The sequence below is a fragment of the Pelodiscus sinensis genome, chromosome 7 (assembly GCF_049634645.1).
Source record: "Pelodiscus sinensis isolate JC-2024 chromosome 7, ASM4963464v1, whole genome shotgun sequence".
NCBI lineage: Eukaryota > Metazoa > Chordata > Testudines > Trionychidae > Pelodiscus > Pelodiscus sinensis.
In genome coordinates, this window is record NC_134717.1 from 50,369,201 (window position 1) to 50,945,916 (window position 576,716).

At 41.4% G+C, this 576,716-nt stretch overlaps 1 protein-coding gene across 1 annotated transcript; it reads left to right on the forward strand.

Moving 5' to 3' along the window:
* The first annotated feature begins 151,020 nt into the window (after positions 1–151,020).
* ZNF804A (zinc finger protein 804A) lies at positions 151,021–416,789 on the forward strand. The gene is made up of 4 exons (XM_006121707.4): positions 151,021–152,086; positions 348,581–348,724; positions 408,178–408,308; positions 412,108–416,789. Exons 1-4 carry the CDS (start codon positions 151,976–151,978, stop codon positions 415,367–415,369), a joined length of 3,648 nt encoding a protein of 1,215 aa, XP_006121769.2. The 5' UTR covers positions 151,021–151,975; the 3' UTR covers positions 415,370–416,789.
* Positions 416,790–576,716: the final 159,927 nt, after the last annotated feature.

The window sequence follows — 576,716 nt, forward strand, 5'->3', positions numbered from 1 at the left end:
CAGCTGCGTTCTTTCGAAATTAAATCGAAAGAATGCGGCTTTTCTTTCGACGGTTGTAAACCTAATTCCACGAGGAAGAACGCCTTCTTTCGAAAGTGCTCTTTCGAAAGAAGGCGTTCTTGAAAGCAAATAGGCTTTTTAGAAAGAGAGCATCCAGACTCACTGGGTGCTTTCTTTCGAAAAAGCGGCTTGCTTTTTCGAAATTCCGCGTGCAGTCTAGACGCTCTCTTTCGAAAGAGGCTTGCAGTCTAGACATAGTCATATTGTGGTAATAGAGGCAGTCTGTTCAGATAAGAAAACACTAATCATAAAATGAAGAGTTTGCCTGTTTTTTTTTGTGCCTTGAAGACTGATATTTCACAAGTTAAGAATCCTTTTGCATTAGGACATAGTTTAAAATCCAATGTTCAGCTGTAACAGCAATTTCTTATGATGCCTCTCTCACTGAAAAGTGACATCACTGAAGAAGTGGCCCCATTGGGAAACAAATATTAAAGATTCTAAAATATTTGTATCCTATTTTAATACCAGATTTTAACTCACAAGAAAGAAATGCTAATATTTGCAAAAAAGTTCAGCATTTTAAACATTAAAATAGTCTTCCTTTTGATTCTTCTTATGAAACTAGTAACAAAGTGGAGTTTAAATCTCTTACATTTCTCTCTCATTATGCCCCTCTCATAACACTACTTTTCAGAAATGCAGTTGAAATTTCATAGCAGATATGTGGAGAGAAGGTGCTCCTCTTTTGGAAATTTCAGACTGCTGGCTGGACTGTGAAAGCAGAATGCAGTTTTCTTTTTCAGGGCTCAGTAAGGAGCCACACTGTGAGCAGGGATTCTCATGGTGAATTTTACCCATTAGCTGCTATAATGAGCTATTTGTAATTGAATACATAATCATATCAGTTTGCTTGGCATTAACATTTGAGTCAACCATTTTTTTTAAGTAGGAAAGAGAAAAATGATAAAAACTATGGATTAATAAACAGGAAATAGATTGTAAGCAGAAAGAGTAAAGTATAACACTGAAAAAGAGGCTCAGTTTTAAGTTACAACACAGTAGTGTGCATAGTGTAATCCTGACTTCTAGAATAAATAGGGTGCCAGCCAATGCCTCTGTAAATTCAGGGGTTTGAATAATCAGAAGTTTCATCTCCTGAAGAATTTAGTTCCTCTGGAGAAATGGTGTTTCAGTCAACATAACTTGAGTTAGCCTGAACTTCGGTTAATAGGAATCTGAAGAAATTGGATTGCATTGCAGATACGTCTTTACATAGCATACATGTGACCTGATCCAACTCCCAGTGAATCAGTGCACTTTTTCCTACTTAATTTACTGGGGGCTAGATCAGGCTCATCAAGAACATGCTAGAAGAGACAAAGATAGTGTCACCTACCTTCAAATTCTCCTAAACATTATTGACTTTTTTAAAACTTCTCTGTAAACTAACAGAAATGTAAAATTCTACTGAGACAAAATGGAAGGCCCAATGCATGTTGACATACCTGATAAAATGAAATGAAAAATTATGAATAAGAAGAGGTTTTTTCTGTTAGAGGCAGAGGCGGTAAAAGAAAATTGATCGTGGAACAGTCCTCTGTTAGTTCAAGATTGTATTTCTTCTCCAGCACCTGAATATAAGGATCCCTAAATAGCTGACATGGCTTTAATACAGGGTTTAATAATTACATCCTAATTCAGCTGTAAAACCAACAGATATTTTAGTTATCCTAAAAGAATTTACACTGATAATTATGTTTATGTTGATCATTAACAAAGAATATTTCACACCAGAGAGATGATAGTAATAAAGAGGACTGGAATTACTTGTCTACACCCATTAGTGATTTCATTTCAGTTATATAAATCCCTTTCATCCTATTTCCATAAGGATATAAAAATGATAAGGTGGGGGTGTCCACCTTCCTACATTCTGTGCCCAACAATGCCAATGCTCATAGCGTTCTTGGTTGTCTCTTAATGTTTTACTCATCCCACATAACTCAGATTTTCTCCATCTGCTTGGAAGCTAATTTAAATTAAAATTAAATTCAAAATTAAAAAAACCACACATGCACTCATACAATGAACTATCTAAATGCTAGCAGCTTTACCGTACTCTGTCCTCTCACAGCAATTACATTTATAAATAGCTGTGCTTGGAGAAGTTGATAAAACAAAGAACATTTCTATTGCATTCTCAGGAGTTCTCTTCCCATTTAGAGGACAGTTTGAAGGGGTCTGCAATTATGGTATAGAATTTGGAGAAGAATCTTCATTGTATATTAGACACTGGAACCAAATGAATGGATTTACAAAAAAAAAAAAAAAAACCCACACCTCAACTTCTCTGAATCTTTGCTAATTTCAGGAATTGAACACAACATCCCTTTTATGAATGATTTCTAATAGTGGTATTTTGATTCATCGTTGGCCTATGTTATCTATAGTGGATTGGGGCTTTGGCTGCTGTAAGTTATTTAAACTCCATTAACGTTGTTGGCTCCATACCTACTTTTATCAGCAAAGAATCTCTATATGGCTAGATTCTGTCCAGAAGTGCCAAAATACTAAAGCACAACTATTGTGGTGGCATTGTCATGACCAGAGTTGTGTAATACCAGAAATCGAATGAGATGCTTTGTTTCTCTGAATTTTCTGGTCTAATTCTTCAAGGCCCAAGAAGTTTAGAGACCTCAGACAAAGTTAATCTTTGAGCCCTGGTATACACTAGCACTTTATTTTAAATAACACCCCCCACACAAGTTTGAATTTGAAAGTGGTGCGTCCACACTACCAGGCCCATTATTTCAAAATAACGAGCTGCAGAATTCAAACTCTGTGCTCCTGCTTTTCACAAGGAGTAACACAAATTCTGAAATAGTAATTTCAAAATAACGTTAGTGTGAATGCTCCGGTGCTGCTAATTTGAACTTACTGGCTCCAGGAGACCTCCTGCAGCTCCCCAGAGGCTTCCTGTGTCTCTAAATCTGAGGTAGTGCATCCATCCACATTAACGGAGACTGCCTGGACTAATTTCAATGCTTCCCCATAGTGAGGACACACTAGTTGGAATATGTTAAATCAGGAGTTCTTAAGTCAAATTTAGTAATCATATATATAGCAATCCAGTGTCTGTGCGTCTGTAACGCTGACGTACACGGCCCCGCCCCCTGGCCGTGTACGTCACTGACCTATCCCTCCTCCCCCATGGTGGCCCGGCTGAGCGTGCAACACTCAGCCGAGCCGCCACGGAGGGAGGGGAAAGGGGCGGAGCAGTGACGTACATGGCCAGGGGGTGGGGCAGTGTACGTCACTGCCCCCCCTTCCCCTCCCACTGTGGCACTCAGCTGAGTGGTGCAGTCCTCAGCCGGGTCGCTGGGGGAGCCAGATGCACAAGGGGCCGTTTGGGCCCCATGCGGTGGGAGGGGAAGGAAGGGCGGTGACGTACATGGCCCCGCCCCCTGGCCATGTATGTCACCGCCCTGCCCCCCTCCCTCATGGCAGCCCGGCTGAGCAGGCAGCACTCAGCCAAGCACCACGGTAGGAGGGAAGGGGAAGGGGAAGGGGAAGGGGAAAGACAGAAGGGAGACAGAGGCAGGAGGAGGAGGAGAAGAGAAAGGGAGAGTGAGAGGCAGGAGGGGGAGAAGAGAAAGGAAGAGCTGGAGAGAGAGGCAGAAGGTGGAGGAGAGCTGAGAAAGAGGGTGGTAGGCAGTAGGAGAGAGAGCGCGCTCAGGAGAGAAGACCTGAAAATCCCGTCTTATGACGGGCTAATTGGCTAGTTTTCAAATAGTTTCCTAGTGTAGACATAGCCTGAGTGTTTATCCAAATCAGCCCCAAACTCCAAAACATTTTAAAGCTCAATCCTCTTGTTTTTTGTAGTGGGGGATGGAGGGGGGAAGACAAGAATGATCTGAAATATAGATGATGAAACAAAAAAGCTTAATATACATAAAGTAGCTGAGAGGAAAATAATTATCAGAAATTATATCGGGATTTGTAAATGTATCTAGTTTAACTGGGATCACGTAAAGGGTATTTGTTTACATTCATATTATTCCAAAACATTTCCCTTGTTCACCCTCTCTATGATTTTTATTATGTGGTTTCCTACGATTCTCAGTGTTCCATGAAGTAGCATTTTATCTCATTTCAAGACGATACTTTTGAGATGGTGTAAAATACTGTATACTAATATTAAAATGCCTCTGGATGTCTTCAGAAAACTCCAAGTCTAATCAGTGTTTTTTGTGGGTCAAAGTTAGGTGCACCTTATCAATCTAAAAACTATATTTTAAAACAACTGTGAAATCACATTTTCCTGACTGTAAACAGAAGGACCCTGCCAGCAGGACCCCTGTTTGCAGACAAGAATCCAGTCTCATAAATTATCACCAGCCTGCATAATAATGAGTCCATTTGTATGGAAATAGATGCACTACTATTCTTTTGTTGGCTCTCAAGCAATTCATGAACTGCTTTTCACATTATAAGAAGTGCTTCATGAATCAGACGAAAAACAAAATTGAAACACTGGTAATTCCCAACTTCCTTTGATAATACCACTCCAAACATGAAAACGGCAAAAGAGTCAAGAGGTGTAAGATGGAAGGAAACAAACAATAGTAATGTCAATGGAATCAAAAGCTGTCACAGGATAGTGGTCTCGTCCTCCTAGGTTGAGATACCCCAATGCAAAGATGAGACAACACACATTGAAAAATAAATAATGAGCAAAAGCAGAGGTGTTTAGTTTCACAGAGGGATATCCAGTTTATCCTGAGGTGATGCTGACCTATAAGTGAATCTAGGAATTAAAATCAGCATTTACTGGTACGGCAGGGCACGTACTAACATAGGGTACGTCAACACTACAGCCCTAATTCAAACTAACTTAGTTCGAATTAGTTCTAACGCGTCTAGAACTAAAAACTAGCTCGAATTAGCGTTTTGCTAATTCGAACTAGCACGTCCACACTGATTGGATGCAGGGGGGCATTTAAGGGAGGCTGAAACCAGTTTTGGCAGGGCATCAGGTCAGTAGTTGCTTTGTGTGGCTGCTGTCTGAGGCTCGTGCTTAAGGGGACCCCCCGGACAGCCAGTTCTCAGCTTTTCCTGCTTCCTTGACAACCTCGCCGAGGGACAGCAAAGCGTTGGTCTCTGTGCCCGTCTGTGTCGGTGCTTCCCTTCGGGGGGGACCGCCACAGGTGGCAACATGGAGCCACAGCTCGCCCTGCACCTTCTGGTGCACTTTCTGGACTTGCTGCTGCAAACCTGACACCAATGGCTCGAGGCTGCCTGGCACCTCCTGGTGCATGTCAGCCCCCTGCCTCTCCGCCTGGCCGCCCTGGGGGCCGTGCAGGAGCCGCGGCGGTGCCCCGGCACCGGTGTGCCCAGCCGCGTCTGGCGTCTGGACACCAGCACTGACTGGTGGGACCGCATCGTCCTGGAGCGCTGGGACGACCGACAGTGGACCCAGAACTACAGGAGGAGGAGGGACATCTTCCTGGAGCTCTGCGAGTGGCTCGCCCCTGCCATGCGCAGAAGGGACACTCGCATGAGGCCCGCCGTCCCCCTCCAGAAACGGGTGGCCATCGCCCTCTGGAAGCTCTCCATGACGGACAGCTACCGATCCGTCGGGAACCAGTTCAGCATGGGGAGATCCACCGTCGGAGCAGTATTCATGCAGGTATGGCACTTGTCGGCCACCGAGCCAGGGGAGAAGGGGGCTGCGAGGAGGGGACGGGCCGCCCCAGGGACAAAAGGGGGGCGGGAGGAGGCGAAAGCGCCCCGCACTGGAGGGGTCGGTCTGTCCCGGCCGTACTACACGCCGCCAGGGGGGTTGCTTCCGGGAGTGGGGTGCGGGGCACTGCCAGGGCACGAATGCTCCCAGCCACCCGGGCGCCCCACTGATTGGCGCTTTGCTGTGTCTCTCTCTGCAGGTGGTCAAGGCCATCAACCGGGTGCTGCTCCGCATGGTGGTCCGCCTCGCCGACCCGGACGCCCTCGGGGGATTCGGCGCCCTCGGCTTCCCCAACTGCGGGGGGGGCCATCGACGGGACGCACATCCCCATCCGTGCCCCGGAACACCAGGCGTCCCGGTACGTCAACCGCAAGGGGTACTTCTCCATCCTCCTGCAGGCCGTGTGTGACCACTGGGGACAGTTCACGGACATTAATGTGGGCTGGTCCGGCAAAGCACACGACGCCCGGGTGTACCGCAACTCCTCTGTGTGCCAGCGGCTGCAGGACGGGACCTTCTTCCCCGACCGCCACATCAGGGTCGGGGACATGGACGTGCCCGTGTGCCTGGTGGGGGATGCTGCTTACCCACTGCAGCCATGGCTGATGAAGCCCTACATGGGGCACCTCAATCCCTCCTGCCAGGTCTTCAATGCCAGGCTGACCAGGGCCCACATCGTGGTGGAGGGGGTCTTCAGGCGACTGAAAGCCCACTTTCGATGCCTCCTCACCCGTCTGGACCTGGCCGAGCACAACATCCCTCCCGTGGTGGCAGCATGTTGTGTGCTCCACAATTTATGTGAGCGGAAGAGGGAGGCTTTCCTGCCAGCCTGGATGGCTGAGGCTGACCGCATGGCTGGACACTACGGTCAGCCCCGCACCACCGCCATCCGGGAAGCCCAGTGGGGGGCTGTCCGGATCCAGGAAGCCCTGCGGGAGAGCTTCCAGGTGGAGGAGGAGGACTGACCTCTCCCTTCCACCCTACCCCCCCTTCCCCTTTCCCCTCCCTACCTACTGTAAAATAAAGACACCTGTTTTTCAAACAAAAACGTATGTTTATTTCACAGAACTGGGGTGGGGGAAGGGAGGAATGAGGGTGGGAGAGGGGAGGGGGAAACCTGGGATGAGGGATCTGGAAGGGGAGGGAAGGGAGGAAGGGAAAGGAAAGCTCAGGGGTGGGAGTCCGGCTGCCTCTCCCGTCTCGCCACACTGCGGGTCCGGGGGCGTCGGTGGGGAATGATTGTGGGGGGGGGGTAGGAGGGGGGGTGTGGAGGAAGCAGGAGCGGGAGCAGGAGGAGCAGGGGGAGCAGGAGGAGCAGGGGGAGCAGGAGCAGGAGAAGGAGGAATTGGGAAGCGGTCGAGCAGGCTCTGGAGGTGGCCTCGCAGGGCACGGCCCTGCTCCTCCAGGACCTCCAAACTCCTCCAGCACAGCCTCAGGTCCTCCTGGAGCCAGTGGTCCTGGGTGCGGAGCTGGTGATCCAGGAACCGGAGGTGCCGCCTCTGGTAGTCCTCCTCATTCCTGGCTCTCCTGCTTGCCCGGGCACGGGCAGCTGTTGCAGGCAGTGTGGTGTGCCCTGCAGGCCCAGGTGCTGCGGTTGTGGTGCAACAAGACCAGCGGTCAATTACCCCAGGGGCCCAGGTGTGTGAAACCCAACTCCCCTCTGCAAGGCCAGGGCCCCTGCAGGATCCCCAGCTGCTGTTCCGTGGTGGGCAAGGCCCAGGTGCACGGTCCCGGGGCTCCCTCTCACCCCAGCCCCCCGTACACATAAGGGGAGCACGATGGTACTCACAGGTGGACGCCTCCCCGGCCTCGGACGACACAGGGGAGCGGCTCTGTGGGGTGCCTCGGGGGTCCCAGGTCCTGGGCAGGCTGCCGGCAGGCTCCTGGCTCTCGGAGCCCTCCTCCTCCTCCTCCGTCTCCTGGAGCGGTCCCTCTGCCCCGGGGTCTATCACGTCCCGGGGGGCAGGGACGGCATGAGCCCCCAGGAGGCCGTCCAGGGCGTGGAAGTGGGGGCACACCTCCAGGTCAGCTCCTGGCAGGCAGGCCCGGGAGTAGGACTGCCGCAGGTCTTTGACCTTGCAGCGCACCTGCTGCCGGCTGCGCTGGTGGCCCTGGCGGCCAGGCGGGCAGCCATGCTGCCGTAGACAGCCACGTTCCTGTGGCTAGTGCGGAGATCGTGGACATTGGAGGCTTCCCCCCAAACCTCGATGAGGTCCACGATCTCCGCACTTGACCAAGTGAGTGCCCGCCTCTTGCGTTCCCGGGCAGGCTCCTGGGAGCCACCAGGCTGGTCCTGGGGAGCAGTGGAGGGCTGGGTGTCCTCGGGTGGCTGGCTCATGTTGTGGCAGGTGCAGGGTCTGCTGGCTGGGTGCTGGCAGCCTTGCAACTGGCACAAACTGTGTAGCCAGCCCGTGGCCCTTTAAGGGCTCCGGGGCAGGGAGGGGGGCAATAGAGTTTCCCTGGTGTTGGCCAGAGTGGCCTCCAGGGCAATCTGGGAAGGGCTAGCCTCCCACTAGTTCAAATTAAGGGTCTACACAGCCCTTAATTCGAACTAGCTAGTTTGAACTAGGCTTAATCCTCGTAAAATGAGGTTTACCTAGTTCGAACTAAGCGCTCCGTTAGTTTGAATTAAGTTCGAACTAACGGAGCGCTAGTGTAGCACCTATGAAAGTTAGTTCGAACTAACATCCATTAGTTCAAACTAACTTTGTAGTGTAGACATACCCATAACTACATAGTTTGGTTTGCTTACGGAATCAATATATCTGTGTTTACCAGTTATGTAACAAATCTATTCATAAAAGGCTAATTTAAGTTGAAACTATTAAGTTGGCACCTAGGAGGAGAAATTGGCTAAAGCTTTCCTTTTCAAGTGGGTAGATGTATTTTGTGTCTTACCCACAGTTAAATAGAAATAATTTGTTATACAAGCATAGCAAAATGTGAATTCATTTTATAAATTCATTTTGACCATTGCACTTCAACAAGTTCAGGGTGTATGTTCAGAGATACTGTGGCAGTGAAGTATTAATTAATTCCATACTGGAATTCTCAACATGGACCTTGAGGAACTGGTAATTTGAAACAAATTTCCATTTAGATATTTGCTGAATGTCTAGGAATATATGGTAGTCTTCTACCTGCTAGGTTTCCTAGTTGTTCATCATCATGGTTACCTTTATCCATTTGCAGCATTCCACACTGAAAAATTACTATGATAATATATGATTAACATCATTTTACACTTAGTATCTCACATAGCAAATTATACAATAATATCACCATGATAGTGTGGATACGTTTTAAGGTTTTTATTGTGAGATAAACAGTTTAGAGTGTTTAATCTTAGAGTCCCAGCTTTGCATCACAAACCCCAGCTTTCATTTTAAACCAAGAAAAAAGAAGTCTGTAGCCTTCATGGTTGCAAAGGAAAAGTGAGGCACACAAATCTTAAAGCCACAAAAATCAGAAGGCAAATTGAAAAAAACAAATATATATATTAGTGCATAGCCCCTGACTTTTACTTTGGGGTGCAAGACTGGCATGTACATTTCTGAATAAATTCCTGTTTGTGCCATTAAAATTCTTTCCTGATTCACATCTGGCATAAGCTGAATAGATTTTTTTTAAAAAAATCAGGGGTTTGTGGTGACTTATAAAAAATAAACCTGTCACAGGGGAACTGACCCTTGAAGATAATTTGGAATTCAGCTCCCTTCTGCAATGCTACCTCTGGGGGAAAAAAACCCCACACAACACAGTGGAATCCCAGAAATTGTTGCACAGGAGCTATGGGAACTGTAAGCTGTTAAGTAATATGTAGAGTATAGAAGAGCCTGCTTTCTGTAGTCCGGGAGAGCTAGGGAGATGCCATGATCTAGTGTAAGTCTCTCTGACAAGGCAAAAAACTGAGTTTTGAAACAGAAGTCTGCAAAAGGAGCTGGGCAAGATGCTTTGAGACATGCTGGGCCAAGGATAACTTAGAAGTCTACCATAAAGGTGGTAGACCCCTGAGAAGTAAAGAGAACGTTTACAAAGACATGGATACGGAAATGAAGCCTAGAAGAGGAGTTCTTAGTTTGGTAGAAGGACTTAGCAAATGTGGAAATTGAGGTACTGGCTGAATTTGTAAGGTGAGCTGCATGCTTCCAAAACCAACTAGTTTTTTCAGTCATTTTCTGAGTATTGATGTTCTGTGACCCAGCACAGAACTGAAGAATATACTTAACTTTAACACTTGAGCAGTAATGTCAAAGAATTTGCTCTAAGTCCTACTGTAAGAGCAAAATGGTAGGAGTCTAATAACAAAATGTTAAATGTTAAGAGAACCTCCCATATCTAAGGAGCAAAAGGGCCCATCCTATTGCTGTCTATATTTTCTGAGCTCTGCATACAAAGGAACTGATGAAGTTCTTCTTCATGGGAGAAGTGGCCGTGATCTGTGGCTCAGAGATCTGTGGGGAATCCTACATATTGTCCTAAATCAGGACTAGACTGGGATGAACTCAAATCCCAAATAAGTTTGGAATTGATGGATTCCAATCAATGGATTTGAAGCAGAGGTTGGAGCGCCACTACCAGCTTTCCCCTGGAGGTGGTGGGGAAAGAAAGCTTCAAGCCTCACTGAGTGTTCTGGCTCATGGAGAAGTGCTTGCGCTCCCCTTCTTTGGCTGGGGCAACAACAGCACTCAGACGTGCTACCTGGAGGCTTTCCCCACTGCTCCTATTGGTCAGAATCCAGCCAATGGGAGCAGTGGGAGGCTGTGCCTGGGACCAGCATGGGGCATGCAGACAAGTAAGTGCTCCCTCATCCCCTCATGCCCAGATCCCACCCCCCCAATGTACACCCCCACACCGAGACCCTGCACACCTAATCTGCTCCTGCACCCTACCCCCAGCCTGCCTCTGCACCCTCCCTTGCTCCTGTATCACACACTGCACTTTTCCTTGCTTTGCTCCTCCCCCTGGCCAGACACCCAACTCACAGCCTGTTCCTGCACCCTACCTACCATCCAAACCTTGCACCCTTACCCCCTCCTGCACCTCACCTCTCACCCACATCCTGCACCCCCGTTCCAGTTGCTGGCAGACCTGTCCTGCACACTGAACCCCCCATTTTTGTCCCAACCTCAGAGCCTAGGGGGGGCCAGAAAATCCAATAACCCTAGAACTCCAGAGGAATAAATCTGTTCCTGCTTTGGGCAGGGGGTTGGACTCTGACCTCCTGAGGTCTCTTCTAACCCTATGATTCTATGGGAAGCCCTGAACCTCAGTCCTGTCCCTCTCCCTTTCCCCAGTGGGGCTGGAGCACCAAAGGAGTGAAGTGTCATCTCAGTTGGAGGCCACATCACTGAAGGTTGGTGGTTTGGAAGGGTTGGGGTTTTTTTTGCTTCTCACTGTGGCCCGTGATGCAAAAAAGATTCCCCTCCCCTGCCATAAATAAATAAATAAAAAACATGGAACCTTTTGTGTTGGACATAAATTAATATTTTACTTTATTTAAAATGCAGTTTGATAAACTAACATTGGGAAGTTAAAGTGCTTAGTCTGTTTAACAATTTAAATTAATATTTCTTTTCTTACTGGTTAAATTAAACCATTCTCCTTAGCTGCAGCGCTATCAAAATGGCTCGAGCGTAATTTTGTAATTAACGGTGAGTTTCCATTAGTAACAGGTGGTCCACAGAAAGATTTGAATTTAGCCAGGTTGGCCATGGGCCAAAAAGTTTGAGAACTACATTAGGGAGATGGTAGAATGTTGCTTGCAGGGGGATGGGTGGGCAGGGCTGGTGGCAGCGTGGCAGAGCCAGAGAACGGTGCTCCGTACCCACGAGGAACAGCCCAGGCCTGGCCCAACTGGCTGGAAGCCCCGTCCACACTCACCTGGCACTGGCCTCACTGAGCAGGTAGAGCAGCAGTAGGCAGCAGCGACCGAAGGGGTAGGGAGCCATGGTGACCGCACTGCCCACTATGATCCCAGAAGATAAAGTCTTTGAATTTTGTATTACTGTTTACATTAATATGTTATAACAAAATCATTTTACCAATCACTTTTTCCACCCAAATTTCTCACTAACCTCTCTTATGCGCCTTTCTATAAAAAAAAAAAAAAACCTCTCCGGCCCACATTTACAAAAAAAAGCACACACTCCCCAGAAATTCCTGTGTATGGGCCTGTTCCCCATGCCTGATGTAAAGGAAAGGCATCAGTAGGACCATATTGCATCAAAATGCAAATTAACAAGTATTATTGACAATTATTTTCACTTTTAAGGAGAGTAGAGAAGATGCATAAAAGCAGGAAAGAAAACAGCATGAAGGTGGAATGTTTCCCCTCACTATGTTAGCTCTACCTTTTCTTGTTAGTTGCTTTTTTTCCAAGAGGAAACACAATTCAGTGTGGAATGTACAGAAAGGCATTTAAAAAAAGCCTTTGCAAATTGACAGTACATGTATTTATACACGCTTCACCCTGACTCACTGCACATCATCACGATGCTCCCCAGGCTACACATAAAAAAAATAAAATAAAAAAAAACCCCACAAAAGCAGGCATAAATCAAAGCAGATTTATTCTCTTCCACTTTAACAGATCTTCAGATTCCTTTGCTTCACTGCCATATACACAGAACTTGCTTCTCCCCTCATTATTCCTGTAAGGGAATATTATTCCTAATATTATTCTCACTCTTTAGCTCACAATAAATCTCATCTTATGTATATTACAAAGTGTGATATAATTATTTGGCTATATAAGCACATTGTTTTGTGCTATTCTTTGGATGTTCTGTTGGGGACTTGAGTATTTTTTTTCTTAGGCAAGTAGTGTTTGTGTTTCATTAATGTTTCATTTTTTCCCCTCAAACTTTCCTGTCAATTCTTTAAGATAATAGCATCTATTAAACAATACTTTTGAGGATATCTGTTTGGTCCCTGGGTTTTCCTTTGCATTTTCCAAAAAATAATGCAGGATATTAGAAGTTTCTAATCTGCAAAGTATGTAGCCTAAACATTTTTTCTTATACACAGACACTGAAAATGAAAAGTTCCTCACTGAATACTTTAATGGAAGAAGTGATTTTAGGCAATATTTTCCAAAGTCGTTTTTAGTAAACTATGTCTTTGGGAATTCCAGAATTTTACACATCAGCAAAATACTTAAAAGATTTTTCTATACTTGTATGTTTCTATAGGGAAATGTGGGGTTGGGCTAGCTGCTATCTTTGAATCTTTCATGATTTCACTGTGCCTATCAGAAAGCCTTTTATCTGGGGAATCCAGGGAGCATATGAAATAAGGATAGAGCTTCAAGTCCGAAAGAATAGTTCAAGATCATCTGATAATCCATCATAGACCTGGTAGTATAATGACAGGAGGGTGGATTTATGTGTGGCAGCTTAGTTCTTGGGCAGCAGAATGGGTCTTGGATTAGCTTAGATAGAGAGGCAGGGAAAATAGGTAGTGGGTTGGAATGAGGAGGCTAGAAAATGGAAGTCAGCAGATCCAGGCAAGATGAATGAACTAGCAAATTGATAATATTGGGTCTGATCCAAACCCATTTGAAGTCTTTACATTAAATCATTGGGATCACATCCTCTGAAAGGGGAGAGCCAAAGTGTAAATTGAAGGAATCTGACAAGCAAGCACTGAAATCACAGCCTGGTGGATGCTAAGAGTAATATGTGTCCACACTTTAAAGATTAATTGGACCAAACCCTCAGTTCTATTGAAGCCAATGAAAATGTACCGATTTATACCAACTGAGAATTTGGCCCTAAATGTGCAAAATATTAAGTCAAGAGAATGACTCATAAACCTGTTTAGACTTGGAGAGAAGATTTGCAGCTATATTTCCAAAGAATGCTTAAATAAAGGTTCTTTTTGGCACAAGTTTAGTACATTTTAGCAGTTATGTTATTCAAATGGCCAATAAATTCTTTATTGAAACTAAATATTTTACACACTCTTCGTCAGCTTTTTACAGGAGAAAGAACTTTATATTTCTTTCGAAATGGAAGGAAAACATGGATTCAAATGCTTTGGATCAAAAAATGTTATTTATTTTTATATTTAAAAATTACAGGTTATTGAATTTCAGACTTTTACTGCAAGTTCAGGATGTAGAAATCCTGAAAAAAAATCCCAGTCCTACTATTATGGTAGAGTATGTAAGAAAACTGAGTGATCAAATATTACAATCATTAGAATTTCCTCTAGTGAGCACTACAATGGGACTGTTTTGTCTTTTTTTGACTTTTTTTCTTCAGTACTCTGCATCAATTACCTCTTTTTCTCAAGAAGATGCCAATCCCATTTGTATTATACTAGATCAATGTCACCTAGTGTTCTTTTGGATAGTACATATGAATTCTGAGGTTACAAAAAATTAGGATTCTGTATTTTAAACATAGCTTTCATAGTTATCAAATGCTATTCCCTTAACATGCCTTTAAGTTGTTGACACATTTTCCTAGCTCTCTTGAGCATTGCCTTGATATGCTTTTGGTATGAATGAATTTAGTCAAAAAAACCAAACCAAACCAAAAAAACCCTACACTTTTATGCATACTGCCATGAACCAAATGCTTACGTTGTTAGGAGGAAGATGGTACTATATAAATAAGCTATAATCAAATACTTAGAACTTCATTGAAGCATCCTGTAGATCAGTGGTGGGTGATAAGCATCCTGCGGGCCAGACACAGTCCAAAATGATTAGTCCCTGATGGGCTGCCAGATGCTTTATTTACCTGTGCATCTGCAGGTACGGCTGCTTGCAGTTCCTGTTGGCCATGGATCACCATTACCAGCTGTGGTGGGGTGCTCCCTCCTGCCCCCCACTGGTGGACAGGCAGGGGCCCCGAGTCCATGAACCCAGATACTGGGTACCACTCTGGAACCTGGCTTACTGGCCTAAGTCAGTAAACACAGTATCAGAGTATGGCAAGGCCTGTGCTGGCTGATCGGGGTTATAGCAGGACCGCACCCTGGTAGGGGGACCTGGGCCCACCCTCCTCCTCCGGGTCCCGGCCCAGGGCCCTGTGAGTGACAGGACGGCATGCCACTTCCTCAGCGGGGAAGTCCTGCCAAAACGTGCTGAGGTTCCCAGGGAGGGAGAGGCGACTTCTGCTCCGGGCCACTTCCTACCTGGTCTGCTGGAACTACTTCCTACATACTGGCCACGTTTGCTGCCCTCCCTGGGGTGACATCCCCTGAGCGGGCGGCCTCTGAAATGCCCCCAACTCGCCGCAGTGTCACCACTGGCTTCTCCTGGGGTCTCGGGTTGGTGCTAATCAGGTGCTTCCTTCATTGGTCCTTCTCCTCCCGCTGCCAGCCCAGACTTAGCCCTTCCCCAGGCTTTAATAATTGAGCTGCAGCCTGGGCATGCTCAGTAGGGCTGCGGGGGAAGGGCCTCTGCAGCCAAGTAACCCTGGCTTGGCCCGCTGGATTCAGTTCACGGCTGCCTCGTCCCGTCACACCAGCCAAGACCTAGCTCAAACCCAAACACACTTGCACTTGCCCCACCTTCTTTCCTGAGCCCTTGCCTCACTCTCAGCATCCCCTTCCTCAGTCTCCTCCACCTTACCTAGCAGGAGGCTCCCAGGAGGCAGGTCCAAGGCAGAGGGTAAGAGCAGCACAGTAGGGCGGGGAGAGGCAGCTGAAGTGCTGGCACTTAACAGCCTCTCAGCCAAGCCAGTCAGGATCACCTGTCAGAGACTCCAGGATCTAACAATAGATCCTAATCTACTGATTGGTGACCACTGCTTCATTACCTTACAGGAGTTGTAGTTCTGCCCCCTGCCTTACTCCAGTGTGCAAAGTATGATGGACAGACTACATCTCTGTGATTGCACCTAGACTGCCATGATGCACCACACAGAGGAAATGCATTGTGTGACATGTAGTTCTCCTGGAAGCCTGCCCTGTAGTAGAAAATGGGCAAGGCCCATAACATGATGCCTCATCAGTAAATGCAGTTTTATCCTTTTAACTGATTTGAAGATCAATGTTTTGGCTTGGTCACAAAAATGAAATAATCCAATGTGGGTCAAACTGACTTAGTGCAATAGTCCATCTTGATTTTCCCAATGGAAAGTTAAAAACTTTTAGCAAAAATCAATTTTTCTATGGAAAATTTTTATTTAGCAGAAATGGGGTTACATCAGAAAATCACTCCAGTGGAAAATTCCTGATCAGCTCTACTTTCCATGACATGCTCTTAAATTAGTCAGGTTGAAGCTCTTTCTATCTTTTATACAGTGTCTAGCACAATGGAAAGGATCTTGTAGAAGCTACTGCAATGCAAATAATAATGATAACAATGTGAGATAAGATATTCAGGTTGTAGGCCCTGTACTATTGTGACAGGATGTACCACTCCCAGATTGATCAGGCAGGGGTTAACTAATCACTGTGGATGCCTCCCCTCATACATTCTGGGCATACTCCCTGTGGATGTAGCATATAAAAGGAAGCAGATGTGTCTGGGCTAGTTGAGGAGGAGAATGCTCTTGTGCTGCAGGCTCCTGAAGAAGAATTGCTGAGGCCCCTGACTATGCTGCGGAGAGCCAGTTGACCACAGGGACAAAAGGCAAGACTGAGCTGCTGCCAACTGAGAAGATACCCAAGGCAGGCCTAAGGGTAGGAAGCAACCCAGGAGATGCTTCCAGAAGCATAGACACCAACACCCTTTTGGGATGATTCTTTTCATGGAGCTCTGGTCAGAACCCACTGGATACCCCTGCCCACTCTGCCCTTGCTTTTTGAACCTAGAAGCCTCCAGCAATAGGTGCTACTGCCTGGAATTGTCACTGGAGTGACAAGGTCATTGGAGTATTAGTCACTACTGCCCTGAGAGAAAGTGTGGCCTGGTGGACACTCACCACTAGATATCACAACTGTTGCAGAGGAGGGTGGACTCTCACAGTAACCTCTTGACAGCTACTAAACATTAAAGACATTTTAGCTCAAGTAAAAGAGCCCGTGTCTTTGGAGGAAGAGCTGAGTTCTGTTATCCAGCTGGTATGGAGAATGACAGGAAGATTTAGCTGTTTTCACTGACCATTAATCTGTTACAATATGATGGCTACTGAATAGCTCAGATTTGCTTCTGCGTTTGATTTGATTTCCAGAGTAAAGTTCACAGATGACTATTATAAGATGGGAAAGTTAGAGAAAGCTGATGTTAAAGGTAAATTGACAACAGAAATGCCAAAGACAGGGTTTAGGACTGCACAAGTTTAGTGTAGTTGGTGGCTTTAATGTTACAACACCTTTGGGACCAAATGAGGGTAAACTATTTAGCTTCACATGCAGCCATCATGAGTCACAGTAATAAATGGATAAGACAGTTATTACTCGTATCTGTTCCACACCACAAAATTAGTAAACCCTCAACTTTTTCAAGAACTAGCAGGTTACTAGGTTTCCAATTCTTGTATTTGTTCATAACAATGTAAAATATATTTAGTTATATTAGACATCACACATGAAGTAAATCATAGGATGCAGTAAACAGAAGAAACTAGTGTGACATTCATTCAAGCACTGGGCAAGAGAAGGATAACTTAAAAGCTAATGCTCAGTGTGAAGATGGGCTGACACAAAACAAAACAAAACATACACCTCTTACACTATGTCTACACTACAGAGTTTTACTGGGATACCTGGAAAAACTTTGCCACGTCCAGGGACTGCATCTGCTTTTTTGGGTCAGTTTCTGAAAAAGCAGGCACATTCTTTCAGAAGCCCAGTATTCCTCATTTTTATGAGGAATAAGGACTCTTCTGAAAGAGGAGGTTTTTCCCATATTTGGCCCCGTGTAGATGGGCCAAATGTTGGAAAAGCCTCTTTTGAAAAAAGAATCAGAAAAAGGTATGCAAATTATGGTTTGCAATTTGTATACCTTTCCTAAAGAATAACTGCAGTGTAGACTTAGCCTTAGCTCCATTAACTTTACTCATTATAAGACTAGATATAATTTAGATGCCGAATAAGTCATTTATTGTTTCAGAGAAGTAATATGTTGCGTATATCTCATTAAAAAAACCTGAAACACTATTTTTGGAAGTGGGTGGACAGTGTTTTTCTTGATTTTTTTTTGCAAGCTCTGACTTATCCATGAAGGACAGAATATCCTGTGTAAGATAGGCAGTGTGCAGCTAAAACTCATTTAAAGGCAAATCCTGACCCTTGTTACTACAGATTTAGCTCTACATGGCTGTACAAACTGACCATGCATTTGCTATCTAGTTCTGGGAGAAGCCACACTATGTTGAAGGGAGAGAATGGTGATTTCTCTTGTACCAGTTACCAGGGAGTAGATTTTTGGCCCAAAACCACTATCCCAGCTCTGGCTGACAGTGCTGTTTCAAAGCTATCAAACAGTTTTTGCTGAGTAAGGTGTATGAAATAAAATCCTCCATCGAGAAGCAGAAGTATTACTGTAGCACAAAAGATGCTGAGCCCAGAAATGCACTGGAAATTTGTGACTTTGTTTTCTTTTCATAGAGTTTAAGGCCAGAAGGGACAATCAGATTATCTTATATATTGCAGGACATTAAATTTCACAAAAGTATCTCTCTGTTAAACACAGGGACTTGAGTTGACCAAAACATTTCAGTTTTTCAGCAAAATAGACTTTCTGGCAACAGAGACAAAGGCACCATCAATGCCAGAGCCTCTATCATAGCAGGGAAATGATTAAGTAAAATAAACCCAGATCACCTCTAGAGGTAAGTACACCCATGCTAGAAAGGAAGGTAAAAACCCCAAAATCCCTGCCTTTCTGACCTGGGGGGAAAATTCTTCCTGGCCACAAATCTGATGATCAGTATAACTGTGCATATAAGGAAGACAAACACCTGGTAACATTGCCAATTCAACTTCCAGGTAAATGAGGATCCTCTAAGTCTAGATAAGTATCTTCTTGAGAGTTGCCTGCTGCATTTTCAAAAGATGCATCTTGTGTGTTTTAGCTGTGTTCCATCCTTGTGTTTCATCTTTGCACAAGATGAAAACCAAACATATAATAAGAAAATTCAATTGGGGGGGGAGAATACAGCTTTTACTTATGAACAAGGTTTTAATTATTTTCCATAACTAACTGCATTTGATTCCATTAAAAGGATACAGACATAGTGAAATATTTTGGTATCATAATTTAAAAATAATATGCCTTCTGCCTAAGACATTAGAAAAAGTGCAGCCACACGTCCTGTACTCAGATTCTGAGTTGTTTGTGAAATCTCAGTGATGTCTGATACTATAGCTTAAGTCACCAAGGATGGTTTAAAGTTGACCTTTTATTTTCCTATGCATGTAAATCTAAGGTGAGTTTGGATGCCCTGACACAAACATGGCAGCCTAAGCTTGTATTTCTCGGTGGCTGTGTCTACATTGGCATCCCTTTCCGGAAAAGGGATGCTAATGAAACACTTCAGAATTGCAAATCCACGGGGGATTTAAATATCCCCCACGACATTTGCATTTACATGGCTGCCGCTTTTTTTCGGCTCGGGGTTTTTGCCGGAGAAAAGCGCCAGTCTAGACGCGATTCTCCGGAAAATAAGCCCTTCTCCGGAAGATCCCTTATTCTTACTTTCAAGGAATAAGGGATCTTCTGGAAAAGGGCTTATTTTCCAGAGAATCGCATCTAGACTGGCGCTTTTCTCCGGCAAAAACCCCGAGCCGGAAAAAAGCGTCAGCCATGTAAATGCAAATGCCGCGGGGGATATTTAAATCCCCCGCGGATTTGCAATTCTGAAGTGTCTCATTAGCATCCCTTTTCCAGAAAGGGATGCCAATGTAGACACAGCCTATGTGTTTATTGCTAAGTGTTGTCTCTTGATTAATACTGAGATGTTATGCTCTCTATGGCTTGTTCTGTGTTTGTATAGCATTTAATGCAATGGAATTCTGATACATGATGGGATCCTAGTGCTATAGATGAGACTACAACTAAATTATTAACCCCATTTCTGCTTTTCAGCTGCTATAGTTAAAAATATAAACCAGGTGATGGGTAGCGAAATGGAGTCAGTTCAGCTAGAAGCCTAATGAGGGAATTCCAGCTTCACATATGCCAGAATCTCAGTAAAAGCCTATCTGTGGATGCTCCCTAGTGATCTGAAGTTAAGAATAGTGAGTGTCCAGACAGATGCAGGCTATGTCATTGTGCTACTTCAATTCCACCGGGTTTTTGGGGCCATGTCTACACTATTGATAAGATCAAATCAGCCACAGTCAATCTTCCGGGGTTTGAATTAGTGGGTCTAGTGAAGACACTCTAATGTGTGGGTGCTCGTATTGATGATGGTAGTCCTGCTTCTACAAGGAGTAAGGGAAGTCAAAGGATGAGTGTGCTCCCTTCAACTTCCCGCAATGTGGATACTGTCAAAATCTGAGGTAAGATAAAGCAAAATGCAGGACAATGTAGCACTTTAAAGACTAACAAGATGGTTTATTAGATGATGAGCTTTCATGGGCCAGACCGACTTCCTCAGATCAAATAGTGGAAGAAAATAGTCATAAACATATATACCATATATGAGGTAAGATACTTTGACTTAAGCTATGCAATTAACGTAGTTATGTTGCATATCTTAATTTGAATTTATCCCCTAGTGTAGACCAAGCCTGGGAGTTACATTGTGTCTTCCACCAAAATTTAAGCCCACCACTCTTGCCAGTAGGGTTTAGAGGCAGTGGCCATGAAGGAACATGGCGTGTCATAATCTCCATCTGTTTTGTCAAGATGCACATGGGTTTTGAGGGAAGGGGTGAATCAAACCTAACAGGTTATAATCTTGGGGAAACAATGCTGCTTCTGCTTATTTTTTAAAGTACTGAATTGATGATCTGATCATGTTTGGGGTTCCCTATTAGGGCTTTGACATTCTCTAATCCATTTTGTCTAAAAATCAATATAAATTATCACCCTCTATCATGAATTGTACTTTACTTGCTTGAATTTAGGCTGGTGTTTTTCTGAGAGCTGTCATATTATATTAATTTGCAGGTATTTGTTACAATATCCATTTATCTACTAATGTGGAATCAGGACCTATTAGATATAGTTGCCTTTACAATAATTTCATTACATAGCCCACCTTGGCCCCAGCTGAGTGTGCTAGATGAGTCAGAAATACATTCAGTCCCTGAGGTTCAATTAAACAAAAGGTGTGTGTGGGGAGGGAGAGGAATGGTGGGGGAAGTATGGAATTATAATATTCTTCTGCACACTCTGAAGCTAATTTGACACAGGTGGAATTTTCAGGACTAAATTAACATTCTTTTGCATGATAAAAATAGTAGAATTATTTTCTTCGTAAAAATTGCTCTGTCTTTGAAGATCCACATTAATATGAAGATAATTGGGGAGTTTTTAAATCAGTAACAGTGATGTGCACATCTGGTAGAGACTAGGAATATTGGATTCTATTTATTTGTTCCTCTCACAGTAAACAAACAAACTTGGAGTTTAATTTCTAAACCAAAAATACCATGTGAAATTACACAGTCTGTGTCACTGCTTAAGCTCTAAATATGTTATATATTATTCAGGAGTCCTTTTAAAGAAATCAATAATATGATATGGGTCAGTCATGTGGTGGTCTTTTATAAATAGTTATTTAGTAAACTTACCCTAGAAATATTTGTCTCATCTTGTTAGTGCAATCATTCAGTAATTGAAAATGTATAGTTATCCATGTGAAGCCAAATCCTGCCGTCAGTGACCAGGCCATAAGCTTTTTGGGGCAGGAGACCATCTTTCCATTCTGTGTTTTTTTTACAGAGCTAGCACAGTGGGGTCCTGATACATGTTTGGACAGAATTTATGCTGTAGTTTTTAGTGTTTTGTACTCATTGTATCCCTTGTGCATTATGTTTACAATATCTGCTGGTACAAAACATGATTAAAGGAATAATAGATTTTTTTTAAATTAAGGGGTAGAGGGAAAGTGTGTACAGATCAACAAACAAACCACGCTGGTCAAACTTTCAGCTGGTATATTTTTTGTCTTTGAAACACAAGGTCCCAAACCTGCAATAGATGGGTGCATACAGTTAAATTAACCTGTCACTCTTTATAAGATCATAGCCCAAGTAAATTTCTTTTCATACTGTTTTTATTGTGGCTTTTAAAAGAACTTCCCCACTTTGTACCTGGCTTGTCAGATTACAGTTCATCTACCTACAGATGTTGGCATGAATGAAAACTTGTAACACTATTTCCCACTGAGGTTTCAGAGTTGTAGGCTTGATAATATCCTCCGGTTGCAGTGGTGCAGTGGGAAAAACTGGTTGTGCCATTTAGGTGCCAATTTCGTAGCAGATCAAGTTTTGGCTTTAAAGACCAATTTCATGTCACTGTGTGGCCATCAGTAGTCTGCTTCTTCCCATCCTTGTTCATTGTGTAAGCATTTAGAACTGTGCAAAGTAAATGCACAAGGCTGCCAAACCAGCAATTGTGGCAGTTTTTAAAAACTTTATAAACAAAGTGTGACAGCTAGAGAGAGGTATGAATGACTACACAACGCAGCAGAGAATCAGGCCCTAAATATTCACCTCTAAACTTGCTGCAGAAATGTTAGGGTATGTCTACACTAGCTCGTTAATTTGAGCTTGGTAGGCAAATCAGGCAACAGGAGTTGCATATGAAGCCCGGGATTTAAATATCCCGGGCTTTATTTGCGTGTTCCTGTCCAGCCGCCATTTTTAAATCCCCCTTAGTTCAAACGAACTTCCCGCGGCTACACGTGGCAGTATAAAGTTAATCCGAACTAAGTCCTCAGTTTGGATTAACTGTTACTCCTCGTGGAATGAGGAGTAACAGTTCGGATTAACTTTAAACTGTTGCGTGTAGCCGCGGGCAGTTCGTTCAAACTAAGGGGGATTTAAAAATGGCTCCCAGATGGGAACATGCAAATAAAGGCCAGGATATTTAAATCCCGGGCTTCATTTGCAATTCCGATTGCCTGATTTGCCTACCTAGCTCAAATTAACGAGCTAGTGTAGAGTGTAGACATACCTTTACTGGTTGCAGTTTCCCAAAGTGTTTCTGTGCTGCTTTAATAAACAGTGGGTCTGCAGGGTCTATATGGCTATGTCTAGACTACATCCCTCTTTCAAAAGAGGGATGTAAATTAGACAGATCAAAATTGCAAATGAAGCCGGAATTTGAATTTCCCATGCTTCATTTGCATAATCACATCATAGGCGTTTTTTCGAAAAATGCTATTTTGAAAGTGAAACGGCAGTCTAGACTCAGTTCTTTCAAAAAGGAAAGCCTGATTCGAAATATCCTGTACTCCTCAAAACAAATGAGATTTACAGGCTCTTTCGAAAAAGGGTTTTTTTTTTAAAGAACTATGTATGTAAAGTGGTTTCACTTTTGAAATAGTGTTTTCTGAAAAAATACCATGATGCGATTATACAAATGAAGTACAGGAAATTCAAATCCCAGCTTAATTTGCACTTTCAATATGTCTAATTTTCATCTCTCTTTCAAAAGAGGGATGTAGTTTAGATGTACCCCACGAAAGCTATGCATAGAGAAGTAGGGCTGAACGGCAGACAGACTGAATCAAAGGGATGGTTTGAAAAAATTGCCTCTGCACTCCTGCTACATCTACACTGCAGAGTTTTTATGCAAAAACGGCCGGTTTTGCACAAAAACTTACGAAGAATCCACACTACAAGCGCATTCTTGCACAAGAAAAAGTACAGTAAATCGTAGAAACACAGAGCTGTGACAGGGTGAACAGGCCCGGCACTGAAGGGCTGGGAGTAGCCCAGGCCCAGCTGGCTGAAAGAGCACCGCCCCTCCAGCCATGCTGGGCCTGCTCCCAGCAGAGCCAGAGTATCAATGCAGAGGGAGCCTGGCAGAAGGGGAGGCAGCTGGAGGGTAGAAGGGCCCAGGCTGCAACCCCAGTGTTCCTGCAGCAGCTGAGGCCAGAGCAAGGGCCAGCACTGGACTCTGGGAGTGAAGCCGGCAGCCAACCCCGCCTGAGGGACCGGACCACCTACAACCCCAGGACCAACACCGAGGCGGACGACTATGGGGGCTCCAGGGTGGTAGGAAGCAGCCCAGGGCAAGGGACTGTTAACCCAGCTCGGTGTGTGTCGGCTGGACTCCCCACCCAGCAGGCAGCAGCAAGAGTCCCTGCCTACGGGGCCCTGGGTTGGGACCCGGTGGAGAGGGAGGGCCTGGGTCCCCCTCCCCCCCCTTTCCGCACCCTGGGCAATCACCCCGCTCGGGAGAGGCTTTTCCCAGAACTAGGCCTCAAGTACCGGATATGCCCAGATAGAAGGGCCTGGACTTTGTACTGGGACTGCTAGTACCACATATGCACTGGCATATGCACTGGCAGAGGGGCACAGACTTTGTAGTGGGACGGCTAATACTGTATATGCCCTGCTAGAGGGGCCGGGACCGGGACACGGGACCTTAGAAGGGGGATGCACCCCACACCAGGGGCGTACCCCTCCCCCCCCGACAAGGGCTTTTTGCACTAGAGTTATTCATCTTTCTATGAGGAATAAGCCTTTTTGTGCAAAAAGACATTGTGGATGGGAAATAGGGGTTTCTTACGCAAGAAACCCCTATGGCTAAAATGGCCATCAGAGCTTTTTTGCACAAGAGTGCGTCCATACTGCCATGGGCACTCTTGAACTAAAGCACATGGCAGTGTGGACACGCTCTTACTCAAGAACTTTTTGCGCAAAAAGTTCTTGTGCAAAAACTCTGCAGTGTAGACATAGCCCCCGTTGCACTGATTCTAGTCCAGTTCTGTGGAAAACTGGGATTAGAGTAGCTTCAGGAATTAATCTATACTGTGCTGAAAACATCCAAAAAAGGCTGAACTTGTAGGGTCAGTGACATGCTGGATATTGTATCCTCCACAGCTTCTTTCCACAGCTTCTGTCATACTAGAATAGGGGAGTGATAAAACTCTCTGTAACTATTATCACCATTTTTGTTCTTGGCTCAGTTAAACTGATTTTAGTGCCAAATTATGATGACAGTTTAATGCAGTTCAAAGCGGCCAGACTGCCTCAAAGAATCTAGCCCACTATCTAGGCAAAAAAATGGGTAAGTTGTAGTGGAGTGTTAAGGAAAAGGGAGGACAAAGAGAAGGTTTTTCTACGTTTCCTTTCAATTAAATCTGTCTCAATGGTCTTCAAGGTGCAGTGATTGCAATGCTGCATTCAGTGTCCCTTACATTTGTGAACTTTTGTTGGTCACTGTTGTAATATCTGTGCTGAATTTGGTCAGCATCGCTCTCTTAGGGTACGTCTACACTACAGCGCTAGTTCGAACTAACTTTCTAGTGTAGACATACCCTTGGAAAGTGACCGAATGCTATAAAAAGAGTGTTGATTAATGCTGTTTGAACACTGTGTGGTTCTTTAGTTTGATCATGTTCACATCCTTACTAATTCATGAACTGGTTCCGTTCACAGGAATTATCTCCATCAAAATATTCAGATATGCAATTCAGACAAAAGTATTGGTTAAATTAAAAAGTTTTATTTTTGTTAGTACTTAAGAAATATTACCACTTTGGCTATTTCCACAGTTCTCTGTGCTATTGCTCCTGTAATACCATACCAACCAGGATCAAACCCTTCAGTGTGTTGACTTTATTTGCATGTTCACATGCATATGATCTTCCACTTCATCACCCAGTCAGGGGCAGAAGCAGAACCACAAGATTACAATGACCAGTGATGTATATTAAATAATTGTAGTAACAGTTTGTGAATAAGCCCAGAAGCTGAAAATTATTTGTCTAAACATTTTGGCAAATATTTGGGAGTAAAGAACATGTGAGTAATGTAACCAATTCTAGCTGTTAATCTAGAAATTTGTTTTTAGCTAAGTCATACATTTAGTAATGACAGTGAGCACCCACAAAAGAGAGTACAGTAATAGATAAAGAGCAAGGGATGCTAGAAAAATCTGGTTTAGGAACTTTTAGTAGAATGAAGCCCCTAAAAAACCATGATTTTGTTTTCTTTAACTGAATTCCACTTCCAGTCTGGTTGGTGATTTCAACTGTGATTTCAAAGACTTGTCTCCAGGGAAACTAAATCCATGTGGGACTGAGCAACTCTGACAAATTAAAGTGTGGATATAGTCAGAAAAATGACTCTGTAAAAAGGACATTGAGGGGTTCCATATTTGTCTGTCTTAGTGATTTCCAGAAATTTTTTTCTCAGTTGACAAGTCAACAGATGATTTTTCTAATTGCCAACATTACAAGCACACTATGGGAGCTGAAAATCAAGCTGTGATTCTTTCTTCTTATTATTTCATTGCCAGTAATAAAGATTAACCTGTCAAAATGTAGTTGACACTATTACTCATGATGAATGAGGAAAAACAGTATCGAGGTCCTTCTTTCATAGCTCACAGAATGGCATGGGTTTCCAGAGGCCTGGTCTCAAAACTTTGGTTTTGGCATTGACTTCCTTGTGTCATTAGGCATGTCACTTGATCTCTCTGGACCTCAGTTTCCCCATCTGTTAAGAAGGGAAATGGTATTTCTTGTTTCTGGGACCTAACTAATTGTAAAGTACTCTATCTGCAAATGTCAGTCAAATGGAAGAAATAGCAATTGAATGGAGATGCTCTGGCAACTGTGTGCATCACTTACAGCTATATACCAATGTTTTTCTCTACCAATTTGTACTACTGCTTCCTGAATGAAACCTTTCACTTCCAGCAAAATGTTTATAATTCCATAGAAGTTTCAAATCTTAAAACAAGCAAATATTGTGTTTTTAAATACAGGAACAAACTTTCTTCAACAAATATTTTAGCTGCCCCCACAAAAAAGGAAAAGGTGAGAGACAGTGGTAATATGAAGTGAGTAGAATAACTGGAAGAAAAAAGTTGTGTACTATCTTCCAAGTGTGTGAGTGGGGTGGAAAAACAATATAAGAAGAGAAACGATGGTGGAGAGGGGGTCATATCAGATATTCTCAATTTTTTTCCTGAAGATGGTTAGATCCTGGAGAAAGAGAAGAAGTAAGGGCTTGAAGAGGGAATTCGAAATGGCACATGATTTAAGTATTGCATTTAACGAGGCAGGAAAGGAGTACAATTCCTTAGCAAGGAAGATGGCACAACTTAATGAGAAGGTGTGTTTGTATTGGAAGAAGTCTTATGATCCAGGAATTTTTCTTTAATAATATTCAGAGATGAGGGGAAAGGAATGAACCAGAATTAGATTTAGAGGAGTGGGTGATGTAGTGAGAGGAAAGACCAAAGGAGTCAAAGTGAAGAAAAGAATTAAGTTGAAGAATTCAGCCAAAATAGATTCAGTGGGTGAAAGAGTTGGTAAAGAGCAGGCAACTGAGAACTGTAGAGGAATCTCAGGTATTGGTGGCCTAGCAATCACAGCAGAATTAGCTGAAAGAATGGTAGAAAAGGAAGTATGAACAATGTTAAAGGAAATAGTAGGATAATCAGCAGAAATTGGTTGCTGAGGGATCCAAGGGTGCTGGAACAATTTGTATAGTGGGGATACTCCAAGCCCTTGAATCAAGCGGTAAACCTTATAGATGATGAAAATCACTTCAAGCCATGGGGAGGGAGCAATGTTTGACAACTCCAGGAACTGGCTGTGCTGTGGAAGGCTGATTCATGGCTGTAGGTCAAACAAGGGGTTGAGAGAACGAGGTAGAAGGTTAATGGATTCAATGGGTCATAATAAGGGAAGCTGAAATCACTTAGGATGAGGGTGAGAGAGAATAAACAGAGAAAAAGGAAGCTTTCTGAAAATTAGAATGGAAGGACTCTGCAATGGGGAAATGCCAAGTGACTGGGAGTGGAGCCGAATGACCTGAGAGGAAAAGAAAGAGCAAGGTCCGCTAACATTAATACAGTAAAAGCCAGGCAGTCTGTGGAACACAGAGTGATCATACAAGATAAGTAAAGGTGGGATCTGGGTGCCTCTGTCAGCTTATTGACCAGACAATATAATTCCCAGTGTGATATTCTAAAGAATGGCATTGTTACTCCTACTACCTCCTCCAAGAGAGATTTCCGGAAATGTTTGTTGCAGCATTTCAACTAGCTGTGATATTTCCACTGTGGTACTCTACTGGAGTGACTGAGTGAATCAGAAAATGTAATGGAGCTGGCATTCAGTTCCAAAAATGGCACATTGATGATGCTTCTATTCATAATCTTACACTATTCTCACTGCCCTGTACTTTGCGCACCTTACGGTACAGTGTTAGATGAGATGACTTTCATCCTCTCCCCAGGGGAAAAATTGTCTCTTCCATGAGATGATCTTTTAGTATGCTTTCTCTGTTCCTTTAAATGTGTACATGCCTCTGTGTTTGTAAGAGAAAGGTCAAAGGAAGAGCATTTTGAACTTAGAATGGAAGATGCTGAAGTTTGGGAAGGTCCTTAATTCCTGAGGGAGAGCATTCCAAGATCTCAAACCAGCCCCTGAGAAAACTTTGTCTCCCACATATATGACTTTTTCTCCTTATGGCAGAGAGTTACGTTGTTCTGAGGAATGTGTTTGTCTTCCATGGTGTTAATCCTGCAGCTTTCAGGGAAATTCTTAGGCCTGGTCTACACTAAAGGGGAAAGTTGACTTAAGTGATGCAGCACCAGCTATATTAATCACGTAGCTGAATTCGAAGTGTCTTAAATCATGTTTTGGTGCTGTCCACACAGTAGGAGGTTAACAGGAGAACACGTTCCCGTCGACTTCCCTTACTCCTCATGATGACCAGGACTACCAGTGCTCATGGAAGCTCCCTATCAGTTTGAATTAGTGGCTCTTCACTACATCCACTAATTTGAACCCCAGAAGATTAACTGCGGCAGAGCTGATCTTCTGTCTAATGTAGACAGCCCCTTTGATTATGACAGGACCAGGACATTGAGCTAGGACAAAGACCTTGAACTTCACTCAGTATTCTGAGTAACCAATGTAGAGAGCAGAGGACAGATCTGATATGCTTACATTAGTCTCCAGTGCTGAAGATTTTCACTGGTCTTGTTTGAGTTTTCCTCGGGTCTTGACTTCAATGAGAGATGAGTGATCTGCACTTCACAGAACTCAACCTGTTTACATTGCAGCCCATCTCTACACAGAATGGCCCTTTTTGTTGAAAATGCAGTATGAATCTAACATGAGCATCTTAGTGCTTGAGATAATTGTACTTTACAGCTTTACATTGTGTGTTGTCAGGAAGAATACTTTTGTCATTTATAGCTTTGTTAATTCAATAGCCTTTGTTTTTATCTCCAAACAAGTAGTGTCATTTTAATTATTCCAATGCAGTTTGATTTTAACTTCTGCAATGTAATCTGTACATTGAAATAAGACTATTTTAATAATTATTCAATTATTTTAAAATACTGCATACATTGTTAACCATTTGATATTTTACAGCTCTTTACCCTTGTATATTGTCATCCCATAATAAGAATCCTTTCTGCTGATAAGTGTTTCACTAATTTTTTTTTCTCTAATTATTACTTTTGGCATCAATACTTTACTGAATTAGCTGTTTCCAATCTAATTATATTTGGCTCATTGGCAAAGTGACCTTTTATACAAAAATCCCTCTAGTATGAAATTATTTGTACTGAATTAGATCATGATGGTTTCATTTTCACTAAAACATTTCCCTCTTTTACTCACATTTGAAGAGAGGTAGCTTGAAACTGATTGCAAAAAAGTTTAGCATAATGGGTTTATAGATTTTTGGATTTATTACTTTTGATAGTTAAAATGAACATGGAAATAGTTGTTTAGCTTTCAAAAACACATGGGATGCATTGCTTTAATTAAATGCTTTTACAGTTAATCTCCTATGCATTCTGGAAATGAATAAACAAAAAGATTAATTTAAGATTTGCATGTCAAAAAGTTCCAGTGTTTCACGGGAACAGGTAAAGATGCAGTCCCTGCTTGGAAAGTGTAACCTGCCAATACTTAAGCACACAAGTAATCTTCCTGAACTCAATTGTCTAGTAATAACGAAGGAACAGGAGACATTGATATGGCTTTAGTTGCAACTTTATTATTAAATGTCTGGGACTGCCCAGCAGAAAAAAAGCAATCAGTCTAGGAAACCTTGTGTTCACTTAATAATTACCCGGGGGCCTCCACCATTTTTCCCTCTTTTTCCATTCAGGTCCTCTAGGCAACCATAGCAGGAACCTTAAAGTGTGCTATAAAAAGTGGGGATGGGAGATGACTTCCTGCCATATAATTCACAGGAACTCTGAACCTTTCTCTCTTGTTGAGTTCCTTTAACCAATGCCTCCTTCTAAAGTCCTTTTCCAAGTAAGTGTTCTGAGGAGCAGGTTTTTAAATCTGCTTATGACACAAGTGAGTCATCAGCAAACACACACAGTGGAGGGACTGTGTCAGAAGTAGGACAGCATAACAGGACTAAGACCATGCTGTTAATTCAGAAGCTTTGTAAACAACTATGCGGTCCCATGAAACTAGAAGCTGCTCTCTGATATTATAAATATTCTTTTCCAACTGATGTAATGCACCTGAGATTTCTTTTTAATAAGAATGTATCAAAGGTAACATTAATTGGTACTGTAGGAAACCAAATACAAATCTTACACCTCCTGGGGTCCTTCTACTAAATGCATTCTCTAGTGCCAGAAGTTATGATGCATTAAAATCTGTCAGGTTTTGTAAAGCTTAACACTAACCACTAAAAAAACAATGAGCATTTATTCAGAAGATATCTGACTCTTTATTCTTTGAATAATAATCTTTTTTGTACTATTCCTATAGTATGGTCAGATGTTAAAAATCAGAGGGATTATTTTAAAGACCTTAACTTGGGGTTTGAAACAATACATTTTATATATATGCACACACGTACATATCAGCTTCCACAGTAAAGAAGTCATGAAAATTGGCTTTATGCCTAGCTGGCTAATTTAGTATGAAATCAGCCAGCAAGTCAAAACCACTTTAAAATTTTTTTTCTGATATCTTGGGACCAACATGGCTACAACTACACTGCATTAAAAAAAATCTCTTATACAGTGCCAAGTTGTGGAAGGTAGCTAAGCCAAACAGTAGGTGGAAGGCTCATGCAAATGAGTTTTCTTTGCATATTTAGTCTGACTCAGCAGAATATTTTTTAAATCCCATCTGCAGCCAAACACCAAACTGTGCAGTCTAAAATCCACTCCAGCCTTAGGCAGCTGCAGATATGGGATGACGTTCAGTAACTTTACGAAATGCCAGAACTGGTAATAAGAAAAATGTAGATAACCTGCTAGAAGGGGCAGATTACAGCCCTATAGACAGAATGCAGTGTTCTCAATGTTCATAGTTTTCCATAGTTCCTTTCACCTTATTTATGTGGGTCAGGTGATAACTAACTACAGGGCCTCTTGAATAGCTGTAGAATTCCACTTTGAAAAGTGAAGTCAATATTGTAATACATTGTGCATCCAATACTGTCACAACATTAACTGGAATTGGTGTTTTTGTGAGTAAGCATAATGCTAATTCTAAACGTAAGTCTGGATGCAGAGTAAAGCTAACTAACTGGTCCAAGCTAGATTCCCTGAATGTGCTCTTCAGCCCTGTGGTGAGGCAGAGCAGCATCCCTATGATGCTGGGGAGGACTGCCTCATACTCTCAGGTGGGCAGATCCAAGCCAGTCTCACCCCGCCCCATGCTAGAAGTGGAGGAGCAGGACAGGAAGTTCTCCATTACTGATCAATGGTTGCTGCAGGAGCAGTGGCCCTAGCACAGCTCTCCAGTTCAGTTGGTCTGCAGGCAGATGTCACACTCTACTGCAGAACTCCAGACTGTGGTGCAAGCTATGCACGATCGTGCCCCTGGAGGATACTGCCTGTGCCCTATTTATGGCTTCCCCAAGCTGAGGGAGGAGGAGGGGAGTCCCCAGATTGCTCTCTGCTCCAGTTCCAAGGCTGAAGGTCAAGACTGCTCCTTGCTCTCCTGCACTTGTGGGTCAGAGCCCCAGTGTGTTAACTGCTGTCTGCCCCAGGCAGGAGTCTTGGGACTAGACTGCTCCTAGCTCTGACTCATCTGAGGGCTGATTTGCTGTCTGCTCCAGGCCAAAGGCTGAAGCTTCTTGCCCCACACTGATGTAACACAGCAAATGTAGATTGTTCTCTAGACTCCTCTCTTGGTTCTTCCTTTAATCTCAGTCTCCCACTGCCAGCCCTCTCTGAGCCCTTGTCCATTCTCTGTGCCCAGCCAATCCCAGTTCTCTTCCCACATCCCATCTCCTAATTAGCTCTGTCTTCCTTCCCTCCAACTTCTGTTCCCTCTTACACTGATTCCTAGTCTGTTTCCTTGTCCAGCCAATCCCCATCTCCTCCCCTCTCCACTACTCCATTACCAACCTCATTTTATTCCCCACACCATCCAAATGGTTCCCAGTCCCTCTGCAATTCCTTTACTGGTTCCTTTACCCAAACACTTCCTGTCTTCCCTGGTTCCCCTTCACAGCATCCTCTCCCAGTCCCAGCATCCTCTCACACCTGTACTGCTCAATCTCTTCTCCTAGCTAGTCCTAGTTCCTCTCTCCTCCTAGCATTCCCGCCTCAGTCTTGCTAGTCCTTTCCCTCTCCATGGGCCAAGTTTTGTTCCTGCTGTGTTTAAATCAGATTGCTTCCTTCTCCACAGAGCCTGGGTGCCAACAGTGGGTAGGTGTGTCACTGGGATCACAGAGGAGGCAGGATCTTTGTCTGAATTCCTTCAGATCAGGGCTACAGGGGACGTTTGGCTTTGTCCCTGAAGCCCAGAGCTGGAGGAAACATGCTCTATCACTTTGTAGAGAGGGTGCATGAACAGCCTAGTCAGCTGTGTGAGGCTTGTGCATGCTCAGTGAGGAAGAAATCTTAAGAGATGTTATCTGCTAAAACTGAAGAAATCCTTGCAAAGCAAGTGTGAAATGATTTTTTTTAATAACTTGGCCAATTTGGACAGAGTTTTGGGGACTTCAAATGATGCATTCCTGACACAAAAGCCACTCTTCCAGAAAACTTCCAGCATCTTCTCAAAAAGTTGGAGGAAACTAGTGCTTTAAGTTGCCAGGAATTTTTAACCTGGGTACACCTATGTATTGTTTCATAGCCATATTCTTAGAATCCATTTTCATCAAAATTCAGCCTAAAACAGACATTTAAAATTTCATCCAAGATGGTTAAAATTGACAAAGTTCTAAGCAACTGAAAATGGGGTGTTAAAATAGAAAGCTTGGGACAAGCTTAATAGGCAGGTCTGGTTGTGCCGCCTATACTAGTCAGATACAAGGAGTATTCTGATTGAGATTATCCTCCTCTGTGTTTGCTTTAAATAAGAACAGTCATATGTATTACTCCATCATTGTATTGATGGAAACATTATGAGCTTCTATCCAATTAAGATGGTATCTGTTAAAGTAACTTATCCAGAGATTTTATTACCTAGGTTCAATTTTAATTTACAGTCCAAAGGAATTTGCAGGTAGTAAATTAGCTACAGGAGGGTTGTCCTATTGTCCTCTGAAAGCAAGATTATCATAGTGAGAATTAAACGTAAAACACTAATTATAAGTTTGAATATAAGGAATACAGAGTTCAAAGAAAGATTATTCCCAGATGTATGACACAATCTACATGAAGAAAAAATTCATGAGAATTAGACTTAAGTACAGTGTATATATTTGGCTTCTTGAATAAACCAAGTTGTTTAAATATTATTAAAAGCAAGACATCTCTGAGTTATAACCATCTTGAAAATGTAGTGATGCATTTTATATTGAGAGAATTTAAAAAAGATGAAGAATTCCTCATAGAGCCATTCCCATCTTCTGTACACATTTTTCTACATAGCTAAAAATAAAACATTTTGAAAGTAGTTGCAGGTTTCTTATACATAAAAGTCTAGATGCCAGATCTTCAACAAGTGTAAACTGGAGTATTTTCATGTTAGTCACATGTTAGGTATGATTTACACTTGGGGTTGCCAACTTTGTAATATTTTAAAACCAGACACCACTGAAGAGTGCTGGAATCTCCCCATCCTGCCTCTTCACCCTGAAGGTCCCTGCCACTGCCCCATCTCTTCTCCCACAAGCATCACCCCCATTGATTTCTCCTCCCTTATCTCCTCTGCCCAGGTCAGGATGGACCTGGGTTTGGGCTCTGCAGCTGCCTGATGCAGGTAGAAGGCAGTCCTAACTTGGCACCTCTCCTGCCTTCAATAACCCAACTTCGGGATGTCTCATCAGTAGATCCCATGGACACTATGAGGTCCCCCTTTCAACCAGACTTTCTGCTCAAAAACTAGGCTCCTGGCAACCATCTCTACAACAGAAGTGTATTTGGCCCTAGATGTCTTTCATAAAACACAGTTGGGCAAGGAGGAAAAGGCCTCCAGCACTAGTTCCATCACATTCATTTGCATGCCTGTCTTGTGGCAGAGAATGGCAACAGCGGATCATAACTGGGAGAGAGAGGATTTGTTGGGAGAGACAACAAGATTGTCATACCAGTGGATGGGAAGGGAAGAAACCGGGCCAGCATGAGGAAGGGGAGCAGAGGGGAGAGAGAGTCTATTTCAAATAGGAGAAAAAAATTAAATGTGGAATTTTAGGCTGAAGAGAGGTTACTAGTGGAGTTCCTTGGGGATTGGTCTTGGTACTAATCTTATTTAACATTTTCTTGAATTACCTCAGCACAAAAGATGAAAACATGCCAATAAAATGTGCAGATAGTGCCAAAAGAGAGGAGGATGTGCATATTATGCCAGAAGATCTGGATGAGCTTGAAAACTGGAGTAATAGAAATGGGGTAAAATTTTAAAATCTAAGTTTTTACTTATGGACTAGCAACAAGTATTTTTGCTATAACATGGGACATTTCAGTTTGAAGCAACTGAGGAGAACTGTCTAGGGCTATGTCTACACAGCAACGTTATTTCAGAATAACTGACATTATTTTGAAATAACAAGTAGTGTGTCTATACAGCAAGCCATTATTCTGAAATAAAGTTGAGCTGAGGGACTTCTGACTCTGCCCAGCCGGGGCTGTTGTGCATTTCAAAGTTGGAACACCGCGTGGAGCCCAAGGCCAGTGGGACTCAGAAGTCCCACTGACTCAGGGCTCCATGCAGGTGCTTCTGCTTTGAAATGCACAGCTGACCCCGGGCTCAGTGCAACACTGCTGCTTTGAAGTGCAGGGTGAAGCCTGGGTTTAAGCTGGGAGTCCAGACAGTGCTGCCACTTTTAAGTACCCCTTTTTTCTCCCCTCCCTTCCCCCCCATCCCCACTGGCTGTATCTGATAGAGGCAGCAAGCGGGGGGCAACGACTAGTCGACTATCCTGTCGACTATCTGATAATCATTGACTTATCGAATAGTTGACTAGTCAACTAGTCCTTTAGGGTATGTCTACACTACAATGTTAGTTCGAACTAACGGACGTTAGTTGGAACTAACATTCATAGGCGCTACACTAGCGCTCCGCTAGTTCGAATTTAAATCGAACTAGCGGAGCGCTTAGTTCAAACTAGGAAAACCTCATTTTACGAGGACTAAGCCTAGTTCGAACTTTCCCTGGTGGCCACTCTGGCCAACACCAGGGAAACTCTATTGCCCGCCTCCCGGCCCCGGACCCCTTAAAGGGGCACGGGCTGGCTACGGTGCCCATGCCAGGTGCAAGCATGCCAGCACCCAGCCAGCAGACCCTGCACCTGGCACGGCACAGAGCCACCCACCCGATGTCCCCCAGCCCACCCTCTCTTCCCGGGACCAGGCTGGCGGCTCCCGGGAGCTTGCCAGGGACCGCAAGAGGCGGGCACCTTCCTGGGCTAGTGCAGACATCGTGGACCTCATCCACGATCTCCGCACTAAGCACAGGAAAGTGGCCAGCTAGGGCAGGAGAGCTGCCAGCCTGGCCACCCAGGAGCAGGTGTGCATGAAAATCAAGGGGGTCCACTGAGACCCCCAACCCTGAGCCCTGAGCTTACAATGGCCGTCCTGGGTCAGACCAAAGGTCCATCTAGCCCAGTAGCCTGTCTGCCGACAGCGGCCAACCCTAGGGACCCTGGAGGGGATGGACCGAAGACAGTGACCAAGCCATTTGTCTCGTGCCATCCCTCTCCAGCCTTCCACAAACTTTGGGCAGGGACACCACTCCTACCCCCTGGCTAAGACTACTCCATGGACCCAAGCTCCATGACATGATCTCACTTCCCTTTCAACTCTGTTCTAGTTGTAGCCTTCACAGCCTCCTGCAGCAAGGAGTTCCACAGGTTAACTATTTGCTTTGGGAAGAAGAACAACTTTCTCTTACTAGTTTCAAGCCTGATACCCATTCCTTTCCTTTGGTGTCCTCTAGTCCTTCTTTATGGGAACTCAGGAAGCAATTTTCTGCATGCACCCTCTCCACCCAACCCCTGCTTTTAGAGGCCTCTATCCTGTCCCCACTCCATCTCCTCTTTTCTAAGCTGAACAGTCCCAGTCTCTGTAGCCTCTCTTCATCTGGGACCTGTTCCCAACCCCTGATCATGTTAGTTGCCCTCCCCTCTCCCAGCCTTTCTCTTCCCCACTCCCACCTCCTTTTCCCAGTCTCCCCCAGTTTTGTTCAACAAAGACAGAGTCAGTGTTGGAAGAAACGTTATCTTTATTTTGCACATCAGGAAGGGGGGCTAGGGAAAGGTAAGTGGAAGGAGGTGAGGGAGGAATGGGGTACGAGCCCCCGATGGGGAGGACTGGGCTGGCTCTGCGGGCTTCTGGGGGTGGAAGCTCTCCTTCAGCCCCCCAATTGCCCCCTCTCCCCAGATGGCAGCCTGCGGCAAGTGCAGCCGGTCTGATGGCCGAGTGCTGTGATGTGCTCAGTGTGGGCACTCCGGGCACTCCAAGCCAGGACTGGTTTTCAAGCGGGTCACCCCTGAGAACTGTCTGTCCGGGGTGGGGGTTGGGTCCCTTTAAGCGCAGCCCTCGGCTAGCCTGAGACAGCATCTCCACGCTCTAAGTCCTCCTCTGATGCCCTGCCGGCACTGCTTCCAGCCATCCTTAAGCCCTGTTCAGGGTCCACTCAATGTGGACATGCTAATTCGAATTAGCAAAATGCTAATTCGAACTAGTTTTTAGTTCTAGACGCATTAGTTTGAATTAGCTTAGTTCGAATTAACTAATTCGAACTAAGTTAGTTCGAACTAACTCTCTAGTGTAGACATATCCTTACATCCCTACTCCAAGTTATTACATAAAATGTTTTCTCAGGTGTCTGGCAGATTGGTCTTCCCATGTGCTCAGGTTCTAACTGTTGCCATATTGAGGGTTGGAAAGGAGTTTGTCCCAAGATCAGATTGGCAGAGACTCTGGGGAGCAGGTGGCGTTCGCCTTCCTCTTCACAGTGGAACAGGCGTTGCTTCTTGGTTCAAATTAGAATAAATGGTAAATTTTCTGCAACATGAATTCTTTAAACCAAGATTTGTGGAATTCAGAAACTCAGCCAGGCATTATGGATCTATTACAAGAGAGAGTGGGTGAGGTTCTATGGCTTGTGATGTATAGGTCGTCAGACTAGATGGTCATGAAGGTCCCTTCTGGCTTAGTCTATGAGTAAGTATGGGACTGGGAATCATTTCCACCTGGTTTCTGTTCATGGCTGTCACTGACTTCCTGAAATCGCAAACAATTAATGTCCCTTCTTTAAGGGTACATCTACACAGCAACATTATTTTGAAACAACTAGTGTTATTTCAAAATAACTTACTCCACGTCTACACAGCAGGCAGTTATTTTGAAATAATGTCAAAATACGGTCAATCTGGAGGATTTCTTATTCCGACTCCTGTAACCCGTATTGAACGAGGAGTAAGGGAAATCTGAGGGGGTATACCTACATTACCCCGCTAGTTCGAACTAGCGGGGTAGTGTAGACATACCCAGGAAGAGTGCTCTATTTCGAAATAAGTGCTGTGTAGATGCTCCCAATTTTTAAATAAGCTATTTCAAAATAAGCTACTTAATTGGCATAGCTCAATTTGCATGGCTTATTTTGAGTTATGCCCTCCTGTGTACATGCACCCTATGTTTCATTTTTCCTATATGTAGAAGAAATATAAGAATCTGTGATTAGTATTGCTGTTAGATGCTGAGGCAAGCTGAATCAGAAAAAGCTTCTTTTGCTCACTCATAGTTGCCCGATATGTCACTGAGAGATGCACAGAACTTGGCAGCTATGTACTACATCATGGATCTGTAATACAAGGAATAATGTGTTCATTGCTTTCTGTGTTTTCATAGGGAGATTCTTGCTATGATATCTTCATTTACTAGGGTAACCCTGAATCCCTGGGTCAAAGCTGTGTCCAGTAACATTTTACATGTCAGAAATGTAGTCTTAGCAAGACTAAGAGGAAAAACAACTGAAGAGCATTGGCAGTTTTTCAAAGGACATTATTAAGGGCCCAAAAGCAAACTATGCACTGCACAGGAAAGATAGAAAGTGTGATAAGAGACCACTGTGGCTTAACCAGGAAATCTTACATGAACTAAAATTCAAAAGGAGTCACATAAAAAGTGGAATCTAGGTCAAATTACAAAGGATGAATATAGGCAAACAACACAAGTATGCAGGGGGAAGAGTAGAAAGGTGAACGCACAAAATAAGCTCAATCTAGTTAGAGACATAAAGGGTAACAAGAAAACATTCTACAAATATATTTGAAGCAAGAGGAAGACCAAGGACAGGGTAGGCCGATTGCTCAGTGAAGAGAGAGAAACAGTAACAGGAAACTTGGAAATGATAGAGATGCTTATTGACTTTGTTTTGATTTATGTCAAAAAGATTGATGGTGATTGGAGGCCTAACATAGTGAATGCTAGTGGGAACAGGGTAGGTTTAGAAGTTAAAATTTAAAAAAAGAACAAATTAAAAATTATTTAGAAAAGTTAGATGTCTTCAGGTCACCAGAGCCTGAAGAAATGCACCCTAGAATACTCAAGGAGCTGATAGAGGAGGTATCTGAGCCTTTAGATATTATAATTGAAAAGTCATGGAAGTTGGGAAAGATACCAGAAGACTGGAAAAGGGCAAACATAGTGCCCATCTATAAAAAGGGAAATAAGAACAACCCAGGAAACTACAGACCATTCAGTTTAAGTTCTGTGTCAAGGAAGATAATGGAGCAAGTAATTAAGGAATTCATTTGCAAACATCTGGAAGATAATAAGGTGATAGGTAACCACCAGCATGGATTTGTAAAGGACAAATCATGTCAAACCCATCTAATAGCTTTCTTTGATAGGCTATCAAGCCTTGGGGATAAGAGAGAAGACTTAGACTTTAATAAATCATTTCATTCAGTCTCACATGACCTTCTTATCAATAAACTAGGGAAATACAATCTAGATGGGGCTATTGTAAGGTGGGTGCATAACTGTTTGGATAACCACTCCGAGAGAGTACTTATTAATGGTTCACAATCATGCTGGAAGGGCATATGTCAGCCGACGGTCAGGGCAGTGTGTGTGTGTGTGTGTGTATGTTTCCAAGAAAAGGTTTAACGTCCGTGTCTTTACTGCTAGGACCGGGGTCCCGTCACAGAGGGTGGCCAGCAGGCCAACAGATGCCCCGTTATATAGGAAGAGCTTATTACACCTTAGATTTTAGCTGCTAGAACACAGGGGTTCCTTCGCAGCGGGCAGCCTAGGGAAGGCTGAAAAGTGCCCCAACGGATCTGTCACCTGGGAGTGACACAGATCCAAACGCCCAAGCTCTTCCTATGCCTGTCCCTTTATGACCGGCTGAAGTTCTTTTAAATTGTGCTTGGTTTTATTACAGCAACTGAAGGAGTCAGGTTAAAGCTTAAACAATTGCAGGTTTATTAAAGAAGCTTATAAATTATATGGTTACAATGGCTATTGCTCTATTTCTTAAACGCTAGCAAATATATATATATATATATATATATATATATATATATATATATATATAGGTCTAAAAAATGATTACAGGAAAAAGGTAAAGATAGAAAATAGAAATAATGGTACCAAGTGACAGCTTAATCTTTAAAGAGCTCTAACACTATGTATATATATACTTAAGCAAAGGACCACATCCAGGTACAATTTTTACCCCTTTCTGTGCCTCTCGACTCCAGCGTGTCAGGCCAGGGCCGGTCTCTCAATTCCTAGGAAAGACGAATACGAGGTGGGCATCCCCTTGGAACCTCGGGAGATCAAACACCTAACCCGACCAGCAGATAGATGGTAGATTGACACTCAGAGAAAATGTGCTGCTGGACCCATCTTTATACCCCTGGGGGCCCGTATCCTCTTTCTTATCTAAGAGGCCAAATTCTACTGGTCCGTTTTGTGGCGCCAGTTCTTACAAGCAAGTTTCAAGTTAATTTACTCTTGCAAGAGAGATAACTAAATTGTGAGTACTAGACTTTTTTTTTACTGGGCGAGAGATTCCTCCCCCTGCAGACGGATGTGTGTTCGTATCAATATAGGTTAAGTCAAGGATACTCCTTGGCAGCCTCTTGGTCAGCAATTGGCATATCTCTGTTTACAGCCATTCACGGTCACACAGCCTGGGCCTTCTGCTCTGTGTGCCCTGTATGCTCCAGGCAAGCAAAAATGGATGTTACAAGGAGGGTTCCTGTCTGGCTACAGCATAACAAGTGAGGTTCTGTAGGGGTCTGTTTTGGGACCAGTTCTGTTCAATATCTTCATCAACAATTTAGATGATGACATAGGGAGTATGAGTATTTAGTTTGCAGATGATACCAAGCTGGGAGGGGTTGCAAGTGCTTTGGAGGATAGGGTCATAATTCAAAATGATCTGGATAAATTGGAGAAATGGTCTGAGGTAAACAGGATGAAGTTTAATAAAGGCAAATTCAAAGTGTTCCACTTAGGAAGGAACAATCAGTTTCACACATAGAGAATGGGAAGCGACTGTCTAGGAAGGAGTACAGCAGAAAGGAATCTAGGGGTTATAGTGGACCACAAGCTAAATATGAGTCAACAGTGTGATGCTGTTGCAAAAAAAGCATATATGATTCTGGGATGCGTTAACAGGTGTGTTGTGAGCAAGACACGAGAAGTCATTCTTCCGCTCTACTCTGAGCTGGTTAGACCTCAATTGGAGTATTGTGTCCAGTTCTTGGCATCGTTTTCAAGAAAGTGGAGAAATTGGAGCGAGAAGAGCAACTAGAATGATTAAAGGTCTAGAGAACATGACCTATGAAGGAAGGTTGAAAGAATTGGGTTTGTTTAGTTTGGAAAAGAGAAGATTGAAGGGGAACATGATAGCAGTTTTCAGGTGTCTAAAAGGGTATCATTAGGAGGAGGGAGAAAACGTGTCCCATCTTGGCCTCTGAGGATAGAACAAGAAGCAATGGGCTTGAACTGCTGCAAGGGAGGTTTAGGTTGGACATTAGGAAAAAGTTCCTAACTGTCAGGGTGGTTAAACATTGGAATAAATTGCCCAGGGAGGTTGTGGAATCTCCATCTGTAGAGATATTTAAGGGTAGATTAGATAAATGTCTATCAGGGATGGTCTAGACAGTACTTGGTCCTGCCATGAGGGTAGGGGACTGGACTCGATGACCTCTCGAGGTCCCTTCCTGTCCTAGTATTCTATGATTCTATGATTAGGAAACACTTCCTAACTTTCAGGGTCATTAAACACTGGAAATAATTGCCTAGGAAGGTTGTAGAATCTACATCATTGGAGATATTTAAGAGCAGGTTGGATAGACACCTTTTACAGATGATCTAGATGCTGCTTGGTCCTGCCATGAGGACAGGAGACTGGACTTGATGACCTCTCAAGGTCCCTTCCAGTTCTAGTATTCTATGATTCTATGAAATCCATCTAAAGTTAACCCCTATTACAAAAAGTGACCAATTCACATCACTTCTTCTGAGTCATACAATTCAGAAAAATCTTACCAAAAAAGAAAAAATGTGGCAAGTGGGTTCAATATAGTTCAAGGGCCTGGCAACGGTAAACAAAGCTTTCACCCTCGAGTAGATAATTGGAATCCAGTCTGTTAGGCCATACAGACAGCCTATAATTTCTATGTGATGCGAGTCATCTCACCCTTGTCCGTAGTCACAACTAGCACTTTTTGTAGTCCTGTATGCAATGGTGTTATAGTTGTTTGTTCTAGGATATTAGGGAAACAAGATGGGTAAAGTGATATTGTTGATAGGCCCAACTTCTATTGGCGAGAGAGACCAGCTTTTGAGCTTAAACAATGCCCTTTTTTGTTGGGGCAGTGTCAGAAGAAAATATAATGATTTATGGTAACTGAACTAATTTTTGTTTAGAGTAGCTCTCAGGAGAGGGGGAAGATTGACACACTTTGACACATGTAGACAGGAGTTTGCAGGGCTACTGCCCATGCAGTAACTATTTGTGGAATAAATAGAGAACACTGGTCTCAAGCAGTGTCAATCTGGCACTTTTCAAGAGCGCTACATTGACTTAGAAAAGTGAAGGAGGGCGAGGGATCATATTGAACAAATTAGACTGCTAATGGCATTTGAGTATTTGGACTGATGTTTCAGCATAAAGAGGATATTTTACCTGGACACAAATATCAAAAGAAACTCCTGTCGACATACTGGAAGCTACAATGCTAACTGATTGAAAAGTGTGATATGCCCACAGAGCTAGGCACAAGTTTCCTATTTAATTAAGTGGGAAGCCTCCATGAAAGTTACACCACATCTGCAGGAGACCCGCACTTTTCAGCATTTTGCACTCTGCACTTTAAATGGGGAAATGACTAATAGCAGTGACCATAATAAATTAGACTGTACATGACAGATACCAGCAAAATGGATTTCTTTCTATTAGGGCTCATTTAAAAGAGAGCTGAATCCAGTGAAACTAATAAAACGTGCTTTAATTTGCTTCCTTTGAACGTCATGTCTTTTCCCCACAGTGGTTTCTGGAAGAAGTAAGAAAGCGTATGTGAACACAGACATTAAAGAATTAGTAGAGTATAAGAATTGACAAGCTCCTGTCTGAACCTTTATTGGGACCATACTCACGTTTATTGCTTACAACACTACTAGATAAAATGCAGATTGACACAGATTCTTAAAATAGTAGCGTTTAAAAAAATGCTCAAGGGAAAGATGCAGCTGCCATAATAAGTACAGTAAAGGACTGAAATCATGCCACTGGAAGTAGGAGAGGTTAAAAATGCATGTTTATATATAGAATTGAGTGGTGCTGTTCTGGATTTACCCTGGTATAAGTGAGAAAATATCTGAGTCCTCTTAGCCCAGTCTTATAGACCAATGAAATGGCAGTCTGTCTCACATCGACTGATTCTGCATTACATGGAAAAGACTTTTCTCCTGTGGTATTTAGTGAATATGCTACTGAGACCAAGTTATCCCTATGCGACAGCACCTGCTCAGGTTCTCTCTGGTGGACACTCACTAGACTTCAGCGTGTGAGCAGCATTCAGAAAAAGGTGCTGACTACGTTCACTCCCAAGGTGCAGACTCCTTTGCTGGTACCCCTGTTTAGATCTCAGACCCTGAAATCCAGCTCTTGTAGGCTCCAAGACTAGTTCTGAAACCCCTAAGTGCCTTACTAGTTGGAGAAGAACCTTTCCCAGAATTCCACCCTTATGGGCATGCCTGCTTACAGTTTATTCCTTGGGCACATGTTACAGTTACTGAAAGGCACCCAGGGGTTTCGCAAAATAGCTTCTCATACTCATGCACACTTTATTCATGGAGAAAGCATAGACTTACAGATCCACACCAAAAAACCCATCACCTCCTGTACATAGTTCCTGCTAAGGTGCACGGCTGTGCACAACATTTTTTTCCACTGCCCGCCTTCTCTGGAGAGCTGTGCAGCAGCACTCATGCAGCAGACAGCTGTTCCAGTGGATAGAGCAAGCTGAGATTGCATGGCCAGAGAGCCACTGGGGTAAGGGGTCTGTAACCTGCCGTGGCCATGTGATGGGGGCCAGGTCCTGTTCTGGCATCTGGAGGTGGGAATGGAACATGTTGCATAGTGGGGTGAGGGTCTGCTCCAGCGGCCACGAATGGGACATGCCTTGTGGCCTGGGGGGGACACGGGGTCTGCTCCAGCGCTGGGAATGGGATATGCTGCATAATGGGAGCAGAGATTCTGCTCTAGTGGCCAGGAATATGTGTGTTAATAAATTGTATGCCACAGTGGCACACATCCAAATCAGCACACATAACTGTAATATTGGTGCACAAGCCAAAACTCACTTCACTCATGGTTGGAAAAAATTATAGAGGGACACTTCTCCTGTGTCTTCACCACTCCCAACCCTTTGGATATTTTGGTTAGTCATTTCAGGGACTTCTCATACTCCTTTCATTGAGCATTCAGGTTCTCTTCTGGCTGCTGTGGCAAGCGCTCCTTACCAGATTATGTTTTGATGTTAAATAGCTCAGAGAGCATGTGCCCATTTTATTTCCAGTTTCTAATGCTTCTTTCTTTGTTCTCTTGGGCTATGTCTAGACTGCAAGCCTCTTTCGAAAGAGGATCTTTCGAAAGATACTTTCGAAAGAGCCTCTTTTGAAAGAGAGCGTCTAGACTGCACGTGGAATTTCGAAAAAGCAAGCCGCTTTTTCGAAAGAAAGCACCCAGTGAGTCTGGATGCTCTCTTTCTAAAAAGCCTGTTTGCTTTCAAGAATGCCTTCTTTCGAAAGAGCACTTTTGAAAGAAGGCGTTCTTCCTCGTGGAATTAGGTTTACCACCGTCGAAAGAAAGCCGCATTCTTTCGATTTAATTTCGAAAGAACGCGGCTGCAGTCTAGACGCAGGTGAAGTTTTTTCGAAAAAAGGCTACTTTTTTCGAAAAAACCCCTGAGTCTGGACACAGCCTTGGAGGCTTGCTGTTGCTCCCACATCTATCTCTGCTGACAAACTGGAGAAAATACAGTTTTCTTTTGGTTGGTCAACTGCTTTAGCACACACATTATTGTACAAGGGCAAAGTCATTCAATGCCAAATACTCTTGCAGTCTAGTCTCTCTGATTTGTGGCTCTAATGTCTTCACTGGTGCTTGGTACATGGAGTGGTTTCTCTCCTCTCCCCACATAAATTGTGTCTGAGTCCTTTATTATGATGCCCGGTGTCTCTGCCCCAAAAGACTCCTCACTGTCTAAGACATTTTAGTAGTTGGGAAAATGAATAAAGCTACCACTGCTGGCAAGTGGTATATAACCTAGTATATAAGAAACAATAAAATACATTGTCAGAATCCCTAGCAAAGAAATCACACCCAACATAACAAAGGCGAATCTTAATGGGAGCAGGAAAACTTCATACCTCCCAACATTCAGGAACTCTTCCCAGACTCTGGCTTCCTCCTGACACCTTCCCAGCCAGATGATTGGCTGAAGATGAGGCCACAGAGGCATGCTGCAGTTCTGCAAACACTGGGCTTTAAAAAAACAAAATAAATCCTCTTATTATGTTTTTGCCCTTGGGTTGAGTTGAGTCCTCTCCTTTCTCCCTGATCTACAATACTGTGGAGGTCTTGGCTCATTCTTGGTAGCCAGTGCTGGGTCAGACCTTTTAGAAAACACAGTTGCCAGCTAGATGCCATACTGATCCCAGCACTTGAGTGAGTCATGAGTGATGAGCCAAGGACAATTAGTAAATGTGATGTATGAATCAGCTGTAACTGGAAGATTTTTCAGTTGGTAATTACCTCTGAGGTGCCTGAGGTTGACCACCCTTGACTAAACAAGAGGCCATCTATGCACTTTACTAACTCAAGGGGAATACTTGCACCGGACCCACTGATAGTAGTTCTGGGACCCAGGGCAAAAATCAGTAAGACACCTAAATTTGTTGCTATCTCCGTTGAATGTGCCAGATGGGGAGGTTGGGTTCATGGGGAGCAGGAGTTGGAGCTGAACCTTGACCTTTCAGGACCATGTTCCACACCTGCACAGCTGTGACCTGGGTCTTCAAGATCTGTAAAGCTCCTGCTATTTCTATCAGAGAGATAATATTGACCTTCATAGAATCCACACCCACTATATCAATTCTAGTACCTGTTTGTGCTGTGGGCTGCTCAAAATATCAATGACTGAGCTGTGGGCACTATATTTAGTGATTGCTGCAGGAGTCTTGCCTAATGATCAATGGATTATTGTATTATTTTGCACTGGATTTTCCTTGGAGACCACTTGACATAGTCATCTAGGATAGGGTACAGTTACCTGCCTGTTTGGTGGTGCTTCTTCCATAGGTGACCTCCAGTTTTTCTTCCTGTAATGCAAAGTGTTGATTTCCTTACAGTGTATGGGTTCTGGCTGATTTACATTCTATCTTTGTCTTTGTGTTCCTTTGCAGCAGCTGGGATGTTCCCTATAGCTGAACACCGGTGGCACTGGAACTAGTTGGTATACTTTGGATTTTGCTTCCTCTATTCATTGGACATTGTCTGAGTTTGTTGCCATCAGAAAGAAAACATTCACCAATAATTATTGCAGAGTGATATCTGAGATACATTGATAATTTCCTATACAGTAAAAATGCATTTATTGAGGTAACTAGTGGAGCTCTGGTTTTGTCACAAAGGTTTTACACAAGCAGAACTCTATTGACTTCAGTGGGTTTACTCCTGATTTACAGTTCTTTTCTTTTCTTTTCTTTTCTTTTCTTTTCTTTTCTTTTCTTTTCTTTTCTTTTCTTTTCTTTTCTTTTCAAGAATGATATCTGAAATAGTTAGAGTGAGCTGAAAGTTATCTAAGCAAATTAGAGACTGAGAAAATGAATCAAAGGACCCAGTTTCATTTGATTCCTCTTGAATGTGACTATTTTTTAAAAGGTCATGATTATGAAAGAGAAGTACTACTGCTCACTAGTACAAATGAAGGAAGCCACCAGAATTTGTACATCACAAATGTGATATTAGAATCCTTATTTGCTCAAAATGACACAGAATTAAACACAAAATTAAAAGAACAAAAAAAACTATTTAAGCATTCAATAAGAAGAACTCTTATTTATAATATTACTGTGTAACTGTGTTTACTTGTAAAAATACAAAAAGAATCAAACTCATTTCACAAAACTTTAGTTAAACTGTCAAAAGTCTTTGATTAGCATGACTATCAGAAAAGTGATATTTATTAGAAGTTACTTAAAGGGCTCATCTTAGACTATGCTAGAGTATCGAAAGAGGATATGCAAATTCTGTGGAAATTTGCATATCTTCTTCCGATCTCGCTTTTGAAAGTGAGTTCGGAAGAAGATATGCAAATTTCCACAGAATTTGCATTTTCTCTTTCGACACTCTAGCGTACTCTAGATGAGCCCAAAACGAGAAGCCAAAATGAAATCTCAAACCAACAAAGTCATGCAAAATATCTGATGAGTGATATAACAATATTAAAAGAAATAATGCAAGTGGATAAACAAATGATAAAGATTTAAAGAAAATTTGGAGAATGAATGTTATAGAATAACTACATTATCAGACTTCAGTGACTGCATGACAAAGGAGCAATTAGAGATGTAGCACTATCTCAGGCTTAACCTAACTCTTATAGTCATTGTCTTGCAGTCAATGTATCAGAACTGTGCTGGTTGGTGAAATCACAAGGCCTAGGTGTCATGATCCAGACACATTTACAAGTGAGAAGGAAACTTGATCAAGAGTCTATTTTTCTTGGAGACATTCCAACAAAATCTGGGGTGTGAAGTATGTCAAAGTTAATAACCTGTGGGCAAACTCCAACTTGTTTTTTTCAGTGTGGCCTAACAGCTAGAGCATTAGATTGGACTCAAAATGCATGGAGGTGCTATTTCCAGCTCTTCCACTGGCCAGCTGGGAGACCTTGTACAAGTCACTTTCCTTCTCTGAGTCTTAGGTTTCCCACCTTTAAAATGAGATAATATCATGTTTGTAAGTGATTTTGATATATAGAAATAAAAAGACTATACAAAAGCTATGTGGTATTATTGTGTAGATATTCTACAAAACTACCCATCTTCTCCTTACTTCCTTTATCACAACAACTAGGCTGTTTACCAAGTGATGAGTAAATAGAAGCAATCACAGTGTAATCTCAGCTAAAAACGAAAGTGTGAGGCTCCTGTTAAGTGTAAATCAATAGGAAATTAACAAAAGTAGTCCAAAGGCATGCACTATGAATACTTCACAAAACAAATGCACAAAAATGATCTTAAAGGTAAAACTAAGTGATCAGAATAGAAAGTAAATGGGGAGGGGAATCCAACACTTGAAGATCTTGTCAGCTGGTTTTTATGTACAATGCATCACAAATTTTAATACCAAAAATGAAAGCTTTCTTCAATATGTTTTAAAAGGAAAATGGGTTGCATTTTAAGTATTTCATCCACTTTTCAATTGTAATAATACTTCCCAACTATAAATCCTACTGAGCTCAGAGTAGATGACAAAATGTCAGTAGGTTTGTACTCCTGAGATTTATTTAACTAATTAGTTAATTTTTACTAACCTTTTATGTGCCAGATGATGCTTTAAAGTAAATGAAAGCACAGGCATGCAAGCTGGAAAATAAGTTGTTTAAGAGTCTGCCAACATTGCTTTTAGGGTTTGCAGAGATTATCAATTGCTTGATTAATATGTACATTTGCATTTAAAGTGATATCCTACAGTATGCTTGATGCTAGCTTGATTAAATGCTGGTCTTTAAAACTGGAAAACTGCCTAACAAGTGCATAACTTAGTGCATTGTCAGTAATGCAAGCATGAGATTTTATATATTACCTAAAATACTTAATTTATAATATGTCAATAGTTAAGGGAAGTAGAGGGGACTGGCCATTTATCCTGAATGAATATATTATAGGTGTGACCAGATTTACCCTAAGAAATGTTTACACAGGCCAAACATTCAAAGTAACTCTTATTTTTCTTTGAATGCCAAAAATACTGGTCTCAGGAAGAGAAACAGAGCTAAACAAAACTATTCAGATGAATAGTTTATTAGCCAAAACTACATGGTTAATCAAGTTAACACCAATAATGAATGTGACAAAAATTTGTTAGTTTTAATAAAAATATATTGGGGGCTGTGGAGGGGGTGGAGTTCGACACCCATTCACAAAAAGGCTGGTCAAAGGCAGGAGGTACACCTGCCCTATAGCCTCTAGTCTTGGGACATGGGAAACAAAAGTTTAATTCTCTGCCTGATGTGGAGAAGGGATTTGAACTCTCCCACATTGCAGACGAGGGCCCTAAGCAGTGAGTTATGGGTATTCTAGGTAAAGGAACTCTCATTCTCTTCTACCGAAGCTCTTCCCTTGTAGAATACAGGAATAGCTACTGGACTAGAGATAGAAAGAGTGAGACTGAGCCTATGTCTTCACTACCTCAGCAAAACGTATGTCACTCAGGCTATGTCTAGACTGCAGGCTTCTTTTGGAAGAAGCTTTTCTGGAAGAGATCTTCTGGAAAAACTTCTTCCGAAAGAGAGCGTCCACACTGCAAAAGCGCATTGAAAAAGGAATCTGCTTTTTCAAAAGATAGTGTCCCCACTGAATTGGCGCTATCTTGCATTTCAGCTGTGATTACTATGGATGGAGTGGCCTCCAGGGCACCTGTGCTTTTTCCTCTTTCCTCTTCTTTCGAAAGAATTCCCCCTTCACCGTCTACACATGCTTTTTTCTGAAAGAGCTCTTTCAGAAAAAGGCTTCTTCCTCGTAGATTGAGGATTACCAGTGTCAGAAAACCCCCCTGTGTTGATTTTCTTTTGGAAGAATGCAATTGCAGTATGGACGCAATTGAAGTTTTTTTGGAAAAATGGCCGTTTTCCCAAAAATACCTCTGTAGTGTAGACATACCATCAGTAGTGTGAGTATTCCTCCTCCTCCCACATGACATAAATTACACTGGCTTGTGTGGTACTGTGCACAGTGCCATGTTGGTGGGAGAGCTTTTCCCGCTGACATAGCTAGTGCTGCTTGTTGAGGGTGTGTTAATTGTGGCAGTGCTCTCCCTCGTCAGCATCAAGCAGCTACGGAAGAGATCTTACAGTGGCGCAGTTGCATCAGTACAGCTATGCCTCTGTAAGTTCTCTAGTGTAGACATAACCTAACTCTGTAATCTGGTGGTCAGCGCACTCTCATTGGAGACCCAAGTTCATTGGAGACCCTTCTCCAATGATTATGTAATTCTTTATACGAAGTGGAGTAGCTTCAATAAGGGAAAATGAGACAGACCCACACCCAAATATCCCATAAGTCAGTGGCTAGCCTGCAGCATGCGAGAGCTGACTTGGAATCTGTGCCCTAACTACTGGGGCAGTGATTATAAGACAGGCTCTTTCTCCCCTGGCCATTTTGTCCTTTTGTTGTCTTTTGCTTTTATGTCTATACATAATGAAATGGAAACATCATCAAATAGCTCATTTTAGGTCAAGGAAAATGTCTCGTTCAACTGTGAACTAAATTTGTTAACACTTTCCATTCATGGAATTTTTTCTGAATTGTAGATTTGGTTTGGGTAGAACCCAACTTTTTTTTTTCTTCAACACCTCAGAACTGCCAGCCAACCAAAACAAAAAAAAATCAGTTGTTCCCTCAGCTCTAGCATAAAATCCCTGGCCTCCCTGAAGTCAATGGGAGTGTTGCAATTGTATTCAATAAAGCCAGGCTTTCACCCAGGATTCAGAAAGTATGATTTCACTGTGCAGCAGAGAAGAGAGGCATTTTATTCTTGATTTATGAAGCACGACCTTTACCTTGCCAGTGTTCTTGCATGTAGATGGTTCAGCACACAGTTAGCTTTGTTTGTTTTGAAAGCTAACGCTCCAATATTTGTTCATATATATAAAAACTGTATAGTAAATATGTTTCATATAGTGTAAATCTTTGGCCATGTAGGGGTTCATGGTTGTAACTGATTTACATACCTTGGCAAGAAACCTGTGAATCTGCAGATATGGATGTAGATATCCCTGGCTCATTTTTTCAGATATGGATACAGATACACATTTAGTATCCATGCAGGGCTCTAACTATGGCCACTCAAAACTTAATGCAAAAAGAGTAAAAGGAGATGTTCTCTTGCTAGCAATATGGGGCTGATGACATAACCTGAGTTTGTATGATTCCATACGGTAGAGGACAATGTCAAGGACCCATTAGCAAATGCAAGCCTCCATTTCTTTCTCTGATTTTAGGTGTATGGGACAGGAAGGTACAGGTGTCAAGGAGAAAGTTTGTAAGTCATTTGAATGTCTTGTTTTCCTCTGTGAAAAAATATCCCCATTTCCGAGACCAAAGTGTCATGAAAGTGCTGTAGAGTATTACATGCTGAGAAAAGAAGGATGTGGCGAGAAGAATCCAGATGAGTATGACAACAGTTTGAGGAAATCAGTGGCTACTGACTTCTGTCACATGTTGAGGAGGGTAATAACTTTTTGTAATGCTGACCTACAAAATCAAAGTTCAATCTTTTAGCAGCCCTTTTGGGTATTGCACCTGTCATACACAAGTTTTCCTCTCAGTTCTATTATTGTACCAACCACCTGATTTGTAGGGATAATATTGTTTTATTGGTGAGAGGTTAATTGAACTTGTATGTCCTTTTAATGGTTGGCCTCTCAGATGATTATTAACTGGTGAAGAGCTACATGTTTTTAAAAGGGTGAGTCAAATGTGGACCGTGTAAAACACAGATTCTCTCCACAGATATGGAATAAGGAAATTTTATTAAACAAAGGCTAATAGCTTGTTCAATATCACATCTCCCCTGAGTCACGAAGATAAACTATGATTGGAAGATGAGCATTAAACCTGAATCTTCACGAATTCAGTGCAGAAGGGAGAGAGCAGAATCAGGCCCAATATTGAAAAGATTGTTATGTATTCATCAAACTCAATCACAGCAGTATTCCACCTTTTGAATGCTAACATTTATAGATTCAAAGGGGGCACTTGACGGAAAAGAATGGGGATTACTGATATGTTAATAAGAGGACTATTACAATTGGAATGAACTAATAAGATTCTTTAAACTCCAATGCCCAGTGTAGTATAGTGTACTTAATATTAATAATTCCTCCATTTGAGCCAAAGTAAAAAAAAAAAAGTTTCTCTTCTCCTTTTCTAACCTATCAATATAACCACTAGAAGTACCTCTTTTACGTGCAAACAGACCAAGGGGAAGTAAATATGGAAAGATAATTATACATTAACATATAAACTGACTTTATTATTAATCAAAAAATCCTTTGAACTCCTTATTGTTATCACTGGAATGATCAGATTATTTTGGTCACTAGTCCAGATGAAAGTTGTAACAGGATGAAATTAAATGTCACTGACATCTCTAAAATGCCAGATGTCCTCTTCATATTTTCCCTCAAGATATGTACTGAAATTGTAAACAGACACTTATTACATAAATTATGACTCTAGCAATAAAGAAATTCTGATGATTTAAATAAATGACAATAATATCCCTTGTAGGGCAGAAATGAAATGAGGAGAACATACAACAGTCAAATGTACATTTACCATTTAAGGGGCATCACCTCTGATTTTCAAAAGAAAACATAATAGTCATGGGCCTTTTATAGAAAAGGAAACAGCCATTGCATTGAGTATAATAAAAAAAATCCTGAGTGTATGTACACTGTGGGATTACCAGTTACATTAATTCCATCTTGCTTTTTTTATACCATTATATCATGTACTCTTTTCACAATTTAACAAGAATTTTCCATTTCTAATTTTTCAAAATACCTGGCAACCTCTGTCACACTACAAATAAACTTTCCAAATAAGATTTTGCTGCCTACATTTCAATTATGTCCTTAAATAAGCAATGTCTTGTAAAGAATAGTTATAACGGATATTGACAATGAGACCCTAAGCACCTCGTACTCATACCCTACACAATCCTGTAATAATCTTTATGGAAAATATGCCTTCTGAAATGTTATTTGAAAACTAATAGCTTACTGATCATTGATAGAAATGTAGCTGTGTTAGTCTGGGATAGTTGAAGCAAAATGCAGGACAATGTAGCACTTTAAAGACTAACAAGATGGTTTATTAGATGATGAGCTTTCGTGGGCCAGACCCACTTCCTCAGATCAAATAGTGGAAGAAAGTAGTCACAACCATATATACCAAAGGATACAATTAAAAAAATGAACAAATATGAAAAGGACAAATCACATTGCAGAACAGGAGGGAGATGGGGGGGGGGGGGAGGAAGGAAGGTAAGTGTCTGTGAATTGATTATATTAGAGGTAGGGAGAGTGGGATGTTTGTGAGTTAATGGTATTAGAGGTGATAATTGGGGAAACTGTCTTGGTAATGGGTGAGATAGTTCAAATGTTTGTTAAGTCCTTGTTGGAAAGTGTCAAATTTTAACATGAATGACAGTTCAGAGGATTCCCTTTCAAGTGCAGATGTAAAAGGTCTTTGTAGCAGAATGCAGGTGGTTAAGTCATTGAGAGAGTGTCCTTTCTGGTTAAAATGGCAAGAAACTGTTTTCTCTTTGTGATCTTGTCTGATATCTGTTTTGTGGGCATTAATCCTTTGGCGAAGTGTCTGAGATGTTTGTCCAATGTACATAGCAGACGGACACTTTCGGCACATGGTAGCATAGATTATATTTCTGAATGCGCAGGAATATGTGTTCTTGATCTTATAACTCACTTGGTTAGGTCCAATAATGGTATCAGCAGAATGAATATGTGGACAAAGCTGGCAACGGGGTTTGTTGCAAGGGAAGGTACCAGGGTTGGTATTAGTGTGGTATTTCCTGTGGTGGTTGGTAAGAATCATCTTGAGGTTAGGTGGTTGTCTATAGGAGACTATGGGTCTGTCTCCCAGAGCCTCTTTGAGTATGGTATCCTGTTCCAATATAGGCTGTAGTTTCTTGATAATGTGTTGGACAGGTTTAAGTTGGGGGTTGTAGGTGATGACAAGTGGTGTTCTATTGTTGGTTTTCTTGGGTCTGTCTTGAAGTAGATGGTTTCTAGGTATTCGTCTGGCTCTTTCAATTTGCTTTTTTATTTCTCTGGGTGGGTAGTTGAGATTTATAAATGCTTGGTAGAGATCCTGAAGTTTCTGGTCTCTGTCAGTGGGATTAGAGCAGATGCAGTTGTATCGAAGGGCTTGGCTATAGACGATGGATCGTGTGGTGTGTTCTGGATGGGAGCTGGATGCATGTAGGTAACTGTATGAGTCGGTGGGTTTTCTGTAGAGAGTGGTGTCTAATTTTCCATTGTTGATTTGTACGGTGGTGTCCAGGAAGTGGATCTCTCGTGTAGAATGGTCCAGGCTGAGGTTGATGGTGGGGTGTAGGTTGTTGAAATCTCTGTGGAATATCTCCAGTGTTTCTTGGCCATGCGTCCAGATCATAAAGATGTCATCGATGTACCGTAGGTAGAGGAGGGGTGAAAGGGGACAGGAGTTGAGGAAACGTTGTTCTAGGTCAGCCATAAAGATGTTAGCATACTGTGGGGCCATGCGTGTACCCATGGCTGTGCCGCTGATCTGGAGGTATAAGTTGTTCTCAAACTGGAAATAATTGTGGGTGAGAACAAAGTTACATAGGTCTGCTATCAGGTTGGCAGTAGTGTCCTCTGGGATAGTGTTTCTAATTGCTTGTAATCCGTCTTCATGTGGGATGTTGGTATATAGAGCTTCTACATCCATGGTGGCAAGGATGGTATTATTGGGGAGGTTATCGATGTTTTGTAGTTTCCTTAGGAAGTCAGTAGTGTCTCGGAGATAGCTGAGGGTATTGGTTACGAAGGGTTTGAGAAGAGTGTCTACATAGCTGGATAGACCAGTAGTGAGCGTGCCAATACCAGAGATGATGGGACGTCCGGGGTGCCCAGGTTTATGGATCTTGGGAAGTAGATAGAACAATCCTGGTCGGGGGTCAGAAGGTGATTCTGTGAGGATTTGTTCCCGAGTAGCTGTGGGAGTAGCTTTAAGAAGACAGTGTAGTTTCTTTTGGTAGTCCAAGGTGCGATCAGAGGGGAGAGGTTTGTAAAATGTGGTGTTCGAGAGTTGTCTGGTTGCCTCCTGGTTATAGTCGGCCTTATTCATAATGACCACAGCACCCCCTTTGTCAGCTGGTTTGATTACAATGTCCAGGTTGTTTTTGAGACTCTGGATGGCATGGTGTTCAGCGCAGCTAAGATTGTGTGTCGCTTGTTGTCGTTTGCGAACATGGTATGTGCAAAAGCTTCAGAGAGGTAGCCAAGTTAGTCTGTAACAGGAAAAACTTAAAACAACAACAAATAGTTTAGTAGCACCTGAAAGAATAACAAACCATGTAGAAGGTATCATGAGCTTTTGTGGGCTTTTCAGAGAAGAAGAGTCGCACCCACAAAAGTTAATGATACCATCTACATGGTTTGTTAGTTTTTAAGTTGCTGCTAGACTTTAAGGGTACGTCTAAACTACATGCCTCCATCGACGGAGGCATGTAGATTAGCCAGATCGGCAGAGGGAAATGAAGCCGTGATTAAAATAATTGCGGCTTCATTTAAATTTAAATGGCTGCCCCGCTCTGCTGATCAGCTGTTTGTCGGCAGATCGGGGCAGTCTGGACGCGCCGCGCCGACAAAGAAGCCTTTCTTGATCGGCACAGGTATGCCTCGTGAAACCAGGTTTACCTGTGCCGATCAAGAAAGGCTTCTTTGTCGGCGCGGCGCGTCCAGACTGCCCCGATCTGCCGACAAACAGCTGATCGGCAGGGCGGGGCAGCCATTTAAATTTAAATGAAGCCGCGATTATTTTAATCGCGGCTTCATTTCCCTCTGCCGATCTGGCTAATCTACATGCCTCTGTCGACGGAGGCATGTAGTCTAGACACACCCTAAGGTGCTACCAGACTGTTCGTTGTTTTAAAGTTTTTCCATGGTATATATGGTTATAGTAAGAGTTAAGCATTGATGCTGGAATTATGATTACATTGTTTTTAAATCATACTTGCCGAGGGTTGGTAAATAGGTATGCTTTAAGCAAAGGAATCTGTCTTTGATTCTCTAACAAGCCTGATCCTCAGGCAAAGACAATGTAGGTCTATTTTTACATGTTAGGGACACAATGCTATTTAGCTAACAGATGGGGGAAGAAACAGGCTGGCACTTCCTTTACTGTCAGACATCATGTCTCATTCTTCACAGATTGAATAAACTTTACTTTGAGGGGTAGCCCTCCCTCAGAAGAATCCATTTGAAACGTTTATTGGTCTATTATGGCAGAGGGTCTGAAACGCACGTGATAAGCAGTCAAATCAACAACTAATTTACAATATTACTGTACTGTAAAAGAATATAGAGTGAGGTATTTTCTGAAAGCCAATGACAGACTGATGATTAATATCATAATGAAATGTATGTATTACCACTATATGAGGAAATATGGATACTCAATGATATTACGCTTTAAAGTCTGTGGCCGTGTAGGGAGAAAGATGTTCCTTCACAGACAGGAGAGAAGGCAGCTATCTATGTATTTCAGTCAGATGAAGCACAGTGTGACCAAAACAATGAAAGCCCCATTTACATTAAAACAGTTAAGGGGTGGGGGGGAGACTGCAGGAAGGGAAAAACAGAATGGGCTCATCCTGTCTGTTGAAACAAAGGGTACGTCTACACTACAGCGCTAGTTCGAACTAACTTAGTTCGAATTAGTTGATTCGAACTAAGCTAGTTCGAACTAACGCATCTAGAACTAAAAACTAGTTCGAACTAGCGTTTTGCTAGTTCGAACTAGCGCGTCCACACTGATTGGACGCAGGGGGGCATTTAAGGGCAGCTGAAACCGGTTCTGGCAGGGCATCAGGTCAGCAGTTGCTTTGTGTGGCTGCTGTCTGAGGCTCGTGCTTAAAGGGACCCCCTGGACAGCCGGTTCTCAGCTTTTCCTGCTTCCTTGACAACCTCGCCGAGGGACAGCAAAGCGTTGGTCTCTGTGCCCGTCTGTATCGGTGGTTCCCTTCGGGAACACCGCCACAGGTGGCAACATGGAGCCACAGCTCGCCCTGCACCTTCTGGTGCACTTTCTGGACTTGCTGCTGCAAGCCTGCCAGCAATGGCTCGAGGCTGCCTGGCACCACCTGGGGAACGTCAGCCCCCTGCCTCTCCGCCTGGCCGCCCTGGGGGCCGTGGAGGAGCCGCGGCGGCGCCCCGGCACTGGCGTGCCCCGCCGCATCTGGCGTCTGGACACCAGCACCGACTGGTGGGACCACATCGTCCTGGAACGCTGGGACGACCGACAGTGGACCCAGAACTTTAGGATGAGGAGGGACACCTTCCTGGAGTTCTGCGAGTGGCTCGACCCTGCCCTGCAAAGAAGGGACACTCGCATGAGACCCGCCATCCCCCTCCAGAAGCGGGTGGCCATCGCCCTCTGGAAGCTCTCCACACCGGACAGCTACCGATCCGTCGGGAACCAGTTCGGCGTGGGGAGATCCACCGTCGGAGCGGTGCTCATGCAAGTACGGCGCTCGTCGGCCACCGAGCCGGGGGGTAGGGGGGCTGCGAGGAGGGGATGGGCCGCCCCAGGGACAAAGGGGGGGCGGGAGGAGGCGAAAGCGCCCCGCACCGGAGGGGTCGGGCTATCCCGGCCGTACTACACGCCGCCAGGGGGGTTGCTTCCGGGAGTGGGGCGCGGGGCACTGCCAGGACACGCACGCTCCCAGCCACCCGGGCGCCCCACTGATTGGCGCTTTGCTGTGTCTCTCTCCGCAGGTGGTCAAGGCCATCAACCGGGTGCTGCTCCGCAGGGTGGTCCGCCTCGCCGACCCGGACGCCGTCATCCGGGGATTCGGCGCCCTCGGCTTCCCCAACTGCGGGGGGGCCATCGACGGGACGCACATCCCCATCCGTGCCCCGGAACACCAGGCGTCCCGTTACGTGAACCGCAAGGGGTACTTCTCCGTCATCCTGCAGGCCGTGTGTGACCACCGGGGACAGTTGACGGACATAAATGTGGGCTGGTCCGGCAAAGCACACGACGCACGGGTTTACCGGAACTCCTCCATGTGCCAGCTACTGCAGGACAGGACCTTCTTCCCCGACCGCCACATCAGGGTCAGGGACGTGGACATGCCCGTGTGCCTGGTGGGGGATGCCGCCTACCCACTGCAGCCGTGGCTCATGAAGCCCTACACGGGGCACCTCAATCCCTTCCGCCAGGCGTTCAATGCCAGGCTGACCAGGGCCCGCATCGTGGTGGAGGGGGCCTTCGGGCGACTGAAAGCCCGCTTTCGATGCCTCCTCACCCATCTGGACCTGGCCGAGCACAACATCCCTCCCGTGGTGGCGGCATGTTGTGTGCTCCACAATTTGTGTGAGCGGAAGGGGGAGGCTTTCCTGCCAGCCTGGATGGCTGAGGCTGACCGCATGGCTGGATACTACGATCAGCCCCGCACCGCCGCCGTCCGGGAAGCCCAGCGGGGGGCCATCCGGATCCGGGAAGCCCTGCGGGAGAGCTTCCAGGTGGAGGAGTAGGAGGACTGACCTCTCCCTGCATGCCCCACTGGGGCCTTCTTCCACCCTACCCCCCCCTTCCCCTTTCCCCTCCCTACCTACTGTAAAATAAAGACACCTGTTTTTCAAACAAAAACATCTGTTTATTTCACAGAACTGGGATGGGGGGAGGGAGGAATGAAGGTGGGAGAAGGGAGGGGGAAACCTGGGACAAGGGAGCTGGAAGGGGAGGGGAGGGAAGGGAGGAAGGGAAAGGAAAGCTCAGGGGTGGGAGTCCGGCTGCCTCTCCCGTCTCGCCACACTGCGGGTCCGGGGGCGTCAGTGGGGAATGGTTGTGGAGGGGGGGGCAGAAGGGACAGGGGGTGTGGAGGAAGCAGGAGCGGAAGCAGGAGGAGCAGGGGGAGCAGGAGGAGCAAGAAGGGGAGCAGGGGGAGGAGGAAATGGAAAGTGGTCCAGCAGGCTCTGGAGGTGCCCTCGCAGGGCACAGCCCTGCTCCTCCAGGGCCTCCAGACTCCTCCGGCGCAGCCTGAGGTCCTCCTGGACCCAGTGGTCCTGGAGACGGAGCTGTCGGTCCAGGAACCGGAGATGCCGCCTCTGGTAGTCCTCCTGGTTCCTGGCTGTCCTGCTTGCCTGGGTGCGGGCGGCTGCTGCAGGCGGTGTGGTGCGCCCTGCAGGCCCAGCTGCTGCAGCTGTGGTGCAAGAAGACCAGCGGTCAATTTCCCCAGGGGCCCAGGTGTGTGAAACCCAGCTCCCCTCTGCAAGGCCAGGGCCCCTGCAGGATCCCCAGCTGCTGCTCCGTGGTGGGCAAGGCCCAGGTGCACGGTCCCGGGGCTCCCTCTCGCCCTAGCCCCCCGTACACATAAGGGGAACACGAGGGTACTCACAGGTGGATGCCTCCCCGGCCTCTGACGATGCAGGTGAGCGGCTCTGTGGCGTGCCTCAGGGGTCCTGGGTCCTGGGCAGGCTGGCGGCAGGCTCCTGGCTCTCAGAGCCCTTTTCCTCCTCCTCTGTCTCCAGGAGTGGTCCCTCTGCCCCGGGGTCAATCACGTCCCGAGGGGCAGGGATGGCATGAGGCCCCAGAATGCGGTCCAGGGCATGGAAGTGGGGGCAGGCCTCCGGGTCGGCCCCTGGCAGGCAGGCCCAGGAGTAGGACTGCCGCAAGTCCTTTATTTTGCAGCGCACCTGCTCCTGGCTGCGCTGGTGGCCCCTGGCGGCCAGACTGGCAGCCATGCGTCCGTAGACGGCCGCGTTCCGGTGGCTAGTGCAGAGATCGTGGACATTGGAGGCTTCCCCCCAAACCTCGATGAGGTCCACAATCTCCGCACTTGACCAGGCGGGCGCCCGCCTTTTGCGCCCCCGGGCAGGCTCCCGGGAGCCGCCAGGCTGGTCCTGGGGAGCAGTGGAGGGCTGGGAGCCCTCGGATGGCTGGCTCATTGTGTGGCAGGTGCAGGCTGTGCAGGCACGGGTGCTTGCAGCCTTGCAACTTGCACAAAGTGAGTAGCCAGCCCGTGGCCCTTTAAGGGCTCCGGGGCCGGGAGGGGGGCAATAGAGTTTCCCTGGTGTTGGCCAGAGTGGCCACCAGGGAAACCTGGGAAGCCTTAGCCTCCCACTAGTTCGAACTAAAGGGCTACACAGCCCTTAGTTTGAACTAGCTAGTTCGAACTAGGCGTTAGTCCTCGTAAAATGAGGTTTACCTAGTTCGAACTAAGCGCTCCGTTAGTTCGAATTAAGTTCGAACTAACGGAGCGCTAGTGTAGCGCCTAGGAAAGTTAGTTCGAACTAATGTCCGTTAGTTCGAACTAACTTTCTAGTGTAGACATACCCAAAGTTATTGAACTTAGGAAGATAAAAGCAAAAACAGAAGCCATCTTTGGCTTCCACCACTAAACAGACACAAGAGACCAGAGCTCTGGGAAACTGAGAGAGATGGATCTTTCCATCCAAGTAGGGATAGAATCCTCTAGAAAGTGAACACAGGAGAGCTGGACATTACAGAGTACATGGTTTTGAGAAAACTCGGGACTGGGAGTATATTGGAGTTACCCTGCAAGTAGTAAGCAAGTCTGGTGGAAGCCAGAGTAGGGTTCTGGGTTTATAGACAAGCTGCTGGTGTCAGAGCTGCTGAACCAGAGCTCTCTAGCACGCAGACACTTAGGATTTGGCATGTATGCTCATGGTGGGCTGGCTGGGAGCAGCCCTGATTAAGAACAGTAGCATCAAAGTGTTATGGGGTTATAGCACAAATCTCCATTTGTATCAACATGAAAATATCTAGAAAGAAGAATCTCTCAACTATATCAGATCTGTCTATTAGGACTGCAAGAATTAAAAACACTTTATACTGAAATGGATTCTAAAATATATTAATGAAATGACATATAAAGTACTCATTGAATAACTTACTGTTGAGAGAACAAACAAGATAACATATGCACGAATTAGTAAATATAGGTCATCATCACACTCAAACTCCCTAATATGGTGCCATGGGAATTCATTTCTATTTTCCTTTCCTTTATTTTTCTGACTAACATCTCTCATCTGTGCTGAAAGACTGCTGATTGGCTCTAAACCCTTCTCAACATCTAGTCACAGTCTTTTTATCTCATCCTCACTCCATCTTCTCTTCTCTTCTCTTCTCTTCTCTTCTCTTCTCTTCTCTTCTCTTCTCTTCTCTTCTCTTCTCTTCTCTTCTCTCCCCAATTTGGTTTTCTCCCATCCAGAGAAACGTTAAAAACAAAATTGTTAAATTAACACATTTGCCACCAGCATTCTTTCCCTGAGCTTTCCCTCTAAAGCTGCAGCCACAGGGAAAACTGCTCATGGAAGAATGAAGGCCCTGCCAGCCCTGTGCCATGCAGCAGGACCTATTTGTGGTTCCATGGCAGACTCCTGTGCTTCCAGACAGCCCTGCATGGCTGCAAGCAAGTGAGCAGCCAGTTCCCAAGTCCCTGCCTGGGGGTGGAAGAGGAAGGTACCATTTTGGTCTGGTGTGGCAATCCTGGATCTTATTGAGGACTGGGGAGCAGAGGCAAACCTCAGGATCGCCACACGAGGAGCAGGAATGCAGACCTCTACAGCTGAATGGCTGACAGCCTGGTCCAGAAGGGCCACAGGCGCACCCAGGAGCAGGTGCACATGAAAGTTAAAGAACTAAAGCAGACCTACATGAAAGCTAGGGAACACAGCTCTCGCTGTGGATCAGCATCCCACTTGTGCCAGTATTATAATCAGCTACACCACTTCCCGGAAGGGGAATCAGTCCATTTCCCGCCCTCTTGTTGTGGATTCTGGGCTTGAGACTGTCACAGTAAGACTGAGACTTGAGACTGGACTTACTGTCAGCTTCAAGTAGGGGGAGCCCATGGCTGAGGAGGAGGAAGAAGTTGAGAAGGAGAAGAAGGTCAGCACAGACACCATGCCCATCACAAGCCACCACTAAGGAGGCTGTGGTCATGGACGCACACAGCAGTGCCGCACATGCCCTCACTCTTGGAGCAGCATCTGCTCCTGGGCAAGTGCAGCAAGATGGAGGACACTAAGCCCCAGCATGGGAACCTGCCAGAGTGGGGGGAGTGGAGGGGACCCCAGTAGCACTCTCTCCACCAACGAGCATCTGTTGCTCACACACAACTCCCACAACACCTTCCCCCTCCTCCTGGAGTGGGCAGGGATAGAAGTCCTTCCTGTGGGACACCGCCACTGCCAGACCTGGCGTGTGGGTGGCATGGAGGGAAGGTGAGCCATCCCATATCCCCCTTCTGCCCTCAGGCTCCTGGCCTGGCTGGCACCTTCCCGTGTCTGCTTGTCCCCAGGGGCTGGGGTTAGTGATGTTCCCTTGGGACATCTGTGCTCCTGCAGGAAAGTGACTGCTGTCTAGGCCACAGATGGCCTTGCTTGAAGCATATCACCTTCATCTGAACCAAGACCTTACATTGTTGGTTCAGAGATTAGGGCTAGGCTTCATGCACAGTGTCTGCTGGGATGACTGCCCATCTCACTTTCCTTCACTGCTGGACCAGCTGCAAGTGGGGTGTGAACCAAACTTCCCTTGCCAGCCTCCTGACCCCATAAGAGCAACCCTAGGGAACCCCATTCCAGCAGTTTACCACCTTCCTAGGACAATCGTAAGAGAGTCATACCTGCATATGCACAGCCCCAACAGTCGATCTCCCTGCAACAAACTGGTTCCCAATGGAGCTGGAGCTGTCAGCATGGGGAGCTTCCAAATTGTAATGGCAACCCACTTCTGGAGGAAGATGGTGGGTCACATGCAGGTGTCCTGTCACCAGAGGGCAGGCCACTTGCAGAGCTCCAGGAAGGTGTCTTTCTCCATGCAGAAGTTTTGGAGCCACCACTGCTCATCCCACCGCTCCATGACAATCCGGTCCCATCAGTTGGAACTAGTGTTCCGGTGCCAAAAGCAGCAGTGCACAGTATGGCTACGTCTACACTGGCCCCTTTTCCGGAAGGGGCATGTAAATTTCACCAGTCGTCGTAGGGAAATCCGCGGGGGATTTAAATATCCCCCGCGGCATTTAAATAAAAATGTCCGCCGCTTTTTTCCGGCTTTTAAAAAAGCCGGAAAAGAGCGTCTAGACTGGCCCCGATCCTCCGGAAAAAGTGCCCTTTTCCGGAGGCTCTTATTCCTACTTCAAAGTAGAAATAAGACCCTCCGGAAAAGGGCACTTTTTCCGGAGGATCGGGGCCAGTGTAGACGCTCTTTTCCGGCTTTTTTAAAAGCCGGAAAAAAGCGGCGGACATTTTTATTTAAATGCCGCGGGGGATATTTAAATCCCCCGCGGATTTCCCTACGACAATTCATGAAATTTACATGCCCCTTCCGGAAAAGGGGCCATTGTAGACGTAGCCTATGTGTGTGGGGAGGGGGAGAGGGAAGAGGCTGTGCTGCATGAAAAACATGTGGGGAAAGGTGAGAAGGTGGTCCTGCAGTGCCACGTGGGCAGCCTGCAGTAATTGCACCAGGAGGTGCGGCATGAGGCCTAAGAGACAGATTCATGGCAGAAGTGCTGTGGCATCTGCAAGGGCAACTAGAGTACACAGTGAGATGAGTTTTTTGTCCCTCAAGGAGGTAGGCAAAAATGAAATGCCTAAGACATGACTGTCGAGGGGAGTCCCTTTAAGCATGAGCCTCAGATAGCCACAGGCACCAGCTCCAGGAAGTGACTGCTGTCCTGATACCCTGCCCAAAGTGCTTCTGAGGGGCTTTAAATGCGATTCAGCCTCCAGTCAGTGTGGACACACTATTTTGATACAGCACTCTGCTATTTTGATGGGCATTTGTAGTGTGGACGCGCTATTTCAAAATAACAATTTCAGGAGTTATTATTTGGAAGTTGTTATTCTAAGGGTAGACGTACCCTTAGAAAATAACACCAAATATGGAAAAAAACCTACAGAAAAACACAATGCTAGAAATAAGTCACTACATGATTTTGATAATAAAAGCAAATCTTCAACTTGCTTAAGCAATCTGAGTCTTTTAATATGTACTGAGATCTAGTATAAAAGAAATGGCGGTGATACTGTAAATAACAGCCCCTGCTCTCCACCCCTTAATTTCTCAAGGAACATGTTTCATCGTATGACACATCATTTTGGGGTGTACTGCATCACTCAAGGTTTGATATGCTGAGATGACATGACAGGTCACAACATCAAAGTATCCCACATAAAATAAGACCAACATGTGTCTGATAATTCTAGTTCACAAAACAGCATGTTTTCACCAATGTAAAGGGATCTAAAACAAGTGGGTTTTTTATTTAAGTTTGATAGCATCAAAACTGTTTTGTATAAATAAATTAAATGTAGGTTTGGTGCATACTACATAATAGCACTTTTCATGGAAATGTAGTTGCTGACCTGGTGATAGCTTCCAGAGTACAAATGTCAAGAAAAATCTACTGCTGTATGTGCAATATAGTTTAGAAATCTACACCCCTGATATGAGCTACTTTGGAGGATCTCTTCTGCACTCACATTGTATCACTGTAGTTTATATCATGTTTGTAGTTATCAGTGGTTTATAGTTTTCAGTGATTTATTGTCAAATTCAAGGATGTATCTCGGCTGTGGAAGACTGACCTAGGTCTAATGCTATTCAACATTTTAATTAATGTCATAGATAAAGGAATGGTGAGTTTGCTTATCAAATTTGCAGAAACACCAAGTTTGGGGGTAAGGGGTTGCTAGCATTTTGGTGGACAGAGTTGATTTCAGACTACTAAATTAGGGTATGCCTATATAGCAGGGCTAAAGTCGAATTAAGCTACGCAACTTAATTATGTTAAGCATAATCAATTGCGTAGCTTACGTCAAAATAGCTTAATTTGGCTTTTGGCACTGTCTACACAGCAGGATGTCGAAGGAAGAACACTCTTCCTTCGATTTCCCTTACTCTTTATGAAATGAGGGTTACCATGAATCAGAGTAAGAAATCCTCCAGCTCAACATTATTTTGAAATAATAGCTTGCTGTGTACACATGCACTATGTTATTTCAGAGTAATATCAGTTATTCCAAAATAACACTGCTGTGTAGACAGCCTTGGAGAACTGGTCTGAAAATCAAGAAGATGAAATTTAATAAAGAAAAGTACAGAGGATTTAACTTAGGAAGAAAAATATCCAATGAACAATTTCTAAATGAGGACTAAATCTGTAGGTGGTAATGCTGCTAAATAGAATATTGTGTTATAGTGGATTACAAAGAAACATGAGTCACCAATGTGATACAGTTATGAAAACGGCTAATATCTTTTTGGCATGCACAAACACATATGTTGGATGTAGACACTGGAAGTAATTGTCCCACTGTATTTGGCATAGGAATATTGTTTTCAGTTCACGGTACAAAACTTCAGGAGAGATGTGGACAAATTGAAAGTCTCTCTTTTTCCCTTGCTCCAAAGAAATCTATCTTGCCAGTCTAGTAAAATCAGAAACTTAAAAAATGGAAGGAAACAACTTAAATTTATTCTTCTCCAGTGATCCCCGTAATTATTGTTCTCTGGACTTGCTTATTTAAACCCTGAGAAAGCTATATTATAAATATGTATTGAGGCTTTTGGGGGCAATTCTGTTCTGCTTTATATACCCTGTGCTGACTTCGTTGAGATATGGAAAATCAGCACAGAATTATACTGCATGGTTTCATGGTGATTTTATGACATTGTACCCGTCTTTTCATAAACTTACTACTGTAGTAGGATCTATAATCAGAAAAATAAATGTTATTAATCTTTGAAGTCACATCCAGCATTCACTAGGAGTTGTGCATAAAAATTAATAGTGTATGTCCCTTAAAATGAGATTTATAGTAAAATAAAGGGGCAATGTGTATGATGCTTTCAGTCTTTATAGGTGGAAGTGAGACCACATCTACTCCCATAGTTCTATATGTATTTTGTTTAAAAAGTTGATCTGAAAAATTTCCCTAGATAAATCTCAGTATTTAACTAGGTTTCTGCAGGGTTGGGTTTGGTTTTTGTTTTTTTTCAAAAAAATGACTTAGATTCTTATTTTCCATCTTCCTGAAGCAGAATAAGAAACAACATTAAATCTACACACCTCTAACGTACACACCCCAAAAAGCCGAATCACCAAGGCATTCTCCTGTTTATACATTCACATAGTTCTCTCCATGGATCCTCAACATACCTGACACCCACATTGTTCTGGCACAGAGATAATTGAAATCACGTGGGTAGATCATATCATTAACAATGTGAAAGGGAACAGGGGATGGAGTGGTAAAAAGGAAGTATTCAAGGCCAATAACTTTCTACAGATATGTTTCAGGGACTGAGGGCAGAGGTTGAGATAAGTGAACTGAAGAGTTAATACAAGCTGAAGGTATGGTTGAGGACTTGGGATCAGATAGCAGCATGGGAATTGCTGACCGTGAGAGGAATGAAAAAGGAGAATCAAGTATTGAAGTCAGAAAGAAAAGTGAAATGGGAAAACTGAAAGGGCTAGTAAGTAGATTACTCCATGGAGGGCAAAAGGAGAAAAATGTAAGAGGCTCTATCTGAAGGAGGGGAACATATTTAGAGAAAGGGTTGGAAGCAGCAAGAGCAGAAGGAAAGCCAAAGAGAGAGAGACAGGTTGTTCTTGGTGAATGATCCCTTTCCCTGGAATTTGCTTTCTTTTGTTCACTGGAAATATTGTCTTGATCTTCTAAATATAGTATATAGCCCATCTTGTTCATTCAGGTTATTCCCTGATGTAAACTGGGTGTAAAAGGTATCTAAAGGATGTTTTGGGGGCAGTTGACACTGGAGCATTGTTTGTGCTTTTTTATATTAATATGGCAGTTGAGAGATTGATCTGGGAATTTTTTATACTATCAGTTGTGGGCAGCAAGGTAAATTTGTTATAGATAGATTATTTATTAATGCAAATGTACCCTGAGGCATTGGTATGTGTGCATGTTTTCATAACTGTAGTTATAATAACAGTGTTCTTGATCTGTACACTCTACCCTCACCCCAGGATGTAAATTAGAGAGGTACGCATGGATCAAGGGCACTGTGCCTTCCTGAATGTAATCACTGTTCACTGTGCACTGCAGTGTACCTATGTAAGCGGGGGAATGGTCCCGCTCTTGTGGGGAACTTTCCTGGCTTCTATACACCCCGGTGAAATGAACCAGCGAAAGGATCTGAGTCCCCGCTCCCACTTCCTTTACCCCACGGCTCCCTGATCCTGAGGGCTCCCCCTCCACTCTCCTGAGTAGCAGAGCCCTTGAAACCCCAACAAGGCTGGGCCCAGGTTTCCTGGGGCTTAATCCCTGACCTTGTAGTCACTAGGGGCAGGAGTTAGGGTGTCCCCACTCCGAGGTGCTCTCTTTACACTGCAGGCCTTCTTGGCCCAGTGATCACTTCATAAGGTTCAAAGCAAATACAATTTATTAAACAACAACTGATTAAAGAGAATAGAATAAGAAACAATGAGAATGAGAACACACAGCCCTGCTCTGTAGCACAGGGACATCAACACAGCAGTCTGCAGAGTGTAAGGACAGTTCACAGTCTCTTCCTTAGAAGCCCTGGATGTGCTGCAAGGGGTTGCAGGCTGGACATGCTTGCACTGGCAGTGACCACACAGCCTCAGTCTCTAAGTGGCCAGACCCCTCTCCCAGTCCAGAGCCTTTCCCCACACTTTGCAGGTCCCAGTAGCTCACCACATCCAGCTGCAGGCTGTGCTGCTTGGCCAGTTCCAGCTTCTTGTGTTGCTTCTCTGTTCCTTTTGGCTTTCTGAGCACTGCCAGTCTGCTGCTCAACAAAGGGTCTGCACTGCTTGGCCTGTCTGTGTCTGGTTCTGTCGCTGCAGGACTTCTTCTTGTACTCCTCTTTCAGATCTCTGTCTTTGCAGGACCTCTCCTGCACACAGCTCGCTCTGCTCTTTCAGCTCCCTGTTTGCTCAGAGAGAGAGCCAGAACAATCCCCACTTACAACCTGCCAGTCAGGCTGAGCTGGAGTGTTGACTGCTTTCCATTGTCTCTGGGGTCTGTCAGTCTCATGAACCCTTCCCCTTCTGAAGCTGGTAAACCAAAAAACTCCCACAGAGTTTTAGTAAGGGGTAACAGTCCCCTTACACCTAGGCACAGCATTTACAATATTTTTCTGACTCATTCTTTTATTGATGAAAAATATTTAAATAATGCTGAAGTTTTCATAACAATTTACAAAAGCATAATAATTTACAAAAAAAGGAGCACAGAATGAATTATGTGGTTAGTCTTGCCAGATTTTATCACAGCCTAAATATTTAAAGGTAGGTAGATAGTTTAAACTCTTTTGAACTCCTTCGCCCACCCGAAACACTCAAAACAAAATAAAGAAAAAAACACATAGACCTAAATAACCCCAAAAGGAAATTGTGATGAGGAGACTGCCCCCACACTGGCCCATAAGGGGTTAATAGAGCCAAAGGGAGTCTGGGTAGAAGGCAGCCAACTGAAGAGGGTCAGGCAGGCCCATATAAGAAGAGCTGCTGGGTGAAGCAGTTTCAGTAGCTGCCCAGAGCTCAAGGAGGGAAGATCAGGCTCCTAGCAGGCATAAGGGACTAGGGGAGGAGGAGTGAGGGAGCTAAAGATGGCTCTAGGCTGGTTGCAGGGATTTGCAGGCTGAGGCCTTGAGACGAGGGTGCAGGCAGCCAGGAGAAAATCGGCCCAGCAAAAAGAATTGAGAAATACGAGGGGATGCAGCCATCTACAAGGTCTCTGTATTGGGATCGGGACTAGAAGGCAGGCCCAGATCCATCCCCTCAGTGAAGAAGCAGCCGAACTATTGGGTGCAGTTGCTTCTGAAGAAAGTGCCTGGACAGCAAACAGCAGTTCCCCCAAAAGTGGGGAGAACAGATTATGACATCACCAAAGGACTGTGTCACGAAAAGAATGCTACAGTTCTAGGAGTTATATAGGTCCTAGAGCAGCAGTGATGGCTGTGAGACACTTTCAGAATTAACCACTGGGAACTAATCCTGTGAGTGACCCCCAATACAGAAATGCATAACTGGCCTTTTGAATCTTATGATAAATAGTGCACTGTCGTTAACAAAAAGCTTTAATGTATATCGTTAACTCAGTTTGTAACCATTCCAAATGAGTCATTCATTGCAGTTTATCAAACCGCACAAACTCTCATATCAAAACAGATACCCATATTAAATAAAACTGTGAAAAAACTACTGTACGTGACCTCTTGCCAACTTCAAAGCATTAAGAAGCTGGTCATCTTAATATAAAAATAATAAGTTAAATAAACTTGTCAAAATTATTTGAAAAAATAGCATTTTACTTGATATTCAGATGAGTAAATCTAGTAAATGTCATGGGGGGAGAGGTTGCACATCACATTATAATAACTGGATAGATTTTTTTTTCTAAGTTTTGTGGGCCAAAAGTGTTGCTTGATCTGAAACTTGTAGTTCCAAAACTCAATCAAGACTGAATTTCTATAGATTAGCTATTATTCTTGAAGTATAAATGTATAATGGGATGCTGACACAAGCAAACTGTAATGTCATAAAAGCATTGATATAATACAATTTGTAATCCTATTTAAAAATAGCAGTTAAGAGTGAAAAGATGAGAGCCATTTTGGACTGACTTACAGCACTAGCAATTTGTTATTTATGTTTTAATTTTCAGGAATCTTGAATCTCCAGTGCAGCAGCCTCTTGCACTGAATTTCTTTATTGGGGATGATTCTGCATCAATAAATTCAATGAATTTTTCCATTTACTTCACTGGGTGTAGAACTGTGGCCACAAAAACAATCAGTGCAGGGGAGGTTGTAAAGTGAGAGTGATTACTCTTATTAAAAATTATGTGTATGAACTGTGGTTTCTTTAATATGTGTATATTTCTAATTAGACAAACATTTTTACAAGTGTAAATTTTACAGAGCTCTATAAAATTTCAAATTCATATCTGCATAGGCTATTTGTACAGACAATAATTTGTTGACTATGTCTAAGTTATTCCACAGAAGGTTTTTCACCCTATGAAGTAACTGAGTAATTTGCAGGATCAAGACCTAAGATAGTGGAGCTTTTTCTATTTATTTTCATTAAATTTCACTTTTTCTCTTTTTGTGGAAAAATTTAATAAATAATTTATAGATCTGCACAAGAATTACTTAAATCTATGGACAAATTCTTCTATAGGTTGAATCTCTCTAGTCTGGCACCCTCAGGACCTGACCAATGACCAGCCAGAGAATTTGCCCGATCACAGGAAGTCGATATTGTCTAGCATAGTTACCAACACTTCTGCTCCTTTATGGGCTCTCAGAAAACATGTTGGAGTAAATTAGAGCTAAGTAACAGCACAGAACATTGAAAGCCAGGACTGGAGTCTGTAAACAAACTTTATGGGATTGCAGGAAACTTGGCCAAACCCAGGAGAAGTGGACATCCGGCTAATGAAAAGACCACGTTTTTTGCCAGACCAGAGAGTGCCAGACTAGAGAGGTTTAACCTGTATAAAAAAAGGCTTAAAGTTATTTTATAATTGAAAAAAGATTCGTCTTTACCTAAATAGCAATGAAATCCTGCACAATATATAAAAACACTTGATATTTACATGTTAATATTTTTGTCTGAGAATGCACAGTATTGAAGAATTGTTCTAATGCTTCATTTACCTTCCTGTAATATATAAACTAAGCGTATCACATAGTTGTAAACAATCATGGCTTTAATTATTTGCAAACTCTCTCTTAGCATAGAGTAATTATAACACAGTATACTTTGGAAACTGATTTAAATATTAATTTTCAGGGCTTCTTCTAGAGTATATACACTGAAAACAAGCAGCGTGTGATCTACTATTTTGTGATGCAATTATCATATCTATTTGCCTGAAATCATTTCATTCAAAATCAATTTTTAAACTCTGTGACTATTATTTCCCTTGTTGCTTTAGAAAGCAATAAAATACATAATAAGTCTATTTTATTGACCTTTTTCTTCCCATCTGGTCTGGATGCTCCCTGGAGCAGTAATAAAGGTCAAAGGGGTTTTACAGAGAAATGGAATCTCTTCAGCAGGAGTATAGTACCTATCTATAAAATAATAGAAGAGTATACTAGCTAAAATTTCCCCATCGTGAATACTAGATGGCTCCATAATTGAAGGCATGGAAGATGGCCTTTCAAAGAATATAAATGCATCTTAGTGTGGATTTTTGTGCTATTGCTTACTTGGGCAAAATTCCCATTCTGTTTTACCATAGTAAAGACTGCAGGGGTGGGGCCATAGTGGTTTTATAACAACTAAGGGGAAACTATTTTAATTATTTTGCAATGAGTTTCCATTATAGTGCTTAAAATGAACTCTGTCATACTCCACTTACAGTGAAATGGAACGAAAGCACCCAATTGTGCCTGTGCACTACGGGGTGTCCGCTATGTTCTATCTCAAAGGGTTAGCCATATTCCTCTGTATCTGCCAAAAAATGAGGAGTACTGTGGCCCCTTAGAGATTTAGGGCATGTCTACACTATGAAGTTATTTTGAAATTATAATTCCCCAAATAACTATTTCAAAATAGTATGTCCACACTACAGTGAAACCTCAAAATTAGCCCAAGGCAGGCTTCCTTAAAGTGAAAACACTATCTCAACTTAGAGCCTGAGGAAGCACAGGGGAGTAATTACTTTGAATGACTCTGGGGGGATAGTTATTTTGAAATAGCAGCAGTGGAATGTCTATACTATCACTATTTTGAAATAATTATTTTGAAATAAGCATTATGCCTTGTTGAGAGCAGGTGTTATTATTTCAAAATAACTAGCCTGTTATTTCAAAATAACGGGCTTGATGGTGTGGATGTGCTGCTTGTTATTTCGAAATAAAGAGTGTTATTTTGAAATAACTCCACAGTGTACACAAGAGCTAACAGATTCCTTAGGGTATAAGATTTTACCCACAAAAGCTTATGCCCAAATAAATCTGTTAGGGCTTCTTTACACTACGGGGAAGATCAACACTGCTGTAGTCAATCTTCCAGCATTTGAATTAGCGGGTCTAGTGAAAACCCTCTAATCTGAACTATTGTTGACACCAGTAGTCCTGCTTCTCATGAGGAATAAGGGAAGTTGATGGGAGCCTGTGGTCCCTTTGACCTCCCGCTCTGTGGATGGCACCAAAAACAAGATTTAAGATACTTCAACTCCAGCTGCATAATTAATGTAGACCAGGCCTTAGTCTCTAAGGGCTCATCTAGACTTCCCATGGAATTTGCATATCTTCTTCCCATCGCACTTTCGAAAGCAGAGCTTTTGAAAGTGAAAGTAGTTAAGATGCGGCTTTTTCAGGGACCCCGTCCCCCTGTGTTGAAAAGCCACGTAAACCTCCTTTTTTGAGGAAAAGCGGCTTTTCAAAAAGGAGGGTTCACTGAAAAAGCTGTGTCTTAGCTACTTTCACTTTCAAAAGCTCTGCTTTCGAAAGTGCGATCCGAAGAAAATAAGCAAATTCCCACAGAATTTGCATATCTTCTTTCAACCGTTCCCCATAGTCTAGATGAGCTCTAAGGAGCGACAGGTCTCCTTGTTATTTTGGCAGCTATGTTCTGGTTTTAGGCCTAGATTCAGCAAAAGTGTGTGCTTAGCTTTTAAGTATATACGCAATCCTGTTGAACTCAGTGAGAATGTCTGAAAATTAAGCTTATGCTTAATTGAATACTTTGCTGCCACAAGGTAATCTGTTTACATCCAATCTTCCATATTTTTTTTCTCATGCAAAATGCCCAGTGAAGTCTGTAGCAACTTGCCATAAAATAAGGATTGCAGGACTGGACTCATGATCAACATTAGAATGGCCACACTGCATCAGACCAAAGGTCTATCTAGCTCATTATCCTGTCTTTTGACTGTGGCCAATGCCAGGTGCTTCGGGGGACTGAAATGAACAGGCAATCATCAAATGACCTAACTAACCCTTCTCATCCAATCCCCGCATCTAGCAGTCAGAGGCTTAGGAAGATCCACAGCATGGCATCACATCCTTAACCATCTTAGCTAACAGCTGTGGAATGACCTTCCCTCCATGAATATATCTCATTCTCTTTTTTTAACCCATTTATACTTTTGGCCATTGCAACAATCCACAGGTAACTGTGCATTGAGCGAAGAGGTACTATCTTTTGTTTGTTTTAAACACTCAGCCTGTTAATTTCATTGGGTGACCCCTAGTTCTTGTGTTATGAGGAGTACTTAACACTTTCTTATTCACTTTATCCACATCATTCATGATTTTATAGATCACTATTATATAACTCCTTTAGGGTATGTCTACACTACCCCGCTAGTTCGAACTAGCGGGGTAATGTATGCATACCGCACTTGCTAATGAAGCCCGGGATTTGAATTTCCCGGGCTTCATTAGCATAAGCGGGGGGCCGCCATTTTTAAATCCCCGCTGCTTCGAACCCCGTGCAGCGCGGCTACACGGGGCTCGAACTAGGTTGTTCGGACTAGGTTCCTATTCCGAACTACCGTTACTCCTCGTGAAACGAGGTGTACCGGTAGTTCGGAATAGGCACCCTAGTCCGAATTACCTAGTTCAAGCCCCGTGTAGCCGCGCTGCACGGGGTTCGAAGCAGTGGGGATTTAAAAATGGCGGCCCCCCGCTTATGCTAATGAAGCCCGGGAAATTCAAATCCCGGGCTTCATTAGCAAGTGCAGTATGCATACATTACCCTCCTAGTTCGAACTAGGAGGGTAGTGTAGACATACCCTAAGTTATCTCTTTTCCAAGTGGAATAGTCCCAGACTTTTTAATCTCAGTTTATATGGAAGCTGTTCCATACCTCTAATTTTGTTGACCTTCTCTGTGCCTTTTCTAAATCTAATATATCTTTTTTGAGATGGAGTGACCAGAACGACATGCAATTTTTAAAGTTTGGGCATACTGTGGATTTATACAGTGTCATAATAATATTATTACCTATCCCCTTTCCTAATGGCTCCTAACACTCTGTTAGCATTTTTGTCTGCTGCTGCACATTGAATGGATGTCTACAGAGAACTATCCACAATGTCTCAGAGTCTTTCTAGGGTGTTAATCTCAAATTCAGACCTCATGTTTATATTCATAAAGGTAATTTTACATTTTTTTGTCTCTGAAAATCAAGGCCAAGTCACCTTGAGCATGTGCCTAACTTTAACCATGTGAGTAGTCCCATTAAAGTCAATGGGACTGTTGCCATGTCTACATTTATCCATGTGATTAAGAATCTTGTTAAATCAGGGGGTTAAATTCTTTTCTTGGAAGGACACACAGATTCTATTGACTAAAGCCAGCTCCTAATAGCTCAGAAAAAACCTCCAGTCAGTGGGAGCTATACAAAGAAAGAATGAATAATTTCAGCCAAAAGGGGTTTTGGGGTTTTTATGTTTGTTTATTTGTTTGTTTGTTTTTGAGAAAACTAAGGGGCTACGTCTACACTGGCTCCTTTTCCAAAAGGGGCATGCTAATTTCACAGGTCGTAACAGGGAAATCCGCGGGGGATTTAAATATCCCCCGCGGCATTTAAATAAAAATGTCCGCCGCTTTTTTCCGGCTTTTAGAAAAGCCGGAAAAGAGCGTCTACACTGGTCCCGATCCTCCGGAAAAAAGCCCTTTTCCAGAGGATCTCTTATTCCTTGAAGTAGGAATAAGAGATCCTCCGGAAAAGGGCTTTTTTCCGGAGGATCGGGGCCAGTGTAGACGCTCTTTTCCGGCTTTTCTAAAAGCCGGAAAAAAGCGGCGGACATTTTTATTTAAATGCCGCGGGGGATATTTAAATCCCCCGCGGATTTCCCTGTTATGACCTGTGAAATTAGCATGCCCCTTTCGGAAAAGGGGCCAGTGTAGACGAGCCCCGGGAGAAAAAAATGGAACATTAGAATAGAATGCCTTCTTCCACTTTTGTATCAATCTGGCAAAAGAAAATAAGGAAACTTGCAGCTAATGACAGTCTAACATCTTAAACTAGTGTTAATTATATTTTAAAGCAACAGCTATTTACTTATTCCCACTTTGGGGACCTTGAAACAAGCTTTGGGGATCTTTAAAATAAGCTTTTAATTTTCAACAAAACCTCTGCAGGTCACTTCAAAAGATGAGAAGATTCACACTTTAAAATAAAGTTCTGTAAGACTGGTGAAAGAACATGATTATTTTATTTATATGCTTTTCTGTGATGTTCAGCACAATAGTGCCTGAGAAATTTTCATATATTTGTAATTCACATGTTTTCTTCTCAACACCCAAGTGAAATAACGTAGTTGTACTTACATTGAACAGATGAGGTGAAATAGGCTCAGAAGGTGAAATTCACTTCAGTGTCACAGGCAAGCACAAACTGCTTAAACTCACCCTGAGATGGGCATGAAGGGTCTGATGTCCAGTCCTTATGTGTAGACACGTCTTTGTATGTATGCAGGTGAAAACATACTTTGTTCACTTGCTGCAGCCCAGTAAAGTCTTGCAGAGTAGACATGGTTCCAAGATCTTTTAGAATGAGTTTGCAGACTCTTGTTGTGTCCCTGCTTATTCCCTGTAGCCCAGTTTAGACACTCACCTGGGATGCTGGAGACTCTGAATTCCTATTTTGAAACAGGGACTAGACCCAGATCTCCCCATTTGCATGCCGGGTGCTCTTAACCACCAGTGGATTCTGGAGTAGGTCTCTTCTGTTGAAGCCATTAAACTTTCTTAGAAAACAAAATAGTGAAAATGGAACTATAGCGTGATGGTTAGGACACTTACCTAGCAAGGAGGAGTCCTCAGGGTTCCAGTCCTTGCTTTGCTTAATTAATGTAAATGGAACAAGTTAACCAAGGAATATTGAGACTTGTAACCTGGTAGAGAAAAAGCTGGGTACAGGTTTCTGCCCTACAGCAGAGATTCAAATGTGGGTCTTCTGCTTCCCAAGTGAGTGTCCTAACCAACAGGCTACATGGGGATAATTTTCACTCCCATTTTGTGAATACCAGTGACATCCAAGTTCCCATGTGACTCTTGCCCTTCATTTCCAAATTAGAATGTTTCATTGAATCCAAAACCATTAGTTCAGACTTTTCAATTGCCAATTTTGATTTGGGGTTGACCTGAAACTATTTTAACTGCCAGCAAGTGAAAAATCAGTTGTTTCTATAGCTCTAATTGTAACATCTTCTTAATCTGAGAAAGCAAAAGTACACATGGAAGCTATGAAGTACTTACATATTTAACACGATAGAGCCTATGCAATCATATATAGAATTCAGCACCAACCATGTTCTATCTTTTATACATTGCTTCTGTGGTAAGGTTCTGGCAATGTAAACAATATAAACAATATAAACCTTAAAAGCTGTGTATGTTCAGTAAAGACAACTATTTGGACTGTGATAAATGCGCGTATGGTTTCTTCCCTTGTTTCCATACATATCGAAGAGACAACACACCCATTTTGTCTGTCTAAATTTTCCACTGTTTCAAGCCCCCGTTATATTTTTCTTCCTTTTCTCTTTTGCTTCCTGGATCTGATCCAGCTCCCTTAGATGTAAATGGGAAGAGTACAATTGATTTAGTGTAAGTCACACGGGTTCACATGTGACATGAGTATTTTGCATGGATCAAATGCCCATAAAGTGAACTGGCATCTCTAACACCGTGCAAAATGTTTGTTGCTCCACAGGCCCCCCGGGAACCTGAAACATCTCTCTAGCAAGCAGTTTATCTTCTTTCCCCTCAGGTTCAAATAACTAAAAATATTCTAATATACAGCTAAAATTGACTTTTTTATCAGAGGAGAAGTATAAAATTCATCATATTGTAAAAAAGTAGCAGATGCACTTTGGCTACACAATGTTTTTTTATAGCACCTTCCTACATTTTGTCCTGTCTTCCCTTCTCTCGCTTTATTCTCCCCCTGCTTCCTTCTCTTCCCATTTTCCACATCCTGTACTTTCTTTCCTCTCTTCATATTTTAATTCTTATCTTTCTAGTTTCCTTGACATTGGTACAGTATTTGAGGAAGTTGTTCATTTACAGTTTGGGTCATTATTGTTGGAAAACAAAGAGGGTCAGGAGAAGGTGGTGTGAAAAATGAGTCTTTGCTCTCAATATGTTATAAGGGGTTGGCTGTAGAGTACTTTTTAAGTACTAAATACCTCTCAGTCAGTTTTCTATATATAGAGATGTCAACTTTCTACTTGCATAAAACCAAATACCCTTTCCCTGCCCTGCTTCCAAGGCCCTCCTCCTCCTCACTCCATCCTTCCCTCCCTCCCCCTATTGTTGTTCACTCTCCCAATTCTCACTTAGGGTATGTCTACACTACAGAGATGAGCGAAGCTGCTGCTGTCCATCTTCTAGGCTTCAAATGAGTGAGTCTAGTTAAGATGGCTAATTCAAACTGAGAGGGGCACTTTGGTCAATGCTGGTAGTCCTGCTTCTATGAGGAATAATGGAAATCAAAGGACTTCTCCCTTCATTCTCCCTTCTCCCTATTCTCCCTTCAACTTCCTGCAGTGTGGACAGCACCAAAAGTCGAGTTAAGGTATTTTGACTTCAGCTACACAATTAACATAGCTGAACTTGCGTATCTTAATTCAACCTTGCTCCAAGTGTAGTAACCTTACACATTTTTACCAGGCTGTGCCAAATGTTGGGGTTTGTGAAGAGGTGAGAGCTCTGGCTGGGGGTGCAGGCTCTGGGGTAGGGCTAGAAATGTGTGGGTGTGTGGCAGAGGACTCTGCTGAAGAATTGGGTTGGAATGTGAGAAGGGGTGAGGGCTCTGGCTGGGGCTGCAGGCTCTGGGGTAGGGCCAGAGATACATGGTTTGGGTGCAGAAGGGGGCTCTGGGTTGTGGGGTGGAGCTGAGGGTTTCTGAGAATGGGAGGGAGGTCTGTGCTGAGACAGGGAGTTAAGGTCTGGGAAGGGGTACAGTCTTACAGGTTCTGAGCTGGGGGTGCAGGTTCCAGGGTGGAGTTAGAAATGAAGGATTCAGGGAGCAGGAGGTAACACTGGGCTGAAAGGAGGGGCTGGGGTGTGGTGGGGGATGTGAGGGTTCCAGCTGGGGATGCAGACCCTGAGGTGAGGTGAGGGATGAGATTTTGGGATGTAGGCAGGTGATCTGGGCTGGACCAAAGGGTTCAGAGGGTAGGAAGAGGATCGTAGCTGGGGTAAGAGGTTTAGGGAGTGGTTAAGGCTCCAGCACGACGTGTGGGCTTTCTGGTGGAACCGGGGATGAGGATTTGAGGTACAGGGGGGTGCGCCAAGCTGGGATTGAAGTGTTCAGAGGGCAGGAATGGGGATCCTGGCCAATGGGAGTTGAAGAGCTAGAGCTTCAGGCAGGGGCCATATGAGGCACTCCTAACTGCCCCTATGTGTAGGAGCCTGAAATGGGACATACCACTGCTTGAAGGACCTGTGCAAAGCCATGACAGGCAAGGAGCCTGCCTTAGCCCACTGTGTCACAAACCAAACTTATAATGGCCCAGTTGGTGGTGCTGACTGGAGCCGCCAGGTTCTCTTTTCAACCAGGCATTCCAATTGAAAGCAAGAGCCCTGGAAACTCTACTTCCAAAACTTAGAAACATATTTAAAAAGAAAAGAAAGTTGCCAAGGAAGATATTTATAAAGGGAAAAAGTAATACATTGTCAGAGAGGACAATTCCAAACCGTCAATATTACAGAAATGTGAATGTCTATTGGAATCAATTTGGTATGGAAATAGAGCAATACATCTCAAGAGAACAAGTTTTCCAATACTTTATTACCTATTTCTATTCAAGCCAGAAATTTCAAGAATGCATCTTTCTCGTATTTTTTCTGGTCCAAACACCTCTCATAAATGTAATACATTCTAGATCAGATAAACATATACTAGCAATAAGATGTTAAACACATCACCTTTGCTTTGTAAATGGCTAAATATACTTGCTTGTGCTTGTCTCAGCAGAAAATGACTAAAATATTCATTCATTTTTAAAAAACATGACCTACTACAAATTATTTATCTTTTTAATATAACTGGAAAAAAAGCATGATTATAAAACTAGCTATCTGTATATAACCATTGGGTTTCTATGGCAAATTAAACCTATTTTTGAATTCTTAAGGGAAATACAAATTTAGCCCATATGTCCAAGCTAACAGTTTTTGAGTTTAATCTGGTCTCATTCTGGTAGAATTAAGTTAGAGATTGTTTTTAGAGCTGTGTTTAATCCATCAAATATAAATAGAATAGCTAATCTGTCTTTAAAATTCAGAAGACTAAATTCAGAATAATATATTATGGTGAAAATTCTGGTGCCATAAAGACAATGGAAGTTTTCAATGTCATTACTTGGGACCACGATTTTTACTTCGTACTTCTGAACCAGAATTGTATGATTATACCTTTGTCTTGACAACTTTCACAGACTGCTTTGCAGTCTTCTGGAGAGTATCTAAAGTTTTAGCCAACGATATTCTAATTTCAAACAGTTCTGACATATAAGGTCCTATTTTGCAACAGATTTCATATAATATATAGTATAATTACTGTATTTTGATAATTTCTGTATTGTGGTGTTGGTAGTGTTCCCCTCAGGAAGGGAGACTGTGGAAATAATGAAGATGATAATTGACCCCAATTGTGATTTATTCAGGAATAGATGGTCATTGGAAATAAGTGGAACTAAGGTCTATCAATAATACCACATCCACTAGTCATTCCGTTGAGATTGGGTGCAGTAACTCCTGGAAGGGCTGAAGTGAGCACATAGATAGAACTCAGCAGAGGGAGAAGAAACAGCACAGGGAATGCAAGTCCAGTTCAGATCAGCCTCACAAGGCAGATTTTTTTTGTAAATACTTCTTGCTGTCAGTCCCTCCCTGCTGCCTTTCCTCCAACTTTACCAAACCCAGCTTCAAATAAGCATGGTTTCAGAGATGAAGGGGAACAGGGCTGCTGCAGCCAGTGGCGGGTGTCAGGAGGAAGAAGGGTTCTGAACCTGGGGCTGCATTTTCTGCCTTGGTGGTGATGTGTGTTTTGGTGGAAGGAGGAGCATCCTGAGCCTTGCTGTGGTTGGAGGTTGAAGTGGGAATTTGCGTAGCTTACATCATCCATGGTGTAGGAGAAAAAAGAGGCCCTACCATGGACAGCACTGAAAATATATCTGGATCAAAGAACTCAATTGGTGAATTTGACAGTGCTTTAAGATCTGCAAGCAAAATAGGTATGGATTTCCTTGAAGCTTCCCCTCCCCCTTTCCTTCCCTTTTTCTATTACTCCTTTCAGGAGTTGCCCTCGATGAGCTGCCGGCAACTGGCACCCTAGGCAAAGCGTGAGATTGGTGCCCCCACTTCCAAAGCCCTCAACAGCCATTTATCTTGGTGCCCTAGGTGACCACTTAGGTTGCCTGTATTAATGGACTACCACTGACTCCTTAAAATGGGGAAGTAAATGTAAGGAACCCTTCAATCAGAGCAGTACTACATTTGATAAATGACCCTCTTAAATACACACAAAAATTAAAAGAGCACTATCTTAAAGATCAAAATATTCCAAAAATTAATGCTGCACCTGTAACACTAACCTGGCCATTTTGTGAACATATTAGTCACTTTTATTTTAAATGTAAATGTTAATCTGTTACTGTTTGTATGTGTTAATATATACCATGCAAGGGACAGGATGTTGAGTAGTACTGCAGAATTTTCTTATGTGAAGGACTAACCTCAGGTTTTTCATGTTCCTGTCATATTCATGTTATATTTCAACTACAGGTGTTGAAAAATACTTATTTTCCCAGGGAAAATTTCAAATCTCAAAAATATTTGGCCAAATACTGAAGTATTTCAGCTTGAAAATGTTGCCATGATGCCTTGTGGGCTTTGCAGTTCAGGTGCTTCTTGCTCCCCTACCACAGTATAAGCCAGATTCCATGCTTGAACTACATATCCCATGCTACATCTTGGTCTCTCTCTCTCTTATAGAAGGGAAATGTTGCATCATGTGACTCTTTATCCATCATGCCCCATGAGAAATGTAGTTTAGCTGAAACCAGCCCCAAAGAAGGGGGTCATGAGGCAACTGAACAACAACTCCCATGAGGCCCCATTTACAAATGATAATATTTCAGTTTGAAGCCATTTTCAGTAGAAAACATTTTTTTCACAAATAAAATCATGTAGTATAAAACCCAGTTACTTTTTAGAATATCATTTGAATGGAAACATTTCAATAAATGAAAGCAACTCCATTATAGATGACAGGATTAATGGCCAAATCCTGTTCTCCTCAGCCAGTAGGTACTCCCATGAACCTCAGGATCTGGCTTAGGATGTGTTGGATGAGGGTTGTGTTGTGAACATTAATGCTCTGAAAATTAACCAAAGATTTCCCCAGAGTTTGGCACATGTTGTTTTCAACTCTGCTATGAAGTGTGTTAGTTACTCACAATTAAGAGTTTTTAGGAAACTGTTTTTATTGAACCAATGATTAAATTGCAATAGTTTAAAAAATGTTGCTTCTGAGAAGCTGAGCAAGAAGTAACAATTGCTGAAAACTCGTCAGTCAGACCTGTTTACCTGTTCCTAGGGAATTTTATATTCTGCTTTGGAGAGTGGTTCCCATCAATTTTCTGACCTTCCTCCCCCTAGTTCCAAAAGGAAACAACCAGTGTATTGGCATTGCTCAGCAACAGTATAATATGGTTCAGCAGCTCTTAGAAATACAGCAAATCTAAAAGCAATTACAAAACCAATTACTGAATTCAGGAATCATTTCCATATATTCTTTCCAAACACAAATCAAGCTGTAAAAAGGAATTATATAAATAAATAGCTACCATAATATTGTGAAGATGGGGGTTTCTGAGATATTAGTTATTGTTTCAGTGCAGATGGCCACTGAATCCCATCTTTGACCATTCTGTAAATGGCAGGAGCTAAAAATAGCCATTGAGAAAAAAGGGTCACACAAACCTCATCTCAGCATATATTCAGCTGTTTCTGCTGAAAATTGAAAGGGACATGTAGTACATACCGTATCTGACAAATAGAATCTCATCTTGTTTGAATGATGCCCATCTATAGGGAAAAAAAGATGCTTCTAAAGCAGTGTGTATATTCTGGATATTGAATCCATGCAGGATAGATTAAATAAGATGCTTAAGAAGGAAATAAAATGGCACCAAACAAAATAAATTAAATAGCAATATGTCTGAGACATACTGCATCAAAATAGTCAGCTTTGAGTAGATTTTGTTCTCTTTCCAATTCAGGATTGCAAACTTCTGTGTGCCTTCAGCAGTGAAATGCTGTCCTGAAGTCAAAATATTGACCAAAAAAGATTTTCTTAGTTCATGGTGGTGAGCAGCTACCCTACAGACTCCATAAAACAGACCTCTCCTGGCCAACAGCATATTGGCTGTTGGGGTCCCTTAGACTACATCTGCACTGCAACACTATTTCGGGATACTGCAGGTATCCTGAAATAGCAATTCTGCATCTTTTGTGTGTGCCCATTATTTTGAAATATAACAGGCTCGCTATTTCCATTTCTCTGTAAACCTCATTCTATGAGGAGTAAAGGACGTTTTGGGATAGCGATGTATTTTGAAGTAAGTGCTGAGGAGACAGCGCCAAATTTCAAAATAAGCTATTTTGAAATTGACTCGAAATAAGCTATGCAATTGCGTAGCTTGTTTCAAACTATGGGTGCAGTGTAGATGTACCCTTACACTCCTTTGTCCTCAGCAACCAAAACAGCCCCCTGTAGTCATTGGCAATCTACAGCCGGTCCCCAACTTACGAACAAGTTGTGTTCCAAGCACTTGGTCGTAACTTGATGTGTTCGTAAGTCGGATTCCATTCACTGACGTACAGCCTCGCTGTTCGTAAGTGCGGATTTCATTCGTAACTCGGGTTCCAGCTGCATAGGAGGTTGGTTGTAAATACGAATGGTCGTAAGTTGATGCGTTCGTAACATTGGGGACCGGAGGTATATAAATTGGAGCTGCCGTGCGGTTTCTCTAATTTACCTCACCAGCTTGGATGGCACACAAACAACCAAATGCCCAAATACACAAATTGCATTTTTTCGAGTAGTGCGAGGGGGAAAAAGTTGAAAACTGATACAAAATTATATCAGTGCAAAGTATAAGGTGTCATTAAAAATCATTAGGCTATAGCTGCACTGCACTGAGGCAACATGCAGGGTAACTTTGCTACATGTCTCGATGAAAAAGCAGGTTGTATCCACACTATGGAGTATAGCTATGCTCCCAGCTGCGATGGCTGGGAAATGCTTCAGCAATGGGGAACCAGTGAAGCATGGCATTCTGCAAATAGCAGTGTTGACAGAGAGGCACTGCTTGGATGAGTCAAGCACCTTGTTGTACCCAGGTATGTAGACATACCCACAGGGTTCAGGAGTGTCTTTACCTAAGCACTGTCCCACCATTCACACTGCTATTTATACCCTATGCTGAGGTGGGATGTGTGCAGTGTATGTACTCTACACTAGGGATGTTAAATATCGGTTCATTGAATAGGCCAGTAACCTCATGAATTCTTATCGGTTAGTCGACTATTCTATAGTCCCTAGGGGCGGGGCCAACAGCCAGTGGACCTCACTCCCACGGAGCCCCCTGTTATTCCACGCTGCTGTATCTGCATCAGAGGCAGCTGTGCAGGGTGGCTGATAGGAGCTGGTCTGTGAGAGGAGCCAGTTTAAAAACCAGCTACCCTCATGGTAGCTCACCCTGTGCTGTTGCTTCTGATAAAGAGGAAGCTGTGTGGGATGGCAACAGCCCATGTCTGGGGGGAGTCTGAGCTCTTAAACCCACTTTAAATGCAGAGCCATAGCAGGGGTATGTCCCAGACCCAGCATGAGCCGGGACTGAGCCGTGCTGCATGCCTGCTAAAAAATGTACTGGCGGGGGAGGCACGGGAGAAATGTGTGTAGTTAATAATTTTGGAAAATAATATAATTTAGTCTAAACTTAACTCCCCCCCCCCCAGAAAAAAAGGAAGGAAGGAGGGAAGGGAAAAAGTTCCCAGAAGTGGTTTACTCTTCAGCATGTAATCCCTGTTAAAGCTCTGCCCAGAGAGAGAGAGGCAGAAGAAATTGTAATACAAATCCCCTATTTATCACTTGTTGGGAGGGGTGTGATATGACATAACCTGTAAGAAATGTAAGTGCAGGGGGCTCAGGGCAGCAGAACGGAGGTGGAGGGGGGACTCAGGACAGGGGAGGGAAGTCATTTCCCAAGTAGAGGTGAAAGGATGTAAATAAATACTGTAAACAAAAATATCCTGACATCCTTAATCAGGCAAAAGCTCCCAATGAGATTAACAAGATATTTTGCCTGTGTAAAAATGGCTGGATTCTATATTCTAAAAACTGATTACTAATTACAGGGTTGATCTTCTCTACAGAGAATAAATCACAGCATTCCTGCATTGTGTTTGCCACAACTATTATTGTAACAATGTTGAGGATTTTCAGAATCCTTAATGAAAAGATAATACCGGATTCTATTTTCTAAGCCTGAAACAAAGAATAAGCAGAGGAAAGAAATAATTTCTGATTAAGTAGTGGAAAATTTAACAACATGTTGCATATTTTTGGTCTAATCAATTAGCCATTTTCTGTTTAAAAAAAAAAAGCATTTTTAAAATTTAAAACCATGGATGAAAAGAGATGTGACTGGGACAGTATGTTTCTTTGTTAACTACATGAAAATGGTAAAACTGTGAATCCTACATCTCCAATTCATTCCATAATCCTCAAAGTGACATCTGTGATAAAAAGTTGATCACTCCAACTATTAGAAGAGAAGTATTTAGGATAGGTTCATAGGGGAAAATCTGCTGACTTCATGTGGGTAAATCGAGAAGGATTTGGCCAAATTAGTGTAGTTTAGTGGACTCTTCAGAGGTATTGGGTTTTGTTTACTCTGGTGTAAAACTAGATTAATTCTAATAAAGCATATCTTAGGGTATGTCTACACTACCCCGCTAGTTCGAACTAGCGGGGTAATGTATGCATACCGCACTTGCTAATGAAGCCCGGGATTTGAATTTCCCGGGCTTCATTAGCATAAGCGGGGAGCCGCCATTTTTAAATCCCCGCTGCTTCGAACCCCGTGTAGCGCGGCTACACGGGGCTCGAACTAGGTAGTTCGGACTAGGGTGCCTATTCCGAACTACCGGTACACCTCGTTTCACGAGGAGTACCGGTAGTTCGGAATAGGACCCTAGTCCGAACTACCTAGTTCGAGCCCCGTGTAGCCGCGCTACACGGGGTTCGAAGCAGCGGGGATTTAAAAATGGCGGCTCCCCGCTTATGCTAATGAAGCCCGGGAAATTCAAATCCCGGGCTTCATTAGCAAGTGCGGTATGCATACATTACCCCGCTAGTTCGAACTAGCGGGGTAGTGTAGACATACCCTAAGATGTTAGTTTGTCTTGTATATGTTTTGTGTTTCCAGAAGACTCTTCATAAAACTGTGGCTGATGCAGTAATAAATATTCCTTCTTATACATATTTCCTTTTAGATTCTATACACTGTTGTTTTCTGCAAAACTGATAATCCTGGTTTATCTATGCAAGATTGGACCTGTACAAGAATACCAACTAACATTTATCATACTATTTGTTATTCAGTTAGAAAAATGTAAGCTCTTGATCAGACCATACATGAGGTAACATTAAAAAAAATTCCCAGTATTCTCCCACATTTGATACTGTAGATTGAGCCAATTCTTTCCCTCATTAAGGTCACACAGTGTGAATGAGTGCAGACTTTGGCCTTGTATGATCTTCATACTGTAAATTTTACACACTGTAGCTTTGTGTAGCAATACACTATACTAAAGTTGATATATTAATAATAGATATTGTTTTTACCCCTGAAAAATGATCCCATTCAAGGAACTCTTCAATGAGAACTGTAAGTCTGTGAAGCAAAATGCAGGACTATGTAGCACTTTAAAGACTAACAAGATGGTTTATTAGATGATGAGCTTTCGTGGGCCAGACCCACTTCCTCAGATCAAATAGTGGAAGAAAATAGTCACAACCCTATATACCAAAGGATACAATTAAAAAAAATGAACACATATGAGAAGGACAAATCACATTTCAGAACAGAAGGCAGATGCGGTGGGGGAGGGGAGGAAGGAAGGTAAGTGTCTGTGAGGGTACGTCTACACTACAGCGCTAATTCGAACTAACTTAGTTCGAATTAGTTAATTCGAACTAAGCTAATTCGAACTAACGCATCTAGAACTAAAAACTAGTTCGAATTAGCGTTTTGCTAATTCGAACTAGCGCGTCCACACTGATTGGACGCAGGGGGGCATTTAAGGGCAGCTGAAACTGGTTCTGGCAGGGCATCGGGTCAGTAGTTGCTTTGTGTGGCTGCTGTCTGAGGCTATCTGAGGTTCGTGCTTAAAGGGACCCCCCCGGACAGCCGGTTCTCAGCTTTTCCTGCTTGCTTGCCAACCTCGCCGAGTGACAGCAAAGCGTTGGTCTCTGTGCCCGTCTGTGTTGGTGCTCCCCTTTGGGGACGCCGCCGCAGGTGGCAACATGGAGCCAGAGCTCGCCCTGCACCTTCTGGTGCACTTTCTGGACTTGCTGTTGCAAGCCTGCCACCAATGGCTCGAGGCTGCCTGGCACCTCCTGGTGCACGTCAGCCCCCTGCCTCTCCGCCAGGCCGCCATGGGGGCAGTGGAGGAGCCGCGGCGGTGCCCCAGCACCGGCGTGCCCCACCGCATCTGGTGTCTGGACACCAGCACCGACTGGTGGGACCGCATCGTCCTGGAGCGCTGGGAGAACCGACAGTGGACCCAGAACTTCAGGATGAGGAGGGACACCTTTCTGGAGCTCTGCGAGTGGCTTGCCCCTGCCCTGCGCAGAAGGGACACTCGCATGAGGCCCGCCATCCCCCTCCAGAAGCGGGTGGCCATCGCCCTCTGGAAGCTCTCCACGCCGGACAGCTACTGATCCGTCGGGAACCAGTTCGGCGTGGGGAGATCCACCGTCGGAGCGGTGCTCATGCAGGTATGGCACTCGTCGGCCTCCGAGCCGGGGGGAGGGAGGCTGCAAGGAGGGGATGGGCCGCCCCAGGGACAAAGGGGGGGCGGGAGGAGGCGAAAGCGCCCTGCACCGCAGGGGTCGGTGTGTCCCGGCCGTACTACACGCCGCCAGCGGGGTTGCTTCCGGGAATGGGGCACGGGGCACTGCCAGGGCACGAATGCTCCCAGCCACCCGGGCACCCCACTGATTGGTGCTTGGCTGTGTCTCTCTCCGCAGGTGGTCAAGTCCATCAACCGGGTGCTGCTCCGCAGGGTGGTCCGCCTCGCCGACCCGGATGCCGTCATTCGGGGATTCGGCGCCCTCGGCTTCCCCAACTGTGGGGGGGCTATCGACGGGACGCACATCCCCATCCGTACCCCGGAACACCAGGCTTCACGGTACGTCAACCGCAAGGGGTACTTCTCCGTGATCCTGCAGGCCATTTGTGACCACCGGGGACAGTTCACGGACATTAATGTGGGCTGGTCCGGCAAAGCACCCGACGCCCGGGTGTACCGCAACTCCTCCGTGTGCCAGCGGCTGCAGGACGGGACCTTCTTCCCCGACCACCACATCAGGGTCGGGGATGTGGACATGCCCGTCTGCCTGGTGGGGGATGCCGCGTACCCACTGCAGCCGTGGCTGATGAAGCCGTACACGGGGCACCTCATTCCCTCCCGCCAGGCCTTCAATGCCAGGCTGACCATGGCTCGCATTGTGGTGGAGGGGGCCTTCGGGCGACTGAAAACCCGCTTTCGATGCCTCCTCACCCATCTGGACCTGGCCGAGCACAACATCCCTCCCATGGTGGCAGCATGTTGTGTGCTCCACAATTTGTGTGAGAGAAAGGGGGAGGATTTCCTGCCAGCCTGGACACTACGGTCAGCCCCGCACTGCTGCCGTCTGGGAAGCCCAGCGGGGGGGGCGTCCGGATCCGGGAAGCCCTGTGGGAGAGCTTCCTGGTGGAGGAGGAGGACTGACCTCTCCCTGCATGCCCCACTGGGGCCTTCTTCCACCCTACCCCCCTTCCCCTTTCCCCTCCCTACCTACTGTAAAATAAAGACACCTGTTTTTCAAACAAAAACGTCTGTTTATTTCACATAACTGGGGTGGGGGGAGGGAGGAATGAGGGTGGGAGAGGGCAGGGGGAAACCTGGGATGAGGGAGCAGGAAGGGGAGAGAAGGGAGGAAGGGAAAGGAAAGCTCAGGGGTGGGAATCCGGCTGCCTCTCCCGTCTCGCAACACTGCAGGTCCGGGGGCGTCGGTGGGGAATGGTTGTGGAGGGTGGGGCAGGAGGGACGGGGAGTGTGGAGGGAGCAGGAGGGGGAGCTGGGGGAGCAGGGGGAGCAGCAGGGGGAGCAGGAGCAGGAGCAGGAGCAGGAGGAATTGGGAAACGGGCGAGCAGGCTCTGGAGGTGGCCTCGCAGGGCACAGCCCTGCTCCTCCAGGGCCTCCAAACTCCTCCGGCGCAGCCTCAGGTCCTCCTGGACCCAGTGGTCCTGGAGACGGAGCTGTTGCTCCAGGAACTGGAGGTACCGCCTCTGGTACTCCTCCTGGTTCCTGGCTCTCCTGCTCTCCCGGGCGCGGGCGGCTGCTGCAGGCGGGGTGGTGCGCCCTGAAGGCCCAGGTGCTGCGGCTATGGTGCAACAAGACCAGCGGTCAATTACCCCAGGGGCTCAGGTGTGTGAAACCCAGATCCCCTCTGCAAGGCCAGGGCCCCTGCAGGATTCCCAGCTGCTGCTCTGTGGTGGGTAAGGCCCAGGCGCACTGTCCCGGGGCTCCCTCTTGCCCCAGCCCCCCGTACACATAAGGGGAGCATGATGGTACTCACAGGTGGACGCCTCCCCAGCCTCGGACGACACAGGCGAGCGGCTCTGTGGGGTGCCTCGGGAGTCCCAGGTCCTGGGCAGGCTGCCGGCAGGCTCCTGGCTCTCAGAGCCCTCCTGCTCTTCCTCCGTCTCCCGGAGCGGTCCCTCTGCCCCGGAGTCTATCATGTCCCGGGGGCAGGGACGGCATGAGCCCCCAGGAGGCAGTCCAGGGCATGAAAGTGGGGGCAAGCCTCTGAGTCGGCCCCTGGCAGGCAGGCCCGAGAGTAGGACTGCCGCAGGTCCTTGATCTTGCAGCACACCTGCTCCCGGCTGCGCTGGTGGCCCCTGGCGGCCAGGCTGTCAGCCATGCGGCCGTAGACTGCCGCGTTCCTGTGGCTAGTGCAGAGATCGTGGACATTGGAGGCTTCCCCCCAAACCTCGATGAGGTCCACGATCTCCGCACTAGACCACGCGGGTGCCCGCCTCTTGCGTCCCTGGGCAGGCTCCTGGGAGCCGCCAGGCTGGTCCCGGGAAGAGGGGGAGGGCTGGGTGTCCTCGGGTGGCTGGCTTATGGGTGTCAGGTGCAGGGTGTGCTGGCACGGGTGCTGGCAGCCTTGCAACTGGCACAAACTGTGTAGCCAGCCCATGGCCCTTTAAGGGCTCCGGGGCCGGGAGGGGGGCAGACAAGTTTGCCTTGTGTTGGCCAGAGTGGCCACCAGGGCAAGCTGGGAAGGGCTAGCCTCCCACTAGTTCGAATTAAGGGTCTACACAGCCCTTAATTCAAACTAGCTAGTTCGAACTAGGCTTAATCCTCGTAAAATGAGGTTTTCCTAGTTCGAACTAAGCGCTCCGTTAGTTCGAATTAAGTTCGAACTAACGGAGTGCTAGTGTAGCGCCTATGAAAGTTAGTTCGAACTAACGTCTGTTAGTTCGAACTAACTTTGTAATATAGACTTACCCTGAGTTAATAATATTAGAGGTGATGAAAGTTAGATGTCTGTGAGCTAATGGTATTAGAGGTGATAATTGGGGAAGCTATCTTGGTAATGGGTAAGGTAGTTGAGGTCTTTGTTCAATCCCCCTGGAGAGTGTCAAATTTTAACATGAATGACAGTTTAATTGTATCCTTTGGTATATATGGTTGTGACTATTTTCTTCCGCTATTTGATCTGAGGAAGTGGGTCTGGCCCACGAAAGCTCATCATCTAATAAACCATCTTGTTAGTCTTTAAAGTGCTACATAGTCCTGCATTTTGCTTCAGCTACACCAGACTAACACGGCTACATTTCTATTTCTATTGTAAGTCTGTGCTGAGCCTTTTCTTTTTTGGGGAACAAGTTCAATAGTCTAGATCCAGTTTCTGTTCAACCTCTGGCTTCATCACTCACAAGACTTGCCATCATTGTGATGTTCTACCAAAACATTGACACTGAAATTGCACAGGGCAGCCATGAGCTATCCTTCAGGTAGCTAGAAACAATATTTTTTTGGAGTATTGAATAACAGGAATGAGTCCATAAATTAGATTGTATACCTAACAAGAAACCAGTGCACAGCATGGAGCTCTAGGGTGCTCTGTTTTAAAACAGATGGGCAACTGTTCTGTACTAATTAGAGCTGTTTATGGATGCATGACTTCATTCCTAGAGAGTATATTGTCTGAGCCTTTCGAATGGTTAAAAATATTTGTATTGATCACCAATTGATCTGATTCATGAACTGAGGGTAAAATGATCCTTTCCCAGAATCAGATTACAAAGAAATAAAAACCAACAAGTTCAATATTTTCTAGGGAACCTCTGGGTGTGTGGCAAGGACACTCACACTGAGATCAGAGAAAAGCCTTAGGGTATTTTCATTAGAATCAGCAATAAATCCAGAAAAGTTCCACATAAACAGATACAATAATACTGTATTTGAGATATCTTGGGGTATCAGTCTTTGCATATGCTCTTAGATTTATATACTAACACCCTTCGTTGAAGATGTGGTGATGAGACAAAGGACCAGCCCTATCTCTGATATGCCAATGAGTCCAATGGTCCAGGCTCTTTAATGCCCAAGACTGGTGGAAGATAACAATAGAGCGGAAGGGTCAAAAAGGCTAGCACTCTCCAGCTGGTGATTTGCCCTATTATAGGGACTGAGCCTATTATCCTAATCCTCAGCCCTCTCTGCCCAATCTAGCTTCCTCACCCTCGTGATATTGGAGGGCACTTAGTCTATAGGTTAACAAATTAATACATATTAATGTCATTTCATTCATTATATCGTCACCTCATGCTCAAGCAGCTTTGTGGTTATCACCTCTGTGTTGATGTTTACTGTTAAATCCCAACTCCCTCCATTAAGCAAACTATTTAGTTAAAGAGAAATAGTAACTCTCAGGCCATTTAGTTATAGCAAGAGCAAAAGGCCTTCTCTACTTGCATTACAGCTGAATATAATGAAGGCAAGTGAGGTGTAGGGATACAGCCCTTTGAAGATACAAATTTCAATCTGTGGTTGTGGATATCCCTGGATAGAAATTGGTATCCATAGATCCATGGGACTCTGTTCCTGAGAACTGCAATGGCCAAATGAGAAGAGCATGGCATCTCTTCCCAATCATGAGTGCAGCGGTGCTGCCCCCATTCCTGCTCCCAGAAAGCTGAACCCCAGACAGAAGTCAGAGCTGGGGTGGTACAGCTGCACCGTCAGGAGGAATTCCTGGGATGGGGCACTGGCTCTTGAGAAGGAGGTCGTGACACCATTTGGCCACTGAGGTTCTTGGAAGTAGAGCCCTCTGGATCAATAGATACCAATTTCTATCTGCAGGTATCTGCATCCACAGATAAAAATATGTATCCGTGCATGGCTCTGTCTGTGGGTTACAAATGGATACCCTAAGTAAGCCAAGAGTTCCCAAATGTGGCACCATGTCCTGGTGCGTATGTAATAGGATGGGGCTCAATCTTATTGGCCAGCCACAGACAGAGATGGGTGTAATTTTTTGTTTTGGTCCTTCTGATGGGCTGTATCTGGCCTTTGCTGGCCCCTACAGGTTGAACCTCTTTAATTCACCACCCTCAAGACCTGACCGGTGCCAAATTAGAGAATTTGCCACACCCCAGGAGGTCAATATTGTTTAGCAGCCTTGCCATCACTTCTACTGTTTACTGGGCTCTTAAGACATTTGGGGAAAATTAAAAGTAAATAACAGCACAGAACACTGTGAGTCAAGGCTAGTGGCTGTAAACAAACTTTACGGGAGCACACAACACTTGGCCACACCCATGAGTAAGTGGACATCTGGCTAACAACAATCATGCTGGACCACAGATGTTGCTGGTCCAGAGAGTACCAGGCTAGTATAGTACAGTGTGAACCTCTCTCCATCCCTGGAAGCAGCAAAGGTGTGTCTTTTGCAGCTGCTTTTGTGGAAAAACTTGCCAGCTGTCTACACTGGTCGCTTGAATTTCCGCCAGAACATTGACGATCTCATGTAAGGTTGTCAGTGTTCTTGCGGAACTACTATGCTGCTCCCGTTCAGGCAAAAGCCCTCTTGCGCAAATGCTTTTGCACAAGAGGGCCAGTGTAGACAAAGCGGTATTGTTTAGCGCAAAAAAGCCCCGATGATGAAAATGGCGATCAGGGCTTTCTTGCGCAAAACGGCGTCTAGATTGGCATGGACGCTTTTCCGCAAAAAGTGCTTTTGCAGAAAAGGTTCTGTGCCAATCTAGATGCTCTTTTCCGCAAATGCTTTTAATGGAAAAACTTTTCCGTTAAAAGCATTTGCAGAAAATCATGCCAGTCTAGACGTAGCCAGTGTGTGCACATGGGGAGTTGGAATGGAATACCTAGTGCGCTTTAATGAGCTTACTCTGCACTCTGTCTCCATGTAGACAAGCCCTGAATCAGTTTCTATTAACCTATGTTCTTAGAGGCTTAACTGTATTATTTGTGAATCACTGTAAAATAATTAAACAAAAAACAGAGCATAGCCCTTCATGCTGTTCCTGGGTTTGTAGTCTATAAAATATTATCCATCTTGAGCTCCTGGACAGCTGGATCCTTTTTTCAATGTCACCTTGAAATCGCTCATCCCAAGATCTGGCAACTCAAGTAAATAAAACTGCATTACAGCAAAGCCTGCAAGCATCTCTGTAATGTTTGTGTCAGCATTCCCATTTAGAATCCATATTTCAGGGAGTTCATAGTGTACAATAGGAACTCTGGGCTAATATTCAGCATGTGAAGGATTGGTCTTGGAAATGTGCAAGGTTTTCTTTAAAAAAATTGTAATATTTGAATTCACCATTTTATTGTTACAGGTTTTACTTCCATAATGCCTCAAACCAGCTTTTATTTACAAATTAAAATAGATGTGTATTTAGTCCAACATTGTTTTTTGAGCTGGGAAAGAGTGCAATAGGTTTTTAATTAGATATAGGGCTTATTTATGAAAACTATTCTTGTTTCATCACATCATGATCCTTGTTTTGAAAAATTCCTGTATTTATTCAGTAAACTTCTACAGAACTGTAAGGGACTATTTGTCAATAATAAATACTTTTAAAATACATAAATGCACCATATATTGTATTTTTTACTGCCATGTGCTTTCTTTAGATAATTTATGAATCTTTAAAAGCAATAGCATGTTACCCCACAATATGTAAATCTCCAGACAATTTAATGCAATTTTAAACTTTTTGTTTTCTTATGAGCTGCTCTGTGTTCAAAAAAAAAAAAAAAAAAAAAAAAGGGTCCCTGCTTTAAATATTCTGGTGCCAGTCTTGCCATCAGTTCACTGCAGACTCTTGCACCCAGAAAGGTCCCTCACTAATTTCAATGGCACACCTTGTGCTCATAAGGAACTGGTCTTGTGGAATCTCACTGTAGTCAACACTGCATTGCATAGCTATAGGTTAAGGGACTTAGTTTGTACTAAAACTGACAAAGGAAATTATATATAGCACTTTGGTTCAAGTGCTTTCAGACATCAGTGGCGATGTATGGGGCAATATAAAGTCATTGGGACTATTAGGAAATATAGTAAATTACCTTTACTTTGCACTGCTTTGCTTCTTTCAGTTTATCTTGAGTCGTTAGTTAAAAATAGAGTTTTTGGCATTCACTGACATACATGGGAAATGAATATGCTAACAAGAAAGATAAACTCCTCCAAGAAGATGTTTTTATCCAGGGCAGCAATCTATCTGAAGACAGATACAACAGGGAATGCTTACTCTGCCAGGACCATATGGTTGGCTTTAGGGGACTAGCAGCTTTATTCTTCTCAACATTGGAATGCCGCCACAAGATTGGATAGTGAAATCATGTAGAATCAGTAGGGAAAATGGAGCTTCCTTTTAGAGAAAGAGGAGCTTGTTAAATTAAAGCCGTTGCCAAATCAGTAAAATGACCCAGGAGATGGAAAATAAAAGCAAAAATGCAAAATGTTGCTGTCTTTTCTTTTGGAAAAAAAACCCAACAACCCACTGTTCTCTTTTGGGGGAAAACTGTTTCACATTTATAAGATATAAATACTTTGTATAATATTTTAAGGATCTGTTACAAAGAAAAAGAAACAAGATTTTATGACATTTATTTGAGTTGGGATTAGATGTCGGAGCTGTAGCAACTTTGTGGAAAGTGCGAAAACATCATTATGGTTAGTCTTATGTAGGACTGGGCAAGTTACCTACCATAGTAACCTGTTCCATCAGCCTTTAAGAAAAGGCAAGGTTTGAATCAGCCTTGATGGAGAACGGTGTTCAAATAGCTGGCTGTTCTATTAATTATTTGTTAAGCTAAAAGATGGTAGCCTATCAATAGAGGGGACCCTTAAAAGCCTTCTCTGCTGGCTTCATTCTCATGGGCCACATTGATTTACAGACTATAAATAAAGCAAAGCAAGAGGAAAGATGGCTAGAGACCAGTCTTATATGAAATTGGATGGATAGACTTCTTGAAGTCTGCTGTCATATCTGTGCAGGTGATGAAGAAGCATCGTAGTATATCAAAAGTCTTGTTGAGCGGAACTGTTCCAGGTGTCTGATATCTTACTTAATATACATTGATTTATAGAATCGGGGTTTTTTTCTTGCTACAAAAATTATCTTGGTAATGAGTAAATTGGATCTAGACTGAACTATTTATTACCACTGAGACATATTGATGTCTTGCCAAAATTAGCACCCAGTCACCTCTATTTGAATTTTGTCTAATGTTGCATGCAGTGACATTGGTGGCTCAATCCAACACACAAGTTATGGTCTGAAGTCCCTTCTAGCTGATAAAAACCAAAGAGGGCAAACAGTATTTCAAATATTGGTAATAATGATCCATCTAACCCCAAAAGAGGAGAGCAGCACTTGTCAAATACTCTTCGAGAAGTAACAGTGAGTTTTCAGCTGAAGAAGGCATTTCTAGGAGATGTTTGTCTTGCCCACCAATGGGTTTCTAAATGCCCATTTTGGGAAAGGACATAAATAAAGTGATAGTTCTGTCAGTTTTTTGAGTCCTTGGATGTCCTTGATTTTAATAAACATGGCTATAGAAGTAGGAATGAGACATAAGCCACAATGATTGAATTGGTAATTAACTTCTATGTGGCAACGAGTAGTCCTGTAGCACCTTAGAGACTAAAAAAAAATATGTATTTTATATAGTATCATGAGCTTTTGTGGGCAAAACCCAACTGTTCATCAGAGAAAGTGGGTTTTGCCCATGAAAGCTCATGAATCTATCTATCTATCTATCTATCTATCTATCTATCTATCTATCTATCTATCTATCTATCTATCTATCTATCTATCTATCTATCTATCTATCTATCTATCTATCTATCTATCATTAGTTTTACCAAGCGCATTGGTTATCAAATTAGGTTTAGCATTACCAAAGATAGGAATCCCCAGCCTATGGCAGAACAAAGAAAGCCACCTGGGCTTGGACTAAAATTAGTGCTACTAAAGGTGGGGATTTTCTGTTTAGGATTAGAGTTAGTAGAGCTAGAGTTAGGGTTACTAAGGTTAGAGATTCCTAGGCCACAATTAAGGTTATGAAGGAAAGGGATCCCGATGCTATTTTTAGACCTGGGGCCAAAAGGCTTCCCAGTTCAGAGTTATAGTTACTAAGTACTATAGTACTAAGTACTATAAATTACTATAGTTACTATAGTTACTATAATCTCTCTGGGCTAGGATTAGGCCTGATGGGGTTGATCCTGTTTTGACCAGGGGTTGGATTCACTGACCTCCTGAGGTCTCTTCCAACCCTATGATTCTATGGTTCTATGTCCACTAGAGATCCTGAAATTACCTATTACATAATAATGTATGTAGAAAAATATTTTCAATAGGACTCAGTTCTTTTTAAAAGCTTGTTGGAGACAGCTGTATTCCATTTCATAGTTTATATTCTGTGGTAACAAATTACAGCAGTCAAACACAATATGCAGGAGGTCAGACTAGATGAACATGATGGTCCCTTATGACCTAAAAAGTCTGAGTCTCTGAATAATGATAAACTGTCAGCATGTTAGTGCTGAGAACTTTTACTATATTAGAGGTAAATTAAAATGATGAAGCAAAAAAATCATAAAATAAATTGCACAAGTACAGTATTTAGACACTGCTTCTGGGATGACAGTGTTCTCTTCTAACATCGTTAACTGAGTAATGTTTGTGATTGTATTTCCTCTATAGGAGGACAAATTCAAATAAAAGTTTGAGGGCAAAGTATCTGAAAATTTAGCTTTCAATTTCTGTGTATGCTATTTTTGTTTATATATCTATTTTTACTGCTACAATTGTCCTTGACCTCACAGAAACTCAGTGTATACAACATATCAGACCTTTGAGTCATCAATACTAGTAACAAAGGAATCACCTTGAGCAAGAAAAATGCAAATCAACTGGAAAAACACCAACTGGCCCTAATCTGTCAATGCTGCAATAGACACTGTCCCACATCCGCAGACTTGTTAGGATGGAAATTTTAAAAAACAGCCTCCCCATCCCCTCACAAAAAACAAACAAAAACTTAGCAAAAATATGATGTAGACTAACTTTTGTTTTAAAGCTGTTAGAGTAGCAATCAGAATAATAATATTGTGCCAATTTTTTTTAGTAGAATTCAGTTCACTTGCATGAATTCTAAGTAATTGGGGTCTAATGAAGCTTTTTGGTGACGTACTGCAATTAAGGGTGCATCTAGACTGCAGGGTTTTTTCAGAAAAATGGCAAATTTTTCGAAAAAACTTCTCTTACGTCCACCCTGCTATTGCATTATTTTGAAAGAAAATTGAAAGAACGTGGGGGGGGGGGGGGGGCGGTTCCGGTATTGGTAATCCTCATTCTTTGAGGAAGAAGCCTTTTTGCAAAAGAGCTCTTTCAGAAAAAGGCATGTGTGAATGCAGAGTTTTTTCAAAAGAAGAGGCTTTCAGGAAAAAGCACAGGTGCCCTGGTGGCCATTCTGTCCATAGTAATCATAGCTTACATGCAAGAGGGCGTCCAATAAGTGTGGACACTCTCTTTCAAAAAATCAGATTGCTTTTTCAATGAGCTTTTGAAGTGTGGATGCTCTCTTTGGGAAGAAGTTTTTTCGGAAGATCTCTTCCAGAAAAGCTTCCTTCAAAAGAAGCTTGCAATCTAGACGTTCCCTAGGATTTACAAATCTCCATTCCAGAGCTAAGATTAAACCCCAGTAGAGTTGGTGGTTCAACCTATCAGCTAGAACACCGGTCAAGTGGTTACAGACACTTGAATAAGCAAAGCATCTCAGATTCACCAGCAACTTACCTGGAGGTGGGGGGATGACCCACGTTTGAATACCAGAGAGCAGGAATACCAACTACAGTCCCACTTTACCAACTGCATAATCTCTTATAACCACTGCATCCCAACAATATAGATTCTGTGGTTCAGCCCTCAGCCAACACCAACCTCTAGGCTGGCATGTGTGAACCTAGCCTGGGGATTTTCCCTGTGGCCCTTTAGGTACTGGGATGGTGTGGGGAAAGAGTAAGTGGAAAGTCTGCTCTGACCAATCAAATTGGTTTGACAAGTTAAGCTATGACCCCAACATTTTCTTACCACTTAGGGGTGCCTACTTTAACTGTACATATTCTTGGAGGGTTTCATCAGGTGGCATAATCCAGGACAATCTTGGAGAGCTGACAATCTCCAATCCTTACCTTATTGAAATGCAACAAGGTAAGGAAAGCGGCCAGAATGGATAAGGTGAAATGGTTAGAGGAGCAGTGTGAAGATATAGAGAGGTATTATGGAGAGTGTAAGATCAGGGAGGTGTATAAAATGATTAGGAATATTAATAGGAAGTGGCAGCTAAAGCAGATGGTGATCAAAGACGAGAATTATAAGGTGTTCCTGAACAAGGAGAAGGCTGTGCAGCAATGGATGAGATATTGTACCAATCTGTACAAAGCACAGCTGGACCTGAGTGTTTCAAAGAGACTGAGCGAAGAATTGAAAGAAATATCACTGCTGAGCATCGAGAACGAGAACGATATTTTGAAGGAGGAAGTAGAAAGAGCAGTGAAATGAATAAAGAACAAGAGCCCTGGAAATGATAAGATCATGGGAGAGATGATCAATTACAGTGGAGAAAATATGATTCAGAAAATACATCAACTATGTAATCTAGCATGGAAAGAAGGGAAGGCAACCTAAGGAATAGACAAGATCTGCGATAGTGACAATACACAAGAAAGGAAACATGTTGGAGTGCAAGAACTACAGAACGATTGCCTTAACGAGTCATCTAGGCAAGGTGCTGATGATGATACTGACGGAGAGATTGAGATTGCAGATAGAAGAACATCTAGTGGATGAGCAAATGGGATTCAGGAAAGATAGAAGTACCATACAGCAGATATTGGCACTAAGATTGATAGCAGAGAAAGCTCAGCAAAAGAACAAGAACATCTACAATTGCTTCATCAATTTTCAGAAGGCATTTGACAGTATAGACCAGAAAGTTACTTGGGTGGTGTTGGAGTCATATGGAGTGGATAGTAGACACATAAGGTTGTTGAAGGATATCAACGATAATGCAGAGGCAGTGGTGAGAATGTGTGGAGAGTTGAGAAATTGGTTTACAATGAGTAGAGGTACTAGACAAAGAGATCCGATATCGCCAAGTATCTTCATCACACACCTAGAGAAAGAGATGGACAAGATTAAGGAAGAGATAGAAGGGATATCGGTGCAAGGAATGAGAATTAACAATTTGAGGTTCGTGGATGATATAGTTATCATCGAGGAAGATGAAGAGAAGTTAGCGAGAATGGTGCACGTGCTAAATGAGGAAGAGTAGCAGTATGGACTGATTATGAATATAGATAAAATGAAGACAATGGTATTTGGAGATGAGGAAATAGGAAGGAAGATCAGTGTAGATGAGAACGAACTAGAGAATGTAGAGAAGTTCACATATTTGGGGAGCAACATGATGTATGATCTGGACTGTAAGAAGGAAATAGAGACTAGAATAGCGAAAGCAAGACTGAGTTTGAAGGCGATGGATAAGATCTGGAAAAATAAAGCAATTAGCTCTAGGAATGAAGCTGAGCATCTTGAAAATGTGTGTTGTATGAATCTGAGACAGGGGTGATAATGAAAGATTTGAAGAGACAGATATTGGCGTTTGAGTTGAGTTGTTATAGAAAGATCCTGAGAATAGGATGGATGCAGAAGGTCATAAACGAGGAATTATATAGAAAGATACAGCCAGAAGAGAACCTACTGCAGAAGGTTATACAATGGAAGGTACAGCTATTTGGGCATATCTGTAGAATGAACGATGAGCAAAAAGTTAAAACCCTGGTATTCAGTATAATGTATGGTCCAAATAGAAGAGGCAGACCCCACAGAGAATGGGTAGGTGATACAATAGATTGGTGAGGAGCTAGTCTACAGAAACTAAGCCACTCTGCACTGGATAGGGAAAGATGGAAGGAAATAGTGAGGGAGGCATTGGACACCAATGGGCATTGAGCCCATGGTTGTTGATGAAGATGATGCTGAAAGTTAAATTAGAGCCAATGTTCTATGCATGTCTCCAAAGACTTCTTGCGTTTATTCCAGTTTCAGTGTGTTCATGACCTTTAGTCACACATTCAAGTGAGAAGGACAAATTATGCTGGTTAAAAATACCTTCATCCCTTAGCCACTCAAAATCATGATCTATTCTTAGAAGCATACTGTGGGGCTGGCAGAGGCAGGTGGCTGGAATTCCCAGCATCAGAGGTCTAGTAGTGGAGTGTGGCGGCTGTATGCCCCAGCTGGGGAACACCTGGCAGTAGCAGGGCAGATAGCAGGGGAGCACTGACCTCTCCTGGTCCATCAAACTCCATGGTCTGAGACAGCTCAAGTCCCAAAGCTGCTGGACCAAAGAGATCCAACCTATATAAGCTTCAGAAGAATAGCCTCAATTGATTTTCATGTGGAAAAGAAGACCCATTTCTTCATTAATTCCATGTTTCTGATGGACATTTATTCCCTGCTCTCTTTTTTCTTAGAAGTCTGAGATTCATATTTTATTATCCTGATTTTAACAATTTATCAGGTCTATCATAAACCCGCTTCTGGGTTTGAGGTTGGTTTCTTTGGGAGTTTGTTTAGTTTTTAGCCTTCTATAGCTTCAGTTAAATCTACCATAACAACTTTTAGAATAAAAAGATTGAGAGCTTGAAGCACGTGAGGAATGCAAGTGCAGGAAAGCTATCACCATTAGTTACATAAGAGAGGAAGTATGCCATAAAATTTAACTGCAAGCAATCTAGTTTATTACATCAGTAAGTCCATTTTTTCCTGTTTTTTAAACAAAATTATACTATTAATACACATGATAGTAAATATTAAAAAAGAATGAAAATATAATTTAGAAAGTTCTGTTAAAAACTCTATTTTCTTTTGATCTTAATAATAATAATAATTAATAATTTATAAAGTGGAACAGTTGAATATTACTGTAAAGATGTCACATTTTCCTATACGTTAGATGATAACACAAATCAAAGGACAACTAGCTAAAATTCTTAGCTATCTGATATTGCAGTCTTAATCCTATTACATTATCTGGAGGACTCTTGGGCTAAGTCTACACTGCACTTCTCTTGCGCAAAAGCCTATGCAAATGAAGTGTGGATTAGAATATTGCCGCACTTCACTTGCATAATTAATTATGGGCTGCTTTTGTGCAAGAGGCTTTTGCACAAAAAGGAGCTGTTTAGATGGCTTCTTCCTGTGCAAAAAAACCCCTATTGTGCAATAGCTGTTCTTCCTGAAAAAATGAGGAAGCCAGCTCCTTTTTGCACAAAAGTCTCTTACACAAAAACGGACTCTAATTAATTATGCAAATGAAGCATGGCAATATGCTAATCAATGCTTCATTTACATAGGCTTTTGCTCAAGAGAGGTGCAGTGGAGACTAAGCCTTCCACTGCTTCCTTTTATTCTTTCATATTTCAGGTGCTTACTGTTAACTTTCTTTCCTGATGCTGTTATATTTGATTTATTTTTACTAAGGCTGTGTCCAGACTCAGGGGTTTTTTCGAAAAAAGTAGCCTTTTTTCGAAAAAACTTCACTTGCGTCTAGACTACAGCCGCGTTCTTTTGAAATTAAATTGAAAGAACGTGGCTTTTCTTTCGACAGCGGTAAACCTCGACCACGAGGAAGAACGTCTTTTTTCAAAAGAGCTCTTTCGAAAAAAGGTGTTCTTGAATGCCAACAGGGCTTTTTAGAAAGAGAGCATCCAGACTCTCTCGCTGCTTTCTTTCGAAAAAGCGGCTTGCTTTTTCGAAAGTTCCGCTTGCAGTCTAGACGCTCTTTGTCGAAAGAGGCTTTTTCGAAAGTATTTTTCGAAAAAGCCTCTTTCGAAAGGGGCTTGCAGTCTAGACATAGCCTAAGAGAGTAATGTAACACATGCATCAAGTATATTTAGCAATCAAATAATGTATTATTTTGTTGGTTATATCTATCACAATTACAGTACATAGTTTGTTCCTGAGTCAAAATCAGCATATACCTATAAAGAGGGCTTGACAAACGGCGGCGAAAACCACTTGCCAGCCCCATGCTGTGAATGCACAAGAGCCGCATTGCGCATGCGCATGCCGTGAATGAACGGGGTGCACAGCTGAAATGTATTTGCCACAGGAGAGTAGATTGTATAGTTTGTCGAGCCCTGTCTATAAAGCTCTTCTGAAAATACTATGCCTATGGGTTTGAGAGTGGAAGGATCTGAAATCACAGCAGCCATATCAATCTGATTTTTTTTAAAATTCTTGTCAGATAATGAAATAAGTAAAGAGCTGTGGTGAACTCAGAAATTTTGAGTCACACAGGTTCAGGAAAATTTGTACATTGTCTACACACACTCACTTTTGTTCATAAAGGTTAGCATCTTCTTATTCTCAACATTTAGCATTTAAGCAACCCCTCAACATAAAACTCATTTATAACCAATACATTGTGCCTAGCTAAGGGTCAAAATCCTCTCTTTTTTTAAAAGGATTTTTACCAGAAACCTTAAATCACCATTTGTTTGCCCAAACCTTCCAGAGAAGGTCAAAATTCTGGTTTTCTAACTAAAACAAAAACTTGATGTTTTCAGTATAGATATGGACGTTTTTATACAGCTTTATTGCTGAGACATTTACACCATGTGAACATGTGTTTTGTACAGGTGATTTCTGATTTTACAACTTTCAGCTGAACTCCTTACATAAAGACAAAAAATAATTTAAAATATCTATATGTAGTTTTCTGCTATCTTCTAACATAAGAAAGCTTGGATGCTGTTGTTTTAGAAATGTAGCCCAAAAAGTTCTTGTCAACATACATTTCTAAGGGTACATCTACACTATAGCGTTTTTCCAGAATAACGGTCGTTATTCTGGAAAAACAATACTGGCATCCACAGCAATTGCATTAGTTCGACAGAAAATCAAAATAACAGAGGGCTTTTTCCTACGGTGGTAAACCTCCTTCTATGAGAAATAATAAACTGGGGAGAGTTACTGGGGTCCTTCAGATAAACTCTCCTCAGGGCCTACCGGATTCATACCCCCACCTGATGTGCCTGGCGGATGACCCCGCGCAGCAGGATGGAGTTGATGGTCCTCACCCCCTGTAGATGGAAACAAACACACAAAATGGAAAATCAGAGGGGGTGCCTGAGCCCTTTGGAGTTTCCTGCTCCCCCCTTCAACCTATTTCAACACCCTAGGAACTGCCCCTATGACCCCCCCAGGCGGTGTGTGGGGGGGGGCCTGCAGAACTCCCGGGGATGGGGCTTTCCCCCCAGCCCACCCCCCAAACCCCAAGGAACCCCCTTTCCCTACAGTGTCCCTTTCCAGTATTCCCCCACCTTCCATGGACTGCAGCCCAAAAGTGCTTAACCTCCATGAGAAGTACCCCATGGGTGGACTTTCCCCTGCCAAACTGGTTGCTTACAGACCGGTAGCTGTCAGGGATGATGAGCTTCCAGACGGCAATGGTGACTCGCTTCTCCGGGGGCTGGTGGGTCGCATCTGGGTGTCCTGTCATCGGAGGGTGATCCAGGCACACAGTTCCATGAAGGTGACCTTCCTCACAGAAGTTGTGGACCCACTGCTGGTCATCCACCACTCCATAACCAATGGGTTCCACCAGTCGGAACTGGTATCCAGCCTCCAAAAGTGTCGCTCCACCATAAGGTGCAGTTGCAAGGGTCTCGCTTCCACATACAGACAGAGGGTCTCAGTGATAAGCTTGGAGTCAAGCTCCTGCAGGACCCTGAAGGCAGCCTGCAGAAACTGCAGCATGGCCGCGTGGGGCCATCACATGCCCAGAGGCAGCTCCAGCTCCATGGCAAGAAGTGTGCTGTGGTATCCAAAAGCTGGACAACCAGAACACGCACTGCAAATGCTTTGCTGTCCTTTGGAGAGGTAGGTCGGCAAGCAAGCAGCAGAACCTGAGAAACAGCTGTCCGGGGGAAGAAGTCCCCTTAAGTGCGCATCTCAGCTAGCCTTAGCCAATAGCATCCGGAAGCAACTGCTGAACTAATGTCCTGCCTGAACTGGTTCCCGGTGGCCTTAAATGCAAGATAGCATCGAATCAGTGTGGACACTATCTTTTGAAATAGCACATGGCTATATCGTTGCGCTTTTTGTGTGTGGACGCTCTCTTTCGAAATAAGCTTTTCCAGAAGAGCTTGTCCAGAAAAGCTTATTCTGAAAGAAGCTTACAGTCTAGGTGAGGTCTCAGTCTTCCTTGTTTGTGTTTTCTAGAGTAAATGATGGCTCATGGTTTGGAATCCAAGGCAGTGTTTCACCCAAAGGATAAAAGAAGGAAGAGACAAAATAGAGATGGAAAACTGGCTTCATTATCTTTTTGCAATTACTTTGCAAGATAAAAACTGTTTAGATCCAGGGCTGATTTTGTTTTTCTTAGCTCTGTGTTTCTTAAAAGATTGACTAAACAGTAGAGACAGTCAGAAATTCTTGCCTATTTATGAAGAGAAAAGAGTTCAACTACTCACCATCAGATACTAGTTAAAATTTGAAACCTATTCAGTTCATTTCAAAGCTTAGCCAAAACCTGAAGTTGGTGAGTTTGTTTGGTAGTTTTGGGTTGTTTTATAATATTAGCAAATATGGTGTTTTAGAGTTACTCTAAACTACTGCTCTTGTACTCAAACGTATAATTTACTTTTTCTGGCTGCTCAAATGTCTGTGGGAAATGAAAGTTGTCAAGTCAAAAATTGTTTTCAAACTTGAATGAATTTTCATAAAGAACTTTTAACTATTCATTCAGCTGTATTGATATATGAAGTAAAGATACTTGATCAACCTGCTATGGCATATGAGCATCTAGCATATGGATTATGAGCATTTAGCAAATGTTGTATGTACTCCAGAAATCATGTATATATTGTATATTGTTTAGATGTACACATGCCACTCTAATAGTTTGTTTTGTGTTTGTCTGAAATTACCATCAAGATTAAATAAATATACTGTGGGGGAGGAGGTACATCTACACTGTGAGTTTTTCTGGTATCTAAGAAAAACTCCGCCACGTCCCGCGAATGTGTGTGCTCTTCCACTTTTTTTTTTGCAGGAGTGCAAACACACTCTTTTGGAAGCCCTGTCTTCCTCAGGGATCTTCCGAAAGAGGGGGGAATTTTCCTAAATTTGGCCCAGTGTACACGGGCCAAATATCGGAAAAGCCTTTTCCAAAAAAAAAATCGGAAAAAGCTATAGTGTAGACTTAGCCAAAAATGAATAGGAACAATGCTATCTGTGAAAATTCCAGTTGGGATACTCACTTAAAATAACCCAGAATGATTAGACCATGAGGCAAACATGAAAAACTTTTTCCAAAGAATAATATAATTGGCACTTTGTTGAGTACCATATCTTGAAAGCGCACTTTGTACTATCTGTATATCTCTCCTATCTTAAAGTGCAATTTCAATTTTAATATATTTTTTTTCAAAGTTTGCAAAAATCAAACAGTCTTCTAGGGATATTTTTACATGTTATCAGACTGAACTGAGGGGAGGGGTAGATTTATCTCCTGATGACATTAAAAAGCTTTAAAGTACATTGACTGTAGTTGTCTTGAGAAATACCCTGATATTAGTTAGCTCTTCTTTGGAAGAACTGTAAAAATTGTAGTAAGTATGAATTATCAAATAACTCATTAATTGTGTGTGTGTGTGTGTGTGTGTGTGTGTGTGTGTGTGTGTGTGTGTGTGTGTGTAATGAATCCTTAGGTGACTTTGGAAATAATATTTTTCCATATTTAGAAAGAGATTAAATCATATGTATTTCTTCTGTTGGCCCTTTTTTTCTATCAAAGCTTTGATACATTTCTAGCTTGGTTTTATATATTTTTAGAACATAGTGTTGGTAGATGTCATGCTTATTTTATTTCCTTACACAGTGCTGTTTCATAGTTTTGATCTTCATCTCCATAGTGTATATTTCTTGTATAATGTCAAATATATAAACTAAGTCATCTTAATGGGGGCTATAGGAAAATAAAACATTGTGCCATAGTACACTACTGTTTGATGGGGAATAACTTCCGTAGGACAATGTAGTACCATGTAAATTATCTATCTATCTATCTATCTATCTATCTATCTATCTATCTATCTATCTATCTATCTATCTATCTATCTATCTATCTATCTATCTATCATTTACATGGTACTACATTGTCCTACGGAAGTTTTATATATATATATATATATATATATATATATATATATATATATATATATATATATATATATATATATAAAGTAGGACACTGTACCTCTTTCACTGTGATCAAAAGTAAAATGTCAAGTTCAGTTCTTTGGTTATTTTAGGTATTTGGGAGCATTGCAGAGTGCTTTGGAAATGGATGTGGGGGCAAAGTGGAAGTAGTTAGTGATCCTTTCGACTGAGACAAGAATTTTGTTCATGGATTATAGTGGGATCTACTGTTGTGTATGCTATTTCCTGGTTGGATATTGAATCAGAAAACTCTCATGCAGCTGTATGTAGACAGTCTACATCCTGGAGATTAACAAAACTGAGACTTCAATTAATTTTCTTGTGTTCAATATCAGCATTTCTACTAGGTCTGCCTACAGTGACTCTCTGTACCTGGCTGAGTTATTTAGGTCTGTTCTCTTAGCTGGACACCACTCTTTCCGCATCATTTGATCTCCTCCACCTCTCCTCAGCCTAAAGCAGAGCTGATGTAATGTGGTATAGTCATTATTAAGAGTGAGATTTTTAAAAACACTCAGTGAAGTGTGTAGACCTAACTCTCTCATGCTGAAACCAATATGGAAGCTCCTATTAAGTTCAATGGTAGCTGTTAATCGAATGCTGAATGCTTTGAAAAAAAAAAGCCTACCCTACATTTATACTTTTGTAAAAAGAAGAAAAATCCTTATTTCCTAAAGAATGTTTTTACTGCCCATCTGCATTTTAATTTTTTCTTTCTAATGTTTCAAAATTAAACTTTTGTTGGCTTAGCATTAGGAACTTTTTCTTTATCATAAAACATAAATATAAATCAGATTATTGTCACTTGTTCTAATGGAATCACATCCTTAAAACTTATGCTAAACAGAGATGCAGAGAAAATCAAAATAAAGTTTTCCTTATACTCTCTTAAGTACAAAACACAAATATATCAGTGCAAGACATCTGATGACTAATACTGAGCACATCAAAGGGATTAAAGTAATCATTGAACATTATTAGTAAAGTCATAGCTACAAATAATGTTCTTTAATACTTATCTGACCTAATTTTTAAGTCTTAAATTTAAAAAAAAAATTAATACAGTGCAGGCTAGATAGGACTCTTCTGCCTATTCTCTACATTAGCCTTTTTTAAACTTATCTCTCTTGCAAACACAACAGCATAAAGAAATGAGGCAATTAGGATGCTCACCTACTGTTTCGACAATGCCGAGAGGATAGACACCATCTTATGTTCATATCTAAAGCTTTTGGGTATATTGGATATAGTGTAATAAGCACTATTCCTTAGAATTACAATAGAACCCTGAAAGAATTATGAATTGCATCCAGACACAAAGTGTATGAAGTAATAATTCTTATTGGACCACTCCTGATGGTGAAAAACAGGCTTTTTTGGCTTCATCACACTCTTGTTCAGGTCTATTCACAGAGATTATGTGAAAATCAGTGTCACTCCACTGATGTCAGTAGTTACTACACTGATTTCCACCAGTGAAAGATCAGGCCCATAAAATCCAAATTGTTGACTCTATAAGATTTTGCCTATTTCCTCCCCTATTTTCCTATCTTGTTTTGAGAATTAAAGTTTCACAAGATACCATAAGGTTATAATATTTTGGCTAATGTTATCAAAGCATTTTATGTAAAAACTGCCAATGATTTTTCTTATGTGTATGTATTGCAATCTTTCCCCAGACTATTAAGAATATACTCTATTTGAAAGGACAAATAGAAGGGTCAGAGAATACTTTTTTCTGATCCAGCACCCTCAGGACATGAGCAGTCCCAAACAAGGGAGTTTGCCAGACCAGGGGAGGCCCCTAGGTTTCCTGGGGCTCCCCTCTTGGCCATCAGTCCAGTAAGTGCACTGCCCCTGGCCCAGTGGTGGGACTCGAATCTGGGCTGCCAGTCCCTCTCCAGCTGGTGGGTTTTCCTGTCCCCTGGAAGTAGTAGCTGGTCTGCTTTGGCCAGTGGGATTCCCTGACAGCCAGGCTGCTATGGTCAGCGGCACTCCATGCCCCAGTCACCAGCCCCAGTCACCGAGCTCCCTGCCTCAGGCCACTGGCCCTGTAGGCTGCCTGTCACCAGATCAGCTGAGCCCCCAGCCACTGGCAACCTCTGTGGCTCTCTGGTGTTGCTGCACCAGACAGTCCCAGACCAGAAAGGTTCAACCAGTAGCCATAATGCTGAATAGTATTTGCTTCTCACTTTCAGTGTGTGAATTATGTTGGTGTGAGAGAGAGCCAACAGCTAGAGAAACAGTTAGGGAGGTTCCAAAGTATGGAAAATGTAACTCTGCGTCACTTCAAAAGTAAAGAATCAGTTGTAATCCAAATATAATCTATGAGAATTTTATAATCAAACTTGGGAAACAGCAAGGTCAACAAGCAACACTTCAACATCTCATGCCAGACCTTGAAATTCAAAATGTTTTAATATTCAACAGTTCACACTACTACATTATATATAAATATTCAACTGTTTTCTTAGCAAGGATTTTCAAATCATATTTCTTTTCCATAATGTGCTGGACCACTGTTTTCCCATGTGGCTGAGCAGAGACATTTAGCACTTTTCTTCCCTCTCTTTAAAGGTCATTTTTTGTTTGTAGATGGTGGTAATTATATTCAGGTAGTTTTTCATGTGAAAACAAGTTGTTTTGAATTTTGATCATGAAAGTGTGAATGTTTACAAGGTTTCTAAAGAGAATATTTTGTATTTAGAGATTGCTTTATTCAGTGTACAATATCTGTATGTTGAAAGTAAAAGGAATAGACTATTAATTGTTTGAATGATCCAAATTACAGCCATAATGATGTTATATAATGATAATTTTCACTTATATCAGGATTTCAAAGCATGATATAAATACTGTACTGAGAAAGTAACCCCCTAACTCCTACATCCTTTGAGGCAGCCAGGGCAAGAAAGGGCTGCATGCTGCTGAGACTCCCAGACCCACACGCACAACTCCCATTGGCTGGGATAAGGCATGAAAGGAACTAGAATGACTTGCAGGCCCTCAGGCAGCGGTTCTTAAGGGGGTCACATGGTGCACATATCTCCTACCGCTGTTTGGCCCTCTTCTTCTCATGTGGCTGGGCTTGAGTTGCAGAACATGCCCTGTGGCGAACCACACTCTGTCTATCATCCTCATTCCAGAACTCAGGATTTTGACCTATGTATATTCTGGTCTCTGAATGCTGGGAATGGAGCTATACCCCATTTCCTCATTGTAGCCCTCCCCCACCCCTTCCTATCCAGCCTTGCATACCTACTCATCCTAGCCCTATATCTCTTCCTGCAATTTCCCACCCATCATCTCCACCTTCCAGAGCCACCATTCCCATGTCCCTCACCCTTCCAGCCCTGCACCCCATTCACCTCCATACACTGCTGCATTCCAGTTATAATACATACAAACCTGTGTTCCCTAAATCTTCATGCACCTGTAGCCTTCAGCCTGCACTGCCATCCACCCCATATACCTCTGCACATTCCCTGCTCTCTCCTTCATTGCCCCCTTTTTTATGTCCGCCCTACTCTCGTCCTTAGCCTCTTTCCCTCCCCATTGACTCTTATCTACCTCCTCCCCCCATTTTTCCCCTCCAACCCACCCTCTGAGAGACATTGAACCAAACTGTAACACTGTGTATAATCGAAGCAGCTTCAAGCCATGAGGTGCAGCAGCACCTCAAGTTACAGCACCTATGTCCTTAGGGCTCCTTAAAACCATCTGTCTTTGGGAGGGAGACCATTTAATAGTTGGTTTCATAGGCCTGGGCTTGACTACATTTCCAGAGGCTCGGGTGATGCCTGTTGGTTATGTGTAGAACAGCTAAATCTTTATTACACTACCCTTTTTCTGCTTCAGTGATCCTTGTCCTCTGCTTGCTAGTCTCTCTTTCTCTGTGTGAGAACAGCAAGTAGACTACAATGCCTTCCCTCTCATCCTGTCCACTTGTCATTTGGAGTTTTCATTCACTATTGTTTGATGTAACTTCTCACAGCCTCAAACCCTGAGGCGCCTCAGAAACTGCACTTAGATCCTAGTTCTCTTGTCCTGTCAGTGCTGGAGATCATCTTCAGAAGATATTGTACCTGAACTACTGGTCCTATTTTTCTCAAAGTCTGATACAACTGCTCAAATTCTGTCTGGGAAAGGCTGATGAATGCTTAAGGCGAGGCCTGAGAGTTTTTCAGTAAATAAGGTTGTGAATCTTTGCACATGGACTTGAAGTTCAGAATTTCCTAATATGTAACTGGGGGCAAGTTGTCTGTCACTATTCTTAGCTGACATAGGAGCCAACACATACATGCCAGATCATCTTAAGGAAGGGACTGACTGTTGAGCCAGCAGACTGATTACAAAATGTAGCAAACAAATTGCAATGATAAATAAAACAAGTGTATTCATTATGAAAAATGCCTGAATATTATTCATCATGAAATCGCTTTATTTACTGTATTGGAAAATAATTTATGACAGTTTAGGTGCAAACTGACATCAGAACAATAATCTCTCTTCTGCTTCCCCCCTCTCCCGCCACTGCCACGATGTGACTAGAATTTCATCCACATTATATCTAAAAGAGTGCATTGTAATTAATTGCATTGAAATAAATGTTATATGGATGAATAAATGATTAACTTCCCATTGGAAACTGCTGAAAACCCTCAAAACACTCTAGGAGTGTATAGACTCCACGACACATTTTGGCCTAAAATGATATTTGTAGTTTCTGTAAAAATTTCTAGCCAAATTTAATTATTTAATTGTTTGGGAGAAACAAAACTACGTACGTAAATAATTTCACTGGGGATATCATAACTTGTCATTATCAAAAAGTGACATTAAAGCTTTTGTTGTCCTTGAGAGTCTGTCCAAATGTTCCAGTGAAATGCTACTAAACCACAGGATGCTCTGTGACCAATGACTGTGCATAGTGCTGCTCCAGGGATGCATGAATAATATATTCTGTAAAGAGTTCATTCTTTATTTGAGTCTGTTGGTGCTAAAGAGATGAGATACTTATTATATTATCTAAATCCTTGTAGAAATTTGCTAGTAGAGGATATCAGCATTTAGAACCATCAGAATCAGCATGAACCAGAAGCTATTGTATTTGTATGAGACTTAATCATTCCAAGCTTGTTTTACATACAATTGCCAAATTTGAGATTATCTAAGAATGAAACACTTTTTTCCTGTCCCATTAGTGTGTAGTTGCGGTGGGAGAGGTCCAGGTTGGATATTAGGAAAAACCATTTCACTAGGAGAGTGGTGAAGCACTGAAATGGCTTACCTAGGGAAGTAGTGGAGTCTCCATCCCTAGAGATTTTTAAATCTCGGCTTGACAAAGCCCTGTCTGGGCTGATTTAGTTGGGATTGGTCCTGCCTAGGGCAGGGGGTTGGACTTGATGACCTTCTGAGGTACCTTCCAGCTCTATAGTTCTATGATTCTATGATTCTATGTAACTGTAAGGATATAGTGGACCACATTGCAAACTTCCCATGTGGAAAAACTTCAGGAAACTGCTCTTTATATTTTGCAGCTATTATTTGAAACACCCTCATCCCTCATCACGATGGAATTCTGCTATCAAAGAACAGGGACAAGTTAGCTGGAGTACCTCTGCCAAAGTACTTCAGCCTCACATGGAAATTAGTCTTCTTCCCCTGTATACAGTTCCTGGGTTGCTGTTTTCATATTTCATGTAAATTATTTCAAAAGACAACAAGCCTGAACAAGGCCTTTTCATTCCAAAATAATTCCTGCAAGGATTTAGCTGTATTTTCTCTATTGTTAGCTTGTTATTTTGCCTTAGTTAGAAATAAAGGTAAATTTCACTGAAAGAAAGGGTTGCCTTACGTATAGATGGGTCATAACCAGAAACCCAAAGACAGAAAGGAAAAGCTGTACCTTGTATCATTCTCCCACCATAGTTATTTGCTAAGGTACTGAAACTTTTTAAGTAGGTACAGATGTTTCTCCCCAGACAATGAGCTGACTTAATGATTTTGTTGTTGAAATGTCTCCAGTTTATAGCATGATATAATTACACTTGAGTCTCCAGAAAAATGGATTTATAGTCATGTAGGACAGAGAAAGTTAACTTGATTATCAAGAAGATGATAGTCACTGGATACTTGAGTAGGGCTTACAACTGTAAAGCTGAGAGAAGCAGGAATCCCATAGCAGATGCTAGAAATTCTAAAATTGGGTCTTACATAATGAAATTGATAATTAAGATTCTTCTGTATGATTTTTCAAGTCTTCTTTTTCCATAAACAATACAGATTATTTAGTAGTGCATTTAATGGCAATATGCAAAATATAAGAATTTCCATTTTAATACTTTTTGCATGTTTTATACAATCTTATTAACAATAAAGGGAATTACTGAAATAATATACTTAGCACTTTTGTAGATTTTAAATCCTGTAAAAACATTAACAAATTAATCCTAATGACACCTCTGTGAAATAATCCAGGTAAATATCCTATTTTTATAGATGGGAAGCTGAGAAACAGATTTAGTGAGTAAATCCAGGCTAACTCTGATCAGATGATAGAGCTGAAATTAGAATTCAGGAGTTCTCGACTCTAACGCCAATGATCATTTCCATTAGACCCTACAATGCCTATTTAGCTCATTCTACATTTCAAATGTAAGTCTTATCTATTTGTAGTGATCTCATAATATTTCTTCCTCTTATTGACTGATGGAAAACACCAAAGGCAAAACTACCAATACAATTCTAGAACTGCAGGAGATTTGTAAAGGGTCATCTAGTTCAAAGTCATTCATTATGTGTGACTACATTATTCCTCTACAGATATAAGTCGTCTGTATCTGTAAAAGCTTCTAATCAAAGGAATTCCACAACCTCCATGAGAAGCCTATTGCAGTGCCTATCAGTTCTAATGAGCACGTACAAAACACAATTTACTAACATTAAAAGTTTTGTCCGAAATGTGGGCTAAAAAAGGAACAGCTAACATTTAGAAACCATCTTTCACTTGTAAAGCCCCATACATTTGTAAAAATAGGCCACCCTACAGCCCATGACAAAGTTGCTAAAGACAAAACTTAAATAGAAATGTTGGTATTGATTGCAGTGGAACCAAAATATGACTGGTAGAGGCTACTGCCTTTACCACTGGAATAGAAATATTATGGAAAAAATAGCCATTTTTAGAAATACATTTTTATTATTAATTTGGCACTAATTTTAAAAATGCAGTCACTTTCACAAGCTTCTAAGAATAGTTCTTTGCCATGGCAAATGAGCCCCTGACAATTTGCACTGGTGAGTTACCTGAGCAGTTCATTGATTGAATATTTTTTCACATAAAGGACTCCTGAAAATGTAGGGTCTGAGGAATATTATTTTTAAACCATTTCATTATTTTTGTTTTTATCCTTGTTTTTCTTCCTGCTCTTGAATGACAAGACTCATTTATAGAGGGTATTAATAAAATGGCATCTGGCTTCTTCCAGGCTTTTTGAACATTTGTGCTGGCAGCATTTGAATTGCCTTGCAGCAGTCATTTGTTTAGGCTGCTGACAACTGCCCAGGCCACCTCTGCAATCTGGATCCCAGACTTATTTTTTAATTTAATATTTATTATGGATTTTTAAAATTAAGTTGTACAGAATGCAAAAAAAAAAAAAAAAAATCCACTGTGAATCAATTGAGAGGTCATCGAGTCCAGCCCCCCGCCCTCAAGGCAGGATCTACACCATCCCTGACAGATGTCTATCTAACCTGTTCTTAAATATCTCCAGAGAGGGAGATTCCACCACCAACCTTGGCAATTTATTCCAATATTTGAGCACTCTTGACAGTTAGGAATTTTTTCCTAATGTCCAATCTAAACCTCCCTTGCTGCACTTTAAGCCCATTCCTCCTTGTCCTGTCCTCAGAAACCAAGAGGAACAAATTTTCTCCTTCCTCCTTGTGACACCCTTTTAGATATTTGAAAACCGCTATCATGTCCCCCCTTAATCTTCTTTTTTCCAAACTAAACAAGCCCACTTCATGAAGCCTGGCTTCATAAGTCATGTTCTCTAGACCTTTAATCATTCTTGTCGCTCTTCTCTGTACCCTTTCCAATTTCTCCACATCTTTCTTGAAATGTGGCGCCCAGAACTGGACACAGTACTCCAGCTGAGGCCTAACTAGTGCAGAGTAGAGCGGCAGAATGACTTCACGAGTTTTGCTTACAACATACCTGTTAATACAACCTAGAATCATATTTGCTTTTTTTGCAACAGCATCACACTGTTGACTCATATTCAACTTGTGGTCCACTATGACCCCTAGATCCCTTTCCGCCATGCTCCTTCCTAGACAGTCGCTTCCCATCTTGTATGTATGGAACTGATTGTTCCTTCCTAAGTGGAGCACTTTGCATTTCTCTTTATTAAACCTCATCCTGTTTACCTCTGACCATTTCTCTAACTTGCTAAGGTCATTTTGAATTATGTCCCTATCCTCCAAAGAAGTTGCAACCCCACCCAGTTTGGAATCATCTGCAAACTTAATAAACGTACTCTCTATCCCAATATCTACATCATTGATGAAGATATTGAACAGCACAGGTCCCAAAACAGACCCTTGCGGAACTCTACTCGTTATCCCTTTCCAGCAGGATTTAGCACCATTAACAACAACTCTCTGACTACGATTATCTAGCCAATTATGCACCCACCTTATCATGGCCCTATCTAAGTTATATTTGCCTAGTTTATCAATAAGAATATCATGTGAGACAGTATCAAATGCCCTACTAAAGTCTAGGTATATGACATCCACCGCTTCTCCCTTATCCACAAGGCTCATTATCCTATCAAAGAAAGCTATCAGATTAGTTTGGCATGACTTGTTCTTCACAAACCCATGCTGGCTATTCCCTATCACTTTATTACCTTCCAAGTGTTTGCATATGATTTCCTTAATTACCTGCTCCAGTATCTTCTCTGGGACAGATGTTAAACTGACCGGTCTGTAGTTTCCTGGGTTGTTCTTATTCCCCTTTTTATAGATGGGCACAATATTTGCCCTTTTCCAGTCTTCTGGAATCTCCCCTGTCTTCCATGATTTTTCAAAGATCATAGCTAGAGGCTCAGATACCTCCTCTATCAGCTCCTTGAATATCCTGGGATGCATTTTATCAGGACCTGGTGACTTGCTGACATCTAACTTTCCTAAGTGATTTTTAACTTGTTCTTTGTGTATCCTATCTTCTAAACTTACCCTCTCTCTGCTTGTATTCACTATGTTAGGCACACTTCCAGACTTCTCGGTGAAGATCGAAACAAAGAAGTCATTGAGCATCTCCGCCATTTCCAAGTTTCCTGTTACTGCTTCTCCCTCCTCACTGAGCAGTGGGCTTACCCTGTCCTTGATCTTCCTCTTGCTTTTAATGTATTTATAAAAGGTCTTCTTGTTTCCCTTTATGCCTGTAGCTAGTTTGATCTCATTTTGTTCCTTTGCCTTTTTAATCTTGCCCCTGCATTCCCGTGTTGCTTGCCTATATTCATCCTTTGTTAGTTGTCCTAGTTTCCATTTTTTATACGACTCCTTTTTTATTTTGAGATCGTGCAAGATCTCCTTGTTAAGCCAAGCTGGTCTTTTGCCATATTTTCTATCTTTCCTACACAGCGGAATTGTTTGCTTTTGGGCCCTTAACAACGTCCCTTTGAAATACTTCCAACTCTCCTCAGTTGTTTTTCCCTTCAGTCTTGCTTCCCATGGGACCTTACCTACAAGTTCTCTGAGCTTATCAAAATCTGCCTTCCTGAAATCCATTACCTCAATTGTGCTGGTCTCCCTTCTACCTTTCCTTAAGATCATGAACTCTGTTATTTCATGATCACTGTCCCCCATACTGTCTTCCACTTTCAAGTTCTCAACTAGTTCCTCCCTATTTGTTAAAATCAAATCCAGAACAGCTTCTCCTCTGGTATCTTGTTCTGGAGTCTTGAAGTTTTTTTGCTGCAGGATGGCTACCTTTAGATCAGCTATTGTGTGTGCAGGGAGACTGAAGTGTTCTCCTACAGGTTTTTGTACATTGCCATTTCTACGTAAAAGAATAAATGGACACAAAAACTTCAAGACCAGACTCCAAAGAGAAACTACTAAGCTACAGTTCATCTGCTAGTTTGACACCCCATCAGCTGAGTATTAAACAAAGACTGTGAATGGCTAGCTAATTACAAAAGCAGCTTCTCCTCTCTTGGTATTCACACCTCCAGTTCAGCTGCTAGAAGTGGGCCTCATCCTCCCTGATTGAACTAACCTTGTTATCTCTAGCCTGATTCCGGCCTGCATATTTATACCTGCCTCTGGATATTTCCACTACATGCATCTGATGAAGTGGGTCTTTGCCCATGAAAGCTTATGCTCCAATATGCCCATGAAAGCTTATGCTCCAATACATCTGTTAGTCTATTTGGTGGTACAGGACTACCTGTCGCTTTTGCAGATCCAGACTAACACGGCTACCCCTCTGTTTCTTTGTACAGGCCACTATCATTTAATACCTGCTTATCTGTACTACAACTTGGATTTCATACACCAAAATCGTCTGGATTTTTTGAGAGCTGTTAGCTTAAGCCCAAACCAGGATATTTCTTTACAGTGTAGGCAGCTGCAAACCTGGAGCTTGCCTATAAGAATCTCATTTGTACACTTTATATTACAGGTTGGACATTTCTGGTCTGGCACCATCAGAACCTGAGTGGTCCCAAACCAGGGAGTTTGCTAGATCAGGGAAGGTCAGAGTTCTCCTGCTGGCTGCCCCACTCCCTGGCTCCTTTTTCTGGGATTCCCAAGGCTGGGGTTCCCACCTTGCGGTCCTCTTACTGCCACCAGAGTTCCCTGCAGTTCCCTTGCTGTGGCTGCCCAGCTGCCACCAATCCCGCTTGGACGCTGACACTGAGGGTTCCCCTGGGCTCCCCAGCCAATATCCCCTGTCTTCACCTGGCTCTGCAGCTGCTGAGAGTTCCCTGACCAGGGTCTCCAGGCTCCACTGCAACTGGGGATTCCCTGGACTCACCTGGCCCCACTGATGTGGTATGGGGGGTTCCCTGGCTCTCTGCTGCCAGGGATTTCCCAGGGTTCCCCAACTGGGGCCTCCTGGCAACCTCCAGCCACTGCGAGTCCTGTTCCTGTGGGGGGGTTCCTCTCGGGTTTCCTGGCCCAGGGTTCCCTGGATGCCACCTGGCCCAGCTAACGCTGAGGGTTCTCCGGTGGAAGCTGGAGCTCCCCGTTCCCTGCCTCGTCCCACTGATGCCAGGATTCCCCAGTTGGGGACAACCCAGCCAGTGCTCCCCAGCCCTACCTTCTCCTGTTGGCTCCCACTCATTGCCTCTGGGGCTCTTTGGTCCTGGATTTGGGAGGTTCAACCTGTAGTCTATCGTGGATCAGCTGACCTGTTGTTCTTTATAAAAAGAAACAGAACACTGTGTATTTTTTCTGTCCTTCATAGTGCTTCATAAGGGAGGCTTTTCAACAACCATTTCCAGTTAAATTCATTGAAGAAACTTGCCTGCCCCTACATATGAACTGAACTTCATAACTAAAAAATTATGTAGGGGGCCTGGGACAAGGACTGCACATAGAGCTTCAAATCTAAGCAACCCATCATATGAGTCATCCGAGAGCCACTACAATTCTTCCTCAGCGTGAGTCATTCTAGTGATATAATTTGAGATATACAGGCCCAATGCACCCTGTGCCTCTTGCCCCCAGATCTATTGCTCCTTGCTAAACCTTGTACATTTCCATTTGGCCGCTGATTATTCCAAAGAAAGCTCAGGATGATCTCATTTGCTCATGTAAGAAGAAAAGTAGTATGTTTTACTGCAGTCTATAACAAAGTCCCAAGCAGCCAGGTTGAAGGGGAAAGCCAGTGTTGTAGGACTTTTCTGTTCCACAATGGAGACTGAGCTAACAGCTCATGAGGACTGTAATTGCTAGCTCAGCTCTAGCATAATTTCCCTGACTGATCCACTATGAATCAGAATTTTTTTTTCTGAGATTTAAGCTAGTCAGCCATGCAAAAGGCAAATGTTTATTTTCTCTTCCTTAAATGCCCTCCAAATCCACAGCACAACTTTAAAACATGGCATGGTTCTCAGGGTTGCTCCTGCTAGTTAGAGAAGCACTGCTAGGGCCATAGTAAGAATGGTGCTTGAGCACAATTACTACTATGGCAATTTGAACATTTAGCCATCATCTCATCCCTTAGCAGAGCAGTAAATTTGGTCTTCAAAAACTGTTGATGCTGAGGGAGCCAGACAGAATATAGAAAATGTCTCTTAAATTGCAATTGTGTAAAAGGGAGAGAGGCGCAATCAAAAAGGCGATGCTTAAAAACAAGAGTTTGAAAAACAAATCATGGAGAGAAGAGGAGGAAGATCCCATTTATCTTCCATGTTTTTTTCTTCTTCAGTGACTGAGATATAAAACAACCATAAAGTAGCTAATTTAATTCTCTACTTTTATTCTCTGATGTGCCAACCACAGCAGGATGTGATGCAAAATGCTGAATGCTGCGTGCTGTGAAATCAAACAAGCTGCTCTGAGTAGTTATGGTGTTGCTTATTTGGATCCAGAAAGTGGAGACAGAAAACGAAGCACAGGAAAACCTGAAGTATCCAGCAGCCTTTTGGCTTCTGAGATAGTGACTAGACATATACACGACAGAAAATTCTTTGAGGTCTGGGATACGGAGGGTAGTTGGTTTAGATCAGAGAGTGGGAGCCAGCACTAGAAATTCTGTCTCTATTGCAGTGTGTAATATGATATGTGACATTAGACAAGTCACTCAATCTCTCTGTCATAGTTTACCAATCAATACAAGGGATGTATCTGTCTCATGGAGATGAGGGAGTAGCTGAGCTTAAATTGATTAACATTCATACAGCATTTTCAGAGAGTTGCACTGAAGACCCTCCAATAGTGTAGCTTCAAGTGGAAGGTAGTATTAGCAGTGTACCCATTGTATTTGTGTTACTTAAATTAACAGCATTCTTCTGTGTTTAAAAGGAGAGATGATGTAGCTTTCATATTTTCAACATTCGTAAGGAACAGGAGGAAAATAGGTTGTACTTTAATAGCACTTGGCTACAGTTCAATTGGAGAGGATGCACACTTACCTCTGCTGCGTATAAAGGTTTACAGCTGATTTGCTGTGAATTACTCACTGAACAGAAGGAAAACACCTTATATTCAAACAATTTGCAGTGTCTGTGCTTTTGATGCAAATAAAAGCAGCTAAGAGTATGACACTATTGATAATTATGAATGACAGCATTTTCCTTTCAGTGATGAATCTTCTAATGCTTTGCAAAGAGGCAGTTTTTCCAAAGATCTGGGCATTGTGCTAGGCATCATGCACACATGTTGTAACTGAAAGTCCTTTGCTTTCTAAACATTACAGGACAAAGCATGGGGGCGAGTAAGTATCATTTCCATTTTACACTGGGAACTGAGGCATAGAAAGATTAAGTGACTTGCCCAAGTTCACACAGGAAATTTACCTGTATCATACCAAGCATGGACCCCAAATGCTGTGAGGTCCACTCTACTACTTTAGCTATAAGCCTCTTGAATGGTGGTAGAACGTGCTGTAACTATCTATAAAAAGAAAACTGGTCTGAGATCACACATGAGGAATTGTACTTCAAAAGGTGATCTTCTCTGGAAAGTCATAAGCTCCTGAAAATAGGAGCTGACAGTGAGAATGACTCTTTTTGCCATAACTAGTGCTCTACTATGCTATAGCGTAGAATATTGTTTTGTTAAAAATTCCAAAAGACAGACTCTCTTAACAAAAGAGAGCCCTGAGCCGGAGAAAGTAGAGTGAAAGGTAAAGACAAAGGAGACATAAGTCATCAAGGGGAGAAAAGCATTCCACACATTTTCATCTGCCATTAAGCTGCACTCACAACCCTTCTGCACTTTGTTATTCATCTCATGGTTCCAGTAGACCTTAGCTGTTGAAATAGGGTGGGTGGTTTAATAGGGTGGTGATGATCCTCGCTTTGCAATGTGATACAGTCACATTTGTAGCCCTTACCCAAAGCAGGTGACTAGGGGCAGGAACTAAAGATCAGGGCTTGTCCTGCTCTTTTTGTGTCAAACCTTTAGTACTATGTTGCTGAGTAATGGTTTCTTTGGTGTTGGTCAGGTGTCATTCCTCACAGAAAGGGATGGCAATCTGTCAGCTATGTTCTCCACATGATCCCTAGTTTCTTTTATCCTCCAGGAAGGACTAGTGTCAGAGTCACAGATAGTGGCCTTGATTGTTGTGAATCCTTCCATAAGTAATTTGTGAGGTCCTAATGCTCAGAGGAAGAAATGGTGTGCCTGCTTCCATGCTCCAGGTATTGTTCTTGTGGTCCTGGATGCATGTGAACATCCAGTGAGAGCCCTGTTGTTGAGGAAAGGCATTCTGGGTCTACAAATAAATTTATGGTCAGGATAATTTCTCCAGAATACATCTTTTCTACCACTATTGTAGGCTCTCTTTGTCTTTTTCAAAGCACTGGCATAGGGTATGAAGAAATCCATTGAGTTTCAACCTAGGGAAAAATCTATTCAAGGATTTTGTCTTCAGCTAACCTTTGAAACGGCCTCACCCACACTAACTGGATACGCTGAAGAAAGAGGGCAACAAAGAACTCTGAAAAAAGCCACAGTAAAGATCAACACTGACTGGAAGCTCTTTACCTGAAGTAAGAACAGATGTTTAGGATAAGTATTTGCAGGTAACAAGTTTCTTAGAGGATTAGAACTAGTTGGTGTCTTTTGTTTATTTTAACTGTAACTTTCTTTGATCTGTCTGTTTTTACTTGCAAACACTTAAATCCTATTTTTATGCTTAATAAAAATACGTGTGTTAATTATCAAGCCCACTGAAAATAATTGTTACTGGGGAGGGGGAGGAGTAATCACTCTGAACATCTTTCATTGATAAAGGGGGTTGATCTTTTGAGCTTTCTCTGTGTAAAACTTTTACACAAGGTAAGATGGATTTATTTGGGATTTTGGTCCTCTTTGGGGGGGGGGGGGGGGGTGTTCCTGGGTGCTGAGCATATTTCTCTCTAAGGTGTACTCCTGTGCAGGCATGCACCAAGAATTTGCCTCCCATCCATCTCCTTAGCAGAGCTGCACAGTGGCTGCTCAGTTGCTCCCGGGCAGGGATGTTGGGAAGGGAGGCTGCCCTGCCCCAACAGCAGCTGGGCAGCTACCACATAGCACTGGCTTGAGCTTCAGCCCTTCCCCAGGACTGGAGCTGCAGCCAGGGCAGGCCACGTGGTGGCTGCTAAGCTGGAGCCTGGGCTGCAGTACTAAAAATAGCACCACAGCCCCAGCTCCTGTCCCAGCACACAGGGCAGCCACCAACCATGTAGCTGCACCCTGTGTGCCAGGATGGGAGCCAGGGCCATGGTGCTATTTTTAGTACCACAGTCCTGGCCCCATCGGCAGAAGGCAGGACCCAGGACAGCAGAGGAGGATGAGGGGCAGCAGCAGGCACCAGGGGAGCAAACGAGGTGAGGGGAGGATGGATGACATGATGGCAGAGGGGAAAAAGGAAAGGTTTATAACTTGGGTGCCACAGTGGCACACATCCAAACAAGCACACATGACCTCAATGTTGGTGCACAAGACAAAACTCACTCCATTCATGGATGGAAAAATCTTAGAGGGAACACTGGTGCTGAGCTGGGCCCTCTCAGAACTGAGCTGATTCAGTGTCTATGTTGCTCTGCTGGGGAACAGTAACCCTGTCATAAATAGAAGCTGCTAAGGAAAGTCTGACTTACTGGAGAGTGAGGAAAGGGTTAAGCAACTCAAGATGCACCTGGGAGGAGGGGCTTTGGGCATTCAGCCAATGAAATACAGATAGGAATTTCAAACCAGAAGAGGGGTTTTTTCTCTCTCTCTTCAGATCAGAGCAGTTTTTCCCCATGTAGCAGGAGAGATGGGCTCTCCCAGGAAAGACTCCTTCAAAACTCCTTGAAATGTGTAAGTAGGGAAAAGTTTAAATAGTCTATCTGGTTTTATTGTTGTAGTGGTAAATTGTGGAAGAACTTTGTACATGTCAGTTTAGGGGTGGTGAGGCCTGCATTCTTTCCCCCCTTTTCTATTTCCCTATATCTAATGAGCCAAAAGCAAGTCTTTGGGAACATACGCCACTTAAGATAAGCATTGTTGCCAGTATAGCAAGAACAAGTATAAGATAAGAGTAAAGCACAAGAACGCATACACAGTTCTGTTTACCCTAACTTACTGATCATGTAAACAGGGCCAAAGGACAAGAAGATCCAGATCAGAACCAGATCGATAACTAACAGCTAAGCCCTACATCAGCACTAATGAGTAAGCCCTGGAAATTTCCAAACAGCCAAACAAGGCAGGGAAAACTGTATTTAAGGCTGCCTCAGAGCCTAACAAATCGGACCCCACCGATGGGCTTTGGGTACTGGTGCCTCAGAAGCTGAGACAACCTCCCACTTCATCCACAGCCTACCTGGGGTCCCAGGCTTGCAGGAAGGGACGTAAGATATGCCACTTCTTTGTTATGTTGATCTTCCAGTTATGGGGCACAGCTGTTAGCTGTCAGGAAATAAACTACTTGTGTTTGACAGATACCTGTGTGGCGTATTTTGTACTTTGGGAACCCAGTGTTGGACCTTAGACTTACTTTGGCTGGCTACCATTGTTTTCCTTGTTTGGGGTTTGGAAATCATGTCTGAGCTAGTTAATTGTTTTTCTCCCTGAGTCTATTTCAATCCATGACTTTTAACACCCAGTCCTTTACTATGCTTGCAACAGTAGTCTTGTTTTAATAATAAAAGTGTTTTCTTTTTGTTTTGTTTCACCAGTATTCGTTGGTTTGTGTGTGTGTGTATCCTTAAGCCTATGTGCCTAAGTTACCTGGGAGAAGCAGAGCCCCATTGTTCTCTGCGGATTATCTCTTTTTGTTGTCCAACTCCAAGCAAAACGGATGTTGGAGCAGGGGAGAGCTTTGCCTCAGGGAAGGGAGTTCAAATGATCTCTTCCCTGGAAGAGGGCTTATTTTATATTTTTATTTACACTTGAGGGTGACAGCAAACCAATTGTCTGTCTTTTTGAGTCTCTGACCCCGGACAAGTTTGTCTCTGGGAGTTACAGAGACAGGTTCTCACAGAGTTTATTCTGTTAGCTGGCCCCCATATTTACATTCAAAGTGCCAGGTTGGGGAATTGAGCCATGACAAACCCCAACTTTGTGCCTTGGCTGGGGGAGACCAAATCTTCTGGTCCATTAGGAAAGAGTGGTGGGGAGTCCTAGAAGTCAGGAAGACAGGCATTAGTGGCTTCATCAAAACACCGGGGACAGCCCTAAGGGAATTCCTGTGATCCTATCCATCACACTCTGGCCTTCTAATTTGATAGGACCAAGTAACTTTGAAGGTCACCCAGGCCGTTCATCTTCTCTTTAGACAGATGGCAGAGATCCATGATTTCTGCTGAGAGATGGGTATCCGGATTTGTCAACTGATTTGAGACCACAGGCATTCATCCTCCTCAGAGGATGATAGTACATTCTAACTATGTCACAAGCAATACCCACAGCATTGTTTAAGGACATACTGGTGTCTAAGGCGCTACTAGATGAAGAAGAAAGTTGATCACACAGTAACTGCAGTTTTTGAGATGTTTGTCCCTCTGCCTGCTCTACTACCCACCCTTCTTTCTCCTCTGCTTCAGACCATTTCCTGTGAAATGTTGTTTGAGTGGAGAAGGAACTGAGGTTGGTTCACCTGTGAGTCTCTATGTTGCCTTAGCATCCATCATGAATAAATATAGGTTTATGTGTGGGCCAAACAGGCACCGATAGTGCAAAAATCTCTGATTGAGGGCTGTAGAAGTGCATGTGCACCTGAAGTGGAGCACCCACAGAGAGAGACCTCTCAAAGGATTTTAATTACTGCAGAAGGTGAATAACTTTGCCTTTGGATGAGATGATGGTTCCTGGTCTGTATGAAGAGGAGGGACTGGAGTATGGGGCTCCAATTTCCATGTTATAACATTTAAAGAACTGCCTTTTGCTACATAGAGTTGGTGGTATAAGGAAGTTTCTGGTCTACAGATAAAGGCCGAGAAGGAGATATAGGGACGGAGTTATAAAACTTAACTTGAAAATGTTTAATAACATTGCATCTTGTGTGTCTGCAACACAATTTATTTCTGAATAAATTATAGGAGGTATCTCTTTTAATGGTGCCTGAATGCACAACTTGAAAGGCTATTCACATGTAAGGATGCTGTTCATTTTAATTGCACTGCTCACTCTAAACTCAAACTTAACAGTTTTTTCCAGTGACTAGTAGTGTCTGCATACTAAGCTACAGACAAAATCTTAGGTATTTATTGAGCTTCTTTCCAGTGTGGCAAATAAAATGTCTATTCTTATTGGTAGACTGCCTTTGAATTAAAATCTCAGCATACAAACCTGAAAAGAATGCTTATCTCTGTGTCTAAACCCCTGACTTTGGCACATGATTAACTTTACACATCAATAATTCTTTTGACTTCAATAGGAGTACTCACTAAACTGTTTGCAGGATCAGGGCCAAAGTGCCCTTCACAGGCCATTAAAAATGCAATCCAGTGAAAACAAAAACAGCAAGAGCAAAGCAGCATCCATTATATACCCCAAATGTGCTAATACTTTGTGATAACTGTAGAAGGCACAATCTCTGGCCCAAGGACCATATTAGCCTACAAAGAAACATGAGGAATGATAAAGGAATACAAGAAAAAAATATGGTTGAAGAGTAGTGAGGAAGGGAGAACACTGATTGGAATAAGAGAAACATGTTACTTATTCCAATCAGTGATATCCCTGCTATTGTTGAAGAGTACCTTAACCCTTGAATGGATTCCCATTAAGTGTCAACCGGAAATTGTTACTGTTTGGGGAGTCTTGTAAATAAAGATGTGACAATCTGTCCCTTAGAAAATTATGCATGCAACTTGTTTCTTTTATTTGGTCTCTTTGATTCATAATTTAGTTTTCCATTTGGAACCAAAAAGCTCCATGGCCTTCCTTTTAAAGAACATTGTTACAAGGTAGAAGTTTAAATGGCAACACAACTAATAACAGTCATAAAAAAGTAAGTAACATATTCTACCCTCTGTATGTTGTGCTGAATGTTAAGAGATTCTTGCAAGGCTGTGTAAGATGAAGGTCTCACTGGGTATATTGAGGCATAAACAACTTTTTACTTTTTATTATTTTTAATTTAGCAGCCATTTGAACTTTACTCAAGTGCTTTCACCTGGCCTTTCCTTTGAGAAATGAAATATATTTACTGTAGCTTAACTGCAACTGATTTGTCTTAGGTACACAGTCAGCTAATGATCTCTTGGGAAACTGCTGTTACTGTAAGCAGCTTACAAACAGAACAAGCCGTTAAATAGTCACACAGATCCCAGATATTTATGACCTGCAGTGAGACCTCCTGACATTAAGAACCTATATTTTAAAAATCTGACACTTCATTAATCCAGGACTGACTTGTGACTTTTGGTGTTTAAAGCATCCTGTGTCTCTAATATAGATGATCTCTTTTCTTCTTCTAAGCAAAAGGTATTATCACTATAAGATGCTGTACTAAAGAGAACAAACCAAAATATTTTTAATCTCTCTCTCTCTTTCTTTCTCTTGCTCTTGCTCTTTCTCTCTGTGTATGTGTGTGTGTGTATTGTTTTTCTTCATTTAAATCATTGCTCTGAGGTGGGGCTGAGGATGAGTGATTCAAGATGCAGGCTGCCCCCCAAACAAACTCTCTCAAATATATAGTGGCTAGCTGACCTTTTCTCCACCTCTACCTCCTGCTGGCCCAAATGCGGTTATAGTTGTCCTGGTCCCCATCTCTGGCCCCTTGCTGTCACCCTGTGGTCATTATACAGTATAACAGTGCCTGCTAGAAGACCCCAGGCACATCCCATTGTCCTGGCATGACCAAACCCTTACTTTGCTTTAAGTTATAATAAGAGGGAGCTGAATACCAAATTTGGTTGTCCTACCTCTTACTATTTCAGACAAATTCTTGAACAAATGGACTCACTGAGGGTACGTCTACACTACAGCGTTAATTCGAACTAAGCTAATTCGAACTAACGCATCTAGAACTAAAAACTAGTTTGAATTAGTGTTTTGCTAATTCGAACTAGCATGTCCACATTAAGTGGACCTTGAACCGGGCTTAAGGATGGCCGGAAGCAGTGCCGGCAGGGCATCAGAGGAGGACTTAAAGCATGGAGATGCTGTCTCAGGCTAGCCAGGGGGTAGGAGTGGTGTCCCTGCCCAAGGTTTGTGGAAGGCTGGAGAGGGATGGCACGAGACAAATGGCTTGGTCACTGTCTTCGGTCCATCCCCTCCAGGGTCCCTAGGGTTGGCCGCTGTCGGCAGACAGGCTACTGGGCTAGATGGACCTTTGGTCTGACCCAGTACGGACATTCTAAGCTCAGGGCTCAGGGTCGGGGGTCTCAGGGGACCCCCTTGATTTTCATGCACACCTGCTCCCTGGTGGCCAGGCTGGCAGCTCTCCTGCCCTAGCTGGCCACTTTCCTGTGCCTAGTGCGGAGATCGTGGACGAGGTCCACGATGTCCGCACTAGCCCAGGCGGGTGCCCGCCTCTTGCGGTCCCGGGCAAGCTCCCGGGAGCCGCCAGCCTGGTCCCGGGAAGAGGGGGAGGGCTGGGGGGCATCGGGTGGGTGGCTCGATCCGTGACAGGTGCAGGGTCTGCTGGCTAGGTGCTGGCAGGCTTGCACCTGGCACGGGCACCGTAGCCAGCCCATGCCCCTTTAAGGGGTCCGGGGCTGGGAGGGGGGCAGACGAGTTTCCCTGGGGTTGGCCAGAGTGGCCACCAGGGAAACCTGGGGAGGGCTAGCCTCCCACTAGTTCGAATTAAGGGGCTACACAGCCCTTAATTCAAACTAGTAAGTTCGAACTAGGCTTAATCCTCGTAAAATGAGGATTACCTAGTTCGAACTAAGCGCTCCGTTAGTTCGAATTAAGTTCGACCTAACGGAGCGCTAGTGTAGCGCCTATGAAAGTTAGTTCGAACTAACTTTGTAGTGTAGACATACCCTGACAGATGGATGGACATACAGACACAAACACTTTCTCAAATATATAGTAGATCTGCCTCTCTTGCTATTAGCTGTCCACAAAAGATCTCTGTTTCTAGTGTTTGTAACTGTCAGGTCAGCTGAAAGTCAGAAATGGGTTGTGCCCACAAAAGCTCTTGATGCCATTTACGTTTCATTAGTTTTTAAGGTACTACTAGACTATTGGTTGTTTTTTAAGTTTTTCCTGTTACAAACTAACTCGTCTACCCTTCTGAAGCTTTGGAATAGGCTTTTTAGTTTGCTTGTTTTAATTTTTAATTCAAAACTAGAACTGGATTATGATACCCTTATTATGATAAGCTTACTGGCATTATACCCTTCAAACAGTCTCATTTGCTTCAATGAGGAAAGATACTATTCCTCATTGCTTATGGGTAATACAGTCTGATCTGTAATGGTCAGTGGTGACTGCATTACAAAGTACTCCGTGTGTCTGTGTCTATGTAAGATACAGTAAAACCTGCGTTGTCCGGAACTCAAGCATCCGGAAAACTGTAGAAACCAGCAAAAAAAGCTGGAGGGGGGAAAAAGCTTGGAGGGGGAAAAAAAGGAAACTGGCTCTTTAGGTGCTGGGATGCTCCTCAGACGAGTGTGCAGCATGTACCTGGGGGAGGGGCAAACGGCAACCGGAAGCAAGGAGCAAGCATCTCGGCTCCCCCCGTGGCTCCTGGCACCCCCGGCAGGCCAGCCCCCGTACAACTCCCCCCCCCCCCCCTTGGCAGGCCGCCCCTGCCATCTCTGCCTCCCGCCCCCCAGCTTCCACCCCCCTTCACCAGGCCGCATCCTGTCCCCCCACGTGACTCATGGCCCCCCCAGCAGGCGAAATCCTGGTCCCCTCACGGCTCCTGTGCCCCCCATAGGCCCCGCATGGCTCCCATGCCCCACCCTTCCCGTAGGCCCCGCACGGCTCCTGCCCCATCTCAGATAATCAGAATTTTTAGATTACGGGCATGCCATAATCCCCAGGTGTGCCGGATAACACAGGTTTTACTGTATATATAAAGCACTGTTTGAAGTTCACTTACAAAAAAAGAAGAAATAAAAGATGAAGGTCCTGACTAGAGGGACGAGCCCTTGGATTTACACATAGTGTTTCATGGACTTTATTGGTGTGTAAGAAAAAGTGCATATTCAGCTCCTAAAAAATAAGTTAACAATCACCAACTCCCTCATTTATTTTCCTTTGTGGAAAACCATCTCCAATCCAGAGAAAGGGTAAAGGACTGGCACCATATAGGGACTCCCGCATAAGACCTCCTGTCAGTTCCCCTTTCCTAACTTCCAAGGTAATTATTACATATTTCACATCCTAAATAACCCTATTTTGAAAGTGCTGTGAGGATTCCTGAAAGTCCCTTCTATGTAAATGATAGCAGTGTTCTGAATATAGTTCAGATAATGGTCAGTCAGCCAAATGTAATATTAAGACAATAAAAACAGGACTGTGGTGACAGTAAAGAATCTAATAATAAACAAAAAAATTGAATATTGATAAAATCTAAAAGTTATGAGGGGCCATATGTCATAATATAGCCTGTGTAGCAGAAAAATAATACAGAAAATGAAGGAGGCACTGTTTATCCATAAAAAGCTGAAAAAGCAATGAGACAACCACATTCACTCTTTTCTCTCCCTCTTCCTAACCTAACCATCATTTTGTCTTCCATACTAACATTCCTCTCACCCAAACTTAGCTGAATTCTAATTATACATAATATGCATCATATAAGCAGGGGGAAATACTACAAAGTTAAACATTTGTGAAAAATTCCCACATTATACCTTCTTGCCAGAGTCTCTGGCCTTCTTCATCCCTTTAACACCCTCCCCACCCCCCCAAATCCAAACGTTTTGTGAAAATCAAGCTATTTTCCCACGATAACTATAGCTCTTGACATTCTTACTAAAAGCATAGTTAGGTAAAGTCTAGCTAGCTAACTGAAGTCTCTGAAGTATTAATACGAGTTACATTTATTAGGGAAATAAAAGCTTTACACCATGTTCTAAAATACTGGAATTTAATTCACATAGTTTGTCAAAGATCTATTTTTATTTTGTCTTAAGTCTAATGTTATCAAGGTTGATCATGTTCCAAAATTGGATGAATTTTAACAGTAGTTAGCAGTTGGTAATAGAAATCATGAAGAGAGATTTTAACACATTTAGAATGTTTAATTTCCCCTCCATCTGATGATAATAATTTAACATGTAAAAAAATAACACAAAATTATGTGGATTTTAAAAAGCCTCCTACACACCTTATGGTATTCAAATACTGTGTGGGACTGGAACCACGAGTATGTTCAGTAAGCATGATCTTCAGAAGAATATTTTTATTTAAGGAAAAATATTAAATTAAAAATTAATAGTAGTTAAGTTAGCCAAACACTCTGATTCCTTAATGTTTAGATTATACTCATCAGGATACCATGTAATTTAAATGAAACTAAAATTTGGTGAAGGTGAAAACTGTAAAATTTAAATATTTGTTTATTCTTTGTATGAATTTCCATAGAAGGAACACATTAACATAGTAAATTCTAGGGTAGAAAGGAGCAAGGGCACCAATTTGTAACACATCTTTTTGAATATTTCACTAATTGAGCCTTTTTACTCTGGGGAAAAGGTATTGAACCGTAGGAAGTCATAAATAATCTCAAATGTTCATGGTACTGTAAAGAGTTGGTTTAATTCTTGATTCAGAAATAGATTTGGCATCATACAGCTGAAGATATAAAGCATGCTTTACGCATTCACATAAAAGACTGATGCAGACAACATGCCATGGATAAGTGTGGGAAATCCTAACTCCATCACCATCGAATAAATAAGAAAAATCCTGTACTTGCAGGATATTTTGGGGGACTTATTTGAGAAACATATACTATGAATATATGTGTTAGATAGTGTTAAAAAGGAAAAAAAAATTATAAAAACCTCCTTCTGATAAATTTGCACTATATTTTTAGCATGAGCTGGGTAAAACCTTGTTATTGTTAACTCTGATGAGGTTGATAGGAGTGAACTCACCTTTTATTTAACATAATTGTAAGCATAAGTATCAACAAAGACAAATGGGGTGTGTGGGTGTGTACCTGCAGAGGAGCTTTTTGGGCTGAGTATTGTTTTGGGTAGGTATGTGGGAGAGAGCGAGAGAACACGGAGATTCTAACAAGACACGAATACAAAAAAAGGCAGAGGCAAGAAAAAGCCAAGCAGCAACCTGTAAGCAAGGTGTGATCCTGGAAAAAGCTGGAGAGAGTGTTTGGGTCTGGTATTGGATAAGCTAAGAGACTGCTCCTTTTTTTCTTGGATCCTTCTGTGTTCAGAGATACGGGAATGTTGTACATTTCTTGTTAATTAACAAGACTGTATCAAAGAAATACCTGACAACCACCCATTTCTAATCAGCCCACAGAGCTTTGACCTTTGATTAGCCAGTTGGGTAAAAAAGAGGGAAACAATGTACTTTGTTAAATTGCATAAGCAATTTAACTCTCTATATTCGCCCTCACTCAATCCTGGTTTACACTTAGAAAATTGACCTTGGGAGGCTAATTTCGGACTAAGTGATGCATCCATACTACAAAGCCCGTTACTCCAGAATAAGGGACTGTGGAATTCAAACTCTGTAGTACTACTTTTCATAAGGAATAGTGCTATTCCCGAATGTGTACGTATGAAATAACATTAGTGTATACGCTCTGGTGCTACCAATTTGAAATAATTGGCCTCCAGGCCTCCTGCAGCTCCCCAGAATCCTTCCTGGGGCTCTGAGTCTGAGGCAGACTCCATGGATGTGGATGCACTACCTCGTATTACATTCAATTCTTCCTCATAGTGAGGACACAGAACTTAGAATTTGTAAAATCAGGTGCTCAGAAGTTGAACTTAGTAATCAGAAATAATCACCTAGTGTAGACATGGCCTCAGAGGAAAAAAAAGAAAGGAGCAAACAAAAAAATAAATCAATACAAGTATGGATAAGTATACTCCTTAAGATGCTTTATGAGGGTTTAAATTAAAAACATGAAAGCAGGAATATTGGAGTAGTTAGTTTGGCCCATTATTGTTGTTGTAACTATCTCTAGGTTTCGCCCCACAATTTTTTAAAAATATCTAGCATATGATAGCTGCAAAGCCTGCTTTAAAGGGGTTTTGTTTCACAAGAAAAAAAACTGAAATAGAGGAATAGGCTCCTCAGCCCCAACAATCAAGCTTTCCTGCAAACCTGGAATGAGACCAGCAACACAGGCCATGAAAAACATTTGAAAGATGAAGACAGCCGCACCTGACTATTTGTCTGCATTGTTCACAGACTGTTCTGTGTCTTCACTGCCACTGCCACCCCGTATGAAGCCATTAAACTGCTTTTGGGGGCTCCATTGGATATTGTAACAGGGTTGCTTGGTTTTGGGGGTGCCCAATTTGCATCTAAGCAAGCCCTGATTTCAAGACTTAGTTACACCTGAAATGAATCAGGAATTACCAGGCTGAAAAAGAGATAGGGGGAGAACCAAAATAGCAAGGAATGAGCAGGCTACAGCAGAGTCCTGGAATTTGGGACAAAGACACCAACCAGGAAGGATGGGGAGTAGCTGGACAATGCAGGAGAGTCTGTGAGCAAGCCAGAAAAAAATTACACAAGCTGTCCAGGAAGAGATGTCTGGGAGTAAGAAGACTAATGCTTATTTGTGGGACTTTCCTAAAGGCCATATCTATACTAGGAACTATTTCAAAATTACTAAATTCAACTTAATAATTCCTGATTTAACAACATTGAACTAGTGTATTCTCACTATGGAGAAGCCTTGAAATTAGTCCAAGGCAGGATCCATTAATATGGAAGCACTGGGGAGTCATTAGTTCAAATTACTCTGGGAGTAATTATTTTGACATGGCAGCACCAGAGCATCCATACTACCATTATTTTGAAATAACTCTTTTGAAATTAGCATTAATCCTGATAAAACCCTGGAATATAGATCTTGAATTCCACAGACTGTTATTTTGAAATATTGGGCTTGGTAGTGTGCATCCTGCTTCTAAATTCGACCTTAGAGGGGGTATTTTGATATAAAGTCCTTGTGTTGATGAGGGCAAAGAGGGACATTTTGACCTTAAGTGTGTGGAGTCTATAAGAAACGCTTTGAGGAAGAAATTATTAGTAGAGAACTGCAGAGGCACCCCTGGATACACTGAAGATGGCCCACTGTGCTACAGCTACACAGATTGCTCCAGAATTTGGCCATATGCTAAGTACAGAGTTTTGCTTAGGCAAAGTGGCCTTTCAGAGCCTTAAGCTGATTCTGAAACATACTGCTCCTAGAGAAGCTCACAACTGAAATAAATTATAGAGAGAGTTCTTTTCTATTCTAGGATGTTACCGTCAGTAGCAACATATGGAATGACATTGAAGAGAGAAAAAGATGCACATACTAATCGGAATTGTAGCTAGATATGTACTTCTCCCTCTACAGCTCCTTTGTGCTGTTTGTGGAATATATTAAGTAATTATACTACCAAGAAATTTATCAATGGCTCATTTTTGTACTCTGCTCTACTGATGGTTTTCATTCATAAATCTGGTATATTTATAGCAATGGCTGTATTGATGTAGTTATGAGATGACATTAACTAAAGCACTGAAAAGTTACAAGGGATATCGCCAGCATATTTAGCCAGAAAGTATTCCTTCCTATAGAAGGTAAATAATTACATACATACTGTGACAGCCTGAGAGCAGGGAGCTACTGAGGCCTCATGGAAGGCAGAGATGCGAGGAGCTGAGTATGTAGTTTTATGTTCCCTGAGTAGACTGTTAAAGACTGTAGCCCAGCCAGCCACACCTGAAACTATCTGGCATCAGTCTGAAGGGAAGGCAAATTGGAACCCCTGCAGCCACGTAAGGTGGATGCGCGCACTATAAAAACACTCCCCAGGCAAGGCTAAGGGGAAAGGAAAAAAGGGATGGACTAGAGGAGAAGTAAAGAAGAGAGCAGCCCAGCTCAAGGGAGCACACCCGAGATAGCTGACATCAAAGTTTTCTATATGGCATCAGGGAGGAGGTACTGCCGGAAGGGTTGTGGAAGTGGCCCAGGGAGGGGCTGCTGCTCAGGGGGGCAAGGGCCACACTACACGGCCTGCTCAGGGTTGCCCCCACCCATAGGGCCCTGGGCCGGAACCCGGAGCAAGTGGGTGGGACCGGGTTCCCCCAACCCTCCCCTCTGGCTGGAAGGGCCAGTAGGGTGGGAAAAAAGAAGGACACTGGACTGGCCAATGATGAAAAAAGGCTCTGGTAGATGGGTACCCTCGCCTTCATGGCAGTACTAGGGACACCGTGAGCCTCTGAGGCACACAAACAACCCACCAGGAAGCGCAGGACCCATGGAGCTTAGCCCAGATCTTGCCACAATACACACACACACACACACACACACACACACACACACACACACACACAAAGGCAGCATCTTGCCACAATACATACACACTCTCTCACACACACAGAGGCAGCCTCAGAAACAATTCATGGAATTTATCTTCCTTAGACTTAATTATATAGCATATGCAATTTTAGCAGACCACTTAAGAATGGTTTATGAATTACTTTTTTCTTTCTGCATCAAAAGGAAATCTTGATAAGATTCTTTCTTTATACTCTTAGGCTACGTCTACACTACATGCTTCTTGCACAAGAAGCCTTTTGCTCAAGCATTTTTGCGCAAAAACTTCTTGCACAAGAGCATGTCCACACCTCAAAGGACATCGCAAAAGTGATGTGCTTTTGCACAAGCATGTGTCCACATAGCATGGATGCTCTTGTGCAATAAAGCTCTTATTGCAATTCACAGAGGTGCCATTCACTAATTAAATATTGGGAAGCTCAGAGAAAAGCATCAAAAATGATTAAGAGGCTTCAAGGACTGACTTATGACCAAGAATTAAAAGAGCTAGGCAAGTATGCTGCCTAGCTAAGAGACAACGCAGAGGTATAACAATCTACAAGTATTTGTAGAAACTGAAGAACAAGAACTCCTTCTTAGAAACCACTTTGAGTGCATTTGATTTTCTCTCCAAAATGGTGACAAATTCAGGCTGGTGAACAACAGTGCAAAATAGTAAGTGTGAGGATGAAACTAAGAAAAGGAAAATGAGGTTAAACATCAGGGAAGGGAAAAAAATATTCCTGACAATGAAATCTATTAGGGTATGTCAGCATTATAGAGCTTTGTCGGAAAAATGCCCATTTTTCTGACAAAATCTGAGTTACGTCCACACTGCAATCGCATTCTTTCGAAAGTAAATCAAAAGAACAGAGGGGTTTTCTGGCATTGGTACTTCTCTTTCTATGAGGAAGAAGCCTTTTTCCGAAAGAGCTCTTTCAGAAAAAGGAGTATGTGGTCAGGGAGGATGGGTGGGGGGGGGGGGGAGTTTCGAAAGAAGAGGCCTCCAGGAAATAACACAGGTGCTCTGGTGGACACTCTATCCAAATTAATCAGGGCTCTATAGTTCCTGTCTCTTGGCCCCTCTTAAAGCTTCAGGCACCCTGGACAAACCTTGTGGCAAAAAGCCGGCCTGAGAACAGCACCTCACCGCACGGCTCTCCCTGCCACAGGCCTTGCCACCCATGGCCAGCCTCAAGCCCCCCGTGACTCTCCTGGCCCTTGCAGGGAGCAGGCCCAGGGGTCCCAGGACCCACCCAGGGGGACCAAGAGGTGTACACCCTCCTAGTCCAGAGTGGCGATCCTGTCCCTCCTGGAGCTATAGGGTGAGAAAGATACCTTGCAGGATCTCCACTCGAAGAACTGCAAGGTGGACATCTATGAACGCATGACTGAGTCCCTGGCAGAGCGTGGACACCCACTTTGGAACAGGTCTGGAGTAAGGTTAAGGAGCTCCACCAGGAATACATCTGGGCCAGAGAGAGCAACTCACACTCAGAGGAAGGATCCCATACCTGCCCCTACTTCAACAAGCTATGCCAGATCCTGGGTGGGTGGGGAAACATCTTCCCCACCTGTCGTCGCGGACTCCGGCCTCCAGTTTCCCATCATCGCCTGGCCGGAAGTCTTGGTGGAGGAGGAGCAGGAGGACCAGGGCCAGCAGGAGGAGATGGACATCATCACTCTGTCCCTGGAGCCAGTGCCTGTGAGCCAGGACATCTCCCAGACCTCGTTGGATGCTGGGGAGGGATCTTCCAGTGAATTGTCTTAGTCTGTCACACACAGAGAGCAGGGGAGGCTGGTGCACAAGGGAGGGAGTGGGAGTGTCACTGGGGCTGGACGTCATGCTGTGGTCTGCACATGTAGAACTGCATGTGAGGCACGAGGTTGCGGCAGGCAGCCACTGAGCACGGGTGAGATCCTGCTGCCAGCCTCGGAGGAGGCCACATACGTCCTACCACAGGGGGGAGTCTCCCAGCTTCTGCCATGGCTGAAAGCAGGCTAACCACAAAGGGCACAGACATGACCCCAGACACACTGAGGAGTGCCACACACAGCATGAGGGTATGCCTGCAAGTGTGAGGCACTACCCGCTTCCACAGGCAGTGCTGCAAGCTGCAGGTGTGTGTGTGTGTGCAAACACCAGGGAGGGCCAGGCTGCTCTCAGCTTCTCTGATGCCCATGAGGGGATCCCACTGTGGCTGGACACTTCTTTTGCCCGCTTGTCCATGGGATGGGGGTGGGTGGGAAGTGGGGAGCACGGTCCCCTGGGCACCTTGGAGGCTCTGTGAGGCATGGCCAGCTGTGCAGGGCCACACATGGCCTTGCTCCTGGAACATCTGCCCTGCGGACTGTTGGTTGCTGCTCACAGAGAAGAGCATGGCCTCAGGGATAGTGTCTGCATGGATGAGTGACCACTTCTCTCTCTTTGTGTTCTCCACAGCCAGACCAGCCAGGGACTGAGGGGCGAGCCATACAACCAGAGACAGCCACCAAAGCCCAGGGGACTCAAAAGTGTGCCAGGGTCCAGGAAGACCTCATGCACCAGCATGTCAGCGTCCTGCACGACATACAGCAGACCCTGGCACAGAGTGGTGGAACCGTGCATGGAACCTGCTCATGCAACGGTGTGACAACATGTGTGCCATCATGTCCTCCACGATGCACCATGGCATCTGCATGTCCCCAATGGCAAGTTCACGGCGGGGGAGAATGTGCCCACCTCCAGCTTGTGGTACAGGCTAGAGTTTCTGAACAGTTGGGCATCGTCTGCCCTGCCCGACCCACCCAGCAAAAAATGTCTGTGAACTGTCCAGTGTGGTCAACCAGGGCCTGAAGCACCATAGAAAAGTAGCCCTTCCTATTGATATACTGGGCCACTAGATGTTCTGGTGATCGGATCGGGATGTGGGTCCCATCTATGGCTCCAGCACAGTTCGGGAACCCCAGGGCAGCAAATCTGGCCATGATCAGGTCCAGGTCTCCCATGCAGATGACCTTCCACAGCAGGATTGAGTTGATGGCCATCACAACCTGCACAAGGAGACAAACAAATACAAAAAACAGAGAATCAGAGAGGGAATGCCTGAACCCTTGGGAGGTGCCCACCTCCTCTCTTCCTCTTCCCCCCTCAAGCACTCCAGGAGCCACCCCCCCATGAGGCTGCCGCCCCCCCAGCCACCTCCTATCCCCCACTCCCCCCCCCACAACCTCCAACTCCACTTTCCCAAAGGACCCCCCTTTTCCAGGACTCCCCCACCCACTGCAGGGAGGGCAGCTGCAGAGTGCCTTACCTCTATGAGGAGTGCCCTGACGGTGGATTTCTCCATGCCAAACTGGTTGCCCACAGACTGGTAGCTGTCGGGAGGGGCGAGCTTCCAAGGGTGATTGTGACCAGCTTCTCCAAGGGGATGGCAGGCTGCAGGTGGGTGTTGCTTTTCCGAAGGGTGGGGCCAAGCCAGGCACATAGCTCCTAAAAGATGGCCTTCCACATGCAGAAGTTTTGTAGCCACTGCTGATCATCTCACTGCTCCATGTCCAGTGAGCCTCCAGAAATGCCTCTCCACAGTGGGTTGTGGTTGCCTGAGTGTAGCTCCTGCACCCAAGGAGAGGGTCCCCAGAATGAGCTTGGGGTTGAGCTCATGCAGGACCAGGAAGGCAGCTGGCACAAAGTGCTGCAAAAACTGCAGCATGGCTGTGTAGGGCCATCACATGCCCAGAGGTAGCTCTGGCTCTATGGCACCAAGAAAAAAGCTGTGGCATCCAAGAAAGCTGGGCAATCACAGCAGGCACTGTGAGAGCTTTGCTGTCCCTCGAAGAGGTAGCAAGCATGCAGCAGAAACAGAGAAATAGCTGTCCAGAGGGGTCCCTTTAAGAATGTGTCTCTGCAAGGCTCTGGCATAGCACTCAGAAGCAACTGGTGATCTCAAGCCCTGCCTGAATTGATTCTGGGTGGCTTTTTATGTGAGAGAGCAGCCAGTCAGTCTGGATGCTCTCTTTCAAAAAAGCGCATCGCTTTTTCAGTGTGCTTTTGTGTGTGGACGCTCTCTTTTGGAAGAAGTTTTTTTGGAAGATCTCTTCCAATTGAAGCTTCTTCCGAAAGAAGCCTGCAGTCTAGGCATAACCATATACAAATGCTGGAACTCTCAAATCATACAATAGATACCTCAGCACCAAGGATAGGTAAAATGCAAGAAACATACTAAAAGGAGGCACTCTAATTGGTTTGGAGCAGACAAGATGGTCAAATAGCTCTTCCCATTTCTAATTTGAATCTGCATCCTTTCCATCAAAAAGGGGATGAAGAATTTAGCATCACTTGTTACAGTGGCTACATAGGAAGGCTAGATGTGGGATCTGTATCATTTCTGGACTGATTTAAAGTGTTTTGTCTGGGAGGTGCCAGTGCAAGAATGTTGAAATAAATGATGTTGTAAAATGGGTTAATATGGTAATATGATGTATCGAGTAGTAATTTTAGTGTTTTGAATTTATTTATCAGTTCTGTAAGTAAAAAAAATTGGGAGTGACCCTTTAATAATAGGGAAGGATCACTTGGTGTAAGGCTCAGGTAGTGGACGGTAAGCAAAAAGTAGCATTGTGTGGAAATATCAATATGAAACTGGAGAGCAGGGAAGACCTGCAGGAAGTGCCCTTCAGAAAATACAAAAGCCAGAGCTCACAAATAGCAAAGCTATCATTCAAGATATGAATGCCTCAGCACTGGAGGTGTGTGACATCAGAACACTCTCCTCTGCCAGCTTGGACATGAGGGAATGGTCTCAATTCAGAGATCAGCAGTGCAGTAAAAGCAAAATAGCTTGAAGACAACGATTATATGCTATTGTATGAAGTAAAAGCAATTTAAGAGCATCATATTTCTATTTGAGCCAGAGCCTCTGTGGACCCTTTATTGTGAGTCTCTTTAATACCACACCAATTGTTTTGGTATTGCTGTTTAAAAATATCATCTATTTAAAGCTCCTGATTGCATGGGTTTCCAATGTACCCATAAAACGTGCTCAAGGATAAAAATTAAAAGACTCTGAAAAGTTTCAGCCAGGCAATGAGCTTTTTTTGATAACTCAAAATTATCCACATTTTTTACTTAAACTGATAAAAAGGAAATACTGGGTTTTTTAAACTATTTTTAGAACAAAAATGGACTTTGTTCTTATAATGATATTCTACAATCCAGAAATCCATAAAGTGCCCAAGGCCACTTTGAGATGACTCTTTTTAATTGAACACTTAAGATATTAATGTTTTGAAAATTGGTTTCTGTTGACAAATTATTTTTATAATACTTTAAATATGCATATTTATAATAAATATTCCTCCTCTATAGTAGATGAGTATAGTATGTAATGAGATATTAAGTGAAACTTTTTTCAATAATTGTTCTAATCAGTAAATAAGGCTTCTATGAAAGTACATTGTAGATGCTGACCACCACTCAGGTTTATGACCATAATGAATATATTAAAAACTATTTCAAATACAGCGCTTTTCTACAGGTACTTAAATCACAGGTTGTGTAAGCTCCTTTGCTTCTGATTTATAATGTAACTCATATATTCTCACACAAGGAATTTTGCTGCCTACTAAAAGTTGTATGGTAAAAAAAGGTACAGGTTGAACTGCTCTAGTTTGGCACCCTTGAGACCTGACCAGTGCTGAACCAGAGAATTTGCCAAACCTTGGGAGGTCAATATTGTCTAGCAGCATTACCAACACTTCCACTGCTGACTGCATTCTTAGAAGATATTTAGGGGTAAATCAGAGCTAAATAACAGTACAGAACACTGAGAGCCAGGACTGGTGACTGTAAATAAACTTTATGAAACCGTGGGAAACTTGGCCTCGGCCATGATAAGTGGACATCTGGCTAACTAAAATCATGCCAGACCATGGGTTTTGCCAGAACAGAGGGTGGCAGACTAGAGAGATTCAGCCTGTAAATTAACTATAAATATATCTTCCAATAAAGTCAAGAGACTAATTTACATTCAGAATGAAAACAAATATATATTTAGGACTCAAACCACAGCTGGTAGGCATTTCAGTTTCCACAAAAAAGCCTCCAGAGGTAACAGAGATAAATATGTCTCATGTTGTAATGTCCTAGATACTACAGGGTAAATTAGGACTGTGATAGTCTACTATAGATATGTCCTGGCTTGTAAAAGTTTAAATCAAACTCTTAATATTATTTGAACATAATTGTATTAACTGTACTTTGTGTAGGTTACCATGTTAAGGGTACAAATTAATTGTTCTTGGCAATATGTCATGATTTTTAAAAATATCCTTCTGTAATATGTATTTAATATACTGTAAGGGGTTCGTTTTTGTTTTGTTTTTGTGCTATTGATAAGAACACATTTTGAAAGTGACCAGTGTGATGAAAAAATGGCCAAGACTTTTAGTGACGCTTGGTGTTCAAGTTTTTGAAGCCCAATTATAGACACGTAAAATGGCCCTAATTTTGGAAAAAAGGCTGAGCATCCAGTCTGTGAAAATCAGACCACTTTAAAGTGGCTCACATTGGGAACAGAAAGCCAATGGTCAGGATTCCTTTCCCCTTCTTTTCTGTGATCATTACAAACAACAACAAGAAATGAGCTATTATAATGTGTAGTTGAATTTCAAATTAGATACTATGAATTTGAATAATAGAATCTGTCCTTTTTCTCCATTTGATCTCATATTTTTATTGGAACATCCAAGAGTAATATATCCTTACTTTCTGACCTATTATCACTGTCATTTCTGGTTAAATTCAGTTATTTCCACTGAGAATTATATGATTGAACTGAAAATGATGCAACGGAGCAGTGGTTCAGAGAAATGTTGTAATTATTATACTGTCCTGGCAAGAATGATTTAAAAGTTTTCATTTGTCTTTTTATAGGTGTAAACAGAAGCTCAATGAAGACAGAAATGACTTTTTTACACGTCCTTTCACTAGCCTTGCACTATATATAATACATCTCTAATATAAAAAGAATGATTTTTTAGTTGAAAGCTGATCCCCTCAGATCCAAATACCATGCATCTTGGGAAACTTTGCGCCCAGATCCATATCCTGATCTGTGTCTTGAGACTGATTCCTCTGGTTACAATGGGCTCCCACTCAGAACACACTGTTCCTGTGTTGCCTTTGAGACATACAGCTCCATTCTAGAATAAATTATAATCTTAGAAAAGGGAGTGGCTCTGGTAGCTCATTATTTAGTTATCTTCCTTTCATAGAAGAGCAAAGCATCAGAAGGGCTGCTTGGAGCCTGCTAGTTCATAGATTACAGCAGCGATGGGCAATCTAGGCTAGTGAGTGAGCCATATGAGTGCTCCTCCTTGATCTCAGTGAGCCACAAAGATTATCATAACAAAGATGATCTCTTGGGAATTTACAGTATTTGCTGATTGTATTGCAGCATCGCTTTGATTGGATGCAGAGGGAGTGCGCTGCACACAATGATGACTGTGCGAACCATCAGCACACACCTCATTTGACATGCCCTTGCTTTTCATGTGTATCAATTTAGTAATACCAGGAAGAAAAAATAACTATATGGATAAACACCAGTGGATTCTGGCAACCCTGTGGGTGTGTCTAGACTACATGCCTCCTTCGACGGAGGCATGTAGATTAGCCAGATCGGAAAAGGGAAATGAAGCCGCGATTAAAATAATCGCGGCTTCATTTAAATTTAAATGGCTGCCCCGATCTGCCGATCAGCTGTTTGTCGGCAGATCGGGGGAGTCTGGACGCGATGCCCCGACAAAGAAGCCTTTCTTCATCGACACAGGTAAGCCTCGTGAAACCAGGCTTACCTGTGTCGATGAAGAAAGGCTTCTTTGTCGGGGCATCGCGTCCAGACTCCCCCGATCTGCCGACAAACAGCTGATCGGCAGATCGGGGCAGCCATTTAAATTTAAATGAAGCCGCGATTATTTTAATCGCGGCTTCATTTCCCTCTTCCGATCTGGCTAATCTACATGCCTCCGTCGAAGGAGGCATGTAGTCTAGACACACCCTGTGTGTAGGCAATGATAAACACATTGTCTCACAGGACACAGAATCCCAACGTGCAGGCTTCAGGTTGCTTACCATTACAGGTTCAATGGTCCACTGCCTCTGAGAAGACTGAAGGTTCTGACATGGGTAATGTGTTGGATGAGATGGCTTGTGAGTCAGGTCTTTCCACATTTGAAGGGATTGCTAGGGAAGCATAGAAGATGACTTTGAGGCAAGATAAGAAGTTATCTGGCGTTAGTGCATCTGCCTATAAAGTCACTGTGGCAGGACACACCTCGTACTGGAGTTTTATGAAGCGTGGTTGGGATCAAATCCCATCATCATCCTATCGAGTTTATTATGGAGATTAGGAAGATTTTAGACATTGCTTGTCAATAAAAGAAGACTCTTCCATAGTAGGCATTTCTGAAATATGTCGGACTGACAATAATCAATGGCATATTATAAAATTAAACAGAAATATGTCACCAAGACCACATGATATTCACTCAAGGGTTCAGAAGGAACTCAAATATGAAATTGCAGAAATACTAACTGTGGTATCATTTAAGTCAGCCTCTGTGCCAGTTGGTTAGAGGGTAGCTAATGTAATGCTACCTGTTTTAAAAAAGTTCCCAGGGAATTGCAGGCTGGTAAGCCTAACTTGAATACTAGCCAAATTGGTTGAAATCATAGTAAAAAACAGAATTATCAGGCACACAGATGATCACAATGTACTGTATTGGGGAAGAGTAAACATGTTTATAAAAGGAAATCATGTGTCACCAATCTATCAACAAGAATGTAGACAAGGATAATCCAGTTAGTATATTTTCAGAGAGTCTTTCACAAGGTCCTTCACCAAAGTCATTTAAACAAACTATGCATGGGACAAAAAGGACGGTCCTCTCATGGATCAGTAATGATTAAAAGATCAGAAACGAAAAGACAGGAATAAACAGTCAGTTTTCACACCAGAAAGAGGCAAATAGAGTGGTTCTCCAAGAATCTATGCTGGAACATGTTCATTTCAACATATTTGTGTTGATAAGTGAAAAGTGAACTGGCAGAATTGGCCAAAGAAATCAGCTCTCCTGCCTCCTTTCCCCCATCTCCCCACAGTTTTATTCTCCCTCTCCAGTTTTGTTAAATAAAGAGAGTTTGTATTTTTGAACACATGTGTCCTTTATTTTTTTAAATCAGGAAGGGGGGGCTAGGGAGGGGTAAGTGGAAGGAGGTGGGGGAGGAATGGGGCACGAGCCCCCGATGGGGAGGACTGGGGTGGCTCTGCAGGCTCCTTGGGGTGAAAGCTCTCCTGCAGGGCCTCCTGGATCCTGACAGTCTCCTGATTGACCCCCGGACAGCAGCCTGTGGCAAGTGCAGCCGGGCTGATGGCCGAATGCTGTGATGTGCAGAGTGAGGGCACTCAGGGCACTCCAAGTCAGGACTCCTTTGCTGTCCCTCATCGAGTTAGACAAGCAAGCGGGGAACCCTGAGAACTGCCTGTCTGGCGTGGGGGTCAGGTCCCTTTAAGCACAGCCCTCGGCTAGCCTGAGACAGCAGCTCCACACTCTAAGCCCTAACCTGATGCCCTGCCGGCACTGGTTCCAGCCAGCCTTAACTTCGGTTCAGGTTCCACTCAATGTGGACGCGCTAGTTCGAATTAGCAAAACGCTAATTCAAATTAGTTTTTAAGTCTAGATGCACTAATTCAAATTAGCTTAGTTCGAATTAGTGCTGCAGTGTAGACATAACCTATTAAATTTAATTCAAACTAACAGCTGTTAGTTCTAATTAACTTTGTAGTGTAGACATACCCTTACACACACACACACACACACACACACACACACACACACACACACACACAACACACACACATTTATACAGAAAGACACTCATATACTTACGCATGCTATGAGTTGCGCAGAAGAAGGCAAGCATGGTTTGTCTGCCTCCAGTCACCAATCTGGGTAGGCAAGCTGATCATGTGGCCTGTGGTCTGCATGCTCTTTTCTCTGTAATGAGCAGAGCAGCCCCGGTCATGCATACTGAGTTCTTTCTGTGTGTCCATCACCGAGAAGCCCAGGCAGCTCTCATTCTCCTCATGCATATTCATTTCTTCTCATCTTTGCTGCACCTCCACGTCTTGCCTTTCTCATTTTCAAGCAAAGATTAGATTAGACCCCAACTAGTCCCTGGCTCCAAGTCCATAACCTCATGACTCCTTTCCACAAAGGCACAGACATTAGTCTATTCACACTTCTCTCTTCATTCACAGACACACACACAAACTCCCTTGTCACAGGATAGAATGTTATAGAGCTTAAAGACTGTACATGCAATAGCTAGAAGTCACAAAGCTTGCAAGACAGTGCAGAACTTAAAACATTACGGGACTTACAATAACTTAAATTTATATGATTTACAAACAGAAACAGAAAGTTACATGTCTTACAATAACAGATAGTTACAATCCACATTATACTGGATTTGGTATAGGTTTTGGCAGAGACCCAACAGGCCGAGCCCAAAAAAGTAGGAGAAAATGATCAATTTCTGCATGGTGAAACATTATCAATAGGGTACCCCAAGAATCTGTTCTTGTGCTGGTATTGTTGAATATATTCGTTTATGATCTGGAAAATCCAGTGAGCAGTGATAAGGTAAATTTGAGAGATTACACAAAATTGTTTAAATAACAAAGCTACATAAACAGAGAACATGCAAGGTGAAATTCATTGCTAATAAATGACAGGTGATGAACAAGTAATTTGAACAGCTTTTACATACATTAGGTTCTAAATCTCACTGTGTCAACTCAGGAAAAAAAGCCTTAGTGTCATCATAGATATTTTAAGGAAAACTTCTATTCAGTGAGCAGCCAAAAAGCGGCAGCCAAAAAGTTAAAAAAAAAATGTATTTATTAAACAAAGTAGTGACAAAATTATAATGACTCATCATTATCATAAATCTCAGGCATTATCTTTATTCTGGATGTTGTATTTAATTCAGGTTACTCCTGCCCCCCCAATAGAGATTATTCCTAATTGTAATTGATGTGAATATGACTTTAAACAGGCATTCTCAGTTTACCTTTTCTACACTATTAATCAATATCCCAATCTTTATAATGTATCCATATAGTAGTCTTTTTATGCCTAACTCTGTCCCTCAGCACAAGGAAAAGGGACATCCAATGAAATGAAAAAAAGGAAGGTCTAATGGAGGAAATTAGTTGTGACAGGCTGTTCTAAATATACAGGGTGGCATAAAAAGACATAAAGTTATCAATGGGGCAAACAGAACCATCCCAAGGAAACGGTAAAGTCTATCTAGGCTTCTAACTCTCACTGAAATCAATAGGAGCTTTAATGGGAGCTGGATTGGAATTCTGGTGAGTGTTGAATAGTTGTTAATTTCTACTATCATTGGGTGCATTTCAGTGATGGGTGAAATGATTTGTTGACATAAAGCTATTTGGTATTCTGTAGTTTGTAACATGCTTGAAGGACTATTAAGCAAAAAGGAAAATGTTTCTACTGAAGAATAAATTGTACTAAATTATGCTTGAATTATTTATTAAATGAAGAAATTTGTTAAATATTAAACTGTAGAATATTGTGCATTATAGCTGTCACAGACAGAAAAACTAAACACTGTGTTGATTAATAAAACACATTAATTGGTTTATTGTCTTACATACTCCTAGGGTTTGTCACAAATCCATCTCCTCTCTTTGGGTGTTAGGGTTTGCATTTGCATTTTTATTTTGTAAGAATTTATATACCCTCACAAATCATTGCTGGCTATTCAAATGAGGAATAAGTACACTATGAAGAGGTCTCGGATGGTTATTTTCAGGTCTGATACTCTTATGAAGTGGTGAAGGACTGCAGGTTGAATAAGGCAGAATGAACAACAGTATCCAAGAAAGAGAACTTTAGACTCAAGTTTAGAGCAGGGCTACTGAACATGCACCTGTGGGCCGCATGCAGCCTGTTTGTTTGTGGCGCACAGTGTGGTTTGGGTTTACATGGGGTTCAACATGTGGACTGTGGGTGGGATCCTTTGAATATGGCCTCCACTGGGAACACGCTCCACAATGATGAGGCGTCTCCCAGACAGAGTGAGCACTGAAAGACTTAAGCAGATGGGCTGGCTGGAACAGACGGGTACAGGGAGTCGTCATTTCTAGCCCCCAGGAAGGAGGTACCAGGAGCGCCAGGCATTTTGGGAAGTGCTGGATGCTTATCCTTCTGGGCAGAGCCTGAGAGCTGTTGACTGGCTCAGAATGGCTATGTTTGGGTCTGATGCTGCGTCTTAAGGCTTAATCTTTGTATTCATGCCCGTCAGTGTGAAAGAAGCTATTTGCACCTAAGTTGCGGCCCTCGGAATGTGCTGTAAGTATCATTGTGGCCCCCCGGGGTTTCCAAAGTTGAGTAGCCCTTATTTAGAGGAAAAGCAGAACAATGGGGTGGAGGAGGGAGATGAAGGGAAAAAAGCCTCATGGTTGGTAGGAATCATGGATTGAGAGGAGATTAAGGGCACAGAAAAGGAGAGGAAAAGAACAAAAAAGTATATGGTCACAAATTGGGGAGATGAGTGGGAAGGAACAGAGTTTGACAAGTGGGATAACTATGGAACCTATTAAAATCTTGTCCAAGACAAGGTGGCAACCTTGCATTCATCACCAGCAAGAAGTATGTCATAGCCTTCCACATATTCTTTGTTATAGATCACATTAAATTATTCACAGACTTGAGTGTATGGAATAGGTCAGTTATTCACTGCTTGTACTCAGCCATCATGAAGAGTTTACACACAGAACTTTCTGGAACTAGCTCTGTACACAAAAATATTTGTGTTTCTGCCAGAAGTCTGAAGACATTACACTAGACTGGACATGGATTTCCTGATCAGCCAGTAGTCTGTCTAATCAGGTACCTGAATTTAACAGTGGTCAGTGTCCAATACTTTAGAGGAATGCACAAGATTCCCTGAAAAGGACAATTATGGAATACCTTGTCCGTAGAGAAATTTTTTACGTAAACTGAGGCAGAATTTTGGTAGCTATTAATGTTGTATTTAGAGGCCAAAACAATTTTTGTTCTGGTTAGCTACTGCAAATATTTGTCTTTGCCTTATTCCAAGGAAGATGACTGCATAGTCATTTTAGTTCTTTTCATTTTGTTGTTCTCTTTCTCTGTGTATTGTTATTGTCTTAAATCTATGGAACTTTAAAAAAACAATTATGTAGGGGTTGTTGATATGAATTGATAGAAAGTACCACTGAAAATTAGAATATCTATGAATAAATAATAAAAAAATTTAATCATACAATAGACAAGTAATGCTCACATGTGTCATTGTGGCTACAAAATAACCTTCTCCATTAACTGCTGAAGAGAGAAGAGGTTGGCTTAAAATGTTATGACACTGTAGAACAATGAGTTGAAATTGGCTTAAGGGAAATCAGTTTTGTCTCAGTGATTCCTATTTTACTTACATACTCCACAATTCAAGATATAATTAGATCTTAGCTTTTATCCAGTCATACTAGGATAAATAAAACAAAATCCAGGACTATGTAGCACTTTAAAGACTAACAAGATGGTTTATTAGATGATGAGCTTTCGTGGGCCAGACCCACTTCCTCAAATCAAAGGATTTGATCTGAGGAAGTGGGTCTGGCCCACGAAAGCTCATCATCTAATAAACCATCTTGTTAGTCTTTAAAGTGCTACATAGTCCTGGATTTTGTTTTAGCTACACCAGACTAACACGGCTACATTTCTATCACTAGGATAAATGCCTTTAAAAGTTTGCACAAAACCTCAGAATGATTTATTTGGGACTCGGAGAAATGTAATATTAATGCCGTGATTGTGTATGATTTATTATACCAGGGGTTCCTTCCCAGACTGTCCATTGTGTACGTTATGTCTATTTTGAATCCTCCCCACCCTCACCATTTCACACCTGCAGACTTTAATTCACTTTTGTGTGCACTAGAGGGAGGTATTATCTAATGGTGAGAACAGAGGATTGGAGTCTGAATAATTTGGTTCCCAGCTCTGCCAGTGACTTGTTCTGTAGGCCTAACACTTGAATTTTGAGTGTCAGTCAGTTCAATGGGAATGGAACAATTCCTTCTTGCCTCACAGAACTGATGTGTGGTCCAATTAATTGATGTTTGCAAGATATTCTAACACCTCCTCATGAAAAGGATATGTAAATGCAAAGTTTTATATGAAATTATATTTGTACCTAGTATGCACTTTGAATTGAAGGTGAAGTGGCTTTTGAATATTACTTTATCCTTAGACTTTTACCTCAGTGATTGGTTACACATGACTATGGGAGAGGTCATTTGACTTACATCATTCAAAATATTATTTAGTTAACTAATTCTTTGTATATGTGCCTACAGATTTTATGATGCATAAATTTTTATAAATCAATTAATGTTTGCTGACTACATATTCTAAATGGCCAATTCTTAACTCAATCCTTCTTTAAAAAAAAAGGGGTTGGGGGAATAGATGTCACCATTAACATTTTGGTTGCATGAAATATTATGATAACATGTGCATTCTAAATTTAATATTTTCTAGGAGCAATTAAATCACATAGAACCAGACCCTTTTTCCCTCCAGACTTATCTGCTTAATATTTTATATACCTAAGCTAGTTCCAAAGCAACTGTATTGATTTGACTTAGAGTACTTGAAATTTGCTCTTATGTTCTGTCCATTTGCATTGTCAGTTGGTTCCAGTTCTTTGGTTCTCAAACATAGTTTGATGATTATGGGAAAGAAAAACTTAAACAGTAGCTGTCAGTAATGTTTTTTAATGTTCTTGTGTCAAATACTTAGACATAATCATCCTGAGCCTATGTTATACTACTGGTGCCATCAATAATACATTAGTTGAACACGAAGGGTAAAGTATGACAAACACAGCAGATTCCATGGAATCATAGTAGTAACACAATTATTTTAAGTGTTATGTATTTATTGCCATAAAGTTGACACACTCTACTGTTGCAAACTTTTGCTTTCAGTAGTTTTCAATCGATAGTAGTTGATATTAGCACATCAGTATTTTATATTGGAGTCAGTGCACCCAGTGAAAATAACAAAAAGTAAACTATACATCTTTCAGGTGCTTAAACATTATATAGAATTACCCTACAACTTTTGTGTAGGAAATACCCTGCAAAGAGTCATACACAATATTCTAACATAAAATATAAGAACTGGCAGGAAAAGAGAACACCAAAGGAGAAGAGATTATAATACTTTTTTTATTTTGTATTACCATAGGCTGCAGTCATGGTCAGAGCCCTATTCTACCATGCTCTGTATAAACAGATAAGAAGACATGACCCATGCCTTAAAAATCTTGCAGACTAAACATCACAATTAGCATTCTGTCTTGACAACAAAGAAATAGTGCAAACTATCAACTACAGTGAGATACCCTTATGGGACCAATCTCTGTAGACCGTGCTCATATCTGCCATAGATTAGTTTTGGGCTACTGTGATATGATACTAAATCTACCAACTACTGATGGTGGTGAGGTGGCTGTAAAAGCATATTATTTTGTAAGTCTTTCTACTCACTTCAGATGCATGTGCATGTGTGTGTCTGTGTGTATGTGAGCATACACACATAGTTTTTACTCTATTTTTTCTTACTTATATTGCTGTAGCAGTAAGTAGCAAATTCTTACAAGTGGTTCACCTGTCACAATGTACTACTTTCATCATTTGAATCATTGGTGCAACAGCTCGCATATTCTGATGGATGACTGACACCTGCCAAAATTTACTACCTACTGCAAGATGAGACGTAGAGAAGATAGCAAATTATAATAGGAGGAAGGCTCCTATCATAAATTATTGCCTCCTGTATCAAGAATACAAATGGTAAAGGTAGGAAATTCTGACAGGAAAGTGACACCTATCAGAATTTCCTAGAAGCAGTTTCCTTATTTTCCAACATAAGGGGATAGCACCAAGAAGAAGCATCACAAAATACCTCCCAGCCAGCATTTGCTCCTGGCAGTAAAATATGATGATCCCGGGTTAAATTATTTTTCCAGCAGTTCCCACTTGCAGCAATGGAAAAAATCTTATGCCATAAAACCTGACCCCTAGCACTAAACAATGAATGTAAAGTGGGCTGGAGTGGTGACGGAGGCACCCAAGAATATCTTAATGTTATATGTAATAAAAATGCAGGTGACTGAGTCCATAGAAAAAATCTATTTATTTTGTGACAGAGCTATTTTGTGTCACATGCAAAATCTGTTTTTATTGTTAATAAATAGTAAGACGTTTTTCTAACTGGTGGTAAGTTAAAATATTGGCTGGATTTAGGGAAGGTAAATAATATATATAGTATCTCTTATTTAGCACTTTTTTATCCATAGAAAGTGACCGCATGGCAATCACACAGATGTCCCACGAACTAGGAATAGAACTTAGCTGTCTTCATTTTCATCCTCATTCCTTATCAACTGGACCACAGTGCTTGGAAGCCAGAGAAGCCCACATAATTAGGCGTTCACAGCTCAGTGGGATATAAAAGCTGAAGCTAGAAACTCTTTCCCCCCATAAACAACACTGTGAAGTTCTAAAAGATTGTTGATTACGGTTTCCTTGAAAACTTCAAATGAAATTACAACAAAGTGATATAGTTTTGCTAGTTTTTTGTTTAAACACTGCAATGCTCATGTCTTACCCTAACCAAAGTCTGTGATGTGAAAGTTTTGTAAACATTGCCTTTATTTAAAAGATTTCCAGACTCCCCCAAGTGGATAACTAGAAAATGTATCAGCTATGAGTATAATGAAAAACTCTGGCGTGTTATTATTAGTAATAAACAAGCAGAACTCCCTTCCACGAAGCTGAATTCCGGTCTATGTCAAATTTTCCCATTATCTGCGCTGTAACAAGTGTTCTTCTCTCAAGAGTGAAAGATTGTTTTCCTTGCCCAGCGCTATTTAATTTCCCCCTTAGCACAGGGGTGTTTTATCGGTCCAGGAAGCCTGGATCTGTTTGTAGCCGGATAAAAGGGACAGTGGGCTAGTGCGAGATGGCTGGTACCTTTTGTGTATTTAGGAAGTGGTTGGCACGGGAGCAGTCGAAGCATGGATCTAGGCTTTGTCCAATATGAGTGATGCCCTGACTGTGACTTGAAGCGTCCTGGGATGTATACCAATTCCAGCCCCTGGAGGGGCCAGCAGAACCCAGAGTGACATTTGCCCTCTACCCGGCACCGCCATCCGTCTGCAATTTGTATCAGCCAATTAGGGCGGCCCTGAGCTAGAGGGAAATCAAGCTATAATACAATACAGCCATTGAAGGGGTGGTCCCCCGGCTTCCCGCTGGCTGGTATTGATCCCTTTAAGTGCCCGCTAACAAGTCCCGCCTATCCTCAGGAAGAGCCACGTTCAGAGGAGCTAGCGGGGAGAAAGCAGCCCCCGGCACGCCCCCGCCCCCAGCGCCGGGCGTTCTGCCCCGATCGCTGGGGGAGCCCTGCCCTGCCCCTTAGCACGGTGGCAGCCAGTGGAAGGGGCCGCTAGAGTGGACCCCTAGAGTGGCGGTGCGGGAGGGCGGGGCCCCCAGTCCCGGCGCTGCCCCGCGCAGCAAATCCCAGGTTGACCAGGGGCTAAAGCCAGACAGCGCCCCTGCCCCCTGGCTCAGAGCCCGGGCAGCCTGCGGACACGGGCCGCTAGGACGGGGATTCGCTGCAGTTGAAGCGAAGGGTCCCCCTCCACCAGCCAGCAAGGACCGGGAGTGCAGGGGGGCGCCTCTTCTGCGTCCGCTGCCCCAGCCCGCTCCCCTCTGCTCCTTCTGCGTTCGCTGCGCGGCGGCTGCCCGTGCCGCGGCTGGCTAGGCGAAGGGGCTGAGACGCTGGCCGGCCCCGCGGGGGGAGCCGGCCGGCGTGTGACAGCCGCACTCCTCTGACAGCGCCCGGGCTCAGCCGAGTGGCTCCCTGCCATTGGCTCAGTGCAATGGACCGGCAACGCGGCGCGCTATAACAGCGCTCTGCCTGGCAGAGGCGGCCGCTCACACTCCTCCAGCGAAGCCAGGGAGATGCCGCCGCGCCGCCGCCGCCTCCCCCAGCCCGCGCTGCCCTGACACCGCCTCGGGACCGCGCCTCCGGGCGCCCGCGATTCCCGCCCGCCCCGCCCGCCACGGGGGGTGAGCTCGGCCAGGCGGCGGAGCTGGGCGGCTGGCTTCATTCACTGCCGCCAGGAGCCGGAGGCGGCGCGCGCCCCGGCCAGGCTCCCCTCGCCGCATCACCGGCTCTCCGCCCGCCCGCGCGCGTCCGCCCGGGGGCTGCCTGAGCTGCCGGCGCCGCGTTGCATGGAAGCGGCCGCAGTGGAGGCGGCAGCTGCCCCATGGAGTGTTACTACATTGTCATCAGCTCCGCGCACCTCAGCAATGGGCACTTTCGCAACATCAAGGGAGTTTTCCGAGGGCCCCTCAGCAAGAACGGGAACAAAACTCTGGTAATGTCTCTTTTTCTCCTCCCCGCTCCCCCTGCAGCGCCTCGGAGGGCAGGTGGTGGCTCTGCATGGCCGTCGATGCAGGGCGCTGAAGTCCTGGACAGGTCTTTGTAGCGTGGGGCTTTATAGTGGAATAGGCACCTGGCTCCATCTCCGGTGGCAGGTTGGTTGAATGTATGAGCCCTGAGACTCCCTTCTTGGGCTAGGAGTTCCCACTCATTTTACAGTCACTCGGACTCTCTGTGCGCTCCCCAAGAGTTCCCTGCATGTTTTTCAGGCTCCCTACCTGGGTAAGGAATCACTTTCACTCCTTTAACCTGGGATTACAGAGTCTTTAACAAGAGGGAAACTTATCTGGTGGTGTCCCTCACGCGCATCTCAGTAAAATGATTGGGCTCTCCGATTTGGATTCAAGTACGCTAAGTAATGTCACCTATCCAAGATGTCTATGCCAATCAGAAAATCTTTGGTTTTTAGAAAATAAGGTAAAAGATGCAGAAAGACATATTTTTGAGGCCCGAAGAGCAGAATGATTCAATTGTTCAGGAATGATTTGAGAATCCACCTCATTGGTTTAAAGGGTTTTAAGAAGGAACTCATCAGAGTTTGGTTAGATACACTGTAAAGTCTTTGGTACATAGCCTGTGCATTAAGATTATATTTGTATAAAATGTTCAGGACTTCATGTATTGGTTTGTCATCTTTCCAGGTTCCAGTAGTTTTGCTGATTTGATTGTGCTCAGAGTGTTATGGTTTCTGGATTTGGTGGGTATGAAGGCTTTATACTAGTGTGGGGAGAATAAGAATAAATGTCCAGGCTTACAGTGCCACACTGCCCATTAAAATATGGGTAATGTAGGAAGACTACAAAAATATAAAAGCTCAATAAAACAAAGTATTAACTAATGCCTGCGGTTTATTACAGAGCTAAAAGTAGGATTTATCACTCTCGGAGTCCTCCATCACCTTCTTATTCTGAAATTTCCTTTTGTTAAAATGGACCAGTACTTGTCCATTGTATACTTCTTGGAACGCATGACCTGTATTAACATTTGCTGAAGTTGGCATGCTTGCAGTTTCTCCCTAAATAAAGAGATTAAAGCAAGCTTTTGAGCCAAGCCATAAAAATAGTAACTACAAGAGTATCTGAAACTCTTTGATTTGTTCAAAACTAAAGGGCTTTTGATTTTGGGAAATTGATGCAAGAGTTATTTCACTGGCATATACTTTACATTCTTCTAATAAGAAAGTATCCCATTCCCTGAAATTAAGCAGTTAATGATAGAATTCTTGTGATCATAGTCTATATCTATATATAATTATATAAAAATCCATTATAAAAATGTTTGACCATTTTTAAAATAACTGTACAGTTGGTACAACAAAGTGCCTATATTAAACTGACTACTGAATTACTGGAGGAAAGATGGGTCCGGGAAGATTAATTGATTAAAAAGTCTGATACAACTTTTGAACTCTGTGTTTATAAAGAATTATCTATAATTTATATAGGTATTAAATGTCAGTAATACTATAATAACCTCTCTTGAATATCTGACAACATCCTTTTTAATCTTTATGTAATAAAATAGCATATATTATCACCAATTCTGTTTATTTTAAATTCAGGTAATTAGTAACTAAAACAATATTGGAAAGGAAGCAGATGTGTTTAATTTATAATTTCAATGAAGTGAATTGCATAGGATTTCAAACAGTTATTTTTATTCTGAAAGTAAAAGTAAAGTTACACTGATAATTGGCAAGAGTTTAATGTGAAACTTTCTGTCCCTTTTGTAATACTCAGTTTGGAATATAACTATAAAATAAGTACCCAGAACAAAAGTTTCTAGTGTTTTATTTTTAAAGAAAATTTCATTTCTTAGTTTGATGTATATTCTTCATAATAAATCCTTTAACATATGAAACAAATGACATAAGGTATAAATACCAGGAGTAATTTTTTCTTTGAGTAATTTCAAATTTAAATATTATTTAGCTATGTTCTGATCTGATTTGTCCGTATAAGAAGGATTTTACAGTTAATTTTTATCAAGGAGGAGTTAAAGCACTATAAACAATAAGGAAAAGCTGCAAAAACTCTACCTCATGCTCTGAACAATAATGAACGCTTTACTCAGTTTCTGTTTTCAAATCAATATTTCACAGAGAATCAATCATTTTGAATATAAATAGAGTTCAGTAATGTGTTAAATATGTAAATGTTTGTTTTAAGGTAAATTCTATATTATGGCTTTGGGAGTTTTCATAACAATACACTGTCTCTTATTATAGAGTGTCTTCCGACCCCCTCCCCTCCCTTTTACCTTCTTCTGAAATGAACTAATCAATTTTTAAATAGAAAACGTACAGTGTTGGCAGAGCCGAGCCTTTCTATTTTGCTTTAAGTCATTCAGTTCATTGTCATTTATACCTCTAACCCAAAAGCTAAAGTTGCCAACCCTCCAGGATTGTCCTGGAGTCCCCAGGAATTAAAGATTAATCTTTAATTAAAGATTAATGTCATGTGATGAAACCTCTAGGAATATGGCCAACCAAAATTGGCAACCTTACCAAAAGCAGATTGTCAAAGTGACGGTTTCTTTGTGAGTTGGGGAGAACACTAAAGCAACTGTTTATATAGTGTTGAATCATTTCTGTGCAAAAGTTGGCATATATTAAGCCTTACTTTTCTATGCCCTGAAGGGATTAATTATAATATTCTGCAAGGAAACAGGAGACTATATTTGCTAAAGTTATCAAGGACAGCTCTCCATAATCAGGAAATAGAGTCAACACACAAAGAAAGAAGTGGGGATGGCTTTTTATCCCTAATTTTGTGACACCGAAATAAACAATCTGATTCAGTAGGATGGAAACAATTTACTGATTTTTTTTTTTTTAAAGCCCATCTGCCAAACTAGGACTCAAGCGGCAGGAGCTCAGAGCTGATGATGGAATGTTTTAATTTTGGAGTAGTTTGTTCCACTGGCCAATAGGGGTCAATGCTGAGCAGCATTTCTTGCTGCCTGCAAACTGCTCTTGCTGCCCCTTGCAGGTTCTTCTATTTCTCTCTGTACTTTGCTTATCTGCATGGCAGAGTGAAAAGGCTGACAAGAGATCACTTGTGACCAAGCCCTCGTGCTCCCTTGGATGAGAAGGAGAGGCAGAGAAACTACCCTGTAGATAGCAAATATCCCCTGGGCTTCTCCTGCTCTTCTTCTGGTGGGAAGGAAGAAAAAGGCAGAGCCTCACAACTTCTTTGTTTGGGAGAAGAAGCAGAGGGGTCCTCAAGGGCTTCCTATGAAGGTTGGCTGGGGAGGCGACATGAGGCTAAGAGTTCCTCTCCCCTTTGTGGAGAAAGTTTAGCTCCCCCCTTTCCTCATGGGAGGGAGGAAGTTCATCTATGGGCACAGAAGTGGGTAAGAGGGGGAAAAATCAATAACTTCTTTGCCCTCCTCTGGGATATAACACTTCCCCAGGGTATCAGTAACTCCTGCTGACAGCTCCTCATTTTGACAGATATGGCAATTTCCCCAATATCTTGGAAAAATATTACTGTAATAAGTTTTAAGTAGGTCTAGAGTCCATTGTATTGAAAATGCAAAGTTTGTATGTCATTGCGGAATTCTTTGCAACTTCTAAAGAAGTAGGGGGGGACCCAATAAACCCAGGGAAGTATTATGATATTCAAAGGACTATTTGAAATGTGCCAGATAAGAGTGAATTTATGGGACAAATCAGTATTGATGGGTTTCCTAGGAAATCATAGAATCATAGAATAATAGGACTGGAAGGGACCTCAAGAGGTCATCGAGTCCAGCCCCCCGCCCTCAAGGCAGGACCAAGCTCCGTCTACACCATCCCTGACAGATGTCTATCTAACCTGTTCTTAAATATCTCCAGAGAGGGAGATTCCACTTCCTCCCTTGGCAATTTATTCCAATATTTGACAACCCTGACAGTTAGGAATTTTTTCCTAATGTCCAATCTAAACCTCCCCTGCTGCACTTTAAGCCCATTACTCCTTGTCCTGTCCTCAGAAACCAAGAGGAACAAATTTTCTCCTTCCTCCTTGTGACACCCTTTTAGATATTTGAAAACTGCTATCATGTCCCCCCTTAATCTTCTTTTTTCCAAACTAAACAAGCCCAGTTCATGAAGCCTGGCTTCATAGGTAATGTTCTCTAAACCTTTAATCATTCTTGTCGCTCTTCTCTGTACCCTTTCCAATTTCTCCACATCTTTCTTGAAATGTGGCGCCCAGAACTGGACACAGTACTCCAGCTGAGGCCTAACTAGTGCGGAGTAGAGCGGCAGAATGACTTCAAGTGTTTTGCTTACAACACACCTGTTGATACAACCTAGAATCATATTTGCTTTTTTTGCAACAGCATCACACTGTTGACTCATATTCAACTTGTGGTCCGCTATGACCCCTTTCCGCCATGCTCCTTCCTAGACAGTCGCTTCCCATCTTGTATGTATGGAACTGATTGTTCCTTCCTAAGTGGAGCACTTTGCATTTCTCTTTATTAAACCTCATCCTGTTTACCTCTGACCATTTCTCTAACTTGCTAAGGTCATTTTGAATTATGTCCCTATCCTCCAAAGAAGTTGCAACCCCACCCAGTTTGGTATCATCTGCAAACTTAATAAGCGTACTCTCTATCCCAATATCTACATCATTGATGAAGATATTGAACAGTACGGGTCCCAAAACAGACCCTTGAGGAACTCCACTTGTTATCCCTTTCCAGCAGGATTTAGAACCGTTAACAACAACTCTCTGACTACGGTTATCCAACCAATTATGCACCACCTTATCGTGGCCCTATCTAAGTTATATTTGCCTAGTTTATCAATAAGAATATCATGCGAGACCATATCAAATGCCTTACTAAAATCTAGGTATATGACATCCACCGCTTCTCCCTTATCCACAAGGCTCGTTATCCTATCAAAGAAAGCTATCAGATTAGTTTGGCATGACTTGCTCTTCACAAACCCATGCTGGCTATTCCCTATCACTTTATTACCTTCCAAGTGTTTGCATATGATTTCCTTAATTACCTGCTCCATTATCTTCCCTGGGACAGCCGTTAAACTGACCGGTCTGTAGTTTCCTGGGTTGTTCTTATCCCCCTTTTTATAGATGGGCACAATATTTGCCCTTTTCCAGTCTTCTGGAATCTCCCCTGTCTGCCATGATTTTTCAAAAGTCATAGCTTAAGGCTCAGATACCTCCTCTATCAGCTCCTTGAGTATCCTGGGATGCATTTCATCAGGACCTGGTGACTTGCTGACATCTAACTTTCCTAAGTGATTTTTAACTTGTTCTTTGTGTATCCTATCTTCTAAACTTACCCTCTCTCTGCTTGTATTCACTACGTTAGGCACACCTCCAGACTTCTCGGTGAAGACCGAAACAAAGAAGTCATTGAGCATCTCTGCCATTTCCAAGTTTCCTGTTACTGCTTCTCCCTCCTCACTAAGCAGTGGGCCTACCCTGTCCTTGGTCTTGCTCTTGCTTTTATTGTATTTATAAAAGGTCTTCTTGTTTCCCTTTATGCCTGTAGCTAGTTTGATCTCATTTTGTGCCTTTGCCTTTCTAATCTTGCCCCTGCATTCCTGTGTTGCTCGCCTATATTCATCCTTTGTTATTTGTCCTAGTTTCCATTTTTTATATGAATCCTTTTTTATTTTGAGATCATGCAAGATCTCCTTGTTAAGCCAAGCTGGTCTTTTGCCATATTTTCTATCTTTCCTACACAGCGGAATTGTTTGCTTTTGGGCCCTTAACAATGTCCCTTTGAAATACTTCCAACTCTCCTCAGTTGTTTTTCCCTTCAGTCTTGCTTCCCATGGGACCTTACCTACAAGTTCTCTGAGCTTATCAAAATCTGCCTTCCTGAAATCCATTACCTCCATTGTGCTGGTCTCCCTTCTACCTTTCCTTAAGATCATGAACTCTATTATTTCATGATCACTGTCCCCTATAGTGTCTTCCACTTTCAAGTTCTCAACTAGTTCCTCCCTATTTGTTAAAACCAAATCCAGAACAGCTTCTCCTCTGGTAGCTTTTTCAACTTTCTGAAACAGAAAGTTGTCTCCAATGCAGTCCAGAAACTTATTGGATAGCCTGTGCCCCGCTGTGTTAGTTTCCCAACATATGGCTGGATAGTTGAAGTCCCCCATCACCACCAAATCTTGGGCTTTGGATAGTTTTGTTAATTGTTTAAAAAAGGCCTCATCCACCTCTTCCACCTGACTAGGTGGCCTGTAGTAGACTCCTAGCATGATATCACCCTCGTTTTTTACCCCTTTTAGCTTAACCCAGAGACTCTCTACACAGCTATCTCCTACGTTCATCTCCACTTCAGTCCAAGTGTGTACATTTTTAATATACAAGGCAACCCCTCCTCCCTTTTTTCCCTGTCTGTCCTTCCTGAGCAAGCCGTACCCTTCCATACCAACATTCCAATCGTGCGTCCCATCCCACCAGGTTTCTGTAATACCAATGATATCATAGTTGTATTTATTGGTTAGCAATTCCAGTTCTTCCTGCTTATTACCCATACTTCTTGCATATGTATATAGGCATCTAAGATACTGATTTGATCTTGCCTCCCTGTTGTGCCCTGACCCTCCTTTCTCCTTGCCATTATAGGCCGTAGTCCCCCTCATTTCCAACCCATCTCCCAGTCCCGCACATTCAGCACTTACCTGTGGGCTTTGCTCACCTGTCCCCGTCGAACCTAGTTTAAAGCCCTCCTCACAAGGTTAGCCAGTCTGTGTCCAAACAAGGCCTTCCCGCTCCTGGAAAGGTGAACTCCATCTCCGCCAAGCAGTCCTTCCTGGAAGAGCACCCCGTGATCAAGGAAGCCGAATCCCTCCTGGCAACACCATCTTCGCAGCCAGGCATTCACCTCCAGGATGCACCTCTCTCTGCCCGGGCCCCTACCTTTGACAGGAAGGATCGAAAAGAATACCACCTGCGTGCCAAACTCCTTCACCCGTACTCCCAAAGCCCTGTAGTCACACTTGATCCACTCAGTGTCACACCTGGCAGTATCATTTGTGCCCACGTGGATGAGTAGCATGGGGTAGTAGTCAGAGGGCCGGATAATCCTTGACAATGCCTCCGTAACATCTCGGATACGGGTCCCTGGCAGACAGCATACCTCTCGAGATGAACTGTCAGGGCGACAGATGGGTGCCTCCGTTCCCCTCAGAAGAGAGTCTCCAACCACCACTACCCTACGTTTCTTCCTCGCAGTGGTGGCAGGAGACGGCTCAATCTTGGTGGTGTAAGGCCTGGTCTCCTCCACTGTGGGGGGTAACTCCTTGTCTCCTGCAGAAAGTAAAGTGTAACGGTTATGTAACAACACAGTGGGAGGGTTAGGAGCAGGGGTGGAACACTGCCTGCTGCCGGAAGTAACCAGCTGCCAGTGCTCACCCTGCACCACCGCCTCCTTCATAATTGGCTGGTCAACAGTCCCACATCCTAGGACAGTGACCTCAGTGGACTCCACAGGAATACTGTCCAGGAATTCCTCATGGCCTCGAATGCTCCTCAGCCTGGCCACCTCCTCCTGTAGCTCTCCCACCTGCTGCCTGAGAGATTCCACCAGCAGGCACCTTTCACAACGGTTGTCTCCCCCAGCCTGGAGATCACTCAGTGGGAATTGCAAGCCAAAAATACTGCAATACCACACCAGGACCTGGGTAGAGGCATCCATGATCAGGTTCTCTGTCTGGATACAGTCACAGGTGGAGGAGACAGGACAAGTACTGGCACAAGCGCTTCGGGTCTTCATCACCATCAGTCACTCCCTCTGCTCAACTCCCTCTTCAACTCCCCTGTCTGTAGGGGGTCATGTATACACATATGCAAGAACTCAGACAGAAGAAGCTTTGTCCTAAGAAAGGGACCTTTGTCTGCTGATTGATATTGAGATTCTGGGAACAAGTACAGACCAAACAATATGAAGGAAGGACTCATGGGTGTGCTTGTTCTGAGCTAACAGCTCCTATAAACTTGTAACACAGAAAACTACTATCTGCCAGTCTTTGTGGAATTAGGCTGATCTCTGGTAAGCCTGTTAACATATGTTCTTTTCTTTTTAATATATTTCCTCTGTAAACCTTTTATCTTAAGAATAAATGTTCTTCCTTAGGTAGACTTGTGTGGTAACTTTCTAACTGGGCAATTATGCTGTTTGTAGTCTCTGAGAGGCCCGCTTAATTTTCTGACTTTCTGAGGATCACAGAATGTAGGCAGGGAACTGTGCAGCCTAAAAATCCCTCAGTCATTAGGAATAGACCTGTTTCTTTGCCCAAGAGGAATCATAATTGAGAAGCTGGGACATGAAGGTACAATTGCCTTGAACCATGACACTCACAGTGGAATTTTAAGAGAGGTTGATGTGGAAGTGGGGGGAGAGAGAAGGGAAGAAAGAGAGAAAGAGCACAGATAAAAGAAAAGAAGGAAAGAGAAGCTGCAAACTAGAGGGTATGATGGGTTAAACAACACTGAGAAGGGATGCAGGGAAAGTCTGAATATGGAAAAAGGGAATGGTAAAAAGGACCAACTGGGAATGAAAAAAGCATGGATTTAATCAAACTAGAAACTTATAAAAATGAAATAGAAAATGTGTACAGACTAAGGAATGTGTGAGAAGTGAAGTGATAGCGAAGTGAAGAATGGAACCCAAAGAGGCCTAAACTTGATAGATGAAAACAGGTTAATATAAAACTTAAACATGTTTATGTACATGCATATTTATTATATATTTGAGAGTTTGTGAATGTGTGTATGTCTGTTCAAGAACTCCTCCTACACAGTAAGGCTCATCTAGACTACAGGGAATGGTCGAAAGAAAATATGCACATTTTGCGGGAATTTGCATATCTTCTTCCGATTGAACGTCCTCAAAAAAGGAGGTTTACGTGGTTTTCCACAAAGGGGGAGGGTTCGTTGAAAAGGTCGTGTCTTAATTACTTTCACTTTTGAAAGCTCTTTGCAGCAGAATTTGCATATCTTCTTTCAACCGTTCCCTGTAGTCTAGATGAGCCCTAAGAGCTATAACCACCAACTGTGATATACAGCTTCTTCTTATCATGACTTAAAGCAAATCAAAGGTTTGGTTGTGTTAGAAAAGGAGTATGTGCTTGGAATGGGGTTACTTCTCATAAAACAGAAAGAGAGGACTCTGCTTATAATGTCTCCTGTTGCCACCATGTGGTCATGGGATGGAAATCGGGGACAGTTATTTTGTATAATGACCGCAGGAAACAGCAAGGGGCCAGATATGGGGACTAAGACAGTAGTGTGCTGGAGAACTCAGGGGAAAGATGAACCTGGACCTACTCCACCTGGGGGACATGTACTCCTCTTCTGTCTTTGCCTGCTAGAGCTGCAGTGGCTGTGGAGAGGTCATCTGGACCCATGCTACTGTGATGAGAGTGGGATGAGGCAGTCCTCTCTCCCCAGAGCAATGATTTAAATTAAGCATGTACATTTTCATTTTATTTTTCCAAAAACCAACAAAAATAATTGAGTTAAGAACCAGAGCAATGCTAGGTCAATCTTCTACAATGATAAATATGCGTAGGCATCTTTGTATATTTACATTGCTATGAATTTCTGAGTATTATATTAAAATGTTTGGAGCAATCTTGTTTTGGTGAATTTTAGCCCCATATAGTTTTAATCTGGGCCTATTTGTCACTGATATGAATTGAAAGTAGGAGTTTGGTGGAAGAAGGACTCAAACACATTATTTGGAGCATGGCCTCTATGATCCTAAAATTGCCTCAGATTATTAATATAGCAACTTTATTGAAAAAAAAAAAGGGGGGTAAGAAGGGAGTCTCTGGACTGTTTGTTAGGTTGTATGGTGTGGAAGGATAAGCTCCTATCATCTGAAGCATTCTGGGAATATATAAATCTCTCTGGGTATGTCTACACTATCCCGCTAGTTCGAACTAGCGGGGTAATGTATGCATATCGAACTTGTTAATGAAGCCCGGGATATGAATTTCCTGGGCTTCATTAGCATAAAGCCGGCGCCACCATTTTTAAAAGCCGACTAGTGCGAACCCCGTGCCGCGCGGCTACACGCGGCACGGGCTAGATAGTTCGAACTACGTAGCCATTCCGAACTATCTAGCCCGTGCCGCGTGTAGCCGCGCGGCGCGGGGTTCGCACTAGCCGGCTTTTAAAAATGGCGGCGCCGGCTTTATGCTAATGAAGCCCGGGAAATTCAAATCCCGGGCTTCATTAGCAAGTTCGGTATGCATACATTACCCCGCTAGTTCGAACTAGCGGGGTAGTGTAGACATACCCTCTTAGATTATTTATTCCACTGTTTACTATGTTATAAACCATTTATGGGGACTGAAACAATAGTTTGTTTTGTTGTTGGAAAAGGAGAATTGATTAATTGCTATTTGTGGGACACACAAGATGTTTGAAGAGCCAAACTTAAAATGAAGAAAACCATATACGTGAATGTAATTGAGAGGAAAAATGTCTTTTTGGGCCACCAAAATTTCTTGTTATAAAAAATATTTAATTATATTTTGAAGGAACTAAAATATTGTCCTAATAAACTTGCTTTGTAGATCATTCCCCTTGAGAAAAATGTCTTCCTATATTTTCTCATTACCAAAATTATTTATTTAAATTTCCTCTTTTTAGTCTTTGAATGAAGTCCAAATATTAGATCACAATCATTTTACTAAAATAGACTAATGTCAAAATCCCAAGAGCTTGATTTCATTCAAGGAAAGGGGAATCTTATGAAAGCATACATTAAAAAACAAATACCAAACGGAAAATAGAAATTACTAGTGCTTTTTTTTTGTCCATCTCAAGATGTCACCAGAAGATCAATTCAACTTTAGCATTAAAAGACTCTAAAAAAACAAGAAGTCTGATTTTGACAAGACTAATTTTAATGCAAAAAAATTTATATATTGGAATATGGAAAAGGGGGGTGGTAAGAAGGAACTAAGACGAGAGGAAATGCAAGAAGAATGGATTTAATCAAACCAGAAACGTATAAAAACTGTGAGGCTTGAAGTACTGATCATCTGCCAGAGTCTTTGTGGAATAAGGGTGATCTCTGGTAAGCTTATTAGCATATGTTCTCTTATTTTAAATTTTTTTCTGTAAAGTTTTCATTTAAAAAAAGTGTGCATATATGTGTAATATATAATGTAATATGATTACTAAAGTAGATATCCTTTCTTTGATATTTTGTTCCATATATTCTATTACCGTTCATTATGTGTATGATGTTAATTTTAAATAAATCCAAAGAGATTCTGCTGCCTTGTCTTCAATTTTAATTCATGATTTTTTTCTTTTGTATTTAAATTAATAGCTAGATGTGGGCTGATTCTGCAAACACTCAATAATTTTGATGGAACCTTCCCCAGTAATTATTGTTTGCAGGATAGGGTCTGAATTTAAAGCCCATTATAACATCACTGAAATCCAGTAGAAATCTTTTAACTGATATTAGTGATATTGGGATTGAAGCTTAATTAAAAATGTGCTACAAGTTCTTCACTTTTAGGATCTTCTGAACTTTAATACAATCACCATTTAGTAACTTTGCATAACAGAGGCAGGCCTGAGGAAGGTGCGAGCCCAGGAGCACCCCTGCCTCCCCACCTCCCCCACAAGTGCCTCAAGCATGGGGCCTGGTGCAATACCACCCTCGCAGCCCTGCTCCACTCCACCCTTTCCCGAGCCCTGCCCCTACTCTCCCCCCCCCACCACTCCCTTGCTCCATCCCCCGAACAACACGAGGCAAGGGATTACGGGGACCTGGCATGGTGACGGCAACAGGGGTCAACCCTTGCACTCAGCATGCAGGTGGTAGGAGCTAGAGCGTCCCAGCAGCCTGTTCCGTCCTACTGAGCCACCCTTTCCTGGGCTGCTGTGCCCCACTTCTCCATGGTGGCAGGAAGCAGAGTTCCCTGGGCTGGGCACTCTGCTTCCTACCATCACAGAGAAGCCAAGCACAGCAGGCCAGGAGGGTGGCATGGTGGGGCGAAACAGAGGAGGCTGTCGAGCCTCTCCAATTCCCGTCACCCACTTGGTAAGTGCAGGAGGGTGACCCCTGCTGCTGCTGTGACAGGCTCCTGCAGTCCCCCCGGATGCAGGGATGGTTGGGGTAGTCGATGCAGGGTCAACCAAAACTGCAGGACCTGGGCCAGTTGTCCCAGTTTGTCCTGTGGCCAGGACAGCTCAGTCTAGAGGTCATGTCTAACTAATCTATCTTCACAAATCCTATTCTTTTCTCTGTTGCAACTTTTTAATCTCAACAGGGTAGCACTGGACAGGTTGTGTGAAGGGATACCTATCTGGACAGACATATCCGTTGTTTGAAGTCATGGGCAGGTTGACTTGTTGAGCCCTCTCAGAAATGCCCTTTGAAATACAAACACTATATTAAGGAATTTATTCTAGTTACACATGCAGTTCCCTACTAGATCCGTGGGAGAATTGACCTTTAAAAGTAGCACTCTAAGTAGCTAGTCTGCTAATTGACAATTAGAGGGCCAGATCCTCAGCTGATATAAATCATTGGTGCTCAGTTCATTACAGTAAAACTTAGATGACTTACAGCAACATTCTAAGAGTTTGTTAGTCTTTTATTTTTACTGTTTCGGTCTTTTGCATTATTTTCTAAGTTTCTAATGACCACCTTTCATAGAATCATAGAGCTGGAAGACACCTCAGGAGGTCATCAAGACCAGCCACCTGCCCAAGGCAGGACCAGTCCCAACTAAATGAACCCAGACAGGGCTTTGTCAAGCCGAGACTTAAAAACCTCTAGGGATGGAGATTCCACCACTTCCCTAGGTAACTCATTCCAGTGCTTCACCACTAATAAACCATCTTGTCAGTCTTTAAAGTGCTACATTGTCCTGCATTTTGCTTCAACTACCCCAGACTAACACGGCTACATTTCTATCACCCTCCTAGGCTATGTCTAGACTGCAAGCCTCTTTCGAAAGAGGCTTTTTCGAAAGATACTTTCGAAAAAGCCTCTTTCGAAAAAGAGCATCTAGACTGCAAGCGGAAATTTCGAAAAAGCAAGCCGCTTTTTCGAAAGAAAGCAGCGAGTGAGTCTGGATGCTCTCTTTCTAAAAAGCCCTGTTGGCATTCAAGAACGCCTTTTTTCGAAAGAGCACTTTCGAAAAAAGGCGTTCTTCCTCGTGAAATGAGGTTTACCGCCATCGAAAGAAAAGCCGCATTCTTTCAATTTAATTCTTTCGATTAGTCTAGACTCAGGTGACGTTTTTTCGAAAAAAGGCTACTTTTTTTGAAAAAACCCCTGAGTCTGGACACAACCCTAGTGAAATAGTTTTTCCTAATAGCCAACCTAGGCCTCCCCCACTGTAACTTGAGACCATTGCTCCTTGTTCTGCCATCCATCACTACTGTCAACAGCCTTTCTCCATCCTCTTTGGAACCTCCCTTCAGGCAGTTGAAGGCTGCTATCAAATCCCCCCTCACTCTTCCCTTCTGCAGACTAAACAAACCCAAATCCTTCAGTCTCTCCTTATAGGACATGCGCTCCAGCCCCCTAATCATTTTGGTCACTCTCCGCTGGACCCTCTCCAATGCATCCACATCCTTTCTTTAGTGGGGTGCCCAGAACTGGACACAATATTCCAGATCTGGCCTCACCAGAGCCAAATAAAGGGGAATAATCATGTCTCCGGATCTTCTGGCAATGCTCCTCCTAATGCACTCTAATATGGCATTAGCCTTCTTGGCTACAAGGGCACACTATTGACTCATATCCTACTTCTCATCCACTGTAATCCCCAGGTCCTTTTTTGCTGAACTGCTACTTAGCCATTCAGTCCCCAGTCTGTATCTTTAAGGGCCTGTTCCTTATTCCAGGGAAGTGAATGGCAGAAGTCACCTGCTGAGATCCTGAGCTGGTATAAATGACTACTCAAGTTTATGCTGTTTGAGAATTTGGCTCATTGACTTCAGTAGGAAGTATCTTGGGTCCTAAAGTGAAAAGTTCCATGGCTTTAGTTATCTAAATAAGTGGTCATATTTTCAAAGATATGTAACACATGCAGCTTTTGTTGAGAATGGACTATTTATTTAAATAGTTGAATATGTATTTGAGTGCCCAACATTAATCACTTATGAAAATTTCAGCTTAGGTGTTGTCTACAGCTTCTGTGATTATTTTGCTCTCTCATCTCAATAAGTATCTCACACACCTTAAAATGTCTGTCTGTTTACTGAATAAGTGTATTTTGAATTAAAAAGTATTGTAAAAGTCTCCAATTGCCGGGGTCTATAAAAACTCCATGGGACTGGAAATAATGATATACTAGTGCATTCTGAAAATGCCATCTGTCGTTCAGGCTGTCTGTTGTATTTATCTCTTCTACATTTTTAGAATATTTCGGCATTCACAGCTCAGCTAAAGTAAATATGTTGAAGTGGACTTGAAAATCTATTTTGATTCAATTTATTACAAACATTTTCAGTACATTTACAAGGTAATTTTTAAAATCACTTTCCTGTAGAAGAGTAATGGAGTTAGCATAGTTCAATAAAGACCCATGTAAGAGACAAATATAATACTTCTGTCATAAATTTGTTTTAATTACTAAAAATAAATTCCTTTCACACTGCTTGCCATATAGTGTAGATTCAGTTGTTGAAAATTATTAAAAATTTACAAAGTTCACTACATTTGAGCCCTGCAATTCTCTACTATAAATCCATTCTAATCTATATACATTTCATATCCTACATATTGATATTTATTCTAATAATCCATTTCAGTTAGACTAAAATGTCTGCCTATCAGCTCAATCCTTCATAAATATTCTGTTCCATGTAGAGTTTACTATCATGAGCAGCCCCATTGTCTTCAAAATAAGATGTGCTAAGGTTGGAGAATCATGGATACTGACCAGCTAAAGCCTCAATCTGGCAAGACTTAAGCCACATTGAATCTTTCACATGAGTTTAAGGCCCAGGGATTTCAAAGGGACTGTTCAGATGTTTAAAGTTACCCACTTATTTAAGTGCTTTGGTGATTCATGACCATATTCTTCATTGCATTTACCATGGTCTTCTATGAGACACTTCATAATAGTAAATATTACATCTTTAGTGAACATCTGAAGGATTGGGTCTTTGATCTGTAACATAAGAGTATTTTATAACAGATAAACCAAAATGTTATAGAAATTGTTCTAGCATATGACTTTCAGATTGCACAACCTCAAGTTGGATATTTAAACCTTCATTATTCCGTTGTTTCTAATCCATTCTTTACGTTATCTGGACCTTTTTAATGCCATTTAGTATTTCAATATGCTTAGGTAATCTGAGTTTAAAAAATGAATATCTCATACTATATAATAGTGTACACATGCTAACTCAAAGTATTAAAACACTACAAAAATATAATTATCCTATGCAGTTCAGCTCTAAGATCTATTCGCATTTACATGTACAATAATAGTTGAAAACCAGTCATTAAATAGAATATTTTTTAAAATTGAAAATAATAGTTAATATAAAAATCTGTTCGTGTCTATGCTGTCAAAATCTTTGATAAGAATTTTAGTTATGCATGCTGTTCATAAGTTTTATGAAAAAAAAAAAGTGAAGACATTTTGAAATTGTTCTATCCATGGGAAGGTGACAGTATACTGACTGCATCACAGGCTGTTTTACTGTGAAACAAATATAATTCTTTAGGGATCACACATCTCCTGCCATGATTATACAAAGGGTATTTCATTGCCTATTTAATCTTGGGACTTTTCTAAATTAAGACTACTGCATTTGCTCATCTCCAAAACTTATCAGTGAAAAAAGATTTCTTAACTTTGCTAATTACTTTCACAATTCAATGTTAACTTTTACAAAAATTTAAAATCTGCACTTATGTTTATGCAACAGTGCATAAAGCTTGAAATACATAGGGGTCCAATTGTTATTTTTGCCAGCATGTACTAGTGTAATTCTACCGACTCCAGTGAGATTGCCAACATGTTAATTTAAGTAGGCATGTAAATTACTGTAAGATTAGAGCTATATGCTGTAAATGAAAAGAGAATCAGACCCCTGAATTTTCTAAAGCAATTATCGGTTGCACTCTCTCAAGGTCAGTGAAATATGATCTTTAACATAACACTAGAAGCTAATGTTTATCAGACTTAATGGAAGATAGCAAATGCGTCTACTTACGTGTCTACTTAATGGCATTCAAGATTAACTAGATCACGGATTCATCAGATATCTGAAGCAGTCTTATTTTGTTAAATGTTGTCAATATCTATATTTAGTATAGATTGTACTTCTGAGAGTTTCAATGTTTTCTTTCAATTTAGTGGAACAACCCAGCTGTAGAAGAATCTTCCTATCCATGCCTATAGTCATTGCAATTGAATAATTAATATTTATTAGTCTGAGGACCTACTCCAAACATATTCAAGTCTTTGAAAGTCTCTTAACTTACCTCAGTATAGTTTGGAAAGTGTAGGAAATAACTAAGCATCCTGGTTTCACTAAATAGTGACCACTAGAAGATGTCGACTTTATAATGGCAATCACTGTGTACCTGCATACACACAAGAATTCTGTAAAAATCTGATGGTACATTACTAATTGTACACCATTGTATAATAGGGTCCTCTTATTTGTAATATAGATTTTAGAATTGGCTTTGCAAACAATAACAGTCTCATAGTTTCTCATTTATGAAAGGCTGACACACCACTGAGAGCTTGGTAGATTTTTGCAGTTGATTCAGATGCAAAGGTGGGGGAAACACTAGAATGTATCCATATGTAGCCTACTATTACAGATAACTTTTAGTAACTATTTATTTGCTTTTTCTGGAACAGTTTAATGATGGTACAGCAGACAATTGCTATGCATCACACATAATTGACAGGGTGTTATGTGATGAGTTGTAACTTAATTAATGTTGGGTCAATAAAATGTTGTCACTGGTTGCCAAAAACAAACAAAATCAACGAAAACAGATCCCTCTCTTTCCTAAAGCTGTTTCTCAATCTAACCGAGAAACATTCAGAGATGACCAGGAACATGTGAAAGTTGATAGGCTGGAGGTTTTTAACTACTGCTATTGAGTAACTTAATTTTTTAAAATTATTTTCAACTTCAACACCTTCTTTTACATTTCGTTAAAATGTGTTAAATGTGTAGCAGACCCAAATTCTTTGAGAGCCAACCACTGGAAGGGACTGCATAACACGTAGTGAACAATGATTTAGGGACCTGACTTACCCAACCGATCCAATCCTGACAAATGTTTAGGCTTGCTAGGACAAACTGACAGAGGTTTCTTATTTTCTCAAGCCACTTTAAATATCACACTATTTTTGGATGTACAGGCAATTGAACATGAAAATGCCATAATCATGGATTACTATTTAGGGGAGGTGGCATGACTAAGATCCATATAAGGGTCATAAAATAGACGTTACTGTCTATAGGTGTCCAAAGAGTTTGATTCTAAATAAACAGGAACATATTGCTATGCATTTCAGAATGCAATAGCTCCTTTGAATAGGCATTAAATAATATGAAAGTATCAGAATATGGATTTACACAATAGACCATAATGGTAAAAATCCACTGTGGTTTATGTCAATTATCATGTATTTTCATAAACACACTATTGTGGTCAACTTGAAATAATCAGGGGCGGCCCATGCATAAAGGCCGACTCGGCCATCGCCTAGGATGCCACATTAAACGGGGCGCCCAATGATGATGTCACGCCATTGAGAGCTGTGGAGGCTGGGGTGCTGATCGCATATTCCGCCTGGGGTGTGGGGGCGCCAATTGCGCATTCCACCTGGGGCGCCAGCTGCCGGCAGCCCCTGGAAATAATGGCAAACTTCTACAAACATGAATAATTTATTTCATAGGCCCCAAAAATCTCACAAACTATCTATTTTATATAAAAACTACAAAATCCCATGGGCTCTACAACCATGCTTGGGGATATATGAAATTTTGCAGCTGATTTTTACTACTTTGATTACTAGAACTTATATTTTGTGATACCTTGTAAGTTTTACAAACAAGATCATAAAACAACATTTAGAATCTTTATTTTTCATCTTTGTTGTGGGTGAATTATGTATCTAATAGATGTGCATGAAAAGCACTCTGACATTTATTTGCATGTGCAATTCTGCATATTTTTGGATCTGCAGACTGTAGCATAGCTATCTGTTTCAATATTTAGATCTTTAAATTTTAACTTTAAGGTCTAGTTAAGCTTTCATCTCTATCCTTGTCTCATAATTGTACATGGTTATTATAGGTGGTTGATGGTAAATGTTCCAGCACACTGACTTTATAGGCTTGATTAAGAGTTACAGGTAAAAAGCGAGTACTGGGTTTGTAATTCCAAGAGGGTAATTCTGGTTTCACTGATTCTCCTGAAGTTTTTATACTAGCAATGCACAAGTACAAATAGAAGCTTTTCTGTGGGTGGTAATAGGAACAAAAGATTCCTTGTAGCTGCACCCACATTGGTCTGTTCCTTTGTCTATGCTTCAATGGTAAACTTACAAGTGCGTTGTTATCCCCAAATTGATTGTCCTGTCACTACTGCTTGGGGAATTTGAAGAGTACAGAAGAGGTAAAATATCTCCCAAGAGACTATATGTGAAAATAGTCAAAAGGAGAGATTAAGACAGGGCTACTCAACACTTAGCCTGTGGGCTGCATATGGCCCGTAGCCTGTTTGTTTGCAGCCCGCGGTGCAGTTTGGCTTTACGCAGGGCTCAACATGCAGCCTATGGGTAGGAGTCCAAGCAAAAAAGTATTCGATATAATGGTCTTCTGTTGATATGCGTTTTAGTAGTTACATTCCTGGGCTCTCATTGCTCATTAAAAGTGCTGTCACATGGGTAGAAATTGGGTAAATATTGCATTTTATTAATATCAGCAGAACTAACTTAAATGTGTGTTGTGTAGTCTTGCCTTAATCTTTGTATTCATGCCTGTCAGAGTGAAAGAAGCCATCTGCATATATTTGCATATTTATATGCATGTATATGCAACCACACTTAAGATGCGGCCCTCGGCATATGCTATGAGTATCACTGTGGTCCCCAGGGCTTCCAAAGTTGAGTAGCCCTGGCTTAAGACAAATGCTGAGCAAGGTAGCTCCTATGCCCATATGGAGGCCCATTGACTTTGAGCAAAGCTTATTGCACTATCAGTTCCCTAATTCATGGGGAATGCACTATTGGAGCCTAAATCTATAAAGGGAAAATTCTAGAAAACCTCTGACTGTGCTGATGTAAAATTGGCTAAGCTCTGCAATATAGATGCACCCTTAACTCGAAATAAGCTACATGAATTGAGCTACATCAATTGTTTAGCTTATTTAGAAATAGCTTATTTTGAAAGAGAGCTTCTACACAGCACTTATTTCGAAATAGAGCACTCTTCCTCTGACTTCCCTTATTCCTTGTACAATGATGGTTATGGGAGTCGGAGTAAGAAGTCCTCCAGCTTGATAGTATATTGACATTATTTTGAAATAACTGCCTGGTGTGTATAGGCAGACTAAGTTATTTTGGAATAGCGCCAGTTATTTCAAAATAATGTTGCTGTGTAGACGTACCTTAAACCTACTTCAGTGGAATTCCCATTAGTGACCCTGGCCATCTCCTCACAACCAGCGGCTTCATGCAGTGTCCTCATTTTACAAACCTATAATCGTTCAAGTACTCTGCTATATTTCTCCCATATCATTTGTTTGCATGATCCTCTCTTACACAAAGGCAAACAGATTACATTTTCTGTGGCCTAACTTTAAAAGGCATCAAAAGAAGGGAGCATAAAGGAAATGTCTCTCTCCCTAAAGGTCATCAGCAGAAGGACAGTCATAGCATGAGATGCTATTATTAAGCTGGGTGCAGGTGCACAGCTTGGCATTTAACTTTAGCCTCCTGCCTGTTTTAAGTGGCCTGCATAAACAACACTAACTTTATTTAGGCACTACCTGGATAATAAGTGCAGTGTCATTTTTGCTAAGAGTATCCCTTTCTGGATGAACCACGTCACTGAGAGTTTACCCTTGAATTCACAGAGCCAGCTAGTGGAATTGCAACTTACCCTTCTTTACTTCTGAGGAGATTGTCCTTGTGCACAATAGGTGTGTCTTTTGCTAGTGGCAGTGTTTAATTTTACACAGGTACCACTGACTCTGTATACTGCAACACAATGGACAATTAAGTCCCCTGTGGATGAAGATCATGCTAACTCAGGATATTTCTGCTCTTGTAGCTAAATTAGATCTTCTGTAGTTTAACTACAATCAAAATCCCTAAATAGTCAGATCTTCTCTTATGAATGGTTATTTTAAACTAATTATTTTTTGTTTTGTTTTCTTGTTTCTAAGTGATCTAGTGGTCATGACAAGTACCAGAGTGACAGCCATGGAGACCTGTTTTTTTTTTTTATCCACAGAACCAGTTAACAAGGAAAACAAAAGTGTAAGAGTCTCTATAACGATTCACCTATATGCCTCCAACTGATCTGGAGGGACTACTTTTAAGGGTGAGAAAGGTAGTTCTCTATGCATACCTAGCTGAGCCTTGGATTTATTTGCTAAGGTTCCCACAAGAATGCTAGATACCAAAAAGTTTGTAAGCACTAATTTGTCATTTAAATGTTCACAGTCATTTTAACATGTAACATATCAGCCTGAAATTAAATAGTATTCTCTAAATAAGGAGATTGTGTATTTGGATAAAATAATTTATTAGACAATTTCCATTATACAATGTTGGATTTATCATAAGAGAAAAATGGGTAAGGATGTTCATTTTCCAATCTTAAGACTGTCTATTTCTATCTTTCAAAGTCTTAGTTTTAGACAGTTCATAATTTGCAGGTTTGCCTTTCATCCTTCTCAGTAACTGTCTTTCAGTGGAAAAAGAACGTTAAATGATCTGCAGTCTTTTAATATCATGTCTGGTTAGTTTCGGTTGCTTCTAAATTTATTCTCCACTAATTGCTGGCTGTGCTGCAGAGAAGTGGAAGGGTGAAAATGAAGAGCACCTTGTGATGTGCGAACAGGGAATGATCAGGAAGAAGTCTGAACAGCACATTGGTGTCAGCTGCAAAGGAACATTCCTCCTTTTCATTTAATGTAGTGGAGGAGTAAATTTATCATTATCTGAAGAGGCCAAGATTCTGTCAAGGTACTAACCCGCTCTGATAACAAACTTCTTTAGACCAGCAGCCTTGTTAGTCACTTGAGTTAATCACTTCAGATATCTCATAACCACAATGTAAAAGCTGTTACTTTGTGTCTAAGAATTTACTCTTTGGACTACATATACTCTAAGATAATTTGTTCTTAGCACAATATTAATATGAGAGAGAGGGAAGAAAAATCGATAGGATTCATTAAAACATCTTCTAATAAGTTGGAGAAGACCTAAAATAAAACCTTTGGACAAAGTAAATTTTCCCAAATAATTAATGCAATTTTTAAACATTTTTCTTAGTTTTAAAATTATAGCAAATAAAGGAATTAATTGAAAGACTGATATGTATGGAACGTGATATTACACATACTGTGGCTTGCTTCCTAGGCTGAAATATAAAGCAAAGAACAAATTTTCAATGGTATTGTAAAGAACTTTGTTTTGTGCCACAGATCAATACTGCAATATATTAGTTATTGTGGTCTGTAAAACTTTTCCAACTGTGCTTTTTAATCCTGCTTTTACAGTGATAGGCTGGTGGAAGTAATGAATTTTATTACTTCACTTATTAAATCTTATATGGAAATTATCAATGCAAATATATCTCATAAGAATTAGTCAAAATAATTCACAAAACCAAGGAAGCTTCTGTTTTTATTTGAACAATGAATAATAATGATTTAACAAAAAATAGTTCTGTCACAATCCAATAAGTATTAAAAAGCAGCCATTCGTTATACTGAGGATTTAATTTAAATTATTAGTTCTTTAAAACAAATTATGGTAGCTGTCATGGTGGCTAAATATGCTACCAAGTCAGTGACAGAATATGTTGTTCCATAGTTCAGAATTCTGCATTTTTCTTCATATTGATCTGCCAACAGTAGCTGTAATTTTGGGAACAGTTTTCTCTAGAAGGAAGAAAATTGTAGAGAATATTTGGCTGCTCTTTTGCTGCAGCATTGGCACACTAAATAATTTGACAGCCATTTAGCTGTGGGGCAGCCAAAAGTTGTATTGCTCTGTCTCTCTCCCACACATACACACATTGACTCTGCAGAGCATTTAACAAACAAGGGTTCTGGTGAAAGTCTGTAATGGGGTATGTGGAGGGATAAGGAAAACATTATCAAACACATATTGCCAGATAAACAAATGACAGTTTCAGAGGGAGTCAGCAAACAGACTGAAAGGAGATGACAAAGGCATTACAGGAAGCTTATTTTAAAGGGACCCTGCCAAGTTTATCCCAAGTTTCACTGGTGTAGTACTGTTTTGTAGCTTATTGAATGGTGCAGAAATAAGGACTTGCTACCAACAGGATTTCAAAATGCTAAACAGTTACCCAATGAAAATACCTATGTTTGTTTTGGGGTATAAAGAAAACAAAACAAAATAACTAGGAAGAGTCTACTGAACTGTGGTGATTTTATTGTTATGGTGGAAATTATTGATGAACATACAGTGCAGATAGATTTGATTGGGTCTATGAACAGAAGTGTATACCCAAAAATTATTATGATGAATGAACAACTGATAGGAAACAGACACACAATGGTCAAGGGAAACATTGGAAAATGCTTTGTAAAGAACTCAGAGCTATGTAGCATGGACATAGTATTAAAACTATAGATGCTGATTAAACTATCCTCTTCATGTTCTTTCTGCCACCACAAAACTCGCTCTCTGTCTTTATGCCAGTGTGAGGGGCAGTTGGCACAGTCTCTATAATCCACTTTCCCAGGCTGAAAGTTTCCCTGTGCAGGGGGAATCCTCCACTATTTTTCGCTAGATCCTTTAAGATCATTGTGTGCATATTATGTATATACTGTGGAAAATGACCCAACTTTACCAGAGAGTTTAGCCTTAAATGGAATAGAAGATCAGTCAGATCATTGAAGAACACTCATATGACGTGTCTCATTCACAGGCCTTCCAACAGCGCGTGGGGGATAAAGGAGGCAGTTACCCTGAGGCCTAGCAATTCAAAGAGGCCCGGGGCTCCTGGCTGTTTTCACTGCTACTGTTGTAGCAAGCTAGCACCCTGGGCCCTTTAAATTGCTGCTGGAATGCATCACTGTGCACTCTGGGCAGTTCTGAGCTCTGCAGGGGAAGGCAACCATGGTTCCAGCAGTGCAGAGAGGTGGCTGTCTCCAGCCTCACCCCTTTTGCCAGAGGCTCCACCCCTTCCCGGAACATTGAACCATTTTCCGTGGGGGCTGTCGGCTCCCTGGATTGTTCATGAAAGGTTTCATTTTGGGGACCCACTAGCTGATTCAAAAGGATCTGAGTGATTGAGTCACTGTCTATGGAAAGATAGAGTTTCATTTTTCACAAACATGATGCAGTGCTGAGAATTTCTTCAAAATTAATTGTTATGCAGGTTTCAAGAATTAACACTAGCATTTTACTGCCTCTCTTCTTGACATGGAAAAGAGAGAGCAGAACATAATCTTGATGTTGGAGAAATTCTCAAAATATATTTAAAGAAAATTGATGCTATACTGAAGTGTGGTAGTTTTCTTTTTTGTGCGTGTGTTTGGTCACAGGCACTACTTGGTAAGGGTAAGAGCATCAAAGGCAACTTCGTTTAGGTGGGTCAGATTCTATATTTCAGAAATCTACAAAGACGAGGGAATTTTATTTCATTCAACCAGATCAATTACTTCATCCTGTGCAAAGGGACTCAGCATTATCTGCTATTTAGTCCTGTTGCTTAATGCAACAGTATAGTCCGGTGTAAACAGTTTCTTACTTGCCACTGTAGGCAAGTGAAGAACAGTGTGAAGAATATTGTATATGGCTTTGGGAGAGAAAAGAAAATTTGGTTTAATCTGTTAATATATTTTCTTCCTTTGAGCTAAATGGGAGCTGTGCATGAACAACAAGGGCAGTATTTGATTCAATTTGTCCAGCAGTCCCCATAGAAGAATAAAGCATGGTGTGAATGATTTGATTAATTTTGTGTGTAACAATTTGATGATTAAAGCATTTGGATGATTTTTTTAGAATTGTGTGTAGTCTTCTTGGCATTGGGTGTCACTACAGGATCAGACTGATAACCCATACATTAGCCAAAACAGACAACTGTGTATTGAGAATGTGTCAGGTGCCATAGTGCTGGTTTTGTTTCAGGCTGATTTTGTGGCATAAGTAAATGCATATACTAAACACCTACAATACATACTTACTATGCAATGCAATGCATACTTACTATGAAGTCTGTGGGGTGGGGTAAATTATTAAATTGCTGAGGCCCAGGGTCACTTTGTGGGCTCATTTTCTGCAGACAAAATACGCACCTGCATTTTATATCAGTCAAATTGAATTACAAGCATAAACCTGTTTTGCAACTCTTGATTGTGGGCACAAATCAGGTAGTGAGAGGCACATATGATCAGGTGTAAATTACACCCTTAATAAAGATGTATTACTCTTTTACAAATTAGACCTTAAACTGAACTCTTTGTTTCCACCTTTTCTGGTTATTTTAAGAATGCCTGACTGTTCCACATTGTATTAGAGAAAGTAAAAACGTGAATCAACAATGTCTCCTTACCAGTTTACTTTGATAGTTTCACTGAAAATCTTTAGGGTTTATTCTCCTTTCAATAGGAATGTTTAAATGCAGTTTAAAGGAATGAGAGTTACGTGTGCATCAAGGAGAAAATGGTCTTTCTTGTCCTGGAGCATGTTGTTAATTAAAGGATAATGAAGAAAGCTTCTTGTGAATTATCGTACAGGAACATAAGTCTGGAATATTTATATTATTTCCAGGATTGCTAACACTCCCCACTAGTTCTCTCTACCCTCTCAGGAGCCTTAGTAATGGCTATAAATGTATAAACAACATCTGCTATAAAATGAAGTGAAGAGCACTGTATTATCTCTAGGTCTAAGATTAATTACTAGAAGGTCATATTTGAAATAAAATGGCAATATTATAGTGGGATTAATCTGCTTCTACTTTGAGGGTTTTTTACACAGTGATATGCTTATAAACACTGATCATAATTAGCAAACAATAATATTAATTAATTAGCATAAATGATCTGTAAATGAAAATACTTCCTACCAGATAGTTTTAAATTTATACCTCTATCACTTTCTACCTCTGAGGATATACATTACGGCTACGTCTAGACTGGCATGATCTTCCGGAAATGCTTTTAATGGAAAAGTTTTCCGTTAAAAGCATTTTTGGAAAAGCACGTCTACATTGGCACGGACGCTTTTCCGCAAAAAAGCCCCGATCGCCATTTTCGCGATCGGGGCTTTTTTGCGGAAAACAAATCTCAGCTGTCTACACTGGCCCTTTTGCACAAAAGTTTTGCACAAAAGGGACTTTTGCCCAAATGGGAGCAGCATAGTATTTCCGCAAAAAGCACTGATTTCTTACAGTAGGAAGTCAGTGCTTTTGTGGAAATTCAAGCGGCCGGTGTAGACAGCTGGTAAGTTTTTTCCGGAAAAGCGTCTGATTTTGTGGAAAAACTGGCCAGTCTAGACACAGTACAAGTATTAGTTTCACCTCAGCCTCCCTGAGAAGTAGGCACTACATCATCTCCAGTTTTACAGGTGAGGAATCAGAAAGAAACTATGATTTTTACCAAGGTCACACAAGAAATCTGGTACTAGAGATGGAAATTGGGAATCAGGAAATCTGTATTCTATCATGTACCTGAACTGTGAGATCATGCTTCCTTTTCTCCTTTTTGCAAACTAACAGGATTTTGGTAAATGAAATATTCACCTCCAGAATAGGTGGTTCATGGGTAACAGCCAACATAAAAAGGCTCACTGAAGCACAATGCTTTATAAGTACACTGAAGCCATATGGTCTATCATACTTGTGATACCACCTCTGAGGTTTAGAAATAACATGTTTATTAGCTATAATTACTTTGAAATTTTCATTCAGATGAATAGCCATAAGTGCTCATATGGTTTGGAGTTCCATGCAAACCTTGTCACTGTTTTGCGGTGTAGTTTAGAAACAAGACAAGGTGATTAAAAGGTAAACATTGCAAAGGATCTTTTACTCAGCTCCTTTGTCAGCAAAGTTCTACTGTGATCATTACTTATAAACATTGTGTCTTCTAACCTATGATATCTGATAGGAAAAATACTTTTTGGAAAAGGACATTACACCTTCCTATTCATTCAGGGTTTCTCTTAAAGTAAGACAGGGACAAGAAAAAGGGAAGAAAGCTTACTTTTACCATGAAATAAATAGGGGTATTTGCATATATATTAGATGCTTCATGTCTATTAAATAATAGTAGAGCTGACGACTGGCAATTATTATCATAGATCTGAGGCTGATATCCTGACAGTAGTTTTCCCCTATATGCTGCACTGTTGAGTGTTCATGTACTGCCTCTGATAACTTCCAGGCTCCCTAGATGCAATGTCATCTTCTTCTACCACTGTCTCATTCTTAAGTAGCAGTGTTGGGACTAGCCAATTTCCTTGCCTTGGAAACTACCCCTCCCCCCCCATCACTTATAATTTTATAGCCAAGATATAAGTAGAAACAACCTCTTAGGTCAACCAGTCAAACCCTTCACCAAGGCAGAATTGTTTCCTGTAGTCTACTATTTTATCCAGTCCATTTTTAAATATTCCCAGACTTGAAGACAATGGAATAATAAACAGCTGTTCTATCTCATTATTGGAAAAGATTTCCTGATTTCTCCATTTTTAGTTCCACTCATTTACTCCTAATTATGCCCACTTCTATGTCCCTTGTTTAAGCTGCTTATATCCCCATTACTTACTAACATCTTTGCTGAGCTAGGTGTATTTAGCTGTTTCAGTCTTTCTTCATACATCAGTCCCTTTCACTCTAATTATATTTAGTGTTGTTTTTTGAGCCTCCTCCAGCATTTCAATATGTATTTGTTAAAGTGGTGCCTGCATCTTGGTACAATACTCAAAGTACGGTGAGCCTAGAAATCTGTGTGTATTGCTAATGATTCCATTACCATCTAGATGTTTTGAGGCTAAATTGTATAACCTTTACTCCTTTTGGTAATAAGGAAGTTAAGTATTGGGTAATTGACTAATTGAATAGTTGATGCATTTTTGCATCGACTATTCAAGTAAGTGATAGGGTGCCTCTGCCTTTGAAGTGTAGCAACAGCCGTAGGGCTCAGCTGGGGACTCCCCAGCTGATCCTGGGCTCCAAGAGGCACTGCTGCTTTGAAATGCCATGAGGAGCCATCTGCTGAGCTCCCCATGGCATTTCAAAGTGGCAGCACCACGTGGAGCCCAGGGTCAGCAGGGAGTGCTCCATGAGGCATTTCAAAGTGGTAGCGCCACACGGAGCCCGGGGTCAGCTGTGGAGTCCCCAGCTGCTCCCGGGCTCTACGTGGTGTTGCCACTTTGAAATGCTGCTAGGAGCCTGATGTCAGGCTCCCCGCAGCATCAAAGTGGCAGAGCTGCACGGAGCAGCTGATCCTGGGCACCGTGCAGGGCTGCTGTTTTAAAGTACCTCCTTCTTCTCCCCCCGCCTTCCTGCCTCTCTCTGATAAAGGCAGCGGGGGGGGGGGGGGGAACAACTAGTCAGCTATCCTGTCGACTATCTGATAAGCATTTGCTTATACTCCTTCACATCCCTAGTTGGTAAGCGCTTAGTCAAGTAATTATGCCAACAGATATCAAGGAAACTACTTGTATGAATAAGTGCTTACCAACAGAAGTGAAGATTCTACGATCTAGGTCTTGGTGTGTGTCTTGGTGGTGATTCATTAGGGACCGATGTATAGTCTCTACTTTTTCTTAACGCTGTAAGCATATTGATTTGGAAACAATTTTTCACTAACTCAGTAAATCTATTCAATTATTCCATTATTATCCAACATTGGCTAGCCTATATTATCCTAGTCATTCTAATTCGTGATTATTTGTGTAGCAGAACTTCAGAGTTATGAACTTCTTGGGAATGGAGTTTGTTCATAACACTGAAATTTCCATAACAGAACAAAACATTATGATTGTTCTTACAAAAGTTTAAAACTGAACATTGATGTTATACAGCTTTGAAACTTTACTATGCAGAAGAAAAATGCTGCTTTCCCTTTTTAGTACTTTAAATTTAACACAATACTTTACTGTATTTGCTTCTCTCTTGCCCCCTGCTGCTGACTATGTACTTCTGGTTCCAAATGAGGTATGAGGTTGACTGGTCAGTTGGTAACTCTGATGTTCATAACTCTGAGGGCCTACTGTATGTTTAAAATATTATTTCATGTGGGTTTTTTTAGAAATTATTATTGTATAGGGTCCTTCTTCCATATTAAATACTCATATTTCCTTTCCATATTTTTTGTGAGAGACCAATTAAAACAAACACATTAATTATGCCCCGTCATCTGAGTCATCATCAATTTCATCCCCCTCTTCATCTATTAGTGAACATACTGTCTCATATTTATTTCCCCTTGCTCTATTTGCAAAATCCCTTTTTATTTCCTTAATAGCTTGCCTAGCATTAGGTAATTTTGCTGTCTTGTAATTTTTTGCTTGCAAGCCTTAGCTGACTCTCTGAATATTCCTGTTTGATTAGCTCTTCTCTTTCCTATTTTTAGAAGAGATTTTCTTTATCCTCAGATCTTTGATTAGTTCCTCAATACACATTCAGGGTATGTCTACACTACCACCCTAGTTCGAACTAGGGTGGTAATGTAGGCATACCACACTTGCAAATGAAGCCCGGGATTTGAATTTCCCGGGCTTCATTTGCATAAGCCGGCCGGCGCCATTTTTAAATGCCGGCTTGTTCGAACCCCGTGCCGCGCAGCTACACATGGCACGGGCTAGATAGTTCGAACTAGCAAGCCATTCCGAACTATCTGTATGCCTCGTTCCACACTCATTCCATGAGGCGTACAGATAGTTTGGAATGGCTTGCTAGTTCGACCTATCTAGCCCGTGCCGCGTGTAGCCGCGCAGCACGGGGTTTGAACAAGCCGGCATTTAAAAATGGCGCCGGCCGGCTTATGCAAATGAAGCCCGGGAAATTCAAATCCCGGGCTTCATTTGCAAGTGCGGTATGCCTACATTACCCCGCTAGTTCGAACTAGCGGGGTAGTGTAGACATACCCTCACTGATTCTTATTTTTACTTCCTTCTGGGTAGAGAACCAAATGTAGTGTGTTAGGGCTAATTGAAATGTTAACTCTTCATCAGTGTAACTTTTGAAACATTTCTTCCGTATAGATTTCAAACCTCTCTATGATATTCTGACTGCAAGAATTATTCTACTAAACTCCACTAGGCCCAAAAGATCATAACCTTCATCACTTATTTATTATTGCTGCTTTCTCTATCATTTTCCCTTTGATCTCTGTATTAGAACAAATCTTTTAAAGCTATGCAAAAAATACTCTTCTAGTATGCACACAGTCTCTAAGTCTACCTTTGTCATCTTTATTTTTTAGTGTAATAAAAAAAAACAGAATGACCAAGATGTGCATGTGCTTACACCGAGTAATTGATTTTCTTTAACACTTGACCTTTCTTGCCCAATCCTCTCCATGCCGAGTGGCACACTTACTTGTTGAGCCACATCTGATATTTAGATTGTAAAATCGTTGAGACAGTGTTTGTGTTTTTCTGTGATCCATCTGAAGCATCTTTCACACTAAGTGGTGCTACAGAAAAATAACAATGTCGGCTTCCTGTTCTTCATTATTTTTATTTTGGGTCAACTTCACTGCCTTTTTTATCACCTTTTAGACTAGATTCTGAGAAAAGAAAGCCTCAGAGATTATAAGAAATTGTATCTCACACGTGTTAGCTAATACAATATATTCCCTGATTGTTTTGTATCTACACTAAATTGCATAATTATAAACTAGCATGAGGACCAAGCACTCTTGGAATATAATCTTTGTTGAGGAAATCTACCAGCAGTTAAATTGTTATTTTTGTTCTTCTCTAAGAAACAAGATGTATGTTCTGTTGACACTCCCCAAATATGAATAGTTTGCTGGTACTAGGGATGGTTGGGACAGATGTCTTTGTACCCTGTAAAATATGTATGAAACTTGATAAGAAAGGGGGGAGTAAAATGTGCAATAATACAGTGGAATTTGTGGCATCTTCTAGCTGTTATAAACAAGTACAAATATGGGCCAAATTGAGCTAATAATTTGAAATAGAGTGCAGATAAACTTGTTGCAAGCCTGTTCTCCAAATAGATAGCTGAGAAGAGAAAAGTTCATATTTTACAAATCTTAAACTGAATAAGCTGATTTATCTGATGTCTTATCAGTAAAAAGAGTTGAACCCTCTATAGCATGGAAGGTTAAACCTAGTTACTAGAGCCCTGCAAATTCTCAGGCATCTACTTGGTATCTGCAGATCATTTTTGTGGATGTGGATACAAATTTTGTATCTGCACAGGGCTTCACTAGTTACACCAAGTAACAGGTTGTAAGATGTGAAATCTGATTTTTCTCCTTGTGGCTGCAGAACCTGTGTCTGAAGTAATCTGATTACAGAATAAATCCTACCTGAAGGGAATCAGGCACTTCCCTATAAAGAACAGAAGGAATCTGCAGTAAAACAGAATAAGTTAATTTAAGTGATGATGAAGTCCAACAAGTGAATAAGTTGAAGTTAGATCCAGACAGAAAGCTCCCAGAAGGCAGGCAGACACCCTGACAAATACATGGAACAGAAGGAAAAACTCAGGGGAGAACTTTAAAAGGCTTGGTAAGATGTAACGCTGGGAAAATTGCAGCAAAGGTATTAGAACAGATCTACCTGTTGAATGTTGGGCACATACAACAAGATCAGCTTCATTATTCAGGGCTGAATGATCAGGATAGTCAAACAAAATCTGTAAGGCTTCCATCTGCTCTCACACTTACCAAAGGATGGAAAGTTCACAAAATCACCTTCTTCAGAGCTTGAGGGATACTCTATAATCTGTTACATATTTTAACAGAATAGATCTTTTCCTTCTGTACTTGTTGTATGTGCTTACTCCTTTGTCCCCTGTTTTTAGATCTCCCTACCAGCCACTTCTCTGCCATAAAGCTTGTCAAATGTGACTTTTCTGAAGAGACATTTCTTTGCCTGTGAATATCTTTCTTCTGAGCAAGTCTGGATATCACTCTTTGTATCAGGTGTTCTTAGTTACCTTCCTGCTTGTGATGAGTATTGTCTTGGGGACTCTCCATGTGGTGTTCACATCTTTCACCTTACATATTCCCAGTTTGAAATTCCTTGGATACGTCTAGACTGGCATGATTTTCCGCAAATGCTTTTAACAGAAAAGTTTTTCAGTTAAAAGCATTTGCGGAAAAGAGCACCTAGATTGGCACGGATGCTTTTCCACAAAAGCACTTTTTGCGGAAAAACGTCCGTGCCAATTTAGACGCAGTTTTGTGCAAGAAAGCCATTTTCGCGATCGGGGCTTTTTTGCGCAAAACAATACCACGTTGTCTACACTGGCCCTCTTGCACAAAAGCATTTGCGCAAGAGGGCTTTTGCCCGAATGGGAGCCGCATAGCATTTCCACAAGAACACTGACAATCTTACATGAGATCATCACTGTTCTTGCGGAAATTCACGTGGCCAGTGTAGACAGTTGGCAAGGTTTTCCGCAAAAGCAGCTGCTTTTGCTCTAAAACTTGCCAGTCTAGACGCAGCCCTCTATTATATACTGCCTTGGAAGTGTATGGCTAGAAAGGAAGCACAGGGAACTGTCCATGACTGGTAGTCCTGAAGGCTATTTCATTATCTGCCAGGTAAGATGCAATCAATTTTGTTAAGTAAGAGGGCACTTCTTCCCTATAGATGCTAATCCTATCTACGTAGCTTTTTGTGCAGGATGATTCCATGAGGAATGGGGATTAACACCAAAGCATGATAGTGCTGCCTAAGAGCAACAGTAGCCTTATCCTTATTATCTTAGACCTTAGTGCATCCCGTGCTTTTTGCCACATTGGGCTACCCATATTCTCCATGCTTACTTATTAGCTGCCATGTGACATAAATCCTCCCATTTCTCTCTTTCTTTCCTCTTCTCTTTCCCTTTTATTTCATTGTATGTCCTCCCTTCCTTCACTTTTTTCCATTTTCTTTCCTTTCTTTTCCATCATTCTCACTCTACTTTGAGTCACTTTTCAAAAACAGGTGCCCTTTTAAAAATAGATTATCTGCTTTAAGATCAATCCGTTAATGAGAAATTCAAGCTCTAGCTTTTTGTTGCAGTATTTTTTGTTACATATAATAGGAAAAGAAGCATTTTTTATTATTCAGTGAGAATAAAGGTTTCTAATAAATATTGTTTTAATTGCATCACTCATTAATTCATTAGCTCTGGTAGAGATATAATGATATTTCAGCTGCTATTCAGTTGATTAGAAAAAATAAATTTTATATTTTAGCTCTTGAGGAAAAAATATAAAACTAAACTAAAGTTTTCTTTAATTACTATTTTTATAAAGTTTTGCATTTTGTTCTTCTGACTCTCCAATGTATCCTTTAAATAGGGAAAATCTTCCAAAACACTTGTTTAACTTAATGTAACTTATACATATTAGTGGGAATGGAATTTCTTATTCTATAAGGGTATGTCTACACTACAAAGTTAGTTCGAACTAACGTCCGTTAGTTCGAACTAACTTTCATAGGCGCTACACTAGCGCTCCGTTAGTTCGAATTTAATTCGAACTAACGGAGCGCTTAGTTCGAACTAGGTAATCCTCATTCCACGAGGATTAAGCCTAGTTCGAACCTACTAGTTCGACTTAAGGGCTGTGTAGACCCTTAATTCAAACTAGTGGGAGGCTAGCCCTCCCCAGGTTTCCCTGGTGGCCACTCTGGCCAACACCAGGGAAACTCGTATGCCCCCCTCCCAGCTCCGGAGCCCTTAAAGGGGCACGGGCTGGCTACGGTGCCCATGCCAGGTGCAAGCCTGCCAGCACCCAGCCAGCATACCATGTACCTGGCACAGATCGAGCCACCCACCCGATGCCCCCCAGCCCTCCCCCTCTTCCCAGGACCAGGCTGGCGGCTCCCGGGATCTTGCCCGGGACCGCAAGAGGTGGGCACCCGCCTGGTCTAGTACAGACATCATGGACCTCGTCCACGATCTCCGCACTAGGCACAGGAAAGTGGCCAGCTAGGGCAGGAGAGCTGCCAGCCTGGCCACCCAGGAGCAGGTGTGCATGAAAATCAAGGAGACCCCCGACCCTGAGCCCTGAGCTTACTATAGCCATCCTGGGTCAGACTAAAGGTCCATCTAGCCCAGTAGCCTGTCTGCCGACAGCGGCCAACCCTAGATCCCTGGAGGAGATGGACCGAAGACAGTGACCAAGCCATTTGTCTCGTGCCATCCCTCTCCAGCTTTCCACAAACCTTGGGCAGGGACACCACTCCTACCCCCTGGCTAATACCACTCCATGGACCCAGCCTCCATGACTTGATCTCACTTCCCTTTAAGCTCTGTTCTAGTTCTAGCCTTCACAGCCTGTTGCAGCAAGGAGTTCCACAGGTTGACTCTTTGCTTTGTGAAGAACAACTTTCTGTTACTAGTTTGAAGCCTGCTACCCATTCCTTTCCTTTGGTGTCCTCTAGTCCTTCTTTATGGGAACTAATGAAGAACTTTTCTGTATGCACCCTCTCCACCCAACTCCTGCTTTTAGAGACCTCTATCCTGTCCCCCCTCCGTCTCCTCTTTTCTAAGCTGAAAAGTCCCAGTTTCTTTAGCCTCTCTTCATATGGGACCTGTTCCCAACCCCTGATCATTTTAGTTTCCCTCCCCTCTCCCAGCCTCTCTCTTCCCCTCTCCCACCTCCTTTTCCTAGTCTCCCCCAGTTTTGTTCAATAAAGACAGATTCCATTTTTGAACACAATTGTCCTTTATTTTGTCCATCAAGAAAAGGGGCTAGGGAAGGGTAAGTGGAAGGAGGTGAGGGAGGAATGGGGTACGAGCCCCCGATGGGGAGGACTGGGCTGGCTCTGTGGGCTTCTGGGGGTGGAAGCTCTCATTCAGCCCCCCAATTGTCCCCTTTCCCCAGATGGCAGCCTGCGGCAAGTGCAGCCGGGCTGATGGCCGAGTGGTGTGATGTGCCCAGTGTGGGTACTCCGGGAACTCCAAGCCAGGACTGCTTTGCAAGTGGGGCACCCCTGAGAACTGTCTGTCCGGGGTGGGGGTCGGGACCCTTTAAGCGCAGCCCTCGGCTAGCCTAAGACAGCATCTCCACGCTCTAAGTCCTCCTCTGATGCCCTGCCGGCACTGCTTCCGGCCATTCTTAAGCCCGGTTCAGGGTCCACTTAATGTGGACATGCTAGTTCTAATTAGCAAAACGCTAATGCGAACTAGTTTTTAGTTCTAGACTCGTTAGTTCGAATTAGCTTAGTTCGAATTAACTAATTCGAACTAAGTTAGTTCGAATTAGAGCTGTAGTGTAGACATATCCTAAGAGGGTTATTTTCCTGTGTCCTACTCATTTAAAGGATTGAAACTCCATTTCCTGTGCCCTGCCCATTTAGAGAACTGCTGACAAGGTAAACCCCTGGAGATAGGCTCAGGTGAGCAATGTAAGATCCAAAATGTGGGCTTTTTCCATTTGAAACCAATCTACAAAACAAAACTCTTAATAAAATGTTCCTATTTTAAATCATTTCATGTCAAGGAATGTAACGTTTGGTGGGTAAACCAGAAGAGATTGAATTGTAAGGATCTAAGCTCTTTTGGATAAGAACCTACCACTGAAGCTGCTGAGATTATTCCAAGAGAAGTTGCCAAATGGTAATGCAAACAGGAGGGTAACTTTCAATTTCCAAAATTTGTATTAGTTGGGGAAGATTGAATTGCTTGTAAGTACTGAGCCTGTCAGAGAACTAGATAACCCGTATGGAAGAAGGAAGATTTTTAAAACAGCAAAAGAATGAACATTTTAGAGAAGTCTTTGCCTCTTTGGCTATTTGTCAGACAGATTGCATCAAAAATCCATTTTTACTTTAACTTGATAATATAACAACATATTTAAATACAGGTTGAACCTCTCTTATGCAGAACTCTCTTGTACAGAAACATCTGTTGTCCAGAAGTATTTTAGTTAGCTGGATGTCCACTTTTCATGGGTATGGCCAAGTTTCCTGCTGTCCCACAAAGTTTGTTGACAGCCATCAGTCCTAGCTCTCAGTGTTCTGTACTGTTATTTAGTTCTAATTTACCCTTACATGTTCTCTAACAGCATAGTAAACAGTGGAAGTGTTGGTAATGATGCTAGACCACATTGACCTCCCATGGTCCAGAAAATTCTCTCGTTCAGAACCAGTCAGGTCCCAAGGGTTCTGGACTAGAGAGGTACTGTAGTACCTGTAGTACTGAGCAGGAAGAGTTAGAGCTTTGGGGATTGTTAAAATTGCTGGAATGAAAAGATCAGATCATACAGCCCACTGGTATCCTCAAAGAACAAAACTGAAAAGAACCAAAACTTCAGAGGGGTAGTTGAGTTAGTCTTTAAGGTACTGCTAGACCATTCATTGTTTTTTTTCTTAAATTTTTCCAGTTACAGACTACCAAAAAATGTAGATAGTATCATGAGCTTTAGTGGATACAATCCACTTCTTCAGATGAACAGAGTATTAAAAGTCCAGTTCCAAAATAAATAGGGGTAAGTACTGAGATTTGCACCTTCTCTATCAGCTTCATGTAATAGGAATGCTCTAATTCACTATTTTTTCCCCTTCTTCCTCCCCATTCCCTATCTATTTTGGAACTAAACTTTTAATACTCCGTTCATATGAAGAAGTGGCTTGTATCCACTAAAGCTCATGATACCATCTACAAGTTATGTTAGTCTTTTAAGGTGCTGCTAGGCCATTCATTGTTTTTTAAGTTTTTGAAAAGAAGGGTATGCTGGGAAAATTAAAGTTGCTTGGAATACATTATTTTTCAAGAAAGCATGAAAAAAACTAAGAACGGACCAGTTGAAAAGATCAGGCAGTCCGATTCCAGAAAATAAAACTAGTTCTATTAAAATACTCTAACATACATGTAATGTATGCTGTATAGATATGTAGGCACATGTAAGTGACTATGAAAGATAATGAACTTGCACAACAGTCAGGTTTAATGAGTTAGCCAGTTAAATAACCATTCATCAAGGTGAAATCCTGATTGTGTAGAGGAACTAAATGTCTGGAAAACAGCTATTGTGCTAGAAAAAAGGCACTTAATGAGACGTTCAGCAACTGAGGTAATATCTTTAAAAATATTTAGTGCTACGCAGGGCCCAAGAAAGCAACTTTTAAAAATATTTAAAGATTAGAATCACTAAGTGGCTAGATGGCCAACTTCTTATGTGATGTACTGTATTTATTGGTGAAAATGCAATGCTTAATATTTTATATTTCGAGCCACTCAGAAGCAGAACCTCTTATAAAATATGATAAATGTTTAAAGCCATTCAGAGGTCAGAAAATAACCTATTTTTTCTACTGCATTAGATATGTAAAATGGCATAAATAGAATAAAATTTAAAATATAAAATAGTCAATGTGTTTTATCTGCTAGAAAAAACAACAACCAAGCTCTCCTCATGTTATTGACCACTTTTGGTCAGCATTGGCCTCCTAGTAATCTTGACAAGAGGTGTGAGTTTCAGCCCCAGAATTCTGACAGAATTCTTGTTTGATGTAATTATATTGTGCCTAGCTCAACTCTCCTTATGGTTTTAATTTAAAATAGATATTCTTCATATATACATTCTGCTTCTTAATGAGGTGTATAGTTTGGCAGTCTTTCCCTATAGAGATGATTTCATTTCAGTGGTAAAAAGTATTCTTGTGCAGCATATATAGGGCTCGATCTTTTCAATACTTGCTTGCTCCCCCGCCGGGGCACAGCTGCACACTGCTCAGGTGGGCCTGGCAGGAGCGGCGCTCAGCTGGGCTTGGGGCAGCAAGCGGCCATTTGAGGTCTGCGCTATCCACACGTGGGAAGCGTGGACCCCGAAGGGCCGCTTGCCACCGCTTGCTCCCCCCCCGCCGGGGTTCGGCAGGAGCGCCGCTCAGCTGGGACCAGCGCAGCATGCCACAGAGGGAGGAGAAGGGGAGCGGGGTACCATGCAGGGAGGGGAAGGGGGCAGGGTTGGCTGGAAGGGGGTGGGAAGCAGAGCTGGAGGAGGATCAGGGGCTGTAGGGGAGGATGGGGGGCCCGGAGGAAGATGGGAGGGAAGCAGTGCTGGCGGGAGGTGTCTAGGGGGCCATGGGGCTGGCCAGCAGGAAGAGGGGATGGGAAGCAGAGCTGGGGGGAGATCGGGGGCCATGGGGCTGGACGAGAGGAGGGGGCAGGAAGCAGACCTGGTGGGGTGGGGGGGGATGCAGCCACTGGCCACAGCCGGACTCCAAATGGCCGCTTGCTGCCACTTGCTCCCCGGCCACAGCCCAGCTGAGTGGCACTGGCGCTGCGCCGCTCAGCTTAGCCCCGGTGGGACAGGAAGGGGGGTGGGGCGGTGATGTACACATCACCACCCCCCCTTCCTCCTCCCACTGTGGCTCTGAGTGGTGCACCCCTCAGCCGGGCTGCCACGGGAGGGGGGGCGGTGACATAGACAGCTCTGCCCCCTGGCCATGTACGTCACTGCCTCACCCCTCCTCCCCTGTGGTGGCCCGGCTGAGTGCGCAACTCTCAGCCCAGCCGCCATGGAGGGAGGGGCCGTGTATGTCACCTCTCCCCTTCCTCTCCCGCTGTGGCACTCAGCCTAGTGCTGCGCCCCTCTGCTGGGCCGCCGGGGGAACCAGCAGTGCAAGGGGCTGTTTGGGCTACCCTGGGATTGGAGGAGGAGGGAGGGTGGTGATGTACATGGCCCCGGCCCTGGCCCCGGCCCCGGCCCCGGACGTGTATGTCACCACCCCGCCTTCCCTCTCTCGCGGCAGCCCGGCTGAGCAGGCAGTACTCAGCCAAACGCCACGGCAGGAGGGAAGGGGAAGGAGAAGGGAGGTGGAAAGAGAGGCAGGAGGAGGAGGAGAAGAGAAAGGGAGAGTGAGAGACAGGAGGGGGAGAAGAGAAAGAAAGAGATGGCGAGAGAGGCAGGAGGCGGAGGAGAGCTGAGGGGGGGGAGGCAGTGGGAAGAGAAAGCGAGAGAGAGACAGAGTGAGAGAGCTCAGGAGAGAAGACCTGAAAATTCCATCTTAGGACGGGCTAATTGGCTAGTTATAGTATATTAAGCTATATATGCTATAGTCTGCCTCACAGTTCGTGTGGCCAATTGGTTACATTGTTGCCCTGCACTTTAAATATTGGCAGTGCAAAAGGCAGATCAAGCCTCAACTAATAAGAGGTTTTCATAAGGTTCTAAATTTGGTAATTTTCTTCTAAAATAGATATAAAGGCTACATGGGCCCTTGGACAGTTCATAGATAATCACATAATTAAAAGAACATTGCATACTATGCAGTGCATAACGACAACCAAAAAAAACCCCTTTTGTATATGAATTTGTCTATTGGGGTTATTATAAAATACAATCTTTTGAATCGGTGAACAAAATATAAATGTATTACATCTAGTGTACATTAGATAATGTATTATATTAAATACAATGTATATGTTTAAAAGTTTGTATTAATGCCATATCCAGAAACCCACTTAATCACAAACTGGGGACTACATCCTGCTGTTCCTGTGACTTCAATAGGAATAATTGTCCAAGTGAGGTGAACAGGGTTTGATTTTTTTTTTATTGCATCTTCCATTTTTCCAACAATCTTCTGATTATTTTGTTCAAGGATTATGTCTTTAAATAGCTTCAATACTGAAATATAATTAACAATGCAATATCTAGAAAGTTAGATAATTAAAATTCCTAAGAGTGAGCTAGATGTGTCATTTCTTTTATTACAGTCATTAAGCACTGAAGCAAAGTAACCTAGTCCTTTTGTTCAAAGTTCTGTAATCACCTTGCTTACAGAGTCAAACATCTAAAGTAATATGTCAAAAATGAATTTAACACAGAATTCTCCCACACTTATCAATTCAAGGGGCAGAAGAGGGGAAAACAGATTGTTCAGAGCAGGGGAGGGTAAGGCAAGAGAGTTTCTGTGGTCCAGATCTGGCCCACCATGCCAGCTGATCCAGCCCTCAGCTTCCCTACCACACCCGCGATTCCAGGCCAATCAAGACCTGGGGACGGGGAAATGCGTGAAGTCTTTTCCCACTCTGCAAGGGGCGCATGGCACTTAGAGTGAATCATCAGCTGGTGGTTCACTCTAGGCGCTGTACGCCCGTTGTAGGGCGAGGCTGGGCGAAAGACTTCACACACTCTCATGCCCCTAGGCCTTGATTTGCCTGTGGATGGGGAGCATGCAAAGTCTCCTCCCATTGCCAGGGTCACACGGGGTCTAGAGGGAATCACTAGCTGTCCAAAACAGCTAGCGGTTTGCTCTAGATACCTGGGAGCAGGGGGCAAAGACTTCCTGTGCTCTCCCACCCCGAGATCAATCAGGATCTGTGGTTAGGGGAACATGGGAAGTGTCCTGGCCCCACCCATTTTTCCCGATGCCCCGCCCCTCAAAAGGCAGCCCAGAGCCACTTCAAAAAGTTGTGAAGTGGCCTTCCTTCTAAAATTATTGCCCACCCCTGGTCTAGAGATTCTTTTCACTTTTCCCCTCACTTTCTCCCTCCCTACCTATTCTTCAGGACCCACTCTACTGTAATCATTCTCCTTCAGCCTAAAGGACCTTTTGGAACACATGCAACTCCAGCTCCTTCTTTGGCCCAACTGGTCACTGACTAGACACGGAAAGGCACTCAGTCCTTCTAGGACCTAGGTATCATAACCAGGTCTTAAGAAAGCCATCATAAGTGGCATCCTGGTCCTACTGAAGTCAGAGGCAAACCTCACACTGAGTTTAATCGTGCCTGATTTTTTTCTCCTATGTTTAGCAGTTACTATTAATCCATGACTGTGCCTTTGCAAAGCATTTTGCAGAGCAAACAAACACTCAAAAGCTGTAATTAATAATGCAATATGCTATACAATTGTTGTAAGCATTTATTCTGTGCTGCCAGAACAGAATATTATTTATATATGTTCAGAATCTTATAATAAATTGAAAGCATTCTGAGATGGGCATGCAGCAGAAATGCTATAAATGTGATGATACAAAAGGCTAATGTTTTTGTACCCTCCCAAATCTTTGGGAGAAAATCAGCCGGCAAAGACAACAGTTTTGGCAGGTGATCTTGGTGCTTGCAGAGAAATTGAAAAGTTAATTACAATACCATCTTCCTGTATAGCATTATACCCTTATACCACTGTCATGGGCTGTACATTTTTAATTTTCTACTCCAATCAGCAGCAGCATTGGTGGCAATACATTATTCTTTATCCACTTTAGCAACTAGACATAATCCTCACAATTTTGTGATAGTTTGTTAATGGCTGGTGTTGTGTCTTTCTGTGCATCTGGCATTTTGCCTGCTTAAAAGTGATTTAATAACATTTGAGTAAAATACATTATCCATGCTGCTACCTGACTTATGTCTAATATTCGACATATAATATTATCAATACAGGTAAAATGGGAAAAATAACTAATGGGAACCCATAGTTGCTAATTTTATTTCCCATACAAGTACAGATAATGTGGGTTTGAAGGTTAGCCTAAGGAAGAGCAAGGATACATTCAGTCATAAACCAAGGAAGTTGATTGGTAGTAAGTTGCAGATGTGCACTTTCTTGAAGGAGTCCAAGCCAGCTGGTGTTTATTTGTCAGCCTTTCCCATCACAAAAGCTGGAGATTCCTCTTAGCTTCAATTGACATTGTGTGTACCACTGAAGAGTGGTATTGACATGTGTGATGTTTGTCAAGAAAACTCTGTAAAAAGCCATGAACAGCAAGTCTTTCACTTTCTGTCAAAATCTTACTCTCCAAATTGAGAGTATGGCTTGTTCCGCTAGGAGTCAGGAGCTCTATAAGCAAACCAGACTCTGCCTCATCAATTGAGGGGACTGGTCAATGAACCAAAGGACTCTCAGCAATTATAGGAAGATCAGATAGGCTATTAATAATTTTACATAGGATTCTTCCTATGCCACTTTTCCAGGTGACATTTTAGTCAAGTGGGCCAGCACTTTACACTTAAATGCTTTTTTAACTTTAAGCCACTCATATGTTCCCTTGTGAATTAGCCTAATAAGAGAACTACACATAAAATGTGAATGGCTTCATATAGGACCATTACTTTACAAAGGAAGAACAATTATAGTAAATTATTTGTAAAACAATGCTTAGTATTTTACAGTTTAGAATTGCTGATATTTATTATATTGAAGTGTCAATCTCTTAGTAGCTGCAGGGAGAAGCCGAGTTAGTTAGGATAAACTTAAAAAACAACAAATGGTCTGGTAGCACTTTATAGACTAACAAAATATATAGATGGTAGCTTTCATGGTCACAAACAGCTTCTTCAGATGAATGGAGGTAAGGGGCCCAGGGTACCAATTGATAACAGAGAAAGAGAAGGTGGGGTAATCAGTGACAATCAAAGGAGGAGGTCACTGGGCAGGAACATAGTGAAGAGAGCGTGGACATTGACCTTCTCCTTTGATGTGTAAAATGGCCTGGGGTCCTATGGGAGGAAAAGAGAAACCAGAGCTTTGGGGATCAATAGACTTGACAGGTTCCTGGGAAATGTGGAGATAGGTGGGGAATCAGGTGGAAGGGTGGGGCTGGGAGTAGTGGAAGTGCTTGGAGTATGCTGTATGGTAATTTAAAGGACACAAGGTTCCAGCCACCACTGCTTCAGTTGGGAGCCCTGGGCCCTTTTAAATCGTGGGGCTCTGTAGAAATTCCCCCTTTTCTTCTCCCCCCGCCCATCGCATAAACCAAACAGTTACCAACAAAGTTAGGCTAAAACGTCCCTTAAGGGCAGGTTGCTCTATAGTTGTCCACTGCTGGATTATTTGCACCTTCCTCTAAAGTATCTGATATTTGTTCTTGTCAACAACACAATGCTGTATTAGATGGATCATTACTATGATGTGTTATGGCAGGTCCTATGAATCTGAACAAGGTCAGGCACTGGCAAGAGAGCAGTATAAATGTTTTTTAAACAAGCTGTCCAAACCTTAACATTTTGTTACGAGTTAATGCAATTCCACTTTTGTTCGAAGACAAACTCAACAATTTAATAAGCACTACTTTAAACTCTGAAGAGGGATGCATTCTTGTCTTCAAACAGACCATTTGAAACATTGCTACCTCAAACAGCAGTGAAAACATTTTCTAAGGGTATGTCTACACTACAAAGTTAGTTCGAACTAACGTCTGTTAGTTCGAACTAACTAACTTTCATAGGCGCTACACTAGTGCTCCGTTAGTTCGAATTTAATTCGAACTAACAGAGCGCTTAGTTCGAACTAGGTAATCCTCATTCCACGAGGATTAAGCCTACTTCGAATTTACTAGTTCGAATTAAGGGCTGTGTAGCCCCCTAATTCGAACAAGTGGGAGGCTAGCCCTCCCCAGGTTTCCCTGGTGGCCACTCTGGCCAACACCAGGGAAACTCGTTTGCCCCTCTCCCAGCCCCAGGCCCCTTAAAGGGGCATGGGCTGGCTAGGGTGCCCATGCCAGGTGCAAGCCTGCCAGCACCCAGCCAGCAGACCCTGCATGTGGCATGGATCGAGCCACCCACCCGATGCCCCCCAAACCTCCCCCTCTTCCCGGGACCAGGCTGGCGGCTCCCGGGATCTTGCCCGGGACCGCAAGAGGCGGGCACCCGCCTGGGCTAGTGCGGACATCGTGGACCTTGTCCACGATCTCTGCACTAGGCACAGGAAAGTGGCTGGCTTGGGCAGGAGAGCTGCCAGCCTGGCCACCCAGGAGCAGGAGTGCATGAAAATCAAGGGGGTCCACTGAGACCCCCGACCCTGAGCCCTGAGCTTACAATGGCCATCCTGGGTCAGAACAAAGGTCCATCTAGCCCAGTAGCCTGCCTGCCGACAGCGGCCAACCCTAGATCCCTGGAGGGGATGGACCGAAGACAGTGACCAAGCCATTTGTCTTGTGCCATCCATCTTCAGCTTTCCACAAACCTTGGGCAGGGACACCACTCCTACCCCCTGGCTAATACCACTCCATGGACCCAACCTCCATGACTTGATCTCACGTCCCTTTAAACTCTGTTCTAGTTCTAGCCTTCACAGCCTCTTGCAGCAAGGAGTTCCACAGGTTGACTCTTTGCTTTGTGAAGAACAACTTTCTGTTACTAGTTTGAAGCCTGCTACCCATTCCTTTCCTTTGGTGTCCTCTAGTCCTTCTTTATGGGAACTAATGAAGAACTTTTCTGTATGCACCCTCTCCACCCAACTCCTGCTTTTAGAGACCTCTATCCTGTCCCCCCTCCGTCTCCTCTTTTCTGAGCTGAAAAGTCCCAATCTCTTTAGCCTCTCTTCATATGGGACCTGTTCCCAACCCCTGATCATTTTAGTTGCCCTCCCCTCTCCCAGCCTCCCAATCTCCCCCAGTTTTGTTCAATAAAGACAGATTCCATTTTGGACTAAACGTTATCTTTATTTTGTACATCAAGAAGAGGGGCTAGGGAAGGGTAAGTGGAAGGAGGTGAGGGAGGAATGGGGCACGAGCCCCTGATGGGGAGGACTGGGCTGCCTCTGCGGGCTTCTGAGGGTGGAAGTTCTCCTTCAGCCCCCCAATTGCCCCCTCTCCCCAGATGTCAGCCTGCGGCAAGTACAGCCGGGCTGATGGCCGAGTGCTGTGATGTGCCCAGTGTGGGTAGTCCGGGCACTCCAAGCCAGGACTGCTTTGCAAGCGGGGCACCCCTGAGAACTCTCTGTCTGCGGTGGGGGTCGGGACCCTTTAAGCACAGCCCTCGGCTAGCCTGAGACAGCATCTCCACGCTCTAAGTCCTCCTCTGATGCCCTGCCGGCACTGCTTCCGGCCATCCTTAAGCCCGGTTCATGGTCCACTTAATGTGGACATGCTAGTTGGAATTAGCAAAACGCTAATTCGAACTAGTTTTTTAGTCTGGATCCGTTAGTTCGAATTAGCTTAATTCAAATTAACTAATTCGCACTAAGTTCGTTCGAATTAGCGCTGTAGTGTAGACATACCCTCTGTGTTTAGTATGCAACAAGCCAGAGGCAGTTTTATTTCGAGCAATTGGAAGGGAAGATTCCTGTTATTATCTGTTTTGTTTTAACTAACCGATCCTCAGGTGCTTACTGATCCCCAGTTCTGCCTTCCTGTTTTTCCTTTTGATATTTTCATACCCTCTGCTCCTTATTTCCTGGTCCCCCTCCTTTTTTCCTTCCCTCCCCCCCTCACTTTGGGTCTGCATGTCCTAAACTCAAAACTCCGGTCATCTGAAGAAGTGGGCTGTGCCCATGAAAGCTGATGATACCCTCTATATGTTTTATTGGTCTATAAAGTGCTACTAGACCATTTGTTGTTTTTTAAGTTTATCCTATACAGACTAACTCGGCTACCCCTGAAACTTCTAAAACTGTTATTCCTGTTTTGTGATTACTGGACACTGAGACTATGGAATATTTGTAAAACAAATTTGGCATAGCACTGGAATGACTTTTTATGAGGGGGCTATGTGCTTGTGTATTGTCTCAAGATTGAACAAATAAATGTTAGACTGTGTGCATTGTAGTTTTTTTAAAAAATACCACAGTTGCTAAGTTAATAAAAAGGTTGAGAGGCAGAGAAATATTTTGCCTTAAAGATCGGATCTACAATTACCGTGATTTTGTTTCTTGTACCTTTCTCAGTTTTTAATTTGAATTTCAACTGGTTCCTTCTTGTAGACTTCATGGCAGGATAGGGGCAACAGATGTTTGAACAGACCAAGACTGCTGGCGCACTCACTCCAAATGTAGTCACCAAGCTAAGTGTAGAGGGGAGCATGAAAGAGGTTGGCACAGGTAATGGCAGGGTGAAGAGATTTAATCTTACTTACATCAGTGTAACCCACAATGGACTCATTATTCTCCTTTTCCCCCTCTCCTTCACAAAGGAGTAACTGAAGGGGTTAAGTTTAAATTTAATTATATATACATTTGTGCTGTGATTGATATTTAACTTGGGGTATGTTAGAAAGCGTTCATTTGAGTCTTTATTGTACAATATTGACAAGGGTTTCCAGAACACGGGACAGGGTGAGCTTTTTTTTCGGATGGTAGGAATCATAGCAATGAGTTATTTCTCTTGACAAAAAAAGAACCCTTATCCTTCAGTTCAAACACTTTATTCCCCACTGAGTGGGAAGACTCTGCATGAGTTATCCACCTGCATGTCTGGCATATCTGTAGGATCTAGGTTTTACATATTGAGAAGGAATCCTCTTTTGGCTCTTTACCATTGGCATTTCTTCCCCTTTCCTTTCCAGTGTTTATCTGTTCCCTTTGAAAGAGTCAGCTGAATAAACCGCCTCCTACCTCTGTTGTAGCTTGCAGGTTTTCACCAGGTTCTGTGAAGGAGACTGCTGAGTATGGATTTCATCTGGCAAACTCCCATTGAAATGGCTAGTGATAGAAATGTAGCCGTGTTAGTCTGGGGTAGTTGAAGCAAAATGCAGGACAATGTAGCACTTTAAAGACTAACAAGATGGTTTATTAGATGATGAGCTTTCGTGGGCCAGACCCACTTCCTCAGATCAAATAGTAGAAGAAAGTAGTCACAACCATATATACCAAAGGATACAATTAAAAAACATGAACAAATATGAACAGGACAAATCACATTGCAGAACAGAAGGGGGAATGCGGGGGGGTGGGAAGGGGGAGGAAGGAAGGTAAGTGACTGTGAATTGCTGATATTAAAGGTAGGGAGAGTGGGATGTTTGTGAGTTAATGGTATTACAGGTGATAATTGGGGAAACTGTCTTGGTAATGGGTGAGAAAGTTCAAATTCTTGTTAAGTCCTTGTTGGCAAGTGTCGAATTTTAACATGAATGACAGTTCAGAGGATTCCCTTTCAAGTGCAGATGTAAAAGGTCTTTGTAGCAGAATGCAGGTGGCTAAGTCATTTAGAGAGTGTCCTTTCCGGTTAAAGTGGCAAGAAACTGTTTTCTCTTTGTGATCTTGTCTGATATCTGTTTTGTGGGCATTAATCCTTTGGCGAAGTGTCTGAGATGTTTGTCCAATGTACATAGCAGACGGACACTTTCGGCACATGATAGCATAGATTATATTTCTGGATGCGCAGGAATATGTGTTCTTGATCTTATAACTCACTTGGTTAGGTCCAATAATGGTATCAGCAGAATGAATATGTGGACAAAGCTGGCAACGGGGTTTGTTGCAAGGGAAGGTACCAGGGTTGGTATTAGTGTGGTATGTCCTGTGGTGGTTGGTAAGAATCATCTTGAGGTTAGGTGGTTGTCTATAGGAGACTATGGGTCTGTCTCCCAGAGCCTCTTTGAGTATGGTATCCTGTTCCAATATAGGCTGTAGTTTCTTGATAATGTGTTGGACAGGTTTAAGTTGGGGGTTGTAGGTGATGACAAGTGGTGTTCTATTGTTGGTTTTCTTGGGTCTGTCTTGAAGTAGATGGTTTCTAGGTATGCGTCTGGCTCTTTCAATTTGCTTTTTTATTTCTCTGGGTGGGTAGTTGAGATTTATAAATGCTTGGTAGAGATCCTGAAGCTTCTGGTCTCTGTCAGTGGGGTTAGAGCAGATGCGGTTGTATCGAAGGGCTTGGCTATAGACGATGGATCATGTGGTGTGTTCTGGATGGGAGCTGGATGCATGTAGGTAACTGTATGAGTCGGTGGGTTTTCTGTAGAGAGTGGTGTCTAATTTTCCATTGTTGATTTGTACGGTGGTGTCCAGGAAGTGGATCTCTCGTGTAGAATGGTCCAGGCTGAGGTTGATGGTGGGGTGTAGGTTGTTGAAATCTCTGTGGAATATCTCCATTCTACACGAGAGATCCACTTCCTGGACACCACCGTACAAATCAACAATTTCTTGCCACTTTAACCTGAAAGGACACTCTCTAAATGACTTAGCCACCTGCATTCTGCTACAAAGACCTTTTACATCTGCACTTGAAAGGGAATCCTCTGAACTGTCATTCATGTTAAAATTCGACACTTGCCAACAAGGACTTAACAAGAATTTGAACTTTCTCACCCATTACCAAGACAGTTTCCCCAATTATCACCTGTAATACCATTAACTCACAAACATCCCACTCTCCCTACCTTTAATATCAGCAATTCACAGTCACTTACCTTCCTTTCTCCCCCTTCCCACCCCCCCGCATTCCCCCTTCTGTTCTGCAATGTGATTTGTCCTTTTCATATTTGTTCATTTTTTTTAATTGTATCCTTTGGTATATATGGTTGTGACTACTTTCTTCCACTATTTGATCTGAGGAAGTGGGTCTGGCCCACGAAAGCTCATCATCTAATAAACCATCTTGTTAGTCTTTAAAGTGCTACATTGTCCTGCATTTTGATTGCTGACTTCTTCTGCTCCGGGATGCAGGGTTGAGGAATATGTATGAAGGTGTCGCAAGGCATCACACCTCCATTCATACTGGGAGTAAGCTGAGGTTATTCTGGTTGTAAGTAAAGGCCAGGTAGTGTCAACTGCTGAGCTCTTGCAAACACGTCTGTCTCTCAATATACAACAGTTTGCAGCTTTAAGAGATTTATACATGTCTTTAAAAACCGTAAAGGACACAAAAATGGGACACAAACTTATTAAGTAGTTTTGTTTTTGTTTTGATTTTGAGTAATCCAAGTACTTCTGATTGTTAAAATACACACCACACTGGGGCAGCAGTTAGCAAGCATGGGTTCTAATGAAATGTCATAGGTGTAGTATTTGCCTTTCTTGTGGACGATGCTAATTAGTTTATTGTATTTGTGATTACTTCTCAAGTAGACTAACTTGTGTCTGTGTTTTGCAAACTGTGCTTGTTCTAGCTTTGGTTATGTATTGGGCGGCTGTGTTTTAGGTCACTTGCTCTGATCTAAAAATGAGCAAATAGGACTGCAGGAGGGAAATCCGTACATTTCTCTACCACTAATGTTTCATATATATTGTTTATATGTAAATTTTTAAGAGCACTATGTGGACATGCACATGTGCAGGGCATATTTAAGTATATTTATCTTAATTATTTTGAAATCATAGTACACACGTTTATTTTTTAACATTACTTTTCATTGCTTTAATCTGCGATTAGAAAGAAGGGATTATTCAGCATGTGCATGGATGGCTAGAAGGCACCTTTTTGTAATCTCTCTTTAAATGCTGATTAAAATTGCACAATAATTACTCTTTCTTTTTAATAACCTTTTCTTATTTCATTTCATTTTACCATGAGTTATTTCTTTTCTGTTAAATACTAGAATGTTGCAATATGGATTTTTTATTTTCATAGAATTACCACATTTGAAAAAAGTAACTTTGAGGAAAGCAAGAAACATTTTTCCAATAAAACAGTGTTATTTTCCTTGATTGCTAGTTTGGGCTCTGATCTTGTAAACACTTACAGCCATAGGCATCTTTACAGGTGTATGTAACTTGCTGACTCCAGTGGAATTATGTGTTTATCTAAATGTTTGCAGAATTCCAAGTTTACTGATAACTGTAGTGTTTGCAAAATGTGAAACATTTTAAACATCAAATATAACTCATTAAACTGCATTTTTTACACTATCCATATTGTCTAGAAAACTATAATTTTCCATAATGTAATGGGGTTTGCCATGGTCTTAAACTTGATGATGGATGAAGTAGCGGGTCTGGTATACTGCTAATGCATTTGAGACTTATTGTCTGCTTCTTGGGATGCTTGTACCATCCTTCATCTGTTCTCAGGATGTTTGTGACTCAATGAGTAACACAAAGGCCAATGCAGTAATGGGGGTGAGGAGGGAAGGAGGCTTCGCTAATTGTCCTTAAAGTATCCATTTATCTGTCAGATGGAACCAATTTATTTTTTATCATTGTAGAACTGACTTGAAAGGAATAAGAATTCCTTAACAGAGGGAGGGAGAAGTAAACAGATCCAAATGTATCCTTACTGGGTACAGATGTCTCACATTTTATTGTAAAATTTAATAAACATACATATGAAAAAATGAATAGGAAAGGTTCAGTTGAAGCATTTTTCTCAAAATGTGGTGGCTTTATGGCTTAATCCAGCACACATTTAGGCCCATGAATAGATTTGCACACATGAAAATTCCCATGAAAGGCAAAAGGATTATTCATGTGTACAGTGTTTGCAGGGTTGGGTCATTGTAATATTAAGTAAACATTATAAAATCTACCAAAATCTATCGAAAATGTTTATTTTGAGATGACGACTAAACAATCCAAATAAGGTTGCAAGTTTGTTAGAATTTGTGATCATTCCCCTCAGGGTCATTGAGATTACCCTAACATTTTCTCAGCAGGTTGTCTTGATAGTGCAACAGAAACAAATAACAGACCGGTAAAGATAGAAATAAAAAGCCCCCCAAAATGAAAATTGGTGACTAAGGTGAAAATTTACAATACTCCACATTTTTTAGAGGTGCTCAGCTTCTCTTCCTCCAATCCCCAAATCCCACAAAAAGGGGGATGCACCTTTTTGAAAATCAGGATGACTGTACACAATGGCTACGTCTAGACTGGAATGATTTTCTGGAAATGCTTTTAACGGAAAAGTTTCCGTTAAAAGCATTTTCGGAAAAGAGCGTCTAGATTGGCACAGACACTTTTCCACAAAAGCACTTTTTGCGGAAAAGCGTCCGTGGCCAATCTAGACGTGCTTTTGCGCAAAAAAGCCCCGATCACCATTTTCGCAATCGGGGCTTTTTTGTGCAAAACAAATCTCAGCTGTCTACACTGGCCCTTTTGCGCAAAAGTTTTGCACAAAAGAGACTTTTGCCCAAATGGGAGCAGCATAGTATTTCCGCAAAAAGCCCTGATTTCTTACAGTAGGAAGTCGGTGCTTTTGCGAAATTTCAAGCGGACAGTGTAGACAGGTGGCAAGTTTTTCCGGAAAAGCGGCTGGTTTGCAATGTGGCCTTGTTATAAAGCAGTAAATAGGAACTGCAATCATCTTAACAAGGAGTGTCTGTTCATCATTCACATACAAGGGATTATGCACATCACATACCTGTTCACAAATGATCCTCCCATTGAATACGATCCCTTGTAGGTTCATTTATATGTTTTATTTTAAATTCTTCCCTTTTCCCCTCCCCAAGGCACATTTGCTATTTCCCGCTACTTAAAGGCCTAGGAAAAATGCAGAAAAATAAATTTACTGGGACAAATCCTGTCTCTGTCCTGCACTGCCAGGCCAAATGGGATGGAGCTGTGTGGTCCCTACTCAAGCCCTTTGAGTCAGCTGCTCTGCACCTACCAGGATGCTCCCCTTCCCTTGGGCAGAGACGGTACTTTCAGCATCAGACAGTAGGTTTGTAGTGTTTCTCCATGGTCCCTGTTTGAGGCACAATTCCATATTGGGTTTTATAACCCACAGCTGGTGGAGGAAAGCTGAGGGAGGTGTCTCAGAGAATGGGTGAGTTGTGGCTCTTTTGCCCATTTGGAAAACAGAAGGGCAAACATCACCCTAGTGCACCCAGATCTCTCTCTGGCTGTCAGCACTGCATAATGGGGTAAGAACAGGTTTTGATCCTGTGAAAACAATTTTTCCGCATGTTCCCTGGATCTTTAATTGACAAGAAACAGCATCTGTGCCTGAGATAGTGGCTTGCATTTGTTACAGATTTTGACGCAATTATAAGCAAATATTTTAATTTAATTAATTGAAATGACCTGCTCATTTGGCAGCCAGGGAGCAGTCTGGGCTCACTGGCAAGTTGAAAGAACAGCAGAAACTATCTACTCTCTAAAACTACCTCCAAGCCTTTAAAATAGTCCTTTAAAAATGGAGGTAGAATGGGATGGGAATTTCTTCAAGGCCCAGCCATTTAGATTGGAACCTCAGCTATACAGCTTCCTACCTTCTTCCTTTCCCTGATTTGTTCCTCCCTCCACTTCCTTACTGAGCTCCGCAATAATGAGCAGGGATCAGACCAATGCAAAACCTGGTTACATGGCACTTAGTCTTTAACATACAAGAGGCTCAGGATTAGACTTATTTATGTGAAACTAAAAATGTTTTGCTTTCAGGTACGTGAAAATCTGTGAGCACTTACAATAATTTTTCTTCCTTTGAAACAGGAACAAATCAAACTTAGCGAAGCAAAGTGTGTAAGATGTTTCTGTTGCTGCTTTCTAAAAATTGGCATTTTAATTTAAAATCTTTATAAAAACAGTCACTTTATTCCCAAAATATTGTCACCTTGAATGAAATTTAAAAGGGGCTATAATTTAATCTAATATTTATTTAGAATTATAGAAATATTAAAATCGGTTAGCAAATGCAATATTGTTCTGCCAGCTTTTCCTTAGATAGTTGTTCCAATCTCACCCATCTACTTTGGTGGGCCTGTTAAGGCAGTTTCATTAAGGCACAGCTCTCACCAGCTGAATTTGGTCCAATAAAACCTCACCCATTTTCTCTCCCACTGATCTTGGCAGAGCTATCTGATGTTGTTGCCAGCCTAAGAGATTTTTCTCTAGTTGGAGGATTACTTTTGAAAGGCCTCAGTGACATTTATAATAAAATATAAAATTGGCAACAGGAGACTTTTGGGGCTAGAAATTATTTTCTTGTGGAAAAAGTTGGGTGATTTTACTAAGAGCTGTGCTGCTCCCCAGTCCCCATCTCTTTGCTGCCACCTCATGGCCATTGAAATGAGCAGCCACTGACGTACACATGCAACTGGATCAAATGTGCTTCCCTCAGTCACCGGAGGCCCACCAGTGCATGTGCCTTTGGGAACAGAGCCCTGTAGGTTGCAGGACAGCCTGGCTTTCTGTAGGCTATAAGATGTATTAATTCGGGCAGGGAGGCAGTAAGTGGGGAAAAAACAGGGAACATCTCTACCACATGTCTTCTTAACTTTTTGTAAGTATGTTAATTTTATTTCTCTTGCCCTTGTTCATTACCATCTCACTAGGTATCAGGCTGCAGTTCATAAATGGATTGCGCTCTAGAACCTTAACTGGAATTGCTGTCAATCACCATTTCCCTCAGCTCACTTCTCACTACCGCCTTGACCCCACCCTGTTAATCACATCTGTTTCTTTTCTTATCCTCATGTAAGCTACCTCTACATCTTTATCCTCAAACTGAATAGTGTTGCTAGCTGTATAATATGGGACCTTTTAGGCTGTGACAGTCACTACTTTTTGTTTCACTCTTTGGTCTGGCTGGTAATTCTCTGGCCCCTTAAAGACAGAGATTTCTGTCCACCAGAAATCTTACTGTCTGTGGTTGCCAGACTTAAAGTGGGCAAAATTCTGGCACAGAGCTGGGACAGTTGTGCTCCCCAGCAAAGAGGCTTGTTTAGTTTGGAAAAAAGAAGATTAAGGGGGGACATGATAGCGGTTTTCAAATATCTAAAAGGGTATCACAAGGAGGCAGGAGAAAATTTGTTCCTCTTGGTTTCTGAGGACAGGACAAAGAGTAATGGGCTTAAAGTGCAGCAAGGGAGGTTTAGATTGGACATTAGGAAAAAATTCCTAACTGTCAGGGTGGTCAAATATTGGAATAAATTGCCAAGGGAGGTGGTGGAATCTCCCTCTCTGGAGATATTTAAGAACAGGTTAGATAGACATCTGTCAAGGATGGTGTAGACGGAGCTTGGTCCTGCCTTGAGGGCGGGGGGCTGGACTCGATGACCTCTCGAGGTCCCTTCCAGTCCTATGATTCTATGAAACAGGGCCAGTCTCACCTCTTCTTTTAAGTGGTATCTATTATTGTCCTTTGGTAACTTACGAAAAACAATAACCTGGTTTTTTGTGCAAAGGTGACTACATCAGTGCAGTCAGATATGGTTGGCACCCCTGACATACACTGCAGTGAGAAGCCTTATTATGGGGGCTAATTTGGCTACGACAAATCAGGAAAAAGATCTTGGAGTTATCATGGATAGTTCTCTGAAAACTTCCACACAGTGTGCAGCGGTGGTGAAAAAGGCAAATAGGATGTTAGGAATTATTAAGAAAGGGATAGAAAATAAGACACAGAATATCTTACTGCCCCTGTATAAAACTATGGTACGCCCACCTCTTGAATACTGTGTACAGATGTGGTCTCCTCACCTCAAAAAAGATATTTTGGCCTTAGAAAGGGTTCAGAAAAGGGCAACTAAAATAATTAGGGGTTTGGAACGGGTCCCATATGAAGAGAGGTTAAAGCGACTGGGACTTTTCAGTTTAGAAAAAAGGAGACTAAGGAGGCATATGATAGAAGTATATAAAATCATGAATGGTGTGGAGAGGGCCGATAAAGAAAAGTTATTTATTAGTTCCCATAATAGAAGAATTAGAGGACACCAAATGAAGTTAATGGGTAGCAGGTTCAAAACTAATAAGCGAAAGTTCTTCTTCACACAGCGTGAAGTCAACCTGTGGAACTCCTTGCCAGAGGAGGCTGTGAAGGCTAGGGCTATAACAGAGTTTAAAGAGAAGCTAGATAATTTCATGGAGGTTAGGTCCATAAAAGGCTATTAGCCAGGGGATAGAAATGGTGTCCCTGGCCTCTGTTTGTCAGAGGCTGGAGAAGGATGGCAGGAGACAAATCGCTTGATCATTGTCTTCGGTCCACCCCCTCTGAGGCACCTGGTGCTAGTCACTGTCGGCAGACTGGCTACTGGGCTAGATGGACCTTTGGTCTGACCCAGTAATGGCCATTCTTATGTTCTTATGCCTTTTCCCAGCTCAACCAAGTATTTGCCCACTCTCTTCCCACCATGTTGCCTTAGCCCTACTAGACCAAAGATTTTCCTTTTCCTAGGTAAGCTGTGGACTGGAGAGTCCCATCTGCCCTGAGCCATCTGATTATTGTTAAAAGATACCAGATACCCACTTTCACAGCCCCATTTTTGGATTCAAGCAAACAAACAAACAAAACCCACCTTGCATAGGCCTATGACAAGGCGTTTGACAGCTATCAGGGCATTGGCCATTTATAGGCATTTTATAAATATCTTGGGCTCATTTCCCCACATCCCAGCCAAGTCATAACAGCCATTTTTGGAAGCTGATCCTTCATATTACGGAAGGGGAAAACCTGTTTCACTCTTCTATTTTTTTTAATAGGTATCATGTGTGCGCACTTTTTGGTGTTTCACTTTATTGCATTTGGTCAGGGTTATCACTGTGGTAGATGAATCAATTAGCAACTTCAGTGTTTCCTTGTAAAATGTGAATTTTTATATACATTATATATGTGGCAGAGGGCCAGAAAACATACTAATGTGATATTCAAAGCATCGGATGACAATAGAAGTCTCATGACAATTAATTGACCTTTCACTATCAGTGGTAAATAGGCCAATGGTGGGAAGATGCTATACAGAACTTTTTTCTGGGTGTCTGGTGAGTCTTGCCCACATGCTCAGGGTTCAGCTGATCGCCATATTTGGGATTGAGAAGGAATTTTTCTCCAGGGTAGATTGGCAGAGGCCCTGGAAGTTTTTCGCCTTCCTCTGTGGCATAGGGCACGGGTCACTAGTGGGAAGATTCTCTGCATCTTGGGGTCTTTGAACCATCGTTTCAAGGACTTCAATATCTGAGATATAGGTGAGAGGATTATTATGGAAGTGGGTGAGTGAGATTCTGTGCCCTGCATTGTGCAGGGGGTCAAACTAGATGATCAAAATGGTCCCTTCTGACCTTAAAGTCTATGAGTCTGTCTCATGATAAATCGAGCACAAAAATGCAAAAAAAAAAATTAATATAGACCGAAATATAATCACTGCATGAGTTTATAATAGGGCTAGGAAATTACTAGAAATAAAACACTGGATCTTGTCTATGGAGAAGTGAGTTCAAACTACTGGACTTTCCATCTATCCAGGAAAGCCTTTACATTAGGTCACAGGGCTCAAATGGGAGTCATGTTTGCTTTGTAAAGAGGTTTAAATCTGAATATACTGGGGATATGTCTACAGTACAAAGTTTTGTCGGGAAAATGGCCGTTTTTCCCAAAAAACTTCTCTTACGTCCACACTGCTATTGCATTCTTTTGAAAGAAAATCGAAAGCATGCAGGAGTTTTTCCAGCATTGGTAAACATCATTCTACAAGGAAGAATGCCTTTTCCAAAAGAGCTATTTCGGAAAAAGGTGTGTATGGACGCGGAAGAGGGAGTTTTTTTTTGAAAGAAGAGGCCTCCAGGAAAAAGCACAGATGCTCTGGAGGCTATTTCATCCATAGAAATCACATCTTAAATGCAGAATAACATCCATTGAGGACGCTCTCTTTCGGAAGAAGTTTTTTGGAAGATCTCTTCTGAAAAAGCTTCTTCCGAAAGAAGCCTATCGTCTAGACATATCTTTGATTTAATTTCTTTAAATAAAATGTGAACCTCAAAGAATATAAATATTTGTTTAATGATGCGGAACAGGTTATCTAGTTATAAATTCGTGACTTTTTTTTTTTTACTTTTATGCCTGAGAATTCAAACCATGATCTTTCAGCCAGTAGCTGGAGTTGATTATTGATTAAAATTCAAATTTGTGACAACAGTTTCCATAAAATATTAAACTGTTTTTGTCACCGAATCTTATAAATGATCATCTGTGTTGACATAGGTAATATATTTAGTAATTTATGTGTGAGCGTCTCAAAGAACATGGTATAATGAAACAGTAGCAAACTCTGCATATGAAACTCCTGTTTGCTGAGTGATAATGAAAACCTCTCTAGAAATGATTCCAGGCACCAGGTCACATTTTATTCCATGTATTGATCAGCATTTAAGTAGCTTGTACTTTGTTAATCTTTTGTAACACACAAACATTACAAGTGGTAACAGTGACATGTAAGACAGCAAGATATTCTTTATTTTGAAAGTATTTTGTCCACTTGGTTGAAAAGCTTACTGAAAAGCACAAAATATTTGTGTAATTTTTTTGAAGAAGATTTGAAAACAAATTCACTAACATTTTCAAAGTTGTCAGCTAGGCACCATAGTGGAACAATATATTAGATAAGAATATCAGGGGAGTGTAATTTAGCTATGTTTTATACAACTGGAAGGGTGAGTGTACACTCAGTCAATGTAACCTTTCATACGTTTATCTGTTTCAGATCCTAAATTAAAGTCTTGTTACCACAGGTTAGCTGGCAGGTTCCTAGTTTTAAAAAAGGATCAAAATTCTCAATTTCTGACTGTATTTTTTACAGCAATGACTACACATAAAAATGAATACATAAAATTGATAGGTCAAGAGCAGACTATTTTAAAGGAGAAAAATTAAACATATATAAATGTTACCTAAAATAGCTATCAAAAATATATTGTAGGATAAATATTGCTATATGCTTTTTCTTGCTGCTCTTCAGCATTAGTCTCGTTGCTACAACTTTCTAGCTGAAAGGCAAACTTCAGTGTAGAGCTCTTAGTTTCTATAATATTAAAACACTTATCATAATCTAAAGTTTCAAACTACATATCGCTTAAGGATATTTTGCTATTTAATACTCAGTCCAACTGGACACTGATACTTCTGCATGTTAAAGGAACATGGCCTCAATGAATACAGTGGCTACGTCTAGATTGCATCCCTTTTTCATAAAAGGGATGCAAATTAGATGTATTGCAATTGCTAATGAAGTGGGGATTTAAATCTCCCCCGCTTCATTAGCATAAAAATAGCTGCCACTTTTTTTTCAGCGCGGAGCTTTGCCGGAAAAAAGTGCCAGTCTAGACACTGATCTTTCGGAAAATAAAGCCTTTTCCGAAAAAGGGATGCAATCTAGACGTAGCCGATAAGTAATCTCTTCTGCCCTCTCACCCCATCTCTTTTCCTCTGACTCTAGTAATGGCTGCTGTTTTCTTATAGACATTTTCTGTTGTGTAGGTTTTGGGTTTTTTTATACAAGTCATCTCTTGAATAGGCATTTTTGTATAACGCATCCTTATTTTAAGGATACAAACATGCTTCTGCAACAAAAGTAGAATAAAGCCAACTGATTGCAATAGCAGTCTAGGAAGTCATCAAAGTTTACTGTGTAAAATTATGTAGTATCTTGTACATTGAACTGCCCAACCTCCTTTCATATCACAGAATTGTCATGAGCCATTTTTGGCAAGACTAACAATCTTGTAACAAAGAAAAGAGTACAAACTTAAAATATTGCAGCAACTTTTAGTTTGCTAAAAAGGCATGCCTATGTACAAGTGCTGAAGTGCATGTAGCTATTGATGTTGCTTGATTCCAATGAAATACAGGAAGACCAAGTTTGAAAGGGAAAAAGTTGGTAGGAAACCCAGCCGTAAACCACATTTCTCATTGAACTGAAACTTTGATCATTCTGAATAGACCAGTGAAGTAACAGATAAGAGGCCGTGGCATAGTGGGCTGAAATTCTGCACCAAATTCCACTTCTTTCTCATGCATATCAGCACCGCTTTCCTCTGGAAGCTGGACATCCTTTAGATTAGAAGCAAGGTATGCACAGAGGAACATTGCCTAAGTCCAGATTTAAATTGAATGAACAACTATTTAAATCACTAAACACTTCTATTTGCAAATATTTTTCCTTTCATGCTTGTGCTTCTATAAACTGTCACAGAAATCAAGGCTTGTTGCTATGCTGAGTCTAGATCCAACCAACAGGACAAGAGTTTTTATTTCAACTTTCTCTTTTCCTTCTGTCTCTTCCTCTAATCCTTTCCACATGACCACTTGTCTGCTACATGGCCTGGCACCTATATGGGTGGGTTTGGGGAAGTTTTCAGAGACCCCTTTCTTCTGGGTAGCATGACTGTGAAAATCCATAAGAACCTTAATTCCTATTAGCTGTTTTTGGTATTTTTCATTTCCTTTTTATTTCTCTCCGCAACATAACATAGTCTACATCGTCATTTGGCTTAGTATTACTGTTATACGAGTGATACGTGTGTATGTGTTTTTATTTAAAACCTGTACAATAGTGGTTAGATTTGATGAGATATATATAATATGGTATTTTGCCAATAAAAATTAATGATAAATGTGGAGCTCTTCATTTGACATTCCTGTCAATGAAAATTAGATATTTATAATTGACTATAGGGATGGTAGGGGGAAAAAACAATCTGTAGTATCTTGTCTTTGTTGTTTCTTAAGGAAAATAGTGTTATGCATGTGAGTAATTCAGGTTTGCTTCTTAGCATTTTCAACATTTGTCCCTACCTTATCTGATATCTCTGACTTCTGGTGGCTTTTTTATAATATTGTAACTGAATCTGCTGCTGGTTATATCTCTCATTTTTCAAATTTAATAGGGTAACAGTAACAGAAAGCAACTTCTGGCTGTGATATGCTGAAATATGAAAACTCATCTGTGAGCTGTAATTGCTAGTCATGAGAATTAAATCATGGTTCTTGAGAGCAAGACTTTTCATTTTTGACATTGCAGCACATTGATTCATTTAGCCTCTAAAAACCAGAATACTCTCTCAAAAGATTACTGCTAGAGGTTCATAGTGAGAAGTGTTATTCCAAAGGTGCAAACATGGCATTATTGTGTTTGCTTTAAGAAAGTAATCTCATTGTGTATGCTCAAACAAAACAAAACTGATCAAAACAAGATTTAAACATTGACCTGAGAAAGGATGATAGTCTGCACAATTTCTTATTCGACATAGAAAGAAGAAAATGTTAACATTTGTTAACTCTACCCATTGAAGTATTCTTTACCATACAACGTATTTGTGTTTTAGAAAATGTTAACAGTGTAATTGGTTTCTGCAACATAATAGAAATGAAAGATTTTCATTATTGAAGATTTGTGAAATTCATTAGCAATATTGTGTGTTAATCCATACTGGTTATTTAGAACAAGACTCAAATCTGCTTACCTTGAATAATACCTTCTTCTTAGAAGTTCCTTTGAAGTTAGAGACACCACTCGTGAAATATGGTGCTTTTCAACATGGCTACGTCTAGACTGACATGATTTTCCAGAAATGCTTTTAACGGAAAAGTTTTCCGTTAAAAGCATTTTCGGAAAAGAGCATCTAGATTGGCACAGACATTTTCTGCAAAAGTACTTTTTGCGGAAAAGCATCCATGGCCAATCTAGACGCGCTTTTGTGCAAAAAAGCCCCAATCGCCATTTTCGCGATTGGGGCTTTTTTGCGGAAAACAAATCTGAACTGTCTACACTGGCCCTTTTGCACAAAAGTTTTGCGCAAAAGGGACTTTTGCCCGAATGGGAGCAGCATAGTATTTCCGCAAAAAGCTTCTTACAGTAGGAAGTCAGTGCTTTTGAGGAAATTCAGGCGGCCAGTGTAGACAGCTGGCAAGTTTTTCTGGAAAAGCGGCTGATTTTCCGGAAAAACTGGCCAGTCTAGACACAGCCCATGTGTAAAGATTATCAGAATAGTGGTCAGCTTTTTCCCAAACAGAGATGATCCCTTCCTGACCTGGATTTTGCTTGTCTTTTTGCTTAGCGAGAATGAGGGGAATATATCAGCAAAAGCTTGGCTGTGGAAGAAAGCTATTTGTTCATGCAGCTGATATCAAGATAGTGTTTACAGAATTGTAATCTCAGTTTGAATCGGGCATTTCTTTTCTGTGGCTTTGGTCCTGTCAGTGTTAATGGTTTGCTTCTCTCAAAACAAAAAGAGGAAAATTACTGAGTGTCAATTGGGACTTTTTTTCGTCCTCTGGAACCAAAATGTTTGCAAAACATAAATGTGAGAATCTTCTTCAAATACAATTACTAGTTTAGGGTATCATTGTCAATGCTCAATAATGCCAGACCTAAAGGAAAGCTTTGTGTAAGCTCAAAAGTGTCTTTCTCTCCAACAACAGCTGATCCAGTAAAAGATGTAACCTCCTGAGATCCCTACCTTGTCATTCTAATGCTCGATAAAGACAAAACATTTTAGGGCATAGAGATACATACTAAGTATTCTGTAGTTGGATTGCATGCTTAGAGATAGTGTTTGGGGCTGGAATTGGAGGAGAGAATGAAATCTTCAGTGATTATTTTCAGGTAGTTTTCTTCAGAAGCTGTTTGAGACAGTGAGCAGAATTCAGAGGAATGTTTGCTGTCACCCTGGCACATGCTAATCCCTGAGAAGATCCATTGATTTTAGTAAGGCAGTGGGGCCAACAGTCACTGCAGGCCTCAGGGCAAGGTGTGAGGGGTCAGCTCTGCACCCCTGGAAGGCATGGCCAGCCCTCAGTGGCACCCTTATCATGGTGCCCCCCTCAGCTCTTAGACCCTTGCAGAGTGCCTGGTGCAGCACTCTGGCAGTGATTCAAAGGGGTCTGGGGCTCCGGCCACCACTACTGCTGCAATTGCAGCAGCTAGGAGCTCCAGGTCCCTTTAAATCACTGGGCCCTTGGGCAACTGTCCACTTTGCCCCCCCATGCCCATCTGCTGGCTTACAGTAAGGTTACTTGTGGAGCAGAATAATCTGACCCTAACTGAAGGAAAAAAGTGGGGGTATGTCACAATTTTTTATGTTTGTTTTTGCTGGATTTCCTTTATTTAATCAGCAGGTATATACAGAGTTGTTATGTGATGAGTCCCCTAAATACAAACATATACAGCTTGTGCAATGATTTGGGGAAAAAAGGCAGATTTACCCAATGAAATGTTAACTAGGTTAGTATTTTTCGACCATCCACTTATAGTCTATTTACAAAGAAATTTGAAACAGAAATGGCATCACCATCTACAGAAGGTTCTTCAAGCATTCTGTAATAAAAGAGAGCAGCAAGCTCCACATTTTTTTTCTTTTTCTTTTTTTTTCTCTTTGACAAAACCTTCTAATACATTTATTCTTGTTTTGCATCCCTGATATTTAGATTTTTCATATTGCGTTCAAATTGGTATATTTAGACAGTTTAAAGCTTATGTTGGCTCTTTCAGCAAGACATTAATGTTTACATTTGTAACTCTGGATTTATCTTCTTTTTAATCCAATACATGTTTTACTTAAAACGAACAAACAAACAAAAACCCTGTGTCCTCTGGCATGAGGAAATATGCTCAACTGTCCAGTTGATGAGCTTGTGAATCCTATATTACATAAATTCAGGCATGTCTATGTGGTGGAGTAATGTGCTCTATGGCATTAATGTGATGTTCATTAATTATTCTACATTAACGTTTCCCAAATGCACTGTAATGTAACACTATTTGAAACAGTACTACATTAAAGCACATGAGCAGGGTTTTCTCTCGTCAATTAATACACATCTTGTTAGTGTTCTTTAGAAATCCCTCTCCCTCCCCAAATATAAAGTGTATGATATCACCAAGTAGACAAACCCTCAGTGGCTTGCTTATCCAGAAGAAATATTAGTAACAGTTAAAATATCATTCCTTGGGTTCAGTCCTGTTCTTTTGATAATGGCATACGTCACAAGAATAGGGACTGGCTTTACAAGGCATGCAATGCTGAAACAGGCATAATCTCTAAAAAGCCTATCTTTATTAATTATCAAGACTAATATTTTACATTAAATAGCCATTTGATATATTAAATTCATGAACATGGTTACTTGATGTCAAAGAGGGGAAGTTCCAACTGTTGATGAGTGAAAATAGAGAAAAATATTAGGGTTGTCAATTGATGTGTATTAACGCCTGCAATTAATGCAGGGCAGGATTAACATGTTAATTTTTTAATGTGTTAATCACAGGAGTTAATGCTGTGCTGCCCCTTTGAAGAAGCTTGGGATCAGTTGAAGTTCCCAGCTGACACTGGGCTCCGTGCAGTACTGCCCCTTTGAAGCTCTGAAGTGGCACTTCAAAAGGGTAGTGAGGCACAGAGCTCGGGGTCAACTGGGGACTCCCGTGGTGCTGCCCCCTTTGAAAGGCCACTGCTGATTTTCAAAGGGGCAGCTACACTGAGCCTGGGGTCAGTTGAGGACTCCATCTGAACCTGGGCTTCCGCAGTGCTGCCCCTTTGAATGCTGCAACATTTCAAAGGGGCAGCACACATGATTAATCACAATTACATTTTTGATTTATGTTATTAATTGCGATTAATTTTTTTAATTGCTTGACAGCCCTAAAAATTTTACATGGAGATAATATTTACTGACTGATTTTGATGTTTTCACATACCTGTGTTTCATATCTTACATTGTACCAGAACATATTGCATCTCTGAAAATTTGTTTAAGATTTGAAATAACAAATATTTAAGAATTTGGTTAAAATGATTGAATTGGAAGTTTTGGTGATTGCATTTTGAAAGGCTAAATTTCTATACCACTTTACTTTTTTCCTCTCTTATCCTCCGATCCTCATCCCTATGCATATTAGTAGGTACATGATCATGAGTTTTCTTAGTGTGTAAATACCTCTTGATATACAGTTTTTGAAAGATTAATTTAAATCATCAAAGGGTTTAATTTTCTTTCTTCCAAATAGTTCCCCTGTTGTCCTGTTTTTCCAAGCAGTGATGCCCAGACTTTACTGCATCAAGAACTGCTTTGGCAACACATTAGGAGATCCAGACCCATACACAATTTGTATAATACATATTTGCTTGTCTTTTATTTTAAAAAATAAAGGCATTCAGTTATGCCTGTCTGGCTGAAATAAACTTGTCTGAGTTCACCAGCAATAAAAATGTGCAGTTGGACAGCTTTGGCCTCTATTTAAAGTCATGGGGAGAAATCAGCCATGGGCTACATTCCAGGATTCCCTGGATCATATTGAATCCTCAGTGTGCACTTACTCTATCAAGGCTGTTTCCCATAATGGCACTTGGAGAGCAGAGGGTGGAGGCCCACAAGAGACTTAAAAATACCTTGTCAGTAAAGGCTTGTGTTAAAACTTACTAAAGTCACAGATTCCCTGGCCTTGTATTGGTATTGCTACCGCAACCCAAATGCAAAACTCCTTTGAGAACCCAGGAAGGCACACTTGAGAATTCCTTCCTGTGAGGTTCTGTCCCTCTGGAGGGAGCTTGAAAATTGAAATTTCTTTTAATAGTATGGCTTTGCTGTTCTAGGCATGTGCACACACAATCTCCAGCCTTCTGAGACACAGGAATCAGATCATGGTCTTAAAAGGGTAATTTTTATCAACAACAACAACAGCAATTAAAAAAAAGAAAATGCACTTGGTGAACCATTACTTGGTTGTTGGGTGTTACAGAATAACTGGAAAAATACAGAAAATTGGTTCACTAGAATTCAGTTTGGAAAGTACAGTGTAAGGGTTAGTTATATGGGCTCAACAGAGAAGTCCAACAAACCCCAAAATGAAAATATTTGATTGTGTCCAACTAAACGTTCCCTGTTCTACTTATACATCTGGGGTGTGTCTAGACTGGCAAGTTTTTCCGCAAAAGCAGACGCTTTTGTGGAAAAACTTGCCAGCTGTCTACACTGGCCGCTTGAATTTGCACAAGAACACTGACGATCTAATGTAAGATTGTCAGTGTTCTTGCGCAAATACTATGCTGCTCCCATTCGGGAAAAGCCCTCTTGCGCAAATATATTTGCGCAAGAGGGCCAGTGTAGACAGCTAAAAACTGTTTTGCGCAAAAAAGCCCCGATCGCGAAAATGGCAATTGGGACTTTCTTGTGCAAAACCGCATCTAGATTAGCACGGACGCTTTTCCGCAAAAAGTGCTTTTGCGCAAAAGTGTCCATGCCAATCTAGACTCTCTTTTCCGCAAATTCTTTTAATGGAACAACTTTTCCGTTAAAAGCATTTGTGGAAAATCATGCCAGTCTAAACGCAGCCCTGTAGTTTTGAGATTTTGTCATTTCCTAGGCATGCATGTTACTGGATTCTCCATGCTTGGTTCTCTGGCTTATTTCATGTCCTCTAAAGATGCTGCTCTGATTACACAACAGGCACAGCAAGGTCACTGCTTCCGATTCAAAAGCCCACATTCTATTTCCATTGGCTCTCCTGGCCTCCTGACAACTCACTTCCTGCTTCCCTTGCATTTCCTGGAACTTTCTAGGACACACTGTAACCCTTGTAAGGGTAACCCTTACAAGCAAGACAGTTAGGATTAGGTCTCAAGAGTTAACTACTGTGAAAGCGGCGCGGAGTCCCGTAGCACCTTATAGACTAACTGAAGTGTTGGAGCATAAGCTTTCATGGGCAAAGACCCACTTCGTCAGATGCATGTAGACAAAGTGGGTCTTTCCCCATGAAAGCTTATGCTCCAACACTTCGGTTAGTCTATAAGGTGCCACAGGACTCCTCGCCGCTTCTGCAGATTCAGACTAACACGGCTACCCCTCTGCTACTGTGAAAGGACTTCGGTTAACTGAATTGCTGGAATGTCTAGAAAACCTCAAAACCGTATTTTCCCCGCCTGTCACAACTTCATAAAGCAAACTTGTTGGCCTTTGTTGTTAAGCAGGCTGCCCTATTCTGATCTTTAAATTGCAAGGCAGCAGACCTATACTATAAACAAATCAGATTCAGCTGTGGTGGAACCGTTATAGACTAAATACTGCTTTGAGAGCAACTAGCTTTCTGAGGCCGATGAGATGTGACAGTATTCTGTTTAGTTGATAAATTGCAGTGTAGCAGGAAGGATGCTACAATGAGTATTGATTTCTTTTGTGCATAGAACTCATTTTGCTACAGCTTGTGAATTGCCTTCATGAGCTGACAATCCATTAAGGATCACTTTGTGTGTCTCTTCCTTCATTATTGCTTCTTTTACTGCTTTCTGCTTTACTGCCTTTAAAATACATTGTCAAAGCAAAATAAAATAGGTAAAAGGGAAAACTCTAATAGTACCAAAACAGTTTGGTCCCTAGTAAATTACTTTATGGGGTGGGCGGGAGGTGTATTTTTACTGGGCAGCAATCTACAAAGATGACTTTCTTTTTAAGGTGTTAGATTTTCATGAGTTATCCTACCATAAGATAATTTTAATATAATGTTTGTCGTATAACAGTCATTTTGTTGCATATTTTTAAGTCAGATCAACTAAAATTCAGATTTTTCTATTGATATTATTTCTTAGGGTGTATCTACAACTGCACCATTATTTCGAGATAGCTAGTATTATTTTGAAAAAACAATGCGAGCGTCTACACAGCTATTCCGTTATTTTGAAATAGTTTCGAAATAATGGATGGCACATCCCGAAATTTGTAAACCTCATTCTATGAGGAATAATGCCTGTTCCGAAATAGCTATTTTAAAATAAGGCATGTGTAGATGCTCCACTGATGCTTTTTTGAAATAGCCCCTCCCCAGGGCCATTCTGAGGTATTCCTCCCCAATGCCTCCGTAATGCTATTTCAGAATAACTATTAATATTAAGAGTACAAAATAAATGTACCCTTTCTGATTTAGCAAGTAAGAATGGGTATGTCTTAAAATGAATAGACTCCATTAATTTCTTAGTAGATCTTATGTTTCTCTTATATGTCCAGCATTATTGGTTCTTATTTGGGATGAATTTGAGTACTTTATATCTGTCAGTATTATTAGTCAGATTATCTTTCAATTTAACTGTACAATTATGGTGTCTTGAATTCCAGTGGTACAAAAGCTGTGATTTAGCTAAAAAGGAGAATATAGTTTAGAACTTGTGCAAGATGCATGCTATTATATTAACTGTAGATATTTATGAGGGAAGGGGCTCATTGAAACCATATATTATGTTATGTTTAAAACAATTGCCTTCTAGGGTAATAATGATGACCAAATAATGAGTTAAGAGATTACATTTTGCAGAGGAGGTCTTCATTGTTGTTTACATCTAGTGGGTAATACATTACTTCATTTACTGAAAAATATTGCCTGCATATGTTTTATTATATCCCTTAAATGCATTATTTGCTTTCTTAAATAACTGTTGGCAAGTCATGTTGTGGGTCTCTGCCTCAGTTTCCCCATGTGTAAAATGAGGATAATAATAGTGACCTGCTTTGTGAAACTGTTTGAAATCTACTGAGGAAAAGTTCTAGCTAACATCTGGCTGTTGGTAATGGCATTTATTATTAAATAGACTTTATCTCTGAAGTGTGATTTTTTTTTTTAATTATTTTAGCCCAAAGAGATCTGTAACTACAGCTATATGAAACCTGCCAGGTGGGTTCAATGAACCCAGTCTTGGTGAGTTCTGCATGTAGGCGTGTTTTTCATTCTGTAACATTTGTGTGGCGTTTTCTGTTCAGGTGACTCTCACAACTCCAAGTGATCCTCTGAGGTGTATTTTCTCTCAACAACCACTGACTTCATTGAGGTAGGCTTCTGCCTCCCTCCTGTAATTCACCATCTCTGAACCACTCCTCCCACTGTCTTCCTCCAACACACAATTCATGCTCTTTTGTACAAAATATCCACTTCTAGATATTTTCCTCACCCCCCCTTCTGATTTCAATGTCATTTCCAAATCTGTATTATCTATCTGTATCATCTATCTGACTTATGTCCCTTCAAGTGGCTCTGCTAAACAGCCTAGAGGAGTTAAGTTCTTGTGCCTATTTATAAAACTGAATTGGGAGCATTACACAGCTTTTGGAAACTTGAATATTTCTTGGCTGTTGTGGAGTGCCATGGCAAGGCCAGAAGCAGTAAAACTAATGTGTCTTCCTTTGAAAAGCATGGAGCCAGCTGGTGCACTTAATGTCATTTTGTTTGCTTCCAGGCCCCCTCTGAAGTTTGTTTCTTTTTTCTTTTTTTTAAATCAGAATTACAAACTGATAGTGTTAAACAGCTCCGTTTTTAGCTTTTCTATTAAACTAACACTTGAAAAGCTACTAAAGATTTGTTCAGGAGCTGTTGGAATTTGTGGGGTTTGGCCTGAACACAGTTAAACTATTTTTTTTAATATAAAAAGGAAACTAGATAGTATAGGGTTGTTTCATTTCAGCTGCTTTTGTCCCTAAACTGCTTCTTTGGCAAATTATAAATAGATAATCCTATTAAGGAAATAAAATTACTTGCAATCAGATTGTCCTTGAACAATCTCAGTCCATAACTGTGTTTATAGCACTTGTGATAACCATCCACTGCATGTGATATTTTCTTTAAATAAAGAGATAAGAAAGAAATGCAATAAAACCCAAGAAGTAGAAGAGCTCCAAGGGGTTGCATGAATACACAATAGCTGATTTTTCTTAGATTTACAGTGATGTGCAACTCAAGCCATGGGTCAGGTACCAGCTCTCTTGGAAAACAATATTAAGGTTTTTCTTTGAGTTCGCTGGCTTTAGTGAGTATGTACTACAACATTCACTCTTCTATATTTGATTAAAGTCAAACCTTGTGATTCTTGCTGTTGCATTGACATAGTCAAGAAGTTATAGGCTTGTTCCAGTGAGCCAGCAGCAGAAAAGGGAGCTCTAGTCATCCACTGCATGTTCTGGAGTGTGGCTTGTAGCCTTGTATATGAATCTGTATTAAATATAAAGAAAACTAATGTTCAAAATGGCTCAGAAATAAATCAGTATGTGACTCCTTGTGAACTTGTAGGTCTTGGTACTCTTGCTTGATAGTCTCACTGGCTTTAGTCCAGTGAAGTGTCAATTCCAAGTTTTCCTGATGGAGCAGCAAATCTGTCAAATATAGTAGGAAGGAGTGAATTTTTCTTTAAAGGCAGTCTCCTACTGAGTATAGATAGTTTGAATTTCACATACATTGAGCTGAGGATTATTTAGTTCATTATGCATTTTATGGTAGAAGTGACTAATTTATCCTTCTATAGGAAGATGACCTGAAAACTAACTTACTTGGATTGCCTTTCAGATCATACCAATAGGCTACGTCTACACTGGCCCCTTTTCCGGAAGGGGCATGTAAATTTCAAGAGTCGTCGTAGGGAAATCCGCGGGGGATTTAAATATCCCCCGCGGCATTTAAATAAAAATGTCCGCCGCTTTTTTCCGGCTTTTAAAAAAGCCGGAAAAGAGCGTCTAGACTGGTCCCGATCCTCCGGAAAAAGTGCCCTTTTCCGGAGGCTCTTATTCTTACTTCAAAGTAAGAATAAGAGCCTCCGGAAAAGGGCACTTTTTCCGGAGGATCGGGACCAGTCTAGACGCTCTTTTCCGGCTTTTTTAAAAGCCGGAAAAAAGCGGCGGACATTTTTATTTAAATGCCGCGGGGGATATTTAAATCCCCCGCGGATTTCCCTACGACGACTCTTGAAATTTACATGCCCCTTCCGGAAGAGGGGCCAGTGTAGACGTAGCCATACAGTTGTTCTATTTCCTCTTGTTACCATAGTTCTGAAGTACTAGAGAGTGGGATATTGGAATATGTATTTGAATTTAACGTATTTGCCAAACATGTAACATACATTCATAGGAAATAATATCCATATAGATATATTTTGCAAAATAGTCATGAGAATTTAGCAGCCCAGACAAAAAAAATACACTTGCCCATACTTTATCACATTTCACTTCCCCATAATAAATTATTCACCATCAACGAGAATCAGCAGAGTTTCTGAAGGCCTACTATAGAGTCTCTTGCAGATAACACTTTGAAACTAAAATTAGGGGATAGATTGTGCTGCTACTGTTTGTCATTGTTTTGTATTGGATTAAAAATAATTTATTTTAGATACACTCTTTGTACCATTAAAGGTCTCAGAGGTAACTAAAAAAACCTTTTTTTAGTCTGTAACTAAAAAAACCTTAAAAAATAACAATGGTTCTGCAGCACTTTAGAGACTAACAAAAAAAAAAGCAGATGGTAACATGAGCTCTCGTGGGCGCAACCCACTTCTTCAGCACCATGTTAGAGTGGTGGCCAATATTCACCTCCATCTGCTTCATAGTAGAATATTACATGTCATGGTTTCTCTCTCTGTACATATTGCATTTGTTTCCAATTGTATCTCAGGCACCACTATGCTGTAATTGTAATTAAATGTGAACTGATTAATATCAGCCATTTTATATTCTGGACCAGTAATTACAGTATAAAGTATCTTCTGTTTGGGCAAAATCTGTGCCAATTTATGATTTGTACAAATCAAGGTCATAATTGATGTCCTGGTTTTCTCTTCCCATAGGCAAAGAGTTATTTACTGTGCCTGTGATCTGAGAAGGTGGAGGATCAAACTATTATTTTGATTTTAGTTTTATTTTTTGGTTAGTTCATCAGTATGAATCTTAGTGGGAAGTGTGCTCTATAGAACTCACACTTTAGACCAGGGGTCTAGAACTTAATTTACCTTAGCGTCAGTCCTCAAATCCTCCTTTATCTACACTGCAGGGTTTTTGTGCAAGAAGCTTTTTGGGGACGAGATCTTCTGCAAAAACTTCTTGTGCAAAAGCGCGTCCACACCCCAAAAGTGCATTGCAAAAGCGATGTGCTTTTGCTCAAGAGAGCGTCCACACTGAATGCACGCTCTTGTGCAAGAAAGCTCTGATTGTCATTAACAGAATGGCATCAGAGCATCTGTGCTCTTTTTGAGCAAGAAACCCCTGCAGAGCGTCCACACATGCCTTTTTGCGCAGAGCTTTAGCACAAAGAGGAGTTATTTCTCGTGGGGAGAGGAGTAACTCTACTGGCAAAAGCCCTCTATCCTGTCAATTTACTGTATTTTTTTTTGCTCAAAAACACACTTGAGGTGTGGATGCTCTGCTGGTTTTTGCGCAAAAACCTTGTAGTGTAGACATAGTCCTAGTAGGCTAGTGGGCACCATTTGGCAAGAGTCGGCGGGAGAGGGATGTCTCCATGCATTACTCCCCCCATGTCTCCTGGCTCCACCTGCTGGCCTGTGCACTCTCTTCCCCTGTGCATCTCCTGACCTCACCTGCCTTGCTCAGGTGAGTTAACCCCCCTCCACACCACTACCGGCACATCCTTATGGCCAGGGGGAGATGTGTGCTGAGCCATCTCAAATTCATAGGACAATTTGGTACAGTTGACCCATGCCCACATTTTTGGGGGCCTCTGACAGGTGCCCCAGCGATCCTAAAAATAGGATTGTCCCCCATACTCATGTTAGCCTGCAGGGCCCTGGCTGGACTGGGGCCAGCAGCATAGTTGGGCTCTTCCACATATACCACTGCAAGAGTGATGGGGCATCAGGAGCTATGGGGAAGCAGAGCCAAGCAGCAGTTTGCTCTGCTTGGCTACTATCACCTAAGCCAGCCTGCTGGGGCTGGAGCACTCTACTTCTTGCCTTCGTGATGAAGCTGAGTGACAGGGCATGTCTGGGAGATGGCAGCAGAGCAGAGGCTGCTGCATCACTCTACTTTCCACAACTCCCTCTGCCACAGTGAGTGCAGGGAGCCTGAACCTAACGGCCACCCCACGTAATTCCCAGCCCGCATCTCTCAGGGAAGGGGGATTGAGGAAAGGGAACAAACTGGAGCAGGAGCAGGTAGAGATGGGGTGAGGCTGAAGCAGGGGTTGGTCTTAGGGGAAGGGTATGGACAAGTGATGTAAAATTTTGATTAATTGGCTAAGCAAATAGTCGATGTATTTTTAAGTATAGCAACCCCAAGGCTGATGCTATATTTCAAAGACAGAAGTGCTGCGGGGAGCACAGGGGAAGTGGGGAATCAAGTGGGGATGTGGCATTTCAAAGCGGCAGCGCTGCATTGAGCCCAGGGTCAGCTGGGGATTCAGAGCTAGCTAAGGCGCCAGGATTGAAGTAGTGCTGCCGCTTTGAAGTACCGCCCCTCTTTCCTCCCCCTTGCTGCCTTTTTCTGATAGAGGCAGCAAGGCTGGGGGGGAAGCAACTAGTTGACTAGCGTGTCGACTATCCAATAAGCAGTAGGTCCAAGTATTGACACCCTCACCTCCCAAGGCCACAAGGATTCATATGCCAACGGTGGTGCACAGGTCAGATTATGGAACTGCTCAGACCACAGATGGCCCATGGACCGTGAGTTTGAAATCTCTGCTTTAAACACTTGCTTATGTATTTAATATTTAATCATTGTGCTAAGAATATGCTACAGTATGATATGTCTTTGCTAAAGGCTTTTCTTTTAGAGTATTTTAAATGTTCTTTAGAATCTGTTTTTATACAAAATGGGTCTGAAATTGTGATCAGCAGCCACAAGTTTCCAGGTGATGATGTGTAATTAATAATGGAGCATTTGACAATGCATTTTCATTTAGTAACCAAAGACACTAAATATTTGGCACTGCAAGCTTTTATTTTTAAGTTAACCTTGGTTAATGTAAATGCACCAGGCACTTCCATCACTTCATGAAGATGAAAGGGAAAAATTTGAGGGTGTGGATGTTTAGCTGCCTAGAGTCCTGTAAATTGTCAGATCCCTTGCAAAATATTTATTACCACATCAAAAATGGAGCTGATTTTGTCTGGCAAATAACTTGGTTATGTGTATGGGCTGGTGGGGAGAAGGGAATTGCATTTTGTAGATAAGGATTCAGAGGAAACTCTGTAAAGGGCCAATTACAAGGCACTGTCTCCATCTCTGCTGGTCACTATGCAAAATACTCTATAACTACCCTCCACATGGTTCAAAATGAATTAGATAATTGAAAGATCCAGTACAGGAAAAAAATAGGGCGGGGAGTATATGGGAGGAAGTAATACCTGTCGGGAGTCAGCAGAGACCTTATTAATACTAACTTTGTGAGGAGAAAATAATATTATGGCATTTCATTATTCACGAGAGATGGACTGAGACAGCTGTCAGGGAGGATTATTTCCATATCCTGGATACTTTGGTACTGTAGTCTTGCTGAGTCAGATGGTCTTGGGCAAGACAAACAGGTGCCTAGAATGAGAGAAATCAACTAAGTGTCTTTGCATTTGACATACAGGGGATCCTGGCTGGCTAGCTCCCCTCATTATCCCAGTCCGTGGTGCTCTGAAGCTTGAGTGAGACAATCTATGTTTTTGATAATCCAGAGTTCTGATGTACATGTGATAATTTCTTTGTGGCTGTCAGCCTTTAATGTCACATTGGTATTTTTTAAAAATAATTTTAACATGCTTTAAATTTATATTTGTGCACTTAGTACAATTGTTATACATAAGTTCATGGTTTTTATCAATAAGTGAAATATGTAAGTAAATGAGAAAAGGTTAACACTTACAGATGTAGCTAGGTGTTGTGAATAAATAACATCACTCATGTAAAGTACACTTTTTTCAAATCCATTGTTTTCAATTACTTTAATCTAGTGCAAATTAGCCTAAGATTGTTGTGAATTCAGATTTCTCTTTTGTACTATAAAAAATAAATGGTTTGATTTCCTATTTTTTTATAATTTACTAGTGGCATAATATATTTTAAAATATTAGATCTTTCACCTTAAAGTCAAAGAAGCACTTGAACAAGAACAAAATAAAATAACCCTCGCCCCTCCCTTAAAATCCAGCAAGATGTTCAGAGGAAATTATCTGAAAAAATTAGAGGAGGGGAGAGAAAGGTCAGTGAATTGATTTTTATCCTTTCAATAACTTTCACTAATAGCATATTTAAAAGAAAAAGCAGTATAGTCAGATCTAAAGCAGTATAGTAAGAGAAATGAACACTGTGAAATTAAGAAAGGAAATTAAAATTGTAATACCGTATATTTATATAGTTCCTTTCATCATGAACCTGAAAGATCTCAAAGCGTTTTATAAATAATATAATCTTTCGTACAAAAACTAAGCTTAAAGAATGGTAAGGCTGCAAATGTGAAGCACTTGAAATCTTAATGGTAATCCTAGGAATGTGCGAATATTACTTATTCCCTCCTTTACACAGACATTATCATTTAGGGCCATATTCTGAGAACCTTACTCTGGAAAAGCAGAAGTGCTGACTTGTGGTTAGGTACTAAACAACATGGCTGTGTCTAGATTGGCCAGTTTTTCCAGAAAAGCGGCTGATTTTCCAGAAAAACTTGCCAGCTGTCTACACTGGCCACTTGAATTTCCGCAAAAGCACTGACTTCCTACTGTAAGAAATCAGTGCTTTTTGCGGAAATACTATGCTGCTTCCATTCGGGCAAAAGTTTTGTGCAAAAGGGCCAGTGTAGACAGCTGAGATTTGTTTTGCGCAAAAAAGCCCTGATCGTGAAAATGGCGATCGGGGCTTTTTTGCAGAAAAGTGTCCGTGGCCAATCTAGATGAGGCTTCTGGTCTTGATTGAGGCCTGCAGGTGTGAACATAATATTAATAACAATATATTCTTCCAGACGTGCAATTATGCTTTTTCCAAAATACTAAATGTACTAGAAAAGCCCAAAGGAGAAAAAGAAATCAGAACCAATAATGATTATTTTTCAGGATACAACCAAAAGGCATATCTGCAAATATGGGCTCTATCCCTGCCAATTCTGAAGCTTTGAATGTCTACAGTAAAGGTGATCAAATGTTAAACAACTGGCATGCATATGTATATATTATTGGAGAGAAAATCTGACTGTTAATCTGAAGTGTAGTAACCAGTTTAGAGGATAAGGAGTATCATAATTTTTTGTTTAAATCACCATTTAGTTCACATAACTTTTTCAGTCCTTTACATTTGGACCTAGGATGCTTTTTATTTTATGTACTTTTTGAGAGTGGAAATTTGATCTTATATACAGTTAGCTATCATAGATTCATTTTAAATTCTTTATTTTCATGAGAGCGTTCTTTGGAATTTGAAACACAACACTTTTTCTGGGCTGAAAATTATCCAAACTACTCGTAAGTTTTTTAGGCTTAGCTTTCCTATGAAGAATACATTTCTAGAATATATTTGGACAGCAGAAGTTTATTCAAATGGAAGTCCGCTTACCTTCCCCCGCTCCCCCCAATAATTTATAACTGCTCAGCTGAGATGTTGTAGGCTACTCATCCTGCTGTGGCAAAGACTGCCTCCTTTTTGGCACTGATGGTTCTCTTCTGTTCTGCTTTTCTAGCCTTAATTTTGAGGTATTAGCTAGTGAGAGAATTTCAGCCCACATGGCCTCCTTAAAATTTCTTCATAGTCTGGGCTACAGTCCCTTAAACTCATGAGCCTGACTTTTCCTCTTATCTGAATGCCATAAAAGACAGATTTCATGATGGCAAGGCAAAAATTAATTTTATCTGGTCATATCCCAGTGGGAAATACAAGTTAATCCTGGTTGTGTGATGAGGTATCGTGGCACCTCCTGGAGCTTCTGCAGACTATGCAGGAGAACTAAGCAAAATTCAGAATTTCCCATAGGAAAACCCAGAGCAGGATAAAAACTTCAAACTTTCATGGCATGGAAATTTTAAAACATTTGAATTAGGAAATATTTCAGTGTTTTCACTGTAATATTTTCAGGTAAGAGAAACATTTTGACATTTCCATATCTAAATCTTTAATACTGAACTGATTCAAAATCATGTACTTTGCATTATTTCATGGAAGGTATAGTTCATGAGCCCGTTGCGTGCATTATTAAGTATGTGGCAGGCTCTCTGGCTAGATTATATCCCCCTTAGTGAAATGTCCTGTGACTTAGTGAAATGTCCTGCAGCTCCATTATATGATATATATATGTAGGATCCCACCAAATTCACAGCCATGAAAAATGCATCAGAGACCATGAAATCTGGTCTTTTGTGTACTTTTTACTCTACATTATATAGATTTCCTGAGGAAGTCCAACATTTCTCAAATTGGGGGAGTCCTAATCCAAAAAGGAATTGCAGAGGGGTCATCAGGTTATTTTAGGGGCAATAATTATAGAGCTGCTCTTATTTCTGCTCTGCCTTCAGAAGTAGGTGGCCAGAGGGTGATAGCTGTTAACTGGAGACCCAGCTCTGAAGCCAACAGTCCACCAGCAGCAGTGCAGGAGTAAGGGTTGCAATACACCACATTCATTTCTGCACTGCTTCTGGTGATGACTCTGTCTTCACCACTAAGCTCCAGTTAGTACCATCGCTCTCCAGCTGCCTAGCTCTGAAGGGAGCAACACCATCAGCAGAAACACAGAATTAAGGGTAGCAGAACGGCAATTCCAACATCCAAAAAGAACTCTGCTACCTTCCTGCCACAACTTTTTGTGTGTGTAAGGACTCCCTCCTACACCACCATGAAATTTCAGGTTTATGTACTTGTAATCGTGAAATATTTTAAAAATCCATTAAATTGGCTGAAATAGTCTATAAATTTGGTAGGGCCCTAGATATATGTAGTATGCTAGTGGCCTAAAATCCACATGCTTTCATGGATTTTCTTGAAATTTGCTTTACCTGGCAGAGTAGAGTTAGTGATCCCAGTGTGGGTCATATGAGCCAGGAGTTTTGGAGCTATAAGCCCAGAATAAATAGCTTTTTTTTTTTTTCAAAAATTTTCGAGGTATGTGATTTGTTTGTTTGATTTTTGGCACAGAACTCGAGTTCGGGTAAAAATGATCTCAACTGATCAATGTTTATACAGGGTAAGGCATGGCACCCACTAAGTGTAAACAATTCTGAAATGGTAAATAGCGTTTAAGGACATGTTCAGTTCTTTGCTTGTATAGAGGTAGAGTTTGGAAGTGTGCCTGTATTAATAAAGAACAAAATGTGAGGGGTTTCCTATGTAGCTGCTTTACAGTTGCCTGGATAGTTTAAAGGAATATACCAATGCAATTGCCTCTGGTTTCTCATTAAAGATATATCCCTGCAAAAAAAAGATTTAATAATTTGTGTTGCTTGCTATAAGGTGTCTCTGTTATAATGTGCTTTTACTTCATGTGGAGCTTTATGGAACACAGTAGAAAAGTCAGCAGGCAGTCTAAGCAAACTTTTTTGTTAAGACTGGTGGGCAGAAGCCAGAAACAAAGGGCTTAGTCTGTGAAAATAATGTGAAAATACTGCAGAAATTACAAACTTATCCTATATAAGTTAGTATAACAAACGAAGCACAACAGGCTCAGTTAGGGATAGAATTGTATTTGGTATGTAATGGAAATTATATCATAGATAATTCAATACAATGATACATATTGTTATGGACTAATATAACACAAATAGTACAAAGAATGAGTATTCCAAAATTGGAAATTTCCTAAAGCGGGGCTTGATTTTAATACAAATGACAATGAATGTTTTACAGATTTGCAAACGGGCTTGTTTCAATCTCATACTCAAATCAAGATAACGAAATATGAACACACGGTTTTAAGCTTTGGCATAAATAACATGAGGATTCTCAATACATCAGATTTTCTTTAATGTATGGAGCTTTTTTACATTTTACATTTACAACCTCTAATAAATTGGATTTTAAAATTATAGAGAGAATCTATCATAAAAGTAAGAATTCATAATTTATTGTAATGATTGGAGTCCTTTAGAAGAGATAATTCTATCAATAAAACAAAGTGTGTACAGCACTCCAGTGGCGCAGGCATCTGCCATTCAAACAGATGTCACCCCATGAACCTGCAAATATAACCCTGGTCTCCACTCTTTATGGATAACAGAACTTTTGGTAGATTTTACTTGGTGGCATTTGTTTAAGTGACAGATGTTCATGCCCTAGTGCTGTTCAGTGGAGAGATGCCTTACTTTTTCAGGGTACTGGCTCCAGCTGAAGCATTTTATTTATATGTATGCAATGTATGTATGCCTTCATTAAAAATTAAACTCATATGAATGTTCTTATGCATAAATTATAGTGTGTATGGTCTCTAAAATAAATTCAACAATTAAGGGTCTCAGGGCTGGATTCTGGCTTCCATTTTCTACTTTCTTCTACATCAGGTATAACTCTGTAAAGTCAATGAAGATACACAGATACTTGTAAAACCAAGTGAGAGATCAAAAGTAGGACCCAGTCTGTCCAGATCCTGTGGTGTCCAACCAGTTTTGAAACAGTAGCCATTATAGTGGCTAGCCACACTCAACCGGCCAAATAACCACATTGTTCAAGCCAACTAGCCATACTCAACCGGCCAAATACTCATATGTGGTGAGTGGCTAGTGTGTTGGACACCACGAACATAGACACTAGGCAATCATGTAGATGCAGTTTGTTGTATCAGAGCCTTATAGCAGCCACAGGAGCGTACAGAAGTGTTCTCTCCCCAGCTACATTCAGCCCTATCTTAGCTTTTAAATTGAGGCGATGGCCATACTACAGTTTAAGCTGACAAAGGTGGATGAATCAGCACCTGCTGAGAGACATAATCTTTGCTGATTTAAACACGGGTGTAGACAGCATTATGTGGACAGGAGGGTTTCTCATGCCGACATAACAACTGCCACTTGCGTGTCTGGAGTAATTAAACCAACATAAGAGCTCCCTCCCATCAGCTGAGAACAGCTACATTAGAAAGCCTACAATGGCGCACTGATACAGTTGTGTGGCTGTAAATTCTCTAGCATAGCCATAGCTTGAATCTTTAGAGAAGCCTTGTCACGCACCTAAGCTTGAGTGTGTGTGCGCTCCTTCTCTGCCCCAAATGAGTCTCTTGCTTCTCATTCATCCCACCTGTCCTCAGGCTTGTGTCTTTCAAGTCCATGCTCTCCTTGCATTTTCCTCACTAAGTTCTCTCTACAGCTAGCACTGGGATTTCAGAAGCAACCCAGCAGAAGCCTGGGAATGTACAAAAGAATGACACCCAGGAAGACTGAAGAGTTGGAATTTTTCCTTCATTTTTCAAAATATCATACATAATTAAAACTGAGAAGATATTTAGGAGTAACCTAGATGGCTAGATAATGTTTTTAAACTATGAGATCAGTTCATTGACATGCTTATTATATGATACTGGTGTCACTGCTGTTGAAATACTAAATCTGGTTCCGGTGCCCATAGTTTGTGAAGGATTTTGATAAATTATTCAAGTTTGTGGCATTCTCCAATTGAGCATTCTCCAAGGGATTAAAAAATCTGCCTAGGAACTCCCTCTATTTGTTACCCAAACAGAGGGTTAAGGGGTGACTTCATTGCAGCCTGAATATCTACAAGGGGGGGGGACAAATATTAAGTAAAAGGCTCTTAATCTAGCAGAAAAAGGTATAACATGGGCCAGTGACCGGAAGTTGAAGTTGGACAAAGTCAGACTATAAATAAGGAATACAAGTTTTAAAAGAGGAAGTTTAATTTAATTTAAAAGATGAAGGGAACAAATTACCAGCAATAATAGTGGACTCTCCATCACTGACAGGTTGTACATGAAGATAGGATGTTTTTCTAAAAGAACTGCTCTGAGAATTATTTTGGGGAACTTCTGTGATCTGTGTTGTAGACAAGCAGTGGAAATAGATTATCATAATGGCTAGGAATCTATGGACTTGTGAACCTTTTTATGGATTTTACTCAAAAGAGCCTTTGTTCAGTAAATTGAAAAAGGCAATAACCAAACCCCCTTCTACACTACAATGACATTCTTGATTTTATTAGAGCCACTGCAGTATGAACCATATCTTGTCAATTACTTTATTTTTTCTTAAAGAAATGCTGAACTCCCAATTGATTTTAGTGAGAAGGTCTGCACATGGATCAATGGCATAATATGGCAAATTGTGATCAGAGATCTGTACTAGGTTTATTTTGTTCATTATACAATTTTTGGGTTATGGTTCTTTCTGCTTACATTGTGCTGGAAAGCATGTTGCATGTGGTACATCAGAACTACTCCATGTTGTACAAGAAGCTGCAGTTGATGTGCTATTTGTGTAGTAAAGGAAGGCTATTTTTATTATTTTTTAAGTTGAAAGCAAACCCATTGTCAAGAGGAATGCACTTGTGACTGTTTCACTTTGCAACCTCAACATTTTTTGATGTAGGCTTTGGGGTCTGGGTTGGTATGTAATACATGGATACAGTGGTGCCACTGAGACATACAACTCTGGACAACAGTATAACCTTACTTTTGAAACCAATTTCTTCCTACTCATTATGTTCACCTTATTGTTTGTCGGTGTTAATTGTCACAGCTTGCCTTAAATAGAGATTGCAATGACTTGAGAGGACTTGAAAATTTTATCTGCATAAATAATTTGATGAAATTTAATAGGACTTCTTCTACGGGTAAAGTTACTCCCTTGTGCAGCTGTTTATACAATAAGGTTCTTAAATTGTAAACTCTTGCATATTGAGTACATGCATTTTTTCAGTGCTTAATTAAATGCCTATCTTAATTTTGGGCACTGTTTTAATAACAGGAAAAGAGCTCATACAAACTCCAATTCAGTTCTTCTGCATTGATTTCATAATTTAACATTTTGTTAGATAAAAATATGGAGGAAAGTACACATTTTAAAATATATTTTTATTTTTGTGGTGAATGTCATATCTGAGACACCATGAATTATTACATTATAGAGACCATAGATTATTTTAAGGAACTTTTTCCTTTTTACAGTGCCCATTGATAAGATTTGGTTTACTTTCAGTAGCACAGAGATCTAATTCACTTTTTCTTTTTCTTTTTCTTTTTCTTTTTCTTTTTCTTTTTCTTTTCGCATTTAGGACTAGACAGTGCCTGCTGTCTGTCTCTATAAAAATAGTATCTGATAGTCCACCCATGTTTCTGGGTGAAATAATCTACAGCTTGCCCTGACCAGAAACAGATAACACCCATTACTGCCCCATGCCATTTCTGCTATGCTGGCCTTTGTCCATCTTAGCCTACGTGCCTGAGGAGAACAAGGTACATGGTTCATAGTCCTCCGCTTACTGCATGCAACTGTGCTGGGTTTCTGGAGAGGCAGCTGGACATCTAAAAGGCCATTAAACATGTTTCTGATACAATATTAACAGTTCATCTGTTTTGGAAATTGAATTAATTAATTGTCCATTGTATTTAATATGGTTCTGTTCTGTTTTTTCTAATGTTTTACTTTCACATTTATGTTTTCTTCTGTACAAAATGTCTCGAGTTTAAAAATGGTTCATTTGCTTCGGGCCATAAACTTTCTTTTTGGTTCTCTTGAGAAACCCATTATAATGGATAAAGCATTATGAACAATTTGATAAAATAATAGTTAAGTCAACCAACTGTATGTTTATGAACTTTTTTAATTAAGTTTTGTTGAATAAGTTTCCCTGCAATTCTGTGAAATAATTTAACCTAAAATGAGAGAACTCTTGGCTTATTGTATTGAATTCAAGAAGGTAATTACTAGAACAGGTCATAAATTGGTATGAACTTTGGATGAAAAATGTTCAATTACACAATTTTAAAGTGTTTGCAAATTTCTAGGGTTTCAGAAATGGAATGTGTTTTCAAACATAAAGCTGGTTTTAATTGGTTGGTTTTGTTTATTAAAAAGACAGAACACTTTGAATCAAACAAATGTTTCCACAAAACATTCTCTTCAGGAATTTTTGTCAAAAAGAATTTGATGGATTTTGTTCCTATATAGCTGTAATAGTTATGAATCTACATAATGTAAATTTATCCCATTGCAAATGTAGGATTTTATTATTACATGGATAATTACTGTGAGCAATGTTATACTTATATATGTCTGACAGCTTTATATTGGTAGGTATTTTGGGTAAAAAAGAGAATGTGCTTTTTTCTTTACACACTAAGGTTGAAAATCACTGCACTGTGGCACAGAAAGTTACCTGGGCTCATTGGCTGACAACTACAGTGCCCTCCCCCCCCATAATCCCATACAAACTCCTATGCCCACTGTCCTCCACCCAAAGACCCTTTCCTAGGGTATGTCTGGACTGCATCCCTCTGTCGGCAGAGGGATGCAGATTAGGCAGGTTGACATTGCAAATTAGGCACGTGATATTTAAATCCCTGCCTAATTTGCATAAAAATGCCCACCGAGTTTTGCCGACTCAGCACTTTGTCAGCAAAAAGTGGAAGTCTGTGGGGGGAGGTTTGTCGAGAAAGAAAGCCTTTTTCGACAGATCTTGTAAACCTCCTTGCTTTCTTTCTCGACAGATCCCCCTCCAGACTGGCGCCTTTTATCGACAAAGTGCAGAGTCAGCAAAATGCGTCGGCCATTTTTATGCAAATTAGGCATGGGATATTTAAATCTCTGCCTTATTTGCCATGTTGACCTTCCTAATCTGCATCCCTCTGCCAACAGAGGGATGAAGTCTATACATACCCCTAGGGAGGACAAGGAGCAGAGCGCTGTACGGCCAGCAGGGACCCCAATCCCGGATTGGTACTATGTGGGGCTAGCTAGCAGCTGGGAGCCCAGAGCCTGCCATGGAGGAGAGCAGCAGTCCCCAACCCTGCAGTTTTAGTATACTCCTCGGCTACGTCTAGACTGGCATGATTTTCCGGAAATGCTTTTAATGGAAAAGTTTTCCTTAAAAGCATTTTCAGAACAGAGCGTCTAGATTGGCACTGACGCTTTTTCGCAAAACCACTTTTTGTGGAAAAGCATCTGTGGCCAATCTAGACGTGCTTTTCTGCAAAAAAGCCCCGATCGCCATTTTCGCGATCGGGGCTTTTTTGTGGAAAACAAATCTGAGCTGTCTATACTGGCCCTTTTGCACAAAAGCTTTGCGCAAAAGGGACTTTTGCCTGAATGGGAGCAGAATAGTATTTCCGCAAGAAGCACTGATTTCTTATAGTAGGAATTCAGTGCTTTTGCGGAAATTCAAGTGGCCAGTGTAGACAGCTGGCAAGTTTTTCCGGAAAAGTAGCTGATTTTCTGGAAAAACTGGCCAGTCTAGACACAGCCCTCCTGTGCTTGGGGCTTATAGGTCATGTGAGCTTTTTCCCAGAGGAGAGTTTTCTGCCCCGTCTTTGGCTACGTCTAGACTGCAGGCTTCTTTTGGAAGAAGCTTTTCTGGAAGAGATCTTCCAAAAAAACTTCTTCCAAAAGAATGCTTCCACACTGCCAAAGCACATCGAAAACGTGATCTGCTTTTTTGAACAATAGCATTCACACCGAATGGATGCTATCTCGCATTTAAGCTGTGATTGATATGGGCAGAATGGCCACCATGGCACCTGTGCTTTTTCCTCTTTCCTCTTCTTTTGAAAGAACTCCCTCTTCCCCATCCACACACGCCTTTTTTCCAAAAGAGCTCTTTTGGAAAAAGGCTTCTTCCTTGTAGAAAGAGGTTTACTAATGTTGGAAAAACTCCTCTGTTCTTTCTATTTTTTTTTCAATAGAACGCGATCGCAGTGTGGACGTAAGTGAAGTTTTATCGGAAAAACATCGTTTTTCCAAAAAAACCGCTATAATGTAGACATAGCCTTTTTGTCGTTCTGACAACACCCCTTTCCTAAGTTATAGCTCTTCTTTCCCTGCCCCTTCCTGCCCACCCAACATTATTAGTTGTGCATGTTTAGAGTTGTGTTTGGCTGTGTTAGAAAAGTAGTTTGTTAAAGTTGTAAAAGTTGTAAAAGTAGTTTGTGTGCAGAACGGCAATAAATGCTAGTGACAGAATGCCAACATCCCCAGGTGACCAGAGTGGATGTCTTGGCACATGATCTGTGATGTACAATGATAGAGTCATAGTAAGGTAAATGCTAATGAATGGAGAAGCAGAAGGTGTGAATTGGTAATTGACCTAATATTTCGTTTCCAGGTTTCTTAGGCTTGATGTACATTTAAAAAAATCCTAACCTCTTGACAACAGAATATTGGATAAAATTAGAGAATGTGAGCTTATACAAAGTGGCGCAGCTGCTGACAGTATTTTATCTGTTCCAAACAGTTCATGAACCCCTCACCAGTCAGCAACTGCCATGAGCTTTCTCGAGTGTACAATAAAATCCGGCAGAGAAGTGTACCTCCTGACAGGAAAGGCTCTATGTATTCTGGGCCTTCCCAATCAGATATGTGTGCATCCAGTCTGCCTCAACCAGTCAATTTGGTGTATGCCCAACTTTCATCAAACGTGTATTGCACAGCACATGAACTTCAAGAAATAATGTGTGTAACAGTTAAAAATTAGCCTAAAACATATTGCACCAGTTCTCTACTGGATATACGTCTCTATCAAGTTTTTTTGATAGACAATATTCTCTAGACATCAGCGTCTCAGTTAAGTAGAGGGGGTTCTTGAGTGGCCATGGGGATAGGGTTGTGGGTGTGAGGTCCAGAGAGGCCTGGGCCACTTCCAGCTTTTGACGTCCCTAGCTAAAATAAATTAAAGAAATGATGACACATAAAAACAAAAAAAAGGCATCCAAAAAGTAAGACATATTTGAATATTTTTTATTTAACAAAGGTTTTTTCTAGCTTTTTTCACATAACTTATTTGCTTAAATTTGCAACTCTAATCTGAGAGAATGTGTCACATTTTGATCTGGTAGGGATGCATATTAAAACAAGCTGTGAAACTTAACAAATGCCAAAAAATTAACAGGTGCCTAAATCTGAGGCCCCCTTTGAGCTTGAGGCCTAGGCCAAATGACCCTCCTGCACTTCCCCCTCCCCCAATTAGCTTGGATAGCAGTTAACAAAGAAAAGCAGGACAGCCAAAAGGAAAACGCTGAACCAGAGTCCAAACACAAAAATTCCTTTCCAAAAATTGAGAAAGAAAACAAAAATATACATACATTTCATAGGTTTTAAAAACTAATCCTGCATGAAATTTCACACAACTTGGCCACCCTCATTTGAAACAAAACAAAACAGGGATAGCTGTTCCATTTTAAGCTGATTTTGGAATGCTGCTCTACTGAAGGAGTGCCTCCAGAGCACTCATGCTACATCTACACTACAGGCTTTTTGCGCAAGCAGCTTTTTTCAGAAGAGATCTTCCACAAAAACTTCTTGTGCAAGAGCGTGTTCATACTACAAAAGTGTACTGCAAAAGTGATTTGCTTTTGTGCAAAAGAGCATCCATACTGCATGGATGCTCTTGTGTAAGAAAGCTCTGATTGCCATTAACAGAATGGCCATCAGAGCACCTGTGCTTTTTTCGATAGGTTCTTTTTGCGCAAGAAATCCCAGTTGAGTGTCCACACATGCCTTTTTGTGCAAGAACTCTTGTGCAAAAGAGTTATTCCTCGTAGGAAGAAATATACCTGCACCGCAAAAAACCGTCCGTTCTGCCGTTATGCTGTGAATTTGTTTGCATGTTTTGTAAAAACATGCTTGAGGTGTGGACACGTTGCGAGTAGTGTAGACGTAGCCTCAGATATAGACCATCTCTTTTCAGAGTTAGGGCCTGAATCTGTGAAATTCAAATACATTTAATAAGGTATTAAACACCCTCAACTCCCACAAGCTCAGTGCCTTGTTAAAACTGTCTTACTGGTTCAAGCCCTTAGTGCTTTCATCAGTCTTTCCACAAGTCAGATGTAGTTTGAGAAAGAAGCAGTATCTTCAGGAATGATCCTGCAAATGCTGCTTTAGGGGCTCTTTTCAGTTTATGGTAGTAAGGCTGGGATTTTTTAAAATGTTGAGCATTGGCTATGAAAGGCTCTGTTGCCCTCAGTAGGAGCAGAATGATACCAGTGCTGAGTATTTTGGAAAATCTCCATGTAAATCTAGAGTAAACATCTCTGTATTTCTGGGAACATATATCAAACTGGGAGTGGAAAGTGTGTTTGTACCTAAGTAAATAAATACAAAGGTTCATCCTTGAAATACACCGTAATATGAAAATCAATAAGGATTCTTCAAAAACTGGTGTCTTCAGGACAACACCGCAAAACAGTACTATTTTTGTATCAGCATCATTATGGAGGGGGAAGAAGAGAGAATATATTTTCTCACCGAATTCAGTTCACAAGGAGATGACACAAGTCTTTTGCAACACTTAAACACTACCTTGAGCTTTCTGCTAGCTTTCTTCAGAGGGATGAATTTCACAAATTGTGCATAATGAAAGTAGTATCCATTGCAAATATTTCCTGATTCCTGCCCTTTGCCTAATAACTATCATGGTGCCCAAAAATCTTGTTTTGATAACAGCAGTAGAAGCTCAAATTATGTACAGGTAGTCCCCGAGTTATGAATGCATAGATTTATGACTGTTCGTCCTTACGACCAACCTCCCATTAAGCGTGGCCTCAAGTTATGAATGCGATCCACACTTACGAATAGTGTGGTCACATTGAAATGAATGGAGTCTAACTTATGAACAGATCGAGTTACGACCAAGAGCTTGGTACGTAATGTGTTCGTAAGTCGGGGACTATCTATAATGTATGCAGTGTTTTTGTAGACATGTTGGTCCTAGGATATTGGAGAGAGAAGGTGGGTGAGGTAATGTCTTTTATTGGACCAACTTTTGTTCGTGAGAGAGACAAACTTTTGAGCCACACAGGAGCTCTTCCTAGTTCTCTATGGGTGTGTCTAGACTACAGAGCTTTTCCGGGATAAACAAATTTTGGAAAAGCAGACACGTTTTTTCAGGATCTCTGTAAACCTCGTTCTATGAGGAAGAAGGGATGTTCTGAAAGAGGGTTTTTTTCCGACATTTTCCATGTTGACAGGCCAAATGTCAGAAAAGCCTCTTTTGGAAGAAAAGCAGTAACAATTTGCTTATCTTTTTCTGACTTTTCTTTGTAGTGTAGTCATAGCCTGTGGCTCAAAAGTTGGTTCAATAGAAGATGCTATCTCACCCATCTTGTCAGTCTTATATGCTCTGGGTCCCAACAGCTAGTTTACTCTTTACCTCTCTTAGTATTGCTACTCCTTCTGTAAAGAATCGTGCTCCCCATAGCTTCTGCTATCCATGGCAAGAAATTTTCAGATACGATCACTTCTCTGTTCTTGAAACAAACACTACCTCAGTTCTGCTTTCCTCATTCTCTTACATCTATTGCTTCTTTTCCATATTATGCTATTAAGAGTATATTCCCTTCCTCCCAAAACTTCATGTATATTCCCTTCCTCCCAAAACTTCAATCGCTGATATTTATGTACTCAGTACAGCACAACCCCAAACCACTAGTATATTAAAATTATTTTATAACTCCTTCTCCCCAAAACACTCTGAGGAACACCCTAGATCTGAAGTTTCATCTCACATAAACAGCAGACTCTAACTCAGGAACTGGGGAGATGTTAGTCAAAGTTGTGTTCCCTATTATTTCTTTAAAATTTCATGTATTGAGATAAGGCACTCCTTTTAGCTACTAGTTACATAAAAAAACTGCAAGCTGATTTTCATAGCAGATGAGTAACCAGAGCCAAAGGAATTTGCTAAGCTTGTCAGCTTCTCTGAATGTTAAGTGCTAAGACCTAACTGCTGTTGGAATGATGGCATGAAGTCTTATAAAAGAGAAAGAGGAAGACATTTATAAATGCCTCTTTCAAAGGTTTGAGTCTTCTTTTAATCCAGTCAGATTCCTAAGTATATGTTGATGTTTAATTTGGGCTCCCCCCATGTTAAAATGATGGAAATTCTTTATTTTTAGGTTTATTCACCATACATATTCAGTGACTGAATAGTTTTATTTAATGTGGATATTGAAAAATAAGTCCATATTAGAGTAATGTACAGCTGAATAATCTATTCCAATGCAATGCATAAAATGATAAAATCTGGTAGGTTACAATGGATAACAACCATGAATGATTGTTTTCACAGGAAATAATGAATACTGACACTTTTACTTAATAATTACACTACAGTAACAGTTTGGCTTTTGCAGAACAAAAGGTGAGGAAAGCGAAAGTAGAAAATTAATGACAAATGTGTCTAAATTAGATGTGAAGCCAAAATTCATCATCTCCATTTAGAAAATGACGCTTCCACAAATAACAGAATTTTAGTATAATTTGGGGTCAGACAGAAGAATTAATTGCAGCTTGCTTTCAAAATTAAACCCATTTGTATATGCATATTCCCCAGCCATTCCTTCTGTGCATATGTCCAAATGTCTAAAAGCAAAGAAATATAAAAACAAGGAAGTATGGAATCCATCCAAAAATTAATTCCTCAATTTTTCATAATGTTTTTATGAAGTTCCAAAGAAAGACATAAAATATAGAAAAAGCATCCTTTAAAATGCAATCTAATTAATGTCATGAATAACACTTGCAGTGCTCCCTCATCACTGCTTCACTTCCCCCAATACTAACCCATCTAGATCTCACACATATTGTGTTTGCAGAATAAAAGCTCATTGGACTATTTATCATATAGCATTCACAGCTATTCCATGAAAAAGGGAAATATACTAATGCTGGCATTTATGTATCAGACATTCAGAACAAGAATGTTTGAATGGATTTAATTCCTCAAAATTATTTTTCCCTTTCATAAAAATATGGAATATTTGTATTATGACTATTTTCAAATAGCATTTTAAATTATTTGTGAAGTGCTTTGCTTGCTTGCTTGCTTTGTTGCTTGCTTGCTTTCTCAGAAAAGGGCCAGTTCCTACTTCCCTCACCCAGTGTTACCAGCAGTATCTGACCTCTTGCCCAGGTACTGTACACTGGTTCCTGAGGGACTTGCTTCTACATCTGTCATGAGATTGTCTTGTAGATAATATATGTGGGCTGTAAACTCTTTAGATTTTCTTTTCCTTCAAGTACAAAAATAGATTTTTGTTTAATATTACTGAAAATGAGTTTGGGCTTCAACAATATGCAGTGTTTATCTCTCAATGAGACAGCAGTATCTATTCTCAGCAATGTACTAGGACATTTTCTTTGAATAGAAGCATGTTAATTAGTCCCCTTAATACAGATGATTGTATTGGGAAAACAGTATGAAGATCACCTCTGCTAGGCACTCTCTTATCTCAAGTAGACATGGTAAGACATCAATAAGGTTAGCACTATAATTTGGTTTGATCTTTAAAGGCCATCTTTACTAGGAAGGTAGGTTTTCCTGGTCCTTTGGGTGATTCACTCTAATATTTTTGATGTTTTTACAACTTTAGGATACTTCAGTTGATAAACTGAAATGATCCAAGAAACCCAAAATATGCTCTCTTCAGTGAATCATCCGGTATAATCTAACCATGTCAAATTGGAGCAAGTATAATGTCAAACACATACAATTGTTAGCTATCACCAGTATGACCACAAAATCCCTGGCTGCGTCTAGATTGGCATGATTTTCCGGAAATGCTTTTAGCGGAAAAGTTTTCCTTAAAAGCATTTTCGGAACAGAGCATCTAGATTGGCACGGACGCTTTTCTGCAAAAGCACTTTTTGCGGAAAAGCATCCGTGGCCAATCTAGACGTGCTTTTCTGCAAAAAAGCCCCGATCGCCATTTTCGCGATGGGGGCTTTTTTGCGCAAAACAAATCTCAGCTGTCTACATTGGCCCTTTTGCGCAAAAGCTTTGCGCTAAAGGGACTTTTGCCTGAACAGGAGCAGAATAGTATTTCCGCAAGAAGCACTGATTTCTTACAGTAGGAAGTCAGTGCTTTTGCAGAAATTCAAGTGGCCAGTGTAGACAGCTGGCAAGTTTTTCCGGAAAAGCGGCTGATTTTCCGGAAAAACTGGCCAGTGTAGACACAGCCCCTGTGTTTATGCTCAAAATGCCAAGTAACATATAAGTTAATCACTAGTTTCTTTGCGTAGCTGCTGGTAACACTATAAAATAACACTGAAGTTTGAACACATTTTGCTTATTGGGTCATATAAAAGGACACCTTGGAATCTACAGGCACATTTCCCTTCCCTACTTCATTCCCCTGTCCAGTGCAAACCCCCACCTTTCAGCTAGGAGAAGAAAGGGTCTGTGTTGAACAGAAGGCATTTCTGAGATTCACTAATAGATATTTCTGTATTTTAATATAAAAAAAGCAAATATCTGTAAATGGATGTTTCAGAAGTCCAAAGAATCTCCAAATTATCTGCCCATTCAGAATGCTTATTGTTTTTTTAAAGGACTAAGTAATTGTACAAATTCAATTGTTTTGTTCTATGCTAAACAAACAAAACACTTGTATTTTAAAATAATCTGTAATGCACAAGGCAAAGCATTCCAAACCAAGAAGTGACAAGAAGGTTGCCTATGCAATCTCTGTCTCTGCAGTCTACATTTAAGATCATAATCAGTCACTACCCCAGTGTGGTCGGACATTTGCAAAGTGAAATGCAAAGTGCTCCACTTAGGAAGGAACAATCAGTTCCATACATACAAGATGGGAAGCGACTGTCTAGGAAGGAGCATGGCAGAAAGGGATCTAGGGGTCATAGTGGACCACAAGTTGAATATGAGTCAACAGTGTGATGCTGTTACAAAAAAAGCAAATATGATTCTAGGTTGTATCAACAGGTGTGTTGTAAGCAAAACTCGTGAAGTCATTCTGCCGCTCTACTCTGCACTAGTTAGGCCTCAGCTGGAGTACTGTGTCCAGTTCTGGGCGCCACATTTCAAGAAAGATGTGGAGAAATTGGAAAGGGTACAGAGAAGAGCGACAAGAATGATTAAAGGTCTGGAGAACATGACCTATGAAGCCAGGCTTCATGAACTGGGATTGTTTAGTTTGGAAAAAAGAAGATTAAGGGGGGACATGATAGCGGTTTTCAAATACCTAAAAGGGTGTCACAAGGAGGAAGGAGAAAATTTGTTCCTCTTGGTTTCTGAGGACAGGACAAGGAGTAATGGGCTTAAAGTGAAGCAGGGAAGGTTTAGATTGGACATTAGGAAAAAATTCCTAACTGTCAGGGTGGTCAAATATTGGAATAAATTGCCAAGGGAGGTGGTGGAATCTCCCTCTCTGGAGATATTTAAGAACAGGTTAGATAGACATCTGTCAGGGATGGTGTAGACGGAGCTTGGTCCTGCCTTGAGGGCAGGGGGCTGGACTCGATGACCTCTCGAGGTCCCTTCCAGTCCTATTATTCTATGATTCTATGACTTAGATGTTTCTGCTGAACATTTCACAGGAGTCCTACCACTAAAGAAAACTTTGTAAGTGAAGTAAAACAATAGTTTGCAGCAGAGCCACTTATTGGAGGCAGCACAAACTATATAGCCATTTAATAGGTGATTTCAAAATAGGGAGAGAGACAGGAGGTTTCTTTATAATTGAGGATCCTCCAGCCATCACCGTTACCCTTACACACCACTCATCGATGTCTGCTGTGGTGCCTTCCTTCAACGCCACTCAAAAAAACCCCAGCAAAAGTTAAAACAAAAATTCTTTTCTGCTGTCCACAGCACAACAAATCATTCTCTGTCCTGAAGAATGTGCCTTCCTAAACTGTTCTTAAACAGTTCAACTCTAGTAACCATAACTCTAGTTTATGGTTGGCTGTGCTTTATGAGGATATAATATTTGAAAATGATTTTGAATATGACATAACATTTGAAAAATATAATCTTGAATTATGAAACGTAGTTTCAGAGCCTGGACTTTTTCAGCTCTCAGGGAATCGCTCCAGCTGAGAGATGAAGATTAAATATGGAAAGGGACTCTGAGCTTTGATGTGGCATGTAGTTAGAGAAATCGTTGCTGTCAGCCACTGCATGCAAACACAAATTATCTTGCTTTACTGTTAAATCCCACTTTGTACAGGAATGATTCATTTATAAATAAAAGTAGATTAGGATAATTATTAATCATGAGTCTTCTGTCCACTAAGTTCTCTCCTGAAAGAAATTATCCACTACTTAAGTTCAAGTGCACTAGCTGCTCTGCACCATAACAATCCATTAATCTTCCAACTTCCAAAAGTGTCCTTATGTGCCTTTGTGTTTCCATCATCTCCAAGCTGCAAGTCTCACTAGAAAATGTAAACACTTGCAGCTTACACATTAAGGCTTCAGGAAAATATGTTACAAGTCTGTAGCAGGTGTTTTATTAAATAAATATTTGAGGGTTGCTTCTGTTAATGAGATGTAGATGTTACCTTGCAAATTCCTGACTGGATCCACATGTAGTACTGTGCTTCTCCAGATAGTCTGAAGTACTCTGGTGTGTGTCTCCTTTCTCAGTCTCTGGCCTCAGTGTTTAACAGCTGCAGTAATAAAATAATTCATTGAAATACAGATTTCATTATATTTTTGATTACAGTTCACTTTTATATAAAAGCAAATAAATTGTATTTCTGGAACTTAGAGCCCTGATGGAAACATTAAACACGTATAACAGTAAGAATATTGTATCAGCAAATTTGAAACCTAAGGTTTCAAAAGTTGTCAGGAGAAATCTATTCAGAATGGTTTTGCTTTGTGTTTAATCCCTGTGTTTATTTATAATGTGCTTTATTTTACACAGTTGTATACCTTGTGCAATCTCACTTAATGCCTTTGTTGTTCTTAATGCAAATCTGTGCGCCTGAATTCTTCAGTATATTTTTTTTAAATAAAGGGAGCTACATATATTAGTCCATGCTACTCAGAATTCACATAGCCCACTGCAGTCTATTGTCAGGTGGCTTTTAAGTAATTGACAAGATGATTATTCTCAAGTGGGTCAGAGGAGATGTTTTAAAAATCCCCAGATTGGGATAGATTGTAATCAGGGACTACAAACTGCCATTGGGTCAGATACTCTGATACAGTCAAATGCATAAATTGTAACGGGTTAGTGTTGGTATGCCAAGGAAGCTAAAACCTTACCTTTGCACTTCTTTGATCCTGGTGCTGCTCTATGCATTACTAATTCATTAGGCTACTCCAAGTTGTGCCAGGCTACAGTGACCACAAGGATTCACAGCCTTCCTAGTATTCAGCATAGAATGGGTGCACCTCAGTACCACCTTCTCCTTGTTATATCGTCAGCATCAAGGGCAGTGGCAAAAAGAAAAAGAACATCCAATACTGGTTTGTCAACTTGGAACAATTGCCCTAATAATGGTAGTCTTCCTGGAATGGTTAATTGGCTTTAAAATTATAAAAAATTAAAATTAATTGAGATTGCCTATCTCCTAGAACAGACCTTGAAAGGTCATTGAGTCCAGTCCCCTGCCTTCACAGCAAGACCAAATACCATTCCTGAAAAATTTTTGGCCCCACCTCCCTAAATGGCCTCCACAAGGATTGAACTCATAACCCTAGCTTTAGCAGGCTAATGCTCAAACCAGTGAGCTATTCCTCCCCCAAAGCCTTTATTTTGGATGGCTGTGACAGTGTGGTACAAACCATCTCACCATAATGGAGGATTTTGCAAGTTACGTTTAATGTTCTTATAATTCTGTAATACATGCTTTGTTTTTTAATATTATATTACAAAGAGTGAATAAGCCAGTCTGTGTTCAAAAGTGGTACGTCTGTACATGATGCAGTCCAGGACACTAATAATTCAGCATGACACTTCATCCTTCTCCCATCTAGTACATGTACCAAATTCCTCTTACTGTATTGAATTGAGGTTCTCTTCTGGAATTTATGCCTGGGACAAATTTGATCTGCTATGTCGAGGTTCGCTACTGGAATAGTCTGTAAAGTATGCTACCATACATCAGGATGCAATGGGATATGTTAATGAAGATTAAGATTTAAACTCTGAATTGACTACATTTATATATTTGCTAGACCCTTTGTTAATCAAACAATATTTCTGTTGATTGAATAATTAAAAATGAAAGAATGCAGTGCATAATTTGTATGTGTGTGTGAGATTAGAAATGGTAACAGTTGTATTTTGTATGCAGAATTATTTCTTTTTCCTTTTGAAGTGGAACTTTTTATGCATCTGAGGACAGCATGAAACCCAACATTGAAATCCTGGAATAGCAGGAGGACTGGAATCCAGGTCTCCCAGAGGAATATTCTAATCACTAAGCTATAGAGTTTCTGGACCAATGAGTATTTAATTATTTTATATAGGGTGGAAAAGTTTCAAAAGGAAGCTAGTGACCCCTTCCTCAAACTGGGAATACTCCAGTGATTAGAACACTCCTGTGGCATACCTGGGTTCAAGTCTCTGTTATGCAGGATGTGGAACAGTTCTGACCTCTGGGTATTGGATAAAATAGGGAGTGGCAGCTGCATCAGCAGTGCTATTTGTGTAAAAGGGCTGACCAGGATTAGGTACTTTTTCTGGGAGTTACCTAACCATCCCAAGCCGAGATAGATACCTCCCTCAGGCCGAGAGTTAAACTCTTCAGTCTCTTTGAGCCATATCCCTCTCCTCGGCACATCCTCCTGGCTAAATTGGGCAGCACCCGATTCAACTTGCTTGCTTGCTTCCAAGAATCTCTTTTTGGGGGGGCTGGATTCTCCCCATGTCTCGTACAGATGGTCTGGGCCCCTAACTCAGGTCTGAGGATTTCATTAGGTGGCAGGGTGCCTAAAACTAGACATAGCAATGCTGAGCCTATGTCTCCTTTGGGAGATTCAGCCATTTATATGTAGTTAATGTCTTTTTTACAAATTAACTTGGGTAGAAAAATGTAGCTTAAAAGATAGATAATGTGTGTGAAAGGATAACTGTTGGACACCAGTGCAAAGCACAGATCTTAATGATATTATCTGGTGCATGGCAGTTGGTGGCAGCATATTTACAGGTACTAAATCAGCACTTAATTTTATGTTTTAAGAAATATCTTAGTCTTCTATTTTGGTGAGACATCTATTAGCTTCAGGATGACAACCATGTGTTTGAATTCACTGCAGACTTGCAGAGGATCCCTGGAGAGCTTCATCACAGATGCATGCCTACTGTTGTGTACCCACAATAATCTGTTCCGTCCTCATGGTGTGCACAAGGAGATAAAACTACACGGCAGAAATAATTCATGTCCGTGCAACAAAAAGCATTAGTCTGAGCTGCTGTCTTTGGAAGTTTACAGTGTCTGACATCTGACTCTGGTTTTGTGGATGCCCTCAGGATTTATCAGCAGTTCCTTATCTCCTCCTTATCTTCCAGTAAGTTCAGAAAATTTACAGCTTCAGACTACAGTTCTGCATTGCTATTGAATTTCCCGGAAGTGTATTTAATTACTCACTGAAGAAGTCACTAAACAACCACATCTATTTTGACCAATTAAGAGCTCGTTAAATACTAATGAATATATTTTTCATAACAAAAAATGACTTTAGGCATTCCCAAAGCGCCATCCAATATATCTTCAGGTTCTAGTTCAAATCTGGGCTGAATACAGCCTAAAAAATGTGCACTTTTCCCTCCTACAGAATCTTTGCACTAATGTTCTCCTGCACTACAGCTGGGTATTGCACAAGGGAGGGTAGTGAGTAAGGGATTTAATTCTGGGGGCTGCCCTCAACAAGCATGTACTATAGTGATGAAATATTCAAAATGACTTATTTAGCATTGCAGTTGATTTATGACATAGTTAAATGGTGCATGTGTGTGTGATAAATGATGCCTCGAGCCATTTACACTGAAGCAGAAGACATATATGTAAGTAGAGGGGATGGTGGCCAGTTTCATTCTACTTGTACAATGGGGCTGGAGAGGGTGAAGAAGGCAGGGAAGAAATGCAGAATCACTAGATATATAGTACATGTCCAGACTTTCCAGGGAAGGTTGAGACCATTCTATGGAAGAAGGAAGTGGTGTATGCTTTGTAAACCATTTATCCCAGACACCCCCATCCTCAAATGGAACAGTGAAACTGAAAATATGCAGAGATTACAGCCCCTGTACATTTTTCTTGCATAAGGGAAGACTTGACATCAAGGGCTAGAAGTGACTCCTGCTCATTTTTAGATAATCTGTTGTAACCTAATTCACTGCAGGCTAAATTGGAACGTTAATGTAGAGGAATATATTAAGCAGTGGAAAACCTTGCTCTAACTTGTTCAGAACTGTTAACAAAATGTAAGTATCTTCTAAATGGGAGTAGTCACCTTGCCAGTTATGCTCATAAATACAGAACCATCAACTTAACTACAGTGGTACATGAAAAACACCTGGTTTCTGAGGCTTGGGCAATCCACAATGGGCAATATTGGTGACAGAGACAGCAGTACTCCTTTTTTCCCCTTAGTCTGCCCTTTCTTTAAGTTATTCAAAGGGCATTTCATTTATGAATGTTGAGTGACACTAATATTGATATTGAAAATAATGGGTATTTTAGGTCAGGGTTTTCAATCTTCGTTGCACAGAGACTCCATTTAGACATGCATGACTAACAACATGACTCCAGGGGAGGAGACCAAGGCCTGAGCCAGTCTGAGCCTTTGGGGCGGACCTAAACCAAATCCCAATGGCTTTAGCCCCAGGCAGGGAGCCTGTATCCTGAGTCCCAATTCCTAGGGTTGATGCCCTTTGGTTTTGATCCTTGGCCACAGCAAGTCTAAGCCAGCCCTGATGATCCCATTAAAATGGGGTTTTGACTCGTATTGAGGTCTCGACCCACAGTCTGAGAACTACTGGCTTAGACCAGATTTTTTAAGAAACATGGCCCCTATAACTGAATATACCAAAAAACAATCACCAACCACAATTTTATGTTGCCTGTTTTGCCTGAAATATGCATTGAGGTAGATCATTTGGCAGATTGGAAAAGTAATATTTTTCTCAAAGTTTCTTAATTTACTGAATGAAGAAATTATGTTTGCTCTTAGATGTTAGACCTCTTAGCAGTTCAACATAGATTTGTTCACATTTCTTTGAATTAAAAATAAAATGAAAATGCCTGAATATTTGGACTAGAATTATTATCATTATCTTGTCTGAAAACTTAGCTTCCTTTTTAATGTTGTAATTTAATTTGCTAAAAGTTGAGGTGATTTTTATAATGAAGTGTTCTTTCTTTCATCTTAAACTTTCTGAATATGGATCTCTTGGGATGTGATAATGGGATATTAATATTTTCAGCCATTAGATATATATTGTTTTATATAATTCAGCGTATAATGGGATGTAGTCATTTGGCAAAGAGCTAACACAAAAGATTCACGAGAGTATGCCAAAAATAGCTGTACATTGTCTTTAGGACCTAGTCCAACTCTGATTAAAGGTGATAGAAGCACTCCTTATGACAGAGTGTCAAGTGGTAGCTTGGAGGATGTAGGAGATGCAGAGACATTTTGTTGACTCCTCTTGGCAGCAAGAGGAGGCAAGTAGTATTAAATCTATTTCAAGAGTATACAAGATTTGAGATTTACTCTAGGGAAGAGATCACTAGCAAGAGAGTCAGAATCCTTCAGGCAGAAACTAAAAGATATGGAAGTTTAGAATCAGATTTGTTGTTTGTTATTTAAGTTAACAATTAAGGAAAACCCTCTGAAAAAGCTAAGTTTGGAAAATATCCAATGTGTGCATACCATGCTAGGGGCATAATGGGAACACCACCTGCTTACGCTGCCATTTCTCGTAATGGGAGTTGGACTGGGTCTTTCTTCAGGATTCATTATACTTTGCTTATTATAATATGTGTATATTTTATAGCATTTGTTTGGAACTGCCAGGTGTTCAATAACTATTTATATTTCAGAACTTGTGTGATCAGGCTAATAATATTTCTGTGTTGAATATGCAATTATTGTGTAGAATGTTATATATACAGTTGTAATCTTCTACACTCTGGTTTCTGGATAAAATAAATTAACTTTACTTCTCTAGTTATTTTCCTTGTGTACATATGAGGGACTTTATATATTAAAATATTGTAATATTTATATCACAAATACATTCCTCGTTATTACAGTATATAACTAGAAGATTTACCCGGCATGGCTCGTGTCCTTAACTCGATTAAGTTTTGGTTTTCTTCATTTATATCATTGCTCTCGGATGGGGCTGGAGATGAGGGGCTGTCCTGGGGAGAGAGAACAACTCCAGCCCTCTCTCACAGCAGCTTGATGCCAGATGAGAAGTGCCTCCATGGCTGCTGCCTCTCCAGCAGGCACAGTTGAGGGAGGGGTGCATGTTCCCTGGCTGGGGCAGGTCCAGGTTTGTCAGAGTGATAAATGGAGCAAACTGTGTACTTTCTTTTGTTCCCTGACAAAGAGAAACAGCCAGCAAAGTTCCCCTATGAAGGGGAAGAGGGAGCTGCAGCCTCCCCACCCTCCCTAAAAGGCACCCGGAGAGGTGAGAGGCTCAGGTGTGGATCAGTCGCTAGATGGGGGGAGTGCCCAGCTTCTTTCACCTATCTGGTGATTCTGTTTCTTTTCTGTATGGTTTTATGAATCCTTGTTTCAGCTTCCACCACACACCAACAACCAAGCCCTTATCTTGCTTTAAGTTATGATAGAGGAAGCCGCATACCAAATCTGGTGGTCCTCACTATTACCATTTAGGGAGACAGACTGTGATTTTTTCTGAGCCTTCTAACTTGTCCAAACGTAGGCAGTTTCTCTTGGGACTGGAAAAAAGCCACATCTCTGACACCAAGTAGTTACCCTGGCTAATTAAATTTTCTGCTTCAAAACATGGCACTGCTAGTGCAGCTCAGTGAAAATGGAAGAATTTTTCAACTTGGCCAAAATAAATATCTTCTCATAAATGGCTGAATAATTTTTGCTGACGCTTTCAAAATATAATTTGGGCTGAAACAGAAAGCCATCATGACAAGAAGGCCTTATAATTAAATGTGTCAGCCAAACTTAAATATAAGTTTCAGAGGGGTGATGGAGCTAGTCTGTAAGAGGAAAAACTTAAAAAACAACAAATAGTCTAGTAGCACTTTAAAGACTAACAAAACATGTAAAAGGTAATATGAGCTTTTGTGGGCATAACCCACTTCTTCAGATGACCCGTCATTTGAAGAAGTGGGTTGTGCCCTCAAAAACTCATGATACTATTTACATGTTTTGTTCATCTTTAAAGTGCTACTAGACGATGTGTTGTATTTTAAATATAAGTGTTCAGCCAGCTCCACCTACTTTGGTGTTTCTTAGTAATCTAGTTCCTTAATTTGCCTATGTACATGTACACAATGCCCCAGTACAACAGTGCGAATGGAAATGGGCTGCTACCAATATCTCTATCTATCTTGTTCAAGAATAATTGAGTTTTGAGTAGGAAATATCCTTTCTTCTGGGAAATAATTTACCCTGAGGTAAATGTTCTGTCATGTGCCAATGGAGATAAATTAACTCAAGTTGTATACCAATACTCCTTCTCCTCAGTGTGTTTCACTCTCAGATTTCTTGCTTCAGTTTACACTGTTCCCATTCTCTCTCATCAAATTATCTTGTTTTTATCAATGTTTATGTTGCTGTTCAAACCTACTGAAAACAAGTTATTCAAAAACTACAAGTTGTTAGAATACAGCAAAGTTCGTCTCCAGTGTTTTGACTTAGGTTTAACTGCCAGTATATATAGTCTACTTCGTACAAAAATAAAATAAAATAAAAACCCTAAGATAAAGTTTTAAAAATTGATGGAAGAAAAAAAACCCATAAAATACTACAGTGTTAAGTGCTACATAAAGAGTTTTTTTGTAATTTAATTCTTCATTGCTTTCTCAGCCCACTCCAACAGAATGACAAAAGGAAAAGATATAAATTCAACAATACTTCTCCCCCCCAATTTATATTTCAAAATAATTACCTGTATAATATGGAATAGTAAAATATGAACATCAGGCCTTTTAAAATAATTGGAGAGATTCACAGCTAGTATAAATTGAATAATGCTCCTTCAGAGTCAATGGTATGCTGATTTGTGCTGGCTAAGCTTAGCCAATATGTTAAGCCCTGCAACAATAACACTGATAATCTCCTATTTCCTGATTTCAATATGTAAAATTCCTTTTAAAGAAATACTGTAGTTTTTTGGAGGGAAAAGTTCTACACAAAACAGACCCATCTACACTGCTTATTTTTGCGCAAAAACCTCTTGTGCAAAAAACCGCGGGCAGAGATTATGCAAATGAAGCGTGAGAAGTTGTACATAAGTGCTCATTAGCACACACTCTGCAGGCAAAAGAGGCAGTGCAGACATAGCCAACTTGCTCCGGGTCTAACAGGAAGCATGAGTGGAACTGGAAGGAGAACTCAGCTCTTCTAAGTTCCATACTAGTTCTCTAAACTATAGACCTGGCTTTCTTGCTAAATGAACTTGGTGGTGGATTTTCCTGGGTGCAGACATAGGCCCTGTCATGATTATGAGGGTTAGCCAGCAGCCTGGGGATTAAGGGGTTAACTACACCTAGCCAGGTGGAGTGACCAATAAGAATGTAGGTGGGACTTTTCAAACTGGGACAAAGGAATTTGGGTTTTTTTCTTTTTTCTCCCTTTTGTCTCACTGAGTGAGCTCTCTGCAGCTACAGAGAGGGACAAGCATGTCTCTCTCTCTCCAAGACACCATTCTTCATTTTCTGTAAGTAGGGTAAAGTTTAGGCAGTTTCGTTAGGTTTTATTGTTTTAAGGATTGGGTATGGGATCTGAGATCTGGCACTGTTTAAAAGATGTTTTGGCTTTTCTTTGTAACTAAGTTCTAGGCCCATGGAGTTTCTCCATGAGTATATTTTGTTACCTCCCTATCTAGTCATTATGTTTGCAACAGGAATATTGTTGTAATAATAAAGGTTCTTTCTTTTCTTTTATTAACCTGGCAGTGGTTAATTGTGTGCCTTGATTTTTATTTTAGGGGTAAGATTTCCCAAATGATCTTTCCCCTGATTTCTTTATCAACATTTGGATGGTGGCAGCGGAAGTTTTATTCCCAAGATCTAGGTTTTTAAGATCTTGGGGGGACGTTTTATACCAAAGCCTGGTAGATAAGGCTTTGGGGTACACTTGCTGGCCCCCACTTCTGCATTTATCATGCCAGAGTGGGGAAGGAGCCATGACAGGCCCTTCAAGCAGAGAAACAACAATAGTTTGGTACATAATATTTCATGTTTATGATCAAATCAAGCAGTTTTCCTTGGTTTTAATTTACCAGTTCTTTCCTTTGATACTGTATCCTATCACGTTGCCAATGAAATCAAGAGGATTTTTGCCATTTTATCTAAGTATTTCCATTAGAACCTACTACGGTTGTCAAGTGATTAAAAAAATTAATCGCAATTAATCGCGCTGTTAATAAGATTCCAGCTGACCTCAGGCTCCGTGTTGCACTGCCCCTTTAAAATGTCATGGCCATGTTTCAAAGGGGAAGCACTGTGGGAGCCTGGGATAAGCTGGAGTCTCCAGATGACCCCAGAGTCTGTGCAGCGCTACCATTTTGAAATGTTGCCGCATTTCCGTGGTTGCCTGGATTCAGCTGGGGACTCCAGCTGATCCTGGCTCCGCTTTGCGCTGCCCCTTTGAAAAGCTGTGGCAGCATTTCAAAGTGTCAGCACTGTGGAAATGGCTGCAATTAACATTCATTAAAAAATGAAAGTGTTGATTTTGCCCTGTGTTAATCACAGGCGTTAGCACTTGTTAATTGACAGCCCTAGAATCTACATGAAAATTGGGATCAAGTCTGTTGTGCGTGTATGGTAAATTCTTCTTATATTGCTCCAATTTCCATATAGACAGACATATTGTGCATACACAGGGACTCATATCAATTCACAGTAATATATTGCAGGTCGGGGCTTTGGCTAGGATTCGTGCCATTTGCATGTATAACAAGAAGCATAGTGCTTTAAAAAAAATCATTTACTTTGCTTTTTGTTGTTCTTTGCATCCATTGGTTGATGTGTTTTCATTAACTTTTCATTTTGAGTTTGGACTTTATTACACTTTAAATGCATCACCTTGTACTTGACAGTATTCATAGTAACACAAGCATGGTAACATCTTTAAATTCACACTTACTTTCAAATGCTCATGTCTTCTGCAAGAGCTTGTACATAATAACCAGGGCTCGACAAATCAGTGAATCTATTCACCTGTGGCCAGTAGATTTCAGCCGGTTGCCCCGTTTACTGGCGGCGCGCGCATGCGCAATGCGGGTCTTGCTCATGTGCAGTGTGGGGCTGATGAGTAGATTTCGCCGTGGTTTGTCAAGCACTGATAATAACCATCAATACATCCCTGGAAATTGTGTTATTTGTGATTTCCTAGCAATGCTGCATTACAGTTGAGGAACCACATATTATGGTATATGCCTGCTAACTTTTGATTTTAAAAATGATCGCAGAAAGTTAAGTGTGTTAATAGTAGCAATACGTATACCTGTATTAATTAACTATATCAAAGGAAGGAAAGCAGGTATTTAATATAAGTTCAATCAGGCCACAACTTTATTATTAGATATCTGGGACTATCCAGCAAATAAAAAGATATCGTGCAGTAACCCCATGTTTATTCTATTATAAACAAGGGGGCTTCCCCTTTTCCCATCCAGATCCCTCCAGCAAATTCATTGCGAGGACATTACCATCTATCCCTCTCGTAGGAGGGTTAAGTTAGACTAGTCAGAATGGGGTTTTTTCTCCCTACTGTACCAATCATAGGAGTCCTTAACCCTCACCCCAATTCATTTTTTTACTAACACCTCTTTTTAAGTTCTTTTCAAAGCCATTTATGTGATCAATGTTTGTCTTTCCTGTAGAATATGTGCACTAAATATCTACTTTATATTTAAATAATGAGTTACAACATATGTCCTGCCACCCTTTAGGCCAGGCATGAAGAGAGCCCTCCTTGAAACTGATGTGGGAATATGAAAACACCCCAATTGCACCCCCACCAATATGAAGGTAAGGGGAAAAAAAATTTCCAGGCCCTCTAAAAATGGGGGTGTATAGATTCTAATGTAATGCCTAGAGCAGGTCTTCACCAAACCTGATATAAGGGAGGGAGGATGGGTCCTGCTTCAGCCTGCTCCATGTAAAAGAGAGTTTAAGTACAGGACTGCCTTTTTAAATCCTTTATTCCAGGGGATGACTCAGCAACTATGCTGACCCATTTTGCAGCAGTTTTCACCCCTCTCCCTCCAACCATAAAACAGAGGTCCCTTCAGACCCATCATCCAAATACCACCCCTGTCTAGAGGCACAGGACCATCATCTGCAGTACTTATCTCTAGTGTAATTAACATCACGAATGAATGATGACAATTTGTGGGGAATGGAGTGTAAAAGGATATTGTGGTAAAGCATAGTGGGACAGGTTGAATGAGCAATTATTGGATGAGCAAAATACTTTGTAGGACAGAAGAAATGGAATAATTTACGATTGTTATCTGTTGAAATCACCTTATCAGTTTTGTGCAGAATAAACCCATTTGTTATACAGAAAGAAAAAGAAACCAACCCAAAGTAGTACATCTCTAACAAAACTACCTGTCACTACAGAGATAATTAGGGTGGGCCAAATATTGAAGATCCTCTTAACATGGGCACCAGCAAAATTACAAACCCAAATACCTGAGCCTGTAGTCAGGTACAGTGAATGTCACAAGTCATTGTAGCTGATACTGCCTTCATTTATTCATGTATATAGCTAAGGAATAATTTACTCACAAATCTGTTCTTGTGGCAAAGAAAAGCACTTTATCCAAATTAGAATTATATAGAAATCTTCAGTTTCTGGTGGCCTGGTCTGAGGAGTAATGTTAGTTCGAACCAAGGGGTTTGATTCAAACTAACGCGTCCTGGAGCGCACTTCCTGGTTCGAATCAGCTGTTGAGCAGAATAATGCGTGGGTGAGATTATGATAACAAAGAGCAGGATATTTAAATCCCCTCTTCATTAGCACTTTCAGTCGGCTACATTTGCATCCCTACCTCGAACTAGGGAACAAGTGTAGACGTACCCTTATATTTGCAGAGGACTTTTGCAGTGAAAATTCAGACACAGGGAAATTAGGGTCTACTAGCATTAGGCAGAAGCACTTAGGCACTTAAAGTGGGAGTTAAGTCTTTTTATGGTGCTGGACCTATGAATATTGCTGACACCAGCCAATGTAAACCAGGGGAAGCCATGGTTATTTACAGCCATTCAATATTTTTTGTACCAAACATACAAATCTCAGAGTTTGCTTGCCAGCTGACCCCCCAAATGTCATCTGAATCCATCTATCAAAGCACTTTGAAAAGACCCCCTTGTGTATCTTGTAAATCTTGTTTTGAGACTACCTTAAACACTGGTTGTTGCCACAAATTGCAACAAAGGGGATTGAAGCAATTAAACATCCCTACTGCTAACACAACTGGAAAAATATCTTGGCTTATGTTATATTTCAGAGTAAAAGATATAGAATAATTTAATTATTTCAGTTTGTTTTGGAAAGGCAGTGACTAAAAGCTTGACTTTTTAAATATATTTTAGGCATTTTCAAAATATTAATTTGAAAGAATTATTAATGGGATTACTGAAAATTTCAATTTTAAAATAATCTAGTTATAGGAGGAATTTTACCAGTATTTTAAATATTTCAAATCATTATTTCAAAGTCCTGAGTCTGGTTTTAATTCCTGTATAGCCAGTATTTATTTTGTGAAAAAAAAACATAGTGAATAGTTATTGGGAAATGCCTGTTTTGTTGTACTACATGTGGTATGTGGAGAACTGAATACTATTAAGAAACAAACTACTTGCAGTAACAGACATTGTGTTGCTTTAGTCTTACCAACTAGATTTTTTCTTTTAGTATCTAAAGTTAAATAGACCTTTGTTACTGTTACAGATATTGCTCATTTTGATTATTTATTACACATTATTTTTGAACACTTTTTATGCTGGTAATAAATTATCAGAAGCAGTAAAGATTGGGGAGCTATTACTATCGAGTAGCGATGATTCAGACTTTACAAATCTCCCATTACTTTGCTTTCAGTAATTACGTCAGTAAATATGCAGTGATTTCAATTATATCTGTAGGCAGCTGTTACAATTAAGGCCCTGACTATGCATAGCTCCATTGCTTCAGTGAGACATTTCAGGGCACAACAGTCTGCTTGCATGTACAAAGCACAAAGGAAGAAGAACAATCCAGGGAAATACTGGCAAGTCAGCCTCACCTCAGTCCCTGGAAAAATCATGGAGGGGATCTCCAAGGAATCCATTTTGAAGTATTTGGAAGAGAGGAAAGTGATCAGAAATAATCAATAGGGATTCACCAATGGCAAGTCATGTCTGACCAACCCAATAGCCTTCTATGATGAGGTAACTGACTCTGTGGACATGTGGAAGTCAGTGGATGTGATTTACCTTGACGTTAGCAAAGCTTTGGATATGGTCTCCCACAATATTCTTGTCAGCGAGTTAAGGAAGTATGGATTGGATAAATGGACTGCAAGGTGGATAGGAAGCTGGCTAGATTGTCAGGCTCAGCGTGTAGTGATCAATGGCACGATGTCTGGTTGGTAGTTGGTTTCAAGCTGGGTGAATTCTAGGGCTGGTTTTGTTCAACATCTTTATTCATGACTGGGATAAGAGGATGGATTGCACCCTCAGCAAGTTTGTGGATGACACTAAGCTAGGGAGAGAGGCAGATACATTGGAGGGTAGGGATAGGGTCCAGAGTAACCTAGATACATTGGAAGGTTGGGCCAAAATAAATCTGATGAGCTTCAAGAGGACAAGTGCAGAGTCCTGCACTTGGGACAGAAGAATCCCAAGCATTGTTACAGGCTGGGGACCAACTGGCTAAGCAGGAGTTCAGCAGAAAAGGACCTGTGGATTACAGTGGATGAGAAGCTGGATGCGAGTCAACCATGTGCCCTTGTAGCCAAGAAGGCTAATGGCATATTAGGGTGCATTAGGAGGAGCATTGCCAAGAGATCTAGAGAAGTGATTATTTCCTTTATTCGGCACTAGTGAGGCCTCATCTGAGTACTGCATACTATTCTGCCCTCTCCGTCCCACTACAGAAAGGATGTGGATGCATTGGAGAGGGTCCAGCAGAGGCAACGAAAAATATTAGGGGGCTGGAGCACATGACCTACAAGGAGAGGTTGAGGGATTTGGGCTTGTTTAGTCTGCAAAAGAGAAGATTGAGAGGGGATTTGATGGAAGCCTTTAAGTACCTGAGAGGATGGAGAGAGGCTGTTCTCAGTAGTGACAGATGGCAGAACGAGCAATAATGGTCTTAAGTTGCAGTGGGGGGGGGGATATAGGTTGGATATTAAGAAAAAACTATTTCACTAAGAGGGTGGTGAAGCACTGGAATGGGTTACCTAAGGAGATGGTAGAATCTCCATCCCTAGAGGTTTTTAAGTGCCGCCTTAATAACGTCCTGGCTAGGATGACTTAGTTAGGGTTCATCCTACTTTGGGCAGGGGGCTGGACTTGATGACCTCCTGAGGTGTCTTCCAATCCTCTGATTCTATGATTCTAAGTGATGGGATTGGGGCATATGAGCTCAGTTTTGGTGTTTTTTCCTCAGGCTGATCTCCCATTAGCTCAGAGACTGACTGCAGAGTTGGATCATGTATCTAGTTCTCTCACATCATACTGTAACAAAATACTAGAGGTGAACATTCAAAATGATGCATGAAATTTTCATGCACAATATTTCAGGAGAAATAAGATTCTTCTTCGTGGAGTATTCCTGTGGGTACTCCTCTGTAGGTGCCTCGGCACCCTTGCACTTATAATTGGAACTTTTTAGCAGCAGTACCCTGGGTGCTGATGCTCATGTGCAGTGCTGCTTGTGCCATGGCAAGTGTGCCAATGTGTGCATGTAGTCAATTGTCCTCAGTTCCTTCTCAGCTGCCTAAGGCTTGGTCAGAACCCAGCAGTACTCTGGTTCTTCATAACAGATAAGATTGTTATTTTGTAGTTCTTTCTAGTTAGCATTTCCTTTAGTTAATTTGGGTTCCTTTCCTTCCTATTTTCTTTTTTTTTCTTATCCCCTTTCTCCCAGTTAGTTGTGTAGTTATGCTAGGCTCTTTGGGTTTCAAGAGATGACTTACCTGCAGGCTGGCCATCCCTATATTGGATGGACATGCTCAATGCATGCGTTATCTGGGGCAGTATCCCCACAGAAATGTCATAATTGTGAAAAGCTATTCTCTAGGTCCTTAAATGCCAGGGATCTGCAGCTTAACATAAGAATGGCCATACTGGGTCAGACCTAAGGTTCATCCAGCCCAGTACCCTGACAGTGGCCAATGCCAGGTGCCGCAGAGGGAGTAAATCAAACAGGTAATGATCAAACGATCTCTCTCCTGCCATCCATCTCCACCCTCTAACAAACAGAGGCTGGGGGCACCATTCCTTACCCATACTGGCTAATAGCCATTTATGGACTTAACCTCCATGAATTTATCTAGTTCTCTTTTAAACCCTGTTATAGTCCTAGACTTCACAGACTCCTCAGGCAAGGAGTTCCACAGATTGACAATGCGCTGTGTGCAGAAGAACTTCTTTTTATTTGTTTTAAACCTGTTGCCCATTAATTTCATTTGGTGGCCCCTAGTTCTTATATTATGGGAACAAGTAAATAACTTTTCCTTATTCACCTTCTCCACACCCCTCATAATTTTATATGCCTCTCTCATATCCCCCTTAGTCTCCTCATTTCCAAGCTGAAAAGTCCCAGGCTCTTTAATGTTTCCTCATATGAGACCCGATCAAAACCCCTAATCATTTTAGTTGCCCTTCTCTGAACCTTTTCTAATGCCAGTATATCTTTTTTGAGATGAGGAGACCACATCTGTACGTGGTATTCAAGATGTGGGTGTACCATGGATTTATATAAGGGCAATAAGATATTCTCCACCTTATTTTCTATCACTTTTTTAATGATTCCTAACATCCTGTTTGCTTTTTTGACTGCCACTTCATAGTGCCACTTCATAATGCACATCTTCAGAGAACTATCCACAATGACTCCAAGATCTCTTTCTTGATTACTTGTAGCTGAATTAGCCCCCATCGTATTGTATGTATGGTTGGGGTTAGTTTTCCCAATGTGCATTACTTTACATTTATCCACATTAAATTTCATTTGCCAGTTTGTTGCCCAGTCACTTAGTTTGGTGAGATCTTTTTTAAGTTTAAGCTTCAAATGATGAAGACAGTGAAACCAGCATCAGATCCAATATCACAAGCTTCTCCACCATGAATGTCTCCCACAGTAGTTTTGGACCAAGGGACAAAGGTACTACAGGAGCCACCAGCCAACAAGATGTCATATAGGAAGTATACATCCTCTTCCACCACAGAAAGACCTACAGAAAAGGTTTCCCCTCAACAGACACCTTCCTTGACACCAATGGCACAGGTTTTGGGTGATAAGCAGGTTCTGGGCACATCAGACGTGGACAAGTCCCAAATGGTGTGCTGACTAAAGAAGCATGTTCTGTGGTCTCAACCTCAAAACTAAAAAAGACCGCCTCTGCACCAAAACCGCCACAGCACATTGGTACTCAGGGCTGCTCGGATCCATCGGTGCAGATCCCATCTAAGCTGATACCGGGGTTGTGCACAGCGACCTTCCCGGTACAGACAACAACCACGACTCAACTTGATTGGATGTCTCTGTACCGATGCCACAGTGTATTGAGATGATGGCACCATCAGTATTGTTATTTCTACCACCACACTCACAATGGAATCCACAGCAAGAACTATCAACTTGTCCAACTCTCTGGGCCTACAAATAAACACTCAGAAGTCCCACCTGACTACTGCTCAGGAGCTGGACTTCATAGGCATGACACTGGATTGTGTCTGAGTATAAGCCAGGATTCCACTTCAGCATTTCCAATCTCTAGCTTTATTAGCTCAAACCATTATTGACAGCCCTGCAGTGTTGGCCAGACAATGCCTTCAGTTGCTCAGCCACCTTTCAGCTACAACTTATGTGGTGCCATAAGCCTGGTTGCACATGTGTTGACTCCAAGCCTGGCTCCACACCTGTTTTCAGCCACACAAGCACCATCTGCACAATATCTTGAGCCCTCCAAAAAAAAAAAAAAGTAAAAGAATCCCTAAATTGGTGATTGTAGCCTGACAACCTTTGCAAGGGAATACCAATCCAACACACCCTTCGTCCATCACAATAACCACAGACACTTCTTTAAAAGGATGGTATACACACCTGGATGAACATAAGATTCAGGGAAGATGGTCCCGACAGAGTGAGCACTTCACATCAATACTCTGGTCAGAGGAACGGTCAGATGAGCATGCAAATATTTCCTCCCTCTGATTCGCAACAAATCAGAAAGAATACTTACAAACAACACAGTTACAAGTTTTATATAAACTGACAAGGAGGATCTGGGTCTTATTTTTCCATTTTAATTCTGTTAAACAATGATATTAGTGATTTTATTTCCCTTTTTATCACTTTAAATTAGAAAAATGACTAATCGAACAAAACATTAATTTCAAAATAATGTAAAGATAAAACTAAAATTAAAATCTCATCAGAGGTTATTGAATTGTTCATCTTCCATGGTAAGTGCTAATATGTATTGTCTACATATGAATAGTATGTCTTGGGATGTTAAATTTTGTTTTTTTCCCCTAGAAATCCTTATATATACTATAGGGATTCAATGGATTTAAAAAGAAAGTATGTTGTTGAACGTGGGACAACACTAAGGTTTGATACTCAGCTTCTCTTGACTGGTTTTTGATACTGAGGAACCATAGATACAGTATTTCATGAATAACTGATAAACCAGAAAAGATATTTTAATGTAGTATCTCATCTGTTCACCTGCCTCGTCAGAAGTTGTAATACATAACAACAGATGAAAGATAGTGCCACTCTTTCAAGGAGAACTGGCATCCCCCTTCTCCTCCCCTCACCCTTTCATATGAAGTATCTCTATATAGAACTGTTGTCCATGGCGATTCATCAGAGTTTACTTTAAAAAGCTGATCATAAAAAGGTCACATGGAATTCTTATTTTAACAGATTAAGCTCAAGTACAACAATGCACTGTTGTGTATAACCTAGCAAAATCATTCTGCTGCTAATGCACAGAAAAACAATAGATGTTTCAATTTGGAATTTTGATTACTGAGACACAAATGTCCAAAGTTTTGGGTTTCTTTGTATATACACTGTAGTCTACATACTCATTCCAAATGTATCTGAATCTTCAGCATTTTTTGTAGCTGTAATCATAAGCCTTTACTCACCAAAGGACCACCTCTTATTAACAGGCCTGGACTTGTCCTTACATTGCACTTTCTTCATTCTCCATTCCATTGCTTGTTCCTTCTCCTGTGTGAGAGCCTTCCAAAGTGCTTAGGGAAGAGAATAGGTTTTGAAGATGTAAATTCTTGGGGTGCAGTTGGGCCTACAACTTTTTGTTGGTCTTCACTGAAGCAAAATTATTATAAGCACTGAGACAAGGGGTGGATAAATCATTAGGCCAATGCATTTTTTTAGACATTTTTCTTGACTAAGTCAATTATTTTTTTACTAGAACAAGCAGAGGTTCTAATTTTGTGCTTGAATGTGTACATCTGCATTATAATGACAAAGTAAAACTAGTCAGGGACAGTGGTGTGATTTGATAGCATCTCAGTGTGAGAATGTATTTTAAATATTAGACTCTAATGTAGCCATGTTTCATAACATATAACTGTTTAGAATATAATTGTTGCTCATTTGCATATCCCAAACTGATCACAGAGCAGAGAAATTAAGTAATCATAAAGAAAATGTAGGAAGCTTACCTTGGTTATTGCATATAATATTTTTAATACACATAAGAATTTTACCGAAGCCAACTTAATGGATATTTTTCAGCTGTGAACAGATTTTTATTGTAGTCTAAGATCAAGCAGCCATCCTTAATATTGAAATGCTAGGACACAATTCAAGCAAAAGTTCTGCATTTCACACATAGTCAGTAAATCACTGTAGTTTGTGTTGGGATTAATAAATCAATGTTCTGATGCATTAGAGTTAGTTCCAGATACATTGTACGCCCTAGGGCGTTTTTATTTATTGTCAAATAAATTTTCCTAAAGATTTGAAAGTTCTGAACCCACTAACCCCCTTCCTTTTTAATCTTTCTATCAGATGTAGGAAGATGTGGATATGTTGTATAATCAAACACAACACTCAATATCATCCCCCCTTGCACATAAATACTTCATCCCTACCCACTTCTGTACACACAGTTTTCATTCTCCATATTCTGTAGTCAGCTCTGTAAAATTTTTGGGATGAAGCTAGTACTTTTATTTTATTTAATTGTAATACAGAGCATGTTGGGACACGTTCAATGTTAGTTTACAAGCCATTCAGGATGTTAATGCATGCTTTGATCTCAATGGCTAAATTGATAGTTGAAATAAATAGATTTATTTTGGATTTAATATCTGGCACTGCCATCAGAATCTGTCCCAGTTGGACTGAGTGGGAGTGAAAATCCGCACTGAATTTGCATTCTTACATAATACCCTCACCTTGAAGGACCCCCAAAGCATTCTTACAAATGTAACAAAATCATATACAAGAACGATCATAACAATCATGGACATATAGCCCCTTTTATTATAGTAGTAGTTCAATGGTCACATTTTAAACCAAAGAGCATTTCCCGCTGACCTGAGCTATGAACAGAATCAGATCCCAGAAACACACTGAGTTCTATTTCTATTCTAAACAGGACATGAGGAATAACATAACAAAGTCTAAGAGGCTGGGAGGAAGAAATCATATTATTACCCAAGCTGGAATTTTTCCAGGACACGGAAATTAGCACAGCGTTGTTTACAGTTCTTGAATGACTGTGAATCAGGCTAAAATCCCTGAACCTTTAAGATATTTGTGTATTCCTTTTGAGTCAGTAGATGTATATAGTCTAGGATTTTCCTATGTGGCTAATATGAAGACATATCTACAGGAATTATATGGCTTTGATGAAGTTCAGATCACTAAAAAAATGTTACAAATGATCAACTTTCCACAGAGAAATATTTCTTGTTTCTATTAATAGGAATGCTTGTGGTGATTGGGTGGGTGACTGAGCTACCAGAAAAGGAAGTAAAAATGCCAATTTAATTTTGATAAACTGTTTATTTTTATTCATCTGTTTAAACAAGTTGGCATGTGAATATCGGCAATCATATTAACCCACGTGATTGTCCAAAAGAAATCTACTGTAATCATTGATCAGCTGAATTGTAAAATCCTATGGAGATGTGGACGGATAGTCAATTTTGTTGGTTGATTGGTTGGCTGACTGGCTGAGGTTTTTTGGTTTCGGGGGCTTATTATATTGTTTCAAATTTTCAAAGTACTCTGCTATGAAAGAAAACACTCACCTTGGCAAATGAATATTTCACTGAAATCTCAGGCATGCATAGCATCTTTGCTTTTCCAAAAAAGGCTTTTTCTGAATTAGATTTTTATTGATTTTTTTCCCCCCAAAAAAGAAGTATATTATGTAGTACAGCACATTTTGCAACCTCTATGTTCCCCACACATACTTCTGTTCATAAATTTAAATGAAAATAACATACCCCACATTAAAGTAGCTAATAAACATTGAATTAAAATGTACAAGGAATAATATAGTTTGTCTATAGTTGAAATATTTTCTAAATTTTGAATTGTCCTTTTCATTAGAAGTTATGCACCACGCATGCATGTTAGAATGTTGACTTCTTAAATATAGAAGCTGGTCTAAAAAGTCCTCAGGACCAATCTGTTTTAATGTATAGTGTTTCACCATGTTAACCTACTGAATATCCTTTAGTGCTCATCTCACAGCTGGGATAGTAGGCAAGCAAGTTCTTCGAATGCCACCACTGTCATTCCTTGACTAGCCAACAAGATGAATTTTAGAGTGAGTAGCCATGACTTTTTTAGCTTGTAAGCTAATGGTCTGCACTGTCTCTATTCTGCCAAAATTCCTAGTGACTACAATAGGAGTTCTGCAGCATTAATGAGTATAGATTCAGTCATCTCCCCAGTGCTCCTGAGTGCCTGTGAACAATGGATAGGTAGGTGTGTGTTAAAGCTGCTATACTTGAACCTCCATCCTCTGGGTATCCCTAATTCAGGAACACCTGTGGTATGGAGGAAGAAGCAGCTCTGTGCACTGCCGCTTTCCTTCCTCCAACCTGGGCAAAAGGCAGTGCAGTAATGTGCTCTCTCTGTGACTTTTCTCTGCCACTCACATAGCCGTGGGGAGCAGGGGACACCCAGAGCCATATGAACCCCTGGGATCTGGGTGCCAGGTAAGCGTCTCACTCCCAGCCCCTCATGCACAGACCCCACAGTGCCCTCTCTGGCCCACCATGTCTTTAATCCAGCATACCGTTTCCCATGGTTTCCGGATTAAAGAGGTTCACGTGTAATACATTCCATGAACATTCTAACCGCAAGCCATAGGCTTGTTCTTTAAATGCCTCTGTAAAGGTGTAAATGTGTTTCTAAAGAGGAGGCAGGAAGTGACCTTTGAAGAATATTCTGCCACTCTTGACTAGCCATTTCCACTAGCCAGTGGTCTTTTGTAATCACTGCTGAGTTAGAAAATAGAACAAAGTACATAACAAGAAAAGTGGGAAAATTAATAGACGCTAGAAGAAATTAACTGGCTGTGTAAGAAACAAAACACTAATAACTAATCATTTCCACATTAAAATATGTTGGCACAAGAAACTGTGGGAAACTGTTCTAGCACAGGTTGGAACAGGAGTTGTGGTTGGCCTGCATTACATCCCTTTGACCTGGCTACATGTATATTTGGCATGACGGGCTAGTCAGGATAGTTCCAACTCTTGTGACATTCTTTCCCCAAAATTGAATTCCTTATTGTTGTCATTCAATTTTTTTTTGCAAGAGTGATGCATGAATTCCATCCCTCATGGCCAGTGTTTTTAGTCCCCCAACTCTCAGTTGTTTCTAAAACCATCTGCTAGTTACTGTCAAAGTAGTGTCAAGGGCCGGGTTCAGATTGCTAGAAGTTTTTCTTAAAATTAATACACACCACTAGATTGAGCCCCCATGCAGAATATCTGAGATCACTAAACATCTTACTTGGGTACTCTCAGGTGATGGGTGGCTCTGCACTCCTGGAAGGAGTTGGGTTTTGGGCATAAGTGGCAGGGCCAGTCCTCAGTGCTGGCCCCTGCAACCCTTATAGATGCCTGGAATGCATGGCGAGGCACTTCAGTGGTGATTTAAAGGGCCCAGGGTTCCAGACACTACCACTGTCATAATAGTGGCAGCCGGGAGTCCCGGGCCCATCAGCCACCAAATTAAAGCTGAAATCACTATTGCTGGGTCAAGTGACACAGCCTCTGCAGTGCATCAGGAAGAGCTTCCCAAGGGACTAAAGACAGTCCCTTGGGAAGCTCTACCTGGTGCAGTGCTGAGGCTGAGTTGGAGTGGCCTCAGTAAAGTTAACTCAATTCTGGTGCTGTCCTCTGTGGTTTCAGAAAAGCGCCCTCTCTGCATGGTATCCCACCAGAGCGCCACCTCTGCTTCACCTCTTGGTAAAGTTCTCTGCAACAGCTTTGCAGGGAAGACTTCAGGCTATTGTCTCTTGTTGTGATGATTTCTCACTATCACGGGAGCCTCAGCAGAAGGGAAAGAGTGGCATATAAAACCCTTTATCTGAAGAGCCCTGTAAATCCGTGGATATCTGCTTTATATCCATGGTATCCATGGATGTAGATGTGGATATCTGTGACTCATTTTTGCAAATCCAGATGCAGATGTGGATAAAAATTTTGTGCTTAGAACCTTGGAAATTTGCAGATATTTGCTCTGTGTCTTTGGGTACCCACATCCGTAGATGTGGGTGCAGATATCCACAGGACATTGTTTTCAGATACAAAATTTATATTCACATTTCTATTTATGCAGGGGTCTACTGATCAGACTCCTTGACATAGATTAAGGCCTCCTTTGCCTCCCTCTCTGTTTAATTGCACTACTGCATCAATTCTGCATTTGTGTACAGTTATGCATCCCAAAGTGTCACTGAGGAATTCTAGGTGGGAAGTTTATGCAAGTAAAGCTCTCTGAAGCTATATGTCCTCCTGTTTACTAACAGCTAGATGCGGAGAGCGTCTTACCCTGTAGCACTTAATACCACATAGCTTATGTTTTCTTGTTACTATTTGATCAACCTATTTCTGGTTTCAGATCAATTATAGGTTAATATTAAGACATTCACTGTCTATTCACTATCTATCTAAAATGATCCTTAACACTGCATAAATATTATAGTATGTTATGTTATGAAATTCCACTTCAGGACTAATTTTGACACAATAGATAGCATTAGAAAATGTACATTATTCACCTCTGGCACTGGTGATTCGGAAGGTTCTGTTTATGCTACTTTGTATTAATAATATCTCCTTTAAAAGGAGTTTATACTTCCAAGCACTGTGCAGCCATTTAGAACTACAGTTCCTGGCTAGGTTATTAAACCAACCATCTAATTCAAGAGCATATTGCTGTGAGAAAACCAGCTGGCATAGTGCAAAACTAGTAGGAAAACAATAGAATGCAATTTTAGAGGGCAGAGGTGGTTTTACTACAACAGAACTTTGGCAGGAAAGAGGGAAAAGTGTTGGTATTCTGTGAATTAGAATAATAAAAGCTATGTTGTGGCATTTATTCCCCTACATACACTCGCTGATGAGCAATGTGTAAAAGATCTCACCATGAATTCTTCCTGAATTTCCTTCATTGGGAAAACACATGCCAGGATTTAGCAGATCCAGTGTGTGCTCTCCATCAATTGATTGAGATCCAGTAGAAAGCCTGGAATGTCCATGACTCCAGCTCTCCAAAATCCTTTTTTGGGAATCGTAGGTTAGTCTAGAATTTCCCTTCCGACGGCTTACAAAATACAAGGACTAGGACAGAGTATGTCATCCACATTGTAGCAAAGGGGTGGCACGTGCACTGTCAACCACAACCTAATGCAAAGCCTTTTCCCCTGCAGGATGAGTCCAGTACACTATATGTGGGTCCTACAGCCATTAAGCTTGCAGAGATTTATGTTTCATAACACTGATTAAAAAGACTGTATTGAATATATTTTTCGATATTATAATAATATATTTAGTTTATTTGGGTTTGGGGAAATGTGTTGAGAATCAGTTCTTAGCTGACTCAGCCCCCAGACATACATGCACACAGAGTTTTTCCTGCTGTTTTGTTTTTCAGTTATTCACCTAAAAATTCTGGATGTAAATCTAAACTGCTAACCTGTATTGGGTAGTACTTCGCATTGCTCTCTATGACTGTATGTGGAGTAAACTACTACTCTACATTCAAAAGTGAGATGCTCATAAACCACTTTTTACTCTGTTTTATTAGGCACTCATTCATATATCCTAATGAATGCCAAGAGATTGTCTCAATGGACATTTTCACTCAGTTTCTATAAATAGACATATACATATTGATTGTTAATGGAACAATGGTAGATGGCTAGTGTTATCAAATGACAGAATTCAGTGTACACACACAGAGTACACGTTAAAAGCATTCTAAATGGACCAAATTTAATCCAGTCTTCCCTGGAGCACAAATAAGTACATTCATGATCTCATGAACACATCCATACCAAATTTTAAGTTTTCTGCAGCACTCGGAGATAGAACTAGGTAAGTTTATTTATTTGTTTATTTAGGCAAATTCTAAATTAGCCAAAAATGTATTTTCAAAACTGTGAACAGTTTTGGTCATGGTTGGTCCCAGCTTTAAACTAAAAGAAAATGGGAAAATTAAAAAAAATTCAAAGTGGTTCATTTCAGTTATTTCAGATTGAAATGTATACTTAGCATTTTGAAATGGTGTTCCATTTTTAAATTTGGCTATGCTTATTTTAAACCCCCAGTTTTTTTATAAAGAAAACAAAGGCTGAAAATGAAACGAAAAAAAGGGTTTCATTTCAAGTTGAGCAAATTCTTTCCATAGAATGTAAATAATATTTTGTAGGAGTTTTCCTTCTTGGTTAGAAAAAAAATGTTTTGCTTTGAATGGCCTTTGACTGAAAAAAAACAGTTATTGGTTTATTGAGAAGAACTCAAGCTGCTTCAGAAGGAGTCATACTTTTCTTAGCTAGAAGAGAGACTGTATTTCTAGTCCTCACATTCTTGAATATGGCTCAAGTATTTGTTATGCCAAGACTTCATTAATGGCATGTGAACTAATTTCTCTTTGGATTCCATTCCCTCAACCACTTATTTGGACTTTTTGTGGGTAGGGGCCAAGGGAGTAGGTCCACCTGAGAGAGTACCTAGGTAAATAGCCTTGCCATGAAAATCTTAAACCAATAAAACATCTTATGAGTAGTCACTGTAATAATCATTTCCCTGGCTGCCAGCCAGTCTCCCAAAATCTGACCTATTCAGCACTAAAGGAAAGGGATAGATACAATTGGTGTGATTTGTTTCTTGAAGGATTGTCACAATGTCTGTCAGTACTGTAATACCATATCACAGTTAACAAATTTCTAAGGGGTCAGATAAGAATGCTACTCTGTGGAAATGTATTATTCAGCACCAGGGCATTGATTGGAAAATAGGCTGGATTAAAACACTTCTCCAACATGTGGATCTGTGCAGACGTATTTGTAAATATTCATACACTTTCAGATTGATTCTGTCTTCCTCTCAAAATACTTTCATATGTAATATTTGTTGAACAGAAATGAAATTTGCCCTAATGTCCAGTCTAATGAAAAAAATCAATTAAATATTGGATTTGTCTCCTGAATGTTTTCTTATAATTTCCCATTAAATGAGTAACATCAAGCAGAAACATTATGTTCATCATTTGTCATCTTTTCTTCTCTTTACCTGCATTTCTGTAATTGAATGAAAAAACATATCCAAGCTCATTTTTAAAGACATGAAATAGACAAACAAGTGTAAATTTCAAGTAGAGCTGTTAGAGTTAGGTAGATGTCGCTGTACTGTTCGGTGGAGGATTCTTTTATTGTTTTGTTTTGATTTTTTGTTTTTGTTTTTTTGCTTTGATTAGATTAAAGTCACAGAGGAAGAGAGCAAAATTGTCTTCAACATTTCCTGAATGTCTGCTACCAAGACAGTCATTATAATGCTATGACAATTGTATAAAACAATTGTATACTTGCCACATTCCATAGTAACTGAATTGAAATCATGTAGAGTGCAGTCTTATTATTTGTCTAGTGGAAGACTGTAGTTAAAAGTATAGTTTCTCACAGAATAAAAATCTTAAAGTAACCAGCTTTCTTAGACTGATCACCTAGAGGACTCCCATACAAAACATCGATATATAGGTTAAAAAAACCCCAAACCCTTCCTTGATGTGACTTATTAACTATTACTGTCACATAAATGTAGTTCAACACTTATATCAAATCAGGCGGAAGGGGTAGCTCCGATGCCATGAAAATTATGTTTGCAAATTGAATATGGAAGCAATTAGCATTTTCCTATGACTCAGATCACTGATCTAGAACTCCATAGATGATAGTTTCCCATTCCCAACTTGATCTTTCTGAGACCCTACACAGGGCCAGTGGTGAAACTATACTGTAGCTTGCAGCAGCATCCAAGTTCTTTGTTTCTATTAGTTGGACATCCCTAGTCTGGAACACTCAGGACCTGATTGGTCCTGAACCAGTGGAGGTCAGTGACGGCCCCTCTACTGCCAGCCAATGGGTTCTGCTCCCAGTGGCTGGGATCCCTGCCGCTGGACGCAGCCATCAGGCTCCACTTCTGGCTATCCCCTGCTCCCCTCCTGCCAGTTCCCAGTCCCAGCCAGGCTTTGTTTCAGGTCACCAGCCATGCTCCACTCCCAGCTACTGTGATCCCAGACACTGGGGCTATGGTCCAACAATGCCCATGGTCAGTGTTCCTGCTAAACTGCAGGGCAGCACAGTCCCAGCTGCTTAATAAGCCCCATCCAGTCAGTCAACTCCCTCTATGGAACCCTGAGCCTCTGAATTGGTGGGGCTAATTAAGCAGCTGCTTAGAGGGAAAACTGACCATGGTCCTGGCATGCCATCCCCAATGACACTGGACCATGGATGTTTCTGGACCAGAGAGGCCTGGATTAGAGAGGTTCAACCTGTAGAAAGCTGTTCTGTGATTTTATTTTTTTATTTGAAAATATTTGAGCTAAATTCCTTATATCTTAACTTATGTGAAATTGCTATTGGATTGAATGGAGATTTTGCCTGAGTGAGGACTGCAATATGTTGTTCACTGTATTTAAATTTCCCACCATTTTAGCACAGCTGTGGCACATAGCTGTGTTCTTCTCAGGTCACAAATCTGACCAGGATTAGATTTAGCCACCATTCAATTGAGAAGCACTGAGTGAAGTTCTAAAGTGCTTCAGGAATTGCTGGTAATTCCAGAGGTGTCCTGTTTTGGAAGCAGCACTGAATCGATGCCTTGTTATTACAATAGGGGGAACTGTGTTTTTCAGCTCCCTTTTTATGGATATGACAGAAAACTGAGATCTTCCTGACCATGTGTGGTTATTAGCAAACCTGTAGCTTACATTTATGTAACCTGTAGACTTAACTTTCAATATCCACTGATATGTAAGATGAGGTGTTTGCAGCTTTGGAAAAACTGGTGAGGATAAGAGAACTGGTATTCATAATGAGGCTAGGGGAATTTAACATTACTCATCTCATGTTTTATGGTGACTTTTGCTCAGCTCATTAAGATATTGTGATGTGTTATTTTTTAAAAGCGGTGATTGCTATTTTTGGACAAGCACCGCTTACCACTGCAGCACAGAAAGGAAACCAGTTTCCTACCTTTCTCCCCAAATAGACCTCTTGCTCTCATAGGAGAGCTCTTAAGAGATCAGGATTACCTCAAGGAAGCTTAATTTGACTTCTGTCTATGAAGTTATGTATAGTCTCAGTGATTTGATTTATGAAATCAAATATAAAAGTACATTAATTTAGCATCAATGCCTAGACTTAACATGCAATGAAGTTGGGGAATTCAGTCATGATATTCTCACCCAAAAAGGCCATGCTGCTGCTTAAGACCCAAGGATCTGGCACCACATAGTTCCTTCCTGGAGTCCCACCAAAGTAGCTGGAGTAATGGTCAGCTTTTGTGGCCCACTTTGCATTTTGGGCCCTATTATTAAAATTAATTCTATAAACAGTTCAATACAATAAAGTAGAAATTTCTACACATAACAAGGGAGCAGGGGAGATTAACAGTTTTAACTTTAGTTGATTTGGAAATGTGCGTGAAAGCCTTTCCCAAAAAAGTGTCATTAGTAACTTCACTTTTAGTAGAATCTAGCCCATTGTTTACTTTAGGATTTATGTCAAAAATCTTTTTTCAGACTCAGCAGTTGGTAACATTTCATTCTGTGTCATTTTGTGGTATCGCTAGAGATGTGTTGACATTTCTACTTGTTGGAGTAGCTTTTTTTATTTTCCATTATAGCCTGAATGTTATAAAATGTTTCATTAACCTTTCTAACAGGTTTAGGTGTGACACAAAAAATACATTTTACAGGAGAATGTATTATTCATTCAGGGTATGTCTACACTTTCACACTCCTTCGAGAGAAGGATGCAAATGTAGACATTTGAAATTACAAATGAAGCCAGAATTTAAATATCCCATGCTTCATTTGCATATTTACGTTATGGCGCTATTTTGAAATAGCGCTATTTCGAAAAAGGAAACGCTGTCTAGACATGGTTATTTCAGGAGAAAACCCTTCTTCTGAAATAACCCTTATTCCTCCTACAATGAGGTTTACCAGTTATTTTGAAAGAAGGGTTTTCTTTTAAAATAACTGTGTCTAGACAGCATTTCTTTTTTCAAAATAGTGCTATTTCGAAATAGCGCCATAATGTGAATATGCAAATGAAGCGTGGTATATTTAAATCCTTGCTTCATTTGCAATTTCGAATGTCTACATTTGCATCCCTCTCTCGAAAGAGCGTGCAAGTGTAGATATACCCTAAGTAAATAGTAAGTGCAATATGAAAGAATTGTCTGAACTCTAGAACTTAAGGCAATTACAGTCAAATATATTAATATATTACTAGGCAAAACCACACCATCATTACATATACTTAGACATTTCCTTCAAGAAATAAAATTATTAAAGTTTCAAACAGCCCTTTGAACTGACCAGGCAATGTATGTTCCTCTTCACTTTTAAAGGTTTTGTACAAGGTTAAATATTGGTTGGATATAAGCTACTGGTATTTGAATAGCAATTAAAAAAAAACTTTTTATTTTCAAAATGTCCAGCTTTTCAAAAGACCTGCAGTTAGAGAGTAAGGTCAATTGTATACATGCTTACATAGAGGAAATTTTGCCATTATTAAAACCTGGAAATCTGTTGATACCATTAGGCTAGCAGGAGTTTAATGACAGCAGAATTTGTCCTGAGTGTAATATTGTGTACTGTGGAAAACAATAATCTAGCAGTTCATAATAGGTCATTAAAGTAAAATATATGTTTTAGCATATAAAGCAGAATATGAATTTATGGTATAACTTAACTTCAACAATAGTTTTTTTTAATGAATACCAATGGTGGTGGTTTTTTTTTAAATAATCTTGTCACTGTTTCCTTAGTGGAAAGATACAATTCATTATAGGCTAGATTTTGAATCTAGGCCAGGCTCTGACTGGGTTCCATTGATTTTTTTTTTCCACTGAAATCACTTAGTCCTGGTCTACACTAGGATCTTATTCCAAAATATCCCCTCACTCCAAGTTCAAATTTATAAGCAGTGAATCCACACTACAAATCCCATTATTTAAAAAATAGTGGGCCATGGAATTCGAACTCTGTACTCTGAACTCTTTTCACAAAGAGTAATGCTAATTCTGAAATAGTAATTTTGAAATAACATTAGCATGGATGCTCTGGTGCTGCTAATTCAAACTTATTGGCTTCTGGGAGGCCTCCTGCAGCTCCCAAAGTGGTTCCTGTGGCTCGAAGTCTGACGTAGCACATTCACTTTAACAAAGTCTGCCTTGGACTAATTTTGATGCTTCCCGTAGTGAGGTTACACTAGTTCATATTTGTTAAATTGAGAATTCTTAAGTTGAATTTAGTAATTTTGAAATAGTTTCCTAATGTAGACATGGCCTTAGACTTTTTTGAAAAGTATCCTTTGGTGTGAAATCCTGATGTCAATGGCAGTTCTACCATTGATTTCAATGGGGCAACAATTTCACCTCAGAATTTAAACTGTTGCCTTAAAAATAAATTTAACATGAGAACAACGTATTTTTCACCATTAGAGACCATGCTGCTTTTGTTTCTATAAAAGATCTATCAGCATCACTGAGGGTTTTAAACTTGTTATGCTGCATTTCAAATTCCAGTTCTAAAGCCCAATTAGTCAACAGGATTTGAATCTTTACTTCTGTTTGTAGATATTTCATCAAAAAATAAATAATTTATGTATGAAGTCTGCACTTCCAAACACACAAGCATTAGGTTTGCTGTACAACTAAGCTAAGGTACAATAAAAACATAACAAGTAACATCTTAAAACTTTCAATTTATCTTATTTGTTTGGTTTTAAAATGGAGGAAAAGAGACAAAAGGGGTCAGTGATTATGGGTAAGTCTAGACTACAGGGTTTTGTCGACGGAAGTTTTGTCGACATACTGTCGACAAAACTTCTGTCGACATAGAGCATCTAGATACATTCAGTTCTGTCGACAAAGCAAGCTGCTTTGTCGACAAAACCCTGTAGTCTAGACGCAACCCTACAGGCAATAACACCTTCTGTCGACAGAACTCTGTCGACAGAAGGTGTTATGCCTCGTAAAATGAGGTTTACCAGCATCGACAAAACTGCTGAGTTCTGTCGACGTTATGTTGACAGAACTCAGCGGTAGTGTAGACGCAGGTATAGTTTTGTCGACAAAAGTCCACTTTTGTCGACAAAACTCAGTAGTCTAGACACACCCTATGAGGCCAATAGCTTTCATACTAAGAATGTAAGTGTGTGTGTGTATGTGTGAGACAGTTTTATGGAATTCTTAATTAAAAAGTGCAAAGAAATTTGAATGAAATTCATGTCATGGGAAGTGAATTCCACAATTTAAATCCCATCACAACAAAAGCATGATCAGCTGATGACCCCCAAAATTCAAGATGGGATCTTTAATAGGCAGATGATGCATGAGAACAGAAAATCCTCAAAACATATTCTGTCAAGTAATGCTCTGCTGCATCCTGAAATAGCTGTAAGCAATGGAAAAGAACTCCTCAGAGCCATTCAAGAAGGAGTTAATATAATCATGCCTTGAGGTAGCCAAGATATGTAGTAATGTGGAGTTCTCCAGGGATAAGTTTGGGTACAGCCTGTGAGAACTGCACAAGTTAAAAGAACATATAGCAACACTTCCAGCTTTCAGTGGAAAAAAGTGCCGTGAAGAGTAAAGATAAAGTCTTAAATCACAATAACAAACTCCTAACAAATGTCTTCAATAAAATGGGATACAGGTGAAAAGAAAGCACCATTATATCAGTGATCTATAGTTTACTCTGGAAGAAAACCAGACCTACTCTGAGGTGGCATTCACTTGATACTGTCACTCAAGTGTTACTTTAGGACAGAGACCAAACTTGTTAGTTAAGAGTGATACAGTTCCATCTCATCATCAGCACACATACTTATGATACACTATTCCTTGTTTAGAAATGATTTTGCCAGGAAGACTCTTGTATGGCAAACAATATGACAGCTCAGACAGAATGTTGAGGGACTTCTTATGGTTATGGTATATGTAATATAGGTCTGACTAGTGACAAGATACCAAACTTCAGTTCCTGGCCCCAGTCCTAGCCCCGTTCTAAAATAAAGTATCCCACTGACCTCACAGAAGTCAGTGTTAGAGCTGATTAGGTAAAAGATACTTTACAGTTTTTGTTTTTTAACTTTTTGATGGGAAAAAAACCCTGAAATATTTTGAAAATCAAAATACTTCGATTTAGCAATGCTATTGTTATATCCCCTGTGAAGCATAGTTTAGGTACCCCAAGTCCCATTCTATAGAAGCCAGGGTCTCTGGATCAATTACAGTACATCTCTTTTGGATGCCCAACACTCCTGTGTCTTGGTGAGGGAAGGTGGCTTATACTGGGAGACATATGGCCATAGTGCATCATGGGAGATGAAGTCTTGTTGAGGAACCAAGCCCATGGAAGGGGGACATAAACTAATATAACCAACTAATAACTGCCATATGTGCTTCAGTGACATTTTGATCAATGATATAGGTCTTGTTCTCAATACAGTTTCTTCTGCAATGGCTTATTTAGTTACTGAGCTATATCTGAAACCCGAATCCTGTGTCTCTATTCCTAGTGATTTTCATTACCAGTGAGTAGCTAGGCCTGTGTTATTTTCTAAATGTCCTTGAGAAAGAGGGGAGGAGGAGGGAGGAGAGAGCGAGCGAGAGAGTTTTGTTCAGATGTCTTCTTTCCAGGGGCTACTATTACCCACCTAGGAATATGGAAATATTGCTGTGGCTGGCAAACACATGGAACATACTGTTAATATTAAATAAGATCTGGGACTAATAACTGTATATGGCACTTTTAATTCTACATGTGTGTGTTTACTTTTTTATATTAAAGGGTCATTGGATCAGTGGATTGGGACGAGACAAAAAAGGAGCACATGGCATTAATATGCAGAGAGAGAAAATGAAGAACATATCTTCAGAAACCACTTGCAGAGTGTTTCAAATTAGTAAATTTGCGGGAAGGAGAGTATACGTGAGGAAATGTTATTAGTGTAGTTAAAAAATTGTGTAAAAATCAAACAGATTTAGTCATTGAGCAATAGATTGGTTTAGCTCCAATCGTTATATTAAAAAAGTATATAAGTGTTACAACTTAGTTCAGTGATGTGGTGGGAGCCTCAAGGGTTAAAGCCGACTACCCAGTGAAAACTACTGGAAGATGGTGAAACAAATGATTATTTATTAAATGCAATGATTCTTTTATCAAAACCAAATAACTTTCAAATGATTTTAAAAAACAAGCAATTACCTAATGCTTATACAGGGTGGAAAAACCTAAACTTAGCTATACTCAACTAATTACAAACTTCTTTGATCACAATTCAACTATACCAAATCACTGTTTCTAATTCTCTTAAGGCAGCGCAGCATGCAAGCAAAAAATACAAAAACAAAGCCAATATAATGATAATAAAAACTTCGTCCACAGCCAGCCCCTCTATGATTATTTTAGGCAGCCGGTGGAGTTAGTTATTAATCTACCTGTACAACTTAACAACTCCTGGGTTACTATTTCTAACACTTATACTTAGCCTAAACACACCACCACTACACAACACAAGATTATACAATTTACGCAGTGTGGTTAATAGAACTCAGTTACACTTTACAGAATTACACAGTGAAATTAACACAATTCAACTGTTAACTAAACCAATAACTAATATATGTAAGCAATACTTACAAATCCAGCAATGATAACAACATAAAGACACACTAAAACTCGGAGCATGCTCAGGACTCGCGCACCCCTATCGTTGACTCGAAGGGTGGGGAGGCAGCCTCAGGGTGATCAATCCTTCAGCCGGACAAAAAAAGACACGTGCCCTCAACAATCGGAACCTCGCTGAACAAAGGGGTCGAGGGTCTTTTATAACATAACCTGATATCCGGTACCTTATTAGGATTTGTTCCCTAGCCGGGCCTGATAGGCTGGTAATGAGGTAATGTGCAATATTGCCCTATAGGATTTTTTATGATGCCCGCCTGACGGCTCCGTGGACAGTGATGGGTATGGTCAGTGTGCATGGCAGTTGTGTCTTATCTCCCTCAAGGACCGGTCATAAGAGTCTTATTTATCTCTTGCAGCTGTGTTCTATCTTTTCATGCTCACCTCCCTGTTCTATGATGCCTACAAGGTTAAATTCTGTTTACAAAAAGCTGCATTGTGCTTCCCATGCTGCTCTGAGTATCTCACGGTCTGGTTTCATAGAGGGGCCAAGTGTGGCAGGATGGGTGATACGTGAAGGCCATGGTCAGAAAAAGCCTGCTTTACAACAATAAGTAGGCCTGCCAATGTGGGGGCAAAGTACACAACAGCTCTGGGGTCCAGAGATTAAAAAGGGCCCAGAGCTTTCAGCAGCTGGCGCCACAGGCCCTTTAATGCACTGCCAAAGCCCCACACAGCATGACCGGGTGGCACTGAAGGGCTGGTAGGGAATATAAGGCCCCAGCCTCGCCCCTTCTGGGAGCACAGAGCTGGGCCCCCTCCTTACCCAGGGGCCCACCAATTCTGTCAGCCATCCTGTATATAAGCCACCAAGTTTTTTCTTCCCTGTATTAATCATTCAAGAATATTAGTTGAAAAACTAGACATGACAATTAAATATCAAATATCAAACACTGATTTTAAGCCCAACCACCAAAAAAAAAAAAAAAAAAAGATGTTTCATAATGTTTCATCCCTGGGTTTACTGTAAATGACGTAACGACAATGTGATAAAAGTCAAAATCAAACTTTTTGTGCCAGGCCTGAGGATCTCGCTTGCCATTTCAAAACTGTGCTTGCAGTGATTCCAGCCACTGAATCTCACTGTCTTTTGTCCGGCTTTTGTATCCACACATATGTCAATGGCTATGTTCTTCATTATAGAACTTTTAGCCCTGGTCTACACTAGGGAGTTATTTCCAAATAACAAGCGGAGCATCACACTACCAAGCCCATTATTTCAAAATAAGGCTGGTTATTTCGAAATAATAACTCCTGCTTTGCACGAGGGATAACACTAATTTGGAAATAGTTATTTTGAAAGAGCAATAGTGTAGACGCTCCGGTGCTGCTATTTTGAAATAACTGTTCCCCAGAGTAATTCAAACTAATTACACTAAGTAGAGATAGTGCACCAATATTAACAGATCCTGCCTTGGACTACTTTGAAGCTTCCCTGTAGAGTGGACCAGCTATTTTGAAATTATTATTTTGGGAGTAGTTATTTCAAAATAATTTCCTATTGTAGATATGTTTCTAGAGACTATAACAACATCTAAAAGCAAGTATATACAGTTAGTATGGATAGAGGATAAAGAAATCATATATAGTTCAAAAAATTCTGGAAAACAAAGTGATCATAAAAGCAAGTTTACACACACTGTGTTCCAATCACTCCACATCAACGATGAATGCTGTTTAGTTCTGGTTATACAAAACAGTGTATTATTAGTGTTGAGAGGGAAAAAAAGATAATTTTATTGAAGAATTATACTAAATATCTTTCTTACTTTTTCATGTGAATGTTTAAAAGGGTCAGGGAGCAATTTTGCTCTCCTGTGTCTGTATCAGGATCATGGGGACAAACTCCCAAATGGGGAATAAATGAATAAATGATCTCAGCATTGTTTTCCCATTCACTGTCAGAGAGTGCAAAAAGGAGTGATCTTTCACACTTGGCTCCCATGCATTGCAGCATAACAAATCAAAACAGAAAGGGCTAGGTAATAGACGTGGTAGTCCCTTTATGTTTGAATACATCCTCAACCCCCCACACTCCACAGGATATTTTCCTCTTTTGAAGAGAAGAGCCAGCAGTCCAAATTAGAGCTAGAGCATTAAATACGAAAATATAAAAATAGATTCTATATCTCTTCTGATGTGTGTGACACTATACTTATTTCAGACACCCTACACAAGCTAAAGTGATTCATGCTGCTTATTCAGCCTAGGATGAGATGAGAGCAGGATCAGGATTTGCTGCCACACCTAAAAACCGGGAAAGTAGCTGGCTTTTTGTCCCTTCCTGCTGCTATCAGTCATCTGTACTCTAACTACTAGGCCTTAATTTCTAGCTCTCCATGTGCCTTACCCGCCAAGTTAGTGTTTCCCGCGTCTATTCAGGGAGCTGTGCCTCAGCTCCACCTCCTCCTCCCAAGCACCTTGGCTTTACTTCCTGTAACCAGTGTCCAAAATGGAGTTTGAATTCTGTCCCTGTTGCACTGTAGTAACAAATTGTAACACAACAAAGTAAGGATGACATGCTCTTGTTTGGCATACTGGGCTTAGTCAGGCCTGTATTATCCCTTTATTGATGTTTCCTGTAGTTTAAGATGTCATGCCGGTTTATTCTTAAATAGATGAAAATGCTCAGATTGTTCACTATCAAAAACAGACTGGGGGGAGGGCACTATTTAGAAAGAAAAGGCAACCCAGGAGCTGCCTTTGGCACAATACATCTGGAGGGAACTTCTAAGTCACCAGCAAACTGACAGCTGCTTGCTGGGTATGAAGTCTGCCAAGGAGACAGATGGCAATGGTGAAATAATATCTGTTGTGCCTAGCATCTAGGTTTTGTGAGGAGAAGAACTTAGAGCAGCAATATGTTGTAGTAGAAAAATAGTATCTGCTGCTACCTTTTTATTTTTTAAACTGTTGATAGAGAACTGTGCTAAAACTCTCAAATGTTACATTACAAATGTGAGAAAAGCAGGAATTTTGTATCCCCGTAGGGGGGGACAAAACTACAGGAATTGGAGGCAATTTAAACTAGATTTATCCCTATAAGATACTACGCCCAAATTATAAAATTATAATTGGTGCAATTGTGCTGCAGTACTCATTTGAAATACACTACATGCAGTTTTGATTGAAAACTTTAATTTTTGCTGAAATGTGTGATGGTGGGAGGCAGGAGCAAGGAACCTTGGGGCACATATTGATAGTTAAAGGCTGTCCTCTCCTCCTGCAAAGTCAAATGGAGCTAGATGAGTTCTGAAGTTCTTCTTCCACAAGTGTATTACAGGAGGAGGGTCAACTCCCCACTGTACGAGACCCAACAACCCCCCCCAATAAACTCCTTTAGGGATTGTTTTACTTAATACTGTTAAAATCCATTGGATCAGATAACTTTATCTCTTCCTTATTGAGTATCTCCACTGGACAGCAAGTACAAATTTTAGGTATTAGATTGCAACTGTATAGTCTAACCCACCTACTCCATCTGACTGGTTTCCAGACCTACTCTGGTAAAGTCAAAAACCCCCATCCTCCTTTGGTCAATCTGGGTATGTCTACACTACCACCCTAGTTCGAACTAGGGTGGTAATGTAGGCAACCGGAGTTGCAAATGAAGCCCGGGATTTGAATTTCCCGGGCTTCATTTGCATCTCGCTGGGCGCCGCCATTTTTAAATGTCCGCTAGTGCGGACTCCGTGCACGGACTAGGTAGTTCGGACTAGGCTAGTGCGGACACGCGGCATGGACTAGGTAGTTCAGACTAGGCTTCCTATTCCAAAGTACCGTTACTCCTCGTTACTGAGCCCCCGAACCTTCAGATTTTTCTGCTTCATATTAATGAGTTATACTATCATTTCCCCCCTGAAATTGACAGTTCTACAAATTTATATGTTCTAGATACTTTGGGCCATATACTTTCTCCAATGACACGGGGACATTTTTAACACTGGGGGTGCTGACGCCCTTCCCTTACCTCTGTTCTACCTCCTCTCTTAGCTGAAGCTGGGAAAAAAGCCCTGGTGTGTGGGACCAGCAGCTGGAACCCAGGGCATAGGGCTGGCTGCAGAGGTCCTTGGTGCACAGGGCCAGAAGCTGAGACCCTAGGCAGCAGAGCCCTCAGAAAACAGCGCAAGCAGCAGAGCCTTGGGCATGCAGGGCAGCAATACAACCCTGAGCATGGAGCTGACAGCAGAGGTTCTGGAGTGTGGGGCAGCAGCTGGGTCTCTGGGCGCAGTGCCAGCAGCAGAGCCTTCGGTATGTGAGGCAGTAGCCAGGACCCTGGGCACTAGTCCGGGAACCCAGGAGAAACCCTTACACACTTGTTCCTGTGCTGATCTTTCCCTGATCTTAACTGACCCAGTTCTGCATGTAGCTATGTGGCAATGTATGGTCCTTTATACATGAACAACTTATGCATATTAAAAAATCCTTTATTTCTGTCCTTGTCAGAAAATATCAACTTAGCTGGTACCAGCAGGGAATTGAGAATTAGGACTTAGATGTTTGTTTCTAGCACTATCACCCAGGGCATGTCTACACTACCCTGCTAGTTCGAACTAGCGGGGTAATGTAGGCATACCGCACTTGCAAATGAAGCCCGGGATTTGAATTTCCCGGGCTTCATTTGCATCTCGCTGGGCGCCGCCATTTTTAAATGTCCGCTAGTGCGGACTCCGTGCACGGACTAGGTAGTTCGGACTAGGCTAGTGCGGACACGCGGCATGGACTAGGTAGTTCAGACTAGGCTTCCTATTCCAAAGTACCGTTACTCCTCGTTACTGAGCCCCCGAACCTTCAGATTTTTCTGCTTCATATTAATGAGTTATACTATCATTTCCCCCCTGAAATTGACAGTTCTACAAATTTATATGTTCTAGATACTTTGGGCCATATACTTTCTCCAATGACACGGGGACATTTTTAACACTGGGGGTGCTGACGCCCTTCCCTTACCTCTGTTCTACCTCCTCTCTTAGCTGAAGCTGGGAAAAAAGCCCTGGTGTGTGGGACCAGCAGCTGGAACCCAGGGCATAGGGCTGGCTGCAGAGGTCCTTGGTGCACAGGGCCAGAAGCTGAGACCCTAGGCAGCAGAGCCCTCAGAAAACAGCGCAAGCAGCAGAGCCTTGGGCATGCAGGGCAGCAATACAACCCTGAGCATGGAGCTGACAGCAGAGGTTCTGGAGTGTGGGGCAGCAGCTGGGTCTCTGGGCGCAGTGCCAGCAGCAGAGCCTTCGGTATGTGAGGCAGTAGCCAGGACCCTGGGCACTAGTCCGGGAACCCAGGAGAAACCCTTACACACTTGTTCCTGTGCTGATCTTTCCCTGATCTTAACTGACCCAGTTATGCATGTAGCTATGTGGCAATGTATGGTCCTTTATACATGAACAACTTATGCATATTAAAAAATCCTTTATTTCTGTCCTTGTCAGAAAATATCAACTTAGCTGGTACCAGCAGGGAATTGAGAATTAGGACTTAGATGTTTGTTTCTAGCACTATCACCCAGGGCATGTCTACACTACCCTGCTAGTTCGAACTAGCGGGGTAATGTAGGCATACCGCACTTGCAAATGAAGCCCGGGATTTGAATTTCCCGGGCTTCATTTGCATAAGCGGGGCTCCGCCATTTTTAAATCCCCGCTCGTTCGAACCCTGTGCCGCGCGGCTACACGCGGCACGAACTAGGTAGTTCAAACTAGGCTTCCTAGTTCGAACTACCGTTACTGCTCGTGGAATGAGGAGTAATGGTAGTTCGAACTAGGAAGCCTAGTTCAAACTACCTAGTTCGTGCCACGTGTAGCCGCGCAGCACAGGGTTCGAACGAGCGGGGATTTAAAAATGGCAGAGCCCCGCTTATGCAAATGAAGCCCGGGAAATTCAAATCCTGGGCTTCATTTGCAAGTGCGGTATGCCTACATTACCCTCCTCGTTCGAACTAGGAGGGTAGTGTAGACATACCCCAATTTGGTGTATGACTTGCATAAGTCATTTTTCACCTTGGTTCCCTTATGTGTAAACCTGATACGTTTCATAGATTCTAAGGCTGGAAGGGACTACGGTGATCATCTAGGCTGACCTCATGCATAATACAGACAATAGAAATTCCTTGAATTAATTGCTGTTTGATCTAGAGCTTGCCTTTTAGACAAACACCCAGTTTTGATTAAAAATGATCAGTGAGGGAGAGTCCACCACAATACTTGGCAAATTTTTCCAATAGTTAATTACCCTTACTGTTAAACATATATGTCTTATTTCCCATTTGAATATATCTAGCTTCACCTTCCAACCATAGGAAGATCTTCTTATACCTTTGTCTGCTAGACTGAAGAGCTCACTGTTAAATAGCTCAGATAATATTTGCCTCATATTATTTTATGCCTCTTAACTATATGTTTGCAAAGTGTACTTAGCTTTACATACAAAAAGTGCAAAAGGTATGCAAATATAATATCATGGTCATGAATATATTAAGGCAGCAGTAGGCAGAGGCACTTGTAATAGTCAACTGTCATTTCAATTTAAAGCAAGCTACAAGATTACTAGAGAGGTAATGAACCACATCAACTGCTAGATTATGCATGCTATTCCTCTGTCACACCAGAAAAGCATTACCCATTTTTGGCCAAGTTATCAAGTATGCGAAGGATACCAGGACACTGATCTTCAATACTGTGATTTTGGTCTTTACTGGACATGCAGTTTTCTACTAGACATGGATTTTGAGTAAGCATGAGGGAAGGCTTAACCTTCCATGCCTGTTCTCTTCATAGTATTCTAAACAGCACAGGGCAGCCAAAGTTTCTGAAACCAAAGTACTTGAGAAAGCAAAATTAGCAATCAGCAATTCTGAAAAACATGTTGGCATGCTCATCTACTAGGGGTGGGTGCTGACCTCATTCAAAAGGATCTCCTGTATGGAGAACTTGCCGGTGCTCCAAGGCCAGTAGGACAATCTAGACTTCATTTCATGGATGTTTGCAAGAGGCACTAAAAAACTTTCAAAAGAACATTTCACTCTTGGAAAATGCAGCTAGACACAGGCTGTCCTCAGGACTATGTTGCACTAGAGAGTCAAAAGAGGTGGCTGAAAAGAGGTGGTTGACAAGAAGAGAGTGAATGGCCTCCAGTGCTAAATGTACATGGGCTTCACCTTTGAAAAGTGTATCCTTGGGATACACATGGGATCTGAGCTGAAGTCTATTGAAATGAATAGGACTCTCTCCATTGACTTCAATGAGCTTTGGACAAGATCCATTGGGGACCACTTGCATGTGTAAAATGACTGGCATGCTTTGCAGAATTAGAATCTTACGATGAAAAAATATTTCATAATGTGTATAGATACCGCTATATTAAGCCATTATAAAATATACAGTGTCCCAGATATCCTGCATGAATTTCATTTGCTAGAAAAAAAATTCCCAAAGATATGATGACTCTTCTGGCTGAGAAACTTAGGTCAGTTTACCACATTTATCCTAGCAAAATCTGAATGGCATCTTCTAGATGCAGACAGATTTTCTTCTTTCTACAAACCAAATTTGTTGTTATTTCATAAGGCAATATGGATGGTGAGTTCTGCAGACTTGTACTTGACCCTTTGGATGAGTTTTTTGCACACTGACAAGGTTATATATGCACTGTCACAAAGTGCAGTGGTAGAAACATTAGGCCAAAGTTGGGGGCTTCTTAAAAATTCCACGTTTAATATATTTTATAAAAAGTTAACATAGTTTCTTTATAGCTGCATTTTTAGAGCTATTGAGGAGCAATAAATTCCACTGAAGGCAATGGGCATTGCACAAGCTCAGGCCTTCTGGAAAATTTGCCTACTGACCTCTCAATCAAATTGTTTATGATGCTTCAATAAAATATTTACATGAATTCTCTCTGAGCATTCAGTATTATGCCATACTAGGATCACTCCTCATTGACAGTATGTAAAAGAAATGCACAGGATGCTGAAAGTTAGATTAAAGCTCAAAAGGCCATTATAGATTGGATGATGTGCAGAATTATAGAAACAAATATCTGAATATAATGTTAACTTTAAAAAATTACCAGACTTAAATCACAGTAAAATCTTGTTTCTTCTTCCATGAGGCAGAGTAATATATACTAAGGACACATATTAGTTGTCTGTTTTTCAAAGTCTTAGCAATAGTATAGCAACTGCACTCTCATTTTGGTTGAATATCTCTTCCAGGACCTGGGCTAGAGGGGTAGATAATGTTCTGCAATATAACAAGTACATTATTAAAATGACAGATGACCAGACAATTAAATCTTCTTATCTCACAGGCCATTTTTGAAATGTTAAATGAAAGCATCTGCAACAAAGTTGTTTGTTCCCATAAAGGGCACAAAGACCAGAAACTTGAATAATCAAATACAAGTTCAATTATTATGCAGGAAAGCACTTACATTAAAAAAGAGGGGAAGCACTTATATTACCTTAGAATGGTAGCCATGTTAGTCTATCTGAAAAAAAGAGGGGAATCCTGCGGCACCATAAAGATTCATAGATTTATTTGGGCAGAAGCTTTCATGGGTAAAAACCACCTTGTCAGATGCATGGATGAAGTGGTTTTTGCCCATAAAAGCTTATGCCCAAATAAATCTGTTAATCTTTAAGGTGCCACAGGACTCCTCTGTGCCTTTGAGTGCATAAGATCAGATGAACATCTGGAATTGTAAATGATTTTTGTGGAACAAACTTGACTGTGGGCTGGGGAAAATCACTGGATCAATTACAGTACATCTCTTTTGGATGCCCAACACTCCTGTGTCTTAGGGAGGGAAGGTGGCTTATACTGGGAGACATATGGCCGTAGTGCATCATGGGAGATGAAGTCTTGTTGAGGAACCAATCCCATGGAAGGGGAACATAAACTAATATAACCAACTAATAACTGCCATCTGTGCTTCAGTGACATTTTGATCAATGATATAGGTCTTGTTCTCAATACAGTTTCTTCTGCAGTGGCTTATTTAGTTACTTGAGCTATATCTGAAACCTGAATCTTGTGTCTCTATTCCTGGGGAATATCACAGGTATGTGTGTGCATTTGTATATGTATTGCTATTTACATTTGTTGCTATTGAAATAATATATGTATATGAGAGATGGCGTTATAAAAATTGCAAATAACTTTGACACAGAAATGTTTTCCCTTTTATAGTATCCTTAAGATCTCACAGTTGCCTAACAGAGCTATCTAGTAGAATAGCCTATATTATTGTTACTTACCTTTTTCTGAGTTAAATTTTGCTACAAAAGTGACTGCAGTATACCCATATCTAGAATGTATAATATAAAGCTGAGGCTATAAATTCTGACCACTTGACTATTTACTAACATTTTATTTATTGTAAAATAAAAGTATACCAGCTGGCATTCCTGACATCAGTGTTTTCTTGCAAACTCAGATAATCTGTACATCAGAGGGCTATTATTTTCTTATTTTATAGTCTCCTTAAAGAGATTTGTACTTACAAAACCAGCAACTATATGCAATCAATTGGTTGCTAAAGTTATTATCCCACTAGGATGTTTTCTTTTATATATGAAGTAGAACATTAAATTTAAAATTTAGCCCTGCTGTGAAACTAATGACAATCTCCACTGAAAAATGTCAATCTACTTCAGACAATTTCAAGATGATTTTTTTTATTTTGCTGTTAACATAAAGAAAGTTTATTTGAAATACCTATGTAACATATGCTAACTATAGATCTAGTCCTGTTGCCTTACTTAGGCAGATCAGGAAATAAAGCAAATTTGGCCCTTTAGCTTCTGATTTATGCATCTGAGGAAAAATTGGGAGAGAGAGGAGTGGAGGTTTCCCTGATTTTCCTTGGAAGCTTATAAGAACTTCAAAACTGTTTGAAGTGTACACCTGCTGTGCTGTTTCCTTCCTTCACATTGATTGGCAATTTACATGTCAGACACTGGTGGGGCTAGTCAGATTTTCAGAACTTCAGTCAACCAGCAGGAGAAAAAGAAGGCATACTGTGGGAGTAACACAGATAACCCTTTAATATCATGGTGAAAAAAGAAATGTTGGAACCTTGGGCCTATGCTCAGAAATCTAGGCCTTTTCAAGGAAATTTGATTTTCTAGGCATCCCAAGATATAGTGGTGTCAAAATGAATGTAAAAGCGCAAGGAGACCAACAGTGAAAGAAAAAGAAAGGGAGGGTCACAAAAAAGCAAAACAGAAGGAAAGAGACAAACATGGAAATTATAGTTTGCCAGGTACAAAACTAGCTAATGGAGAACACATAGACTAAGTCTAGACTACATCCCTCTGTCAGCAAAGGGATGTAAATGAAGCACTTTGAAAGTGCAAATGAAGCTGGGATTTAAATATCCTGCACTTCATTTGCATAATCACATAGTGGCGCTGTTTCGAAAAAGAGTTATTTCAAAATTAAAACTGCAGTCTAGATGTGTTTTTTTTTTTAAAACGGGGTGCATTTTTTAAAGATCCTGTAAACCTCGTTCCTTTTCTTTTTGCCTGATATTGTATTGTTTCCCAGTGCAAGTACAGCAAGCAATAGCTGGTTGAGGTTTTAATCAGAAAATATTTATGTGGGAAAGCTTTTGAAGTTTCCAGATCAGTCTGAAAGTCAAATATTAATGCCTTCCCTGTGATTATACAAAAGTAGCATTAAGGATAATGCAAAAGAAGCATAAAAGATGGTGCCCACAGTAGAAAGCAGCATTGCAATATTTGTACCTCTTTAAGCTTTCAGCAACAGAGAAGAGCAGTGGTGTATTGGAAATTTATTTCCCTATGTGTTTGCCTTCTCTCCAGTTGAAAGTCATTTCATTTGCAAATTTTACTCTGTCATACCATTATACTTTTGGGGTATTGCATGCATTGGCCCTGATGGATGAGCAATGACTATAAGAGATAAGAATGGTAGCATAGTATGTTTTAAAAGAAGCACATGGAATGGAAATCACAAGTGCTGTGGAAGAAGCAGTTTGATAAAAAAAAAAAAACCTACTCATAAAGGTGTTTGGTAGAAACAAAGAACACTTGATTTTCCAAAGTGAGCACTACAGCACCTTTCTAAACAGTTCAAATTAACCTGCTGCTTACTTCAAAAAATAGCTCTTTGTAGTGTTTTTTAACTGTTACGCTGTTTTCATTTATATGATAGATGGCGCATGATACAAGATGCTGCTGTGCATAGTGCAGTGATAAACTACCTGATAGCTTGAATTTATGTATTTCAGCTTTGCATTCAACCTATTGATCAGACTATATTAAGTTTAAGGAGAATACTAGTTGCCTCTAATGGGCACAAAAGAACAGTGAGTTGATTGGTTTCTGGCTAGTGTCAAGATTGGTTAAGTAAATTCTATTTGTGGATGATCAGGCATAGTAACTGCTTTCTTCATGCTCTCCAAGGCCCAAACCAATGTCTTCCATGCATCAGACAGCCTTAAATTTTTTACAAGTTGTATGCAATTTTTGGAGAATGATGTTATACTGACTATAATGGGCTGGGAGAAAATGGAATACAAATACGTTTAGGTTGGAATGACAAAACTAAACCAATTTACCATAAATAATAGTATGGAATTCAAGGTGGCTTGTTCCTTTTGAAAGAAAAATAGCAGAGTTCATGGCATCTGCACATATATTTTGGGTTCAAGCTGTATAAATAGCCAAGCAACTAATACAAAGAAACCGAAGGCTGATCTGGCTATTCCTACAATTGAATAGTGTAACGGGAGATCCCGTCCTGCTCCCCGTCGTCTCTGCTGCCCCCCCTTCTACGTAGTCTCCCTCACCACTTGTGCTGCCCCACTTCCCTCCTTCTCGTGCTGCGTGCTTCTCCCTCTGTGTTCTGTGCCTCCTCCTCCGCTGTCTTCCCCTCCTCCTCTGCTCTTCCCTCCCTCTCCGCTCCTTCCTCCTCGTTGCTCCTCCGTCCCTCCTCTGTCTTTCCCCGTTCCCCTTTTTCAAACCCCCCACCGGCGTCCGGCCCTGGTGACGTAAGACGCCATGTCACCAGGCCCCGCCCCCGCCGTGCGTCCGGGTCCGATGACGCCAGATGCCACGTTACCAGGCTCCGCCCCTGCCTTGCGTGGACGTCCTGGCGTCCCCCGCCCCCGCCGCGCCACCCGTTATCCGGGCCGCGGCAGAGGAGCAGGCCCTGCAGTGTTGCCGCACTCCCTGGGTGGCGCCCAGGAGAGCCAGCGCGATCGCGGGCTGAGTGCGGGGCGGGCCGCCGGGTGGGGTGTGGGGGCGGCGCGACCCGTCACAAATAGCATGATTAGTTTTCATACTTTGTTCACCTTTGGCTGATAGAAGAGTGCATGTGTAACTGTAACTATTAATCCAATTCCGTATGTGGATTGGCATTCTATCCTTAAGGAAAACATGTTTACTAAGATAGCTACAATTCATAAATTTGCATTACTCTTCTGGATTTGTGGGAAGGATTAACTGCAAACATCAGCAAACCAGCAATGATACTGCAGTATTAGAGAATGGTTCAGAGCTTTCTTAAGTATCAGGCCATCTAAAGAATTTAACAGAGCTGATCCCATACATATGCAGGCAGAATTTGGGGCCTGATTCTTATATCATTTCACTGTGGAAGGGACAAATCGCATGAGAAAGGGATTATGCATATGAATAAGGATTACAGGATTGCACCCTTGATGTGCATTTGCTTTTGTCCAAAGAGATCACAGTCGTGTTTCATCAAAAGGGAAGCAATGTGGATATTATTTTCATTGCTGACTTATAAAATATTATGTTTTAAGACAATTGGAAGAATAATAAAACGCTTGTGTGGCCTTCTGTTTATCATGGGAGTTGATTGATCTTTTCTATTTTCCTATTACTCCAGAGAAAATCTTGTAAAAAGAATATTGAGTAAAGAAAAATGCAAAAACAGTTGACTTTCCTTAAACATTGTAAAAAGATAGCAATAGGCATTACTTGGAGTGGAAGGCATATTACAAACTGGACATTCAGAAGATAGATGAAATGGTGCATAGATTATACAGGAAAGACTATACACTCTTGACACGTGTCCAGCTAAATGCATAGAAATCTTGGTGGATGAATACTAACAGCTATCCAAAAATGTGGCTGTAGATTTTGCATAATCCCAGAATGTTGTTTACATTGAAAGTGTGAGAGAGAAACTGAAATCTCAGGAGAGATTTAAATATTTAAGAATATATCTTTGGGCTGTTTAAGTATATATCTTTGGTTTTTCTCAGTTTTGCAGAGTACAAACTGCAGGATCTGGCTTTGTGACTTTCTTTTATAACAAACTAGAAGATTTACCCTGGCATTGCTCAGGTCCTTAATTAAGTATTGTTTTTTTGGAAAGTGAACTGAAAATGTGCATACTTCCTTATTCTGGGGTGGGGCTAGGGATGAGGGGCTTAGTATGCATGCTGCCCCAGGGAGAGAGGATTACTGCAGCCTTGTCACCACAGCAGCTGACTCTCACCAGAGCAGTGGTTCTCCATGGCCACTGCAGCTAGAGTGGGAACAGCTGGGAGAAGGGTTAATATCCCCTGGCTGGGGCAGGTGCATCTTCGTTTACCCTCTGTGCTCCCCAGCCAAGGGTGCGAAATGAAGCAAACGGTGCACTTTCCGCTTGCTCCCTGACGAAGGACGAAGCAACCCACATTGTCCCCGTACGAATTGGTCAGGGAGCTTCACCCCTTCCACACTCCCTAAAAAGTGCCTCAGGGGTGGGAGGCTTAGGGCTGGGCTAGCCCCTTTCACCTACTTGGCAGTTCTGTGTCTTTTCTGTACAATTTAATGAGAAGCAACCCCATTCTAAGCACATCCCATTTTCTTTGCATAATAGTCTTTATCTTGCTTTAAGTTATGATAAGAGAAAGCTGCATACTAAATTTGGTAGTCCTAGCTCTTACCATTTAGGAGGAGTTCTTGAACAGACAGACAGACAAATGAACAGGAGCGGCTCGAGGCGAGCTGCGGTCAACTGGCGCCCTAGGTGGAATGCGCGATCGGCGCCCCCGCCTCCATAGCCCTCAATGGCGTGACATCATCATTGGCTGCCAAAGTTGCCTACATCCACGGGCCGCCCCTGCGGATGAACAAATTCTGTCATAGATGAATGTTAAGAAGAAATAAGAAAGAAAAAAGTTCACTACAACCAATATGGACCAAGTATTTTTCTAAGTTGTTAATTTAGCTTCTATGAAAGGTGCTGGATAGAGCTTAAAAATTCTGTGTATACAAGCTGTCCTCACTATGGCTATGTCTAGACTACATGGCTCCGTCGACGAAGCCATGTAGTCTAGACATAGCCTATAAGTCCAAGATACATTCCAAAAAACTTATAAAAACTTATAGTGAAACTCATAGTGAAACTTAAAGCAGGGATTTTTTTTTCCTGTGTCTGACTTCCATTTGTGCACATTAGGGGGGCAGGTCTTGTGCAACTTAAACTACGTCTAAACTACATGGCTCCGTCAATGGAGCCATGTAGATTTGTTGTTTTGGCAAAGTCAAATGTAGCCGCGATTTAAATGATCGCGGCTTCATTTAAATTTACATGGCTGCCGCACTGAGCCGACAAACAGCTGATCAGCACGCTAGTCTCAGCACGCTAGTCTGGATGCTCCTCTGCTGACATCAAAGCCCTTTGTCGGCAGCCCCGGTAAACCTCATCCCACAAGGAATAACGGGGCTGCCGACAAAGGGCTTTGATGTCGGCAGGGGAGCGTCCAGACTAGCGTGCTGAGACGACAAACAGCTGATTAGCTGTTTGTCGGCTCAGCGCGGCAGCCATGTAAATTTAAATGAAGCCGCGATCATTTAAATTGCGGCTTCATTTGCCTTTGCCTATGTGTCTAATCTACATGCCTCTGACGACAGAGGCATGTAGTCTAGACACAGCCTAAGAGTGCAGAATGGGAGGACATCATTTCCTACAAGCGTCAACATCTTTAGTGTAGAATGAATGTATACTGGAGTGACTTATAGCGGGGACGCCTTATATCCACAAAATTGGTAGAGCTTTCCTGTATTGTCCCACACCCATGCTTCAAATGGGGCAATTTTCAGAGAGTCAGGAGTACAGCTTCCATTCATATTCAGCCTTTGGGTTCTCTGCTAACACAGGATACATCTACACTACAGAGGATGATCGAAGCTGCCGCTGTGTATTGCCAAGAGGCAATGGTTCTTCCCTTAAGGGATTCAGAGGTAATAAGCACACAAATTGGGTGAAGGCTTAAAGATTTTACTAAGCAAATATTAGGGTAAAATACAATGCTTAATATTAGAGTAAATACAATGAAGCAAATCGTAGAATAAAATATAATACTTATTAAGCCTAAGCAAATCTCAAAATAAAATGCAATATTTACTAAAACAATACAATGCTTATTAAGCCTAAGCAAACCTTAAAATAAAATGCAGTGTTTATTAAGAAAGTACAATACTTATTAAGCCTAAGCAGATCTCAGAATAAAATGCAATGTCTACGTCCCTTCTGCTGCCAGGAACCCCCAGGAGAAGGACAGCAGACGGACCTCAGTGGCCAGTGCATAGCACCTTCTGTGACTTTGGTCTACGCCAAAGTTCCAATGTTAGTGGCACTTATATACTATTGGATCTACAGTAATCGCCCCTGTTGTTTTGAGAACCTAATAAGATTGTTGATACATTGCATATTTTCCCACATCCAATAATTACCTTGTTGATATTTCGCATATTTTCCCAGGCCAAATAATTAGCATTATCAGGTGGGAAACATTCAACAAAGATAGCTATGTGACCTTCCCAAGTCCTCCTGCACTCCCATACCAGGTGCATGGGCTTGGGACCCGTCCCAGAACTTGTTGAAAGGCAACAGTGCATTCCTACACTGTACCATCAAACAGCTAACTCTTTGAGAATAACAAAAGAATAATAAGAAACAAAAAAGCACAAATGGCTGTCTAGAGCATCCAGGCCTGTAAGAAAATGCAGGCACAAAAGGAACGATTGTGGTATACCATTTTCCTTAACCTCACAATTGTCTTCCACATTTCCACTACATGATGTCGATTTTCCAGGGTTCAAATTAGCAGTCTAATTTAGACAGCTAATTCAAAATGAGAGAGGCACTCTGGTCAACGTCGGCAACCCTGCTTTCATGAGGAGTAAGGGAAATCGAAGGAAGAGTGTTCTTCCTTCGACTTCCTGCAGAGTAGACTGTGCCAAAGCTGAGTTAAGTTACTTCGATTTCAGCTACACAATTAACGTAGCTGAAGTTGAGTATCTTAATTTGACTTTTTCCCCATAGTGTAGATATACTCAGACCTCTCAAAATGTCAGGCCCAACATGGTATTAGTTTGGAGATGTATACATCTGTCCCCTAATAAATGTACTAAAACCAAATGAGGGATTTAGTTAATAGATTGGGAGCGATACTATGTTCAGAAGACATTAGTTGAAAGTCGAAATTCAAATTACTCAGTACTAATGATACAAAAGGTTCCAATACATTGATATGCTGAAAAGATAAGACTGATGTGGCACAAAAGTTCTACTTAAAGGAAGGAATGTAGTAGTTGTGCAAGAAATAACATAAAACAAATAGTGTGTGCAATGCTGCTATGTAATTTTTACATGTGTGAGTAATGTATTTCTAGGAACTGGGTCAAAAATCATTCTTAACCATTATTTTCAGAAGGGGCTCTGGTAGTTACTTGTCCCACTTATGGGCCTCTTAGTATCTTTTTATTCAACACTTTATCATTTTTGTGAACCTATTTGGTTGCTACAGCTCTCTTAAAAATATAATACAGTGAACTTGTTGGCGCTTTCTAAAAAAGCCCCTTTATTATTTAATCATAATGTTGTTGTAAACCCTGTGCTTAGATACAGATCAATGCCATATTCTGAGACTTAGGAAAATGTGTACAAGGAGTTAAATTCACCAAAGTAAAATATGCCAGCACATAGTATTAAAGCACTATTCAAAAGTCACTTTATAATAGTTTGCATAGAGGCTTTTGTCAGTGTAATTGCTTTCTTTGTGGCCTATTTTCCAGAGGATCATGAACTTTTTATTACCAGGGCTAGACAATGTGATCTGTTACCCTAATGACATATTAATTACCACTTTTGCTGAACCAGCACACATGCAGAAATTGGAACATGTTGTTAACAGTCACAGCGGTAGTTAGGGCTGAGACTAGAAGTCAATTCTTTCAATTCTATTTCTCTTGTGGGATGCTATGGAGACATTTAAGGTATTTCCCCCTTGAGAAATACAAACTAGGAGCTTTTGCAGATTTATCGGTCTTGACTGTCACATTGTGCAACTGAGGTATTTTTCTGGTATTGTAGACCTATTATGAGAAGTTCATACTTTGCTTAAAACACGAATCATTCACCTGAGTGAACTGTCAAAACAGAAATCTTGGGAATGGACTGAAAATATCATCATGTCTTTGAATTAGCTAAGAGAAATGTACTGTTAGCAAAAGTTTTACAATATGAAAATATATTGTGTGCAAACATAAGGTAACATCAAAAACACAGTGTTGGATACATATCCTGAGCCAGAGTTTACCGAGTTCTATAAACCGGTTTTATTCCTTTGGCATTACTAGATGTGCAAGTATGTGAGAGTGCAACGAGAAGTGACACCCACCCACATATTTATTCGCTGTCGATCTTCCTGAGTCCTGTGGACCCTTAGTTTAGGTCCACAGGAGTAAAGGGTCACTGTGTTCCCATTACACATCCGTACAATTCTCTTGTAACTTAAATAATGAAATGAACAATTGTATGCTCAACATAATATACCTGATAAATAAACATAAAGGCACATTACCCTCATTCATTTCTATGCTTTCTGCTTTAGAGCTTTCTGAAAAAAATAGGGAAAATAATTTCTGCCTATTTCTCCCCACCTTTTAAATTTTAAAAGTTCTTCAGATTTTGAAATTTGTCAAATGTAGACCAACTCCATGTGTTAAATTGATCTCAAGTGTTTAATTGTATAGCTATTTAGTTTATGTGGCTTGGTAAATAACAACATTAGTCACATTTTAATACCCGCCTCCCTTCTGCTCCCTCTTTTCCCTCTGTGCAGGATTTTGGTGATTTCTTTAAAGAAGTTAAATTCCTAAGCAGCCTCTTCTAAGCCCCTCACTCTGCCTGCTCACAGCATTTGCGCCTTCTTCACTGTCATAAACACTGCAATCTCTCCCCTGCATTTCTTCCTTAGCACTTTCACTTGCCTCAGTAATTCTGTTCCTTTCTTTCTCCTTAGCTCCATCAAAATCTCATTCACTTTGGTCTTCAACATCCTGTCAGGTCTCTTCCTGAGGAATCAAAAGGGGTCATGACCATACATTCCTCTCAAACTCCCAACCTCTCTCTTCTTCCCCAAGCATAGTTATTGTGCTTGCTTGTCTCCAATATGGCATCCACCTCTTTACCACAGTCACCCAAAGCTCCAATGATCCCCTTGTGACCAGACATTGGAGGCCTCTATTTCATCCCCATCCATCTTGAGCCAACACTGTTGACCATAGTATTCCTCTGGAAATTCAGTTCTGTCTTGGCTTTTTGCAAGGGAAGTGGGGAGCTGTAATTGCTTTTATCAGTTGACTTATTACACCTATGAGTTATGCACACAGCTACTCTGTGCTAAACATCTGGTCACACTGTTACTTCGTCTGTCCTTCCCCTGCCCACTTGTTTGTTTTATCCATCTTGTCCTGCCATTTAGACTGTAATCTATATAGGTCAGAGCCTGTAATTTACTGTATATTTGTGTAGCACATAGCACAAAAAGGCACTGACCTGGGCTAGGCACCTAGTGCTAGGACAAAAATAAATAATAATAATTAATAATATCCTGATTAGAACCATACCATAAAGAAAGACAGCCTCTGAAAGCTATCAACACGTGCTACCACTTGGTTTACAGGTCAGAATATCTATTAAACTCTCTCACATATAAAATGGGTCAATTTTACGCAACATATGATCCCCTGAATTGTCAGTTTGCATTTTTGTTCCGTGAAATGGCTTTTGGCAGTTGTGTGAAGAGCAGAACATGCAACATAATGTTATTAAGTAAATCTCAAGTGAAGGATTTGTGAACAAACACAAAAGCAGTCTCAAGATCCCCAAAATAAAAGCTGTGAAAGCCTAGTTCTAGGCACAAGTGCATAGTATTCTCCAAAGATCCCCATAATTGTAATCTTCATAATTTTTTTGACTGGCATGAGAAAGGTAATTGTTTTCCTGCAACCTCTGCTATCAGCGAAAATAGAACAAAGGCTAAATGAAAAGGGTTTGTGGTAAGCATATCTTGGGACAAAAGTTAAAAAACAAACATGTATTAATTGATATTGCAATTCTTTTTCCTTCTTATGTGAACTGTCTTTTGGAGGCTTCTAAAGATTAATTTCATGGAAATGAACTACGGGCATTTCTGCAAACCCTATCTCTTAGTAGAACTGGCCAGCACCTGGAATTCCCATTATGCAGGAAATTTCCAAGCAAATGTCACCTTAAAGTGGGCCAAAAACATGAAATTTAGAAACTTTCCAAGTAATGGGAATACCCAGCTTTTGTTAGAAAAAGTGTAAATATGGCATTTCATTTTAACTTTTGCAAAATATTTCCAAAGCTTGCCAAGCAGCCTGGAGCTCTGGCAGCCCATTATATGGGAAGCTGGACAGGCCTGGGAGCCTGGCAGCTTGGAGGGGAACTGGGCAGACAAGCAGGCAGGAAAGCACTTTCAGAAAATTTCCTGGCCTACAGGTTTACTCTGGAAACCTGTCTGATTTTCCTTAGAATTTTGTTGATTTTCATGGAATAAGTCAACAAAGGACAATTCATTTAAAATTGATACAAAAAAAGATGATTTTTTTCCCAATGATTGATTAACTTGAAGAATTATCTGCCACGTGCTATCACTGACTCAAAGATCTTAAGAAGTTTTTTGGTTTTTTTAAGGATTTTAAACATTAGCAAAATAGAAAACCCACACTTTAAATTAGCTAAGATTAAAAGAGAGAGAAAAATTCAGGGCACAAATCATCCTCTGTGAGGCAAGGAAGACACTTCCCAAATAGGCAGGTAATTTCATAACTGTCATTGTGGGATATCTTGACCTTCCTTTGACATGTCTAATACTGTCAGAGACAAGATATTGGGTTAGAAAAACTATTAAGTCTGAGGGCAGCCAGATTTTCAGATGGTGTATTAAAGCCCACACAATGTTTAGTTGTATCTGTCTGGGTGTGAAAAACCACTTTTGTGTGCACAAATAAGATAATTATGTGCATGTAACTTTGCACATGAAAATTATCACATTTGCAATATGTATTTCCACATGCAAATATGGGGTTCTGGCATGAAAACCACAAATAATAGTTGTGTAGTGCTATAGAGGTTTTTATTAAAATATTAGCTTTGAAACAGGATCCTGAAATGTGGCTCTAAATAAACCCTATATTGACATATGGCCCAATGTTAATACAATCATAATATAGGTTGAACCTGCCAAATCAAGGACTCTTTGGTCTAGCAACATCCATGGTCTGACAGGGGAACTCCAGGGAACTCTGGTGACAGTGAGCAGACTGCAAGGTGGGAGCCCCAGCCTTGGCAGCCTAAGGGAGAGGAGCCAGAGAGTAGGACATTGACATCCCCTGGTCTGGCAAAATCCCTGATTTGGGACCACTCAGATCCTGAGGGTGCCAGACCAGGGAGGTCCAACCTGTAGCACACTGGGTCCATTTATATGCAAATAGTCTAATATCTCATCAGTGAATGCAACATAATTATGTTTACCTAATTTTGCTGTTGCATATAGAATTTAAAACATCCACATCTGGAAAGAATCTAAAGTATGGTTAGAAAAGGGATTAAATAATCTTCAGAAATGCAAAATCTTTTTATCATGGGATTTATAAAACAAGAAAACCAGGAACTGTATATTTGGGATCTGCTTCACCTAAAGTAAATTGAAAGGGTTGTGTGTATCTGTGTGTGAATGCACGTACATACAACTGAAATCAAAAGTTGCCTAGGTGCTAAGGGAACAGCCTGTTTTGGCACTCATAATAAAGTAGTACGTTATTAATTATATGTATACAGGAGAGGAGGGAGTTGTAACTTTTGCTTAAGGGAGTTATCTAGAGATGCATTAAACTCATTGAACTGTTTATATTAAATACTAATTCTGCAGGACTTATGTTTTCTCAGAATGTTCCTTATTGGTTTTATGATGAAATTTAAGCTTCCTTTGTCGTTTTTTTTCTTCATTCTAACCATGGCGAATGGAATGAAATGAAATTCCTAAAATACGTTAATTGACTCTACGGACTAATGCGGACATTTTTTTTCTTTTTTAGCTTTCTAACTTTTATGTAAAAATGACGATGAAGGGGTGAAAACATGACAGGAGGAATGACCTCTTTTGGAAATTATACTCAGGAGGCAAAAGAAAGGGGTTCCATTTTTTAGAAACCTGTAGGTTAGCCCAGGAGTCTTACCTGAACATGTTGATGATATAAGGCTTTTCATGTAAGTAGGCTGTTGCTGCCACTTCCCTCTGGTCCTTCCCCTCCGCCCACTCTCTGCCTAGATATTTCATTTACATCACTTAGGGCATGTCTAAACTACCTTCCTGTTCCAAAAGAGGAATGTAAATGAGCCCAATCGAAAATGCAAATGAAGCACAGATTTACAAATCTTGTGCTTCGTTTGCATAATCGTGTGAGAGCGCTTTTTCGAAAAAGAAACTGCAATCTAGACAGGGTTCTTTTGAAAAAAAGCCCTTTTTTGAAAGATTCCATACGCCTCATTTTTTCAGGAGTACGGGGTTCTTTTGAAAAAGGGTATTTTTCCCTAAAGAACCCTGTCTAGACTGCGCTTTCACTTTCGAAAAAGCACTCTGATGTGATTATTCAAAGGAAGCACAAGATTTGTAAATCCACGCTTCATTTGCATTTTCGATCGGGCTCATTTACATTCCTCTTTTGGAAGAAGAATGTAGTTTAGACGTGCCCTTAAATAACCAAAGTGGTAGACACTTAAGAAGTAGTACAAATACATTTTTAGACGGCTCCAGCTAGCTCAGGGATCCAAGCCTTGATCAGAGGAATACTAGCAACATGTTAGCTTTTGCAAGGAGCTCTTCTTTTGATCTGTGCTTAGCATCCAGCTCTGACCATATCTTTTAAGGAGAAATAATGGTCAAGAGAGAGGCATGAACTGGCTCTTCACAGTGCTATTGCACTCTGCCTCACTTTCATTTCTCCTCTGCTTCTTTCATTCTCTGTTTCTGTTCTTGCTTGCCCCATCCAGGCTCCATTCCAACTCTTTGCTTTTTTTTTTAATTCCCCTTCACCCAACTTCTTTGTTTCTTTCATCTATTTTCTGTTCTTAATCCTTTCCCTAGTTTCTCTGCAGTCATATGCTCTGTGTGAAGAACAGCAGACTACAAAGTGAAATTTATCATCTTTGGTAAGGTTCCCTTTGCTATTCTTTTCCCCACTGCTATGTAAAATGAAACTTGCCAAAGCTGGTAGATGCATCTTTGAAATGTTCTGTAACCTGTACTAAAGACACAGCACAACACTCTAATATAACTACAAGACGAGAGTCTAGTTTTTCTGTATAAGCACTTAAAAGTAACCAAACTGATAAACACCTATGTTTTTAAAATTTGAATTAAACATACAAACAAAAAGACAAACAAAAATCTTCTGGACTGATTTTTACAGCCAGGTCCTAAGCCCCTGAAATGTAGCATCCAAGCATAGAAAATCATATGATTAACTGTTCATTTTCCTTAGCATTTTTAATCTTTGCAAATCTGATGGGTCACCGCTTACTGTCTTATGTTATTGTTTTATTCAGTATTAAATTCTTTGAAAACTAACTATAGTATTTAATTGCAGCCCATATGAGAGGAAATTTTGATAGCAATCACCATGAATAGCAAATTAAAGGAAATTTTGCTAGTAATGAACATAAACAGCAAATAAAATGTAAATGAATGTGATATACTGTTTAATAGCCCGAAACGTGACATATGAGAGCTTACAGTGTCTGCAGATGAACTAGCTGTAGCCGCTAACCAACGTACAGACAGTGACATGAACTAAAGTAATTAAAAATTGCAATACACTTTAAAATGGTGAATTTCTTTTGCTTAAGTCTCCCCAGATTCAATCAAAATTTAATTCAGCAAGACCACAGAATTAGATGTTTCTTGTACACAACAGTATGCAGTTGAATGGGTCAGTAAAATAAAGGCAGATGGCAATGGATTAACTCTGTTTATTGCAATGCTGCCATTACAAGCTTCACTACTGCAATCAAACAGGGAAAAATAGTTTGAACAATAATAATGTAAGCAAGTAAATGAGAAATGTATGGAAATTACAAGCAGCAAGTTTATGCCTAATTGCAATGTACTATACTGGTTGCTGTGTAAAGCAGTGCAATCCCCAATAGTTTTGGAGTGTCACGGAAACTGTTTTTTGTTTTGGATCATTCACCTGGTATTCCACTTTGGAATTCAGGTCAAAACAAAAGCAGCATTGATACCTTTTGCATTGCTTTGTGTCAAGTCAAGCATTTCACGTGTTTTCTATCTGAAGTCATGAATCATTCTTTCCATTTTGATTGCAGTTGAGTCTTGTATCACAGAAATTAACCTTAGGGTTATTTGAAACTTCCATTCATTGTGGCTTAAATATCAGATTTGTACAATTTCATCCATCCTATAGATTTTCCTCAGCTCTGAGTATGCAGAAAATGTGAATGTGTGTATGCCACTCCCCTGTCCCTGGGCCATCAGGCTCTCATCTCCTTGATACTGGTGGGACTCTATTGCCCCAAATCTGCTGAGACTCCATTGCCCCAGCCAGAATCCACTGCCCTAGGGCCACCATGGCTCAGCTGTCCTGGGGCCTCCAGGGCTCAGCTGCTCTGAGGCTGCCGGAGCTCTATGGCCAGCCACAGGCCACTGGGAATCTTTTTCCCTGGGATGCTGGAGTTCTGTGGCCAGCCCCAGAGCTGCAGGCACTCCACAGCCACGAGGCTGCCCCAGGGCTCCAGGATGCTTCTACCCTGATCCGGGGCTCTCTGATCCAGCAATATCAATGGTCCTGATAGACCACAGCTGTTGCTGGACCAGAGAGGGTCAACCTGTACTGAGAATAGAGGATATTCTCCAGTAACTCTGAGTGAAATGGTAAATACACGTGTTCTGGGGCTGACAAGATCATCAGATGTATTCCCTTATGTCAATCTGGCAGTCATGGGACCTGTGCATGTATGTGACAACAGATCCATTACAAATACAAGTTACTTCCAGCATAGCAAAGATACAGAAATCAAATATGAACAGATGTTGCAAACCTGCTCTTCAAATAATGATACAAGCATATAATATATTATCATATACAGGCAGTCCCCAACTTACGCGGATCCGACTTATGTCGGATCTGCACTTACGAACGGGGTTTTTCTCGCCCCAGAGCTCACGGGCGGCGGGTCGCCACCCATGTCCTCTGGGGCAAGAAAAGCTTCTCCCGGTCCCCCTGGTCTGCTGGGGGGGGTCCAGCAAAGCCGCTGGACCCCCTCCCCAGCAGACCAGGGGGACAGGAGCAAAGCCGCCCAGGCGGCGGGGGTCCCGCCGCCTGGGCAGCTTTGCTCGGGTGTCCCTGGTCTGCTGGGGGGGGGGGAGGGGGCGCAGCTAGTGCGCCCCCGCCCCCAGCAGACCAGGCTTTTGTTGTGGGAAGCCTCAGGTAGAGCAGCTGGGGTGCTGCCGGGTTGGTTCTGTGGGAATCTACCGGGCAGCGCCCCAGCTGTTCTGTCCCAGGCTCCAGATTCAGCAGCTGTTGAAACTGATCAGGTTGATTCCAGGAAGCGGGGGGCAGAGCAACTCTGCCTCCGGCTTCCTGTAGTCAGCCCCTGGTCAGTTTCAGTGGCAGCAGCTGAATCTGGAGTCAGTTCTGACTTACATACAAATTCAACTTAAGAACAAACCTATAGTCCCTATCTTGTACGTAACCCGGGGACTGCCTGTATATAGTAGCCCAATGTCTGTGACTCTGTAACGCTGAAATGCTGGCTGTTTCCTCTGGGCGGCGCTGTTGCCTCCCTGACTGTCCCCAATGGAGACAGAGGAGAGAGGAGAGAGAGTGAGAGGCAGGAGGGGGAGAAGAGAAAGAGAGAGACGGAGAGAGAGGCAGAAGGCAGAGGAGAGCTGAGGGGGGGGCAGTAGGAGGAGGAGAGAGAGAAAGAGACACGGAGCAAGAGACCGAAGGCTCAGGAGAGAAGACCGACATGAAGGAGAGACCTGAAAATCCCGTCTTATGACGGGCTAATTGGCTAGTATGGTATATATTTAGCAAATCACTGATTTCAGTCAAAAATAGTTCAATGTCATTGTAGGGAGAAAATGGTTACAGGAATACTTTAAAGCTAGGAATTCAGAAAGCTGGAGTTTTCAGACAGATGTTGCAATAAACTAATTAGTAAATCTGATGAATATGCATTACCTAATTTTAATTTCTCACACTGTCAAATCCTTCAATTCTTTGTTCTTGGCTCCCCCGCCCATACCCATGTAATCCATTATAATTACATTGTGCATTCTCTAGCTCCTTTCTCCCTTACTTACCTTAATTTTCTCCTTTCCTCCCCAATTTGATTAAATCTTCCCTTTCAACTGTCCTGTTAATTGCTTCCCAAATCCCTCTTTTAACTTTTCCCCATCCATTATGTGGTTCCTCACATCCTTACTCCTTTCAGAATTTTCTTCCCTTCCCTTATTATTCTCAGATTTCCCTTTTCCTTCCTGGGTATGGCTTTTCCCATCCTCCTATACTTCTCTGCATTACCCATTCCATCTACTAAAGCACTGTGCCCAACATTCCCCCAGCTATAGTGGTGCCCCACATCACAGCACCCAGTTTCTCTATAATCATTCCTTTATGGCAGTGAGCAAGCTGAGACTATTCTATAGGTCCATGATGGTCTCTCTACCATAGAGTCACTGCTTAGAGTGCCTTCCACACAGTTGATGTCACCCTTTTCAGCTGAGAGAGTAAACGGGCTTGATGTGCCAAAGGTTTGGCTTGCTTTTTTTTTCTATTCCCTATGTGCATCTTCTTGCTTTAGAGAATATTGAATACAGTCCCTACTCAAAGTTACATGGCTCTCATTAGTACCTGTGCAATAATCTGTGAATTTCTAGCCTGAAAACAGTTTGTATGTGGGCCTTATACCTTGTAAGTGGGTCTGTGAGAAATCCAGCAGGGAAATACGGTAATTACTCATTTAACACGTGCCTGCTTAACACGTTTTCGCAATAGCATGAATTTTTTTTAGGAAACACTTTTCAAATAACACGACCATCCTCAAAATAACATGAAAATAATCAAGTGGTAGACTACTTCACACGGTGGTATAAGTTGGTGAAAACAGTGGTAATACGCATGAGTGGATGAACACACGTGGTCACCGCGCTCTTCCACTCACTCACACGTTTATCTTTGTGTTTTAACAAACCGTGGTGACTTGTGTTGCCTGGTATCTTGTGTTGCTAGATTAAATGTTGACGTTGACAACCCAGCACCAACAAAAAATTGACTTTACCACCATCTGAAACACAACCCCCACCTTTTCCATTATTTTTAATGGGAAAATTGACCCCGCATATTACGTTTTTGCTTAGCACAAACATTTTCAAAAACTAATCTATCGTCTTAAATGAGGAATTACTGTACTGAATGCTAAATAGTGCAATTTCCATCTACCATTTTCTGTCCCACAGATTTTGATGCTCTTTCCACAAGTCTTTCTCTAATTCATTATTTTTATTTGTTATATAAAATATAAGCCTAAAATAGTTTAATTGTTCTATTGTTGCATGTTACTGTAGGTGAGCAGGGGTTGTTATTTTAAGTACAAGACATACCATACTAGGTACACTGAGTGACACGGGATGTTAATGGTGATCTACACATCTGATACATTAGGCAGCCCTGAAGTTATCATACATGGTGGGAACAGGAAAAACCTCAGACCTCAACTTATTTAACTACATGCTCAAGGAAGGGTTTTTCTTTGCACTGATCCTTCAAAGCTATCATCTGTCCCCTTTGAAACTAATAATGATGATCATGCCTCAAACACGTCTCAGTATAATTAATGAAACTGACCAGTTACTTTTATTCCCCATCAATTTTTGACTTTCTGACCTCAATACTTTATGCATTTCAATCCACTGTTTGTGTGTCAGTTTTGGGTGTAAACATGATTCAAATAAGAAGACCAGAGTTCTGTGGGAATAATACCAGGGGGAAGGGCCATGAAGGTGAGGAAGCGCTGTTTGTTGTTATGGTTGTTGGATACAGATTGGGTGTTTTGAGGGCAGTAAGAATAAGAATGTGTGTGGGAGAACACAGAGGTTTCAGTAATAATTATAATGGAGGCAGTGCTTCCTGTTAACTTGCTAAAAACATAGCCCAGGGTAAGCAAAAGCTGGACTTTTGGCATGGTAGATTTTTTGGTTTCCATTATAGTTCCTGCCCTGCAAACAGGTAGCTGCTCAAACTCATCATCTAAATATTTACATTTTAAAGATTTCATAATTATCATCCCGTTGGTATAGCCGTGTAATGGTTGTGTTCAACAGAGTACATAAAGGCAATGCTTTTGCTGTATACCATTCTTGCATGGAGCTGGCTTTTCAAACATGGAATCTTAGTAAATTAATCACATTTCCCCCAGAAAAAGCAAGCAATTTCTTTTCTTGCCTTCTTGGCATATTTTTAAAGAAACTGAGTTGGGAGATGGGATGGAAGGAAAGCCCCTAGCTGGTGATGATGAGTTAATTTACTTTCTGGAGAATTCCAGCTCCATGAGATTAAAAACTCTTAAGGGCTTGTCTACACTGGGAAATTATTTCAAAATAATAGCTCCAGAAATAACAATTTTTAAATAAGCGCTATTCCTCATGACAAGCAGGAGTTATTATTTCAAAATAACAACCCTTTTATTTTGAAATAATGGGCTTGGTAGTGTGGATGCTCCACTTGTTATTTCGAAATAAGGGGCGTTATTTAGTAATAACTCCCTAGCGTAGACATGCCCTAATATACCAAGAAATATCATAATGTAAAAATGTGTCGAGGTTTTAGTTTGTGAAACTGTGCTGAATGAGCACAGCAAAAAGGATTTGGAGTTTTATTTTCTATACGGACAAACATAAATGAAAAGTGTGCAACCATTGCTTCTACTTGAATTTTTTTGGCTCAGTAGTCTCTGAGCAGCTGATGCTTAATTCTCCGTGACTCACAGCCATTTCCTTGTGCTTCATGCAGAAAAACAAGGTTGGACAAAATTAATTGGTGAGCCCTTGTCCTCATAATGATTTATTTCCTCTCTCTTGTAATTTCTTTTACTTGAACAACATCTGAAGCACTAGGGCCATTTTTCATGTTGAGCTGATGGACAGTGGCATTCAAATGTGCTGAACACCACATTCATTCATAGTAATAAGTTGAAGATGATGCACTGTATGGTAGGTTCCATACAATGCAATATTTATATATTTGGGTATGTTTTTAAAATATTGATGTGTTGCAATGCAGTATATCTTACCTCAAAAAATGCAGCCACTATGGATTCTGATAGCTTGTATGGGTCTGAGCCTCCAGATGCTTAAACATTTAAATAATTTTACTTACATGAATAGCGGCTTTGACTTCAGTGCTCAAATGTTTGCAAGATTTTGCCCCACAGTGTTCCCTGTAAGTTGTGTGCTTGTGTGGCCAATCATGAGAGACTCAAAAGTTGCTAGGCAGATTGATAGAACACCCACTGGTAGATTTTTTTGTTGTTTGTTTCTACTACACATTTGCACATGCCTCAGTGCACATAACCTTTATTCCACGCATGAATGGAAAAAATCTGCATATGGATGGAAAAGATTAGATGGAACATTGGTCCCCATATGTCTTAAAATCCTTAATAAGCTGATTCTGATACATGCTACTATGTTAACTACTACCCTTTGTTATTGAACTGAAGGCTGTGAGTCTGAACAGGATGCAATTAATTCAAAGTGCTGCAGCTAGATTACTTACTCAGATGAAATTCGGCCATCACATTATTTCTAAACTTCTATTTATACCTTGGATGGTATATGCACCTGATTTGCACAGGCAAATATTGTTGTTTTCTGTGTTATCTTTTAGAATTAGATCACTTTTTGCCCTTTTTCACTGTTATGTGAGTCAGCATAACCCAGAGCCGGCTCAAGCAACAGGCTGACCAGGTTACAGCTTGGGGCGCCCCATTCTAAGGGGTACCATGTGGGGCTACTGTGCATGCGCTGGGGCCGCACACGCACTGCGCTCCCGGGACCCGAGGCACACAAATGGCTCGGGCCGGCCCTGACATAACCATCTGTGTTAGGGCAGCCCCCCACCCACTGAGGACAGGCTGGGGCTGCTGCGGTTGAGGGCTGCTCCAGCTAGATTGCTCCGGCCAGGCCAAGCCTACTGCAACGCATCACAGGCAGGCAGGGAGGATGCCCAGCATCGCAGAGATGGCCCACCTTAGCTGGAGCAGAGTCTTACCAGCATCAGGCAGGGGGCTGCTCCTGTCCAGCTGGGCCACTGGTTAACCAGTAAGAATCTCCCAATAACAGTAATGCCCACCAGTTAACCACTGACATCCCTACTTCCAGCCCCACTAGAAGGGAAAATAGCTCTCCTTCTCAGACCATGAAAGAGGACGAGAAACAACTCCGCCCAGAAAGAATACTGGGCAGAAGAAGAACCAATGTTAGCATGGTTAGCTGAGAACTGGTGCCAGGAAATTTAAAGGGTTCCAGGCAACCCACCACAGTTAAACCTTCTATAATTAAAAGAACTTTTTTGTATTTATACTTTTTTTCCTTAAGAGTAAGTGGCACAGGTTGGACCTTGCTGGTCCTGCATCCTTGGGATCTGACTGGTCCCAAACGAGGGGATTTTCTGGACCAAGGAAGGTCCCTCCCCTCATGGGCTTGCTCCCACCAAGCTAGGGCTCCAACCTGCCCCCACCGCTGCCTCAGACCCCCGGAGCTCTCTCTGGCCCCACTACTGCTGGGGCTGGAGTGCCAAACCCAGAGCTGCGTAGCTGGGACAGAGCTCTGCAACCGCCTAGCTCTGCGGCTGGGCAGGAGGGACGGGGATGGAGATCCATGGCCCAGACCAGAGCTCCATGTCTGCTGCTGGGGCTGAGGCTGCAGTTCCCCAGCCGCTGGAGCCAGAACTCGGATGGCTGACACTAAGGATATGTCTAGACTACATGGCTCCGTTAACAGAGCCATGTAGTCTAGACATACCTTAGGGTTGGAGCTCCCTGGCCGTGCCTGAGTCCACGGCTGCAGCCAGGCTAGAACTTGCTGGGGCCAGAGAGCTCCACTGGTGCCAGAACTCCCTGCCATGCGCGCATGCACACATACTCTCTCTCTGTCTGTGGGCTCCCATCTGAGTCACCAGTGCCCCTTACAGTGCTCCTGCCCTGCCGCCAGACCCCCCCTCTTTCTGGGCTTCCTGAGGAACAACCATGGTTCATGCCAGAGCATGCATGTTGCCAGACCAGGGAGTCCTGGTTAAGGGATGTACAACCTGTGCAATAGTTTTCAAATGGGCAGATGCATGTACCCTATTCTGATAGGGAGAAAAGTGTTTCTGAGGTGATGATAAACATAAAAATCATGTGATGTTCAAATGACACTCTGAAATAATAAATTGATACTTGAGTGACATTTTAGATCATATGGATGAGGAACAAAGCCCAGCATTCAGATATGTGCAAGCGTCTCTCATTTAAATTCATGTCCCTGACTTTAGTCTTCAGAGAGAATTCAGCCCTATGCATTTCTTATTCATATGTGCAAACAATTTTTTAAATTGAATGTAGTAGTTCTAGAATGAAACTGAAAATGTAGGCAATACTAAAAGTTACACTGGTCTATATCTATCTATTTATCTATCTATCTATCTATTGATAAAATTCAAATGTTATCTCATTCTTAAATTCTGGGCTGCTGAAAATTTGGCAGAAAGGATAATCTTCTGGGTGAATCTGAAATTCTTGATTCTAATCTTTGCTCTGCTATAAACCGTACGGTATCGTTGGATTAATAATTGCTTTTGCCTAATTTTCTCCAGATGTCAAATATATCTGGTAAGTCTTACTCTTATGGAGATTAATTAATAGTTTGTGAAACACTTTGAGATGGCAGGGTTTCATAGAAGGACAATATTGTGTTATTATTGTAACACTATATTGCTGGGCATATCTCTCCCTGTTTCATTGGTGGACTATGAATATTAGGTCTTGGCATGCCTCTAGTAATGTTAACTTGTGTTTGAGTACCTTTTGCTGAATCAAACATCAGTGCCCTTTGCAGAAATCTTTACATCTGAACTACCAGGGAAGTGGTTCCATTCTGGGAATAGTAATGTACATGGTGAAACAAACTCTCCAAAATTAGTGCCAGGAGATGGACCTTTGTTCCTTGTGTGTCTGCGAAGCTAAAACTGGAAAAAGAAAAGCTGAATAAAAAACAAGAAGCAGTAGCATGGAATGACTCTTAAATATATTCCTAATCATATTGCTATTCCTCTGGCATAACAATAGAATGCTTGAAAAATAAAATTGCAGGACACAAACCTCAGGTGTCAACTTGTCACTGTGTTACATTTAAAGTAGTTATTAAAATCATTATGCTATCAACTTGTGAAGTTTAGATATACCAAATATAGCAACCTGGTTTAATTGCTCACCATTTTACAGTGAGTGAAAGAAAGGGAAAGGGGGAGGAGAGAGCAGAGAAAACTGTATGTTTGCAAGTTACGGTCCAAGGCCTTTTTCTCATTAAAATGCAAAAATGTCCAGTAGAATAAATTAAGAATAATTTGTGCAACCACTTCCCAGTCTTTGAATATAGAATATAATATTATAGGTGCAGCTGTCTAGCTGTCTACATAGTTTAGAATAAAAGGTCTTATTGAGACCTTCCAGTAATACAAGCACAATGCATGTTGACATGACAGTGCAGTTCTAATAATATTAAGAGTGCTTTTCTCTTGGGGAATTAAATAAAATTAAAAATGAATTGCTGTATTATAAAAGAATGTTCAAGAAACTAAGGGCCAAGGTCTAATCTGCAACTGATATAAAGTTGGAGTAAGTCCACTGAAGGGGCTCCAGGTTTACACAGATGTAAGAGAGATCCGAATTAGGGATGTTAAATTTTGATTGACTAATCGAATAGTCAATTCAATTTGCATCGGCTATTCGATTAGTCGATAGGGCGCCTCTGCATCTGAAGTTTAGCAACAGCTATAGGGCTGATGCTACACTTCGAAGGCGAAAGCACCCCTCACTGCCCTGTGCTCCCCATGGTATTTCAAAGTGGCAGTACCGCATGGAGGCCGGGGTCAGCTGGGGACTCCCCTGCTGATCCCAGGCTCCGTGTGGTGCTGCTACTTTGAAACACTGTGGGGAGACTACTGTCACGCTGCATGCTGTGTTTCAAAGAGGCAGCACTGCATGGGGCCTGGAGTCAGGTGGGGAGTCCCCTGCTGATCACTGGCTCCACGCAGCGCTGCTGTTTTGAAACGCCACGTGCAGCATAGGGACACCCCAGCTGGCCCAGGCTGCATACGGTATTTCAAAGCATCAGTGTTGCATGAAACCCAGGGTCTGGCCCCAGGCTCCAAGTGGCGCTGCTGCTTTGAAGCACCTTCCCCTCACCCCCCCCCCCCACAGCCTTTCTGATAGAGGCAGCAAGGGTGGGGGGAAGCAACTTGTCGACTAGCCTGTCGACTATCAAATAAGCATTTGCTTATTGGATAGTCAACTAGTTATTCATATCCCTAATCCATATTTGGTCTTAGATCACTTTAAGGACTGCTTATACTATAGAAAAGATTGGGAGACAAGTTCAACACAATATAAAAGCTGGAAATTAATTTGTAATTTAGGTTGAGAATTATCTGGAAGAATAATGCCTCCCCCACAACACTTCTTCCGCTATTCCCATAAAATGTGAGTTTATTATAGTTTGGAGGAACTGGAAAAAATAAAGAAATGACCACCTCTACCCATTTGTGGAGTTCCCAATATATCAGTGTATCTGTGTATTTGTGGGAAATACAATAAATAACTAAATACTTCATTAATCTATTTTTCAATCTTTCACAGTGGAACAAACTTATAGTTCCACATATCTTTGACTAGAGATAGTGAAAAATAGCATTTGCAAACAGCTATTTGAATAGCTGGTCATTCAGTTATGTATGTGTTCCTTTTTATCTCTATTTGTGAACATTTGCATTAATGAGCTTTAAGTCACACAAATGGTTGGTGAATTTCTTGTTTTTGCACAGGCTTCCATATTTACCTCCACACAAGAATTGTTGCTATTCATTATTCAGGATAATAAAAATACAGTAAACTTCCAATAATCCGGCACCTTTAGGACCCAGGGGGTGCTGGATTATCAGATATGCCGGACTATCGGAAGGGGGGGCTATGTGGAGTCTGGGGGTGGAGTGGGGGGGATACGCCCCTCGGCACTGTGGGACCAACCCAGCAGCACCCCAGCTGCTCTGCCCCAGACTTCCCCAAGTCAGCCGCTGGTCAGTTTCAGCAGAGGCTGATTCGGGGAAGCTGGGGGCAGAGCAGCTCCAATTGTCTGGCTGCCCGGAGCACTTCCAGGTTCCAGATGGTGCCGGACCATCAGGAGTGCCGGAGCATTGGATGCCGGACCACTGGAGTTTTACTGTAGAAACAAAACTATGATTTGGGTGACAAATTCACTATAATTAATAGTAACAGTGAACAGGCTAAGCAATAAATTTCATCCTATTAGAATAATTACCTGACGTTGCCGAGGTCCTTCAGGGCAGGGCCTTAGGACATGAGGGAGGATGCAAGAGGGCAGATGAGATGCGAGAGTGTAGGTTGGAGGGTAAGGAAGGGCTCAGTTTGGGGTCCCCCACCTGCTAGATACATTCTCTCTCCTCCCCCAGACTCCTTCAGCCTGCCAGGGATTGGTCTCTTCCTCCATGCCCCCCCAGCCACCAGGGACCTGTTCTCTCCCCTACCAGGTCTCCCCAGCTGTCAGGGGCCTTCTTCTCCTTCCCGACTCTGTGCCGGGAGTGGGGAAAAGGTTTGGGGTGCAGAGGGGCTACTTCCTGGTGTGCTGGCAGGCAAGATGGCAGATCTCCGACCCTGCTGGGCACTCCCTGGGTGGTGCAGCTGCCCCCAGTGAATACTCTGCAGGATAGTTCTCCCTGCAGCCTCACTTCCCCCAGTGTCCTTTACCCGGGGGGGGGCTTCAGGTTGTCTTGACACAACCAATCCCTGACCTTGATTTAAGTTAAGAAAAGAGGAAGCTTCATACCAAACGTGGTGGTCTTAGCTTTTATCATTTAGGAGGAGTAATTGAACAAATGGACGCTCAGAGACAGATAGACAGAAAGACAGATGCACGCTAAACTATAGATATAGATGAGTGTTCATGAGCTCTTTGAAGCATCACAACAAATTTGTTAAAAACGTTGCTTCCAAATAGAACATTGGCATGAAAGAGACCAACATTTGTTTTTGACAGATTTCAACAGTTGATAGGGCCTGTTGCAAATTTTGCAACATATGTGCTCAAACTTGGGGGAAATCACAGGATTCAAGGCTTCCCTATTGCCAAGAGTAACTGTAATGTCAGTGGAACTGGAAGATCAGAGAACTCTGATTGAAGGAGCAATTCTAGGTTGTCTCTGTGTGTGTTTTCACTGAGGAGTAAGATATGGCAAGGTGACACATCACAGGCTCATTCACTAATATATATGCCTCCTTTGTTCAGGGTCAAGGTGCATTAAAGAATACTTAAAATTGATTGCTTTGCACAATGATTCTTGTCATCTTCTGATTGGAAGTCTTTGGAGGTGAACATGGGTACAAAGGGGTTTGTTGTTGTTGTTGTTGTGCTTTTTGGCCAGTAAAGTTATCTTCCGTCTCTGCACATCACACTTTATTGCCCCGTTTGCATGAATGGAATATGATATTGAGCTCATTGACATAAATGTCATGGTACAATGCCAAATATGCATAGTGAATTATAGATTTATGAACCAGTGTTCTTGCTTCACACTGTCTATTTATTATTCTATAAAATCTTTAAATGTCTTTTAATTTAACATCTCCCTGCTTGTGGGTAGAACTGTGAGATTTAAGATGGAGGATTTTATCATTAGAGAGAGAGAAAGCGCGCGAGAGAGAAGTTTTTCTCGCTCTCTCGTATGGAGACTTTATATTTCTGTTTGTTTATTTGTTTGTTTGTTTGTTTGTTTTCCTCAAGCTAAAATCATCTAGCTTAAAGTTCATGTTTTGTTCCATATGTATGAAAAATAACATGCTATAGTTTTATCTAATAACTGTTTTATCTAATAACTGCAGTTTTATCCATATCGTAAAGCTAAGTACCGAATACCTACTCTTATCCCCTCGTGGTCAGAAGAAGTGCTACCTTCAGCAAAGCCTGCAATGTTAGTATGGTTAGGCTGATTCATTCCTCTCCTCTGCTCCCCCCGCTGCGCCTCTGGCTAGCCCCACTTCCCCCAACACCCTCCAGGGCAACCAGGTCCCCCCCCCCCTTTTGTTCCCAATCTCCCTTGGCCAGCCCCACTGCCCGCATCCAGCCCTCCTTCCGGCAGCCACTTCTTCTCCCGTCCCCTATCTTTCCCTGCCAGCTCCCTGCCCCCAACCTCACACCCCCTGGCAGCCCTGCTTTCACAGCCCCCTAATCTCCCCAGCCTGCCCTGATTCCCCCATCCAGTGCTGCTTCCAGTTGCCAGCTCTCCCCTCCTCCTTACCCCAGAATCCCCTGGCACCTGCACCTCTCCTGGTGCCTCCCCCTTCCTTTACTGCCGCTGCCCCCTTTGCCCTCTCTTTCCCTGATACCCACCCCCTCAGCACTCTCTTCCCCATCCCCTCCTGCCCCTCTGTGCCCTCACACATGACTTGCTCCATCCCCACCTCTCTCATGCCCACCCCTTCTTTCAAGCCTTCTCCCAGATCCTCCTCCTCCAGCCCCCAATGCCCTTCCCCTCTCCTCTCCTCTCCCAGCATCACCCTGTCTCCCACTGACACCTCCCCTCCACTTTCCCTCATTCTCTGCACTTGGCCCCCTGGCATTTGTCTCTCTCTCCTGCACCCTGTCCCTTGGTGCCTTCCCCTCCCAAGCCCTTTCTCCTTCCACTCCTCCGCGCAAGCCCACCGCCACCGCCGCTGCCTTGGCCTCTGCCCCCGCCCAAGCCCGTTCCCTACGTTCTGCCTTCCACATTGCGGGGCTGGGAGCCACAAGAATCAGCGTGGCCCCAACACGTGCCTCCAAAGACTTTTAAAATCTAGGGCCGTGACATCACGTCATGCCCGGGCATCCTCCCTGCCCACGTGCAATGCTGCACATGGGCAGCAGCAGGTGGTGAGGAGGAGCCGCGCACGGCAGAGACGCTCTGGGAGTGGGGTGGGAGGATGTGCGGGGGGGCCGGCACGGCCGGTGCTGGGGGACACGCGCCCAGCAGAGAGACCCAGTTCCACTTATCGGTGGAGCAGGGCCCCCGGCTCTGTAACTCGCCAGCACTTCCTGAGACCCAGTATCTTTTTCCCACCGGGCCCCGGCCCATAGTTTGGGAAACGCTGGTATAGATCCATAACAAAATTATTTGTACTCAAAATAGAGAACCTAATGCTGGAAAAAAAACCACAAAAAACTATAACTGACACTTTTCTATATTATACTCAAAACAACTACATCCTAGAAGGATCACACTTGGAATCATAGAATCCTAGAACTGGAAGGGACCTCGAGAGGTCATCAAGTCAAGTATTTTGCCCTCATATCAGGACCAAGCATTGTCTAGATCATCTCTGATAGATGTCTATCCAACACTTATTATAGACTGACATTTACAGTCTGTTCAATGACTAATTGGCCTATGTATTCTCTTCAGAAGTATCTTTAGTTGCTACAATATTTTGGCTTTTTCCATTCTCTGTGTTGTGATTGTCTGTGCTTTGTTCATCATTGAGTACAATCTCACAGATGCATAGGGGAGTTATGGACTATCCACACACAGTGAAGGCTCAGTCCTCATGTGCACCTGAGCTCAGTATATGTGAGGGGTTTTTGGGGGGGAGAAAGGGTACGCAATGGCTATTACTCAATTTTTTGTCTGTGCCAATCCTGGGGTCCACCTGATCTGATTTTCATGGGCAGGAATGGCTCTCTGGGAGCCTTTTCAACCTTGACTCACAACTTCTACTCTTTGATATGCCTCCAGGATTGATCTGTATCTGACAGGGGTGGGGGGAAGCTGCAGGAGGATGTACAGTTGACTACACTGACATGCTGGGGCTGTCCTTGGTTCAGGGGTGGGCAATAGTTTTTGATATAGGGAACACTTCAAGATTTTGGAAAGTGGTCAAGGGCTGCACTTTTCTGTGGTGAATATGCGGGGACTAAGTTGGAGGTTGGTGTAAGAGCACACGGGGTCAGAGACTAGGGTGCAGAGGATGGTGTGAGTTCTGAGAGGGAGTTTGGCTGAAGAAGGGGGCTGTGACCTGGCTCAGGGGATTGGGGTGTAGGGTCAGGGAAGGAGTATGAGTGCAAGAGAGGATCCTGGCCTAGGAATGGGGCTCTAGGAGGAGGTGCAAATAATGGGAGAGAATTGTGACCTGTGAGAAGGGGAAAAGGGGATGCAGACTTCAGAGGGTTTGGGTGGTGACCTGGGGCAGGGGATTGTGGTGCAGGGTCTGGGAGGGTGTTTGGGTGCAGAAGAGGATTTTTGCCTGGGGAAGGAGGGTAGGAGCTGGTACAAGGTCTGGGAGAGAGTTGTGACCCGTAGGCCAATTTCTCAGCTCCTATCGGTTGATTGTTTCCAGACAATAGTAGCTGAGAGATTGACTGGGGTCAGTTCCTATTGGCCAGTTGTTTCCAGCCTATACAAGCTGAGGATTGGGCTGGGGGCTGGGAGATCACATGAAGCCTTCCCCTCCCTGAAGAGCAGAGAGCCGCATGGACTGTGCTTTAAACCACGGCTGTGTGCCTGTGGGTCCTGACAGGGTGGGCCGCAGGCCGAATCTGATGGTGTGGCAGCCCGGACCCAGCCCCAGGCCATATTTTGCCCAGCCCTGCCTTGGTTGGTATAGATTCCCTAACACTTTACAAAGCAGGATTAATCCTTGAATACTGAAATATCTTTTAATTATTATTTATCTAATGTTTGCATTTGGTAGTGGCTGAAGGACATAACTGAGATCAGAGCCTATTTCATATGAACGCACAGCAGAAGACAGTCCCTGTCCCAAAGAGCTTACAATATACCCAGAGAAGACAAAGATTGGGAGACAATGTGGAAGCTTTTGCTCGAGGTCTCACAGCAGGTCAGTGGCAGAAGTGGTACTAGATCCCAGCCACCTTACTTCTAGTCCATTGTTTCCTTCACCAGACCACTCTGCCTCAGTGACTTTGAGAACTTCAGAATTTCACAGTAGTTACTCAGGTTACTCTGGCATTCGGACTATACCATTAGTGTATGGGCTAAATTCTAGGTTTGAGAGAGAGTTATTCTTGGTTAGAGGTTGTCTGATAAAAGGGTCAGAACAGCTCTAGGGGTTAGGAGAAAACATCCTCCAGACAGACACTGCACACCCAGAAAGAGAATCTCCTCATTTGTTTTGAAGCTGGAAAGTGGTCAGATACCACATATATGACCAGAGCGTAAGAACTTGAAAAAGATCAAATTGAATTTTGTTAGCCAAGGACTGCCATTGATGTCTGAGCCCTCTCTTTTCCAGTATGCACATTCAAATTCAGTAAGCAGTCTACAGGTTGAACCTCTAAAATCCAGGACTCTCTGAATAGATGGAGATATACCTATCCCATAGAACTGGAAGGGAGCTTGAGAGGTCATTGCTTCCCATCCTCTATCCTCACAGCAGGACCAACTGCCATCCCTGACAGATTTGCCTAGATCACTAAATGGCTACCTCAAGGATTGAGCTGACAACTCCTGGTTTAGTAGGCTACTGCTCAAACCACTGAGCTATCCCTCCCCCCCACAACATGAGTCCAGCAACATCTGTGGTGTGGTAGGACCATGGCAATTGCTGAACCAGAGAGCCCCAGCTGGGCAGGTTCAGAATCATAGCCCAGGCAATGCTGGTGGTGGGAAGCCCAGCCCAAGAGGGTGCAGTGTGGGTGAGAGCACAGCCCTGGCTAGGGCTGGTAGCAAGGAGTGCAACCCCGACCAGGGCTGTAGGTTGTGGAGCTGGTAGCCAGGAGTGCAGCCCCGGTCGGGGGCTGGCACTGTAAGCAGCATAGCCTCAGTTGGGGCTGGTGTGGTGCAGGGGCGCAATCCCGGCTAGGGCTAGCTGCAGGGAACTCAGCCCCATCTGGGACTGGAGTTAGCTGGGTGCAGACCCTGGACCAGCAGAAGGATGGGGGCTCAGCTCATGTCAGGTCTGGCACGCCGGCGGGTAGGAGAGCTGGAGGCAGTGGTAGGGAGCATAGCCCCACTCATAAGCAAAGCGTACAGCCTGGACCTCCCCTCTTCCAGTAAACTCCATTGTTCGGGATGACTTAGGTCCTGAGGGTGCTAGACAAGGGAGGTCTGACCTGTACAATGTGAATGGATTGTTTCCTTTTTGGAGTTCTTTTAAAAACATATGAGTTAAAGAATGACACTTATAGCAGCAAAATGCAGGACAATGTAGCACTTTAAAGACTAACAAGATGGTTTATTAGATGATGAGCTTTCGTGGGCCAGACCCACTTCCTCAGATCAAATAGTGGAAGAAAGTAGTCACAACCATATATACCAAAGGATACAATTAAAAAAATGAACAAATATGAAAAGGACAAATCACATTGCAGAACAGAAGGGGGATGCGGGGGGGTGGGAAGGGGGAGGAAGGAAGGTAAGTGTCTGTGAATTGCTGATATTAAAGGTAGGGAGAGTGGGATGTTTGTGAGTTAATGGTATTACAGGTGATAATTGGGGAAACTGTCTTGGTAATGGGTGAGAAAGTTCAAAGTCTTGTTAAGTCCTTGTTGGCAAGTGTCGAATTTTAACATAAATGACAGTTCAGAGGATTCCCTTTCAAGTGCAGATGTAAAAGGTCTTTGTAGCAGAATGCAGGTGGCTAAGTCATTTAGAGAGTGTCCTTTCTGGTTAAAGTGGCAAGAAACTGTTTTCTCTTTGTGATCTTGTCTGATATCTGTTTTGTGGGCATTAATCCTTTGGCGAAGTGTCTGAGATGTTTGTCCAATGTACATAGCAGACGGACACTTTCGGCACATGATAGCATAGATTATATTTCTGGATGCGCAGGAATATGTGTTCTTGATCTTATAACTCACTTGGTTAGGTCCAATAATGGTATCAGCAGAATGAATATGTGGACAAAGCTGGCAACGGGGTTTGTTGCAAGGGAAGGTACCAGGGTTGGTATTAGTGTGGTATGTCCTGTGGTGGTTGGTAAGAATCATCTTGAGGTTAGGTGGTTGTCTATAGGAGACTATGGGTCTGTCTCCCAGAGCCTCTTTGAGTATGGTATCCTGTTCCAATATAGGCTGTAGTTTATTGATAATGTGTTGGACAGGTTTAAGTTGGGGGTTGTAGGTGATGACAAGTGGTGTTCTATTGTTGGTTTTCTTGGGTCTGTCTTGAAGTAGATGGTTTCTAGGTATTCGTCTGGCTCTTTCAATCATTGCAAAGGAGATATGAGTATTTAAAAGTTTGTGGCTCTTTCCATTTTTTAATGATTACATCCTTGTATTCACTTTAAATTACATTCCACATCCTGAAAATCAGACTTTTGTGTGTGTGTGCTGCCCTTTCATACTTAATCTTAAAGGTAATGAGAACAGAACAGCTGAATGGAAATTCATTACCTCTCAGGAAGCTCTCCTCCAGTATCTCCTCTCACAAACGGATTACATATTTGCTGATAGGAACCATCTACTTTTTCCATAAACAAACACTTTCATTTTGTGCCTATCCTAGTCATAATCTCATTGTTTATGACATCATAAATGCAACCACACAAAAAATTATGAGATAAAAATGTAAAGCATTTCCCTTTTTAAAATCAGAGAGAGGAGGAGCCTAGGGTAGAAGTCTGAAGTCAGGAAGTCCTCAAGCTCTCCTTCTTCATCCTTTGAGATAATTATTTTTGGGATCTCATCTAGGTCTCCTGTATCTCAAAAAGTTCATTGCATCTGCAGTCCTGAGGAGACTGCAAGAATGTTCATTTTTCATACCTCTTGACCCTGTAGATTAATGCTGCATCTCATGCCAGCTACCCTGATTTAACAGCCCATGACCTTGAGATCTAAGCTTTGCGTTCTATGTGCATCTGAAGTCTTCTGATTTGTTCTTTGAGGCACAAACTGTCATTTCTATGATGCCCTAATTCTGTTTTACTTCATGTGGCAGAAAGCATCCCTGTATTCACACCACGCATGCTACTAATCTTTGTAAAAGTATGCCCTGAAAGATGGTATCTGAAAACTCAAAATTTGCTGGTCAGACTGTAACTGGGAGAGACTTACATACTGGAGACTGTTTGGTAAGCAATTCATGCTGCAAACTAAAGCAGCAAGGCAGTGTAAAGGACACACTTGGTTAGAGGGCAGGGGTGACACAGTTACTCGTTAGCCTGCATTGTATTCTGTATGTCAAACACTGAACTATAGAGACATATTCAGTAATACAGTTAATGATAAACTGTAATTCAGATAGCACCTATTTGTTTGTAAAATTTCAAACTTAATTGCCCCCCACTATGGAAGATGAGATAATGTAAGTGCTTTACTATCTAGCATCAGTTCAAGGAGTTGATTTGCAAAAGCAGTTGCCATAAATGACAATTCACAGTTTATCTTACAGTTGATAATGCAACTTTCATTCGCTCGAGAAATAAAATGAGGATTATAATTACAGGATACAATATAAAAATCTTGCACATTTTCTGTCTCCACAACTACAAAGAGACCCAGATGTGTGGAGATGTGAGATGTTACTAAATCAGACAAAACGTGCATGTGGGGAGGAAGGGAGAAAGTTGACATTTGTATTAGTTATTTAGAAGTGACATTAAAACATGTTAGCTAAGGGAGTAAACCAGAGGTATTTTTATATTTCAGCTATGGGTACCATCACTGCAATGCCACATTGCCTTTTGTTAGTTACACAGAGTCAGACCGACACAATATGTAAATTCTGATGTTTAATTCATTTAAAAAAATTCATTCACTAGACATTCTGAAGGCATCAGTTGCTAGATCACATGAACATCCAAAAGCAGGGAAAGTGGGTAACCTTTGATTAGATGAGAAAAGAGGGCACAGTAAATAAGCATGTTTAAACTAAGGAATGCCTTGCTGACACTGAGGGTATGTCTAGACTACAGGCTTCTGTCGACAGAAGTTTTGTCGACAGATACTGTCAACAAAACTTCTGTCGACAAAGAGCGTCTAGACTACATTGAGTTCTGTCGACAAAGCAAGCTGCTTTGTCAACATGGTAGTGTAGATGCAAAGGACAGTTTATATGCAATAACACCTTCTGTCGACAGAGTTTCTGTCGACAGAAGGCGTTATGCCTCGTAAAATGAGGTTTACCAGCGTCGACAAAACTGCTGAGTTCTGTCGATGTTATGTCGACAGAACTCATTGGTAGTGTGGACGCAGGTATAGTTTTGTCGACAAAACTCTGTAGTCTAGACACACTCTGTAGTCTGAGTCATTGTTGTTTGCATATGTGCAATTTTAATTTTTTCAAATGTTATAATTTAGGGCCTAATAGCTTTTTCAAAAAGAGTATAGGCAGGTTAGATATATGACTTCCATTGATTTCAATGCCTAACCTGCACAGGTGTTTTGGAAATTCAACTGAGCACCTACCTGCATCTGCCTACCCATTTTTGAAAATCTAGAGGTATTTCTACACTGCAGCTGGGACAACCGATTCCCAGGAGAGCCAGACAGGCTTGTACAAGCACTGCTTAAGCTAGTGCCATATATTCAACAGTGTGAATGTTGTGGCCTAGGCAGTGGCTTGGACTAGTCACCTAAATTGAAGCTGCACAAGCCTTTCGCCCCAAAATTGAGTGGCTAGCTTAAGTTATAGTCAATTCTAAAGTGTCAACACTGTTATTTTTAGCAGGCTAGCTCCAGTAGTATTAGTGTGAATCAGTCTACCCATGCTAGGAATCACACCTCCCTGGTGTAGTATCAGCATCCCCTAGAAGTCTAAACCCATTTTCAAGAGTGACTTGGGGCCCTAAATCTCACTTACTATCAGTGAAATCTGAGCTCCTATGTATCAAGGGCACCATTGCAGGAGGCCGGGGGGAGCGGGTGGAGGGGGGGTTGGCCACGCATACCAGGATGCAGCTTGCTTTTCTTCCCATTCCTCTGACTATCAGCGAGCAAGAAGAAAGTACAGAGATTTCATTAATTACTCCTCTGCCCTCTTCTTTCACCAGTCAGGAGTGAGAGGCATGCACAGAAGCCGTGTACTTTCCCCTTGCTCCCTGATAGACAAGGGAATGGGAAGAAAAACAAGAAGCTTCCTGGTATGCGTGGCCAACCCCCCTCCCTCCACCCCAGGTGTCCCAAAAAGGTGCCCTTGCTAAGTCCTTAAGTCTCTTGAAAATGGGACTTATGCACTTTGAAAATGTTACCCTTTTGATTGCACATTTTAGCGATGTAAAGTAAAAAAGTTATATGAATATTTTCCATTTCTTTTTGCCAAATAATTTGCATTGAAACTAGCAGTCCCTGGTTTGACATACATCACTACTGTATGCAATGTGATGTTGATGAAAGACACCACAAAATATATATGCTTTAGAGGAAGCAAAGACTTCTCCTTAAATGAAATTATCCACTGAGAAAGTCCCATTATATTGCAAGTATTTTCCCTAGAAATCATGTGTTAGCAACAGCTATGAATAAATGAGCAGAGTCGAACAGTCATTTCTGAAGTGTGAGTGTGGCTGTGTAAGGCAAACAGCAAATGTTGATTATGTGCTTCAGCCTTCTTCTCCTCACCTGACCCTTGTTCATCACTCAACAGGCAGCTCCCCCTCATCTCATCACTGCCATTGTTAAAGACAGTGACCTTCCCACTCATCTCCTACTAAGGTCAGACACATCAAATAGATGCATTAGCAGCTCTGAATTGGGTGCTGCACCAATGCTGAGATGCATTCTAGTCTGGAAACAAATCTGTTGGTCTATTTGTGACTGGGATGAAAAGACAAACAATATAAAATAAACAAATGCTCAGCAAGGAGAATCATTCAGCCAAAATGTTAGTAATCAAACATTCCAGACTGCTGAAGTACCAATGGTTTCATGAGCATGGATTGCACTGTTGTGTTTACAGTTAATTTAAAAATCTTTGTCACTAAATGGGTGGCACTCAAATGATAGTTAAATGCCAATACAAAATGGTATTGATAATCACAGAGATTTTAACATCTACCACTTTTATATTTCCAAATTGTAAAAGCACTGGGAGACAGAAAAAGTAACACATTATTTTATATCGACCATAGCAAGGGCTGCAATACTGCCCTGGATCTGACAAAGAAACATGCCCCAAGATCAGTCTCTTCTCTGGAATGAAAGCAATGGAATGGTTAGCAATGTTGACAGTCACCTCCAACACATTAGTTTGTTAACCTGATTATCACAGTTAACTGCATCTCAGCACAGGACTATTCCTCTGCCACACAGTGCTAGCTGATAGTTACAACCTCTTAGAAATTGAAAATGCTATTCCATTTTAACCACTTCCTGCTTAGTTTGTGGTTGAACTTCCCACCTATAGAAATGGAAAGAGTATTCCTCTCTGGGCATGTCTACACTAGAAATTTTTTTCGAAGTATCTTATTTCAAAATAACAACTCCTGAAATAACTATTTTGAAATAGCATATCCACACTACAGGGAATCCTCTAAATTAGTCCGAGGGAGGCTCCCTTAGGCTATGTCTACACAGTAGCGTTATTTCGGAATAACTGAGTTTATTTTGAAACAACATAGTGCACTTCTGCACAGGAAGCAGTTATTTTGACATACAGTCAAATGAATGTCAAGCTGGAGGACTTCTTACTCCAACTCCTGTAACCCTGATTTTGCAAGGAGTAAGGGAAGTCGGAGGAAGAGTGCTCTTTCTGAACATCAGAAAAGAACCTCACTTTTAAGTAGAAAAAGGTAGTATGCCTGTACTTTATCTATTAGGCTTTTTGAGTGCCACAGCATGCTGCTATTTTTCTGAGACCTTGATAGAAAAAGTGACAGACAGCCGGAGCATGTTTCCCTAGTGTGAAAATTCTCATCACCTCCCTCACTTTTTGTGAAAGGTGGATTTTTTTTTTTTTTGCAGCCCATAACACAAATAGCACAGTTGGGCTAGAAAACATCTAGTTAGAAACATTGCATTGATATGATTAGATATCGAATCTATATTATCAGTACCTCTGCATATGCTGAAGTACGAATTTCTGAGTAATATTAGAGATTGTTTTCATATGGTTACAAACATTCCCTACATAGTTATCCTGACAATATCAGTTTTTGTTAGTAGTTTTTATATATGTATACTTTTAAATAGCTTTCAATTCAATGTTGCTAGCCCTAGGTCAAGCTAAACTTGAAATTAATGAAGTAAAAAGAAACCCCTCAGAAGCATTCTTTAAAAGGGTGCTAATTAACAGGAGTTAAAATTAAATCTATGCTACCATGCTCCCTATAGATGAAAGCAACAAATCCTTTTACTATGTCAGACCACAATAAAAAGGAGAAGGTGCAAAGCAAAATTAAAAAAAAAAGTGTGTGTGGGGGGTGACTTTTAACATAAGAAACTCTGCTTGCCAGTTTGTAGTCTCTCACATTATAGTGGTGGTTGCCTTAGCAGTACCTAGAGACAGCCAGATGGCATTGGCTTGGCAATAGCACATGGTGTTTTCTCCCATTTGAATCAGGGCCAGGTTAGTTGTGACTAGAGCTGGGTGAAATGTGCCCAACATTTTACTTCACAAATATTTTTTGTGAGTTTATGGAGCTGCTAACTGAACATATTTTGCAGTGGTAAATAGGAGAACTTTAGCTAGCCTGTTCTCAGCATGATAGGTCCAATGGTCGGACTAGTTCTCTATAAGCACACTACTTCAAATGGTGTGGCTAAATCCTGAAAGAAAAAAACCCCAGCAGATTAGCAAAAAAAAAGGAGAGTTCAATAAAAGAGGATTTGACCAAGGTGTTGGTGAGCTGACAGTAGTGGAAGTGAAATTAGATTTCAGAAGTCACATGGTCAATGTCTCTAATATTCTATACAATGAAGAGAATGTAAATTGTGCTAACAGTTTGTGATGAAAGCCATTTCTGACAAACCTTAATTTATTACTTTGTTATATAAAATTATATTCTAGTCCACTGGAGCAAACTGTCTACTTTTGTGATATGTGATGTTTAGTTACATCAAGAAGAAGCAAAGTTAAAAAATAATAACACAAATAAAACATCTCCAGACCACAGATACCAAATGCCTTGGAGATGTTTTCTTTGTTATATATATTTTATAATGTTACTTTCAGCACTGTCAGCTCACCTGCACCTTGGTCAAATACTCTTTTATTGACCTATCATCACTTTTTCTAATGTATTGACTTTTTTGCAGGATTAAACCATACCATTTGAAGTAGTGTGATTACAGAGAGCTAGTGTGTACTTGGACCTATCATGCTGAGCACAAGGAAGCTAAAGTTTTTGCTTTCACCAGGGCAAAATAGGTGCACTGGTTTAACACTGCATTTATGTTTACATTTGGTCACTGTTCTGGTGCTTAGTCTTTCATTGGTGTTTATACACTGGATGTGCTATCATCATTAAGTTCACATACAATTGGTACAGGTTGGACCGCCTTGGTCCGGAACACTCGGGACCTTGGTGGTCCCAAACCAGGAAATTTTCCAGAACAGAAGATGTCAAGGGGTATGTCTACACTACCCCGCTAGTTCGAACTAGCGGGGTAATGTATGCATACCGCACTTGCTAATGAAGCACGGGATTTGAATTTCCCGGGCTTCATTAGCATAAGCGGGGAGCCGCCATTTTTAAATCCCCGCTGCTTCGAACCCCGTGTAGCGCGGCTACACGGGGCTCGAACTAGGTAGTTCGGACTAGGGTCCTATTCCGAACTACCGGTACTCCTCGTGAAACGAGGTGTACCGGTAGTTCGGAATAGGCACCCTAGTCCGAACTACCTAGTTCGAGCCCCGTGTAGCCGCGCTACACGGGGTTCGAAGCAGCAGGGATTTAAAAATGGCGGCTCCCCGCTTATGCTAATGAAGCCCGGGAAATTCAAATCCCGGGCTTCATTAGCAAGTGCGGTATGCATACATTACCCTCCTAGTTCGAACTAGGAGGGTAGTGTAGACATACCCAAGGCTACCACCTGGACATCAGCTCTGCTCCTGGGCACCAGCCTCAGTCATTGGGCTCTACTTCCAGCTCTGGCAAGGGCTGTACTCCCCAGCACCAGCTCTGCTGCCACCAGCCCTGACTGGAGCTGCACTCCCAGCTGCTCTAGACTTGCTGCAGCCACTCCCAGCAAGGGCTATGCTCTCAGCCACATTGGTCCCACAGCCACTAGCCCCGGCAGGAGGTGCGCTGCCAACATCTGACCCCACTGCCACTGACTGGGGCTGTGCTTCTAACCCAGCCTGCCCCCACTCCCAGCAGGCTTTCTAGTCCAGCATTATCTATTGTCCTGTTGGACCATGGATGTTGCCAGACCAGAGAGTACCAGATTTTAGAGTTTCAACCTGTATATTCAGCAGTTTAGAAATGTTAGCTATATTTTAATTGTAAAAGCACAGCTCATTCCATCATTGCCATTCGCCCACCCATTAAGCCAGCTACACTGATAAAAAGTATGTGCTGATGGATATATCTATTATATATTTCAGAAAGTTTGTCTGTTTATTCAAGAACTCCTTCTAAATTTGGACCACCATATTCTGCATACAGCTTCTTCTGATCATAAATAACTTAAAGCAACAAAAGGGTTTTATTGTGCCAGGAAAATGGGAGACAGACTCACCAGGCAGGTGAAGGGAGCTATCTAGGGGTGCATTGTCCCCCCTCATCTGGGACTGTCCCAGTCCTAATCCTCCCACCCTTCAGGCATCCTATAGGTAGGGCAGGAGGGCTGAAGCTCACCACATTCGTCTGGGGAAATTGCTGGCTCTTCCCATTCATCAGGGAGCTGCTTACACACACACACACACACACACACACACACACTTCCCTACCCAGAAACCCTCCTCACCCTGAGTCCTGCACCGTGTGTCCTCTGTCCTGAGTCCTTCCTTAAGGCTCCGGGCAATGCCAGGTAAATGTGCTAGTTAAGCTATAAAGGAGGTATAAGGCTGTACAATACACCAGTAAATAAATGCTTTACTTCAGGACTTGTCTACATAGTGAATTAGCACACATAGTGTGAGTTGGTGTGCTGTGGATTTGCACCCTCTCTTGTCACATGCTAACTTAGTACCCAACAGCAGGGTCCATGAAATCAATGTTCTACACTGTTGTAGGACAGGAGGTGTGCTGGCCTTTTCTGAACATCCCAGCATGCGGTGACTAAAGGGTTAAACTCAGGTAGCTAGGGGGGTGTTGGCAGGGAGCCAGGAGAGCGAATAGGAGAAGGTATTGATATTTGAATTGGAAGATATACCAGATATACCTGCCTGCTGTTTTTCTTTGTGTAAGTTTTAAGCTAGAAGTTGGGGGTGAATTGAAGCAAGCAGAACTACCATGCCCACAAAGAATACTGGGCATGGAAATGGACTGGACCTTAAAGCACGGATCTGTGAGTAAATAAAGAACTGAATGGCTATTTAGACATGATCAGGGTTATTTTCTTAGTTTTGTTATTTGGTTAAACTTCTCTGTGCTAAGTTAATGTAAGTCCATGTTCTCTTCCCTCTCTCCCCCCATACACTGTACTTTAAGCTATATCCCAGGGATGGAATTTCTCTGTGTTTTTAAATTGTTCTTTTTTTCAGTTGCTTTAAAACATCTAACAACGAAGTATGCTTTATCAAGTATATCTGTTTTTTTAGTTAATAAAATCACCTTTTTTAAAGTGGTGATTTGATTCTTGCGTCCTGCAAGGTAATAGGAGGTCTGCGTGTGCATGCCTAAGTCTGTGAGTTCAGCTATCAGAGAGTGGCTTGTTATCTCTTTTTTTAAGCTCTCTTGTGATAAAAGAGCTTGGAAGTACCCCTCTGGAAGAAGTCCATCTGCTTTCCTCCTGGACTCAAGAATAAATATGTTTTGGGTTTTTTTGTTTTTTGTTTTGTTTTTTGGTTTCACTTGGTGGTGGCAGCTACCTCCCAAAGCCAAGGAATCTGTGACCTTGGGAAACTTACAAGCCGATGCCTATAGACTCAAAATATTTTAAGGCCCCCACCTTCTGCACTCGGAGCACCAGAGTGGGGAACAGCCTTGCCAAATGTGTTTTGGCATTTCAAACAGGTTGACATCAAAGCACTCCATGGAACTCAAGTGTGTGGTAGTAGGATCCACATGACCAGTTAGTATGCTGTGGATTCATACCCTGGTTCGTAACTCAGCATATGGAGAAGCCTTTCATCTGAACAACTGATTTAGAATCAAAGTGAAACTTGAAAAGGGCAAAACAGTTTTGCAAAGAATAGAGATTTCAAAGAGCTAAGATAATCAGGCTGGAAGCAAACCCTCAGAAATCTCTGAAACCCTCAGCTTTTTTCCAGAAAGCAAGTATTTGGCTATTTGAAGAGTTGGAATTCAATAGAAGATTTCAGCCCCATATAAAAAACAGAAATTGTGAGTGTAGAACTTCAAGGTTCCAGTCTCATATTGCTACATAATTAGGAAAGGTTTTTGTAGGGCTGTTTTTACATTACATTGCTAAGGCTCTGAAAACCATTTGAACTTACTGAATAATAGTTTTATACTTCTGATGTTTCCCAATAACTGCAGTGTTTTTTCTCCTTGCACATCCTAAGTCAGTCTATTGAATTAACAAGTAAATGACTAAGCAAGGTGCAGTCTGAACTGGAAAAGGGTGGAGGAAGGAATGGGGATACTAGTGAAGACATGTATCACTCAGCCTTCACTCTGCAACATGTGATTGTTAGGCTTACTAACTTGAATCTTAAGAACCTAGTTCATTATGTTTAAAATGTACCTTATGAGCTGAAGAGATGTGGGAGAAAATGTAGAAAAACTATATTATGAAATCCCAGCCAGGCTTGTATATTTTTGTCCTCTGTCATGCTGTAACCTATCTTTCTATTATGGCAAAATCTGCTGAAATGATCAATGACAATGTCAAAGAACAATGTAGTACCATGTACACTGTTGGCCCATAAAGAAAACAACTGAACTTGTTGATATAGGTTTTGATTTTAGCTTTAAAATGCCACACATATAAAATCTTTGGTTTCATACTGTGTCCTACTTCTGATCTTAGAAATAGGATTAGCTAAAGAGACTAATGCTAAGTCTACCCTAGCACTTTGAAGGGCTGTAACTTTCTGGCTTAGGGGTGTGACAAAACATTCTCCCCCTTCCCAGGTGCAGCAAGTTACAGTGCTGTAAAGCTCCAATGTGAACCAGGCAACAGCGCTTTATCTATACCTGAAACTTTAACCCAGCAGTGCTTCAACGTAGCAGTGTGGCAATGACAGGAGTGCTGTGGGGGCATGTCTACGCTAGGAAATTATTTCAAAATCACTTATTTCAAAATAATGACTCACAAAATAACTATTTCGAAATAGCATGTCTGCACTACAGCATGTCTGCACTACTCAAAATTACTCCAAGGCAAGCTCCCTTAGTGTGAATGCCCTACCTTGACTGAGAGCCCCAGGATGCCCTGGGAAGTAATTACTTCGAATGACTCTGGAGAGTAGTTATTTCAAAATAGCAACAGTGGAGCAGCCACACTACTGCTATTTTGAAATAACTATTTCAAAATAAGCATTATTCCTGGTGGAAACCAGGAGTTATTATTTCAAAATAACCAGCCCATTATTTCAGAGTAACAGGCTTGATAGTGTGGATGATTCGCTTCTTATTTTGAAATAAGAGGGGTTAGTTTAAAATATGTCTCTAATGTAGACCAGGGTAAGGGAGCTCTCCCAGAGCTCTAAGTAAAGCATCTCCATGAGGGGAGTACATAATTGTGCTGGGAATGCAGCTTCCAGTGCTGCAGCTTGGTTAACACTGCCGCTTTACAGCGCTGTAACTTCCTGAATTCAGGCCGGTGTGTTTTCACACTTGTGAGCCATAATGTTGCAGTTCAATAAAGTGACAACAGAGACTTAGCCTTAATATGTGCAAGTTACTTGATGTTACCTCAAAGAAAATGGACCCAGTTTAGTTTATTCTCTGCACTTTGAAAACTGTGATAGCCAGGGGTGTACATGGACATGTTTATTGTAGACATGTCTTGAAGCATACCTTACAAAATGAAGTTACTTTAAAAAATTAAGCGGTATGGTCCTGTGAGGTGCTGACTACTCCAGTTTCCACTGTGGTTTAGGGTGTGGAACAGAACATGAAAGACTGGTCCACAGACAGCCAAAGTCCTGTTCCTTGAGCCGTTGGCTCCATCTGTGATAGGTTAGCCCTGTTCTAACAGGCTAATGCAGAATGGGTGGCTTATCCTTCTGCAGTGTTTTGCTACCAAAAATGGGGGCAGGAGGCACTCCCAGATTTAGGGAACTTAAAGTCTATCTATACCACATAGATACTTCAGTGGCAGAAGGGTTCTTCCATTGCTATAGTAAATCCTCCTTTCCAAGAGGTGATAGCTAGTTTGATGGATGAATTCTTCTGACTAAGCAGTGTCTATCCCAGTGCTTAGGTCAGCTAAATTTCATCAATCATATTTTTCATAGCCTCAAGTGATGTAGTGAAATCGACCTAACTTTGTAGTGTTATGCAGACTAGCCCTTACAGGCTGCTGTTGTGAATAGTCCTTGTGAAATCCAGTAAGAAGAGGGGCTAAGGCATTTAATTGAGAATAGAGAACATTCAGCACCGCTCAAGAGTATGCTCATGGTACACAGAACATTGTAAAAAAAAAAATAGGCCTGAAGTTGAATTTGTAATTTATATATTTATTTTAAAAGAAATACTTATCTATAGAAGGATTATTTTAAAATCCTCCTTTCCTGTGTTCCTATCTTCTTTCAAATTCATTTTGTAGAAATGCAAGATTACTTTTTCATTTTTAGAGAATGCTACTATATTTTGGATAATGATTTTCATAGCATGCCTTATAATACTCCACTTGATTTGAGGAAGATGCTTTCTTACCTTTAAATAGCTGTTTAAACATACATTAAAATAATCTGCATCTTTTTCAATTGCTTCTCAGATTTCTATCCCAGACTCCTCTCTCTGATTTCCTACTTTAAAAAAGGAAAATGCTTCACATTTTTATCTCATAATTATTTGTGTGGTTGCATTTATGATGTCATAAACAATGAGATTATGACGAGGATTGAATAGGCAGGAAAAGAAAGTGTTTGTTTATGGAAAAAGTAGATGGTTCCTATCTGCAAATATTTAACCAATTTGTGAGGGGAAATACGGGAGGAGAGCTTCCTGAGAGGTAATGAATTTCCATTCAGCTGTTCTGTTCTCATTACCTTTAAGACTAAGCATGAAAAGCTAGCAATAAAAAAACCTGTATTTTCTGATTTTCAGGATGTGGAATGTAATTTAAAGTGAATACAAGACTGTAACAATTAAAAAATGGAAAGAACCACAAACTTTTACATACTCTTATCTCCTTTGCAATGCTGCTGCTATAATACTTAATCTTTAACCCATATGTTTTTAAAAGAATTTCAAAAAAGAAATATTCCATTCATGGTGATGCCAATTATTATACAACATCCAAGTATATTTCTGGAAGCAGGTGCCTGCTTTTTTAAAAATGAAAAGTAAATCATAACAGAGCATGTGAATAATTATAGGGTCAGAGCTGAAAAATCTCTCACAGGTTATTTTCCTGCTGATTTCAGTAGCACTTTTCCCTGCAATGAGACTAGGCCAACAAAGAGACATTTAGTAAGCCTGCAGTGTGATGTAGATATCTTTGTTTTACATTATACAATATACACTGTGTATTAGTTAAGAGTTGCAGCTATCTTTCATTCAGCAGTGTTACATAAGCTGCTCAAATATACATGTTAAGGACAAAATTATCTTCCATGACCACTGATTTAGTATGCTGTGAATTTCTCCATTCCCAAAGAACTTGACATTAGACACTCAGACTTGCATGTGTTTTTGCAAATTTGGACTGAGAGGACTACAGTAACTCTAAACATAGGTCTTTTTCTTGGCTGTTCAAATGCTGACTCTAGCATAAAATACTGCTAAATGTTTATTGAGGGAGGGAAAAGATGAGAGACTGATGCCTCTCCCGGGGGTTGGACTGAGCATGGCAGTGCGGGGAGAAGCGGTTTCCTGGGGGAAGCAGCAGGGACAGTCACTAACTAAGGTCAACAGAGGGACAAGGAAGCAGAGGGAGGGCTCGGGAGCCGGCAGCAGGCGTGGGACTCCCTCCCCCCTCCCTCCCCTCAGGCTCCTCACCTCAGTTATATCAACTTTCCCAGGAAATACCGGGTAACTCCAGTGAGTTATCTATAGCCTTCCATGCATGTTGAAAAGTTATATTTTTTTCTTGAATATTAGTTTAGAGATTAAGGAAAGGCTAAGGCTAGTGATTAAAGGCTGTTGGATTATATGGGCAGTGATTTGTGTTTGCTTAGTTGTTGGTATTATTATGATTATTTATTGCAATTATTTTAATTATTAGAGGGTACTTAACACTATCTATGGAGAGATTCTGAATGAATTGGAATATATAAATAAATTAAATAGCCATCTGAAATAATAAAGTATTTGAATAGCTTATAGAAAAAATAGGTTGATTTGAAAATACTTTATTACAAAACAATCACTCGAACAAAAAAATCCAGCATGCCCACCCAACAATAAATATTGCTTTATGTCATCTTGGACCTTCAGACACTTCATTGGCCTTTTTGTTTGTGTGTATAGAATTTCACAACTCAATATTTAACATTAAATGTATATACTACAATATTTTTATCTGAAAATATGTGCAAAACTCAAAATTTTAGGGAACATGTGAAGTTCAATAGAGAAATCTCAAAATAATAACAAAATGTTGAAAACTACAGAATGAATCTAGTGCAATGGAAATGCAACTTTTAGCCTTGACTTCAAGGACAAAACATATGTCCATAGACTTATAGTATTCTGTATATGTTCTGCTTTATCATTTGGAAAAAAAGTTGTTTTTTTAAAGAAAAGATGCTAGTAATCTCCATGGATATTAGAGTATCCATGGTAAAAAGGACAGAGCAGTTATTTTATTTTTGAATTGTTTAGCATAGACCAACATTTTCTAGGCTTCATACCCAAGTACCCTGAAAACTGATTATTGCAGGGTTGCTTTTTTTAAAAAAAAAAAAAAAGTTAAAAATGCAGTGGAGGCATGGAAGTAGATGAAAATATAGGGTCTGATTCAAAGCCCACTTAAGTCAGTGTAAATGTGTGGGTTTTGGCATAAATTTATAAAGAATAACAGTTGCTAAATAATCATGAGAAAATTCATATAGATAGGTCATCGTTGGCTCAACCAATCTATCATGAGAGTGCCTTATTTAATATAGTGTCTTGAATGAACTAAAACCTTGTTTATGAACTGAATTAAAACCTCATTGAAGTGGATGTGTGAATACGCCCTTCACTTAAAATCGTTATATGAGACAGATAAGGGCCACACCTAAAACAAAACTAATAGAATCTGCCCAGAAATGATGAGAGGGAAAAGCGATAGAGTTGTTCCACTGGCTATTGTGATCAGGTGTGTGCGTGTGTGTGTGAGAGGGAAAGCAGAACACACAAAACTTGTGAGAGACTAGGGGTATGTCTAGACTATATGGCTCCGTCGACAGAGCCATGTAGATGAGTTTATTAGACATAGGAAAATGAAGCAGCAATTTAAATAATTGCTGCTTCATTTACATCAAAATGGCCGCTGCGCTGTGCTGATCAGCTGTTTGGCGACACAGTGGGGCAGTCTGGTCACACCGCGGTCGATAAGGGAAGCCTTTGTCAACCTCTCTGGTAAACATCATTTCACGAGGCATACCAGAGCGGTCGACAAAGGCTTCCCTTGTCGACTGCCCCATTGTGCCACCAAACAGCTGGTTGGCACAGCGCGGCAGCCATTTTGATGTAAATGAACTCATCTACATAGTTCCGTCGACAGAGCCATGTAGTCTAGATATACCGTAAGAGTACATCTACAATGCAAGATTATTTTGTAATAAGCTATTCTGGAAGATATCCACAGAGAAGCCTTATAATTAGTCCGAGGCAGGATCCCCTAAAGTGAATGCGTTATCTGGATTTAGAGCCCTAGGTGGCAATGGGGAGAAATAACTTAGAATGGCCCTGGTGAAGAGCTATTTTGACATAGCAGCAGTGGAGCATCCACATACACCCTTTTCTGAAAGAACTTCTTTGGAAAAGGCATTATTCCTTGAAGAAATAATGCCAACATTATTTTGATTTTCTTTCAAATTATTTCAATTGCTGTGTGGATGCTGGTATTGTTTTTCTGGAATAAGCCGTGTCAAGGCTGTTCCCCACTCTGGCATGATTAATGCAGGAGTTGGGGGGTTGCAAGAGCACTTTAAAACCTTGCCTCTACAGGCTTTAGTACAAAAACTTCTACCAAAAATCCTAATACCCTGCTTTTGGAGAATCCGCTGCCACCATCAAGTGCTTTTGAACCCACAGACAGGGGTGGATACTTAAAACCAACCCCAGGAGTACTCCAAGCTCTTTTTCCCCAAAAGAGCTTGAAAAAGAAAAGAGAAAAACAAGCTGCAGTCTCTGGTAGCTGACCCCTCAGTCAGAGCCATGCAGATACACACAGACAGACCCTCCAGAACACACAAATCAACCAATACAAGTTACAAAAAAAACCCAACTATCTTTTATTATCAAAACAAAACTACAGTTGCAAGCAAACAGGGAAAACAATAAACCCTGGTGGACTATCTAAACTGTTCCCTACTTACACATTTTAAGAAGTCTGTTTTTGGAGAGAGAAGCATCTCCCATCTCCCTCAATAGATGGGAGAAACTACTCTGCATCTCAAACAAAGAAGGGGGAGGAAAAAAAACCCTCTTTTCCAGTTTGAAAATCCTACCAGCATTATTACTGGCTGACCACCTGATACCTTGCTAGATACAGAGTTAACCCCTTAAGTCACCTGGTGCTGGTTAGCACTCCTGATTATGACAGGCCATTATTCTGGAATAATGGTGCAGTGTAGACACACCCTGAGAGACAACCAGAAGGAACAGATGAAAACACTCTGTCTGACTCTAGAAGAAACCTGGGGAGAGATGTTTTGTGTGTCAGGGTTGCTGGACGAAAAGAGTGTTCTTGGTGACTGTGTGCAAAAGAAACTGTTTCCTGCTATTTGATTCCTGCTCTTAGAGACAAAGAACTTTGTACATTTACTTATCACCAGTTTCCAGTCCCAATTGAACCATCCTCAGGCCCTCACACTTTGACGTTGCTTGGGCCAAAAAGGTCAACAATAAGAATAGAATCAATTGCTTTGCAGTAGCTATTGATGTCCTTAGTTAAAAAAAATGTGATTTAGGTTTTTGGAGAATCTATGGAAATAGCAATATCTGATTTTTTTTTCTTTGTGGTAAATCTGAAGCTAAAAGTAAAACAGTGTGTTAATAAAATGTTTTTATGTTGGATTTTATATACACAAGGGATTCAACCAGTCATATGTGAAACTAGTTCTGGGAGTGAATAAGAATTAATAATATACAAGAACAACATGGGTTCTGCAGGACAACAGCATTGATTTTTCTGCCACTTTTATGTTGACCTTTTGAATTCTAGTTGTTGGTCTTTAAAGGATTTAGTTTGTAACGAATTAAAGATACCACAATACAATTGCTGACTCAGAAGCCTAACACAAGAACTGATTGATGAACTTGTGTTTCATATCAATACACCTAAAAGTGTTCAGAAATATTGTCAATAGGTGGTCAAAAATACCCATTTTGTTGATAAATGTAATTGAAAAGCGGCCATGAAAATATCAGCCTTTTATCTGATAAAAACAGAAGTAAATTAATTAATTTTAACCTACATGTCTCACCATTTGGGAATTGCTTTGGTGCTGTTTATAACTAAAGGCAGGAACATACTACATCAAGATTCTAGATAAATCAGAGCTTGCAAAGTCAACAACTAAAATAACCCTAAAACATTAGACTTTCACTACCTCTGTTGTGGATTAAATGGGGATGGGAGGGAAATATGTGTGCATTAGTTAGCACTTCCTGGCAGCACGTAACTACAAACTTTACTTAGGAAATGGTGATACTAAATTGGCTGTGTGAAGCAATGAAAACACTTCCATCAGCATGATGGACTCCATTTTGGATGGACAAATCACTATATATATTTTTTTTTCACTAGAAGCCTTGGCAATACACATGTACCATCCTAAAATTTAAACTCTTGGTGTTAGAATTAGAAACATAGTTATTCAGTATAACAATAATACAAAACAAAAATTAACATATTTTATAGCCACTAAGAAATATTGATGCAAAATAGCAATTGATAGCTAAACGTTTAATAGGCACTGAAGGAATAAAAATTGAGGCTAGTACAGGAGAAGGCGTGCTTGTTATATCACTATCCTGGTTTTCCCATCTAAGAAGCATTATGATTTACTACTGAGATACTCTTCTTCCAGAGCACCTAGGCAATGGAAAGGTTCCTCCACTCTAAAGAGACATAACTGCATGCATAATCTTAACCATGCTGCTTATTTCAAGTCCTTCTTCTGAATATGTGTAATTGGTAATATCATTAAAAAAATTCTGGATTTTAGGCTCCAGGCTGACGCAGCTGGCTGCAAGGACATATTTTTTTCTAACACAGCCACTAGGCCATTAGGAACTTGAATAGGACTCCACATCATGTCAAAGTCATCAGTTGTTTTGATGACTAATGTTAGACCAAATCAAAGTCCTAAATCCAAAAGACCTCCAAGCTTCAGGAAAACCAGATATAAACTTTGCAACTTGGCCTCATAGGCAAATCTACCCAACAAAATTACAGCCACTGCAGCAATGAAATTTCTTTTGCATGTCCACACAATGAGACTTCTGTTGGCAGTGTGCATCTTCACCAGAAGCATTGGTATTATTTAACTGTCAGCGTGAGCCAGCTTCTGAAAGGCAGCAACAGTCAATGTGAGTCACACAATTTCTACACTGACACTTTCTCAAGCTAACTAAATCAACCTAAGCGCCACGCCTCTTGTGAAAGTGGATTTAAGTAGATGTGTGGGTACATTCAGGCCTACCGACAGGGTAGGGGAGGAATGGTATTTGGTGATTCAAAAAGGTCTGGTGATTCAAGCTGCTGCCACTGCTACTCCAGTAGTGGCAGTAGCCAGAGCCCTGGGCCCTTTAAATTGCTGCTAAGCACTCTGGGCAGCTCTAAGAGCTGTCCAGCTTTGTCAGAAGGCATGCTGCACTCTGGGTAAGGTGAAGGGTTAGCTGCCTGCAGCCATTCTGCTCCCACCCAAGGCCTTGCTGAGTCTAGGAGCAAAGAGCCACCCCTTATCTTGCACAGGGGCCGGCAAGTCTGTTGGCCCTCTGAGTATGTTACATCACTAGGAGCAACATTTTAATCTAGACACTTTCAGACTTAGGCCAATGTAAGTTGTCTTACATAGACCTAAGTCTATTATATAGACCATACCCATCTCTAGCCACTGTTGCTGTGAGATAGATTTTGACTGATAAAACATAGTTGCTAGGTTCTGTAATCCCTGAGACAGCCAATCTACTTAAATAAACTTTATTTTGAAAGCAGACCTTTCTGTTCATTATTAAAGCTTGTCTTCTGACCATAAAACTGATGTATTGCAGTCCTGTAAAGCTTACTCATGGCTCCTGCACAGCCAAAATCAAGAATTCTGGCACATTTTTAACAAAATGGCTGCTGTCGGTAGCAGGTCTGAAAATGCTAATTTCACAAACATTTAATGATTTGTTCGTGCTGAGAAGCAGAGATTTTTTTGTGCTCCGAGTAGTATCCATAGCACTAGGCATGCTGCTTTCCTTTAAGTTTGGTGTTGTGTAGGGCAGGGCTTTTCTTCAGTGCTGCTGTACTTCTTTCAGCTTGAAGATGAGGAAAAGATTTTGCTGGCAGAGATGGTTTAAGGCTACACAGGGCATGGATAAACCAAAAATGTGGGGCCCCAGGAATATCAACTCATGGTTATAATGTGCCTCCCTCTTTATATACATTGTCACTAGCCCTGCTCTCTTAACAGATTCATCTTGCCAACAAACTTCTATTTGGTTTTATCTTTTCTACAGCTTGGGCTCTTGTTTTCTTCTCCCTGCCTGGTTCCCAGTGCAGGCACTTCTTTTTTTCTAGTTAATGCACTGATCCTTTGTGTTCCTCAGATTGTTACCTCCACATCCAGAGACCAGGCCTTATTTCATTCTTTTCTATGGTCCGCATCCATGGGAGTTATGCTTTTGTATAGACTGAGTATGGACCTCAGGAGTCTGTATCGAACCATGACGCAGACATTCATGCAGATAGAACACTTGACTGAGACTGTATTGTATCTGATTTCTCTTCCTGGCTATATCAGTGACCTGCTTTGTGACCTTTGGGATGTCACATTATGTCTGACTGCTTCACTCTTTTCTGTCTTGTTTACTTAAATTGTAAGCTTTTGACAGTGGTACTGCCTCTTTAATCTTTACATACAGAGCCTAGCAGAATGGGATCTAATTCTCTGGGCTCTAGAAATGCTAAAAAATGAATTACTATTAATATATTTAGAACCTTTTTATAATGACATTTCAAACTGGAACTTGTTCTTGGAATTTGGCTGTTACTAAGAGAAATGTTGACAGCTGGCATGAGTTTGGCTCACCATGGTTTTGTGTTTTAGCATAACACGGTTATTATTCTGGGAGTGCAGAAGCGTGGTTCTTCAGTGGGAAAACTCCGAATTCCAAAAGGTCTTATTTTCTCTCATATCATGGACTTAGTGCTCATTTTAACCCAGCTTTTGTTTCAAATCTTGCAGGTTTTTGACAAATCTATATGTTCAGTAGCCAAAGGAGATGCTTTCCCCAGCGAACCTTTCTATATTTTCTCCTAAAAAATGTGGATGGAAGTCTAAATGAACTCTTTTGAATGGGTATTGAGTGCATTTTTTTTCCTGCTACACAAGAGGGGCAGGTCTCACTTTCCATGTCAGCTTTTAGACTTAGCTAGCATTTGTGGACAATGCAAAGCGCATACTATCTTGTTGCATGTTTGGCTTTGTCCCTCAGATAATATCCAGGGAAGTAGAACAGAATAAAATATTTCTGTCTCCCTTTTTAAGAGCCTCCTGAAAAACTGTGTCATTATAGAGTAACTAGCAAGTTATAGCTGTTTTATAGCAATGTTTCCAGCATGATGTGTGAGAAACTTCAACTTGTGAGAAAAAACTAAGAATAGTGTTTGTATCTTTTGCTCATTTGTGATCCTTTTCATCATAGTCACCCATTTAGTGTAGGTTAATACTTAAGTTAGGGTAGCTTTTTTATTAAGTTTCTACATGAGTAAATTCTCTCTCTCTCTCTCTCTCTCTCTCTCTCTCTCTCTCTTAAAGTTACTCAGTACTAAGTATTGAGCTTTATGGCTAACCAAAAATAACCCGTTTTCAGCACTGGTCTTCATATGAGGTGGCCGTATCCCAAGGGCTATATCTATGGGTATGTTTAAACTACATGGCTCTGTCGACGGAGCCATGTAGATTTGTTGTTTTGGCAAAGTCAAATGAAGCCGCGATTTAAATGATCGCAGCTTCATTTACATTTACATGGCTGCCGCGCTGAGCCGACAAACAGCTGATCAGCTGTTTGTCCGATCAGCGCGCTAGTCTGGACGCTCCCCTGCCAACATCAAAGCCCTTTGTCGGTAGCCCCGGGAAACCTCGTCCCACGAGGAATAACGGGGCTGCTGACAAAGGGCTTTGCTGTCGGCAGAGGAGCGTCCAGACTAGCGCGCTGAGCAGACAAACAGCTGATCAGCTGTTTGTCGGCTCAGCGCGGCAGCCATGTAAATGTAAATGAAGCCGCGATCATTTAAATCGCGGCTTCATTTGACTTTGCCTATGTGTCTAATTTACATGCCTCTGACGACAGAGGCATGTAGTCTAGACACAGCCTATGTGAAGTTGAAGGTCTAAGACATAGCAGTAGGAGGTGTAGCATTCCAGAGCATTAATCCAGCTACTGTATTATGAGCAGTGAAGCCATGGCATCATGGGCTTCAGCGCACAGGGTAAGTCTAGACTACAGGCTTTTGTCAACAGAAGTTTTGTCGACAGATACTGTGGACAAAGCTTCTGTCGACAAAGAGCATCTAGACTACATCCAGTTCTGTAGACAAAGCAAGCCACTTTGTCGACATGACAGTGTGGACACAAAGGACAGTGTAGATGCAATAATGCCTTCTGTCGACAGAACTCTGTTGACAAAAGGCGTTATTCCTCGTACAATGAGGTTTACAGCTGTCGACAAAACTGCTGAGTTCTGTGGACGTTATGTAGACAGAACTCAGCAGCAGTGTAGACACAGGTATAGTTTTGTCGACAAAAGTCCACTTTTGTCGACAAAACCTGTAGTCTAGACACACCCATATTGTACAAGTCCAGCTAGGACCCTGGGTATTTATCTGAGCAGCTAGCCCCATACAGAAGAGCACCTGTTGGTAATCGTGCTAACTAGAATAAATGTGAGATGAATTTGCTTAAAACCTTTTCCTTTGGAAATATCCACAAGATCTGCTTTGGATCTGGGCAAACAAAACCATCCTGGATCTGAGCAATCTTCCTCCAGAAGTATCCTGGTGAGCTCTACATTGTACTCAATCCCCTTCTTTCTCAAAGCATTCCTCAGCTGCTCCTGCTCAAGTGGAATTGAAGGGAGACACATGCAAGTCCGCACATGATTGTTTTAGACCTGGCCATTGCTAAGGTATCTTTTCAATGACTTGATATTGAAGTACTTGTGGCACATAACTTCATAACACATAAAGTAAGGCTAGTACTGATGGATCCCTGAAGCTATAAAAAGATAGAAGAAAGATGATAAATTTCCATGAAAAGGTTTAATGGTCTGGAAAGCCATTGTAAAATGGAATCAGAAAAAAAAATCTGTAAAAAAAAATCACTGAGGCTTCTGCCTGGATTTCATCCAGCATTTACTTCAGTAGGTATCATTTTAAATTCTAAACTGTTCTGTTCATAACAAACATATTGACTGTGTAAATTTAGCAGATGTATTTACTTTAATGGAATATACTTCTTTTGGAATTCCTTAGTAGGTCAAATGTATAATATTCACACTTTGGAATCATTGATTTGTATTTAAATAATAAAAGACTTAGGGCTATGTATCTGAAAGTAAACTGTAACCAATCAAAGATTATTTTAAAAAAGTGTTAAGAGGAACATATACATTACGGAAGAAAAGAGTCAGATTTTTAATTAAAGAGACTATTATATTGCCATTTTACTTCTTAATTTTGGAGAAATCTTTCAATCATGGAAACGTATATGCAGGTATGATGTTTCCCTCATTACAACCTAATAATATCTATTTAACAAGGAGGTTGGTCACATTCAGCAGAAATGGCTTAAGTAAGGTCAAAAGGCCAGCTATGACCCAGGGAATTTTAAAATGTGCATCAGAATTGCCATTCTCTTTAATAAAATGGAGTCTTATGGGGTATCGTCTTATTGCTTGGAACAAGAAGGAATACTGAATACTAGAACACTGGAACCTGTGTGGGTAATTAACCATTTTAAAGGCTAGTCTGGACACTCAAAAAATATATTTTTTTCTGGCTTAATTCATTTATGGTTTACCCTTGGTCATTCCCTCAATTTATTTTTAGCATGGAACAAATGTTTGGAGAGTATCCAGGCTAGCTTTTGTGAACAACTTAGCCACTCCAATTAATTGGCAATCAGTTTACCTGAGGTAAAAAAAGCTTGCATGGACATAATCTCTGTGTGCTGAAGCCTATACTGGAGATGACAAAAATTGGAGTCTGCTTCACTATAGGAAAGCTACATGCATCCTTATACTCAGTATAAGTGCTCAATATTAGCTTCAGCTGGACATTTTATTTAGGGCCTACAGATCAGATTTTCAAAGTTAGTTAGGCACCTAGTATATTGACAGGTGCTTAGTTGGATTTTCAGCAGTGACAAAACAGATTAGGTGTCTGACTCTTTTTCAAATCCCACTAGGTACCTATATCACCATTCTTAGGGACCTGAATATCTTTGTAAATCTGTCCTTTGATTCTTCCTTGGTAGCTGGGGAAAAAAAGTTGGGAAGACATCATAAAACTTTTCCACCTCTGCATCTGTGCAGTATTAAGTAACAATAGTAAAGAATGACAGAAAGAGGTACTTTCTCCAAACTTTATTATTATAAGTAAAACACTAGTAATCCTCTAAAGTTAATCTAATTATTTCTGTTTACTTCAGAGTTTCTGCTAGAATGTTCCCCAGTACTACACTGCATGGATGGCAGGAAAACAGTGCAAACAAAATAGAATAGCAGATACACATTCCACTTTTAAATTGTGACAAGTAATGTTACATTTTTATATACAGTTTCTGGCTAATGGATTTAAAAGGAGCAGAATTTCATAAATAATATCTACAGCTGAGCTATATGCACAATAACTATATGCACTACAGTTATCTGTGGTAGTAAAACATTAATCAGGTTATTTTATGAGATCAACTTTAAGGTTTTGCATTTGAAAGTACTCTTAAAATGAGACAGATGAAACTTGTAACAAATTGTTGTCTCATTATATGCGTGTCAGAAATGTAGTTGAGCATTAATATTATGGGCCAAATTCTGCGTTCCTTTACTATGTATTGGGACAAATTAGACCCCAGTTTGAGCTCCATTGACTTCATTGAGCTTGAACTGAGTGCAGAAGTTAGCCCCGCATTTTTAATATTCCATAATTAGCCTTCACTCAGGAATTTGACCCTCCAAGAATGAAAGCATGTCCCTCATTAATGGCTCATTAATATGATGCTTTAAAAACTATTCCTAATATGACCCCAATAGTTTTTCCTTCTGCAATGAACCCATTTATAAATGTCTATTTGGAGATTTAATCGTATATGTATATCTTAGTAGGGAGTAAAGATTTTAATGGATGTTGGGCCCATTGTTTTTAATTATAGTAGCTTATGTAAATGTACAGAAAGTTTTGAAAAACAAAATGAGCTTCAGTGATATCAATTTCCTGATTGCTTAAAAAAAGAACAACTCCAATAACATAAATATTGCATGATCAAAACCTTGATGAATGATCCAACAGGACCCCTAGTAGCCTAACTAATCTGGCTGAGTACACAGGCAAGTACGAATCAAGAGGACATTATGGACATTGCTTTGTGTATCATATGTCAAAAGCAGAAGCTTACCTACACCTAACCTGGAAATAAATGATGTGTCTCTGTAACGCAAGAGTCCTAGGATAGCACACTGCTGTGTAGGTTTCTCTTTATGCTGATGTTGGAGGAGCCCAGGTTTAGGAGTGATCAGGAATTTCAATGTCTATTGAAGTAGAGATTTTTCTGAGACATATCTACCTTGACAAATGTGGTCTATCCCAGGTAGTGTCTGGTTTTACATTTACAGTGAGTCACACTCTGGTTTGTAGTGTTTGAAATGGGTATGGTATTGGGGAGACTATAATTACCATATATACTCATTCATAAGATGACATTTTTTTTGAAAAAAATCCTGCTGTGAAGTGTGTGTGTGTGGGGGGAGGGGGGGCAGGGGAGGGAGGGAAGGGGTGACTTATGAACAGGTTCTTCCTGCAGCTTGGGAAACAGCATGGACTGAAGGACTTTCTGGCTGCCAGCGCAAGTACTTCAGCCTACATTGCTTCCAATGGCTCAGTTTGCAAATTTAGCAGCAGCTAAGTTTGCAACTCAGTTTCTATATTTTGCCCTCAACTCTAAAAATCCAAGGAGGGGGGTGATGCTCCCTTCATTGGTAACTTACATTTGAGACTAAGAATGAATTTTGCTATCAAATTTGAACTGAGGTAGACCAGGGGGTTGTGAATCATGACACTACAGAGATGTTCTCTAGCCGACCCCCCAAACTTACAGAGAAAAAAATGGTAAAAGGAGCCTCTCAGCTCCCATTGGCTGCTGTTCATTGTTCCCACCCAATGGGAGCCAAGAGGTTCCGTGCCTGCAGCCTGCATGTCCCTCAGCCAGTGCTGATGAACTGGGACTGCGAGTCTGTACTCTGGAGTCAGCTTATAAATGGGTCAGTGACTTTTTACCATTTTCTCTCTGTAATTTTGGGGATTGGCTTATAAACGAATGGGCTTATATTCAAGTATATATGCTATATTATTGTCATGGACTGATTGTTGCCTCTTCCCATTTACTGTTCTCTGCTATTTCATGATAGTCCAGAGAAAGCTAATGGAACTGCCTCTCAGAATGCTATGTGGGAGTGCATTCTGGTCTGTTAAAAGTGGCAGAAGTGTCAATTCTAGTCTGACCAATTACAACATCAGAATTTAAGAACCTTTGCCATGGAAAATAAAGAAATGATCATTTGTTCCCTCTATAGTGTCTCAGGGCAGAACACCTCTAGGTGCTGGATAAATTGGTTAATTTGAGATTCCAACACTTGGAAACTGGGAGGAAATTGCTACTTTCAGATAAAATTGTTCTGATTTGGATGGAACAGTCTATGTCTCTAAGTACAAGATAAAATCTTGAGGAAACAGACAAATTGTGTTTTCTACTTAGACTTTAGATAGTGATGCTTTTTCAGGACAATGTCTCTTCCCTGGTCCCACATCCCTGTTGGATAATAAACTAACGTAATAGCAGGTCCACTGATGTTTGAGATTATCAGTGCCTCTTTATCTAAAAATAGAGTGCTCGATAGTGTGAAAAGGTCACGGATGAGGCATGATTCAAGAAAATGTCACATGATGTTATACTCACCAACTATAGGCTGTAATTGCATTCATCATTTTATGGGAAAAATCAACAGTATGATAGCCAAGCACCTATTGTGCTATCTGCAGTCTTCAGATTTTCTTGATCCTAGTCAATCTGGTTAAAATTGGGTATGATACAGAAACTAATGAATAACCATGGTCAATGATCGCTTTAAGATTTGGAGCTGACCTTAAAAATCAATGAATCATGTAATAAATGTATTTAATTGTGAATTTGCACTGCCCACTGCCTGATAGAGAGGGGGAGCTTTAAAAATTATTTATTTTATTATGATAATTTATTTGGACAGTGATAGTTCTCCTTCTTACTTTATCCATTTAACTCCATTGTATGGATGATGCATTTCTTGTTTTCAAATAAATAAATCAGAATGGCTACGTCTACACTGGCCCCTTTTCCGGAAGGGGCATGTAAATTTCACTAGTCGTCGTAGGGAAATCCGCGGGGGATTTAAATATCCCCCGCGGCATTTAAATAAAAATGTCCGCCGCTTTTTTCCGGCTTTTAAAAAAGCCGGAAAAGAGCATCTAGACTGGCCCCGATCCTCCGGAAAAAGTGCCCTTTTCCGGAGGGTCTTATTCCTACTTCGAAGTAGGAATAAGACCCTCCGGAAAAGGGCACTTTTTCCGGAGGATCGGGGCCAGTGTAGACGCTCTTTTCCGGCTTTTTTAAAAGCCGGAAAAAAGCGGCGGACATTTTTATTTAAATGCCGCGGGGGATATTTAAATCCCCCGCGGATTTCCCTACGACGACTGGTGAAATTTACATGCCCCTTCCGGAAAAGGGGCCAGTGTAGACGTAGCCATCATGTGCAGGTATTTAGAAGAACCATTCAATTCATGCAGTGATATCAAGACTCTAAGGCCTGGTCTATACTAAGCCAGGAGGTTGGTTTAAAGTAAGCAACTCCAGCTACACAAAATACATAGCTGGAGTTGGCTTACCTTAATCCAAGCCGTAGTGGCATCCATATAGCGGGAAGCCGACAGATGACCATGCTCCTGTTAAATTCCCTTACTCCTCATAGAGCAATGAGTACTGGACACCAGTTAGGGCTGCTCTCAGCATTCTATTGATCAACCTACATTAGACCCACTAAATTGACCTCTGGAGACTCAATCATCTCGCTAGTGTAGAAATGCTCTGACTAAGAATGGCATTACTAAATTGTACATTTTATGCAATAAAAGCTGTGTCTACACATTTTCTTCATAACATAGCAAAAAGAATTGAACAGAAATGAAAGAATTACATTATTAATTGTGCCCACAGGTATTCCAGTTGACTTTAGAAAAAACCCACTCTACAGATTTTTCCTCTCAATTTTTCTTTGCAACATAATGTTTTTATGCAGTATAACATTCCCTAGTATCAAAATACACATTGTATAAAACACACAGTTTTCTAAATATAATAGATATAGTCGACAGATAACAAATCCATTTTGTGACAACCTTTGAGGTTTCAAATTTTGCTTTACTCTACATTAGAATGAAAATAAAACCTAATAGTTTTGCAAAACTATAATTTTGTCAAAATGCCCATTAGCAGATCAAAAATATTAGGCTTTTGATTCAGGTCTCTTTCTCGTGTCACAAGTGATGAGAGAGTCCATCGTGGATCTCAAAAATCTTACCTTTTGAAAATGTAATTGAAATGTATATGTCTCCACAATACATTCTGGCTTTGACAAAATAGTATATGGTTACATTTAGTTGAAAATCTGCGAATCAGTTCTCTACTAATAATCTTACATGGCTAATTAAGAATTAGCCTTTGCTCATTATAGGCCTTTATCCTGCAAGATGCTGAGAACAGAACACCTGGCGAGAGGTGACCAGCACTTTCTAGGATCTGCATATCAACGCACAAAGTATCTTTTAGGTATAGGCACATGATATGCACTGATGAGCTCTTCCTGAAAGATGCTGAAACCACATTCCTTCGTGGTTTTGTGGTCTTTGGGGTTGGGCGGGGAGACAAAGTAACCTGAAATATACACAGTAGCCATATACCTCCCTGAGTATGACAACTTTGGGACACTCAGGTTCCTCCCTTTAAGTTTATGCACTCTTTGGAGGTGGCCTTGTTGCTTTCTCACTTATTTTGTCTCCTTGGTGATGCTAATAAAGTGAGTCAATTCTCCACTCTTATAATGCACAGAAAAATACTGAGCCCCTTGTCTTTTCCCATCACCTGATCTCCTCCAATTCATCAGCAATAGGTCTTCAAACTCTGCTACTAGGCACACTGCAGTACTGGTATTCACCTCATTCTAAGGCCAAGATAAATCCCTGAATGTACCATGACATCAGAAAATCCATGCAGAATACCAACATAGCAATCCTATGCTAAGGTTAGTTACAATTAGTACCCCAGCTGATCAAGTCTGTTCTTCATGAAAAATGGGAAATGTATGCAACAGTATTTGCACCAGGCTTTTAATCACTTGAGGCTTTTCCAGACTTCTGCAGCATTTTTTTTAAGTAGGGTGTTTTTTTTAGTGTCCTAGGCAGGTTCCATCTCAGGTCATTACATTCTAGCTATTTGGTTGCAGTCTTGATTAGGTGTAGTTACATCTTTACTTTTGCTATGTATTGTGGTGTACAATTGCTGTATATTTAAAAAAAAACCTAGCATATTTCAATGGTAGTGAAACCTGCATAATGATTGGTATGAGTCTCAGTTCTGAGGCTGCTTAAATGTTGCTGTAACATTGTTGCCATGGCCCAAGGAACTGCTATTTCTGTTACAATGCATTGGCTCTGCCCAGTGTAATTGCAAAGTGAACTTCATTTAAGTTATAGTGGCCCAAATGTTCTCGCTCTTATGGTAAATAGTACTTTATTCCAGAAGCAGTACCCTTGACATCAATGAAGATACTAAACAATTAGGTACTAGTCCAAGTGAGTAAGAATGGCAGAATATGAGTGTTTGATTTGTAAGGAGCTTTGTGATCCTCAAATGCAATGGTATAGAAATGAAAAATATCAGCACAGTTTGTCATTGTTTCTGTCATGTATATTCTTGCACTTACATGTTTCCCTCCAAATTGCTGTACACAACATTCTAAAGCTGTAAAAATGCTCTAATTTCACAAATCTCTCTGCCATATAACTGCACCTCCCTCCAAATCAAGTAAGACTGAATGGGAAAAGCATCCCTACAACTCCAGACCTGCTTCTGCAGAGTGTTGTAAGACATTCCATCCCTTCCCCTCCCCCCCCCCCCCCCCCCCCCCCCCCAGGGATTGACTCTACTCCCTCCACTTCTCTCCAAACTCATCCAACCTAAGCAATGGTAGAAGTGATTTGAAATAGAGAGTTTCATATATTTTAGTAACTGCAGGGCTTCCAGGCTAGGCCCCCATACATTATAAATATATTTCTAGGTATAAAATAGCATTTATCATTCCTGGAACTTATATGCTAGCTCGCTTGTTTTTTATATGAAACTTAGTATTTATAAGCATAATCCTTTAAGAAACATTTTTTAAAATGTGCAAATTCCCCTTCCCGCGTTAGACACATTGAACCATTTAGCCTCCATTCAAGATAAAATTCTGAGCTGATTTGATATTCTTTTCAAGACTAACACTACATTGCTAGCTACTGTATCCTAATAGCAAATACTCAATCTGAATTTATTGTAACAAATGAAAGTAGATGATAAAATAGATATGATTATGCTACTTGTGAGTGAATCAACAATGTTTGCCAGCTGTTCTGCCACTTTGAATTATATTGAAATAAGTGTTGTTTTAAGATGCAACTATAAAACTGAAGTTACTAAAATTGTTACCCCTGTTATTTCTTTTTAAAAAATCACCTCTTCTGAACACTTTAGGAAATCCCCATCAACCATTACAAATGTATTCAAGCTATTACAAAACTATATTTTGTATGATGTGCTTTTACAGTTGCTAATAATTAGGCATAACAGGGAATTTTTAAATTAATTTTTCAGAAGATCAAAATTAGGTATCATGATTATAAAATTATTTTCCATATATTTTTCTTATTTTATCCCTTAAAAAGGAGGATGTTAGGAGAAACAGACTGATAGAAACTAAAGTTGGTTTTGGAAGCCCATACTGATGGAAATTTAAAAAATAAGCCCCCCTCCACCTATTAATCCCCCCTCCCCGCAAAAGCACAGATGAACATATTCTTTCTGGAGTGTATGTACATAGAATAATTAACATTTGTGCCATTTGCAATATTCAGGCCCAATTCTGATTTCAGAGGCCTGGTCTATACTTCAGGAGAAAGTTGAGAGTTAAAGATACAAAACTGCAGCTATGTTAATTATGTAGCTAGAATCAAAGTATCTTATATCATATTTTGGCTCCATCCACACTGTGGGAGGTCAAAGAGAGAATGAATTGCAGAGTACAGTTGCCATCTGAAATCTTTCTTTCATGAAAATTTTCTAGATTCAGGTCAAGTCTTAATTTTTACATTTTTATTATTTTAGAAAATGGTCAATGCATTTATTTACTGAATGACTTTTTTATTTATAATTTGCTTCAAGCAGTATTTGATTAGAAAATTACATTTCTGTAAAAATGCACAAAACAAGCATTTTTGTCAAACAAAACTATATGATGTGCTGGAAACATAAAAGAATAAGTGTGGCAACAAAGGTTTAAAAATGATTTATTAAACAAAGGAAGCATTACCTGTTGTTCGTAAACTGAAGATGGTTTCTGGTCATTATGGCCTGGTCTACACCATACCAGAAGGTTGAATTAAGATACAAAACTCCAGCTACACTAATTACATGACTGGAGTTGACTTATCTTAAATAAGTTTCTGCACTGTCCACAACAGCAGCAGGTCTACAGAAGCAAATGCTCCAGTCAACTTCCTCTACTTGTCACAAGGAGCAGGACTACCAGCGCCTACAGGAGTGCCCTCTTAGTTCAAATTAGTGTATTTTCACTAGACCCGCTAATTCAAACTCTGGACAATCAACTGTGGAAGCTTTGACCTTCTCTGTAGTATAGAAAAGCCCAAGATAGTGCTACAAATTGAGAGTAATACCACTGAAGTCAGTGAAATTACCCTTATGTCAAACTGATCTGAGATCAGAATCAGAGTCTGACTATGGTCTTCAAAAACAAGCCATGCTATGGTCAATGTACCTAGGAAAGCAACTATCAAGTGGGGATTTATATAATTAATTCTCTAATAATAAACAAGATGATTTTAACCTTAGTTATTTGCAATAGGTTAATATATGAATGACTGGCAGGGTTGCCTTTCTTTTTTTTACTCATGACAAATAAATTGAAGGAAAAATCATTAAACCTCCCTCAAAGAAATTATCCTCTATTTATTTGTGTATATTTTCAGACAGTTCATTCTACATCTGTTGTTTATTACTATTTACTTTGTATAATCATCATCCATTGGAACTCCCTGTAATCAGATTAGATTTGTGATTTTTGTCTTCATGCTTTTTCTGCTTAGGCAGACTATATGCGGAACCTTTTGAACACTGGTTATTTAACAGAAATTAATATTAACATTATACATGATAAATATTTGGGCTTTATGGGCAGAACTTAAAAAAATGATTTTCTAGACTTGTATCTGACCAATATCCTAATAGTAACCATCAGTTATTCAGGAAATTGGAATGTGCCCAACGGCTGCCTCTAACCTGATGCAAAAAAAATGTGTAGCATGACATGGTAAATGTGTGCAGTATCATTGCTGACAAATATAATTAAAATGAACAGCACAAATCCAGCTTATAGCAGCAAAGGGATAACTAATGTTCTGCTTGTTTTTTTGTTTTTCTTTTCTTTTCTTTTCTTTCAGGATTATGCTGAAAAGGAGAACACAATAGCAAAAGCTTTAGAAGACCTTAAGGCCAACTTCTATTGTGAACTCTGTGACAAACAATACTACAAACATCAAGAGTTTGACAATCACATTAACTCATATGACCATGCTCACAAACAGGTAAGAGGGACTGCATAGATTTGTAGCCATTCCAGGTTGAATTTTTCAAAACCCCTTCAGGGATATTCCCCACTCTGGCACTCTGTATGTGTCAGGACTACAGGGTTTTGTCGACAAAAGTTGGCTTTTGTTGACAAAACTATACCTGCATCTACACTACTGCTGTGTACTGTCGACAGTAAGTCAACAGAATGTGGCAGTTTTGTCAAAAGCAGTAAAAAGATCATCTAGATTCTCTTTTGAAAAAGTGACTTTCTTTGTCGACAATACTGATTGTAATCTAGACGCTGTTTTTCGACAGAGGCTTTGTCAACAGGATCTGACAAAACCTCTGTTGAAAAAGGTATGCAGTCTAGACGTAGCCTCAGAATGTAGAAGGTGGAGGCCTACAAGAGAACTTAAAATACCTTGCTTCTCCAGGCTCTGCTTACAAAAACTCCCCAAGGTTACAGATTCCCTGGCCTTAGAAGATAAGCTGCCACCATCAAGTAAATTAAGGGGGAAAAAAACCCTGAAAACCAAGAAGAAACACTTGATCTTCTTCCCAAAGGGTACCCCCAAACACTTTTGTCCCAAGAGAGCTTGAAAAAAGAAACAAAAAACAGAGAAAACAAACTGCATCTCTGAGAGCTGACCTCTCAGACTAGGCAGGCACACATGTAGACCTTAAAAAAGGTGATTTTATTAACAAAACAAAAAGGTATACTTTATAAAGCATACTTGGTTGCTAGATGTTACAGAGCAAATAAGAAAAGAACAGATCAAAACGCAAAGAAATATGGTCTCTTTGGGCTGCCTTAGATATGGTGAATGGGGAAGGAAAGACATGGATTTTATACAGAGAAGTTTAACCAAATAGCAAAATAAAAAAAATACCCTGATAGGAACTAAATATAAATGTATCCCTTACTTACTTTCGATCCCGTCACGGGATCCATTGGAGGATTCCCGGATTTCTTGGAGTCATAGTAGTCCTGCCTGGATTTAAAAAATCATGTCCCTTCTGGTTTAGAAAACTCGCAGAAAGAGAGATAGCAGTAGGTATATATTTACAATTTAAATGTTATCATTGCATCCCATTGGTTCTTCTGGCTTCCTGCCAACACTCTTAGCTACCTGAGTTTAACCTTTTAGTCACTGAGTGCTGTCCAGCACTCCCTCTATCCATCACATGCCCCCCAAATCACTGACCATGCTAGACAGGCTGGCCCACCCTGGCTATGATTTCTTCCTGGAGGTCTAGGATAAAATATAGTTAATAATGGACATGCACACACTACATTCACTACTGAATACACAGATTACTAAACATGATTTCCCACAGGCATGAAATACGACTTAGATATAGGGAGAGTTTTGACTGCTTACTCTGGGAAACTTTCATGGGAGACTGCATCAGCCACTTTGTTAGAAGCTCCTGAGATGTGTTCTGTGTCGAAGTCAAAGTCTTGGAGAGCCAAACTCCACTGAAGGAGTTTCCTGTTACCCTCTTAGACCGTGTGAAGCCACTGCAGAGCAGAATGATCAGTCTGCAGATGAAAATGTCATTCCCAAATATATGCTTGTAAGCTTCTCTAGAGCATAGAATCATAGAACTATAGAATTAGAAGGGACCTCAAAAAGTGAGCTGTTTTTTCGAAAGAGAGCACCCAGGCAGTCTTCGTAAAAGCACAGTTTGCATTGTATAGCACCTTTTTTTGAAAGAGCACTGTCAAAAAAAGGCATTTTTCCTCATAAAATGAGGTTTTCAGCAGTCAAAAAAACTGCAGTGTTCTTTCGATTTACTTATGAAAGAACGCAGCAGCAGTGTAGACGCAGGGGAAGTTTTTTGAAAAAAGGCTACTTTTTTTGAAAAACCCCTGTAGTCTAGACATACCCTAAGGAGAACAATTTTTCTCCCTCCTCCTTGTGACACCCTTTTAGATACCTGAAAATCATTATTATGTCCCCTCTCAGTCGTCTCCTTTCCAAACTAAACAAGCCCAATTCTTTCAGCCTTCCTTCATAGGTCATGCTCTCTAGACCTTTAATCATTCTTGTTGCTATTCTCTGGACTTTCTCCAAATTCTCCACATCTTTCTTGAAATGTGGTGCCCAGAACTTGACACAATAAGGACATAAGAAAGGCCATACTGGGTCAGACCAAAGGTCCATCTAGCCCAGTAGCCTGTCGGCTGACAGTGGCCAGCACCAGGTGCCACAGAGGTGGTGGACCAAAGACAATGATCAAGCGATTTTTCTCCTGCCATCCTTCTCCAGCCTCTGAGAAACAGAGGCCAGGGACACCATTTCTATCCCCTGTCTAATAGCCTTTTATGGACCTAACCTCTATGAAATTATCTAGTTTCTCTTTAAATTCTGTTATAGACCTAGTCTTCACAGCCTCCTCTGGCAAGGAGTTTCACAGGTTGACTACACGCTGTGTGAAGAAGAACTTTTGCTTATTAGTTTTAAACCTGCTACCCATTAATTTCATTTGGTGTCCTCTAGTTCTTCTATTATGGGATGTCCTCTAGTTCTTCTATACTCCAAATGAGGCCTAATCAGCGCAGAGCAAAAGAATGACTTCTCGTGTCTTGCTCACAATACTGCTGTTAATGCATCCCAGAATCGTGTTTGCTTTTTTTTGCAACAGCATCACACTGTTGACTCATATTTAGCTTGTAGCCTGCTATGACCCCTAGATCATTTCTGCAGTACTCCTTCCTAGACAGTCACTTCCCATTCTGTATGTGTGAACATATACAATGGCATATCATTCCTTCTTGGAGACAGACCAGTGGCTTTCCCTCTCAGAGAGTTTTATTACTGAGGAACACATCAGGTTGGAATTATTGATCTTGTCCAGTTTGCATCAAAACTGCCCCCATATCATGCTTTGACTCATCTGTGGTGACGAAGAAAGGTTTGTCATTGTCTCGGCAAGACCACCCCCACTATTGTTTCTACAAAGTTACATCCCCCTACCCTCTCAGGCCGTGTTCAGACTCAGGGGTTTTTTCGGGAAAAGTAGCCTTTTCCCGAAAAAACTTCCCCTGCGTCCAGACTCAAGCCGCGTTCTTTCGAAATTATTTCGAAAGAACGCGGCTTTTCTTTTGATGGCGGTAAACCTCGTTTCACGAGGAAGAACGCCTTCCTTCGAAAGTTCCTCTTTCGAAAGAAGGCGTTCTTCAATGAAAAGAGGCCGTCTTCGAAAGAGAGCATCCAGACTCGCTGGGTGCTCTCTTTCGAAAAAGCGGATTTCTCTTTCGAAAGATCCGCCTGCAGTCTAGACGCGATCTTTCGAAAGAGGCTCTTTCGAAAGATGCTTTCGAAAGAGCCTCTTTTGAAAGAAGCCTGCAGTCTAGACATAGCCTCAGTGACATCTTCCTGTCTCCCCTCCTTCGGTTATTAGTCTTCCCCAATGGTGGACATCTTGCCCTGAGCTGAGGATATTTTTCTCCTCGGTATGTCACTTAGGGAGGGTTGGCTGCTCCAGGGCTACTTAGAATCATAGCCTGGGCTGGGCTGGCGGTGGGGAGCCCAGCCCCAGCAGGGCCAATGTTGGGGAGAGCACAGCCCTGGCCAGGGCTGGTGGCAAGGAGTGCAGCCTCAGCCAGGGCTGAACATAGCAGGGCCAGTGGCCAAGAGCACAACTGAGAAGCACAGCCTCAGTCGGGGCAGGCACAGTACAGGAGTGCAGTCCCGACTGGGGCTAGCAGTGAGGAGCTCAGTGTTGGCTGTGGACGAAGTCAGCTCAGACCAGTGGACGGGTGGTGGGACACAGCCCCGGTCAGGGCTGGCACAATGGAGGGGAGAGAGGCTTGAGGCAGTGGTAGGGAGCACAGCCCCACCCAGAAGTAGAACCTACAGCTAGTCAGGGAGCCTTGACCTCCCCTCTTCCGCTAAACTCCATTATTTGGAAACACTCAGGTCCTGACAGTGCCGGACAAGGGAGGTCTGACCTGTACTTGATAAAGCATACTTGCTTGCCAGGTGTTACAGAGCAACTAAGAAAAGAACAGATCAAAACAGAAAAAAACATGGTCTCTTTGGGCTGCCGAAGGGTATGTCTACACTACCCTCCTAGTTCGAACTAGGAGGGTAATGTATGCATACCGCACTTGCTAATGAAGCCCGGGATTTGAATTTCCCGGGCTTCATTAGCATAAGCGGGGAGCCGCCATTTTTAAATCCCCGCTGCTTCGAACCCCGTGCAGCTCGGCTACACAGGGCTCGAACTAGGTAGTTCGGACTAGGTTCCTATTCCGAACTACCGTTACTCCTCGTGAAACGAGGTGTACCAGTAGTTCGGAATAGGCACCCTAGTCCGAACTACCTAGTTCGAGCCCCGTGTAGCCGCGCTGCACGGGGTTCGAAGCAGCGGGGATTTAAAAATGGCGGCTCCCCGCTTATGCTAATGAAGCCCGGGAAGTTCAAATCCCGGGCTTCATTAGCAAGTGCGGTATGCATACATTACCCCGCTAGTTCTAACTAGCGGGGTAGTGTAGACATACCCGAAGATATGATGAATGGGCAAGGAAAGATATGGATTTCACACAGAGAAGTTTAACCAAATAGCAAAATAAAGAAAAATTCCCTGATAGCGACTAAATTACATTTTCCCCTTATTTACTCATGATTCCTTCCTGGTCCAGTCTATTTGCATGTCCCGAATACCTTAGAGGCATGGTAGTCCTGCCTGGATTTAATCATGTCCCTGATTCTTCAGTAAACTCATACAAAGTGAGACGAGGGCAGGTATATATTTACAGTTTAAATATTGTCACTGTATGTCATTGGTTCTTCTGGCTTTCCTGCCAACACCCTTAGCTATCTGAGTTTAACCCTTTAGTAACCCAGTGCTGGCCAGCACTGTCTCTATCCATCAGAATCCCCCTATAGGATTTGAATACCCAGGATGATTTTCTTGCCCTAAAGAACTTGGCAATTGACTTCAGAAGGCAGGATTTCACCACCAATTTTCATTAAAATTAATGAGGATTTGGGTGTACAAATCCTTGGGGTGAATAAAACAATTGCAGGCTTCACCTATGTCCATAGTTAGTAATTCCTAGAACTGAGAATTGAAACATAAAGTTTGCTTAGAAATAAACTTTAAAAGATTTTTTTGATAAGTGAACCTTCAAGGTGACCTATGAGAGAAAATACTCAGGTCTATGGCAACTGTGAGCATTCTAAAAGTGAATGAAATAAAAAGATTGCTAAAAGGTACTCAGGGAAAACATGAACTTAAAATTCAATGGTTCTCAGTTCCTTAGTTTGACATAAATAAATATTGTAGTCTATTAGTTAAATATGCCCTGGGAAATAGTTCTTACCACAAATAGAGACAGAAAATTCTCATCAGAGTTGAGTCTACATGAGTGGGGGACTTGTTTCTTTTACCACAAAGTACATTTCTCAAATGGATTATAAGCAGGTTTTTTTAAAAAATAATGGATACAAATATAAATAAACACAATACACAGTTTTTGACTCACAGTTAGAGATGAATTAAACACTGAGATGCACAAATTTGTGATGGCAATACTAACCTCTTCTAAAATACTTTGTTGCACTATGATTATTAATTTGCTAGAACGAATACTGATTCATAGTGAGAAGCTTGGGCAGTGGTGTCACCAGAGGACCCATGTTACATAGTAAGATCTGTAGTCTGTCTAATCCAGTATCCTGTCTTGGACAATGATAGAATACATGAGTTAGAATTAGATGTAAGAAGATCTATTACGTCCCTATTCATAGTTTCACTTGTATAGTTTAATTTGATAACTTTGATTCCTTGAGCTGGAAAGTGCAAAGAGTGTGAAGTACAAAAGTAGTGCTTTGTTTCCTATGTTGCTTGAAAGCTTACAAACACATATCTCTGTTTTTGTATCATTGATTTCTCTGTGTCACTTGCACCATCATCCATCACTACAACATTCTCCAAAACGTGCCCTGCCTTTTTTTCTCCCACGCATCTTCCCGAGACACATAATTTCTCTATTTCTCACTATTAGCAGGAGTAATACTACATTTTGAATTATGTAGTACACAACTTACACTACCAGCCTTTAGAAGGTTTATAATTAGAGTTTCTATAGCAGCATACAGAAATCCAGCACCTCATTCACAAACAGCTCTTGTTAGAGGCAGGAGAGAAAGAATCTTTAAAGAGAAATTAATTTTGGTTGTGGTGGGGTTTGTTTTGTTTTGTTTTTTGTAACTCCATGCTGTAGTAATTTGCTGGTAGAGTTTCAAAAATTGAGTTCTGCATTTTTATTAGGGCAACACAGAAGTGCAAAATACCTGGCAACTCATAAGAACAATGGTGATTGTACAAAAAGTAGAAACTGTGGCCATGCAGAATTAATTTCTCTCTTGGAATGTAATGTTGCTCCACTTAATTGCTATACAGGCAGTCCCCGGGTTACGTACAAGATAGGGACTATAGGTTTGTTCTTAAGTTGAATTTGTACGTAACTCGGAACTGGCTCCAGATTCAGCTGCTGCTGCTGAAACTGACCAGGGGCTGACTACAGGAAGCCCGAGGCAGAGTTGCTCTGCCCCCAGCTTCCTGGAATCAGCCACTGATCAGTTTCAACAGTGGCTGAATCTGGAGCCTGGGGCAGAACAGCTGGGGAGCTGCCGGGTAGGTCCCCCCAGGACCAACTCGGCAGCACCCCAGCTGCTCTACCCCAGGTGTCCACAACAAAAGCCTGGTCTGCTGGGGGGGGGGAGAGGGCACACTAGTTGCGCCCCCCCCCAGCAGATCAGGGAGACCCGGAGCAAAGCCGCGGAGGCGGCGGGGTCCCGCACCTCCAAGGCTTTGCTCCGGATCAAAGCCTTGGAGACGCGGGACCCCGCCGCCTCTGCGGCTTTGCTTGGGGTGTCCCTGGTCTGCTGGGGACTGCCCCAGCAGACCAGGGACACCCGGAGCAGCTTTTCTCGCCCTGGAGGACACGGTGGCGGGACCACTGCGCGTCTGGGTGGTCCCGCCGCCCGCGAGTTCCCAGGCGAGAAAAGCCCCATTTGTAAGTGTGGATCCGACATAAGTCGGATCCGCGTAACTCGGGGACTGCCTGTATTTTCTTACTAGAAGCAAGAGGAATCAAGTCATTGCAATGGAACAATATGCAGTACTAAAAGTAATGTAAAACATCGCAATTTTGTAAAATTAAAAAACCCTAATTTATAAAAAGTAAATGGTTTAAATTGCCTGTGAACTTTAGGTAAAACACAACAATAAAAAATATAGATCTTCCTCTAAGGACAGGATTTTCTAAGTCTGTTGGTAGGACTTTTACCTTCACTGGCTTCTGTCAAGGATAGGATTCTTTGGTGGACAGAGCATTGAGCCAAATCTTATGACAATTTATTTGTTCCTATTATTCTAAATTTAACTCCTCAGTTTTTTAGGTTTTTTACATACTTTTCACAAAATGAGCTGATCCTAGCTTCAGGGGAAAAAGTGACTGAGACTCAATAGGAACTGTCATGGATACCTTACAGAGTTCTCTGTCCCAGGAAGGGCAGAACAAGCCAATTTATCAGCAGTCTCAGTCTTTGGCAAATTTCAAAGCAAAGAGGAATCAGCAAAGACTGCAGCATCTGGTCTTTCCTGTATTCGCGATGGATGGAATGAGTACACAGTGTTTTGGATCCTAGGGTACATCTACACTGCAAAGTTATTTTGAAATAAGCTATTCTGGAAGAAATACTCCAAAATAGCTTGTTTTGAAATAGCACGTCTACACTTCAGGGAAGCCTTAAAATTAATCCGAGGCAGGCTTCCCTAATGTGGACACACAACCTTGATTTAGAGCCCCAGGAGACAATGGGAAGTAATTACTTTGAATGACCCTGAGAGAAGCTATTTCAAAATAGCAGTAGCGGAGCACCCATATTACTCTATTCCATAATAGCTATTTTGGAATAGGCATTATTCCTTGTGGAATGAGGTTTACAGAAGTTGGAATAAGCTGGCCATTATTTCAAATTTATTTTGAAATAACAGAATGGCTGTGTAGATGCTTGCATTGTTATTTCGGAATAACAGCTGTTATTTCGAAATAATGCTGTTGCGTAGATACAACCCTAAAAGTCAGGAACAAAGCTGAATAAAGACTAATGTTCAATGGTTAATATTTTTGTGCAGTTATTTGTGTTGCAGTGGTCCTCAAAGTGTGCTAGGGAACTATATGGGAAGGTATAGCCCTCATGAAATTTCAACCCCAAATGGGAGATATTTTGGAAAGCTATCTGATCATATGAGATTTCTGTCTGCATCCAGATAACAACCAGAAATTAGTCTCTCTGGGTATGTCTACACTACCACCCTAGTTCGAACTAGGGTGGTTAATGTAAGCAACCGGAGTTGCAAATGAAGCCCGGGATTTGAATTTCCCGGGCTTCATTTGCATATTGCCAGGCGCCACCATTTTTAAATGTCCGCTAGTTCGGACTCCGTGCCCGTGGCTACACTCGGCATGAACTAGGTAGTTCGGATTAGGCTTCCTATTCCGAACTACCGTTACTCCTCGTGGAACTAGGGTGGTAGTGTAGACATACCCTCTCACATTTTGGATCAAATGCGACTACGTTATTTTACCCCTAGGGATTCAGATGCAAATTTGCAGTCTGAGTCCATCTTTAGAACAAAGAGCCCTCTCCCCCGCTCCAACAACCTGATAACTCTCTGTATGAACACTGTAAAATCTGGATACTGTTCCTGAAAATCATAGTAATGAGTAATATTTAGTCCTCGTGTTGTGATTTTCATCTCAACATTTGACATCTATGAATGTCAAATTATCTCACAAAATTGGATAAGCATCACAAATCCATTGCTGTCAGAGGTTGTGGTGGCTCAGCCCCTCTGAAATTCAGGCCATTTATACAGCTGACTTAATATAGCATCTCTAACCTGGGAGTCTTTTATTGTGTCAGGCTATGATATGCTGTTTTCTGATTTTTTTCCCCACATTTTTGAAAAATACAATTATTTTTGCCTTTTAAAAATCTAGTGCAGTCTGCCTGTCAGCGCCCTTTTCAGATACACCTGGGTGTGTTGAGACTACTGATATTTTTTTGAAAAAAGTAGCCTTTTTTCAAAAAAACTTCACCTGTGTCTAGACTGCTGTTGCATTATTTCTAAATTAAATTGAATGAATGTGGCAGGTTTTTTGACAGTGGTAAACCTACTTTTACAAGGAAGAAAACCTTTTTACAAAAGTGCTCTTTCGAAAAAAGGCATTCTTGACTGCCAACAGGGCTTTTTCGAAAGAGAACGTCCAGATTGCCTGGGTGTTCTCTTTTGAAAAAGTGGATCGCTTTTTTGAAAGACTTGGGGCTGTATAGATGATCTCTTTCGAAAGAGGCTTGTAGTCTAGATGTACCACTGGTAAACTGCACTGACTTTGCCCCCACAATCTTCCAGCTTCATGCTAAAAGAATCAGAGATTTTTTTTTTTCAGATTTATTTTTGCTACCCTCTCCCCTCTACCTTGTTTTCTGTCTGTCAAGGCCAGAGAAGTCTGGAGGGAATGCTGATACAACCTGGGAATTTCTCTTGCCTAGTAGAACCTTAGCTACACCAGTGCCTCAGCAGGTGAATTAAGCCTAACTGGAAAATCGACAAATTCCCATACCTCCGTTCAGCTCTGTGCTCGTGAAAACAGGCCTTTTACCTGTTGGCCCTCATAATGTCACTTTGGTGCCTTGCAGTCAGCCACCATTTCATTAGGCCAGTTGTCACTCCCTCTCTTTTCTTTCTGCTCCCACAACCTAGGAGTCACTCATCTAACTATTTTCTCATTGCCTGCCCCTTAAAACAAACTTTCTGGACTGAGTGGTGCTCATGTCATAAAGGGTGAGAAGTTTAGATTAAAATCATAAATGCTCCTGCTGAATGGCTACTATACAGTACTATTTTATTTCTCAGTGTTCCGAATGATAACACACAAGAACCCAGAACAGAGACACAAAGCAGACTCAAAAGCTTCAGAGGGGTGGCCGAGTAAGTCTGTACAGGATAAACTTAAAAAACAACAAATAGCCTGGGAGCACTTTAAAGACTAAAAAAACATGTAGATGGTATCGTGAACTTTTGTGGCCACAGTCCACTTCTTCAGATAACCAGACAAAGCAGACTGTTCCTTAAAAACACAACTCACCCCACCTTCTCCTAAACTGGCTGCAGAACTGACTGACCTCCCCGGATCACAAGGCTTCCTTCACAGCCCCCTTCTTGGACCAGGAAGTCTCTAACATGTAAAATGGTAGCTTATCACTCTTTAAACCAGTTTCCAATATGCCACAGACAGGACAGCAATTATCTATAATGCTAGTGCCATCCAGGTCTAATGCTATTTGGGTGATCTACTGAGGGTACTAAAAAGTGATAGCCAGTACATTCCTAGGGGATGATGGTCTCCGGATGAACCTTCTGAAGTCTGCCCTTATCTCATCTCAGGAACTGTTACACTCAGAGCTTAGTGAAGGAGGATGTTCTTTGAACTTGCTGCTTTCTAGCAGCTCATAGCCTGAGGGAGCAGCATTCTAGAGAATAATAAAGCTATTTCCTTATCTATTGTGTTTCCTCTTTGAATGGGAGCTTTACTGTCCTGATTACTGTCAAGACCTGTTCTGATTTCATGTGCTTGACAAGTCTGTATATCTATCTGGCTTTATGGTCATGATAAGGTGTTCTCCTCTTCGGGAGAGATACCAAAGCTGATTTTATTTCACAAAAATAAAATCTGTTGCCTCAAGATCTAATTTATTTTAGTGTTTTCTTATTCTTTGTTTTTGCCACAATTCCCTGTGAGTAGCATCAGTGCAGTTCATCAGTGCACCTATGAAGTGTGCTGACAAGAATTGCCTCTGGGAGGGAAAAAATCCCTTCCTGAGGGTCTTAAAAAGAAAACCCAAAACACCAAACAGTTCCCAGTGCAAAGGAGCAGCAGCAGATTCCCATTCAGAGATGACAAAGCCTGGGCTAAGGATGTTAAGCTGTATAATTTAGCTTATTGTTTGACAGTGTTGTCCAAAATAACTCACCCAAGGTCAATGGAAAATGTAATAGAAACCAGCTCTTCGAATTCCTGGTCTACTAACCAAAGCAAAAGATCACCTTGCCTTTCTTATGATAAGGACACATGGGATGAATACAGTGTTTGTCAATGAATCTTTTATTTTCTAGTCAGATCAATTAAAACTTCAGAAAAGGTGGTCCTCTAGAGACATGTATTAATAAAAAAAGCCACTTGCTTCAACTATACAGCAATATGGATACTGCCTTATCTCTTCTGATATAGAAAATAGTGATTAGATTCATTTAGTAGATTGTGGAGACTCTGGGGCTGTTTCTTCTATCTGGGTATCTGTCAACAATTACTTTCCGATAGGAGGAGAAAAATGGGTATTCCTGTACGTGTGTCTCAGAACACTTCAGTGTTGGTAGCAGTGGCTGAATATACAGTATACAGCTTTCAATGACCTTCATGTGACAGCCTGTGAGAGTCAGCACAGTGCACTATTTTATGTCAGTGAGGAAAGCTAGATCACACAAGGTCTCCTACATCAGTTGTTTCTTGCGGCACTTTTGTTTCTACAAAAATAACGTGATTTTAATTTTGAATTTAAAAGCCTGCAGCTCCATTCTGGAACTTCTGACTAACCACCTGACACCACAGATGCATATTTGATCTTTATACTCCTGTGGCTCCAGAAATGCAGAAATGCTCTTTCAGTTTCAAGACAATACAAAACAAAACCCACACTAAGAAATGGCTGAAAAGTAAAATAACGGCTAATGCCAAAGAGAGTTTTAATCATGCAGTTAGTTAATCATTCAATTACAGTGAAAATCAGGAACAAAATAGTTCCCCTAAAGTCAGAGACCATGCCTCAACATATGGCTCATTGCATGAAAATCACTCCTCCTTACATTAATAAATTAAACTAGGTGTGTGCAGGAACCTAAGCAAGAGTTGTAAGGTGAAAAATGCCTGTGGGCAGCAGCAGAAGTTGCACTCCACCCGTGCGAAGTCTGTTGTCACTAGATCTGCATTATCATGGATCTTGTGGCATTCCCCTTCCTCTCAACACATATTATCTTCTCTGCACTGGCCTTCTCACAGACTGCATTCTGATGATAGAGAATACCTATAACATACATATTCAGAAAGCAGCCTTTGCTTATATTGAAATTTTTATAACATCACAAACTATCTCTGAACTAAGATATAATAAGCAAGTGAAGAAGAAGGATGAAAATGAGATCAGTTTTGCAAAACCCAATTTTACTAAGCCTTCAGATAACTTTTAAACTTACGGTTATGTGTAACATACAGAAAACCTATTTGGAAACAAATGTAGGGCAGCAGTGAATACAATGGTGAATGTTAACTTGCTGATGCTGTAAATAGATGCTGCTAATTGTCTAATTCCTTGGACAATTTAAAAACAAAACAAAATAAAAAACAACTTGCAGTCATTTTTAAGCTCTTTAAAAAAATCAGTGTGGATATTTTCTTCTCTTTTGTGAAAATAAATAAATAAATATTCACAGCCATCATCATAGTGCAAACCTGTGTGCTTTTCTCTGCCAACTGCCAGTCACAGCATCCAAACACTCTTGTTCTACAAGTAACTATGTGGTTTGAAAGTGATAATGAGTGGCACAGCTCTAATTTAATCTGCACTTGAAACAAAGCACACTGTCTCTCTCCACTTTTCCATAAACAAAGATTTCTTTTAAAAAGTAAACAAATTTTTCAGCACAGATTGTGATGAACAAAATGTCCATCACAGGATTCATGTCCATTAAAGATACCTATAAATTCAAGGTATTCCTCTGTTCCAAGTAACTAAACTAGGGCTGTTGCCGGCATTCAGAAGGGAAATTTGCCATCAAGATCTATTCAAGTGTATGACTTGGAACTCAAACTATACCTATTACACATCAGAAAATGCCAGTGGATATGGGGTTCTCAGAGGAGCCAGAATTTGGGGGAAGACAGCCATAAGCAGTGGTGTGTTGAAACCTGACCATTATGATACTTCTTTACTTTTTAGGCCCTGTAACCTCAAAATGACAAAGGAAACATATCAAAAATAGGAATTTTGCTTTGAATCTGACCATATTTTTTTTAAGCTTCAGGGGGTAGCCGAGTCAGTCTGTTACATAAAAAAAACAACAAATGGTCTGGTAGCACTTTATAGACTAACAAAACATGAGGATGGTATCATGAGCTTTCGTGGGCACAGCCCACTTCTTCAGATGACCAGAGGTATGAGTTTGGGATGCGTACAACCAAAATAAATAGGAGAGGAGAAGGGTAGGGGAGAGGGGGCAGAGCATCAGTAAGTGTCTGAAGATTGGATAGTTAAACCAAAGTAGATAAAAATCAAAGTCAATAGATAGACTCCCATGTCAGGAAAAATATAACACAGAGAGCTGTTTGCACCTTCAATGGTTGTTAAATTGGTAGGGTCCCAACCAACTTTCATCACGATTGAGTACATTAACATGTGAATTGAATTTGCGGATGAACTCTATTTCCAACACTTCCTTGCGGATCTTGTAGAAATGGTTAGTGTCGAGACAGCTACTTGGAGATCTTCCAAAGTGTGTTTTGGAAGGTTGAAGTGCTCTCCAATAGGTTTCTGTATGGGTATGTCTAAACTACATGGCTCCGTCGACGGAGCCATGTAGATTTGTTGTTTTGGCAAAGTCAAATGAAGCCGCGATTTAAATGATCGCGGCTTCATTTTAATTTACATGGCTGCCGCGTTGAGCCGACAAACAGCTGATCGGCTGTTTGACCGCTCAGCGTGCTAGTCTGGACGCTCCCCTGCCGACATCAAAGCCCTTTGTCGGCAGCCCCGGTAAACCTCGTCCCACAAGGAATAACGGGGCTGTCGACAAAGGGCTTTGATGTCGGCAGGGGAGCGTCCAGACTAGCGCGCTGAGCGGACAAATAGCCGATCAGCTGTTTGTCAGCTCAGCACGGAAGCCATGTAAATGAAGCCGCGATCATTTAAATCGCGGCTTCATTTGACTTTGCCTATGTGTCTAATCTACATGCCTCTGACGACAGAGGCATGTAGTCTAGACACAGCCTATGTGTCCTTTGAGTATATCTGATTTGTGTCCATTGATTTTTTCCCACAGAGACTGTCCAGTTTGTCCAATATATATAGCAGGGGGTCACTGCTGGCATTTGATGGCATAGATCAGGTTACTGAATGTGCAGTCAAATGACCTTTTGATTTGTTAGCTTATGTTTTTGGCTCCAGTGATGAATTTGCCAGTGTAGATATGTGGGCAGAGTTGGCATCGTGTTTGGTTGCAGGGCTGGGTTCCTGGAGGCTTATGATGTGGTTGTGTGACATAGTTACCAGAAAGAATACATTTCAGGTTAGGGGGTTGTCTGTAAGCAAAAACAGGCTTTTCTCCCAAGGCCTCTGAGAATGAGGGATCATTTTCCAAGACGGGTTGTAGATTATGTATAATGCATTGGAGGGGTCTGAGTTGTGGACTGTAGGTAACAACAAGAGGAGTTCTGTTATTTTCTCTTTTGGGTCTGTCTTGAAGTAGTTCATGTCTGGGTACTTTTTTGGCTCTGTCAATTTGTTTTTTCACTTCTCCATGTGGATATTTCTGTTTTAGGAATGCTCTGTAAAGATCCTGTAGGTGATTGTCTCTATCGGTGAGGTCAGAGCAAATCTGGTTGTATCTTAGGGCTTGGTTGTAAAATAGATTGGGAAATGTGTCTGGGATGGAAGCTGGAAGTATGAAGGTAAGTGTAGCGGATGGTGGGTTTCTGATATAGGGTGGTGACAATTTGTCCATTATTTAACTGTACAGTAGTGTCCAGGAAGTAGATTTCTCGTATGGACTGGGCCGGGCTGAGGTTGCTAGTGGGCTGGAAGTTCCTGAAATCCTTGTGGAATTCTTCAAGAGTCTCTTTTCTGTGGATCCATATAATGAAGGTGTCATCGACATAGAGTAAGTAAAGTAGGGATGTTAGGGGGCAAGAGCTGAGGAAACGTTGTTCAGTGTCAGCCATAAAGATGTTGGCATATTGTGGTGCTATGCGAGTGCCCATGGCTGTGCTGCTGACTTGGAGATAGAAATTGTCTCCAATTTTTTTCTGTTACTGTTGTTGCACAGGATTACAAACAAAAGCAAAACAACCTTGCAGTATTTTTAGGAGTGTACCATTTTGTTGATAAAACTAAACCTCCATAAAATGCTTTGTGATGAATCTGCTAAGTATTACCTAGTCAGTTAAGGTCAATGCAATCAATCTGCTGATCCTGAATTTCCTACTGCTCTTCTAGCCCCTGATGGGAGCATGATAGACATGGACAAAGGTTTGTGTAAATGGGGAGGCAAAATTGAGATGTAGTGGGACAGTGACAAAGGATGCTGTGCTTGATGGCTGCTCCAGGTGATAGAGCTGTGTCTCTGGGCGGTGAACATCTGTATTACTTTTGGATTAAGAAAAACAGGATTTATGAACATTGTATAGATAAGAACTTGTATGTAGTGTAAACAAACACATTATATCAGACTTCACAGCATACATTTCTCCCTTACAATGGAAACTGACCTGCTGTAAAGCCCTAAAATCAACCCCTCCTTGGCTGATTTTATATTACATTTTGCATGTCTGTCTATTCAAGATGTGTCACATTCACATTACTGATGTAGGATCAGACTAAGACATAGACAGTGAGCTGTCTTGACAATGTTGTGACTGCCACAAAATACTGACCAAGTGTTAATCACACCATCTCGGAAGACTTGGCTTTTAAAATGTTGTTCTATAGTCTAGCAGCATCTTGGAGCTGGGTCTTGTTCAAAATGAAACCTAAAAAGAGCTCCAAAAGACTCGCAAGATTTTTTCTACAGACAAAACAAATCCAAGGCTTGTAGGCACAATTTAGCAGGCCAGAGTTCTCTGATCCCATGAAGGTGGGGTCTCATTGACTACCTTTTTTATAAAGTGGGATGTTGAACTTATTTCACTTCATTTTTATATCTTGCTCCATCTGGTTCTGATACATATCCCCTGCTTTACCTTCACCCTGTGAATGCTTTGTGGAAATCCAGGTTTCCTATTACTTGGTGAGGGAGCAGACTAGAGACAGAACATGAGGATGGGTATGTCTGAAGCATCATTCTCTTAAAGTCACAGACAATCCCAGTGCACTTGAATTGTGACTGATTCAGCATTCGCTTTTGCTATTGACCACCGAAGCCTATAGATCATTATTGACCACCAAAGCCTACCTCAAAAAGGAATCAAAAGATACGGTGAATATGGCAAGAATTGTGCTGCTGTCAAAGATCCTGTGGGCCATGAAGCAGATCAGTGGCACATAGCTTCTGTCCACATGGCTGCAGGCCCAGTAGCTTCCCTAAGAGTGCATCTTCACAGCATGATTTCTGAGTAACGGCCGTTATTCCAAAATAACAATGTGAATATCTACACAGCAATTCCATTATATCAAAATAAATTCAAAATAATGGAGGGCTTATTCAGACTTCTGTAAACTTCATTCCATGAGGAATAATGTTGAATAGCAGTAGCCTAGGTACTCCACTGCTGCTATTTCGAAATAGCTTCTCCCTAAGGCAACTCAAACTACTCTACAGTGCCTCCTCAGGCTCTAAATTTATAGCAGTCCACATTAGGGAAGCCTGCCTCGGACAAACTTTGAGGGTTCCCTTTAGTGTAGACGTGCTATTTCAAAATAAGCTATTTCGGAGTATTTCTTCTGGAATAGCTTATTTCAAAGTCAGCGTGCAGTGTAGATGTACCCTAAGAAGTGATAATCTCAGTGTCAAGGTCGCTTCTCCTTCTGCAGCAGAGGTAGAAAAACCCTCTCTCCCAGTGGAATTATCACACAGAAATCACACAAATGGAGTGGAAACATGGTAATAATATAACTCCTATCTTTAGTGGAATTTGTCTTACAGAAATCAGGGATGGAAAAGGCATCATTCCATTCTATCAATTCCTTACCAATGAAAATATTTCTCTGCAGTTTATTCTGGTGCACTTCATCTTCTTTAGTTTTTAAATTACTTAAGTGATGGGGCTTCTACTACTTCCCTTGAGTTCCTGTAATCAAACAAGCAGAAAACTAGTTTTCAGATAGGGAGCAAATTTATATTGCTTCTTTCGGTTTACTAATCACATTAGAGCACAGTGATATTTCTCATTTCTGTGTCTCCTGATGTGCAGGCAATCTTGACTCTCTTGAATGTTAATTAAACATGGCCTGGGATTTAAAAGCTTTTATTTAAACTGAACCATAGGTAGCTCTCTCTCACTGATGAAAATCACTTTGGCCTTTTTAAATATTTTTCCCAGACGAGGAAATGTTATTTCTTTACTTCCTTTTGATTGATAGATAGATAGATAGATAGATAGATAGATAGATAGATAGATAGATAGATAGATAGATAGATAGATAGATAGGGTAGGTCCCATATATAGATATGTTACACCAATTTTGTAAGTTTGTATGTTGTTACATTTTTTTAAATATAGCTTTTTATATATTAATATCAGTAATTACAATGATAAGAAATATTTGAGCATGTGTGTTATGTATTTCCACCACATAGTGTCTGATTTGCAGTGTTGGAGGGGGACAGAAACATTCTAGTAGAACGCTGTTACTTGTCCCTTCCACTCCATTTCAGAAATGCTGACATTGCTGTTCCCCGGAGAACAGCAACATTGCCAAAGAACAGCATTGGACCATGAAGAAGGTGAGGCACAGAAATCAAGCTCACCACTCCTCTAAAATGTAAGAATGTAGCCAGGACACAAAAGCAGAAAGAGAATTCCAAGGATGAGTTTATTTTCAAGATAATAGGCTAACAGACAAGATTTTTTTTGGAAATTGTCCTTGCCTCCCTGCGGCATGTAGTTGCCCTATAAATAACATTCAAGTCTAAATTATGGCTCTTGAGATACTAGGTAATGCAGCAGATTGCATTTTTAATGCCAGTATAGGGCATAATGTCTCCTGGGTGCTGAAGAAAATACATTTCTTACATTTAAAAATAATTATATAGGCAGCACTTTACATAGCACTACTGCTCTGCTTCCATCTACCCCACATGCAGGGATAGATAATTAGTAACACCAATGTCCTGACATGCAAAGTGCTGCTGATGTCTAAGTATGGAACTTGCAATGCTGCAGGGAGAGAAGGGAAGGGGCTACACTAGATTTACACCAGGAGTGAATTTGTTCTGTTGTTTTTGTAAATCACATGAAAAAAGAAAGATCATATCATTACAATTAGCCACTGACTCTTCTGCTTTACAGCCAAAATTCTAAGTGGTATCAAATCTAAAAGGGCTGTGAAAAGGGATGATAATTTCCCTCATAATTATTAGCATCCACCCATAGAATGGACTAACGTTGATTGATCAATTAGTCTAGATCCCTAACATTTATTTTGGGTCTTCTTTAAATATCTCAAACAGGCAAAATAGCGCAAAACCAATCACGAAAAAAAAGTTTTGTTCTGCTAGTGCTCCATCAATGACGTGCCAGCACCAAACATTCGTAAATGATCTTGCACTGCTCTATTACAAACACTTGTAAATGAAATAAATCAATTTGTTTTAGTTATTAATTTACTTTATTCTCTGTGTACGTTTTCTGAAACATAGTAGAGTCATAATTTAATTCCCCGTGAGTACTCATATTGCTTATAAGGTATGAGGCCAAGCAACAATTTGCCAATTGGGATCAGCTTTTCCAGGGAGCTTAGACTCCTTAAATTCAGGACTTCAATTTGTCAGTTTAGATCGGGGTATTTCTGAGTAAAGTATAATATTACAAATACAATTTACTTGCCATCCTAGCCATTAAAATGCATTTTTAATAATTATAAATTATTGGAAAAATACCATATATAATTTTTTATCTATTTCCTAGCCCAAGAAGGTTTGTTCTCATCTAATATATACAGTTTTCTACACTGGATTATTGGTTGGGACAAGATGTGTTTAGAATAAACACGGCCATATTGGGATAGTATGTAGTATATTTAGTTCTACTGGAATCAAAATGAATACAAGTAGAATATTATATGCTATAATTGAAATGCTTCCAATCTCACTCAGTAGCCTGTACTTTTCTAAAGGGGAAAAATAGTCTGATTATTTACAAACCTTCTTGATAAGAAAGTTTCAACCTCATGCTTCCATCCGGACTATTAGCATTTCCTGTCTTAACTACTGCAACCTTTTCTTCACTGCTCTTCTTGACATTCACATGTCTCTCAGGTCCATTCAAATAATTTCTGCTCTCATATTTTTATTCCATTACAAGAATCCTACCAGTCTCTGTGCCCTTTGCCACCGTATCAAATGAAAGTTCTTGACCTTATCTTCAAGGCCCTTCAAAACTTAGCCCCTACTGACTTGTTTACTCATATTTTATTTTCTCTCCAAATCCTCTTTGCCAGCAAACTGATATTTGATTACCCAGTTGTCAGTTTCTCCCATGATCACCACTGCACTTTCTTTCATGATGCACATTTGACAAGTATTCTCCCTGAACTAATCTGTAAAGCAAAAATCCTTCAAATACCTCCTCCAGATTCACTTCTACTTTACCATAGGGTAAACTGACTGACAATAGTTGGGCATAGAACATCTGAGATAATTAATGCCTCTTCTTTGTTTATCTACTAAATATTTGAGAGAGTTTGTGCATCTGTCTGTCCATCCATCTGCCTGTAAGTCTGTTTGTTAAAGAACTCCTCCTAAACAGTAAGAGGTAGGACCGCCAAATTTGGTACACAGCTTCCTTTTATCTTAAATCAAGGTCAGGGTTTGGTTGTACATTGACAATGGGATGTGTGTGGAATGCTGTTTCTCATTAAATGGACAGGGATAGCTGTGATAGCAGGACAGTTATATTCCAGAATGACCACAGAGGGGCACCAAGTGTAACTCACCCACCATCTGGATGTGGTATAGTGCCCATTTGGGTCTGAGACCACTAATAGCGAGAATAATGAGTCTACTCTACAGACTTAGCTAACAACCAGCTGGCTTTTAGTTTATGTTGTAGAGTTTCATGTACTAAACTCCAGAGGTCCCAGGTCCAGTCGTCAGTACCGAAGCATGAGGGACAGTTATACTTCAGAATGACCACAGGGGGACAGCAAGCAAGCCCACTGCCCTGACAGCCCAGGTGAGAGATTCTTGAACCTCACTAACCCCACAGAGTTGTGGAGCAGCCATTGGCTGGAAAGCACAACCCTCATGGGCACAGGGCAGCAGCCAGCAGTCGAGCAGTGCGGTCCCTACCTTCCCAGGCCACCCCTAGGGCACAGCCGGCAGCAACCCTCATCCACGGCCCTGATCCCACTGGCCTGATTTCTCCACACCTGCCCTGACTCCTATTATTCCCACCCCCTGCTCTGAGCCCTTCTTCACCCCCGATTTCTGCAGTCCTCCCTCTCACGTGCTCAGCTCCCTGCCACAAAGGACCTGAGCAATACTGGGTAAATCTTCTAGTATATATGTATTAAAAAAGAGACCCTGAATTTAACTCTACTAGCACGCCTTCTGCTCACTGTTACCCTTCTCTTTCCTCTGCTTGTGTGTTTACCACCATGCTGATTCTTGTCTTAAATTAGATCTGACTGAGTCCTCTGGGCATTCCTGTAATACAAATAATAAATAATAAATAATATTAATTCAACTTCATTAATGATTAACACAGCCACTTTTAAATGCTGAGCTGCTCTGCTATAGCTTAATTTTATCATCATGATATGCTAACACTACCAAACATTAACATTAAAATCTGATGTTATAAACCTAGCTCACCTTCCTCTTTCCAATGCTGAAAATCTCATAACCCTTCTGTGTCATGAAATGAAGAGAAGACTTGCTTTTTTTTAGATGCAGTTTTTTTCCTTCATATTTCACTTTTGCTTCTTACTGTGATAACTAACTATTTGAGGTCCCAGTCTGGATCAGTGACTCCTTATGATACATTGGGTACAAACTCATAGGTGGAGAGTGTGCCTGTTCCCAAATTGCTTATAATCAAAGATAAGGCCAGGCACAAAAAGTAAATGTCACAGGCAAAAGAAGGGTGGATAAGACAAGGCTTGTCTACACTACTACAGAAGTCAATGTAAGTTATGTCACTTGGTGTAAAAAACCTCACCTCTCAGTGATGTAACTTACATCAAATTAATGTGGTGTACACACCATACTGTGTTGGTGGGAGAAACTGAGGCAATCAAATGAGGAACTAAGAACATAAGGTCTAAAGACATCACCTGTGTGTGGTTAGGACTTAAAAACATAAGAATGCCTGAACTGGGTCAGACCAAAAGACTGTCTAGCCCAGTATTCTGTCTTCCAAGATTGGCCAATGTTAGGTACCCCAGAAGGAATTAATGGAACAGGTAATCGTCAAGTGATTCATCCCCTGTCACCTCATTTCCAGCTTCTGGCGAACATAGGCTACGGATACCATCCCTACCTCATCCTGTCTAATAGCCACAGATGGACCTGTACTCCATGAATTTACCTACCACTTTTTGAACCCTGTTATAGTTTTGGCCTTCACATCATCCTCAGGCAAGGAGTTCCACAGTTTTACTGTATGTTGTGTGAAGAAATACTTGCTTTTATTTGTTTTAAACCTGCTTCCTATTAATTTCATTGTGACCCCTAGTTCTTGTATTATGCGAAGGAGTAAATAACTCTTCTTTATTCACTTTTTCCACATCAGTCATGATTTTAAAGACCCTATGCTCCCTTGGTCGTCTCTTTTCCAAAAGCCCCAATCTTATTTATCTCTCCTCATATGGCAGCCACTCCATATCCCTAATTATTTTCTTGTCCTTTTGTGTCCTTTTTCCAATTCCAAAATATCTTTTTTTTTAGACGAGGTGACTGTATCTGTATGCAGTATTCAGGATTTGGACACACCATGGATTTATACAGAGGCAATAAGATATTTTCTGTCTTATTCTCTATTCCTTTCTTAATGATTCCTATCTTTCTCTGTTTTTATGGCTGTTTGCTACACATTGAGTGGATGTTTTCAGAGAACTATCTACAATTACTCTAAGATTTCTCTCAGTTAGTTTAGCCCCCATCATTTCAAATGTATAATTGGGATTGTGTTTTCAAAGTGCATTACTTTGCATTTACCAACTTTGAATTTATCTGCCATTTTGTTGCCCAGTCACCTAGTTTATGAGATTCTTTTGAAGCGCTTCACAGTCTGCTTTGGACTTAACTATCTTGAACAGTTTTGTATCATCTGCAAATTTTGCTGCCTCACTATTTACCCCTTTCTGCAGATCGTTTATGACCCCAGGATTTCAAGTGGATCACCCACAGGATAATTATTATTGGCCATGGGTGTAATTATTGATGTAAAGTTTGGTTTACCTGACTTGACTAGCATCACACAGGATCTCTAGGCAAAGGCAAGGAGAAAATCCAATTCCCCAGAGCAGCATTTAGTTACATCAAGCACATCATCATTCTTTCTCCTCCTGAAATAATCTGCTTCATTCAATACTCACCTTTCCAAGGAGGCAGTGTGCTCTAAAAGATAGGGCACTGGACCAGGTGTCGGCTGACCTGCTTCTAGACCTTTGTGATCTGATGTCACTTATTTTACCTTTCTGTGCCTTTTATTCATAGGTGCTGGAACTATAAGTGCAAAGGCTGCTCCTAGCTTAAGATGATTACTATCATATACAGGGCTTGCAGTTTAGTTCAATGCCTCTCAGCACCCTCATCCCTGCTAGTATATCCACTCCTACTTTTGCAACAGATGAAACAGGAGTCCTATTGTCAATCATCTCTGTCATTACACAGTCCTCATTCATCTCCAGAGGAGGTTTATCCTGCACATTGTATTAAGGTAGAATTTCTTAGATTTGTAAATAATGAACAGACATTTCAGCATATGGATAGCATGTTGACACCCACATATGTCATCAGCATGGTTGGAGCGTTTGGCTCCACCGCATGGATCTCCACCTCTTGAGCTAATGGAACAACATGCTATTCGCTGCATGCACCAGCTCTAGAACACTTTGCCAGTGGGTTTCACATATATGGGTTGCAAGCAGAGGAATGATGAGATTCAAGACTCTGAAAGGGGATGCTATGGTGTGCACAAAGTCCTCTGCCCCTTCCTCCGAAATGTGCTCCTTTGAGTCCCTTCCCCTCCAGTCTGCTGCCACCCATGTCCTGTCTCTTTCTCATCCTTGGGTCTTGACCCAATCCTTTTCTGCCTGTCGCCATCTTCCCTTCTCAGGTTCCTCATCTGACTCCTATTCTCCTTTGCCCCAAAAGTCCTAATTTCTCCTTCTGAACTCCCAGTCTATTTCCTTTCCCATTGCCATTCCTTGTCCAGAATGTCTGAATTCCACTTCTTACTGGCTTGTGTTCAGGTTTTGCGAAGTATACTGTAAACAACAGCATGAGAAAAGTATAAGATAGAAAACTCCTAGGCAAAGGCCCCTTTGAGTGTAGTAAAGCTAGGTCTGCACTGCCAGCTCGGGGTGTGATTTCCCCTGATAATGTAGCTCAAGCTCAGCAAGCTATAAAGTGCAGTGGAGCTAAGATAGCACTAATAGTGGTAGCAGACGCATGGTTGGGCTGTCTCAAGTACCTACCCTCCAGTTTCAGGCACATTTGTACTCCATGTAGCTCAGCCATGTCCCTGCTACTGCTACTGCAGTACCACTATTTATACTAGCTTGATGAACACTTTTACATGAGTTGGGGAACCACACACCCTACCCTATAGACATAGCTTATAGTAACATGGCATCAAATCCTGCTAACTTTACTCATATACAGGCTCATTCCTGCAAAGGAATTTCAGTGGGATTTCATTTGGCTATAAAGGTTCAGTGTCCTTTGCAAGATTGGGTTGTTGAGAGTGTCTGATTGACTTCAACATAGAGATCCTGTGAATATGTGAGAACTAGCAGAATTTAGTCCTTGGTATAACACTTACCCATGTGCATAGCCCAGCACAAAAGTAGTACTTCAGCAAAACTTAGGTGGTGCATATGTCCTGTGCTGATCCATTGCACAGCAGTGAACTTCTTTGTAGATGAAGAATTAAATAGATCTAGGATATAGTTGTGTTTGTGTCTGTCTGTCTTCTAGAAACATATACGCTGCCTACAGTGCAAACTTAAAATAATGGTCGCCTGTGGGTTATTGTCAGAAGGCAGCATGAATAATTTCTGTAGAGCAAATGGTTTGGTACTGCTGAGGAAAACATTTTCTTGTACATTTATAACTGCTATCATTGACAATAAAATTACTTGAAATATGAAATAATGATAGTGTGCTGCCTAACATGACAGAGACTTTAAGAGGTTTTGGCCTTTAGTACATTTTGATGTGTGCTTTAGAAATAACTGTACAGAAACTGACACTTCCATTTATTAAATTGTAATTGTCCAAAAACAAATTCTGCTTTTTTCCCTCCCAATAGATTGAACTATTGAGTATGTTAATTGTGCTGGTTTTTCTCTTGGCTTGACACTTTGGCAGCTCTTTTCAGCTTTTAAAAGTTGTGCACTTGTGACTAGTGTACTTTGACTGGCTGTTCTTCCATAATGGCCCTGTCAATTTAATTCTTACATCAAAAGTTGCATGTCATAACTTCATGCCCTGTCAGGAGAGTGTTTTATATTAATAATTGTAGCTCAGCACTCATTGTTGCAGAGAGAGTGAGCAAATATTAAATCATGTGCTTCAGTTTCCATGAGTAGGCATAAGGCTCTTATTTATTAAGGTCTATTTTTTTTATTCATTAAAGAAATGGGATTCTACTGTAAAGCTATCCCATCCAGTCTTCTGCTCTCATCAGCTCTCACCAGCTGAGAAGGGTTGGGGCAGCTCAGAAGGGATATCCAATTAACACCAGTTGTCTATAAGAAGAGCTAATGCTTCAATAGGCAGCACATTCCCCTACATTGTGCTGCTGGAGTTGTTGTCTTTGCAGCATAAAACCAAGACCTTAACCATTGTGCTAATTAAAGTTCTGTGACATTTTTCCTAAGTGCAAGGGTGTTAACTCGGGTGTCCTGGCCAACTTCCAAGTCAGGTAATTAGATTCTGTTACAGTTAGCTCCCCTACAGCTTCAATTGATTGCAGTGTACTTTTTCACTTCCTGTTCTAAGCAGTTGTGGAGATCTGGTGTGCACTGTTAAAACAGCTGTCATCATCTACTCCAAACAGTGGTTATCTTTCATTGGTTAAAGGAGTGACCCCAAACTCTCTCTTAGATCCAGTATGTTACACTGATTTCTGCACGTTCAACATAATGCCTAATAGGGGGATATCTCTTTAAGACATGGCCGGGGTAGAACAGGGAGAAGAATGAATTGTGTCTGGGTCATTGTTTGGAGCATTGCATGCCAAGAAGTTTCTGGAACTGTATTTGGTAGTCTTGAGCATGCTCAATAGACTCCCTGTAGCTGGACTAACAGACTCCATTGAAGGCACGTAGTCAGGACAGCTGCTTTACAAGACGACGTGTGACCTATGTGAATTAGGGGAAGCTCAGCCACTGGAGATAAAGCAGGCTGGTTTCCCTCTAAAGCATTTTGAAGATGTTAACTTTCCAACAGAGAAGGCCTGGAAACACTACTTATAGAAAGGAGAAATTGGGAGGGAAACAATTAGTTTCATTTTAATTGAATGCTTTTAAATGTCATTTGATTAGGTCACATTGTTTTAACCAGTAGTGTCTACCAACTATTTATTCTTTAAATGTGATGATGGAAAAAAGACATCTATATTTTCTTAGCTTTGTATTTTTTTCATAACAGAGTTATTAATTTATATACTTAATATAGATCAGTTTAATTTATTAGCTAACTAAATTATTCCAGCAAAGGAGGAGACTGTGTCTATATGTTCCAGCTGGAGATTTCTGCAGCAAGAGGAGGGAAGATATTACTGAAGTGTTTGATTCAGAAGATTGTTTAGAGTGTGTGAACAAAGTCTCTGGGGAACTCAACCTAATAATGTGGAACTTGGAGATACTTTTCATTGTGTTTTCGTGGGAACTAACCTGTTTGGGATTATTTTTTTCATTGTGTATAATTATGAAGTGAATGTGTGTGGATTGTGCAATACTTATTAAGGTTTTGTATCATTATAAGATTTTATAGAGTTGGTACTGCCATAAGTAAGTTCATTATTTTGTTCTTTTTTAACTTGATTTTGGGGAGGTTTGCTGAAAATCCCAAGAGATTGAAATCTGTGTTTCCATGTATTTTTCCATGGGAATTGTGTTGAAGCAATAGAAGAGAGGTGGTGAAGTAAATGCTAGATCACCCAAAAGTTATGTTAAATTCTTTTATGTGTGTAAGTGAAGTTTTATTTTTTAATTGAGAATTAGCATTATTTCCACTGTCACCAAATATCACTCATTTCTGCACTATGGTTATGGTGAAGGATGAATTGTGTAGTAAAATAATTTTTCACTAGTCAGCCTGAGATGAGTAGAATGCACAATACATGCATTGTCTTCATTTTATCTTTTACACTGTTAAAAACCAGAAGAATATTTGGGACAGCTTTCAATGCATTCATAATGTGGTACTTCTTCTGGAAGTTATGATTTTGTGCACTTAAATCTAATCTTTCATTAAAAAATACTTTAGTAACACATACAATGGCAAATATAACCTTAAAACATGACACAAGTGTGTCTAATGAAATTATTTCTTCCTGGGGCTGCAGTCAGCTTTAAACAATATCCATGAGAGACATCTGAATTCCACTCCATTTCAAGGGATTGATACTTCTGCAGGGCTATGTCTACACTGCCCAGTCTTGCACAAGAACATATGTAAATGAGCCACCATTTTTGTGCAAGGGGTACTGCTCCTTCTTGCGCAACAGCTGTTTTACCTGAAAATAAGCGGCAGAATGGCTCTTACACAAGAGAGAGGTTTTGTGTGTGTAGACTGCTCCTTCTTGTGCAAAAATGGTGGCTCATTTGCATATGTTCTGCGCAAGCCTGGGCAGTGTAGACATAGCCGTGTCTAACAGCAGCAGATTTTCAATATTATCTACTTCATACTGATCAAAGCATGTAAGATAAGAGAAGGATGAACATAAAAATCTACTGTGACTAGAATCTTTTTTTTTTTTCATGTGTCAAGAAGGTGGAGGTTGGTTTGTAGATGGAATTTAGGAGAGTAATGCTGGTTTTTTTTCCAATACAATCCCCAGTGTATAGTGTAAAATAATGTGGTTGTGTAAATAGCTGTGTAATTCTCAGTTCTTCGGAAATGGTTGTGTAATTCTGTGCTTCAGAAATGGCAGACCTAGTGAGCCTGTGAGATGATGAAGAGAGGACCACACAATGGCTGAGGATGCATAAAGGCTCTAACAAGGCCTTTGAATCAATAAAAGCCTATATTATTATATTATACTTTATTTAGAGTAGGGGCTTTTTTCCTCACACCCCGGTGCATGGATCCCCTGAGAAGCATTTGACATTTATTGTCTGTGATTTGTGGATTCCCCTTTGTTTCAATCATTTGATCACTTTAATAGAAACTGAAAACATGAAATATTTTCCTAATCCTGCTTTTTCATGAATGCAAGGGTCAGTACAGTTTGAGTGCTAGGGATAGAAGGGGAGATTGTGAACAGGAGAAGAACCATTAATATGTGTTCTACAATATGACGTAAGTTTGAGAGCATGTGTTTGTGATAGAAGTAAAAGCAGTGTCATCACTGGTACTAAGAGAAATATGAATGCAAACTGTAGATGTTCTCAATGGAGGACACCAGGTGGCATATTAAGAGTCAGCATGAGTCTCAAAGAACATTAACTATATTTAGCGATATTGCCACAGAAGACAGAGTTCAAATTATCATTGTGATGTGTTTTCTGGGTAAGGAGAGCTGATTTGTTGTATAACATCTGTTTTATTTTACAGAAGCATTAACTTTTCTAATGTGCCTGCTTGTTCAGGAATACCAGTGCTTTTATATCACTTAATCTGTCATCCAACATGGTCTCTGAAATGCCAAATGACGTGGCTAAAATGTTTAGCGGCCTGGCAGAGGCACACATATTTTAATCTTATCCACCTTCATCATCACATTTCTCTTCTGTCATCACTACTACTTTAGCTTGCAATGTTTCTTCCTGTGAGTTGATTGACAGTGTGACCAGCAATGTAACACCTCGGCAATCCACCAAATAGATAACTGCAAAGGTTAGCTAAACAGAACAGCTAATACTTCAACAGTTATTTAAAGGGCATAAAGCTGCTATGTGCTATCTCACCTGAAATATTGCTCTTTTAGAAAATATTAGATGAAATCATAATTATAATGAGTCTATTTTTAACAGTGAAAAATGCTGGGACTTGCAATCCTTAACTGGGTAGAGCTATGAAAAATGCACTTATCTTTTATCTGTGTGACATGCACTTAAATACATATAATGCATCAGGCATTGAATTTCAGTCAGTAAGTCATTCAGTGCAGCAGGGGAATTGCAATGCACCTAAACCTTGATTTTTATATCATCTTTCTTTTCAGCTATTAAAAGGCACTTGAAATAGCTAAGAAAGGGTATGTATTTGCTAGATGAGCTAAAACAAGAAAGTACTGTCAGCTTAATAAAAAAGCACTGGCAATCAGAGGTAGGATGCATTTTGAAAGCAGTTTAAGATTACTTTTCTGCACAAATGCAATTTTCTGAATGGTATAGGAAATGAAGTTTTTTGAATATGTAGAGCACAAATATAGAAAATGATTTTTCTTCATCTCCAGGGCCATCAATGGAGGGAGGGAAAATGGGGCAGCTGCCCTGGGGCCCATGGTAAATTGGGGAGTTTTTTGGAATATACAGGTCATCCCCGACTTACGAACAAGTTAAGTTCCAAACACTTGGTCGTAACTCGATCTATTCATAAGTCAGACCCCGTTCATTTAAATGTGACCGCGCTGTTCGTAAGCGCGGATCACGTTCGTAAGTCGGGGACCGTCTTAATGGGAGGTTGGTCATAAATATGAATGGTTGTAAGTCAAAGTGTTTGTAAATCAGGGACGACCTGTAATTTGGATTTTAAGCTCGCCAAATCTGACTAGAAAGTTTACTAGGTTTGTCTCCTACTCTCGGTCACAAAAGTTAAATGCTTCTGAGTTCTTCATCAGTCATAGAGTTTTGGGACCCACAACAACCATGGTCACTATGTGTCTGGTACAAACTTATAACAACCTTTATTGCAATAGGTATTAAAAACACACACAGTAAAATACTTAAGGAAATAACTATATAAATTGATTCAGTCAGCCCAGATGGTACCACAAATATAGCCTAAGAATATAATTGTGATTACCCAATATAGATTACCATACTCACGCCCTCCTGATGACGTTTGGAAGTTGAAGGACCAGCCTTACTCTATTGGTATAGCAGGGGTCTCAGTGAGAGATGAGAGATTATGATAGCATAGGAAACTGAAGTACTTGTAATGAAAGTTTAGAAAGAAAGAAAAGAAAGAGTAGGATTTAGAATAATGATCATGAAATGTGACTCATACTATCACTCATACAAGTTTATAGGCCTAATCACGTCATCCAGGATCCAATTCCCAAAGCCAAAACAGATCTCCTCATCCTAATGTATTTGTGGATGTTCATGTTTGATTGGGGAATTAAATTAAGACACTTCTCTGAGTATGCATGAGTTGTCATGTTGTGTCCCCATTAATATGGGTGTTTTTTACTAAAATTCATACAAATACCACATATTGCATGCTGTTCCTGCTTCCCTAAGAAAGCAGGATGTTTGCCCCCTGCAAGTCAGGGTATTTTAGGGCCCTACTAATATTGAAGTTAGATAACCATGTCATAATGCTACATCTGTGAGATTGCCATCAGCTACCATGTATGATAATTCTGTTTTCAGGACATAAGATGTCTGCATGCTGCATTTTATGTTAGCATGTTGTATTTGTGGTATAACTTGACCCAACATGAAGAGCTAGATCCAGAACATTCTACTACTTAGCTCTAATTCCTTAGTACTATATTCTATATATGTAATATTTAATTCTATACTATCATATTTCAAAAATATTATATCTATTATATCTTACTTATAATCAATTTACCCTACTGCCAGAGCAGGACAAGATCTCTGCAGACCCTTGTGTTGCTGCTAAAATAGAATGAAAGCAGTGAAAAGTTTATAAAGAATATATCAGTTTGCAGGCAAGGTTAGACTTATAGGCTACATCGTCAATTTAAAAGAGCCTGGGCTCCTAGCTGCTTTCACTGCTACCATGGCAGCAGCAGGGACCGGAGTCCCAGGCCCTTACATTTCTACTAGGACCCCTGGCTGCATGGACCCAACAGCAGTGAAGGGCTGGCTGGAGGATGCCAGCTGAGGCCCCACTTATTAGAGAGACCCAGAGTGGGGGCCCGCACCTTTACCAGGGGCCTGGCAGTTCTGTCAGCACCCCAGTTCATCGCCACTTCAAGCATTCACCCAAAGCAATCATCAACACTTTCAACCTTTAGGGCAAAAAAAATTACACAAAAGTTCCCAGCTCTCCTCCCCCTATGTAGAATATTGGTACGAGGTACGTTTTTATCCATGACGGTATTTAATTGAACAGCAGAGGACTGTACGTCGATACAGATTGGAAAGCACATAGCTTCCTCTAATTCACTACAGGTTGAACCTCTCTAGTCCAGTCTGATCAGTGACTAACCTGACCAGTGCCGAACCAGAAAATTTGCTGAATCATGGGAGATCAATATTGTCCAGCAGCATTACCAACACTCCCATTGCTTACTGGACTCTTAGAAGACATTGGGGTAGATTGGAGCTAAATAACAGCACAGAACACAGAGCCAGGATAGTGGATGTAAACAAATTTTATGGGACCATGGGAAACTTGGCCAAATGCATGATACTGGGCATCCAGATAATTAAAATCAAGCTGGGCCACAGATGTTGCTGGACCAGACAGCTGGATTACAGAGGTTCAACCTATAGAGGTAAGTACATTAAGTTCTATATAATCTTATCACCTATGGCTCATCTAGACTATGCTAAAGAGTTGAAAGAGGATATGCAAATTCCATGAGAATTAGCATATCTTCTTCTAAACTTACTTTCGAAAGCGGAGCGTTCAAAAAATGAGGAGTACAGGATCTTTTGAAACAGGGCATTTCTGTTGAAAATGCCCCATCTAAACTGCTGGGTTTTTTTGAAAAGCGGCCGCCATTATGCAAATGAAGCGTGGGATATTTAAATCCCTGCTTTATTTGCACATTCAATAAATCTAATTTACATCCCTCTGCTGACAGAGGAGGTGTTGTTTAGATGTAGCCTCAGTGACATTTCATCAAAAGATGTCTTAGTTCAGCTACTTTCAGACAGTAGCACCAGTGTCAACTGTTAGCAAAATATAGTGTATAAGGCCCTGATCCTTCATGATGTTGCATATTCAAGTCAATGTACAATACAGAGTCCCATTAAAGTCAAGGGGACTCTGCATAAGTGCATACATCTCTCTGCATGAAATCAAGTGAAGGATCACATTATAAGCAGAATGTGTCCTGGCTGAATACTGAAACATAAAACTTGCAATATAAATTATAGTAATTGGAGTGTTTGTCTGTAACTAAGTTGCTTGAATAACCAAGTCATGAATAATTTTCCATTAGCTCAAGTGGTAGAGGCTTTTAGGCTGAAGGATGTGTGTTAAATTCCTGATGACAACTGTGGTATCTGTATATTTTTGCAGTTACACTTAACTACATAAAGCTGAAATTCAAACCTGAATGATCACACATGCACTGGGAGCATGGAGCTTCCCTCAAATGTACCAAAAAAAAAGTCTAAAATCGGTGTTATTTAATGTTTGAGGTGAATTAACTCCTAATTTACAAGTAAATAATATGAAGTGTAGAGTAATTGTTCCTTACAGTGTGTAGCACACCACTCTTCCACAGATAGAAATAGCAGTATACACAGTGAGGCACTGCTTAGGAAAAAAAAGACACACCCAAATCTTTAGGGTATGTACCCTACATGGCTCTCTACATGTTCAAGCAGTGCTTCTCCCAGCTACAGTGCTATTTTTAGCTGCCGCTCACCTTCTGGAGTCTTCTCTGCTGCCACAAAATACTCTGTTTTTTTTCCATATGTTTGCTACAAAGAGGAACGCATGGGACTTTGTCACTGAATGTGTTTTGTACCACAGGTGGAATATCCTTCTAGGAGGACTGTGTGTGTGTGTGTGTGTGTGTGTGTGTGTGTGTGTGTGTGTGTGTGTGTATGGAGGGAGGGAGGGAAGAATCTGTAGAACAACAGACATATTTCAAAGGGAGTCTTTTGTGTAGTATGTATATTTTTGCCTCTGTTAAGGCCAGAAACATTCTGAACAGCTGGAGTAGAAGAATCACTCTACCGCATATCAAGAAAACAACACGAGTAAGAGGTACAATGGAAAAAATAGGATGTAATGGTGAGACATGTCAGCAAAGGACTACATGTTTTTCTCTGCTTCCATGAGAAGGCGGAACTCAACCTCAAGAACTACTCACTGTACCCTCTTATATTAAGTGCACCAGAAGTCGTTGGGCAGTGGATGAGTGATCTTCCAGTTCCATGGGCTCTTCCACAGGTGGCTATGTGAAGGCAGGGTTCCTTGGAACAGCTTTTGAAATCTAAAGGCCTCCATGTGACAGGGTATGGAAAGAACACAGGAACACGCGCACACCTATAAAAGAGGAATTCTGAGAAGACTTAATGAAGTGGTTCTTATGGAGTTTATACAGCTCCACATGTGAACAAACTGCATGATAATTAACATATTTAATTGGTTTATCCCTAAAAAGTATGTAGCTAAGAAAGGAAGAGTGGGAGTGTCAGGTGCACATGACTAATATGATTGAAGGATGAATTGAAGAGCTCTTCTGCCAAATTATATGTCAACAGTGGTAGCTGTTTCAGTGTAGTGTAAATCAGGTGTAGGAGGGACCACATGCCTATTCTGCTAAAATATATTAATGATAGAGTGCTGTAGTATGGCTTAAGTGCCTGAGAATGGCAAGAAGATCATTTGCACGGGGATCTTGTTGAGAAATGGATTATTTTTATGGTGTTTGAGAAGCCTAAACAAGGTTTTTGTTCTAATAATTTGAAAATATTATTTTATGGCTAGCTACTATTTTTGTTTGTGTCCATGTGTGTCCTATAGAAGAGTCAGGGGGCTTAAAGCACTTCTTCTCACCCCAAAGAAGTAACAATTAAGAGGTGAGATATTTGTTGTTATTTTCTACTTTGTTGTAATAATTTAGCCATGGATGTATTCAGGCTATTATGGTGTGTGCAGATATTTTAAATCCATCTTCTGAACTGCTGAATTACAGAATAAAGCCACCTGGTAAATTTCAGTCCTTATTTCTGAGTAATGCGGCTAGCTTTTTATGTGCTTCTCTACTTTCAAAGGTTTGGACATATAAGTAGTGTATTTGCCTCCTCTTACCTCTCCCTTCTTTTCACCTGTGCCTGCTTCCACCCTGTCTTTGTTCCGTTTCCCACCCTGGATTAGGCTCTGCACCTGAAGTTGCTGTAGAAGTAGTACAGAGGTAGCAATCAGACATATTCTCTGGTAAGTTACACACTGATGACTAAATAATTAGGAGTTTAATTGCTAAATTGCTGGTAATTGAAAGGATAAAGAAGAACTGAGAGAGCAACTAGGAACTGCAGTGTGGAAGCTGGGGAAGAACAAACAGGCTTGGCTGAAAATCTGCAAGACACTAAGTTGAATTGCAAGGAGTATTTCCCTGCCCTATGTCCCCTTTGCATCAAGCTAGCTGCCGATATAAGTCATAGCACAATGTTATATCTCATCTTGTCTTTTGCCCAAGGCTAAGGAGGTCTGTGTCTGATCTGGGTATGAAACATGAGTTTGTCCAGTGCTAAACCAAAAGTCCATCCTTGTGAGAAAGAAAAGTTCAGATATGATTTAGATTATTGATCTAAACGCATGACCAGGAGCCAGGAATTTCTGGGTTTTAATCTTTGTTCTTCTAGAAGAGAGAAGGGCAAATACCAGCTTGCGAGCTGGATCTGGTCTGCCAGGGTTAACCCCTGGTGGACCCCCATACCGCCATATTTACTTGTGCCTCCGCCGGTATGGGGGAATCACAGCTCCTGTTGGCTGCGGATTGCTGTTCCCAGAGGTGCAGGTAAATATAGCAGCAGCGACCCACCAGGGGCTAACCCTGGTAAACTACCACCTTTTTGCCCACGCCACTTCTAGAATATGGAATTCAGCCTTTTTTTCTCCCAATTATTCTACTTGTAAATACTATAGATGTGATTCTTGTTTCCTCTATTTTACTACATTTAAAATCAAGCAAATATTAATTTTACTATGTATTTAAACATTTACATATTTCTTTCATATTGATGTTGATATTCTTAGTTGTGGGACTTCATTACAGTTCTGGAATTCCAGATATGCTGTAGAATTACAATAATGTGCTGAAAAAATTACAATTAATCATTATTTCTTCTTTCTGACCCACTTTTAGCTACCTTGATTTAGTCTATTGTTAACGAGTGTTAACAAAATAGATTGTTTAAAATATAACAATTAATCTTGCTTAGAATGTTCTGGAACGTCAGATGGAAATATTTTAGTTTTCTAAAATCTCTTTCTCCTGCATATTATCTTCTAACTCTTAAAGCGATAAACCAAAAAACTCAGCAATGGTTAGTGAGGCAGCTGGTGTGCAGTGACTGCCATTTATCACAGACATCACAACTTTCTTTTCTTTTCCTTGTGATTCCCACCCCCTGCTCCCCTGATTACTCTCTGGTCTTGTCTTCACTCGGCAGAAGATCACCGTGGCTCGATTGATTTTATGGAGTTTGATTTAGTGAGTCTAATTAAGACTTGCTAAATTTTACTTAAAGAGTGCCCCAGCCAGTGGCCAGTACTCCTGCCCTTGCAAGAAATAAGGGAAACCGATGAGAGCATTCTGTATAACTGGAGTATTGTACCTTAAGTCAACCTTCTGGGTATAGTGTAGATCAGTGGTCCCCAACGCGGTGCCCACGGGCGCAATGATGTCCTCCAGGGCATTTATGTGTGCCCATCGAACAATCTGGGCAGCCCTTCCCCTGGGCCCGTGGCACATGCACGGTGCCGGTCCCGGGCGCGAGGTGCATGGGCAGCCTCTGCCCCAGACGCATGGCACATTCCAGTGCCGGCCCCAGCCCCGGGCACGCAGCACATGCCAGTGCTGGCCCATGGCGCATGGGCAGCCCCGCCTCTGGGCACGCAGCACGTGTGCGGTGCCAGCGCTGGGCACACGGCACGTGTGCGGCACTGCCCCCGGGCACCTGGCAGCCCCAAAAGGCTGGGAACCACTGGCGTAGACTACATTCTTATATTCTTGTGTTCTGTAGACATGGCCTCAGTCTTAGACTGAGCAAATTGAGGCAGGGTCTGGCTATTGCAGAATCAAGATCTACAGGGCTAGGGCTACTAGGTGCTAAGTCAATACAATTAATATTCTTTCCTTTGTTTGTTTACCTACTTGTGTCCTCTACAGTATAGAATATGCAAGTCTACTTCTGCCAGTAAAACAATGCTGCTCTATTTGCAACTCATTAGGAATTTTTTTCCTCTCAATGTTTTGCTTAAGCCATCTTTCACATTCCTGCATTGCACAAATGTACAGATACTCCAAAGATATGCCATTCAGTGAAAATAATGGATTTAAAGATTGCCCAATAGTTATTTGAACTGGTTAGCATAACTTATATTTAAATGTTGAATTCAAGCTTCATACTGTGATTTTGCTTAATGCGCAGCTCAAAGGCATTCACATACCATGCTGACGAGCATGATAAGAAGAGAACAGAAACCGAAGAGAGCACAAAAATTAATTTGCTACATTAATTTTGTATCTGTCAGTAATTTTGCATATATAGTACCCTCCTAGAGAACCAAGGGCTTTACTTACTGCTCTTGAAAAATATGGGATCTAAAATAACCAGAAAACATTGTTAATCATTTATAATCTTGATGAATGCAACGTGATCATGATACTGAAGTAACACACCTGCTATCCTTTTAAATGCCCTTTAGGAAACAGATATTTATTAAGCTTTAGAAAAGCAAGGTAGGCACAGGACATTTATAAAACAAACTAAATATAAAACAATTTACTTTTATTTTTATGACAAATTGTGCAATTTTCTTGCTTATTCTTTTCACTTTAATTTTGTATTTCAAAAATATGCTTCTCAGTTACTCATTAGTATAGGGCCCAAATCCAAACTGCTGAGACCTTTCTCAGTTCCAACTGATATCAGTGGGAATTGAATACACTGAGCATTTCACAGGATTTGACTCTATATTATATGAGCTATGCAAATTCATTGTTAACTGGTATGCATTATTGGTTCTTATTTATTCACTATGGGAAACAGCATGACAATGCACTTGCTACATGCACCCATGTGATATAAAGCTTGATTAGTATCCTCTCTTGAACAGGGACTGGTTTAATCACTTACAAATAATAAGTGAATAGTTTGGGATTTTCATGGCACCTGTAACCACTTAAAATGAGAATGGCATGTGCCTTTTAAAATAGAAATCATTGCTTCCTCAGCTGTTTAGTAAAGTACACCCTCATTTTATTCTCTCCCTGATGGTTTGCATGTGTATATGTTTTAGTTCATCACGCAGCTGGAGACCTAGCCCTACTTTGCAGAATATAATATGGCTGTGTCATCACTTTGTATTATGTACTGAAATTCTAAACATTTTGTAAATATAGCTCTCAGATTACATAAATTTTAGAAGATCGCTTTCTGCAAGCACTATATTCAAGCAACATTCTTTTTACAGAAGTAATCTTGATTATTGTTTAAATTAAGAATTCCATATGAAGTCTGAACCAGAAATTGCTTTGGAGAGTTTTGGGAGAAAAGCGACACCATCTCCTGGGCCGTGTCCAGACTCAGGGGTTTTTTCGGGAAAAGTAGTCTTTTCCCGAAAAAACTTCCCCTGCGTCCAGACTCAAGCCGCGTTCTTTCGAAATAATTTCGAAAGAACGCGGCTTTTCTTTTGATGGCGGTAAACCTCATTTCACGAGGAAGAACGCCTTCTTTTGAAAGTTCCTCTTTCGAAAGAAGGCGTTCTTCAATGTAAATAGGCTGTCTTCGAAAGAGAGCATCCAGACTCGCTGGGTGCTCTCTTTCGAAAAAGCGGATTTCTCTTTCGAAAGATCCGCCTGCAGTCTAGAGGCGATCTTTTGAAAGAGCCTCTTTCGAAAGATGCTTTCGAAAGAGGCTCTTTCAAAAGATGCTTTCGAAAGAGCCTCTTTCGAAAGAAGCCTGCAGTCTAGACATAGCCCTAATGAAAACCAAATGGTTTAGTCACAGAAATAAGAAATCCAAGTGCAGAAGCTGTGGGAAATTATTACATAATCTAATTTATCATGCTGCCAATATATCCTACAACATATTCTACATTGACTTACTCAGCCCATTCAAGTGATGGTATTTTTACTGCTTTCCTTTAGAAGGCTATTGCATAGCCTGGTAGTTTTCATCATAGGCTCATAGGGCATAGAACTGTTAAGATATACCTGGGTCACTTGATCCGGTCCCCTGCTACTAGAGGCAATCTTGTCAAAAAATCTTATCAAGTTCCAACATAAAATTAGAAAAGTTGTTTGCTCCCTACTCCCAATGGATGGTTATTCTGGAATCTCACCTCTCTGATGGCTAGAAACCTTCCAATTTCCAGCCTAATGATATTCTTTGTTAGTTTATGCCCCTTTCTTCTTATGTTAATATTATCCTCCCCTGCTCTTCCCTCCCTTTTGTTTGCCCTTGGATGTATTTCTAAAGAGTGCTCATAAGCAGGTAATACTTCCTAGCTTTTAGTCTAACTGTTCCTTTGCACATTTGGATGTCATTACTCCTAGTAATGCCAACTAAGTTCATCATATACAAATCTTCTCCCTCCTTGGGTAAAATTCTGGTCCCATTGAAAGAAATGCCAATATTCTCACTGAATTCCAGAGGATCCGGGTTTCACCTTTGGGGTTGTTAGGATTAGAGGAGCTATTCTTAACAGTTTATTTTATTTCCTTGATTCTGTTTATGAACTGTTTTGATATTTATCATTTATTTTGGTTTTTAAAGAATGTGCCCAAAAACCCTTAATGAAACACACTAGCCTCTGGTTTGTTTTGTGAACCATTTTTAATTTGTTTCATGTTTGTTGTTTCTGTTTGCCACTGTTTATTTTACGGCTGATCCCTTGGTACTACAGCACATTTCAGGGCCCTTGATGTCACATGAAATTTCTCCTATTGCCACCAAATAAATTTCATTACTTTCCAGCATAAATGTTGTTTAATCGGAGAACAGAGACTGTTACAAAACATGTTTAGAATTTTTCTTATGATTCATTTTGTTTGGGAACACAAGTCAGCTTGTACAAAACAAACAATACATTCATAAACATGATCAAGGAAATCTAATACCTAAATTTGCTCTGTAACTTGTGAAAAAAAAATTCACCCAGCTCTTCTGAATGCAGCTTTCATATGCCTATTATTTGTACCGTAATGCCCCTGGATATGCACTTCAGAATTCATATTAGCTTTTTAAGTCATAGCACATCTCTTGTTCATAGGGCTAAAAACTATTTACTTTACACTGGTAGGGCAGGGATACAATGCTGATCTGAAAAGTTATATTTAATGTTTGTTTTTTCATAAGGAATGTCTGTTTTCCTGAAAAATACCTCTCTTGTTAAATTATCTAGATGCTCCTATCTAAATTCAATTAAAACAAATGACATTTGAATTTGAAACAGAAAAAAGTTGTTTCCAAAACCTTTAACAAAATCAGGCTTTGCTATAAAATGTCTGAATGAGTGTTTATCACAAAAGAATGATAGTTATTATTCCATTATATTAATTTCTACCAAATAGGTCACCATATAATAATATATATGTTACTTAACAAAAAATGATTTCTTAGTGACATTTTTATCCCTTTTTCATGCTTTTCCCAAGACAATATGTTTCTGAGAAACAAAAGCAAACTTTAAATATTTAAAGATCCACACATTTTCCAACATCATGCGGCTTATGTCAATCTAATTCAAATCATTCTTGTTCTCCTCTTCACCTCTACCCTACGTGTCACCCTCAGTGTACAGATAACATCATATCCTGCAGCAGGGTAAGAGCCTGTACTTAATTTATGGAGCATTAATGAAGGATTTTTATAACGTGTTATGTAAGACTGACTACATCACGATAGCATTCAGCTTTCTAAATGGGTAAAATTGCTGAGTATTACATACTGAATATTTCACTGTGATAGTTGACAAGTAATCATGTGTATAAAAGCAGTCTGGTCAAACTGCATGTTTAGGATATTTTTTGTTAGCTTCAGCAAAAATCTGCAGAGCACTTCATAAATATGAAGCCTGAAACCAAAGAAAACAGTATAAAAATGGAAGTAGCATCTTGCCTATCAAATTAATTTTACTAGATAATGAAAAGATCATAAAGCTGAGACACATTTGTGCATCTGGAAAGTGGTTGCATATGCTAAGTCTCTTGGTTTAAAGATGTTTATTTTAATGACTTTCTGCCCAATCTTGCTGGTATTACGTTAATGGTAAAACTACTAGTGAGTTCAATGGGATCAAAGGCAGACTCTTGAATTATCAAATGAAAATTGTCAATAACACTTAAAGATGTTTCTTCAATAGAGAGAAAGAAAGACAATTTGTGTATGAGGTCTTCCATGCCCTGTAAGAGTCACTTGACCATTACTTTAAAATTACCTTTAAAACATGTGCAGACTTTTTTGAACAAGTGGATTGGTTAAGAAGATAGGCATCCAAAGGCTATTTTCAGAATTGTTCTTGCACTCCCCATGTACAAGCCAATCATGACTCAAGCAGATGTAAGCTAAGTGATGTAGAAGGTATTGCTGAGATACAATTCAGAGGCAGCAGTTGGGTCATCTACATGCAAAATTGTTTACTTACTTGTCTCTTATTAATAGCAAGCTCAGTTCACCAGTCCCATGGATCATTTCTTATATGATGGCTTGGGCTATCAAGGAATGCCACCTGCTCACCCCATATCTCCCTTTGCCTGAGTTTAATAGCCCTTCACTACTTATTTGTAGTTACAGACTAACTTGCCTATCCCTCTGAACCAAATAAATTTGTTAGTCTTTAAGGAATCACAATACTCTTGGTTGTTTTTTTCTGAATCAGACTAACACAGCTGTCCCCTGAAATATGGATCTTCAGAGATTTCTGAACTACTAGAGGACAGTGTGAGAATTTAGGCACTAAACCTGAAGAAAATTAATGAACTTAACTTTTCATACAAACTGCATACAATGCAGCTTTTCATGTCTATAAGTGTTTTCAAGATTAGGATCTTACAAAGTAGAGATAAAGACAAGTCATTCAGGACTGCTTCTTATCAAAATAAAGACCTTGGTAAGCAAAACAACAAGAGGCAAGTCAGATAACCATGGGCTATTTGAATTGCACATGTTAAGGCAAGTTAGATTTCTAGACGACCAATTTTAGAGTTTTAAGAAATCTAATGAACATGATATTGTGATAGGAAATATTACTATCTAAGTGTGTCCGCATGGAAGAAGATGAGAGCATTACATAGGAACCCATAGTTAAATACAGAAAATTGCAATTTCCTTTTAAGGAATGTACAGAAGCAGCAACCCTTATGTTTTCAAAAGGGCTTGGTCAAAATGCTGAGTATAACGAACGTGCTCTAGGAAATGGAAAATGAAGACAGAACCAAACTACTATTTATACAATCAGTTCATGTTTGCAAACTAATGCTCAGGGCAGCAAAATGCAGAACAATTAATGAGCCAGTGATGTTAAATAAATAGCATAGGGCCATGAACCTGTCCTTGCAGGACCCCACTAGAAACTCATCAGTTAATGGTGAGTCCCTGTTTACATGTTGAGACCTATCACCTAGACAGCTTTTAATCCATTTAATGGGTGCCAAGTTAATTTTATTCTTTTCTAGTTTTTTAATCGCAATGTTGTGTGGTACATCAAATGTCTTGTTGAAATCTCAATATATGGCATCAGCCCTGTTATTTTATTAGCCAAACTGATAATCTCATCAGAAAAAAAATAATCCAGTTATTTACACAGGATATATTTTCCATAAACCTGTGCTGATTGGCATTGATTACATTATCCTCTTTTAATTGTGTCCCATATCACCCATTCCATTTTACCTGGGACTGATGTCAGACTGAGGTCGTGTCTACATTGCACACTAATTCAGGGAGAGAGATTTTAAGCATTCATCAAGATATCTCATGTGTTACCACACAACGTTTTGATTAATCTAGAAAGATATAAAATTAACATGGCACCCATTAAATGAATTAAAAGCTAACTAAGTGATAGGTCTCAAAATGTAAACAGGGAATCACCATCTAACTGATGTGTTTCTAGTGGGGCCCTGCAAGGACAGGTTCATGGCTCTATGATACTTAACATTTTAATAAATTACCTGGAATAAACTATAAAATCATCACTGACACAATTTACAGATGAGACAGAAATTGGGGGAGTGGTAAATAATGAAGGCACTTACTGACATAAAGCAATCTGGATCTCTTGATAAAATAGTACAAACTATGTGTTTTATATGGCTATATGAAAATGTACTCATCTAGGACAAGTGGGTCTCAAACCTTTTGGCCCGCAGCCCACACTGATCAATACAGACCTTTCCATCGACCACCAGCCAACCACCAATGATAACAAAAGGGTGTGGGGGAAGGCAGGGAGGGACCTGACCAAGAGGTAGGGTGCAGGAGTGGGGTGGAGGTGGAGAGGGTTTGGGACAGAGGGAGAGTGAGGTGCAAGCTCTCAGCGGGAGGGAGGGTGTGTGAGGGGAATGGGGGTGTGTGGTTTGGGCATGAGGAGCATGTGAGGATGATTACTTTTCTCCATGCTCCCAGGCACCCCCCCCCTCCCTGCTACTCCAATTGGCTCATGATTCTGGCTAAGAAAGCAGCAGGGAAAGCTTCCAAGAGAACAGTTTCCTGTGCTGCCATTCCCCCAGCTGGTGGGAGGGTGAAGCAGCAGAGCATGAAGCCACTTCCTTCTCCTGAAAGCTAGATCTGGCCCATGAAGCTCATCCTCCAACCCTCCAGCAGGAAGCTGGTGCTGGTGCTCCAACCTTGTGGGAGGTCATGAGGATTGAGTGCCAGTGTTAGCTCCCCACAGCAGAACAACCAAACAATGGGTACTTAAGAACAATTTGCACCTTCTCTAACTGACTTTCCCCCCCACTTTTTCCCTTTCATCTCTTCCCCCCCAACCCTCCAATTCACTACTATTTATTTTGGAACTGGACCTTTAATACTCCATTTAGCTGAAGAAATGGGTTGTGCCCACGAAAGCTCATGATACCAGCTACATGTTTTGTTAGTCTTTAAGTTGCTGCTAGACTATTCGTTGATTTTTAATTGTTTTCAAATTTATTTGGGTATATGCTTACATGAACTCCACTAATTAAAATGAGTCATTTTTCTTTTTTGTTCTTTTTCAGTCTGGAGTGTACCAAATGCCATGACAGTTTCTTGTTTGCTTTTTAGTTAGATATAACCTAGAACTCTTTTCCCATTGGATTGTGCTGATTTGTCAAAACAAAACTTCTGTGGAAACTTATCCATGTCCCTGAAACTTTGTTTAGTGGGAGCTGACACACTCTAGAATAGAAATGTATTGAATGGTGAGGTAATGCCTTGGGATGCAGGAATCAGATTCAAGTCCAAACTGCAATTCAGGCAGATTTGGGGCTCCTGAACCCCACGTGAATGCCCTAACCAATGGGCTATTGGCTGTTCTGATACAGGTCTGTCTCATATCTCTCCCGTTGGAACAGTACAGTTTCATACAAATAATTAAATATTCATTGTGGAGGGTCTCGCTCAGTTGGTTTGTTTTATTTCTTCACAAAAATATTTCAAAAGATCTCAGTTTTTGTCCCAAAGTGGAATGAATCAAAACACTGAAACCTCTAAATTTTTCAAGAATTCCCTTGTTCAAAGAGCATTTTAAATATGCGATGACTGTACTTGATTGTTTAGAAAAAAAAACATGTCTACAAATAACTTCAGTGGGAGCATTAAGCAGTAGTGTAAAAACCTTGTGCTTTATTGCTTAGTATATGAAGAAGTTGTGTAAAGTTGCTGTCAGAATCTGAGGGAAATAGCAAAGAGCTCAATATGAGGTACTGAAAACTCCCTGTATTCAAACTCCCCTAAAGGATTGCTTCATTACCAAGAGGTAAACCCAGTAAATGTTCATCTCTGTGAGATTGATGACATGGCAGCACCTCCGTACTCTGAGAAGAGGGAGGGATAGGTCCAAAGAAGGAGAGTTTGCGTCAATGCTAACTATGATCTTCCCCGTTCCTCCTCCTTCTCTTTGAAATATGTATATATGGGGAAAAGAGGATGTGCTCCTTTCCACTGGCTCTCCTGTGATGCTGGGAGCTAAGGTGATCACCAAATTTTGTTTTGAGTGTAGCATACAATGAAACAGACAAACTTCTGAGAGGGGTTTTCACTTTCCATCTGGTGTCTCAGAGACTGAGTTGTGTGTATGTGTGGCAGGTGGGGCAGGAGGTTAAATGACATTGTCACAACGTTGGTGGGTTGCAGGATAGTTGGTGGGTTAAAAGTGGCCCTACCTAAGGTCTTTATAACTCAATGGACTTCTTGGGCCTGGGCTCAGAGCACAAAATTGCGCAGGGGGGAGATATGTCTTGTGCAGCATGTGGCTTCCCTAATAACTACCTCCTGTTGTGGAATGGCATAGGACTCTAAGGGTACACCTACACAGCAGGGCTAAAGTTGAATTAGGCTATGCAACCTCAGCTATGTCAATTATGTAGCTTAAATCAAAATAGCTTAATTTGGCCTTTGGCACTGTCTATACAGCAGGAAGTTGAAGGAAGAACACTCTTCCTTCTATTTCCCTTACTCCTTGTGAAATGAGGGTTACCATGAGTTGGAGTAAGAAATCTTCCAGCTCACAATATTTCAAAATAAAGGCTTGTCATGTAGACAAGTGCTATGTTATTTCAGAATAATGTGAGTTATTCCGAAATAATGCTGCTGTGTAGCTGTACCCTTTCTTCCAGCCAGGATCCCAGCCAGAGTGCAGGGCCCTCATTCCCATTGTCAGGTTTGTAGAACCCAGAGATATTGGTGCCCAGTTCACAGCCAGATTGGCTCCTCTATGCCAGGCACAGATGCTGGAACTTTAGGTGCTGTGGATGCAGCAGTAATCCCTGGTTTGAAGTCATTAACATTGTATACAGGGCTTACAGTTTGGTTCAATGGTTCTCAGTACCCTCACAAATTGTTCCAGCATGTTTGAAGCCAGGTAATTGAAGGGAAGGGGAATGGTCCGTGTTGGCTACGGATTTTAATAAAGTTGCATCATCTACAGTTAACCATATTACAGCATAAATGTTTCATTATTTCACATATATTTAAAGCACCATAACGTAATTTCTTCCCTTGGTTTCCTGCTGATTCTTGTTTCTTATGACTGTCAGCTCCCTGTGGTAGTGACTATGGGTATGTCTACACTACACAGTTAATTTGAAATAACAGCCATTATTTTGAATTAACTTTAATAGCATCTACACATACAAACCACTATTTTGAAATAAATTAGAAATAATGGAGCCCTTATTTCGAATTTGGTAAACCTCATTCTACAAGGAATAACACCAAATTCGAAATAGCTAATTCGAAATAAGTGCTGTGTAGACACTTATTTTGAATTAGGGGGCCTCCAGCCCTTCCCAGGAAGCCCTGGTGGCCACTCTGGGCACAACCAGGAAAACTTGTCTGCTCCCCCACACAGCTCCGGAGCCCTTAACGGAGAAGACTATGGCCACAGTGCCTGTGCCAGTTGCAAGCCTGCCAGCGCACAGCCAGCAGACTGTGCACCTAGCACAGGATGAGCCAGCAACCCGCTGCCACCCAGCTCTCCACTGTTCCCCAGGACCAGTCTGACCAGGAGCCTGCGAGGGGCCACAAAAGGTGGGCACCTTCCTGGTCTAGTGAGGAGATTGTGGGCCTCATTGAGGTTTGGGGAGAGGCCTCCAATGCCCATGATCTCTGCACTAGGCACAGGAATGAGGCCATCTACAGCCGCATGGCTGCCAGCCTGGCCACCAGAGGCCACATGTGCATCTAGGAGCAGGTGTGGAGTAAAATCAAGGAGCTGCGGCAGGCCTATGCCAGAGCCTCCCAACCAGGGGCTGACCCAGAGGCCTGCCCACACTATGAGACCCTGGACTGCATCCTGGGGGGTCAGACGGTCCGTGCCCCCTTGGTGGTCATTGACCCCAGGGCAGAGGGCCCTGCCCCTGACATAGGGAAGAGGAGGAAGAGAAGGATGACGGGAGCCAGGAGCCTGCAGGGAACGTGCCATGCACCCAGGACCCCCGAGCCAAACCAGAGAACCTGTCAGCAGCCTCATCCAAGGCCGAGGAGGCCTCCACATGTGAATGCCATCATTGTCCCCTTATGTGGGCCGGGGGGGAGGGGATAGGGAACCCAGGGGCCGTGCATGTGGGCCTTGCCAACCACAGAGCAGGTGGCAACCTGTGCATCTGCCGTGCCAGCCGGGACTTGTGGTCCCAGCTGGATGCCATGCAGGGGCCCTGGCCTGTTCCCCACAGGCGTCTACACGTGAAGGCACATGACAGGCTCCTGACCCTGGGGAGAGACACTGCACACTGCCCTCCCTCGAGACGCCCCCTCTACACAGAGGCAACCTGCATAAGCACCGCTTCAACGGTGGATCTCTCCACACCAAATTGGTTCCCCATGGATCGGTAGCTATCCGGCGTGGAGAGCTTCCAGAGGGCAATGGCCACCTTCTCGTGGAGGGGAATGGTGAGCTTCATGCGTGTGTCCCGTTGCCGCAGAGCAGGGGCGAGCCACTAGCAGAGCTCCAGGAAGGTGTCCTTCTTCATCCTGAAGTTCTGGGTCCACTGTTGGTCTCCCCAGTGCTCCAGGATGATGTGGTCCCACCAGTCGCTGCTGGTGTCCAGACCAGCAGGGTCCACTCCTCCAGGACCCACAGAGTGGGCAGGAGGAGGGCCGGGGGCTGGCCTACAGCAGAAGGTGCCAGGCAGTCTCCAGCAATTGCTGCCAGGCTTGCAGCAAGACATTCAACATGAGCACCAGAGTACCCAGGGGTGGCACTTGCTCCATGGTGCCAAGTGCTGCGGTGTCCCAAATGAGGACGACCGACGCAGGCAGAGAGGAAAACGGGAAAATACTTTGCTGTCCCTCAGCGAGTTAGGCAAGCAAGCGGGAAAACTGAGAACTGGCTGTCCAGAGGGGTCCCTTTAAGAATGAGCCTCAGATAGCCTCAGACAGCAGCCACACAAAGGAACTACTGACCTGATGCCCTGCTGGACCTGGTTTCAACTGCCCTTAAATGCGATCCAGAGTCCAATCAGTGTGGACGCATTAGTTCGAAATAGCAAAATGCTATTTCAAATTAGTTTTTGTGTCTAGATGCATTATTTTGAATTAGCTTATTTCAAATTAACTAATTCGAAATAAGTTAATTTGAAATTGTGCTGTAGTATAGACATACCCTAGCTTCATGTAGTTTGTCACCCGGGGCTGAATGAGCACAAATAATGATATGTTTAATATAGTATAATAAATAACAATGTGTTGAATGGAGTTTCTTCTTTGTTCTTCTATTGGGAGGACAATTTGATCCCTTTGGACCAGTCAAGGAGCTTAGCTCCCTAAACTAAAATGAGCAATCAAGTCACAAATGTGCCAACTGATCTTGGCCATGATGCAATCCCTCAGTGTTTCTGGTTCCCATCTGTAGAATGGGAATAATATTAACCCTCATGGGTGTTAATGAAACAATGAGTGGTGTTTAGATACTACATTGATGGGAATCATTTCAGCACTAAAGAGATGCAGAGAGAAGCAAAAGTACACTGATAGTAATTCACTAATATATTTCTTTTGAGAGTTCCCTCATTTATAAATAACTGTTATACTCAAAGTGCTGAATATTAAATTATGGTGCTAATGTCCATTCAGGAATGAACTGTTCCCGTTAGATGTCTAATGCTCATATTAATCACTTCAGTTGTGTGATGTCTGTCCTGTGGTTCTTTATCCATTCTGTGACTACTACTCTTTTAATACCTTTCAGGGTGTTGCTGTCTTTCTACTTGGTTGTCTATCCTCTTCAATCAGAACATTTTTATGCTGATTAATGTCCTAAATCCAACTTTCCTAGCTGCCAGGTTGGGGGACTAGTTCATAAAAATGTTTTAACTCTTTTAGGGTATGTCTACTCTAGCCCCCTACTTCGAACTAGGGAGGCTAATGTAGGCATTCGAAATTGCGAATCAAGACTGGGATTTAAATATCCCGCTCTTGATTTGCATCTTCCCAGCTGGTCGCCATTTTTGAAATGTACAAGTCCAGACTAACTGCCCGCATCTACACAAGGCAGAGATCCAGTATTTCAAATTAAAGCCCTAAATCGAACTACCTGTTATTCCTCCTGCAAGGAGGTTTAACAAGTAGTTTGATTTAGGGGCTTTAATTCGAAATACCGGGTCCCTGCCGCGTGTAGATGCGGGCAGTTAGTCCGGACTTGTAAATTTCAAAAATGGCGACTGGCCGGGAAGATGAAAATCAATCGTGGGATATTTAAATTCTGGGCTTGATTCGCAACTTTGAATGCCTACATTAGCCTCCCTAGTTCTAACTAGGGGGCTAGTGTAGACATCCCCATAGAGACTATCCCAAATGACTGTCACTAAAACCTTTATGATGCACTGTCTTTATGGAAATGCAGTTTTACTGGTGTGAGCCTGATTCTTGTCTATGCAGGGCCTAAAGTGGCTGTAATCTAGAGTGTGCAAATTCCACATTTATGGGGAGAGAGAGAAAATATTTCGTTGATGGGCGGATTTTAAAGTAAAATGGCAAGTGTCTGAAGCTACTTCATAGTGTAATAGCTGGGTGAAACCTGTTGTGGATTGAGTTAAAGGCTCATTTAGATTTACGTTTAAAAGCACCCTTCACTTATGACAGTTGTAAGAACCATTTAAGTGACTGCACCTAAAATAAAGCCTAATAGAATTTATACAAGAACTAGCATTATGTGGATGGAAGATTCCACTAGGTATTGTGACCACGTATGTGAGACAAATGGCAGAGACAAAAAGCAAAGATGCCAGTGATCATAATATGAACCTCACTTTCCTCTCTCAAAAAAAAAATGGAGAGAAAGCTTCAAGAGTTTATACTGTAGATGTGTTGGCTCCGGGCTTGGAGCCGTAAGCTAAGAAACCTTTTGGTTTTGTTTGCTCCTGAATTTGGAGAAGCAGGAATTTGTACAGTCCTTGTAAATAAATAAGACTACACCAAAGAGAATGCCAGACTTCATCAATTTTTACTTCCACCTAGAAAATTCCATCCCCACTACCAGCTAAGGTAAAAAAGAAGCAACAATATTATAAACTACAGGGAAATGTATCACTGAGCATAGGGTGGAATTTTCTGTACTCCTGCTCTTACTCTACAGGTCAAGCAAGAAGCAAATTTTGCTGTCACCGTATTTTACTACAATAACTTTATGCCTCTCTTGACCTGAAAATGAGTTCCATGACCTGGATATTTGTTCAAATCAGAAAAATTCCACATAATTTGGTGAAGTGTTAGGCTGTGCTCAAGAGAAAAGCAGAATTATAATAGGAGAGACGCTGTAAACCAAGGGAGTGGACTTATTAGTACAATGAGCAGAGAAGAGAGACTCATTATACTTTGCACTATTCAGCAAGATTCCATCCCTCCACCACTCACACTTTGATAAGCTTCATGAAAGTTTCACTGTTTTCCAACAAACACATCAGACTTCCTTTGCGTTATAGAGGGTCGACTCTGTTAACACTGGATGTATTATAGTTTTTTAAAGTATCAAGCATATTAAAGTTTTTGGGATATGAGTCACACAACTTTGTACCTTTGCTCATGTCTCCTCTTAGTACTGCATCATGTTCCACATTTCAGTCTTTAAAAGTGTTGCTAGCTTGAGTGTGTTTATTAATTTATGGCTTCTCCATGTCTTTAAATCTATTAGTCTGAAGTGCTATTGTTACAAGTGCTTATATCTTGATTTTTTTTTAAGAAGTGCCCCTTTTCAAGTTAGTAGAAGTACACTTAATGCAGTTATATGCTTTAGCTTCATAAGGAGCCTGCTGCATGGCTTAAATTAGAATTTACAGCAAAAGAAAAGTAACATGTGTTTGACGTGTATGCAAATATTTGCAGTGCATGGCAAGTCCCAACTTCTAACATGGCCAAGGACAACTATATTGACAAATACATAATAAATACGAAGAGCTGGTTTGTAACTCTACAGCATCCTGTGAGTACCCCAGGAGCAGGACAGGAACCAGATTGAGATTCTGATATTTCCAATAGGATTGCAGCTTTGCTTTTGCTTCAGAGGAAAGTCATTCATACCAACCCTTTTGATGACTAGGTTACTTCTCTTTCCTGCAGTATCTTATGGATATGTACATGGACATGGCTCCACCACCTTCCCTCCTGAGCCAAAGGAGGAACAAAAGCCTGGTGCCAGCTGTTCTCCCACAGTGCATAGGCTCTAATGATGTAGGTAATGTGAGGATGGGCATCAAGGGTTCCTTATTTTCTTTTACTCCCCTGTATGGGTATACAGCAGGGCACTCAATTAGGTCTATCTAAGTACTAAAACATGGCTGTTAACATCTTGATATTTCAGTTGGATTCCTGTAATTGGAATCTCCTTAAAATTAACGGGGTTCAACATGAATATTAGAGTCCTTCCATGGATCCAGTGGCAGGACTGGAGTCTCTGGGTCAGCGTTCCCATTGTGCTGAACCTTGTGATGTCATTCACCAAGGCTGTGTCTACCCTGGGCCACTAATTCTGGAAAAGCAGCCGCTTTTCCGGAATAACTTGCCAGCTGTCTACACTGGCCGCTTGCTTTTCCGGAAAAACACTGACGATCTACTGTAAAATTGTCAGTGTTTTTCCGGAAACACTATTCTGCTCCCGTTCGGGCAAAAGTTCTTTTCCGGACAAACTGTTACGGAAAAGGGCCAGTGTAGACAGCACAGTAGTTTTTTCCGCAAAAAAGTCCCGATCGTGAAAATGACAATTGGGGCTTTTTTCCGGAAAAGTGTCCGTGGCCAATGTAGAAAAGTGCTTTTCCGGAAAAGCATCCTGCCAATGTAGATGCGCTTTTTCCGGAAATACTTATAATGGAAAACTGTTCCGTTTTAAGCATTTCCGGAATAAGTGGCCCAGTGTAGACACAGCCCAAGTGAATTCAGAATGGATGTAGAAGAACACGTAGAAGCAAAAGCATAATGGTAGCCTCTTCTTTGCATTATTGCAAACGACTACATAAGGTGCAGAGCAATGGAAAAACAGCTTTTTTAGTTATTTCAGTGAAATCTCTTGCTTAGATCATTGATCACAAGCTATTTGCTGTGCTCTCCGCTTGCTAGGATGCCACATCTCTTGTCTTGGCTTTCAAAAAGAGGGGAAAACATGCATTTGGAGATAACATAAAGGTAATTCAGGACTTAGACCTACCAATACTTACTGCAAATTATATTTGGTATGACTAGAAGTGGGTTCACTGACTATGCATGCTTGTATGCGTTTGCTGAATTAAATGCTTCAGCACCAAGTAGAAAATGTATCTAATACACAGAGAAGATTAGATAGTGGGACCTTTCTTTTAACCATTATACTTTTTGTGCAAGGATTGAAATGTCAGTTATAGAATACAAATTACATAGTATAACTTCTTCCAATAACACCTATAATGATTAGATTCATCACCATTGCTTATCACACAAAGGCCCATCCAGGTCCAGCTGAGAGGAGAGAAAGTCTGTAACAAAAAGTTAGATGGAGGAAAAACAAACATTCATTGAAAAATTAGCTGCGAAAATTAAACCTCACACAACTCGTGCCTACTTATGCGCAACAGACAGAATAATTTGCTTACTTACCAACATTGAATATTTCATCTCTACTTAAGCTTACATGTACTGCAAAAACAATTCCTGATTAAGCTGATAAGGGACTCACATTGACATCATGGCATTTGCTTTGCAATACTGTATTGTGTGAAAGAAATACAGAGCAGTAGAGGCTCCTTTTGCATAGAAATGCCAGATATGCATCCATGTATATCGGCCCTTAATCCAACTCGGAATGCAGCTGTATTAGGAAAACTTTAATCATAGATCATAGAATCATAGGCCTGGAAGGGACCTCAAGAGGTCATCGAGTCCAGCCCCCTGCCCTCAAGGCAGGACCAAGCTCTGTCTACACCATCCCTGACAGATGTCTATCTAACCTGTTCTTAAATATCTCCAGAGAGGGAGATTCCACCACCTCCCTTGGCAATTTATTCCAATATTTCACCACTCTGACAGTTAGGAACAAATTTTCTCCTTCCTCCTTGTGACACCCTTTTAAATACTTGAAAACCGCTAAAATGTCCCTCCTTAATCTTCTTTTTTCCAAACTAAACAAGCCCAGTTCATGAAGCCTGGCTTCATAGGTCATGTTCTCTAGACCGTTAATCATTCTTGTCGCTCTTCTCTGTACCCTTTTCAATTTCTCCACATCTTTCTTGAAATGTGGCGCCCAGAACTGGACACAGTACTCCAGCTGAGGCCTAACTAGTGCAGAGTAGAGCGGCAGAATGACTTACAGAGTTTTGCTTACAACACAGCTGTTGATACAACCTAGAATCATATTTGCTTTTTTTGCAGCAACATCCTTTTTCATAATCATTATGTTCTGATACTGCGCCACGCAAGGATCAAGACCTCAAATTATGCAGTAAGCACAAGCTTATAACAATTCACAGCTGAGAGCAGATATTGAACCCTCTCTTCAATTGGTGAGCAGTTTCTCAAAGTAATAGGCCCATTAATTTCAATGGGAACCAAGTCACAATATTATAATCATTATAACAATTGAAATGAAGTACAATTAAAGGATGTTTTCTAATTTCTATTCAGCTTTGGCTCAGCTTCCTTGTGAAAGTTAAAAAACTAACAACCCTTTTCTCCAACAACACTGTATCTTCTCTTGTCCTATTGCATATGCATTTTTTTATTCACTGCATCAATGACTCATTGGAGAAAAACATGAGCTCTGCAACATGCAGTGAAGTCCCTACTTTTGTGTTTGCCAGTGTGCTTTTCTTTCCTCTCGTGTCTACATTTTTAATATCCGTAACCATGCTAAGTGCTCAGAATGAAATTCATAAATGAACTACTTTAAGTTTCAAAATGTAGACATAACTGGGGTCAGCATCATATAATCTATTGGAAGAAAAGAATACACAAAGGTAAGAAGTCTTATGAAAAGAGTCCAAATGTTTGGTCTTTTGCTTTGGAGTGCAGCTATCATAGGGTATGTCTATAGTTGCCCCCTAGTTCAGACTAGGGAGACAAATGAAGCACACCGAAGTTGCTAATGAAGCACGGGATTTAAATATCCTGTGCTTGATTAGCATATTCGTGACCAGTCGCCATTTTAAAATGCCAGTTGCCCGATTTAACTTGCCACGTGTACGAGGAGTAACAGTTAATTCAAAAGAAGGGTTTTGGATCAGACTACCGCATCTACACACGGCAAGTTAAATCCAACGATCAGCATTTTAAAATGGTGACCAGCCGTGAAAATGCTAATCAAGCGGGGATATTTAAAGCCCGTGCTTCGTTAGCAACTTCAGTATGCTTCATTTGCCTCCCAGTCCGAACTAGGGGGCAAGTGTAGACATACCCATATACCCAAAAGTCTTACTTGAATTGTTTAACCTTGCACTTTTTTTTAGCAGAGTAATAGACACTTGGTTTTGTATTGACTATTTAGGGAGCACACATAGGGTAAGATATAATTACCTTTAAAATAATCTCATTGACTCATCATGGTTTTTCTCAAAGGCATACACAGCTACTGGGAAAATAATATGGTACTTATAGGGGGGAAAGGAGTACCCGTCCATCTGTGAGCATAATATTTCACTTATCTTGTTTCTCAACATGTTTTTTGGTATCTGAGAACAGCTGAATGGACAGATGGAATAGCAGCAGCATCACCCGCTCTGACAAAGCTAGGCACAGAGCGTAGCTAAATAAATTGTGCTATGTTGCATTTTTTTTTTACATCAGTAAAAAAGAGCAAAATGTTGGGGGGGGGGGGTATAGAAAGAATAGTAAAAGAAATATAACACACATTTTACAGGAGGTTTCTGCAAACTCCACTTCCTGTACGAACTATTACTATAAGATAAGACCTGATTGTGCCTTGAATGTCATGAAGTCAGAAAACCTGGCACAGTCACTTCTCTGTGTCCAAATAGCTAGTCAGTTTTGGCAATCCCAGGGCCCCCACATGCCAAGAGCCACAAAAATGGTGGCATAACAAACTGGCCTCAGACACTGCTTTTCAGTCTATTTACCTTCAAACAGGAGAAAATATTGGCAGTGTGGTTATCATTTTGGGTGTGTCTAGACCACAGGGTTTTTTCGAAAAAAGTGGCCTTTTTTCGAAAAAACTTCCCCTGCATCTAGACTGCTGCTGCATTCTTTCAAAAATAAATCAAAAGAATGCGGCAGTTTTTTCAACTGCGGAAAACCTCATTTTACGAGGAAGAACGCCTTTTTTCGAAAGTGCTCTTTCAAAAAAAGGCTCTGTGTAATGAAAACTGTGCTTTTTTGAAAGAGAGCATCCAGATTGCCTAGGTGCTCTCTGTCAAAAAAGCAGCTTGCTTTTTCAAAAGTACTGGTTGTAGTATCTTTCAAAAAAGTATCTTTCAAAAAAGCCTCTTTCGAAAGAGGCTTGCAGTCTAGACTTAGCCTTCCAGGGATGACCAAGCAGTAGAATAAACAAGGATGTAAGCTGCGTCATTTAAAACAACCTTCCCAACACCTTTTGATAACCCAATAGCAGTCTATAGTTCCTGACCAAGGTACCTATTTGTTCTAGAATTCTTCGACACATCATTGCCAGCAAAACTAGTACAAATTCTAAGAAAATAATATTCTTTAACTGACCACCAGAACTTCCCGTGGGTGGTATGCATCAATCTCCCACAGAAGAAGTGAACTGAGCCAGCAGAGAGAGCTGAACAAACCTTAATATCTGTTTCCAAAATCTATTCTGTATTCCAGAATGAAATGTCATTGAGAGCAGGAGGCAAGGATTGCTGCTTACCCAGGACATAATCCTGCAGCTCCTTGTAAATCAAACAGAATAGCATGGCCATGTGGTACCAGGTGTGGCTGCTGAAAAGTGAGAACAGAAGATATGTCCTGGGACAATGACTCGACACATAACATTTTAAAACTAGCTATTTCAGTAGTCTAAGGTATTCACCTCTACGTATCAGAAGTTTTTGACTAAGGGCTTTTCTTCATTGCAACTCTTTGCTGAAGTTAGTATATTTGAGTTACTCCACTTGAGCTAGCCTAGCCTAAATGAGAACAGATTGAGAGTGCTCGCATTGTGAAAGCACATTATTGTTACACAAAGAGATTGGATTAGAAACTGATGAGTTGTAACTCCAGTTCTGAGTTAAGCCCTGCTGTGTAGATGCACTCTAGATCCAGTGGAAATAGCAGTTCTACAGGGTGTGTCTACACAGCAAGGCTTAATTCAAAATAAACTAAGCAAATTGAGCTACTTCAATTGTCTAGCTTATTTTGAAATAGCTTCTTTAAAAATTGGGAGCATTTACACAGCTCTTATTTTGAAAAAGAGCACTCTTCCTCTGACTTCCCTTACTTCTCGTACAATGAGGGTTACAAGAGTCAGAGTAAGAAGTCCTCCAGCTTGACAGTATTTTGACATTATTTCAAAATAACTTCCTGCTGTGTAGAAGCATACTAAGTTATTTCAAAATACCAATAGTTATTTCAAAATAATGTTGCTTTGTAGACATACCCCAGGTGATCACAAGAGCAGCACACAGTAATGAGGGCTCCCTACAGAGCTGACTCACTCCAGTCTTAGTCTCCTTCAGAAAATGTGAGGAACAGAGAGTTGTTTTCCCATTTCCCAATCCCCCACCCAACAGATACCCACTCGGAAGCATAATGGGGCCAGAGATGATTTCACTCATCCTGATCAATCCAGACATATTGCATCTTCCTCCATTTTCTTTCCCTACAAGTGGTTCAGGACTGCAGGATCTGGAGCACAAAGGATCTGAGCCTGGTGGATTCCTTGGGATTTGGGTCATGTCTTAGCTACAGAAACATGACAAAGAATCCTTCCCCAATGGGCAGAAGTAGAATGACTTCTTCCCTCTAGCCAGGATACAATAATGCTCACCCAAGGGAGGAAGGAAGAGGGAGGTAGCCACAGAAGGCAAGGAAGAGCTGGCCTACTACAAGAAGTGGTGGGACATTGGCTGAAAACCTTCCCTTCGGGCCAGCTGAAGCCTCAATGAGGCAGAATAAGCTTTCTGAGGATACAGGCAGGGAAATCTGGTTAATGTTGTGAGCCACACTGTAAATGTTTATTTTAATGTTTGCTTTTAATAAGGTAGCATTGTAATTGATTATTACATGTATTTGTTTTAGTTGAGTTGTCAGCGTGTGTTTGTCTGTCAGTATTAAAAGTGTAACTGGCTTGACTGTTTGCAGTTTGTTTGGACTGCAGTTAGATTTGAAAGTTTGTTCCATTTACATTGTAAGTGCTATGTGTGGGTGCATTCTGTGAATGTAGGTTTTCACTGTGCTTGTAGTGTACCTTTTCCTTTCCCATTCTTGCTGTGGTTCTCTGTGTGTGTCTGTCGTTGGGTTTTTTGCCCTTGCATTTATCCACCTGGTTCTTGTATAATTATTCCATAGATGAGGAAAAATTGCTGATTTAGTTTGGCCTCTGGCATATACACTGTACAATATCTTATTTCCTTTGATGCCTACTATAGTTCAGAACACTGTGGCAGTTGAGACTGGAGATTCAAGGCAAAAAGACAGCTGAAATTGTGTAGGCAATATGATGGGCTACATTTTCAAGTGTTTTATGGGCTTTTATCTGTAGGATTCCCATTGATTTTAATTGGAGTGGCATAGCTAAAATACCATTCAATATTTTGAAAGTTTTCCATGTTACTTATCCCTGACCTTCTATTTTTTATAATGAACATATTGAAAAACTGGACCTTTTATGTGAAGTTCACGCTAGAACAAAATTTGCATTATTAGAAGGATGAGAGTGCACTGAGGCAAATAGCTGAAATGAGATAGTGTGTGGTGTATGAGTTGGAAGAAAGCAGAATAATTTAATGAGGAAGCAGCCTCTCATGCACTATAGAAAGTATGAAACAGGCTATAAGAATGTACGGAGGCAAATTTACAGGTATGGTTTGAGCTCGCATTATGTGCAGCTATTATAGGATACTATAGTACAAAAGGTCAGTGTGAGACTGTGGATCTTTGTGCAATTTTATAACATACAGCAAACAATGCAAAAGCAAAAAAAAAAAGATATCTCAGAAAGCGGAGTATAGCAAATCAATCAGACTAGCATAAATGTTGCTCAGTAAAAGGTTTCTTACAACATACACCTTATTAATAAACAAAGTTATGAATCTTGATTGTTACATGCATATGTAACCCATACACCTAATGAGTGTGTTGTACTATCCCAATGAATGGCACCAAGACCACTTACAAAGGAAGTAATCTCTGTGTTCTACAGCCTTAGCTGCAGCCTTAGCTGCAAGAAGTTTGTGCAGTAAGCTCCAGAAGTTCCAGGTTCAATTCTGCCTGTTGGCAATATACATATATATCAAACTCATTTATATCAAGAGTTATTCTCATTATTTATTACTATAGCAAAAGGACAATGGAATATGTGGATGATTTAAAATGTTATTATGGCAAGAAAGGAAAAATAATTTCACTGGGAGGGTGGTGAAGCACTGGAATAGGTTGGCTAGGGAGGATGGAATCTCCATCGTTAGCAGTTTTTAAGGCCAGGATTGACAAAGCCCTTACTGTAATTATTTAAACTTAAAAAACAACAAATGGTCTGGTAGCACTTTATAGACTAACAAAATACGTAGATGGTATCACGAGCTTTTGTGGGCAAAGCCCACTTCTTCAGATGTATCAAACCTGGGTTAAAAAAGAATTAGATTCATTTATGGAGGATATGTCCATCAGTGGCTGTTAAGCAAGATATTCAGAAATACATACTCATAGACTGGGTGTTGCTAAGCCTCTGAAGGCCAGATCCTGAGACTGGATAATAGGGGATGGAGACAGTAAACTAGGTCAGAAATTTGGAAATGTGCTAAAAGCCAAGAACATAAGAATGGCCATAGCACATCAGCCCAATGGTCTATCTAGCCTCGCTTTCAACAATGACCCATGCCAGATGCTTCAAAGGGATAAAAAAATAGGGCAATTTTCAAGAGCTTCATCCCCTATCATCTAGTCTCAGTATCTGGCCTTCAGAGGCTTAGCAACACCCAGTCTATGAGTATGTATTTCTGAATATCTTGCTTAACAGCCACTGATGGACATATCCTCCATAAATGCATCTAATTCTTTTTTAACCCAGTTATAGTTGTGACCTTTACAATATCCGTTGGCAACAAGTTAAACCCTCTGCCTATTAATTTAATAGGTTGACACTGAAAGAAGATATGAAATATCTTATAAAACCAAAATCTCTGGTAGCTTGTATGCTTTACTGTGACCATCTTCTCCAATAGATAAAAACTAATAGACCAGAGACAAAAATGGTTTCAATGGAAGATTTGATTAAACTTTAATCTGAAACAAACTGCTTTTTCGCATGCTTCATCTGCGGCAAAGCTGGTGTAGGGTGAAGAGAGGAACACCCAAACAAATAGATAATTTTGGTGAATTGCAATGAGATAAAGCTGTGTTAAAATATAAGGCAAACTCGGAGAAATTGAGATGGTGTTGGAGAATCAGGTCAGAAACAAAAATATGTGGTTAGTTGGCATCCATTTCCATCTGGAGAGGAAAGTTCGTCATTCCATTGCATACATGAAAAAAGTGATTGCTTCAATATTGGGCAAAATAGAAGAAGATGACCGCATCAATGACATAGAGTAGAAATCTGCAAAGTGTCTGTGAGAGGTATGGTTTTGAAACTCAACTGGAGCACAATTTTTGCCATAATCTGGAAGTTAGCTGTAGCCAGGAAAGAGAGACTTATCATTTGAAGAAAAAAACAACTTTCTTTTTCTCAAATTAGCAACACAGAAGATAGTGGGAGCTGGTGAAACAATGTAGAGGCAGCAGTTATGTTTCCAAGCAGGGGGAAATTAAGGTATAGACACTGTAAGTCTGTGCCTAATGCCCCAAATATTGGAACTTTGTGAGATAACAAAATTCATGTTACATCAGCCTCTCAACTTCTTTTGGAAAAAAATATATCATCTAGGGTGGTTTCAAAGAAAAGTTTTAAAATGTGAATCACATTGTATCTCTCTGAGCATCCAGACAGCATGAAAAAATGAATTGCCCCAAGTAGATCCATGGTGTATTAACACCAAGATCCACTGTTCTGCATGGCTCTGACAGCACCAGGCCATCAGAAGACAGTGTGACAGATCAAAATAGTTGAGTAGACATGATCTACTAACCACCACAGATGAAATGCCTTGGCTGTTGGTTGAAGTATCAGCTGGGTGGCACCTAGCAAGAGTGGAAAATGTTAAGCTATCTCACAAGTCCACTAAAATAAAATTCTGGGTTGTTTTGGCCAGTATATCGAGAATGTCTTTCTCTTCAACACAGAGGGGGAATGAAAACCTGATGTACTGCCTTTCTATTTTATGAAATTACACCAGGGATAAACTTGATCTAAATGGTTTCAATAAAAATATATAACACACCATTATTCAATAAATGTATTTCAGGAATCAACCATGCAATAATGTGGTGGTGTTTTTAAAAATATTTCTGAACTACTGAATCATGTGATTACTAACTAATAATAATAATTTCTAACAAATAATAAAAAACGCAACTGAACATCGTCAACAGAACAGAATAACACATAGTAATGGTAATGCTATAGTGTATTAACATACTCAGCCACACAAAATGACAGTCTTTTAGTTGTTTACCAGGCATGTCAGGGATTATCTTTTTAGTAAATATTTTTATTATTATTTTAATAGAGACTCAAGGAACTGAAACAGAGGGAGTTTGCTCGAAATGTAGCTTCCAAGTCCAGAAAAGATGAAAGGAAACAGGAAAAGGCTCTCCAACGTTTGCACAAGTTAGCTGAACTGAGAAAAGAGGCAGCATGGTGAGTGAATAGCTACTGAAATGGAAAAAGCACTGGAAAAATAATCCCCAAACTATTAGCTGGGCTGTGGGACACATGACAGTTAAGATCCTGATCCCAGAGCAAGGTGCATATATTTTTATGGCAAGCTCTAAGCTGCATGTATGCAGTAATTTGATCTGGCACTATGTGAAGAAATAAATGTTTAACGTTACTTTTTTAGTGGAGCTAAAATGGTATGTATTTTTAGTTAAAAATATGTTGCATATATATTTCATAAAGCCAGGCACAATGTTGAAAGCATTAGTGAACTAGGTCAAGCATTTGAAGCTCGGCATTATTTTATTAATGAGGAAAGGATACACTCTATTTTTCTGGGATGTAACAAATCTATGTGACTTAGTGTTTGAACTGCTCACCTGGGAATGCATCAGGAAATCTAGTTTTAAATTTAAATAGCTAGAGAAACTATCTAGGGGAATACCTTAAAAGAAAATGTTCCCTTTCCTGAACACATCAGGGTGCATATCCCAACCATAACAATTACTTCTCACCAGACGTATATTCCCTCTGGAATCTGGAAATATATTCTTAGTTGACACTGATACTTCTTCATTTGAGGTGACAGCCTTCTTACCAAAAATGTACTTATTTATTACACAGAGAACCCAGTGTAAAAGAATTTGAACCATTTTAAATGTGCTCCAACAGAGATCAATCCATCAAAGAAAAAATAGTTGGTGGTTAATGTGTAAATGAAATGTTTATCCAGATGTTATCTATGGCCAGAACTGTGTCTCATCAGGGCTATATCTACACAGCAGCATTATTTCAGGATAACTGACATTCAAAAATAACAAAGAGCACATCTAGACAGCAAACCATTATTTCAAAATAATGGTGAGCTGGAGGACTTCTTACTCTGACTACTGTAACCCTATTTTATGAGGAGTAAGGGAAGTCTACAGTGCACCGTTATTCTGAGATAACTAGCATTATTTTGAAATAACAATGTGAGTGTCTACACAGCCATTCCGTTATTTTGAAATAATTTCAAAATAACGGACAGCTTATTCCGAAATCTGCAAACCTCATTCTACAAGGAATAACGCCTATTCCAAAATAGCTATTTCAAAATAGCCCCTCACCAGGGCCATTCTAAGTTATTCCTCCCCAGTGCCTCCTAGGGCTCTAAATCAAGACAGCACATCTACATTAGGGAAGCCTATCTTGGACTAATTTTGAGGTTTCCCTGCAGTGAAGTTATACTAATTCGAAATAAGTTACTTTGGAATAGCTATTCCAGAATAGTTTATTTCAAAATAAGCGTGCCGTGTAGACATACCCGAAGAGTGTTCTTCATTCAGCTTCTTGTTGTGCAGCCAGCACCAAAAGCCGAATTAAGCTATTTTAACTTCAGCTACACAATTGACGTAGCTGAAGTTGCATAGTTTAATTTGACTATTGACCTGCTGTGTAAATGTGCCCCAGGTGAGCTTTAATGCTGAAGTAGTGATACTTAATTTTGTCAGACAGCTAATATACTCCTTAACTCTGCCCAAAATAGTTGGAAGTGCATATATGTTTTGAGCACAAAATATATGTTTTTTAGCAAACTTGGGACTTGCACATTTAAAATGGATGTGCTTACCAAGTTTACGGACAGAATTAAAGAAGCTCATTGGATGAAAAGGAGCAGATATTGTTAAGAGATTGAGATCATTTTTAAAATTCCTTTTTTAACCTATCTATATTATGTAGTTCTCTTCAGTCTATACATTGTTCTGATTAACTGAGAGTAGGTTCAAAAGCAGCATTAAAAATATTATACTTTCAACTAAATTTAAACCTTATTCGTAATAGAATGAAATAGTGTGTTTTGGGACTAGGAGACTAAAGAACGTGATTCAGCTTTATAGACTAATACCACTGGATCTTGGTGGTGGTGATCTTCTGTGTCCCCGGAACAGAGCAGTGCCAATTACTACAAACACCATTCATATTTTTATTTTTTGGAAAACCCGATTTTTTGACAAAAACAGAAGACAGAATTTAGCAAACTTCAGGCAATGGCATCAGTTCAGATGTTTTTGGTGGGAGGGGAAAATTCTGGTCCATAGCACTCCTTTCCACAACAATGTCTCTGGTCATCCCCTTTTCCCACACACAGACTCAGCCTCCCTCAGCCAAGCAGCCTCCTTTTACCCAGACGGTGTTTATCTATTGTGGAAAGGCGTCAAAATTTGAGTGGACTTCCCTGTGCTCCACCAACCAGACTCTTCACATTACAACATCAACTGGCTTAGATGCCCTTCCATCTAGACAGAGAGGTAGCCAGGCCAAATTTGAAGAGTGGTGCAATTCCATGCACCAGATTACAAATATCCTACAATAAAATTTGGTCGAGTTGCTTCTCTTTCTGATTTAGTGCAGAACCACTGCTTAAAAGTGGTTGGGTCATGGCTACAGTCTTTATAGCCCTTGGAACTTTGAGCTAATACACAACTCTCTGGGGAAGGCTGTTCGCCTTTTTCCCTCGCTTTCCTAATTGTTGCCACTGATGTCAGATTATACTGTAAGGTTGGTAACAAACATATTTTTGGCTTTGTTTCCATTCTGTTTTTTGTCAAGTACTATTTCTGTTTTGAGGGGATGATGTTTCTATGAAGAGTAAGACTGCATCTGAATTTTGTGTTCTGACTTTATTGAATTATTACTATATTACTGTTCCTATGGGAGCAGCAGATAAACAGACACACAAACATTTTTGCTAAAATTACCTAGGTTTGAATGATAAAAAGCTTAGCTCTGTGGAATAGCCAGTCTAAAGATATTTCCAACCTAGCTGGAGTCAGGTACCACAGGAATGCTCACGAGAAACCCATTCCTTATGAGATATCCACGCCTATTTCCAGCCAAAACAGATTAACCACAGCGAGGCATCCATGCATGTAGATGCATAAAGTCACCTGTCCTGACTTTATGAAGGATTTTGAGTTGTTCCATCATTACTTCAAATATCAGTTTGATTTTCCAGTTAAAACCAGCTGTGTTGTACTAAATTGGGTACGTTTTAAAAGTAGCATAACCTGTGCATGAATGCAGAAATTCCCAAATTATGATCTGTAGTCTATGGGTGTTCTTTTGGCTCTTCTCCTGGCTTCTTGTTGAGTAAAACATACCAGATGGAATGAAGAGATAGAATCAAGAACAAAAGTAGACAGCATGATTAATTTTTTTCATGAAGGATAAATCACATAGGGTGCATCTATACTGCACCCATAGCTATGCAATTTGAGCTATGCACTTATTTCAAAATAATCCGCTATTCCGAAACATCCCTTACTCCTCATGGAATGAGATTTACAGGGATGTCAGAATAATGTTGGGCATGCTCAAAAGACGCGTCCTTGCAGTGTAGTGTAGAAGTAGCCTTTTTGAATGAGGATCAGCTGAAAGTACATAAATACTTACCTGTTCTTTATTTATTTTGCATGTACGAATTTGATACAGTTTTCACGGTTACGTTTGTGATCACAGATGGGAGGAGAGGCAGAGTGGGAGGAGAGGCAGACATATCTATGAGACAGAAGTGATTTAAGAGGCATCCATTGCAGGAAGAAGAAGTTTGAAACCCCCTGCTATAATGTCTTGTTTCGGAGCTATTGATTTAACATAAATTAACCTGTTCCCTTAGAAATCTTTGTGGAAACAAATGTAACACAATGTTCTGGCAATAACAGTACAATAGAAATGCAGTAACTGTGAGCTTTTAATTTAGTTGGAGTGTACTCATGGCAGGTTTTGTTGTGTTTTTTAGTGCTCCCGGGAGTGGCCCTATGTTCAAGTCCACTACAGTTACCGTGAAAGATAATTTCCATGAAATCCCACAAAGTACTATCATAGACTCTTCTAACAAACAACAAAATTTCAATTGCACATTAGTGCACAACACACAGAATACTAAAGAGGTTACTTCTAGTGCTTTTTCTGCTTCTGAAACTGCAAGTAATAACAAATCTGACAGTAACAAACTTGGGGATCAAGTACAAGGAGCCCAGGGGCATAAAATAGGATTCTCCTTTGCTTTTCCTAAGAAAGCATCAGTGAAATTGGAGTCCTCAGCTGCAGTTTTCTATGAATATAATGATGAAATATCTCATGAACATGGATTTAGCAGAAGAAGTAGATTTGTTCCAGGAACTTGTAATCTTCAGTCTCCATCAGCAACAGAAATAGTTTTGTGCTCTGAGGAGAAACATAACTACATTCCCTCACAGATAGAAAAATGTACTAACACAGCAGAAGCTTCCAATGTTCAAGAACCAAAAGAACTATCCAGTAAAGAGAATATAATACTAGAGAACACAGTATTAATTCCTGCTGATTCTCATTTGAAACAACCAATGTCTGATGATTTGGATGATTATTGTGTTAATATCAATTCAAGAGCATTACCAGATCAATTATTGTCCACAGTTGCTGCTAGTAATCAGACACTATGTGTAGAAAATAATAGTTCTGAGCTTTTGGGAAAGAAATCCACAGCTTTTGATATCAGTGATGGTTGCTTATCTTTACAAAATATAACAGAGGAAAATAATCAATACATTCCTAGTGATTCATCCACACCTGAAGCAGAAATTAAAAAACCTGGGTGTGAAACATCATCAAATTCTGAAGGGGAGATTACAGCCTCACAGAACAAACAAGAGACACACAAAAGACCTTGTGAACCATTTGTTCCTGTTCTGAGCAAACATGGATCATCCATTCTTCAGTGGCCATCTGAAATGTTAATTTATACATGTACTGAACCATCTATTTCATATAGCTGTAATCCCTTATGTTTTGATTTCAAGTCATCAAGAGCAAATAACAGCATGGAGAAAACTAAACATCAGCCAAACATTCCTCATTCTCATCACACAACTGATTCCAACCAGAGTATTGTTTTAGATGACCCGGATAGATCTATTTCAGAATGTGCTGATTACAAAACAGAGAGTAATAAAAATGTGTGTGACCAAACAACATTACTTATAAGAGATGTTCCGTTAGCTAAAAGCTGTAAACCTGCAACAAATCAAGGTAAAATGTGCTTGGATGCCTCTTTCAGGCTTGGGAAAGCAGAAAAATACCACATTTCCAAAAACCATTTACAACAGGACACCATGATAGATGATAAACACAACAAAGTATGGAACAAAGAAACTCACAAAAGATGGTTTCACAAAAATAGAAAAAGAAGAAGAAGGAGAAAACTGTGTCCTCACTATTATGAGCAAACAGCAAAGGCAGAAGCTGAAGCATCTTCAACAGTTGAACAGGAAATTAAATATGTCAATGAAGATAAGCCTGAGCACCTTCAGAACACTTCAGAGAAGTACAGAGATGAAACTGGAAGCATATGGTTAGCTGCAGAGCAGTTGCATCAATCATGTAAAAAACTTGGCATTGAAAACAGTGATCGCAAAAGAACCATGTTCACAGAAACACACATACAGGGAGACAAAGACCCATGTGATACTTGGAATACAAAAAATAGGAATGACCATTGCACTGATGCTGAACCTCAGCACAGAAAGTACAAAACAAACTCTCATAGACAGTCAAAACAACGGACTTTGAATTCTGGAAGACATAACTTAATGTGTTCTAGAACTTTATGTAGCTCTAAGGTCAGAAGATCTAACTGTAGCCCAGATCATCAATGTTTGGAAAAATATACAAGTCAAAGCCAGTCCATAAAGAGAGCCTACAACTTTCTGACTGATGAACCTGAAAGGTCTCATCGAAAACGAAGACAACATACGTATTCTTGTTCATCAGATGAAAGTACATGTAGACAGGCATTTTTATCAGAAGAGTATCTCAGGCAAACAAGTAATTTAGCAGTACATTGTAAGCCTAAAAGGAAAAGAAGGAAAAAAAGACCTAGAATCCAGCACCTATTTGTCAATAAAGAACCAATAAATGAAACCCATAATTCTACATTAAATATTTTGGGGGAATTGTTAACACAAGAAAATATACAGCAAACAAAAGCTCAATCCACAGAAGCTTACACAAAAAATGTGGAACAAACAACAGAGCTGGTAGAAGAAAAGTTGACTTTACAATCTGATTGTTTACTTTTATCAGACAATAACAAGCCAACGGAGTGTTCAGCTCTGGAGAGCTCTCCAAATACATATTTGGAGGACCTCACGCATCCTGTTGCTTTTGTGATTGAACATGGTGCTGTGACAACTGCCACACCAGAGAACACACTAGAAAAAGAAAAGAAACATGAAAATGTAAGGGGTCCTGAAAGTCAAGCTGCTTATAAAGTGCCCAGTATAGATAGAAATGTGGAACAAATTCCTCATAAATCATATCTGTGCCACTATGAAGTAGCAGAGACCATACCACAAGAAAAAATAAATGAGACAACCACTGAATGGCTGCAGCTTAATTCAGGCACATTTAACAGCCCTCCACCTTTGTCATTCAAAGAAGCACATATAAATAGTCATACCTTTTTAACCACTGAACAGATACTTGCCCCATTTACATTGCCTGATCAGACTTTAATATTTCCCCCAGAAAACCATGGAAAATTCAAAGACTTGCCATGTGAGGCCTATCAGCAGCTCATGCAGCAAAACATGTTGGCTAACAAGGTGAAGTTTGCCTTTCCCCCCACTGCATTCCAACCTTCTAATTCTCCTCTGCAGCCTTTGCCCTTGCAACAGCCATTATGTTCTACCTCTGTAACCACAATCCATCACACTGTTTTACAGCAGCATGCTGCTGCTGCTGCTGCTGCTGCTGCAAGTACATTTAAGGTTCTACAGCATCCCCAACAGTTTCTTTCACAGGTTCCAACCCTTTCAAGAACACCTTTACCTCATCTCGCAGTAGGACCTAGACTCTGTCCAGGAACCCATACAACTTTTGTTGCTCCACCACAGTTGCCGCTAATTCCAACTTCTGTCTTTCATCCGAGTCACCTGGCTTTCTCTCCTTTACCCCATGCACTGTTTCCTTCGCTGCTTTCACCACACCCAGCTGTCATTCCATTGCAGCCCCTCTTCTAGGTCACGTTTTTCTACAATCAAAAAGGTAAGAGCTATCTCCAAATGAACATACTGCTATATGTAATCACTCATCAAATCTGACAAATGGTTCTTTAAGTGACTGGAATAAACTGGTTAAAATGCCTCATTGTTTTGGAATCATTTACTATAAGTGTAACAATGCAAATATGTATGTAAAGTTCAGCTCCATAATATAACTAAAGCACTGAATAATCTGATACTAATATGAACTATATATAAATATATATACATATATAGACAAGAAAATCATGTCTTAGAATATGCATAATGTATATAAAATATATTTATAGTATTGTAATTTATGTTGTAAAGTATGCTCCTTTTAGTTTTTTTTTAATCTTTGTGAACTTGCACCTATTTAATGTTTAGACAAAGCTGATGCACTGTTTTGTACTATGTTTCTTGAAACTGTAAATCTAGTGACAACTATCTCTTGCAATAAATTTTTGTTAACTATTTAAGTATATAAAAATCATTCATTTTAAGCCTCACAGACGATGGGTTTCAGCACTTGAATAAAATAGTCTGCTCCTGCTATGTTTGGATAATCAGGTTTTCTATCATTTAGTGATTTATCACCAGGCTCAGAGGCTAATGCCTTAAGGGTAACTGTGTTACCGAGCAAGGACAAAGGGTAATAGATCTGTTTGTGTTAGCAGTTTGATGTCGCTGAGACAAATTTTGTCCACTTGTAGTATGCACACAACTCTTTTCTATTAAACTAAAAATGACTCTTTTAAAGTAACATAAATTACACGGGGGGAGGGGAAGCAAGGACATTCAGCGTAACTGTAAATCATATCTGCATTTAGCTTATTAAACATAAATAGAACCACTTTTCCTGCCAGCTGACATCAACATTTGCACAAATACATGACTGAACCCACCAACACTGATTTGCCATTTTGCTCCTGCAAAGCCCACATTTCTACATGGAAATAGAACAGCAAGTCATTCAGTGGCAGCATGCACACACATACCATGTGGTTTGTGCATACATGCTCCTTTTGCCAGGGCAATTCATTTTATGGCTACAAACAGGCACATTTAAATGGCTAACTGTTCAGAAAATGTAGCCAAATAATTGCATTGTTCCCTTGGACACATACTATCGTGAGAAACAAATAAGTCTATCAGAGGGAATAATGTTTCCTCTTATGTATCATCTCATTCTGTAGGTGGCAATGGCAAGGATATTTGGGCATATGTGAACTGAGGAAAATTACAAATTTGACAAGGAATTTCCAATCTTATAAGGGCTTGAATCAAACTCTTATACGATCGCATTACCAATTTTGTTTGAATGTTTTCATATTATATAGTTTAGAGCATTTTATGTATGATATATATATATATATATGTATATGACCTTAACCTAACAACACTTTTTCATATGAAGAGCTCCATTCATGCTGGTAAAAAAGAGGATTTGCAGAATTACTGATATTGGTATACCCTCTTGTAATAAAAAATGTAAAGAATTATTTTAAATTTCATGTTGGCTTCCTTTCTTCATTTTTATGATTATAATAAAATTAATTATAAATAACACTTAAGAAAAGATCATTTTTAAAGAATGTGTTAAGTAATTACAGATTCTACCTCCCTTAACTGGGACTCTCTGGTCCAGCAACATCTGTGGTCCAACAGGACCACAGATGTTCCTGGATCAAAGAGCCCACGTATAGGGAGGTTGGACTATGGGTGAGGAGTGGTGGAGGTAGGCGGCGGTGACTCAGTTGGGAGCCCTGTGTTGGGGGGAGGAGGGGTGCATAGCAGTAGTTCTGGCCCCTGCAGCCAGGCCGTAGTGGGGGCAGGAAGGCCTGGCAGAGGCAGCTGCGGAGTTCTGGTCATGGCTGCAAAGCTCTGGCTGGCAGCAGCTGTGGAACTCCTGGCCCCAGTGACAACCACAGTGCTCCAGCCTGGGGAGTCACAGACGGGCAGGCAGCAGCGGGGTCAAGCTAGAGCTCTATCTGGGGGCAGCAGGGCAGCACAGGAAATGATGGGAGGGACCTCCTCCGGTCTGACAAATCCCCTCCTTCAGGTCCCAAGGGGCTGGACAAGGGAGGCCCAACCTGTAATACCAGCTGTAAAAGAAAGAAAAATGGCAAAATTTATTGATAGACTTCCATCTATCTTTATATCATTGATCTATTCCATCTATATATTCCACTAAATACTAGATTATGTCAATAAATCATTTTTTCATATATTACATTCAAAAGGAATCTCAATCAATTTCAAATACAATATTAGGTCTTGGGGGAATATATTTTATTTAGTCCAAGATTTTACAGGTATTGTAGAGAAGAAAACTATACTGCGGCTTATATGGAGCACTTTGATGGCCTGATTTTCCAACTGCTTAGAGCTCACAAATGGGTTGTGGAAACAGGTGATGCAGGCAATGAGCAACTTTCAAAATTTGACCACAAGATTTTTGTTTTCTCCCTCCAGGTTGTGGTTTCATGCCTAATTTTGTTCAATCCGATATATGGAAAAAGTAGCTTAAGCTGTTATTTCTTTTTTATATGTATATGTGAAATGTATTCTTTATGCTTTAACAGTTTTAAACTAACTTCATATTTAAGCAACAATTTATATTTGCATATGTTTTAAAGGAAAGGATGGAGCAAAATAATGTTATAAGATTACAATTAGAAAATGATAAGATAATGTCAGAAACAGTTATGTGCAGTTTATCATATTAACAAGTTTTATGCTGCCCAATTCCAGATTTAGAAAAAAAAATCATCCAAAAATTGCAACACATATTACTTCTAGTTTTGATTTTATACTTTTAGGCTATATCTAGACTACGTTCTTCTTTTGACAGAGGAATGTAAATGAAGAACTTAGAAATTGCAAATGAAGCTCTGATTTACAAATTGTGTGCTTCATTTGCAGAATGGATTCTGATTGCTTTTTCAAAAAAGGACTTTTCAGAAAAAAAAAGTGGTCTAGATGCAGTTCTTTCGAAAAAAAATACCCTTTTTTGAAAGACTCTGTAAATCGCATTTTTTCAGGCATAAGGGCTCTTTCAAAAAGGGTGGTTTTTCCCCAAAAGAATTGTGTCTAGACCGTTTTTTCGAAAAGAGGAATGTAGTCTAGATGTAGCTTTACGGAAATGTATTGTCTATAAAGGCATTTAACAGTTTAAAGATATTGCAAAATTATATAAAGTAACCACATTGCAATAGTGTATAAACTTAATATATATTAAGTACCAATAACGAGCAGGTGTAAGTACTCTTTATACAATAATACCTTAAGCACTAAGTTTTCTAATAATAAAGACCGAGTTTCAAACTGAACAAGCTAAAATCAATTATTTAATAAATATTTCATATAACTTGCTATTGTATTACAAACCTTTACTGCGTATATAATCTAGGTGTAGTTCTACATACTTATAGACTGTACATTGTCTTTTTTGATTTTACCATCTTGTTTATAAGTTTGAAAATCTTGGCAAGTGCTGAATAATGGAAGATATACCATTTCCTAGATAGAGAACCTGTCAAGTTTCTTAGATCTAATTCATTTCTTTAAAATGTTCAAATTGAATCAGAAATGTTGCCTTTTAATGATTTGTAGTTGCAGCTCATATTGCCAATTTACATAATGATTTCAATTTCAAGGCAAAGGAATAAAAATACGTTACTGTTCCTTTAAATCATCTGAGTTGGAGTTAATTTTTCCTCAGATTGCAATGATGAACCTAAATTAGGTTATAGATTTTTTTTAAAATGGCTTCCCATTCACAGAACACCTACACAAAGAAATGATTGAAAAGTTAATATGTTCCACTGAGATGAGAAATGTGTTTTTTTCCTGTCCTTGGAAAGCAGCAATCTGTCCAGACCATGACCTTCCTCGAGGCATACCATTTCTCAGGTAATATGAACCATAAAATAATGTTGTAAATGGGATTTTTCAAGCATTAAGAATCATAATAATCTTGCATTGTTATTGGCAATTTGGACTAATTGTACACTTGCCTTTCTAATCTGTAAGTACACAGAACAGTTAAAATACTACAATGCATACAGCGGGCAAAAGAATCCAATTGTTCATTTTATTGAATTTAACCACAGATTATTCTAAATTTTAACTCTGCTTGAAAGGAATAAACACACCTGGGTTTTTTTCAGCAACAAGCAAAATTATTTATAGATACATATTGAGACATCGGATCCCCCGGCAGTTATGAAAAGCACACATTTTAGAGCCTAGTCCTGCATCTTGCAGACTGACTATAAAATCCCAAGCCTCCCATAAAGGCCAACTGCAGTTCCTGGGAGTTGTGAACACAGCACCATACTGATTGTGTGCCTCATGTAAAAGAGGAAGATGAATGCATTGTGATGAATGCATATTCAAAAGCTCCTCAATATAGAAAGCATAAAATTTATTAGTATTTCATTATATTTGTATTTCAAAGACAAAAAGCAAATGCGGGAAATAAAAAAAAAATCATGCAAAGCCTCAACTATTGATGCTGTCCCAGAATTTTGAACACAAACGATCTTTATTCTAAACTTTATTCAGTCATCTTCATTCTTAAGGCCCTGATTCAAGAAGTTAAACTTACATACATGCCTAACTTTGAGCACATTAAGAGTCACACTGATTTCAATAGAAGTATTCATGCAATTTAAAGTAGGCATGTGCACTTAACTAATGTGCTGCGCTAGGGCCTACAGGAGATATCTACAAATTAGCATCCAAGGGAAATACCAAAGTATATTCCTTTTCTTTTGTACATGAAATCAGGTAAGCAAGTTAACGTTCAGCTGTTAAAATCCAGCGTTTGCAGCACTGTATTGTTTCTCAAGTTTCATATTTAGCTCATTTTAACTCAAATTTAACTGAACATCAGAACCATTTACATTTTAGGGTTTAAAATATCATCCTCATTCCACTGCTCAGTTTACCTTCTACATTTGTCAGTATCGTAAAGAGAAGTTGAACAAATGCTCTGATCCATTTCAGGGGACATTTTTTACTTTACTGCAAAACGTTAGATAATGTGCTTGGAGCAATTTACCTTTCTTTTCTGCTGCCCTCATGTTTGATTCCAACTGTCCTAATTTTGAGGCTCTGTTAGGGATTAATAATACTTATACTCCCACAGCCATGAGAGATTTCCTCAAAGGAGCTCTCATCCTCTAACAATGTGAAACAAAGCATCATTTCTCACTCCTCTTTTTACCTCTTGGTATAGGCTAATAGTGGCCTGATATAGGCCTGGTATAGGCCACATAGGGTATGTCTACACTGCAAGGCTATTTCAGGATACCAGAGTATCCCAAAATAGCTATGCCATGTCTTCACATCTCACTGTTTTGGGCGAGTATCCCAAAATAGCTATGCCGTGTCTTCACATCTCACTATTTTGGGCTTGCTATTCTGATGTCCCTGTAAACCTCATTCTATGAGGAGTAAGGGACATTTCGGAATAGTGCTTTATTTTGAAATATGGCGCTCTGTAGGCAGCACCAAATGATGAAATAAGCTATTTCAAAGTAGCAGTGAAATAAGATACACATTTTTTTTCGCGTTACAGAGCTGTGTAGATGCACCCATAGTGAAAAGCAGTTTTGGTTGAAATGCAAATATTCGATTAACTCCTAGGTCAAAACCAGACTTTTTAAAATTGTTTTCTCTTCTTGGGAGAGTTACTCAAAGAGTGCTGGTCCTAGCATCTGTTTCAGTTATATAGTTCTGTGTATTATATCGTGCTTGCTCTTATAAAAGTGGATAATTTCCCATATGCTAAATTTTGCCTTTAGTTCAGTTTATACATTATCTTTTCCAATGTACATGTTTTAGCAATACAGTAATATATACCCAATAGATCCATGCATTTATATTGGGCCAGCTCTTCCTCTGGATTAGATCAGTGCAGCTTTGTTGGAACTAATACTGATTTACTTGAGTTGAGGATCCAATTGCATTTTAGAAATCTCCTGAAAGATCCCAAATAAAATTGAATCGAAGCAGTACATTTATAAAATTTACTTTTGTAGATGGCTTAATTTCTTTGTAATTGAGATTTATAAATATCAACCTTTTGGTTATTTTCTTCTAAAGTTCATGAGTTGTACAGTATATTCTTAATACATTCATTTTCTGATTTGCATTGAAAACTGTACCTTTTCACATGTATATGCAATATACTGTGTTATTGTAATTTTTACCATGTTATTTTAATTCTTTTTATATGGAAATTAGATAATGTTGTTTATAAAATAGAATATATGGTACTGAACAAGTGTCACTAATTTTAAAAGAACATGATTTATATAATATGTACACAGAAATTTTGTAGATAATTTTGCTTTAATGTTTACAATAATACTATTTCTTCTTTTTACTCCTTACTTTGGATAAAGGTTTTTTCATTTTTTTCTTTGTCCTTTAGTGACATCAAAACATTTTAAAATGTATATTTACAAATAAAATCTAAGTCCTTCATTTAATTGTGAAAATAAATATACCCACGGTAGCCATTAAAGATGTCTCATTTTAGTTTCAAGCTTTTAAATTTATTGATGTCCCATGTGTTCATAGAACAGATGGAGTTTTACTATTGACTGCTACAGATGGAGTTGTACCATTATCTTCAGTGGGGATGGTATTTCAGCTGGGTGTTTAAAGAATGCTCTTTATTTACTAAAACTCTATTAATATATTCCCTGTTTTAAATCTAATTCCAATTTGATATGAAAAAATTTAAAGCATACATCAGTTAAATTATTAGATACTGTTCTACATCGTTATTTTACTTTTGTTGGTATAAAGAACGGGTCTGGAGTTAATTGTCAAATCATTTTAATTTTAAAGTTGCAAAGAGTTAAGTGCTCATGAAATAAATAAAATGCTGGATCTTTCTCTCCATTCCATCCGATTTCTGAGTTATTACTAAGCATGACAATATTCATAAACTACTAAGGTGGTGTGAGGCAAAAGGCACTTTACAGTGACACAATCACAGTATTTAAATGTTTCATTCATTTTGGGTCATATCCATATGACACAAATCCAGAAAGAAGAGAATACTGACTAAATAGAAAATTTTAGTAAGGCACAATGGATGTTCCATTACTTGCAAGAATTAGGTCAATTTTAAATTAACAGTGTTGTTGCTGTCCTTCATGTTGCTTAGCTTCAAGAAGAGAGCACACTGATTTTCATATGATTTTTTTTCAAGGATATAAAAAAGCATCTCTCTCCATTTTGTAACAGATGTTTCTATTTTAAAATAATAAGCACCCCATCATTCAAGCAGGCAAGTCTCGGACCTTCAAATCATCCTTTATATTTTACACACACGTTCTTGGAAACTTCAAAGCAGTCATATGAGGAAGGTTCAAGAATAAAACCCTAGAAAAAGAAAGTTCTGTACTAAATAGGCCTGAACACACTCTCAAGCTGGACTATATCAGGAGTAATTGAATTTAAGTGAAGGGGCTTATACTGGTGTGAAGATGTTGTTAATGAAAACTCAATCAGATATGAAGTTTCACTTGAAAAATTGGCAATATCTAGCAACATGAGAGAACAAGATCCTCAAAAAACTACCTATGAGGGGCTTTTAGACTCTGTGGTGATTATATTATTTCAGCTCTGGCAAGAATAACACCGTAAACCAATCTTTGTTCCCATTTCCATAAGGAGATGTTAATGGTGATTATGGAAGGGAATGTTGCTAGAAGATAGGAAATCACAATAAGAGTCATAGGCTATGTCTAGACTGCAAGCCTCTTTCGAGAGAGGCTCTTTCGAAAGATACTTTCGAAAGAGCCTCTTTCGAAAGAAAGCGTCTAGACTGCACATTGAACTTTCGAAAAAGCGGCTTGCTTTTTCGAAAGAAAGCATCCAGTGAGTCTGGATGCTCTCTTTCGAAGAAGCCCTATTTACATTGAAGAACGCCTTCTTTCGAAAGAGGAACTTTCGAAAGAAGGCGTTCTTCCTCGTGAAATGAGGTTTACCGCCATCGAAAGAAAAGCCGCGTTCTTTCGATTTAATTTCGAAAGAACGCGGCTTGAGTCTGAACGCAGGGGAAGTTTTTTTGGAAAAAGGCTACTTTTCCCAAAAAAACCCCTGACTCTGGACACAGCCATAGAGCGTGGCCCTGAAAGGAAAAAAAAGTCAGGAAAATCCACATCCCAAAATGTATAAGCTGGTGGAAATACAACTGTCAATGGCAGAGTGTGTTTTAAATATATGTTTTAACATGTACATATTAGGAAGGAGCAGATTATCACTGTCTCACTTGCAAATGATATGGTTGAAGCCCTTCATTGGCTGCCTGTCCTCAAGTATGTGAAGGGTGTTCATATCATCATAATGAATAATGAAAGGAAGGTGACTATATTGTGTGATGCATACTTCTAGCTCACTAGGCTGAAGGGAGATCATTTCAGCTAGCGTTTGCTGCTTATCCTGTGTTTTGTACATTTTTCTCTTTCACATGAATGGTGCTATTTTGCTTACCAGTTGTACTTTCTGCTAAAATGTCCTCCAACCAATTCTTGTCAAGAAGAGATAGGTTAATGAGAGAAGACCTGTTTGCTCTAAACAAAGTCCCCTTTTTTCTCTGGAGAAATAATTCAATAGCACTAGTTTTCAGCGTATAACTTCTCTGTCCTCTTTCTATTCAGTAAGTTCTTATTCTCTATAAGTAGAACAAAAAACTAAAAGAAAATAAGGACTTTTCATCTGGCAACATCAGTGTTCTATGTCCTAACTGCAAATGAAATTCTCAAAGAATTAACTGTGTTTTTCATAAAGGTGTTATTGATAGGTGGAAGCAATGTCACTCTCACTACATATTTTTGTATTTGTGACTACTTTTAAGAACAAATTACATTCCCTATATAATACACACACTAAAAGTAGCAGATGAATAAAGATAACAGGGAAAAATGGAATTAGGGAGTCAGACAAGACATTCCATAGGTAAGTTACTGTTATGAGATATTTATTATATTAAAACATTTTTTTACTCAGGTGCTGTACTGTCTAAGTAAGCACAGAGGTCAGCTCCTGGTATGCAGAGTTCTCTATGTAAAAAGGTTTTCCATGTCACAAATATATACAAATGGGTTAGATAACTGGAAAGGCATGGAGATGAGTTACACTCTTACTTTAAGGGGAGTTTGCCATCTCATGCACATTAGCTGAGTTTTGGTGGAGCAGTATGCAGAAGTTTCAGCGAGATGTGCATCTGTTGCTAGAAACCCAGATGATATCTGGAGAGGTTCAGAATACTTTGCTGTTGCTGAGTGAGATCACATCAAAAATGATGTTGTACAGTCCAAATACATACATTAGAAACTGGCTACGTCTAGACTAAAAAAACCCCGCCGCACCCAAGAAATGTATTTGCTCTTCCACTTTTTTTCGTGAAAGAGCAAATGCGCTCTTTCAGGGGAGCCCAGTATACCTCATTTCTCGAGGCATAAGGACTCTTCCCAAATGGTGGAAAAGCCTTTTCCGGAAAAAAAAAAAAAGGTGAAAAAAGGTACGCAAAATGTGGAGCGCATTTTGTGTAGCTTTTCCCACAAAAATGCTGCAGTCTAGACCTAGCCAGATTCATGATTGTTACATCATTTCTACCAAATATTGACTTCTGTAGGTAGAGCAATTCTATGAAGTCAGGATGATGTCCAACTGATGGCAAAGATGTTCTTCCACAAGATCAGATAGGGTATGTCTACACTACAAAGTTAGTTTGAACTAACGGACGTTAGTTCGAACTAACTTTCATAGGCGCTACACTAGTACTCCGTTAGTTCGAATTTAATTCGAACTAACGGAGCGCTTAGTTCGAACTAGGAAAACCTCATTCCACGAGGATTAAGCCTAGTTCGAACTAGCTAGTTCAAATTAAGGGGTGTGTAGACCCTTAATTCGAACTAGTGGGAGGCTAGCCCTCCCCAGGTTTCCCTGGTGGCCAATCTGGCCAACACCAGGGAAACTCATCTGCCCCCCTCCCAGTCCCGGAGCCCTTAAAGGGGCACGGGCAGGCTACGGTGCCCATGCCAGGTGCAAGCCTGCCAGCACCCAGCCAGCAGACCCTGCACCTGGCATGGATCGAGCCACCCATCCGATGCCCCCCAGCCCTCCCCCTCTTCCCAGGACCAGGCTGGCGGCTCCCGGGAGCTTGCCCGGGACCGCAAGAGGCGGGCAGCTGCCTGGGCTAGTGCGGACCTCGTCCACGATCTCTGCACTAGGCACAGGAAAGTGGCCGGCTAGGGCAGGAGAGCTGCCAGCCTAGCCACCCAGGAGCAGGTGTGCAAGAGAATCAAGGGGGTCCACTGAGACCCCCGACCCTGAGCCCTGATCTTACAATGGCCGTCCTGGGTCAGACCAAAGGTCCATCTAGCCCAGTAGCCTGTCTGCCGACAGCGGCCAACCCTAGGGACCCTGGAGGGGATGGACCGAAGACAGTGACCAAGCCATTTGTCTCGTGCCATCCCTCTCCAGCCTTCCACAAACCTTGGGCAGGGACACCACTCCTATCCCCTGGCTAATACCACTCCATGGACCCAACCTCAATGACTTGATCTCACTTCCCTTTAAACTCTGTTCTAGTTCTAGCCTTCACAGTCTCCTGCAGCAAGCAGTTCCACAGGTTGACTCTTTGTTTTGTGAAGAACAACTTTCTGTTACTACTTTGAAACCTGCTACCCATTCCTTTCCTTTGGTGTCGTCTAGTCCTTCTTTATGGGAACTAATGAAGAACTTTTCTGTATGCACCCTCTCCACCCAACTCCTGCTTTTAGAGACCTCTATCCTGTCCCTCCTCCGTCTCCTCTTTTCTAAGCTGAAAAGTCCCAGTCTCTTTAGCCTCTCTTCATATGGGACCTGTTCCCAACCCCTGATCATTTTAGTTGCCGTCCCCTCTCCCAGACTCTTTCTTCCCCTCTCCCACCTCCTTTTCCCAGTCTCTCCCAGTTTTGTTCAATAAAGACAGATTCCATTTTGGAAGACATGTTATCTTTATTTTGTACATCAAGAAGAGGGGTTAGGGAAGGGTAAGTGGAAGGAGGTGAGAGAGGAATGTGGCACTAGCCCCCGATGGGGAGGACTGGGCTGGCTCTGCGGGCTTCTTGGGGTGGAAGCTCTCCTGTAGCCCCCCAATTGCCCCCTCTCCCTAGATGGCAGCCTGCGGCAAGTGCAGCCGGGCTGATGGCCGAGTGGTATGGTGTGCCCAGTGTGGGTAGTCCGGGCAATCCAAGTCAGGACTGCTTTGCAAGCGGGGCACCCCTGAGAACTGTCTGTCCGGGGTGGGGGTCGGAACCCTTTGAGCACAGCCCTCGGCTAGCCTGAGACAGCATCTCCACGCTCTAAGTCCTCCTCTGATGCCCTGCCGGCACTGCTTCCGGCCATCCTTAAGCCTGGTTCAGGGTCCACTTAATGTGGACATGCTAGTTGGAATTAGCAAAACGTTAATTCGAACTAGTTTTTTTGTCTGGATCCGTTAGTTCGAATTAGCTTTGTTCGAATTAACGTTGTAGTGGAGACATACCCTTAGGCATTCAGGTCCCCTGCTTCAATTTGACTGTGACTGGGATTTACTGGAATGTTTTCCTTGTTAGGGTCAGTCAGCCAAGCCGGAGTCTTTGGAAATGATTAGCTGTTTATTCTAGAGTCAGGGGTATTTTTTTATGTCTTCCATGACAATAATGGTGTAAAATGTAAAGGTGTAGGTTTAATATTAAATAGGAAAATTTCTGTTCTGCAGGTAGGAAGGAAGGAAATGCAAACTAAATGGAGACAGAGAAAGAAGAACATAGAGACATCTGATGTCAAGCAAAACAGGCATTTTGGAGGGCTTAGGCCTTATGGCTATGCAACAGTAATAATAAATATTAACAAGGCTGGAACTTTAATAATCAAATCAGTGTAAACAGATTAATCAATGTACTCTGTTTTGAATATTGTCATGGAAGTGTTGTAGGAGTTAGATAGAAGTTAGGTAAGACATACAGAGGTATTTTAGAGCCATTTGTGAATACTGTAGTCAGTTGTAACCCTATACCTGATTTTAAAAGAATAATAATTTCTACCCCAGCTAGTACCTTGAAGGAAGACAGGGAGATGGTTTTACAAGCTAGTGTGTTGAGGGCCTTTGCTCCATAAAAGACAACATGGAGAAAAGCATGGGCATGGACAGGCAAGTGTTGAGACTGTTATCATTCAGGGCACATCTACACAGCAGGGCTAAAGCCGAAATAAGCTACAGAACTTTAGCTACATCAATTGCGTAGATTATTTCAGCTTTTGGCGCTGTCTACATAGCAGGAAGTCCAAGGGAGAGCCCTCTTCCTCCAACTCCTCTTACCCCTTGTAAAATGAGAGTTACAAGAGTCAAAGTAAGAAGTCTTCCAGCTTGACATTATTTTGACAATATGTTGAAATAAATGTTTGCAGTGTAGACATGGACTATGTTATTTCAAAATAACACCAGTTATTCCAAAATAACACTGCACTGTAGATGTGCTCTCACAGAGCTAAGAGGGCAATTAAGTAAGATGAGAATGGAGGGACAAAATTTGAAAGTCTTTAAAGATGAAGACAAGAAAGTGGAAGACAGTGTAGGGGACAGTGATCATGAAATAATAGAGTTTATGATCTTAAGGAAAGGTAGAAGGGAGACCAGCACAATTGAGGTAATGGATTTCAGGAAGGCAGATTTTGATAAGCTCAGAGAACTTGTAGGTAAGGTCCCATGGGAAGCAAGACTGAAGGGAAAAACAACTGAGGAGAGTTGGAAGTATTTCAAAGGGACGTTGTTAAGGGCCCAAAAGCAAACAATTCCGCTGTGTAGGAAAATTAGAAAATATGGCAAAAGACCAGCTTGGCTTAACAAGGAGATCTTGCATGATCTCAAAATAAAAAAGGAGTCATATAAAAAATGGAAACTAGGACAAATAACAAAGGATGAATATAGGCGAGCAACACAGGAATGCAGGGGCAAGATTAGAAAGGCAAAGGCACAGAATGAGATCAAACTAGCTACAGGCATAAAGGGAAACAAGAAGACCTTTTATAAATACATTAGAAGCAAGAGGAAGACCAAGGACAGGGTAGGCCCACTGGTTAGTGAGGAGGGAGAAGCAGTAACAGGAAACTTAGAAATGGCAGAGATGCTTTGTTTCGGTCTTCACCGAGAAGTCTGGAAGTGTGCCAAACGTAGTGAATACAAGCAGAGAGAGGGTAAGTTTAGAAGATAGAATACACAAAGAACAAGTTAAAAATCACTTAGGAAAGTTAGATGTCAGCAAGTCACCAGGTCCTGATGAAATGCATCTCAGGATACTCAAGGAGCTGATAGAGGAGGTATCTGAGCCTTTAACTATGATCTTTGAAAAATCATGGCAGACAGGGGAGATTCCAGAAGACTGGAAAAGGGCAAATATTGTGCCCATCTATAAAAAGGGGAATAAGAACAACCCAGGAAACTACAGACTGGTCAGTTTAACGTCTGTCCCAGGGAAGATAATGGAGCAGGTAATTAAGGAAATCCTATGCAAACACTTGGAAGGTAATAAAGTGATAGGGAATAGCCAGCATGGGTTTGTGAAGAACAAGTCATGCCAAACTAATCTGATAGCTTTCTTTGATAGGATAACGAGCCTTGTGGATAAGGGAGAAGCGATGGATGTCATATACCTAGACTTTAGTAAGGCATTTGATACGGACTCGCATGATATTCTTATTGATAAACTAGGCAAATATAACTTAGATAGGGCCACGATAAGGTTGGTGCATAATTGGCTGGATAACCATAGTCAGAGAGTTGTTGTTAACGGTGCTAAATCCTGCTGGAAAGGGATAACAAGTGGAGTTCCGCAAGGGTCTGTTTTGGGACCCGTACTGTTCAATATCTTCATCAATGATGTAGATATTGGGATAGAGAGTACGCTTATTAAGTTTGCAGATGATACCAAACTGTGTGGGGTTGCAACTTCTTTGGAGGATAGGGACATAATTCAAAATGACCTTAGCAAGTTAGAGAAATGGTCAGAGGTAAACAGGATGAGGTTTAATAAAGAGAAATGCAAAGTGCTCCACTTAGGAAGGAACAATCAGTTCCATACATACAAGATGGGAAGCGACTGTCTAGGAAGGAGCATGGCAGAAAGGGATCTAGGGGTCATAGTGGACCACAAGTTGAATATGAGTCAACAGTGTGATGCTGTTGCAAAAAAAGCAAATATGATTCTAGGTTGTATCAACAGGTGTGTTGTAAGCAAAACTCGTGAAGTCATTCTGCCGCTCTACTCTGCACTAGTTAGGCCTCAGCTGGAGTACTGTGTCCAGTTCTGGGCGCCACATTTCAAGAAAGATGTGGAGAAATTGGAAAGGGTACAGAGAAGAGCAACAAGAATGATTAAAGGTCTAGAGAACATGACCTATGAAGCCAGGCTTCATGAACTGGGATTGTTTAGTTTGGAAAAAAGAAGATTAAGGGGGGACATGATAGTGGTTTTCAAATATCTAAAAGGGTGTCACAAGGAGGAAGGAGAAAATTTGTTCCTCTTGGTTTCTGAGGACAGGACAAGGAGTAATGGGCTTAAAGTGCAGCAGGGGAGGTTTAGATTGGATATTAGGAAAAAATTCCTAACTGTCAGGGTGGTCAAATATTGGAATAAATTGCCAAGGGAGGTGGTGGAATCTCCCTCTCTGGAGATATTTAAGAACAGGTTAGATAGACATCTGTCAGGGATGGTGTAGACGGAGCTTGGTCCTGTCTTGAGGGCGGGGGGGGCTGGACTCAATGACCTCTCGAGGTCCCTTCCAGTCCTATTATTCTATGATTCTATGATTCTATGATAAGAAGTTTGAATGGGACCTACAAAAAGTAGGAATTGTTAATCTTCAGAAACCCACCATCTCCTTTTATCCATTTATTATTTCTTTTACTTTTTAACTTCTGGATACTGAAGGGAAGGGATTTACTGATACAATATAATGTGGTCTTAGCATAAATAGCAGGAGTCCTGGATCCTTGTTCACCAAAGGGACTAATTACCTGAGAAGATTTCAGTAGCAAACACCTAGTAAAATATTTTTCACAAAGAGTAGAGGTGTGTTCAGACATGAGTAAAAGCTTTCTGCAGCTGCAGAGCTAAAGGGTTTTATTTGCTATTTAAATGTTTTAAAATCTCTGTGCTTCTATATCATAGTGTGATGAACGATATCAAAACTAGGCATTTTCATTGGTGTTTCATTATCATTCAGCATTATGTTACTTAAGAGGGCTTAAATTTGGTCTGACATCTCACAAGCACCTGTATCAGCAGGAACATCTAAAAACTACACAATTTTTGCAAAGATTGCAGTCACAATAAAGAAGTCTTATAGGATATTTTTAAACAAAAATTGATTTACATTTCATTCCCAGCTTCTTTGGTCTTCTGGTGAGTTACCAACTGTTATATGTAATCACCTGTATAAGCAGGAGGAAGGAACAGGGAGGATTAAGCAGATATCAGTACAGTTCAAGATAAGAATTTTTGAGAGACACTTTTATATAATTCTAGCAGTAGGACCAATAACTTATCTTTAGGATTGGAAGGATTAGCTTTTTATTTGTAAATGTCAGTAAAAATCAGTTTCACCATACATACATAAGATGACAAAAACATATTTATGTCCATAATACTAATACAAATGTAAAGAGTGGCAAAACAAGAATAATGCTGTTTGAGAACTTCTTAGAGTCAAAATCCAGGATAAAGACTTTTGAATTAGGTTTATTACAACCGGACAAGCAGATGAATAGTTTAAAAAAAACAGGTATGTTTTGTACATTTAAGGATGTTTACTTTAGATACTTTGATATAGGATGTTGACAATTCTTATTTTAATAGTTTCTAAAGCTATAATTTTTTTGAATTTCAATGTCTGATATCATTAAATAATTGCCAAACTCCCTCCTGCAACTGTGAAAATGTAAATTGATACACCAGTTTACTAAACATGGAACAACCTGTTAAAATGAGGGGACAATTTAAATGACAGAACAAGGAAATTCAGATTTTATACAGGTAACTATAAAACTAAGTACATTTGTCTTAGTAAATTACACTGAGCTCCTGAAGAGGAGTATACTTTTCCTGGGCTACTTAGGCCAACTGCACACTTCCTAATCAGCTACCATAGTTGCACATAGGTTAGTGAGCTTTGTCTCTCTACAACTATCTTGACAGTTCCTGCCTGTGTTTTCAACATCAAACCAACTAAGTCTGTATGTTTTTCAACCACTGAACATGAAATTCAGATACCACTTCATCCTGCTTCCTTCTGTTATGAGGAATGGATAGTAGGGCAGGCAGGGAAAGGTGGACTTTATTCATGAAAGATGAAATGTTGAAGAATAACATTCCCTGTAGTGAAATCTGGCTTCACAGGGCAGGCATATCTGATTCGTCTGGACCCAGGAATGTACCAGGTAGGAGAGTGTGCTACGTAACATAGAACAGTTATTTTGCATTCTGCAACATTCTACTGCTCCACTACTAGGCTGTGTCTAGACTACATGCCTCTGTCATCAGAGGCATGTAGATTAGACACATAGGCAAAGTCAAATGAAGCCGCGATTTAAATGATCGCAGCATCATTTAAATTTACATGGCTGCCGCGCTGAGCCGACAAACAGCTGATCAGCTGTTTGTCCGCTCAGCGCGCTAGTCTGGACACTCCCCTGCCAACATCAAAGCCCTTTGTCGGCAGCCCCGTTATTCCTCGTGGGATGAGGTTTACCGGGGCTGCCGACAAAGGGCTTTGATGTCGGCAGGGGAACGTCCAGACTAGCGCGCTGAGTGGACAAACAGCTGATCAGCTGTTTGTCAGCTCAGCGCGGCATCCATGTAAATTTAAATAAAGCCGTGATCATTTAAATCATGGCTTCATTTGACTTTGCCAAAACAACAAATCTACATGGCTCCGTCGATGGAGCCATGTAGTTTAGACTAACCCCTAGGGATTTTGATACATACAGATATCTCCAGTGGTAAGACATGGAACATGCAAAATTAGATCACATACAAGGACCCATCTGTGCAGCCCTTTCAATGATGAGCATTAAATCAACTGATTTCGGGGGATCTACATGGGTGATGTTCTAGTGCAATGCATCTCTGTGTGTACTCTCAAAAGGATGTGCCAAAATGAAGAATTATGTTTGCATTATTCATGTAATAATTAATCCATTTTCTTCCACAGAAAATTATAATTTCTATGCACTGATAGATGTAGAAATGACTGTATGATTCTGAAAGTGACTGCTGATTTCATTAACCTATTGGTACACGACAAATTTATGAAATTGACAGGGCCACGTACTTTCATGAATCTAATAAATCTAATAAATTCAAGGCAAGTAGAGACACACCTGATCTGAAATCATGGAATCACATATTCTCAAACTTTTAGGAAATTTAGATTTGTATCTAAATTTGCTGCTTGGGGCTACCTCTGGTAGTAAGAGATTATTGATGTTAAAAATCCCATAGACATGTGAAAATAAATGTATTGGGAACCTGAGAAGAAACTGTTGTTTATAACAAGTGGTAATGATTTCATGATTCTGTTAAGAAATATCAAGGACATCAATTGGATTATGAATAACTAATCTGAACCAAAGTCCTGCATCGTGAACTCTGGGAAAATTCATATTCAAATCCCAGCTTGTCAGTTTCATGCATCTAATTACAAATTCTTGAATCCAATAATAGATTCTGAAGTTCATGTGATGTGACAGTGTGAGGATTTTATTTGTCTGATGAAACTGTTAATTTTCCTATCAGTTGCATGAATCCATAAATGTTGCTGGTATTTAGCATACTGAGGATACTGTGCACAGATGTACATTAGGAATTTTATAGAAAGATTCCACAAAATACACTATTTTTTCCAAAATATCTCAGTCACTGTACCAAATTTCATGCCTAATGTATAATATGCACTTCACGATAAAAATAAGACTTGTAGGAGTTTGACAGCTAAGTCCCACTTGATAATTTACAGTTTGTCCCCACACATGAAAAGAGGGAAGTTTCATGGAGATTTTGGGTTTTTGCTGTTTGTAATGAAAAAACTAATAGTTTTTGGAGGAGCTTGATTTTGATTTATTAAAGGATTCTGTAATTATGTGAGTAAAACTATTGCTGAAGTGGATTGTGATTTTCATTAAAAATTGTGGAGTTGTTTTTATTGTCCAAAGGAATTTCTATCATTTAAGTGAGCCCTTTTCTTTTGTAAGTAGAATAAAATGAATTATTGGAGAGTAATATATGGAAAATAATAATTAAACAGATTACTGCAAATAATAAACTTGCTATTATTAAGAAACCTATATGCAGAACTTCATCTGAAGCTTTCTGAAGTTAACAACGATCTTTCCATTGACATCACTACACTTTAGATAGGAGGGTCTAAATGCAATGTAGCTGTCTGGATTTAATAGACACACTTGGAAGTGTACAAACTTCTTCTGGCTTTAACTGTTTTCATAGGTGACACATCCTTAAGTAGAACAACTTGTAATTCACTATCTTTAGAGCCCTGCGTGGATACAAAATTTGCATCCTCATCTACATATGTATCTACAAAAATGAGCCTCAGATGTCTGCATCAATGTCTGCGGATGTAGATACCGACAGATATAAAGCAAATATCTGCAGAATTGCGTGGTTCTATATAAAAAATTTGTATCAGCATCCACATCTGTATCTGCAACTTGAGCTGTGGATACCAGCATCGACACATATCTGAGATTTGCAGGTTTCTATCTATCTTGGTTGTTTATATACATAATATTTTAAAGGAAATTTTGTCCTCTACAATGTTTTCTGATTATCCAAGTTTAGGTTGTAGAACGAATATGAAAAAAACGCATCATAATTCTTGCCTTTCTAAACCTTTTTTTGTGTAGCTAGAGAATCTTGCACTTCAGTGTTAGGGATTTCTGGTTTCTATGCCGAAAAGATAAATGTGGCCTTGTCTATAATTTCCACCAACAAACAGGATTTGATGTTGTCAGATCCCTACTGCTGCACTCTGAGTGGGAGCCCACAAAACACCTTAAGTACCTTGCCTCTATAGGCTCTGCTTACAAAAAACAAACAACCCTCCCCACAGTCACAGATGCACTGCTTATGGAAAATAGGCTGCCTCCTTCAAGTGATTTAAACCCTGAAAAACAGGTAGGAAGACTTGAATCCCTTCCCCACAGGTACCCCAAGCTCTTTTGCCACAGGAAAACTTGAAAAAAAATAAACAAAAAGCACAGAAAACAAACTATCTCTGATAGCTGACCGCTTAGGCTAGGCAGACACACAGGGTACATCTAAACTACATGGCTCCGTCAAAGGAGCCATGTAGATTTGTTTGTTTGGCAAAGTCAAATGAAGCTGTAATTTAAATAATCACGGCTTCATTTAAATTTAAATGGCTGGCGCACTGAGTCGACAAACAGCTGATCAGCTGTTTGTTGGCTCAGCGCGCCAGTCTGGACGCTCCCCTGCCGACATGAAAGCCCTTTATCGACCTCCCCAGTAAACCTCATCCTACGAGGCATAACGGGGAGGTCGATAAAGGGCTTTCAGGTCGGCGCGGGAGCGTCCAGACTAGCGCGCTGAGCCGACAAACAGCTGATCAGCTGTTTGTCGGCTCAGTGCGCCAGCCATTTAAATTTAAATGAAGCCGCGATTATTTAAATCGTGGCTTCATTTCCCTTTGCTGATCAGCCTAATCTACATGGCTCCGTCTACGGAGCCATGTAGTTTAGACACACCCACAGAGACCTCCTGTTACCTTCCAGGATACAAGAATAAATCTTCTCCTTAAAAGAGGTGATTTTATTAACAAAATGAAAAGATTTACTTAATAAACCATATTGGTTACTAGGTGTTACTGAGCAACTAAGAAGAACAAATTAAAACACAGAGAACATTGTATCTCTGGGGACAGCTGAAATAGTGAATGGGGGGGGGGGGAGCACATGGATTTTACACAGAAAAGTTTTACCAAACAATCAAAACAAAGAAAAATACCCTGATAGTAACTAAATACGCATTTCCCCTTATTTACTCACAATCCCTTCACAGTCCAGTCCACTTCTATGCCCCGAATTTCATGGAGGCATGGTAGTTCTGATTACTGCATCTGCTCCCTCCAGCCCTTAACTTAGAATTCCCACAAAGAGAAACAGCAGCAGGTATGTATATATAATGCACATTTCAGCAGTGTATGCCATTGGTTCTTCTGTCCCCCTGCCAACACTCTTAGATACCCAACGTTAACCCTTAATTCACTGAGTGCTGGCTAGCACTCCTCCTATTCATCACAGATGTGAAAACATTGCTTCCTACACTGCCTCCTTGTTTATTTGCTAACAGTTACATGATGTGGCTAAGTGTCCAATACCATTCAAATGTTGATGAGTTAAAAAAAAGACAACACAACAAATTTGTGTTAATGGATGCAAATACAACTTATATGCGGCTACTATAAGGTGGGGTGCATAACTGGCTGGATAATTATTCAAAGAGACTAGTTGTTAATGGTTCACAATCATGCTGGAAGGTCATAACAAGTAGAGTTCAGCAGGGGGTCTGTTTTGCCTCCGGTTCTGTTGAATATCTTCATCAGTGATTTAGATATTGGCATATAGAATATGCTTATTAAGTTTGCATATGATACCAAGCAAAGTGCTTGGGGCTGAGTGGGAGGAGTGCAACTGCTTTGGAAGATAGTGCCATAATTCAAAATGATTTAAACAAACTGGAGAAATGGTCTGAGGTAAATAGGATGAAGTTTATTAAGGAAAAATGCAAAGTACTCCAATTAGGAAGGAATAATCAGTTTCACACATAAAGAATGGAAAGTGACTGACTAGGAAGGAATACTGCAGAAAGGTATCTACAGGTCATAGTGGACCACAAGCTAAATATGACTCAACAGTGTGACACTGTTGCAAAAAAAGCAAATATGATTCTGGGATGCATTAACAGGAGTGTTCTGAGCAAATCACGAGAAGTCATTCTTCTGCTCTACTCTGTGCTGATTAGGCCTCAGTTGGAGTATTGTGTCCAGTTGTGGGTACCACATTTCAAGAAAGATGTGGAGAAATTGGAGAAGGTTCAGAGAAGAGCAACAAAAATTATTAAAGGTCTAGAGAACATGACCTATGAAGGAAGACTGAAAGAATTGGGCTTGTTTAGTTTGGAAAGGAGAAGACTGAGAGGCGACATGATAGTGGTTTTCAGGTATCTAAAATGGCATCAGAAGTAGGTAGGAGAAAAATTGTTCTTCTTGGCCTCTGATAATATAACAAGAAGCAATGGGCTTAAACTTCAGCAAAGGAGGTTTAGGCTGGACATTAGGAAAAACTTCCTGTTATGGTGGTTAAACACTGGAATACATTGCCTAGGGACGCTGTGGAATCTCTAACTCTGGAGATATTTAAAAGCAGATTGTATAGACATCTATAAAAAATGGTTTCGACAGTGCTTGGTTCTGCCGCAATGACCCCTCAAGATCCCTTTCAGTTCTAGCATTCTATGATTCTATGAATGACAGTATATTGTAGCCAAGGACTCTGTTTTTCTGGACAGAGATATTACATGTCAATAATTCCTCTGTGGGTAACAAAGCAGAATTCCAGAAAGCTGTTCATGACTCACTCTGTATTCAGCTGAGATTATGAAATCAAGTTTGAGAGAAGGATTAAAGTAGTAAAATAAATAAATCACACCAAATTTCCTGTTGGTTTGGGACTGTAATTCATTGATACTCAGAACATCTTGACCTGATACTGTGGTGAAACTGATACTCAGTGGTCTAATTACTTTTCACCAAAGCAGCAACACAAGAAGCAATAAACTAAAAAACTGGCTAAAGTGCAGTCAATGCTCAGGGAAACAGTGGTACAGTGCAGAGTATTGCTGATAATCAAGCCAGAAATGTTCCCTGATATTCAATTCAAAAATAATTTTGGACTCAAAACCCTTGTTCCAGCATCTCAAACTTTGGGAAGGTTGTACATAGACACAAATTTGCAGCTATCTTCTCTCTGTGTGTAATGGGATGAATCAAAATCCAAAAATACCTTAACTTAGGCAAGCAGCTCTAAATATTGTAATTTTGGCCTTTATTTTTCCATTGTTATATGGGCATATGCACTTTCTGAAATCAGAGATGTACAGTGACCTGATTCTAATAAATCTCTGGATTATTTGGGGAATTTTTTTTCTCAAATTCAGGTCAATATGCAGAGAAATAACCTATGAAACTTACTTTTTCAAAACCAAACATAAATCACCTTGTACATTCTTCATGATCAATGCCTTTTGCTTGTACAGATAGTGAAACCTTATCAAATGGAAGTCATTTTCTGACTGAAAATACTCAACATGAGCAGAATGTCTTAGAAGTGGAAATGCAATTTGCAAATTACACTGAAGTAGCAAGACATTTTCTTTTAGCCCTTCTATAGGTGGTTTTGATATATCTGAGTTTACCATAGGTAGGGAACCACAGTTTGGTTCACGTGCATCACGTGCATCTATACATTATAGATTCCAGCAAATAGATGGTACCTATTGGTCCAACTAAATTACTTTTGGGCCCCAAATTAAATGACATTTACCTCTAGCATTTGAAACCTGGTAGCTGGCAAAAATAATTATGTGCAAAACTTACAACAACTTTAGATGGTTAAACAAAAGACATGGAGTTGGTGAACTCCATGATAACCTGTGACAGTACTAGACTGGTTTGTTCTATATATTCAACTTTTCCTGCCAAAAAACTCTACTGCACCATGCTTTTGCATACCGCGTATTTAAAATTTCTAATGAGAGAATCAAACAGACTTTTTTATGCCTGTTGCATTACACTCTTCATCAGTTCTGCTCTGTCATGATTGATGTTTTCCCTTGCAACTACCTTAATTGTTTTTGGGGCTTGCAAGAGTGATCATGGTTACAGATGTTATGAATTTAAATCCAATCTGCACATAGTCTATACTACAAGCAAACATGTCCCATTTTGACATTTTAATCAACGTTTTTGGTTGCAAATAGATGTCTTACTGAAGTGAAATATTCCTGATCTATGGGTAACTTCTACCACTTTAATTTATTACATACTAGTCAAATATCTGCTGTTGAAAAATGAAGTCTCAGAAATACACTCCATGATATCTGCAAGATTTCCTCCAAATGCTTGGCTAGGAGTAATATATGGATGCTACCATTCTGGGTATATAATTTTTATGCATGGATGACTTGCCTTCAGAAGACATTATTCCACCTATAAACTGATTAGGTGTCCTGATTTATCTCATTCTTTCTTAGTTTTAGTTCTGCCCGCCAAGTTTCTTGCTGCTTCTTGTCTTGACTCAGCTGTCTTATGTCATTTCACAGTAAATGGCCCTCTGCCCTCATGCCAGCTTCTGAATATTTTCCTATTTGTCTTTAGTCTAGAGTCCCACTCATCTCCCCACTTACATCAGCATGCAACTCCTTAGCATTTACATCATGCTGATGCAACAGACGAAAGAAACAGCAAGGTAGCAGAGGATGCCAGGATGTTCATGAGGCAAAGCAATCCAATTATTTTTTTTAAAAAGCTACTAACACAGCAATACCTGTCTTTCTAGTGCAAATATCTCTTGTGAAATTCATGGCAATGCAGTCAATATCAACCAAAAAAAATGGAAATCTCATACATAACACACCCCACGGAAGTAAAACTCACCCTAAGCAAAAGACCAGCTATAAGGCCAAAGGCCATGAAAGTTCTATGAGAGTAACTGTATGTGGTGCCTTCTGTTTTGTTTGGCTATGTCTACACTGCAGCACTATTTCGGGATGCTGGAGGTATCCCGAAATAGCTATTCTGCGTCTTTTGAGTGCGTCCCTTATTTCAAAATATAATAGGCTTGCTATACCAACATCCCTGTAAATCTCATTCTATGAGGAATAAGAGGCATTTCGGAATAGCAATTTATTTAGAAATAAGTGCTGGGTAGACAACACCAAATTTCAAAATAAACTATTTCAAAATTAACTCAAAATAAGCTATACAATTTGTGTAGCAGTGTAGAAACACCCTTCAGGGGTAAAAGACACTGTATGGAATACCCTTCATGCAGAATGACACAGTTATTTTGAGCCACATTCTGATGTCTTTATTCCAAGACTAATCCTCTGTAAGTCACTGGGGCCATTTGTGGAGTAAAGTGCTACACTGCTATGAATAATGTTATCTGAGTCTGGCCCTTTATTAGAATGACAAATAATGATATAACACAGCTGACATGTTCACCATCAGGATTGCCATGTAGCTAAAACTAGGATTACACAGCACTAAAATAAATTAACCCTAAAATGTGGTAGATCAGATTGTAGAACTACTTAGAGGATAATATAATCTCATATTATTTGACTTCAGTGAAGGACAAAAATATTGAAATAAATGAAATGAACAATATGATTTCATAAGTATACAATACAATCATTATAACACTAACCTTATTCCAGAAATCATCGTAATCGCCTATTGCATTTTCTGCCTCTATAAATTTGCCTCAAACATATATAACATTAAAAAACTATAAAATGGTTGTGGACATAATTTTTCTTTAAGCAAGCTCTTGGAAGTATCATTATCTAGTGTCTGCATACAATTTTAATAACATCTGTTCATTTGAGAATTACGAAAAATAACTATTACACTTGAGTAGAGAGACTGAGTTGACACACATATACTCTGCCATGTTATACATACTTATATATTATTTTTCTATTAAGTCTTTAAGTGATAAACTATTGTTGTAAAATATGGTTATCCGATATTAAACTAGTTCATAAAATTAATATGTATCTTTACATGAAAGAATAATTAAAAAGTTGGTATTTAATCCTGATTTAGTTTACATTATTTAAAATTATAATTTATAGAATAAGATTAGCTCAGTGTAGATGTAAGAAATTTTTGTTAATAATCCTCTTTTATTATAATAAAGTGTTGATCACTGCATATTAATGATTCTGCAAGTGCCTTCCTTCTCAATGGAGAAGCCTCAACCACTTCAGAATATTGTTAATGTTAATAGATTGTCACCATAGTGCATCCCTATTGTGCATTATTCTATTCAAGAATAATGTACAATATCATTGTGCAACAGTACATTTGTCTGGCTATGCTGATAGAAGCATTTAATGAGGCAATAAGTTTATTATTATATATCTGGGACTACTCAGCAGATAAAAATGTACAAAACAGGCAATTCCATATTAATGCAATAACTACCAGAGGCTTCCATCAGCCCCACTTCTTTTTCCATTCAGGTCCCTCAGACAACCCATGACTTGGATCTTATGATCCAATCCCCAACCCACTTCAAAGGAGGGTTACAGTGGGCTATAAGAAAGGGGAATTGGCTCTCTGCCATATCAGTAATGGGAGTCCCAATCCTTCCACACCATTCCATTCCAACCAGCACTTCCTTTATAAGTCGTTTATCAAACCATTTACTGGATGCCTTCCCTATGGAGTATTTACATTGGACATCCACCCAACACTTACATAATGAGCTATGACATACAGTCACCCCTCACCCCCTTTCTTCCTCACCATAATAAGTCCTCGCTGCAAGAAAGGCAAGAAAACTCCCTCTACACCTATGTCAATGTGTCACTGAGGACAAAATTCCTTCCTACTCCTAAAAAGGAGTGACTAGCACAATGCCCAAATCAGTTCCTAACCAAACCTGGTATTTGCCACCTTAAGGGATGGGAGACTAGGAGCTTTTTTGCATGCAGCATGGAGAAAGATCTTCTGATGCCCAGGCATTCCCCATTTAACACTTCCACACTTAAGTTTCCTTGGGATGAGTCAATGTCAACCTGCAACCCCCCACCTTTTGCAGCAGCTTCTGACCACCCTCCTCCTCATCCATAAAACACTGCTTCCCTTCTTCTGGAAAACCCAGACAACATTCCCCCCCACTAAAAGTGCAGTGTGGTCAGGAAAGATAACAAGGAACCTTCGTTTAGTCACTTATAATACATTGGGGATTTCATTTCTTTTGTATTTCTTTAGACTTTTTAAAGAAAAAAGTCTATTGTACATCTAGCTATATAACTGTCAAGTTTTCCAAACTTTCCCACAATCTTTTACCCATGTATCCACCCCCATTCCCACCGTGAAATAAAAGATGTGGAGAACTCAATCTCAAAGCCAAAAACTGAACGTTTTTAGACTCTATGTTATTAAAAATCAAAATATTTTTTCAATGTATTTACAAATACAAATTTCAATGGAAAATCAGCAACTTTCTGGTCAAGAGTTTGGAAAGGGATTTTTTCCCCCACTCAAGAATGTTCAGTAGGGGGAAAAAAATTGATTTTCTGACCACATCTTCAAAACAAGCACAATATTTCACAAATGAGCCAACACTATTTTAGGTCTTATATTCTCCAGAGCAATGCTAGTAATGCTAATAATCAGAAATAAGCAAAGGTTGTGGGGAGGGTGACCATGGCTGTAAAGGGATTGGCCCTGCTAATTGCAAGCAGAAATGAGTATTCTTCCAGCTAAGCCCAGCAAGCATTATGGCTTAGCATGGCACAATGCCTCATAGAGCTTCCACTGGAGTAGTGTGGAACCAAATATAAGGTAGTATCTTCAAGGCACAACTGAGTTTCAAGCTTGGCAAAGAGTCAGCCACAATCTCCCCCCCCCCACCCCCGCCCACGGCCTTTCCAAAAAAAGTGACACTGCTTAAATCATAAACAACTTCCCAAACTTAGACTGGCATTTCCAAACACTTTTCTACTATCTTCACTATTCTATCACCGTGTCAAAAATTACTTTAAAAATAGCTAAACAAAAAAGGGGAAGAGTGTTTCCTTTAGAGGCAAATAGTTTGCAGGGATGGTGAAGAACCCAAAACATGTCAAAAGAGGGTCCCCACATCCTACATAGATTAGACTTTTGTAACTATTTGGGTCTTTATTGTGCTGCACATTTTGAGGAAGATCAACAAATGATATCAATTATTCAAGATCTCTTAATTTCAAGGATCTGCCCCTTGGTGTTTTAGGGCCTGATCAAAATCCCATTAAAGTCAACATAGTGATCCTTACTCATGACAGTAGTATTTGGATTTGGTCTTTATTGTATAAGATATTTTGAGTCTTGATCCTGTTCCCACAGAAGTAGGACTGGGAAAAGATTTCAATTGGCCCCGGACAATGGGGGAGGGTTCAGCTCTGGGGTCCCTGAAGGGCAGGACCTCAGGCAGAAAGGGTGGGGCTAGAGGCAGTCAGCCCTAAGTGCCCCCCACGTCATGCTGCGTCACCTCCATTCAGTTCATACTATATAGAGTTCCAGAGACATGCTGTCATGTTAGTGGCAGTGGCAGCCTGGAGCCCCGGGACCTTTTAAATTGCTGAGCCTTGGAGCATCTGCTCCCTCTGCTCTTCCCATTAACCTCCCTGAACAGAAGTCTATATCATTACCATTGTCCTTAACTGGAACAAAATCAGGCTCTTGATTTAAAAAGCAAATGAATGTCAAGTCATCACTTCTATTGACAGCTGCGGGAACTCCAGGTGAGCAATCACAGTAGATTGCTCGATATATTGCCATTTCTTTTTATAAGATCATGATGTATTTTACAGCACTTTTCTGAAAAGGCTTAATCCAGCTCACTTAAAAGTTATTGGTCATTTTAAGTCTACATGGAACTCCAATTAAAGCCAAAGGGAGATGCATACAGAATTGACATGAAGAAATGCAGTCCTGAAATGTGCTAGTCCAACTTCCATGAAGATGCTGTTTGCCTAATTGGGGCTAAATTTCTGGGCTACAGTTTGTAAGAGTTTTCAAAATAGTTTTGATATCATAACTTCTTTTGTTTCTGATCAAAGTACAATATTATTTTATCTGCTACAGGCTGAATCTTGAACATCTTAGCTAGGAGAAACTCTCATTGACTTCATTGTAGTGGCCTGCTCAAATAATGGCCTTTAGAAGCTTCTCCCAAGTTAGTTGGCGTTCTACACTACCACCCTAGTTTGAACTAGGGTGGTTAATGTAGTCATTCGAAGTTGCAAATGAAGCCCGGGATTTAAATATCCCGGGCTTCATTTGCATCTTGCCGGGCGCCGCCATTTTTAAATCCCCATGAGTGCGGACTCCGTGACCGCGGCTACACGAGGCACGGAGTAGGTAGTTCGAATTAGGCTAATTCAAATTACCGTTACTCCTCGTGGAATGAGGTGTAACGGTAGTTCGAATTAGAAAGCCTAATCTGAATTACCTACTCCGTGCCTCGTGTAGCCGCGGTCACGGAGTCTGCACTAATGGGGATTTAAAAATGGCGGCGCCCGGCAAGATGCAAATGAAGCCCGGGATATTTAAATCCCGGGCTTCATTTGCAACTTTGAATGACTACATTAACCACCCTAGTTCGAACTAGGGTGGTAGTGTAGACATACCCTTGTTTAGGCCTATTCCTCAGACTGCCAACTCAGATATTCTGTACTTTAGACTTAGAAGCAAACATTTACTTTGATTTAAGATTTGTTTTAAAAGTTTTTATTCCTTGCACAGTGAGAACTAGATAATACTTGATCTTCCATGTTTCACCTTTTTGGAATGGACCAAATTTTAACTCATAGTCTATTTCTTCAATTTAGTTCAGAATTTTTACAACTGACATTTTCCAACCCTTGTGGATTTCATCCAGGATTAATTTTATTTTGAACAGTAGTAATTATGCCAATTATTTATATACCACAGCAAGGGAAATCTTTGCACCTGTAGACATTAAGGAAATTAGTAGTTTTATTGACTATTTTACCATTTAATTGCACTTCCTCTATCAAACGGAATGGGTCACAGATTTTCAAAACACTTTTGTTTCTCCAAATTTAAGACACAGTTCAATTACAGTGGCAGATCTGTTCCAGACCTTAGTTCAACATCTAAAATTTCAAGTTGTTCTTATGGTCCCATTAGATTACCTTATTGATTTACCTGTCATTGATTTACAGGCTGCTCTGCCAGCAGCTATAAGAACACAGACTTTGTCTTCCAGCCTCAAAATATATTTCAGTGTAGTTCCTTTCCTTACAAGGTTTTTTCTCCTTTAACCAGCTCTGTGATTTTAAGTCAAGTTTTCTTTTAAAAATAATTTCTTCAGAGAAATAAAAAATGCACTGAAGGTAGGAGCATTTTCCATTGACAAATAGCTTATGCAGTGCCTCTGAAATTAACCCATTCATCTTACAGAGCAATAATTTCTTATTTATTTGCAAATGCATCTCTTTTTCAAAAGAAATAATTATATTCAGCTCTTTGAGTTTATTACAGAGCTAATGTATTCACCCTTTTGTCTGTGCTTATAAACATTACTTCTTGAAATAAGCCTGTGCAGCAGTAAAATGTGAAAGTGGAAGTACACAAATGTGAAGGAGGCCAGATTTCTTTGTTACGGGATTTTTTTATTCTTGTACAGAAGATAGGGGGCTTGTGTTCTTCTATGAAGAAGTAATTTACACTCTGTGCTCACTGAATTTTTCCTAATTCTTCCATCAAATGAAAGGGGTGGATATTTGCACTTATATGCTGAAGTGATGGAATGTAGTATATAAGAGCCACAAATACCCCCAGATCTGTTGGAGGTTCCTGACTAGACTAGTTGGGGGCAATCTATCCCATATTGGGAGAGCTCCTGCTGAAGTCAGCCTTATGTAAAATTTGTCATCACCAAGTAGGATGGGAAGGAAAGACTTCAGTCTTCAGTAGAGGAACACATGTAGAAAGGTTATTGTCAACTTGTCCCACTAGGATTTTTTTGGAGGGGAGGGGATTTGACACAATATGGCAGATGATAATCTTTTCCTGAGATCTAGAATTTAGGTCTGTGGAGCACTTGCAGAGGAGCTTCAGCAAAGTGAGAGAACCTGCCATCTTCCTCACTTCACAATCTCTCTCACTGCAGGTAAGTGGTGTGGACCATTTGATCCATAGAAAGGAATGCAAAAAAAATCACTGGAATATCATTTGACAGCTAAGCCGTCAGTGATGGAAGATAGTCTGTCAAGGAAGCCCCAAAGTCAGAGTCAGTGCCCCCTTTCCGTAGGGCAAATATGGCCCATAGGCCCAGTTCCTCTCAAATGCCCCTTCTACTAGGGTACCTACACCCTTCCAGTCTCATTCCAAACGTAGCCCCCCCATCAGGGTAATTACAGCCTTGCAGGCCTAGTCCCAAATTACAGTTCCCTTTAGCAGGGTAAATTCAGCCCTGCAGGCCTAGTCATGCACACACTCCCCTCTCTCATTGTCATTATGTCCATGTTTTGGGATTGAAAGTTTTATTCTTTTTATATTTGTATTTTAGGATTAATAATGTAGCAATGTAAGGTAACATTAACACATTTAATATTTTATTAAATTAAGCCCTTTAGTAAAATATATATTTCTTTGTGTTAAAGTTTAGTAAGCTTAGTAAGTAAAGAGACAGAGTTTTGGTATTGTGTCTATGTTAATGAAATTAGAAATACTGCAGGCCTGGGCCTTCAATTTGAATTGTTTTGATTTTGCTTTCGCTTAAAATAAAACACTGCTCTTTACCTTTGAAGGATTCTTTGAGAAAAACTGTGTGTGAGAATGAGAAATGTATCATCATAAAGATAAAGGCGAGAAGGCCACTGTTAGAGCCAGATTGCCAAGAAAGGAGGGGGCAATGTGGGTGAAGACAGACTGAAAGACAGACTGCGAAGAGACATATCGGCGTCAGAGGAACTATCAGTGCATACCCATGGTCAAGGATTGATCAGATTGGCAGATTGACAAGTCTAAAGTGGAGCGAGCACGCCCAAAAGACAACTGATTATGGGACGAGCTTCTCGGAGATGTTTGAAATGTCAACATCAAAAGATAACTGTAACTGGTCACAGACTGACACAGCGAAATCCATAGAGGAAAGGATTATAAAAGCAGGGTGCTTTGCCATGGAACTTTGGATTTGTCTTGCCACTACCTCCAGGAGCATCAGGTTGCGCAACTGACAGAGTCTGGCTCCTCCTCTGTGGTCAATCTGGCTGGCCACTAGATTGATCCAGACTCTGGACTGGTAACTATAACATCATCTGGCAGGACTGTGTGTGTATGTCGTTTGTGCGTGTGAATGACTGAAAAGCATATGCAACTGTTGTATTCTCAATAAATGCGGCACACTGACTTTCCCCCTATAAAAAATCTTGCATGCTTCATTTAAGCATAACACTAGAGGCCTAGTCCACAGAGAAGCCTCCCAGACTGTTAGGGGGCTGGATTTCTGTGGGGTGGGGAGGTAGGGGGACCCAGGCCCTCCTACTCCACCGCGTCCCATCCCAGGGACCTGTTGGCCATGGAGGGTTCCGCTGTCCGCTCAGCGGGAATTCCGGCCAAAGTGCGCTGAGCCCTTGGGAGACAATCCTTCACCCTGGGCCACTTCCTACCATCCCAGTGCGCTGCGCTGCTCAGCTCTCGGGGCATTGCTTGGTGAGACAGGCCCTTCCCGGATGGTTTCTGTGGCTGGGGCTGTTGTCGGGGCTACGGCCGCTGAGGCTGAGGCTTCTGCTGCTGGGGCGGCGGCGACTGCTGCAGGGGCTGATCAGGAGCTCTGGTCTGAGCTCTTTCCCCTCTGGTGGTCAGCCCAGACTGATTGACTCCTGGGCTATTATACCTGGCCACCCTTGTGAGCATGCCCAGCAGGGTAGTGGTGGTGGGGCCCTTTTGGCCAGCTAGGCCAGGGCAACTCCCTGCAGTTCAGTGCGGGGTAGCCACACTCCGTCACATAGTCTAATAAAAGATAATTACCACACTCACCTTATCTCCCTACTATCCATGGATCAAACACAGCTACTACAACACAACATTTATTATCTGACAGTAAGTAACAATAGAAAAACACAAAACTGTCCAATATGATATTAGAATATACTGGTAACAACAGTTTCTTTGTTTCAGAAGATGGAGGAAGTAACACGGTAGATGGTCATTTTAGACTAGATTCTGAGACATCAAGGGAAGAATCTATTTCAAATCTGAAGGTGGAAGATCATTTGGGTAAAAGATATTGTGACATGATAGGTCTCATGATTGTAAGGAAACTAAGGAGAGAGAGCAGCAGAATAAGGATGCTGGTCCTCACAAATACATACTTCAACAAAATCAAAGAACAGTTAGTTGAGATGACATGGGAAGAAAACCTAAGGGAAAAAGGAATTCAGGACAGAAAACTAGCAGTTTCTTGGGGAGACAATAATAGAGGCACAATAGCTCAGTATTCTGATACCCTGAAACATCCAGAAAAACATCAAGAGATCAATATGGCTTCAACAGGAGGTCTTGAATAACCTGAAAATCAAAAAGGAATTTGACAAAAAATGAAAATGTGGACAAATTGCTCAGGAGGAGTAAAAAGAATAGCACATGCCTATAGGGACTAAATCAGAAAAGCTAAGGCATAAAATGAGTAACACTTCGCAAAGGACACAGATAAGAAAAAGTTCTACAAATATATTAGGAGCAAGAGAAATATGAAGGGAACTGTAGGTCCATTGCTTAATGGGGAAGGAGGGCTAACAACAATGGCAGCTGAAGTATCTAATTATGCAGCCTATTGTACTTCAGTTGTTAGTGAAAATATTAATTGCAACAAGTTGCTTAATGCAATTAATATTAACACTATAGAGGAAGGAATATAGAATAGGAAAAGAAAAGGCCAACAAATATTTAGATAAGTTAGATACATTCGATCAGAAATTCATGCTAGGGCACTTATACAACTAGCTGATGAAATTTTGGAACCATTATCAATTATCTTTGAGAAGTCATGGAGTATGGATGAGTTCTGAAAAAAATGGAGGAGGTCAAAATAAGTAAACATTTTTTAAAAGAGGACCAAGGAGGACCTGAGGAATTACAAACCACTCAGCTCCATTCAACACCTGGAAAGATACTGAAACAAATTATTAAACAATCAATTTGTATGCACCTAAAGGATGATAGGGTTATAAGTAATAGCCAACAGGGATTTGTTTCAAAAATATCATGTTAAACTAATCTAATTACCTTATCTGAGAGGGCTACTAGCCTAATCAATAGAAAGAAATTGTAGACATCATACATCTTGATTTTAGTAAGTTTTCTTATATAATGCAACATGACATTCCCATAAGCAAGCTGGGGAAATGTATTTTAAATGAAATTACTCTAAGGTGGATGCACAACTAGCTGAAAAAAACACACCCAAAGAGCTTCCATGAATGATTCACTGTCAAATGTGAGGAACATATCTAGTGGGGTCCCATCAGATGAGTCCTGGGTCTAGAATTATTCAATATTTTAATTAATACTGGATTATTGTATGCATGTAAAATTTGTGGATGACATCAAGCTGTGGGAGTTGCAAGCACTTTGGATGACAGGTTTAGAATTCAAAATGTGTCTGACAAATTGGAAAATTGGTTTGAAATTAATCAGTGGAAATTCAGTAATGCCAGGAAGAAAGTCCTGCACTTTGCAAAATTGACATGGGGGTAACAGGTTAGTTGGTAGCACTGGAGAAAAAAAGCTGAGGACTATAGTGTATCACAAATGTAATATATCTCAACAATGTAATGCGGATGCCAAAAGGGTTAATATCATTCTAGGGCAGGTTAACCTGACTGTCATAAGTCAGTCATAAATAGAGTAGGAGGTCAGTGTCCTGCTCTGCTTGTCACGAGCGAGGTTCAGCTGGATTGCTGTGTCTATTTTTGGGCACCACACATTAAGAAAAATGTGGATAAGCTGGAGAGAGTCCAGCAGAGAACAACAAAAATAATAAAAGGTTTAAGAAGCCAAAACTAAGATGAAAGATTTAAAATATCTGGACATGTTTAGTGTTAAGAGAAGAAGACTGGGGAAGGGGAGGAGGGAGAAAGCAAAAAAACTATGATAGTGTTCAAATATGCTAAGGGCAGTTATAAAGAAGACAGTGATAATTTGTTCTTCATGTCCACTGAAGATAGACAAAAAACACTGGAGGTAACGTCTCAGGAAGGTTTTGTAACTCCTGTCATTGGAGACTTTTAAGAATTGTCCAGGATGGTAAAGGTATACTTGGTCTTGTCTCAGTACAGGTGACTGAACTATATGTCCTCTTGAGAGCCCTTCCAGTCCTGCACCTCTATGAATCTGTGATTGCTATTATAGATTGCTATAGGATTTAAGCCTAGGTCTCACATCCCAAGTGCTCTCTCTAATTATTGAACTACTCCATGTAAGGAAGCATGGTCAGTTTCACTATCGCTTCCTCATCTTGCTTCTGTACAGACTCTGGGCATATATAGCAGATTAGGTCTTACAGGTGAGATAGGCTAGGCAACGTCTACTTTCTCAGTCCCACCAGAGATAAGGCATGAAGTATGTGCTGAGCTGCTTGGCAGTGTAAGAATTTATGCAGCTTTGCATATGCCCACCAGAAATGTAGTTCCTGTGGGACTCTACCATGAGAAACAGGTCTCACGGGAATTTATGCACCTGCAGGATTTGGCAGCTGCTGAAAAGTGGTTTTTCTTAAAGTCAGTGATGTCTAAATATTGGACATAGGTGTTTAAAATAGCAGATAGGTGCTGAACCTATCCCTTTGTGCTTACATGTGGTGTATTGTTTTTATTTCAGAGCAAATTTTGATATGGAATTCTGTATGATCAAGGCAAAAATGTTCTTTCAACTCAGATGATATTTGTCTAACATTCACACACCACTGCTGTACTAGAAGGTGCTGTGGGAGGGCAATACCAAAAGAAGAGATCAAATGTGGCACTAAATGATAGACATGCTACTATGAATGGATTGTACAATCCATAAGGTCATGCTTGGCCCAAGCATGGTAACTTTTGTATTGTGATGTTGACATCTTTGACTAATAATGAACATAATGTTCTGTGTAAAAGGAATTATTTGATCTACTACAGAGCATTATTTACCATATGTCATCATAGTACAGTGTGTCTTACAAGTTGTGTTTATAAAGTTTCTTTTCTAAGGGTACGTCTAGACTACCGTGTTTTGTCGACGGAAGTTTTGTCGACAGATACTGTCGACAAAACTTCCGTCGACAAAGAGCGTCCAGACACATTGAGTTCTGTCCACAAAGCAAGGTGCTTTGTCGACAGAACTCCATAGTCTGGACGCAACGTTACAGGCAATAACACCTTCTGTCAACAGAGTTCTGTCGACAGAAGGTGTTATGCATCGTAAAATGAGGTATACCAGCGTCGATAAAACTGCTGAGTTCTGTCGACATTATGTCGACAGAACTCAGCGGTAGTGTAGACGCTGGTATAGTTTTGTCGACAAAAGTCCACTTTTGTCGACAAAACTAGGTAGTCTAGACACACCCTTAGGGTTTGTCTCCGTAGCGAAGAATAACCTGAAGGTGGCCCATAATAGCCAATAGGGACTCATGGGCTCTGATTTAGGGTGTAAACATTGGTGTTGGGGCTGGAGCCCAAACTCTGAGACCCATCTACCTCATGGGATCCTAAGATCAGGTTCCAGCCCAGGTCCAGAAATATACATAGCCCAGGTCTGCTGGGTTGGGCAAGCCCTGGGTTTTTCTTTGCTGTGTGGATGTACCCTTAGTATATTCTACTTATACATGTCTACTTCACTTACCTTTCTTTTGCATGTTTACTTTTTTCAATCAAAATCATTTATCAGAGGAGTATCTGATATGATCTTCCAGTAGGTAGCTTAAGCACAAGTTAAAGAATAATTATATATATGATCCTGATACCAGAAAAAAATTGAATTAATTTGGAAAGTTAAAGGTACATGACAGGGAAGAGGATAAGAATGTCTTTTGCTCTTAAATTCAGATGTAGACAAGGGAATACCTGTTTTTTGTTCTTAATCATGCACCATTCTATGTATTGTGCATTGCCTTATTCAAAAGAATGATTATTTTGTTTGAAACACAGGGTGACAGCTCCGAGAGAAATATTCCCAGAAGCAATTCAGCTTGGACATGAAGCTTTTTCTGTTAAAACAACTTTCTTTTGGAAAATGCTATCACTGCCTCCTATAATACTACAAATCTACAGGGAGCAATTCTTAATGAGAAAGACTGAGCAACCAACCTGTTCAACCACCCCTAATACATACCTATACTTTATACATTGCTCACTACTTTCACTCACATTGAACCTATATTCACCCCACTGCTATGACCCAGAGCACCTCTACATGACCCCACTGAGTTTGTGTGGCTCTGTGCTCTCAGCAGCAATCTGAAATAAACTATGTAGTTACATCACCTTCTCCTATTCAGGACTTTTCACTCAGGTTCCCTGCGGAGCGGATGAAGAAAATCGGATGTTTTTTGCCTTCTGGTCATTACGAGTTAATGATCTAGTCATTGACTTGTTCATTCACATGGGTTGATTCCATTTGCTGCTTCATGGGGCATCTATCTCTGGTATTCCCATCGAGTAGGTGCTATTGAACAGTGCCTCACTCCTCCCAGCCTTAGTACTCTGTGGGGAAACTGAGTCACATCTTATTCACAAAAGTACATCAAATCCTCACTTTCTTCATACCATCTTAGTTCCTTTATCCTTCAGTAATAGCCTCCTCCCAAGGCTATGAACCAGAACAGTCATCTGTCTCCCACTCTGAAGAGAGTCTATAGCCTCTTCTTCCTCACTTTCTTTAGAAACCTATTCAGTGGAGACAAATGAGACAATTGGAGAGTTCCCTGGATGGGCAAGACCGAGTCAATCAGAACTAGTTCCTTTTTCCTAGTAGCACAAACCTTTCATCTGCCTTGTCATTGTGCTTCTAACATATACCTAGGAATTAGTTATCTAATCGTTGCCTGTTGCAGTTAATACTGGAGCTAAGGTAACCATCTGCCTTTTCTTCTTTCACTATATTAAAAAATATGGTTATTAGAATCCTCAAAATGGAATGTAGCAATTTCTTTTACCACGGTAAATTAGCTATCAGTTATCTAATGGACTGTGATATAGCTGAAAATGGGAAGTGTTCCTTGGTGCCAAAAGAGTTTGACTCTAAATAGCTCTTTGTATTCAAGTTTCCCTATTAGAGCTAGTGAGCTTGAATGAAACCTATGACATTTTCAGTGCTTTCTTAAAATACGTTCTGTCTATTCAGTTGAATAAATGAGCATTTTTACTCGTCTTTATTTGTCTTCTACAATTGTCCCTATGTTATGTTCCACTGAAAGTAAGAGTCTTAATTTGAAAATAATTCAATATAGCACTGTATCTTAAAGCCTTAACAATAAGCATGAAATTGTTTTATCATCTGTGTTCTTTGGTGCTCTGTGCTGATGAGGCGAGTATATAGACCATCTGCTGCCGTGGTAACTCTTGGGATACTTGTCAAATTGATTGTGCTCAGAAAAAGCCGAGACATAGGAAAAAGGGTGTTTCTAATTACATTTTACTCAGAATCTTGTGCAAATCTAGGAAGTGATAATTCAGAAATAAATAGCTTTGGTGGACATTTTAGAATTTTTAATTAACAAATTACTCTATTAACACACACATTGTTTTCCAGGTGAGTGAGATTGTTTGCCCTTGGGGATTTTGTTCCATATGCCCAGTATTCCTCCAGCTAACTATGTAACAAATTGATGTATTCATTTTGATTACATAAAGCACATGGACATATAATTAAACGAGAGAAAAGATGACATCTATTCCTGTTTTTTCATTAGATCCTCGAGGCCCATCTCTCCCTCAAAAATGATGTACACAGTTACCAAGATACATTACTTTGGCTGTAAATAACTTCCACCTTTTCCTCAGATTAAATATTTTGCAGGTTTCTCCAAGGAACAACGTCATTAATAAAATCATTATAATATTTACTATTTGTAAGATACAGTTCAAGTTATAACTTAACCCTTTCCTTTTTCTCTTTATAAATTTAAGAGGTAAAAGTTTTCTTATAAAGAAAACTTGGAAATTAATTCCACAACATTAATTCTACTGACATTTCTTTTATTTCACTGACATCCGAATATGTTATAGTAACAGTAGAATGGATGGAAAACAAGTAAGTGGTGCAAAAAAATTTAAGAACATTAACATAAAACTCTAAACATAAAACATTAACTAATTAACAAAAAATAACATAAAATTTACATAAAACTAAAAACATTTTGAAGGGCACCTTTCATGTCATGGCACGAGAGAGAACTACATAAACACATGTTTCAATGTAATTGTTCAAGAGGTCTGGGAAGACTTGGAGATCAAGAATTTAAAGGATTAGATGATTTTCCACTGTCATGGCATATTCTCCTTCTTCTATTACCTTTCTCTACATCATCTTTTCAACTCATGTAGCTTCAACTATCCTCTTTATCCTGATGATTTTTTCTTCTTTACACTGATCTATCTCTCCATATCCATTTACATTTTCCTCTAGACACTGACCTGTCTGTCCATATCCCATACTTCAGTGCCTTTCTCTCTACCCTCTCCATCTCATTGTTACATTAACTTTAACATTGCAAAAATTCAAACATTTCCTGGGCCAGATTCTGAGCAACACTAATTGTTCCTCTGCACTGCTTCTACTAACTGTATTCACTATGAAATGCTAGTTGATTGTGAAATATGTTGACTGTAAAATGTTAAGCAACCATATTTTGCTATGACTAACCCAGCTTCAACAGAATAGTAAGTTAAACTCCTGCAGTAGAGTATTTGTTGCTGCTGGTTAAAGACAGACTTGAGGTTCGTTGTTCACAGCCAAATGCATATCTGGATGCATAGTTCACATGTGCTCTGATCTGGAATTTTGGTTTGGCCTATCTCTACAGATGAGACAAAAAAATGCATCTTAGTTTGCGGCTCTCATAATTACACGAAGGGCTAATACATAGAAGACTTATAATGAAGCAAAATTGAGATGGAAGCCATTGAGGAACAAAAAACATTGAATTGCACAATGACATTTTTGGAGTCACTGTTCCAAGTGTAAATATATTCTGATATTCTTCATCTAATTACCTCTCAGGCTTTATTTCCTACTGAAAGTAATAAGTCAGTAGGAATTCATACATAAGTTTCTCAATTTTCTGACATCATTAGCCAAGCCTTATACTATATAATATATATTCTATATCATGTTAGAATTCATTCGAGTTTCTCCTCACAATAGTTATGAAGTGTACTATCTGTAATGTTATTTCATAATGCAAGTGTATTTTGGTATGTCATTCTGGAAAACAATGACATGCAGTGCCCATGAAAATTCATATACAGCTTATTGATGGTTGAAAAAATAACACACTTCACCACTGTAGTTCAAGTAATTTTACTTATCACTAAAGGTTTTTCCCTTTATTACCTCTGCATTTTCTGTGTTGCCAGGTGTGAAATGAACAGAATCATAAAGTCAGACTTGTTTGGCAAATAAAAACAGCAGTACATTCTGTGTTAGTGGAATGTGCAAAAAAGGAAAAGAAAACAAATATAGCAGAAACAAGATCCATGCTCTATCTCATTATGTGTGTTATAATGCCTCACATAATGGAGTCTTGGTCTGAGTCTGGGCCTCCAGACATCATGGCATTGTAAATAAAAGACTGAGCAGTGAGATTGAGCAACGTGTGGAGGGGGAATTGATTGTTTTAAGAGTCATAGGTGAGACAGAAGAAGTGGTTGTTGAGATGAAACTGGAAAAGGGGGCTACATGACTTCAACTGAGGGACAAATTGCCCCAGGTCAGATGGAGAGAGACAGGAAGAAGCAGTGAAGAAAATAGAGAGGAGGGTTCTAATAGGTTCAGTTCAAAGGCAGGAACAGGGGAGAAGGACAGAAGGAAGCATGGTGGCAAATAAGAAATTAGGGCCCAAATCTTTAAAGGTATGTTGGCATTGCAATGTCTAACAGATTTAGGAGCCTTAATATCATTTTCATAGGCATTTAGGCACTTGAAACTTGTGATGAGATTTAGACTATCAACTGCCTAAATCCCTTTTGAAAATGATGTTTAGGCTCTTAAATCAGAACACAGCAACCTCTCAATACCTTCAAAAATGTGGGCCTCACTCAGAAAAACTGAAGATAGTAAATCCATAGATAGTGAGGAATGCAAAGAGAGAGGCTTTATACCGCCTCTTGGGCCATGACAGGATGTCAATGAGGATTTTGAGGATAGCTCATGCTAGGAATTCTCCATGACTTTCAAAAATATCAGCCTGTGGTTTGAGATCAGGGTACACATATGATAATGGCAAATTACACTGGTCTACAATTTTTTAGAAGTCGTCTGCTTCAGAGATAAAATTGCTATTTATTATGTATTTTGATGTGCTGAATTCAAATATGACAATTAAAACAACTGATTGGCTACTGTTTATAAGATATTTAAGTTTTTACATTTTACGTCTATGTATATTGTGCAGATAGTAGAGTTTAAATCATAAATTGCAAACCTAGGTCTTTTCATGTGTTTATGGTTGCTTTACATGATAATATTTCATCTGTCCTGTTTATGTAACACTTTAAAAATCAGCAAAAGGGTTATATAAATAAAATTTATTATGAAACAAAAGGCAAAAAACTATTATGTACATAGTTTAGTCCTATTCAGTGTCTACTCAGAGCTTCTTGGCTTGTCTCTTGCATTCATTAAATGGAGCATCTCTTGTCACTGTCCAGCAATAGTCTGCAAGCATTGATGGATTCCATTTGCCGTGATAGTGTTTCTCCATTGTTGTAATGTCCTCGTGAAATTGCTTGCCATGCTTGTCGCTCACTGCTCCGCAGTTTGGTGGAAAAAAATCTAGATGAGAGTGCAAAAAATGTATCTTTAGTGACATGTTGCAACCAAGGCTTTTGTATGCCTTGAGGAGGTTTTCCACCAACAACCTGTAGTTGTCTGCCTTGTTATTTCTGAGAAAATTTATTGCCACTAACTGGAAGGCTTTCCATACCGTCTTTTCCTTGCCACGCAGTACATGGTCAAATGCATCATCTCGAAGAAGTTCACGAATCTGAGGACCAACAAAGACACCTTCCTTTATCTTAGCTTCACTTAACCTTGGCAATTTTCCACAGAGGTACTTGAAAGCTGCTTGTGTTTTGTCCATGGCCTTGACAAAGTTCTTCATCAGACCCAGCCTGATGTGTAAGGGTGGTAACAAAATCTTCCTTGATTCAACAAGTGGTGGATGCTGAACACTTTTCCTCCCAGGCTTCAATGACTGTCGGAGTGGCCAATCTATCTTGATGTAGTGGGAATCTCTTGCACGACTATCCCATTCGCAGAGAAAACAGCAGTACTTTGTGTATCCAGTCTGCAGACCAAGAAAGAGAGCAACAACCTTCAAATAGCCACAAAGCTGCCACTGATGTTGGTCATAGTTTATGCACCTCAAAAATTGTTTCATGTTGTCATAGGTTTCCTTCATATGGACTGCATGACCAACTGGAATTGATGGCAAAACATTGCCATTATGCAGCAAAACAGCTTTAAGACTCATCTTCGTTGAATCAATGAACAGTCTCCACTCATCTGAATCGTGAACGATGTTGAGGGCTGCCATCACACCATCGATGTTGTTGCAGGCTCCAAGATCACCTTCCATGAAGAAGAATGGGACAAGATCCTTTTGATGGCCATGGAACATGAAAACCCTAACATCACCTGCCAGGAGATTCCACTGCTGTAGTCTGGAGCCTAACAGCCCTGCCTTACTCTTGGGTAGTTCCAAATCCCTGACAAGGTCATTCAGTTCACCTTGTGTTATGAGGTGTGGTTCAGAGGAGGAGGATGGGAGAAAATGTGGGTCCTGTGACATTGATGGTTCAGGACCAGAAGCTTCATCCTCTTCCTCTTCCTCGTCTGACTCAAGTGAGAATGATTCTGGTGCATCAGGAACTGGCAGTCCTTCTCCATGGGGTACTGGGCGTATAGCTGATGGAATGTTTGGATAATGCACAGTCCACTTTTTCTTCTTTGACACACCTTTCCCAACTGGAGGCACCATGCAGAAGTAACAATTGCTGGTATGATCTGTTGGCTCTCTCCATATCATTGGCACTGCAAAAGGAATAGATTTCCTTTTCCTGTTCAACCACTGGTGAAGATTTGTTGCACAAGTGTTACAGCATATGTGTGGGGCCCACCTCTTGTCCTGATCTCCAATTTTGCAGCCAAAATAAAGGTGATTGGCTTTCTTAACCATAGTGGTTATACTGCGCTTTTGTGATGCAAAAGTCACTTCTCCACAAACATAGCAGAAGTTATCTGCACTGTTCACACAAGTACGAGGCATCTCTGCTCACTTTGGCTAAACAGAAATGTGTCCCTTTGCAAATTCAAACACTGACAAATAAGAGAGCACGACACTGTATGATTTCTAGAGTTGATATAGGGCAATTTGTTCAGCAGAGTGATGTAAGCTTCGTTATGATTGCATCATCCATGACTTCTAGGAATAACATGATGCAATTCTTATCATGTATGACGCAATACCAGCTTCAGATTGCATCATTCATTGTTTTGCCTAAAAAGCAAGTACTGTCCAAACCCAGTCATAGATTTATTCATAGATCCAGTCAAAGATGTATTTTAGTCATTTCTGGTTTAAATTGAGATCCCTTCCCTTTATAACTCACTTATCCTCCGCCATTCGCAAGTCAAGGGTCGTATATACTGACCCAATAGCATATCTTGAAAACTAGAGCCAATCAACAATTTTAAGCATAATTTTCGTTCTCAGTGACCCAGAATTAGTAAAGTTTGACTACATTTATTTCAGAAGCATTTTGGCTGTAGAGCAGTGTTATATGCAATAAAGCTACACTGTTTTACACCAGCTGAAGATCTATCCCAAATGTTTTTAAAAGAGTATATTGGTTAATAGCAGGTTACTAGAAAGAATGCTAGAATCATGTTAGGACTAGAAGGCCAAGAAAAGGGGGATCATAGAAAAAGTTATTTACAGAGACAATGTCAATTGCCTTTGAAGCACTCTTCTGCATGATAGCAATGTTTTGACATAGAGGGAACAATTATTTCAAAGGATATGAAGGCTTTCTGATTAATTCTGTAGTAGGGATTTCTTTAGCATACATACTGTTAGGATTTGTAATGAGCTTGGCCAATACAGTGATATGCTGAGTATAAACATGCACACAGATCGGCAGGCTGGGTCAGGGATTTGTATTGGGACCAAGACTATAAAACCTAGATTTTATGTAAATTTTTGAATGCAGAGAGAAAGATTTGGGTTAGCTTCAACTTACCCTGAACTTCTCCAATGTTAACCACTATAAACTAAAGTGAGAACATTCACAGGGGTGACATGCCTGCAGGTGCTGCTTCACTCCTTTGGGTGCAGGCAAAATCATGTTCTGGCACCATGACCTTTTTTCTCCTGGTGATGTAAGTTGTGAACTTGCCTTAACAGACTCTTTTAGAGCTATGTTCTTTTTGAACCAAAGTATTGATACCCTCTGTCATCTTAATGGGTTTATGTTTGAACACAGCTGGTCTTTAGGCAGCCAGAACTACCCAGGAATCCCGTCTTACTTGTCCCCTCTGTTTAGGCATTCCTTACTTGGCACAGTAGTGGCAACAGATGTGATCAAGCATAAAGAGGCATTTGGCATCAGTGTGTCAGGACTGTCACCGAAGAGGGACGTCCTATAGACGAGATGGTGCTTGCAAACTGCTCATCTAAGCTCATTTTGCTTGGCATCCAAGTGAAACTGGCACTATCCTGTGTGAGCAGGCACAATGCCAGCCTAGCAGCTGGATATGATCATAGGCATCCAAGAGACCATGTGTGAGCATCAAATAAGTGCAATGGGGGAGCAGAAGTCTCAAAACAGTTCTAGGCCCTGAGTTTCTATGTCTAATTGAAGAGGACAGGTGATCTATTTTAAGGAGGCAGTTGTAACTCCAGGGAAGAAGTAGGATGTTATTTTCCATTTGAGCCCAGGCTCTACGGTCATGAGAGTTTTACAATTGCAAGCAATTAAACAGTGTACTCTGAATATGCTGTTAAAATAGCACTGTATTAATAATTACCATTAATTATTTGCACTTCTTATGCCACTTTGGAGCTGGATTAACTTCTCTGCATTAGGAAAATCCTAATGAAATCTGCACTGCTTTGTTCTTCTTGGAAGGCTTTTGTGACTATTATATAATGCTACTATAGAAAGTCATATTTGTACTGCATAGATCAAAACAGAGAGAAACCTTGCTTTAGGCAGGTAAAAGAGAAAGAATCTTTAAACCAAAAATGAATGTCATGGGTTTTGCTCCCCTTGCCTCGAAATTCACACAAACACATGCACACCTGGGATGCACTCTGAAAAGCAGACACACAGGCAGCAACAAAATGAAAAATTAACCAGCCAGGCCATACCCCAGACGTCTATTCAGATACCTTCCTATGAAGTAAAACAGTGAGTGGTACATTTTCAAAGCAGAGCAGAAGGGATAGCAAATGTTATGAATCGTTTCATTTAAGTACACATATAGCAAGCCCCCTAAATGCCCCTTTTGGTTAGCAAATAAAAGCTGTGACACGGTTTGCTATGCCTGTATCTCTCTAAAGAGGTGAGTAGAGGCTCTTCAAGTACTCTTAAAATGTCACTATACATTCCAAGATCTGTACCATTGTGTTCTATGATAAGAGAACAGAAAGATTAGCACTCATCACTGCAGCTTTTGGAATCACACCCTCACACCGCTTTTAAACTGTCTGCAATCCCCCTGCACATTAGTAACTCTTCTACCTCATCCCATATATTTAAACTGAATTGCTCTGCATTTGTACACCATGGGCTAAATGGTGTTCTCTGTGCAGACTGAAATGTGTACAAGAGTCTCCTTCCTGACTTTCTCTCAGTAAAACACCTCTTTATGGCACGGCCTGCTCACCTCCAAGTATTTTGATTTTTGAACGTTGCCCGCAATGATTAGTTTGCACAGTGCAAGCATGGGCCTACCTGCCTCATGAGACAAGAGCCACAGAATGAAGTACATAATGTGTATACGTACACACACACACACACACTGACAGTCCTTGTTTCTAAAATAACCCTTTACTCTCAGCAACAACATAACAAAGTATGCACTATTTTCTGGGTTGGGGTATTCAGCCAGTTCAAGAAAAGTATTCCCCCCCTCCCCCATAACTGAAATAAGACATTGCTCCTGGGTTTTCTCTTAGTTTTTTTACATCACCAACGCTCAAATTGTTCCTGATTTTTTAGCTGATTTGAAGCAAGGCAAAACAGGATGCTGTAGAGTTACAGAAATGTAAAACTGGTGTGAGCCTGTTCTTATTATAATAGATAGTTAATGCTGTTGGCACACCATGCTGAATAGATATAATTATATTTAAGGATAAATAATATTTATTCTTAATAATATTTATCCAACATCCCAGAGTGTGTTGCGGTATCCTCTCGCACTGAGGATACCTCTGAGGGGGAGGAAGTGCCAGTTAGGAAGAGGCAGGTGTTAGTAGTGGGTGATTCGATCATTAGAAACATAGATAGTTGGCTTTGTGATGATCGGGAGAACCGTATGGATACTTGCCTGCCTGGTGCCAAGGTTGCAGATCTCTCGAGGCATCTAGATAGACTTATGTGTAGTGCTGGGGAGGAGCCGGTGGTTGTAGCACATGTTGGTACCAATGACATAGGGAAGGGTAGGAGAGATGTCCTGGAGGCTAAATTTAGGCTGCTAGGAACGAGACTGAAATCCAGGACCTCTATGATGGCATTCTCGGAAATGCTTCCATTTCCACGCGCAGGGCCAGATAGGCAGGCAGAGCTTCAGAGTCTAAATGAGTGGATGAGACGATGGTGTAGGGAAGAGAGGTTTAGATTTATTACGAACTGGGGACACTTCTGGGAGAGGGGGAGCCTATACAGGAAGGATGGGCTCCACCTAAACCAGGGTGGAACCAGACTGCTGGCACTAAACATTAAAAAGGCCGTAGAGCAGTTTTTAAACTAAGAGATGGGGGAAAGCCGATTGGTGCGGAGATGCACGTAAATTGGAGGGAGACTTCTCTTAGAGGAGAATCCATTGATAGAGATTCTCTAAGCTGTAGTCAGCAAGAGAGGAGGGGAGAGGACAAACCATGGGCCAGAACAGAAAAACAACCACATTCTAAGGAATCCAATGCATCAGGGAAGGGCAGACAAATAAGTAGTGGCAAATTTTTAAAGTGCTTCTACACAAATGCTAGGAGTCTGACTAATAAGATGGGTGAACTGGAGTACCTCGTATTAAATAAGGAGATTGACATAATAGGCATCACTGGTGGAATGAGGAAAATCTGTGGGACACAATCATACCGGGATATAAAATATATAGAAAGGATAGAGCAGGCCGGGTGGGTGGCGGAGTGGCACTGTATATGAAAGATAATGTAGAATCAAATGAAATAAAAATATTAAATGAATCAACACGTTCCATAGAATCGCTATGGATAGTAATTCCATGCTCCAATAATAAGAAATTAGCAGTAGGGATATATTACTGACCACCTGACCAGGACAGCGGTACTGACATTGAAATGCTGAGGGAGATTAGAGAGGCTACCAAAATAGAGAACTCTATAATAATGGGGGATTTTAATTACCCCCATATTGACTGTATACATGTCACCTCAGGAAGAGAAGCGGAAATAAAATTTCTCAATGGCTTAAATGACTGCTTCTTGGAACAGCTGGTACAGGAACCCACAAGGGGAAAGGCAATTCTCAATTTAGTCCTGAGTGGAGTGCAGGATCAGGTCCAGGAAATAACCGTTACAGGACCGCTTGGGAATAGTGACCATAATATAATAACATTCAACGTTCCTGTGGTGGGAAGAACACCTGAGCAGTCCAGCACCCTGGCATTTAATTTCAAAAAGGGGAATTACACAAAAATGAGGTTAGTTAAACAGAAATTAAAAGGCATAGTGACTAGAGCCAAATCCCTGAAAGCTGCATGGAAACTTTTTAAAGACACCATAATAGAGGCCCAACTTAAATGTATACCCAAAATTAAAAAACATAGCAAGAGACCTAAAACAGTGTCGCCGTGGCTCAACCGCCATGTAAAAGAAGCAGTGAGGGACAAAAAGGTATCTTTTAAGAATTGGAAATCCAATCCTAGTGAGATAAATAGAAAGGAACATAAACACTGTCAAATCAAGTGTAAAAATGTAATAAGAAAAGCAAAAAAAGATTTTGAGGAACAGCTAGCCAAAAACTCAAAAAGAAATAACAAAATGTTTTTTAAGTACATTAGAAGCAGGAAGCCTGCTAAAAAACCCATGGGTCCCCTAGATGATTGAGCTATAAAAGGATCAATCAAGGACGATAAAGCCATTGCGGAGAAACTAAATGATTTCTTTGCTTCAGTCTTCACGGCTGAGGATGTTGGGGAGATTCCTGAATCTGCACCGTCCTTTGTGGGTGATGAATCTGAGGAACTGTCCTGGATTGAAGTGTCATTAGAGGAGGTTTTGGAACAAATAGAAAAACTTAATGTTAACAAATCTCCGGGACCGGATGGCATTCATCCAAGGGTTCTAAAAGAACTCAAATGGGAAATTGCTGAGCTATTATCTGTGGTTTGTAACCTATCCTTTAAATCGGCTTCCGTACCTAATGACTGGAAGGTAGCCAACGTGACACTAATATTTAAAAAGGGCTCTAGAGGCGATCCTGGCAATTACAGACCGGCAAGTCTAACTTCAGTACCGGACAAATTAGTCGAAACAATAGTAAAGAATAAAATTGTGAAGCATGTAGAAGAACATAATTTGTTGGACAAAAGTCAACATGGTTTCTATAAAGGGAAATCCTGTCTTATTAATCTGTTAGAGTTCTTTGAAGGGGTTAACAAGCATGCGGATAAGGGGGATCCACTAGATATAGTATACTTGGATTGTCAGAAAGCCTTTGACAAGGTCCCTCACCAAAGGCTCTTGTGTAAATTACATGGCCATGGAAGGTCCTTTCTTGGATTGCGAACTGGTTAAAAGACAGGAAACAAAGGGTAGGAATAAATGGTACATTTTCTGATTGGAGAGGGGTAACTAGTGGTGTCCCCCAAGGGTCAGTCCTGGGACCAATCCTTTTCAACTTATTCATAAATGATCTGGAGAAAGGGGAAAGCAGTAAGGTAGTAAAGTTTGCGGATGATACCAAACTGTTTAGGATAGTCAAGACAGAAGCAGAATGTGAGGGACTCCACGAAGATCTCACCAAACTCAGTGATTGGGCAGCAAAATGGCAAATGAAATTTAATGTGGATAAGTGTAAAGTAATGCACATTGGGAAAAATAACCCCAACTATATGTACAGTATGATGGGGGCTAATTTGGCTACGACAGATCAGGAAAGAGATCTTGGAGTTATCGTGGACAGTTCTCTGAAAACTTTCACGCAGTGTGCTGCGGCGGTCAAAAAGTCAAATAGGTTGCTAGGAATTATTAGGAAAGGGATAGAAAATAAGACACAGAATATCTTAGGGTATGTCTACACTACAAAGTTAATTCGAACTAACGGACGTTAGTTCAAATTAACTTTGATAGGCGCTACACTAGCGCTCTGCTAATTTGAACTTAATTCGAAGTAGCGGAGCGCTTAGTTCGAACTAGGTAAACTTCATTCTACGAGGACTAAGCCTCGTTCAAACTTACTAGTTCGAATTAAGGGGTGTGTAGCCCCTTAATTCGAACTTGTGGGAGGCTAGCCCTCCCCAGCTTTCCCTGGTGGCCACTCTGGCCAACACCAGGGAAACTCTATTGCCCCCCTCCCGGCCCCGGACCCCTTAAAGGGGCATGGGCTGGCTATGGTGCCCGTGCCAGGTGCAAGCCTGCCAGCACCCAGCCAGCAGACCCTGCACCTGGCACGGCTTGAGCCAGCCACCTGATGCCCCCCCAGCCCTCCTCCTCTTCCCGGGACCAGGCTGGCAGCTCCCAGGAGATTGCCTGGGACCGTAAGAGGCGGGCACCGGCCTGGTCTAGTGTGGACATCGTGGACCTCGTCCACCACCTCCGCACTAGGCACAGGAAAGTAGCCGTCTAGGGCAGGAGAGCTGCAAGCCTGGCCACCCAGGAGCAGGTGTGCATGAAAATCAAGGTGGTCCACTGAGACCCCCGACCCTGAGCCCTGAGCTTACAATGGCCGTACTGGGTCAGACCAAAGGTCCATCTAGACCAGTAGCCTGTCTGCCAACAGCGGCCAACCCTAAGGACCCTGGAGGGGATGGACCGACGACAGTGACCAAGCCATTTGTCTCGTGCCATCCCTCTCCAGGCTTCCACAAACTTTGGGCAGTGACACCACTCCTACCCCCTGGCTAATACCACTCCATGGACCCAACCTCCATCACTTTATCTCACTTCTCTTTAAACTCTGTTCTAGTTCTAGCTTTCACAGCCTCCTGCAGCAAGGAGTTCCACAGGTTGACTCTTTGCTTTGTGAAGAACAACTTTCTGTTACTAGTTTGAAGCCTGCTACCCATTCCTTTCCTTTGGTGTCCTCTAGTCCTTCTAGAATGGGAACTAATGAAGAACTTTTCTTGATGCACCATCTCCACCCCACTCATGCTTTTATAGACCTCTATCTTATCTCCCCTCAGTCTCCTCTTTTCTAATCTGAAATGTCCCAGTCTCTTTAGCCTCTCTTCATATGGGACCTCTTCCAAATCTCTGATCATTGTAGTTGCCCTCCCCTCTCTCACTCTCTCTTTTCCCCTCTCCCACCTTCTTTTCCGAGTCTCCCCGAGTTTTGTTCAATAAAGAGAAATTCTATTTTTGACCACACGTTTTCTTTATTTTGTACATCAGGAAGGGGAGCTAGGGAAGGGTAAGTGGAAGGAGGTGAGGGAAGAATGGGGTATGAGCCCCCGATGGGGAGGACTGGGCTGGCTCTGCGGGCTTCTGGGGGTGGAAGCTCTCCTGCAGCCCCCCAATTGCTCCCTCTCCCCAAATGGCAGCCTGAGGCAAGTGCAGCCTGTCTGATGGCCGAGTGCTGTGATGTGCCCAGTGTGGGCACTCAGGGCACTCCAAGCCAGGACTGCTTTGCAAGCGGGGCACCCCTGAGAACTGTATGTCCGGGGTGGGGGTCAGGTCCCTTTAAGCACAGCCCTCGGCTAGCCTGAGACAGCATCTCCATGCTCTAAGTCCTCATCTGATGCCCTGCCGGCACTGCTTCCGGCCATCCTTAAGCCCGGTTCAAGGTTCACGTAATGTGGACATGCTAGTTCGAATTAGCAAAACACTAATTCAATCTAAGTTAGTTCGAATTAGCGCTGTAGTGTAGACATTCCCTTACTGCCCCTGTATAAAACTATGGTATGCCCACCTCTTGAATACTGTGTACAGATGTGGTCTCCTCACCTCAAAAAAGATATTTTGGCCTTGGAAAGGGTTCAGAAAAGGACAACTAAAATGATTAGGGGTTTGAAGCGGGTCCCATATGAGGAGAGGTTAAAGCGACTGGGACTTTTCAGTTTAGAAAAGAGGAGACCGAGGGGGGATATGATAGAGGTATATAAAATCATGAGTGGTGTGGAGAGGACCAATAAAGAAAAGTTATTTATTTAGTTCCCTAAATAGAAGAACTAGAGGACACCAAATGAAATTAATTGGTAGCAGGTTTAAAACGAATAAAAGTTAGTTCTTCTTCACACAGCGTGTAGTCAACCTGTGAAACTCCTTGCCAGAGGAGGCTGTGAAGGCTAGGACTATAATAGGGTTTTTAAAGAGAAGCTAGATAATTTCATGGAGGTTAGGTCCATAAAAGGCTATTAGCCAGGGGATAAAATGGTGTTCTTGGCCTCTGTTTTTCAGAGGCTGGAGAGAGATGGCAGGAGACAAATTGCTTGATCATTGTCTTCGGTCCACCCTCTCTGGGGAACCTGGTGCTGGCCACTGTCGGTAGACGGGATACTGGGATAGAAAGACTTTTGGTCTGACCCAGTACGGCCGTTCTTATGTTCTTAATATAGAATCATAAGCGTTAGAGATGGAAAATACTCTTTGGTCATCTAATCTATTCTTCTCCATCATTAGCCAGTGCATAAGAACGGCCATACTGGGTAAAACCAATGGTCCATCTAGCCCAGTTTCCTGTCTTCTGACAGTGGCCAATGTCAGGCACTTCAGAAGGAGTGAACAGAACATGGCAATTATCAAGTGATCTATCCTTTATGGTTCATTCCCAGCTTCTGCCAAATAGAGGATAGGAACACTAGGAGCATGATGTTGAATCTCTGGCTAATATCAATTTATCTAATTCTTCTTTTAACTCAGTTATACTTTTGGCCAGTGCAGGATTGTTGCCTCCATGAATGGTCAGATCCACTACTGTTGTAAAGACCCAATATATTTTTTTGTGTTTGTCCCATCACGTTTAATTCAAGCGCTTTGATGGCTCATGGGTGGAGTGCTCTGCAACTTGTAAGGCTGGGAGAGGAGGGTGAGATTTTCAGAAGCATTTGGGCCCAGCTTGTTAAAAGTATTTGACTTTCAATGAAATTTTATGGAACTCCCATGGAATTCACAGGGGGCCATAGACATTGTAATGCCTAAATTTAAAGTGCCTTTCTGTCTGTTGGAATCCACAACTCTGATTTAAGCACCCAGACTTTACAGAATGTCAGGGAGAGTTAAGCACTGAAGGAAGAGTTTCACAAAAGCCTTCATGCTTGTGGGAGTGGAGGGACAGCAGCTTGAGTTAGCCAGTAGAAAAAGATGATGAGATTTATATGGCCTAAGCCCCACACAAAGGTGTGAAGAACCTAACTTCAGCATACCCGCTGGAACTAGAGCTACTGGATGTGCTGGCGTACCCCCAACTTGAAGTGGTTTCTATCACATCCTGGGTGCGTCTACACTGGGCCTCTTATTCCGGAAAATCAGCCGCTTTTCCGGAATAAGCTGCGAGCTGTCTACACTGGCCCTTGAATTTCCGGAAAAGCAACGATACTCTACTGTACAAATTCAGCCGCTATTCCGGAAACCGTACGCTGCTCCCGCTCGGGCATAAGTCCATTTTCCGGAAAAGCTTTTCCGGAAAAGGGCCAGTGTAGACAGCTTTTCCGGAAAAGCAGAAAAAACGGAAAAAAGCGGTTTGGACGCTGGGAGACCCCGTAGGAGCCGCGGACTTCCTGGTAAGCCCGAGCTGTTAAAGGGCTCTCAGGCTGCTGGGCGCACGTGCCAGGAGCCTGCCGCTGCTGTGCTGCCCAACACTTTTTCCTTCAGGCTCACCGCACCATGGCAGCTCCTGCTGGAGAGCCCCCTGGACCCCCAGCGGAGGAGGCCCCCAGGGGCCGCAAAAGGCGGGCCCCATCCTGGAGCCCCAGGGAGCTGGAGGCCCTCATCGAATTATGGAAGGAGGAGGAGGGTCTCCACGACCTCCATTCCCGGCGCCGGAACGCCGATCTGTACACCCGGCTTGCGCAGAACCTGGCCCAGCAGGGACACCCCAGCCGCAACTGTGAGCAGGTCCGCTCCAAAGTCAAGGAGCTGCGGCTGGGGTATGTCAGGGCCACTGAGGGCAGGGGGGCAGGACCCGACGCCTGCCCATATTTTGCGGAGCTCCACTCCTTTCTGGGAGAGCCCGCCCCTCAAGCCCCACCGGTCCCCGTGGACACCTGCCAGCGGCCACCTATTAACCGTCCCACCGAGCCGGAGGAGGCAGACGACAGCGGCAGTGCATCTGGTGAGGAGGCCAGCGTTGCCACCCAGCAGGCCCCCTCCAGCAACTCCTCCGAGGACGGGGAGGAACCCACTGGTGAGTCTGTGCAGTTTGCACTCCCAAGGGTGGGGGGCGGAGGGCGGGAGGTGGGGAGCCAGGTGCCCGGAGGGGGGAGGGAGAGAGCATGTCACTCAGGCCACGTGAGCTGCACGCTGCATAGCATGAGGACAGCAAGCAGCAGGTGCAACCACGTGCAGCCTGGTGACCGAGTGGCACGTGACCACGGCAGGCAGCTGCAGGCCACGCCTGGGACCCTGCTGCTCACACACATTCGGCGGGACCAGGGGGAAGGGTGGATGCCGGACGGAACTCCGCAGCTCCGGCAAGGGTGCAGAACAGAGAACGGCACACTGTCCCATTCCTGGCTGTGAGGCACAGCCAGCTTCTAATTGGGTAGACCGCAGTGTCACGGTCCTGTGACCGTGGCCCCCACCGAGCCCCTCACCTGCTCCCGGTGCCTTGGCTGGTTCCCCAAGGGAAGTCCCCACTGGGGCCACACATGTTCCTGGGCTACCGGGCTTGCGGGAGGGATCGTGGGAGGGAGAAGGGCCCCTGAGTTGTGCTGCAAGGATGGGACATCCCCCCACCCCCCAGTCACCCTTCTGGTTCCGTCCAGGAGATATCCCACACGAGGGGATCTGAGAGCCCAGACCGCCTCTGCCAGATGTGCTCCCAGGCACTGCGTGGGGATGCATCTCGCTCCCTGTCAAACAGCAGTGATTAACCCAAAAGCTTTTCACAGTCTCCACCGGCAGGGAGTTCCACAGGTGAACGCTGCACTAGCACCCTCCCGCCCTGCATGGGGCCAGGATACAGAGCGGTGCTTACAATACCCTGGAGGGAGGACCCTACTCCAGGGGCAGGCAGGAGGGGAACCGAGTGGGCCCAAGCCACACAACTGTGGGGTCACCTGGGCTCAGGGGTGGAGGGCATGCGGTGTGGGGACAGTGGACGGCCTGCCTGACTGACCCATCCTTTCTTCTCTTCCTTGCAGCGGGACCCAGCACCAGACCCTCCATTGCGGCAGCAGCGCCACCCCCAGCAGGCCAACCCCGGAGGCACAGGCTCCGCCAGAGGGACCAGCTGCTTCGGCGCCATGTCCATGCTGTGGAGGCAATCCAGGCCTCCATCGAGGAGCGGGTGCAGGGGGACCTGCAGTGGCGGCAGGATGCCTGGGCTGCCTTCCTGGCCGAATGCAGAGGGATGCGCACCACAATGGACACTCTCACGGCACATATTGTGCATGCCATTCACTATGGCATGGGCGGAGCCCAGGCCCCCGCCATCCCTCCCGTAGCACAGGTCATGCCCCCTCCCATCCCAGCTCCTGGCCCTGTTCCTGCCCCTCCTCCTATCCCAGCTCCTGACCCTGTTCCTGCTCCTCCTCCTATCCCAGCTCCTGACCCTGTTCCTGCTCCTGACCCTGTTCCTGACCCTGTTCCTGCTCCTGACCCTGTTCCTGACCCTGTTCCTGGCCGTGCCCCTGCTCCTGGCCGTGTCCATGCTCCTGGCTGTGCCCATGCTCCTGGCCACCTCCGCGTGCAGCCTGCCCCGACGCGGTCTGCCCAGCGTGGGCAGGCTGGCCCCCAGAGGAGCGTTCGCAGGGGCCGCCCATCCCAGTAACTGCCTCCCCCCGTCCCAGTTGAAGGTCTCCCCCCCCTCCTGTCCCAGTTGAAGGTCTCCCCCCCCTCCTGTCCCAGTTGAAGGTCTCCCCCCCCCCCTTGTAAATAAACAGATCTCTACTTTGCTGTTCATTCGTGTGTTGGGTATTGTGTAACTCTAGGTAGTGTACGAAATGATGTGAGATGCCAAGTAGCCACTTAAATGTAACATGGTGGCAAACTGTGGAGAACGAAATCTGTACTCTATTCACTGGGGGGGGGGGCCTTCGTAAGTGGTCAGTAGTTTGTGGCGCAGAAATAAATGATGACACTTTTCAGTAACCGGTAAACCACAAAATATTATTAACATAGATAACAAACTAGCAAGAACGGTTACAAGATGCACACAACAGAGATAATTAAACAAACTCTAGGCACAGGGAGGACGATTGTGGTGTTGCTGGCCACTTCGATCCTTTGGTCCTTCCGGGCCTCAGGAGAGGAAGAGCCAGAAGATCCATCGAAGATGTCACTGATGTGAGCCTTCTGCACAAGTCCCAAATCCTGTTGGCTGTTCTTCAGGACGGCGATGGTGGCCTAAACCATAGCCTAACTTAAAAGAAAAACCCTAACTACGCCCGACGCACCCGACGAACAGACTCGATGACGGCCGCGATGTGCTGTGACCCGATGCTTTACTATACTATTGGGAGGGGGAGGTAAGGGGAGGAGGTGGGGAAGGGTAGGAGCTGGGATGGAGTACTCTGGGGTGACCCAAGCGACCCTGCTAGGGGGCTTGGGCAAACATCTCCACCAGGGCCTCTCTAATGCGCACCGCCTCCTTGCGCACCTGGCGGATGGCAGCTGTGGCGGGCTGGTCCAAGGTCTGTGCCTCAGCTGCCACCCATGCAGGGAGGAAGGCCTCCCCACTGCGCTCCACAATATTGTGGAGCACGCAGCACGCGGACAGCACCTCCGTTGCATTCTGCTCACCCATGTCGAGACGGGTGAGCAAACAATGGAAGCGGCCTTTTAAGCGTCCAAATGCCAGCTCCACTGGGTTTCGGGCCCGGTTGAGGCGGTCGTTGAACCGGGCCCGGTTCTGGTCCGGCTGCCCCGTGTAGGGCCGCATGAGCCAGGGCATCAGGGGGTAGGCCGCGTCCCCGATGATGCAGAGGGGCATCGGTACATCCCCAACAGTCAAGTCCCGCCGGGGGAAGTAGGTGTCCGCCTCCAACCTCTGAAACAGTCCAGAGTTCCGGAGGATGCGGGCGTCGTGTGCCCGGCCGGACCAGCTGCCGTAGATGTCCAGGAAGTGGCCCCGGTGATCCATGAGGGCCTGCAGGACGATGGAGCAGTACCCCTTTCTGTTCATAAAGTGGGCTGCTCGATGCTCCGGGGCCCGGATGGCGATGTGGGTGGCGTCCAGGGCTCCCCCGCAGTTGGGGAACCCGAGGGCAGCGAAGCCGGCCATGGTCTCATCAACGTCGCGCAGGCGGATGATTCTCGGCAGCAGGACGTCATTGATGGCGTGGACAACCTGCAGAAGGGTGCAGAGAAACACAAGGGAACACATTACATACAGCCAGGGGTGAGTGTGCGCTCCCTTGGGTCCCCCCCCTTGATTCCCTCTGTCCACACACACACACACACACACACACACACACACACACACACACACACCAGGGCCCCCCATGTCCCCCCCCACCAGTGGGCCTGTGCAAGGGAGGGATGGCCGAAACCCCTGGGCGACCCAGCCTGGAGTCTTGAGTGTCCCTGGGCCTGGAGTGGAGCACCCTCCCCCCATCCCACTCTCCCTGGGACTTACCTGGATGACGATCACTCCAACGGTGGATCTTCCCACCCCGAACTGGTGTGCCACCGAGCGGTAGCTGTCCGGTGTGGCCAGCTTCCACAGCACGCAACCCTCTTGTTGACGGGGATGGGTGCCCGCAGCCGGGTGGCGGTTCTCTGCAGCGTGGGGGTGAGCCAGGTGCACAGGGTCAAGAAGGTCCGCTTTCGCATCCGAAAATTCCGGACCCACTGGTGGTCGTCCCATAGTCCGAGGACCACACGGTCTCACCAGTCGGTGCTGATGTCCAAACTCCAGAGTGGCCGGTATACGGTGGGGTGCTGATGAGACAGAGTTGCCAGGGCCCCCCTGGTGAGGGCGTCCAAGGCGATCTCTGCCTCCTGGTCCATGAACAGCAGGGCACCGGCCTGCAGCACGAGCTGCAGCCAGCGGAACAGCCCCAAGAGGGGCCCGACCAGGCACATGGCCACCCTTGGCTCCATAGTAGACAGAGCTGGGCAAAAAAAAAACCCGCAGGGAAAAGCAGTTGGGGGCCAAAGGGTGGTGTCCCCAAAAGTCAAAGGGCACCCACAGACCTGCGAAGGGTGTCAGTCCCTGGAAGAGGCCCCAAGGCACGGGAGCAGGAGACCAACGGCTGCCCGGCGAGACCCCTTTAAGCACGTGTCTGAACGGCGCTCTGGCCCCGCCCCCGGAAAGGGCTGGTGGCCTTTGCCCTCTTCAAAATGGCTCCGGGCTTCTGCTTTTCCAGAGAAGCGCGCCGCCAATGTAGACGCGCTTTTCCGGAAAAGCGCTTCGTTATGACGATAACTCCGGGGCCAATGTAGACGCGCTTTTCCGGAAAACCTGAAAACAGATTAGTATTCCGTTTTAAGCATTTCCGGAAAATCATGCCAGTGTAGACGTAGCCACAGGGTATACAGCTTTGTTCAGTTATCTCCCAGCACCCTCGCTATGCAAATTGTTCCAGTATCTCTGAATCCCAGGCTGAAAGGGACATAGCTCTCCACTAGGGATTCACATCCATGAACCTCTTCTGGGGTTAGGTGACAGAAAAGAAAAAAAACAAGGAGAGGGGAAATGGCCCTCGAGAGCAAAGAAGATGAGGAATACCTGCTTCATTAGTCCCACTGGGTTTAGGTGTGGGTTGAATGCCAAGCTACTTGGAGGTATCAGGATTTAATAGTTGAAACATAGGCACTTAAGGACATTAGGCACCTGCAGGGTTTGGTGGAAGCTGAACAGAAGTTAAGTGAATGCCAGGAGTGCCTACATGTTGGACTTAGATGCCTTAGAAGATCTGCTCGTAAGTCCGTGTGGCGCAACATACATATACCTTTAAAAATCAAGTGAATGTGAATAAAAATCATATCCTAAAGCTCCAGTCAACTGTAAGCAGCTACCTATTGCCTCTGGAGAGAAGCGAACGCTCATGATACTATCTTTATTTTTTGGTTAGTTTCTAAGGTGCGACAGGACCATTCGTTGTTGTTAAAGTTTTTTTGTTTAGTTTTTTTTTACTTACAACAATGTTCCTTCTACGGCAGCTTTCATTTCACCAGCCTTTTCAGTGACTTGCAGTAATCCTGGTATATACTACTCTTCAGTAAAGGCAAGGCATGTCTGCCACATGCGGTTTGTCAGGGTTAGCCACTGCTGGGCCTCCAGACAGTTTTTTTACTTGAACGTCTGCAGACATGGATGCTCACAGTTTGCATGGTTGCCGTTCACTGTTCCTGGCCAAAGGCAGCTGCAAGAAGCAGCATGGGCTGGGCCTTCACCTCATGCAGCTCCCATTGGCCAGGAACAGCAAACTACAGCCACTGGAAGCTGCAAGGCTCTGTGCCTGGAGGCGCTCAGGTAAAGAGAACCTTTGGCAGCCCACCTGCAGCTAACCCTGATGAACCACATGGGGCTTCTGCTATATAAGTATCAGCAGTAGCAAAAAAAAAAAAAAAAAAAAAAAAAAATCCCCAATGATCTTCTCTGTACTTCCTCAGTGGAAAAAGAACCATATTTAACATTTGTACTGTTTCTTATAAATATTTTAGAGTAGAAACCAAGAAGGAAACTGAAGATCTTTTATGTGAATTTAAGAAAACAATGCTACTAAAAAGTGATATTTTTCTAAAAAAAATTAGTATTTTGATTTAATTACATTGAAAGAATCAAGATTTCATATCGCTGGAAAGAGTCAACACATTTTCAGTTATGTAGCTCTTGCAGATTCAATGGGCAATTAACAACCCTGCTTATAAAAATACCTTGATACGTTTAACTTTCTCAGCAAGAGACGGGCTTATTTTGGGTTGTTTTTTCCCCTTGTAAGCACTACTGAATTTTAACATTTTCCCCTACTTATTGCAATACAGGGTAAAATGCCAACAATGGAAATATAAGAGCAGAGAAAATGCCATATGTTAAAAGGACCACAAGAGCATAAATTTGCCACCTGTAGTAACTATTCTTTCACAGCTCAGCATAAAATTAATGAACGTTGCTATCATGTTTAGAGATGTCTGTCCATAAAATCTAGTATGTATTAATGTTAAAAGCCAAGGTCCTGCAAATTTAAATAGCAGTATATTTACTATACCATTTCTATTGTGCTGTGGAGCTACACAGTCACACTAATACACTGTCACCTAGAGCAACCAACACTAGCCTCTGAATATTATTTATTGGTCTGTGAATGCAGATTACTTATGCAATTTATTACCTACTAATTTACCATCTTCTGGCTGAAGGTTGGTAAAAGTCCACTATTTGTTTTATAGGAATTCATTATGCCATTAACCTTTCACTCCTCTGGGCCACAAAGAGGAATTTCTTCAGTTAAATCACTCTTGTAATAATGTTCTCCAAAGGAAAACAGTGATTTATAGCATCCTCACAGAAAGTCTAATAAAGGTAAATTATTTCCTAATGCCCTATACATTGTAAATGTTTGCATAAACAAGTTGGTGGAATGCAAAAACAGTTTCCAAAAGGCTGTGTTAGTCTTCTCTAAAACATGGATAGCAAAATAATACTCATGATGGTATTCTTCCCAACATTTCTAGTGGTTGTATTGGAAAAACTAGAACATAGTTTATGTGGTATATTTTACATAGTTGTTGACGGATAAAGTCATTCTGATTTGGAGAATAAACAGAGTGGCTAGAGGGACTCGACTACTACTTCTGGGGAGGGGGTGTGAGTGGACGACCCCACAACACATGGTGAAGAATGTGGGCATTTTAACATGAGCCCATCCCTGACATAAAGGGAAGAGTGAGCAAAAGAAAGATCAAGGGAAAAAACTAGAGAAAAAATAAAGGAAAGAGAACAGATCTTAGCAAGATCTTTCAATGGTTCATTGAGAATCAGCAGAAACAGTCCGCTCAACAGCAGCATCAACAGACACAATCCCTCACCAACTACAGACATCCCAACAGCAGGAACACCAGCAGCTGCTGCTATGGTTGTTGGCCACACAATAACAAACCCAGCAGGAGCAACTGGTCCAGTAGGTGGCTGCTCTGTGGATGTCTGCACAGGCCCCTGTCTCTAACGCAGCAGAGGACGGAGCTGGGAGCAGTCTGTCGAAGATGCCCATAAGCCTGATCAAGATGAGTCCCAGTGATGATCTGGAGGCATACTGATTGCCTTCAAGACAGTCACCACTGCTGCTCAGTGGCCAATCGACCATTGGGCTACCATCATCTCCTATTTGATAGGCGTAGCCCAAAAGGCCTTTTGGAACTTAGACCCCCCCAAAGGTGCTAGAATACTCCAAGCTGAACGTGGCCATATTGGACCAGGCTGGGGTGAGCCCCGAGATGTACCACCAATGTTTGCACTATGAAAGTTTTCTACCAGGGGACAGGCCCTGGGCAGTAGGCATAGTGAAGCTGAGATTTTTGCTGGTGGTGGTTGGAGCCTGAGCAGTGGATGGGGGCTCAAATAGAAGAGGAGGAGGCCCTAGAGCATTTCCTGCAGGTTCCTGCAATAGGTTCTACTGTTACTGCAGTGGGTTTGCTACTGCCATCTTCCGAGTCAAAACTGCTAGCAAAGTGGCAGGGACCATTCAAGGTGACTTGCTAGGTGGGACCCATTGATTATGAGGTGCGGCTGCCAGGGCATCAGAGAGAGACCCAAATTTATCATGTGAATCTCCTTAAGGCCTGGAAGGAGTGGGAGGACCTGATGATTGTGCTGTAGCCCACAGAGCCAGAATGGGGACCTTTAGCAGAGGGAACTCCAGAGCTGGACAGTAAGAAGAACTGCATCAGCTAATAAACAACTTTTTGCACATTCTGTCAGCTAAGCCAGGGAAAACAAGCTTGATGAGCCAGCAGATAGAATGTGAGACACAGCCATTGCTTGCTCTGCAGAAAGATAAGGGACACAGTAAGAAAGCAGCTGAACCAGATGCTAGCCCTAGGCATAGTGGAGGAGTCCTGGAGCGAGTGGAAGAGCCCAGTTGTACTGGTGCCCAAATCTGACGGGGTGGTCAAGTTCTCCATGGACTTTAGGAAAGTGAATGCCATATCATGATTTGATGTATACCCAGTGCCTCATGTTGATGAGCTGCCTGAGCGGTTGGACCACACAAATTGCATATCCACCCTCAACCTTGACAAAGGCAGATCCCACTAACGCTAGCCTCAAAGGAGAAGATGGCATTCCCAACCCCCTTTGGGCTGTTTCAGTTTATCACAATGCCTTTCAGCTTGCATGGGGCCGCGACGACCTACCAGTGGCTTATGAACAAAGTTCTGGGTCCCCACAAAGCATATGCTGCTGACTACATCGATATCATCATGGTCTATAGTGATAGCTGGGTAGAACCCTTACAGCATCTAACCCAAGTTCTGTAAGCAGAGGCAATTTGATTAATCTGATCAAATGCCATTTGGGCTAAACAGTCAGCAGAGGACAGCTACAACCACTATTAGACAAAGTGCAAGCACTGCGGGACTACCCCATTCCAAACACAAAGAGGCCGGTGTGGAAGTTTTTAGGCCTACAGGGATATTACCAGCAGATTTTACCAAACTTTGCCACCCTAGCTGCCCCTTTTACAGATCTCATGAAGAACCCCCAGTCTCAGCACACTGAATGGTCAAGGGACTGCAAAGTTACCTTCCAGATCTTGCAGGAGTGGCTGACCCAAGAACCGGTGCTCATACATCCTGACTTCAACAGCCCTTTTTTTTTTTTTTTTTTTTTTTTTACAGACAGATGCCTCAGGAATCAGTCTAGGAGCAGTTTTATCCCAAGAAGTAGGAGGGAAAGAACATCTATTCTGTATCTGAGACGTAAGCTGTTTTTGAGAGATGTAGTACTCCACAATAGAAAACGAGGTTCTCACAATGAAATGGGCTGTGGAGGCCTTGAGGTATTACCTTTTAGAGAACCAATTCATGCTGGTCACAGACCATGCACCGTTAAGATGTCTCTATACCATGAAAGACACCAATGCTCAAATCATGCGATGGTTGAGTTATCTGAAGATGTCCACACAGTGTGCTGTGGCAGTCAAAAAAGCAAACAGGATGTTAAGAATCATTAAAAAAGGGATTGAGAATAAGACAGAGAATATCTTATTGCCCTTATATAAATCCATGGTATACCCACATCTTTAATATTGTGTACGGATGTGGTCTCCTCATCTCAAAAAAGATATACTGGCATTAGAAAAGTTTCAGAAAAGGGAAACTAAAATGATTAGGGGTTTGGAATGGGTCCCATATGAAGAGAGATGAAAGTGACTGGGACTTTTCAGCTTGGAAAAGGGGAGACTAAGCGGTGATATGATAGAGATATATAAAATCATGAGTGGTGTGGAGAAAGTGAATAAGGAAAAGTTATTTACTTGTTCCCATAATATATAAGAACTAGGGGCCACCAAATGAAATTAACGGGCAGCAGGTTTAAAACAAATAAAAAGTTCTTCTTAACACAGCGCATGGTCAACCTGTGGAACTCCTTGCCTTAGGAGATTGTGAAGGCTAGGACTAGAACAGGGTTTAAAAGAGAACTAGATAAATTCATGGAGGTTAAGTCAATTAATGGCTAATAACCAGTATGGGTAAGGAATGGTGTCCCTACATTCTGTTTGTCAGAGGGTAGAGATGGATGGCAGGAGATAGCTCTCTTGATCATTACCTGTTCAGTTCACTCCCTCTGGGATACCTGGAATTGGCCACTGTTGGCAGACAGGATACTGGGCTGGATGGACTTTTGGTCTGACCCAGTATGGCCATTCTTATGTTCTTATGTTATGTTCTTATGGTACCTTTCACTCCAGCCCTATGTTTTCCAGTTGGCACACCAGCCAGGGAAGGCCCATGTTAATACCAATTTCTTTTCATAGGATGGGGAGGATGGTGAAGGGATGTCCCCGCTTAAGGAGGAACATCTGTGTGACACGGTATACCAGCCCCACACTGGAAAAACTGAGCCTCACCAGGCTTGCCTGGCTGAAGAAGCTCTGCCCCCACAGCCCTGCTGGGCATTCTCAGACTGCAGCCCAGGTATAAAATCCTGGAGAGAGGCTCAGTTTGGGCTGGCTGTGGAGGAGGAAGGAGGCCTAGCCAGAGCTCCTGCAGGCAAACTGCCAGAGGGACCGAATCTGGAAACCAGCCAGTGAGACATTGGATCTGAGGATCTGGAGGAAGGACCCTGAAGAGAATCTAATGGAGAATAGTAGGAGGTAGCCCAGGATGGGAGATTGTTTTCCGAGGAGCTCAGTGTGTTGTGGTGGGATTCCCTGCTGAGCAATCAGAGTCCTGTGCCACTGCTGCCAGGGCCCTAGGCTGGGATCTGGTGGAGTAGAAAGGGCTTGGGTCCCCGTAAATGCCTGCCTAAATCCCTAAACCTGTGGGGCCTACACCTGCCATTTTAGTGACACCGGCTGCTAGTCCTCTCTGACTCAGTGAAAGAGGTGTTTTTTAGTGACTCTGGCTACTAGGCCACACTGCACAGTGAGAAGGGTATTTATTAGTGACTCTGGCTGCTAAGCTATACTGCCGCATTGAGAATGACGTATATGAGTGACTCGTCTGCTAGGCCGCACTAAGGATGTTAAATTGCATTTAATCAACTAGTCGATCTACTTTCCATCCACTAGTCAATAAGGGGGGAAACTGCAGAGCCACAGAGGGGTTAACTCCCAGCCCCAGGAGCTAACCCCACTGCAGCTCTGCCTTTTAAATGTATTAAGAGCCACCAGGATATTAATACATTTAAAAAGCTGAAGCACAGTGCTGGGGACTGGGTGCGAACCAGGACAGCTGATTTCTGGCTCACACCTGGTTCCCCCACTACACCTTTGCCTCACCTGTCTCCTGCAGAGGCAGTGCTGGGGAGAACCGGCTTTTAAGCCTGCTCCCCCTAGCACTGGCTCCTTCTCCCCCACCCCTTCCCACCCCTTCCCACCCCTGATGGAAGCAGAAAGGGTGGGGGGAGCAACGAGTCAAGTTATGCTCATTGGATAGTCGACTAGTCACTTACACCTCTAGGCCGCATGGCCCCAGTGAGGGTATGTCTACACTACCACCCTAGTTCGAACTAGGGTGGTTAATGTAGTCATTCAAAGTTGCAAATGAAGCCCGGGATTTAAATATCCCGGGCTTCATTTGCATCTTGCCGGGCGCCGCCATTTTTAAATCCCCATTAGTGCGGACTCCGTGCCTGCGGCTACACATGGCACGGAGTAGGTAATTCGAATTAGGCTTTCTAATTCGCACTACTGGTACACCTCGTTCCACAAGGAATAATGGTAGTTCGAATTAGAAAGCCTAATTCGAACTACCTACTCCGTGCCGCGTGTAGCCGCGGGCACGGAGTCCGCACTAACGGGGATTTAAAAATGGCGGCGCCCGGCAAGATACAAATGAAGCCCGGGATATTTAAATCCCGGGCTTCATTTGCAACTTCGAATGACTACATTAACCACCCCCTAGTTCGAACTAGGGTGGTAGTGTAGACATACCCTGAGAGAGGTTTTGAACACTGACTTTGGGTGTAAGCCCCTATGGCCCAGAGAGAAATTGCTGAATGTGCCAGGTTGGGGCATACTTTCAAGAGCCCGTAGGACAGTCTACTCCCCCTGGTGGTGTATGTGTGTGAGTGGACGACCCCGCAACAGGTCCAAACTAGCAAATGGGAGATAGATTTGGGTGTAATCTATTAAGGAAGTGAGACCTAGGTGAATTTCAAAAAACAGGTATCCAAAGAAATTGCGCCTGAAGGGTGAGAGGAGAGAGTCTTGATCTGAACCTTTCACTTAATGTCTTGATCATGACCTCTAATGAAATGAAAAATCCCCCATGAGCAAACACCAAAAAAACAAACAAACAAACAAACAAACAAACAAACAAATAATAAAGGCATGTTGCTTTGATTTTCAGCACACATTATAGGGCAGGTTATGAAAGAAGATTGAAGTGAGCACACTTGAAAGTTCATGTTGGCTTATTTTCCACAGCTTCCTGTTACTAACAGAAGAATTTTCATCTATTTAAAGCAATGCCAATTAAAAGAAAAAAGAAAGAGAGACAGACAGAGAGAAAGAAATTGAAAATCCTTTGGGGGCATTATGACATTTAGCTTCATATCAATGGCGTGCAGAGTGCCTGCTGATCTTTAGCTGGTGACTAAACTGTGTGTGAAATAGTTTTACACATGGTTTGCTTGTACTCATTTAGATCTTTTCCCACCATCAGAGTTCTGAGAGCCTTCTGCGTGACTGTGCAGGAAGTTTCAAGACCTCCCTGTTGGAGAAATAGGAAGAGAAATTTGGTACTTTGGAATCCAATACTCTATTTGTTCTTCAAAATCAATCTCTACAAACAAATGCTCTTTTTCAATTATAAGAATTTAATAAAACTTCACACACTCTGTAGAAATCTCCCTGGAACAGCAACAAGAGTTTGTATTCCTTTCAGGGGTACCTGTTACTAACAAACAATTTCATTTATGGTCTCTGTCTTCCTCCCATCATACTTATGTATTATTGGCTCTTTATCCGGGCATTTTCACTGTGTTATTACATTTTTTTTAGTGACTTTTCAATCACAGAGTCATAACATTAGAAGGGACCGCAAGGGAAGGGACTGCAATGACGCTGTTTTGATGCATTCCAGTTCAGAATTAATTCACAGGCTGAAATTAAATACCCAAACAGACCACTTTCTTTTGATGGTATTTCCATCTGTCTTCAAGGGATGCATCGATTTGCTGAAGCTGTAAACAGCTATTTTAAATCCAAGGCATGAACAACTTAATTTTGGAAGCCAGTCAAAAAAGTGTTAAATGATTAGAGTCCAAATAGATAATTTGTAAACAAGTAGAACAAACTTAATAAATGTTGCATTACATGGGGGAGAAAAAAGTAATGCCAGAGACTTTTTTTTCCTAAAGGAAAAGGGCCTGATTCTCTACTGGCTTGCACTTTGTATGGCCATTTACACTTAAAGTAAGTGCAGAATGAGATCAGATCAGAATGGTCACATTTTACATCCATGTTGCACAATTGTAAATTACTGCTAAAGGCAATGGACAGTGAAAAATCAGCTCCATTGCATTTCCTCTGCATAAACTGGATTTAATCATATGCAGTATAGCCTGCAGGATCTCTGAAAACCAGTCTATTCATTTGGGGGCCTAAATATGGATGATGGGCCTAATTTTAGGCACTTAAATTAGAAAATTCTGGCATAAATCCTTAGACTAGTTTGTATCAGTCAAAAAAGGTGCAGAATGTGCTATACAGATTATCTTAATCCTGTTGTTAGTTCTGGAAAAATGATTTAAATTGCTTACCAACATATTAACAATTTTATGCTGCTTTAATCTTTTTTATCTTTATTCTTGTTGGACTTAATAAAAATACAGAACCACTAACAATGAAAGACAGAATGAACATCGTTATAAGCCTCAGCAATCACAAATTACAGCAATCTGTAGGAAAACAACTGACTGAAGATAAAGTCATCTCTGACAAGACTACTCTGCAATAGAGCTTAGCTAGAAATTGCAAATCCAAAGCTCCATTTCAAACAATGGGAAAGCTTTCCAGGGCCAAATCCAAATCCCACTCAAGTCAAAGATTTTTTATTTTTATTTTGGTATGAGTTGGTTTCGGCCTCAAGATAAAATATGTGAGGTAGAGAGTCTAATCACATACAGAAAAGAGAAAAAATGGATATTAGCTCCATCAATCTGTAATACAAATGGGTTAGCCTATCCCAACTTTTTTCATAGTTTTGACCGTTGGAGTTATAATGGATTGTTACACAGACACTATTTTAAACTTGCCTGCTGTCTACACTGGCTGCTTGAATTTCCGCAAGAACACTGACGATCTCATGTAAGATTGTCAGTGTTCTTGTGGAAATGCTATGCGGCTTCCATTTGGGCCCTGTGCAAATGCTTTTGCACAAGAGGGCCAGTGTAGACAATGCGTTATTGTTTTGCGCAAAAAAGCCCCGATCGTGAAAATGGCAATTGGGGCGTTCTTGTGCAAAACCGCGTCTAGATTGGCACGGACGCTTTTCCACAAAAAGTGCTTTTGTGGAAAAGCGTCTGTGCCAATCTAGACGTTCTTTTCCGCAAATGCTTTTAACAGAAAAACTTTTCCGTTAAATAGTAATAGAAATGTAGCCGTGTTAGTCTGGTGTAGCTGAAGCAAAATGCAGGACAATGTAGCACTTTAAAGACTAACAAGATGGTTTATTAGAGGATGAGCTTTCATGGGCCAGACCCACTTCCTCAGATCAAATAGTGGAAGAAAATAGTCACAACCATATATACTAAAGGATACAATTAAAAAAATGAATACATATGAAAAGGACAAATCACATTTCAGAACAGAAGGGGGATGCGGGGGGGGGAGAAAGGTAAATGTCTGTGAGTTAATGATATTAGAGGTGGGGAAAGGTAGATGTCTGAAAGCCAATGGTATTAGAGGTGATAATTGGGGAAGCTATCTTTGTAATGGGTAAGGTAGTTGGGGGTCTTTGTTCAATCCCCCCCGGAGAGTGTCGAATTTTAGCATGAATGACAGTTCAGAGGATTCCCTTTCAAGTGCAGATGTAAAAGGTCTTTGTAGCAGAATGCAGGTAGTTACGCTATTTTCTTCCACTATTTGATCTGAGGAAGTGGGTCTGGCCCATGAAAGCTCATCATCTAATAAACCATCTTGTTAGTCTTTAAAGTGCTACATAGTCCTGCATTTTCCGTTAAAAGCATTTGCGGAAAATCATGCCAGTCTAGACGTAGGTGTCTAGGAGACTTTACTATTGGAAACATAAGTGTCTGTGAATTAGGTGGCAGATGACTTGTGGTTTTGAAGATGCCAATGGTGCCTAAAGGGGGACATAGAACTCTAATAATTCTTGTGAATCTAGCCCTAAGTGCTGCTGTTTTGGAGTGTTGCACTTGGACATTGCAACACTGAGCAAAGTGACATCTACATACCTTTAAAAACCTGAGTCTCAGTGTGTAAAGGAGTGATCAACAGATTATCCCATGTGGGCTAACAGCACCTAACATGACATGTGGCAGAGCTTTTATACTGTCGTCTCCTGCATGCACCCAGCCATGTCAATAGGAACAGGAATGGGTCCTGTAGCTCATGCTTCATGCTGGGCTTTTCAAAGCCAGCTAAACTACACCCCACCATCAATCTCAGCCTGGACCATTCTACACAAGAGATCTATTTCCTGGACACCACAGTACAAATCAGCAATGGAAAATTAGACACCACTCTCTACAGAAAACCCACTGACTCATACATGCTTCCAGCTCCCATCCAGAACACAATATACGATCCATCATCTATAGCCAAGCCCTTCGATACAACCGCATCTGCTCTAATCCCACTGACAGAGACCAGAAACTTCAGGATCTCTACCAAGCATTTATAAACCTCAACTACCCACCCGGAGAAATAAAAAAAAGCAAATTGAGCCAGACAAATACCTAGAAACCAACTACTTCAAGACAGACCCAAGAAAACCAACAATAGAACACCACTTGTCATCACCTACAACCCCCAACTTAAACCTGTCCAACACATTATCAATAAACTACAGCCTATACTGGAACAGGATACTAAACTCCAAGAGGCTCTGGGAGACAGACCCATAGTCTCCTATAGACAACCAGCTAACCTCAAGATGATTCTTACCAACAACCAAAGGACATACCACACTAATACCAACCCTAGTACCTTCCCTTGCAACAAATCCCGTTGCCAGCTTTGTCCACGTATTCACTCTGCTGATACCATTATTGGACCTAACCAAGTGAGTTATAAGATCAAGAACACATATTCCTGCACATCCAGAAATATAATTTATGCAATCATGTGCCGAAAGTGTCCGTCTGCTGTGTACATTGGACAAACGTCTCAGACACTTAGCCAAAGGATCAATGCCCACAAAACAGATATCAGGCAGGATCACAAAGAAAAAACACTTTCTTGCCATTTCAACCAGAAAGGACATTGTCTCAATGACTTGATTACCTTCATCCTGCTTTAGAGGCCTTTTAAGACTTCACTTGAAAGAGACTCCTCTGAACTGTCATTTATGCTTAAATTGGACACTTTACACTCAAGTTTGAATAAGGACGCTAATTATCTTACCCATTACAAAGATAGCTTCCCCAATTATCACCTCTAATATCATTAGCTCACAGACATTTACGTCCCCCACCTCCTGTTCTGAAATTTGATGTGTCCTTTTCATATGTGTTCATTTTTTTAATTGTATCCTTTGGTATACAGGCAGTCCCTGGGTTACGTACAAGATAGGGACTGTAGGTTTGTTCTTAAGTTGAATCTGTATGTAAGTCGGAACTGGCATCCAGATTCAGCCGCTGCTGAAACTGATCAGTTTCAACAGTGGCTGAATCTGGACGCCAGTTCTGACTTACATACAGATTCAACTTAAGAATCCCAGGCATCCCCAGGTCAGCTGCTGCTGAAACTGATCAGTGGCTGATTCCAGGAAGCCCAGGGCAGGGGCTTCCTGTAGTCAGCCACTGGTCAGTTTCAGCAGCGGCTGACTTGGGGACGCCTGGGGCAGAGCAGCTGGGGTGCTGCTGGGTTGGTCCAGTAGCGCCGCCGCTGGACCAACCCAGCAGCACCCAAGCTGCTCTGCCCCAGGCGTCCTGATTCAGCCGCTGCTGAAACTGACCAGCAGTGGCTGAATCAGGACGCCTGGGGCAGAGCAGCTGGGGTGCTGCCGGGTTGGTCCAGTAGCGCCCAGAGTGGTGCCATGGGACCAACCGGCAGCGCCCCAGTAGCTGTACCACAGGTGTCCGGAGCAAAGCCGCAGAGCACGGGGGCAGCGGGACAGCCCAGACGCACCGTGGATGTCCTGCTGCCCTCGGGCTCCGTGGCTTTGCTCTGCTTTGCTCCCCATTCCCCTGGTCTGCAGACCAGGGGGACGGGGAGCAAAGCGGCGGAACACGCGGGCAGCCCCGTTCGTAACTGCGGATCGGGGACTGCCTGTATATGGTTGTGACAATTTTCTTCCACTATTTGATCTGAGGAAGTGGGTCTGGCCCACGAAAGCTCATCACCTATTAAATCATCTTGTTAGTCTTTAAAGTTCTACCTAGTCCTGTTTTTTGTTTCAGCTAAACTATCAACACTCATCTTTCAGTGTTGGGCTGTTTTAAAAATACCAGCCTTCTGCCATCTTAAGGAGTACAATTTCCTTGAGTGATGGGCAGTTTGTGCTAAAAGTGGCCCAGTATTTTAAGAAAAAAACTATATAATGAGTCCTTCAAAACTCTTTCTATCCGTTTTTGGACATTACCCACTTTCATAATTTGGTACTTTTTACATAATTTAGAATATTTACACAACGTTTTCCAATAGCTAGTCCCATGATTCAAGAATATGATCCAAAAATAACAGCTTCCCACTATCAGTTTTGCTAAAGTGACAATATGTCCTTAAAATAGTTTGAAGCAACATTTTCTCCCCTACATTTCTATGTAAATATACATCAACATGTGCCTGCATTAAGCTATTTACAAAGCTACAATGAAGCTGTTCATGTGAATAACTACAGGTAATGTCACATGCTTATGCAGTGGTTTGCTAACACCTCACTTGACTACACCTCTGCATCTGTTTGACAAGTGAGATACTCTTATTCAATCATGTTCTAACTCTGAGGAATGGCTTTCCTTGTTAGAAACCATCCTGCTTCTTACTGCCTGATTGCTGGGGCTTTGACTGAACAGGAGGGTGTCTTTGATGCTACTGGTTCAAACTCTGACTTGAACTCTTTTTGAGATGAGCAAAGCTGATACAGCAAAATCAGCTTTTAAGGAAATTGAGATCCTTCTCCCAGGGAATAAAGGGGTGGTTATTTCCAGGAAGTAGAAATAGCAGTTCTACAGTCCACATTCAGCACTCTCTGGGAGAGCACCAGTTGCCTACATGACAATGGAAAAATTACTCAAGAATTTTTAGAGGCAGAGGATAGTGATAAGCAGGTGTAAGAGGACAAGCTGACCTTATGTGTGGGAAGTGGCTGCTCCCAGGCCCACACATGGAGCGGAAGCTCAGGAAACCTAAGCTCCGATTTTCAGCCAGGAAATGCTGTAGGGTGAGGGGAGCAGGGGGTTTCTTTAGTTTCTAATAATTTTTGAACCAACATACTTAAAATGTATTTTTCCTTTTAAAGGCAGGCCAAACGGAGTAATACACAAATGAATTTCGCATAGGGATTCATTTACCTTTATAGTTTGATAAATTTCTTCTTTATTTTTATAGGAAGAATAGCACATATTGCTGGCCTTGTTGCCCCCTCCCCCCCCATATCTCTATCATCCCAACTAATGGCCAAAACTGGGTTAATTCCTCCCACCTTACTCAACCATTCTTCTTGTCACTGGGACTGTACTTTTCTCAAGGAGGGACTCATGGCAGGTGGCTTAGGGTGTGGGGCTGCAAGGAGTCAGGGTTGGGGGGCAATGAGGGGCTCTGAGCAGGAGACTCTGTGTCTGTACATGTGTGCGTGCATGTGTGGAAGGGTATAGGCGGGGGAAGGGGTCGAAGTTCATCCCTCCCAAAATTCATACCAGGGCTGCTTACTCTTCCCTTTCCTCTCCCTGTCAGAGAGTGAGAGCAACGTGCACAGCTCATCTGCTCCCTGCTTTCCCCAGCCAGAGTGAGGAATGCAGCAAGCTGTGAACTTTCCCCTCACTCCCTCATGAAGGGAAACTGCTAGCATTGTGCCTGTACATATCGGGGGTGGAGGAAAGACTTGACACTCCCCTTCCTAAAGGGTGCACGGAGGGTAGGGGGCTTGGACCTGGGGCTGTCCCAGATCAGGGAGGGGAAGCACCCTTAGCCAGCCCCTTTCACCTTCTTGGTGATTCTGTCTCTTGTCTGTATGGTTTTATGAGAAGCAACCCTATTCCAGGCACATCCCATTTTCTTTGCCCAACCAAACCCTTAACTTGCTTAGCTGCATACCAGATTTGGTGGTTCTAGCTCTTACTGATTATGAGGAGTACTTGAACAAACAGACAGACAAATTTTCTCAGATATATAGTACAGGCTGAACCTCCTTGGTACGGCACTCTCAGGATCTAATTGATCTCGGCTGAGGGATTTTGCTGGACCAGAGGAGGTAATTTCTGGATCACCTGCTGCCAGCCCTCCCACCTGGCCACTGGCCTCCCTGCTGATACCTCACCTCCTGCTGGCCCTGCTGTCCTGTCAACCCACTGGGCAGACATTGCTGCTGTGGTTCTGGACCCACCAGGCAGCTGCATGTACCACGCTGGGGCTCCAGGACCTGCGGGGCAGCTACACACTTTGCACTGAGGATCTGGGACCTGCCAGGCAGCCACACACTGTAAATAGCTACTCCACCAACCTACCGTGGCTCCCAGCCTTTCCTGACAGCCTCGTGCCTGATCTCCCAAACCTGCTGGGCAGACATGCTGCCACGCTTGGTGGCCATGCCATCAGCTCCCTATAGACAGCCCACTGCCCTGCCAGCCCTACAGGGATCCTTGCCACTGGCCCACCACCGGAACTCTCTGGTCTTGCAATATTCATGCCGGACTATGGATGTTGCCAGTTAGAGAATCCCGGTTAAGATAGTTTCAACCTATAGGTGACGGAACACTAATGTGAGCATAGATATCCCAGAAAGGAAGGATTGTCCAATGATTGGGGGATATATAAGGAATTAGAAGACCAAGGTTCAGTTCCCTGGCTCTAGCAGATGAACCAAACTCCCATAAGAGTCTGTATTTATAACCCTTTGTTATCAGGCTAAATTATAATGTGTTGTTAGATAGATGATTGTGACCTCTTGCTCTGACCCTTAGACTCCTAGAAAATGGGTCTAAATGCTGAGGAAGCCAAGAAAGGGAATACTTGTCATGACAGGTGTCTTCTGTGCTTGGTGAGATAATTACTTTTTGATACCTGTGTTAAGCTTAGAAGTTATATACATTAAGATGTTACAAAAATAATTCCATGGGTAATAAGACATGAGAATGGAATTTTATTTGTCTCTTTTTCATAAACAAGTACTCTTAGCCTGCATTATGTGAAGTCTTACTAGTAATCTAAATTGAACCTGAACAGGCTAGCTTCACAAAGAAATTTAGGATCTAACTACCACTTTGGGTACCTAAATCCCAGAATAAGGATGACTGCTATTCCCAAAACCCTTCCTCAGTTGTCACCAAACACTGCAAGGTACCTGAAGTCATTTGGCAGCTAACTATCTGGAGTGAATGTCCCCTAGATGCTGGTATTTCTGCCTCTGTCTTATACACTATAACATCAATCTCCAGGTCCAGATACCGAAGTCCAAGAGTGATGCACAAACAGGAGAAAATAAGTCATGTTCTATCGAGTCACACTGGCTTTTGTGAATCCAATTGTCAGGTGCCCATCTCCCTTCATTGATTGTGCAAAAAGTCTGAGCCCCTATTTCCAGCTTTATGAATCCCAGTCATTTTCTAGGCACCTAAGTTCCTTTGTAACTGTGGCTCTGAATATGCCCACACTACAGTTCAATGCCTATGGCTGGCGTGCAGCAGCTCTCTCAGGCTCCTGAAGCTCAGCCTATGGGACTGTTTTACTGGGGCAACCATGGAGATATTTATAGACATCTAGTGCCCTGGACCTCGGGATCCAAATGTATATATCCCAGTTAAACTGTCCCATAACCCCAGAGTTCAACTCAGCTGACAGGCCAGCCATGAGTGTTTAATTGCACTGTAGATACACCCTCTATGGCTCAGTTCCCCATGACAGCAACTGTGTCCTATGCTCCTTCAATATGACTGATTTGATCAAAACCAATAAAATGTGAGTGGAATACCTCCACACCATGTAAACCTCTTATTCAAATGGGGACGATATTGTTGGGTGAAGGGACAGACTTGAGTATTAAGTGTCAAACATCAGACTTGCCCTTTGTGGAGTGCCGGTGCCGTTGGGTAAATTGCTTACCAGAAGGTGTGATTTTTCAAACCTAACCATGATATGAATGCTGGTATGCTGGAATTAATTTGCTATTACATTCTTATGGGGGAGGGGGGCAATAGAACAACATAGAGTTGATAACAGTGTTTAGATTTTTGGCACTAGAAGATTGTGGTGATACGGGAGTATGAACCAAATTCAGACTACAGAGGAGAAGCAGACAAAGAAAAGAAATTAAGGAAGATTACTTACTGGAATTCTTATTTTGCAGAAAACTCAGAAAGGCATTAAACTAGACAAGTACATTAACAAATTTAAAATAAGCTTTTTATTACTTAATATTTTCTCACTGAAATTCAAAGCTTGGCAGTCTGAGTTCCATTGAAAGTGGAAATCTCAGCAGCACTGCATTAATTTTTCAAGCCTTAATGTGCCAGTCAGGGAATAAGTTATTACATCTGTTGCCCTCTGGGAGGAAGAATGAAAAGCACAAAAATGATTCTCCACCGTTAGGACGGAATAACTGAATAATAGCTGATTTAAGCAGCAGAGTCACAAAAGAAAAGCTTACAGAAGCTTTTGTGTCATCATTAGGAGTGAACATTGCTCTGTACAACTAGTGTAGTGAGATTAGGAAACATGGCAGGGCTTATTTGTTCTTCTCAAGGGGCCCTTTACAATTATGGGAGAATTTCAAATGAGTCTCTCATGCACCGCTGATGATAATCTATGTGAGAGAGACTCTTTTTTTCATGTTGAAACTACAGCCTGTGTGCATTTCTTCTAAGATCCACATGAGAAAATATAATTGTCTCTGCAAGCTCCTGAGAACAAGATGGCAGTTCAAATAGTGGGGCTTCAGGGCAGGTTAGCCTATTGTGCCTGTCACTGCGTAGGGAAAGTATGGCTCTTGGATAGCTTCCTGAAGGAAAGGAAATCAGCGCATGAAGCGCTTGACATTCTGAAAGGCAGAAACAGCTGCTGAATTCTTGAGTGACTAGTTAGTTGAAAACAGAGCCAAAGGTGCCTTTTGTTAATGATCATCTTCTCTAGTAAATGAAGTCTTTGCTATATGAAGCTTCACAATTGTTAGGATAACATGGTAAGTGAAGAGAAAGCCAATCCCTACTGGAGTAAACAAAGGGGTGGAGGAATCATATGTACACTCACATGTAGAGAGGAAAGACGATACATATTCCTTTCACTCACTAGCTACCATAAGATCCCTTCTTGCCACTTATGCAGCATAGCCACTACATAGCACATGGTCTGGCCACTGTGGAGAGGAATTGGAGATCAGCTACATGATATCTTCCCTCCTCCATGAGTCCAGCTACTGTTGTCTCAGATAGTAGTATTGCTTCCTCTGCTGCTTACACTTTCAGACCAGGGAGCAGTAGTGGAAAGGGAGGAAGCCACCACAATGCAGCAGGGATAACAACTCTGACTCTGGAAGGAAAGAAAGGAGTGCAAATGTCCTAAGAACCACGGGAAATGGCCTTGTTCTGTAACCCAGGGTTTCTCAAAAGCCAAAACAGTGGTAACTTAACGGGAGGCAGTGTCAGGAATAAATCAGTGGGAACACAGCACTGCTGACCAATGACAAGTAAATGCAAGCATTCTCTTACCTAAAACTAAAATATATTAGATTTAAGCACAGACAGACAGAAGCAATAGGTTTACAACATCCCAAATAATTACCTAGAAGCTGAGATGGTATGGAGTAATTAGCAGTGAGTCAGCAAAGGGCTGACTCTGGGAAGTATGGAGTCAGGAAAGTCTTTCAGGGTAGCCTCAGAGTACTGCTCCAACATACTCTGACTTTTAGAAAACACACAGCTCATAGTGACCCTACTGGGCCATCACCTTCCTAATTAAAAAAAAATACTTATTAAGAAAACATTCCTAATGATTTTAATCATAATAGGCTTCTATATCACCCAAATTCAAGGTCTCCATCCATGTATTTTTTTTCACTTTCAATTTGAGGTTTCTTTTCTTCCCATTTTGATTAGCAGAAACTGCAGACCTGCAGCTTGTATTTGACCTTGCCTGCAGAAACCCTTCCTGTTTAAATTAACCCATAACTGGGTGTTTTATTTTATTCAATCATGGGGGTTGAATACATACAGTATAGTTGCAATTAGCATAATCACATTCTGAGGTATTTCATTCCAGAGCAACAGCTCCTCCCGCAAGTGTCCAAGACTCAACATTTTTAGGAGGCCCTGCCCCCTGCCATGTATGACATAAGCACCAAGTGCCATCATTGTCAGGTGAGTAAAGAGAGACATCATAGCTTCAGTAAGGAACTCATGTTTGGTGCCCCTCAAATTCATGTTTCACTTTTGTTTAAAAGAAAAGTGGGGGAAGGCCTTCCATAGATTCATTTTCATCTATATATTTTTCCAAACAGTCTTAGTTCAAAGGTAAAGCCTATTGCATATTTGAATGTCTTATGGATTGTCATTAGCCTGGGACCCTAAAGAAACAAATTTCATCCTAAAGCGATGCATCTGATGTTTCACTTACATCAACACTATCTCATTGGAATGGCCATGCAATATCAGGGATTCCTTTCAGATTCACTGTTGATGAATAACATCATACTCATATCACAAGCTCCACATTTAAGAGATTTAAAAAACCCTCACAAATCCACAAGGCATTTATTTTAGTGTGATGTTATGGGACTAATGTGCACCAATAAAATTTGCAAATTAAAACTAAAGCTAATATAACAATTTGATACATGATTTCTTACAAATACACCAATCTAAATGTAACATTCTACCAAGGTTCAGAAGGGACCATTAACAATAGGATTTTAACTTTTAATAGCTTTGTTGTTGTATAATGTACCATTCTTACTAGGTTTCTGAGACTTATTTTAACAATTTTCATAGCAACCCATCTGAGTCAACAGGGAATGAAGACTTGATTAGACTCCTTTTTTCACTCTATTCCACACGACTTAATTGAAGTTGGTTGGAAAGGCTCTACACGATGTATTCAATCCAATGCATGCTTTAATCCTTAGTTAACTATTTTAACAATTCAGCACTAAAGTGCCCAGAAGCAGCATTGCTGATGCAGGTTGGGGGAACGCAAAAAGGCAGTTGTCCCTGGGCCTTGCAATTCAAAAGAGCCCAGGCCTCCTCGTCCTTTACATTTCCACTGAAGTGCTGTATGGCTGCTCCATCCCTTCCACTTGAGGCCTTGCCCCTTCCATGACCACAGAGCTGGGCACCCCCACACACCTTGCCCAGGGGCCTGGAAAGACTGTCGGCCCCACTGTCCCTAAGTCAATATGGCTATTCCTACGTCAATGTAGCTATGCTGATATAAGTCAGCTAAGGATGTGACCCAATTATCTATGTATAAAAGCTCTACACAAACTATTTATGGACCTAACAGTGTATAACAATGTTTCAAGTATGTTTGTATTTGTCTATAAACGTGGCAAATCAAATTTCTGTGGGTGTGTCTACACTACCACCCTAGTTCGAACTAGGGTGGTTAATGTAGGCAACCGAAGTTGCAAATGAAGCCCGGGATTTGAATTTCCCGGGCTTCATTTGCATATTGCCGGGCGCCGCCATTTTTAAATGTCCGCTAGTTCGGACTCCATGCCCACGGCTACACGCGGCACGGACTTGGTAGTTCGGATTAGGCTTCCTATTCTGAACTACTGTTACTCCTCATGGAATGAGGTGTACCGGTAGTTCGGAATAGGAAGCCTAATCCGAACTACCTAGTCCGTGCCGCGTGTAGCCGTGGGCATGGAGTCCGAACTAGCGGACATTTAAAAATGGCGGCGCCCGGCAATATGCAAATGAAGCCCGGGAAATTCAAATCCCGGGCTTCATTTGCAACTTCGGTTGCCTACATTAACCACCCTAGTTCGAACTAGGATGGTAGTGTAGACATACCCTGTCTATAGTCCCATGTATAATTCTATACCAAGTTCCTATATTCTAAATTATAAATGTACCACATTCAAATACTTTAATATCTCTTCTTATCTGCATATGTGCCTGTAAAAACATCTATAAATTTAAACCATTGAAGAAACTCCAAAATACTGATATGCAAACTATTCTCTCATTGCTAACAGACACCTCTGGAATGACCTATGGCTGCTGGTTATCAATTTCCAGAAGCATGATACAATAATTCAGGACATCAACATCTGTAAACAGTGTTCATAAACCAATTTATGAAAAAGAGGAAGATTTTCTATACTGAAAGTTTAATCTCTCTCAGAGGTACATTAAGATGACATACCCCCTTAAGAAGAGAAGCTCAGAACAGAGACATTTGGATTTTATGTCTGGAAATCCTGTCAGCACCTATTCTTCATGAGCAAACATGGTCTCTTGCATGCCTATCGTAACAGTCATCTGTTTGGATGGTAGTATTCCTGCTCCTAAATGGTTTGGAGCATTTCACCAGGCCTTATAGGTGCCAAATAGAAGTAGCTTTAAAACAGCAGATTATATAACTTGACAAATACCATATCTTCTATAGGATCCTCCTCCCTCACATTCTGTGTGACAGCACTGACACCATAAACAACTTTGCATTTGATGATGTCTGTTGATACTTAAATATGAAAATGAAGGAGTAAAAATGAGTAAAACAGATATGTGTGGAACTCAAAGCTGCCAAGTTACAAAGCAATAGATACCTTAAAAGATAAGGTATCCACTATAGTCCAAATGTCTGTAATATAAGTCTAGATACCATAAGCATTCAGAATAGAGAAAATCCTATGATAAAAGCGACCATCAGGTTCTATTCTGAACCACACAAGTGAATCTGATGGAGCTCAAAACACAAGTCATGCTTTAATCCTGAGACTTGAGCAATCATTCAGAATGGGAAAAATTTCTTAAGGCAACAATAAAGGTCATGTGATTTGATTTCAAAAGAAAGAAAATAATTTTAAAAAATGTCCATAAGAACAGGAGAAGACATTGCCAGGACTTTCTGGCTATAGGTATAGTATTCAGATTTCAGTGCTGAAGACTCCTGGATATGCAAAAGGAAGGATCTGTGCATTTCTGTGGCTAGCACTACCAGTCACTTTTGCTGGCTTTTACTTATACTTTTGTTCTACAGTTAGACAAAGAAGTTAGAGCAGCTTTAAATAGTTGTCTAATGATTATTGATCCATTAAGTATTCACTATAATAATGTTACTCTTGTTCTTCTTTCTGTTTTGAAAATTTTGTTACAAAAACAAAATCAAGTGCATCAACTATTATAATTCAAATTAGCCTTAACACATGCATCGGTGTTCTCAATAACTGTAGGCCATCATAATGCAACCACAAACATTCATATTCATTGATCTAGGATAGGAAATGGCCTTATTTTCTATATATACACTAAAGAATGTACGTCTCCTACGTATTGCCTAAGGATGTAGTTCTCATTATTCTTGTGACATTAAATTTAATGTTAATAAATGTGATGTAATGTAGTTTGGAAAATATTATTTGAGCTATACATATAAAATGATAGCGTCGAAATTAGCTGTTACCACTCAAAAAACAGATCTCGGAGTCATTGTTGAGTCAAGTTCTCTGAAAATATCTACTCCATGTATAGTGGCAGCTAAAAAAGTGAACAGAATGTTGGGAATCATTAAAAAATGATAGCTAATAACACCGAAAATATAATATTGGCTCTATGTAAATCCATAATGTCTCCATGTCTTGAATTCTTCATGTAGATGTGGTTGTCCTATATTAGAATCGGAAAAGGTTCCAAAAAGGGCAACTAACATAATTAGGCGTATGGAACCTTTTCCATATTAGGACAAATTAATAAAACATGGACTTTTCAGCTTGAAGGAGAGATGACTCAGGGGGAGTATGATAGAGGTCTATAAAATTATGACTGGTATAGAGAAAATAGATAAGGAAGTGTGATTTATTCCTTCTCATAACACAAGAACTGGGGGGGAGGAGGAGAGGGAAGTCACCAAATGAAATTAATAGGCAACTGGTTTAAAATAAATAAAAGGAAGTATTTCTTCAGACAACACACAGTCAAACGGTGGAATGCCTTGCCAGAGGATGTTGTTATAGCCAAGACTAGAAGAGGACAAAAAAGTTCTATGTAGATTCATGGGGGATTAATGGTTATGAGCAGGGATGGTGTCCCTAATCTCTGTTTTCCAGAAGCTGCATGGACAATTCCTACTTGTCGTAGCAGCAGAACTGTACCTATGCAGCTGTGCTGATGCAGCACTGAAAGTATAGAAAAGCCCTCAGAGGATCTCAACGAATACAAGATGGAACAGATTGTTTAGCATAAATAGTTACATATTTCAAGGGACCATTCAAAATGAAGTGGTTATTAACACCCCTCTAATCACAAAGAGGAAAGGAAGAGCAGGAGAGATTGTTGTTACAAGCTGTAAATCCAGTGTCTCTATTCAGTCCATGACTGTTAGTGTTCAACAAACTTGTGAATGTTGTGGACTATCTTATAGAGTGTATTCTTAAAAGGCTATTGGATGATCTTTGGCATTTCTAGCTATTCCAAATTTGTCTTCTATCACAGACTCTCCCGTTTGCATCCTGTGTCATAGATTATAGTATACTGAATGTACTAATGGGTATCATTAAATTAGACAACAACTAGGCAAGTGTGATCGATTAAAAACAAATCCCCAAACTGCTTTTACAAGAGAAGATCTCTAAAGCACAATAAATTACAGATCTAACAAATGCTAATGCAATGCTCCATATGGTGAGTCAGAAGGTTCGGTTATGCATTATTGGATCTCATGGCAATGAGGTACAACGAAAGTGCTCAGCTATCATTTTACAGGGGGGCATCAGCCTCCCCTTCACCACTAGTCCAAGGCAGCACACTATGCTTTTCTCATGAAACAGGAATTTATCCTTCTATATATTAAGAATCCCTATAAAGAGCATCCGGTTAGTGGAGTTAACAGAATGATGAATGGCAGCTTCTTAAGTGCAATCAGGACTGTGCCTTGAACAACCTTGGAGGTCTCTGTTTAATAAAATAGTTACCACGCAAACTGGAAGGACAATTTTATTTCATTCTTCTCACTGTTTTTTCTACTAGTGCACAAGATTTGGAGCAAATGAAAACATGAAAGTATTTGATATCTACAGGCCTTTAAGATTTAGGGAATAAGAGCATGGCTTGTAGAAGACACCTACTTAGTAAAGTAGACACAATATGCTCTTAACAGGCAATGTAAGAGTCATAAACTGTAGCTCAAACAGGTAATTTCCTCTCCCCCCCGCCCCCCAATGTCCCATAGCACTGTTTGGCTTCTTAAAAAGAACCTGTTTCTATAACTAAAGACAAAAGGAGCTTTCTACATTTTACACTGCTCCTGTCACACGGAGCTTAAAATCTGAGCTCTGCCTGCATTTAAAAAGGAATTTCATTAATTAGTCTATCTGACAAACAGTTATTTTTCATTCCTACATACATACTTAACTAAGCACACTTGAATACCCTTTCTGACATCCTAAATGCTCACACCGTCCCACATGACATTCTCATAAACAAATCTGGTTAATAAAATTACTACTATAAGGTGAGTGCACAAATGTTCAAAAGCCCTTACTCAAAGGCTAGTTAGTTATCAATGATTTTCTCTCACACCAGGAGGACATAAGCAGTGGGGTACTGCAGGACTCTGTCCAGGATCCAGTAGAGGTTGCACCTCCCTTAACTGGGACTCTCTGGTCAAGCAACATTCATGGTCATGGACCACAGAGCCCAAGTATAGGGAGGTTGGGGGGTGGGAGAGGAGTGGCTGGAGGGGGACAAGGATGACGACTCAGCCGGAAGCCCCATCTTGGGGAGGGGGAGCATAGCAGCAGGCAGCACATCAGGGAGCTCTGGTCCTTGCTCAGGGGGCCGGCAGCAGAGGTCAGGGGCTGGAAGCAGCAGGCAAAAGTTCTGGCCCCAGTGACAGAGCTTGAGGGCCAGCAGAGGCAGCTGGCTTTCTGGCCCCAGCGGCAGCCATGGTGCTCCAGCTTGGGGAGCCATGGCCAGGCAGGCAGCAGCAGGGTGAAGCTGGAGCTCTAGCCAGGGGCAGAAGGGCAGCATGAGCCATGATGGGAGGGACCTCCCCTAGTCTGGCAAATTCCCTTGTTCAGGACTGGTCAGGTCCCATAGGTGCTGGACAAGGGTGGTCCAACCTGTACTATTAAACATTTTCATTAATGATTTGAATAACTAGTGGAAAATAAGCTTATCAAATCTGCAGATGGCACCAGGATGAGAAGGGCTGCAAGCATAGTGGAGGACAGGGTTAGAATTCAAAATGACTTGACAAATAGGAAAATTAGTCTGAAATCAGCAGGATACAATTCAATAAAGACAAGTGGAAACTACAACACTTAGGAAGGAAAAACAAAAAACAAATGCACAATTACAAACTGGGGAATAAGTGGATAGGCAGTAGTACTCCTGGAAAGCATTTGGGGCTTAGAGTGGATCATGAATTGAATATGATGCAGCTGTAAAAAGACTAATATTCTAGCATGTATTAATAGGAGTGCCATATGTATGACACAGATGGCAATTGTCCTTCTCTACTCAGACTAGTGATGCCTCAGGTGGAGGGCTCTGTGCAGGTCTGAGCATCGCACTTAAAAGATTAAAAACTGAGCATGCTCAATCTTGAGAAGACTCGTGGATATGGGACCAGATAACCCTCTTCAAACATATGAAGACCTATTTTAAAGAGGACTGTGATCAGTTGTCCTTCACATCCTTCATTCAGGGGACTAGAAGTAATTGGCTTAATCTGCAGCAAAGATGACTTAGATTAGATATGAGGAAAGCCTTTTTAACTATAAAGATAGTTAAGATTTCAAATGGGCTTCCAAGAGAGGTTGTGGAATCCCTGATAGTGGAGATTTTTAGGAATCAATATGAGAAACTAGGCTGATCTAAGTTTTTTTTGGTCCTCCTGCCCCTGTGCAGAAGGTTGCACTAGTTGACCCTTTGAAGTCCCTTTCAGCCAGAATTTATCAGGTTCTGTGATGAATGCTTTTTCTGTATGTGGAGGAAAAACCTCCAGCTGGGGGATATCCTTTCTTCCTCTGCCATACATTTCCTGTGATGTTGGGCAAGTCATTTAGCTTATCTACGGGAATGGACAAGAAGACCTTTCAGCCCCTCTTTCTTTCCTTTTCTACCTTCTTCCTACAAAGGTAAGAAGATTAATACAGGTTGAATCTCTGTCATTCGGGACTCTCAAGTCCACAACATTCATAGTCCGGAAGGACCACAATTGTTCTGGGACTATAGAGCCCCAGCAGCAGAGGTTGCTGACTGCTTGGAATAAAGCTGGCTGGCAAGGCCAGTGGGGCAGCATTGCCTACAGGGCACTGGTGGGGCAGGAGCTCAAAGGGCAGTGGAGCCCAGAGCAAGTAGGGTCACTGGGAGCTGTGGCAGGGCTGCTGCAAGGTGGACGAGGCCCCTGAGGACTCTAGAGGGGCTCTTACAGCTCATAGGGCTGGGAGCTGTGGCAGGGCTGCTGCAGCTTGCAGGGCTGGGAGGCAGGGGAGAGAAGCCCTCCAGACCTTTTTTGGTCAAGAAAACTCCTTTGTCTGGGACTGGTCAGGTCCTGAGTGGGCCAGACTGAGGAGGTCCAACATGTACATTAATATTGTGAGATGTTCTGATGCTACAGTAATGGGGGGAGAGGTGGCATATGAGTACCTACAACAGACAGCAAACTTTCTACTTTTTGGTTGCATTACTATGTATAATAATAGTTTGCATTATAGAGCTTTTTTGTATTTTTTGCAATGCAGGTTTGTGAAGTATGGAGAACATCTACCTGTACATAGCACATTGTGCAATACTAATTTAACAGACATGATGGCAAATTCCCTATTTTGAAAAAAAATTCATGTATTTCATGTCTATGCACAAACAGTGCCGTGGTACTGTATTGAGATCTCACCCACAAGACTCACATGCACTGAATTCAACTTACATGTCTCAGGCAATGATTGGTCTCAGAATCAGAAGCTTTGGTTCTTAGGCATCTAGTGTAATGCTTAAACTGCTAAGCTCAGCCATTCCCTCCATTTCACAGAGAAAGCTACTAAGGAGACATGTATTGTACACATCTAGATTCAGCATACAGAACATGGAAACTAGAGTGTCCACAATTCCAATTGCAACTATTCAGCACCAGGAATGATTGGGCCCATATTTCGGATAATAATTAAAATAATAGAAATTCAAGAGTAACTATGTTTAAGAAGAGCTTGGTCCAATGTTCACTGAAAGCAATGAAAAAGACAAAGGAGCAAAAGCTGTGCATATATGTAAATATTTTCAGAGTTGAGGTCCATCTCTTTGGCTTTTTTTTTCAGAACATTTCAAACTTTTCTGAGGTTATTAATTGAAGCAAAACTTCTCTATTATATAGTTTCCAAGAACCTTTTAACCTTCACCAGACAAATGTGTTATTGTTAATCTTGGATATTTTCACAATGGTTGATAAACACTTAGGAGCAGATTTGATCACATTCAGGTTTACGCATTCTTAAATTAAAGCAACATCTCTAAGTGTATCACTTTTCTCAGTCAATTCCACTAACACTAACAACTGTAACATTTTCTGTCAGCATCCTGTGTGTCATTATAGGATTAAACATGAAGCAAAAGCTTGCAAATTGCTAAAATCTCTTGTAAAAGCTCATCTCTGTCTCTGGAAGTGGAAAAGATGTTCACACTCCACCAACCTGAGTTGAGTTAAGACAGCTTACTACAACCAATAAGTTCCTCACTAAAGGGTCACCATCAATTTTAAGTTGAATTAGTTTTGAAAAACGTTAGGTATAGTTTTAAGTCCTATACTTGCTCCTGAGTCTACTTGCAGGTTTCAGTGGGTTTATATCCACACTTTCCTATTTATTTTTCTCTCTCCTGTTTTGGGAAAGTCTCTCTCTCTCTCTCTCTCACTCACACACACACTTTTCTTTCTCCTGTTTTGGGAAAATTCCTCTCTCTCTCTCTCTCTCTCTCCCTCTCTCTCTCTCTCTCTCTCTCTCTCTCACACACACACACAGTAAAACTGATTACACTTTCTTGGAACAGAAGTATGAATTTAAATTAGTATTCCTTTAAGTAGAAGTTCCTTGTTAGTGTATATCTATGGTTGAACCTACAATGCATGCTTCTTTTGGAGATGTGAGTGTACCGACACACACATAGCCCCGCTAGTGTGGGTATCATGGGCAGCAACTCTGTGGGTGCTCCGGGACTGGAGCACCCCCCAGAAAATTACAGAAGGTGCTATGCACCCACAGGGAGCTCCACTGATGAACTCCTTTCTCAGTGCCCCCTGCCTGCTGATGAGCACTGCCAATCAGCTCCTCCTTGCCCCTCAGCACCACCCAGCCACCATTGATTATACAGGTGATACTGACAGAAGAATATAGCCCTATGACATGTCTCCAAGTAGAAAACTAAGAGTATTCATCTCAGCAGCATGCAAATGTGAAATTAGGCCTCACTCTTGCAAATCATTTAAACAAATTGGTAAATATATTCACAGGATCAGTCCTATTGAGGTGAGTGGAACTGCTCAAGTGACTAAATTTACACAAGGGCTTCAAGGCTAGATTGCTGTGGAATCCAGGGACGTAAAACCATCCCTACAAACTAGCTCTGTGTTGCTCAGATCACTGGCCCAACGTGGTAGAAAGTGGGCATGGAGGAAGCAGAAATACACAGGGCATGAGGGATGCGAAGAAGTAATTCTGCCTGACTCAGTTATTTCTTCGTTTCTAGGTCATAGACTCATAGACTTTAAGGTCAGAAGGGACCATTATGATCATCTAGTCTGACTCCCTGCACAGTGCAGGCCACAAAACCTCACCCACCTCTCCTAGAATAATCCTCTCACCTATATCTCAGATATTGAAGCATTCAAATACTTTGAAGATCCTAAGATGCAGAGAATCCTCTAGCTGTGATCTGTACCCCATGCTACAGAGGAAGGCGAAAAACCTCCAGGGCCTCTGCTAATCTACCCTGGAGGAAAATTCCTTCCCGACCCCAAATATGGCGATCAGCTAAACCCTGAGCATGTGGGCAAGACTCATCAGCCAGACACCCAGAAAGTTCTCTATAGTAACTCCTATCATCCCTCCATTGACCTATTTCCCACTGATAATGAATGGTCAATTAGTTACCAAGATCATGTTATCTCATCAAATCATCCCCTTCATAAACCCATCTAGTTTAATCTTGAAACCAGATAGATCTTTTGCCCCCACTACTTCCCTTGGAAGGCCGTTCCAGAACTTCACTCCTCTAATGGTTAGAAACCTTCGTCTAATCTCAAGTCTAAATTTCCTACTAGCCAGCTTATATCCATTTGTTCTTGTGTCCACATTGGTATTAAATTTAAATAATTCCTCTCCCTCCCTGGTATTTATCCCTCTAATATATTTAAAAAGTGCAATCATATCCCCCCTCAGCCTTCTTTTGGTTAAAGTAAACAAGCCAAGCTCCTTGAGTCTCCTTTCATAAGACAGGTTTTCCATTCCTCGGATCATCCTAGTGGCCCTTCTTTGTACCTGTTCCAGTTTGAATTCATCCTTCTTAAACATGGGAGACCAGAACTGCACACAGTATTCCAAATGGGGTCTCACCAATGCCTTGTATAATGGCACTAATACCTCCTTATCCCTACTGGAAATACCTCGCCTAAGACATCCCAAGATCGTATTAGCCTTTTTCACAGCCATGTCACAATGGCGGCTCATAGTCATTCTATAATCAACCAGGACTCCGAGGTCCTTCTCCTCCTCCGTTACTTCCAACTGATGTGTCCCCAGCTTATAACTAAAATTATTGTTATTAATCCCTAAATGCATAACCTTACACTTCTCACTATTCAATTTCATCCTATTGCTATCACTCCAATGTGGGCAAGACTCATCAGCCAGACACCCAGAAAGTTCTCTATAGTAACTCCTATCATCCCTCCATTGACCTATTTCCCACTGATAATGAATGGTCAATTAGTTACCAAGATCATGTTATCTCATCAAACCATCCCCTTCATAAACCCATCTAGTTTAATCTTGAAACCAGATAGATCTTTTGCCCCCACTACTTCCAGATCTTCCTGTATGATATCCCGATCCTTTTCTGAATTGGCAATAGCTCCCAACTTTGTGTCATCTGCCAATTTTATTAGGACATTTCCACTTTTTGTGCCAAGATCAGCAGTAAAAAGATTAAATAAAATTGGCCCCAAAACTGATCCCTGAGGAACTCCGCTAGTAACCTTCCTCCAACCTGAAAGTTCACCTTTCAATATGACCCGCTGTAGTCTCCCCTTTAACCAGTTGCTTATCCACCTCTCAACTTTCATATTAATCCCTATCTTTTCCAATTTAACCAATAATTCCCCATGTGGTACTGTATCAAATGCCTTACTAAAGTCGAGGTAGATTAGATCCACTGCATTTCCTTTATCTAAAAAATCTGTTACTTTCTCAAAAAAGGAGATCAGGTTGGTTTGGCACGATCTACCTTTTGTAAAATTCTGCCTGACTCAGTTATTTCTCTGTTTCTAGGTCAATGGAACATGTTACCCCTTGGCAGATGGTAAGATCACAGTTTCTCGCTAATGCTTTGGTGGTTTATGGGCTTAGACTCTAGATGATAAAACTCTCAACTGATTGCTCAGGTTAAATATGTAAGAAGGTGAAACAAGGACTAACACATGTAGATCAGAATTAAGAGGCTTTTCCTTAGGCTGTGTTTTCACTGTGGGGAAGATTGATGCTGCTGTGATTGATCTTCTGGAGTTTGATTTAGTGGGTCTAGTAAGACCCAGTAATCAAACTCAGAGGGTTCCCCTGTCATTCCCCTGTCATTGCTCCTTGTGAGGAGTACAGGAAGCCAACGGGAGCATTTGCTCCCATTGAACTCCCATTGTGGAAGTTGTGTGGAAAGTGGGTCTGGCCCACGAAAGCTCATCACCTAATAAACCATCTTGTTAGTCTTTAAAACACTGCATAGTCCTGTCTTTTGTTTCAGCAAGACCAGCAACACGGCTACATCTCTATTACTATACTCAGATTTGTTATCAATGGTTCACAGTAAAGCTGAAAGGGCATATGGACTGGGGTCCTGCAAGAATCTATCCTGGGGCCAATTCTATTCAACATTTTCATAAATGATTTGAATAATGGCATAGAAGTACATGAAGGTACTTACATTACAGTAAGGCAATGTCTAAGGTTTTTGTGCAAAAAGGCGAGTTTTTCACAAAATCAACAGAGCATCCACACCTCAAGCATGTTTTTGCGCACAAAAATTACAGTCAATTGACAGGACAGAGGGTTTTGCTGGTAGAGTTATTCCTCTCCCCGCGAGGAATAACTCTTTTTTGCGCTACAGCTCTCGTGCAAAAGGGCGTGTGTGGTGCTCTGATGGCCATTCTGTTAATGGAAATCAGAGCTTTCTTGCGCAAGAGCATCCATGCAGTGTGGATGCACTCTTGCCCAAAAGCACATCACTTTTGCGATGTGTTTTTGAGGTGTGGATACGCTTTTGCGCAAGAAATTTTTGTGGAAGATCTTTCCGTAAAAAGCTTCTTGCTCAAAAACTGTTCAGTGTAGACAAAGCCTAAGATTAAGTACATTAAGTTCTGGGAACAGGTATAAAAAATTTGGAGGATGGGATTAGAATGCAAACTGATTTTGACAAACTGGACAAACAGGATGAAGTAAATAGGATGAATACCATAAAGATAAATTAAAAGTGCTACACTCAGGAAAGAATAAGTTGCACAAGTATAAAATGGGAAATGGTTGCCTAGGAAGGAGTATTGCAGGAAAGGATTTGGGGGTTATAGTAGATCACAAACTAAATGAGAGTCAACAATAGAGTACTATTGAAAAAAAAAGAGGAGGACGTCATTCTGAGAGGTATTAGCAGGAGTGTTAGAAGCAAGTCACGAGAAGTACTTTTTCCAGTCTATTCAGCATTGTCAGGGCCTCAATCTGAGTATTGTACTCAGTTTGGGGCAATACGTTTCTGGAAAGATGTGGAGGAAGTCCAGAAGAGAGCAACAGAAATGATTCAGGGAAACCTGACCTAGAAGGAAAGATTGGAAACACTGGGTTTGTTTAGTCTTGAAAAGGGCTTGACTGAGGGTTTTTCTACACGTAAAATGCTGCAGCAGTGCAGCTGCACCACTGTAGAGCTTCAGTGAAGATACTATCTATGTCGTTTGGAGAGTTTCTCCCATCGACCTAGCACAGTCTAAACAGGGGTTAGGTCATTTTAAGCATGTTGCCATTATTCTCCTTGGTCTTGAAGCTCTTTGCTATAACCTTATTTCTTGTATCAGTCTACAGGGTTAGTACAATTTCATTCCAAGAACTAGCACACCATACTACTGTGGTATCTTTCCTTCTGATATTGCAGTTTGAGTTCCTTAGTTCATGTTTTATCCTGCTGCAAGAAACTTGTATTGAAAAGAAAGGCTACAAACTACAGGAGACAAAGAACATGAAGATGTTTATCTTTAGCCCCTACATGTTTTTTATTATTATTCTTTCACTTCTGCCCAATGCTGCAACATTCCTATAAAAAATTACAGATGAACTTTAAAGAAGAGTTCCTTCAAAAGGAGAGCAATAAGTTCAGTGAATTCCTCTTAAAGGAGGGTGACAGAGTCTTTTTTAATGCAGCCAAAGATCCCAGCCATTCATCTTGTCCATGACTTCTATGACCCTTTTCCACTTTGAATTTTGTCAGTGAATTTAGTGTTATTGAAAGAAGCCAGATTGACTGTTCTGCAGGCTGTTAAGTCTCCTATTTCTCCACAAGCTAGTGGGGAGTCAATGTTAGCTAATGGTGAGATCAGCGTACTGTGACCCAGGACTCTTGTGTTCTGTTACTATCTCTGAGACTCACTTTCCTAGCTCTGTCACTGACCTTCTGCATAACCTTAAGCAAGTTACAGTGCTGAAGTTTTCAGGACTAGTCTCAGATTTTGGGTGCCCACTATTTTTCATGATACTCTCAACTTGATGCCATGTGGGCCTCATGTTCTGAAGTGCTAAAAGACCACAAATCCAGTTGACATCAGAAGGAACTGCTGGTGCTCTGTATCTCTGGGGGAAAAAAATGAGGCCAAAAATATTTTGTGTTGAAAACAAAAAAACTGAGCCACTCGAAATTTGGTGGCCATTTCTTAGGCCTAGGTCTTTTCTGTACCTTTGTTTCCCTACCAACAAATGGGGACAGCAATTTAACATTATGTGGTTTCAACTGATTAATATTTGTAAAGTACTCTGAAATTTTTAGAGAAAAATAGGTAGTATATAAGTGAACAGGATTACTAACAGGTACAACATAGGCTAAATTACGCCACAATGCTTCACCAACATTCCTCAAAATGATCTGAAGGTACAGGTTCAACCTGTCACTTCTGGGATTCTCTGACCATGGATATTGCTGACCAAAGATCCCCGGAGGCAGGAGTGAGAGCCAGCTGGAGAATGCAGGTCTGGGGAGCCCCAGCCCAGCTAGGGAACTCCAGGCATCATTAGGGCCAGGTGTAGATAAGGCTGGAGAACCCCACAGCATCAGCTGGACCAGAAGGCAAACAGGGAGCTCCCACCCCGGCCTGGGAACCCCCCGGTGTCAGTCAGGACAGGTAGCAAATTAAGAGCCCTTTCCCCAGCTGGAGAACTCTCTGTAGAGAGGGAACCCAGGGAACCCCCAGCCGGAACAGGACTGGTTTCAGCAATGGGGCTGCTGGTGGCCAGAATCCTGGAAATTCCCAGCAGCAGTTGGCATGGTGGCCCTGGCTGGGGAACTCCCTAGCATTATCTGGCCCAGGGGACTGGGAAACCCCCAGTGTCAATGAGACCAGGTGGCTGGGAGCCCTAACTGGAAAACCTGGGGAATTCCCTGTAGCAGCAGTGCAGGAGTGGCTGAATGGCCTCAGCCAGAGAATCCCTGGCAGCAGCAGGGGAACATTGACCTCCCCTAGTCCAGCAAACTCCCTGATTGGGGACTGCTCGGATCCCGAGGGTGCTGGACCGGGGCGATCCAACCTGTACCATGATAAATGTAGAACTTTACAAATTATATGTATATTTTATTATCTAACATATTGTTTTGCAACTCTTTTCATTCTTTGGTCAAGATAAATTACCATACTCAGCTCCTGAGCTTACCAACTGTCCACATGTGGCATGCATTATTATGCGTTAGAAGTGAGATCAAATATTTTCATCCACAGTACCTAGAGACACAGCACCTGTGGTATATCATGCAGATTTCAGAGATGTCAACAGTACCTAACACAACAATGAGTAGAGAAAACCTCAAAAGGAAGCCATCATGAAAAACTCATCAAGTCATCATACAAATGCATAATGTAATATTTTGCCTCAGGAACTAAAAAGAGTTCACTCAAATAATTGGATTGCATCTGTTTCATATTACAAAGGGAATTAAAGTAGTTCTTTTTGTAGCTAAACTATGACAAATACTTGGCCAAGACACTTACATATTTTAATCAATAATCAAACATTTTAATATCGCATTCACCAGGATTTTTAGATACCATGTTTAATTAATTTTTCAGCTATTCTTATAGAATCATAGAATCATAGGACTGGGAGGGACCTCGAGAGGTCATCGAGTCCAGCCCCCCACCCTCAAGTCAGGACCAAGCTCTGTCTACACCATCCCTGACAGATGTCTATCTAACCTGTTCTTAAATATCTTCAGAGAGGGAGATTCCACCATCACCCTTGGCAATTTATTCCAATATTTGACCACCCTGACAGTTAGGAATTTTTTCCTAATGTCCAATCTAAACCTCCCTTGCTGCACTTTAAGCCCATTACTCCTTGTCCTGTCCTCAGAAACCAAGAGGAACAAATTTTCTCCTTCCTCCTTGTGACACCCTTTTAGATATTTGAAAACCGCTATCATGTCCCCCCTTAATCTTCATTTTTCCAAACTAAACAAGCCCAGTTCATGAAGCCTGGCTTCATAGGTCATGTTCTCTAGACCTTTAATCATTCTTGTCGCTCTTCTCTGTACCCTTTCCAATTTCTCCACATCTTTCTTGAAATGTGGCACCCAGAACTGGACACAGTACTCCAGCTGAGGCCTAACTAGTGCAGAACAGAGTGGCAGAATAACTTCATGAGTTTTGCTTATAACACACCTGTTGATACAGCCTAGAATCATATTTGCTTTTTTTGCAACAGCATCACACTGTTGACTCATATTCAACTTGTGGTCCACTATGACCCCTAGATCGCTTTCCGCCATGCTCCTTCCTAGACAGTCGCTTCCCATCTTGTATGTATGGAACTGATTTTTCCTTCCTAAGTGGAGCACTTTGCATTTCACTTTATTAAACTTCATCCTGTTTACCTCTGACCATTTCTCTAACTTGCTAAGGTCATTTTGAATTATGTCCCTATCCTCCAAAGAAGTTGCAACCCCACCCAGTTTGGTATCATCTGCAAACTTAATAAGCGTACTCTCTATCCCAATATCTACATCATTGATGAAGATATTGAACAGTACGGGTCCCAAAACAGACCCTTGCAGAACTCCACTTGTTATCCCTTTCCAGCAGGATTTAGCACCGTTAACAACAACTCTCTGACTACGGTTATCCAGCCAATTATGCACCCACCTTATCGTGGCCCTATCTAAGTTATATTTGCCTAGTTTATCAATAAGAATATCATGCGAGACCGTATCAAATGCCTTACTAAAGTCTAGGTATATGACATCCACCGCTTCTCCCTTATCCACAAGGCTTGTTATCCTATCAAAGAAAGCTATCAGATTAGTTTGGCATGACTTGTTCTTCACAAACCCATGCTGGCTATTCCCTATCACTTTATTACCTTCCAAGTGTTTGCATATGATTTCCTTAATTACCTGCTCCATTATCTTCCCAGGGACAGACGTTAAACTGACCGGTTTGTAGTTTCCTGGGTTGTTCTTATTCCCCTTTTTATAGATGGGCACAATATTTGCCCTTTTCCAGTCTTCTGGAATCTCCCCTGTCTTCCATGATTTTTCAAAGATCATAGCTAAAGGCTCAGGTACCTCCTCTATCAGCTCCTTGAGTATCCTGGGATGCATTTCATCAGGACCTGGTGACTTCCTGACATCTAACTTTCCTAAGTGATTTTTAACTTGTTCTTAGTTTATCCTATCTTCTAAACTTACCCTCTCTCTGCTTGTATTCACTACGTTAGGCACACCTCCAGACTTCTCGCCGAAGACCGAAACAAAGAAGTCATTGAGCATCTCCTCCATTTCCAAGTTTCCTGTTACTGCTTCTCCCTCCTCACTGAGCAGTGGGCCTACCCTGTCCTTGGTCTTCCTCTTGCTTTTAATGTATTTATAAAAGGTCTTCTTGTTTCCCTTTATGCCTGTAGCTAGTTTGATCTCATTTTGTGCCTTTGCCTTTCTAATCTTGCCCCTGCATTCCCGTGTTGCTTGCCTATATTCATCCTTTGTTATTTGTCCTAGTTTCCATTTTTTATATGACTCCTTTTTTATTTTGAGACCATGCAAGATCTCCTTGTTAAGCCAAGCTGGTCTTTTGCCATATTTTCTATCTTTCCTACACAGCGGAATTGTTTGCTTTTGGGCCCTTAACAATGTCCCTTTGAAATACTTCCAACTCTCCTCAGTTGTTTTTCCCTTCAGTCTTGCTTCCCATGGGACCTTACCTACATGTTCTCTGAGCTTATCAAAATCTGCCTTCCTGAAATCCATTACCTCAATTGTGCTGGTCTCCCTTCTACCTTTCCTTAAGATCATGAACTCTATTATTTCATGATCACTGTCCCCCATACTGTCTTCCACTTTCAAGTTCTCAACTCGTTCCTCCCTATTTGTTAAAATCAAATCCAGAACAGCTTCTCCTCTGGTAGCTTTTTCAACCTTCTGAAACAGAAAGTTGTCTCCAATGCAGTCCAGAAACTTATTGGATAGCCTGTGCCTCCAATAGCCTGTTCCTTGTTCTTCACAAACATTGCTCTGTGACTTATACATCATGAAACTGTGTTGTATTCAATGAACAGATGAGAAGCATTTATCTTTTGACAAGAATGAAGCTACCCTAGTTCTTGGACAACTAGCATCACTTCTGCTATCAATAAGAATGAGAGGTGCACTGCCTGGAAATTGGTCAAGGATGTTGGTATTGAAAATCCCGAAGTTTTATGGTACTCAAGTCTACCAATTGTCGTTAGCTCCGAAAAATTCTCCTTATTTTTGTACACAAATAAGAAATACATTTCATAGACAAATAAAAGTTTCATTAACTTTATTGTTCCTCAAAAGTACTGAAACATATTTTTCATGAGCAAAAGATTAAAGAGCAGCTAAAGGAAGATGAATATGTAAATACCAAGATTATTTTGATTCATGTTCATCTTTTAACCTTGCTGAATTCAGCTTTGATAGGTCAGGCCTGCTCCTGATGGTTATTATCCAATTTCCTAATCTGAACTAATTGCTTTATTTTATTTAATAAAATAAATTACATGAATATTCATTAGAATGTCAAAATACAATAGATAAGGTCAAAGTTACAGGTGAATTGAAGATAAAATTGAAGATTAGATACATTTAGATTAATTAAACAAAAGTGCAGAATAAATAACATCATATTTTGCAGAATAAAAATAGGAATTCAAAGCTAATTTGGCTATGGCAATATCTGTGATAGGTTGTTTAATTAATATGGTATTTTATATGGACACATGAAGAATAATGAGAAAAAAGAAAGTAACATATTTTCAGGTTATGTATATAACAAGCTGGGAAAGATTTGCTTGAAATGTATTCTAACTTACTGTAGTGGAAATGCGCAAGACGATTGTGAGGTCAAGGAAATTAGGTAGTATACCACAATTGTTCCTTTTGTGCCTGCATTTTCTTACAGGCCTGGATGCTCTAGGCAGCCATTTGTGCTTTTTGCTTCTTATTATCCTTTTGTTTTTCCTCAAAGAGTTAGCTGTTTGCTCAAGATGGTACAGTGTAGGAATGCACTATTGACTTTCAACAAGTTCTGGGATTGGTCCCAAGGCCATGCACCTGGTATGAGAGCTCAGGAGGGCATGGGAAGATCACATAACTATCTTTGTTGAATGTTTCCCACCTGGTAATGTTAATTATTTGGCCTGGGAAAATATGCAAAGTATCAACAAGCTAATTATTGGATCTGGGAAGATATGCAATGTATCAACGATCTTGTTAGGTTCTCAAAACAACAGGGGCGATTACTGTAGATCCAACAGTATATAAGTGCTGGAGATATTCCTAACATTGGAACCTCGGCATAGATGAAAGCCAAAGAAGGTGCTATGCACTGGCCACTGGGGTCCATCCGCCGTCCTTCTTCAGGGGGTTCCCGGCAGCAGAAGGGACGGGACGTAGGCATTGCATTTAATCTGAGATCTGCTTAGGCTTAATAAGTATTGCACTTTCTTAATAAGCATTGCATTTTATTCTAAGGTTTGCTTAGGCTTAATAAGCATTGTATTGTTTTAGTAAGTATTACATTTTATTTTGAGGTTTGCTTAGACTTAATATTTTACTCTAATATTTTACTCTAATATTTTACTTAATATTTTACTCTAATATTAAGCATTGTATTTTACCCTAATATTTGTTTAGTAAAATCTTTAAGCCTTCACCCAATTTGTATGCTTATTGCCTTCAAATCCCTCAAGGGAAAAACCATTGCCTCTTGGCAATACACTTACATAAGTGTTTTATACTATCGATACATGGCTTGACCTCACTGACATTGGTCGGTCAAATGATATTTTGTCTCAATCAGTTTTAAACTGGGCTTAACATTCCCCAGTCAAAATACAAAAGAATGTGATTTAATACACGTGTATAAATCTTTCACAATTTCTCCAGATATCACATTTTTAAGTTATCTGTTCTATGTAATCTTCAGGTTTGTCAATTTATTTCCCAGAAAGTGGAAAGGCTACAAAAAGAGACTTTGTTGAAAGAGAATCCATATCACTTTCAAAGGGAAGAGAAGATGAAAGCCAAACATAATTACAGTGCGTACTAAAAAAGAGCAGTGGAACAGAAGAGTTAAATGTATGATTTGGAACTTATTATTTATTACTTTAAATATGTATACTTTTTAATTTTGTCATAAGTGGTTTAACTGGTCAGTTAATATGAAGTCAGGCTCTTGAAGTGGCTCTATAGAATTATTCACCTTTTCTTTTAAGATTTGACATTTACAAAAGAATGTCACAGAAAGCTCTGAGTGCCATGACAATAATTAAATTTACAATCACAAAGTAGAACATGCACATATAAATTAACTCCTCTGGCCAACAGCCTTCAATAAACAAGCAGAGGTAACAACCTTACCTGAGCCAGCAGACAAAAATGGAAAGACTTCCAAAAATCCCCACATTCACAAACTATGCCCTTTATCTTGCCCCCAAACTCTTCTAAACAAATTGAAAATGTTAGGCAACAGTAAGACAATGGAGGAAACGTGTTTTTAACACATTCTAAGACCTTGTCTAAACTAAAAAGTTTGATTTGCCAAGGCTTATGTTTACACACAAATTTGTTTCTGGCCACCGTAAGCACTCTGTTACAGTGATACAGTGAAACCACCTCCCTGAGCAGCATGGAGCTATGGTCAATGTACAGAGGCTGATGCCGGGTTTGTGAAGATACTGCACTTGTTAATCCTGACAATTGCCCAGCAGCTGCCTCACAATGCCCAACAATGACCACTCAGCTCACAACTGTGAACTCCAGAGGCCAGAGAACACACAAACCAGAAACTGTCATCCCCCTGCTCTAAAATCCTGCTTATTTTGAAATGCCTTTTCTTAATAGCTAACTTGATGAGCACACCTAGCATCTCTCACTCATTGTGTGCAACTATCCAACCCTACTGACTTCCTGGAGTAGTCAGGAGGCACTGGATTTCCTAGGGCCATGAGAAGAGGCTGTGCAGAGACAGCAACCGACCAATTATAGAAACATGGACATCTGCAAAAAGATTGCACAACTGAAATAGAAGCGAGATCAGGAACAGCAGCCGTACTACACGGAAGTGAAGGAGCTTTGCCAGGAGTACCACAAGGCCAGAGGAACCAAATATCTGGTGCCAAGCTGCAGACTTTTACATTAAGCTGTATCCTGCTAATGGCGGAGACCCCTACCAGCACCATGGATACCTTAGGAGGAGCCCAAGACATAGCCCGCTGCAATGAATAATGAAGGGGAGCGGTGGGGATGCACAGCAGGGGGATCCAACCATGCATTAGCCAGAATCTTTTCTAGATTCCACCACAGTCTATCCAGTCCTATTAGCTAAGCACAAATAAGCCCAATGAAAGGGGGATGCTGACCTTAAGAAAGTGTGAGTATGCTTTTTTCTGCACAATGTCTGAATGTACAGAGAGGGTATGTCTAGACTGCATCCCTCTGTCGGCAGAGGGATGCAGATTAGACAGGTCGACATTGCAAATGAGGCAGGGATTTAAATATCCTATGCCTAATTTGCATAAAAATGGCCGCCACATTTTGCCGAAAGCACTTTGTTGGCAAAAAGTGGCAGTCTATAGGGGGATCTGTCAAGAAAGAAAGCTTTTTTCGACAGATCCCTTATGCCTCCTGCAACTCAAGAAGACATATTTAGCGAGATACCACAAGCCACTGTTGCACTGGAGAATGAACATATGGCCTGGAGGGTGAACATACCAGATAGCTTGGAGAAGGAAAAAGCTCCCAGGAGAAAACCCGGGGAGGTGGGATGCTGTAGCCAGACAGGAACCCCCCTGTAACATCCATTTTTGCTTGCCTGGAGCATCCAGGGCACACAGAGCAGAAGGCCCAGGCTGCTGTGACCGTGAATGGCTGTAAACAGAGATATGCCAATTGCTGACCAAGAGGCTGCCAAGGAGTGCCCTTGACTTAACCCATATTGATACGAACACACAGCCGTCCGTGGGGGGAGGAATCTCTTGCCCAGTAAAAAAAAAAATGTCTAGTACTCACAATTTAGTTATCTCTCTTGCAAGTGTAAATTAACTTGAAACTTGCTTGTAAGAACTGGCGCCACAAAACGGACCAGTACAATTTGGCATCTTAAGATAAGAAAGAGGATACGGGCCCCCAGGGGTATAAAGATGGGTCCAGCAGCACATTTACTCTGAGTGTCAATCTACCATCTATCTGCTGGTTGGGTTTGGTGTTTGATCTCCCGAGGTTCTACGGGGACGCCCACCTCGTATTCGTCTTTCCTAGGAATTGAGAGACCGACCCTGGCTTGACCCGCTGGAGTCGAGAGGCACAGAAAGGGGTAAAAATTGTACCTGGATGTGGTCCTTTGTCTTAAGTGTACACATAGGAGATTAAGCTGTCAGTTGGTACCATTATTTCTATTTTCTATCTTTATTTTCTTTGTAACTATTTTTAAAATCTGTATTTGCTAACAGTTAATAAAGAGAGCAATAGCCATTGTAACCATATGCTTTTATAAGTCTTTTTAATAAATCTGTAACTGTTTAAGTTTTTAACCTGACTCCTTCAGTTGCTGTAACAGAACCAAGCACAATTTAAAAGAACTTCAGCCGGTCATAAGGGACAGTTATAGGAAGAAGCTTGGGCATTTGGCTCTGTGTCACTCCCAGGTGACAGGTCCATTGGGGCACCTCTCAGTCTTTCCCAGGATGCCCGCTGTGAGGGAATCCTGTGTTCTAGCAGCTAAAATCTGAGGTGTAATAAGCTCTTCCTATAAAGGGGCGTCTGTTGGCCTGCTGGCTACCCTCTGTGACGGGACCCCAGTCCTAGCAGTAAAGACACGGACGTTAAACCTTTTCTTGGAAACACACACACACACACACACACACACACACACACACACACTGCCCTGATTGTCGGCTGACAGATGCACCAGGACATCATGGGGCTTCTCAAGCAGAAAACACAGATGATGATGAAGATACTTGTGAATCCACCAGTTCAATAATCAGGGGCTTGGCTCCCTTTGCAGTCTTTGACGAACTCTGCCTCACTATGCCCCCTCATTCCCAGCATCCTTACTTTTAGCCCTCCCCTGCCAGGAACAGTAGGAACAATCACAGCTTCACTTACACTGACCTGTGTGAGCCACCATGGGTGTATTTGTAACCAAATGAACTAAAATAGACAGGAATGTTTTCTACCTTTCTCATTTAAAGTTCTATTTGGAGGTATAGTTAGATTTCTAGATGTGGGGGGGGGGGGCAAATGGGGGTATTTAACCAGGTTCTCAGGGTGGCTAATGTGCAGAAGCCTTCAAACGGGGGGGGGGGGGGGAAGTGTTTGAAGCCATGGTTGGATACCGTCAGACTCTAGGGACTCAGGACAGGGCCGGACCTGCTCCACTTTCATGCTGACTCTCCTGTTGACTCAGAGCTGCCCCTGTTCAATCACAGAGTGCTTCTGTGCCCTGTCCCTGAGCAGCGTCTGGCAGAGTGACCTTGAGGCCAGGTAAGCTGTAACCCCATGGTATGCAACAAGAGATGGTGCTGCAAGAAGGGGCTGCCACTTTCCAGAACAGACTGAGGGTGGCAGAGATCTGTCTGGGAGGGGACATGACAAGCTTTTCAAGGGGTATTCAAATATTTAAATAGTGCTCCCTACTATTATTTCTAGTCTTTGGAAGGGACAATGCCCTCCCATGGCACCCTAGAATCTGCCCACGGTTTTGTGGTGTATTTTAACTGCACTTTATTTTGGCACTGTTTTTGGAATTAAAAACACCTTTCTTATAATTACATTTGACCTCATTTTTCTCATATCATGTAATGTAGACTACCTAGCGCTACTCCAGCTATCATTATTTGTCATTGTACAAGATGACAGAACTCACAGGTTCAGTGCAAAATAGAGTGCAGTTAATACAGAGGAAGCATCTCATCTTTCGTGGATGCATTAAAAGACAGTATGACAATCCCTAACAGCCCTCCGAACTTCAGAGTCAGTTAGGGAACTTTGAACTGTTTGTTTGGCCACTAAAATGATCTTTTAAGATTTCCCTCAGCCCCAGACCTTTGTGTTGAGCTCTAGACTTTGCCTTATAGATATTATGAAGGACACAAGAGGAAGCTCAAAACCATTGGTACATTTTCATGCTAAGATTCAGTCTTCTGACAAAACACTTCCAATGTCTTATCAAGCTTCTAAAACCATATTGCACTGTCATTCTGTATCCTTTGAGCTAGTAGTTGAATCTTTGCTTGGTCCTGTCAATATGTCTGATTCATGGGCCAAATTAGCCAGATATGTTTTGGGTCCCTCAGGATTATGACTGGCATTTCATCACTACCAATGGTATCTTGCCAGTGAAGAAAGAATGTCTCTGCTTGCAACTTTCTGAATATCCATGTCTCCTTAAAGATGAAAGAGTCATGAACCTTCACGGACCAGCCAATAATGATAAGGGCAGAGCCTCCCTGGTAATCTAGCACACTTGCATAACCATATTAAAGTAGTCCTTTCTAGTAATGTATTCTGTGGCATAAAAGGCTGGGGATAAAAGAGGGATTATTGTAGTCTCTATCACTAGGGTTGCCAGATACTTTTACAAAAAATCCCGAACCTGGCAGGGAAAAAAATTGGTTGAGCGAAAAAGCACCCCCTGAAAAACCAAAAACTGCGGACCAAAGTTGTTGAGAAAAAAAAAGTCACTGTGCCTTTAAATCCCACAATCCCCCCCCACCCCACCTAATCCTATCTATCATACCACCATAGTTTGGGAATGCCATTGCTTTAAATCTGTCCACTATGACCTACATATTGCCAAGAGTCACAGCCTTGTATAGCAGGAAATGATTCATGACCCTGCAGATTACGTGACAGTGGATTTCCCAACTGGAAGATAATTTCCCATGGATCAGCTGACAACTGGTGTTGCAAGATTTCATAGTGCAATTGTCCCACATTCCCATGTTTATCAACTATTAGTTCCACTTTCATTCTGGTGTTCAAGTGGTGAAGTAATGTTCTGCAGCCACAGTTCATATTCCCTGCCTGCATTATGATGCCCCCAGTCAGAGCTCCTTTTTCACACCAAAATCAACACTCCCCATTCAGCACTGCTCATGGAGTAGCTGCACACAATTTTGTTTTTTGCTATGCCCCTTAATCTGTCAACAAAGAAGCTGTCAAGCCCTCTGTTGTTGTGGTTCTTCTTGTGACTCTAAGTGCCAAAAGATTGTTTTGTCCTGTGTTTGGAATGTACATGACAATAGCTCATGACAAGAGCTTTTAGTGTTCCATGCTTCTATTAGGCTGTGTCCAGACTCCATGCCTCCGTCGACGGAGGCATGTAGATTAGCCAGATCGGAAGAGGGAAATGAAGCCGCGATTAAAATAATCGCGGCTTCATTTAAATTTAAATGGCTGCCCCGATCTGCCGATCAGCTGTTTGTCGGCAGATCGGGAGAGTCTGGACGCGATGCCCCGACAAAGAAGCCTTTCTTCATCGACACAGGTAAGCCTCGTGAAACCAGGTTTACCTGTGTCGATGAAGAAAGGCTTCTTTGTCGGGGCATCGCGTCCAGACTCTCCCGATCTGCCGACAAACAGCTGATCGGCAGATCGGGGCAGCCATTTAAATTTAAATGAAGCCGCGATTATTTTAATCGCGGCTTCATTTCCCTCTTCCGATCTGGCTAATCTACATGCCTCCGTCGACGGAGGCATGGAGTCTGGACACAGCCTTAGTGATGGTGGATAGCAAGAAGTGTGGCCTGGCTTGGTGCAGTTATAATTAAAGCCCTGCATGGATACAAACATATAGAATCATAGAACACTAGAACTGGAAGAGACCTGAAGAAGTCATTAAGTCCAGTCCCCTGCCCTCATGGCAGGACCAAGCGCTGTCTAGATCATCCCTGATAGATGTTTATCTAACCTGCTCTTAAATAACTCCAGAGTAAATATCTAACCTCCGTAGGCAATTTATTTGTGTGTTTAACCACCCTGACAGTTAGGAAGTTTATCCAAATGTCTAGCCTCCCTTGCTGCAATTTAAGCTCATTGTTTCTTGTCTTATCATCAGAGGTTAAGGAGAATAATTTTTCTCCTCTTCCTTGTAACACTCTTTTAGATACTTGAAAGTTGCTATTATGTCCCCTCTCAGTCTTCTCTTTTCCAAACTAAACCAGACCTAGTGACAGTGATATGGGGAAAGCTGAAGTACTCAATGCTTTCTTTGCCTCTGTATTCACGGACAAGGTCGGCTCCTGGACTTCTGCGCCAAGTGATGCAAGATGGGATGAAGATGGACAGCCCGTGGTGGGTAAAGAACAGATTAGGAACTATTTAGAAAAGCTAAACGTACATAAATCCATGGGTCCGAACTTAGTGCATCCGAGGGTGCTGAGGGAGTTGGCAAATGTCATTGTGGAGCCTTTGACTATTATCTTTGAAAAGTCATGGAGATTGGGAGAAATCCCGGATGACTGGAAAAAGGCAAATGTAGTGCCCATCTTCAAAAAAGGGAAGAAGGATGATCCAGGGAACTATAGGCCGGTCAGTTTTACCTCGGTTCCTGGAAAAATCATGGAAGGGATCCTTAAGGAATCCATATTGAGGCACTTGGATGAGAGGAAAGTGATTAGGAATAGTCAGCATGGATTCACAAAGCGCAAGTTGTGCCTGACCAATCTGATTAGCTTCTATGATGAGGTAATTGGCTCGGTGGCCATGGGGAAGTCAGTGGATGTTATATACCTTGACTTTAGCAAGGCTTTTGATACGGTCTCCCACAATATTCTTGCCAGCAAGTTAAGGGATTGTGGATTGGATAAATGGACGGTAAGATGGATAGAAAGATGGCTAGAAGGCTGGGCCCAGCAGGTAGTGAACAATGGCTCGATGTCAGGATGGTGGTCAGTTTCTAGCGGAGTGCTCCAAGGTTCGGTTCTAGGACCAGTTTTGTTCAATATCTTTATTAATGACCTGGATGAGGGGATGGATTGTACCCTCAGCAAGTTTGCGGATGACACTAAGCTGGGGGGAGAGGTAGATACCCTTAAGGGCAGAGATAGGGTACAGAATGGCTTAGACAAATTGGAGGATTGGGCCACAAGAAATCTGATGAGGTTCAACAAGGACAAGTGTAGAGTCCTGCACTTGGGACGGAAGAATCCCAAGCATAGTTACAAGCTGGGGACCAACCGGTTAAGTAGTAGTTCTGCAGAAAAGGCCCTGGGGCTTACAGTGGATGAGAAGCTAGATATGAGTCAACAGTGTGCCCTTGTAGCCAAGAATGCTAATGGCATATTAGGTTGCATTAAGAGGAGCATTGCCAGCAGATCAAGAGATGTCATCATTCCCCTTTATTCGGCTTTGGTGAGGCCGCATCTGGAGTATTGTGTCCAGTTCTGGGTCCCCCACTACAAAAAGGATGTGGACGCATTGGAGAGGGTCCAGCAGAGGGCAACCAAAATGATTAGGGGGTTGGAGCATTTGACTTATGAGGAGAGGCTGAGGGACTTGGGTCTTTTTAGTCTGCAGAAGCGAAGAGTGAGGGGGGATTTGATAGCAGGCTTCAACTTCCTGAAGGGAGGTTCCAAAGAGGATGGAAAGAGGGTGTTCTCAGTAGTGACAGATGGCAGAACAAGGAGCAATGGTCTCAAGTTGTGGTGGAAGAGATCCAGGTTGGATATTAGGAAAAACTATTTCACTAGGAGGGTGGTAAAGCACTAGAATGGGTTACCTAGGGAAGTAGTGGAGTCTCCATCCCTACAGGTGTTTAAGTCTCGGCTTGACAAAGCCCTGGCCGGGTTAATTTAATTGAAATTGGTCCTGCTTAGAGCAGGGGGCTGGTCTTGATGACCTTCTGAGGTCTCTTCCAGTTCTATGATTCTATGATTCTATGATAACCCACTTCTTTCCGTCTTCCTTCATAGATCATGTTTTTAATCATTTTTGTTTTGAACACTCTCCATTTTCTCCACATCTTTCTTGAAATGTAGTTCCCAGAACCACATTTCCAATATTCCAATTGAGGCCTAATCAGTGCAGAGTCAAGTGGAAGAATTATTTATTCTGTCTTCCTTCACAGCATTTCTGTTAATGTATCCCAGAATCATGTTTGCTTTTTTTGCAACAGTGCCACACTGTTGACTCATATTTATGTAAGCAGGGGCTGAACTGCTGCTTGCTGTCAGCCAGCTGAAAGGAGGGGTGGGTGTGCCCACTACAGGGCTACGTCTACACTGGCCCCTTTTCCGGAAGGGGCATGTAAATTTCAGCAGTCGTCGTAGGGAAATCCGCGGGGGATTTAAATATCCCCCGCGGCATTTAAATAAAAATGTCCGCCGCTTTTTTCCGGCTTTTAAAAAAGCCGGAAAAGAGCGTCCAGACTGGCCCCGATCCTCCGGAAAAAGTGCCCTTTTCCGGAGGCTCTTATTCTTTGAAGTAAGAATAAGAGCCTCCGGAAAAGGGCACTTTTTCCGGAGGATCGGGGCCAGTCTGGACGCTCTTTTCCGGCTTTTTTAAAAGCCGGAAAAAAGCGGCGGACATTTTTATTTAAATGCCGCGGGGGATATTTAAATCCCCCGCGGATTTCCCTACGACGACTAGTGAAATTTACATGCCCCTTCCGGAAAAGGGGCCAGTGTAGACGTAGCCCAGTTGTTTAGCTCTACAAGGTAATTAACTGTTAACTGTTGACATGTAAATACTGCTCAGGAGAGAATCCAAGGTGTGGCTATGTAAATCCCATTCAGCCAGGGCTGATGGAGGGTCAGTGTTGGAATGGAATGTGGAGAATTGTATATAATTTGGGACTGTTGTGGGGGTCACTAATCATGCTACCCCTAAATGTGGGAACTGTAAAACATGCCACCAGTGCTTGCAGGAGAGACACCACCATCATGGTAAGAGGTCTCGGAAGAACAAGCCTCCCCCCTTCCAGAGTTGAGAGAACAGAGCTGGGGGAAAGGGTTAAAGGACTTGAGTCAGCCTGCTTCACACCTACCAGGTGTGAGCTATAAGACTGGCCCAGCCTGCACCTTTCCCCCTTTGTTTTAAGGACAGACCTAAAGCAGACTCCCTGAGGAGTCTTTTTGTTTGCTAGTCCAGTGAAAGCTGGATTCATTTGAGAGCTGAAATCACTGGTTTGGCTGAGAGTTGAAATCACTAAGCTGAAATTACTGGTTTGGCTGACAGCCAGACCTACTGCAGCCAGTAGAGTGGCAGCAGGCAAGGAGTGGCGACTAGCGGCATGGCATGGAGCGGCGGCAGGTGAGGAGCGGCCATCAGCGGCGTGGCGTGGAGTGGCGGCAGGCGAGGAGCGGCCATTAGCAGCGTGGCGTGGAGCGGCGGCAGGCGAGGAGCGGCCATTAGCGGCGTGGCATGGAGCGGTGGCAGGTGAGGAGCGGCGACCAGTGGCGTGGCGTGGAGCGGCAGCAGGCAAGAAGCGGCGACATGGTGCCCAGCGGAGCGTCCAGAGGTGTGGGACGAGACAGCTGGTGAAGCGTAGCAGAGTTTCATATAAGGTGCCCCCTACCTATCTCCCCACCCCCATTTCTACCCAGGTTGGGAGGTGAAACCCTGTGGGTGAACTTTGGGACTCTGGGTGGCACAGAGACTTGTGGGGACAGAGACTTTTGGGGAGTCGGTGGACTTCGAGCGAATCTTGGCCGGGGTGGGGGCTCATGTTTGGGTTATGAATTCTGTTTGTGGTGTTTTCCCCAAGCTAATGCCGTATGAATTCTTCCTCTGTTTCATTAAATGTTCTTTTCCTACACTCAGACTCAGTGCTTGCGAGTGGGGAAGCATTGCCTCTCAGAGGCGCCCAGGGGTGCGTGAATTTCCCAGATCACTGGGTGGGGGCTCGAGCCGGTTCTTTGTGAGATTGACCCCAAGATATTGAACCCAGCCCTGGTTCCTGCCAGGCCTATCCGGCAGAAGGGCTACATTTTGGGGGCTCGTCCGGGATTTACTGGGTCAGTACCCCTCGCAAGCACATGTTGAGTGAGTTGCTGTTGTGGGAAATAATTGTGATTTGTATTTGAGGGCATTACTGTTTGTATCATGGCTTGTCTGTCAGGTTTGTTGGGCCCTGGCCCAGAAGCCTCTAGCTCAGAGGCAGCAACCTCAGCAGATGATTGGGCAAAAGCCCTGGGGCAAATCTTGGAGAAATGTGTGCTATCCCATGCTATGGCAAGTTCCTATTGTAAGTTAAGATTATTCCCTGGGGAAGAGGAGTTTGAACCCTGGCTGGAACACACCACTGAAATGCTAGAGCATTGGGCTGTGCCAGACAGAGAAAAACGAAGATGTTTAGTAGACAGTCTCCGGGGCCCAGCTTTAGATGTGATTCGCACCTTGAAGCTCACTAACCCTGAGGTCAGTGTAAAGGACTGCCTAGAGGCCCTCACACACACCTTTGGGAGCATGGAGGGTCCTGAAGACAGTTTTTGTAACTTTCTCAATGCTAAGCAGCACCGAGGAGAGAAGCTCTCAGCCTATGTACAGAGGTTGGAGAAGTTGCTGCAGAGAGCTGTCATTAGGGGAGCCGTGACTGCTGAGCAGATGGACCAGACCAGATTGGCTCAAATTGTAAGAGGAACTCCATATTACAGCCCGATTCTACTACACCTCCGGCTAAGAGAACGACTGGAACACCCCCCTGCGTACTCCCAACTGATAAAGGAGGTCAGAGAGGAGGAAGAAAGGCAGGCTACCAGTGGGCTTTGGGAGGCCCAGAGGCCTAAGCCAACCAGCGCTGCACCCCGACAAACAGCCGGTGTGCTCATGGTGAACACCAGAGGAGACATTGCCCAGCAAGTTCAGGTCCTGACAGAACGGATTGCTGAGTTGCAGAGAGCCATTGACCAAGCGCGGATTTGCAGGGATGAGGAACCTCAGGCTGTGTTGATGGATAAGTCAGCGCCTGGAGCTGCCATCCCACCCAGCCAAAAGAGGAGAGGTTCATTCTTCTGCTACCGGTGTGGTCAAGATGGGCACAGGGCTGCACATTGCCCAAATGAGGAAAACCCCAGTTTAGTTTATGGAAAGCTGAGAATCAGTCATGAGACGGTCGGGGGACAGGGACCACCCAGGCCCCCAGGATTTGACGGATTCCCCAGAAAAGACCACTCAGCTAGGATCCCTTCAGGACTGATAGGGCCTCGAGCAGAGGTCACTGTAAGGATTGAAGGGGTGGAGTGCAAAGCAGTGCTTGATACCGGCTCTCAGGTGACAATTATATTCCAGTCATTCTACCAACAGGTGCTCAGGCACCTGCCTATCCAGCCATTGACTGGCCTTGGCCTGTGTGGTCTCAGCATGAACGAATATCCCTACAAAGGGTATGTCATAGTGCATTTGGAATTCCCTGAGGAGGTGGCAGGGGTAAGAGAAGAGGTGGACACAGTAGCCTTGATATGCCCTGACCCTAAAGGGGTCCCTGATGTGTCAGTACTGATAGGGACCAACTCCAGTCTCTTCAAGGTGCTCGCAGAATACTGCAGACGACGGGCTGGGGACCAATATCTGGATACCCTGATGATCCATACCCTTTGTGCTGAAGCCTATAGGAAGATTGAAGATGCTAAACAGGAGATGTCTGAGCTACCAATGGGTACTCTAAGTTATGCAGGCGCAAACCCTTTAGTAGTGCCTGCAAGGACAGAGCAGGAAGTGCTCGTCATGAGCACCTGGCTGAAAGGCAATAAACGAGTGTTCGCCATGGTAGAACAACCAACTGAGGGAGAGCTTCCTGATGGGGTCCTGGTCCCCTGTGGAGTTATAACTTTACCAGCAGCATCCCAGGACACAGTCACAGTACTGATTGCGAATGAAACAAGTCGTGATATTATTGTGAATCAAGGGCAAAAGATAGCAGATCTTTTCGAGACTGAATCGATTGTGAGTCCCCAGTGTGAACCGCACGTTCAGACTATAGATCCATCAAGGTTTGACTTTGGAGATTCACCCTTGGACGAAGAGTGGAAGGATCGCCTGAGGAAGAAGCTCTCTGAAAGACCCAAGGTATTCTCACTGCATGAGTGGGATGTGGGGTGTGCCAAAGGGGTTGAGCATAACATCAGACTACATGATCCCCGACCTTTCAGGGAGAGATCTAGAAAAATTGCACTTTCAGAGATGGATGATGTGCGACATCACCTTCAGGAACTGGCTGCAACTGGCATCATTTCCGAGTCCCACAGCCCCTATGCTTCACCCATTGTGGTAGTCCGAAAAAAGAATGGGAAAATTCGGATGTGTATTGACTACCGCACCCTGAACCGCCGTACTGTGGTTGACCAGTACACAATGCCCCGAGTAGAAGATGCATTAGATTGTTTATTGGGAAGCCAGTGGTTCTCAGTATTGGATCTTCGAAGTGGATACTACCAGATCCCCTTGGGAGCAGAGGACAAGGAGAAGACCGCCTTCATCTGCCCATTGGGGTTTTATCAGTTTGAACGCATGCCTCAAGGGATCTCTGGGGCCCCCGCCACATTCCAGCGCCTCATGGAGAAAGTTGTAGGGGATATGAACTTACTGCAAGTCTTGGTCTATTTGGATGATCTGATTGTATTTGGAAGGACCTTGGAAGAGCATGAAGAGAGACTTCTTAAAGTACTTGACAGGTTGGAGGCCCATGGGCTGAAACTTTCCATTGATAAGTGTCAATTCTGCCGAACATCAGTGAAGTATGTTAGTCATATTGTGTCCCAAGAAGGTGTGAGTACCGATCCGGATAAAGTAGAAGCACTCACTACCTGGCCGCGCCCCAGAAACTACAGAGAGCTTAAGACTTTCCTTGGATTTAGTGGCTACTATCGGAGGTTTGTGAAGAATTATGCCACCATTGTAAAGCCTCTGAATGATCTTACCAGGGGATACCCGGCCATCAAGAGGAAAGCTAAGACCAAGAATAAGGGGAGATCCCCACGACCTCCCGATCCAAGACAATATGGCCCCCTAGAGCCTTTTGGACCACGATGGGAGGAGGGATGTGAAAGGGCTTTCCGAGAGATCATTAGCTGTCTAACTCATGCTCCAGTCTTAGTTTTTGCTGACCCAAACAAGCCATTCCTCCTACATACAGACGCCAGTTTGGATGGTTTGGGAGCAGTCTTGTACCAAGATGTGAACGGCAACCGTAAACCTGTGGCCTTTGCCAGCCGAGGGCTGTCTGACAGTGAAAGTCGTTACCCCATCCACAAGTTGGAGTTCCTGGCCTTGAAGTGGGCCATCACTGAGAAATTTCGGGACTATTTGTACGGTGCTAATTTCCAGGTATGGACAGACAACAACCCACTGACTTATGTACTGACAAGTGCTAAGCTGGATGCTACTGGACAACGATGGGTGGCCGCCCTGGCCAGCTATGAGTTCAGCATACAGTACCGATCAGGGAGAAACAATGTAGATGCAGATGCGTTGTCTCGGCGTCCACAGCCAACAGAAATTGGTGAGATTCCTGTAGACGGAGTGAGAGCTATCTGCAACGGTAGTTATCAGAAATCCAAGGCACATGAGAGTCCTCATGGGTGTGTTGCAGAAACACTGGGCCTACCCCCTGAGAGTGTACCCTCTGTCTCCGTGAACTACATTATGTTGGACCAGTCCCCCTTGCCCAGGCTCAATGCTTCTGACTGGCAGAGAGCACAGCTGCAAGATGTCGACATCCGTAACACACTACTTGCAAAAAGAGAAGGGAAAAGCCTTAGTGCAGTTGCCACATCCACCCCTGAGGGTAAGCTACTGTTGCGGGAGTGGTGCAAACTGGAACTAAGACAGGGGGTGCTGCACCGGATCACCGTAGATCCTTTGCAAAATCGACGAACGCAACTAGTGCTACCAAAAGAGTACAGAGCCTTGGCCATGAGAGCCCTGCATGATGATTTTGGGCATTTGGGAATGGAGAAAACCCTGGAACTTATCCGTAGTAGGTTTTACTGGCCCCGAATGGCTGAAGATGTACGAAAAAAATGTGAGACCTGCGCCCGATGTGTTCATAGGAAAACTCTGCCTACCAGAGCTGCTTATCTGGAGAATATCACCACCAGCAGGCCTTTGGAGCTGGTGTGTATCGATTTCTTGTCTTTAGAAGTGGACAGGAAAAATATGGGGAACATTTTAGTAGTGACTGACCATTATACCCGATATGCACAGGCATATCCCACACGTGACCAGCGAGCCACTACTGTGGCACGAGTTTTGTGGGAAAGATATTTTTCAGTGTATGGTCTCCCAACTCGGATACATTCTGACCAGGGGAGGGACTTTGAGAGTCACCTCTTGAAGGAGGTGCTACGATTGTCCGGAGTTAAGAAGTCCAGAACAACACCTTACCACCCCCAAGGTGACCCTCAGCCTGAGCGGTTCAATCGGACTCTACTAAATATGCTGGGGACTTTACGCCCAGACCAGAAAGCATCCTGGAGCCAGCATGTCGCATTTTTGGTGCATGCCTACAATGCTACAAGAAATGATGCTATAGGGGTCACCCCATTCTTCATGATGTTTGGACGAGAGCCGATGCTGCCTATAGACATATGCTTTGGAGTATCAGGAGATGGCGAGAGTTATGAGACACACTTGCAATATGTCTCCCGATTACGAGAAAAACTGCAGAATGCCTATCGCTTGGCTACTGCAGCTGCCCGGAAAAATGCAGACCGTAATAAACACCGATATGATGTGCGAGTGCGCCCACAAGAGCTCCAACCTGGGGACAGAGTTCTGCTACGAAATATGGGTATTGCTGGCAAACACAAGATTGCCGACAGATGGAAGGCAATGCCTTACCGGGTGGTGGAAAAACTTAGAGATCTACCGGTCTACAAGATTAAACCAGAAACTGGGCCAGGGCAAGTAAAAACAGTACATCGGAACCTTCTGCTGCCTGTGGGAGAATTGGTAGGCGCTCCTTACGAAATGGACCATGACATGGGGCCTCAGCGAAAAAGAAGTGTCCGGCCAAGTCAACCACCCATCATGTGTGGTGAGTCCAGTGAAGCTAATCTGCCTCTATCCAGCACCTTTGAGAGTGAATCTGAAGAGGAAGATGATCCCATTGAGTATACTGGGATGCAGACCAGATTCCGGACTCCATCAATGAGACATGGAGAGAGCTCCACTTCTTTGGCTCTGAATCCTATGGCTGAGGCATTTAGGCCTGTGGAAGGAGGTTCAGTGTACTCACCTAGACAAACCTCGGAGGATGAGTTTGTCCCATCTACATCTTCAGAACTTCTGGGAGAGGAACAGGCTTGTGATGACACACCTGTGTCAGTGGACAGAGAGTATGTTCCAGGGGAAGGTGTCCCCAGTGCCCTGGACATCCCAGCATCTCAACAAGAGGTGCAACGGCATGTATCTGAAGAGAGGGTACCTACACATAACCCCTTGTCAGCCCTACCCCCAGAAGAAGTCCCCACAGTTCCTGCTGTGCCTGTGCTCGATAGGCGTGATAGGGTTATAAAACCAGTGAATAGGCTAACTTACAATGCACCAGGAGTGGTTAGTGAGGATGTGATACACCTGGCACACAGGCTGGTAGAGGCCATAGTGGGGTTCCTTAGACCCTTTGAAGAGAACTCACGTTGCTGGTATAATCAGGAACATATTTTGCCGGGACGGCAAATTTTTGACTGGGGGGAGGATGTAAGCAGGGGCTGAACTGCTGCTTGCTGTCAGCCAGCTGAAAGGAGGGGTGGGTGTGTCCACTACAGTTGTTTAGCTCTACAAGGTAATTAACTGTTAACTGTTGACATGTAAATACTGCTCAGGAGAGAATCCAAGGTGTGGCTATGTAAATCCCATTCAGCCAGGGCTGATGGAGGGTCAGTGTTGGAATGGAATGTGGAGAATTGTATATAATTTGGGACTGTTGTGGGGGTCACTAATCATGCTACCCCTAAATGTGGGAACTGTAAAACATGCCACCAGTGCTTGCAGGAGAGACACCACCATCATGGTAAGAGGTCTCGGAAGAACAAGCCTCCCCCCTTCCAGAGTTGAGAGAACAGAGCTGGGGGAAAGGGTTAAAGGACTTGAGTCAGCCTGCTTCACACCTACCAGGTGTGAGCTATAAGACTGGCCCAGCCTGCACCTTTCCCCCTTTGTTTTAAGGACAGACCTAAAGCAGACTCCCTGAGGAGTCTTTTTGTTTGCTAGTCCAGTGAAAGCTGGATTCATTTGAGAGCTGAAATCACTGGTTTGGCTGAGAGTTGAAATCACTAAGCTGAAATCACTGGTTTGGCTGACAGCCAGACCTACTGCAGCCAGTAGAGTGGCAGCAGGCAAGGAGTGGCGACTAGCGGCATGGCATGGAGTGGCGGCAGGCGAGGAGCGGCCATTAGCGGCGTGGCGTGGAGCGGCGGCAGGCGAGGAGCGGCCATTAGCGGCGTGGCATGGAGCGGTGGCAGGTGAGGAGCGGCGACCAGTGGCGTGGCGTGGAGCGGCAGCAGGCAAGAAGCGGCGACATGGTGCCCAGCGGAGCGTCCAGAGGTGTGGGACGAGACAGCTGGTGAAGCGTAGCAGAGTTTCATATAAGGTGCCCCCTACCTATCTCCCCACCCCCATTTCTACCCAGGTTGGGAGGTGAAACCCTGTGGGTGAACTTTGGGACTCTGGGTGGCACAGAGACTTGTGGGGACAGAGACTTTTGGGGAGTCGGTGGACTTCGAGCGAATCTTGGCCGGGGTGGGGGCTCATGTTTGGGTTATGAATTCTGTTTGTGGTGTTTTCCCCAAGCTAATGCCGTATGAATTCTTCCTCTGTTTCATTAAATGTTCTTTTCCTACACTCAGACTCAGTGCTTGCGAGTGGGGAAGCATTGCCTCTCAGAGGCGCCCAGGGGTGCGTGAATTTCCCAGATCACTGGGTGGGGGCTCGAGCCGGTTCTTTGTGAGATTGACCCCAAGATATTGAACCCAGCCCTGGTTCCTGCCAGGCCTATCCGGCAGAAGGGCTACATTTAGCTTATGGTCCACTATGGCCCTCTGATGCCTTTCTGCAGTACTCCTTCCTAGACAATCACTTCTCATTCTGTATGTGTGAAACTGATTGTTCCTTCCTAAGTGAAGTACTTTGCATTTGTCCTTATTAAACTTCATCCTATTTACCTCAGACCATTTCACCAGTTTGTCCAGATCATTTTGAATTATGACCCTGTCCTCTAAAGCACTTGCAACCCCTCCCAGCTTGCTATCATCTGCAAATTTACTAAGCATACTCTCTATGCCATTATAGAAATAGTCAATGAAGATACTGAACAGAACCTTGTCCCAAAACAGACCCCTGTGGAACCCCACTTGTTATGCCCTTTCAGCATGATTGTGAACCATTAATAACTACTCTCTGAGAACAGTTATCCAGCCAGTTATGCACCCACCTTATAGTAGCCCCATCTAAGTTTTATTTCTCTAGTTTATTGATAAGAAGGTCATGTGAGACCATGCATATCCATGGATGCAGATATCTGCAGTTATATATTTAGTGGTATCCGTGGAACTACAGGGCTCTCCTGAAAACTGCAGCAGTGAAAGGAGAAGAATGTGGAATCGCTGCTTCCAGGAGTGAGCACCTTACTCCGGCAGCTCCTCCTGCACTGCTGTGTACCCCACAGCCTCGTGCACTGGGGTGGGCACCAGGTTCATTGGCAGGCCCTTGAGCAAGAGTCACAGACAGCTGTATGGAAGGAATGCGGGATGGGCTAGGGATGACTTCTTTCTAACCCACCATGCATTCCAAAAATGTCCAAAAAACAGGTTGCTGACAGTGGCTAGTGGCACAAGGGGGACCCTACCCATGTTGCATTGCACTGCACATCTACATAAACATTTCAATTGAATAAGTGCAGGACTGACACAAGTAGCCCAGAATGCATTCACACAAGCTATACACAAAGGCCATGTCTACACAGCAGGGCTAAAGCAAAAATAAAGTGTCACCTGAGCTATGTCAATTGTGTAGCTTAAGTCAAAATTGCTTATTTCGGCTCTTGACGCTGTCTGCACAGCATGAAGGCCAAGTTAGAGGGTAAAACGAGGGTTACAGGAGTTAGAAGTCCTCTAGTTCAACGTGATTTCAACATTATGCTGAAATAACTACTTGCTGTGTAGACATGGGCTATATTATTTCAGAATAACGTCAGTAATTCCAAAATAAAGCTGCTGGGTAGACATAGCCCAACTGTGGCTCCTTTATGCTGCTGCAACCTACATGGTCCAAACATTTTAGCACGAATTTTAGCACTATTACTCCTACCTCTACTCTCACTTTTGTACTGTTTTCCAGCTTTTTACAGTTGGAAACAGAAAGAATGTGAAAACAGAGTGTTCCCCTCTTTATCATCCCCTCCTCTTTTTCTAACTTCTCACTCCTTTTTCCTGTATAGGGGAAAAATGTAGGTGCAGAGTAAAAGAGAAGGGAAGAACATGAAAATGTAAGAAAATCCATGCATCACCCCAGTATGGAAAACTGAACTTTTTCACATTCCAAACATTAAAACAAAATGACAGTGAATATAAAACATAAAAACAATTATTTTTATTTATTTCAAATTTTCTTATGGAAAATTAGTGCTTCAAGTGAAGAAATTAAAAATGGACATATTTCTTGCCAACTTTCTTCTTCAGATAGATATTTTGGTATAACAAACAGCTCTAAGCTATACACAGATGGATAATGATAAAAGAGATCAAGTTTTCTTAGTTGTAGGATTTTAGGGAGCCACAGCTGGACAGATTGTAATTGGAGCTGGTGGGGAATAACCTGATGGAATATGTTTCCATCAGAAAGTGCCAGTTTGTCCAAAGTGAAGCATTTTACAGAAGCACATTGGTTTTGATGAATTTCTATTAAATTAAAAAAAAAACCCAGAGCATTTTGATAATCTCTAAGTGTTCCATTTTGGCATATTCAGAATGGAACATTTTGGTTTTAACTTTGAAAAAACTTCATTTAGAAATTTATTTTTCATATTATACAACAACAAAATTCCATTTGGAACGGAACATTTTGATTTTATTTAAATGAACCATTTCAAATCAACCCCAAACCAATAAATAAATAAATAAATAAACAAATAAATAAATAAATAAAATCGGATGTATGTTTTGTAGGAAATTTTGAAATTTGTCCCCATTCTGTTCTGTAATGGGAAAAAAATATTCAACCTTGTGGAATTTCCTCACAAAGAGAGACTTCTGGTTTCTGCCCTGTTCTATTTGTAATACTCTGCTGTACATGCATACAAACACACACTCCCACATGGCACATTTCATTGCCTTTATTTACAGTAGCATATGGAAAAAGAACATATGATCTGAAAACCTCTTTGTCCGATAAAGTAAAGTAGATGCATCAGCTAAGTTGGCACATAAATGTATTAAAATGTGGACAGAGATGGTATATTTTTATCTGAAAGGGCAGTGGTGCATATACAGTTATATCATCACAAAGTCTTGCTAATAATATCTCCACCTTCCATGTTAAGTAAAGATATTCGATCAGTCTATGATAGGCAGACCCTTTGGATCTACGCTAGGAAAGAGGGGCAAGAGGATTATAGAAGTCCAAAGTCTACCTTCTTGATTGAGAAAGCATTTATGACTGTCAAATCAAGCGGAAACTCCATTTCCTCAATGGAAATCCTCAGTGGGGATAGCTAAGAAACTTCTGTGTGTTGTCAGCCACCCATCTGTATTTTGATTAAACACTTCAGAGCATCTGAGGTTGCACATGTAGAAGGAGTAGTATATAGCCCTTACTGAGTGATCTAAATCTATTACAAATAAAAGCTTTAACAGAAATGACCATTCTTCATTATTTGTTAAATACTGTCAGAGCTATGTTATCGAGAGAAAGACATGGCCTTTGTCCTGAGGTGCTTAGTGTAAAGCATGTATGAAGACATTTAGTCTAACCCATTACCAAATACAGTGTTTTCTACATTATATTTCTAAAACAGCTTGAAATGACTGTAGAGGTAAAACTACCACCTGCCTAATAATCTAATTTACCATGCTATAAAATACTTTCCCAATATATTTAGACTACACTTTCCTTGGTTGGTTTTCTTTCATTAATCCCAGTTATAGTCCAATAGACTTCCTTAAACAATATTTCACCATTCTCGGTGTTTAAGTCCTCCAAATATTTATAGATTGTTATATTCTCCCTTCACAGACTTTTAGCTAAACTATACATATTTAGTTCTTTCATAAATTAATCCCTCCAGCTCTTTATAAAATTATATACAACTGAACGTGAAGAAAAATGCATTACAAGCACTCCAATTAGTAATCCAAGCAGAACACATTTTACCAAAGCATAGCAATATAAATTTGAACAGAAGATTAATTTTCACTAAGAAAGATTATGGTATGCAGTTGAAACACACAACTATCAAAGGAAAATAAAATTCCCTCAGTGTGCCCATCAGTTTGGCTATATTTCAGTTTAGTTAGAGCTCTGACTACTGACTTGAAAATGATTTGGGTAGCCATGTGGTGCCCAGAAGCAGCTGACTCAAAAGATCCCTTAAATCTATGCAGCCATAGAAATCAGGGACCTAAACAATAACTGCATGAAGGTAAATACAAAAGGCAATCGAGATGTGCCATACAATTCACCAACTCTTTGAGACATAACTGGTGGTATATTTCTACATCAGGGCAGGCTAGGTATATCTATATCTATATGTATATTACTTTTTATGCACAAGGAGTGGGAAATTACAGTAATAAACTGATTATACTGGCATTCCACATTTTTAAGAGCTCATAAACATATTTAAAACATTTTAAAAAAGTATTTAGAATCCTTTTATATTTTATTTCAACTTTTAGGTTGTTTGATTATCTATTTAATGCTTTATTGGCTGCAGAAGAAAATGTAACTTGAGATATTTGAGCTTTGCAGGGTTTGTATTAGAAATCCTGTAAATGGGAAGCTATGTTTGAAAATAGTTTTTCTATTTAAACTGATTTCCTGCAAGGGGGGGAAAAAACATGTTGCCGAAGCCTTTGAATATCAAGTCCAGGGGAATATATTTAACAACATGATTCGTGATTAATTATGGGTTGACTGCCAGGTTAACATTTTTAGGCTATCCTTTTTTGAAGAATATGAGCCTAATTGAATCTGATTTCTGTTAGTTTTTCTGTTACGGAATTTAAAGACAATCAAACCTACTGCCTTTTCCTAATAGCTGAGGGCAAAGGAGAGAAATCATGGTTGGTACAGGCTGAACCTCTCTAGACCAGCACCATCAGAACCTGACTGGTGCCAAAGCAGAAAATTTTCTGAAGCACAGGAAGTCAATAGTGTCTAGCAGCATTACTAAAACATCTAAGGCTACGTCTACACTGGCCCCTTTTCCGAAAGGGGCATGTTAATTTCACAGGTCGTAATACGGAAATCCGCGGGGGATTTAAATATCTCCCGCGGCATTTAAATAAAAATGTCCGCCGCTTTTTTCCGGCTTTTAGAAAAGCCGGAAAAGAGCGTCTACACTGGCCCCGATCCTCCGGAAAAAAAGCCCTTTTCCAGAGGATCTTATTCCTACTTTGAAGGAATAAGATCCTCCGGAAAAGGGCTTTTTTTCCGGAGGATCGGGGCCAATGTAGACGCTCTTTTCTGGCTTTTCTAAAAGCCAGAAAAAAGCGGCAGACATTTTTATTTAAATGCCGTGGGGGATATTTAAATCCCCCGCGGATTTCCCTATTACGACCTGTGAAATTAACATGCCCCTTTCGGAAAAGGGGCCAGTGTAGACGAGCCCCTACTGCTTACTGGGCTCTTAGAAGACATTTTGGGGGAAATTAGAGTTAAATAACAGCACAGAAAACAGATCCGGGACTGGTGACCGTAAGCAAACTTTATCGGATCAAAGGAATTTTGTTCCATGATAAGTGGACATTCAGCTAACTAAAATTATGCCAGACCATGGATGTTGGTGGACCAGAGTGTGCCGAACCAGAGAGGTTCAATGTGTAAAACCATTTCTAGTCCAAACTATGGGCCTATTTCAAAACCCGCTGAATAGAAAGCCAGGCTCTCATTGATTGCCCTGGTTTTTGGATTAAATCCTGTACCGTAATAATTAAAATCTTCACATTTGTCAAAAAAATCACACACATGCCTTCTAAATAAAACAAAGTCAAGATTTCTGTAATTATTCTGGGAAAATGCACACACACGATTATTTCCATATGTGTACATCAGCAATTGTTTTCACAATCAAGTGTTGATTTTTTGAGTGCAACAAGTTTTATGACTTCATTAGAAGGTGATTCCTTTAGAAATGTGACCTATAAAGTCTCCTGATTCACTGCTATTATTGGTGAAGAAAACTGGAATTGCATAAGTTGATGAAAAATACAGTATGAAAATGTGCATTTCAAAGCTCATTCTACAATATGTAAATGCTCATGTTGGAGAGGAATGAGAACATGTACAGTGGATCAGCGATAAATATTCTGTGATTTTAGAATTCAATGGCTCAAAGGAAATGTATTATGTATTCTATCCAGACTTGCTTTTCTACAAAACTTATAAATGAGTACACATTAAAATATCGGAATAGAATGAAACATCTTTTATCTCTTAGAATGTGAATAATAGAAAAAAACATTATTTTGTATAAGTCAGTGAAAGAAACAAGGGACATGTTAATTCAAACTAAAGAGGTGATCATTCCAAGATTCATCCTAATTCTAGGCAGCTGGCAATACCCTTTCTTCTGCTTTCCTCCCAGAAGATTTCTGTTGAGTGAGGGCAGTGTAAATTCCCACTGAAGTCCTACCTCTGGAGCCTGTTGAATGCTGGTTACATATCCCTAGGCAACACAGCAATAATCTGCCCAGGAAAGCATCATTCACTTTTTGGATGAACTTTTCACTTTGCTGCTCCTTTACTTGGCTTCTAACTGGAGGAAAAATAGCACACAGCCATTCTAAATCTTGTCCAAGATGTGTTAATTTGTGGCTGGGAGAATCTGGAACACAAGGTGCTTTTGGGAAATGCTTGCCATCCTGAAAGCTATGCTTCATCCCTGACTAAAGTCCATAAGGAAAATAAAAATTAAAAAAGCCTAGAAAAATGTTGGAGTAGGGTGCGGGGGAGGGCAGAAATGGAGAACAGAGTGTATAGCAAACAGCTGGCTTGATACACTTCCTTAGTAGCAGTTTTCTTTCCTCTTTTTAAATAAAAAAACCCAACAACCTGAAAATCCCTTTCTGAAACAGTTTTTAAAGAGATAACACTTTGAAAAAATACACAATATTCCCTTTTAGAGAAATGAAAAAGTGCTGGAAATCCATTACCATGGTAACCAGGCAGCAAGACTGTGAGAGACAGGGAATAATTTCAGGATCCAAGTTTCTACTTAATAAAAGGTATCACACCTGGTCCTGAAGCAGCATGATTACAACACGATTAAAACTACAGAGACAAAGACATGGCTTATCTTTCCTTAGTCAGAATCGCGGTATTCAGATTGCAAAACCTTCCCTTAAGAATCTTGGGTGGGCTAGCTGCTTGAAGGCAAAGTTTGCCAAATGCAGTATTACCTTCCCCTGTCAGGGTCAAAAGCTCTGAAACATGGACAAACAAGGATAAATTGTAGAACCTTGCAAAGGTAAATATGGCAGAGACTTTTGTTGTATAGAAACATCTCAAAATAGACTTGGGGGTGTGTCAATGGATGTTTCTATACCAGTGGTCTCCAACCTTTTTAAGCACGAGATCACTTTTTTAATTTAATTGCAATCCAAGATCTACCTCAAATATAAATACCCTTGCCTTTGCCTCACTCTTGCCCCTTCTCCGAGGCCTCACCCCTGCTCACTCCATCCTCCCTCTCTTGCTCATCATCACTCACTTTCATCAAGCTGAGGCAGAGGGTTGGGATGCAGGTTTTGGTTCTGAATTAAGGGATCTGGAGTGTGAGGGGGGTTCTGAGCTGCTCTTGGGGCAGGCAGTTGGGATGAAGGAGGAGGTTCTAGGTGCAGGATCTGGGATGGAGTTTGGATGCAGACGTGCTCGGGGCTAGGGCAGGGACTTGATGTGCAGGAGGGGGTTCATGACTGGGGTAGGAGTTTGGGATGTGGGCTCCAGGTGGGCATAGCAGGTGGCTCCTGGCTGGTGGTGCAGTGGGGCTAAGGCAGGCTCACCCCAGCCCTCGACCTGGCCCACTCCCTAAAGCAACCAGAAAACTCCATCCCAAGTCCTGTTGTTTCCCTTCTCTGCTTGTGGAGAAAGGATACAGAGTGGGAGGGGGCACCTTGACATCAGCTCCTCTGCTCTCCTTCCCCTGCCCTGCACAGAAAGCAGGAGACTCCCCAGTGGGGAGTGCCATGAAGAACTGGAGATTGAAGAAAAAAATGTGAACACCTGCTAGACTCACAATAACACTGAGAGTATTAACACTGGGAAAAGACAAAGGCAGCTTTAAATCACCTTTATGTTCCCAGCTCTATGGGCCAGGACAGTCTTCTGATGTAAATTAAATGCATCACATCTTCCATAATGAGAGGATGGCTACATCTACACTGGCAGCTTCTTGCGCAAGAACTGTTTTGCGGAAGAGTTCTTGCACAAAAAGTCTTCCACAAGAGCGCGTTTACACTGGCATGTGCTTTTGTGCAAATGCGTCCATGGCAGTGTGGATGCTCTCTTGCACAAGATGGCTATTTTAGCCATAGGGGTTTTTTGTGCAAGAAATTCATGTTGCCTGTCTACACTGCCCTCTTGAACAAGAGGGCTTATTCCTCATGGGGAGAGGAATAACTCTTCCGGAAGAAGCCCAGTTTTCTGACCTGTACTGTAAATTTACTTGTGCAAGAACACTCATGCAGTGTTGACACCCAGCAAGTTTTTGCGCAAGAACAGCTGTTCTTGCACAAGAAGCTGCCAGTGTAGATGTAGCCGATCTGTTTAAATGAATCCAGAGGTGAAAGTGAGCTGGGATGGGCCAGTATGGAGTACTGGTAATAAAGGGGCTGCCAGCATGCTCTGAGTCCCGCCCCTTTAACTCAAAGCCCTACCCCTTTTTGGGTCCCAGAGCCAGGCCCCCAGCAGTAAAACACAGAAATTACTTTCACACTTGAATGACTCCATGGTTAGCCCATGCTACCAAATGTGAAATCAGCACAGCTATACTGTTGCACTAATTTACTCTTCATGAATAATAACACTCCTGTGACATTGAGGGCATGAAAACATTTTAAACGTTGAAAGGAAAAAAAATGGGAGAGGCAAAATATCCAGATACCAAGACTGAACTCCTCGGCTACGTCTACACTGGCCCCTTTTCCGGAAGGGGCATGTAAATTTCACTAGTCGTCGTAGGGAAATCCGCGGGGGATTTAAATATCCCCCGCGGCATTTAAATAAAAATGTCCGCCGCTTTTTTCCGGCTTTTAAAAAAGCCGGAAAAGAGCGTCTAGACTGGCCCCGATCCTCCGGAAAAAGCGCCCTTTTCTGGAGGCTCTTATTCCTACTTTGAATAGGAATAAGTAGGAATAAGAGCCTCCGGAAAAGGGCGCTTTTTCCGGAGGATCGGGGCCAGTCTAGACGCTCTTTTCCGGCTTTTTTAAAAGCCGGAAAAAAGCGGCGGACATTTTTATTTAAATGCCGCGGGGGATATTTAAATCCCCCGCGGATTTCCCTACGACGACTAGTGAAATTTACATGCCCCTTCCAGAAAAGGGGCCAGTGTAGACGTAGCCCTCAGGTCTAGGAATGGTTTCTCAGCGACTAAACACTATTCCAGTCTTAACTGGGATCTTTGTGTACTGTACAATATATAGTCTAACTAATAATTAGTTAATTAGATTTGACTGAAAGTTTTGTGTAAAATTTTTTGGGGCTGAAAATTGGGGGGTTGATTGAGAGGAAGTCTTCACTGAAACTGTCTGCTTTCCTCAGAAAATTTCAGCTTTTTGTTGGAAAACTGAAAATCCCAACTCAGAAGATGTTTTGAGGCTTTCTGGGGAAAAAAACAAAAAGACCTGTATTTTCCTTTAAAACATAGACAAAAATGATTCCCCAATCAGCTGTAATAATTAAATAATAATTTAATGAAGATTAATTTTATCAAGGGCTGGTCTAGGTAGAGACTGTAAGATAATCCTTTTAATACTAGCAACTATGATTTCAAAGGAATGATTATAGGGCTTTCTGTTTGGCTCAGTTGTAGGCTGGAACCAGAAATTTCTTAAGGCAAGATCTTTCCACTCAGCTGACAGGCTTGTGAAGAGAGCTGGGAAGAAAATTGTTCCTGCAAAAGATGGTACTGACACAACTGCATGTTTATGCTTGTATTTCTCCCCTCCTTTAATATCTATATTATTCATATCTTGTCTGAGTTGTTCTCAATGCAGAGGAGCATTGTAAATAAATGGCAGTTTCATATTAGATGTGATTGCAATGTTAGAAATGTTTTTACTCTTCTTAAAAGCTACATCTTCACTGCCCATTCTTCCAGAAGAAAAACAGGCATAAGGATCTTGCTCAAAACAGAGTTTTTGCACAATATCTCCACCCCCGTCCACTCTGCTTCTTTTTGCGTAAAAGCCCCTTGTGCAAAAAGAAACGGCAGAAAATATGCGAATGAGATCCCCACTTATGCTAATGAGACCCTCATTAACACATTTTCTGCTGGAAGAACTGGCAGTGAAGATGTAGCCAGAGAGCCTGTAACCCACTACTCATTACTTGGAGCATGTGACAACCTCAAGCAAGAAGTTTGATCTTTATCTTTAGATACACGTATACATATAATACGAGTTGCTACACACTGTGGTTACACCATATAGAGAATGGCAGAATTTTTTATTCAGTTACACTGACTTTAATCTGTACTGACTCCATTTACTGTGAAGAAACTATTCTCCCATTAGATCAGTATGAAGAATCAGGGTCTGATGCTGTCTAGCTACTGAGAATTAGGTTAAATTATCTGGTCTAAACATTTTTTGTAAATAGAAGGATCCTGGCACAGGCTGAGTTTTTTAAATTCCTCATTCCTAGGACGAGAGTCAGCCACCATGCTAACCCTTTTTAACCATTTTACTTGTCCTATCCTCCCATCAGGAATCACCTCCCCTCATACCTGCAAGCCATCACTCTCCTCTCTCAGACAAGCAGACACATACCCTCCCGCCCTCTACCTGCATAAGGTGCAGGACAGTGATTCTCCAAGACAGAACTCATCTATAGCTCCACCTTCACATTTTTGGTAACATTTTTCCATCCATCATTTTTCCTGTAAAATCTGTAGAAATCATGAGGTCTATAAAATCATGAGGGGTGTAAAAAAGTGAATAAAGAAAATGTATTTACTTGTTCCCATAATATAAGAACTAGGGGTCACCAAATGAAATTAATTGGTAGCAGGTTTAAAACAAAAGGAAGTTTTTCTTCATGCAGGTCATGACCTGTGGAACTCCTTGTTAGAGGATGTTGTGAAGACAAGAACTTTAACATGGTTCAAAAAGAGCTAGATAAATTCATAGAGGTTAGCTCCATCTGTGACTATTAGACAAGATTGGTAGGAATGGTGTCCTTAGCGTCTGTTTGTCTAGTAATGGATGACAGGAGAGGGATCACATGATGATTACCTGTGGGGCATCTGGCATTGGCCACTGTCGGCAGACAGAATAATGGGCTAGATGGACCTTTGGTTTGATCCAGTATGACTGTTCTAACGTTCCTGCTTTTTGTCAAAATTAAATTTTTGGAGGAAACTTTCCAACTAGTCAGAAAATAGAATAAACCTTCTACGATAGTTTTAAATTAGCCCTAATGGTGATAAATCAATCCCCATGTGTATCAATAACTTACCTTATGAAGGCCATGTGGCTGAAGTTAAATTAATATTTGTTAATAACATTTAGTCTCTAAGGGTATGTCTACACTACCCTCCTAGTTCGAACTAGGAGGGTAATGTAGGCATACCGCACTTGCAAATGAAGCCCGGGATTTGAATTTCCCGGGCTTCATTTGCATAAGCGGGGAGCCGCCATTTTTAAAACCCCGCTGGTTCGAACCCCATGCAGCGCGGCTACACGGGGCTCGTACTAGGTAGTTCGAACTAGGCTTCCTATTCCGAACTACCAGTACACCTACCGGTACAGTTCGAACTAGCGGGGTAGTGTAGACATACCCAAATATAGTGTTTTTCACCCATAAGACCTCAAGATACCATTACAAACCAGACATGTATCCTGATCTCCGTAGAACAGATGGAAAAACTGAAGCACTGATAAGGAAAATGACTTCTCTCTCCATGATCTAATAGCAAGTCAATAGCAGAGACAGGACTAGACAGAAGTTCTGACTCTCAGGCCACTACACTACTCACTGAGCCATTCCAGTAAAATCACTTGTAAAGTTTCCTATATAAAATGCTACAGCAGTACAAATTGCGAACTTACTCCTACAAACCCTAACTAACAAGAAGGAATCATCTAAAGGAATATCAAAATGTTACTAAAAATGAACCCACTGTTTACACAATTATATCCAACTTATTATGGTCCCTGATGTCTGATTAGTTTCAGAGTTCTGTATGTTTCTATATTGTGGAAACTTTATACTATCGGAAGAAACAAATAAAAGAAACCAGAGGGAGCTGCTAATATAATACGTCAAGTGCCCCTATAATATGATAGCTACTAACACAAAAGGAAAGTCACTATTATAATATAAAAATCTCAGGTATGATATGCTGCCTGTATTGTACTAGCAAACATTCATCTTATCTGTCCTTGACTTTCAAAAACATCCTGGAATTAAGCTCAAAAACTCCTCTGTCCTCCCCCATCTTTCCTGGTTGTTTCTCTCTGAACACTGACATTTTTCAACTTCTCACGTAGACTGCATAGTTGACATTCTGAAAGTGCTAAGAATTTAGTGATAAAAATCTTGCCCATTACTTGTTCAATGTTGTATCTAAAATGTTTGCTGCAGTGCAAATAATAAACTATACTTAACGCGTGTGGGATTTATGGTGTGATGATGACAATAAAAGCTTTGGAGGAATAATGATTGGACATCAAGAAGCTCAAGACTCCTAAATTGCTTAGGCTCTGGACTTTATACATGAGATTCTTGTGAATTAATGCCTGGAACACAGTAGTATCATCATCAACAACAAAGGATTGACAGAAGCCATTTTATACTCATATAGCATGTTAATATCCTCAATGTGCTTAAGGTAGACATCATCAAATGTTACAAGAAAAAAAATGACAACATTGTAACTGGTCCATTTTTATCTGCATGACCATGATTGCTTGGAAAACTGTAAATTGAGATAACAAGCTTAGCATTTTCATTTGCACCATTTTTTTTCTTGTTTTACTGCTATTTTTTATTCCCCAGGAAATGACAAAAAAATCACCCTCCAGTGTTTAAATGCCATCATGTCTATTATGAAATGGACAAGGATATGCATGTTTGTATTCACAATACCACATATTATATAAGTATTTAGCATCTTTTCCCTCTTAAAATTGAGAGTGCCACATCTCAGACTATAAGATTTAAACAGAGTAATTCAATTGGCTATCTGCAGAAGTGTAACATGTGCTCTGTTGCCACTAGGAATTGATATTTATTGTAAAGGAGGAATAATTCTTTAAATGGCTCATCTAATGGATGATTCGTATAGTACCTCACCACCGGCTGGCAAAGTTAAAATTAAGACTTTCTTTTCTTTTTCGCATGATTTCTTTTATGCGTGAGCTTAACCCTATTCACAATGCTTTTATACTACACATATTATAGACTTTGTACAGAAGATCTCAAGTTCGAAGTATTTTTCTTGCATATTTTCCTGTTTAAAGAATTAATGGAGCTTTTAAAAAATCTGTTTTTAAAATAGCTAATAAGCAATGCTTGAAATAAAGTCACTACTGTGAAGGTGAAGTGTTTAATCCAATACCACCACTTCATTTTTTGTCAGGTGACCAAAGAAATGAAGACTAGTTCTCAGTACATATACCATTATCTGGGAAATAGCCCATGTCAGGGTTGGAAGATTTAGCTTCCATTTAAAGCAATCGGGGTTGGGTTTTAGATGACATATCTCAGTCTCTGGGAGGGGGATCTGCTTTCGTAATAATTTACAACCATTGCTCTCAGAGTCTGTCAATACTTGTAATTATATTTTAAGTCTATGTATAAAAGTTTTGCCCTGATTCTGTGAACATTTATGCAGCTCAGTAATGCTTAGGGGAATGTTAAGGCCTTGGAATATGAGAAGTGGTGTACGAAAGGCCTTATTTAGAGCCCTTGCCTCACTGTGTGCATATGAGGCATAGAACGGAGCATCCTAGTGCTGTCTGGCAAATGGACAGAAGAATGTAAAGATTGAAAAATGAAGCACTCAAAGGGATGGCAACCCCAACATTATTGTTGGCATGTTTGTATGCATTGTGCACACATGGTCAGATTATCCAGTTCAGTTGAGAATACCTCTGAGGTGGCTGGGGTCAAAAGCGACTTACAGTTACTTTTGTGTCCCCTGACCTGTTCAGTCTTGGTTTATCTCCACTGGGTTCAGTGGAGTTCCACATATTTACACCTGGGCTGAGTTTAGGTTCAGATAGAGAGATACAGAATGCCACTGAATATCACAGGCCCTTGTTCAGCTGCACAGCAACAATGCACAAAGGATTAACAGGACCATCACCAAAGAAGTTCAGTGTAAATGGAATGTAATTATCCAAATCTGGGCTTCAGCTTGAGGAGAAGCTTTTGTCTGCACAACTGCAAAATCTCATAAGGAACATCTACACAGCAACATTAGTTTGGAATAAGTAAAGTTATTCCAAAGTAACACAGTGTGTGTCTGCACTGCCAGCCTTTATTTCAGAATAATGGCAAGCTGGAGTCCTTTTTACTCTGACTCCTATAACCCTCATTCTATGAGGAGGAAGGGAAGTTGATAGAAGAGAGTTCTTCCTTCATCTTCCTGCTGTGTAAACAGCGCCAAAAGCCAAATTTAGTTATTTCGACTTAAGCTACACAACTGATGTAGCTTAAGTTGAATAGCTCAATTCAACTTTAGCCCTGTTGTGTAGACCAGTGTTTCTCAACCAGTGGTACGAGTTCCCTTAGGGTGGTCGAGAGAAGTCTAGGGTGGTACGTCAATCTGATTGAAATTTGGAGAAAACTGATTTTTTGTTTTAAGTTTTAAAGCGCTTTATTATTTATGTACTTTTTATACCCAAAAATTTCATCACCCACCCAGCTACGATTAAGTTGTTTGAACAAACATGTTGCAATGATAGAAAAAAAAATTGTGTTTGAAAACTGTAGGTACTGGGGATAGTTATAATTAATTTTATTTTTTAAAAAAGAGGGTACTTATTTTTTTTTAAAGGATATTTTTTTTAAAGAAGGTTGAGAAATACTTGTGTAGACATACCCATAGAGTGCATTCAGGACATAAGTTGTCAGGATCTTGATTTTACATGTGACCTAAAGATGGCATCCCCCAAAATACAGTTAATTAATTAGTATTTATATTTCAGGGGCAATAATAATCCGCAGTCAAGAACCAAGGCACTATTGTACCAAAGTGTGTAGAAACTCAAAAAAACTACTCAAAAACAGTCAGTCCTTGCCTCCAATCAGTTTATAAGTTTATTTACAATAGGCGCAGCCAACAGAAGATGGGAACATACGGTAACAGTGAGACAAAGCACACTGTCTAGTGTCACCTAGTGCCGTCATTCCTTTGTTGTATTGCTCTGCATGAATTTTTTACAGTAAAATGAAGAGAATTGCATTAAAAGGGAATCTCTGAAATATAAAATGTTGAAACCTCATGGTTGTTTGAGTAAATCTAGTTAATATGATTCACCTCAGGATGGTCATTAGGAAAAAATGAAAAAAATCTTGCCCCAAAGAAACAAGAACTTTTCCTTAAACTCCTTATTTAACTTAATAAAACAATGCTGCTATAAGTCAGTCAGTGTAACTTGAGTTGTATGCTCAATTAATTACATAAAATAGTGCACATTTGTTACATAAACAGTGGTACCATCAGCTCTGGAAGGAACATTATATTTAGCGCATGCTTTTACACTGTCCATATAAATGCCGGTTTTTAGCATAACAATAAGGGGGAGACAGCTGAAATGAGTTGAAATAGGAACAATATTCTAGGGAGGATATTTGTTTTAATCAGCTTGCTCTTCCCTAAGGGAATAAATACAGTGACTAAATATAGTGCTCTTCACCACCTTTTTTAAATAACTGGGGGCTGTTAAATATTAGTGACATCTATGATCACTTTGACTTCTTGACATCAGAAACAAATGGGAGGCTCGTTAGCTGAATCCAGCATGATATACATTATTATGCACCATTTTTTGTAGACTTGAATCTGAATTTCTAACTAGCTTCCATCTTTACAGGTATCTGAACTAACATCTTGGATGTGAACAAGCCCCCAAAACAGGCTTCAGATTGTTATCTCTACAGCCAAAAGTAATAAGAAAAATAAAGCCCATATTTCCAACTTATTTTTTGTAGTTTTCACCTAGAACCGGGGTGGGCATTAAAATGGTCATGGTTTAGCAGGGTTAGTCTCTGGTGGGCTGCTGCTGCTATGCAGGTATCAGACAATTGCAGCTCTCATTGACCACGAATTGCTGTGACTGGGACACCAGTTCCCGACATTCACATTGGCCGTGAACAGTGATTAGCTTTGGAGGGAGGAAGGAAGAGAAGCATGGATGGGGTGAGAGGAAGAGGCAGGGTGGCTCCACAGCCACTTTCCCCCAAGCATCCTCCCCCAGTTCCTGCTTGGTCAATGCTGGCCCTTCTGCTGCCACTGGAGCACAGTCATGCAGACAGCTGCAGCAGAGGGGCTGGCATTAAATTTCTCTGGTCAAGTAGAGTCTCAGATTCAGGAACAGTTTGGTTCAAAGGTGGTTGGATCAGGAAGTTACAACCTGCATTAGCAAAGTAAGACATTTTAACAGCAATAAGGATACCACAAATTACACGACTGCCATTTGGAATGCTGGCTCCATGCAGTTTTCATGAGAACACTCCCTCTTTTCATCCTAGAAATGCCCACTTTGAAATGGACAGCATAGCATGCTAGAGAAAATACAGCATAAGTGTGGCTGGCATTTCTGAATAACCTTCAAATCAAATTTCTATAAAGGAAAATGGGAATAACTGGCTAGTTTTCGAAAAAAAACTTACGTATTTTGTTTCATTGAAAGAATGTGATTTAAGTATCTGGTAAAGTGAAAAATTTCCTGGAAATAAAGTATGAAATTTTATTAGGTGAAACTTTAGTTATAACACCAATGACTTGGCTTTAAGGCCAAATTTTGACCCACATAATTAAACCAGAGAGCAGAGTTGGGATCCTAACATTTCAGCAAACAATGGAAATATGAGTCACATGTACTTTCACAGAAGCATGAAAGATTGTGCTTTCTGACTCCAAACTGGAAATAAGAATACTAATACTTGTGGAAATAAGCATGACACTTTGTAAATGCTATGGAAACATACAATTGTACAGATTTAATTAGCATTATATTGAAATGAAATGGACAAGCTGAACTGTCCCTGAACGATACATCTACACTCATTTTTCACTTTGCAGTTTTGGTACTTTGATTATTACTCATATAAATCAGATTATCTTAGTCAATGCAATTACTTCTCAGTAGCCAACAGCAATCGCACAAGGCAGAGCTCTGATTGCCTATGGCTGACCAACCTCTTCCCATACCTCCACAACCATATTTGCCTCATCTTATGAACTTCAGCAATTAAAGATGATACAATATTTTAAACACAGAGATAGATTGGGGAAGCCTTGTTTTGGTCTTGAAAAGTAGATTTAGCAAAATTTCAGATGTTGACTTCTATTCCATTTTATGTGAGTGGCTAAATTTTGGGTTTGGGTTGGAACAGCTATTTCTATAAAAAGGAGGTAGTCTTTGTGGTGAGGTCTATTAAGTGTTTGACAATGGGAAAATAGGGGGAGCCTTGAGTAGAAAACTTGCCTTGGATGGAGTGACACTGTGAAGCAGGGTCACAGGAAAAGATAATCTAGTTGGTACTTAGTCCTGCTGTGAGGGCAGGGGACTGGACTTGATGACTTCTTGAGTTCCCTTCCAGTATTCTGTGATTCTATGAAATTGAGGCACCATAACACTTGAAGCTATAACAACAAGGTGTTTGAAAGAAGCCTTTGCGAAGGATTCAAAGTAACTAATTAACTTGTAACTAAGAGAAAAACAAACACAATAACAACGGCTTGTAGTAAAAAAACTCAATATGCCAAAGGTTAAAACAAAGAATGCACACACAGGATATTTCTTCCCCACCACCTACAGATATCAGGGAAGCTTCCCTCAATCTCTTCTTATAAATCTAATCCTACCACACATCCAAATTACCTCTGCCCTGAGGGAAATTATAACACTGTCATTCTATATTAAATTGCACCTTTTAGGGGTCAGTTTTACTGTCAGATAAAACTCCCTGGTGCAGGGGAGTGCTGCAACACCTCCTGGCTTGAAGTGATTTTCATTATATACAGGGTTTAGAGCTTTCAGCACCCCCACTATACAAATTGTCCTAGAGCCACTCAGAATTAGGGCTAAGCAAGTGATAATGGCTTTAGCTACACCACCCAGGAGACACTGATTCAGACACTGACCGTAAGAGCATCCCAGGTCTCCCTAGTATGTAATAGTGAAACTCAGCTGGCCTGACCAGCTCAATACATCTCCCATACTGTTGTCATGAAATTTCTTTAAAAGGTGTCTTGTAATATATCATTTGAAAACACCAGCCATTACTATCACTGTATGTGCAATTAGTGATACTCTCTGTTATTACAATTTGAAGGCTAAACAAACAAATGAGGCAAACCAGGGTTTTTTTCCAAACAAATGGGACAACAAATACCTCTTCTGTGCAATGGCCAACCAAACCAGGTGTGACCAGAGACAAGCATAATGAGCTATCCATTTGCATTGCAGATTGCAGGAAGATCATTTCCTTTGTGAAATCACGGGAAAATGCAATATCAACATGATCATGTTGCGTTGAGCCACCTAAGTCACTTCCTGATACTGCATTAGTTTAGATTAAAAATAAAACATGTGTATTTAATGACAAAAAGATAGATTTTTAGTGAGTACAAGTATAAAGCATTAAAGTCAGAAATGATGATGAGAAATAAAGATAAAACACTTTGTAGAAACTTACCAAGCTAGACTTGATTCAAGGTGAAACCAAAGATTTCCCCCCAAAATTGTTTACCAAATTCTCACATCAGGACCTCCCCAGAAAGTTGCCTTCTTAGACGAAAGAGAAATTAGGAATAAAAAACCTGGTAATCTGGAGTTATTTTGCCCCTCGTTTTTATAATCCAGGCACATTTTGAAATGAATTTTCCTGTATCTTTCCTGTTTTGAGGATAGAGTTATACAGAATGGCTAAAGACAAATTAAGCTACACAACTGCAGCTACAATAATTGTGTAGCTGAAGTCGAAATAGCTTAATTCGGCTTTTGTCACTGTCTGCACAGCAGGAAGTCAGAGGGAGAACACGCTTCCTTCGACTTCCCTTACTCCTTGTGAAATGAGGGTTACCATGATTTGGAGTAAGAAGTCCTCCAGCTCAACATTATTTCGAAATAAAGTCTTGTAGTGTAGATGCACTCTCTGTTATTTTGGAATAATGTCTGTTATTCAAAAACAACGTTGCTGTGTAGACAGTCAGAGAAAGATAAAGAGATAGAGTCTGGTATTGAAAGATGTTCCATGTTGTTCTTCCAAAAATGAAGATGAATCCACTGCCCCCACTTTGCCACCAAAGGCCAATTGACTAGTGATTGCTTATCAACTTAGATGACACCTGGCTAGAGGTGTCAGCTTGCCCTTTGAGAAACTGATTTACACCCTTTTGCTGTCCTGAGGATCCTATATACAGTAGACTACCGATAATCTGGAACCTATGGGACCTATGTGGGGCCGGATTATCAGATATGCCGGACTATCAGGAGGTACTATAAGGTGGTTTATATATATATATATATATATATATATATATATATATATATATATATATATATATATATATATATATATATAAAGTGTTCTTAACCCTTTTTATTGTACATACTGTATACTCTATAGTGTAATGTTTTAGTTTTTTTAAGCCTTTTTACCCTTTTTGCTCAGTTCAGCTGCTACCGCTGTTACCTTGTGACTCATTTTTTGCTGAAGCTCACTCACTAGGCTCTTGCCATTTTGATGCCGGACTATCAGGAGTGCCGGATTATTGGATGCCAGATTATTGGAGTTTTACTGTACTACTTTAATATAAACTGAGGTAAACACATATTTGTATGTTTAGGACAGGCCTGTTTAACAACTTCTGCCTAGTCAGAGATACTTAGGTTTGAACCTGTGTGAACATCTTCATACAGTGGGAATTCATAACTTTATATATAATGTTGCTACACAAATTTCACCATGATGTTGGCCAGCAAGGTATTACTTTAAAATGAGGCTTCACAAGGCATATTTTGTACAAAGACTATTGTAATAGTGTGTAGGGATACAGGGGTGAATTCAGTCATGTGTGTGTAATCTGTACAGAGGTGCAGGAACTGGGAATTTAGGTCATTCTTACAGGATGAGAGATTTTTCTTTGGAAAGCAATGGTTCTCAAAAGGAATTAGTGCTATCGGCAGTTTAAGTAAACATAAGCTCCCAAAATAATTGCATCTAGAAATAGGGAGAAATTAAGTAGAGCTATGGATGTGTTGTTATATCTTCAGGGCATTTGTGAGATCATTGTTGAACACTTTGTCCAGTTTTGATATTCACAATTCTTAAAAAATGGTGACAAATTGGAAAGGATTCAGATGAGTCCTACGACAAGCCACTAAAGAAGCTAAATTAAAAGATGTTCATAATCATGGCTTGATCAAGATATGTAAGTACAGTAATTCCTCATTTAACACGTGCCCGCTTAACATGTTTTTGTGATAGCACGATTTTTTTTTAGGGAACGTTTTTTGAATTACACGACCATCCGCAGAATAACATGATTTCCCCAGCCGTCCCATTGCTGGCAGTTGCGCGGGGCTTCCCCCGCCTCCCTGCAAAGCAGCAGAGGGTTAGCCGCTCACTGGGCTGTTCCCCAGTGACCCCCCCCACACCAGACGCAGTGCAGGCCCCGGCAGACACGTCACAGAGGCATTCTCCCAACCCAATCCCCCCCCTTCCGTTCCCCAGAGCCAAACACCTCCCCTCCCTGCTGTAACCCAGTCCCTTTTCTCCCCCAACCTTATGTCCCGGTCCCAAGAGACACCACCGCTTGAAATGCAACCTGCACCTTTTCCATTATTTTCAATGGGAAAATTGACCCTGCATAACATGTTTTCACTTAACACGATCATTTTCTGAAACATATCTATAGTGTTAAATGAGGAATTACTGTACCTATATAGAATTACTGTTCTATTCTATAGGAATATAAACCTTATAGAGAGTTCTTTAATAACATATAACAAAATCCAGTACTTGGGAAGTTAAAGTTAGACAAATCAGGACTAGAAATTAAGTAACTTTTTTAAAACAGAGTATTCCTCCATTAGAACAATTTTCCTAGTGGATTCTCCATCACTATAAATTAAGCACCTTTCTAAAATATCTGTTTTAGCTCAACAAGAAGTTGTGACTTGATACAGGATCCATGTGGTGACATTCGAATGGTCTAATATTATGCAGGATGTCAGTCTAAAGCCATCTGGCCTTAATACCTATGAATTTATGACAAAGTGTTAAGGTGTCTTACTCCCAACTTAATCCTTTGCATGGGTCTGTATCTAAATCTGTACCTAGGACAGAGGATTTTTTAAATTGATAGGAAATGGAAATACTTATTAGCAGATTATAGGCAGTCAGGCAAAAAGAAGTGCCTCTGCCTTGCTGTGTAAAAACATCCTGTACTTGAATATTTAAAAAAACGTCTGGCACATTCTATTTTGCCACCCTTTTCTCTAAGCTGAAGGTTTCTGAACTGTAAAAGTAGATCTGAGAGAGAGAAACAAATTAGATTTTCCCTTTACCAAAAGATAAACATCTGTTCCAAATATATTAAGGTATCTAGATTCTACTTTTAACTGGAGTGTTTTTCAAGGCAGAGGCAATATCTAGTGCCAAGAGGAAAAGGAATTTAGTATAAGTGGATTACTTACTTGTATGGAAGCAAGTTACTTGGCAAGATCATTTCAACAAAGACAAATTTGTTTTGACTCCGTTGAAAGACACAGGTGCACACTGTGAAAGGACAGTGGTACAGGAAGATTATAAATTACCTACTGTGGATTTAGACCAAAGTGGAACCAAGCTAAAACTCTGCAAGATATTCACAGAAATCTGTCTTTCAATTATTCTTCTTAGATCATGGAGGACTACCCTGCACAATCCACTGACTAAACTTCTAATTAATTAAAAAACCTTGGCTGGGTAACTCTGCATATGTGGTTGCCAGTATGGTGGCAGACTCACAGTTGGACTTCAAGCATCTTTGCAGCTGCTGTCAGGAAAAGGCTGTCTCAGAATTAACTTATATCAATACTGCTCCCACTGTATGGGAACTAGGCATAATGCAAGATAGCCAAGCACTGAATGTAAAATCATCTTTTTCTTTGGGCAAGCATCTTTCTTCCAGTACATATATTTAAAGTTCCAAAAGGATCTTGGGAATAGGTGGGAAATAATCCATTGTGATTTTCTTAAGGAAGACTTCCTAAGTGAGCATAATTAGGGAGAGAGAAGTTGACACTGGCAATAGCCCTAATTTTCTGCACCAACCTGCACAGCAGAAAGAAACAGAAGTCTGGAGTTTTTGATCCAAATGGGATCTTTCTCCCTCTGCCCAGTCCCTCCGCATCTGAGTACCAAAAGGGCTAAGTGTCAGAAGCAGAAAGAAAGCAGAGGAGGGATAAATAACCATTTGCACCAAGCCAGATGATCTCAAATGAAAAAGGAAAAGGAAGGGTCTGTTAGCAAGGAACTGTTGCACTTCCAAAGGGTGGGCCAGAGCAGTATTGCTTTTGGGGTTGTTTATTGGTACAGATTCTCAAGAGTAAGATGATACTCACACACATACATCACATTCATGCTGGCTGTTTGGAGGTAGGCTGCAAGCGAGGTGAAGATTACTTTTGATTTCACTGGTGGCTGGAGTGTTGGCCAGGCGTCAGCTTCCAGGAGACTCAGCCATGATGTTCCTTGGGAAATCCCTTTACTTTCTCTGGGCCGGTCCCAGGTTTCTGCTGTGATATTACATTTTGTCCAAGAGAGACTGACAGATTTTCTGGCCTCTTCTCAGTAGATTTATCTGCTTGCAGGGTCTTTTTCTGCCTTAAAAGGTCACAGATCCTACACTGCCTTGGATTGGGTATTTCTCATTCACACCTCACACACAATCCACAGGTTACATACATATTCATAAGCAATATGGTTTCTAGGTAAAATCAGCTTTATGGCCTTGAGTAACCAGAAACCTACCATAAATTGGATTGCTTGACATACTAAAAAGACCTACATTAAATAATACGGGTTAACATACCAAAGGCATGATACAGAGCTTAACATAAATTGTAACTAAGAGAGATAGGGTCAAGGGAAAAGGAGAAAGCAGAGTAGTATGTCCAGTCAGCTAGACGCCAGTGGAGAGGAAAGAGGGGGGTCATGTCTGACTGCTTACAGGAACATGTCCATGCAGACTGAAAGCAAAAGGAAAAAGGGGCAGAGTTCAATGAGTTGACCACAGTTCCTGAAGGACACAATGAATAGGGCTACTTAAATGGGGGTACAGGGAGCCATTAATATCTGCTCCTGCTAAAGAGAAAGAGTGAGTACCTGTGCTCAGAACAAGAAGAAGTCCAGAATGACTAATACAAAAGCTTGAGTGATAATAATGCTTTGCTCACTGCAGATGGATCTTCCAACCCAGGGATTTACAAGCAACAAACTTCCACCACAGTCTTGTTTTTCAGTTCATGGCACTGAGAAGTAAACAATGGGAGTTTTGCTATTGACTTCAATGAGACCACATTTTCAACATAAAAATAATGCCCCCTTGGATAAAATGAAATATGAACTGAAGATAATAAACCATGAATTTGTAGTTGTCCTGTTAATCAATCTCCTTTGGCCTTAGGCAGGCCTGCCAAGAGGAGAGAGGGGCATAGGAGGCATCTGCCCTTGGGCCTGGCAATGTGAAAGAGCCCAGATCTTCTGGCTGCACCCCAGACCCTTTAAATCACTACTGGAGCGCTACACACTCTGGGCAGCGCTAAGGGCTGTCTCGGGGAGGCATGGTGCTCTCCAGGTGGCACTGAGAGCTGCTTAGTCCCAGCCCCGCCCCTTCGGCCCAAGGTCCTGCCCCTTCTGAGAGTGCAGCGCCTTGCCCAAGGGCCTGGGGTAAGTGTCTAACCACCAGTATGTTGGATTTTGTTCAGCTTTTGTCACATACACTTCTTATGTGATTTATTTTTGATGCAATTTCTTTATAGCCATCAGTAAGAAACAATTTTTGTGCATGTGTATTTTATTCAATGTTCCGTACGGGCCATGTTACTGGGGTGTGATTTCAGTCACCCTTACTCACACTGAGTAGTACCTTACTCTCTGGAATAGATCATTTAAACCAGCATATGGAAATCCAGAGTCATATTCAATTTCTAATTTGGATTTTTTTTTTAAGAAAAGCAAATGGTATTCATTGACTGTGTCTTCAAAAATCTTTTTGAGGCTAGTACTAAAACTGTAGGTGATCCAACTTCAGGAAATTGTTGCTGAAAAACATTATTAGGATTTAGACCAATGATATGTTTGAAACTAAAGTTGTTATCGCTAACAATTACTTATGGCTTAAAAAGGAATCATTGTCATACAGGTAACTTGATGACAGCTGATTGAGTCACTTCTTAAATAACAATTTTCAAGTATTCTGAAAATGTGTCTACCACTTAGAACAAACTATTGATAAGATAGAAATAAGATACTTTTAAAGTCCAGTGACTCTTCTCTTATCTCTAATCCTCTGTGCATCTCAGCTTGCATGTACCGTCTCTCTCAAATCAAAAGAAATCAGATTTTGCCATTATGAAAGTCCCACATGTATTCTATTGTTACATTCATTCCACTATAGACAGTGCACATTTGTCTGAGAAGGCCACAGTCTCACACATATTGGCCAAGTAAATAAGTTATTCATATACTTGTCTAGCAAACATAGTTTCCAGTTTGCTGTGAAGTTAAGTCTCCAAATTATGCAGCCAACTTGAACTGCTCTAATAACTGCATTACATGCAAAATGCTGATATACATGTTGACAAAGGTTAGTCAGGTTTTAATGGGAAAGAGTGCTGTGCAAGCCATGGTTGAAGATAATACTTGTTTCAAAAATTGTCAGCTTTTTTAATTTAAATTAAATACAAGGGTTTTTTTTTTTAGAAAATAAACTCATTTAAAAATAAAATTGAAAGGGACAACATATGATAATGTTTAAACTTACTACAATCCATTAAATAATTAAAATTTAATAAAAAATACTAGTAAGGAGTACAAATTTGCTGCCACATATTCAAGAAAGTCCAACCACTGAAGTAGTGGAAGTCACTGGATAAGTAAGGGGAACCAGAATTTCCTGAAGTACTAAACCAGTTTTTGACATCAGTCTATTAGATCTAAAATCTTAAGAGACATAAGCCATGTCTTCACTCTGCAGAAGATTGATGCTGCCATGGTTGATCTTCTGAGGTTCCATTTAGCAAGTCTAGTGAATACCTGCTAAGTCGAACTCAGAGGGCACCCCTGTCAGCACAGGTATTCCAGCTCCTCATGAGGAGTAAAGGAGGCCAACGGGAGCATTTACTTCTGTCGATCTCCTGTTGTGTGGACAGTACAGAAACTTGATTTAAGATACGTTGACTCCAGCTATGTAATTAATGTAGCTGCAGTTGCGTATCTTAATTCAACCTTCTGGTACAGTGTAGACCAGGCCATAATGACCAGAAACCATCAGTTCAGTTTACTAACAATAGATAATGCTTCCTTTGTTTAATAAATCACTTTTAAGATTTTGTTGCTACACTTATTCTCGTATGTTTCCAGCACATGTAAGATAGTTGTGTTTAACAAAAAAGCATGGTTTTGTGCACATTTAATTAAATGTAATTTTCTAATCAAATACCGCTTGAAACAAATTACAAATAAAATAGTCAGCCAGTAAATAAATGCATTGGACATTTTTTTAAATAATAAAAATGTAAAAATTAAGACTTGACCTGAACCTAGAAAATTTTCAGAGAAAGATTTCAGATGGCAACTGTCCTGTGCAATTCATTTATGTATGATTTAATAATGCCCAGCAGGGCACCTGCCTCCTTTGCTGACACACTGCCAGAGACGGCTTAGTTCTCGTGCAGGAAATTCATGCACTCCAGATGGAAAAACCTCAGAGGATATTTGGGTTTGCTACATTTTCCTGGGTTCAGATAAAAACAGTCTTTATTCAAAAGTCCCCTTTGTTTTCAATCAGTTGTAAATCTATAGTGTCCCCATTTAAAAAAAAATAGGCCCACTTCAACCAGTTTAATTTGCTCTTATGCCAGGCAAAGGATCAGCAAGTACACTTCCCTTCTGATATGATGAGAATGGAGCTGCTGCTGTATTAACTCATTCAAATGGACCCAGCTCTACTCCAGTGGGAAATCACCCCCAGAAGACAGGCAAGGTGTATAGTAATATATTTCTCCGAAGGTCCTGTAGATGAACATCAGTTTCAAGTATAGCTGTTGCTGATACAATAGGGATTGCCTGGGGGATGTACTGAATCAGTCCATTTGAGGTGCTCTGGGTATGCCTGCTCCTGAGCTGGTGCTGACCCACAAAATACTTAAAATGAACTTTCCCTTCTTTTACCAGATATTGCTCAGTACCCTACAGAAGCAAGTCCCCTTTCGTCCCAAAGAATTACTCCAAGCCCAATCCGCAGTCCCAGACCCTTCCCTTACAGCATTTATGCATTGACTTAACAAAATTCAATCCATTCACATTTATCCCATTAGCCTCATTCTGTGGATGGAGTTCCTGGCCTCCTCTACACTGAATTTAGTACCCCTGTCCTCTGTGATCCCTCTCCTATTATAAATCCTGGGAGATTACCTCAACTGATGAGGCCTGGAGATATGTCTTAGCAATATGCAAATCCAAGAGGCTTATAGACTGTCTATGGAAAATCTCAAAGAAGTCTTTCTGTCCCATAAGGAGTGAAATGCTGAAATAGTCTAAGAAGGAGGCAAAAAGGAGACAATATTTAGTGTTACTTAGCCTACTGTCATCTGCTTATAAGTTCTCTGCATGCAAAACTCATATCACCACAAGAAACATCATGTATAAATGACCATTAACAAACTCATGATTAACAGCAATCCTCCCTAATTGCAGAGCTGGGCGAGCTAGGCAATGAACAATTTATTTAGCAAATGTAGCTGTTTTCCCTGTTCTTGAATTATCCACAATCCAATCACGATTTCCCTGAATTACTTTGCTATTCATAATTGTTTGTCAAACCATTTGTCTGAAGAAATTACAGCCTGTGGATTTTTTCCACAAATTGAATTCTGTGAGTATTTGCTCTCTATGATTCATCTCCTAAGTCACAAAGTGTTGTTTCCCATCCCTGATTGGATGGTTGAATCCTTTTAAACAAGAGACTAATGAACGATGAATAGCAAATAACAAATAGTGAATACTTTTGTCTCTGCGTGAATACATGTGTTCTCATGAAAATATAGGTATTTGATGAGTTACAGCACCACCACAAACATTTGCATGAACAAAAAGGAGCCATCCAAAGAGTGGAAGAGACCCCCCCTCCCAAGGTGTACAGATACAGAAAATTCAAATTGCTAACATACTTCTCCCATTGTCACTGAATTCTAACTGGAGGTAGCACCAAGTCTTCACAGGATCATGATTATAGCAAACACCAGAAAGCCACAAGCTTTCTTTGCCTTGTAAATTTAATTTGAATAAATGTGGGGCTGTCATGCGCGAGTCTCTCGCCCCCCCCTTCTTTTATCCCTATTAAAAGGGGTGTGGGGTCAAACCGCTCTTGTTAGGTTCATGGAGCCCCTGCCCCTAGTTTACTCTGGGCCCACACACGTATGCCCGGGCCTTTCCCAAGGCACGGGTCCCTCCGCTCTCTGGGCCGTCACAAGGCCCTGTTAAAAAGCACAGTTTGGATCCCAAGCGGGCATCCCCCTCGGTCCAGGGTCTAAACTCCCCTTGGGTCTATTCACGTAGTCTTGATTTGCAGTCTCTTGGGTATGTAGGGGAACTCGGGCCCTCCGTTGCTCTCAAGCTCCAGCCCCAGGACCCTCAGGGTAAGGCCTGCTGGTCCTCGCCCTAGCGGTGAGTCGCCCGGCATTTTACTCACCACCCCTCTCGTGGGCCAGGGAGGGGACTGCTTGCCGGCCCGTCCTCCACACCCCATCCTGGGCCTCCTTCCTACAAGGTCTACACGCTCCTTCTTTGCGCTTCTCTCCCCCAGGCATCCCCTCTCAGTCTCAGTACCTTCAGGCCGCGCTCCTGCTCGGGTGGGAGCCCCTGCCACGGGTCCATGCTCGCGGTCTCCGGTCCAGCTCCGTAGCCCCCGCGACTCCTACCTGCTTCACTCGTAGGGTCCACGTCATCTGCCCCATTGGCCCTAGTGTTGTCGGCATTAGCTGGCTCCTCCCTGGAGTCTGCTTCCTCCCTCAGCGCAGACTGGGCGCTTTCGGTCTCTTCCGCCGCCCCTGTCGCAGTCCCAGTGTTGGTGGCCACCTCCGCCCTGGCTACTGTCTCCGCTACCACTCCGGCCGCGGCCCCAGCATCCCTCGTTGCCTTCGCACCAGCTCCTTTCTCCCCTGCTGCTCCTGCTGCCCCGCCCGCGGTCCTGGCATCCCCCGCCGCCTCCGCACCAGCTTCTCTTTCCTTCCCCCTCTTCTGCACCAGCGCCGGGTTTGAACTTGGCACCCAGCTGCGGGCGCATGTGCAGCAGCAACAGAGGAGAGGGGGGCAGGGCTGGCCTCCCGCCGCTTCATGCGCCCGCTCAGGAGGAGGGATGGGGCCAGTTTCTTTTATGGTTGTTAACATGTAATGAACAAGGCCTTGATGCTAATCAAGGTTAGGGAATAAGAGTAGCCTTTTCCAATAGGCAGACTCCTAAATCCTCATTCGTGTTGGGTAATATCTTACAGTACAATTAGTCCACTGCACTTTCATTGGGCTATTCAAACAGTGAGATACTTTCATCCAGTATGAGCATAGGTACGGCTCATGGTAATCAACAGTCACATTGTTGGCTCCTTGCTCACATTCATGCCCAGGTATGACATTGACATGGCTCCCTTGATATCAGTGTCATGTGAGTAGATACTGATTGAGGTAGAGAAGGTGTTCACAACCTGGCACCAGGCCCACAGATGGGGGGCAATAAGCAAAGGAAGCAACTGCCCTGGGGCCCATTAGAAAACCTGGCCACTTAAATCACTGCCGGAGAAGGTGCCCCACTCTTCGGGCAGTGCCAAGGGCTATCATGCCCCCAAATCCTTCCTTTTCCACCTGAGGCTCCCCTGCCTTGACTGAAAATGTGTAAAATTGATCTCTGTGACTCAATGCCAGATCATCAGCTAATGTAAATCAGTGCAACTCATTTGACTTCTCTGGATCTCTGCTGATTTACACCAGATGAAGATCTGGCCCCTTTTTATTCAACACTTTGGGTGAAATTTTGATCTCTTTATGTATGTTGAATACCACTTTCCCTCGACTAAAAGTATTTGAAACCTATGGGACTATTAACAAGAATCAGCATCTTGGGCCTTCATGATTGCCAGTTTTAGTGTTCCATTTTATGAACCCTTTCAGCTGCCATTGCACCTCCATTCTTACATAACATTAATCTAAAAGACTGTTCTCTCTTCACTCAATATATCCTTCCTTCCTCCCAATATTTGTTTCTTTCAAATATTACTCTCAGGAGCTCTACTGTTGCTGTTCAGTGGAACAATCTGGGAAACTGATTGATTGTCACACTGTGCAATCAAAATACAGAAGGTGGAAGCAGTAGCAGACCACCGCAAAGAAATAATGTTTTCATTATAGCATCTCATGAGCCCACCTGATGCAGGGCAAGGCTTGGATTTTAAGAAGATTAATGGTGTCAACCAAGCATTTAGCTTTCAGCACAATAACAATCAATCTTCTTCAATTACTATCCAATACTATGTCTCTAGACAAACAGTTCTGAAAAATCTTCAAGGTAGCAAATTTCTGTGATTCTTTTTCCATAAAGGCACAATATTCACTTTCCTTCATTATGGCATAACTTTGCCTTTGATAGACAAATTTAACATGCCTATCCCAACTATATTTTGTGTAAGTTACATGAGAATATTGTGCAACCTGTGTGTCTTCCTGAAACTGAAAAAATTGGTCATCACCTACAGCATTTATTTCATCCTGGGGTATTCCTACTGTTCACAAATGCACTGATACACAAGATAAAATGGAGATGTAGAATAAAAAAGGATTTAGTGGAGAGTACTACTGTATCAGGATTAAAATACAATGACAACTGTCTAAAACAATGTCAGGTCCAAAATTCTGAGGGTAGCAGATAGAGCTGGTAAAAAAACTTGATTTTTTTCAACAAAAAGGATAATTTTTCCACAAAGATTTAGTTTTTCAACTATTTCTAGTAGCAAGAAAGTACCAAATCAGGGCCTTTGTTGTGTAATTGGCACAGTTCTCCTTCAGCACAGCATGAATGCCAGGATGTACTGATCTGTGCTAAGTAATTAACCCCGGGTTTTTGTTTTATTTGGGAGTGGTGAAGGGGATTTTTTTTTTCATTTTAATAAACACTACAAATTATCTTTTGATCTAGTCCAAAAGATTGATCTCTACAAGATCTGGTCGGTGGCTACTGTTTTTAGGGGTTCAGTGGACTGCCAGCATCATTTAGAATGGTTAGCAACATTTAATACTGGTAGCAACGGAACTGACTCTGTTGGACCCTACCATGCTATTTGTATGCTAAGAAACCAATCTCTTTCTTGCTTATAAGCACAGATAGGGATTGCCTCTGCGTTGATAAATAAAATCAAAGGTTTAGAGTATGCATTAAGTCATGTCTGGTCAAAATTAGGCAATTGCTTAAACCAAAATATGAAATCTGTGTTTCTGTAGCTGGTCAGCCAAATTACGCCTAGATGCTAAGTGCTTTTCTATATTATAGGGATAAATGCTACATTCCCAATATGCCTTTTTATCTGAGCAGAGATTAAGATACACTGATGTAACTGAAACAGTAATGGTCTGAATTGAGGCATGTGGGTTGTACACAAGATTGAACAGTTTGTAATATTTCCTGTTTTCATTACAGTTTTTGTCATCATGAGAAAGGACACATGTTGTATCATTTTCTCATCTCATTACAAATTTTCACATTAAGATGATGTATCAGCATTTTAATGCTTGTTTTAATCATAGCACTGTGGTATATTACCTTGACCTTTCAATATTTTTATTTATTCTTTTCATTTATTGTTCTATTTTTTCTTACAGGTTAATCGTGTTGTTATAAACAATAAGACAGTGAAATATCATACCATTCAAAAAGGAGAACATTGGGAAGATTAACAGTACAGCCTGCCATTAATTCACAGAAAACAACATATATCAAATGGAAAAACATCAATTTAGTTCTGTGACTGAGCCCTGTAAAAAAAAAAGACCATCCCAGTGGCTAATTCAGAAAGCCCTGGAATCCTGTGTAAGAGAATCAGGTTCAAAAGCTTCAATGACTCATCCTCAGCCTATCAACGGTTGGTAATATTGCAGAGAATTCCTGCCATAGCTAAACAGTATTCTCTCTGGCCAGTTACGGAATGAGACCTACCTTTCAGTAGGAAAGATAGTGGCATTAATATAGAGGAAAATTAGTGTATCTCCAGGTTGGTCAGATATGGAAACAGCATAAAATATTATGAAAATTATAATTCTTTGAATTAAAAAGAAAGAGTAGAAACTGACTTTTTATAAACAATGCATTACTGTGCTACAAAATATTCTGTGATCTTGACATTTAAGAATATAGGCCACGCCCTTACATGCTGGCATGCAAGATTATAGACTGCAATCATTTGCTTCTAGGTCATTTACAGTGCCAACTACATATAATCTTCAAGATCCTCACATAAGTATACAAGAACCACCTACATCATGTGTACTTATCTGAGACAATATACATCAGTCCTCAAGGCAAAACTGAGGAATTGAAGAGATCCAGAGAGTTGAATAGATGACATCCTCTCCAGATAACTCTATGAAGATATAACAATGATGGATGATCTAAAAAGAGATATGACACTTTGGCTTGAGTCCTCTTCTGATTGTGAATAACTTCCAAAACAAGTTGTTGCAATACTGCTGCTATTGCAAACCCAGTACTGCTTTGAGAAAATGTTTGTGCTTGGGAATTATGAGAATGATGCAGACAGTCAGTGTCTTCTGGTGCTGCAAAGTTATTCCCTGATGAGTACACCAGAGTGTGGCGGTTTCTGTTTGATGACATATAAATGGAAGGGACGAAAAGAAATTGCATGCAATAGTTGTACTTATTCATCTGACAACAGAAAACAATACAAATATTCATAGTTTCTGATGTCCATGGTGCCCTATGAGGTTGAAAGAAACCCAAAACTTGAGCTACTGTGAAGACTGAAGTGCCTTTTAAGCATGTTAGCAAAATTAAATTCTAAGTAGATTTCATTTAACATTAGCTGTTTGAAAGGGAAGAACAGATTTATTCCAGTTAGGTTTCTTGGGAAGTGTGCTGAATTAATTCTTTTCCTAAGCAGCCTAGCCAGCCCCCACTTCCATCCATCCTCACCTACATCCTCAGTGGAACAGGTGTTACAGATGCTTTGCTTTGCTGAGATCCAGCTCCAGACAGATTTTTCATCACCGGGAACTCCCAAGGAGCCTCTTCTGGAGAAGCCAGGAAATGAACTGGGTCCCCCAGTTATTATTTATATTATAAATGTTCCAGAGCTCTAATTGATATTTGGGCGTTGATGGGCTCAGTGCTGAATACATACACTGTAATGGACTTTACTCCAAAGCCACTTATAATATGAACATATAAGAAGCTCCAAGCCTTTATATAAATATATAAGTGCCCAGCTGTTATCTCCAGTTGTAATACATTTGGGAGGCATTTTCTGCTTCCTAGAACAAGGCATGAGGCCTACCTACCCCAACAAATCTCCTGGGATCTGTCAGAGGCTAGCTATAAGAAAGGCCTATAGCATTGCCACCTCTGAGCTCTCACTAGCCTTTACCACTTGTTCCTTGGCAGAGTAGTTCATTCTCTTTGTGTTTTCTCAGACAGTGACTGCATTAGAGACTCCCCTTAAAAGGGAATCCCTATCATCAGGGATATTTACATTTTACATGAGAAAATGGCTAGGTATTATGATGCTCACCTCACCCATCCTTTCTACATGCAGATCCCCAGGCCTGTGGAAAATCCATTTGGTGTGAAGAGGACGCACTTAGGGGATAGCTGAAACTTCCCTGGATTCATTCACCAAAGATGGAAAGCTTGATTGGAGAAAAGTAATAGGTGTAATGGCATAGTGAAAGAGGGTTTTTCTTGCGCAAGAAGGGGCAGTGTAGACGCTCCTTCTTGCACAAGAACCTCTTCTGAAAAAAATGGTGGCTCATTAGGTATGCAAACGAGGATCGGCAATATTCCATGCTTAGCCTCATTTGCATATTACTCACGCAAGAACCCGTGAGTGTAGACATAGCCCAGTTGTCTAGTGTAGTAGTGGCCTGTCTTCTCACAACATAGTTCTAAATTTCATAGGTCAGATTCTCAGCTGCTGACACTGGATCCCATTGTCCTTACAAACTTAAGTTACAAAGGTTTTCAAGCATCCTTATGCCATTTTTTTTCATGGAGGGGAGGAAGAGAATGTTCACATAATCTTTCCCCGTGGCTGGAAGAGGAACCCAGTCCTTCCCTCAACTTTGGGTTCCACCTCATGGATTCTGTAATACTGATAGGTGGGACCGAACCTCTGGAGCTTTGTGCATGAGCCTCTACAACTTGAACTAAAAGCTAGCTAAGACTAGAAAAAATTCCCATCTCATGGGATAGTGAACCACACCCATTAGGGTTATACCAACACATAGGATAACTGAGTTTTTAAGATCTGGATAACTCACTCATCATCTAAAAATATGCACAGAACTGAAAGCAGGTCTTTTCTGGATTCTCTTTGAAGCACATTCTTCTCACATGAAAATGTGCTATACATCCACCTGAGAGATAATAAAGGTAATATAATAAAAACTAATATATTATTTATACTTAATTAATTAGTTCGCTTTGTGCTTTACTATAATTGAAACAGCAAATATTTCCGGAAAGAATTTTTCTAAAAAAGCGGAGGCAGGTGGTACCAATAAATAATTCTGAACATATTAATGTTGGAATACTTTGAATATTGAGCATTTTTTGCAAGGTCTGATTAGATAATAGAGACTGATTTTTACACACATTTTGTGGAGAACTATTTATAAACATGGACTCTAAATACTGATATGATCTGACATACACAGATTGCAGTATACATTTTATGCCATGTTTGTGCATATAAATTGAACAGAGTAATAAAATATATATTTTTGCAAACTCATATGAGATTTTAAACTTTTTCTATAGCAAAAGGAGACCAATGGTCCACGTAGGCCAATATGTTGTTTTACGTGCTCCCTACTACACACAACATTTGGGACTAGATTTCAACACACCAACACAGAGAAGTAAGGTGGGGGGAGGAACCTCCTTATGCCATTTTATGAGCCACCAGATGTTGGTCTTCTGCATTCAGGAGTAAGTAGGTACGTAGAGTACATTTGCAGCATGTCTGGAGTCATACAATTATTATAATTCCAGTCTAGATCTATTACTGCTTCTCTTTCTCTTCTTGTGAATCTGATAGTTCAGATCTCCTTCCTATTTCCCCTTCCCAGTCTGAAATCTAGTTTTGGCTACTGGGCAGTTTATTGTGCAGATCTCTCTCTGCCCCTGGGAGGCAAAGGAAGAGCAAAGCAGGAAGCCTGGAAGAACACATCCTCCTCTCCTCCACAACCAGCAGGTAGTTCCTTATTCTGTGGAGAGAAGGTAGAATATGATGCTGGGACAAGGGCTGCTTACAATGTGGAATAGCCCGTACAATATTGGTACATCTACACTATGAACTAAAGTCGAGTTAAGATACGCAACTTCAACTACGTTAATTGCATAACTGACATCAAAGTACCTTAACTTGACTTTTGGAGCAGTCTATACATCAGGAAGTTAAAGGAAGAACATTCTTTCTTTGACTTCCCTTTCTCCCCGTGAACATTATTTCAAAATAATGGGCTTGCTGTGAAGATGTACACTTTGTTATTTTGAAATAGCATGAGTTATTTCAAAATAAGCATGCAGTGTAGACATAGCCTAAGGCAGCAGCTTTAAGAACACAGATTAAAGGCGGGGCAGGAAAGGATGTACCGGATACATTTGGGACATCAGGAAAAAAGGGACTAAGAGAAGGTATGCAAAGAGGAAGAAGAAGAAAGAAGGGAGTCAGAAAAACAGAAGAATGTAAAAGACAAAAACGTCAGATGCATTGCAGAATGTTGCTGTCTTATCCAGACTGGATATCTACAAACAGCTGATGCTTTTCCATTGTTAATAACTCCATCTAAATACCATACTTTAAGACCACACAATGGCCTGCATGTGCTACACTGTGGGAGAGGGGATAATTGCTATTGGTAGATCTAACCTGAGTTATTTGTATAATATGTGATAATATATTCTTCTGTGTTTATTTCCAGTGCAGGCTTTTCTTTAGGCTCATCTAACTGGGTCTGGACCCAGTTGCATAGTTTTTTAATATTGGTATAAAAGCACACAAAGTTTAATCAAATAGATATATTTACAGTTACACTTTATATGTCATATTTCATTTGTTTCCGTTACTACAGATAAACCTGTAATTAACTGTTATTTATATATGTAATTGCAAAGGCTTCATAAAACTAACAGTTTAAAATACAGAAAGATCCCTTTTTTATCTTATTCATGTTAATTAAATACATTAAACAGAACAAAAACTGTGACACATCAGAGTATGGAACAAAAATGAAGAAAGTTTTTACTTACACATGAATTGCCAGACATTGCTGTCTGCTTCCTTTCCTTTTGCTTTAATGCAGCATTACTTTGTTCAAACAAACTGTTGATAAATCATAATCCATATTTAATAGTGCTATGAAATATTCATGCAACCCAATGTGGGTGCTATCATCAATTAAATGCCAAAATAATCTTATTTCTGTTTCTTAACACTTCTGAAGCCTCACATAGAAGTAAACCTCTTTTAAAAAAAACATTAAAAAGGGATTGATAAAAAGTGCAGCAAAATATTTCCAAAAAAAGAAAAACCAAAGAAGAAAACTGATTTAAATGCAACATAGTTTTATGAGAAACTTTGACATAATAAATGCCATCATTTATTATTATATTGTCATAGATGCATATGGCATCAATCTAGTCTCACTGACTTCACTCAGCCAGGATAAAGCCCTGTATTTACAGATAAGAAGCCTCATTGAATTCTCTTCCTGGATTCTACCTGCTCAAAAGACAGGTATCCCCTGGCCATTTTTTGACTGAGCTGTGTTTAGGAAGAAAAGGCATATCAGGGAATGTCTACACTAGCCCCCTAGTTCAAACTAGGGAGGCTAATGTAGGCATTCGAAGTTGCAAATCAAGCCTGGGATTTTAATATCCTGCACTTGATTTGCATCTTCCCAGCCAGTCGCCATTTTTTGAAATTTACAAGTCCGGACTAACTGCCCACGTCTACACGCGGCAGGGAACCGGTAGTTCGAATTAAAGCCCTAGTTCAAACTACCTGTTATTCCTTCTGCAATGAGGTTTAACAGGTAGTTCAAACTAGAGCTTTAATTCAAACTACCAGATCCCCTCTACACACACAATGGGTATGTCTAGATTACATGCCTTTGCCGACAGAGGCATGTAGATTAGGCTACCTGACATAGTCAATAAAGCAGGGATTTAAATAATCCTCGCTTCATTAAAATAAACATGGCCACAGCGCTGTGCTGACGATCAGCTGATCCGGCACAGCGCAGCAGTCTAGACGCGGATCTGTCAGCTGGGGAAGCCTTTGTCGACCGATCCTGTAAACCTCGTTTCACGATGCATAAGGGATCAGTCGGCAAAGGCTTCCCCAGCCGACAGATTCGTGTCTAGACTGCCGCGCTGTGCCGGATCAGCTGATTGTCGGCACAGCGCTGTGGCCATGTTTATTTTAATGAAGCGGGAATTTATTTAAATCCTTGCTTCATTGACTATGTCGGGTAGCCTAATCAACATGCCTCTGTCGGCAGAGGCATGTAGTCTAGAGATACCCAATATGTGTACACACATTTAAAGATACCTGCAGCAAAAATGTATATCTATATGTTGTGCATGCCCACACACCCCTTTACAGTATGTATATTAAAATGTTAGACTTGGGTGATGCATGGTTTCTTTGACAATTATTTTAGATAAAAAAATGTTGTTTACCAGGTACATAGAAAAGAGAGACTGACTCTTGGCTACCATAAAGTGCAGCAGTAATATATTATTGCTGATAATTTTATATAAACTTTCACATTATTGCTAAAATACAACAAAGGATTTTTATTAATTATAATTCTCAGCAGAGTTAGGTGAATTGTGAAGAAACAATCTAAAAAAAAGCAAGAATAGTACAGAAGCAGGATGTACTATAGAAAATATATAAAAATGAATTGGTTAATCCAGGTGTAGTCTCTTTGTATTATTATTATTATTATTATTATTATTATTATTATTATTATTATTATTATCAACATCATCATCTTATAGTTTTCTTTGGTTCCTTTTCATCTAGAAATGAGTTAACCTTCCATTAGCAGGAACACAAGAAAACTGTACACATTAATAAACGATGAAGGAAAAGACCTTTATAAGAACTTTTTATTTTAAAAATAAAGAGACCATCCTCCATGACTACTCAAACACAGAACATTAAGCTGTGAGAGGAATCATACTGAATAAGCTATAGGAGATAGTGGGGTTAACTAGGAAACCTGATATGTTAGCATATGGACAACACACAGACTCTCACAATTTGTCATGAAAAATGAGAAAATGAGAAAGTACCTAAATCCACCTCAGAATAGCAAATAGCCCTGCAGGTAAGAGAGACACCTGGCATGTGGGAGACTCAATGTGAAAAAATTAAATGGCATTTTTTGACAAAATAAAATTAATGACAAGCTCTAGCCAGAGTTTATAGCTAATAAACCCAAGTCCCATGATATTCTCGCTTTGGAAGGAAAAAAATATGAGTGAGCAAAAGGGATGTAGTCAAATTGAAATCATGAAGAGAATCCGCAGCTCTAATGAGATTAAGTTCGGCACAGTTTAAAAGGAGAAATTGTCTTTAAGGCCATCTTCCTGCTTCCTTACTTTTGGGACAAAACTGCTGCCACCGTAACAGAGAACAGCCTAGAGTTATGCCTAAACTATGCCAGATGGAGTGTTTTTGTAGGAATGCCTTTTCTAGTAATATCTCCTTCCCAGTCCAACACATTGTGGTGGAAAGGAGGGAAATAGCTAAGGATTTTTGTTCCAAGAAAAGAAGTTACAGATCAAAAGAATTAAAGATCAAAATTAAGCATAAGATACAATTTAAAAGAAATATGACTATAAGTCTATCTTATGCCACATATTTGCATGAGGTTGTTATTTTTATCCTGTCCTTTAATTTTCCATTTTTGTCTCTCTGTGGTATTCACCTTCTAGGCCATATTTTTTACAGCATTTCTGCGAAACACCTGGTTAGTTTTTGTATATTCAAAAATAAATCCTAACAACAATGAGGTATAAAGCAGCTTTCAGACATTTAGACACCTCTAATTTTAATCCAGTATGTCCAACTGCCAGAGCAGAAAGGCAAATAAATACCAAATATCTTCTACCATTAATCCAAACAGGCTCAGCTCAAAATTCACCATGAGAAAACTTGCCTCAAAAATTTTCACAGACATTGAGACAGTGCAAAAATAAAATTAAAGGTCATATCTCACTTAGATAAAACTGTGTGGATGCTAAAGGATTTCTAATTAAACACTGTGTGTTAGTGGAGGCTGCATGAAACATAAATGGAGAATAACATAACAGTTGATTTCAAACACTTTTCACTCTGTTGTCAGATTTCACACAACTCTGACTGTACCAAGGACTAGCTTCTGGCATCCTTACTCCCATGGAGTATAGTTTTATGTCATAGGCAATTTAACTAACTTCCCAGGGACGTCTGGTGGAGTAAATGTATCAGAATCTGAATTCAGGATTTTGCCTAGCAATATATTACATAGATTGTGCCACTCAAAATAAATATTAATTTCCTTTGAAAACAATCTTACAGAAATCAAAGGGACCATATGTGGAGTAAGTTATAAAGTATAATTGCCCCTCAGAAATAGGCCTAAACCACAGAGCTTAAATTTGGATGCAAACTTTTCCAAAGATAGGGGAATACCCAGGTCTGGGGTTTTACTTAGGACTCTATGGCTGGTCTACACACGGCACTTTAAATTCAAAATAAGATATGCAATTTGCGCTATGCAAATTGTGTAGCTTATTTCGAGTTTATTTTGAAATAGGCTATTTTGAAATTTGGTGCTGTTTATACAGCACCAAATTTCAAAATAAAGTGCTATTTCGAGACATCCCTTATCCCTCGTGGAATGAGAGTTACTGGGATGCTGAAATAGCACATCCGTTATTTAGAAAAATATTTCAAAATAGTGGCTGGCTTGTGAAGATATGTGATAGCTATTTTGGGATACCTCTGGTATCCCGAAATAACTTTGATGTGTAAACATACCCTATCTGTCTACCCACCCCATGATTTTCTGTGTTTCTCTGAAGTAGTCTAAGCCAAATAAAGCTGTCTATACATCCCCGCTCAGGCTCAACATCATCTTACTTATGGGCTGTGTCATGAGATTCAGTCACTGCTACGGCACCTCCTCCTGGCTGCTTCGGGGATTAGCTCATTCTATATCCATTGCCCCCTTCCATAACTCATGCGCTTTCACTGCAATCCCTCTCACTCCCTTTGGGACTCAGCTCACTTTCTCCTTGTGACTTGGCTCTCTGGCTAGGTCACTATACATTTCTCCACTTTCAGGATGTCTACGTTTATTTGGACTAACTGTCCAAACCTTTGCAGTCTATTCTCTAATCTAGGGGCACGGCTATCCTGCAGGGCTAATCTTGAAATAATATATGTAAGGGCCTAATTCAGTGATGGGCAAGATAGAGCACTCTTCCCCCAACTTTCCTTACTCCTTTTACAATGAGGGTTATAGGAGTTGGAGTAAGCAGTCCTCCAGCTCAAATTAATTTTGACATTATGATAAAATGACTGCTTGTGTGTAGATGCAGACTATATTATTTTGCTGCTGTGTAGACATAGCTTGAGATTATGCCACTTTGCAGTAATGAGTTAAGGATTCTAGGTTCCAGCCCAGTGACCCTCTAATTCAGCCATCTTGGTTTGTTCAATTCCAAAGACCATTCCTGCTGCCTTCCCATTGCCCTTCTCAGTCAGTGATCTGGTCACATGTGGGGTCCAACTCAAGCTTCCTATACTCAGGGAATAATTGCTGCTTCCTTCCCCTACTGCTCTGTCTTTTCTCAGCTTCCTAGCTTTGTACTAATCCAGCCTAAACCCAGCTCAGCTGAGCTTCCTCTTCCATCAGGGCTTATCTAGCCAGCCTAATTCTCCACCATGTGACATCTACTAGTTTAATTAGCCTCTTCCAAGCGATCTTCACTCCTTCACCTGAACACATCACCATAGGCTAGTCAAAACGTGGGAATGATTTTTCATTGAAAATTTAAAACAAAATGAAAGCACTTAATTTTTTCAAATATTTCACAGAATATTTTTTGGGGTGGGGGAGGGGAATTGTATCATTGTGACTTGGCTATGCGGTCACAGAGCCACTCAAGTTTGGCCCAATTAATCCTTGGGCCTCCCTTCCCCCACACACACACCTCTGAGGCTCATGTCAGGATGGAATTAAGGTTGCAGTGCCAGTGTGGCCTTGTATGGTGCTGCCACCCTGTTTTCTACACTGATGCCTTCAAAGCTGGGCCCTTGGTCAGCAGCTGCCATTCTCTGACTGCTCTGCTCTGAAGGCAGCAGCCCAGAAGGCTGTTGTGGTAACAGACTGCCGCCATTACTTCTGTGCAGCTACTGACAGAGTGCCTACACTCTTCAGCCATTCAGCTCTGAAGGCAGTGCAGAAGATGGCTATACCTTGACCCCCTTAAATAGCCTTGCCACCCCCCGCTGCAAATCTCTTTGGATCAGGACCCTCAATTTGAGAAATACTGGTAGCTCCTGTGAAATCTGTACAATATAGGATAAAAGCACACAAAACAGCAGATTTCACAGTCAATGGCACATTTTTCATGGCCATGAATTTGGTGGTCATGGAATCCTAGTCACGGAGGTTCAAGAAAAAAAAAGGACAAAATGCAGTTGGGGATCATCTTATCAAAAAGTTTTGAAATTACTGTGTTAAATCATCTAATCTGATCTTCATATCACAGGCCATTCAATTTCACCGTGCCCAACTTGTATTAGGCTAAAGTTTTCCCCAAGGGTATGTCTACACTGCATGGCTATTTTGGGATACCAGAGGTACCAGAGGTACCAAAATAGCTACTTTACATCTGCACAAGCTGCCCGTTATTTTGAAATAACAGGCGTGCTATTTTGCCATCCTGGTAAACCTTGTTGCTCCCTATGGAGCCAGTCAAAGCATGGCTTCAGTTCAATCAGCACATTCTGCAAATCCTCGGTATGCAAGTGTAGTTAGCAAAACTACCCTATCCTGTGTCAGTTACAACAATCTCATGGCCTACTGATATGAAAGAGAGCCACCAATGTGGCAACTCAGTAGCCTGGTTGCCCATCACTGCTTTAGACCCTTGCAATGGCAAGGGATTATTTAGCTAGAGTATGATAGTGGGCAATGCTCATTTGGTCAGTTGTATACTGAGAGGGGAAAAATTCTACAGAGGTCAGAGCAAACTAAGCCACTGTGCTGTGGGGTGAAGAGACAGCATGTATTTCCCCTGCATCAACTATAAAAGAGCTGAAATATTTCTACATGGGATATTGGATATTCCAACGCAAAGGAAAATGAATACTGTTCCAGACTCTGGGTCATTGAATACAGAAGTAGTCAGTGGAATGTGATATCCACTACAGGCCTCTAATATAGTTATTGGAAGCCTTCTAAACAGGCAACCATATCATCTCCAGTAGAGAGACAAAGTGATTTAAAATATGATGCAAAACCCTTATTCACAGACAGCTGAATTTGACTGTTTTGTACAGCCTGTTTGCTGCCTCATATAACATGAAAATCAGTTGGGTTATGGGTAAGTAATGCTTCAGGTTAAGGTTACAAACATTGAACTTTTACCATTGTTATTTTCCATATAGTATAAATCCTTAATCATGGAGGAACAAGATTCATGGCCATGCCCAGTCCTGCTAACTGAGTTGGGCATGGGCAAATGTGTGAGCAAGACTGACATAGCCATTTGTGTTGATTCATTATGTGGTGCATTCAAGAAAATCTATACTGAGGATGGATCTTCCCCTCCTCTCCCCCCATTTGCTGCCAATTTCTCTGCCCTTTGCAAGATGTCAGGCAGGAGCAGAATCACCTCTATTTCCATTACCAAAGAATCCTCCACGTCTGAGGAGCAGCCACAGGCCATAGAATATTGATGTGTGGTATGTTTTTTGAAGTCCTACCAATCACTGATGAGAATTATAACCTCATATTCTAGTAAAGCAATACATGCATTATTTACTACTTATCTTTCTAATAACTTTATAAATGTTTTAAAGTTATTTTTCTTCCCTGCTAACAAAAAAAAAAATGCCCATGGAAGAACACATTTTGTGTAGCTGAGCTGTTTGTAATCCTTTTGCTTCATGGGCAAAAACTTTGCATGAGACTCTAAATCAGAAATTGTTCTTGAACAGAGAAAGAATGATTAAATAAGTTTGTCAAATAAAGTGTAAATATAATTACAGTAATACATTATAATTCTCTTTACCGGTTGTCTCTGCTTGGGAGTAAAATGATTCAAACCTTCCTGTTCCCACGCTTTTGTTTATCTTGGTTACATCTACATGCAAAAGTTTGCTACATCTAGGAAAGAAGCTTTGTTCTTAAAGTTTGCAGAAATGACAAGGGATAACAAATATTGCTGGCTGGTGAATGACAACAGACATTTTTACAGGAAACTTGCAGGATTTCAAAATTCTATTTTAATTGCACAAGGAACACAAAACCTTTTGAACATACTTTGCAAAATGAAACAGCATGGAGATATCCATTTTGTTATGAAAAAAAGTTTGCAATTTGACATGACCAGACTGTGTCCATTTTGGACCTCAGAAACCTTCTCACTGAAAAATTAACAGAAATCAAAAAGTCTTCACGAAATACTAGAAGATTTACTTGGCATTGCTTGGGCCCTTAATTCAAAGTAGTTTTCTTTTTCTCCATTTAAATCTTTGTTTGGGGGTGGGGGCAAAGTGTTCAGTATGTCATTTGTCCTTGGGAAAGAGGACAACTGTAGAAGCTTAGTGCCAGGTGAGAAGTGTCTGACCATGGCCACTACAATTGCAGTGGGCACAGCTGGGAAAAGGGGTGCCTGTATCCCAGATGAGGGAGACACAACACACAGACAAACAGATAACTAAACTCTCTCTCTATATATACAGGTTGAAACTCTATGGTCCAGGACTCTCTGGTATGACAACAGCCGTGGTCTGGCAGGCCCACAGATGCTGCTGAACCAGAGAGCCACGGGACCCTAGCAGCAGGCAGGAAGCTAGAAACCCAGTGTCCAGGGCTGGTTGCAGAGTAGCAGCCCTGGAAGAGTAGAGCCCCTGAAGACCCAGAACTTTGGGAACCCTGGAGCCATAGAACTCCAGCAACCCGGGATCAGAGACCTGGTGGACAAGGAGCTCTGGCAAGCTCAGTAGCCCCAGGGCAGTGGAGTCCAAGATGCCCCAGAGGTGTAACACCCTGGATGCCTGGCAGCCCCAGGGCAACAGAGCTTCGGCTGCGATGCATCAGTGCAGCCCTGGTGGCCCCAGTAGCCCCGGGAACCCTAGTGACCCTGGAACCAGAGAAACTGGAGTCCATCAGCTGAAGAGCCAGAGTTGACATCCCCTGGTCTGGCAAAATGATATGGGATCAGTCAGGTCCCGAGGGTGCTGGACCAGGGAGGTCTAATCTATAGTAGATAGCTGTCCCTTACTCCACCCCGCCCCTGCTCACCCAATGGGGTTATATCTGTCCCAGTTCCTATCTTTGGCCCCTTGCTGTCCTCCATGGGCTCATTCTAAAGTATGACTGTGCCTGCCATCAGGCCCTTCCCTTTCCATTTTATGAGAAAAAATCACATTCCATTGTCCTGGCACAACCAACACCCTGACCTTGCTTTAAGTTATGATAGGAGGAAGCTGCATACCTGGCTCTTACAGTTTAGGAGGCGTTCTTGAACAAATGGACTCACAGATGGACTGACGGACAGACAGACAGGCACATGTCTAAAATATGTAGTAAGATGTTGACTTCTACAAAGAAGTCTGTTGAAAAAGTAAAAAAGACGTTCAGAACAATTCTACAACTACTAATACTTTTAGGAAAAAAACATATGTCAGAATCCATGATGGGGATGGCCAAGTTTAGTGGTTGGAACTGTGGGCAGCAGGCTTAGTGGTCAGAGCTAGAATCAGGAATTCAGAGAGGGTGTGGAACAAGTCAGGAGCAGGACTAGGAGCAGAGAGGGAGCAAGACCAAGGTTGGATCAGGCCAAGCATGCAGGATAGAGTTTCAAGTTCTGGAGTGACATTGAGCAGACGGAGCTACCGGTCCTTCTTGCAGCTTATAGACTTGCCCTGAGAGACGCCAGACAAGGCTTGAGGAGCCTTGCACAGGAGTGAATCATTGCCTTACAGTACGTCTACGTGTAGCTGTGTTTAAGAGGTGCATGGAGTACACAAAATCAAATCTTCTCTGTGCAGTTATTAAATTACATTGGTAAATGCATGTATATGGAAAGCTTATTTGTCTGCCCAATGTTAACAATCATTATAATTGTCTGCTCACTGTTAACTGTCATTATAAAGTCCCTCTAGCCCTATATCTTGGCTTGAATATTTTCACATTTGGCTTGAATATTTTCACATTTACTACAATGGTAAAGTTCAAGGATGATTAATAAAACCATTTCTGTATTTCAGGTGATTAAAATATATCTAGATTTCATATTCTGATTTTTCTCTAAAGTTTATTCATAACCTCTAGATTTAACAAACGTAAAGCAAAACAAGAAAAACTACCTTCAAACATCAGATATTTTACTGCTCCTTCAAACTCTCCTAATAGCAAACTATCACTACAAACTTCTGCACTCCCTGTATTTTCAGAAAATATGCTACTATTCATTAAAATTATTCATCATATTTGCCAAAGTGGGCCTGTCCTATTCCTATTAATATCAGAGGGAGTTTTTCACCATTGACATTTGAGGAAACAGGACAGATTCTGCTCTAAACGGCGCCCATGTCAATTTGCAGTATCTCTACTGAGATCTCTGTTAACATTCTAGGCTGGTGTGGGGATGAATTTGGACCTAAGTACAAGCATTTGTAAACATGTTGTCCTCTGATGGATAATTACAGCTTCCAAAGAATGTAATTACTCTGGTTTAACTGATATTTAGCATTAATCTTCTTTTAGCTGATTTGGTAGAGGCCTTTATTTTTGGACCAGCTTATATTTCATTTTTGCAAGGGTGTGAGATTTATTGTGACAAGTTAGTTGGTTCATGATAGATAAACTTAAAAAACAATGAATAGTCTAGCAGCACGTTAAAGACTAACAAAACATGTAGATGGTATCATGAGCTTACAGCTTTAAGGTGCTGCTAGACTATTTGTTGTTTTTTAAGTTTTTCCAGTTACAGACTAACTCGGCTATCCCCCTGAAGCTTTTGAACATGCTAGGTAAGTCAGATAATTTTTGCATACCAGAAAATTTCTAGTATAAAAGCCATAAAGTGATTTTTAAAAGTTACCTGAATTTAAAAACCATATGTAATTCTCTCTTGTGGAAACTAATGGATAAAACGTAAAGATAGTGAAGAATACAGCCAAATTCTTAAACAAAATCACAACACAGATATAGTTGTCATGTTCTTCTTGTAGACAGATTCTTTTCCCAATAATGTCAAAGTTATCATGAGAAAATGGCGGTTGATTTCTAGCCATGTTTAGCTTGGCCAGTACTGTGTATAATTCAGATTAATATGATGATCCCATTTATTTAACAATGGTATCTTCATTCACCTAGACTTAAGGGGAAAAAACAGTAAAACCCAGAGAAATTCCAGAACCCAGAAACATTTGCTCCTCTGCCAAAAGACACATTCTAGAAGCTTGAGATTGGATATACACAGTGGCTATAAGTAGGCTCCACCATTTCCATTCCAGACCTCAGGTAAGGGAAGATGCGGGGAGAGGGAATGGCAGCTAGAGGAACCAACAACTCTTCATTGCCAAAGGATTTCCTCCATTGTCCAGATCTGATGGATGAGTGGCCACTTGAACCTGTTAGTCGCACAAAAGGGACTACAGCAGTACTGTGAATCTTGGCCATGTGTCCTAGCTTTTAAGTAATTATGATTTGAAAGCTGTGTGTTAGATAAGAAAACTGTTGACATTCTTCTTAGCAACCATAACTGCAAAAATCTGATTACTTATGACTCAACAAATCAAGCACTGTGAATTTTTACTTCTCATAATTTAATCACTTAATGTACAGAATTTGGTTTAATAAAGTCTTCCAAAGTTTAAATTCACATTTTAATAATTTAATTGAATGTGTATCAGAGCCAAGATTAACTAATTTTTATGAATATTTAGTATCACACTTGATACCAGGACCGGCCCACAACATTTTGGCTCCTGAGGCGAGGAGCTCAAATGACGCCCCCATGCCACCTTTTCTCCTGCCGGTCTGTTATGTCTCTTGTGCCCTCCTTCCTCCAGCACAGCACTCCACCATCTCTGTGCATTTAGAGCATAGGGAATACATATGCACCAGCAGCAGACACAATTTTCTACACTCTGGGTTCTAGTGACGCTCCCCCCCCCCCCCCCCACACCAAAGTCTGGCATCTGAGGCGGCTGCCTCAGTTCGCCTCATTGTAAGGCCAGCCCTGCTTGATATCAGCATAAACTAATAGCTTACAATTCAGGAAGAGATACATGGACACAAGAGAATGGAGGATAATTTTAATTTGCTCTCTGCCAAAAAAAATTGTCAAAATCTTGTTGGCATATTTTTTAGGTCACAGTGTGAGTGATGTATTCAATTGTTTGTACCGGTGATTACAATAATAAACATCAATTTGTTTCTTTTTCTTGTTCTTTTTTCTTCTTTTTTTAAATGTATAATTTTTTGAGAAAAAGACCTGAAAGTCTTTTTTTTAAACTTTAGGGAGGGAGAGAACCCACACAATTTGAAAACACCATTTTTACTATTTATTAATGATACAATATTAACAAGTCTTCCCTCACTGTTCAAAGTTCATACTATATGATACAGATGTTTTTGCCAGTAAGGCTGATGAAACCACAGACCAAAAAAATCAATATCTGTAGATTGGTGAAAACCGTCTGGCTGCAAATATACTTAAGAGGCCCTGAAAAAACGTAAACCTTTTTCTACTTATAAAGAATGTATTTTATAAGGTAGTAACTTCTCTTAATTATGTTAAGCACTTTCCACTAAAGAAATGTTTCACACCAAAATCTAAGTATTTTCTTAAATTGATTGTGCACCCAGAAGTGGATATTTTACAGGACTGGGATAGGGATGGTGGGAGAACATGTTACATCTCCAGCAACTCATCTAGTAATGCAAGTGAAAATATTAAGAGGAAGCATTACAATTTGGAGGAGCCTTTTTTCCAGTTTTGCAATGTAAATTACCAGAATGCACCACTCCTGTGACATGGAAATAGTAAAGAGAGAAAATCTTCTAATAATCAGTAAACTTAGAAGAAGCATGGTGATGGGAATGCCATGGGCCTTATAATTAGAGGAAAAGTTATACAGAAAACTTTGTGTACCGGATTCTGATACCTGTGATTATGATGAAAAGTATCCTATACCATAAGTAATGCCACTGAAGCCAACTCATGAAGTCATGTGCTATTCAGAAAGAGTAAGAATATCAGAATCTGGACTCTTGTTTGTACTTGGCATAACTAGTCACAGTAAAAATGTTTCATAAAATTATTGTTTTACTTCATTTAGATAAAACATTTTGTCAGAAATTTGCTCTTTGGACTAATAACCCCCCAAAAGATTGAGTGAACCCCACTCCAAGCACCAAACACATATATGGGTTTTTATATCACTCAACCCAGAGAACCTCAGCATCTACAAAACTACTAATGGTTCACTCCTTCTGCAAGTGAAGAGTGACCTCAACTGACTATTTGTTTAATGAGAGCAATTTAGGCTCAGGTATCCACAACTTTTATGATACTTTATTTCTGAAATTTGTTGCCAGTTCTGCCTATTTTATAGATGGGTAAATCATCTCTGTTCTTCTTCACTGGATGGATTTATCCTGGCCTTGACCCAAACAGCTGATGGGATATCAGAAAAATCAATAAGCTCAATATTTCTGCAGTCTGTTCCACTCAGATGAACAGTTATCACCCCGTGTCTTTAAGACCAGCTCAGATTGCTTTGGGGAAAACACCAACCCATCTTTGGAAGCGACAGGAATGGTAAATTATCATCAGAAACAGGAGTATTTGTGTGGATATCTTATACAATATGTAATATAAGTGTCTTCTGTAATACAGATTTTTCTGGTGATTTATTGAAGTGATATCACAGTTCATCACCTGGTTTATTTGTTGTGAGAACAATCCCTAAACAAACAAATACATACGTAGATCCCCCTCTGCAGCTTCTCTTCATCTTCAGTCAACAAAATGATACATTGTGCAACTTTGACAGGTGTGACATGAATCGACTCTGACAGGACAGAGACTTTGTGAAGGACCAAAGTTAGCCATATAGCAAACGGATACAGGA

Bases quoted from the DNA above. Each gene is read 5' to 3' on its own strand.
- ZNF804A (XM_006121707.4), top strand. From the start codon at position 151,976: ATGGAGTGTTACTACATTGTCATCAGCTCCGCGCACCTCAGCAATGGG. The intron at 348,725-408,177 runs GTAAGAGGGACT...TTATTTTAATAG, and splicing joins ATGACCATGCTCACAAACAG to AGACTCAAGGAACTGAAACA. The intron at 408,309-412,107 runs GTGAGTGAATAG...TGTGTTTTTTAG, and splicing joins CTGAGAAAAGAGGCAGCATG to TGCTCCCGGGAGTGGCCCTA.